The sequence below is a fragment of the Ranitomeya variabilis genome, chromosome 7 (assembly GCF_051348905.1).
Source record: "Ranitomeya variabilis isolate aRanVar5 chromosome 7, aRanVar5.hap1, whole genome shotgun sequence".
Classification (NCBI taxonomy): domain Eukaryota; kingdom Metazoa; phylum Chordata; class Amphibia; order Anura; family Dendrobatidae; genus Ranitomeya; species Ranitomeya variabilis.
Genome location: NC_135238.1, coordinates 133,034,341 through 133,611,056, shown reverse-complemented (window position 1 = coordinate 133,611,056; position 576,716 = coordinate 133,034,341). Strand labels below are relative to the sequence as shown.

At 45.3% G+C, this 576,716-nt stretch overlaps 1 long non-coding RNA gene across 1 annotated transcript; it reads left to right on the top strand.

Annotated features, from left to right (window-relative positions):
• The first annotated feature begins 190,465 nt into the window (after positions 1-190,465).
• On the top strand, positions 190,466-447,620 carry LOC143785524 (uncharacterized). The gene is made up of 3 exons (XR_013218006.1): positions 190,466-190,511; positions 326,216-326,293; positions 447,541-447,620. It is a non-coding gene; the product is annotated as an uncharacterized LOC143785524 (long non-coding RNA).
• Positions 447,621-576,716: the final 129,096 nt, after the last annotated feature.

Sequence of the window (576,716 nt, the reverse complement as noted above, 5' to 3'; positions counted from 1 at the left end):
AGACACAGCAAACCTTCTTGAAACAGGTCGCATTGATGTGCCATCCTGGATGAGCTGCACTACCTGAGCCACTTGTGTGGGTTGTAGAGTCCATCTCATGCTACCACGAGTGTGAAAGCACAACCAACATTCAAAAGTGACCAAAACATCAGCCAGAAAGCATTGGTACTGAGATGTGGTCTGTGGTACCCACCTGCAGAACCACTCCTTTATTGAGTGTGTCTTGATAATTGCCAATAATTCCATCTGTTGTCTATTCCATTTGCACAACAGCATGTGAAATTGATTGTCAAACAGTGCTGCTTCCTAAGTGGACAGTTTGATTTCACAGAAGTTCGATTTACTTGGAGTTATGGAGTTATATTCTGTTATTTAAGTGTTCCCTTTATTTTTTTGAGCAGAGTATTTACAAAAACGTGAGAGGTGTACTCACTTTTGTGAGATACTATATATGAAAAATCAAATATTGGTAGAAATGCTGTCCTTTTTCCATCTAATGTACCTTGTTGATCTCATTTCATATACTGCTTTTGTAGTAGATGCTAAACACATTTTCATTACTTACAGAAATGAATATTTCAGTGAACTAGTTTAAAGCTGAAGTGTTTTCTCTGTTCCATAATCTCTTGAGCGAGGAGGTTTATTAATTTTCACTTATTTTAGTGCTTTAGTGCCAAACACTGCAGCAGCTCTAGAAACCACAAGGACAACTTTGAAATTCAGTAGAAAAAAATCTGGCACAAACTATATGGATTCTGGCCAGGAAACAGCCATCTTGGTTCCCTCTCAAAGAAATCTGGAACCCTCCTGCTGTCATCTCTCTTTTGACGTGGAAGGTCAGGTGACCTCCATAATAACGGAGCAGATCAGCAGAGCTGGGGAGCCTGCCAAGTTATCTTAAAAACATACACAGCAAATGCAGCCAGACTACTGTCACTTAGCAAAGAATCCACATTACAGATATGCTGAGAGGAAGTAAATAATTCATAGGTGAGCAACAATGACCTTGGCTGCTCCCTTTCCCAAAGGGATTCAAGGTTAGTATGGCTGATTTTTTACCATTGCCCAGCCAGGTGTGTAAACTAACTGCAGTCTTCTATATGCAAACATCATTTTTAATGATTGTTTCTTTTAACCCCTTGGAGGACATTATGAACTGTTGCCAGAAAACAAACAGACTGAATACTTTTTAGTTCTTCATTTTTTGGCATATAAGATGATTTATTTATAGACAATTTGAAAGATGGATGTTTAAAATATATATTACACGACGCAGGCATTGATATGCTGTAATATGTTGGTTCGACATATACTGTAGGATTTATTGAAAGGGGGTATGCTTAACCAGTTCTGGTCTGGGAAATTTTCACTCTTCCAGACCAGGTGCACTTTTGGGCTTTTTCATGCATGTAATTTACATTGTATATATTTTTGGCTAATATTGCAGAAACATGAAAAGTAAAATAAATTATAGCTATATTATATGTTTTTAGAACCAAAAAGGATGCTAAAATTATGTTCCCATTTCTATAGAAATGATCATAAATTGGATCTATATATTTTTTTAATTTAGACTTTCAGTCTTTTTACTTTTTCATTTATTTGTGCTTTATTTTTTTTCTCACACCACACTACTCGGTATTAAGCCTTAAAACATTTTTTGGGGGAGAAGAGACTCATTTTAACATATCAGTACATTCTTTTTTCTCAACTGAGACAGCCCTGACCAAAATTACTAACGATCTACCTACAGCCAAAGCTAATGGACAATACTCTGTACTCCTCCTTCTAGACCTGTCCTCTGCTTTTGAAACAGGTGACCCCTCTCCTCCTTTAGCATCAAAGACCTCACCCTATCCTGGATCTCCTCATACCTTTCCAACCGCACATACAGCGTCTCCCACTCCCACACTACCTCCTCATCCCACCCTCTCTCTGTTTGAGTCCCCCAAGGCTCTGTTCTAGGACCCTTACTCTTCTCAATCTATACAATTGGCCCGGGACAACTCATAAAGTCTCATGGATTCCAGTACCACCTTTATGCAGATGACACTCAGATCTACCTCTCTGGCCCAGACGTCACCTCTCTGCTGTCCAGAATCCCAGAGTGTCTATCAGCCATATCCTCCTTCTTCTCCTCTCGCTTCCTCAAACTCAATGTGGACAAATCTGAACTCATCATCTTTCCTCCATCTCATAGATCTTCCTTACCTGACCTATTTATTGCAATTAACGACATCACGCTCTCCCCCGTACCGGAAGTCCGCTGCCTCGGAGTAACCCTTGACTCTGCCCTGTCCTTCAAACGGCACTTCCAAGCTCTTTCCACCTCCTGTCGCCTCCAGCTCAAAAATATCTCCAGAATACATCCTTTCCTCAACCATCAATCTACTAAAATCCTTGTTCATGCCCTCATCATCTCCCGCCTCGAATACTGCAACATCCTTTTCTGTGGCCTCCCTGCTAACACCATTAAACCTCTCCAGTCCATCTTTAACTATGCTGCCCGACTAATTCATCTCTCTCCTCGCTACTCCTATGCTTCTCCCCTCTGCAAATCTCTTCACCGGATCCCATTTTCTCAGTGTATCCAGTTCAAATGACTAATACTGACCTATAAAGCCATCCATAACCTGCCTCCTCCATATATCTCTGAAGTAATCTCCCGATATCTTCCCTCACGTAATCTCCGGTCCTCCCAAGACCTCCTTCTCTCCTCCACACTTATTCGCTCCTCACCCAACCGCCTCCAAGACTTCTCCCGAATATCCCCTATCCTCTGGAATTATTTGCCCCATCACGTCCGACTATCAACCACATTCGGATCCTTCAGACTGAACCTGAAAACCCACCTCTTCAGGAAAGCTTACAGCCTGCACTGACCTCGCTGCCTCCTCATCACTACCGGAGCTACCGCCTCACCAACACCAGAGCAGCTGCAACCCTCAACATATTGTCTCCTTCCCCACCATCCTGTAGTATGTAAGCCCGCAAGGGCAGGGTCTTCTCCCCTCTGTATCAGTCTGTCATTGTTAGTTTGCTTACTGTAAGTGATATCTGTAATTTGTATGTAACCCCTTCTCATGTACAGCACCATGGAATCAATGGTGCTATATAAATAATAATAAATAATAATTCTTTATATTGCCAATTTCCACTGTAACTTGAAAGTCTTTGGGCAGATTGGAAGTGCTTAATGAGTCAAAAAGTTCATGAAGAATTTCTGCAAATGTTTTGTGCTGAATGAGTATCTGACTGCTGAAATTTTACATCTATCTGTTCTCAGCTAAATAACACTATGGATGAGGTCACTAATAGATGATAGTGTTGCAGTTAAGAAGGGCACCTCTAGGAGACTAAAAGAAAACCTTATCAGAATGCACATTTTTATGTATTTTACCTGTAGCACTGCTGCTGGGACCTTTGCATGGTGTCCCCTTACAACTCCATGTAGGGAAGCCGGCTTACTCACGCCCCAACCCCGCGGCATGGTCCTCGGTTTCCTTCTGCTTCCCTGTCACTCCATTGTCTGTCCACAGTCTGGCAGTGTGCCTAGTATACGCATGCACGTGCTTTCCCATTCTTAAAGGGGCAGCACGCACATTTTGTTAAATGCTTTCAGCTTGTTGCTGAGTGGCATTAAGCATAAATAGCACACCTGCAAGATGGCTCCCAGCCAATTGCATGGGAGTAATGCAGTATAAAAGACTCCCTCTCCTTAAGGAGTCACCAAGCAATGTAGTGAATCAGTAGTTAGTAAGGTGTACTGCTAGTGAGTTGTGAGGTCCTCTGGTCCTGGTGTGGCTAGCGCTTGAACGTTATACCATGGTCCCGGTGTGGCCAAACCTGTGTCCATAGTCCCCTCATCCCATTGTGGCCTATCCTGTATCCTTGTCCCATGGTCCTGGAGCAGTCAGTGGCTGAACCTTGTCCCCTGGTCCCAGAGCAGACAGTACTATTGCCGAAGACTTCTGGTCCCAGTGCAGCCAGTGCATGAACACTATTCCCTGAACCATGAGTGGCATAACCCTGATCCTGAATCCTAGACCAGTGTGTCTGATCTAAGCCCTAAAGTAGTGTCAGCATACCTGACCCGTGGGGTCAGCAGCTGTAGTTTTGGGTTCTGCCCACAAGTGGTACCTGACAGCTATCTGCCACACAAGCCTGACAACAACACTAGAGGCTCCAATGAACACCAAAGTTGCGGCTTAGTTACACAAGTTCCTGGGTAGGCCTGATCCTGTGGTACAGTGCATCCACAAATTCACGCATGCCATTGCTGCACATAATAGTCTGCTTGGTCCAGCCATAACTGCAACAGTTTACTTGGTCATAAGCCCTACTGGTCCCCAGTATCTGTGTGCTCTGAGCTGTGTCGGCAGCTATGCAACCCACGAAAGACCTAGGAAAATTTTTTGAATCACCAGATGACACTAGATGCCTAGATGCCTGATTGGAAGCCCTGATGTCTGTACAACCTGAGACTTGCACTCCCATAATGGAATCTGTTCTGTCTGATCCACCTCGGTACTATGGGGATCTGAGCAGTTTTATGGATTGCTGGAGCAGTGCATACAGCACTATGAAGTTTTCAGCCAGCAGTTTTCTTCAGATTGGGCCAAAGTGGGATTCCAAATGTCCTACCAAACAGAAGATGCTCTGGCATGGCTCACTACCCTATGAGAGAATGGGGCTCCTATCATCTCAGACCTGTAGGCCTTCCTGCTGGCTTTCCGAAAGGTCTTCTACTAGCCGAACCCAGGATCTCCTGAAAAACGTCCCAGTTCCGAGTTCCCAGGAGCAGTGCAGACGAGTGACGCATGTGAGGAAACTGTTACGTCCTGTCAAAGGCCACACATTCGCCAGCCTGTTGAGGCAGCTACCCATGCAGAATCTGTGAATGCTGACTGTGTTTTTCAGGCTAAGCAGAAGCTGGAATGCAGTCATGAGATAGGATTGTGGTACCACTGCAGATGTGTGGAACATCCTGCCGATCATTGTCCAGTGAAGCTTAAACTCCAAAACCTGTGGCCAGTAGGAGAATTTGCTCTTGGCGGGAGTTTTGCCTTTCAATAGATGGCTGTGACTGTATCTTTGTCAAGTGGAGGCTTTGGTTCAGCTAGAAAGTTTGTGCTACAAGTCATGAAGAATCGGTGTCAGACTCCAGTCCAACAACTCTAAGATCTAGTGAGGGTGTTGTCAGGTGAAAGACAAGCCCAAATCAGAAGCAGACAAGTCATGTCTGCATTATACAAGGAGAAGTTCACCTTCCATTTGCTGTCTGGCATTATCTTTGGTCATCCACAGTTGAGAACTCAGGTGCCTGTTCTAGTCTGAAGACCCCACATGGTGCTTTGTTGGGGACAGCCAAGTCACAAGAGGTATCTGGTTCCCATACATCCAGGTCACCCAGCAGTATCACCATCTTTTCCACCTGGTCTGCTAGTCAGTGAGTCGCTGTGTGCTGGTGTCTCCAAAGAAATATGACGGCTTGCTCCCGCCACTGCCCCAGCATGGTACCCGGTGTCATGCTATATAAAAGACTCCCCCTCCCCTAGAGAGTAACCAAGTAATGTAATGTATCATTAGCTAGTAAGGTATACTGCTAGTGAGTTGCGTGGTCTCCTGTTCCCGGCGTGGCCAGTCCAGTATCCTCAACCCATGGTGCCAAAGTGACCAGTTCCTGACCCTCGTCCCCTGGTCCTGGAGCTGACAGTGCCTGAATCATGCCCGCTGGTCCTGGAGCAGCCAGGGCATGAACCTTGTCCCTTGGTCCTGGTGCCTGAACATTGTCCCCTGCTCCTGGAGCAGCCAGTCCATCCATGCAGGGATGACCGCTAACTCACTGCCCCAGTCCCGTGGTGTGTTACCCGGTGTCATGCTATATAAAACTCCCACTCCCCTAGGGAGTCACCAAATAATGTAATGTATCATTAGTTAGTAAGGTGTACTGCTATTGAGTTGTGAGGTCCCCTGGTCCCGATGTGGCCAGTCCTGTATCCTCATCCAATGGTTCCAGGGTGGCCAGAGCCTGAACCTCGTCCCCTGGTTCTGGAGCGACCAGTGCCTGAACCTCATCCCCTGGTGCCAAAGTGACCAATGCCTGAACCTCATCCCCTGGTCCTGAAGCAGTCAGTGCCTCAACCTCATCCCTTGGCCCTGGAGCAGCAAGCTCCTGACCCTCGTCCCCTGGTCCTGGAGCTTACAGTGCCTGAATCATGCCCACTGGTGCCGGAATGGCCAGGGCATGAATCTTGTCCCTTGGTCCTGGAGCGGCCAGTGCCTGAACATTGTCCCCTGCTCCTGGAGCAGCCAGTCCTTCCATGCAGGGATGACCGCTCACTCACCGCCCCAGTCAAATGGTGTGGTACCCAGTGTCATGCTATATAAAAGACTCCCATTCCCCTAGGGAGTCACCAAGTAATGTAATGTATCATTAGTTAGTAAGGTGTACTGCTAGTGAGTTGTGAGGTCCCCTGGTCCCGGTGTGGTCAGTCCTGTATCCTCATCCCCCAGTCCCAGGGCAGCCAGAGCCTGAACCTCCTCCTCTGATCTTGGAGAGGCCAGGGCATGAGCCTTGTCCCTTGGTCCTGGAGCGGCCAGTGTCTGAACATTGTCCCCTGGTCCTGGAGAGGCCAGTCCAGTTCCCGAAGTCCCCTGGTCCTAGTGAGGGCAGTGCATAAATATTATTCCCCGGTCCATGAGTGGCCTAACCCTGATCCTGAATCCTAAACTGGCATGTCTGAACTAAGACCTAAAATAGTGTCAGCGTACCTGACCCGTGGGGTCACCAGCTGCAGTACAGGGTTCTGCCCAGGAGTGGTACCTGGCAGCTACCTGCCGTACAAACTTTACCTCACAACTACAGGCTCCAGTGAACACCAAGGTTTCCGCTTAGTTATGCCTCTTCCTAGGTAGGCCCAGTTCTATGGCACAGTGGGTCCACAAATCCACGTGCATCATGGCTGGGCGTAATTGTCTGCTCAGCCCAGCCATGACCGCAACATTACCATTTGTGATTCTCTCTAAATTTTACAACCTAGAAAATTCTGGCCACTGTATTTTTTTTGGCAACATATTTAACTGCATGCAAGTGAAATACAGGTCTGAAATTTCATAGATTTATAATATTCCATCTATAGACTATTATGGGCCATACAGTAGCTCTGTATACCTATCATTTACTACAAAGGTTTTAATTTCAGTTGGATTTATAGCAAATCTAAAAGATAAAATGTATGCAATGTGTTGAGAATTCCGTTCTCGAACTCCCTCCTGTGGTCATGAATGGTACTTCGGCGAGTTCTGTCCGTGGACTCCCTCTGGTGGCTGTGAGTGGAACTGCTGGTTCTGAGGTTGCTTCCTCAGCTGCCCTCGTTTGCAGCTAGGTTGGCTTCTCTATTTAACTCCACTCAGATTGTTACTCCATGCCAGCTGTCAATGTGTCTGTACTGGTTCAGATCTCTCTCGGATCTTTCTGATGACCTGTCTACTCCAGCAGAAGCTAAGTCCCTGCTAGTTCATTTGTTGTTCATTGTGTACTGAATATGTTTCTTAGTACTTGCTAAGTTCTGTCCAGCTTGCTAACATGATATTGCCTTGCTAGCTGGAAGCTCTGGGGCGCAGAGTGGCACCTCCACATCGTGAGTCGGTGCGGGGGTCTTTTTGCACACTCTGCGTGGCTTTTTGTAGTTTTTTGTGCTGACCGCATAGATCCCTTTCCTATCCTCAGTCTATTTAGTAAGTCTGGCCTCCTTTGCTGAAACCTGTTTCATCCCTGTGTTTGTGACTTCCTCTTAACTCACAGTTAATATATGTGGGGGGCTGCCTTTACCTTTGGGGAAATTTCTCTGAGGCAAGGTAAGGCTTTATTTCCTATCTTTAGGGGTAGTTAGGTCTTAGGCTGTGAAGAGGCGTCTAGGGAGAGTTAGGTACGCTCCACAGCTATTTCTAGTGTGTGTGTTATAGGATTAGGATTGCGGTCAGCAGAGTTCCCACTTCCCAGAGCTTGTCCTGTTTTCTAGCTAAACCATCAGGTCATTCCAGGTGCACCTAACCACCAGGTCCATAACAGTACAGCTGGCCCACAAAGTGTTAATGCATCTCAATAGAGGGATAAGAAAAGTTCTGAGACCATTTTTTTTTCTCTGCAGTGAGTTTTGTCTTTCTTTTCCCCTTAACCTCTGGGTGGTTCAGGACTCAGGTGCAGATATGGACATTCAAGGTTTGTCCTCTTGTGTTGATCAACTCACTGCAAGGGTACAACACATTCAAGATTATGTAGTTCAGAATCCTATGTTAGAGCCTAGAATTCCAATTCCTGATTTGTTTTCTGGAGATAGATCTAAATTTCTGAATTTCAAAAATAATTGTAGACTGTTTCTTGCTTTGAAACCCCGCTCCTCTGGTGACCCCATTCAGCAAGTAAAAATCATTATTTCTTTGTTACGTGGCGACCCTCAAGACTGGGCATTCTCCCTTGCACCAGGAGATCCTGCATTGCTTAATGTAGATGCGTTTTTTCTGGCGCTTGGATTGCTGTATGACGAACCTAACTCTGTGGATCAGGCAGAGAAAATCTTGCTGGCTCTGTGTCAGGGTCAGGATGAAGCGGAGGTATATTGCCAGAAGTTTAGAAAATGGTCTGTGCTTACTCAATGGAATGAGTGTGCCCTTGCAGCAATTTTCAGAAAAGGTCTTTCTGAAGCCCTTAAGGATGTTATGGTGGGGTTTCCCACGCCTGCTGGTCTGAATGAATCAGATTCAGATCGATCGGCGCTTGCGTGAACGCAAGGTTGTGCGCCATTTGGCGGTATCCTCTGAGCAGAGGCCTGAGCCTATGCAATGTGATAGGACTTTAACCAGAGCTGAATGGCAAGAACACAGACGTCAGAATGGGCTGTGTTTTTACTGTGGTGACTCCACTCATGCTATCTCTGATTGTCCTAAGCGCACTAAGCGGTTCACTAGGTCTGTCACCATTGGTACTGTACAGCCTAAATTTCTTTTGTCCGTTACTCTGATTTGCTCTTTGTCATCCTACTATGTTATGGCATTTGTGGACTCAGGCGCTGCCCTGAATTTGATGGACTTGGAGTTTGCCAGGCGCTGTGGTTTTTTCTTGGAGCCCTTGCAGTATCCTATTCCATTAAGGGGAATTGATGCTACGCCTTTGGCCAAGAATAAACCTCAGTACTGGACTCAGTTGACCATGTGCATGGCTCCTGCACATCAGGAAGATATTCGCTTTTTGGTGTTGCATAATTTGCATGATGTGGTCGTGTTGGGTTTGCCATGGCTACAGGTCCATAATCCAGTATTGGATTGGAAATCAATGTCTGTGTCCAGTTGAGGTTGTCAAGGGGTACATGGTGACATTCCGTTGTTGTCAATTTCTCCTTCTACTCCTTCTGAAGTCCCTGAGTTTTTGTCGGATTACCGAGATGTATTTGATGAGCCCAAGTCCAGTGCCCTACCTCCTCATAGGGATTGTGATTGTGCTATTAATTTGATTCCTGGTAGTAAATTTCCTAAGGGCCGTCTTTTCAATTTATCTGTGCCAGAGCACGCCGCTATGCGGAGTTATATAAAGGAGTCCTTGGAGAAAGGGCATATTCGCCCGTCGTTGTCACCGTTGGGAGCAGGGTTCTTTTTTGTGGCCAAGAAGGATGGTTCTCTGAGACCTTGTATAGATTACCGCCTTCTCAAAAAAATCACGGTCAAATTTCAGTACCCTTTGCCTCTACTGTCTGATTTGTTTGCTCGGATTAAGGGGGCTAGTTGGTTTACCAAGATAGATCTTCGAGGGGCGTATAATCTTGTGCGTATTAAACAGGGCGATGAATGGAAAAAAGCATTTAATACGCCCGAGGGCCATTTTGAGTACCTGGTGATGCCATTCGGGCTTTCTAATGCTCCATCTGTGTTTCAGTCCTTTATGCATGACATCTTCCGAAAGTATTTGGATAGATTCATTATTGTATATTTGGATGATATTTTGGTCTTTTCGGATGATTGGGAGTCTCATGTGAAGCAGGTCAGAATGGTATTCCAGGTCCTTCGTGCTAATTCTTTGTTTGTGAAGGGGTCTAAATGTCTCTTCGGAGTTCAGAAGATTTCCTTTTTGGGCTTCATTTTTTCCCCTTCTACTATCGAGATGGATCCTGTTAAAGTTCAGGCCATTTATGATTGGACTCAGCCTACATCTGTGAAGAGCCTTCAGAAATTCCTGGGCTTTGCTAATTTTTACCGTCGCTTCATCGCTAATTTTTCTAGTGTTGTTAAACCGTTGACTGATTTGACCAAGAAAGGTGCTGATGTGGTGAATTGGTCCTCTGTGGCCATTGAGGCTTTTCGGGAGTTGAAACGTCGTTTCTCTTCGGCCCCTGTGTTGTGTCAGCCAGATGTTTCGCTCCCTTTTCAGGTCGAGGTTGATGCTTCTGAGATTGGAGCAGGGGCTGTTTTGTCTCAAAGAAGTTCTGATGGCTCTGTGATGAAGCCATGTGCTTTCTTTTCTAGAAAGTTTTCGCCTGCTGAGCGTAATTATGATGTTGGCAATCGGGAGTTGTTGGCTATGAAGTGGGCGTTCGAGGAGTGGCGACATTGGCTTGAGGGAGCCAAGCATCGCGTAGTGGTCTTAACGGATCACAAGAATCTGACTTATCTCGAGTCTGCTAAGCGGTTGAATCCTAGACAGTCTCGATGGTCGCTGTTTTTCTCCCGTTTCAATTTTGTGGTTTCATACCTTCCGGGTTCTAAGAATGTGAAGGCCGATGCCCTTTCAAGGAGTTTTGTGCCTGATTCCCCGGGAATTCCTGAGCCGGCTGGTATTCTCAAAGAGGGGGTAATTCTGTCTGCCATCTCACCTGATTTGCGGCGGGCGCTGCGGGAGTTTCAGGCTGATAGACCTGACCGTTGTCCAGCAGAGAAACTGTTTGTCCCTGATAGATGGACTAGTAGAGTTATCTCTGAGGTTCATTGTTCGGTGTTGGCTGGTCATCCTGGAATTTTTGGTACCAGAGATTTGGTGGCTAGGTCCTTTTGGTGGCCTTCTTTGTCACGGGATGTGCGTTCTTTTGTGCAGTCCTGTGGGACTTGTGCTCGGGCCAAGCCCTGCTGTTCTCGTGCCAGTGGGTTACTTTTGCCCTTGCCAGTCCCGAAAAGGCCTTGGACGCATATTTCCATGGATTTTATTTCGGATCTCCCTGTCTCTCAAAGGATGTTGGTCATCTGGGTGGTTTGTGATCGCTTCTCTAAGATGGTCCATTTGGTACCCTTGCCTAAATTACCTTCCTCCTCTGATTTGGTTCCACTATTTTTCCAGCATGTGGTTCGTTTGCATGGCATTCCGGAGAACATCGTGTCGGACAGAGGTTCCCAGTTCGTTTCAAGGTTTTGGCGGTCCTTTTGTGCTAAGATGGGCATTGATTTGTCTTTCTCTTCGGCTTTCCATCCTCAGACAAATGGCCAAACCGAACGAACTAATCAGACTTTGGAGACCTATCTGAGATGCTTTGTTTCTGCTGATCAGGATGATTGGGTGACCTTCTTGCCATTGGCTGAGTTCGCCCTTAATAATCGGGCCAGTTCGGCTACTTTGGTTTCGCCTTTTTTTTGTAATTCTGGTTTTCATCCTCGTTTTTCTTCAGGGCAGGTTGAGCCTTCGGACTGTCCTGGTGTGGATTCTGTGGTGGACAGGTTGCAGCAAATCTGGACTCATGTAGTGGACAATTTGACATTGTCCCAGGAGAAGGCTCAACGTTTCGCCAACCGCCGTCGCTGTGTTTGTCCCCTACTTCGTGTTGGGGATTTGGTTTGGTTGTCGTCTCGTCATGTCCCTATGAAGGTCTCTTCTCCTAAGTTCAAGCCTCGTTTCATTGGTCCTTATAAGATTTCTGAAATTCTCAATCCTGTGTCGTTTCGTTTGGCCCTTCCAGCTTCTTTTGCCATCCATAATGTGTTCCATAAGTTGTTGTTGCGGAGATATGTGGCGCCAATGGTTCCCTCCGTTGACCCTCCTGCTCCGGTGTTGGTCGAGGGGGAGTTGGAGTATGTGGTGGAGAAGATTTTGGATTCTCGTATTTCGAGACGGAAACTTCAGTACCTGGTCAAATGGAAGGGCTATGGTCAGGAGGATAATTCCTGGGTTTTTGCCTCCGATGTCCATGCGGCCGAGTTGGTCCGTGCCTTTCATTTGGCTCGTCCTGATCGGCCTGGGGGCTCTGGTGAGGGTTCGGTGACCCCTCCTCAAGGGGGGGTACTGTTGTGAATTCCGTTCTCGAACTCTCTCCTGTGGTCATGAATGGTACTTCGGCGAGTTCTGTCCGTGGACTCCCTCTGGTGGCTGTGAGTGGAACTGCTGGTTCTGAGGTTGCTTCCTCAGCTGCCCTCATTTGCAGCTAGGTTGGCTTCTCTATTTAACTCCACTCAGATTGTTACTCCATGCCAGCTGTCAATGTGTCTGTACTGGTTCAGATCTCTCTCGGATCTTTCTGATGACCTGTCTACTCCAGCAGAAGCTAAGTCCCTGCTAGTTCATTTGTTGTTCATTGTGTACTGAATATGTTTCTTAGTACTTGCTAAGTTCTGTCCAGCTTGCTAACATGATATTGCCTTGCTAGCTGGAAGCTCTGGGGCGCAGAGTGGCACCTCCACACCGTGAGTCAGTGCGGGGGTCTTTTTGCACACTCTGCGTGGCTTTTTGTAGTTTTTTGTGCTGACCGCATAGATCCCTTTCCTATCCTCAGTCTATTTAGTAAGTCTGACCTCCTTTGCTGAAACCTGTTTCATCCCTGTGTTTGTGACTTCCTCTTAACTCACAGTTAATATATGTGGGGGGCTGCCTTTACCTTTGGGGAAATTTCTCTGAGGCAAGGTAAGGCTTTATTTCCTATCTTTAGGGGTAGTTAGGTCTTAGGCTGTGAAGAGGCGTCTAGGGAGAGTTAGGTACGCTCCACAGCTATTTCTAGTGTGTGTGTTATAGGATTAGGATTGCGGTCAGCAGAGTTCCCACTTCCCAGAGCTTGTCCTGTTTTCTAGTTTAACCATCAGGTCATTCCAGGTGCACCTAACCACCAGGTCCATAACAGCAATGCTCCATCAGAGCTATTCTTTCTTACAATCATACTACCATAGAATGTTAGAGTTGGGAGGGACCTGAAGGGTCATCATGTCCATCCCCTTGCTCAATACAGGATTAACTAAACCATCTTACAGATGTCTGTCTAGCCTCTGTTTGAAGACTTCCATGCAGAGAGAACTCACCACCTCGCGTGGCAGCCTGATCCACTCATGGATCACCCTCACTGTCAAATTTTTTTTCCTAATATTTAATCTGTATCTTCTCCCTTTTAGTTTAATTCCATTGCTTCTTGTGTTTCCGTGTGCAAATGAGAATAAGGATGATTCCTCTAAATGGTGATATCCCTTCAGATATTTGTAGACAGCTATTAAGTCTCCTCTTAGCCTTCTTTTTGCAAGCTAAACAATCCCATATCCTTTAATTGTTCCTCATAGGACATACTTTGCAGTCTGCTCACCATCCTGGTTGCTATTCTCTGAACTTACTTCAGTTTTTCAATGTGTTTTTTAAAATGTGTAGGCCAGAACTGGACACAGTATTCCAGATGAGGACTGACCAAGGAGTAGAGGGGGATAATTACTTCACGTGACCTAGACTCTCTTAATACATCCTAGAACTATATCAACCAAAAAAACAAATATGAACCACAGAGCAGTAGATTAAAAGTTGTTGAATATTTATTGAAAACTGTAAATAACATGCATTAAAAACACTAAAAATAGTACATAAGGTAAGGTTAAGAGATAGTGACACCTAAGTGCCATGTCCAAAATGGTTGGTTACATATATCAAAAAAGCATTATCAGACTACAAAAACACAAGGTTATGTCGCTATCAATGAAGCAACAAAAACTGAAAAACAAGCCCATCAAATAATAGGAATAGCAGTGATATGGCAGTGAAAAGTGCAAATACTCATAAAGACTAATTATAGTATATAAAGTGACAAGTGCAATGCAAAATGAGTATGGAGCCAATCTCAAAGAAGTATAAAGGATCACTGCCATATCAAAAACTTAACATACCATCGCTGCTGTAAAATCATTATCAATGGGAGACACACAAATATTACCAATAAAGATGATAAAGTCAGAACGCCATTAGTCAAAACAAACTCAAGTAAGGACGTGTAAGAGGAACCCCAGCGCGCGTTTTGCTTCTGTCCTTCTTCGGGGGGGTGGATCCTAGAACTGTGTTTGCCTTTTTGCTGCTGCATCACATTGCTGACTCATATGCAGTCTGTGGGCTCATACTCATTTGCCAGGAAACAAACGGTCCGTAATCTGGACAAAAAAAAACGGACGAGTGCCATGCGAGTGTCATGCGAGTACAATATGATTTTTCTCACATAGCATCTGTATGACATGCGTATGCAATGTGCTTTTTTCTCTGCAACTATTTTTCTACAATAATTTACAGGACCATTTACAGTGTTCTATGCCACAGAATGGTAAGGTATCTGTAAAAAACGGATGGCATACGGATGGTCCGTATGCTGTGCGATTTTTTTCTCGCACCCTTTGACTTGCATTGGCGAGTCTCATCCGAGATACGCAGCAAATCGCAGCATGCTGCGATTTTTTTCTATGTCCGATTTCAGCTGAGAAAAAAGTCTCAGATGAGCTGCCACCCATTGAATAACATTGGTCCGAGTGCGATCCAATTTTTTATCGGACTGCACTCATCCGTTTCTCGCACAAATGAGTATGAGCCCTATTGTGCAGTCTCATGTTCAGTCAGTCTATGCAATATATTTTACAAATAGCATTATAGAGGATTATATGTGTCACACTTGGCTGGGTGAAACCAGGCTCATCTTGGCCCACTAGTTTTATTACTGTAATTGAATGTATGCATAGGTCCTTACAGCTGCATTAATTAGGTTTTCACCCAGTGGCGTATCTAGGAGGGGGCAGCTGGGGCATGTGCCCCGGGCGCAGCCGGCAGGGGGGTGCAGTCGGGCCGCCTAAAGCGGCGGTCCGCAGTGTCTCCCCCGGCGGCTGCATTCTGCCGCCCCCCGCACTGGGAGTTAGCTGTTCTCTGTGCCGACTGTCAGAGAAGCTGCAGCGCGCCGGCTCCCAGTGTTCAATTGTACTGCATCTGAGATGCGAGTACAATTAAAGCTCTGACTGCCGGGTCAGAGCGACGCCAGCAGCGTGATCAGGTCATGTGATCACGCTGCTGACGTCACTCGCCCACGCTGCACAGCAGAGGCAGAGCAGAGGCAGAGACGCAGATCAGTGGTAAGTGCTCCAGTGGAGCTTAAGACACCAAAGGTGCAGGGGTAGGGGCTGGATTTAATGTGAGTGGGGATGGTGGGATTTATTATTGGATGGGGGATATTTATTATGAGTGGAGATGGGGGATTTATTGTGGGGAGGAGATTTAATGTGAGTGGGGATGGGGGGATTTATTATTGGATGGGGGAGATTTAATATGAGTGGAGATGGGGGGATTTATTGTGGGGAAGGGATTTAATGTGAGTGGAGATGGGGGGATTTATTGTGGGGAAGGGATTTAATGTGAGTGGAGATGGGGGGGGGATTTAATTGTGTGTGGGGAGAATTGGAATGGAGATGGGGAATTGAATGTGTATGGAGGAGATTTGTCATGGGGATGGGGGATTTAATGTGTGGGGGAGATTTGAGGACACAAAATGAAGAGCAAAGGGGGAGATGGGGGGCAGTAACAGTATGGGGGATGGGTGGATGGGTGCAGACAGTTTGGGGAGCAAATGGGGGAGTGTATGCAGACACAGTATGAGTAGCGATATGAAAAACTTATGTGGACAGAGTACGGGGAGTGATGGTGTTTGGATGTGTGCATGCGTAGCATGGGGGGACAGTGTAAGGGCACAGCCAGGAGGTGACATTATACCAAGGAACGGGAGTGTGATGAGAGAGTACAGTATAAATACTGGGCCCTATAGGGGGGACACAGTGTGAGAGGACAGTATGAAAATAGGGGCCGGTATGGAAAGGGGAGGTCAGTGTGAAGAGTATGTACCATAAGAGGGACAGTGTGGGGGTCATATTTTGTGCACACAATATAGTGAGGGGCAATTTTTTATTCAGGAGCATTATAATGACACTTCCATCTTTAAGGGCGTCATGTGGAGATTTTCTGCAAAAGAGTGGAGAAGATGGAAGTCTGCAGAGACGGCTATGGATGAGAAAACTCATCATGGGGTCTGGACAAGATGAAGAAAAGGAGAATGGCTCGAGAGACGACATCATCTATCAGGTACCTGGATGTAAATGTTATCTGTGATACTGACTAACTCTCATGTTTTTATTTATGTTAGGAGAATTAAAGGGGATGTCCAGGTTTGTAATGAGTCTGCAGTCTTTCTTTGTGACCGCAGACTTCTGACTTCTCACAGTGCGCCCTGCACACTGTCAGGATTCTCTGATGCCCGCGATTTGCATACATGCAGTCACGTGCTGACTAGACATGTGTGGCCTCACTCAATGAAAATGAACTGAGTGAGGCTGGGCACGTCTAATCGGAATGTGGCCAGAGGTATACAAATCACATGCTTGTGCTGACATGACTGTCACCGGCCAGGGAGAACCCTAAAAGTGTGCAGTGCATTAGTTGTGAGTAGTGTTGAGCATTCCGATACTGCAAGTATCGGGTATCGGCCGATACTTGCTGTATCGGAATTCCGATACCGAGATCCGATACTTTTGTGGTATCGGGTATCGGGTATCGAAACAACATTAATGTAATAATGTGTAAAAGAGAGAATTAAAATAAAAAATATTGCTATACTCACCTCTCCGACGCAGCCCGGACCTCAGCGAGGGAACCGGCAGCGTTGTTTGTTTAAAATTCGCGCGTTTACTTGGTTACGTGAAGTCCCGGCTTGTGATTGGTCGCGGCGGCCATGTTGCCGGGACGCGGACCAATCACAGCAAGCCGTGACGTAATTTCAGGTCCTTGCAGGATTTTAAAATTACGTTCCGGCGTTGTGATTGGGCGCGTCGTGGTCACATGGGCGACGTAACCAATCACAAGCCGGGACGTCACGGGAGGCTGGACACGCGCACATTTTAAAATGCGCGCGTGTCCAGCCTCCCGTGACGTCCCGGCTTGTGATTGGTCGCGGCGGCCATGTTGCCGGGACGCGGACCAATCACAACGCCGGAACGTAATTTTAAAATCCTGCAGGACCTGAAATTACGTCACGGCTTGCTGTGATTGGTCCGCGTCCCGGCAACATGCCCGCCGCGACCAATCACAAGCCGTGACGTCACGGGAGGCTGGACACGCGCACATTTTAAAATGCGCGCGTCCAGCCTCCCGGCTTGTGATTGGTTGACCGCGATGCAACCAATCACAAGCCGGGACGTCACGGGAGGCTGGACAAGCGCGCATTTTAAAATGCGCGCGTCCAGCCTCCCGGCTTGTGATTGGTTGACCGCGATGCAACCAATCACAAGCCGGGACGTCACGGGAGGCTGGACAAGCGCGCATTTTAAAATGCGCGCGTCCAGCCTCCCGGCTTGTGATTGGTTGACCGCGATGCAACCAATCACAAGCCGTGACGTCACGGGAGGCTGGACAAGCGCGCATTTTAAAATACGCGCGTGTCCAGCCTCCCGTGACGTCACGGCTTGTGATTGGTTGCGTCGCCCATGTGACTGCGGCGCAACCAATCACAACGCCGGGACGTAATTTTAAAATCCTGCAGGACCTGAAATTACGTCACGGCTTGCTGTGATTGGTCCGCGTCCCGGCAACATGGCCGCCGCGACCAATCACCAGCCGGGACTTCACGTAACCAAGTAAACGCGCGAATTTTAAACAAAGAACGCTGCCGCTTCCCTCGGTAAGGTGCAGGCTGCGTCGGAGAGGTGAGTATAGCAATATTTTTTATTTTAATTCTTTCTTTTACACATTAATATGGTTCCCAGGGCCTGAAGGAGAGTTTCCTCTCCTTCAGACCCTGGGAACCATCAGGGATACCGTCCGATACTTGAGTCCCATTGACTTGTATTGGTATCGGGTATCGGTATCGGATTGGATCCGATACTTTGCCGGTATCGGCCAATACTTTCCGATACCGATACTTTCAAGTATCGGACGGTATCGCTCAACACTAGTTGTGAGAATTCAGAAGCCTGCAATGTCAGGATTCAGCTCTGCAGATTCCAGTAGTCGTCACATGGACACTTCACTCATATGCGATTTTCATACTTGTGGTCCTGTGACAACGAGCTTCTCCTCTGCTTCTCTCAGTTTTTCACTGAAAATTGAGAGCATTAGGGAGAGGGGCTCATGGGCACATGACTAAGTGTGCAAATCGCATATGTTCTGGTGGGGGGGGGGGGCGCCAAACTGACTTCTTGCCCCGGGTGCCGGAAACCCTAGATACACCTCTGTTTTCACCTTAATTGGTATAATTTTGCATTTGACCCACTGGTGGTTCTCCCTAGAAATAGATTCCTAGGCTGTGACATTCTCTTATTATTGTGTGCAGAAAGTTCTAGCAAGAGGTTTGGCTTAATAAAAAAGACCATAGCCCAAGGATGAGTCAAAGCAGCTTGAGGTAGAAAAGAGTAGTTTCATCATCTCTTGATGTTGGTACAAGTAAGTACAATTCTGTAGGTACATACAATTAAGTAGGAAGGTACAAGTATAGGTACAAGTGTGTACCTACTTTATATGAAGGTTTAAATGTATTCCAGAACACTGACAAGCTTGGGACTGCAAGAATATCTAAAAGGGAGTTGAAATCACTATTAGTGGAGACTAGAGACCAGCTCCGCTCCCTAAAAATGATATTTATTTTGGTGGCATAGATGCTCTCTGGGTTGACTACTTGCTCTCATTACAATGTGCACTAACAGTGTTCTCTTTTGCAGGCTCATCACTTCTCATTATAGCCGGTAGGGGAGAGCACTGTCACTGTGCATTGAAAGTAATAAAACACTGTAACAAAGGAGCTTGTACTGAGAATACATCAGAAATGACAACCGACGCATGGTCAGCAGACATCACAGACTTCACTGATGATGCTTCGTTTCAGGGTGGGTAGAGAGGCTGCGACAGTGACCACAGCCTCTGTGTGCTGATGACATCTCATATGATATCCCAGCATGCACTGGGGTTCTCAAACGGAATGTCATCAAACTAGAAGTAGGTAAAAAAAATAAAGCAGTTCGAAAGAGTAGAGAGGGAACACAAGGGACTTTTTAATTAAATCAAATTAGTAAAACTGTTAGATTATTACATTAGACAGATATTTAGGATTAAAATCAATGTTGGTTTGCGACCACCCCCTTAACCCCTTTCCGACATTTGCTGCACTATTACTGCCCCGCAAACAGCAATTCTAGTATGGAGCACCGAGCGCTCAGCCTGAGCGACACGGCGATCGGGCGCGGGTGTCAGATGTATGTGACAGCTGACACCAAGCTAGAAATGACCAGTAGTGACAGCGACATAGAGGGGCATTGAGCAGGGAGGGGGCTACCTGCATGCTTCCATCAGGACACTGCGATGTGATCGCGTTGTCCTGATGGTCTCCATGGAGACCTCTGGCAGCAAGATTGCAGCGGGGTCCTTCAGGGAAGGTGGCGTGTCAGTGCCTGCTCAGAGCAGGACCTGAGACGCCTCCTCCCTGCCTGTCAGATCCTGGTCTAATGCCCTGCAGCGTAAATGCATTGCAGAACAACAGATCGGTTATGTAAAAAAGTAAAAAAAAATTAGAAAGTGTAAAAATATTTAAAAATAATCCCCAAAGACAAAAAAACAAACAAATATTTTCCCAATAAATACATTTATTTACGTAAATAAAAAAATAAACGGTAAAAGTACAGATATTTGCTATTGCCGCGTTCGTAGCGAACCACTCTATAAAACAGTTTCACTAGTTAACCCCTTCAATGAACACCGTAAAAAATTAAATAAAAAATGATGCAAAAAACAATGCTTTATTATCATACTGCCAAATGTGTAATAAAACGTGCTCAAAAAGATGAATGTAAATAAAATTGGTACCGATGAAAATGACATCCTGTCCCACAAAAAACAAGCTGTAATACAGCTCTATCAATGGAAAAATAAAAAAGTTATAGCTCTCACAATAAAGCGATGCAAAAATAATTATTTTTTCTATAAAATAGTTTTTATTGTGTAAAAGGGCCAAAACATAAAAAAAGATATAAATTGGATATCGCAGTAATCGTACTGACCCGGAGAATAAAGCTTCCTTACCAATTTACCAATTTCACCACTTGCAGAACAGTATTAAAAAAAAAAAAAAAAAAAAGCAATTCTTGAATTGCTGGTTTTTGCTTATTCTATCTCCTAAAAATCGGAATAGAAAGCTATTAAAAATGCCATGTGCCCGAAAATGGTACCAATAAAAACGTCAGCCAATAATGCCAATTCTTCATATGCTGTTGATTTTCTGCAAAAAAAAGCCATAACAAGACTCTGCCAGATGAAATATGGAAAAATTATAGGTCTCAAAATATGGTGATGCAAAAACTAGTTTTCGCAACAAAAGCGTTTTTAGTGTGTGACAGCAGCCAAACATATAAACCAGATATACAGTGGGTACAGAAAGTATTCAGACCCCTTTAAATATTTCACTCTTTGTTTCATTGCAGGCATTTGGTAAATTCAAAAAATGTCATTTTTTCCTCATTAATGTACACTCTGCACCACATCTTGACTGAAAAAAACAGAAATGTAGAAATGTTTGCAAATTTATTAAAAAAGAAAAGCTGAAATATCACATGGTCATAAGTATTCAGAACCTTTGCCCAATATAGTGTAGAAGCACCCTTTTGAGCTAGTACAGCCATGAGTATCATTGCAACAAGTTTTCCACACCTGGATTTGGGGATCCTCTGCCAGTCTTCCTTGCAGATCCTCTCCAGTTCCATCAGGTTGGATGGTGAACATTGGTGGACAGCCATTTCCAGGTCTCTCCATAGATGCTCAATTGGGTTTAGGTCAGGGCTCTGGCTGGGCCAGTCAAGAATGGTCACAGACTTGTTCTGAAGCCACTCCTTTGTTATTTTAGCTGTGTGCTTAGGGTTATTGTCTTGATGGATGGTGAACCTTCAGCCAATTCTGAGGTCCAGACCACTCTGGAAGAGGTTTTCATCTATGATATCTCTGTACTTGGCCGCATTTATGTTTCCTTAACCCCTTCACCCCCAAGGGTGGTTTGCACGTTAATGACCAGGCCAATTTTTACAATTCTGACCACTGTCCCTTTATGAGGTTATAACTCTGGAACGCTTCAACGGATCTTGGCGATTCTGACATTGTTTTCTCGTGATATATTGTACTTCATGATAGTAGTAAAATTTCTTCGATATAACTTGCGTTTATTTGTGAAAAAAACGAATATTTGGCGAAAATTGTGAAAATTTTGCAATTTTCCAACTTTGAATTTTTATGCCCTTAAATCACAGAAATATGTCACGCAAAATACTTAATAAGTAACAATTCCCACATGTCTACTTTACATCAGCATAATTTTGGAACCAAAATTTTTTTTTGTTAGGGAGTTATAAGGGTTAAAAGTCGACCAGAAATTTCTCATTTTTACATTTTTTTTTGGGACCACATCTCATTTGAAGTCATTTTGAGGGGTCTATATGATAGAAAATAATCAAGTGTGACACCATTCTAAAAACTGCACCCCCCAAGGTACTCAAAACCACTTTCAAGAAGTTTATTAACCCTTCAGGTGTTTCACAGGAATTTTTGGAATGTTTAAATAAAAATGAACATTTTACTTTTTTTCACACAAAATTTATTTCAGCTCCAATTTGTTTTATTTTACCAAGGGTAATAGGAGAAAATGGACCCCACAAGTTGTTGTACAATTTGTCCTAAGTACGCTGATACCCCATATGTGGGGGTAAACCACTGTTTGGGTGCATGGCAGAGCTCGGAAGGGAAGGAGCGCCATTTGACTTTTCAATGCAAAATTTACTGGAATTGAGATGGGACGCCATGTTGCATTTGGAGAGCCCCTGATGTGCCTAAACATTGAAACCCCCCACAAGTGACACCATTTTGGAAAGTAGACCCCCTAAGGATCTTATCTAGATGTGTGTTGAGCACTTTGACCCAACAATCATATTTTTTCACAAAAATGATTTTTTTGCCCCCCATTTTTTTATTTCCCCAAGGGTAAGAGAAGAAATTAGACCACAAAAGTTGTTGTGCAATTTGTCCTGAGTACAACTATACCCCATATGTGGGGGTAAACCACTGTTTGGGCGCATAGCAGAGCTCGGAAGGGAAGGAGCGCTATTTTACTTTTCAATGCAAAATTGACTGGAATTAAGATGCGACGCCATGTTGCGTTTGGAGAGCCCCTGATGTGCCTAAACATTAAAAACCCCCACAAGTGACACCATGGAAAGTAGACCCCCTAAGGAACTTATCTAGATGTGTTTTGAGAGCTTTGAACCCCCAAGTGTTTAACTACAGTTTATAACGCAGAGCCGTGAAAATAAAAATTCTTTTTTTTCACAAAAATGATTTTTTTAGCCCCCAGTTTTGTATTTTCACAAGGGTATCAGGATAAATTGGACCCCAAAAGTTGTTGTCCAATTTGTCCTGAGTACGCTGATACCCCATATGTGGGGGTAAACCACTGTTTGGGCGCACCGCAGAGCTTGGAAGAGAAGGAGTGCCGTTTGACTTTTTCAACGTAGAATTGGCTGGAATTGAGATCTGATGCCATGTCCCGTTTGGAGAGCCCCTGATGTGCCTAAACAGTGGAAACCCCCCAATTATAACTGATACCCTAATCCAAACACACCCCTTACCCTAATCCCAACAGTAACCCTAACCACACCTCTAACCCAGACACACCCAACCCTATTCCCAACCGTAAATGTAATCCAAACCCTAACCCTAACTTTAGCCCCAACCCCAACTGTAGCCTTAACCCTAGCCCTAACCCTAGCCCTTACCCTAGCCCTAACCCTAGCCCTAACCCTAACCCTATCCCCAACCCTAGCCCCAACCCTAGCCCTAACCCTAGCAATAACCCTAGCCCTAACCCTAGCCCTAACCCTAACCCTAGCCCTAACCCTAGCCCTAACCCTAGCCCTAACCCTAACCGTAGCCCTAACCCTAGCCCTAACCAGGGGCGGACACAGACAGCTTAGGGCCCCTGTGCAAGAAATGTATCTGGGCCCCCCTCCTTTCATCGCGACCAAGCTACAGATATACATATTTTTTTTACAGTCTCCTCTCATATATATTGCAACCCTTATTACACAGTGCTCTCTCTTTATGTATAACACCGTCCCGTATCATATAGTTCCCTCTTGTTATGTACAGCACCATCCCTTACATATCAGATTCTCATTATTTTTGTTATTTATACCTCCCTGTTCTTTATTACATATCATCCACTCCTGTTAGATATAAACTGAAATGATGGCTGATGGAGCATGAGAAAGCTTCTTTTGTGATGGATGCGTCTGATGGACTAGTCTTCTGGTCAGATGTTGCTCCCTCAGCAGTCATTTTACAGGAGAGGACACCATGCAATAAAGAGAAGACGTTGTGAATAACAAAAATAATGAGAATACTCAATGTAAGGGACGGTGCTGTAGATGGCAAGAGATGATACTGGGTAATAATGGACGGCGCTCCACATAACAGGACACTGTTAGTGATGAGCGAATCTACTCATTACTCGAGATTTCTCGAGCATGCTTGGGGGTCCTCCGAGTATTTTTTAATGCTCGGAGATTTACTTTTTCTTGCCGCAGCTGAATGATTTACATCTGTTAGCCAGCATAAGTACATGTGGGGATTCCCTAGCAACCAGGCAACCCCCACATGTACTTAGCCTGGCTAATAGCTGTAAATCATTCAGCTGAGGTGATGAAAACTAAATCTCCGAGCACTAAAAAATACTCGGAGGACCCCCGAGCATGCTCGAGAAATCTCGAGTAATGAGTATATTCGCTCATCACTAGACGCTATATAATAAAGGACGGCATCATACATAAATAGGATGTTACGTAATAAGGGACGGGAGGGTACCGATACCGCAGATGCGATTTCAGGATACGGTCACCGCCCGAAGCAGTCACAGGAAGCGAGCACTAATAACAGTAAACAGGGTATGGGATATGGGATACTATATCAGACTAGGGATGGGGGACCTGGCAACATACAGTTGCATACACACCAACTACCTAACATACTGTAACTACAGGGATTGCTCAGGCACCTCGCTACTGAGGAGGGTGCTTTTTATACAAGATGTATCCACGCTTTTGGCTGGGAGACACGTTGCAAGTGAACACACATTTAACTAAATGCCTCCCAGCTGAGCATTTACCATGTGTACGTGCTGCCCCTTTTAGAACAGGGGAATGCGCACAGATGCACCCTAGGCACCCCATCGGGACACAGTGCAGCATGCATAGTGGAGGTAGAAGGCAGGAGCATGCTGGAGACAGTGCCATGGGCCGGTGATTAAGCTGGTGTCCCTGCATAGAGGGAGGAGGGGACACCATGTCAGGCATAGCGCTACATGCCCCTTTCTGAATTTGTCTTGTTCTTCTGCCACACATGGAAAAAAACTCGATTCTACTCACCTTTCTCCACTCCCATGCCACACGGCGTCCTCTTCTGCAACCGGCGCAAGAGCCGCCAGCTGACTTGTCGTCACTGCCATATGCCCCCCAGTCATGGACACACCGAGGTCAGGTGCTGGACGCAAATTGGTTAGCGGCGTGTACTGCAGCGGAACTGGCGGATCACCGGTGCTGCAATATATTTCAGCTGAATGTGCGTCCAAGGATGCAGATCGAGCTGAAATATTCGCTGGTGTCAGTGGCCGCACTCCACTTCTGGGCCCAATGCAGCTGCGACTTGTCTGGCCCGGGAATGCCCCGCTAAAGGGAACCTGTCACCAGGTTTGGCAGATATAAGATACAGCCACCACCTTTCAGGGCTCATCTACAGCATTCTATAATGCTGTATATAAGCCTCCGATCCGACCTGTAAGAGAAGAAAAATAAGTTTTATTATACTCACCCGGGGGCGGTCCGGTCTGATGAGTGTCACAGCTCCGGGTCCGGCGCCTCCCATCTTCTTATGATCGCTGCCGTGCTGCTTGCATCATGGCTCCCCGGCTCCTGCGCAGTCGTACTTATCTGTGCAAAGTACTGCAGTGCGCAGATGCCAGGAAAGAGAGGCACAGCGCCTGTGCACTGCATGACTTTGCTCTGCCCTCAACAGGACAGATAAGTACGCCTGTGCAGGAGCGCGATTCCGGGGATCCATGAAGCAACAGGAGGACAGCATCGCAAGAAGATGGGAGGCCCCGGACCCTGAGCTGCGACACCCATCGGACCGGACCGCCCCCCAGGGGAGTATAATAAAACTTATTTTTCTTATCTTTCAGGTTGGATCGGGGGCTTATCTACATAATTACAGAATTCTGTAGATAAGCCCTGAAAGGTGGTGGCCGTATCTTATAGCGGCCAAAACTGCTGACATGTTCCCTTTAAGTGATATTTACCTTTACACTTACTACCGTGTCTCAGATACTAATATATATATATATATATATATATATATTATATATATATATATATATATATATATATATATATATATATATATATATATTGTACATACATGCATAGATAACCAAAGTACACATCAATACATGAAAACACTTTGGCCATGACTGTGTGTATGTGTGAGCATTATATGTAGCATATACAGTATACTGTATATATTTAATTATAGACACACAGGTAACTACTGTTCACTCAGGTTCTAATACACACACATATATATATATATATATATATATATATATATATATATATATATACATATATATATATATATATATATATAGTGTACTGTGATTATCTTTGTGTCCCACAGATACATATGAGCACTGTGCATAGGTACATATACATACACTAGATGATGGCCCGATTCTAACGCATCAGGTATTCTAGAATATGCATGTTGTGCGACGTAGTATATAACACAGGCCACGTAGTATATTTCCCAGCCACGTAGTATATTGCCCAGCCACGTAGTATATAACACAGGCCACGTAGTATATTGCCAGCGACGTAGTATATTACCCAGCCACGTAGTATATTGCCCAGTCACGTAGTATATTGCCCAGCCACGTAGTATATTGCCCAGCCACGTAGTATATTGCCCAGCCACGTAGTATATTGCCCAGCCACGTAGTATACAGCACAGAGCCACGTAGTATATTGCCCAGCCACGTAGTATATTGCCCAGTGACGTAGTATATTGCCCAGTCACGTAGTATATTGCCCAGCGAGGTAGTATATTGCCCAGCCACGTAGTATATTGCCCAGTCATGTAGTATATTGCCCAGCGACGTAGTATATTGCCCAGCCACATAGTATATTGCCCAGTCACGTAGTATATTGCCCAGCCACGTATATTGCCCAGCCACGTAGTATATTGCCCAGCCACGTAGTATATTGCCCAGCCACGTAGTATACAGCACAGAGCCACGTAGTATGTTGCCCAGCCAAATAGTATATTGCCCAGTGACGTAGTATATTGCCCAACCACGTAGTATACAGCACAGAGCCACGTAGTATATTGCACAGCGACATAGTATAAAGCACGGAGCCACGTAGTATATTGCCCAGCTACGTAGCATATTGCCCAGTCACGTATGTCACAGGTTAAAAAATAAAAAATAAACATACTCACCTTCGGATCGGAGGGCCCCTTGTAGTTCTAACATACTCACCATTCTCATCGCTGCTCCTCAGCGTCCTGTCTCTCCGCCTCCTGGGATCCAACGGCGCTGTGCCGATGGGCGCGAAATCTTCCGTTCCTAGCGAGACCACTAGGTCTTCTGGGTAATTTTGCAAAGCATCCCTGGGAAAGGAAGATGGCGGCAGGCGCGAGCAGACAACGGAGGGTGAGTATAGCAGGTTGTTTTTTTTTTAACATTACTTTTTTTACTATTGATGCCGCATAGGCAGCATCAATAGTAAAAGGTTGGGGACACACAGGGTTAATAGCGGCGGTAATGGAGTGCGTTACCCGCGGCATAACGCGGTCCGTTACCGCCGGCATTAACCCTGTTAGCGGTGACCGGAGGGGAGTATGGAGCGGGCGCCGGGGACAGTGACTGCGGGAAGCATGGACCGGAGCACCGGGGACAGTGCGGAGAGTATGGACCGGAGCGCCAGGGACACTGCGGGGAATATGGAGCGGAGCGCCGGGGACACTGACTGCGGGGAGCGGAGATAATGGAACGGATCGCCGGGGACACTGCGGGGAGTAAGGAGCGGCCATTTTCTTCCAGACTGTGCCTGTAGCTGAGTGGTCGCGGCAGCCATGACAGGCAGCTGGTGAGACCAATCAGCGAATGAATAACCGTGACAGAAGGACAGACAGACGGAAGTGACCCTTAGACAATTATATATACATATATATAGATACTTATATATAGACTTTTACAAACAGGTGCACAGAAGTATGGTAATACACATAGGTGATAGTAAGTCTGTACACATTTTGTTACTTACACGTGCTGTCCCTCTGGTAGGTGCATTCTTCCATCTCCAGCAGCTCCATCCTGGAGGTCTTCAGTCCTCCATCAGCAGTTTGTAGCCAGATCTCCAGCTCTCGCCAGTCCTCCTGCCTCTTCACTACCTCTGATAGCTGCAGAGTGTTCTCCCCGTAGTCAGTGGATCTGAGACTTCTTCCTCCTGAGAAGTTCTGTCAGGTGCCTGACCCATGTGAACATCGGCCATCACATCAACCTCCCCTCCCCCGTAGCCACTTACCACCCCTGTACTGAGGGGTCTTTACTGGGCCACTCTTCAGCATTCACACTGCAGCTCCTGCATCTGAATGGGCCAGTGCCGCAGTTTTCCAATAAAGCCCCCTCGGTACAGGTGGTGGAGGTAGCTACAGGGGGATTGATGTGATCTCTCATGTGAACATTGATCAAGCAGTTCAGTTGTCAGAACTGCTCAGGAAGCAGCAGAGGTTACAGATGTACTGACTGCTCAGAGGCTGTTCCCAGCAGCAGTCAGAGGCAGTGAGGAGGAGGCAGGAGACAGGACTGGCTGAGATCAGCCATACTTACCAGGCCTGTTCCTGCCTGCCCTGCACGAACCAGGAAGAGAAGCTGGGGGCGTGTCCAAGGATTCTGGGGGGCGTGTCCAGTGATTCCGGGCTCCTTCATCATATCAAAGAGCCAGCGGCAGCATCAACTCAGAGGAGAGGAAGAGGCCCCTCTCTGACAGCAGAAGACTCGGTACGGCCCCTTCCTCTCCTCTTAGAGTAGATGCAGCCGCTGGCTCTATGAGAGAGTAAGATATTTGAGCAGCTGATCGGGCCCCCTGTCCTCCTGGGCCCCTGTGCAGCTGCACAGGCTGAACATGCAGTGTGTCCGCCCATGGCCCTAACCCTAACCCTAGCCCTAACCCTAATGGGAAAATGGAAATAAATACATTTTTTTTATTTTTTTATTTTTCCCTAACTAAGGGGGTGATGAAGGGGGGTTTGATTTACTTTTATAGCGGGTTATTTAGCGGATTTTTATGATTGGCAGCCGTCACACATTGAAAGACGCTTTTTATTGCAAAAAATATTTTTTGCGTTACCACATTTTGAGAGCTATAATTTTTCCATATTTGAGTCCACAGAGTCATGTGAGGTCTTGTTTTTTGCGGGACGAGTTGATGTTTTTATTAGTAACATTTTCGGGCACGTGACATTTTTTGATCGCTTTTTATTCCGATTTTTGTGAGGCAGAATGATCAAAAACCAGCTATTCATGAATTTATTTTGGGAGAGGCGTTTATACCGTTCCGTGTTTGGTAAAATTGCTAAAGCAGTTTTATTCGTCGGGTCAGTACGATTACAGCGATATCTCATTTATATCATTTTTTTTATGTTTTGGCGCTTTTATACGATAAAAACTATTTTATAGAAAAAATTATTATTTTGGTATCGCTTTATTCTCAGGACTATAACTTTTTTATTTTTTCGCTGATGATGCTGTATGGTGGCTTGTTTTTTGCGGGACACGATGACATTTTCAGCGGTACCATGGATATTTATATCCGTCTTTTTGATCGCGTGTTATTCCACTTTTTGTTTGGCGGTATGAGAATAAAGCGTTGTTTTTTGCCTCATTTTTTTTTTCTTACGGTGTTTACTGAAGGGGTTAACTAGTGGGGCAGTTTTATAGGTTGGGTCGTTACAGACGCGGCGATACTAAACAAGTGTACTTTTATTGTTTTTTTTATTATTTAGATAAAGAAATGTATTTATGGGAATAATAATTTTTTTTTTTTTTTTTTACACAAGTGGAAATTTTTTTTTTTTACTTTTTTACTTTGTCCCAGGGGGGGACATTACAGATCGGTGATCTGACAGTGTACACAGCACTCTGTCAGATCACCGATCTGCCTCACAGCACTGCAGGCTTACCAGCGCCTGCTCTGAGCAGGCACTCGGTAAGCCACCTCCATCCCTGCAGGACCCAGATGCCGCGGTCCGTGACCGCTCCTGGCACATAGTGCCGGATGTCAGCTGCGATATGCAGCTGACACCCGGCCGCGATCGGCCACGCTCCCCCGTGAGCGCGGCCGATCGCGTATGACGTACTATCCCGTCGGTGGTTATACGGGCTCACCCCACCTCGACGGGATAGTACGTCATATGTCAGAAAGGGGTTAAATGACAACCAGTCATCCTGTCCAAGCAGCATGATGCTGCCACCACCATGTTTCACTGTTGGGATTGTATTAGGCAGGTGATGAGCAGTGCCTGGTTTTCTCCACACATAGCACTTACAATTATCACCAAAAAGGTCTATCTTCATCTCATCAGACCAGAGAATTTTATTTCTCATAGTCTGGAAGTCCTTCATATGTTTTTTAGCATACTCTATGCGGGCTTTCATATGTCTTGCACTAAGGAGAGGCTTCTGTCGGGCCACTCTGCCATAAAGGGAGGGTCCAGGTCCCTCGGTCTCGGTTCTAGGGGTGTCACGGTGGCCCGACCCAGTCCGTGGCCCTGATAAGGGGCGCCCAAATAAAGGTGTAGGTGAGAGTTTGTCAAGTGTTCGTGACGCCACCTGTGGTATTCGGTCAGGGTGACCGACGCTGCTAGGGGTCCGCTGAGGTAATGGAATGGCAGCTAGATGTTGTAACTTCCCACAGGTGAAGTATGTCCCCAGGGCTTCCCTTGATGAGTAGATGGTAATGGTGTAGGTCACAGTAAATGACGAGGACACAGGGTTGCAGTATCTTTACCTCTTTACTGAAGGCTTCGGCATCCGTAATCCAGAGCACTGCTAACAGGGCTGGCTGAGACCGGCCGGTCCGAAGGCACATCCAGAGTTCCCTTTGCAGGTGGAAATCAGTAGCCTTCCTACTAGCGCCTGTGTGTTGTAGTACCTCCCTGCTGAGCACCACGGGATAGTTCTCACAACTGTCGTGTATGTTTCTGTTCTTTCTCTCCATCCCTCAGATGGTTTGGATAGGAAGCACCCGTATGACGGGGTAGGCCTGGAGTTATTTTATAGGGACCCTAGAGACGCCCCTCTCCCACAATTGCCTCCGTTGTCTTCATTAGGTGTAAAGGTGAGACAGCCAACCTAGAGTTAACTGCCCTGCTGTAGTTCAAAGTAATGCGTAGAGCCTATTACTTCCTCGGCGCTCCGGCCGCCGGCTACGCGCCTCAGAAGGATGTTGCCGATCTTGGGGCACGACTCTTCCTGGTTCTATCTCCTTTGTGCTGTGATCTCGTTTCTCACTTCTCCACAATATACTTCGCTTCGTGTCCTATCTTAGGATGCCGCCACAATGAGGTGCAGGCACGGCTCCGTAACGATCTGTCTCGTGCTAGGCCACTGCCAGGATCCCACCCCTGACAGGGACCTCCCTGAATCTTCCCAAGCAACTCTCTCTCACTAGATGTTACCTGGGCAAAACCCAGTCAGCTTCTCTCTAACTTTCTATCCGACTCTCAGTTTTACCAGAGTGTGAGGAGTGGCCTAATACATAGAACCATTTGCTCCCCCTGGTGGCCGGAGTTTGAAGTGTAGTGTGTGACTGTGATACCTGGTCAGGTGAACTCCTTTAGTGCCATCAGACGTACCATCACTCCCCCTTGTGGAAGAGCGACAATACTGCAATGACCAGGACTCTGGGGTGCTGCAAAGGCACAACTGATGGACGGCTGCAGTGATAGTTGACATTGTGGAACTTTCTCCCATCTCTCTACTGCATCTCTGGAGCTCAGTCACATTGATCTTGAGGTTCTTCTTTACCTCTCTCACCAAGGCTCTTCTCCCACAATTGCTCAGTTTGGCTGGACGGCCAGGTCTAGGAAGACTTCTGGTGGTCCCAAACTTCTTCCATTTAAGGATTATGGAGGCCACTGTGCTCTTAGGAACCCTGAGTACTGCAGAAATTCTGTTATAACCTTGGCCAGATCTGTTCCTTGCCACAATTCTGTCTCTGAGCTCCTTGGCCAGTTCCTTTGACCTCATGATTCTCATTTGGTCTGACATGCACTGTGAGTTGTAAGGTCTGATATAGACAGGTGTGTGCCTTTCCATATCAAGTCCTATCAGTTTAATTAAACACAGCTGGACTCCAATGAAGGAGTAGAACCATTTTAAGGAGGATCACAACAAAATGGACAGCATGAGACTTAAATTTGAGTGTCTGAGCAAAGGGTCTGAATGCCTATGACCATGTGATATTTCAGTGTTTCTTTTTTAATAAATTTGCAAACATTTCTACATTTTTTCAGTCAAGATGTGGTGCAGAGTGTACATTAATGAAAAAAATGACGTTTTTTCAATTTACCAAATGGCTGCAATGAAACAAAGAGTGAAACATTTAAAGGGATCTGAATACTTTCCATACCCACTGGAAATCTGGTATCACTGTAATCGCACTAAACCGAAGAATAAAGTCACCTAATCACTTATACTGCAAGTGGAATGGATATAAAAAATAAATAATACCAATTCTTCACATGTTGTTGATTTTTTCATTCTGCCTCCCAATGATTGCAGTAAAGCTTGGCACACATATATCCTGCACTCTTCTCTGAGCGCTTACATCAGGGTTTCTATGTAAATCTCTGAAATATGTTATTCAGACAGAATCCCCAGTGGAAAATTCCTTCTAATGAGGCAGATGGAGGCACTGTGGACGCAGTCTGACCTGTGATCCGGTGGTGTTCATCTATTTACGATTGCATAAAAGTGCCGTGGGCCACAGTTTATTGCTCTTGTGAAAAGTACACCGCTGAGCAGAAGCCAGACAGAATCCAAAGAAACTCTGCTGCCTCATTATAGTGAATGAATCTATCAGGGGTTTCATCTGTCACACCACTCTGATATTTAAATGGAAACCCTGATGTAAATGCTCAGTGTAGAGCGCCGGATAAATGTGATCATAAATGCTATGTAAAATGTTCCCAATAAAAGCTTCAACTCAATCCACAGAAAAGCAAGCCGTCACTCAGGTCCGTTATCTGTTAACGGAATTATAGGAGCTTCCACGTTACTGGTAGCACAAGGGCACTGGAAAAGCGAAATGGTTCCTCACCCCTGAAAAGAAATACTGCTGCTTGATTCTGGAAAATGCACATGGAGTCAAAATCGCCACTACATCTGTAGATAAATTCCCAAAGGATTATAATTTCCAAAATGGGGTCACTTAAGGGGGAATGTGCTTTTCTAGCACTTTGGGGCACTTATGTAGAATACGCAAACTACTCTAGGAAAATCGGTGTTCCAGGAGGCAAATAGCACTTCGTCCCTTCTGAGTCTCTCCATATGACTAAGTAGTACTGTACAGCCACATATGAGGTATTGCCAAGTTCAGTAGGAATTGTGGGACAAATTTTGGTGACATTTTTCCCATTTCCCAGTATGAAATGTAAACCTTGGGGCTAACACACAAACTTGGTGGCAGAAATGTAAATTATTTTATCTTTACTGCTCAATGGTATAAAAGTCTGTGACACACCTGTGGTGCCAATAGAATCACTGAAACAGAAAAGGCAGGACTTTGTAGCGCTATAGCATGCAAACATAAAATATGAAAATTGAATTTCATTACTGCACTAGAAATAAGAAAAATTGAGAACGCTTAGAGCATAAATTGGCCTAATCATATGTACCTGGCAGCCACGTTAAGTCAATTCTTGTTACCAGGACCTAATGCCAATACTCTCTTAGACAGTCTACATCTCTCTGGGAACCTAATGTGAATACTATCTTGGACTGAAGTCTATATCTCTGTGGAGGGGCAGAATCCTGCTGCAATTAAAAACACCTAAAGCTAAGGGGCGGAGTGCTCAGTCACAAGGCTAATATATTCAAATATCAAAAAACTGACTGTCACATTCAAACATAAATCAGGTCTGAACAGGTGCTTACCCAGAGTCACCAACTCCTATATAATCAAACAGATAAGGCAGCACTCTGTAGCGCTATAGCATGCAAACATAAAATATGAAAATTGAATTGCATTACTGCACTAGAAATATGAAAAATTCAGAATGATTAGCGCATAAATTGGCCAATTCATGTGTACGTGCATAAATTGGCCAATTCATGTGTACCTGGCAGCCACGTTAAGGCGAATCTCATTGCCAGGACCTAATGCCAATCCTCTCTTAGACAGTCTGTATCTCTCTGGGAACCTAATGTGAATCCTCTCTTGGACTGAAGTCTAGATCTCTGTGGAGGGGTAAAATCCTGCTGCAATTAAAAACACCTAAGGCTAAGGGGCGGAGTGAGCAGTCAGAAGGCTAATACATACAAATATAAAAAAACTGACCGTCACATCAAAACATAAGTCAGGTGGGTTCAATGCACCTAGTTTCCAAAATGGGGTCTAGTTTCCAAAATGGTATCACTTGTGGGGATTTTCACTGTTTAGGCACATCAGGGACTCTCCAAATGTGACATGGCTTCTGCTAATTATTCCAACAAATTTTACATTTAAAAAGTTAAATGGCGAGCCATGTCATGTGCCTAAACAGTAGATTTCCCACACATATGGGGTATCGGCATGATCAGGAGAAATTGCACAACAAACTGTAATGGTCCATTTTCTACTGTTACTCTTGCAAAGTTAAAAAAATAGGTCTAAAGGAAGATTTTTGCGAAAGAAAAGTACCAAGTATACTCGAGTATAAGCCGAGATTTTCAGCCCCCCAAAAATGGGCTGAAAGTGTCCCTCTCGGCTTATACTTGAGTCATGGAAGGCGGGGGGGGTCGGCGGGTGAGGGGGAGGGATGACGGTCACATACTCACCTGCTCCTGGCACTCCTGACGCAGTCCCTGCGTGTCCCATGGTCTCCGGCGCCGGCACCTTCTTCCTCTGTTCAGCGGTCACGTGGTACAGCTCATTAAAGATTAATGAGCGGTACCAGTGACTGCTAACAGAGGAAGAAGCTGCGGGCGCCAGAGACCATCTGTCCGGGAGAAGCTGCCAGAGACCGCGCCGGGAGCAGGTGAGTATTTCATATTCACTTGTTCCTCGTTCCAGCATCGGCGCCGCTCCATCTTACGTGTCCTCTGCAGTGACTGTTCAGGTCAGAGGGCGCGATGACGTATTAGTGTGCGCGCCGTGGTCTGCCTGAACAGTCAGTGCGGAGAGACAGGATGCTGAGGAGCAGCGACGAGAGGTGAGTATGTCATTTTTTTTTAATTGCAGCAGCATTATATGGGGCATATTTGTATATGGAGCATATATGGGGCCATAATGAACTGCATGGAGCATTATATGGGGCATATTTGTATATGGAGCATCTTATGGGGCCATAATGAACTGCATGGAGCATTATATGGGGCATATTTGTATATGGAGCATCTTATGGGGCCATAATGAACTGCATGGAGCATTATATGTGACATATTTGTATATGGAGCATCTTATGGGGCCATAATGAACTGCATGGAGCATTATATGTGGCACATTTTTATATGGAGCATTATATGGGGCGTATTTTAATATGGAGCATCTTATGGGGCCCATCATGAACTGTATGGAGCATTATATGGGGCTCCTGATTCAATATGGATATTCAAAAACACTTAACCTACTGATGTCTCAATTAATTTTACTTTTATTGGTATCTATTTTTATTTTTGAAATTTACCGGTAGCTGCTGCATTTTCCACCTTAGGCTTATAGGTTTTTTGTGGCAAAATTAGGGGGTCAGCTTATACTCGGGTCGGCTTATACTCGAGTATATACGGTAAATGTTTTCTTTACAAAAATTCCTGTGATGGGTTAATAAACTTCTGGCATGTGGTTTTGAGTACATTTGCAAAATTTTCTACATTTTTGACAAATTTCCATTTTTTCACAATTAAATGTAAGTTATATCAAAGAAAATTTACCACTATCATGAAGTACAAATGTCATGAGAAAACACTCTCAGAATCAGTGGGATCCATAGAAGTGTTCTAGAGTTATGACCTCATGAAGTGACAGTGGTCAGAATTGTAAAAATTGGCCTGGTCAGGAAGGTGAAAACAGGCTTCAGGGCGAAGGGGTTAACAAGGTGCTTCAGGCTGAAAAAAATCATGGACAAATTATTTTTATGGAGGGGAGAAAAAGATGCCCTATTGTTCAGGAACTCCTGGATGGTTGACAACTCAGGAGGAGAATTATACCACCATTCCATGTTCCTCTGCTATTCTAGTAGATGTAGCCATCAAGATATATTAAACTCCAAAGTACTTGTGACTAGTGTTGAGCGATACTTTCCGATATCGGAAAGTATCGGTATCGGAAAGTATCGGCCGATACCGTCAAAATATCGGATCCAATCCGATACCGATACCCGATCCCAATGCAAGTCAATGGGACGAAAATATCGGAATTAAAATAAACCCTTTATACACTTGTAGGTTCATTCTACATGAAGGAAAACAACTAAGAATAATGTAGGATGTATTGGGGGACGTGGCGGAGACATTAAAGGCACAGAGGTTTAGCCCAATGTAATAGAATAGCAGGATTTTTTTTTTTTTGGATGACGTTCGGCGTTAGAAAGAATTTGACTATGTTAATTTTTTTTTTTTTTATGCCACATATTGATGTTTCACTACTTCAACGCCCTTCACCTTCTTTTTTTCTTCTCCCACGCTTTCTTCTTCATTATCCTCATCATCAGCTTCTTTGACATCAACTTCTTCACCTTATTCATCTTCTTCTTCATCTTCTACCTATTATTTTTTGGGTTACATTGTTCATATTCTTTTTATTTTACTATTATCTTCATCATATTCTACTTCTTCATCATATTCTTATTTGTGACAGGCATTCCTGTAGTTGTTATCTATAAAAGTTTGAAGATTACACCTTCCGTTCTGCCTGTCACAAAACAGTTACATTTGTCCGCGTTCAGTTTGGCCTGCAGCATCAGGCTTTATCCAGGGGCACCACGAGGAGGAACGGACTCACCCCCATACACTGCTTAGTCTTCTTCTGCTTATAATTTAGATAATATTTTTTGCTCTGATATTTAGTGTTATGCTTAATGTTCTTCTGCTCTTTGTTCTGCAGCCTCTTGTTCTTCTGCTTCTCGGTCTTCCAGGTCGTCGTCGTCTCCAGGGTCGTCGTCTCCAGGGTCGTCGTCTCCCGGGTCATCGTCATCGGGGTGGTCTTCAGGGTCGTCGTCTCCGGGGTCGTCGTCATCACGGTGGTCTTCAGGGTCATCGTCTCCAGGGTCGTCGTCATCACGGTGGTTGTCGTCTCTGGTGTCGTCGTCATCTTAGGGGTGTTCTTCCGGGTCATCGTGTTTAGTCTCTTGAACTTGGAAATGTAGCAGAAGGTACAAGAAGGCTGAGAAAATGCCGAGAACCAGCTGATGGAACTGGAACTCGGATGGCTACCCAAAGGTCCAAGAGCCAATGGAACTACCGAGGACCAGCTGACGTTACTGGAACCCGGTTACTAAGCAGGAGGTACCCGTGCCTCAAAGCACTACCAAGGACCACCTGACGTTGGTGGAACTCGGATACCCAGAGGGAGGCACCTAAGCCAAAGGCTCTGCCCGGAACCAGCTGACGGTACTGGAACCAGGATGGGGAGCAGAAGGTACAAGAGCAAAAGACAGTGCCGAGAACCAGCTGACGGTGCTGGAACCCGGATGGGTAGCCGAAGGTCCAAGAGCCAATGGAACTACCGAGGACCAGCTGACGTTACTGGAACCCGGTTACTAAGCAGGAGGTACCCGTGCCTGAAAGCACTACCAAGGACCACCTGACGTTGGTGGAACTCGGATACCCAGAGGGAGGCACCTAAGCCAAAGGCTCTGCCCGGAACCAGCTGACGGTACTGGAACCAGGATGGGGAGCAGAAGGTACAAGAGCAAGTGTCTGCGTGGCTTTTGCAGGACACGATGCTGGCTGCACAGCAGGGGAACAGCTGGCGGTGCTGAACCCCACTGACACATTGGCGAGGTGTTTTTCTCTGTGCAGCTAGCAGTACCGGGCCCCAACTGGCGGTGTTGGAGCCCGGGGTCAGCAGGAGGAGGAGAGGGAGCAGAGTGTAGGCCGAAGCCTGCACTGGCGGCAGCTTTGGGTCTGTTGTGCCTGCGTGGCTGTTGCAGGACACGTTGCCGGCTGCACAGCAGGGGAACAGCTGGCGGTGCTGAACCCCACTGACACATTGGCGAGGTGTTTTTCTCTGTGCAGCTAGCAGTACCGGGCCCCAACTGGCGGTGTTGGAGCCCGGGCTCTGCAGGGGGAGCAGAGTGTAGGCCGAAGCCTAATCGAACCAATTTCAAAGGTAACCTTTAACCCCCCCTCAGGGGTTACAAAGTAGAAGAGCCACAGCTTATGCAGCAGTAGTGGTGCACAAGTCAAAGGTTGCTCTTTTAATTTGGCTCCTTGCACACGCTGAATGGAACACGTATAACATTTAGCCCTTTATACAGTCAAACTGTGTTGGAGGCGCGAGTTCCCTTTGTAATGAGACGCAGCACAGATGTCAAGAATCCCACCTTGGTGCTGGGTGCAGCCTCCTGAGCGTTGTTATTTGCTGTACAGGAGTCTGCGCTGTCGTGTTATCCCCTGGCCTAGCGCTGTTAGCGCTGCCCATCTTCTGACCTCATTTAATGTTGGCTGGTGCGGTTCGCGATGCCCATGAATCACAGCCCCGCAGTGTATTGACATAGTTAAAACACTGCGGGGCTGGGATTCATGGCCTGGCGCAGTACATATGTTCGCCTCTCGCTTGGGTTCTTACACCTGCTTCAGACTATGTGGCGTCAGCTGATCCCTTATCGCATGCCACGGCCATGAAGCCGCACAGTCTGAAGAAGGCGGAAGGAGATGAGGGACAGGCGAACTGATGCACTGCTCATGCCCATCAAACACACCCTCGCACTCCCAAGAAATAAGACACCGAGGGGCGTTGTGTGGGTCAGGGCGGCTGCAGAGGCGCAGGCAGCCAAACAATGATGCCAGAAGACGGGCAGCGCTACCAAGGGGGTTGCAGCGTGTCATTACAAAGGAAAGTCACACCACCGGGACGGTTAAATGGTCACACAGAGGACACATTTTAGACGTGTTTTCCGTTCCACATGTGCGAGGAGAATACGTTTATGAGCCACCTTGCACACATGCAGCATTACCGCTGTACAAGGTGGCCTTAAAAACGTACAAACGCCTGGGGGAGGGGGGACAGGTTCCCTTCAGTTTCAGTTCTGGTGTCTGCGTGGCTTTTGCAGGACACGATGCCGGCTGCACAGCAGGGGAACAGCTGGCGGTGCTGAACCCCACTGACACATTGGCGAGGTGTTTTTCTCTGTGCAGCTAGCAGTACCGGGCCCCAACTGGCGGTGTTGGAGCCCGGGGTCAGCAGGAGGAGGAGAGGGAGCAGAGTGTAGGCCGAAGCCTGCACTGGCGGCAGCTTTGGGTCTGTTGTGCCTGCGTGGCTGTTGCAGGACACGTTGCCGGCTGCACAGCAGGGGAACAGCTGGCGGTGCTGAACCCCACTGACACATTGGCGAGGTGTTTTTCTCTGTGCAGCTAGCAGTACCGGGCCCCAACTGGCGGTGTTGGAGCCCGGGCTCTGCAGGGGGAGCAGAGTGTAGGCCGAAGCCTAATCGAACCAATTTCAAAGGTAACCTTTAACCCCCCCTCAGGGGTTACAAAGTAGAAGAGCCACAGCTTATGCAGCAGTAGTGGTGCACAAGTCAAAGGTTGCTCTTTTAATTTGGCTCCTTGCACACGCTGAATGGAACACGTATAACATTTAGCCCTTTATACAGTCAAACTGTGTTGGAGGCGCGAGTTCCCTTTGTAATGAGACGCAGCACAGATGTCAAGAATCCCACCTTGGTGCTGGGTGCAGCCTCCTGAGCGTTGTTATTTGCTGTACAGGAGTCTGCGCTGTCGTGTTATCCCCTGGCCTAGCGCTGTTAGCGCTGCCCATCTTCTGACCTCATTTAATGTTGGCTGGTGCGGTTCGCGATGCCCATGAATCACAGCCCCGCAGTGTATTGACATAGTTAAAACACTGCGGGGCTGGGATTCATGGCCTGGCGCAGTACATATGTTCGCCTCTCGCTTGGGTTCTTACACCTGCTTCAGACTATGTGGCGTCAGCTGATCCCTTATCGCATGCCACGGCCATGAAGCCGCACAGTCTGAAGAAGGCGGAAGGAGATGAGGGACAGGCGAACTGATGCACTGCTCATGCCCATCAAACACACCCTCGCACTCCCAAGAAATAAGACACCGAGGGGCGTTGTGTGGGTCAGGGCGGCCGCAGAGGCGCAGGCAGCCAAACAATGATGCCAGAAGACGGGCAGCGCTACCAAGGGGGTTGCAGCGTGTCATTACAAAGGAAAGTCACACCACCGGGACGGTTAAATGGTCACACAGAGGACACATTTTAGACGTGTTTTCCGTTCCACATGTGCGAGGAGAATACGTTTATGAGCCACCTTGCACACATGCAGCATTACCGCTGTACAAGGTGGCCTTAAAAACGTACAAACGCCTGGGGGAGGGGGGACAGGTTCCCTTCAATTTCAGTTCTGGTGTCTGCGTGGCTTTTGCAGGACACGATGCCGGCTGCACAGCAGGGGAACAGCTGGCGGTGCTGAACCCCACTGACACATTGGCGAGGTGTTTTTCTCTGTGCAGCTAGCAGTACCGGGCCCCAACTGGCGGTGTTGGAGCCCGGGGTCAGCAGGAGGAGCAGGGGGAGCGGAGTGTAGGCCGAAGCCTGCACTGGAGCAAGTTGAAAGGAAACCTTTAACCCCCCCCCCAGGCGTTTGTAGCTGGAAGAGCCATCGTGTACAGCACTAATGCTGGAAAAGGTAAACTTAGCTCTTTTAATTATGGTCCTTGCAGATGCTGAACCTAACACTTATGAAATGTGTCCCCTCACAGCGTTCAATCGTCCGGTAGGTGGAACTTTCCTTTGTCATGTGACGCAGCACAGCCGTCATTTTTACCCCCTTGTCGCTGTGCGCCGCCTCCTCAGCGTTGTTTGAATCTGTCCCGGAGCCTGCGCTGTTAGGTTACCCCTTGGCCATGCACACATTTTGCGCTGCCCGTCTTCTGACATCATTTGCTGTCAGGCTGGCTGCGCCTGTGCGGGTGCGCTGTCCGAGATTCAGCCTCGCGGTGTCGTCTAATGTAATCCCACCGCGGGCCTGGGATCCGTGTCCATGCGCAGTGCATATCCTCGCCTCTCACTCCCCTCCCTACGGCTTCTTAAGACTGTGCGGTGTCACGGCCGTGGCATGCTATTAGGGATCAGCTGACACCGAACAGTCTTTAGAAGCCGTAGGGAGGGGAGTGAGAGGCGAGGATATGCACTGCGCATGGACACGGATCCCAGGCCCGCGGTGGGATTACATTAGACGACACCGCGAGGCTGAATCTCGGACAGCGCACCCGCACAGGCGCAGCCAGCCTGACAGCAAATGATGTCAGAAGACGGGCAGCGCAAAATGTGTGCATGGCCAAGGGGTAACCTAACAGCGCAGGCTCCGGGACAGATTCAAACAACGCTGAGGAGGCGGCGCACGGCGACAAGGGGGTAAAAATGACGGCTGTGCTGCGTCACATGACAAAGGAAAGTTCCACCTACCGGACGGTTGAACGCTGTGAGGGGACACATTTCATAAGTGTTAGGTTCAGCATCTGCAAGGAGCACCACGAAAAGAGGCACTTTTTCTCTTTGCATCATTACTGCTGCACAAGGTGGCTCCTTCAGTAACAAACGCCTGGGGGGGGGGGGGGACAGGTTCCCTTAAATTTAACTTGTTGTGCCTGCGTGGCGGTCGCAGTACACGTTGCCGTATACACAGCAGGGGAACAGCTGGCGGTGCTGAACCCCACTAACACATTGGCGAGGTGTTTGGCTCTGTGCGTACAGCACTTCTGGACAGCAACTGGCGGTGTTGGAGCCCAGGGACAGGTGGAGGAGGAGGAGGTTGGAGGAGGTAGGAGGGATTGCCACACACACAGCAGGGGAACAGCTGACGTTACTGAACCCCAATAACAGAGGAGGGACTGTTGACTGTGCGTACAGCACTTCTGGACGGCAACTGGCGGTGTTGAAGCCCAGGGGCAGGTGGAGGAGGAGGAGGTTGGAGGAGGTAGGAGGGATTGCCACACACACAGCAGGGGAACAGCTGACGTTACTGAACCCCAATAACAGAGGAGGGACTGTTGACTGTGCGTACAGCACTTCTGGACGGCAACTGGCGGTGTTGGAGCCCAGGGACAGGTGGAGGAGGAGGAGGTTGGAGGAGGTAGGAGGGATTGCCACACACACAGCAGGGGAACAGCTGACGTTACTGAACCCCAATAACAGAGGAGGGACTGTTGACTGTGCGTACAGCACTTCTGGACGGCAACTGGCGGTGTTGAAGCCCAGGGGCAGGTGGAGGAGGAGGAGGTTGGAGGAGGTAGGAGGGATTGCCACACACACAGCAGGGGAACAGCTGACGTTACTGAACCCCAATAACAGAGGAGGGACTGTTGACTGTGCGTACAGCACTTCTGGACGGCAACTGGCGGTGTTGGAGCCCAGGGACAGGTGGAGGAGGAGGAGGTTGGAGGAGGTAGGAGGGATTGCCACACACACAGCAGGGGAACAGCTGACGTTACTGAACCCCAATAACAGAGGAGGGACTGTTGACTGTGCGTACAGCACTTCTGGATGGCAACTGGCGGTGTTGAAGCCCAGGGGCAGGTGGAGGAGGAGGAGGTAGGAGGGATTGCCACACACACAGCAGGGGAACAGCTGACGTTACTGAACCCCAATAACAGAGGAGGGACTGTTGACTGTGCGTACAGCACTTCTGGACGGCAACTGGCGGTGTTGGAGCCCAGGGGCAGGTGGAGGAGTAGGAGGTTGGAGGAGGTAGGAGGGATTGCCACACACACAGCAGGGGAACAGCTGACGTTACTGAACCCCAATAACAGAGGAGGGACTGTTGACTGTGCGTACAGCACTTCTGGACGGCAACTGGCGGTGTTGGAGCCCAGGGGCAGGTGGAGGAGGAGGAGGTTGGAGGAGGTAGGAGGGATTGCCACACACACAGCAGGGGAACAGCTGACGTTACTGAACCCCAATAACAGAGGAGGGACTGTTGACTGTGCGTACAGCACTTCTGGACGGCAACTGGCGGTGTTGGAGCCCAGGGGCAGGTGGAGGAGGAGGAGGTTGGAGGAGGTAGGAGGGATTGCCACACACACAGCAGGGGAACAGCTGACGTTACTGAACCCCAATAACAGAGGAGGGACTGTTGACTGTGCGTACAGCACTTCTGGACGGCAACTGGCGGTGTTGGAGCCCAGGGGCAGGTGGAGGAGGAGGAGGTTGGAGGAGGTAGGAGGGATTGCCACACACACAGCAGGGGAACAGCTGACGTTACTGAACCCCAATAACAGAGGAGGGACTGTTGACTGTGCGTACAGCACTTCTGGACGGCAACTGGCGGTGTTGAAGCCCAGGGGCAGGTGGAGGAGGAGGAGGTTGGAGGAGGTAGGAGGGATTGCCACACACGCAGCAGGGGAACAGCTGACGTTACTGAACCCCAATAACAGAGGAGGGACTGTTGACTGTGCGTACAGCACTTCTGGACGGCAACTGGCGGTGTTGGAGCCCAGGGGCAGGTGGAGGAGGAGGAGGTTGGAGGAGGTAGGAGGGATTGCCACACACACAGCAGGGGAACAGCTGACGTTACTGAACCCCAATAACAGAGGAGGGACTGTTGACTGTGCGTACAGCACTTCTGGACGGCAACTGGCGGTGTTGAAGCCCAGGGGCAGGTGGAGGAGGAGGAGGTTGGAGGAGGTAGGAGGGATTGCCACACACACAGCAGGGGAACAGCTGACGTTACTGAACCCCAATAACAGAGGAGGGACTGTTGACTGTGCGTACAGCACTTCTGGACGGCAACTGGCGGTGTTGAAGCCCAGGGGCAGGTGGAGGAGGAGGAGGTTGGAGGAGGTAGGAGGGATTGCCACACACACAGCAGGGGAACAGCTGACGTTACTGAACCCCAATAACAGAGGAGGGACTGTTGACTGTGCGTACAGCACTTCTGGACGGCAACTGGCGGTGTTGAAGCCCAGGGGCAGGTGGAGGAGGAGGAGGTTGGAGGAGGTAGGAGGGATTGCCACACACACAGCAGGGGAACAGCTGACGTTACTGAACCCCAATAACAGAGGAGGGACTGTTGACTGTGCGTACAGCACTTCTGGACGGCAACTGGCGGTGTTGGAGCCCAGGGGCAGGTGGAGGAGGAGGAGGTTGGAGGAGGTAGGAGGGATTGCCACACACACAGCAGGGGAACAGCTGACGTTACTGAACCCCAATAACAGAGGAGGGACTGTTGACTGTGCGTACAGCACTTCTGGACGGCAACTGGCGGTGTTGGAGCCCAGGGGCAGGTGGAGGAGGAGGAGGTTGGAGGAGGTAGGAGGGATTGCCACACACACAGCAGGGGAACAGCTGACGTTACTGAACCCCAATAACAGAGGAGGGACTGTTGACTGTGCGTACAGCACTTCTGGACGGCAACTGGCGGTGTTGAAGCCCAGGGGCAGGTGGAGGAGGAGGAGGTTGGAGGAGGTAGGAGGGATTGCCACACACACAGCAGGGGAACAGCTGACGTTACTGAACCCCAATAACAGAGGAGGGACTGTTGACTGTGCGTACAGCACTTCTGGACGGCAACTGGTGGTGTTGGAGCCCAGGGACAGGTGGAGGAGGAGGAGGTTGGAGGAGGTAGGAGGGATTGCCACACACACAGCAGGGGAACAGCTGACGTTACTGAACCCCAATAACAGAGGAGGGACTGTTGACTGTGCGTACAGCACTTCTGGACGGCAACTGGCGGTGTTGGAGCCCAGGGGCAGGTGGAAAAGCAGAGGAACACAATGTAGGCCGAAGCCTGAGAAAGTCGAAAGGGAACCTTTAACCCCCCCCCAAGGCGTTTGTAGCTGAAAGAGCCAGCTTGTGCAGCACAAAAGATGCAAAAGGAAAAGGTGGCTCTTTTCATCATGCTCCTTGCAAACACAGAACTAAACACTTATAAAATGTGTCCCCTGCAACCGTAAAACCGTCCCGGAGGTGGGACTTTCCTTCGTAATGTGACGCAGCACAGCCATCATTCCTACCCCCCCCGGCGCCGCGCACCGGCTCCTCAGCGTTGTTTTATTCCGTCCCGGAGCCTGCGCTGTTATGTTATCCCGTGGCCAGGCACACTTAGCGCTGCCCGTCTTCTGGCATCATTTGGTGTCAGGATGGCTGCGCCTGTGCGGCCGCGCTGGCAGAGAGCCCGCCTCGCAGTGTCTTCTGATTTAATCCCACTGGGGGCCTGGGATCCATGGACATGCGCAGTGCATATCCTCGCCTCTCACTCCCCTCCCTACGGCTTCTTAAGACTGTGCGTTGTCACGGCCGTGGCATGCTATTAGGGACCAGCTGACACCGAACAGTCTGAAGAAGCCATAGGGAAATGAGTGAGAGGTGGAGGTTCAGATATGCACTGCGCATGTCCATGGATCCCAGGCCCCCAGTGGGATTAAATCAGAAGACACTGCGAGGCGGGCTCTCTGCCAGCACGGCCGCACAGGCGCAGCCATCCTGACACCAAATGATGCCAGAAGACGGGCAGCGCTAAGTGTGCCTGGCCACGGGATAACATAACAGCGCAGGCTCCGGGACGGAATAAAACAACGCTGAGGAGCCGGTGCGCGGCGCCGGGGGGGTAGGAATGACGGCTGTGCTGCGTCACATTACGAAGGAAAGTCCCACCTCCGGGACGGTTTTACGGTATCAGTGGACACATTTTATAAGTGTTAAGTTCTGCGTGTGCAAGGAGCTAAACAAAAATAGCTACCTTTTCCTTGTGCAGCATTACTGCTGCACAAGGTGGCTCTTTCAGTAACAAACGCCTTGGGGGGGGGGGGGACAGATTCCCTTACATTTCAGTTGTTGTGTCAGCGTGGCGGTCGCATGACACATTGCCGGCTACACAGCTGGGGATCAGCTGACGTTACTGAAACCCAATAACACTGGGTCGTATGTTTTGACTGTGCAGACGGCACTTCTGAGCCTCAACTGGCGGTGTTGGAGCACAGGAATTTAAGTTCAGGTGGTAGAAAGATGAACACAACAGGAGACCTGGATAACGTATACAGTGACCTAATTATTTAATCAGGAGGAGGAGTGGCAAATTCCTGCGAGATCCAGGCCTTGTTCATTTTCAGGAAAGTAAGCCGGTCAACATTATCGGAGGATAGTCGCATGCGACGGTCAGTTAGTACACCACCTGCAGCACTAAAGACACGTTCCGATAATACACTGGCCGCAGGGCAAGACAGCACCTCCAATGCATACTGGCTTAGCTCTGGCCATGTATCCAGCTTTGAGACCCAAAACTTGAAAGGGGAAGAGCCGTCTGGGAGTACAGCAAGAGGGCAAGACATGTAGTCTGTCACCATCTGACGGAACCGTTGCCTCCTGCTGACTGGAGCCGTCTGTGATGGTGTAGACTTTTGTGGGGGGCACAGAAAACTGTGCCACAGTTGGGCCATACTGGTCTTGCCTTGGGCAGAGGCACTGCTTCTGCTCCCTCTTTGTGCAGAGCCTCCTCCACTGCCTGGACGCACTGAGCTGCTTTGTAATGCACTAGCAGCACTTCTCTCAGTTGGAATGGAGAAGATGATGGAATTGACCAGTGTGTCTTGGTACTCCCGCATTTTTCGCTCCCGGTTCAACGGTGTGATGAGGCTTTCTACGTTGTCCCGGTAGCGAGGATCGAGGAGGGTGAACACCCAATAATCAGACATGTTGAGAATGTGGGCGATGCGGCGGTCGTTTCTCAGGCACTGCAGCATGTAATCCACCATGTGCTGCAGACTGCCAACTGCCCAAGAAACGCTGTCCCCTGCTGGAGGCGTGATCTCTGCCTGCTCGTCATCACCCCACCCTCGCTGTACACACTGAGTACTGGACAATTCGGTAACTCCCTCCTCTGGACGGACGTCTTCCTCCTCCATTGACTCCTCCTCATCCTCCTCACAAACTGTCCCCTGCCTACGCGTTTGTGAGGAACCACGTGGCGCTGACTGTCCAGAAGATGATGGAAATGGTGAATCCTCATCCTCCACCTCTTCCACAACATCATCCCTTAGCGCTTGCAGTGATTTTTCAAGCAGGCAGATAAGGGGGACAGTCATGCTGACTAGTGCATCATCTGCACTCGCCATCCGCGTGGAATAATCAAAGGGACGCAAAACCTGGCAGACGTCATTCATAGTGGCCCACTCTGTGGTTGTGAAGTCTGTACGGCGCTGACTGCGACTTTTTTGCGCCTGAAGCAGCTGGTACTCCATTACAGCTTGCTGCTGCTCACACAACCGCTCCAACATATGTAACGTGGAATTCCACCTGGTAGGTAGGTCACATATGATGCGATGTTCCGGCAGGCGGTGTCGGCGCTGCAGAGCCGCAATGCGCGCTTTTGCCGTGCTGGAACGCCGCAAGTGAGCACACTCTAGGCGGACCTTGTGCAGCAGTGCATCAAGATCCGGATAGTCCCTCAAAAAGCTCTGCACGACCAAATTGAGCACATGTGCCAGACATGGGATGTGAGTGAGGTTGCCGAGGCCCAGAGCTGCCACCAGATTTCGGCCATTATCACACACTACCATGCCTGGCTGGAGATTCGCTGGCACAAACCACACATCGCTCTCCTGCTTGATGGCATTCCAGAGCTCCTGCGCTGTGTGGCTACGATTCCCCAAAAAAATTAATTTCAAGACGGCCTGTTGACGTTTGGCCACGGCTGTGCTCATGTCGGTCGTAACAGGTACACGTTCATCACGGGTCCATGTGGAGGTGGACTGTGACGGCTCCTGCAGCGATGATTCTGAGGAACTGGTGTAAGAGGAGGAGTCAATGCGTACAGAATGGATTCCTGCAATCCTTGGAGTGGGCAGGACACGTCCTGCGCCACTCGCACGGTCTGTACCTGGCTCAACAACATTAACCCAATGGGCAGTGAGGGAAAGGTATCGCCCCTGTCCATGTTGACTGGTCCACGCATCGGTGGTGAGGTGGACCTTGCTACTGACGGCGTTCAGTAGCGCGTGTTTTATGTGTCCCTCCACATGCTTGTGCAGGGCAGGGACGGCTTGCCTGCTGAAGTAAAAGCGGCTGGGCACATTGTACTGTGGGACTGCCAATGACATCAAGTCACGGAAGCTGTCAGTCTCCACCAGCCTGAATGACAGCATTTCCAGTGACAGAAGCTTGGCAATGCCTGCAGTCAGAGCCTGTGCTCGTGGGTGGTTTGACGAGAAAGGCCGCCTTTTCTCCCATGCCTGTACTACCGATGGCTGTAGACTGGGCTGGGAGTGTGTGGATGACTGGGAAAGTGGCGCTGCGGGTGGAATTACAGCGGGTCTCTGGACAACAGGGCCAGAGGTTCTTCCACGGCGATCCTGGGAGGAAGCCGAACCAGCTGCGTGTGAGCTAGAGGAAGAGGCAACACGAGCTGAAGAGGTGGTAGCTGCCGCTGTTGGTTGGCCTACCTCTTCAGTGTGTTTTTCTAACTCCGCCGGGTGCCTGTTGCGCACATGTTTCCACATGTTGGAGGTATTGAGGTTGCTGACATTTTTCCCTCTTTTGACTTTTTGATGACACACGTTGCATCTGACATAGCAAATGTCATCTGCAACTGTGTCAAAAAAGGACCAGGCACTGCAAGTCTTGGGAGCGCCCTTTTTGGCTTTTGGAAGAGACATGCTCCTAACGGGTGCCAAAGCGGAGGCTGCAGGATCCGCAGTCTTCCCCCTCCCTCTCCCTCTTTGGGCCGTACGGGGAATCTCTTCCTCAGAGCTGCTCCCACCACCTTCCTGTCCCTCACGCCAAGATGGGTCGAGGACCTCATCATCTACACTACCCTCTGCCCCCAACTGCTCCTCCTGGGTAGTCTCAGCAGCAGAGCACGCACCAGTAAGTGGCACCTGAGTGTCATCATCAGCTGATGCGGCCTGCGATGTGGTGACCGGAGCCACTGGCCCACCCGCCTCTTCAGAGGAAGACAGAAAAAGCTGTTGGGCATCACTGCACCCTGCCTCTTCTTCCATTTCTCCAATGCTGCTTGGCTGGCCCCCTGTTTCCAAGCCAAGAGATTCAGAGAACAGAAGTAGAGAAGGCTCCTGTCCTGGGCTCTCTGTCTGCCTGGGCAATTTGGCAGGTGGTGAAGAGACAGATGGCTGCTCTCCAGTGCTCTGTGTCTGAGAGGATGTGGCACTAATGGAAGTTGATGCATTAGCTGCCATCCATCCGACAACAGCTTCAATTTGGTCTTGACGCAGCAGCGGTGTACGGCGCTCTGACACAAAGCTGCGCATGAACGACTGTTGCCTGGTGAAAGTGGGTGCTGATGAGTCACCGGTGCCCGCAGCAGGCACAGAATCCCCACGTCCCCTCCCTGCTCCGCGCCCACGCCCACGCCCACGTGCCTTACTCACTGCCTTCTTCATCTTGGTTGACTGATAAAGATAAGCAGAAAAGTACTAACGGATTTGTGTGCTTATTCCTGAGCAACTCCTCCTAACAGGTATAAGAAACACTAATTTTCTAAAGTGTGGACTAGACTTTAATATGAGCTAATGTGGCCTACAGAAATGTAAAGTGGTGTAACTGGTGTGTTTGGTGAACTTTATTATTTATTTCTTTTTTGGGGGCTGAACTGACAACAGATAGAGCTGCAGTCACACAGAGACCGTGCAGACAGACGTAAACAGCGCTGCAAGGCCCAAAAACCCTCCTCTACTTTATCCTATGTAGTGTTTTTCCACAAATTAGCTGGAGACGGGTGGAAAGACACTAATAGGATTTTTTTAAATTAATTAGCAGCAGACTACACTACTTGAAAAAAAATTAAAATTGATTTGGCGGTATGACGCAGTGAACAACCCTGAGCTGGAGACAACCAGGCTACGGCTGCTCACAGACTACAGGGCGAGCTGCAGTCACACGGAGACCGTGCAGACAGCCGTAAACGGCGCTGCAAGGCCCAAAAACCCTCCTCTACTTTATCCTATGTAGTGTTTTTCCACAAATTAGCTGGAGACGGGTGGAAAGACACTAATAGGATTTTTTTAAATTAATTAGCAGCAGACTACACTACTTGAAAAAAAATTAAAATTGATTTGGCGGTATGACGCAGTGAACAACCCTGAGCTGGAGACAACCAGGCTACGGCTGCTCACAGACTACAGGGCGAGCTGCAGTCACACGGAGACCGTGCAGACAGCCGTAAACGGCGCTGCAAGGCCCAAAAACCCTCCTCTACTTTATCCTATGTAGTGTTTTTCCACAAATTAGCTGGAGACGGGTGGAAAGACACTAATAGGATTTTTTTGAATAAATTAGCAGCAGACTACACTACTTGAAAAAAAAAAAAAAAAAAAAAAAAAAAGAACAGTATGAGGCAATGAACCACCCTCCCTGAACTGAATACAACCAGCTATGGATGGCCTATGTGGCTGCACTCAGACTAGAGAGTGGGCTGCACTCACACACACACACACACAGACCTTGCAGATCGCTGTGAAAACAGCGCTACAAGGCAAAAGCAAGGTGAATAGTAGGTGAACACAGCGGTTGCTAAATTAGCCTTTGGAAAGCACAAAGAAGCAAATCGCTATCTCTAAACTGTCCCTCAGTCAGCAAACAGCGTCCTGTCACTAACTGAATTCACAGCAGAGTGATCGCAAAATGGCGCCAGCGACTTTTAAACTGCATCATGACATCATTTCAGCAGCCAATCACAGCCTTGCCAGTAGTTTCATGCCCTCCATGCTAAACAGGATGTGCCCACACTTGGAATCATTCTCATTGGCTGAATTTCGGAATTTTGAATCTGGGAACTTCCGATTCCGGTATCCGATACGCGGCAAGTATCGGAATCCCGGTATCGGAATTCCGATACCGCAAGTATCGGCCGATACCCGATACTTGCGGTATCGGAATGCTCAACACTACTTGTGACTGTTGTTTAAACTGCTCTCCTGTTCAGTTGGATTCTTATTAATATCTAGAGTGCACCACAAAATGCTACAATACAGACTGGCATCTTACCCGATTCTACATCTCTTTATTTTGGTAGTGAAACACCATTTTGGCAAGCAGGTTCCCATATGGCTTTACATCTATAGTGCCACCCCCTGCCCATAGTCTCCAATACTTAAATCACATATACCATAGCACATAGCGTGCAAATGTTGAGAGCTAAAAGTACAATATCTAGAACTAAAAATCCTGCTACCTTAACTTCCTGCACATGGTTCTGTTCTAGATAAAAGGATGTGCAAATGCTTCTCCCACATACTACTAACACTGTTATTTATAGTGGTTTTGTTCAGGATGTGCATTTTATGTTTTCTGATAAACTCTTTTAATATTACGTTTTACTATGCTGAAATAAGTGGTATTTGGGATGTCCAGTAAGATAAGTCACTAGACACAAGAATTGTTCCTCTTGCATTTGGTAAAGAACTGCAGTGTTGGTGATGTTTACGAGCACCTATGTAAAGTGTGGTAGTTTGGCATGCTCATTACTAGGGCAGATGTGTATCCATGTGGCAAGATCCTTGCTGGAGAGAGCTTCCTCAGAGAACAAAATACTGCGTCAGAAGTTCCAGTGAGTTACTGGGGGCCAACTACAGCTGTAAAATTGTAAGAGGCCCGGATTGAGATGAGAGATGAGACGGTGGTGAGTAGAGTTTCCCTATGACAAAAATTCTTGGCAAGTAGAGAATGTATTTTCATTGCATCTTTGTGAGAAGTGTAGAAACTGGAGAGGGAATATAGCCTACAAACTGTTTACAGATAACTGTATAAATGTCAGTATTAGTGATGAGCGAGCACTAAAATGCTCGGGTGCTCGTTGCTCAGGTCGAGCAAATTGGAATACTCTGGTACTCGGCCAGAACAACGAGCCCAATGTAAGTCTATGGGAGACCCGAGTATTTTTACCGTGATTCTCCCTGGGTGTCCTTTTAAGGTCTAAAAACATCTGAAAATGATGGAAACACTGTTCAAATGACACAGGAACCTCATGAGGATCGCGCCTGGAAGCATTCCTGACTCCTAGTTCACAGCTTTAAACAAATTTTTCTGAGATTCATGCCATTTTTCCCGATGCCACAAAAAGCACACTAAAACGAAACCAAAACGGATTTTGCTGGGAAATATGTTAAGGTACATACTTTGCAGGTTAATGACTTGCCTGTAATGCCAAATAATTAACCCCAGACCGAAAATTTCCTCCCCCACTTGGGCTTAGTTCGGACGCAGCGTTTTTGAAGCATTTTTCAACTTAAACATTGCTTTCAATCACTACAAATGCATTCACTGGGAAATGTCATTGTAACATTTAACAACCCTAGATGGCCATGTGGTGTGTGACACATAAGCAGATCCATCTTGTTTCATTTATGAAGGCGGGACTCTTAAAGTCACAGAGCCTATTTTTACTAGTGCATCAGGCGGCATTAATCTTCATAAAGGGCCATTATTAAACAGTGGGTCTCCTAAACTGCTGTAGCCTCTGCTGTGAGTGGATGGGCTGCCAAGAATTACGACTCACCACAATACCCCTTTCATAAGATGTCCAGGAGGGACTCCAGAAAAAATGATGCATTAAATGCAAGGCCTGCCCTGCTACCAATTCATATGCACCCCAATAAGCCTTTGAGCCCACATAATGGATGTGCCCATGCAAATCCACTTCACAGTATGCATTTTGTACTCCCGTAATCCTTTCTTTTACACATTGGCAGGAAGGCCAGCCCAGATGCATAGTCAGTCATATGCACCCCATTACGCATTGGAACCTACATAGTGGATGGGCCCATGAAAATCCACTTCACAATATGCATTTTGTACTCTCGTACTCCTTTGTTTTACACATTTGCAGCAAGGCCAGCCCTGCTGCATAGTCAGTCATATGCACCTCATTATGCCTTGTAACCCACATACTGAATGGGCACATGAAAATCCACTTCACAATATTCATTTTGTACTCCCGTACTCCTTTATTTTACAAATTGGCAGCAAGGCCAACTCTGCTGCATAGTCATATGCACCCCATTACGCCTTGGAACCCACATACTGGATGGGCCCATGAAAATCCACTTCACAATATGCATTTTGCACTCCCGCACTCCTTTGTTTTACACATTGGCAGCAAGGCCAGCCCTGCTACATAGTCATATGCACCCCATTACGCCTTGGAACCCACATACTGGATGGGCCCATGAAAATGCACTTGTATTTTTAATGGTATGATGGTTCCCTCTTTGCAGAATTATTTACAGGAGAATTTGGCAATTTTATTTGCCATGTTTTTAACACTAAGGTTCAGATACGGCTTTAAATAAGGCTAATACTTTCAATGCAACGCAATTTTAATTTTATTGCAAACTAAAAATTCAAGGAATTTGTATGATTGAATAGTGTGAGTGTGTACACTTTTGTATATGTTAACATACAAAGGTTAATAAGTACATATAAGGATGAAATACATATAATGATTACATACTGTATATATAAAGATTAACTACATACAGTATACTTACATCATCAACAAGAGGCTTTTAAACATCTTCTGTCTGGAATATCAGAGAAGCAACACCAAGCTTGAGAACCCCTGGGAGATTACCTACACTGCATGGGAGTCCCCAATTATGCAGGCACGAGCAACCTGTACATGTACAGGTACCCCAGTTTTGGCATCTGTCTTAGTCATGTTTCTCTGGTCTTATATAGCAATTTACACTATGTAGTAACTCTAGTTTCACCCAGCCCTTCAAATGGCCAGCTTTCAAGAGGTTGTATGAAACTGAAATATCACGGAGTCATCAGACGAGGGGCTATAAACCCCTAGAATATAAAAGCCACAAGGATTTAGATCAAAACACCACATGCACAGTTTCAGTAAACCTTAATGTTTTACAATGACAAACAGCAAACATATAGAGGCTTAGAACTGTTTGTGAAGTGAATAAACAAACAAACATTTCTCAAGATTATGTCACTATGAGCATTGTCTGTCACTGTAATAATTATAGGGGATAACTCAGGAGACTTTGCGTGGAACAAGACAACTACAGGACACAGTTTTACAAGTGGTTAAGTCTATATTATCACATGGTGATTCAAACAGGTGCAGAGAGAAACTCAAGTCCACAACACTTGGTGCAAATAATAAAAGCAGCTTAGCAGTCTTCAGAGAAAAATGCAATCAAGCAGAAAGTCTATGAAGCACAGTTATTCTTGAGGATACTTGACACAAATAAATCCTCGTCTTAGTCCAGACACAGATAGATATGCTTATAGGCAGTTCAAATAATATCTTAGCTCAACCAGGGAGGCCTGGATAATAGTCTCAGGTTATAGCAAAGCAGCAGCAGCTTACATGTCCAGCAAATGCAGATGAAGTAAACACGAGCAGCAGATGAAGGAGGATTACTGGAAACTTGTGTATGCAGCAGGAACTCAGAGCAGAGTAGCAGGATCACCACACAGGTTCACAGGAGCAGGTGTATAGCCAGGGAGTAATCAGAGGTCAGGAGCTGGATGCAAGGCAGAATACTCTAGCACAGACTGAAGGCTGGGGTGGAGTTTTATAGCAGGAAGACACAGTGCACATGAGACCAAAGACACCATCTTGGAAGAGGGCAGTAATGCACAAAAGGTAAAAAATGTTCAGAGTCCTGACATTACTCCCTCCTTAGAAGAGGCCTCAGGACGATCCTGGACCTGGTTTCTCAGGGAATCTTTGATGAAAATGAGAAATCTTCTGTTGGGCATTGATGTTTTCCACAGGTTCCCAAGAGTCTTCCTCAGGGGGATATCCCTGCCATCTTATCAGATATTGGAGCCGATTCCTGCGAATCCTGGAATCAATATTTCCTCCACCACAAATTGTTCTTGCCCATCAATCACCACAGGCTGCGGAGGTGGCACAACACGTCCCTGGAAGGTATTAGGAGATACAGGCATTAGTAAAGATACATGAAAAACTGGGTGTACCTTCATTGTCCTAGGCAGCTTCAGCCGGCAGGCCACAGAGCTCACAATACCGTTGATCTTGAAAGGGCCAATGAATTTCTGTCCAAGTTTTTGTGAAGGAACGTTTAACTTCAGATTCTTAGTTGCTAACCACACGGAATCTCCTACCTTGAACATGGGTGCAGGTTTACGGAATCTATCAGCCGATCTCTTATAACGTTCTTGAGCTGTGGTCAGGGATTCCTTCAGAACCTCCAGATTTTGCCTCATCGCAGTCAGCCTTTCCTCCACTGCCGGAACCGGAGAATTAATTGGAGACCTAGGTAAGATACACAGATGATAACCCAGATTGGCAAAGAAAGGTGTAAATTTAGTGGAGGCGCTCTGAGAATTGTTATATGAAAATTCGGCTAATGGCAGCAAATCCCACCAATCATCCTAGAGATGGCTGACATAGCATCTTAGATATTGTTCCAGTGTCTGGTTGGTACGCTCAGTCTGACCATTTGTCTGGGGATGGTAAGCAGAAGAGAGACAGACATTAATATTGAGTGCAGAGCAAAACCCCTTCCAGAATCTTGAAGTGAACTGTACTCCACGGTCAGAGATGATCTCATCCGGCACCCCATGCAACTGAAAGACATTCTGTATAACCAAGTTCACTGTATCTTTAGCTGAGGGGAGGCCGGTGCACGGAACAAAATGAGCAGCTTTAGTCAGGCGATCAACTACCACCATGATTGTATTCATACCCCCTCATGTAGGCAGCTCCACAATAATGTCCATTGATATAGACCCCCAAGGGCGGGACGGAAGCTGTAATGGTTGAGGAAGACACATAGGTGCCACATGAGGAGTCTTGTAACGGGCACATACCTCACAAGAGAGAACATAGTCCTTGGTATCCTTCAGGCAAGTTGGCCACCAGAAGAATCGGCTCAGGAACTCTTGTGTCTTCTGTACCCCCCCGTGACCAGCCAACTTGGAGTCATATACCAACTTGAGGATCTGCAGACGGACGACCTCCAGGACGTAGATACGTCAATCTCTGAACCACATGCCACCCTTAAAGACAAGATTAATATAGACAGGTGGGTTGGCCAGAAATACATCACAGTCATAGGCCTTAGGCCTCCCTGCACTCCTTCCACAAGTCCTGATCGTGGATAACTCCGATGAAATTGGCATCAGATAGAATGGTCTTGGACGGGGCTCCAGGTACAGAATCCGCAGCATGGATTCGGGATAAAGCATCAGCCTTCCCATTACGAGAACCTGGATGGTACGAGATAACAAAGTTAAATTGATTTAAAAATAAGTTCCAATGAGCCTGACGAGGAGAAAGACATCTAGCGGATCTAAGGAACTCTTAATTGCGATGGTCAGTTAGTACTATGATCTGTTGTGCAGCTCCTTGCAGATGATGCCTCCATTCTTTGAAAGCCACAATAATAGCCAGCAATTCCTTGTCTCCCACGTCATAATTCTTCTCTGCTAAGGTCAGTCTACGGGAAAAGAAAGCACAAGGATGTAGCAGACCCTTCTCTCCAGTTCTTTGGGAGAGAATAGCCCCCAAAGCATTATCAGAAGCGTCCACCTCCACAATGAAAGGTTGTGTTGGAACTGGGTGTATCAACAGTGGTGCTGATGTGAAACAGATCTTAAGCCGATCAAAAGCTTCTTGAGCCTGTGATTACCACTTAAAGGGCTTTTCCTTCTTTTTCAAGGAAGTAATGGGACGGACAATATCATAAAAATTTCGAATGAAGTGTCTGTAGAAATTTGCAAAACCAATAAAATGTTGGACCTCCTTAACGTTATTGGGTACTGGCCAGTCAAGGATAGCCTGAATCTTACCAGATTCTATGTTCAGCCCCTGGGGAGACATGATATAACCTAAGAACTGTATGTTAGGAGTTGAGTTCCCACCGCTGCACAGGGGCAATCTCGAAACATGTCTGCTGCGGTCTCCCATTCCTCTCCAGCTGCAGTGGAGTCTGCTCAGCGGCGATGTCGGTCCCAGTGTCTTGCTCAGTCCCACTCAGTGCATAGGGTTACTACTGCTTTTCCAGCTTCTGCCATTGAAGCCAGTGCTGGGCAGCGGCGAGCAGATGCTTTTGGGACTAAGTCCTGCTTTTCCCCTTCTGAGCATGCCCAGGGCAAGATCTCCCGTTGGAGATCGAGGGTCACATGCTCAGATACTGCAGCAGATCCCATTGGTCCTCCAGGAAGGTCCTGAAGGTGCTCAACTTCTGTGGCAGCTTCCCATTGGTCCTTTTTTGGAAGGTCCTGTTCATGCTGCAGCTATATAAGCTTCGCATGACCGCACGGCCATGCGCTAGTGTAAACTTGTAAACATGTGTGTGTTGATGTGTGAAAGTCGTTCATTAATTATCCCCTCCCTTGTGTATGACTGCTCGCGTAAGGTGGATGATTGCTATCTAGCGCCCGACTTAGCCATCAGCACGTGACATACAATACAGCGTCTAACTGCTGTGACCGCCAGTGCGGCGCCGTGCACTTTCACAGTGCTTTCCTGACCCAAACCTGGGTGGTTAGTGGCGTCCGCCAGTGCGGCACCGCACGCACTCTCGTGCATCTTTATTTTTATTTCTTTCAGTTTGACACCCCAGTTGCGGTATCGAGCGCAAGAGGTCTATATAAACTCAAATCCTGTGTCTTGGGATTGAGTTCTGAGACTCCTTGCTTGCGCTCTTGGTGCGGTACCGTGGCCCTGTGACGCAAAAGGGTTCGCTTCCTTCACACAGGGTGAAGTTAACCCGTGTGTGTATCCACATTGTACCGCCATATAGTCCGTCATTACTTGGCAGCAGGTTCCATCTCTGCACGGTGGACCCCGGGCTGCGAACGCACCTTACTCTATCTTTCTTATTATTTGGTGCGTTCCTCTAGCCCTAACATTACACTAGCGCCAGGGTCTGCCTAGTAATGACGGACAAACAGCAATCTTTGCGGTACATCCAGCAGCTGGAGGGTAGGTTGGTGACTCTCGAGCGCACGACCTCAGCTGTGGATGTAACCGCAGTTGCTGTTCAGGCTGCTAGCGTGGCTGCAGCCAATTTGTCCACTGCCACCCCTGTACCGACTCTATCTCGCCTCCCACTGCCAGAAAATGTTTCTGGTGATAGTAAGTCTTGTAGGGGTTTCGTGAGTCAGTGCTCTATACATCTTGAGCTTCTGGCCTCTTGTTTCCCTACAGAGCGGGCTAAGGTGGGGTTTATTGTGTCTCTCCTGTCGGACAGGGCGTTGGAGTGGGCTACGCCGCTGTGGGAGCGTGGCAATCATGTGGTGCAGAGTGCTTCGTTGTTCCTGAGCACTCTGAAACAGGTCTTTTTAGGACCTCATGTCACTCATGATACGGCGCTCCAACTGTTGGCATTGACTCAGGGCTCGTCCTTGGTCAGCCATTTTGCAGTCCACTTCTGCACCCTAGCATCTGAGCTGGAGTGGTCGGATAAAGCCCTTATTCTGATATTTTGGAGGGGGCTGGCTGACCACGTGAACGATGCCCTGGCCACTATGGAGATTCCCGCCACACTGGAGGAGTTAATAGCAGTGTCCTCTCGTATTGACCTCCGTTTTCACGAGCGGAGGTTAGAGAGAGCCCAGTGTAGGCAGAGGTTTCGGCTGGCTCTCACCTTTGCCAAACCTTTGGAATCTCCAGTCCAGGCCCCTGAGTCACATGAGGCCATGGAAGTGTCACGAGCGGGATCTAAGTCCCGGACCGCTCGTGCACTCCAGGTTTGTCTTGTTTGCCAGCAGTCAGGACATCTTGCCACCAGATGTCCCCAGCGGTCGAGGATACGTCAGCGTCTAGTGGTAGTAGGTGGAGGTACACTAGACATGGCGACGTTTGCCTCCAAATTGTCCTTTAAGGGGACAATTACAATAGGCTCATTCACTCACTCGGTAGAGCTCTGCGTGGATTCTGGGGCAGAGGGCAATTTTATGTCTTCTGCCTTCGCCCAACGTCACGCAATTCCCCTGGTAATGCTAGCTCAACCAGTAACTGTACGAGTGGTGAATGGGTCAACATTGCCCTCACAGATAACACACCAGACCATCCCTTTCACTCTGTCCTTGCCGCCATCTCATCAGGAGATTATATCTCTGCTCGTCATTCCTGAGGGAATTGATGAGATCCTGTTAGGGATGCCTTGGCTACGGTATCACTCTCCTCATATCGAGTGGTCCACAGGCAGAATTTTAGGATGGGGTGAATATTGTGGGGGTAGATGTCAGAGGGAGAGCATTCAGGTTGCTACTACTGAGGTACCCGCAGATTTATCCTCTCTTCCCAAGCAATATTGGCCTTATGTGTTCTCCAAAAGGGCTGCGGAGACCCTTCCGTCTCACCACCCTTATGACTGGTGCTGAGCCTCCCCGGGGTCGAGTCTATCCTTTGGCTCTCCCGGAGACGGAGGCAATGTCACAGTATATCCGAGAGAATCTGGCAAGAGGATTCATTAGGAAGTCAGTGTCACCTGCAGGGGCTGGGTTCTTCCTCGTACAGAAGAAGAGTGGAGAACTGCGTCCATGCATAGACTACAGGGGTCTTAACTAGTGTTGAGCGATATTTGAAAGTATCAGTATCGGATTGTATCGGCCGATATCCGAAAAATATCGGATATCGCCGATACCGATACCCGATACCAATACAAGTCAATGGGACACAAATATCGGAAGTGATCCTGGATGGTTCCCAGGGTCTGAAGGAGAGCAAACTCTCCTTCAGGCCCTGGGATCCATATTTATGTGTAAAATAAAGAATAAAAATAAAAAATAGGGATATACTCACCCTCTGACGCGCCCTGGTTGTAACCGCTGCAACCGGCAGCCTCCGTTCCTAAGAATGAGCGAGTGAAGGACCTGCGATGACGTCACGGTCTTGTGATTGGTCGCGTAACTGCTCACGCGACCAATCACAAGCCGCGACGTCATCGCAGGTCCTTCACTCGCTCATTCTTAGGAACGGAGGCTGCCGGTTGCAGCGGTTACAACCAGGGCGCGTCAGAGGGTGAGTATATCCCTATTTTTTATTTTTATTCTTTATTTTACACGTGAATATGCATTCTGATCCCGATTCCCGATATCGCAAAAATATCGGAACTCGGTATCGGAATTCCGAAACCGCAAATATCGGCCGATACCCGATACTTGCGGTATCGGAATGCTCAACACTAATCTTAACGCCATCACCATTAAAAATAAGTACCCACTACCCCTGATATCTGAGCTTTTTGATAGGCTACGGGGAGCAAGGGTATTTATTAAATTAGATCTGCGGGGTGCTTACAACCTGATTCGCATCCATGAGGGGGATGAATGGAAGACGGCTTTTAACACCAGGGATGGGCACTATGAATATCTGATGATGCCCTTCGGGCTCTGTAATGCCCCAGCCGTTTTCCAAGACTTTGTAAACGACATCTTCCGGGATATGCTTTCCACCTCAGTCGTAGTTTATCTGGATGATATTATCATCTACTCTCCAGATATAGACTCCCACCGGAGAGATGTTTGCAAGGTCTTCGACCTCCTATGGGCTAACTTTCTCTATGCCAAGTTGGAGAAGTGTGTATTTGAGCAGGAGTCCTTGCCTTTCCTTGACTATATCATCTCTTCCCAGGGATTGGCTATGGATCCTGCCAAGCTACAGGCTGTGATGGACTGGCAGGAACCCCATTCTCTCAAAGCGGTGCAGCGCTTTATGGGGTTCATTAAGTACTATCGCCAGTTCATTCCCCACTTCTCAACTTTGGTAGCTCCCTTGGTTGCCCTCACCAAGAAGAGAGCAAATCCCAAGTTGTGGTCAGAGGAGGTCTCCAAGGCCTTTCTCTTGATTAAGTCACACTTCGCTAACGCTCCCATCCTACATCGCCCCGATGTAGATAAGCCATTTATTATGGAGGTGGATGCCTCATCCGTTGGTGCTGGAGCAGTCCTCTTCCAAAAGGATGCTCAAGGTCGGAAGCATCCTTGCTTCTTCTCTAAGACCTTTTCACCAGCGGAGAGGAATTATTCCATCGGGGACAGGGAGTTGCTAGCCATGAAGTTGGCTTTCTCAGAGTGGAGACACCTCTTGGAGGGAGCTCGCTTTCCCTTCCAAGTGTTCACAGACCACAAGAACTTGGTGTACTTACAGACGGCCCAGCGGCTGAATTCTCGCCAGGCTAGATGGTCCCTGTTCTTCTCCCGGGTCCATTTTACTCTCCATTTTCTCTCCGGGGAGAAGAACATTCGTGCCGACGCTCTGTCTCGCTCCGTAGTGTCATCTGAGGAGGAGGAGCCTCGGCTTATTGTCCCTTCTGAGAGCCTGAGAACTGTGGCTCCGGTTTCGCTAGAGTCTGTGCCCCCAGGCAAGACTTTCGTTCCATCTAATTTGCGACCAGAGGTTCTCTCTTGGGCTCACTCATCCAGGGTGGGTGGACATTTTGGGAACAAGAGGACATCTGAGCTTTTGGCGAGGACGTACTGTGGCTGCATATGGCCCGTGACGTCAGGGACTCTATTCGGGCGTGAGTCTCCTGCGCCAAGAATTGGTCTCCTCGGCAACGGCCTGCTGGGCAACTTTACCCCCTGCCGGTGGCAGACAGGCCCTGGGAGATGGTCGGGATGGACTTCGTGGTGGGTTTACCCAAGTCTCGTAACTGCACCGTTATCTGGGTTGTCACCGATCATTTCTCTAAGATGGTGCACTTGGTGCCGCTTCTACGGTTACCTTCTGCACGGGCCTTGGCGGCGTTGTTCATTAAACATATTTTCTGTTTACATGGCATGCCTGATAAAATTGTCAGTGACCGGGGTCCCCAGTTTGCATCTCGGTTTTGGAGAGAGATCTGTTGTTTATTCAGCATAGAACTAAATCTCTCCTCTGCATATCATCCCGAGACGAATGAGTTGGTAGAGAGGGCCAACCAGACTCTGGTGACATATTTGCGACATTTTGTCTCTGCTAGGCAGGATGACTGGGCATCTTTGCTACCTTGGGCAGAATTTGCTCTGAACAACGCCGTAGCCGATTCCACTGGGCAGACTTCTTTTCTTCTTAATTACGGCCAGCATCCGCGTGTTCCTGTGCCCATGCCCGTGTCATCCACTGATTCCAGGGTGGCAGACTGGGCAGTGGAGGCACGTGACATTTGGGACCGCACACAGGATGCCATTCAGGCTTCCAAGGAGAGAATGAGGGTTTCTGCCGATGCTCACCGGCGCCCCGCTCCGACCTTCTCTCCTGGCGACTTAGTGTGGCTCTCCGCCCGTAACATCAGGCTGCGAGTTGAGTCCACTAAGTTTGCACCTCGCTACAGTGGTCCTTTCAAGGTTCTGGAACAGGTTAACCCTGTAGTCTTCCATTTGGCTATTCCTCTGCGCCTTGGTATAACCGACACCTTCCACTTTTCCCTCTTAAAGCCCGTCTATATGTCCCGGCTTTCTGAGTCATCTGCCGGGACATCGGGTTCGTCTACGGATGAGTATGAGGTGAATGCTATCGTGGGATGCAAGGTAGTACATGGCAAAAAATACTATCTGGTGGACTGGAAGGGCCACGACCCTGGGAACCTGTAGAGCTCATTCGGGCTCCGCTGCTCATTACAGCCTTTGAGCGTAACGAGTCCCAAGGAGGGGGGGCCCTAGGAGGGGGGGTAATGTTAGGAGTCGAGTTCCCACCGCTGCACAGGGGGAATCTCGAAACATGTCTGCTGCGGACTCCCATTCTTCTCCAGCCACAGTGGAGTCTGCTCAGCGGAGACGTCGGTCCCAGCATCTTGCTCAGTCCCACTCTGTGCATAGGGTTACTACTGCTGTTCCAGCTTCTACCATTGAAGCCAGTGCTGGGCAGCGGCGAGCAGATGCTTTTGGGACTAAGTCCTGCTTTTCCCCTTCTGAGCATGCCCAGGGCAAGATCTCCCGTTGGAGATCGAGGGTCACATGCTCAGATACTGCAGCAGATCCCATTGGTCCTCCAGGAAGGTCCTGAAGGTGCTCAACTTCTGTGGCAACTTCCCATTGGTCCTTTTTTGGAAGGTCCTGTTCATGCTGCAGCTATATAAGCTTCGCATGACCGCACGGCCATGCGCTAGTGTAAACATGTGTGTGTTGATGTGTGAAAGTCGTTCATTAATTATCCCCTCCCTTGTGTATGACTGCTCGCGTAAGGTGGATGATTGCTATCTAGCGCCCGACTTAGCCATCAGCACGTGACACACAATACAGCGTCTAACTGCTGTGACCGCCAGTGCGGCGCCGTGCGCTTTCACAGCGCTTTCCTGACCCAAACATGGGTGGTTAGTGGCGTCCGCCAGTGCGGCACCGCACGCACTCTCGTGCATCTTTATTTTTATTTCTTTCAGTCTGACACCCCAGTTGCGGTGTGGAGCGCAGGAGGTCTATATAAACTCAAATCCTGTGTCTTGTGATTGAGTTCTGAGACTCCTTGCTTGCGCTCTTGGTGAGGTACCGCGGCCCTTTGACGCAACAGGGTTCGCTTCCTTCACACAGGGTGAAGTTAACCCATGTATGTATCCACATTTTACCGCCATATAGTCCGTCATTACTTGGCAGCAGGTTCCAGCTCTGCACGGTGGACCCCGGGCTGCGAACGCACCTTACTCTATCTTTCTTATTATTTGGTGCGTTCCACTAGCTCTAACACTGTATCTCAGAACGATGGAACTCGCATTTCTCCGGCTTAATATACAGATGGTTCTCTTTCAGACGTCTTAAAACAGTTTTAACATGTTCTTCATGTTCCTGTAGAGAGTCAGAAAAGATTAGTATATCGTCCAAATAGATCACCACAAACAGGTCCAACAAATCTCTGAAAATGTCATTAGCAAGGTGTTGAAATGTTGCAGGGGCGTTACAAAGCCCGAAGGGCATCAAAAGAGATTCAAAGTGTCCATACCGGCATCTGAATGCTGTCTTCCACTCATCCCCTGGACGAATACGCACCAAATTATAAGCCCCACGAAGATCCAGTTTAGAGAACACCTTAGCATGGCGGACTCTTTCCAGTAATTCGGGAATCAGAGGCAAAGGGTAACGGTTTCGTACGATTACCTTATTGAGTTCTCGATAGTCAACACAGGGTCTCAGGGTCCCATCCTTCTTCTTTACAAAAAAGATAGGTGTCCCTGCTGGTGAGGAAGAAGGACGTATGAAGCCTTTGGCCAGATTTTCATCAATATACACTTTTAAGGCTTGAAGCTCAGATGCTGCCAAAGGGTATACGTTACCAAAAGAAATGGCTGCCCCGGGAAGCAGCTCAATGGGACAGTCATAATGCCTGTGTAGAGGAAGCTGATCTGCATTCTTCTTGTCACAGATGTCAGAGAACTCTTTATAAGCTGGAGGTAAAGAAAATACCTGTACATGTGGTTCCGTAGTCGTGGACTCAGGGACAGCTTCTGTTAACGCTGAGTTGCTCCTTGTTGGGAAGATACTCTCCTTGGTCTCCCAGTTGATAATTGGGTTCTGAGAACGCAACCAAGGAATGCCTAAAATCACAGGAAAATGAGAAGAAATTAGCAAGAAAGAAAGTTGCTCCTGATGATTAGGCTCCAACAAAATTTCAAGGGGTACAGTCTCCCGATCCACAGGCCCAGAGATTAAAGGTGACCCATCCACTGTTTCCATGGTAATTGGAGAGGCTCTTTGCTGAATTTTAATACCTTGTTCCTTGGCAAATGCGATATCTATGAAATTGCCACCTGCTCCAGAGTCAATCATAGCTGAACTGGAAATCCACGGTCCTGAACACAGGATCTTAATAGGGAGAGAACAGTGAGAGCTCTTTTCCTTCAGCTCCTTGGGGGGTGAAGTAATAGAAAGTGAATGGAATACAGCTACATTCAGAGATGTCAGATTCATCATCACAGTTGTCATACTCCCCTACTGCTGCTAGAACCTTGTTAGGCCATCTAGGACACTTAGGACAATTGATCAAGAAGTGGTCAGACTGGTCACAGTAGAAACATAGACTTTCACAAAGGCGATGCTCCCGGCGCTCATAGATCAATTTGCATGGGCACCTCCTCCACCTCCCGAGAGGTTTTACCTGCAGGCTCTTTGGAAGGAAGGGAAAAGTTAGAAACACGGTTATATTCAGCAAATTTCTCCTGCCTACGCTCAGTAAGGCGAATGTCTATGAGCACACAATGCTGTATAAATGTCTCTAGCTCTTGTGGTGACTCAGAGCGGGCTAGTTCATCTTTAACAATACTGGACAGACCCCTTTTAAAAATAGGCAATTGTGCATAACTGTCCCAATTGGTATCTACCGCCAATCTCCTGAATTCAGTGGCATACTCAATAACAAAACGTTTAGCTTGGCGTAAAGACAACAAAGCAGATTCAGCGGTTGCACGGCGATTAGGGTCATCAATAGTGTTGAGCATTCCGATACCGCAAGTATCGGGTATCGGCCGATATTTGCGGTATCGGAATTCCGATACCGAGATCCGATACTTGCCGCATATCGGATACCGGAATCGGAAGTTCTCAATTCAAACAGCACGAATTCAGCCAATGAGGACTGATTACAAGTGTGGGCACATCCTGTTCAGCGTGGTGGGCATAAAACTACTGGGAAGGCTGTGATTGGCTGCTGAAATGATGTCATGCTGCAGTTTAAAAGTCGCTGGCACCATTTTGGGCTCACTCTGCTGTGAATTCAGTTAGTGACAGAACACTGTGTTCTGACTGAGGGCCAGTTGAGATAGTGATTTGCTTCTTTGTGCTTTTCCCAGGCTAATTTAGCAACCGCTGTGTGTTCACCTTGCTTTTGCCTTGCCGCGCTGTTTTCACAGCGATTTGCAAGGTCTCTGTGTGTGTGTGTGTGTGTGAGTGCAGCCCACTCTCTAGTCTGTGTGCAGCCATAGCTGGTTGTATTCAGGTCAGGGTGGTTCACTGCCTCATACTGTTCTATCCATTCCATTGTCCTTTTTTGCAAGTAGTGCAGGCTGCTGCACATTTTTTTCAAATAATTCCTATTAGTCACTTTCCACCCGTATCCAGCTAAATTGTGGAAAAACACTACATAGGATAACCTAGAGTAGTTTTTTGGGGCCTTACAGCGCCGTTTACGGCTGTCTGCATGGTCTCCATGTGAGTGCAGCTCGCCCTGTAGTCTATGTGCAGCCACAGCCGGTTATATCCAGCTCAGGGTGGTTCACTGACTCATACAGTTCTATCCATTCCATTGTCCTTTTTTGCAAATAGTGCAGCCCGCTGCACATTTTTTCAAATAATTCCTATCAGTGGCTTTCCACCCGTATCCAGCTAAATTGTGGAAAAACAGTACATAGGATAACGTAGAGGAGGTTTTTGGGGCCTTGCAGCGCCATTTACGGCTGTCTGCACGGTCTCCGTGTGAGTGCAGCTCGCCCTGTAGTCTGTGTGCAGCCACAGCCGGTTGTAACCAGTTCAGGGTGGTTCACTGACTCATACAGTTCTATCCATTCCATTGTCCTTTTTTGCAAATAGTGCAGCCCGCTGCACATTTTTTCAAATAATTCCTATTAGTAGCTTTCCAACCGTATCCAGCTAAATTGTGGAAAAACACTACATAGGATAACGTAGAGGAGGTTTTTGGGGCCTTGCAGCGCCGTTTACGGCTGTCTGCACGGTCTCCGTGTGAGTGCCGCTCTCCCTGTTGTCAGTTCAGCCCCCAAAAAATAAATAAATAATAATGTTCACCAAACACACCACTTTACAGTTGTGTAGGCCACATTAGCTCATATTAAAGTCTAGTCCACACTTTAGAAAATTAGTGTTTCTTATACCTGTTAGGAGCTGTTCAGGAATAAGCACCCTAAGCCGTTAGTACTTTTCTGCTTATCTTTATCAGTCAACCAAGATGAAGAAGGCTGGGAGTAAGGCACATGGGCGTGGGCGCGGAGCAGGGAGAGGACGTGGGGATTCTGTGCCTGCTGCGGGCACCGGTGACTCATCATCACCCAGTTTCAGCAGGGAACAGTCCTTCATGCGCAGCTTTGTCGGAGAGCGCCGTACACCGCTGCTGCATGAAGACCAAATTGAAGCCGTTGTCGGATGGATGGCAGCTAACGCATCAACTTCAATTAGTGCCACATCCTCTCATACACAGAGCACTGGAGAGCACCCATCTGTCTCTTCACCACCTGCCAAATTGCCCAGGCAGACAGAGAACCCAGGACAGGAGCCGTCTCTACTTCTGTTCTCTGAATCTCTTGGCTTGGAAACAGAGGGCCAGCCAAGCAGCATTGGAGAAATGGAAGAAGAGGCAGTGTGCAGTGATGCCCAACAGCTTTTTCTCTCTGAGTCTGAAGAGGCGGGTGGGCCAGTTCCTCCGGTTACCACACCGCAGAACGCATCCGCTGATGACACTCAGGTGCCACTTTCTGGTGCGTGCTCTGCTTCTGAGACTACCCAGGAGGAGCAGTTGGTGGCAGAGGGTAGTGTAGATGATGAGGTCCTTGACCCATCATGGCGTGAGGGACAGGAAAGTGGTGGGAGCAGCTCTGAGGAAGAGATTCCCCGAATGGGCCAAAGAGGAAGAGGGAGGGGGAAGACTGCGGATCCTGTAGTCTCCACTTTGGCACCCGTTAGGAGCATGTCTCTTCCAAAAGCCAAAAAGGGTGCTCCCAAGACTTGCAGTGCCTGGTTCTTTTTTGACACAGTTGCAGATGACATTTGCTATGTCAAATGCAAGGTGTGTCATCACAAATTCAAAAGAGGGAGAAATGTCAGCAACCTCAATACCTCCAACATGTGGAAACATGTGCGGACCAGGCACGCGGCGGAGTTACAAAAACACACTGAAGAGCTAGGCCAACCAACAGCGGCAGCTACCACCTCTTCAGCTCGTGTTGCCTCTTCCTCCAGCTCACACACAGCTGGTTCGGCTTCCTCCCAGGATCGCCATGGAAGAACCTCTGGCACTGTTGTCCAGAGACCCACTGTAATTCCACCCGCAGCACCAAGTTCCCAGTCATCCTCACACTCCCAGCCCAGTCTACAGCCATCGGTAGTACAGGCATGGGAGAAAAGGCGGCCTTTCTTGCAAACCACCCATGAGCACAGGCTCTGACTGCAGGCATTGCCAAGCTTCTGTCACTGGAAATGCTGTCATTCAGGCTGGTGGAGACTGACAGCTTCCGTGACTTGATGTCATTGGCAGTCCCACAGTACAATGTGCCCAGCCACTTTTATTTCAGCAGGCAAGCCGTCCCTGCCCTGCACAAGCATGTGGAGGGACACATAAAACACGCGCTACTGAACGCCGTCAGTAGCAAGGTCCACCTCACCACCGATGCGTGGACCAGTCAACATGGACAGGGGCGATACCTTTCCCTCACTGCCCATTGGGTTAATGTTGTTGAGCCTGGTACAGATCGTGCGAGTGGTGCAGGACGTGTCCTGCCCACTCCAAGGATTGCAGGAATCCAGTCTGTACGCATTGACTCCTCCTCTTACACAAGTTCCTCAGAATCATCGCTGCAGGAGCCGTCACAGTCCACCTCCACATGGACCCGTGAACGTTTACCTGTTACGACCGACATGAGCACAGCTGTGGCCAAACGTCAACAGGCCATCCTGAAATTAATTTCTTTGGGGAATCGAAGCCACACAGCGCAGGAGCTCTGGAATGCCATCAAGCAGGAGAGCGATGTGTGGTTTGTAGCAGCGAATCTCCAGCCAGGCATGGTAGTGTGTGATAATGGACGAAATCTGGTAGCAGCTCTGGGCCTCGGTATCCTCACTCACATCCCATGTCTGGCACATGTGCTCAACTTGGTCGTGCAGAGTTTTTTGAGGGACTATCCTGATCTTGATGCACTGCTGCACAAGGTCCGCCTAGAGTGTGCTCACTTGCGGCGTTCCAGCACGACAAAATCACGCATTGCGGCTCTGCAGCGCCGATTCCACCTTCCGGAACATCGCATCATATGTGACCTACCTACCAGGTGGAATTCCACGTTGCATATGTTGGAGCGGTTGTGTGAGCAGCAGCAAGCAGTAATGGAGTACCAGCTGCATCAGGCGCAAAGAAGTCGCACTCCGCGCCGTTCAGACTTCACAACCACAGAGTGGGCCACTATGAAGGACGTCTGCCAGGTTTTGCGTCCCTTCGATTATTCCACGCGGATGGCGAGTGCAGATGATGCACTAGTCAGCATGACTGTCCCCCTTATCTGCCTGCTTGAAAAATCACTGCAAGCGCTAAGGGATGATGTTGTGGAAGAGGTGGAGGATGAGGATTCACCATTTCCATCATCTTCTGGACTGTCAGCGCCACGTGGTTCCTCTCAAACGCGTAGGCAGGGGACACTTTGTGAGGAGGATGAGTAGGAGTCAATGGAGGAGGAAGACATCCGTTTAAAGGAGGGAGTTACACAATTGTCCAGTAGTCAGTGTGTACAGCGAGGGTGGGGTGATGACGAGGGGGCAGAGATCACGCCTCAAGCAGGGGACAGCGTTTCTTGGCCAGTTGGCAGTCTGTAGCACATGGTTGATTACATGCTGCAGTGCCTGAGAAACGTCTGAATTATGAAATGTCTGATTATTGGGTGTTCACCCTCCTCGATCCTCGCTACCGGGACAACGTACAAAGCCTCATCACACCGTTGGACCGGGAGCGAAAAATGCGGGAGTACCAAGACACACTGGTGAATTCCATCATCTTCTCCAGTCCAACTGAGAGAAGTGCTACTAGTGCTTTACAAAGCAGCTCAGTGCGTCCAGGCAGTGGAGGAGGCTCTGCACAAAGAGGGAGCAGAAGCAGTGCCTCTGCCCATGGCAAGACCAGTATGGCCCAACTGTGGCACAGTTTTTTGTGCCCGCCACAAATGTCTACACCATCACAGACGGCTCCAGTCTGCAGGAGGCAACGGTTCCGTCAGATGGTGACAGACTACATGTCTTGCCCTATTGCTGTACTCCCAGATGGCTCTTCCCCTTTCAAGTTTTGGGTCTCTAAGTTGGATACATGGCCAGAGCTAAGCCAGTATGCATTGGAGGTGCTGGCTTGCCCTGCGGCTAGTGTATTATCGAAACGCGTCTTTAGTGCTGCAGGTGGTGTACTAACTGACCGTCGCATGCGACTATCCTCCGATAACGTTGACCGGCTTACTTTCCTGAAAATGAACCAGGCCTGGATCTCGCAGGAATTTGCCACTCCTCTTCCTGATTAAATAATTGGGTGACTGTCTACAGTATCCAGGTCTCCTGTTGTGTTCATCTTTCTACCACCTGAACTGTAATTCCTGGGCTCCAACACCGCCAGTTGAGGCTCAGAAGTGCCGTCTGCACAGTCAAAACATACGACCCAGTGTTATTGGGTGTCAGTAATGTCAGCTGATCCCCAGCTGTGTAGCCGGCAATGTGTCATGGGACCGCCACGCTGACACAACAACTGAAAAGTAAGGGAACCTGTCCCCCCCCAGGCGTTTGTTACTGAAATAGCCACCTTGTGCAGCAGTTATGCTGCACAAGGAAAAGGTAACTATTTTTGTTTAGCTCCTTGCACACGCAGAACTTAACACTTTTAAAGTGTGTCCACTGATACCGTAAAACCATCCCAGAGGTGGGACTTTCCTTTGTAATGTGACGCAGCACACCCGTCATTCCTACCCCCTTGGCGACGTGCGCCACCTCCTCCACGTTGTTTAATTCTGTCCCGGAGCCAGTGCTGTTATGTTATTCCTTGGCCAGGCAAACTTTGCGGTGCCCGTCTTCTGACATCATTTGGTGTCAGGCTGGCTGCGCCTGTGCAGCCGCGCTGGACGAGATCCCGCCTCGCAGTGTCTTCTGATTTAATCACACTGCGGGCCTGGGATCCATGGGCATGCGCAGTGCATATCTTCACCTCCGCCTCTCACTCATCTCCCTCCACCTTCTTCAGACTGTGCGCCGTCAGCTGATCCCTAATAGCATGCCACGGCCATGACACCACACAGTCTGAAGAAGCCGGAGGGAGGGGAGTGAGAGGCAAGGATATGCACTGCGCATGGCCATGGATCCTAGGCCCGCGGTGGGATTACATTAGACGACACTGTGAGGCGGGATCTCGGCCAGCACGGCCACACAGGCGCAGCCAGCCTGACACCAAATGATGTCAGAAGACGGGCACCGCAAAGTGCGCCTGGCCAAGGGATAACATAACAGCACAGGCTCCGGGACGGAATCAAACAACGCTGAGGAGGCGGCGCATGGCACCAAGGGGGTAGGAATGACAGCTGGGCTGCGTCACATTACAAAGGAAAGTCCCACCTCCGGGATGGTTTTACGGTATCAGTGGACACACTTTAAAAGTGTTTAGTTCTGTGTTTGCAAGGAGCATAATGAAAAGAGCCACCTTTTCCTTTGGCATCCTTTGTGATGCAAAAGCTGGCTCTTTCAGCTACAAACTCCTTTTGGGGGGGAGTTAAAGGTTCCCTTTCGACTTGCTCCAATCAGGCTTCGGCCTAAACGGTGTTCCTCTGCACCTCCTGCTGTCCCTGGGCTCCAACACCACTAGTTGGTGCCTGGAAGTGCTGTCCGCACAGTCAACAGTCGCTCCTCTGTTATTGGGGTTCAGTAACGTCAGCTGCTCCCCTGCTGTGTTTGCTGCAATACCTCCTATCTGCTCCTCCTGCTGTCCCTGGGCTCTAACACCGCTAGTTGGTGCCTGGAAGTGCTGTCTGCACAGTCAACAGTCGCTCCTCTGTTATTGGGGTTCAGTAATGTCAGCTGCTCCCCTGCTGTGTGTGCTGCAATACTACCTATCTGCTCCTCCTGCTGTCCCTGGGCTCTAACACCGCTAGTTGGTGCCTGGAAGTGCTGTCCGCACAGTCAACAGTCGCTCCTCTGTTATTGGGGTTCAGTAACGTCAGCTGCTCCCCTGCTGTGTGTGCTGCAATACCTCCTATCTGCTCCTCCTGCTGTCCCTGGGATCCAACACTGCTGGTTGCTGCCCGGAAGTGCTGTTTGCACAGAGCCAAACACCTTGCCAATGTGTTAGTGGGGTTCAGTAACGTCAGCTCCCCTGCTGTGTATCCGGCAACGTGTCATGCGTCCGCCACGCTGGCACAACTCAAATTTAAGGGAACCTGCCCACCCCCACCCCCCCAGGCGTTTGTTACTGAAAGAGCCACCTTGTGCAGCGGTAATGCTGCAGAAGGAAAAGGTGGCTCTTTTAATTATGCTCCTTTCAAAAGCTGAACTACACACTTATGAAATGTGTCTCCTCACACCATTTAACATCCCGGAGGTGGGGCTTTTCTTTGTAATGTGACGCAGCCCAGCCGTCATTCCTACCCCCTTGGTGCCGTGCGCCGCCTCCTCAACGTTGTTTGATTCTGTCCCAGAGCCTGCGCTGTTATGTTATCCCTTGGCCAGGCACACTTAGCGCTGCCCGTCTTCTGACATCATTTGGTGTCAGGCTGGCTGCGCCTGTGCAGCCGCGCTGGACGAGATCCCGCCTCGCAGTGTCTTCTGATTTAATCACACTGCGGGCGTGGGATCCATGGGCATGCGCAGTGCATATCTTCACCTCCGCCTCTCACTTATCTCCCTCCACCTTCTTCAGACTGTGCGCCGTCAGCTGATCCCTAATAGCATGCCACGGCCGTGACACCGCACAGTCTGAAGAAGCCGGAGGGAGGGGAGTGAGAGGCGAAGATATGCACTGCGCATGGCCACGGATCCCAGGCCCGCGGTGGGATTACATTAGATGACACTGCGAGGCGGGATCTCGGCCAGCGCGGCCGCACAGACGCAGCCAGCCTGACTCCAAATGATGTCAGAAGATGGGCAGCGCTAAGTGTGCCTGGCCAAGGGATAACATAACAGCACAGGCTCCGGGACAGAATCAAACAACGCTGAGGAGGCGGCGCACGGCGCCAAGGGGGTAGTAATGACGGCTGGGCTGCGTCACATTACAAAGGAAAGTCCCACCTCCGGGACGGTTTAACGGTGTGAGGGGACACGTTTCACAAGTGTCTAATTCAGCCTTTGAAAGGAGCATAATTAAAAGAGCCACCTTTTCCTTGCATCATTAGTGCTGTACAAGATGGCTCTTTCAGCAACAAACGCCTGGGGTGGGGGTTAAAGGTTCCCTTTCAACTTGCTCCAGTGCAGGCTTCGGCCTACACTCTGCTCCTCCTGCTGACCCCGGGCTCTAACACCGCCAGTTGGTGCCCGGAAGTGCTGGCTGCACAGAGAAAAACACCCGCCAATGTGTCAGTGGGGTTCAGCAACGCCAGCTGTTCCCCTGCTGTGTAGCTGGCAACGTGTCCTGCAAAAGCCACGCAGACACAACAGACCTAAAACTGCCTCCAGTGTAGGCTTCGGCCTACACTCTGCTCCCTCTGCTCTTCCTGCTGACCCTGGGCTCTAACACCGCCAGTTGGCGCCCGGAAGTGCTAGCGGCACAGAGAAAAACAGCCGCCAATGTGTCAGTGGGGTTCAGCAAGGCCAGCTGTTCCCCTGCTGTGTAGCCGGCATCGTGTTCTGCAAACGCCACGCAGACACAAGAACTGAAATTGAAGGGAACCTGTCCCCCCCCCAGGTGTGTGTATGTATAACAGCCACCTTGTACAGCAGTAATGCTGCATTTGTACAAGGTGGCTCACTAAGTTACTCTCCTTGCACACGCTGAACGCAACACGTCTAAAATGTGTCTCCTGAGACCATTAAACCGTCCCTGAGGTGTGACTTTCCTTTGTAATGACACGCTGCAACCCCCTTGGTAGCGCTGCCCATCTTCTGACATCATTGTTTGGCTGGCTGCGCCTCTGCGGCCACCCTGCCCGACACAACGCCCCTTGGTGTCTTATTTATTTTGACTGCGAGGGTGTGATTGACGGGCATGAGTAGTGCATATCTTCGCCTGTTTTCACTCATCTCCTTCCGCCTTCTTCAGACTGTACGGCTTCATGGCCGTGGCATGCAATAAGGGATCAGCTGATGCCGCACAGTCTGAAGCAGGTGTAAGGACATGAGTGTGAGAGGTGAAGATATTGACTGCGCAAGGCCATGAATCCCAGCCCCGCAGTGTGAATAAATGAGAAGACACTGCGGGGCTGGTATTCATGGGCATCGCGAACCGCACCGGCCGACATGAAATGAAGTCAGAAGACGGGCAGCGTTAACAGCGCAAGGCCAAGGGATAACACGACAGCGCAGACTCCTGTACAGCAAATAACGACGCTCAGGAGGCCACGCCCAGCACCAAGGTGGGATTCTTGACAGCTGTGCTGCGTCTCATTAAGAAGGAAACTCCCGCCTCCAAGACAATTTTGACTGTATAAGGGGCTAAATGTTATACCTGTTCCTTTCAGAGTGTGCAAGATTCAAAACTTAAAGAGCAACCTTTCACTTGTGCAGCATTACAGCTGCACAAGGTGTGGCTCTTCTTGTTTGTAACACCTGAGGGGGGGTTAAAGGTTACCTTTAAAATTGGTTCAAGTAGGCTTCGGCCTACACTCTGCTCCCTCTGCTCCTCCTGCAGAGCCTGGGCTCTAACACCGCCAGTTGGTGCCCGGAAGTGCTGGCTGCAAAGAGAAAACCACCAGCCAATGTGTCAGTGGGGTTCAGCAACGCCAGCTGTTCCCCTGCTGTGTAGCCGGCAACGTGTCCTGCAAATGCCACGCAGACACAACAGACCTAAAACTGCCTCCAGTGCAGGCTTCGGCCTACACTCTGCTCCCTCTGCTCCTCCTGCTGACCCTGGGCTCTAACACCGCCAGTTGGCGCCCGGAAGTGCTAGCTGCACAGAGAAAAACACCAGCCACTCTGTCAGTGGGGTTCAGCAACGCCAGCTGTTCCCCTGCTGTGTAGCCGGCAACGTGTCCTGCAAATGCCACGCAGACACAACAGACCTAAAACTGCCTCCAGTGCAGGCTTCGGCCTACACTCTGCTCCCTCTGCTCCTCCTGCTGACCCTGGGCTCTAACACCACCAGTTGGCGCCCGGAAGTGCTAGCTGCACAGAGAAAAACACCCGCCAATGTGTCAGTGGGGTTCAGCAATGCCAGCTGTTCCCCTGCTGTGTAGCCGGCATCGTGTCCTGCAAACGCCATGCAGACACAAGAACTGAAATTGAAGGGAACCTGTCCCCCCCCAGGTGTGTGTATGTATAACAGCCACCTTGTACAGCAGTAATGCTGCATTTGTACAAGGTGGCTCATTAAGTTACTCTCCTTGCACACGCCGAATGCAACACGTCTAAAATGTGTCTCCTGAGACCATTAAACCATCCCTGAGGTGTGACTTTCCTTTGTAATGACACGCTGCAACCCCCTTGGTAGCGCTGCCCGTCTTCTGACATCATTGTTTGGCTGGCTGCGCCTCTGCGGCCGCCCTGCCTGACACAACGCCCCTCGGTGTCTTATTTATTTTGACTGCAAGGGTGTGATTGACGGGCATGAGCAGTGCATATCTTCGCCTGTCACTCATCTCCTTCCGCCTTCTTGAGACTGTACGGCTTCATGGCAATGGCATGCGATAAGGGATCAGCTGACGCCGCACAGTCTGTAGCAGGTGTAAAGACACGAGTGAGAGGCGAACATATTTACTGCGCAAGGCCATGAATCCCTGCCCCACAGTGTGAATTAAGGAAAAGACACTGCAGGGCTGGGATTCATGGTAAACGTGAACCGCACCGGCCGACATGAAATGATGTCAGAAGACGGGCAGCGCTAACAGTGCATGGCCAAGGGATAACACGACAGCGCAGACTCCTGTACAGCTAATAACGACGCTCAGGAGGCTGCGCCCAGCACCAAGGTGGGATTTTTGACAGTTGTGCTGCGTCTCATTAAGAAGGAAAATCACGCCTCCAAGACAGCTTGACTGTATAAGGGGCTAAATGTTATACGTGTTTCATTCAACGTCTGCAAGATTCAAAACTTAAAGAGCAACCTTTGACTTGTGCAGCATTACAGCTGCACAAGGTGTGGCTCTTCTAGTTTGTAACACATGAGGGGTGGGTTAAAGGTTACATTTAAAATTGGTTCAATTAGGCTTCGGCCTACACTCTGCTCCCTCTCCTCCTGCTGACCCTGGGCTCTAACACCCTAACACCGCCAGTTGGCGCCCGGAAGTGCTAGCTGCACAGAGAAAAACACCCGCCAATGTGTCAGTGGGGTTCAGCAACGCCAGCTGTTCCCCTGCTGTGTAGCCGTCATCGTGTCCTGCAAATGCCACGCAGACACAACAGACCTCCAAATGCCTCCAGTGCAGGCTTCGGCCTACACTCTGCTCCCCCTGTTGACCCTTTGCTCCAACCCCACTAGTTGGGGCTCTAAGAAGACAAGCTTGAATAGGTCCCCATCCTGGTTCCAGTACCGTCAGCTGGTTCCGGGCAGACCCTTTGGCTTAGGTGCCTCCCTCTGGGTATCCGAGTTCCACCAACGTCAGGTGGTCCTTGGTAGTGCTTTCAGGCACGGGTACCTCCTGCTTAGTAACCGGGTTCCAGTAACATCAGCTGGTCCTCGGTAGTTCCATTGGCTCTGGGACCTTCGGCTACCCATTTGGGTTCCAGTGCCGTCAGCTGGTTCTCGGCAGTGTCTTTTGCTCTTGTACCTTCTGCTCCTCATCCTGGTTCCAGTACCGTCAGCTGGTTCCGGGCAGAGCCTTTGGCTTAGGTGCCTCCCTCTGGGTATCCAAGTTCCACCAATGTCAGGTGGTCCTTGGTAGTGCTTTCAGGCACGGGTACCTCCTGCTTAATAACCGGGTTCCAGTAACGTCAGCTGGTCCTCGGTAGTTCCATTGGCTCTTGGACCTTCGGCTACCCATCTGTTGTGTATCCGCTTTTTGGGCTCCCCTGGTGGTTGCTGGTGGTACTGGTGACTTGTTTGCACTTTGCTGCTTCTGTTCACCTGCTTCCATCAGCGTTTGGGAGTTTCCTATTTAGCCTTGCTCTCCAGTCATTTCCTTGCCGGTCATCATTGTAACCAGAGCCTTCGGTTGCATGTTCCTGCTACTAGTCTGCTGATCAGCTAAGTGGACTTTGTCCTTTTGTTTTGTACCTTTTGTCCAGTTTGCAGTTTTTGTAATTCTCTGTAGCTGGAAGCTCTTGCGGGCTGAAATTGCCACTCCTGTGTCATGAGTTGACACAGGAGTCTTAAAGTAATTTCAGGATGGTTTTTGAAAGGGTTTTCAGTTGACCGTGAAGTCCTCTTTTGTATCCTTCTGCTATCTAGTAAGTGGACCTCTCTTTGCTAAATCTACTTTCATACTGTGTATGTCTTTTCCTCTTAATTCACCGTTATTACATGTGGGGGGCTGCTATCATCTTTTGGGGGATTTCCCTAGAGGTAAGCCAGGTCTGTTTCTTCCTCTACCAGGCGTAGTTAGTCCTCCGGCTGGCGCGTGGCATATAGGAAGCCGTAGGTATGCTCCCTGGCTACTATTAGTTGTGTGGTAGATTTAGCTCACGGTCAACTCGAGTTTCCATCACCCGAGAGCTCGTTCGTTATTTATATGTTTCTTACGTTCCCTTGCCATTGGGAACCATGACACCCATCCGGGTTCCAGTACCGTCACCTGGTTCTCGGCAGTGTCTTTTGCTCTTGTACCTTCTGCTCCCCATCCTGGTTCCATTACCGTCAGCTGGTTCCAGGCAGAGCCTTTGGCTTAGGTGCCTCCCTCTGGGTATCCGAGTTCCAACAACGTCAGGTGGTCCTTGGTAGTGCTTTCAGGCACGGGTACCTCCTGCTTAGTAACCGGGTTCCAGTAACGTCAGCTGGTCCTCGGTAGTTCCATTGGCTCTTGGACCTTCGGGTAGCCATCCGAGTTCCAGTTCCATCAGCTGTTTCTCGGCATTTTCTCAGCCTTCTAGTACCTTCTGCTACATTTCCAAGTTCAAGACCCTAAAGACTATGACCCGGAAGACCACCCCTAAGATGACGACGACACCAGAGACAACAACCACTGAGATGACGACGACCCTGGAGACGATGACCCTGAAGACCACCCCGATGACGACGACCCCGGAGACGACGACCCTGGAGACGACAACAACATGGGAGACCGAGAAGCAGAAGAACAAGAGGCTGCATAACAAAGAGCAGAAGAACATTAAGCATAACACTAAATATCAGAGCAAAAGATATTATCTAAATTATAAGCAGAAGAAGACTAAGCAGTGTATGGGGGTGAGTCCGTTCCTCCTCGTGGTCTGTCCAAACACTTGTTGATTGAGTTCAAAGCTTCCAAACTTCTTTTGCAGACCTTCCACATCTTTCTGCAGTGATCTAATTATGGAAAATACCTGCTCTAATCTGCTTTCTGCAGTCATTGTTCCAGCAGTCTCCTTTTTTTTTTTTAGGCTACAGTATCCTGTAAAAATGATAGGGGTTAACTCAGGAGACTCTTTGCGTGGAACAAGACAACTACAGGACACAGTTTTATAAGTGGTAAAGTCTATATTATCACACGGTGATTCAAACAGGTGCAGAGAGAAACTCAAGTCCACAACACTTGGTGCAAATAATAAACGCAGCTTAGCAGTCTTCAGAGAAAAATGCAATCAAGCAGAAAGTCTATGAAGCACAGTTATTCTTGAGGATACTTGACACGAATAAATCCTTGTCTTAGTCCAGACACAGATAGATATGCTTATAGGCAGTTCAAATCATATCTTAGCTCAACCAGGGAGGCCTGGTTAATAGTCTCAGGTTATAGCAAAGCAGCAGCAGCTTACATGTCCAGCAATTGCAGATGAAGTAAACACGAGCAGCAGATGAAGGAGGATTACTGGAAACTTGTGTATGCAGCAGGAACTCAGAGCAGAGTAGCAGGATCACCACACAGGTTCACAGGAGCAGGTGTATAGCCAGGGAGTAATCAGAGGTCAGGAGCTGGATGCAAGGGAGAATACTCTAGCACAGACTGAAGGCTGGGGTGGAGTTTTATAGCAGGAAGACACAGTGCACATGAGACCAAAGACGCCATCTTGGAAGAGGGCAGTAATGCACAAAAGGTAAAAAATGTTCAGAGTCCTGACAGTCACATCTGTAGATGTTTTACAAGAAATGCAGCTCTGTGATTGTCTGAATGCATTCAGTATACAGAATTTTATTCTGGATTCCTAATCACGATTTATATATTCGCCATTTGTACATTTGAGGCAGCCAAAGTTATGGCTCTCAAGGAGAGAAACTAATGTAGTCAACAAAGAAATATTTTTAATGAACTACTGAGCCAAACTAACAGCATTGCTTTATCAAATTTATATGAAGTGTATTGTGTCCAATGGGAGCAACCAGGCAACACAAAAAGGAGCTTTTCAAGTGAGCTCTTCAACCCCTTAAGCCCCAAGGGTGGTTTGCATGTTATTGACCGGGCCATTTTTTACAATTCTGACCAATTTTCCATTCATGAGGTTATAACTCTGGTACACTTCAACGGATCCCAGTGATACTGACACTGTTTTCTCACAACATATTTTACTTCATGATAGTACTAAACTTTCTTTGATATTACCTGCATTTATTTGTGAAAAAAGGGAAATTTGGCGAACATTTTGAAATTTTCGCAATTTTCCAACTTTTTCCAACTCCAATTTTTATGCTCTTAAATCATAGAGATATGTCACACAAAATACTTAATAAGTAACATTTCCCACATGTCTACTTTACATCAGCACAATTTTGGAACCAATATTTTTTTCTTAGGGAGTTATAAGGGTTAAAATTTGACCAGCAATTTCTCATTTTTACAATACCCTTTTTTTTAGGGACCACATCACATATGAAGTAATTTTGAGGGATCTATATGATAGAAAATAACCAAGTGTGACACAATTCTAAAAACTGCACCCCTCAAGGTGCTCAAAACCACATTCAAGAAGTTTATTAACCCTTCAGGTGTTTCACAGGAATTTTTGGAATGTTTAGAAAAAACTTAACATTTACATTTTTTTCACAAAAATTATTTTTCAGCTCCAATTTATTTTATTTTACCAAGAGTAACAGGAGAAAATGTAATGTAAAGTTGTTGAACAATTTGTCCTGACTACGCTGATGCCCCATATGTGGGGTAAACCACTGTTTGGGTGTTTGGCAGAGCTCGGAAGGGAAGGAGCACCATTTGACTTTTCAATGCAAAATTGACTGGAATTGAGATGGGAAGCCATGTTGCGTTTGGAGAGCCTCTGATGTGCCTAAACATTGAAACCCCTCATAAGTGACACTATTTTGGAAAGTAAACCCCCTACGGAACTTATCTAGATGTGTGGTGAGCACTTTGACCAAAGAAGTGCTTCACAGAAGTTTATAATGCAGAGCAATAAAAATAAAAAATCATATTTTTTCACAAAAATGATCTTTTTGCCCCCAATTTTTATTTTCCCAAGGGTAAGAGAAGAAATTGACCCCAAGAGTTGCTGTCCAAGTTGTCCTGAGTATGCTGATACCCTATGTGTGAGGGGGAACTACCATTCAGAGCTTGGAAGGGAAAGAGAGCCATTTGGAATGCAGACTTAGATGAATTGGTCTGGAGGCGTCACGTTGCATTTGCAGAGCCCCTGATGTTCCTAATCAGTAGAAACCCCCTACAAGTGACCCCATATTGGAAACTAGACTGTTGTGAATTCTGCTCTTGGGTTCCCTCCGGTGGTTGTTAAAAGTAATGCAGTTGTCCCTGGGTTGCAATCCTGGGCAGGTGTTCCTGCTGATTGCAGCTCTGACTGGGATATTTAGGTGTGCAGGATTCATTAGTCCTTGCCAGTTGTCCATTGTTCTTTGAGGTCAATATTTGTGGGGGGCTGCCTATCCTTTGGGGTTCTGATCTGAGGCAAGATAGAATTCCCATTTCCATCTATAGGGGTATTTAGTCCTCCGGCTGTGTCGAGGTGTCTAGGATGTGTTAGGTACACCCCATGGCTACTTCTAGTTGCGGTGTCAGTTTAGGGTTTGCGGTCAGTACAGGTTCCACCTCTCCTGAGAAAGTCCCATGCGGCTCCAAGGTCACCAGATCATAACAGTACAACTGGCCAACAATGAGTTAAATGCATCTCAGAAGAAGGGAAGAAAGGTGTAGAGCCATTTTTTTTCTGTAGCCTTCTTTGTCTTTTCTTCCCTCTTTTTCTCTGGGTGACTGAGGAGTCTTGTGCTAGCATGAATGTTCAGGGATTAGCCTCTCATGTAGACCAGCTTGCTGCTAGGGTACAGAGTATTTCTGATTATATTGTTCAGACTCCAGTTCTAGAGCCTAAGATTCCTACTCCTGATTTGTTTTTTGGGGACAGGTCCAAATTTTTGAGTTTTAAAAACAACTGTAAACTGTTTTTTGCTCTGAGACCTCGATCCTCTGGTGATTCCATTCAGCAGGGTAAAATTGTCATCTCCCTGCTGCGTGGCGATCCTCAGGATTGGGCATTTTCCCTGGAATCTGGGAATCTAGCCTTGCTTAATGTAGACGCCTTTTTTCAGGCTTTAGGATTATTAGATGATGAACCAAATTCTGTGGATTAAGCGGAGAAGACCTTGTTGGCCCTGTCTCAGGGTCAAGAAGCGGCAGAATTGTATTGTCAGAAATTTAGAAAGTGGTCTGTGTTGACCAAATGGAATGATGATGCTTTGGCGGCAATTTTCAGAAAGGGTCTTTCTGAATCCGTTAAAGATGTTATGGTGGGGTTTCCCACGCCTTTCGGTCTGAGTGATTCTATGTATCTGGCCATTCAGATTGATCGGCGCTTGCGGGAGTGCAGAACTGTGCACGCTGTTGCGTTGTCCTCAAAGCAGATACCTGAGCCAATGCAGTGTGATAGGATTCTGTCTAGAACGGAACAACGGGGATTCAGACGTCAGAATAGGTTGTGATTTTATTGTGGCAATGCTTCTCATGTCATTTCAGTCTGCCCTAAGCGTACCAAGAGGATCGCTAGTTCATTTACCATCAGTACTGTACAACCTAAATTTCTGTTATCTGTGTCCTTGATTTGCTCATTGTCATCATTTTCTGTCATGGCATTTGTGGATTCAGGCGCCGCTTTGAACTTAATGGACTTTGAGTTTGCCAGGCGTTGTGGTTTTCCCTTACAGTCTTTGCAGAAACCTATTCCTTTAAGGGGCATCGATGCTACACCTTTGGCTAAAAATAAGCCCCAGTTCTGGACACAGGTGACCATGTGCATGGCGCCAGCCCATCAGGAAGATTGTCGATTTCTGGTGTTGCATAATTTGCATGATGCTATCGTGCTGGGTTTTCCGTGGTTGCAGGTACATAATCCTGTGTTGGATTGGAAGGCTATGTCTGTGACTAGTTGGAGATGTCAGGGGGTTCATAATGACATTCCTTTGATGTCAATCTCCTCTTCTTCCTCTTCTGAAATTCCAGAGTTTTTGTCTGATTTTCAGGATGTACTCGATGAGCCCAAGTCCAGTTCCCTTCCACCGCATAGGGACTGTGATTGTGCTATTGACTTGATTCCAGGCTGTAAGTTTCCTAAGGGCCGACTTTTCAACCTGTCTGTGCCTGAACATACCGCCATGCGGAGTTATGTTAAGGAGTCTTTGGGGAAAGGGCATATTCGGCCATCTTCTTCACCGTTGGGAGCAGGATTTATTTTGGTGCTAAAAAGGATGGTTCCTTGAGACCCTGTATTGATTATCGCCTCTTGAATAAGATCACGGTCAAGTTTCAATACCCTTTACCTCTGCTTTCCGATTTGTTTGCTAGGATTAAGGGGGCTAGTTGGTTTACGAAGATTGACCTTCGGGGGGCATATAATCTTGTTCGTATTAAGCAGGGTGATGAATGGAAAACTGCATTTAATACGCCCGAAGGCCATTTTGAATACCTTGTGATGCCATTCGGGCTCTCTAATGCTCCATCTGTTTTTCAGTCCTTAATGCACGATATCTTCCGGACTTACCTTGATAAATTCATGATTGTATATTTGGATGACATTTTAATTTTTTCCGATGATTGGGAGTCTCATGTGAAACAGGTCAGGATGGTATTTCAGATCCTTCGTGATAATGCTCTGTTTGTGAAGGGGTCTAAGTGTCTCTTTGGAGTGCAGAAGGTTTCTTTTTTGGGCTTCATTTTTTCTCCCTCATCTATAGAGATGGATCCGGTTAAGGTTCAGGCCACTCATGATTGGATTCAACCCACATCCGTGAAGAGCCTTCAGAAATTTTGGGGCTTTGCTAATTTTTATTGCCGTTTCATTGCTAACTTCTCCAGTGTGGTTAAACCCTTGACCGATTTGACGAAGAAAGGCGCTGATGTGACGAATTGGTCCTCTGCGGCTGTCTCTGCCTTTCAGGAGCTTAAACGCCGATTTACTTCTGCCCCGGTGTTGCGTCAACCGGATGTTTCTCTTCCGTTTCAGGTTGAGGTTGACGCTTCTGAGATTGGAGCAGGGGCCGTTTTGTCTCAGAGGGATCCTGTTGGTTCTTTGATGAAACCATGTGCCTTCTTTTCCCATAAGTTTTCGCCTGCTGAACGCAATTATGATGTCAGCAATCGGGAGTTGTTGGCTATGAAGTGGGCGTTTGAGGAGTGGCGACATTGGCTTGAGGGAGCTAAGCACCGTATTGTGGTCTTGACCGATCATAAAAATCTGATTTACCTCGAGTCTGCCAGACGGCTGAATCCTAGACAGGCTCGATGGTCCTTGTTTTTTTCCCGTTTTGATTTCGTGGTCTCGTATCTAAGAATATTAAGGCTGATGCCCTCTCTAGGAGTTTTTTGCCTGATTCTCCTGAGGTCCTTGAACCGGTCGGCATTCTGAAAGAAGGGGTGGTCCTTTCTGCCATTTCCCCTGATTTACGACGGGTTCTTCAGGAATTTCAGGCTGACAAACCTGATCGCTGTCCAGTGGGGAAACTGTTTGTTCCTGATAGATGGACAAGTAGAGTGATTTCTGAGGTTCATTGTTCTGTGTTGGCTGGCCATCCTGGTATTTTTGGTACCAGAGAATTGGTTGGTAGGTCCTTTTGGTGGCCTTCTTTGTCACATGATGTGCGTTCTTTTGTGCAGTCCTGTGGGACTTGTGCGCGGGCCAAGCCTTGTTGTTCCCGTGCTAGTGGGTTGCTTTTGCCTTTGCCGGTCCCTGAGAGGCCCTGGACGCATATTTCTATGGATTTTATTTCTGATCTTCCGGTTTCCCAGAAGATGTCTGTCATCTGGGTTGTTTGTGATCGGTTCTCTAAGATGTTCCATTTGGTGCCTTTGCCTAAATTGCCTTCCTCTTCTGATTTGGTTCCATTGTTTTTTCAGCATGTGGTTCGTTTGCATGGTATTCCGGAGAATATTGTGTCCGACAGAGGTTCCCAGTTTGTTTCTAGGTTTTGGCGGGCCTTTTGTGCTAGGCTGGGCATTGATTTGTCTTTTTCTTCCGCATTTCATCCTCAAACAAATGGCCAGACCGAGCGAACTAATCAGACTTTGGAGACTTATTTGAGATGCTTTGTGTCTGCTGATCAGGATGATTGGGTGGCTTTCTTGCCATTGGCCGAGTTTGCCCTTAATAATCGGGCTAGTTCGTCTACCTTGGTTTCGCCCTTCTTTTGTAATTTTGGTTTTCATCCTCGTTTTTCTTCGGGGCAGGTTGAGCCTTCTGACTGTCCTGGTGTGGATTCTGTGGTTGATAGGTTGCAGCAGATTTGGGCTCATGTGGTGGACAATTTGGTATTGTCTCAGGAGGAGGCTCAACGTTTTGCTAACCGTCGTCGGTGTGTTGGTTCCCGGCTTCGGGTTGGGGATTTGGTCTGGTTGTCTTCCCGTCATGTTCCTATGAAGGTTTCTTCCCCTAAGTTTAAGCCTCGCTTTATTGGTCCTTATAGGATTTCTGAGATTATTAATCTGGTGTCTTTTCGATTGGTCCTTCCGGCTTCTTTTGCTATCCATAATGTCTTCCATAGATCTTTATTGCGGAAATATGTGGTGCCCGTTCTTCCCTCTGTTGATCCTCCGGCCCCTGTGTTGGTTGATGGGGAGTTGGAGTATGTGGTTGAGAAGATTTTGGATTCTCGCTTTTCGAGGCGGAGGCTTCAGTACCTTGTCAAATGGAAGGGTTGTGGCTAGGAGGATAATTCTTGGGTTTTTGCCTCTGATGTCCATGCTGACAATTTGGTCCGTGCCTTTCATCTGACTCATCATGATCGGCCTGGGGGCTCTGGTGAGGGTTCGGTGACCCCTCCTCAAGGGGGGGTACTGTTGTGAATTCTGCTCTTGGGTTCCCTCTGGTGGTTGTTGATAGTAATGCAGTTGTCCCTGAGTTGCAATCCTGGGCAGGTGTTCCTGCTGATTGCAGCTCTGACAGGGATATTTAGGTGTGCAGGATTCATTAGTTCTTGCCAGTTGTCCATTGTTCTTGGAGGTTTTGCATCTCTGTCTGGTTCCTCCTGCCCTGCTGCCAAATCTGCAAAGATAAGTGTCTGGGTTTTGTTTCTACAGCACACTTGCTGTGTGCTTTACAATTCAGTGCTATTCATGGTTTTTTCTTGTCCAGCTTAGACTGTGTTTGGATATTTTCAGTCAAGTTGGATTCTCAGGAGAAGCAGATATACATTCCATGTCTTTAGTTAGATGGTGGAATTTTTGTATTATCTGCTGTGGATATTTTTAGGGTTTTAATACTGACCGCTTAGTATTCTGTCCTATCCTATCCTATTTAGCTAGCGTGGCCTCCTTTGCTAAATCCTGATTTCTGCCTTCATGTGTCTTTTCCTCTAATACTCACAGTCAATATTTGTGGGGGGCTGCCTATCCTTTGGGGTTCTGCTCTGAGGCAAGATAGAATTCCCATTTCCATCTATAGGGGTATTTAGTCCTCCGGCTGTATCGAGGTGTCTAGGATGTGTTAGGTACACCCCACGGCTACCTCTAGTTGTGGTGTCAGTTTAGGGTTTGCGGTCAGTACAGGTTCCACCTCTCCTGAGAAAGTCCCATGCGGCTCCAAGGTCACCAGATCATAACACTAGACCCCCCCAAGGAACTTATCTAGATGTGTTGTGAAAACTTTGAACCCCCAAGTGTTTCACTACAGTTTATAACGCAGAGCCGTGAAAATAAAAAATCATTTTTTTTCCACCAAAATTATTTTTAGCCCCCAGTTTTGTATTTTTCCAAGGGTAACAAGAAAAATTGGACCCAAAAGTTGTTGTCCAATTTGTGCTGAGTAAGCTGTTACCCCATATGTTGGGGTAAACCCCTGTTTGGGTGCACGGGAGAGCTCGGAAGGAAGGAGCATTGTTTTACTTTTTTAATGCAGAATTGGCTGGACTTGAGATAGGACACCATGTCGCGTTTGGAGAGCCCTGATGTGCCTAAACAGTGAAAACCCTCAATTGTAACTGAAACCCTAACCCAAACACACCCCTAACCCTAATCCCAACCCTAACCACACCCCTAACCGTAACACACCCCTAACCCTAATCCCAACCATAAATGTAATCCAAACCCTAACCCTAACTTTAGCCCAACCCTAACTGAAGCCCTAATCCTAACTTTAGCCCCAACCCTAACTTTAGCCCCAACCCTAACCCTAACTTTAGCCCAACCCTAACTTTAGCCCCAACCCTAACTGTAGCTCTAACCCTAACTTTAGCCTCAACCCTAACCCTAACTTTAGCCCCAGCCCTAACCCTAACTTTAGCCCCAACCCTAACTGTAACCCAAATCCTAGCCCCAACCCTAGCCCCAACCCTATCCCCAACCCTAACCCTAGCCCTAACCCTAGCCCTAACCCTAACCCTAGCTCTAACCCTAGCCCTAACTCTAGCCCTAACCCTAGCAATAACCTTAACCCTAACCCTTGCCCTAACCCTAGCCCTAACCCTAATCCTAGCCCTAAACCTAGCCCTAGCACTAGCCCTAACCCTAGCCCTAGCGGTAGCCATAACCCTAGCCCTAATCCTAACACCAGCCCAAACCCTAATGGGAAAATGGAAATAAATACATTTTTTGAATTTTAATATTTTACCTAACTAAGGGGGTTATGAAGGGGGGTTTGATTTACTTTTATAGTGTTTTTTTTAGCGGATTTTTATGATTGGCAGCTGTCACACACTAAAAGATGCTTTTTATTGCAAACAATAGTTTTGCGTCTCCACATTTTGAGAGCTATAATTTTTCCATATTTTGGTCCACAGAGTCATGTGAGGTCTTGTTTTTTGCGGGACGAGTTGACATTTTTATTGGTATCATTTTCGGGCACGTGACATTTTTTGATCGCTTTTTATATTTCGATTTTTGTGAGGCAGAATTACTAAAAACCAGCTATTCATGAATTTCTTTTGCGGGGGACGTTTATACCGTTCCATGTTTGGTAAAATTGATAAAGCAGTTTTATTCTTCACGTCAGTAGGATTGCAGCGATACCTCATTTATATCTTTTTTTATGTTTTGGCGCTTTTATGCGATAAAAACTATTTTATAGAAAAATAATTGTTTTTGCATCACTTTATTCTGAGGACTATAACTTTTTTATTTTCTCGCTGATGATGCTGTATTGGGGCTTGTTTTTTGTGGGACAAGATGATGTTTTCAGTGGTACCATGGTTATATATATCCGTCTTTTTGATCGCGTGTTATTTCACTTTTTGTTCGGCAGTATGATAAAGCGTTGTTTTTTGCCTCGTGTTTTTTTTTTTTTCAGTGTTCACTGAAGGGGTTAACTAGTGGGACAGTTTTATAGGTTGGGTTGTTACGGATGCGACGATACTAAATATGTGTACTTTTATTGTCTTTTTTAAATTTAGATAAAAAAATATATTTATGGGAACAATGTTTTTTTTTTTCTTTAGGAATTATTATTAAATATATATTTTTTTACATTATCACATTGTCCCGGGGGGACATCACTATATAGTGACAGATCGCTGATCTGACACTTTGCAGAGCACTGTGTCAGATCAGCGATCAATGTGCACTGTTCCAGGCTTACAGGCGCCTGCTCTAAGCAGGCACTTGTAAGCCACCTCCCTGCAGAATCCGGAAGTAGCCCCGCAATAATTTTGGACCTGGGGCCTGCAGGGAGGAGATGTTTGGTACAAGTTGAGCACATCGCCTTGTACCGAGGGTCTCAGGGAAGCCCGCAGGGTGCCCCATCCCTGCGCGATGCTTCCCTATGCCCCCGAAATGCTGCAATCATGTTTGATCGCAGTGTTCCGGGGGTTAATGTGTGAGGAGTGGTCCGTGACCGCTCCTGGCACATAGTGCCAGATGTCATCTACGATAGTCAGCTGACACCCGGCCACGATCATCCGCGCTCCCCCCGTGATGATGATTGCATATGACGTACTATCCCATCACTGGGAATTAAGTCCCAGGTCACCTCGATGGGATAGTATGTCATATGGGATTAGGGGGTTAAAAATACACAAATGTTACGAAGTCTGCCCACAAGGATGTGATTTCACCAATGTGGGGTACCTTTTTTAAAAATATACTATTGCCATCACATCCCCCCTTGCTCAAAATTCTGTGGTTTATAAAAGTACAGAACACGTTCACCCAGGTCATGTCATCGGAGATAAGGAAGAGACATTGCAGAAACAGAATTAAAAAGTAGGCCCAATGTAGGGGTGTGGGTCTCTGAGACTTGTAATGGAGGGCATGAGCTGACAAACAATTCCCCAATGTGGGGTCCATTTTTTAATAAATAAAATAGTGCCATCACAGTTCCCTTGCCCAAAATTCACCGGCTTATAACAATACAGAGCATGTTCACCCTGGTCATCTAGTGGCAGTTAAGGACACATTGCAGGAGACAGAGTTAAGAAGTAGGCCCAATGTAGGGGTGTGGGTCTCTGTGACTCGTAATGGAGGGCATGAGCTGACAAACAATTCCCCAATGTGGGGTCCTTTTTTGCTAAATAAAATAGTGCCATCACAGTTCCCTTGCCCAAAATTCACCGGCCTATAACAATACAGAGCATATCCACCCTGGTCATCTAGTGGCAGTTAAGGACATATTGCAGGAGACAGAGTTAAGAAGTAGGCCCAATGTAGGGGTGTGGGTCTTTGAGACTTGTAATGGAGGGCAAGAGCTGACAAACAATTCCCCAATGTGGGGTCCTTTTTTTACTAAATAAAATAGCACCATCACAGCCCCCTTGCCCAATTCAGCGGCCTATAACAGTACAGAACACGTTAACCCTGGTGATCTAGTGGTTCTGGATGATGAGTATGAGTATAAGGAGGAGGATAAGAACAAACTGACCAAATCTGGAAGCGTATATCAATGTGTGGTTGTGAGAGGAGCATGAGAATACACTTCCCAAAACAGAGAATGTATTTGAGGTTATGTTCAGCTGTTTTCACTTGGTGGTGTACAGAAGTCTTTCCCAATCAAGCCCTTGTTCATTTTTATAAGAGTCAGCCTGTCAGCATTTTCAGTTGACAGGCGGATGAGCTTATCTGTTATAATTCCACCAGTGGCACTAAAAACCCGCTCTGACAGAACAGTAGCAGAAGGGCAGGCCAGGATCTCCAAGGCATAGAGAGCCAGTTCATGCCAGCTTGGATACCCAATAATTAAAAGGCACAGAGGAATCACGGAGGACGTGTGTACGATCTGGAGGTACTCCCTCAGCATCTTCCCAAACATTGCACTTCTTTTGACAGCACCCCTTGCCTCTGTGCCATCTCCATGGGAGGGTCTGAGAAAACTGTCCCAGAACTTTGCCATTGTTCCCCTGCCTGAGCTGGATTGTACTTCTGTCTCTCGCTTGGAATCCTTGGTTGTACAACAAACTCTGACGTCTGCTGCCAGCGTTCTCACATGGGAATTTTCTAAGTAATTCCGCCCTCTGGTAGTGCAACATTTTAGTACACCTCTGTGCCTCTGGCAGAAGAGATTGAAAGTTTTACTTGTAGCGTTGCTCTAGAAGTGTCATCAACCGTTTATGAGTGTCACACAAAATTTTTATAATGCGAGGGTTACATGAAACGCCATAAACATAAAGTCAGCCAAGCGTGCCAGGCTGCTAACAGGCAAGACTTACGTGTCCTCACCAACAGGACGGCTGACCATGCTGTCCTCATCCTTCTCATCCTCATCCTCCTCCTTACTGTCCTCAGGCCATCCACGCTGAACAGACGGTATGACAGCTGTGTTTGTGGTACGATCTATAGCGCATGAATGTAACTCCTGTTCTTCCTCCTCCTCCTCATTGCCTACCAATCCACATTGAGAAAACATGACGCTGGGCTGAGTGTAATCTCCCTGTATAGTTTCTTACTCCATGTCCTCGTGCTCTGCCTGCAATGCATCCTCTTTAATTGTGAGCAGAGGTTTTCAGAATGCTGAGAAGTGAGATGGTGATGCTAATTATGATGTCATCGCCGCTCACCATCTTGGTGCAGTCCTCAAAGTTTTGGAGGATGGTACGTATGTCTGACATCCATGTCCACTCCTGAAGTCTTATGTGTGGAGTCTGAACTGAATATTGATGGCCTTGTTGATGTTGGTAGTCTGCTCACAAATCCTTTCCAACATATGCAGCATAGAGTTCCAGCGCGTAGGGACATTACATACCAGTCGATGAGCTGGAAGCTGCAAATGCTGCTGAAGCACGGCAAGGGCGGCTGAAGCTGTAGCTGACTTTCTAAAATGGGCAGACAGATGGCGTGCTTTCACTAGCAGATCCAGCAGCTCCAAGTAGCTTTTCAGAAAACGTTGAATGATGAGGTTAAGCACATGGACCAGGCAATGTACGTGTGTGAGCTCATTTTGCCTCAGAGCCGCCACCAGGTTATGGCCATTGTCACACACGACCATGCCTGGCTGTAGGTTCAGCGGTGTCATCCAAATATCTGACTGCTCTTTCAGCGCTGTCCACAACTCTTCTGCATTGTGCGGTTTGTCACCTATGCAGATTAGCTTCAGCACAGCCTGTTGCCACTTGGCTGAGGCAGTGCTGCAGTGCTTCCAGATTCTGACTGATGTGTTGATTTCAGAGATGGAGGATGAAGAGGAGGAGGTGCAGGAGCTGTAGACTGTGGGGGCAACCCTGATTGACATAGGGCCATCAATCCTCGGTGTGGGGAGGATGTGTTCCATCCCAAGGTCCGACTGGGTCCCGGCTTTCACTATGTTAATCCAGTGTGCCGTAAGTGAGATGTACTGTCCCTGCCCACAAGAACTTGTCCATGTGTTGGTGGTTAGGTGGACTTTCTCTGTAACAGCATTGCTGAGGGAATGGGTAATGTGGGACACATGCTGGTGTAATGCCGGTAAGGCACACCGGGAGAATTAGAGGCAACTGGGGACCGAGTACCTTGGGACGGCTGCCGCAATCAGGTTGTGGAAAGCTTCCATCTCAATGAGCCTAAAAGGCATAATTTCAAGTGCTATCAGGAGAGAAATGTTAAAATTTATGACTGCGGCCTGTGGGGCGTTGACTGGGTATTTCCGCTTGCATTCCAAAGACTGGGGTATAGACAACTGAAGGCTGTGCTGGACAAGGACGTGGACTGGCTTGATGATGGTGCTGCTTGACTGTGGGCAACAACAGGTGCAGGGCTAGAGGCATCTTCACATGCACGGTGGATTGGGGATTGTCTTCTACGCAAAACAGTGGAAGAAGCAGTGGTGTGACCTGCAGACAGTCGGGTGCTTTGCTGCTTTGTGCCTGATCATGCTGGTGGTGGTCAGGCTGGTTATTTTGCTACCCCTGCTGATGCGGGCATGGCAGGTGCTGCAAATGGCCTGTTTGGGGTTATCGGCAAATTCTTTAAAAAATAACCAGACTTGGGAAGATCTAACAGTTGTAATGGCAACTTCACTCATGTTGGTGTTTCGGGGAATGGATGCATGCCTTCTGTCTGTGGCCACCACACTGTTTCTTCCTGCCTGTTTCAGGGATATGCCTCCTTCCCCGGTTGTGCTGCTTTCCTCGCTATACATGTCCTCCTGCCAGGTTAGGTCAGTCACTATGTCATCCACCACCTTGTCTTCCACATCTGCACCCTGATTCTCCTCCTGACTTTCTGGCAATTGTGTCTCATCATGGTTCACCTCTTGTGACACTTTCCCACCATCGCCTTCGTGTGACCGGGTCTGGTCAAAGCTTTGGGCAGCACTACATGCGATCTTATCTGTCCCCACTTCAAGTTGACCAGCCGAGAGTCTGGAATGTTGAAATGGAAAACTGAACAGCTCTTCAGAGTGTCCAAGTGTGGGATCAGTTGTCTCAGGGCACTCGGCATGGTGGGAGGAAGGGGGATCAGGGTGAGGAGTATCCGGGCCACACTCATGGCTACTCAGACTTGACCGTGTGGAAGACATGGTGGTGATGGTGGTGGTGGCTAAGTGACTGGAAGCATTATCCGCTATTCAACCAACAACAGTTTCACACTGCTCTGGCTTCAATACTGGTGTGCTGCGATCCCCTAGAAACTGGGACAAGAAGGTTGAGCGAGAAAATGTGGGTCTTTGTTGTGGCCCACTTTCACCTTCGCCACAGCCTTGTCCTCTGCATGCACCATCAGCATCACGTCCACTTCCCCGTCCCTTGCCTTGCCCATTTTAAATGGACTATTGCACTATTTCAAAAGCTCAACAGAAATGTATTTGTTTGGAGCTAAATGATATCTGATCAGTATGCCTGCAAAGCTATGATTTTTTAAACACAAACACCAGGCCTCAGCCTGACATAACAGACTGTATTAAACATTTTTGGGCTTTTTGCTGAATTTAAAACCCCCAAAAAAGAGTGGCACAAGGCTAGCACCCAGAACTATGCTACATATGCCTGCTGAAATACGATTTTTCTAAACCAGATACAACAGAACTCAGCCTGACATAACAGACTGTCTTAAAAAATTTTTTTTTTTTTTGGGGGGGTTGTAGAATTTTTTTAAATGCAAAACAGTGCTGTTTATAAGTATAGTAATAGACACCAAAACAGTGGAAAACTGGCCTAAAATGCCAAAACTTGGAGCACACAGATATATGAGGCCTGTCACGAAAAAAAACACACTGCCAAATATGTGGCCTGTACTTTTTGGGGGGTCTGCAAAATAGTCCGGTGTATAACTAGAGTAAGAGACAGCAAAAACAGTGGAAAACCTGCCTAAAATTCCCAATCTTGGAGCACGCAGATATATGAGGTCTGTCACGGAAATAACACACTGCCAAATATGTGGACTGTACTTTTTTGGGGGTCTGTAAAATAGTGCTGTATATAACTAGAGTAAGAGACAGCAAAAACAGTGGGAAACCGGCCTACAATGCACAAACTTGGAGCACGCAGATATATGAGGTACGTCACGGAAATACCACACTGCCAAATATGCGGCCTGTATTTTTTTAAATGCTAAATAGTGCTGTATATAAGTAGAGTGACAGACAGCAAAAAAGGGGGAAACCGGCCTAAAATGCCCAAGCTTGGAGCACTCAGATTTATGAGGCCTTTTTTGTTTTTGGTGAATTTAAAACAAAAAAAAAAGAGTGGCACAAGGCTACAACACAGAACTATGCTTCTGCTGAAACACGATTTTTCTAAACCAGATACAACAGAACTTAGCCTGACATAACAGACTGTATTAACTTTTTTTAGGGTTTTGTATAATTTAAAAAGAACAAGGCTAGCAGACAGAACTATGACACTTATGCCTGTAAAACTACAATTTTTCCACCACAGATACAACAGGCCTCAGTCTGACATAACAGACTGTCTTAATTTTTTGTAGTGTTTTTGTAGAAATTTGTTAAATGCAAAATAGTGCTGAATATAAGTAGAGTCACAGACAGGGAAAAAATGGACTAATGGCCTTAAATGCCCAAACTTGGAGCATGCAGATATGAGGCCTGTCACGGAAATATCACACTGCCAAATATGTGGCCTGTATTTTTTGGGGGGGTCTGCAAAATAGTGCTGTATATAAGTAGAGTCACAGACAGCAAAAACAGTGGAAAATCAGCCTAAAATGCCCAAACTTGCAGCACAATGATATGAGGCCTTTTTTGTTTTTTGGCACAAGGCTACCACACAGAACTATGCTACTGTGGAAATACAATTTTTCAACAACAACAAAAAAAAAACACCAGGATTCAGCCTGACATAACAGACTGCATTCATTTTCTTTTTTTGGCTTTTGGGTGAATTTATAAAAAAAATAGTAGAACAAGGCTAGTACACATAACTATGCTACGTATGCCTGACAAACTATGATATTTCTACAGATGCACCAAGACTCAGTCTGACATAACAGACTGTATATTTTTTTTGGGGGGGGTGAATTTTTTGAAAAAATAATAAATGAAAACTGCAACTAGGTATATAGTAAATAAGCAGCAGCAGCGGAGCTTTTGGGGGGATGCAGTGGGAGCTATGTACGCAAATACAGTGCCTGCAGGCCTTGCACTGATGTGGATATGCTGTGCCCTGCCTACCTAGCGCTGCAATATCGGGACCCACGAATTAGCCCTAAAAAGGACTGTTGGTTTTTCAGGAGTTGTGGAATTAACAGTTGCAGACCTACACTAACCATTGAAAGCACGATTCTGACCTTATCTCTGCAGCGGCTCTCCCTACTCTCGCTGAGTCCAGAGCTGAATGCGACGAGCAGGGCGGCACCAGGTCTCTTATACTCTGGATGATGCTCTACGGCCCAGCCAATCACTGCACGACCACAACAAAGATGGCTGCGGCATTTCATGGCCTGGCAGACAAACCCTGCAGCGTGATTGGGTCTCTAAAGTCCACCAAAAATGCTGGGTGGAGACACCAGTTACTGCCGAATAATTCCGGAAATGCTCGGTGCTCGCTGAGTACACCTGAGCATAGTGATACTCGGGCAACTAATGAGTAGTGGCGAGCACGTTCGCTCATCAGTAGTCAGTACATTAAGACGCCTGGTCTATGCAGATTGCATGTTATATATATATACAAGTGATCTGTTCATATGAATGAGAATCTGGCTGTTTAAATGTTGTAATAAAATTTAAAGGGTAACCATACGTTCAAGTAACTTTTCTTAATAAGGTATCCTGTTGTGTGTTTGTATATGAGGAATGACACTATATCTCTCCAATATATGACTTGTATTCATTTTACCAATTTCTCCTCTGAAGGATCTACAATGTATTTGAATTTAATTTAAGCTTTCAGGAGGAAACTAGTTGCTATGATCTATCCGATACACTGTATAACACACAATGTGGGATTCCTGCTCTTCTTTACTTTTTTAGCACAAGGGACAAGCATTAGTGGCATGGAGGACATTGTTTAGCGGAGATGAGCTGTCTGGATGTTACTCCAGCTCTGTGACAAGGTAAAATACGTGTTAGAAAGTTCAGTATGATCCTTTTGCATTTACTGCCTGTTTCCTTTCCTTTCTAGATATCATAAATCTAGAGCCATATGATCCCATGTAATACAAAACACTAAATTGTAATCTATACTTCCTTAAAGTGACTATTAAATTCCCAACAAATACAATTAATATTTTTAATTCAAAAATTAAAGTAGTGAAAGCCAAAGTTTGGTTGTTTTGTTCTATTTACTTAGGCTAGTTTCACATTTGCATTAGAATCCGCAGCGTTTAATCAGCAACTGCAAATGCAAGAAAAACCGCATGGAAACACGTACAAACGCAGCATTTTTTTAGATGCATACGTTAATGCATGCATTTAAAATACGGGGGCCTGGCTTTATATGCCGGAGGCCCCCTGACTGGCCGACCAAGTTTTATTGTTTTCCTACCCTGTTCTACGGAACGCCAGGAAAGGGTTAACAATTCCACGGTCCCCCCTCTGGGCTGTGAGTGCGTCACTTCCGGTGACAGCTTACGCGGAGTCAGCTGCAGCATGTGAGGTGGTGCCTGAGGCGATTCCTGCCGCTTACCACATAGGTTTGATTTAGCTGCTTGCAAAGATGTCGTCCTCCCTTGAGGACGCCATCAGAGAGAGGGTTAGCAAAGAGGGGGCCGCATAGCTTACGGCATTCTTACCGGACTTGGGGGCTGGGAAAGCAGGCACTCACAAGACCGGGGGTAGTTGTCAGTCGTGGCGTAAGCCACGCCCACCAGAGAGGCTGAGCCCACCCCAGCTGCATCCAGCTCTGCCGCATATATCAGGGACGAGGTCTCCGGTCGGGACGTTGTCTGACGCTGAAGGCAGAGACACTTCAGCGAAATTATAGCGATGCCATAGGGGAACAAAAAAAGGCAGGATTTTTGAAAAGCGTAGCCATTCAGGTCCACGAGGTGCTGTTTTACTTCAGCCCCGGACCCCTTGAATTGGCAAGGTACAGACTGATGGAGTTTCAGGAGATATAGGGGAAACAACCCCCAATTTACCTCACAGTGTGACAGGACAATATCAACCCATGGGAGGTACACACAATGCCAGTTCATCCTCCGAGGTTGAGGCTGGGTGCAGCAGAGTAACTGAACAACAACCATCTTCGTTACCTCAGCCAGTTGGGGAACAATTGTCGGTTGATTTGGCCTCAGTAAGGAATCAAGCTTTGCAAGATAATCATATTACTGCCCATACTTCTTAAAGTCTGGGTTTGGTTAGCCCACAACCTGCTCACTTGGTGCAGGTAGGATATAAGCAACAAATGATACCCCCTCCACCCATGTGTCATGTCGGACGCTGTTCAGACCAGGTCTTTCGACAGACAGCGGTAATTCCGCTTTTGACCACTATTTGCTCATTGGTGTCGGCTAGGTTTTGTCCAGCTGTTACGGGGTTAATTTACCTGATCTTCGGATTGGAAGCTGGGCCATGCCCATGGCCTTTAAATAGTTCTCCGGATCATTGGGCGTCGCCGATTATAGCTTCTGTCTTATGCATTGCTATCTTGGTCTGGAGAGCTGGTTGTTGGAGATTCGTAGCTGGTGGTGTATATTCCTTTGTCTTATTTACTCCTCCCTATATTTGTATTTATTTTGCCCTGCACATTTATAGTGTATTCCTGCTCAGGTGGTTTTGGGTTTTCCATGGTTGTCTATGCACAACCCGGTGATTGACTGGAAAACTCAGGACATAATTCAGTGGAGCAAGTTCTGCCAGGAGAATTGCCTGGCCACATGTGTGCCTGCGGTGACTTCAAGCGTTCTGGAGTCACTTCAGGATTTTGTGGATGTGTTCTCTGAGAAGGGTTGTTCAGAGTTGCCGCCACATCGTCCCTATGACTGTTCTATCAGGTTTAAACCAGGGGCCAAATTGCCTAAAGCTAGGATGTTCAACATCTCCGGTCCAGAGAGACAAGCGCTAAAAGATTATATTGCTGAAAGCTTGTGCAAAGGGCACATTAGGCCGTCATCCTCGCCGGTGGCAGCAGGGTTCTTCTTCGTGAAGAAGAAAGATGGCGGATTACGCCCGTGTTTGGATTTCAGGGAGTTGAACCAGATTACGGTTCGTGATCCATACCCTATGCCACTGATACCAGATTTGTTCAACCAGGTGGCAGGTGCTAAGTGGTTTACCAAGCTTGACCTCAGGAGGGCATTCAACCTCATAAGAGTCCGTCAAGGTGATGAGTGGAAGACGGCTTTTAATACCCCTGAGGGTCATTTTGAAAATTTGGTGATGCCTTTTGGGTTGACTAACGCACCTGCAGTGTTCCAACATTTCATCAATGATGTGTTCTCGCATGTTTTGGGGAAATTCGTTATCGTGTACCTAGATGACATTCTCATATATTCGTGCGACCGTGATGCTCATTTAGATCATGTCAGGCAGGTGTTACAGCTTCTCAGAGAGAATAAGCTGTATGCTAAACTTGAGAAATGTGTATTTGCTGTTCAAGAGTTACCTTTCTTGGGTTATATTGTGTCTGCTTCTGGTTTTAAAATGGACGCCGCTAAGGTGCAAGCGGTGCTGCATTGGGAACGTCCTGATAACCTGAAAGCACTACAGTGGTTCCTTGGGTTTTCTAACTACTATAGGAAATTTATCAAGGATTTTTCCATCATTGCTAAACTGCTAACTGACATGACTAAAAAGGGTACCAATTTCTCTGTTTGGCCTGAGGCTGCTGTGCACGCATTTGAATTTCTTAAGAACAGTTTTGTTACAGCCCCCATTCTTGTGCAGCCAGACGTATCAAAACCTTTTGTTGTGGAAGTCGATGCGTCTGAGGAAGGTGTGGGGGCGGTACTATCTCAAGGCTCATCTTTGAGTGGTTTGCGTCCGTGTGCCTATTTCTCCAAGAAACTGTCGTCCGCCGAACGTAACTACGATATCGGCAACAGGGAGTTGTTGGCTATTAAGTTGGCCTTTGAGGAATGGCGACACTTCTTGGAGGGGTCGGTACATCAGGTTACTGTTATTACCGATCATAAGAATCTCCTGTATTTGGAGTCAGACAAGCGTCTGTCTCCCAGGCAGGCTCGCTGCGCATTGTTTTTCACGCGGTTCAATTTTGTTGTCACTTACAGACCGGGGTCTAAAAACACTAAGGCGGATGCTCTGTCCAGGTGTTTTCCGGGGGGAGAACCTCGGGAGGATCCAGTACCCATCCTCCAAAAGGGTGTTGTGGTTTTGGCTCTCACTACCGAGGTTGAGGCTGAGATTGCCGAGGCTCGGGAGGAGGTACGATCTGAGCTTCCCATCAACAAATCTTTTGTACCGCTTCATCTCCGCTTAAAGGTTTTGGCAGAGCATCATGATGCTGTCCTGGCTGGCCACCCAGGGGTTAGAGGTACCTTGGAGTTGGTGTCACGTCGGTTTTGGTGGCCCAAGATCCGACAGGACGTGGTCTCATACGTGTCAGCTTGTACCACGTGCGCTAGGGCTAAGACGCCCCGCTCCCGTCCTGTTGGCACACTACTTCCTCTTGAGGTACCTAGTAAGCCATGGATGGAAATATCCATGGATTTCATCACTGATTTGCCCTTATCAGCTATCAGCTGGGAACACGGTCATCTTGGTGATTCTTGATCGGTTTTCAAAAATGTCGCACTTTGTGCCTTTGCCTTCGTTGCCTAACGCTAAGACTCTGGCTCAGGTATTTGTGCAGGAGGTGGTCAGACTTCATGGGGTTCCGTCTGACATCGTGTCTGATAGGGGGTCTCAGTTTGTGGCAAAATTTTGGAAAGCATTTTGCTCACGGCTGGGGATCAAATTGTCTCATTCTTCGGCGTTCCATCCTCAGTCAAATGGTCAGACTGAGCGTATGAACCAAAATTTGGAACAGTACTTACGCTGCTTTGTCTCTGATAACCAGGAGGAGTGGTCTACCTTTCTTCCTTTGGCTGAGTTTGCCATCAATAATCACCACCAGGAGTCGTCTGGGGAGTCTCCGTTTTTTTGTGTTTACGGACTACATCCTCAATTTTGTACTTTGAGTCAGAAGGGCTCTTCCGGCGTTCCGGAGGAGGACCAGTTAGGAGCACAATTGTCATCAGTCTGGAGGAGAGTTAAACAGCGCCTGTTGAGTGTGGGTGCTAGGTACAAACGTGTGGCTGACAGTAGGCATGTGCCAGGTCCGGACCTGAGTGTGGATGACTGGGTGTGGTTATCCACAAAAAACATAAGACTCAAAATACCGTCCCTTAAATTAGGTCCACGGTTTATTGGTCCATTTAGGGTCACCGCCGTCATTAACCCAGTAGCATACCGATTGGGGCTCCCTACGGTGTATAAGATACACAACGTGTTCCACAGGTCTCTTCTAAAGAAGGTGGTGGGTTCTGTGGACGCGGCGCCTATGCCACCTCCAGTCTTGGTGGATGGTAATTTGGAGTTTGAAGTCTCCAAGGTGATTGACTCTCCTGTAGTGCATCATACTTTACAGTACTTGGTACACTGGCGTGGTTATGGGCCTGAGGAGAGGTCCTGGGTACCAGCCTCGGACATTCATGAGGATCGGCTGGTCAGGTTTTTTCATGGTCGCCATCCAGACAAGCCGGGTCCTGTAAGCCATGAGGGCCCTGGGGTCCCTCATAGAAGGCGGGGTACTGTCATGTCGGACGCTGTTCAGACCAGGTCGTTCGACAGACAGCGGTAATTCCGCTTTTGACCACTATTTGCTCATTGGCGTCGGCTAGGTTTTGTCCAGCTGTTCTGGGTTTAATTTACCTGATCTTCGGATTGGAAGCTGGGCCATGCCCATGGCCTTTAAATAGTTCTCCGGATCATTGGCGTCGCCGATTATAGCTTCTGCCTTATGCATTGCTATCTTGGTCTGGAGAGCTGGTTGTTGGAGATTCGTAGCTGGTGGTGTATATTCCTTTGTCTTATTTACTCCTCCCTATATTTGTATTTATTTTGCCCTGCACATTTATAGTGTATTCCTGAGTGACTGCGGCGTGGTGTATATTTTCCTTTATCCTTGTCTGTGCTAACTGTGGGTATTGGAGTATTACCACTTCACTGGGTGGTGGGCAGAGGTTTTCAGCCTAGGGTGAATACAGGAGATAGGGCGAGGGTGGAGGCCTGGACATGCACACCTTCAGTGTAAACTCCAGGTTGAGGGTCAGTCAGGATATCCCTAGTCTGAGGGAAATTGCAGGGGCCCGGGTTATTAGCTCTCACTCACCTAGTCTCCCCGTGACACCATGTTGGCTTTGTCCCAACTTCCTAACCCCTGTTATGATCCTTAGTGGTTGAGGATCACAAATTACTGCAGCTAAGTAACAAACATAGGACAAGCTCTAGGGAGGTGGCAAACTGGACTGACCGCAAATCTGAACCTATCCAAACACACTAGAAGTAGCCGGTGAACGTGCCTAAAAATCCTAGACGTCTCGAGCCAGCCTGAGGAACTAACTACCCCTAAAGAGAAAGAAATACCTCTCTTGCCTCCAGAGAAATAATCCCCAAAGATATAGAAGCCCCCAACAGATAATAACGGTGAGGTAAGAGGAAGGCACATACACAGGGGTGAAAGCAGATTCAGCAAATGAGGCCCACTAATACTAGATAGCAGAAAATAGAAAAGGGAATCTATGCGGTCAGTAAAAAACCCTTACAAAATATCCACTCTGAGATTTCAAGAACCCCCACACCAACTAACGGTGTGGGGGGAGAAACTCAGTCCCCTAGAGCAACCAGCAAGCGAGGAAATCACATTTTAGCAAGCTGGACAAGAAACATGATGAATGCTGATAATCAAAAAATAAACAAACAAAAACTTAGCTTGTCTTGGAGAGACTGGGAGCAAGGTAGACACAAGGAATCTGAAGAGCACTGAATACATTGATAGCAGGCAAGGAACTGAGTATCCAGGTGAGCTAAATAGGAAACCAACCAAGGATAACGAACCAGCTGATGCAGCCAACCTGCAGAAAGACAACACTACACAGTACCGCTTGTGACCACTAGAGGGAGCCCCAAAATAGAGTTCACAACAGTACCCTCCCTTGAGGAGGGGTCACCGAACCCTCATCAAGACCCCCAGGGCGATCAGGATGAGCCAAGTGAAAGGCACGAACCAAATCGGCCGCATGAACATCAGAGGCGACAACCCAGGAATTATCCTCCTGACCATAGCCCTTCCACTTAACCAAATACTGAAACCTCCGTCTAGAGATACGAGAATCCAAAATCTTCTCCACCACGTACTCCAATTCGCCCTCGACCAGCACCGGAGCAGGAGGCTCAACAGAAGGAACCACAGGTACCACATACCTCCGCAACAAAGACCTATGGAACACATTATGAATGGCAAACGATGCTGGGAGATCCAAATGAAAAGACACCGGGTTAAGGATTTCCAAGATCTTATAAGGACCGATGAAGCGAGGCTTGAATTTAGGAGAGGAGACCTTCATAGGAACATACCGAGAAGACAGCCACACCAAATCCCCAACACGAAGTCGGGGACCCACACCGCGGTGGGGGTTGGCAAAGCGCTGAGCCTTCTCCTGTGACAACCTCAAATTGTCCACCACATGGTTCCAAATCTGCTGCAACCTATCCACCACAGAATCCACCCCAGGACAGTCAGAAGGCTCAAACTGACCCGAGGAAAAACGAGGATGGAAACCAGAATTGCAGAAAAAAGGCGAAACCAAAGTAGCAGAACTAGCCCGATTATTAAGGGCAAACTCGGCCAATGGCAAAAAAGTCACCCAATCATCCTGATCAGCAGAAACAAAACATCTCAAATAAGTTTCCAACGTCTGATTAGTTCGCTCGGTTTGGCCATTAGTCTGAGGATGGAAGGCCGACGAAAAAGACAAATCAATGCCCATCTTAGCACAAATAGTCCGCCAAAACCTGGACACAAACTGGGATCCTCTATCAGACACAATATTTTCAGGAATGCCGTGCAAGCGAACCACATTCTGAAATAATAGAGGAACCAAATCGGAGGAGGAAGGCAACTTAGGCAAGGGCACCAAATGGACCATCTTGGAAAAACGATCACACACCACCCAGATGACAGACATTTTCTGAGATACTGGAAGATCCGAAATAAAATCCATGGAAATGTGCGTCCAAGGCCTTTTCGGGACAGGCAAAGGCAAAAGCAAACCGCTGGCACGAGAACAGCAAGGCTTAGCCCGAGCAAAAATCCCACAAGACTGCACAAAGGAACGCACATCCCGCGACAAGGAAGGCCACCAGAAGGACCTAGCCACCAAATCTCTGGTACCAAAAATCCCAGGATGACCCGCCAACACCGAAGAATGAACCTCGGAAATAACTCTGCTGGTCCATCTATCCGGGACAAACAGTCTCTCTGGTGGACAACGGTCAGGTCTATCCAGCACTCGTCGCAAATCTGGAGAAATGGCAGACAAAATCACTCCCTCTCTGAGAATACCAGCCGGCTCAGAAACTCCCGGAGAGTCAGGCACAAAACTCCTAGAAAGTGCATCAGCTTTCACGTTCTTTGAACCAGGCAGGTATGAGACCACGAAGTTGAAACGGGAGAAAAACAACGACCAACGAGCCTGTCTAGGATTCAGGCGCTTGGAAGATTCGAGGTAAATCAGATTTTTGTGATCAGTCAAGACCACCACACGATGTTTAGCTCCTTCGAGCCAATGTCGCCACTCCTCAAATGCCCACTTCATAGCCAACAACTCCCAATTACCAACATCATAATTCCGCTCGGCAGGCGAAAATTTTCTTGAAAAGAAAGCACATGGCTTCATCACAGAGCCATCAGAGCTTCTCTGCGACAAAACAGCCCCTGCTCCAATCTCAGAAGCATCAACCTCGACCTGGAAGGGGAGAGAGACATCTGGCTGACATAAGACTGGAGCTGAAGAAAACCGGTGCTTCAGCTCCCGAAAGGCCTCCACGGCTGCAGGAGACCAATTAGTCACATCAGAACCCTTCTTGGTCAAATCCGTCAAAGGTTTAACCACGCTAGAAAAATTAGCGATGAAACGACGGTAAAAATTAGCAAAACCCAAGAACTTCTGAAGACTCTTAACAGACGTGGGCTGAGTCCAGTCATGAATAGCCTGGACCTTGACTGGGTCCATCTCCACAGTAGAAGGAGAAAAAATAAAACCCAAAAAGGAGACCTTCTGTACTCCGAAGAGGCATTTTGAGCCCTTCACAAATAAAGCATTAGCACGCAGGACCTGAAACACCATCCTGACCTGCTTCACATGGGACTCCCAATCATCAGAAAAGACCAAAATGTCATCCAGATAAACAATCATAAATTTATCCAGATATTCTCGGAAGATGTCATGCATGAAGGACTGAAACACAGAAGGAGCATTAGAGAGTCCAAAAGGCATCACCAAGTACTCAAAATGGCCTTTGGGCGTATTAAATGCTGTTTTCCATTCATCTCCCTGCTTAATGCGCACAAGGTTATACGCACCACGGAGATCTATCTTGGTGAACCAACTGGCACCCTTAATCCGAGCAAACAAATCAGACAATAGTGGCAAAGGATACTGAAATTTGACTGTGATTTTATTCAGAAGACGATAATCTATACAAGGTCTCAAAGAACCGTCCTTCTTGGCCACAAAAAAGAATCCTGCACCAAGAGGGGAAGAGGATGGGCGAATATGTCCCTTCTCCAAAGACTCCTTTATATAACTCCGCATCGCGGCATGCTCTGGTATAGACAAATTAAAAAGTCGTCCCTTAGGGAATTTACTACCAGGAATTAAATTTATAGCACAGTCACAATCCCTATGAGGGGGCAGGGCACTGGACCTGGGCTCATCAAATACATCCTGGTAGTCAGACAAAAACTCAGGGACCTCAGAAGGAGTGGAAGAAGCAACAGACACCAACGGAGCATCGCCATGAATTCCCTGACAACCCCAACTTGACACAGACATAGCTTTCCAATCTAAAACTGGATTATGAGCCTGCAGCCATGGCAGACCCAAAACGACAACATCATGCAAATTATGCAGAACAAGAAAGCAAATCACCTCCTGATGTACGGGAGTCATGCACATGGTCATTTGCGTCCAATACTGAGGCTTATTCTCAGCCAATGGCGTAGCATCAATTCCCCTCAGAGGAATAGGAAATTCCAAAGGCTCCAGGACAAAACCACAGCGCCTGGCAAACGACAAATCCATCAGATTCAGGGCAGCACCCGAATCCACAAAAGCCATAACCGAGTAGGACGACAAAGAACGAATCAAAGTAACAGACAAAATAAATTTAGGCTGTATAGTACCAATGGTGACAGGTTTAGCGATTTTCTTTAAGCGTTTAGAGCATGCTGAGATAACATGAGTAGAATCACCACAGTAAAAGCACAACCCATTTTGACGTCTATGACTTTGTCGCTCAATTCTGGTCAGAGTTCGGTCACATTGCATAGACTCAGGTCTCTGTTCAGAAAATACCACCAAAGGATGAGCAGATTTGCGCTCCCGCAAATGCCGATCAACCTGAATGGCTAAAGCCATAGAATCACTCAGACTTGTAGGGGTGGGAAACCCCACCATAACATTCTTAACGGCCTCAGAAAGACCTTCTCTGAAATTTGCAGCCAGGGCTGTCATGATCCCAATGGCAGAGGATCTCTGATATTCCGGCAAGATAGAAAAAATATAAATACTGCTCTAGGGAGGTGGAAACTGGGCTAACCGCATACCTGATCCTGACACAAACAACTAAAAGTAGCCGGTGAACGTGCCTACGTTGGTTCTAGATGTCTCGAGCCAGCCGGAGAACTGACTACCCCTAGAGGGAAAAAATAAGACCTCGCTTGCCTCCAGAGAAATTGAACCCCAAAGATATAGAAAGCCCCCAACAAATAATAACAGTGAGGCAAGAGGAAAACACAAACGTAGAGATGAACTAGATTCAGCAAAGTGAGGCCCAATAGACTAGATAGCAGAAAATAGATAGTGGACTATGCGGTTAGCAGAAAACCCTACAAAACATCCATGCTGAACATTCAAGAACCCCCACACCGACTGACGGTGTGGAGGGAGAATATCAGCCCCCTAGAGCTTCCAGCGAGTCAAAAATCAAATGTAAAGCAAGCTGGACAAAAACACTGAATAATGCAAACGATCCAAATTGTACAAAACAGACTTAGCTTTTCTTGCATGAGGCAGACTGAAAGGAATCCGGAGGAGACCAAATAGGTCTGGATACAACGATGCCAGGCAAGAGACTGAGTCCAGAGGAGACTCAAATAGGAAACACCCGCTGCTTAACAACACAGCTGGAGCTCAGGCCTGCAACAAGACATACCTAACACAATACCGTTAGTGACCACCAGAGGGAGCCCAGAAACACAGTTCACAACAGTACCCCCCCCCTTGAGGAGGGGTCACCGAACCCTCACCAAGACCCCCAGGGCGATCAGGATGAGCAGCGTGAAAGGCATGAACCAAATCAGCCGCATGAACATCAGAGGCGACAACCCAGGAATTATCCTCCTGACCATAGCCTTTCCACTTAACTAAATACTGGAGTTTCCGTCTAGAGATACGAGAATCCAGAATCTTCTCCACCACGTACTCCAACTCGCCCTCAACAAAACCGGGGCAGGAGGCTCAACAGCAGGAACCATAGGCACCACGTACCGCCGCAACAAGGACCTATGGAACACATTATGAATAGCAAAAGACGCTGGAAGATCCAAGCGAAAAGACACCGGGTTAAGGATTTCCAAAATCTTATAAGGACCGATAAAGCGAGGCTTGAACTTAGGAGAGGAGACTTTCAAAGGAACATGCCGAGAAGACAACCAAACCAAATCCCCAACACGAAGTCGGGGACCCACACCGCGGCGGCGGTTGGCAAACCGCTGGGCCTTGTCTTGTGACAATTTCAAATTGTCCACCACATGGTTCCAAATCCGCTGCAACCTATCCACCACAGAATCAACCCCAGGACAGTCAGAAGGTTCAACCTGACCCGAGGAGAAACGAGGATGAAAACCAGAGTTGCAGAAAAAGGGTGAAACCAAGGTGGCAGAACTAGCCCGATTATTAAGGGCAAACTCGGCCAGTGGCAAAAAGGTAACCCAGTCGTCCTGATCAGCAGAAACAAAACATCTCAAATAAGTCTCTAACGTCTGATTAGTTCGCTCGGTCTGGCCATTAGTCTGAGGATGAAAAGCTGACGAAAAAGACAAATCAATACCCATCTTAGCACAAAAGGATCGCCAGAATCTGGACACAAACTGGAATCCTCTGTCAGATACAATATTCTCAGGGATGCCATGCAAACGAACCACATTCTGAAAGAACAAAGGAACCAAATCAGAGGAGGAAGGCAACTTAGGCAAGGGCACCAAATGGACCATTTTAGAAAAACAATCGCACACCACCCAGATGACAGACATCTTCCGAGACACCGGAAGATCCGAAATGAAATCCATGGAAATGTGCGTCCAAGGCCTCTTTGGGATAGGCAAGGGCAAAAGCAACCCGCTGGCACGAGAACAGCAAGGCTTAGCCCGAGCACAAATCCCACAGGACTGCACAAAAGAACGCACATCCCGCGACAAGGAAGGCCACCAAAAGGACCTGGCCACCAAATCTCTGGTACCAAAAATCCCAGGATGTCCCGCCAACACCGAAGAATGAACCTCAGAAATAACTCTGTTGGTCCATCCATCAGGGACAAACAATCTCTCTGGTGGACAACGATCAGGCCTATCAGCCTGAAATTTTTGCAGCCCTCGTCGCAAATCTGGGGAAATGGCAGACAAAATTACTCCCTCTCTGAGAATACCAGCCGGCTCAGAGACTCCCGGAGAATCAGGCACAAAACTCCTAGAAAGTGCATCAGCCTTCAAGTTCTTCGAACCAGGCAGGTACGAGACCACAAAGTCAAAACGGGAGAAAAACAACGACCAACGGGCCTGTCTAGGATTCAGGCGCTTGGCAGACTCGAGGTAAATCAGATTTTTATGATCAGTCAAGACCACCACACGATGTCTAGCTCCCTCGAGCCAATGTCGCCACTCCTCAAATGCCCACTTCATGGCCAACAACTCCCGATTACCAACATTGTAGTTCCGCTCAGCAGGCGAAAATTTCCTTGAAAAGAAGGCGCATGGCTTCATCACGGAGCCATCAGAACTTTTTTGCGACAAAACAGCCCCTGCACCAATTTCAGAAGCATCAACTTCAACCTAGAAGGGAAGAGAGACATCCATCCGGCTGGCACAAGACTGGCGCTGAAGTAAACCGACGCTTCAGCTCCCGAAAGGCCTCCACGGCCGCAGGAGACCAATTCGCAACATCAGAACCCTTCTTGGTCATATCCGTCAAAGGTTTAACCACGCTGGAGAAATTAGCGATAAAACGACGGTAAAAATTAGCAAAGCCCAAGAACTTCTGCAGGCTCTTAACAGACGTGGGCTGAGTCCAGTCATGAATGGCACGGACCTTAACTGGGTCCATCTCCACAGTAGAAGGGGAAAAAAATAAAACCCAAAAAAGAAACCTTCTGTACCCCAAAGATACATTTTGAGCCCTTCACAAATAGAGCATTCTCCCGCAAAACCTGAAACACCATCCTGACCTGGTTCACATGGGACTCCCAATCATCAGAAAAAAACAAAATATCATCCAGATAAATAATCATAAATTTATCCAGATATTTCCGGAAGATGTCATGCATGAAGGACTGAAACACAGAAGGAGCATTAGATAATCCGAAAGGCATCACCAGGTACTCAAAATGACCCTCAGGCGTATTAAATGCCGTTTTCCATTCATCTCCCTGCTTTATGCGCACAAGGTTATACGCACCACGAAGATCTATCTTGGTGAACCAACTGGATCCCTTAATCCGAGCAAACAAATCAGACAACAATGGCAAAGGATACTGAAATTTAACAGTGATCTTATTCAGAAGACGATAATCTATACAAGGTCTCAGAGACCCGTCTTTCTTGCCCACAAAAAAGAATCCCGCACCAAGAGGGGACGAGGATGGGCGAATATGTCCCTTCTCCAAAGACTCCTTTATATAACTCCGCATCGCGGCATGCTCTGGCACAGATAAATTAAAGAGTCGTCCCTTAGGAAACTTACTACCAGGAATCAAATCTATAGCACAATCACAGTCCCTATGAGGAGGAAGGGCACTGGACCTGGCCTCATTAAATACATCCTGAAAGTCTGACAAAAACTCAGGGATCTCAGAAGGAGTAGAAGAAGCAATAGACACCAATGGAGAATCGCCATGAATCCCCTGACACCCCCAACTAGACACAGTCATAGCTTTCCAATCTAAAACTGGATTATGGGCCTGTAACCATGGCAGACCCAAAACGACAACATCATGCATTTTATGCAGTACCAAAAAATGAATCACCTCCTGATGTACAGGAGTCATGCACAGGAGTCCAATACTGAGGTTTATTCTCTGCCAATGGCGTAGAATCAATTCCTCTAAGAGGAATAGGATTTTCCAAAGGCTCCAGGACAAAACCGCAAGGCTTGGCAAACGACAAATCCATCAGACTTAAAGCAGCACCAGAATCCACAAAAGCCATAACTGAGTAAGAAGATAATGAACAAATTAAAGTCACAGACAAAATAAACTTAGGCTGAAAAGTACCAATGGCGACAGGATTAGCTTTTTTCTTTAAACGTTTAGAGCATGCTGAGATAACATGTGTTGAATCACCACATCTATGTCTATGATTTTGTCGCTCGTCTCTGGTCAGAATTCTGTCACATTGCATAGAATCAGGTGACCGTTCAGACAGCACCGCCAAAGGATTATCAGATTTGCGCTCCCGCAAACGTCGATCAATTTGAATGGCTAGAGCCATTGAATCATTTAGACCTGTAGGGATAGGAAACCCCACCATCACATCTTTAATGGCTTCAGAAAGACCATTTCTGAAATTTGCGGCCAGTGCACACTCATTCCATTGAGTAAGCACGGACCATTTCCGAATTTTTTTGGCAATATACCTCAGCTTCGTCCTGACCCTGAGAGATAACCAGCAACATTTTTTCAGCCTGATTTTCAAGATTAGGCTCCTCATAAAGCAAACCAAGTGCCAGAAAAAACGCATCAACATTCACCAATGCAGGATCTCCTGGCGCCAGAGAGAAGGCCCAATCCTGAGGGTCTTCGCGCAAGAAGGAAATAACAATCTTAACTTGCTGAGCGGAATCACCAGAAGAACGAGGTTTCAGAGACAGAAACAATTTACAATTATTCCTAAAATTCAGGAATTTAGATCTATCTCTAAAAAACGGCTCAGGAATAGGTATTTTTGGTTCAGACATAGGGCTATGGATAACAAAATCCTGAATGCTTTGCACCCTAGCAGCAAGCTGATCCACACTAGAAGTCAGAGTCTGGACATTCATATCTGCAGCAGAGTTTCAGCCACTCAGAGAAAAAGGGGATGGAAGAAGCTAGGCAAACTGCAGCAAAAAAAAAACAAAAAAAACCTCAGAACTTCTTTTTAATCCCGCTTCTGCGATGCATTAAACATTTTCTTTTAGGCCTGGCATTCTGTTATGATCCCAATGGCAGAGGATCTCTGATATTCCGGCAAGATAGAAAAAAAATAAATACTGCTCTAGGGAGGTGGAAACTAGGCTAACCGCATACCTGATCCTGACACAAACAACTAAAAGTAGCCGGTGAACGTGCCTACGTTGGTTCTAGACATCTCGAGCCAGCCGGAGAACTGACTACCCCTAGAGGGAAAAAATAAGACCTCGCTTGCCTCCAGAGAAATTGAACCCCAAAGATATAGAAAGCCCCCAACAAATAATAACAGTGAGGCAAGAGGAAAACACAAACGTAGAGATGAACTAGATTCAGCAAAGTGAAGCCCAATAGTCTAGATAGCAGAAAATAGATAGTGGACTATGCGGTTAGCAGAAAACCCTACAAAACATCCATGCTGAACATTCAAGAACCCCCACACCAACTGACGGTGTGGAGGGAGAATATCAGCCCCCTAGAGCTTCCAGCGAGTCAAAAATCAAATGTAAAGCAAGCTGGACAAAAACACTGAATAATGCAAATGATCCAAATTGTACAAAACAGACTTAGCTTTTCTTGCATGAGGCAGACTGAAAGGAATCCGGAGGAGACCAAATAGGTCTGGATACAACGATGCCAGGCAAGAGACTGAGTCCAGAGGAGACTCAAATAGGAAACACCCGCTGCTTAACAACACAGCTGGAGCTCAGGCCTGCAACAAGACATACCTAACACAATACCGTTAGTGACCACCAGAGGGAGCCCAGAAACACAGTTCACAACACAGGGCACACTCATTCCATTGAGTAAGCACCGACCATTTCCGAAATTTTTGACAATACACCTCTGCTTCATCCTGACCTTGAGAGATAGCCAGCAAAGCTTTTTCTGCCTGATTCTCAAGATTAGGCTCCTCATAAAGCAGTCCAAGAGCCAGAAAAAATGCATCTACATTAAGCAATGCAGGATCTCCTGGCGCCAGAGAGAAAGCCCAATCTTGAGGGTCGCCGCGCAACAAGGAGATAACAATTTTAACTTGCTGAGCGGAATCACCAGAGGAACGAGGTCTCAGAGATAGAAATAACTTACAATTATTCTTAAAATTTAGAAACCTAGATCTATCTCCAGAAAACAACTCAGGAATGGGTATCTTTGGTTCTGACATAGGGCTATGAATAACAAAATCCTGAATACTTTGCACCCGTGCAGTAAGATGATCCACACTAGAAGTCAGAGTCTGAACATTCATGTCTGCAGCTGAGCTCAAAACCACCCAGAGTTCAAGGGGATGAAAGAAGCTAAACCGACTGCAGCAAAGGGAAAAAAAAAAAATGTACTCAGGTCTTCTTTTTATCCCACTTCTGCGATGCATTAAACACTTTTTGGCCTGCTATACTGTTATGATCCTTAGTGGTTGAGGATCACAAATTACTCCAGCTAAGTAACAAACATAGGACAAGCTCTAGGGAGGTGGCAAACTGGACTGACCGCAAATCTGAACCTATCCAAACACACTAGAAGTAGCCGGTGAACGTGCCTAAAAATCCTAGACGTCTCGAGCCAGCCTGAGGAACTAACTACCCCTAGAGAGAAAGAAAGACCTCTCTTGCCTCCAGAGAAATAATCCCCAAAGATATAGAAGCCCCCAACAGATAATAACGGTGAGGTAAGAGGAAGGCACATACACAGGGGTGAAAGCAGATTCAGCAAATGAGGCCCACTAATACTAGATAGCAGAAAATAGAAAAGGGAATCTATGCGGTCAGTAAAAAACCCTTACAAAATATCCACTCTGAGATTTCAAGAACCCCCACACCAACTAACGGTGTGGGGGGAGAAACTCAGTCCCCTAGAGCAACCAGCAAGCGAGGAAATCACATTTTAGCAAGCTAGACAAGAAACATGATGAATGCTGATAATCAAAAAATAAACAAACAAAAACTTAGCTTGTCTTGGAGAGACTGGGAGCAAGGTAGACACAAGGAATCTGAAGAGCACTGAATACATTGATAGCAGGCAAGGAACTGAGTATCCAGGTGAGCTAAATAGGAAACCAACCAAGGATAACGAACCAGCTGATGCAGCCAACCTGCAGAAAGACAACACTACACAGTACCGCTTGTGACCACTAGAGGGAGCCCAAAAATAGAGTTCACAACAAACCCCATAGAGACACCTCCTTTGCTGATAGGTTCTGGTAATGTAGGTCAAGTTATGGGGGCTATACCAACAATGTCATCTACACAGATTTCACATCATCATGGATTGGTGACTGCGTCATCAGCAGGAGCAGGCTATGCTTTATCAGTTCCCACTGAAATGGCTTCAGCTCATAAAAGGGGGAAGAGTTATAGAAGAGGAAGACATGATAGATCTTCTTACTCTTCTTCGGATTCGGACAGAAGTCCTTCCAGATGCCATAGTCGTCAATCCCATCATAGAAGGTGGAGATCAGTTTCTAGATCCAGCAGGCGTTCGAAGAAATCGTGTTATGATTCTTCTTCATCGGGGTCCCATGGACGCAGTCATGGAAGGAGTCGCCAATCTCCCAGGACGTCTCTCAAAGATCAGTGAGGTTATCATGAAGAGTCCCTTCCTGTTGCTGCAGGAATAACCGGGCCTGATGCACAGTCTGGTGAGTTTGACTATGTGGGAGCATGGGAAGGAGCAGGTAAAAAATTTGTGACATTGGAAAATTTGCAAAGCATTTTGAGTGGAGAAAAATTAGTTTTGAATCCTAAGTTATTGACCAAAGAAAAAAGAAATGTTAATGTTACCCCACCTTTGCGTGCGGATATTCATAAGGACATTTTCTGTTGTGGCGTTGCGCCTTTGGGCTCTCATTTGTATATGGAGACTTTGGAAAGAATATGGGGTAATAACCACATTGATATATGGTCATTATTGTCCCCTGAACAAAGCTATGTGGACAAGGAACGGCGCTCCTCTGACAGGCTTTATGAACGTCGTCCAAAAGTTGCAAAACAATAAACAATTGGCTTCAAGCATTTTTCATTTTAGGTTGTGTCATGGGTAAGAAACACCCAGAGAGGTGCTCGGAATTGTTTCTATATATGGATACCATTTATAACTCATATAAGACACACAGGGGCACAGCGTGGTGGAGATATGATGAGGATTTTCATCGACGTCTAGCCATTAACCCGCACCTAGGTTGGGGAGTTAAGGCCACGGACTCTTGGTTGCGTCTTATGATGGCTCAAAGGAGCAGTCAGCCCTTTCAATTCGGGGCCCCTGGTCAACAGACAAGCTCGGGGCCAGTCACCGTTCGGCGGCCGGGAACTTGCTGGTTGTACAACGAAGGTCATTGCCGATTCTACGGATTATATAAACATGAGTGCTCAGTTTGCGGAGGACCGCACTCAGTCACAAAATGCCCCTGACCAGCCTCAAAGTCCACCCTGTCCAAGACAAATCCCCAACAGGAGAGTAAGGACGCCAGTGAACATCATCGCGATGGAGCCGTGGCTAAGTAAATATCATGATAAAGCAGCAGCTGCTCAGTTGCGAGTTGGTTTTCTATATGGTTTCTTTATACCTTTCAACTATTGCAAGGACCCGGTTTTTTCTTCTAATTTAAAATCAGCAAAAGAACTCCCGCTAGTTTTATCAACCAAGGTTGCAAAAGAAAGTGGCACTTGGTCGAATGATGGGACCTTTTTCTACACCCCCCTTTTACAATTTGAGGGTATCCTCATTAGGGGTAGTTCCCAAAAAAGAGCCGGGGGAGTTTAGGCTCATTCATCATCTTTCCCACCCAAAGGGTTCTTCGGTGAATGACGTAATTAGTCAGGAAGAGCCGTCGGTGACTTATGTGCCTTTTGATCACGCATTGAGGCTTTTGCGTCAGGCAGGACCTGGAGCATTTATGGCAAAATCTGACATTGCATCGGCTTTCCGCTTGCTTCCAGTTCATCCAAATTGTTATCATCTTCTTGGATGTTATATGGAAGGTAACTATTATTATGACACCTGCCTGCCTATGGATTGTTCCATCTCCTGTAAGTATTTAGAATAATTCAGTAGTTTCCTGGAATGGGCAGTAAAAATCGAGTCAGGATCACAATGCATTACCCATTATTTGGATGATTTTCTTTTTGTAGGTCCAGCAAATTCAGAATTTTGTGAGAAGGTTTTGAGTAAGTTTCGGGAGTTAATAAAAGTTTTCGGGGTGCCACTATCAGAAGAAAAACAATGGGTCCACTTACCTGTTTATCCTTTCTTGGAATTGAAATAGACTCCGTTAATGAGGTTTTTCGTTTGCCCTCAGAAAAAATAGTAAAATTACTTGAAAAAATTGATGGTTTTCTTTCCATAAAAAAAGTTACCCTGGTACAAATGCAATCCCTTTTGGGTGTGCTAGCATTTGCATGTCGGGTTATGCCGATGGGTAGATTTTTTTCACGTCATTTGGCTATGTCTACACGAGGAGTGAGGCTTTCTCATCATAAGATCAGACTTGGTCTTCCTTTGCTGGAAGACCTGCGGGTATGGAGAAGTTTTTTGCAAAAATACAACGGTTGTACTTGTTTTCAAAGTGAGGAAAAGTCTTGTCAGGATATTCATCTCTTCGCTGATGTGGCTGGGTCGGTGGGTTTTGGAGTCATTTTTCAAGACCAGTGGTGCGCAGAGCGGTGTCCAAAAAGTTGGGTTGATAATAATTGGACAAAAAATCTTACATTGCTTGTGTTATTTCTGTTGGTAGTGGCAGCTGTTATTTAGGGTGATCAGTTTCGTAATTCTCACATTTGTTTTTGGACAGACAACGAGAGTGTGGTTCATTTGTTAAATCATTTATCTTCTTCCAGTATCCCAGTCATAAAGCTTATTTGATTCCTAGTGTTAAAATGCTTACAGTTGAATATTTGGTTCCATTCCAGGCATGTTCCAGGTATTGATAATGCTATGGCTGACTCACTTTCACGATTTGATTTTCAGACAGTTCCAGAGTCTCGCTCCAGAGGCCAGTCAACAGGGAACTCTGTTCCCGGAATACCAATGGGAGGTACCAGGAACCTCTTAATGCCACTGATTCAGGCATCAGTGGCTAATTCAACATGGAATGCATATGGTAAGGCGTGGCAGGAATGGTGGGACTTTGCGAATAAAGTTGCGGTGAATACTTCCAGTGGAGCAAGGTTGGAAGCAACGGAGGTTTATTTACAACATCTACATGCAAGCGGTTCCTCGGCAGTGTTAGCCAGGAACAGGTTATCAGGGTTATCTTTTCATTTTAAACTAAGAGGTTGGGAAGATGTCACAAAAACTTTTAGAGTGCGGCAGGCCCTAAAGGGTTGGAAAAGATCTTCGGAACATCAATTGGTTAGATGTCCAATTTCTTTTCCTCTTTTGGCTCAAATTATTGACAAGACAAAATCGGTGTGCAGCTCTGCTTTTGAATCCATATTATTTTCAGCGGCTTACGGAATCGCCTTTTTTGGAGCTTTGCGCGTTAGTGAGCTGGTAGCTCCTTCGGTGCACAAGCCGGGGGGGTTTACAACATAATGATGTTTCAATCTGTAATGGTTGCATCAGGATTCGCATCCATCGATCAAAAATGGACTACTCTGGTAACGGTTTATGGTTTCCTTTGTTTTCTATTACCGGTCCAGTTTGACCCATTACATTGGTTTCACAGTATTTGGTGATAAGACCGGTTAGCACTGCCTTTTTCGTGCATTTTGACAGATCACCATTAACCAGATTTCAATTTTTGGCATTGCTTTGTCGGATTTTAGGTATTTTGAATAGTGTTGAGCATTCCGATACCGCAAGTATCGGGTATCGGCCGATACTTGCGGGTATCGGAATTCCGATACCGAGATCCGATACTTTTGTGGTATCGGGTATCGGTATCGAAACAACATTAATGTAAAAATGTGTAAAAGAGAGAATTAAAATAAAAAATATTGCTATACTCACCTCTCCGACGCAGCCTGCACCTTACCGAGGGAAGCGGCAGCGTTCTTTGTTTAAAATTTGCGCTTTTCTTTCCTTACGTGAAGTCCCGGCTTGTGATTGGTCGCATGCCGCCTATGTGGCGGCGACGCAACCAATCACAGCAAGCCGTGACGTAATTTCAGGTCATTCAGTATTTTAAAATTACGCTCCGGCTTTGTGATTGGTTGCGTCGCAGTCACATGGGCGACGCAACCAATCACAGCAAGCCGTGACGTAATTTCAGGTCCTTAAGGATTTTAAAATTACGTCCCGGCTTTGTGATTGGTTGCGTCGCAGTCACATGGGCGTCGCAACCAATCACAAGCCGTGACGTCACGGGAGGCTGGACACGCGCGCATTTTAAAATGGGCGCGTGTCCAGCCTCCCGTGACGTCCCGGCTTGTGATTGGTTGCGGCGCGGTCAACCAATCACAAGCCGGGAAGCCATTTTAAAATGCGCGCGTGTCCAGCCTCCCGGCTTGTGATTGGTTGACCGCGCCGCAACCAATCACAAGCCGGGACGTCACGGGAGGCTGGACACGCGCCCATTTTAAAATGCGCGCGTGTCCAGCCTCCCGGCTTGTGATTGGTTGACCGCGCCGCAACCAATCACAAGCCGGGACGTCACGGGAGGCTGGACACGCGCCCATTTTAAAATGCGCGCGTGTCCAGCCTCCCGTGACGTCACGGCTTGTGATTGGTTGCGGCGCCCATGTGACTGCGACGCAACCAATCACAAAGCCGGGACGTAATTTTAAAATCCTTAAGGACCTGAAATTACGTCACGGCTTGCTGTGATTGGTTGCGTCGCCCATGTGACTGCGACGCAACCAATCACAAAGCCGGAGCGTAATTTTAAAATACTGAATGACCTGAAATTACGTCACGGCTTGCTGTGATTGGTTGCGTCGCCGCCACATGGGCGGCATGCGACCAATCACAAGCCGGGACTTCACGTAAGGAAAGAAAAGCGCGAATTTTAAACAAAGAACGCTGCCGCTTCCCTCGGTAAGGTGCAGGCTGCGTCGGAGAGGTGAGTATAGCAATATTTTTTATTTTAATTCTTTCTTTTACACATTAATATGGATCCCAGGGCCTGAAGGAGAGTTTCCTCTCCTTCAGACCCTGAGAACCATCAGGAATACCGTCCGATACTTGAGTCCCATTGACTTGTATTGGTATCGGGTATCGGTATCGGATTGGATCCGATACTTTGCCGGTATCGGCCGATACTTTCCGATACCGATACTTTCAAGTATCGGACGGTATCGCTCAACACTAATTTTGAATATTCCTCCGGGAGAATTTGGCACACATTCATTCAGAATCGGCGCGGTGACTAAAGCGGCGCGAGCGGGTCTTAACAATGATGAAATTATGAGGATTGGAAGGTGGCGTTCATCTTGTTTTTTTCGTTACGTTAGGCCTGATCTGTTAATGTTATAATATACATATCAGTGTTTAAGTTTATATATATAAAAAAAAAAAAAACTTACATTGTCATTTCAGGACATACTAGGCCAAGTGTTTGCATCCTGGGCCATTCCTACGTATTTTGGGCTGAGCAGAGAGCTGAGTGTCGTCCAGGAGGAAGATCGCTTGGGTTCCACAGCGTAGATGTAAATTGTAAAGGCATGCATGGACTGACATGGTCTTAGGTGTTGGTAGAGGTGGTTTAAATTTCAAGACGATCAACAAACAGTGTTATACTGGTGCTGCATGCAGGAGGAAACAATCTAGGTGTGATACAATTGACGGAGCTCCTTACACTAATGCGGGCAGACATTGATAAATTTTCGGGGTTTTTCTCACAGTTAGTTTTTGTATGGTCGGAAATCATACCCAGGGTGGTTTGGCGAGGAGCACATGATTGGGCGGGTATTGAGAGAGCACGACGGGTAGTAAACCATCGTATTTCCAGGTTTGTGCATTTTAAGGGTGGTATAGTAGTAAGACACAAACAACTGGAAGGGAATAATGCCAGGATGTTGCGTCCAGATGGAGTTCATTTAACAGATATAGGCTTAGGCATATTTTTGTCTGGTCTACAGGATGGGATTGAGGAGGCATTGTTTGCTCTGGGTGGGGGGTCGTAGCTCTGAGGGTTTCATAGCTACTCCTTGGCGGATGATTAAGTTGGGTAACATGTGTCGGGAGTCCGGTGGCATATCCCCACAATTTCCGAAGGTTAACAGGAAAAGCTGCGTCCTTACCCCTCCAACAAACAGGGTTGTTGTAGTTTTAAGATGAGAGATGTTTTTATGGTTACTCTCCAAATAAAAGTTATGAATCAATTTCGTGTGTTTTCTTTCCGTGTGTCAGGGGAACAGGGGAGGAATATTAAGGTGAGGGCAGTCTGCAGGGGCCCGGCTTTATATGCCGGAGGCCCCCTGACTGGCCGACCAAGTTTTATTGTTTTCCAACCCTGTTCTCCAGAACGCCAGGAAAGGGTTAACAATTCCATGGCCCCCCCCCCTCAGGCTGTGAGTGCGTCACTTCCGGTGACAGTTTATGCGGAGTCAGCTGCAGCGTGTGAGGTGGTGCCTGAGGCGATTCCTGCCGCTTACCATATAGGTTTGATTTAGCTGCCCATCCACCCTCCAATGTTTTTTCATTCAAGGGATGAAATGGTTGATTTTGTTTAATAAGTTATAGAAGTTATAAAGTTGCAGTGTTGGCGGAAGATTAAGTTGGGTAACATGTGTCGGGTAGGGTTGAGCGAAACGGGTCGGCCATTTTCAGAAGTCGCCGACTTTTGGCAAAGTCGGGTTTCATGAAACCCGACCCGACCCCTGTGTGGGGTCGGCCATGAGGTCGGCGATCTTCTGAATCTGGTATCGGAATTCCAATACTGAGTTCCGATATGTTTGCGATATCGGGAATCGGTATCGGAATCCATATTTAAGTGTAAAATAAAGAATCAAAATAAAAAATATTGATATACTCACCCTCGGACGCGCCCTGGTACTAACCGGCAGGCTTCCTTCCTAAGAATGAGCGCGTGAATGACCTGCGGTGACGTTGCGGCTTGTGATTGGTCGCGAGCGGTCACATGGACAAGCCGCGACATCATCTAAGGTCCTTCACGCGCTCATTCTTAGGAAGGAAGGCTGCCGGAAAGAAGCAGGGTGCGTCCAAGGGTGAGTATATACCTAATAGGAATATACTCACCCTCAGACGCGCCCTGCTTCTTTCCAGCAGCCTTCCTTCCTAAGAATGAGCACGTGAAGGACCTTAGATGACGTCGCGGCTTGTCCATGTGACTGCTCGCGACCAATCACAAGCCGCGACATCACCGCAGGTCATTCACGCGCTCATTCTTAGGAAGGAAGCCTGCCGGTTAGTACCAGGGCGCGTCCGAGGGTGAGTATATCAATATTTTTTATTCTGATTCTTTATTTTACACATTAATATGGATCCCAGGGCCTGAAGGAGAGTTTCCTCTCCTTCAGACCCTAGGAACCATAGTATCCCATTGCACTGCATTGGGTTTCGTGTTTCGTCCGACCCCGACCCCAACTTTTTTATAGGATTGGCCGATTTCACTCGACCCAACTTTTGAGAAAGTCGGGTTTCGTGAAACCCGACCCGATCCTATAAAAATAAAAGTCGCTCAACCCTAGTGTCGGGAGTCCGGCGGCATATCCCCACAACTTCTGATGGTTAACAGGAAAAGTTGCGACCTTAATCCTCCAACAAGCAGGGTTGTTGTGGTTTTAAGATGAGAGATGTTTTTATGGTTACTCTCCAAATAAAAGTTATAAATCAATTTCGCTTGTTTTCTTTCCGTGTGTCCGGGGAACAGGGAAGGAATGTTAAGGTAAGGGCAGTCAACGCGGCGTTTTCACACTTTTCCATGCGTTTTGCATGCGTTTGCGTTTTCTGTACGCATGGTGAAAAATTTAACAGGAGAAAAATTTAGATAAACAGACACCGCCAATGGGACTACAGTGGGCGTGTATTATGGGATATCTACACTGTGTTCCAAATTATTATGCAAATTGGATTTAAGTGTCATAAAGATTTAATTGTTTTGTTTTTCAAATAAACTCGTTGATGGTATTGTGTCTCGGGACTCAATGGATCACTGAAATCAATCTTAAACACATGTGATAATTGGTTTTCCAGGTGATTCTAATTAAAGGAAAACTACTTAAAAATGATGTTCCACATTATTAATCAGGTCACAGTTTTCAAGTAACATGGGAAAGAAAAAGGATCTCTCTGCTGCTGAAAAGCATCAAATAGTGCAATGCCTTGGTGAAGGGATGAAAACATTAGAAATTTTCCAAAAACATAAGCGTGATCATCGTACTGTTAAGAGATCTGTGGCTGTATCTGAGCACAAATGTGTTTGTGCTGATAAAGGCATAATGAGGAAGATTTCTGCCAGGCAAGTTCATCGGATTAAGAGAGCAACTGCTAAAAAGCCATTACAAAGCAGCAAACAGATATTTGAAGCTGCTGGTGCCTCTGGAGTCCCTTGAACCTCAAGGTGTAGGCTCCTTCAAAGGCTTGCTGTGGTGCATAAACCTACTATTCGGCCACCCTTAAACAGTGTTCACAAGCAGAAATGGTTGTATTGGGCCCACACATACATGAAGACTAATTTCCAAACAGTCTTGTTTACTGATAAGTGTTGAGCAACCCTGGATGGTCCAGATGGATGGAGTAGTGGATGGTTGGTGGATGGCCACCATGTCCCAACAAGGCTGCAACGTCAGCGAGGAGATGGAGGAGTCATGTTTTGGGCCGGAATCATGGGAAACAGCTGGTTAGGCCCTTTAAGGTTCCTGAAGGTGTGAAAATGACCTCTGCAAAGTATATAGAGTTTCTGACTGACAACTTTCTTCTATGGTCTAAAAAGCAGAAACGTGCTTTCAGGAGCAAAATCATCTTCATGCTGACAATGCCCCATCTCATGCTGCAAAGAATACCTCTGAGTAGTGTTGAGTAGGGTTGAGCGACTTTCATTTTTTTAAGATCGAGTAGGGTTTTGGGAAACCCGATTTTGTCCAGAGTCGAGTCGAGTGCAGTCGGCCGATTATCGCTAAAAGTCGGGGATCGACCGAAACACGAAACCCAATGCAAGTCAATGGGGAAGCATAGTCGGCAGTGAGTGGAGGCCAGGAAAACACCTACAGTGCCCATTTTAATGCCAAAAACATCCATTCTTGTTTCTGAAGCTTGCCAATCTTAATTAACTGTATAATAATAGTTGGGCATAGGGAATTGGGGGAAAGTTGTGGGGGGAGTAGGGCTGGCTCAAGTTTTTCGTGGGCCCAGGAAATGCGGACTACGTCACGGCGGTGTTGCAGGGAAAGGTAGGTATTTAAAAGTTGCAAGTGCTGTGATCCTGAGCAAGCAGGGGGGGGGCCCACTCGTTCGCATTGCCACTGGCACAGGGCCCCTCAAAGTACGGCGGTGTGTTTGCATGGCGGGGGCGCCTCCCACCAGCAGCGACACTTTTGCGTACTCTGAGGGGCCCTGTGCCAGTGACGTCGCCAACGAGTATGCCCCCCCACCTGATGAAGGAACCTGCACTTTCATCTGCACCTTCCTCTTTGTCCCTGTGTAAGGTGGTATAACATGCGGGAAGGGGAACCTTACTTTCAGCAGGGACAGATTCTGGCTGTGTAGAGTACAAGGGGAATGTAGTGGTCTAGGTCAATGTACCAGCAGACTCATTTAGCAGTGGCTTGGCAATGGGCAGGATGAGGAGGAAACAGATATAGGGCCAAAGAATAAAGTAGGCTACATGCAGTTCAAAATTGGTAACAGGACTAAACAGGCGGCATTGCTTTGTTCAGTGGAGTAGCAAACCCAAGAGCAGCAGACACTGTTTCAAGGGCCTAACCACACTAGTAGGCCAAATGCAGTTTAATATCTGATAGTATAGGGCGAAAGCCAGAATGTGGAAGCTCAGCTTTGTTCAGTTGAGGACAACACCAGGGAGGGGCAGACACCTTTAGTAGGCCGGAAAAGCCTATTGCATTTTTTAAAATGGTAATTTGGAGCAGAAGGTTGAAGCTCAGCTTTATTTAGTTGAGGGCAACACCAGGGAGGGGCAGAAGCCGTTAGTAGGCCCTAACCACCATTTTTTTTTTTAAAACCACTTAATGAGAGCCGGAAGGTTGAAGCTCAGCTTTATTTAGTTGAGGACAACACCAGGCAGGGGCACACAGACAGACACCTTTAGTAGGCCGGAAAAGCCTATTGCATTTTTTAAAATGGTAATTTGGAGCAGAAGGTTGAAGCTCAGCTTTATTTAGTTGAGGACAACACCAGGCAGGGGCAGAAGCCGTTAGTAGGCCCTAACCACCATTTTTTTTTTTTAAAACCACTTAATGAGAGCCGGAAGGTTGAAGCTCAGCTTTATTTAGTTGAGGACAACACCAGGGAGGGGCAGAAGCCGTTAGTAGGCCCTAACCACCATTTTTTTTTTTAAAACCACTTAATGAGAGCCGGAAGGTTGAAGCTCAGCTTTATTTAGTTGAGGACAACACCAGGGAGGGGCAGAAGCCGTTAGTAGGCCCTAACCACCATTTTTTTTTTTAAAACCACTTAATGAGAGCCGGAAGGTTGAAGCTCAGCTTTATTTAGTTGAGGACAACACCAGGGAGGGGCAGAAGCCGTTAGTAGGCCCTAACCACCATTTTTTTTTTTAAAACCACTTAATGAGAGCCGGAAGGTTGAAGCTCAGCTTTATTTAGTTGAGGACAACACCAGGCAGGGGCACACAGACAGACACCTTTAGTAGGCCGGAAAAGCCTATTGCATTTTTCAAAATGGTAATTTGGAGCAGAAGGTTGAAGCTCAGCTTTATTTAGTTGAGGGCAACACCAGGCAGGGGCACACAGACAGACACCTTTAGTAGGCCGGAAAAGCCTATTGCATTTTTCAAAATGGTAATTTGGAGCAGAAGGTTGAAGCTCAGCTTTATTTAGTTGAGGGCAACACCAGGCAGGGGCACACAGACAGACACCTTTAGTAGGCCGGAAAAGCCTATTGCATTTTTCAAAATGGTAATTTGGAGCAGAAGGTTGAAGCTCAGCTTTATTTAGTTGAGGGCAACACCAGGGAGGGGCAGAAGCCGTTAGTAGGCCCTAACCACCATTTTTTTTTTTTAAAACCACTTAATGAGAGCCGGAAGGTTGAAGCTCAGCTTTATTTAGTTGAGGACAACACCAGGGAGGGGCAGAAGCCGTTAGTAGGCCCTAACCACCATTTTTTTTTTTAAAACCACTTAATGAGAGCCGGAAGGTTGAAGCTCAGCTTTATTTAGTTGAGGACAACACCAGGGAGGGGCAGAAGCCGTTAGTAGGCCCTAACCACCATTTTTTTTTTAAAAACCACTTAATGAGAGCCGGAAGGTTGAAGCTCAGCTTTATTTAGTTGAGGACAACACCAGGCAGGGGCACACAGACAGACACCTTTAGTAGGCCGGAAAAGCCTATTGCATTTTTTAAAATGGTAATTTGGAGCAGAAGGTTGAAGCTCAGCTTTATTTAGTTGAGGACAACACCAGGCAGGGGCAGAAGCCGTTAGTAGGCCCTAACCACCATTTTTTTTTTTTAAAACCACTTAATGAGAGCCGGAAGGTTGAAGCTCAGCTTTATTTAGTTGAGGACAACACCAGGGAGGGGCAGAAGCCGTTAGTAGGCCCTAACCACCATTTTTTTTTTTAAAACCACTTAATGAGAGCCGGAAGGTTGAAGCTCAGCTTTATTTAGTTGAGGACAACACCAGGGAGGGGCAGAAGCCGTTAGTAGGCCCTAACCACCATTTTTTTTTTAAAACCACTTAATGAGAGCCGGAAGGTTGAAGCTCAGCTTTATTTAGTTGAGGACAACACCAGGGAGGGGCAGAAGCCGTTAGTAGGCCCTAACCACCATTTTTTTTTTTAAAACCACTTAATGAGAGCCGGAAGGTTGAAGCTCAGCTTTATTTAGTTGAGGACAACACCAGGGAGGGGCAGAAGCCGTTAGTAGGCCCTAACCACCATTTTTTTTTTAAAACCACTTAATGAGAGCCGGAAGGTTGAAGCTCAGCTTTATTTAGTTGAGGACAACACCAGGCAGGGGCACACAGACAGACACCTTTAGTAGGCCGGAAAAGCCTATTGCATTTTTCAAAATGGTAATTTGGAGCAGAAGGTTGAAGCTCAGCTTTATTTAGTTGAGGGCAACACCAGGCAGGGGCACACAGACAGACACCTTTAGTAGGCCGGAAAAGCCTATTGCATTTTTCAAAATGGTAATTTGGAGCAGAAGGTTGAAGCTCAGCTTTATTTAGTTGAGGGCAACACCAGGGAGGGGCAGAAGCCGTTAGTAGGCCCTAACCACCATTTTTTTTTTTTAAAACCACTTAATGAGAGCCGGAAGGTTGAAGCTCAGCTTTATTTAGTTGAGGACAACACCAGGGAGGGGCAGAAGCCGTTAGTAGGCCCTAACCACCATTTTTTTTTTTTAAAACCACTTAATGAGAGCCGGAAGGTTGAAGCTCAGCTTTATTTAGTTGAGGGCAACACCAGGCAGGGGCACACAGACAGACACCTTTAGTAGGCCAGAAAAGCCTATTGCATTTTTCAAAATGGTAATTTGGAGCAGAAGGTTGAAGCTCAGCTTTATTTAGTTGAGGGCAACACCAGGGAGGGGCAGAAGCCGTTAGTAGGCCCTAACCACCATTTTTTTTTTTTAAAACCACTTAATGAGAGCCGGAAGGTTGAAGCTCAGCTTTATTTAGTTGAGGACAACACCAGGGAGGGGCAGAAGCCGTTAGTAGGCCCTAACCACCATTTTTTTTTTTTAAAACCACTTAATGAGAGCCGGAAGGTTGAAGCTCAGCTTTATTTAGTTGAGGACAACACCAGGCAGGGGCACACAGACAGACACCTTTAGTAGGCCGGAAAAGCCTATTGCATTTTTCAAAATGGTAATTTGGAGCAGAAGGTTGAAGCTCAGCTTTATTTAGTTGAGGGCAACACCAGGGAGGGGCAGAAGCCGTTAGTAGGCCCTAACCACCATTTTTTTTTTTTAAAACCACTTAATGAGAGCCGGAAGGTTGAAGCTCAGCTTTATTTAGTTGAGGACAACACCAGGGAGGGGCAGAAGCCGTTAGTAGGCCCTAACCACCATTTTTTTTTTTTAAAACCACTTAATGAGAGCCGGAAGGTTGAAGCTCAGCTTTATTTAGTTGAGGGCAACACCAGGCAGGGGCACACAGACAGACACCTTTAGTAGGCCGGAAAAGCCTATTGCATTTTTCAAAATGGTAATTTGGAGCAGAAGGTTGAAGCTCAGCTTTATTTAGTTGAGGGCAACACCAGGCAGGGGCACACAGACAGACACCTTTAGTAGGCCGGAAAAGCCTATTGCATTTTTCAAAATGGTAATTTGGAGCAGAAGGTTGAAGCTCAGCTTTATTTAGTTGAGGGCAACACCAGGGAGGGGCAGAAGCCGTTAGTAGGCCCTAACCACCATTTTTTTTTTTTTAAAACCACTTAATGAGAGCCGGAAGGTTGAAGCTCAGCTTTATTTAGTTGAGGACAACACCAGGGAGGGGCAGAAGCCGTTAGTAGGCCCTAACCACCATTTTTTTTTTTAAAACCACTTAATGAGAGCCGGAAGGTTGAAGCTCAGCTTTATTTAGTTGAGGACAACACCAGGGAGGGGCAGAAGCCGTTAGTAGGCCCTAACCACCATTTTTTTTTTAAAAACCACTTAATGAGAGCCGGAAGGTTGAAGCTCAGCTTTATTTAGTTGAGGACAACACCAGGCAGGGGCACACAGACAGACACCTTTAGTAGGCCGGAAAAGCCTATTGCATTTTTTAAAATGGTAATTTGGAGCAGAAGGTTGAAGCTCAGCTTTATTTAGTTGAGGACAACACCAGGGAGGGGCAGAAGCCGTTAGTAGGCCCTAACCACCATTTTTTTTTTTAAAACCACTTAATGAGAGCCGGAAGGTTGAAGCTCAGCTTTATTTAGTTGAGGACAACACCAGGGAGGGGCAGAAGCCGTTAGTAGGCCCTAACCACCATTTTTTTTTTTAAAACCACTTAATGAGAGCCGGAAGGTTGAAGCTCAGCTTTATTTAGTTGAGGACAACACCAGGGAGGGGCAGAAGCCGTTAGTAGGCCCTAACCACCATTTTTTTTTTAAAAACCACTTAATGAGAGCCGGAAGGTTGAAGCTCAGCTTTATTTAGTTGAGGACAACACCAGGGAGGGGCAGAAGCCGTTAGTAGGCCCTAACCACCATTTTTTTTTTTAAAACCACTTAATGAGAGCCGGAAGGTTGAAGCTCAGCTTTATTTAGTTGAGGACAACACCAGGCAGGGGCACACAGACAGACACCTTTAGTAGGCCGGAAAAGCCTATTGCATTTTTCAAAATGGTAATTTGGAGCAGAAGGTTGAAGCTCAGCTTTATTTAGTTGAGGGCAACACCAGGCAGGGGCACACAGACAGACACCTTTAGTAGGCCGGAAAAGCCTATTGCATTTTTCAAAATGGTAATTTGGAGCAGAAGGTTGAAGCTCAGCTTTATTTAGTTGAGGGCAACACCAGGGAGGGGCAGAAGCCGTTAGTAGGCCCTAACCACCATTTTTTTTTTTTTAAACCACTTAATGAGAGCCGGAAGGTTGAAGCTCAGCTTTATTTAGTTGAGGACAACACCAGGGAGGGGCAGAAGCCGTTAGTAGGCCCTAACCACCATTTTTTTTTTTTAAAACCACTTAATGAGAGCCGGAAGGTTGAAGCTCAGCTTTATTTAGTTGAGGGCAACACCAGGCAGGGGCACACAGACAGACACCTTTAGTAGGCCGGAAAAGCCTATTGCATTTTTCAAAATGGTAATTTGGAGCAGAAGGTTGAAGCTCAGCTTTATTTAGTTGAGGGCAACACCAGGGAGGGGCAGAAGCCGTTAGTAGGCCCTAACCACCATTTTTTTTTTTTAAAACCACTTAATGAGAGCCGGAAGGTTGAAGCTCAGCTTTATTTAGTTGAGGACAACACCAGGGAGGGGCAGAAGCCGTTAGTAGGCCCTAACCACCATTTTTTTTTTTTAAAACCACTTAATGAGAGCCGGAAGGTTGAAGCTTAGCTTTATTTAGTTGAGGGCAACACCAGGCAGGGGCACACAGACAGACACCTTTAGTAGGCCGGAAAAGCCTATTGCATTTTTCAAAATGGTAATTTGGAGCAGAAGGTTGAAGCTCAGCTTTATTTAGTTGAGGGCAACACCAGGCAGGGGCACACAGACAGACACCTTTAGTAGGCCGGAAAAGCCTATTGCATTTTTCAAAATGGTAATTTGGAGCAGAAGGTTGAAGCTCAGCTTTATTTAGTTGAGGGCAACACCAGGGAGGGGCAGAAGCCGTTAGTAGGCCCTAACCACCATTTTTTTTTTTTAAAACCACTTAATGAGAGCCGGAAGGTTGAAGCTCAGCTTTATTTAGTTGAGGACAACACCAGGGAGGGGCAGAAGCCGTTAGTAGGCCCTAACCACCATTTTTTTTTTTAAAACCACTTAATGAGAGCCGGAAGGTTGAAGCTCAGCTTTATTTAGTTGAGGACAACACCAGGGAGGGGCAGAAGCCGTTAGTAGGCCCTAACCACCATTTTTTTTTTAAAAACCACTTAATGAGAGCCGGAAGGTTGAAGCTCAGCTTTATTTAGTTGAGGACAACACCAGGCAGGGGCACACAGACAGACACCTTTAGTAGGCCGGAAAAGCCTATTGCATTTTTTAAAATGGTAATTTGGAGCAGAAGGTTGAAGCTCAGCTTTATTTAGTTGAGGACAACACCAGGGAGGGGCAGAAGCCGTTAGTAGGCCCTAACCACCATTTTTTTTTTTAAAACCACTTAATGAGAGCCGGAAGGTTGAAGCTCAGCTTTATTTAGTTGAGGACAACACCAGGGAGGGGCAGAAGCCGTTAGTAGGCCCTAACCACCATTTTTTTTTTTAAAACCACTTAATGAGAGCCGGAAGGTTGAAGCTCAGCTTTATTTAGTTGAGGACAACACCAGGGAGGGGCAGAAGCCGTTAGTAGGCCCTAACCACCATTTTTTTTTTAAAAACCACTTAATGAGAGCCGGAAGGTTGAAGCTCAGCTTTATTTAGTTGAGGACAACACCAGGGAGGGGCAGAAGCCGTTAGTAGGCCCTAACCACCATTTTTTTTTTTAAAACCACTTAATGAGAGCCGGAAGGTTGAAGCTCAGCTTTATTTAGTTGAGGACAACACCAGGCAGGGGCACACAGACAGACACCTTTAGTAGGCCGGAAAAGCCTATTGCATTTTTCAAAATGGTAATTTGGAGCAGAAGGTTGAAGCTCAGCTTTATTTAGTTGAGGGCAACACCAGGCAGGGGCACACAGACAGACACCTTTAGTAGGCCGGAAAAGCCTATTGCATTTTTCAAAATGGTAATTTGGAGCAGAAGGTTGAAGCTCAGCTTTATTTAGTTGAGGGCAACACCAGGGAGGGGCAGAAGCCATTAGTAGGCCCTAACCACCATTTTTTTTTTTTTAAACCACTTAATGAGAGCCGGAAGGTTGAAGCTCAGCTTTATTTAGTTGAGGACAACACCAGGGAGGGGCAGAAGCCGTTAGTAGGCCCTAACCACCATTTTTTTTTTTAAAACCACTTAATGAGAGCCGGAAGGTTGAAGCTCAGCTTTATTTAGTTGAGGGCAACACCAGGCAGGGGCACACAGACAGACACCTTTAGTAGGCCGGAAAAGCCTATTGCATTTTTCAAAATGGTAATTTGGAGCAGAAGGTTGAAGCTCAGCTTTATTTAGTTGAGGGCAACACCAGGGAGGGGCAGAAGCCGTTAGTAGGCCCTAACCACCATTTTTTTTTTTTTAAACCACTTAATGAGAGCCGGAAGGTTGAAGCTCAGCTTTATTTAGTTGAGGACAACACCAGGGAGGGGCAGAAGCCGTTAGTAGGCCCTAACCACCATTTTTTTTTTTTAAAACCACTTAATGAGAGCCGGAAGGTTGAAGCTCAGCTTTATTTAGTTGAGGGCAACACCAGGCAGGGGCACACAGACAGACACCTTTAGTAGGCCGGAAAAGCCTATTGCATTTTTCAAAATGGTAATTTGGAGCAGAAGGTTGAAGCTCAGCTTTATTTAGTTGAGGGCAACACCAGGGAGGGGCAGAAGCCGTTAGTAGGCCCTAACCACCATTTTTTTTTTTTAAAACCACTTAATGAGAGCCGGAAGGTTGAAGCTCAGCTTTATTTAGTTGAGGACAACACCAGGGAGGGGCAGAAGCCGTTAGTAGGCCCTAACCACCATTTTTTTTTTTTAAAACCACTTAATGAGAGCCGGAAGGTTGAAGCTTAGCTTTATTTAGTTGAGGGCAACACCAGGCAGGGGCACACAGACAGACACCTTTAGTAGGCCGGAAAAGCCTATTGCATTTTTCAAAATGGTAATTTGGAGCAGAAGGTTGAAGCTCAGCTTTATTTAGTTGAGGGCAACACCAGGGAGGGGCAGAAGCCGTTAGTAGGCCCTAACCAAAGTTGAAGGCCAAATGCAGTTTAATTTCTGATACTATAGGCCGAAAGCCAGAAGGTGGAAGCTCCGATTTAGACAGTGGAGGACAATTTGAATTAGGGACTGCAGACAGACTTAGTAGGCTGTCCCCTGTGGACCATGCATCCACCACATTAACCCATTGCGCCGTAATGGACACGTAATCTTCCGTGGCCATGCCTACAGGTCCATGTGTCTGTTGTCAGGTGCACCTTTGTACTCACAGATTGCCAGAGTGCATGGACAATGCGGTCTTCTACATGCTGGTGGAGGGTTGGGATGGCTTTTCTCGCAAAAGAAGTGTCGACTGGTTAGCTTGTAGCGTGGTACAGCGTAGTCCATCATGGCCTTATTAATAGTAAATAAAATATATAACTAGGCTCTATGAACTTTTAAATAGGTTCCAGGGGTACACGGGCAGCATTGGTGTGGTCAGTGGAGGAGTATTGCAAGTAGGGGCTGCAGACAGGCTATCAAAGGCCTAAAATAACAAACAGTAGGCAGTCATGGCAGTTTTACATCGGTTACATGGATACACAGGCAGGCACTCCAGGCAGCATTGTGGTCAGTGGAGGAGTATTGCAAGTAGGGGCCGCAGACAGGCTATCAAAGGCCTAAAATAACAAACAATAGGCTCATTGCAGTTTTACAGCGGTTACATGGATAGACGGGCAGGCAGCTTGGTGGTGAGTGGAGGAGTATTTAAAGTAGGGACCGCAGACAGGCTTCAAAGGCCTAACATAAGAAAATGGGCTGGCTGTAGGCACTTTATAATTGGTTCCAGGGGTACACGGGCAGCAGTGGTCTGGTCAGTGGAGGAGTATTTAAAGTAGGGACCGCAGACAGGCTATCAAAGGCCTAAAATAACAAACAATAGGCTTATGGCAGTTTTACAGCGGTTACATGGATACACGGGCAGGCAGCTTGGTGGTCAGTGGAGGAGTATTTAAAGTAGGGACCGCAGACAGGCTTCAAAGGCCTAACATAAGAAAATGGGCTGGCTGTAGGCACTTAATAATTGGTTCCAGGGGTACACGGGCAGCAGTGGTCTGGTCAGTGGAGGAGTATTTAAAGTAGGGACCGCAGACAGGCTATCAAAGGCCTAAAATAACAAACAATAGGCTTATGGCAGTTTTACAGCGGTTACATGGATACACGGGCAGGCAGCTTGGTGGTGAGTGGAGGAGTATTTAAAGTAGGGACCGCAGACAGGCTATCAAAGGCCTAACATAACAAACAATAGGCTCATGGCAGTTTTACAGCGGTTACATGGATACACAGGCAGCTTGGTGGTGAGTGGAGGAGTAGTGCAAGGAGTGTCTGTCCCAGTACTCCCAAAATATAAATAGATGTTAATGTCTCGCAAAACAACCACAACAAAAAAAAAGGTGGCATACTTAGGTACAGGGGTGGGCTCATCTACTGAGTTTCTGACATAGTAATTTGGCAGTAACTATTTAATGGTGCCAATATAGGACACAGACACAGACTACTTTAAGTTGCATCATAGATGTCTACAAATTTGTATTGTCAGTGCCAGACATTGAATGATGTCAGCGAATAGACTAAAGATTGGTGGAGCTGTGCGACATAATTTTGGACGTGGTAGAGCACATTTTGAGCTGGGGTAGGGGGGAACTCTCTTGAGGCCGGCGGGACCGCCCCAGGGCCCCTCATGTTACAACGGTGTGTCTGACGTTGGGTGCGCACCACCACCGCCAGAGACACTACATTGTACTATGAGGGACCCAGTAGCAATGCCGTCAACCAAAAGCGAGCACACCCACCTCTTCAGACAAACAGCAGTCTCACGGGTGCTTGCGCCAAGTCGCGATACCACGGCCCCGTGTGGGGAGTTTTGCCATTTAGGGAGGTGTAAACATGTCGTATGCTGTACAATCAGCTGCAGCAAATTAGACATTAGAAAAGTAATTCACAGGCAAGAGCTTTTCATAGGAAAGCTAGGTGTCGGCCGGGCAAGGTGGGGCAAAAGATTTCGAAATCCAGTTGTGGTTCATTTTAATGAATGTTAGATCGTCAACATTTTGGGTAGCCAGACGAGTCCTTTTTTCGGTTAATATTGAACCTGCAGCACTGAATACTCTTTCTGATAGGACACTTGCTGCCGGGCAAGCAAGCTCCTGCAATGCATATTCTGCCAATTCTGGCCAGGTGTCTAATTTGGAGGCCCAGTAATCAAATGGGAATGACGGTTGAGGGAGAACATCGATAAGGGATGAAAAATAGTTAGTAACCATACTGGACAAATGTTGTCTCCTGTCACTTTCAATTGATGCAGCAGTACCTGTCCTGTCTGCGGTCATAGCAAAATCACTCCACAACCTGGTCAGAAAACCCCTCTGTCCAACGCCACTTCTGATGTGTGCACCCCTAACACTCCTAGTCTGCTGCCCCCTGGAGCTCGTGTGAGAACGATCACGTGCGCTGTGTGCTGGGAATGCCTGAAGCAAACGGTCAACAAGAGTTGATTGTTTGGTTGCTAATATTAGTTCCAAGTTCTCATGTGGCATAATATTTTGCAATTTGCCTTTATAGCGTGGATCAAGGAGGCAGGCCAACCAGTAATCGTCATCGTTCATCATTTTCATAATGCGTGTGTCCCTTTTTAGGATACGTAAGGCATAATCCGCCATGTGGGCCAAAGTTCCAGTTGTCAAATCTCCGGTTGTGATTGGTTGAGGGGCAGTTGCAGGCAAATCTACGTCACTTGTGTCCCTCAAAAAACCAGAACCCGGCCGTGACACGCAACCAATTTCCTGTGCCCCCGGGAAAGGTTCGGCATTAAAAATATACTCATCCCCATCATCCTCCTCGTCCTCCACCTCCTCTTCGCCCGCTACCTCGTCCTGTACACTGCCCTGACCAGACAATGGCTGACTGTCATCAAGGCTTTCCTCTTCCTCTGGTGCAGACGCCTGCTCCTTTATGTGCGTCAAACTTTGCATCAGCAGACGCATTAGGGGGATGCTCATGCTTATTACGGCGTTGTCTGCACTAACCAGCCGTGTGCATTCCTCAAAACACTGAAGGACTTGACACATGTCTTGTATCTTAGACCACTGCACACCTGACAACTCCATGTCTGCCATCCTACTGCCTGCCCGTGTATCCTCCCACAAATAAATAACAGCACGCCTCTGTTCGCACAGTCTCTGAAGCATGTGCAGTGTTGAGTTCCACCTTGTTGCAACGTCTATGATTAGGCGATGCTGGGGAAGGTTCAAAGACCGCTGATAGGTCTGCATACGGCTGGCGTGTACAGGCGAACGTCGGATATGTGAGCAAAGTGCACGCACTTTGAGGAGCAGGTCGGAGAACCCAGGATAAGTTTTCAATAAGCACTGCACCACCAGGTTTAAGGTGTGAGCCAGGCAAGGAATGTGTTTCAGTTGGGAAAGGGAGATGGCAGCCATGAAATTCCTTCCGTTATCACTCACTACCTTGCCTGCCTCAAGATCTACTGTGCCCAGCCACGACTGTGTTTCTTGTTGCAAGAACTCGGACAGAACTTCCGCGGTGTGTCTGTTGTCGCCCAAGCACTTCATAGCCAATACAGCCTGCTGACGCTTGGCAGTAGCTGGCCCATAATGGGACAACTGGTGTGCAACAGTGTCATCTGCCGATGGAGTGGTTGGCAGACTGCGTTCTGTGGAAGAGCTGTAGCTTCTGCAGGAGGACGAGGAGGAGGAGGAGGAGGGGGTGCGAACGCCTACAGCCAACTGTTTCCTAGACCGTGGGCTAGGCACAACTGTCCCTAAATTGATGTCGCCTGTGGACCCTGCATCCACCACATTCACCCAGTGTGCCGTGATGGACACATAACGTCCCTGGCCATGCCTACTGGTCCATGCATCTGTAGTCAGGTGCACCTTTGTACTCACAGATTGCCTGAGTGCATGGACGATGCGCTGTTTAACATGCTGGTGCAGGGCTGGGATGGCTTTTCTGGAAAAAAAGTGTCGACTGGGTAGCTCGTATCGTGGTTCAGCGTACTCCATCAGGGCTTTGAAAGCTTCGCTTTCAACTAACCGGTAGGGCATCATCTCTAACGAGATTAGTCTAGCTATGTGGGCGTTAAAACCCTGTGTACGCGGATGCGAGGATAAGTACTTCCTTTTTCTAACCAGAGTCTCATGTAGGGTGAGCTGGACTGGAGAGCTGGAGATCGTGGAACTTTCGGGTGTGCCGGTGTACATGGCAGACTGAGAGACGGTTGGAGACGGTATTGTTTCCACCGGTGCCCTAGATGCAATATTTCCTCCTACAAAACTGGTGATTCCCTGACCCTGACTGCTTTTGGCTGGCAAAGAAACCTGCACAGATACTGCCGGTGGTGCGGAAAATGGTGGCCTTACAGTGACGGAAGGGATGTTGCGTTGCTGACTAGCTTCATTGGCCAAGGGTGCTACAACCTTGAGGGACGTTTGGTAGTTAGTCCAGGCTTGAAAATGCATGGTGGTTAAGTGTCTATGCATGCAACTAGTATTTAGACTTTTCAGATTCTGACCTCTGCTTAAGCTAGTTGAACATTTTTGACAGATGACTTTGCGCTGATCAGTTGGATGTTGTTTAAAAAAATGCCAGACTGCACTCTTCCTAGACTCGGATCCCTTTTCAGGGATTGCAGACTGAGCTTTAACCGGATGGCAACGCTGTGCTCCAACAGGTTTTGGCTTTGACACGCGTTTTGGGCCAGATACGGGCCCGGCAGATGGAACCTGTTGCGATGTTGATGCCTGCTGCGGCCCCTCCTCCACCTCCGCTTCTGAACTACTGCCGCCTGCACCCTGTTCCCCCAATGGCTGCCAATCGGGGTCAATAACTGGGTCATCTATTACCTCCTCTTCGAGCTCGTGTGCAACTTCGTCTGTGTCACTGTGTCGGTCGGTGGTATAGCGTTCGTGGCGGGGCAACATAGTCTCATCAGGGTCTGATTGTGGATCTGTACCCTGAGAGGGCAATGTGGTGGTCTGAGTCAAAGGAGCAGCATAGTACTCTGGCTGTGGCTGTGCATCAGTGCACTCCATGTCAGAATATACTTGTAATGGGCATGGCCTGTTAAATGTTTCACTTTCTAAGCCAGGGACGGTATGTGTAAAGAGCTCCATGGAGTGACCCATTGTGTCGCCTGCTGCATCCTTCTCTCTTGTTGTAGTTTTTGCTGAGGAGGACAAGGAAGCGACTTGTCCCTGACCGTGAACATCCACAAGCGATGCGCTGCTTTTACATTTACCAGTTTCGGAAGAGGAGGCAAAAGAGCTAGAGGCTGAGTCTGCAATGTAAGCCAAAACTTGCTGTTGCTGCTCCGCCTTTAAAAGCGGTTTTCCTACTCCCAGAAAAGAGAGCGTTCGAGGCCTTGTGTAGCCTGACGACGAAACTGGCTCCACAGCTCCAGACTTAGGTGGAATATTTTTATCCCCACGACCACCTGATGCTCCACTACCACTACCATCATTACCAGCTGACAATGAACGCCCACGACGACCTCTTGCACCAGACTTCCTCATTGTTTTAAAATCTTAACCAAAGTAACTTTATTTGTTGCTGTCAAACAACTTACACGGTGAGCTATAACTTCAGTATGATTTCAATATCCCTTAACAGGTTGGTGAGACCACAAGGAAAATCAGGCACAATGTTACACACTCTGTTTTCTGTGGCACAAAATCACAGAGATGACACACACGCAGGACTGTCACTCAAGCACTAATGTCAATATTAATCTCCCACCTAATTTATTTATTTTTTTTTCTCAGGGAGACTTTAGAAACCAAATAATATTAAAAAAAAAAAAAAAAAAAAAGGCTTTCTATGGCCCACAATTAGAGAGAGAGAGGTGGCACACCCAGGAGTCAAGACTGGCGCACAAGCTGAAAGGGCAATATTACTCTCCCACTGTTTTTTTAAGTTTTTTTTTTATTTCAGGGAGACTTTAGAAACCAAATAATATTAAAAAAAACCAAAAAAAAAAATAGCCTTTCTATGGCCCACTGAATGAGAGACAGAGGTGGCACACCCAGGAGTCAAGACTGGCACACAAGCTGAAAGGGCAATATTACTCTCCCACTGTTTTTTTATGTATTTTTTGTTTTTTAAGGGAGACTTTAGAAACCCAATAATATTTTTTAAAAAAAATAAATAGGCTTTCTATGGCCCACTGAATGAGAGGGAGAGAGGTGGCACACCCAGGAGTCAAGACTGGCACACAAGCTGAAAGGGCAATATTACTCTCCCACTGTTTTTTTATGTTTTTTTTTTTTTTTAAGGGAGACTTTAGAAACCCAATAATATTTAAAAAAAAAAATAAATAGGCTTTCTATGGCCCACTGAATGAGAGGGAGAGAGGTGGCACACCCAGGAGTCAAGACTGGCACACAAGCTGAAAGGGCAATATTACTCTCCCACTGTTTTTTTATGTTTTTTTTTTTTTTTCAGGGAGACTTTAGAAACCAAATAATAAGAAAAAAAATAAATAAATAAATAGGCTTTCTATAGCCCACTGAATGAGAGATAGCACACACAGCAGTGGCACACAAGCCCTGACTGAGGCCAATATTTTTCTCCCACTGATTGATGTAGTGTTTTTGTGTTGAGGTAGATTTTAGAACACAAATCAAGGAAAAAAAAAAATGCTTTCTATGGCCCACTGAATGAGAGAGAGGTGGCACACCCAGGAGTCAAGACTGGCACACAAGCTGAAAGGGCAATATTACTCTCCCACTGTTTTTTTATGTATTTTTTGTTTTTTAAGGGAGACTTTAGAAACCCAATAATATTTAAAAAAAAAAATAAATAGGCTTTCTATGGCCCACTGAATGAGAGGGAGAGAGGTGGCACACCCAGGAGTCAAGACTGGCACACAAGCTGAAAGGGCAATATTACTCTCCCACTGTTTTTTTATGTTTTTTTTTTTTTTTTCAGGGAGACTTTAGAAACCAAATAATATTAAAAAAAACAAAAAAAAAAATAGCCTTTCTATGGCCCACTGAATGAGAGAGAGAGGTGGCACACCCAGGAGTCAAGACTGGCACACAAGCTGAAAGGGCAATATTACTCTCCCACTGTTTTTTTATGTATTTTTTTTTTTTCAGGGAGACTTTAGAAACCAAATAATATAAAAAAAATAAAAATAAATAAATAGGCTTTCTATAGCCCACTGAATGAGAGATAGCACACACAGCAGTGGCACACAAGCCCTGACTGAGGCCAATATTTTTCTCCCACTGATTGATGTAGTGTTTTTGTGTTGAGGTAGAATTTAGAACACAAATCACGGAAAAAATAAATAGGCTTTCTATGGCCCACTGAATGAGAGAGAGGTGGCACACCCAGGAGTCAAGACTGGCACACAAGCTGAAAGGGCAATATTACTCTCCCACTGTTTTTTTAGGTATTTTTTTTTTTCAGGGAGACTTTAGAAACCAAATAATATAAAAAAAATTAAAAAAAATAAATAGGCTTTCTATAGCCCACTGAATGAGAGATAGCACACACAGCAGTGGCACACAAGCCCTGACTGAGGCCAATATTTTTCTCCCACTGATTGATGTAGTGTTTTTGTGTTGAGGTAGAATTTAGAACACAAATCACGGAAAAAATAAATAGGCTTTCTATGGCCCACTGAATGAAAGGGAGAGAGGTGGCACACCCAGGAGTCAAGACTGGCACACAAGCTGAAAGGGCAATATTACTCTCCCACTGTTTTTTTATGTATTTTTTGTTTTTTAAGGGAGACTTTAGAAACCCAATAATATTTTTTTAAAAAAATAAATAGGCTTTCTATGGCCCACTGAATGAGAGGGAGAGAGGTGGCACACCCAGGAGTCAAGACTGGCACACAAGCTGAAAGGGCAATATTACTCTCCCACTGTTTTTTTAGGTTTTTGTTTTTTTTTCAGGGAGACTTTAGAAACCAAATAATATTAAAAAAAAAAAAAAAAATAGGCTTGCTATAGCCCACTGAATGAGAGATAGCACACACAGCAGTGGCACACAAGCCCTGACTGAGGCCAATATTTTTCTCCCACTGATTGATGTAGTGTTTTTGTGTTGAGGTAGAATTTAGAACACAAATCACGGAAAAAATAAATAGGCTTTCTATGGCCCACTGAATGAAAGGGAGAGAGGTGGCACACCCAGGAGTCAAGACTGGCACACAAGCTGAAAGGGCAATATTACTCTCCCACTGTTTTTTTAGGTTTTTTTTTTTTTTTCAGGGAGACTTTAGAAACCAAATAATATTAAAAAAAAAAAAAAAAATAGGCTTGCTATAGCCCACTGAATGAGAGATAGCACACACAGCAGTGGCACACAAGCCCTGACTGAGGCCAATATTTTTCTCCCACTGATTGATGTAGTGTTTTTGTGTTGAGGTAGAATTTAGAACACAAATCACGGAAAAAATAAATAGGCTTTCTATGGCCCACTGAATGAAAGGGAGAGAGTTGGCACACCCAGGAGTCAAGACTGGCACACAAGCTGAAAGGGCAATATTACTCTCCCACTGTTTTTTTATGTATTTTTTGTTTTTTAAGGGAGACTTTAGAAACCCAATAATATTTAAAAAAAAAAAATAAATAGGCTTTCTATGGCCCACTGAATGAGAGGGAGAGAGGTGGCACACCCAGGAGTCAAGACTGGCACACAAGCTGAAAGGGCAATATTACTCTCCCACTGTTTTTTTAGGTTTTTTTTTTTTTTTCAGGGAGACTTTAGAAACCAAATAATATTAAAAAAAAAAAAAAAAAAATAGGCTTGCTATAGCCCACTGAATGAGAGATAGCACACACAGCAGTGGCACACAAGCCCTGACTGAGGCCAATATTTTTCTCCCACTGATTGATGTAGTGTTTTTGTGTTGAGGTAGATTTTAGAACACAAATCACGGAAAAAATAAATAGGCTTTCTATGGCCCACTCAGTGAGAGATGGCACACACAGGGATGGCACTGTAGCAGAAATGCCAATCTTAATCTCCCACAAAAAAAAACAAAACAAAAAAAAAAACTGTCCTACAATTACTATCTCCCTGCAGTAATGTAAGCCAGGTATGGCAGGCAGCAATAGGAGTGGACTGATGCACAAATTAAATAAAAAGTGTGGACAAACAAAAAAGATAGCTGTGCAGAAAGGAAGGAACAAGAGGATATGTGCTTTGAAAAAAGCAGTTGGTTTCCACAGTGGCGTACACACAGCAATACAGCTATCACGGAGCCTTCTAGGGCAGCCCAATGAGCTACAGCGCTGAGGGGAAAAAAAAAAAAATTAGCTTCCACAGTCCCTGCACACCGAAGGTGGTGTTGGACAGTGGAAATCGCTGCAGCACAAGCGGTTTGGTGGTTAGTGGACCCTGCCTAACGCTCTCCCTGCTTCTGACGAAGCGGCAGCAACCTGTCCCTAAGCTCAGATCAGCAGCAGTAAGATGGCGGTCGGCGGGAACGCCCCTTTATAGCCCCTGTGACGCCGCAGACAGCAAGCCAATCACTGCAATGCCCTTCTCTAAGATGGTGGGGACCAGGATCTATGTCATCACGCTGCCCACACTCTGCGTTCACCTTCATTGGCTGAGAAATGGCGCTTTTCGCGTCATTGAAACGCGACTTTGGCGCGAAAGTCGCGTACCGCATGGCCGACAAGCACAGGGGTCGGATCGGGTTTCATGAGACGCCGACTTAGCCAAAAGTCGGCGACTTTTGAAAATGATCGACCCGTTTCGCTCAACCCTAGTGTTGAGCATTCCGATACCGCAAGTATCGGGTATCGGCCGATATTTGCTGTATCGGAATTCCGATACTGAGATCCGATACTTTTGTGATATCGGGAATCGGTATCGGGATCGATATTAATGTGTAAAATAAAGAATAAAAATAAAAAATATTGATATACTCACCTCTCCGACGCAGCCTGGACCTTACCGATGTAACCGGCATCTTCCGTTCCTAAGAATGAGCGCTTGAAAGACCTTAGATGACGTCTCGGCTTGTGATAAATAAAAAATAGGGATATACTCACCTCTCCGGCGGCCCCTGGACTTTACCGCCGTAACCGGGAGCCGTTGTACCTAAGAATGCGCTCTTGAAGGGCCTTAGATGACGTCACGGCGCTCTGATTGGTCCGTAGTGGTTGCGTGACCGCTACGCGACCAATCACAAAGCCGTGACGTCACCTAAGGTCTTTCAAGCGCTTGAAAGACCTTAGGTGACGTCACGGCTTTGTGATTGGGCGCGTAGCGGTCACGCGACCGCTACGCAACCAATCAGAAGCTGCGGACGTCTTCTAAGGTATTTAAAGCGCTTGAAAGACCTTAGGTGACGTCATGGCTTTGTGATTGGTCACGTAGCGGTCACGCGACCGCTACGGACCAATCAGAGCGCCGTGACGTCATCTAAGGCCCTTCAAGCGCGCATTCTTAGGTACAACGGCTCCCGGTTACGGCGGTAAAGTCCAGAGCGCATCAGAGGGTGAGTATATCCCTATTTTTTATTTTAATTCTTTCTTTTACACATTGATATGGATCCCAGGGCCTGAAGGAGAGTTTCCTCTCCTTCAGACCCTGGGTACCATACAGGATACCATTTGATACTTGGTGTCCCATTGACTTGTATTGGTATCGGGTATCGGTATCGGATTAGATCCGATATTTTGCCGGTATCGGCCGATACTTTCCGATACCGATACTTTCAAGTATCGGACGGTATCGCTCAACACTACTGGTTACATTAAGGTACGTAATAATTATAAACAAATGCCAGTCATAATTATTGTTGGTCTGCCATGTATTATTTGTATTTTCCTTTATGTATCTAGCAGAACACCACCATAAATAGAATTGATTGTAATTTTATTTTTTTATTTTATTTCAGATTTCTGGCAACCAGAGAGAGCTTATCATCCCTTTACTTCCAGTACCGGCTTGGAATTTCCACCCTGTCTGGTATAGTTTCGGACACCTGCCAGGCTTTGTGGAACGTTCTCTGGGATGAATTTATACCCCTACCCACCGAGGACATGTGGATGGAAATTGCAGAGAAATTCTGGAGTGTGTGTGATTTCCCCAACTCTTTGGGGGCGGTGGATGGAAAGCACATACGCATTATCAAACCTGCCAGAACGGGATCAGAGTACTTTAACTACAAAAAATATTTTTCTGTTGTGCTCATGGCAATAGCAGATGCGGACTGTCGCTTCATCGCCGTGGACATTGGAGCTTTTGGCCGTGGCAATGACTCCCAGACTTTCAAGAATTCTGATATGGGCCAATGTGTGTATGGCAAAAATTTTAATTTTCCACTGCCATGACCTCTCCCCAACACTCAAGGCCCACCGATGCCATTTGTTATGGTTGGAGATGAGGCTTTTCAGATGTGTGAAAACCTACTGAAGCCATATTCCAGTCGAGACTTAAACCACACTATAAGGATTTATAACTACAGACTGACCAGGGCCCGAAGAACAGTAGAGTGTACCTTTGGGATTCTAGTCTCAAAATGGTGCATTTTTGGGACACCCATTAATCTAAAAATGGAGACAGTCGATGAGGTTGTCAAGGCCTGTGTGGTTCTCCACAATTACATAATGGCTAAGGAGCGACCCAACATTGAACTGGATGAACCAGTTGCAAACCCATTGCCAGATTACCAGCATCACCCGCTGCGGTCAACTGTTGAAGTTGGCCACATGCGGTATCCAGTTTGCTGTCCATTTTTTTTTCTGATATTGGATGTTTGGCATGGCAAGATAATATTGTGTAAAATGTCCTGTTGGGTTTGGGTCTGTACCAGTTATGTTTCAAATGTTACTAATATGTTTTGTTAATAAACTGCATGTTTTGATATCTTGACCGAGTCTTCTATGTATTTCCTCTAAAAACCACTTAGGTTGCTCGTTACATAGTAACATAGTTGCATAGTTATTAAGGTTGAAGGAAGACTTTAAGTCCATCTAGTTCAACTCATAGCCTAGCATGCCCTAACATGTTGATCCAGGGGAAGGCAAAAAAAACCCATGTGGTAAGAGTAAGCTCCATCATGGGGAAAAAAATTCCTTCCTGACCCCACATACGGCAATCAGACTAGTTCCCTGGATCAACGCCTTATCAAGGAATCTAAAATATATACCCTGTAATATTATACTTTTCCAGAAAGGTATCCAGTCCCCTCTTAAATTGAAGCAATGAGTCACTCATTACAACATCATACGGCAGAGAGTTCCATAGTCTCACTGCTCTTACAGTAAAGAATCCGCGTCTGTTATTATGCTTAAACCTTTTTTCCTCCAGACGTAGAGGATGCCCCCTTGTCCCTGTCATCGGTCTATGATTAAAAAGATCAGCAGAAAGGTCTTTGTACTGTCCCCTCATATATTTATACATTAACATAAGATCACCCCTTAGTCTTCGTTTTTCCAAACTAAATAGCCCCAAGTGTAATAACCTATCTTGGTATGGCAGACCCCCCAGTCCTCTAATAACCTTGGTTGCTCTTCTCTGCACCCGCTCAAGTTCAGCTATGTCTTTCTTATACACCGGAGACCAGAACTGTGCACAGTATTCTAAGTGTGGTCGCACTAGTGACTTGTATAGAGGTAAAATTATGTTCTCCTCATGAGCATCTATGCCTCTTTTAATGCATCCCATTATTTTATTTGCCTTTGTAGCAGCTGCCTGACATTGGCCACTGAATATGAGTTTGTCATCCACCCATACACCCAGGTCTTTTTCATTGACGGTTTTGCCCAGAGTTTTAGAATTAAGCACATAGTTATACATCTTATTACTTCTACCCAAGTGCATGACCTTACATTTATCCCCATTAAAGCTCATTTGCCATTTATCAGCCCAAGCTTCTAGTTTACATAAATCAGCCTGTAATATAAAATTGTCCTCCCCTGTATTGATTACCCTGCAGAGTTTAGTGTCATCTGCAAATATTGAAATTCTACTCTGAATGCCCCCTACAAGGTCATTAATAAATATGTTAAAAAGAAGAGGGCCCAATACTGACCCCTGTGGTACCCCACTACTAACCGTGACCCAGTCCGAGTGTGCTCCATTAATAACCACCCTTTGTTTCCTATCCCTGAGCCAACTCTCAACCCACTTGCACATATTTTCCCCTATCCCCATTATTCTCATTTTATGTATCAACCTTTTGTGTGGCACCGTATCAAAAGCTTTTGAAAAGTCCATATACACTACATCTACTGGGTTCCCTTGGTCCAGACCGGAACTTACCTCTTCATAGAAGCTGATCAAATTAGTCTGACATGATCGGTCCCTAGTAAACCCGTGCTGATACTGGGTCATGAGGTTATTCCTCTTCAGATACTCCAGTATAGCATCCCTTAGAATGCCCTCCAGGATTTTACCCACAGTAGAGGTTAAACTTACTGGCCTATAATTTCCGAGTTCAGTTTTTGTCCCCTTTTTGAATATTGGCACCACATTTGCTATACGCCAGTCCTGCGGTACAGACCCTGTTATTATGGACTCTTTAAAGATTAAAAATAATGGTCTATCAATGACTGTACTTAATTCCTGCAGTACTCAGGGGTGTATCCCATCCGGGCCCGGAGATTTGTCAATTTTTGTGATTTTTAGACGCCGCCGTACTTCCTGCTGGGTTAAGCAGGTAACATTAAATTGGGAATTATTATAGTGGTAATGTAGTTTATGTAATTTACGTCCTGATTCTGTTCAGCAGTATCTATTGGACGCAGACTGAAGAGACGATGGAGGTTTAATACAAAGCAGATCTATACTCATCAAGTAAGGTGTCAGAAATAATGAATTCATGATGCACAAATAACAGCCTCATGAATTCACTATTTCTGACATATGTTCAGGTGAGTATAGATATGCCTTGTATAACCTCCATCGTCTCTTTGGTTTGTGTGAAATAGATTACGTACACTGAAGAAAAAATAGAGGTTATACAAGGCAGTTCTCTACTCACCAGGTCAGGTGTCATAAGTAATGAGTTCAAGACGCATAGTTTTGTGCATCATGAACTCACTATTTATGACACATGACCTGTTGAGTATAGTTCTGCTTTGTATTACCGCCATTTTCTCTTCAGTCTGCGACACAGATTAATCCGACTGAAGAGATTATGGAGAAAATACAAGTTATATTTATTTTTTGCCACCTCATAGCTCTATACCAAACACACAAAGCTGCAGTCTTGTACTTAATAACTACTGGAGCTATGAGTTGGCAAAACAATATACTGTGCGGCGCAGTGTTTTATTAGGAGCACGGTGTGTGTTGCCGGCGGAGAAATACACAAATAACCAAACATTATTGGGGGCAAAAAAATTATTATTTATTTTGTTAACAATAAATTTTTTTTACTGCGCCTGCTTGGGATAGAGTGAGGGAACTGTGGGGTGTGTAGCTGTGAGGCCTGGCTAAGTGTTGACGATGCAGGGGTGGTAGGAGAAGGGACAATTTAAGTAGTGGGGTCTGGGAGTTCGGGGATGGGGCTTGATGCATGAGAAGACAGAGACACACTGGAAGGGTGAGACAAACTTGACATTACAGACAAATTGGGAGGTGAGGGGGGAGGAATTGAGATAGTCTGCTGTTTCTTTTTCCCTTTTTGGGATCGGTGCTGCGGTCTGGGGAGCCTCGGTGGGCTCATTTCTTGCGGCCTGGTCCTAGTGGCCGACCTGTCAGGGTCCATGTGCCGCTGCTGGTGCATGGTTGCGGTGGGAGAGCAGAAGGCCATGCCAGGGTCCTGCTGCTGCATGGTGTGGGGGAAGGCCATGCCTGGGTCCTGCTGCTGCATGGTTGTGGTGGGAGGCTGGAAGGCCATGCCAGGTTCCTGCTGCAAAATGGTGGTGGGGAAGGCCATGCCAGGGTCCTGCTGCTGTTGCATGGTTGTGGTGCGGAAGGCCATGCCAGGGTCCTGCTGCTGCATGGTGGAGGCAGTGGAGGAGGTCCAAGCAGGAGCAGCAGTTGTCATGGTGGTGGCAGTGGGCTGTCCAACAGCACTCGGCATGGTGGTGGTGCTGTAGTGGTGTCCAGCAGTGCTTGGAATGGAGGTGGCCGTGCAGTGGCTATGCAGCAGAGCTCGGCATTGAGGTCAAGCATGACAGTGTTGGCACAGGTGGATATGCCGCCACTGTCTGCTGAAAATACCGATTCTGCTGCATTGCCTGCACGTAAGAAGCATTACAGGCCACACTAAGGACACTAAGCTGGAGATCAGGAGTAAGGTGTTCCGACATGCCCTGCTCAATTTGATTAAAAAAATGATGTGCTGGCCTCTGGAGGTCAGCTTTCACTTGGTCAAGGCTTTTGGTGACCTCCTGGATACGTGTATTCATATGGTTTATAGCACTATCCAGTCGGTCACCCATCGCCTTGAGTCCATCATCCTTTAGAAATACCCTGGTTTAGGGAAAGAGGGAAAAAAAAGAGACAAGTGCGGTGCTTCCTCTGAGCGTAATACGTTTTTACCAACAGTAAAATAATTATTTTAGCTTTGGTTATGCTCACCTTCTATCGGTAAGAAATGCACGTTGAGATTCTCAAAGAATCAATTCCTTAGGCAACTCTTCTCCATATGTTGTATAATCCAATAAGGTGTGCAGCTCACTTTGGAGAACTATGTGTTGATCCTAGTGTTGAGCGATACCTTCCGATATCGGAAAGTATCGGTATCGGAAAGTATCGGCCGATACCGGCAAAGTATTGGATCTCGCAGATTCCGATACCCGATACCAATGCAAGTCAATGGGATGAAAATATCGGAATTAAAATAAACCCTTTCTTTCCTTGTAGGTTCATTCTACATGAAGGAAAACAACTAAGAATAATGTAGGATGTATTGGGGGAGGTGGCGGAGACATTAAAGGCATAGAGGTTTAGCCCAATCAAATAGAATAGCAGGAATTTTAAAAAATTTTTAAGACGTTCGGAGTTACAAAGATATTGACTATGTTAAGATTTTTTTTATTTTGTCAGATATTGATGTTTCACTATTTCCACGCCCTTCATCCTCTTTTTTACTTCTCCCACACTTTCTTCTTCATCATCATCAGCATCTTTGACATCAAGTTCTTCTTCACCTTATTCATCTTCTTCATCTTCTACCTATAATTTTTTTTGTTACATTGTTCATATTCTTTATATTTAACTCTTATTCTTCTTCATATTCAAGTTCTTCATCATATTCTTATTTGTAACAGGCATTCCCGTAGTTGTTATCTATAAAAGTTTGAAGATTACACCTTCCGTTCTGCCTGTCACAAAAGAGTTACATTTGTCCGCGTTCAGTTTGGCCTGCAGCATCAGGCTTTATCCAGGGGCACCACGAGGAGGAACGGACTCACCCCCATACACTGCTTAGTCTTCTTCTGCTTATAATTTAGATAATATCTTTTGCTCTGATATTTTGTGTTATGCTTAATGTTCTTCTGCTCTTTGTTCTGCAGCCTCTTGTTCTTCTGCTTCTCGGTCTCCCATGTTGTCGTCGTCTCCAGGGTCGTCGTCTCCGGGGTCGTCATCATCGGGGTGGTCTTCAGGGTCATCGTCTCCAGGGTCGTCGTCATCTCAGTGGTTGTCGTCTCTGGTGTCGTCGTCATCTTAGGGGTGGTCTTCTGGGTCATCGTCTTTAGGGTCTTGAACTTGGAAATGTAGCAGAAGGTACAAGAAGGCTGAGAAAATGCCGAGAAACAGCTGATGGAACTGGAACTCGGATGGCTACCCGAAGGTCCAAGAGCCAATGGAACTACCGAGGACCAGCTGACGTTACTGGAACCCGGTTACTAAGCAGGAGGTACCCGTGCCTGAAAGCACTACCAAGGACCACCTGACGTTGGTGGAACTCGGATACCCAGAGGGAGGCACCTAAGCCAAATGCTCTGCCCGGAACCAGCTGACAGTACTGGAACCAAGATGGGGAGAAGAAGGTACAAGAGCAAAAGACACTGCCGAGAACCAGCTGACGGTACTAGAACCCGGATGGGTAGCCGAAGGTCCAAGAGCCAATGGAACTACCGAAGACCAGCTGACGTTACTGGAACCCGGTTACTAAGCAGGAGGTACCCGTGCCTGAAAGCACTACCAAGGACCACCTGACGTTGGTGGAACTTGGATACCCAGAGGGAGGCAGCTAAGCCAAAGGCTCTGCCCGGAACCAGCTGACGGTACTGGAACCAGGATGGGGAGCAGAAGGTACAAGAGCAAAAGACACTGCCGAGAACCAGCTGACGGTACTGGAACCCGGATGGGTAGCCGAAGGTCCAAGAGCCAATGGAACTACCGAGGACCAGCTGATGTTACTGGAACCCAGTTACTAAGCAGGAGGTACCCGTGCCTGAAAGCACTACCAAGGACCACCTGACATTGGTGGAACTCGGATACCCAGAGGGAGGCACCTAAGCCAAAGGCTCTGCCCAGAACCAGCTGACGTGCTGGAACCAGGATGGGGACCTATTCAAGCTTGTCTTCTTACAGCATCAACTAGTGGGGTTGGAGCAAAGGGTGAGCAGGGGGAGCAGAGTGTAGGCAGAAGCCTGCACTGGAGGCATTTGGAGGTCTGTTATGTCTGCGTGGCATTTGCAGGACACGTTGCCAGCTACACAGCAGGGGAACAGCTGGCGGTGCTGAACCCCACTGACACATTGGCAGGTGTTTTGCTCTGTGCAGCTAGCACTTCTGGGCGCCAACTGGTGGTGTTAGAGCCAAGGGTCAGCAGGAGGAGAGGGAGCAGAGTGTAGGCCAAAGCCTGCACTGGCGGCAGCTTTGTGTCTGCGTGGCTTTTGCAGGACACGTTGCCAGCTACAAAGCAGGGGAACAGCTGGCGGTGCTGAACCCCACTGACAGAGTGGCGGGTGTTTTGCTCTGTGTAGCCAGCACTTCTGGGCACCAACTGGCAGTGTTGGAGCCCAGGGACAGCAGGAGGCGAGGAAGCAGAGTGTAGGCCGAAGCCTAATTGAACCAATTTTAAAGGTAACCTTTAACCCCCCTCAGGTGTTACAAACTAGAAGAGCCACACCTTGGGCAGCAGTAATGCTGCCCAAGTCACAGGTTGCTCTTTTAATTTTGTTCCATGCACACGCTGAATGAAACACGTACCACATTTAGGCCCTTTTACAGTCAAAACTGTCTTGGAGGAGGGAGTTCCCTTCTTAATGAGACGCAGCACAGCTGGCAAAAATACCACCTTGGGGCTTGGCGCGGCCTCCTGAGCATCGCATTTTGCTGTACAGGAGTCTGCGCTGTTGCGTTATCCCTTGGCCATGCGCTGCCCGTCTTCTGACATCATTTCATGTCGGCTGGTGCGGTACACGATGCCCATGAATCCCAGCCCAGCAGTGTCTTTACATTGTTTTACACTGCGGGGCTGGGATTCATGGCCTTGCGCAGTACATATGTTCGCCTCTCACTCGGGTCCTTACACCTGCTTCAGACTGTGCGGCGTCAGCTGATCCCTAATCGCATGCCACGGCTATGAAGCCGCACATTCTGAAGAAGGCGGAAGGAGATGAGTGACAGGCGAACATATGCACTGCTCATGCCCGTCAATCACACCCTCGCAGTCAAAATAAATAAGACCCCGAGGGGCGTTGTGTCTGGCAGGGCGGCCGCAGAGGCGCAGCCAGCCAAACAATGATGTGAGAAGACGGGCAGCGCTACCAAGGGGGGTGCAGCGTGTCATTACAAAGGAAAGTCACACCTGAGGGACGTTTTAATGGTCTCAGGGGACACATTTTAGCCGTGTTCAGTTCCACGTGTGCAAGGAGAATAAGTTTATGAGCCACCTTGCACAAATGCAGCATGACTGCTGTACAAGGTGGCTGTAATACATACAAAAGCCTGATGGGGGGACAGGTTCCCTTCAATTTCAGTTCTTGGGTCTGCGTGGCTTTTGCAGGACACGTTGCCAGCTACACAGCAGGGGAACAGCTGGCGGTGCTGAACCCCACTGACACATTGGCGGGTGTTTTTCTCTGTGCAGCCAGCACTTCCGGGCGCCAACTGGCGGGGTTAGAGCCCAGGGTCAGCAGGAGCAGAGGGAGCAGAGTGTAGGCCGAAGCCTGCACTGGCGGCAGCTTTGTGTCTGCGTGGCTTTTGCAGGACACGTTGCCAGCTACACAGCAGGGGAACAGCTGGCGGTGCTGAACCCCACTGACACATTGGCGGGTGTTTTTCTCTGTGCAGCCAGCACTTCCGGGCGCCAACTGGCGGTATTAGAGCCCAGGGTCAGCAGGAGGAGAGGGAGCAGAGTGTAGGCCGAAACCTGCACTGGCGGCAGCTTTGTGTCTGCGTGGCTTTTGCAGGACACGTTGCCAGCTACACAGCAGGGGAACAGCTGGCGGTGCTGAACCCCACTGACACATTGGCGGGAGTTTTGCTCTGTGCAGCTAGCACTTCCGGGCGCCAACTGGCGGTGTTAGAGCCCAGGGTCAGCAGGAGGAGAGGGAGCAGAGTGTAGGCTGAAGCCTGCACTGGCGGCAGCTTTGTGTCTGCGTGCCTTTTGCAGGACACGTTGCCGGCTACACAGCAGGGGAACAGCTTGCGTTGCTGAACCTCACTGACACATTGGCGAGGTGTTTGGCTCTGTGCAGCCAGCACTTCCGGGCGCCAACTGGCAGTGTTAGAGCCCAGGGAGAGCAGGAGGAGAGGGAGCAGAGTGTAGACCGAAGCCTAATTGAACCAATTTTAAAGGTAACCTTTAAACCCCCCTCAGGTGTTTAAAACTAGAAGAGCCACACCTTGTGCAGCTGTAATGCTGCACAAGTCAAAGGTTGCTCTTTAAGTTTTGAATCTTGCAGACGCTGAATGAAACACGTATAACATTTAGCCCCTTATACAGTCAAACTGTTTTGGAAGCGTGACTTTCCTTCTTAATGAGACGCAGCACAGCTGTCAAAAATATCACCTTGGTGCTGGGCGCAGTCTCCTGAGCGTTGTTATTAGCTGTGCAGGAGTCTGCGCTGTTGTGTTATCCCTTGGCCATGCGCTGTTTGTGCTGCCCGTCTTCTGACATCATTTCATGTCGGCTGGTGCGGTTCGCGATGCCCATGAATTCCAGCCCAGCAGTGTCTTTACATTGTTTTACACTGCGGGGCTGGGATTCATGGCCTTGCGCAGTACATATGTTCGCCTCTCACTCGTGTCCTTACACCTGCTACAGACTGTGCGGCGTCAGCTGATCCCTTATCGCATGCCACGGCCATGAAGCCGTACAGTCTGAAGAAGGCAAAAGGAGATGAGTGACAACAGGCGAAGATATGCACTGCTCATGCCCGTCAATCACACCCTCGCAGTCAAAATAAATAAGACACTGAGGGGCGTTGTGTCGGGCAGGGCGGCCGCAGAGGCGCAGCCAGCCAAACAATGATGTCAGAAGACAGGCAGCGCTACCAAGGGGGTTGCAGCGTGTCATTACAAAGGAAACTCACACCTCAGGGACGGTTTAATGGTCTCAGGGGACACATTTAAGACGTGTTGCATTCGGCGTGTGCAAGGAGAGTAACTTAATGAGCCACCTTGTACAAATGCTGCATTACTGCTGTACAAGGTGGCTGTTATACATGCCAATGCCTGGGGTAGGGGGACAGGTTTCCTTCAATTTCAGTTCTTGTGTCTGCGTGGTGTTTGCAGGACATGATGCCGGCTACACAGCAGGGGAAAAGCTGGCGTTACTGAACCCCACTGACACATTGGCTTGTGTTTTTCTCTGTGCAGCTAGCACTCCCGGGCGCCAACTGGTGGTGTTAGAGCCCAGGGTCAGCAGGAGGAGCAGAGGGAGCAGAGTGTAGGCCGAAGCCTGCACTGGCGGCAGCTTTGTGTCTGCGTGGCTTTTGCAGGACACGTTGCCGGCTACACAGCGGGGGAACAGCTGGCGTTACTGAACCCCACTGACACATTGGCTGGTGTTTTTCTCTGTGCAGCTAGCACTTCCGGGCGCCAACTGGCGGTGTTAGACCCCAGGGACAGCAGGAGGAGCAGAGGGAGCAGAGTGTAGGCCGAAGCCTGCACTGGCGGCAGCTTTGTGTCTGCGTGGCTTTTGCATGACACGTTGCCGGCTACACAGCGGGGGAACAGCTGGCGTTACTGAACCCCACTGACACATTGGCTGGTGTTTTTCTCTGTGCAGCCAGCACTTCCGGGCACCAACTGGCGTTGTTAGAGCCCAGGGTCAGCAGGAGCAGAGGGAGCAGAGTGTAGGCCGAAGCCTAATTGAACCAATTTTAAAGGTAACCTTTAACCCCCCCTCAGGTGTTACAAACTAGAAGAGCCACACCTTATGCAGCAGTAGTGCTGCACAAGTCAAAGGTTGCTCTTTTAATTTTGTTCCTTGCACAAGCTGAATGAAACACGTACAACATTTTGGCCCTTATACAGTCAATCTGTCTTGGAGGCGGGAGTTCCCTTCGTAATGAGACGCAGCACAGCTGGCAAAAATACCAACTTGGTGCTTGGCGCGGCCTCCTGAGCATCGCATTTTGATGTACAGGAGTCTGCGCTGTTGCGTTATCCCTTGGCCATGCGCTGTCCGTCTTCTGACATCACTTGATGTCGGCCGCTGCGGTTCACGATGCCCATGAATCCCAGCCCCGCAGTGTCTTTACATTGTTAAAACACTGCGGGGCTGGCATTCATGGCCTTGTGCAGTACATATGTTCGCCTCTCACTCGGGTCCTTACACCTGCTTCAGACTGTGCGGCGCCACCTGATCCCTTATCGCATGCCACGGCCAAGAGGCCGCACAGTGTGAAGAAGGCGGAAGGAGATAAGTGCCAGGCGAAGATAGGCACTGCTCATGCCCATCAATCACACCCTCGCAGTCAAAATAAATAAGACACCGAGGGGCGTTGTGTCGGGCAGGGCGGCAGCAGAGGCGCAGCCAGCCAAAAAAGGATGCCAGAAGACGGGCAGCGCTACCAAGGGGGTTGCAGCGTGTCATTACAAAGGAAAGTCACACCTCAGGGACGGTTTAATGGTCTCAGAGGACACATTTTAGACGTGTTTCGTTCGGCGTGTGCAAGGAGAGTAACTTAATGAGCCACCTTGTACAAATGCAGCATTACTGCTGTACAAGGTGGCTGTTATACATACAAATGCCTGGGGGGGACAGGTTTTCTTAAATTTCAGTTCTTGTGTCTGCGTGGCTGTTGCAGGACACGATGCCGGATACACAGCAGGGGAACAGCTGGCGTTGCTGAACCCCACTGACACATTGGCGGGTGTTTTTCTCTGTGCAGCTAGCACTTCCGGGCGCCAACTGGCGGTGTTAGAGCCCAGGGTCAGCAGGAGGAGCAGAGTGTAGGCCGAAGCCTGCACTGGATCAAGTTGAAAGGGAACCTTTAATTCCCCCCCCAAGGCGTTTGTAGCTGAAAGAGCCATCTTGTACAGCACTAATGCTGAAAAAGGTAAACTTAGCTCTTTTAATTATGGTCCTTGCAAACGCTGAACTTGACACTTATGAAATGTGTCCCCTCACACCGTTAAACCGTCCGGTAGGTGGAACTTTCATTTGTCATGTGACGCAGCACAGCCGTCATTATTACCCCCTTGGCGCCGTGCGCCGCCTCCTCAGCGTTGTTTGAATCTGTCCCGGAGCCTGCGCTGTTATGTTAGCCCTTGGCCATGCACACATTTTGCGCTGCCCGTCTTCTGACATCATTTGGTGTCAGGCTGGCTGCGCCTGTGCGGCCGCGCTGGCCAGAATCCCGCCTCGCTGTGTCATCTAATGTAATCACTCTGCGGACCTGTTATCCATGGGCATGAGCAGTGCATATCCTCGCCACTCACTCCCCTCCCTACGGCTTCTTCAGACTGTGCGGCGTCACGGCCATGGCATGCTATTAGGCATCAGCTGACGTTGCACAGTCTGAAGAAGGCGTAGGGAGATGAGTGAGAGGTGGAGGTTAAGATATGCACTGCGCATGTCCATGGATCACAGGCCCGCAGTGGGATTAAATCAGAAGACACTACGAGGCGGGATCTCGTCCAGCGCGGCCGCACAGGCGCAGCCAGCCTGACACCAAATAATGTCAGAAGACGGGCAGCGCTAAGTGTGCATGGCCAAGGGCTAACATAACAGCGCAGGCTCCGGGACAGATTCAAACAACGCTGAGGAGGCAGCGCACAGCGCCAAGGGGGTAAGAATGACGGCTGTGCTGCGTCACATGACAAATGAAAGTTCCACCTATCAGACGGTTTAACAGTGTGAGGGGACACATTTCATAAGTGTTCAGCATGTGCAAGGAGCACCATGAAAAGAGGCACTTTTTCCTTTTGCATCATTACTGCTGCACAAGGTGGCTCTTTCAGTAAGAAACGCCTGGGGGGGGGACAGGTTCCCTTAAATTTAAGTTGTTGTGCCTGCATGGCGGTCTCATGACACGTTGCCGTATACACAGCAGGGGAGCAGCAGGCATTACTGAACCCCACTAACACATTGGCGAGGTGTTTGGCTTTGTGCGGACAGCACTTCCGGACAACAACTAGCGGTGTTGGAGCCCAGGGACAGCAGGAGGAGGAGGTGGAGGAGATAGGAGGGATTGCCACACACACAGCTGGGGAACAGCTGACGTTACTGAACCCCAATAACAGAGGAGCGACTGTTGACTGTGCGGACAGCACTTCCAGGCAACAACTAGTGGTGTTGGAGCCCAGGGACAGCAGGAGGAGGAGGTGGAGGAGATAGGAGGGATTGCCACACACAGCTGGGGAACAGCTGACGTTACTGAACCCCAATAACAGAGGAGCGACTGTTGACTGTGCAGACAGCACTTCCAGGCAACAACTAGCGGTGTTGGAGCCCAGGGACAGCAGGAGGAGGAGGTGGAGGAGATAGGAGGGATTGCCACACACACAGCTGGGGAACAGCTGATGTTACTGAACCCCAATAACAGAGGAGCGACTGTTGACTGTGTGGACAGCACTTCCAGGCAACAACTAGCGGTGTTGGAGCCCAGGGACAGCAGGAGGAGAAGGTGGAGGAGATAGGAGGGATTGCCACACACACAGCAGGGGAACAGCTGACGTTACTGAACCCCAATAACAGAGGAGCGACTGTTGACTGTGCGGACAGCACTTCCAGGCAACAACTAGCGGTGTTGGAGCCCAGGGACAGCAGGAGGAGGAGGTGGAGGAGATAGGAGGGATTGCCACACACAGCTGGGGAACAGCTGACGTTACTGAACCCCAATAACAGAGGAGCGACTGTTGACTGTGCGGACAGCACTTCCAGGCAACAACTAGCGGTGTTGGAGCCCAGGGACAGCAGGAGGAGCAGAGGAACACAGTGTAGGCCGAAGCCTGATTGGAGAAAGTCGAAAGGGAGCCTTTAACCCCCCCCCCCCAAGGCGTTTATAGCTGAAAGAGCCAGCTTGTGCAGCACAAAGGATGCAAAAGGAAAAGGTGGCTCTTTTCATTATGCTCCTTGCAAACACAGAACTAAACACTTATAAAATGTGTCCCCTGATACCGTGAGACCGTCTCGGAGGTGGGACTATCCTTCGTAATATGACGCAGCACAGCCGTCATTCCTACCCCCTTGGTGCCGTGCCCCGGCTCCTCAGCATTGTTTGATTCCATCCCGGAGCCTGCGCTGTTATGTTATCCCTTGGCCAGGCACACTTAGCGCTGCCCATCTTCTGACATCATTTGGTGTCAGTCTGGCTGCGCCTGTGCGGCCTCGCTGGCCGAGAGCCCGCCTCGCAGTGTCGTCTAATGTAATCCCACCGCGGGCCTGGGATCCGTGGCCATGCGCAGTGCATATCCTCGCCTCTCACTCCCCTCCCTCCGGCTTCTTCAGACTGTGCGGTGTCATGGCCGTGGCATGCTATTAGGGATCAGCTGACGGCGCACAGTCTGAAGAAGGCGAAGGGAGATGAGTGAGAGGCGGAGGTGAAGATATGCACTGCGCATGCCCATGGATCCCAGGCCCGCAGTGTGATTAAATAAGAAGACACTGCGAGGCGGGATCTCGGCCAACGAGGACGCACAGGCGCAGTCAGCCTGACACCAAATGATGTCAGAAGAGGGGCAGCGCTAAGTGTGCCTGGCCAAGGGATAACATAACAGCGCAGGCTTCGGGACAGGATCAAACAACGCTGTGGAGCCGGCGCACGGCGCCAAGAGGGTAAGAATGACGGCTGTGCTGCGTCACATTACGAAGGAAAGTCCCACCTCCGGGACGGTTTTACGGTATCAGTGGACACATTTTATAAATGTTAAGTTCTGCGTGTGCAAGGAGCTAAACAAAAATAGCTACCTTTTCCTTGTGCAGCATTACTGCTGCACAAGCTGGCTCTTTCAGTAACAAATGCCTGGGGGGGGACAGGTTCCCTTACATTTCAGTTGTTGTGTCAGCGTGGCGGTCGCAGGACACATTGCCGGCTACACAGCTGGGGATCAGCTGACGTTACTGACACCCAATAACACTGGGTCGTATGTTTTGACTGTGCAGACGGCACTTCTAAGCCTCAACTGGCAGTGTTGGAGCCCAGGAATTAAAGTTCAGGTGGTAGAAAGATGAACACAACAGGAGACATGGATACTGTAGACAGTCACCTAATTATTTAATCAGGAACAGGAGTGGCAAATTCCTGCGAGATCCAGGCCTGGTTCATTTTCAGGAAAGTAAGCCGGTCAACGCTATCGGAGGATAGTCGCATGCGACGGTCAGTTAGTACACCACCTGCAGCACTAAAGACACGTTCCGATAATACACTGGCCGCAGGGCAAGCCAGCACCTCCAATGCATACTGGCTTAGCTCTGGCCATGTATCCAGCTTTGAGACCCAAAACTTGAAAGGGGAAGAGCCGTCTGGGAGTACAGCAAGAGGGCAAGACATGTAGTCTGTCACCATCTGACGGAACCGTTGCCTCCTGCTGACTGGAGCCGTCTGTGATGGTGTAGACTTTTGTGGCGGGCACACAAAACTGTGCCACAGTTGGGCCATACTGGTCTTGCCTTGGGCAGAGGCACTGCCTGGACGCACTGAGCTGCTTTGTAATGCACTAGCAGCACTTCTCTCAGTTGGACTGGAGAAGATGATGGAATTCACCAGTGTGTCTTGGTACTCCCGTATTTTTCGCTGACGGTTCAACGGTGTGATGAGGCTTTCTACGTTGTCCCGGTAGCGAGGATCAAGGAGGGTGAACACCCATTAATCAGACATGTTGAGAATGTGGGCGATGCGGCGGTCGTTTCTCAGGCACTGCAGCATGTAATCCACCATGTGCTGCAGACTGCCAACTGGCCAAGAAACGCTGTCCCCTGCTTGAGGCGTGATCTCTGCCCGTTCGTCATCACCCCACCCTCACTGTACACACTGACTACTGGACAATTGTGTAACTCCCTCCTCTGGACGGATGTCTTCCTCCTCCATTGACTCCTCCTCATCCTCCTCACAAAGTGTCCCCTGCCTACGCGTTTGTGAGGAACCACGTGGCGCTGACTGTCCAGAAGATGATGGAAATGGTGAATCTTCATCCTCCACCTCTTCCACAACATCATCCCTTAGCGCTTGCAGTGATTTTTCAAGCAGGCAGATAAGGGGGACAGTCATGCTGACTAGTGCATCATCTGCACTCACCATCCGCGTGGAATAATCGAAGGGACGCAAAACCTGGCAGACGTCCTTCATAGTGGCCCACTTTGTGGTTGTGAAGTCTGAACGGCGCGGAGTGCGACTTCTTTGCGCCTGATGCAGCTGGTACTCCATTACTGCTTGCTGCTGCTCACACAACCGCTCCAACATATGTAACGTGGAATTCCACCTGGTAGGTAGGTCACATATGATGCGATGTTCCGGAAGGCGGAATCGGCGCTGCAGAGCCGCAATGCGCGATTTTGCCATGCTGGAACGCCGCAAGTGAGCACACTCTTGGCGGATCTTGTGCAGCAGTGCATCAAGATCCGGATAGTCCCTCAAAAAACTCTGCACGACCAAATTGAGCACATGTGCCAGACATGGGATGTGAGTGAGGTTGCCGAGGCCCAGAGCTGCCACCAGATTTCGGCCATTATCACACACTACCATGCCTGGCTGGAGATTCGCTGCCACAAACCACACATCGCTCTCCTGCTTGATGGCATTCCAGAGCTCCTGCGCTGTGTGGCTTCAATTCCCAAAAGAAATTAATTTCAAGACGGCCTGTTGACATTTGGCCACGGCTGTGCTCATGTCGGTTGTAACAGGTAAACGTTCACGGGTCCATGTGGAGGTGGACTGTGACGGCTCCTGCAGCGATGATTCTGAGGAACTTGTGTAAGAGGAGGAGTCACTGCGTACAGACTGGATTCCTGCAATCCTTGGAGTGGGCAGGACACGTCCTGTGCCACTCGCACGATCTGTACCCGGCTCAACAACATTAACCCAATGGGCAGTGAGGGAAAGGTATCGCCCCTGTCCATGTTGACTGGTCCACGCATCGGTGGTGAGGTGGACCTTGCTACTGACGGCGTGCAGTAGCACGTGTTTTATGTGTCCCTCCACATGCTTGTGCAGGGCAGGGACGGCTTGCCTGCTGAAATAAAAGCGGCTGGACACATTGTACTGTGGGACTGCCAATGACATCAAGTCACGGAAGCTGTCAGTCTCCACCAGCCTGAATGACAGCATTTCCAGTGACAGAAGTTTGGCAATGCCTGCAGTCAGAGCCTGTGCTCATGGGTGGTTTGCCGAGAAAGGCCACCTTTTCTCCCATGCCTGTACTACCGATGGCTGTAGTCTGGCCTGGGAGCGTGAGGATAACTGGGAACGTGGTGCTGCGGGTGGAATTACAGTGGGTCTCTGGACAACAGTGCCAGAGGTTCTTCCACAGCGATCCTGGGAGGAAGCCGAACCAGCTGCGTGTGAGCTGGAGGAAGAGGCAACACGAGCTGAAGAGGTGGTAGCTGCCGCTGTTGGTTGGCCTAGCTCTTCAGTGTGTTTTTGTAACTCCGCCGCGTGCCTGGTCCGCACATGTTTCCACATGATGGAGGTATTGAGGTTGCTGACAGTTCTCCCTCTTTTGACTTTGTGATGACACACCTTGCATTTGACATAGCAAATGTCATCTGCAACTGTGTCAAAAAAGGACCAGGCACTGGAAGTCTTGGGAGCGCCCTTTTTGGCTTTTGGAAGAGACATGCTCCTAACGGGTGCCAAAGTGGAGACTACAGGATCCGCAGTCTTCCCCCTCCCTCTCCCTCTTTGGCCCGTTCGGGGAATCTCTTCCTCAGAGCTGCTCCCACCACCTTCCTGTCCCTCACGCCAAGATGGGTCAAGGACCTCATCATCCTCACTACCCTCTGCCACCAACTGCTCCTCATGGGTAGTCTCAGCAGCAGAGCACGCACCAGAAAGTGGCACCTGAGTGTCATCAGCGGATGCGTCCTGCGATGTGGTGACCGGAGGCACTGGCCCACCCGCCTCTTCAGACTCAGAGAGAAAAAGCTGTTGGGCATCACTGCACCCTGCCTCTTCTTCCATTTCTCCAATGCTGCTTGGCTGGCCCCCTGTTTCCAAGCCAAGAGATTCAGAGAACAGAAGTAGAGACGGCTCCTGTCCTGGGCTCTCTGTCTGCCTGGGCAATTTGGCAGGTGGTGAAGAGACAGATGGGTGCTCTCCAGTGCTCTGTGTCTGAGAGGATGTGGCACTAATTGAAGTCGATGCGTTAGCTGCCATCCATCCGACAACGGCTTCAATTTGGTCTTCACGCAGCAGCGGTGTACTGCGCTCTACGACAAAGCTGTGCATGAAGGATTGTTCCCTGCTGAAACTGGGTAATGATGAGTCACCGGTGCCCGCAGCAGGCACAGAATCCCCACGTCCTCTCCCTGCTTCGCGCCCACACCCACGTGCCTTACTCCCTGCTTTCTTCATCTTAGTTGACTGATAAAGATAAGCAGAAAAGTACTAACGGCTTTGTGTGCTTATTCCTGAACAGCTCCTATCAGGTATAAGAAACACTAATTTTCTAAAGTGTGGACTAGACTTTAATATGAGCTGGCCTTCACAACTGTAAAGTGGTGTGTTTGGTGAACTTTATTATTTATTTATTTTGTGGGGGCTGAACTGACAACAGGGAGAGCTGCAGTCACACAGAGACCGTGCAGACAGCCGTAAACGGCACTGCAAGTCCCCAAAAACACTCCTCTACGTTATCCTATGTAGTGTTTTTCCACAATTTAGCTGGATACGGGTGGAAAGACACTAATAGGAATTTTTAGAAAAAAAGTGCAGCAGCCTGCACTACTTAAAAAATAGGAAAATGGATTTTACGGTATGACGCAGTGACGCACCCTGAGCTGGATACAACCGTCTATGGCTGCACACAGACTACAGGGCAAGCTGCAGTCACACGGAGACCGTGCAGACAGCCGTAAACGGCGCTGCAAAGCCCAAAAACATTCCTCTACGTTATTCTATGTAGTGTTTTTCCACAATTTAGCTGGATACGGGTGGAAAGACATTAATAGGAATTTTTTGAAAAAATGTGCAGCAGCCTGCACTACTTGTAAAAAAAAAAAAAGAAAATAGAACAGTATGAGGCAGTGAACCACCCTCCCTGAACTGAATACAACCAGCTATGGCCTATGGCTGCACAAAAACTAGAGAGTGGGCTGCACACACACACACAGACCTTGCAGATCGCTGTGAAAACAGCACTGCAAGGCAAAAGCAAGGTGATTAGTAGGTGAACACACCGGTTGCTAAATTAGCCTTGGAAAAGAACAATGAAGCAAATCGCTATCTCAACTGGCCCTCAGTCAGCACACAGCGTCCTGTCACTAACTGAATTCACAGCAGAGTGAGCGCAAAATGGCGCCAGCGACTTTTAAACTGCAGCATGACATCATTTCAGCAGCCAATCACAGCCTTGCCAGTAGTTACATGCCCACCATGCTGAACAGGATGTGCCCACACTCAGAATCATTCCTCATTGGCTGAATTCGTGCAGTTTGAATCCTGGGAACTTCCGATTCCGGTATCCGATATGCGGCAAGTATCGGATCTCGGTATCGGAATTCCGATACCGCAAGTATCGGCCGATACCCGATACTTGCGGTATCGGAATGCTCAACACTAGTTGATCCTGCTTCGGATCCACATAGGTGGCAAATTCAAAGGGAAAATAAACTCCAATGTCACACCAAAAACTATATATATGGGGTATTTATTTATATTAATACCACAAGAGTACAAAAATACCCCTAAAATTTAACTTTTAATATGTTTGAGTAAAATTACCCATATAGTAGGGTCAGGAGACAGTAACACCTTAATCTATCTTAACAATTAGCAATACTAAAAAGGATAGAAACTAATATGGTGGGAGGATGATCTTTCCCTTATTCACCCTACCTCACAGCGGAGGTTGGCACCCTAAATTCAACATGGCGCCCCCACTCGTCAACGGCTCTCCCTTATAACCCTAAAAGGAACTTAACAAAGGAAACTACCTCCATACCAAACCTTATCTAAAGTGCAATTGTGCTTATAAGGTGCCAGATAAAACTGCTGAAGTCTTATTTGTAGGTCAATTTCCACAATAAAAGGTTTCATATTTTTTAACCCCTTAATATACAGTATATATAGGAGGTGCAATGTGTGTCTAATATCAGAGACAAAGATAAGTCTTAAACATTTGCTTTATTAGTTCTGCTTATGATGGCAGGCAGTGTATCACACTTATAATATCAGTAATATTCCCCTTTTTATATACCTAATCATTTTAGTCATATATATGTCGGTATAGAAAAAATAGGGAGATCATACGTCATCAGCGCAATATTACTATTAACATATACATGCACCTCCAATTTAACTTAAAGACATTAATACAGAAGGTTACTTCGCATCTTCATAATGGTCAAAAAGAAAATGAGGATGTACTCATCCGTTTGTTGTCGCCCATCCCAATGAGTTTCCCCCTAGGACAATACACCAGGGTTCATCAGGGGAAGGAGTAGGGCTTCTCACGATACGAGGCAGCTATAGTATGCCGCGACTCGGCGTGACCGCTTACAGTGAAGGGCTGCCCGACAATGTATTAATATCTTTAAGTTAAATTGGAGGTGCATGTATATGTTAATTTAAACAAAAGCTAATAAACAGCCCTAAGGTCAAAGAATCCAATTGAAAAAATCAAAAAGTAACCCTATAGTTTTTTTATAGCATAGATAAAACTGAAGTTTATTTATATAAATTTTAAAACCATGAAACAGCTACAAACAATATTTCACAAGGACCACATACAACCGTGCACTCTAGTAACACCCTGCAGATGAAAGTCCTGTATCAATACCTACCTATCAGTGGAGGTTGGCACCCTAAACAAAGATACGAGATTGGCGCCCCCACTCAACGTCGGCTGACCCTATATCTCCTATACTAAACCCTAATTATGGTGTCTCATATATGCCAACACTTAAACAGGACCAAAAGATATAGATAGGATAGGATGATAATACATGTGTATGTATATAAATGCACATACACATGTATATTGATTTTATTGTGGCAGGGTGAGCTGCGCGGAAACAGACAATAGTGCAAAAATAATAAGTGCTCGTGAAAAAACAGACACTATACCTCTCTCACTGTCCCCTGCTGCTATGAACTGCCTGACTGTGGAGGTTGGCACCCTACTTTTCAGCAGATATGGCGCCCCCACTCATCGGCGGCTGACCCTAGAAGCCCCTACCGATGATTAGATGCAGAGCTTCAAGGATTAGACCTATATCAAGATAAGCATATACAGCAATGAAAGACAGCAAAATTCAGCTCCCATTTTCAGCTGAAAACTGCCATCTACATATCATGGCCTCCCGATGAGCCACTTAGGTGAAACGCGTAGAGGCGGATTAATCACCATCTGTTGATGAGTATCACTTTCTCTCACTCCTTGCAATCATGTCTATGCATGTATATATAGTTTTCAGCTGAAAATGGGAGCTGAATTTTGCTGTCTTTTGTTGCTGTATATGCTTATCTTGATATAGGTCTAATCCTTGAAGCTCTGCATCTAATCATCGGTAGGGGCTTCTAGGGTCAGCCGCCGATGAATGGGGGCGCATTAGACAAGGTTCTTTTGACCGTGATCACACAACTGTGTATGATGAGAGAAACTCCTGAGAGTTTCTCTCATCACACACAGTTGTGTGATCCCGGCCAAGGTCACTGCTGCAGCACACCGCATTGCAATACTTACAAAATGCATTTCGGACCCGAGTCCGGGCGTTGTTCCAGCCATCCCACATCGCTTTGGCCATCTCATTCCATAGCCCCCGGATCGTCACATTGTCCGAGTGCTGCGGAACCTGGGTATCCTACAACAGGACTCGCTCATGGACAAGGGAGATGAGGAGGTCATTTTCAATGAGGTCCTCATCCCGATCTGGAACCTAAAAAATAAATAAAGACATTAATGTTGGAGAGATTAACATAAGGAAAAGAAAGAAGACAGAGACAGAAAACTGGCACGAATATTGAAAGTCAAGAAAAAATAAGGAGTCAAGAAGAAAGAAAGAAAGAGGAAAGTAAAGAAATGAACATTCAAGAATATTAAAGTCAGGATACAATAGTCAGCCAGGTATACGTACACGCTGCCGCCTTGCCACCCGAGCGTCTCCACGCTGCTCCTGCTCAGCCTCTGCCACAGTAGAAGAACTGCTCTAAAAAAATAAAAAAAAAATTTGACACGTGTATATGTGACAGTGAATACTTACCAATCTGAAGACGTGAGTACTCACTTCACTGACATTTTCCCCTCGTGCAGGCCCAGACCGTTGCTCCTCAGAAGAAGAAGATGAAATTCTGAGGCGTACAGAAAGAAAAAAATGACAGAAATTAGGACATATAGACAGAAAATAGAAAATAAAGGCTTTGGCTTTGATATACTCACATTGTTCAGAGTCTTGTTTCCTCCAAGGTGTTTTCCTGCATCTGCTCTGCTTCCCAGTCTGCTGTATAATGACCTGCCAATGTCTACTCCCTCCTTTTATCAGCTTGTATGTGGGGGGTGGCTAATCAGTGTCTTGACATGTTTTCCTGTGGTGCTACGCATGCATTCACAAACGCAAGCAAATGCATGTGCTTGCGAACGCATGCATTCACATAGACTGTAATGCATTTTTTTGCCGCATTCCTTCCGTTAACAACCGCATACGTTTCTAGGCAGAAAATTGAAGCCTCTAAAATTACTACATGTAGCATTTACCGCGCCAAACCGCAGACGACGAAACGACGCATGTGTTGTCAAACGCGGCAAAACGCAACCAATCGCAGACACCTGCGTCCCTAATGTTAAAGATAGGAATACATGACACATGTGGATAATTGCGGCACAAACACTGCAGACACAACAGCAAATGTGAAACCAGCCTTACAAAGACATTGCTATTTTTCTAGTGTATTACAGTAGGATGTATCTTATAGAAAAGAGCTTAAAAAAGTTGGAATTTGGGAAAATGAAGGGCTTAAAGAAAGACCGTACATTTTATTTTTAACAATTGCTTGGCAAACAATTACTGTATCTTATTAGAGGCTTTCTGGGACAGTAGAAGCATTCTGTAAGTATGGATTACATTAGATAGAAGTGTCCAGGGCCGGACTGGCCATTGGGCACTTCTGGCAAATGTCAGAAGGGACGGTGCCAGTAGTGGGCAGCTCGATCCTTGCATGCTGTGTCGATGTCAGCGGCGCCAGAAACGACTCACCCCCCTGCCAGCGCCGCTGCATTCAACTATACCAGCGTCTATGACGCCGGTACCGTTCAATGCAATGATGGAGGAGAGAGCATCCACTGACGCTCCCTCTCCCATCATTCCCCACTCTGCCTCTGACACTGCGGGTGCGTGATGACATCATATCATCGCGTACCTGCTGTGTGCCGGGCAGACTGTTACTGCAACTGCTGAGACCAGAGCCAGGAGCAGCGCAGGGCACGAGGAGAGGTGAGCATTGTGGTTTTTTTAATATATCAACGAGTGATAACTGGATTGTGGGGCTATTGGGTGGGCGCTACATTATATTCTATGGGGAGCTGTATTACATTCTATGGAGGGCTGTATTACATTCTATGGGGGGTTGTATTATATTCTATGGGAGGCTGTATTACATTCCATGGGGGCTTTATTACATTCTAGGGGGGCTGTTTTATATTCTCTGGTGGGCTGTATTACATTCTATGGGGGGCTGTATTATATTCTATGGGGGGCTGTATTACATTCTATGGGGGCTTTATTACATTCTATGGGGGCTGTTTTATATTCTCTGGTGGGCTGTATTACATTCTATGGGGGCTGTATTATATTCTATTGAGGGTGGGCTGTATTATATTCTATGGGGGACTGTATTACATTCTATGGGGTGCTGTATTATGTTCTATGGGGGGTTGTATTACATTCTATGGGGGCTGTATTATATTCTCTGGGGAGCAACATTATATTCCATGGGGGGCTGTCTGTATTATATTCTATGAGGGAGTATTGCATCATACTATTTTATGGGGCTACATTATATTCTATGGGGAGGTAGGCTGTATTATATTCTATGTATTACATGTATTCTATGTATCAAATTTATTATATTCTATGAGGGGTGATTGCATCATACTCTATGAGGGGGCTACATTATATTCTATGGGGAGGAGCTGCATTATACTATATGAGGAGGGCTTCATTGTATTCTATGGGGGGGCTGCATTATGCTCTATGAGGGGGCTACCATACATTACATATGCAGGGGCTGCTGTTGTGAATTTGGTTTCTGGGCTCCCCCGGTGGTCACTGGTGGTACTGAACTTGTGTGCTTCATCGCCTCTGTTCACCTGTTTCCATCAGGATGTGGGAGTTGTCTATTTAGCCTTGCTCCTCAGTCATTTCTATGCCGGCCAACAATGTTACCAGAAGCCTTTCTGTTGCATGTTCCTGCTCCTAGACTACTATCAGCTAAGTTGGACTTGTAGTCCTAAGTTTGTTTTGCATTTTTGTTCCAGTTCTGTGTTTGAATATTTCTGAGGCTGGAAGCTCTTGTGAGCTGAAATTGCCACTCTGGTGTCATGAGTTGATATTAGAGTCTTAAAGTAATTTCAGGATGGTGTTTTGAAAGGGTTTTCAGCTGACTGTGTAGTTCCCTTTTCTGTCTTCCTACTATCTAGTAAGCGGACCTCAATTTGCTAAACCTATCTTCATACTTCGTATGTCAATTTCCTCTAAAATCACCGACATTATATGTGGGGGCTACTGTCTGCCTTTTGGGGAAAATTTCTCTAGAGGTAAGCCAGGTCTGTATTTTCCTCTGCTAGGGTCAGTCAGTTCTCCGGCTGGCGCTGGGCGTCTAGGGATAAAACGTAGGCACGCTACCCGGCCACTGTTAGTTGTGCGGTAGGTTTAGCTCACAGTCAGCTCGAGTTCCCATCTTCCAAGAGCTAGTCCTTTTGTATGCTTTACTACGGTCTCTTGCCATTGAGAACCATGACAGTTTGGCCGGCCAAGGGTTAAAATAATTGGCAGAAGAAAGGAGAGAAAAGAAGTCTGCAGAGAATTTTTTTTTTTTTTCCTGAGTTTGCTCATTAGTTGATTCACTAGCATCTCTGCTTACTGCAGCCTTCGTCTCTCTCTCCTTCTAATCCTTGAATGGTTCTGATTTCACCTGATGAAAATGGATCCTCAGAGTTTAGCTACAGGTTTGAATAATCTCGCTATGAAGGTTCAAAGTTTACAGGATTTTGTAATTCATGCTCCTATATCTGAACCTAGAGTACCTTTGCCTGAATTTTTCTCCGGGAATAGATCTCGCTTCCAGAATTTCAAACATAATTGTAAATTATTTTTGTCTCTGAGATCTCGCTCCGCTGGAGATCCTGCACAGCAGGTCAGGGTTGTAATTTCCTTGCTCCGGGGCGACCCTCAGGATTGGGCATTTGCTTTGGCACCAGGGGATCCTGCGTTGCTCAATGTGGATGCGTTTTTCCTGGCTTTGGGGTTGCTTTATGAGGAACCTCATTTAGAGATTCAGGCTGAAAAAGCCTTGATGGCCCTGTCTCAAGGGCAAGATGAGGCTGAAATATACTGCCAAAAATTTCGTAAGTGGTCTGTGCTTACTCAGTGGAATGAGTGCGCCCTGGCGGCGAATTTCAGAGAGGGTCTCTCTGATGCCATTAAAGATGTTATGGTGGGGTTCCCTGTGCCTGCAGGTCTGAATGAGTCCATGACAATGGCTATTCAGATTGATCGGCGTTTGCGGGAGCGCAAACCTGTGCACCATTTGGCGGTGTCTACTGAGAAGGCGCCAGAGATTATGCAATGTGATAGAATTCTGTCCAGAAGCGAACGACAGAATTTTAGGCGAAAAAATGGGTTATGCTTCTATTGTGGCGATTCAACTCATGTTATATCAGCATGCTCTAAACGTACTAAGAAGGTTGATAAGTCTGTTTCAATTGGTACTTTACAGTCCAAGTTTATTCTATCTGTGACCCTGATTTGCTCTTTATCGTCTATTACCCCGGACGCCTATGTCGACTCTGGCGCCGCTTTGAGTCTTCTGGATTGGTCCTTTGCCAAACGCTGTGGGTTTAATTTAGAGCCTCTGGAAGTTCCTATACCTCTGAAGGGTATTGACTCCACGCCATTGGCTAGTAATAAACCACAATACTGGACACAAGTAACTATGCGTATTAATCCGGATCACCAGGAGATTATTCGCTTCCTTGTGTTGTATAATCTGCATGATGTGTTGGTGCTTGGATTGCCATGGCTGCAATCTCATAATCCAGTCCTCGACTGGAAAGCAATGTCTGTGTTAAGCTGGGGATGTCAGGGGACTCATGGGGACGTACCTTTGGTTTCCATTTCGTCATCTATTCCCTCTGAGATTCCGGAATTTTTATCTGATTTTCGTGACGTTTTTGAGGAGCCTAAACTTGGTTCACTACCTCCGCACAGAGATTGCGATTGTACAATAGATCTGATTCCGGGCAGTAAGTTTCCAAAGGGTCGTTTATTTAATCTATCTGTGCCTGAACATGCTGCTATGCGGGAATATATTAAGGAGTCCTTGGAAAAGGGACATATTCGTCCTTCGTCATCTCCCTTAGGAGCCGGTTTTTTCTTTGTATCTAAAAAAGATGGCTCTTTGAGGCCATGTATTGATTATCGGCTTTTGAATAAAATCACGGTTAAATATCAGTATCCTTTGCCACTGCTTACTGATTTGTTTGCTCGAATAAAGGGGGCCAAGTGGTTCTCTAAGATTGATCTTCGTGGGGCGTATAATTTAGTGCGAATTAAGCAGGGGGATGAGTGGAAAACCGCATTTAATACGCCTGAGGGCCATTTTGAGTATTTAGTAATGCCTTTTGGTCTTTCAAATGCCCCTTCAGTCTTTCAGTCTTTTATGCATGACATTTTCCGTGAATATTTGGATAAATTTATGATTGTGTATCTGGATGATATTTTGATTTTTTCGGACGACTGGGACTCTCATGTCCAACAGGTCAGGAGGGTTTTTCAGGTTTTGCGCTCTAATTCCTTGTGTGTAAAGGGTTCTAAGTGCGTTTTTGGGGTTCAAAAAATTTCGGTTTTGGGGTACATTTTTTCCCCCTCTTCCATTGAGATGGACCCTGTCAAGGTTCAGGCTATTTGTGATTGGACGCAACCCTCTTCTCTTAAGAGCCTTCAGAAGTTTTTGGGCTTTGCTAATTTTTATCGTCGATTTATAACTGGTTTTTCTGATGTTGCTAAACCGTTGACTGATTTGACTAAGAAGGGTGCTGATGTTGCTGATTGGTCCCCTGCTGCTGTGGAGGCCTTTCGGGAGCTTAAGCGCCACTTTTCTTCCGCCCCTGTATTGCGTCAGCCTGATGTTACTCTTCCTTTTCAGGTTGAGGTCGACGCTTCAGAAATCGGAGCTGGGGCGGTTTTGTCGCAGAAAAGTTCCGACTGCTCCGTGATGAGACCTTGCGCGTTCTTTTCTCGTAAATTTTCGCCCGCTGAGCGAAATTATGATATTGGTAATCGGGAGCTCTTGGCTATGAAGTGGGCTTTTGAGGAGTGGTGTCATTGGCTTGAGGGGGCTAGACATCAGGTGGTGGTATTGACCGACCACAAGAATTTGATTTATCTTGAGTCTGCCAGGCGCCTGAATCCTAGACAGGCGCGCTGGTCGTTATTTTTCTCTCGGTTTAATTTTGTGGTTTCTTACCTACCGGGTTCTAAAAATGTGAAGGCGGATGCCCTTTCTAGGAGTTTTGAGCCTGATTCCCCTGGTAATTCTGAACCTACAGGTATCCTTAAGGATGGAGTGATATTATCTGCTGTTTCCCCAGACTTGCGACGGGTCTTGCAGGAGTTTCAGGCGGATAGACCTGATCGTTGCCCGCCTGGTAGAATGTTTGTTCCTGATGATTGGACCAGTAGAGTCATCTCGGAGGTCCATTCTTCTGCGTTAGCTGGTCATCCTGGAATCTTTGGTACCAGGGATTTGGTGGCTAGGTCCTTCTGGTGGCCTTCCCTGTCGCGAGATGTGCGAGGTAATGTGCAGTCTTGTGATGTTTGTGCTCGGGCCAAGCCTTGTTGTTCTCGGGCTAGTGGATTGTTGTTATCTTTGCCTATTCCGAAGAGGCCTTGGACTCACATCTCCATGGATTTTATTTCTGATCTCCCTGTTTCTCAGAAGATGTCTGTCATCTGGGTGGTGTGTGACCGTTTCTCTAAGATGGTCCATTTGGTCCCCTTGCCTAAATTGCCTTCCTCATCCGAGCTGGTTCCTCTGTTTTTTCAAAATGTGGTTCGCTTGCATGGTATTCCGGAGAATATCGTGTCTGACAGGGGAACCCAATTCGTGTCTAGATTTTGGCGACCGTTCTGTGCTAGGATGGGCATTGATTTGTCTTTTTCGTCTGCTTTCCATCCTCAGACTAATGGCCAGATTGAGCGAACTAATCAGACCTTGGAGACTTATTTGAGGTGTTTTGTGTCTGCGGATCAGGATGATTGGGTTGCCTTTTTGCCCTTGGCGGAGTTTGCCCTCAATAATCGGGCTAGTTCTGCCACCTTGGTTTCTCCTTTCTTCTGTAATTCGGGGTTTCATCCTCGTTTCTCTTCCGGTCAGGTGGAGTCTTCGGATTGTCCTGGAGTGGATGCTGTGGTGGAGAGGTTGCATCAGATTTGGGGGCATGTGGTGGACAATTTGAAGTTGTCCCAGGAGAAGACTCAGCATTTTGCCAACCGCCGTCGTCGTGTTGGTCCTCGTCTTTGTGTTGGGGACTTGGTGTGGTTGTCTTCTCGTTTTGTCCCTATGAAGGTTTCTTCTCCTAAGTTTAAGCCTCGGTTCATCGGCCCGTACAAGATATTGGAGATTCTTAACCCTGTGTCCTTTCGTTTGGACCTCCCTGCATCTTTTTCTATTCATAATGTCTTCCATCGGTCATTGTTGCGCAGGTATGAGGTACCGGTTGTGCCTTCCGTTGAGCCTCCTGCTCCGGTGTTGGTTGAGGGTGAGTTGGAGTACGTTGTCGAGAAGATCTTGGACTCCCGTGTTTCCAGACGGAGACTTCAGTATCTGGTCAAGTGGAAGGGCTACGGTCAGGAGGATAATTCTTGGGTGACAGCCTCTGATGTTCATGCCTCCGATTTGGTCCGTGCCTTTCATAGGGCTCATCCTGATCGCCCTGGTGGTTCTGGTGAGGGTTCGGTGCCCCCTCCTTGAGGGGGGGTACTGTTGTGAATTTGGTTTCTGGGCTCCCCCGGTGGTCACTGGTGGTACTGAACTTGTGTGCTTCATCGCCTCTGTTCACCTGTTTCCATCAGGATGTGGGAGTTGTCTATTTAGCCTTGCTCCTCAGTCATTTCTATGCCGGCCAACAATGTTACCAGAAGCCTTTCTGTTGCATGTTCCTGCTCCTAGACTACTATCAGCTAAGTTGGACTTGTAGTCCTAAGTTTGTTTTGCATTTTTGTTCCAGTTCTCTGTGTTTGAATATTTCTGAGGCTGGAAGCTCTTGTGAGCTGAAATTGCCACTCTGGTGTCATGAGTTGATATTAGAGTCTTAAAGTAATTTCAGGATGGTGTTTTGAAAGGGTTTTCAGCTGACTGTGTAGTTCCCTTTTCTGTCTTCCTACTATCTAGTAAGCGGACCTCAATTTGCTAAACCTATCTTCATACTTCGTATGTCAATTTCCTCTAAAATCACCGACATTATATGTGGGGGCTACTGTCTGCCTTTTGGGGAAAATTTCTCTAGAGGTAAGCCAGGTCTGTATTTTCCTCTGCTAGGGTCATTCAGTTCTCCGGCTGGCGCTGGGCGTCTAGGGATAAAACGTAGGCACGCTACCCGGCCACTGTTAGTTGTGCGGTAGGTTTAGCTCACAGTCAGCTCGAGTTCCCATCTTCCAAGAGCTAGTCCTTTTGTATGCTTTACTACGGTCTCTTGCCATTGAGAACCATGACAGGCTGCATTATACTATATGAAGGGGCTGCATTATATTCTCTGGGGGTTACATTATACTCAGGGGGCTACAATATATTCTGTGGGGTGGCTGCATTATACTCTGGGGTGGCATCATTATACTATATTTGGGCTGCCTTATACTGTATCAAGGACTATGGGGAATACATAATACTATATGAAGAACTATGGGGTGCATTATACTATGGGAAGTGAATACATGGATGACTATGGTGGTGCATTATACTATATGGAGCGCTAACTCTACTGCTTTTCCCAGCCGCCAGAGCATTTAATTCTGGTATGTGTAATGATTTTTAGGGTTGATGTCAGCTGCGTAATGTCAGCTGCTATTAATCCCTGGTGTAAGTAATGGAGAGGTGTCTATCAGACACCCCCACTACTAGCCCTGACCTGGCGAGACCCAGCGACTCTGAAGAGCGGTGACGGTAATAACAATACTGCTCTTCACAGTCGCCGAGCTCAGCGCAAGACCCGGAATATCTGAAGAGCGGTGACGTTACTGATGTCACCACTCTTCAGAATCACCAGGTCTCGTGCTGCCCAGCAAAACCAAAAGTGGCTGTAGGCAAAGTTTATGGAGCATCAGAATGAGGTTCCACAGCCTTTTGTCATCTCATCCCTTCATTATCTACGAGATCTAGTTATGTAGGTAAAGTAGCGGCTTTTCTTGGTACTGCAACTAAAAGCAAGGAATAGGACTGAGCTGTAATGCTGGATACAGCTGTAATTATATGTTACATGGTAACATAGTAACATAGTTATTAAGGTTGAAGGAAGACTTTAAGTCCATCTAGTTCAACCCATAACCTAACCTAACATGACCTAACATGTTGATCCAGAGGAAGGCAAAAAAAAACCATGTAGCAAAGAGTAAGCTCCACATTGGGGAAAAAAATTCCTTCCCAACTCCACATACGGCAATCAGACTAGTTCCCTGGATCAACGCCCTATCAAGGAATCTAGTGTATATACCCTGTAACATTATACTTTTCAAGAAAGGCATCCAGTCCCCTCTTAAATTTAAGTAACGAATCACTCATTACAACATCATACGGCAGAGAGTTCCATAGTCTCACTGCTCTTACAGTAAAGAATCCGCGTCTGTTATTATGCTTAAACCTTCTTTCCTCCAGACGTAGAGGATGCCCCCTTGTCCCTGTCTCAGGTCTATGATTAAAAAGATCATCAGAAAGGTCTTTGTACTGTCCCCTCATATATTTATACATTAAAATAAGATCCCCTCATATAATAAGATTATATAGTTGTGTTACACTCCCCTCACTTCTTGTAGCCTACACGTGTACAAAGATATTATAGTCACCATGTGACATGTGGGCCTGTGTAACTTCAAATGCCAGGGCTGAATTTAAGTCCCAGTCCAGCCCTGGAGGTCTCATACTGGTGGCCATTATTTTCTCTTCTCAATGAATATTTTTAGGCCATTGTAAAATACCTGGCATGATAGAGTTGTTTTGTATGTGTGTATATCATGTGACTGTTCAGTTATTTGACAATTAATCTATAGTATGCTATTCTTCTTGTATAATCCACTTTAGGACTAATCAAATACTATCTTGTAATGATTGGACTCTAATGTCAATAATGTAATAATGTGGATGGTGCCAAAAAAGTCATTACAGTTGCTAATATAGTTGTAGATGGTCAGTGAACGCTATGACCTGCTTCTAGGTGTCAAAGAAATGAGATGACAAAATGGTAATATTTGTAGGCACAGCCAGCAGTTTGCTGATTTTTTTTCATTGGGTATTCTGTAAGTTAGTGGATCAACCAAAACAGTGACCTGCGGAGAGGCCTTTTCTATGACTTACAAGCTTATGAAGGATTTATAACTCCTGCAATAATTGAGGGATCTATCCCTGTAAGGCTAGGTTCACATTGCGTTCAGTACAATCCGTTTAACGGATCCGTTAAACGGATGTACTGAAATGAGCAAAATTTGGTGTAAATTTGGCTTCGCGTTAACGCTTGCATTAATACACGTGACTGCGTTTATGTCATTTTGATGTCCGTTCGTGAAGCATCCGTTTGTCTACCTTCAGGCACTGTCAATAAAGTTGTTCCCTAACATTCTCCATTTTGAAAGCATTGAGTGAACTTCTGCTGCAAGCAAGATGTTTGTGTCTGAGCTCGTTAGATTTCGCTTGATGCTGTTGCAAATTCGGCAGAGAAGGCATATTTCCCAAAGGCGATATTGGATCCATGAAGTGAATTTTTTACGGAATACATATGGTGCCTTTCACACCCTGTATGTTCAGCTTCGGGATCATCCCTTTAAATTTCAATGTTATCTACGAATGTCTATCGAAACCTTTGATATTCTGCTCTCACATGTGAAGGATGAGATACATAATCAGCGCAGCACTTTCCGTGATAGCATTTGGGCGGAGCAATGTTTAGTGGTGACTCTGAGGTAAATATCCTTTTTTTAACAGTGTTCTGTTTACAAAGACAGGATTTAATTTTTATTGTGGTGCATGTCTTTTAATTATCTACACATTGCCAATTGTCCTATTCCATTTTAACTTGCCTTTATTTTCCTTGTCCTTAAAAATCTGTAAAATATGTCCAAAGTGCTAATTTGTTTTGTGATTGGTTGATAGATATCTGGCTACTGGAGAATCTTTTGCGTCACTGCATTTTCAATTTTGGCTGGGGAAATCGACCATTTGCCAACTAGTTCGTGAAACTTGTGATGCCATTTGGAACAACTTACAACCACTTGTGCTACCAACCCCGACAACAGAAATGTGGCTATCGATTTTCAAAAAGTTTGAGGATTTAGCAAATTTCCCCAATTGCATTGGTGCCATGGATGGGAAGCACATTCGGATTCAGAAACCAGTGCATAGTGGATCCCTGTACTATAACTACAAAAAATACTTTTCCATTGTATTGATGGCTATTGCTGATGCTAGATATCGCTTTGTAGCTGTGGATATCGGTGCATATGGACAGACAAATGATTCCAGTCTTCAAAGAGTCCAACATAGAGAAATATTTGTACAGCAACAGCTTCAACATACCCTCAGCACGACCACTTCCGGGGACCGAAGGCCCAAGTTTGCCCTATGTTTTAGTTGGGGATGAGGCATTCCAACTCAGACAAAATCTCCTTAAGCCGTACACAAGCCGTAGTCTAAACCACACAAGACGTATTTTTAATTATCGCTTGAGCCAGGCAAGACATTATGTTGAATGTACCTTTGGTATTTTGACCGCAAAATGGCATATATTACTTACTTGCATGCAACTGCAACCTGAAAATGTGGACCGTGTAGTGAAGGCATGCATCTGCTTGCAGAATTTTGTTTGCAGACATGAACCCCAGGTGGTTGACCCAGATGACTGTGAGCCGAACCTCATGGGCATCGATTCGACTACTCTTCGGTCTACAGTCGAGATAATGAGGATTTGTGATCAATTTGCTAATTATTTCATACATGAAGGTCTTGTTCCATGGCAAGACATCCATATGTGAACATTTTAAAGACAGTTTATATTGGTGTATGTGCAATGTGTGGGGCAGTTCTTTGTTAATTTTTTTTTCTTTATATCACCTTAATAAATTAAAAAAGTTCAATCCATACAAGAATATGAACTGTTGAATAATATCAAAATTAATTAGAAATATTTTGAAGACATTGGTCTTCCAACCTCATTGTTGGTACACATTTTAACATATACGATCCCATAGGGATGAACAAAAATATAAACAATTAACTTTGGTCTCCAAACATTTTACACAAACATTTTAAAGGCTGTAAAATTGCCAAACTTTTTTGATTTTTTTAAACAGTAGTTACTTACTGTGATATTGCGCGGGCATATTCTGTGCCCAACTGTATGCTGGACTGCTAATTTGCCTTTACATATCCATACCCGGTTCACCCTGGCCTCTGTATTGTGCTCGGTATGACGGCATGTTCAGGGTTCTTGTTATCGAGGAAGTGGGTTCCCGAGGGGCCAAAAATTCCTCGAATAGGTCATTAAATCTTTGCCTAAACATTACATTAATGTGCGACGGTATCTTTTGGGCTACAGGCACATACGACAAAAACCGGAGCTTCCACTCATTGGCTGCATATACTGATTCCCGGGATTGCAATTCCGTAATTTCCCGCCTTAGATCTCTGTGTTCACTGCGACACAGATCCTCTAACCGTTGCAGTCCATCCACAATTATGGCATCGACTTCATCTTTGGCAGATGATCGCTTGCGTCCACGCTGTGCTTGCAAACGTGCAATGACAACCGGAGCCACAGTACTGCGTCCATTGATCGTGGCTAACTCAGGACAGACACATCTTCAGTGCCTGGTCATCTGGCATAGCACCCCATCACTCTCCTTCTTGGTCAAATAGCCCTTTCACAGCCTGGAGGTGTGTTGGGGGTCATTGTCCTATTGAAAAATAAATGATGGTCCAACTAAACGCAAACCGGATGGAATAGCATGCCGCTGCAAGATGCTGTGGTTGCCATGCTGGTTCAGTATGCCTTAAATTTTGATTAAATCCCCAACAGTGTCACCAGCAAAGCACCCCCAGACAATCACACCTCCTCCTCCATGCTTCACGGTGGGAACCAGGCATGTAGAGTCCATCCGTTCACCTTTTCTGCGTCGCACAAAGACATGGTGGTTGGAACCAAAGATCTCAAATTTGGACTCATCAGACCAAGTTACAGATTTCCACTGGTCTAATGTCCATTCCTTGTGTTCTTTAGCCCAAACAAGTCTCTTCTGATTGTTGCCTGTCCTTAGCAGTGGTTTTCTAGCAGCAATTTTACCATGAAGGTCTGCAGCACAAAGTCTCCTCTTAACAGTTGTTGTAGAGATATGTCTGCTGCTAGAACTCTGTGTGGCATTGGCCTGGTCTCTAATCTGAGCAGCGGTTAACCTGCGATTTCTGAGGCTGGTGACTTGGATAAACTTATCCTCAGAAGCAGAGGTGACTCTTGGTCTTCCTTTCCTGGGGCGATCCTCATGTGAGCCAGTTTCTTTGTAGCGCTTGATGGTTTTTGCCACTGTACTTGGGGACACTTTCAAAGTTTTCCCAATTTTTCGGACTGACTGACCTTCATTTCTTAAAGTAATGATTGCCACTCATTTTTCTTTACTTAGCTGCTTTTTTCTTGCCATAATACAAATTCTAACAGTCTACTCAGTAGGACGATCAGCTGTGTATCCACCAGATTTTTGCACAACACAACTGATGGTCCCAAAACCATTTATAAGGCAAAAAATCCCACTTATTAAACCTGACAGGGCACACCTGTGAAGTGAAAACCATTCCCGGTGACTACCTCTTGAAGCTCATCAAGAGAATGCCAAGAGTGTGCAAAGCAGTCATCAAAGCAAAAGGTGGCTACTTTGAAGAACCTAGAATATAAGACATAATTTCAGTTGTTTCACACTTTTTTGTTAAGTATATAATTCCACATATGTTAATTCATAGTTTTGATGCCTTCAGTGTGAATGTACAATTTTCATAGTCATGAAAATACAGAAAAATCTTTAAATGAGGTGTGTCCAAACTTTTGGTCTGTACTGTATATATATATATATATATATATATATATATATATATATATATATATATATATATATATATATATATATATATATATATATATAATGAAAGGAAGTCCTGGTCTGTGATCAAAATTCTTGTGCAAATTTTTTGTAAGGAGCCTCAGATGGCCACCTTTGAACCAACTTCTCGGTTAATTGTCACTTTATTATTGACAGAATGTTCTAATACAAAGACATAGATCCGCTCTACTCCCTTTTGTTTTTTACCCATCACTAGTGTTGAGCATTCCGATACCGCAAGTATCGGGTATCGGCCGATACTTGCGGGTATCGGCCGATACTTGCGGGTATCGGCCGATACTTGCGGGTATCGGAATTCCGATACCGAGATCCGATACTTTTGTGGTATCGGGTATCGGTATCGAAACAACATTAATGTAAAAATGTGTAAAAGAGAGAATTAAAATAAAAAATATTGCTATACTCACCTCTCCGACGCAGCCTGCACCTTACCGAGGGAAGCGGCAGCGTTCTTTGTTTAAAATTCGCGCTTTTCTTTCCTTTATGTGAAGTCCCGGCTTGTGATTGGTTGCGTCGCAGTCACATGGGCGACGCAACCAATCACAGCAAGCCGTGACGTAATTTCAGGTCCTTAAGGATTTTAAAATTACGTCCCGGCTTTGTGATTGGTTGCGTCGCAGTCACATGGGTGACGCAACCAATCACAGCAAGCCGTGACGTAATTTCAGGCCCTTAAGGATTTTAAAATTACGTCCCGGCTTTGTGATTGGTTGCGTCGCAGTCACATGGGCGACGCAACCAATCACAAGCCGTGACGTCACGGGAGGCTGGACACGCGCGCATTTTAAAATGCGCGCTTGTCCAGCCTCCCGTGACGTCCCGGCTTGTGATTGGTTGCATCGCGGTCAACCAATCACAAGCCGGGAGGCTGGACACGCGCGCATTTTAAAATGGCTTCCCGGCTTGTGATTGGTTGACAGCGACGCAACCAATCACAAGCCGGGACGTCACGGGAGGCTGGACTCGCGCGCATTTTAAAATGCGCGCGTGTCCAGCCTCCCGTGACGTCACGGCTTGTGATTGGTTGCGTCGCCCATGTGACTGCGACGCAACCAATCACAAAGCCGGGACGTAACTTTAAAATCCTTAAGGACCTGAAATTACGTCACGGCTTGCTGTGATTGGTTGCGTCGCCCATGTGACTGCGACGCAACCAATCACAAAGCCGGAGCGTAATTTTAAAATACTGAATGACCTGAAATTACGTCACGGCTTGCTGTGATTGGTTGCTTTGCGGTCACATGGGCGGCACGCGACCAATCACAAGCCGGGACTTCACGTAAGGAAAGAAAAGCGCGAATTTTAAGCAAACAACGCTGCCGGTTCCCTCGCTGAGGTCCAGGCTGCGTCGGAGAGGTGAGTATAGCAATATTTTTTATTTTAATTCTTTATTTTACACATTAATATGGTTCCCAGGGCCTGAAGGAGAGTTTCCTCTCCTTCAGACCCTGGGAACCATCAGGAATACCGTCCGATACTTGAGTCCCATTGACTTGTATTGGTATCGGGTATCGGTATCGGATTGGATCCGATACTTTGCCGGTATCGGCTGATACTTTCCGATACCGATACTTTCAAGTATCGGACGGTATCGCTCAACACTACCCATCACATATTCAATAGACTGTTGCTAGATTTATAGTTCTCAGTATTCACAGAAAAAAAGCAGAATACCATTCCAAATAATAGCATATAAAGTTCAAAAATACAGTAGATACAAATACAAATTGCAAATAAATATGAGTTCTTTATTCCCTTATTTCTCTAGGTTAAAAGTCAAATAAGGATGATGTAGGGCAGATGGACCAAAGCTGACTTCTTCCTCATAAGTCCACAATTACCAGGATAATAATTAAATCCACATAGTCTTTTTAACATTTTTTTATTAGTTTCCTATCTTGACTGATAAAAAAATTAGACCAAAAAGTGCCATGTGAGATACAAAACAGCCATCTTACAAGACTGAGGAGTACAATTAATCCAATCTGACCTCTACTGCATGCACAACTTACCCCATTCCCCCACACCTCCTCCAGTCGCTCTCTCCAGTCGTCACAACTCACCATCTACAATCTTTAATCTCTCCCTCTCCTCGGGCATCTTCCCATCCTCCTTCAAACACCCTTTCATTACTCCATCAATAAAGAAACCCTCTCTTGATCCATCCTGCACAAATAACTACAGGCCGGTCTCCAACCTCCCCTTCATCTCCAAACTCGCCTGGTATACTCCCGCCTTACCCATTACCTCTACACTCACTCCCTCCTAGACCCTTCACAGTCTGGCTTCCGCCCTTACATGCCACAGAAACCGCACTCATCAAAGAGACCAATGACCTTCTGACAACAAATTGTAAAGGTGACCACTCTCTGCTCATTCTTCTTGATCTCACTGAAGCTTTTGACACTGTTGACCACGAGCTCCTACTCTCTAGGCTCCAGTCACTAGGCCTTAAGGACACTTCTTTCTCCTGGTTCTTTTCCTATCTTTCTGACTGCTCCTTCAGTGTATCATTCATTGACTCCACTTCGTCCCCTCTTCCTCTCACTCTCAGGGTACCTCACAGCTCAGTCCATGGCCCATTTCTCTTCTCTTTCTACATGGCCCCAATTGGAAAGACCATCAGCAGATTTTGCATTCAGTTCCATCTTTATGCCGATGATACACAACTATACACATCATCCCCTGACCTTACTCCCGCTATACTACAGAATGCCAGTGACTGTTTGTCCGCAGTCTCCGACATCATGTCCGCCTACTATCTGAAACTCAACCTCTCCAAAACTGAACTTTTTCTGCTCCCACCGTCTACTAACCTCCCTAAATCTGACATTTCCCTCTCCGTGGGTCGCACCCTAATAACACCCCGGCAGCAGGAGCACTGTCTGGCTGTTACGTTTGACATCAATCTCTTCTTCAGTTCCCATATACAATCCTTTGCCCGCTCGTGCCACTTACACCAAAAGAACATCTCTAGAATCCACCCTTTTCTCTCCATGGAAACAACAAAAGCCCTCATTGTTACCCTGATACACTTCCGCCTGGACTATTGTAACGCTCTATTAATTGGCCTCCCCCTCACTCAACTTTCCCATCTTCAGTCTATCCTTAATGCAGTAGTCAGGGTAATCTACCTGGCTAATCGGTATTCAGATGCAGTCTCTCTTCACCAGTCATTACTCTGGCTGCCCATTCATTATAGGATCCAATTCAAAGTACTTGTTCTCACCCACAAAACTCTTCAAAGTGCAGCACCCCCTTACATCTCCTCCCTTATTTCTGTCTATCGGCCGAGCCGACCGCTGTGCTCTGCAAATACCTTTCACCTAACCTCTGCACTAATCCGTACCTCCAACTCCCGACTCCAAGACTTTTCCCGCGTTGCGCCAATCCTCTGGAATGCTCTACCCCAAGAAATTAGGACCATTCACAATTTGCATAGCTTTAGGCACGGCCTCAAAACATTTTTGTTCAAAGTGGCCTATCACTTTAATGGCTGGACCATCATTGTACATACATCATTGTAAATAAGCTCCTGTAATTTGTATCTCCCCCACCTCATTGTAGATTGTAAGCTCTTACGAGCAGGGTCGTCTTTTTGTGCATTAATTATTGTATCGTTAACATTGTTACTCATGACTTGCGTTTGAAACTGTTAAACTGTAAAGCGCTGCGGAATATGTTGACGCTATATGAAGATTATTATTATTAGTAGATGGTGGCCCGATTCTAACGCATCGGGTACTCTAGAATATGCATGTCCACGTAGTATATTGCCCAGCCACGTAGTACATTGCCCAGTCACGTAATATATTGCCCAGTCAGGTAATATATTGCCCAGCCCCATAGTATATTGAACAGCCACGTAGTATATTGCACAGCCACATAGTATATTGCACAGCCACGTAGTATATTGAACAGCCACGTAGTCTATTACTCAGCCACTTAGTATATTGAACAGCCACTTAGTATATTGCACAGCCACGTAGTATATTGCACAGCCATGTAGTATATTTCACAGCCACGTAGTATATTGCACAGCCACGTAGTATATAGAACAGCCACGTAATATATAGCACAGCCACGTAGCATATTGCACAGCCACGTATTATATTGCACAGCCACGTAGTATATTGCACAGCCATGCAGTGTATTGCACAGCCACGTAATATATACCATAGCCATGTAGTATATTGCACAGCGACGTAGTATATAGCACAGCCACAGAGTATATAGCACAGCCCACATCCTACTATATAATTGTCTAAGGGGTACTTCCGTCTGTCTGTCCCGGATATTCATTGGCCGCGGCCTCTGTCTGTCATGGAATCCAAGTCGCTGATTGGTCGTGGCAAAACGCCCATGACCAGTCAGTGACGCGCACAGTCCGGAAGAAAATGGCCGCTCCTTACTCCCTGCACTCACTGCCCAGTGCCCGCATACACCCCTCCGGTCACCGCTCACACAGGGTTAATGCCAGCGGTAAAAGACCGCGTTATGCCACGGGTAACGTACTCCATTACCGCTGCTATTAACCCTGTGTGACCAAGTTTTTTACTATTGACGCAGCCTATGCAGCGTCAATAGTAAAAACATCTAATGTCAAAAATAATAATAAAAAAAAAAATGATTATATACTCACCTACGCCGCCTTTCCCGCTCCTCGCGATGCAAGCAGAACGTTTCGGTGGCAAGGATGGTCTGGCAGAAGGACCTGCCATGACGTCACGGTCATGTGACCGCGACGTCTTCACAAGTCCTGCGCCCCTGCGCGGAAAGGACCTGCCGTGACGGTCATGTGACCGCTACACGGTCATGTGACCGTGACATCATCACAGGTCCTGTGCGACAAGGACCTGCCGTGACGACACGGTCACGTGACTGCAAAGTCATCACACCCTGGGACCGGAAACTGCCGCCTGCACCCCACACAGGCTACAGAGCTACAACGCGCCTGCGAAAGGTGAGTATATGTTTATTTTTTATTTTTTTAACCTGTGTCATACGTGGCTGGGCAATATACTACGTAGCTGGGCAATATACTATGTGACTGGGCAATATACTATGTCACTGGGCAATATACTATGTGATTGGCCAATATACTACGTCACTGGGCAATATACTACATCGCTGTGCAATATACTACATCGCTGGGCAATATACTATGTGGCTGGGCAATATACTACGTCGCTGGGCAATATACTACGTGGCTGGGCAATATACTACATGGGCTGTGCAATATACTACGTAGCTGGGCAATATACTACGTCACTGGGCAATATACTATGTGACTGGCCAATATACTACGTCACTGGGCAATATACTATGTTGCTGTGCAATATACTACGTCGCTGGGCAATATGCTATGTGGCTGGGCAATATACTACGTCGCTGGGCAATATACTATGTGGCTGGGCAATATACTATGTCGCTGGGTAATATACTACGTCACTGGGCAATATACTACGTCACTGGGCAATATACTATGTGACTGGCCAATATACTACATCACTGGGCAATATACTACGTCGTTGTGCAATATTCTACGTCGCTGGGCAATATACTATGTGGCTGGGCAATATACTACGTCGCTGGGCAATATACTACGTGGCTGGGCAATATACTACATGGGCTGTGCAATATACTACGTGGCTCTGTGCTGTATACTACGTCACTGGGCAATATACTATGTCACTTGGCAATATACTACGTGATTGGCCAATATACTACGTCACTGGGCAATATACGTCACTGGGCAATATACTACATAGCTGGGCAATATACTACGTGGCTGGGCAATATACTACATGGGCTGTGCAATATACTATGTGGCTCTGTGCTGTATACTACGTCACTGGGCAATATACAATGTAACTGGGCAATATACTACGTGACTGGGCAATATACTTCGTCACTGGGCAATATCCTACGTCACTGGGCAATATACTACGTCACTGGGCAATATACTACGTCACTGGGCAATATACTACGTGGCTGGGCAATATACTACATGGGCTATGCAATATACTACGTGGCTCTGTGCTGTATACTACGTCACTGGGCAATATACTACGTCACTGGGCAATATACTACGTAACTGGGCAATATACTATGTGGACATACATATTCTAGAATACCCGATGCGTTAGAATCGGGCCACCATCTTATAGTAGATACTCACCTTCCTTCCGCAGCTGTCACCGCCGCATGTGCTGTGCTGTTTCCTGCTGTCGCAGCCGCCATCAATAAATCACTGACCGCGGCCGCAAATGTAGTCCCCGGCTTTTGGCGGCGGTAGGCCCAACAGCGCCCATGGTCCCGGACGGCTCCGCCTTCCTCACGGTGACTCCACCGCCTTTGCAGAGCTTCTGGCCGGGCCTGTTCTGGCTGGCCGCAACCAGCAATTTAGTCCCTGGCTTTTTGGCGTGGTAGGCCCTACAGCGCGACCCGCAGCCAGTAATTTAGCCCCCGGCTTTTTGATGCGGTAGGCCCAACAGCGCCCATGGTACCGGCCGCCTCCGCCCTCCTCATGGCGACTCTGCCCCCTTTGCAGCGCTTCTGGCCGGGCCTGTACTGGCTGGACGCAACCCACAATTTAGTCCCCGGCTTTTTAGCGTGGTAGGCCCAACAGGGCCCATGGTCCCGGCCGCCTCCGTCGCTGATTGGTTGTGGGCATTTTGCCACGACCAATCAGCGACTTGGATTTCCATGACAGACAGAGGCCACGACCAATGAAAATCCGTGACAGACAGACAGAAGGACAGAAAGGCGGAAGTGACCCTTAGACAATTATATAGTAGACTAGGTGGTGGCCTGATTCTAGCGCATCGGATATTCTAGAATATGTATGTCCACATAGTATATTGCCTAGTTACGTAGTATATTGCCCAGTGACGTAGTATATTGCCCAGTGACGTAGTATACAGCACAGAGCCACGTAGTATATTGCACAGCCCATGTAGTATATTGCCCAGAGACGTAGTATATTACCCAGCCACGTAGTATATTGCCCAGCGACATAGTATATTGCCCAGCGACGTAGTATATTGGCCAGTCACGTAGTATATTGCCCAGGCACGTAGTATATTGCCCAGCCACGTAGTATATTGCCCAGCGACGTAGTATATTGCCCAGCCACGTAGTATATTGCCCAGCGACGTAGTATATTGCCCAGCGACGTAGTATATTGCCCAGTGACATAGTATATTGGCCAGTCACATAGTATATTGCCCAGTGACGTAGTATATTGCCCAGTGACGTAGTATATTGCCCAGTGACATAGTATATTGCCCAGATACGTAGTATATTGCCCAGTGACGTAGTATATTGCCCAGTGACGTAGTATACAGCACAGAGCCATGTAGTATATTGCCCAGCGACGTAGTATATTGCCCAGCCACATAGTATATTGCCCAGCGACGTAGTATATTGCACAGCGACGTAGTATATTGCCCAGTGACGTAGTATATTGGCCAGTCACGTAGTATATTGCCCAGTGACGTAGTATATTGCCCAGCGACGTAGTATATTGCCCAGTGACATAGTATATTGGCCAGTCACATAGTATATTGCCCAGTGACGTAGTATATTGCCCAGTGACGTAGTATATTGCCCAGTGACATAGTATATTGCCCAGATACGTAGTATATTGCCCAGTGACGTAGTATATTGCCCAGTGACGTAGTATACAGCACAGAGCCACGTAGTATATTGCCCAGCGACGTAGTATATTGCCCAGCCACATAGTATATTGCCCAGCGACGTAGTATATTGCACAGCGACGTAGTATATTGCCCAGTGACGTAGTATATTGGCCAGTCACGTAGTATATTGCCCAGTGACGTAGTATATTGCCCAGTGACGTAGTATATTGCCCAGTGACGTAGTATACAGCACAGAGCCACGTAGTATATTGGCCAGTCACATAGTATATTGCCGAGCTAAGTAGTATATTGCCCAGCCACGTATGACACAGGTTAAAAAAATAAAAAATAAACATATACTCACCTTCCGCAGGCGCCTTGTAGCTCTGTAGCCTGTGTGGGGTGCAGGCGGCAGCTTCCGGTCCCAGGGTCTGATGATGCAGCGGTCACGTGACCATGTCACGGTCACATGACCGTGTCGTCACAGCAGGTCCTTGTCGCGCAGTACCTGTGATGACGTCGCGGTCACATGACCGTGTAGCGGTCACATGACTGTCACGGCATGTCCTTTCCGCGCAGGCGCGCAAGACTTGTGAAGACGTCGCGGTCACATGACCGTGACTTCATGGCAGGTCCTTCTGCCTGACCATCCTTGCCACCGGAACGTTCCGCTTGCATCGCGAGGAGCAGGAAAGGCGGAGTAGGTGAGTATATAATCATTTTTTATTTTTTGAATTATTTTTGACATTAGATGTTTTTACTATTGACGCTGCATAGGCTGCGTCAATAGTAAAAAACTTGGTCACACAGGGTTAATAGCAGCAGTAACGGAGTGCGTTACCTGCGGCATAAAGCGGTCTGTTACCGCCGGCATTAACCCTATTAACCCTGTGTGAGCGGTGACCAGAGGGGTGTATGCGGGCGCCGGGCAGTGAGTGCGGGGAGTAAGGAGCGGCCATTTTCTTCCGGACTGTGCGCGTCGCTGATTGGTCGTGGGTGTTTTGCCACGACCAATCAGCGACTTTGATTCCATGACAGACAGAGGCCGCGACCAATGACTATCCGGGACAGACAGACGGAAGTACCCCTTAGACAATTATATAGTAGGATTATTTACTGTCATTGTTTTTTATCCTAAAGTAAAGAATTGAAGTTTTATTGGTGAGTGCTGCATCTGTTTCTGAACTTTTTATGACATTATTGATAGAATATGTTTTCCACCAGTTTCAGACAAGCTAATTCAAGAGTGGTAATCAATTTAGCTGCACATCCTACTGTTAATTGCAAAAAATATCCATCGCTACAAAAGGAGAGAACGATTTAGAACAGGAGATACAGAACTCCTGTTTTAGGAATTAGTAAGGGGTTCATGAGTTAGACTCCAACTGATCAGAAATCTATGGCTTCTATTAAAGACATTCTCATAGAAGTGATTAATAACAACACACCATAATATTACAGAATTTAAATATCTCACAGAGGAATTTTAGAAAACACTGTGATTCCCAACAGGTGATTAGAATTTGATGATACTTCAGGGAATGTTTGGTCTTTCTTCCTACTCTATTACTTTACTGAAGAAACATATCAATTCTTGTAAATTACCCAGTGTGTAATCACCAGTCTTGTAGCTGGATGTGAGTCAGGCATCCTGCTCTAATGCATGATGATCTTATTCTACTTTACCTACTGGATTAAGTCATTTTAGCTGTTTGCCGCTGGCTGAGTCAGAAACAGGGTCAGCTCTCATGATGTCACCTCCTTTCTATAAACCATGACACATTATATTGTATATATTATATATAACTCTTACGGTCACAAGTTTTGCAGTTTTCTTCTCCAGCCTTTCCATTATTTTAGATCCTTAATTCACCACGCTGCTATAATCTTTTATTACATTTATAATGTCTAGAACAGAAATATATCCCTTCTAATGAAATAGAAATTTAGGATTTAGAATGTTAGAGAATTAGAAAAGACAAAATTGTCCCAAATAATTGTCTATCTACTGTGCACACTGCCATGAGGATTCAGACAGTGAAATGGGTGATTTGGTGAAATATCCTTTACATTACTTGTGCTGAGTACACAGCAAGATGCTATTATCTGATGCTACACATATGCATGAAGCCCCTAACAACCATTTTGGAATGTGTACCGGATAATAATGGCTGATTTCTTGATCATTATAAGTTCTGATTTCATTGGTTGTTTCTTTTGGTTTATTAAGAGCAGTAAGTTCCCCTAACATAGGGACAGCCATACCAGTGATGCAACCTGTGCAGCCAAGGGGCTCAAGAAGTAAGGCGGCTCATTGTCACTTCCAAAGCGGGTGGAATTGTGCTTGTGCAGCGCCCCAGAGTCCTGGTCGTTGCAGTACTGTGGCTCCGCCACTATGGGGAGCTACGGTGCGTCTGATGGCACTGAAGGAGTTCATCTGATCAGGTATCACAGACACCAATACATTTCACAGCTGGGCCTCCGGGGGGAGCTAAGGGTGCTATTCATTAGGCCACTCCCCACTATAGTGGGTAAACTGGGGGTCAGGCAGGAAGTTAGATCAGAAAGCTGACTGGGTTGGAACCAGGCAACACCTTGTGGCAGAGGGTGTTGTAGGGGAAGATACAGTAGGGTCTCTGTCAGGGGTGGGATCCTGACAGAGGCTTGGCAACAAGAACGAACGTAACGGGACCGTGCCTGCTCCGGGTAGCGGCGGTGCCCAAGAAAGGACTAGAAGCGAGATAGATTGTGCTGAGTGAGAAACGAGATCACGCAAAGGAGAAATACCAGTAGGAGTCGTGCTGTAAGACCGGAGCAACATCCTACTGAGGCGCACTACCGGTGGCCGGAACGCCGAGGGGGTAGAATAACATTCAGCTTCAAGCAATACTCCAAACAGCGGCAGGACAGTCAGTTTAAGGCAGGCTGTCTAACACATATCACCTATGCAGTCTTGGGGGGCAACTTGTGGAGAGGGGCGACTCTAGGGTCCCGGAAGAGCTCCGAGCCTACCCGTCAAACGGGTGCCGTCCCAACCAGAACATCAGGGAGGGACGGAGGATTAGAAGAACATCATTTAATCGAGTTGTGAGGGAACTTAAGAAACAGACACAACGGTTGTGGGGACTTTCCGTAAGCACAGCAGGGGAGGACCACAACACATAGCGCTAGAAGGAAGGCACCGATTTCCACCTGTGAGGAGAACTCTGGAGGTGCCATCGGACTGGCCGGACTTGCGCAGCCTGGTGAACCGTATTCTGGACTGTGGACTCAGAGATCTTCAGTAAAGAGGTAAAGAGACTGCAACCTGGTGTCCTCGTTATTTACTGCACCGCACCACCACCACCATCATCCACACCTGTTATTCACTGTGCACCCCACGGCAGGGTCACGGACCGGGGCCTAGCCGCCGTGACAACCCCAGAGCAGAGACTCAGAGGCCCGGTACCGGGTACCCCTCGGCCCTGCGGCGGTGGGGCCGCTACAACTTGGCGTCACAAACAGGATCTACTTAAGCCTGAAGAGTCAGGTCATGTGTGCCTTGGATTTGTGATTTGACGTGCTTGTACTGTACTTTATTGAGAGACTGTGTGCTGCGCCATTTGCCGCCAAAATCCGCCGCCATTGCAGTGCTGAGGAGAGCGCAGGAGAAAAGGAGGGGCGTGAAGTGGGCGTAGGCAAGCTGGAGAGCGCGAACAGCAATGGCCGCCCAGTCCAAATATTTCTGTGTCCTGAGGACGTGTCCGTCAACAGCTGAGGTCCGCCTCCTGATCTTGTTCGGAGGGTGGAGACCATGGAGACGGGGCCGCCCACGAAAGAGACCGCGGGAAGAAGACATTGGAGAGGAGACAAAGATGGCGACGCCGGAGGCACAGCGCGGGAATGGTCGAACCCGGAGAGAGGCTGGACAGCCCGAGGTGGCTCAGGATACGCCGTCACTGCGGGAGCTGACCCTTACGGAGCCGACGATGGGCCGACCCCCCCGGCCGCCGTCGGAAGAGTGTATGGCCGCAGCCGAGGCCCGGCGGATCGCTGCCCACCTGGAGGCCGATGCCCGTGTGACTGCTCGGCTGGGCCAGCCCACGGAGGTCTGCTTGTCTCCAATGTCCCCTGCTCCTCTCAACCCGGTCGCGGCTGAAAGTGCGCCGCAGACACCGGGCCTGAAGCTCATGCCTGAGGCCGAACACCTGCGGCGCATGATGGCTGCATGGCGAGCCCGACCACAGCCGGTACCCCAGGTTGACTTAATCACTGTTGCAGAGCCCCCCTTGTCCCACTGGGGTGTAGTGGTCTCCTTCAACCCCCGACATGGATGCGGGGTTATCCAGGAGATCGGGGAGCCGCTACAAGTCCACGTGGACCGAGAGGAGGTGGAACCTTGCAGTGGAAGGTTTGATCGCGACTTGGAGCCGGGTGATGCCGTCACTTACACCAGGTGGAGGAGAGCAACCGGCGAAGCAGGCTGGATGGCGCGGGGCGTCCAGCAGTGCGTTGCGCTCCAGGCCGCCGCTGTAACTCCCGAAGATAAACCTCCCACCGAAAAGACAACGGAACCTGATCCTGCGGAGCAGCGAGGGACCCGGACCTACCATGCACCGTGGGGGCGTGCTGGATCCTCGGTAAAAAGAACATCCCGGCGAGGGATCCTGTCGTTGTTGGGGCAGGACCCGATCCTTGAACCAGCAGGACGACCCGTTGGTCTGGTGATGCCCGGGAGGAAACCACCTTCCTCCCCGAAAAACGAGTAAGCATAATGCTTTAAAGATGTACATAGTTTTTAATTGTTTGTTTCCTGATTTTTGCTGCTGAACCCGTCCAGGGTTAACTCTTAAGGGGATCCTTCTGTGGACTTGGGATCCCTATTGTTTTGCTTTTGTTTGATTTTTCTAAAGTTTTTGCACAAGTTTCTAGTTGAAAAGAACTGCTGAAATCATGAACAGTGCATGATCCGAACTTCTTGTATATAGTTTGCACCTTATTAAAGGCGCTCCCTACTGGTTTTACTTAAAGAAGGACTCTTTGTGAAGATACCACACTGGAACCTTTGCTGAGTATGGACTGGTAGCCTGAGAAGGCGTGCTACCTCATAGAGACTTGGTCCCCTCTTAAAGGGGATGTTCATTTGTTGCGCTTCGACCGTGATATTGCTTTAAGATTGGAAGCAATAATGTCTTGACCAAAGAAAGTGATGATAATGTTTACATGAGAAAGTTATATGTATTTAATTAGTTAAATGTGAAGAAATACTGATGATGTTCTCTGAGAAGAAAAAGGTGAAAGATAGAAGAAGGATGCAGTGGACTCGTAGGGATAGACGTGGTGTCCAGCATGCATGAAAGAGAGAAAGATAATGAGAAGGCTTAATGTTCAATAGAAAATGTTTTGATAATGTTGATAGATAGTTAGGATAGAAGGTAAACCCTGAGTCCTCATAGGAGTCATGTAGAGATGACTCAGTGCTCTTAAACTGAAAGTAATGTTATGTTCTATACTGTGTATAGTAGTTGAAAAGGCAGTAGGCCCTGGCTGAACGGGGCGGTCCTGTAACTGAAAGGAGAGGCAGTAGGTCTGGTGCCGATAGGACAGGCGGTCCTGCAGATTTAAAGAAGGAGAATGAAAAAGTTAAATTACCTTATAATGTGATTATAGGAAGGTCTTTAGTGGATTTAGAGTGTATGTCCTTAAAGGCAATGTTAAATTATTGTCCAACAATTTTGCACTTAGTAAAATACCCGGTTGGGTAACAGGAGTTATTTGTAGCCTGTAATTTATAATGTTAACCATGTTTGTAACGTTCAAGTGACCTTACCTCCCATAAAGGGAAGCCTGTTCAAGTATACTTATTGTTATTGCACTCAACAAAACTGTATGTCTTTTTGCTAACTTGTATTGTTGTTTTCTTCCCAGTCCCGGAGTACTGTGTTTAACCAGGGGGGAGTGCAGCGCCCCAGAGTCCTGATCGTTGCAGTACTGTGGCTCCGCCACTATGGGGAGCTACGGTGCGTCTGATGGCACTGAAGGAGTTAATCTGATCAGGTATCACAGACACCAATACATTTCACAGCTGGGCCTCCGGGGGGAGCTAAGGGTGCTATTCATTAGGCCACTCCCCACCATAGTGGGTAAACTGGGGGTCAGGCAGGAAGTTAGATCAGAAAGCTGACTGGGTTGGAACCAGGCAACACCTTGTGGCAGAGGGTGTTGTAGGGGAAGATACAGTAGGGTCTCTGTCAGGAGTGGGATCCTGAGAGAGGCTTGGCAACAAGAACGAACGTAATGGGACCGTGCCTGCTCCGGGTAGCGGCGGTGCCCAAGAAAGGACTAGAAGCGAGATAGATTGTGCTGAGTGAGAAACGAGATCACGCAAAGGAGAAATACCAGTAGGAGTCGTGCTGTAAGACCGGAGCAACATCCTACTGAGGCGCACTACCGGTGGCCGGAACGCCGAGGGGGTAGAATAACATTCAGCTTCAAGCAATACTCCAAACAGCGGCAGGACAGTCAGTTTAAGGCAGGCTGTCTAACACATATCACCTATGCAGTCTTGGGGGGCAACTTGTGGAGAGGGGCGACTCTAGGGTCCCGGAAGAGCTCCGAGCCTACCCGTCAAACGGGTGCCGTCCCAACCAGAACATCAGGGAGGGACGGAGGATTAGAAGAACATCATTTAATCGAGTTGTGAGGGAACTTAAGAAACAGACACAACGGTTGTGGGGACTTTCCGTAAGCACAGCAGGGGAGGACCACAACACATAGCGCTAGAAGGAAGGCACCGATTTCCACCTGTGAGGAGAACTCTGGAGGTGCCATCGGACCGGCCGGACTTGCGCAGCCTGGTGAACCGTATTCTGGACTGTGGACTCAGAGATCTTCAGTAAAGAGGTAAAGAGACTGCAACGTGGTGTCCTCGTTATTTACTGCACCGCACCACCACCACCATCATCCACACCTGTTATTCACTGTGCGCCCCACGGCAGGGTCACGGACCGGGGCCTAGCCGCCGTGACAACCCCAGAGCAGAGACTCAGAGGCCCGGTACCGGGTACCCCTCGGCCCTGCGGCGGTGGGGCCGCTACAACTTGCACAGGAGCCTTCTTCTGTGTGTGTTTGCTATTGCCCTGACATAAGGTGTTCATATATCTTACATAACATATAACTATTGCTGAAATGGTAATTACAGATGAGCGGATGTTTTGAGATTGGAATTCGCCAAATTTCCCCCCCCAAAAAATAAAAATAAATAAAAAACTGGAGAGGTGCTTTAAATGCAGAAACAATACAGGCAAATCCAAAAAGTTACGCAAAACTAGAAAAACCTACACATTTCGGCATAATGCCTTATTGATGGTACTATCCCTGGAGGATCTTGTGGGGTGTCCTTCAATCACAGCTTCAGCTGTTCATTATTCCAGTGAGCTGACTCTCCTATCCCATTTCCTTGCTGTTTGACCTCTTTCAATAATATCTCAAAGATTGATTTCTGGCTAAATATTGCTGGTAGAGAATATACAGATTGCATTATCATTTATACATATATATACTGTATATATTTAATGGAAAATATATTAATTGTCCCTAAATAATCATGCAAACATGTGCATAGACTATAAATGAACGATTTCAGTAAAATTGCTCTTTGTCAGTCTAATAATATATTATGAGACTAACAGAAGGAATGGACACGCTGTATACAGCTCAGCTCTATATTTATGCTTTCTTATTTTAGCTCCTGTTTCCCTTACTTTTATAGCACAGTCGCCGGAGAGCACATCAGTCTTATAGAGCGTACCTGCAGGCACAAAACCGGTGAGTGTAAATGACAGTGGCCATTTTAACTAGCCATAAAAGACCCTGACGCGTGATGTTTAAAATTAAGAACAGTGTGAATATTAGGAAAGGAGACTGCAGTTAAAACCTCATCTGACCTCTCCCATTAAATATAGAGGCTTCTGAATTTTATTATCATACTGCTAAATGGAAGAACTGCGGGTTTTAAATCTACTGAGAAATTAAAGCTGGTCTGGTTGCATGTTTGCCAAATGAAGCATCTTTATTCCTTGGAGAGTTCCCACTGCCTTAACAGCTTTGCAGCCTCAGCGAGCCCACCAGACTTACTTATCTGAGAGAAAGGAGAGAGACTGGGAGGGCTCGGGATCCTCCTGATTGCTGCTTTTCACAAAGTACTGGCGCCATCAACTTCTCTTGCTAGCTGTGCCAGCTTTCACTTTCTACACCAATGGGCCTCCAAGGTGACTAGTTCAATTCTCAGTTCTGTCAAACAACTTTCCTGACCTAGTTTCTCACTCTGCAGTGGGGCTGAAACAAAACCCTCCTCCTTTGCTTGGATCCATTCTTGCATTTGCACAGCAAAACAATGTCTTTCTAAAGATAAGCCTTAGGGCTTTTGCATTTCTCTGTTACATTTTGACCAGTTGTGAAAAAGGAATCAGAGACACAGAATGTAATTCTTCAGAGAACCTGAAAGTCTTATTAAACAGAAAAAATGTGAATATGATTCTGGTACCTGATTGGCACTGTACCATGTATAGGATTTCCATATATTACAGGTTTGTAGCAAGGGAAGTTTATTGTGCAGGATGTCATTCATGGCCCAAAGACTGTATTGTAACCACCAAGAGTGAATTTCACAAATGTATTAGGACATGCTGCCTAGAAAGTAAAGATAAGAGAGTCATGGATAAAAACTAAGTACTTAAGCATAAGAAATAAAGATTCACTCTGGTTTGTAGAGGCGCATCCCTTCGAAACGCGTTGGTTATCTTTTTGTCCCTAACGCTGCTCCGTAGCTCTGTGACGTCACACCCGAGCACACGCTAGCAGACACTGGTGGCCATTTTTTCCCAGCCGTATCCAGGGACGCCACCGGCCGGGGCTCCTCTGGTAAGTCTTAGCCGCTTGCATCCCTCGCCACTCTGCTTCTGCTCTCCCAGCTCCCTGCTGCATAGCCAGACGCAGCAGCCGCATCATCAGGGCACAGACACAGACTCAGCAGGGTAAGTGCCTTATCATTCACGTGCACGTGCTATACCATTCCTGAAGCCAGGGTGCTGCAGCAGCCATATAAGGACGTTTTTATACTATGTTGTTTCCAATACCACTATTTAGTTTGTTGTTACATGTATCTGCTGTTTAGTACAAACACGTTTTGGTTGCGCCCATTACTGTATAGTGGCATCCTTGATTATATCCCCTGAGCGTGGTATCTGATATCTTACTATTGTAGTTATATTGAATAGAATGTTAGAGGTATTGCATAGCGAACCTTTCCACATAGTTCATGCTCTTCTTAATAGCCAAGGGTATAAAAAAATTGCCTGATTAGGTTATTACTATGGTTTCTTTATCGACTGACCACCAAGTTGCACAATTAATCTAGAAGTATAATGGGCAGACATACAACCAGCGTGGCTGAGGAGAGGAAACAACAAACAAACTCCATCTGCCACAACAGAGGTAGTAACAGTAGTTTCTGCAGAGGTAGGAGGAGACATGGCTTACTATCTAGAAGATGTGGCTTAGGCCTCTTTCACACTTCCGTTTTTACAATCTGCACAGGATCCGTCAAAATGTTGAAAAGACGGATCCTGTGCTGATTGTGAAAAGCGGATGCACTGGAGCTGTTTTTTTTTTACGGTTCCTGTGCATCCTAGAAGGCTATGGGCACACATTGTGTATGCGTCTTCGCCGGGTTTTTCCGCTGCGAAAACGCATACACAATACAACCCATTTTAAAAATAATTAAAAAAATAAAAAAATCGTGATATTCTTACCTTGCGATGCTGCCGGCAGCTCAAGTTCCAAGTGATGCATAGCGAGACAATGACCTGTGATGACGTAGTGGTCCCGCTACGGGGGACACCAGAAGGTGAGAATAACACAATTTTTTATTTTTTTAATTATTTTTAACATTATATCTTTTTACTATTGATGCTGCACAGGCACGGGAAATTCTTCCACGCATGCTCAGTTTGAAAAGACAGCATCCATCACTAGATTCCTGCTTTTCACAGTCAGCAATGCTGAGCGATTTTCTGACGTGCAGAAATAACTTTCCTCTGTAGTGAAGTCTATGAGAAAAAAATGGATCCAGCAGCACCATTTGCTGGATCCGTTTTTTCACAAAACAATGGATTGTGATGGAAAAAGAAAGACGGAAGTGTGAAAGAGGCCTTAGGCTCCTTTCACGCTTCCGTCTTCCAAATCTGCACAGGATCCGTCAAGACGTTGAAATGTATTACTAGGAACACTAGCTGCCGGGAGCATCGGTGACGCTGCGCGGGACCGTCGGTAGGTGAGAATATTGCAATTTTTTATTTTTTTATTATTTTTAACATTATATCTTGTTACTATTGATGCTGCATAGGCAGCATCAATAGTAAAAAGAGAAAGAGAGCGAGCGAGAGAGAATTTCCCTGACGGGAAATTCTTCCAAGCATGCTCAGTTTGAAAAGATGGGACCCGTCGCTGGATTCCTGCTTTTCACAGTCCGTGACGCATCCTGCGTCCATAGGCTTCCATTATAGCCAGTGACAGGCAGCGCAAGATGCGTCACTGACCGATTTTCTGACGTGCAAAAAAGTGTTCCTCTGAACGTTTTCTCTGCCCGACGGACCGTTTTTTTACGCAGGATCCAGTGCACAACGGATGAAACGGATGGCCATCCGTCACAATCTGTCGCTAATACAAGTCTATGAGAAAATGCAGGATCCTGCTAATTTTTTTCAGTTCAGTGTCCTTGTTAATAGTGCTAGCCAGAGAGTACCCAAGTGCTTTTACCATCACTGATTTTAACATATTCCAAAAAAAATAGCAAAGCAAAGTTTCTCCAAAAATGGACAGCAGACAGATTAGGTACACAGGCAGCATCAGTGTTCTGTCTGAGATTTTCATGACCCATAAACTTGTGATCCATGACTGTGATAAAAAAATGAACTGATTTTATTTTTTAGTTTAGAGGAAACAGTATTGTGAATGATGCTAATGCTGTAAATAAATTATTTATCCAAAATAGCAAATCAAAGACTGATATACTGTACGTGAACAGTGATTTACATTCAGCAAGAGGAAAACGGTTAATGTGTAGTAGTAATAAACAATTACCTGCAGGTTATCTATGGCCTTTATTATTTACACAGTTTCATTTTTCAATTGTGACCAATATGCAAGTGCATTACAAAAATACAGTGCATTAAAACCTGCTATGTTTTGTGCTGGGATGTGCAAAAGCTAATCTTGCTGAAATGCAGAATCCACAGTATATGAACACATGGATGAAAATGAGAGTTAGGTGGAGGCACACCGCTTTCACATCTTAAAGCCGGCTGTTATCTAAAGACTAGCAGCTTGCACTGCTGTCATTGAGAAGTCCTGGAGGTAAAATGTTAATGTACTCCATCTGTATGGAAGAAAAAGGGATGATTTCCTGTTAATAGCATTCAGACACATCTACTCTAGCATGCAGATACTGGAGAGTGATAAATATAAGAACAATGCTAGCATGTCTCTTCTTCCTATTGCAGTTTTCAAATACAGTTTACAGGTTATTCACATTTCTGTCTTTCTTGGTCTAGATTGGAGTTATCAGCTTGTAGGTGTCAAAGCACAGTGATCTATGCTGTTTCCATAACTCTCATTTGTATAGGAGTAATGCAAGCATTGTAGCACATCTGTGGTCAGCTGTTTTCATAAACTCAACTGGGATGGCTAGGTCCCAATAGCAGCTATTTCCATCTTTGCTATGAAAAGCAGAGCTAGGAATATACCTTTAAAAGGGAACTGTACTTTCAACAAAATTTACAGTACATCAACCAGTAGTACAAGTAAACAAAACTTTGATATGCAAATTGCCTCTTCAGAAAGAAAGAGGACTTGAACTCCATAGTGCCACCTGTTGGAGGCAGCAATCTTGCAAGTCACTATTGACCCTTTAATGAACCTAGAAATGTGACTTAAGGTACCTTCACACTAAACGATATCGCTAGCGATCCGTGGCATTGCAGCGTCCTGGCTAGCGATATCGTTGTGTTTGACACGCAGCAGCGATCAGGATCCTGCTGTGATATCGCTGGTCGTTGAACAAAGTTCAGAACTTTATTTGGTCGTCAGACCGGCGTGTATCGTCGTGTTTGACACCAAAAGCAATGATATCAGCGATGTTTTACACTGGGAACCAGGGTAAACATCGGGTTACTAAGCGCAGGGCCGCGCTTAGTAACCCGATGTTTACCCTGGTTACCAGTGTAAAATGTAAAAAAACAAAACTACATACTCACCTTCGCGTCCCCCGGCGTCCGCTTCCCACACTGACTGAGCGCCATAAAGTGAAAGTGAAAGTACAGCACAGCGGTGACGTCACCGCTCTGCTGTTAGGGTCGGCGCTCAGTCAGTGCAGGAAGCAGATGCCGGGGGATGCGAATGTAAGTATGTACTGTTTGTTTTTTTTACATTTTACGCTGGTAACCAGCGTAAACATCGGGTTACTAAGCGCGGCCCTGCGCTTAGTAACCCGATGTTTACCCTGGTTACCCGGGGACCTCGGCATCGTTGGTCGCTGGAGAGCGGTCTGTGTGACAGCTCTCCAGCGATCAAACAGCGACGCTGCAGCGATCGGCATCGTTGTCGCTATCGCTGCAGCGTCGCTTAATGTGAAGGTACCTTTAGGACAAAAGTCAAATTCAGAATCTAAGTCTGCAGACACGGTGTTTCAGGGTATTGCCCCTTGTCAGTGCAAAGTATGAGAACTGATTTGGCTAGGTGAGAGGCTCTGGACTGAGGTAAAAAATGTAACCTTTCTCTTTGTGAAGAGTGAAATACCGGCTCTGGCTTGCCAAGGTAAGGCTAATTCACCATTCAATGCTCCTCAGGGAAATTTAATATGATTAATATGATTTCCCAGAGGAGCATTTCATGGCAAATAATCCTCCTTACCTTGGCATGCCACAGCCGGAATGTCACTCTCCGCAGAGAGAAACATTACCCCTCAGACCTATAAGAAACTTTGCTATATATCTTATCAGAGAAACCTGCTTTCCTTCCTCACATATGAGCTGCTTCTTCCCCTCTCTCCCCTTCAGTTACCATACACTATGAAAAAACTCAAATTCATCTTGAGTGAAAAAAGATGGACTGCTAGCACAGTGAGGTGTCACGTTACAATTATATTCTTTGGAAACTAGAGGAATTTAGATCAGATGGAGAAAATAGTAAAAGGGAGACCCAATAAGATTGTGCCAAGCTTTCTAACACATATTTTATCTCACTCAAGAGCATGATTCCCACCTACACTGATCATTAATGCTGTGTAATGTCCTCAATGTCTCTACTACTTTTCTCTGTGTGCTTACTTATGAATGAAAAGCAGGAATCCGTCTATGTGTGCTGTGCTGATTACGAGACACATCATAGCAGCTATTCTACTCTGAAAATCTCAGAGTCATTTCCAGTTTTAGGCTATGTGCACACGTTGCAGATTTAACTGTGGAATTTTCTGTTCAGATTCTGAATTTCTTTTTCAGAAAACGCAGGTCAGAATCTGCACCTTTTTTTAAGAAACAGAGTCTACAGATGGGGAAGTGTATGAAGAATCAGGATACAAGTCATATAATGGGCACAGACAGATAGTGTTATTCCCCTTGTTCACAAACAGGACAGCTTATTTTGGAAAGTCGCTTAAAAGTTCGGTTAGCATTTCTGGATGTGTTTTAGTAGCAAATGTGATTGGTCCCATATTGGAGTATTGTAGCTGATTGGGATAAAAAGTTGAATAAATGAAAGCTGCTGGACTCCAATGACAGGTCTGTGAAAGGGCCCACCATATACCATGCACCTATTATCATACTGGTTCCTTTTTGTCAAAGGAGGACTTTTGAGTCCTGCCGGGTATGTGGGTTAAAGTGTGTTTGCTACATACCAATCTTTGAGTCCATAGAGTTTAACTAGCTCATACTGCTTCTATCATGTAAATCCTCACAGGGTTTTCCCCCAACTACCAACACTGCAGAACTATCAAAATTGACAGAAAAAAAGCAGCCTAAGTTTCATTCAGACATCCGTGAATAATGTACCTGTTCTATCTGTGATTTTCAAAGAGAAGACACATACCCATTATGGTCTATGCTGCTGTTCACATGTCTGGTTATTTTTGATGACCAAGTGCCTGCAAAAATCATGGAGACTAGTGATGAGTGAGTGTGCTCGTTACTCGGGTTTTCCGAGCATGCTCGGGTGTGCTCCTAGTATCTTAGGCGTGCTGGTAGGTTATGTTTGTGTCCTCACAGCTGCAAGATTTCCAGCTGCTAGACAGCCTGAATACATGTGGGGATTCCCTAACAGGCAATCCCTGCATGTGTTCAGGCTGTCTAGAAGCAGCAAATCATGCAGCTGCGGCGAGTCAAACATAATCTACGAGCACGCCCAAAATACTCAGAGAACACCCGAGCATGCTCGGAACACCCCAGTAACGAGCACACTCACTCATCACTAATGGAGACATGTCCGTTTTTAATCTGCACATGGATGAAAATTATCAATAAAAGCCTATGGGTCAATGAAAATGACTGACAGCAGCATTGTTATCCTTGTGAAATCTGTGTGTTGTCCATGAATAATATCTTAATGAATAAGAGAAGTTTTGCAATTTACTTATTCATTTATTCATTCATGAAAATCGCTGATGAAAAACTGATGGTAAAAACTGAGACACTGTGTAAATGTAGGGAGATAGACCGGACTGAGGGTACCTGTGCGGCACCCCAGGAGTTCGGGTACCACAGTAGTGCTGCCTTCCTCTCGGGGAGGGTAGTGCTATGCCTGGAGACAAGTGAGATTCCCTTTGGCAGGCTATCACACACACAACACCTTCCAAATCCAGGCCAGGAGGGGGAGCTCAAAACCCTGTTTTAGGGCAGCTTCCCTGGATAAAGATCCTGGTCTGGAGGAGGAGTCAGTTCAGTTTGTACAGACGGTCTGTGAGCAGACAGGAAACAGACAGGAAAGGAGCAGAGAAGAGATGTAGGGCTCAAAGAGGCTGAGAATAGGCCTCTGAGGAGTCAGTGTGCAGAGACCGGGTACCGGGAGCCCGAGGCTAGAGTGGAACTACAGGACACTCAACAGAACTGAAGGGCATAAGATCATACAGACATTGCCCAAATTACCTTATTCGGACTTACATATAGAAATAGCCAAACGAAGAGATCCAGAATACGATAAAATTATACAATGCTTAATTAATAAATAATTAAAAATTGCAACAATACAGTACAATACAAAAGCGCCCTAACCAAAGGTGGGATGCTGAGTAACTATATTTAATTTTAAAGACCCACATCGAGATCAAATATATTTCATGTGGTAAGTATACCAGTCTACACTGTCTGCCTCAATGCAGGCTACCTTAGTATGCACAGGTACATTAAATATATACATATATGAACAGAAGCAAGGACCAGATAAATAGCTACCTTGCAGTTAATACAGCGTCCCACCTCACCCCAACGCAAGTTTTGCAACCAGCTTCTTCAGGGGCGTGTCTGGGATGGGCACATGTAGGGTTCTTATAGCAAACTGGAAACAATGAATAGAAGAGTAAGAATAACGTGACTGAAAGGATTGCCGAGCAGATACCTGACATTACCAGGCCATGAAACACTCCTCCCCACTTCCTGACATGAATGTCACTTCCGGACATGTGATCATTGGATCGCACGCTGGGCCGCAAGCGATCTAAGACAGAGCGCATCCGGAAGTAAACAGGGCAGGGAGAGAGCGCACGTGCACTGCCAGGGAAGGAGAAAAATCATGTGAGAGGGAAAGCAGCATATAACATGAAAGGAACCATCACCGATTGCGGAGGATGTATAATTAAAAGGGCACTAATAGATTAAAATGTCCCATATCATATATTAAAGTGCTATGTGCTTTTATCAATAGAAAATTATTAATATTAATGGAATCTGGAAATTATACAGCAAAGAAAACATTTCATATTTATACATCATATAAATCAAAAGTGATATAGTGCATATTGTTATCTTTGAAAGCATATAGTAAGAAATCCATAAACGTGACAGTGCAATTATAGTAGTTTCTCAGCGTAATTTTTTATTGCCGTGAAGTATATATAATAAAGTGCATAAAGTGACAATAATTCATTATTTGAGAACTATATTCACATATAAACTATAATCCATAATGTTTAATGAGAATCCGTATCCTACCTCATAATCAAACCATGCCCCTCCAAGGTGATTATACAGTGCCCATAGTGTTAAATATAATAACTAACCCCCTAAAGTCCACAAAGGGGTCCAATCCCTTTAACCCACAAATTCAGATGGAAATACGACGATATCCCCAATATAATGTCCCATAAACTTGAATACTTTAATGCTTAGATCAGTCGACTCGTGATGTAAACATAGGAGTCAAGATCCATAGTTCTCATGGCTCGCCCACATTCTTGCAAACGATGAAGGAGAGCCTCTCCCCTGTCCTGAACCACATGGCAAAGAAAATGGCAATCTCATGAGCAATCCTAAGGTGAATAGAAAAAAAATTAATATCCATACTAAAACCAGAAATAGTAATTACTATTAGTATAAAAAAGAAAAAATTTAAGATAAAACCCCTTACCCTACCCCTAAAAGAATGTCTCATAAGGAAAGATCTAATACAGGAAATTCTTATAGGAATGAAGCAAATCCCAAGCTTTCATTAAGTCCTTGTGGGGCCATAGTGCCCAGCCTATAAATCCATCTACTTTCTAGTTGGGCCAAGGTTCTACCTAGATCCCCCCCACGCAAGTCCAAATTAACTTGATCAATACCTTTGATCACCAAGCCTCTGGCATGTCCGTTGTGATGTTTCTTGAAGTGCCTGGGCAATGTCTTCAATAGGGTCTCATCTTCCACTGTCTTAGCTATATTGATATCCCTGACATGTTCTCTTCTGATTTTAAGTTCCCTGGTGGTCAACCCTATGTATATTTTACCGCATGGGCACTGGGCATGATATGTTCGTCTGTTGATGTATTTACAAAGCTCGTGACAAGGGATATTGAACAGTTAGCTGGGAACAGTAGAAATCCATCTAATTTGGATAGGTATGAACGTCTGGCATTGGAGGAATTGAAGTCTTGGAAAGACGTGGTTTATAAACCAGCAGACAAAGGGGGCAATCTGGACATCTGGCCTTGCCAGATGTATGAGAGACAACCTAATAGGTTGCTTGAGGATACAGCATACTATCGGAAAATAACATTTAACCCTTTGTCTTCTATTCAGAGTAAGCTCATAAATATTCTTGATAAGGCTTTTATGGAAGGCATCATTTTCAAAAAACTGCTGGATGCCATCAGAACCCTCCATCCAAGATTGCCTACATTTTATGTTATTCCCAAATTGCACAAGAACCCTGTGGATCCACCCGGACGACTTATCATGGCAGGTATTGGCGGATTATGTGAGATCATCTCTAAAGGTACCTTCACACGAAACGACATCGCTAGCGATCCGTGACGTTGCAGCGTCCTCGCTAGCGATATCGTTTCGTTTGACACGCAGCAGCGATCAGGATCCTGCTGTGATGTCGCTGGTCGCTGAATAAAGTCCAGAACTTTATTTGGTCGTCCAATCGCTGTGTATCGTTGTGTTTGAAAGCAAAAGCAACGATACCAGCGATGTTTTACACTGGTAACCAGGGTAAACATCGGGTTACCAAGCGCAGGGCCGCGCTTAGTAACCCGATGTTTACCCTGGTTACCAGCGTAAAAGTAAAAAAAACAAACAGTACATGCTCACCTGCGCGTCCCCCAGCCTCTGCTTCCTGATACTGACTGATTGCCGGCCCTAAAGTGAAAGTGAAAGCACAGCGGTGACGTCACCGCTGTGCTGTTAGGGCCGGAGCTCAGTCAGTGTCAGGAAGCAGAGGCTGGGGGACGCGCAGGTGAGCATGTACTGTTTGTTTTTTTTACTTTTACGCTGGTAACCAGGGTAAACATCGGGTTACTAAGCGCGGCCCTGCGCTTAGCAACCTGATGTTTACCCTGGTTACCCAGGGGCCTCGGCATCGTTGGTCGCTGGAGAGCGGTCTGTGTGACAGCTCTCCAGCGATCAAACAGCGACGCTGCAGCGATCGGCATCGTTGTCGCTATCGCTGCAGCGTCGCTTCGTGTGAAGGTACCTTTATATTGTGGATTACTTTTTGAAACCTATAGTATCCACTTTGCCATCCTATATTAAGAACACTCCAACGTATTGTACATGTCAATTAGGCATACAGATGGTCTGGCAGCCAACAAATGTTCCTGCAATCAAGCAACATCCATCCCCCCATTGCTGACCTGATTCTGATTCTTTTAGAATTTATTCCGAATCACAATGTTTTTACATTTAACAATAACATCTTTTTACAGTTACAGGGCACAGCAATGGGGGCCTCCTGTGCCCCGGCATAAGCTTATTTATTTTTTGGGGCATGGGAGAGGAACATTTTTCAGGGGGATCTCATCCAGGATGTGAACTATGTTCACAACTGGATGAGATACATTGACGATATTTTGTTTTTTTGGGAAGGCACCTTGGAGGGTTTCAATAATTTCATGAATGCCTTGAATGATAACAATATTAAGATCAAACTTACCTTTCGTTCAGGTAGAAATCTGGATTTCCTGGACTTAAACATTACTGTTGCCTCAGATGGTCGTCTAAGTACTGATGTATTTAGGAAACCCACAGCGACTAATTCTTTGTTACGTGCAGACTCCTCCCACCTCAGATCCACCATTATAGGTATTCCTATAGGGCAATTTCTGCGTGGTAGGAGGATATTCAATTTGAGAATCAAGCTATGGACCTGACCCATAGGTTTGCAGAGGCTACATGAGAGCCAAAAGGACCACCCATGATAAACTTCTATACAAGCAAGGAAATTATGTCATTGATGAAGATAAGAACCAGGTAAGGTTTATTTCAACATACAATTGCCAATGGCAATCGCTTACAGATATTATTTGAAAGCATTGGGAGGACCCTATTCTTAAGCAAGTATTAACTCCAGTTCCATCTTTTGTGGCCAAGTGTTCTCCAAACTTCAAAGACATCTTGGTAAGAAGTCATTATGAAGCTCCTAGGTCTGGACCTGTCACATCTACAGGCGGTGGCCGTAAGGGCTTTTTTCTGTGTGGATTGTGCAAGGGATACCTTAATCTAATTAGATCCACGGAGTTTTCTAACTTTGATGGATCAAGAACATATTAAATCAGAAAGCATCTCAGCTGCAACTCTCGGGGAGTCATCTATCATGCCCAGTGCCTATGCAGTAAAATATACATAGGGTTGACCCCCAGGGAACTTAAAATCAGGACAAGAGAACATGTCAGGGATATCAATAGAGCTAAGACAGTGGAAGATGGGACCCTATTGAAGATATTTCCCAGGCACTTCAAGAAACATCAAGACGGACATGCCAGAGGCTTGGTGATGAAAGGTATTAATCAAGTTAATTTGGACTTGCATGGGGGGATCTAGGTAGGACCTTGGCCTAACTAGAAAGTAGAAGGATTTATAAGCTGGGCACTATGGCCCCACAAGGACTTAATGAAAGCTTTGGATTTGCTTCATTCCTATAAGAATTTCCTGTATTAGATCTTTCCTTATGAAACATTCTTTTAGGGGTTGGGTAAGGGGTTTTGTCTTAAAATTTTCCTTTTTTATACTAATAGTATTTACTATTTCTGGGTTTAGTATGGATATTAATTTTTTTCTATTCACCTTAGGATTGCTTATGAGATTGCCATTTTCTTTGCCATGTGGTTCAGGACGGGGGAGAGGCTGTCCTTCATCGTTTGCAAGAATGTGGGTGAGCCATGAGAACTATGGATCTTGACTCCTATGTTTACATCACGACTGATCCAAGCATTAAAGTATTCATGTTTATGGGACATTATATTGGGGATATCGTCGTATTTCCATCTGAATTTGTGGGTTAAAGGGATTGGACCCCTTTGTGGACTATAGGGGGTTAGTTATTATATTTAACACTATGGGCACTGTATAATCACCTTGGAGGGGCATGGTTTGATTTTGGGGTAGGATATGGATTCTCATTAAACATTATGGATATTTGTTTATATGTGAATATAGTTCTCAAATAATGAATTATTGTCACTTTATGCACTTTATTATATATACTTCACGGCAATAATAAATTACACTGAGAAACTACTCTAATTGTGTGACGCCCGGGAGACCGAGGCACCCAGCACCAGATCAATGAGGTCCGTCTCTTGAGGGGGATGTCATGAGTGGCTTGACCCGGTGCTGTGGCCTCAGGCGATGCACAATGCAAGGGATATCACGAAGGAACAGACACCCACCTGATCAGCAGCAGGTCCCCTCAGCCACGATGACCCCGATCCCGGATCGATGGATATTGTCCAAATGAAAGACTGAGGCGCTGAAACGTTTAACCACTGGTTAAATAATAATAACCAGTTTACTTCAACAAAAAGGGATTTGCAACCAATACTGTCACCGGAGTCTGTATAAGAACTCTGAATTACTTTGACCCTGTCAGGATTTCCACCTCTTATTATGCGCAGTTTCTGTATGGCCTTGCTGCTGTTTGTGAACTGGCTGCCGACCCAATCTGTCTCTTCTGTACTCTGGTTCAACGGACAACCCGAGTCCTTTTTTGTCGGCTTACCCCCTCTGGGAGTACCGCTGAACTCTGTGTCTGTTGCTGCGTCTTACCCTGGTGAAGCTGATATCACCTCACTTCCTTCCGGTTGCTGTATTATATATAATGAATATAGCCACGGATCCGGTATCCGTCTCTGCGCCTATTCTGGGTGGAGGTTATTGCTACCCGGTTCTCACAATGTCCTTTTTCTCTATTCCTCTTTTCCTACTATGGGTATTACGGGCCTATAATCCGTTATAGGGCTGTTAGGAGTTCAGTTATATGACCTCTCACTTTCAGCTCCTCAACCCATCTGCCAGTCCTTTTCTCAGACCAGAATAGATCAAGGGGAGTCTCTGGAGTTCCCCCTTCTGGTCGGAGATGGTAGTGCAGTCTTGCTATTTTAATATTTGTATTTGGTGTCAATAATTATTTTTGTGGCAAATACCCCTAGGGGCGCCACATTCCCCCTTAGTTAAGAACAGTACTCAGGGACTGTGGGACGATAACATTTTGAAATAACAATTGATATGTACAGAGTCTTAAAAATGAAAAGTTACAAAAACCACTCAAAGAAACAAAAAAAATGGAATTCTGTAAAAAGTCACTTCAAATAGCGTCCATTAATACAGTTCTATCCTTGAAGGTACTAGGAAGCAAAGTTCACAAAGCAGTCTTTCCGGAGCTTTGATTTAGTGTTTCCGGGCTTATAAAAAGTTCAAGAATATGCAAGAAGTTCATACAGGTAAGGCTCTGTAGGTACTGGGCTTAAACGTTACAGAACGATAACAAGGACTATAGTCTTATAGTTGGTAATCCGCATACCTGGCCGGTAATTGACCCTGGGTACTACGCTGGGATCTACGTAATAGCGGTGTCTCTTTATGTGGTGTACTATTGTCTACTGCTGATATACACTCACCGGCCACTTTATTAGGTACACCATGCTAGTAACGGGTTGGACCCCCTTTTGCCTTCAGAACTGCCTCAATTCTTCGTGGCATAGATTCAACAAGGTGCTGGAAGCATTCCTCAGAGATTTTGGTCCATATTGACATGATGGCATCACACAGTTGCCGCAGATTTGTCGGCTGCACATCCCAAAGATGCTCCATACAAGGCAGGATGGATCCATGCTTTCATGTTGTTTACGCCAAATTCTGACCCTACCATCCGAATGTCGCAGCAGAAATCGAGACTCATCAGACCAAGCAACGTTTTTCCAATCTTCTACTGTCCAATTTCGATGAGCTTGTACAAATTGTAGCCTCAGTTTCCTGTTCTTAGCTGAAAGGAGTGGTACCCGGTGTGGTCTTCTGCTGCTGTAGCCCATCTGTCTCAAAGTTCGACGCACTGTGCGTTCAGAGATGCTCTTAGGCCTACCTTGGTTGTAACGGGTGGCGATTTGAGTCACTGTTGCCTTTCTATCAGCTCGAACCAGTCTGCCCATTCTCCTCTGACCTCTGGCATCAACAAAGCATTTCCGCCCACAGAACTGCCGCTCACTGGATTTTTTTTCTTTTTCGGACCATTCTCTGTAAACCCTAGAGATGGTTGTGCGTGAAAATCCCAGTAGATCAGCAGTTTCTGAAATACTCAGACCAGCCCTTCTGGCACCAACAACCATGCCACGTTCAAAGGCACTCAAATCACCTTTCTTCCCCATACTAATGCTCGGTTTGAACTGCAGGAGATTGTCTTGACCATGTCTACATGCCTAAATGCACTGAGTTGCCGCCATGTGATTGGCTGATTAGAAATTAAGTGTTAACAAGAAGTTGGACAGGTGTACTGTCATGAATCCCCAATGGCTAGGGATAGCACAGGATAAGCAAAGTAATAATAAATATCAGACGAGCTCTAGGGTGATGGAACCTGGGCTGACCGCTGCCCTACGCCTGACAAACGCAACTAGAGATAGCCAGGGAGCGTGCCTACGTTGGTTCTAGATGCCACGCACCAGCCTAAGAGCTAACTAGTACTGCAGAGAAAACAAGACCTCACTTGCCTCCAGAGGAATTAACCCCAAAGGTATAGATGCCCCCCACATGTATTGACGGTGAAATGAGAGGAAGGCACACACATAGAGATGAAGTATATAGCTTTAGCAAATAGAGGCCCGCTGAAAACTAGAAAGCAGAAAGACACAAAAGGGGACTGAGCGGTCAGCAAAAAACCCTAATCAAAAAAACCATCCTGAGATTACAAGAACCCATGTGCCAACTCATGGCACATGGGGAGAACCTCAGTCCACTAGAGCAACCAGCTAACAAAGAGACATTCTAAGCAAGCTGGACAAAAAACCAAACAACTGAAAATCAGCACTTAGCTTATCCTGAAAGATCTGGGAGCAGGTAGGCAGGAACCAAACAGAGCACATCTGAACACATTGATAGCCGGCAAGGGAAATGACAGAAAGGCCAGGTAAAATAGGAAACACCCAGCCTCTGATGGATAGATGGAAACCAAAGGCCGCAACCCACCAAAGTCACCCAGTACCAGCAGTAACCACCAGAGGGAGCCCGCAAACAGAATCCACAACAGTACCCCCCCCTTGAGGAGGGGTCACCGAACCCTCACGAGAACCCCCAGGGCGATCAGGGTGAGCTCTATGGAAGGCGCGGACCAAATCAGTCGCATGAACATCGGAGGCGACCACCCAGGAATTGTCCTCCTGACCATAACCCTTCCACTTAACCAAATACTGGAGTTTGCGTCTGGAAAGACGAGAATCCAAGATCTTTTCAACAACATACTCCAATTCTCCCTCCACCAGCACCGGAGCAGGAGGCTCGACCGAAGGAACAACAGGCACCTCATACCTCCGCAACAACGACCGATGAAACACATTATGAATAGCGAACGATGCTGGGAGATCCAAACGGAAAGATACAGGGTTAAGAATCTCCGAGATCCTATAAGGACCGATGAACCGAGGCTTGAACTTAGGAGAAGAGACCTTCATAGGGACAAAACGAGAGGACAACCACACCAAGTCCCCAACAAGAAGTCGGGGACCCACGCGGCGACGGCGATTAGCAAACTGCTGAGTCTTCTCCTGAGATAACTTCAAATTGTCCACCACCTGATTCCAAATGTGATGTAGCCTGTCCACCACCACGTCCACTCCAGGATAATCCGAAGACTCCACCTGACCAGAGGAAAAACGAGGATGAAACCCCGAATTACAAAAAAAAGGAGAGACCAACGTGGCCGAACTAGCCCGATTATTAAGAGCAAATTCGGCCAGTGGCAAAAAAGCAACCCAGTCATCCTGATCAGCAGAAACAAAACACCTCAAATAAGTTTCCAAGGTCTGATTAGTTCGCTCCGTCTGGCCATTTGTCTGAGGATGGAATGCAGACGAGAAAGGCAAATCAATGCCCATCTTGGCACAAAATGTCCGCCAAAATCTAGACACAAACTGGGATCCCCTGTCAGAAACAATATTCTCCGGAATCCCATGCAAACGAACCACGTTCTGAAAAAACAAAGGAACCAACTCAGAGGAGGAGGGCAACTTAGGCAAGGGCACCAAATGAACCATCTTAGAAAAGCGGTCACACACAACCCAGATAACGGACATTTTCTGTGAAACCGGGAGATCAGAAATAAAATCCATGGAAATGTGCGTCCAAGGCCTCTTCGGGATGGGCAAGGATAACAACAACCCACTAGCCCGTGAACAGCAAGGCTTAGCTCGAGCACACACTTCACAAGACTGCACAAAGGTACGCACATCCCTAGACAAAGAAGGCCACCAAAAAGACCTGGCCACCAAGTCTCTTGTACCAAATATTCCAGGATGACCAGCCAACACAGAAGAATGGACCTCGGAGATGACTCTACTGGTCCAATCATCCGGAACAAATAGTCTTTCTGGTGGACATCGATCCGGTTTATCCACCTGAAACTCCTGCAATGCGCGTCGCAAGTCTGGGGATACGGCGGACAATATTACCCCATCCCTAAGGATACCAGCAGGCCCAGTGTCTCCAGGAGAGTCAGGCACAAAACTCCTGGAAAGAGCATCTGCCTTCACATTCTTTGAACCTGGCAGGTATGAAACCACGAAATTGAAACGAGAAAAAAATAACGACCAACGAGCCTGTCTAGGATTCAAACGCCTGGCAGACTCAAGGTAAATGAGATTCTTGTGATCAGTCAAGACCACCACGCGATGTTTAGCACCCTCAAGCCAATGACGCCACTCCTCAAATGCCCACTTCATGGCCAAAAGCTCCCGATTACCCACATCATAATTGCGCTCGGCGGGCGAGAATTTTCTAGAGAAGAAAGCACATGGCTTCATCACCGAGCCATTAGAACTTCTCTGTGACAAAACCGCCCCCGCTCCAATCTCGGAAGCATCAACCTCCACCTGAAAAGGAAGTGAAACATCTGGTTGACACAACACAGGAGCAGAAGAAAACCGGCGCTTAAGTTCCCGAAAGGCCTCCACGGCCGCAGGAGACCAATCAGCAACATCAGCACCCTTTTTAGTCAAATCAGTCAAAGGTTTAACAATACTGGAAAAATTAGCAATGAACCGACGATAAAAATTAGCAAACCCCAAGAACTTCTGAAGGCTCTTAACAGATGTAGGTTGTGTCCAGTCACAAATAGCCCGAACCTTAACGGGATCCATCTCAATAGTAGAAGGAGAAAAAATGTACCCCAAAAAAGAAATCTTCTGGACTCCGAAGAGACACTTTGAGCCCTTCACAAACAGAGAATTGGCCCGCAAAACCTGAAACACCTTCCTGACCTGTAGAACATGAGACTCCCAGTCATCAGAAAACACCAAAATATCATCCAAATACACAATCATAAACTTATCCAGATATTCACGGAAAATATTGTGCATAAAGGACTGAAAGACTGACGGAGCATTGGAGAGTCCAAAAGGCATTACCAAATACTCAAAATGGCCCTCAGGCGTATTAAATGCGGTTTTCCACTCATCATCCTGTTTTATCCGCACCAGATTATACGCACCACGAAGATCTATTTTAGTGAACCACCTAGCCCCCTTAATGCGAGCAAACAAATCAGTAAATAATGGCAATGGATACTGGTATTTGACTGTAATCTTATTCAGAAGGCGATAATCTATACAAGGCCTCAGGGAACCATCTTTTTTTGCCACGAAAAAAAAACCTGCTCCCAGAGGGGACGAAGATGGACGAATATGTCCCTTTTCCAAGGACTCCTTAATATAATTCCGCATAGCAGTATGCTCTGGCAGTGACAGATTAAATAAACGACCCTTTGGGAACTTACTGCCAGGAATCAATTCTATAGCACAGTCACACTCTCTATGAGGAGGGAGTGAATTGAGCTTAGGCTCCTCAAAAACATCCCTATAATCTGACAAAAACGCAGGGATCTCCGAAGGAGTAGATGAAGCGATAGAAATCGGAGGTGCATCATCATGAACCCCCTGACATCCCCAGCTTAGATCAGACATTGTTTTCCAGTCCAGGACAGGATTATGAGTTTGTAACCATGGCAGACCAAGCACTAGTACATCATGTAAATTATACAGTACAAGGAAGCGAATCACCTCCTGATGAACGGGAGTCATGCGCATGGTCACTTGTGTCCAATACTGCGGTTTATTCATAGCCAATGGTGTAGAATCAATTCCCTTCAGAGGAATAGGAACTTCCAGAGGCTCTAGACTAAAACCGCAGCGTTTAGCAAATGACCAATCCATAAGACTCAGGGCAGCGCCTGAATCCACATAGGCATCGACGGAAATGGAAGACAGTGAAAAAATCAGAGTCACAGACAAAATGAACTTAGGCTGCAGAGTACCAATGGCAAAAGATTTATCAACCCTTTTTGTGCGTTTAGAGCATGCTGATATAACATGAGCTGAATCACCACAATAAAAACACAAACCATTTTTCCGCCTATAATTTTGCCGTTCACTTCTGGACTGAATTCTATCACATTGCATAGTCTCAGGTGCCTGTTCAGAAGACACCGCCAACTGGTGCACGGGTTTGCGCTCCCGTAAACGCCGATCAATCTGAATGGCCATAGCCATAGACTCATTCAGACCTGTAGGCGCAGGGAACCCCACCATAATATCCTTAATGGCCTCAGAAAGACCATTTCTGAAGTTTGCAGCCAGGGCGCACTCATTCCACTGAGTAAGCACCGACCATTTCCGAAATTTCTGACAATATATTTCCGCTTCATCATGCCCCTGAGAGAGGGCTAAAGCTACGTTCACATTTGCGTTGTGCGCCGCAGCGTCGGCGCCGCAGCGCACAACGCAAACAAAAACGCGGCAAAACGCATGCTAAAACGCTGCGTTTTGCGCCGCATGCGTCGTTTTTGGCCGAAAGTTGGACGCAAAAAAAATGCAACTTGATGCGTTTCTTGCGTCCAACGCTTGCGGCCATGCGGCGCAAAACGCAGCACAACGCATGTCCATGCGCCCCCATGTTAAGTATAGGGGCGCATGACGCATGCGGCGCCGCTGCGGCGCCCGACGCTGCGGCGCTGACCGCAAATGTGAACGTAGCCTAATAAAGCCTTTTCAGCCTGAATCTCTAGGTTAGGTTCCTCATAGAGCAATCCCAATGCCAGAAAAACGCATCCACACTGAGCAATGCAGGATCCCCTGGTGCCAATGCAAATGCCCAATTCTGAGGGTCGCCCCGTAGGAACGATATAACAATCTTGACCTGTTGAGCAGGGTCTCCAGAGGAGCGAGATTTCAAAGAGAGAAACAATTTACAATTGTTCCTGAAATTCAGGAAGGTAGATCTATCTCCAGAAAAAAACTCTGGAATAGGAATTCTAGGTTCAGACATGGGAGTGTGAACAACGAAATCCTGTATGTTTTGAACCTTTGCCGCGAGATTACTCAGGCTGGAAGCCAAACTCTGGACATCCATGATAAACAGCTAAGATCAGAGCCATTCAAGGGTTAAGAGGAGGTAAGAAGCAGCTAGACAGCAATTAAGGGCTAGGCAGCAAAACTCTGAAGGAAAAAAAAAAAAAAAAAAATTTTCCTTGAACACTTCTTTTCCTCCTGCTTCAGCCCAAACAATTAACACTTTGTGGGCCGGCTATACTGTCATGAATCCCCAATGGCTAGGGATAGCACAGGATAAGCAAAGTAATAATAAATATCGGACGAGCTCTAGGGTGATGGAACCTGGGCTGACCGCTGCCCTACGCCTGACAAACGCAACTAGAGATAGCCAGGGAGCGTGCCTACGTTGGTTCTAGACGCCACGCACCAGCCTAAGAGCTAACTAGTACTGCAGAGAAAACAAGACCTCACTTGCCTCCAGAGGAATTAACCCCAAAGGTATAGATGCCCCCCACATGTATTGACGGTGAAATGAGAGGAAGGCACACACATAGAGATGAAGTATATAGCTTTAGCAAATAGAGGCCCGCTGAAAACTAGAAAGCAGAAAGACACAAAAGGGGACTGAGCGGTCAGCAAAAAACCCTAATCAAAAAAACCATCCTGAGATTACAAGAACCCATGTGCCAACTCATGGCACATGGGGAGAACCTCAGTCCACTAGAGCAACCAGCTAACAAAGAGACATTCTAAGCAAGCTGAACAAAAAACCAAACAACTGAAAATCAGCACTTAGCTTATCCTGAAAGATCTGGGAGCAGGTAGGCAGGAACCAAACAGAGCACATCTGAACACATTGATAGCCGGCAAGGGAAATGACAGAAAGGCCAGGTAAAATAGGAAACACCCAGCCTCTGATGGACAGATGGAAACCAAAGGCCGCAACCCACCAAAGTCACCCAGTACCAGCAGTAACCACCAGAGGGAGCCCGCAAACAGAATCCGCAACAGTGTACCTAATAAAGTGGCCGGTGAGTGTAGTATCTGCCCTCTCTGCTAAAGATAATTCCACCACTATGGGGTTGGCAAGTCCACCGTGAATGGGATCACTCTGATCAGGAATCTGTTCTTCCTGACCTGGAACCTCTTGTAGTACGGGGTCAGCCTCTTCCTGTCTTGGGACTTCTAATATTGGATTCGGTGTTGGATAAAAGGCCACCATGGGAACCACTACTGCACCATGGTATGTTAGTAGGGTTTTGGGAAAGTCTCCTATACAGGTGTGATACATTTCCTCCTCTTTTTCCTTTACTGGTTGAACCTGTATAGGTTGAATAACTTCTGATTCTGGCTGGACAACTTCTGGCTCTTTCAACGTTCCCGGACATAATTTAAGATTGTCTCTTGACACTAGTACAGATGTTAAACCTCCGTTTTTGCTAATGAGACACATTTTAGGATTATCCATTCTTGTTGGTAAAACTGTGCAGGGTATGGCTTCCCATTGATTATCCAGTTTATTGGTTCGACGATTCCTCTTGAGTACTTGGTCACCCGGTCTTAATGGAGTTGCTAGAGCATTCTGGTTGAAAGTTCGCTCTTGTCTTTCTCTGGTTTGCTGGAGGCTTCTTTCCACATTGTCTTGCACTTGGCGAAACTGCTTTTGCCGTACGACATCCCAATTGGAGTCTTGAACTTCTGCGTCTGGTTTCAGAATTCCCATTTCTAGATCGATTGGCAATTGGCCGGGTCTTGCACGCATAAGATAAGCTGGGGTGCAGTTGGTAGAGCTCACCGGGACATGATTTTACAGATCCACCAAGTCAGGCAATTTCTCTGGCCATTGATTCCTTTCCGTTTCAGGTAAAGTCTTTAGTAGGTCTATCACAATATGGTTCATCTTCTCACATAAGCCGTTTGTTTGCGGATGATAGGCCGTCGTCCGGATATTTTTGCAACCATACATATTACAGAATTCTCTGAAGATCTCTGATTCGAAGGCTGTACCCTGGTCAGTGAGAACCTGTTCCGGATATCCATGGGGTCTACAAAAGTACGTTTGGAACGCTTTGGCTGCTGTTTTTGCAGTCAGATCTTTTACAGGTACTACTACCAAGAAGCGCGAATAATGATCCACGATGGTCAAGACATAGACGTAACCGGACCGGCTCGTTGTCAACTTCACGTGGTCCATGGCTACCAGTTCAAGTGGTTGTTTGGTGATTATGGGCTGCAGTGGTGCTCTTTGGCTCTTTTGATCGTTCCTTCTGAGGTTGCACGGGCCACAGTTTCTACACCACTATTCGATTGATTTTCTCATCCCGACCCAATAAAATCTTTCTCTCAGAAGTACTTCTAGCTTTTTCCAACCAAAGTGACCAGCACCATTGTGGTAAGCCTCGAGGACCATCCTCACATCTTGTTTAGGCACGATAATCTGCCAAACCAATTCATGTGTTTTCGGATTGGTGTATCTTCTACAGAGTTTCCATTGATACAGGAACATTTTGCCTCTCTCTTTCCAGAGTTGATGGGTCTCTTCTGGGGCATCCTCATCGGGATATGCACTTTGCTCAGTCAATAGTTCCTTCACTAGCTTCACAGCCGGATTGCTATCTTGGGTGTCAGCCCATCTATGGTGTGCTAACGGATTAAAATTCACTTCTTGTTGTTTCTGATAGGTATTTGACTGACGATGTTTTACCTTGGGCTGATAAAAGGCTGGTAGTTCAATTTCTTCAAGCTCCCCCGTTTCTTCTTCTACATCTCTCAAGTGTGGCATCCGGGATAGGGCATCGGCATTTCCATTCTTGCGACCTGCTCGATACTTGATCACGAAGTTGTAATTAGATAACCGGGCTATCCATCGCTGTTCTAACGCACCTAATTTAGCCGTGTCTAGGTGGGTCAATGGATTGTTGTCAGTATAGACAATAAATTCTGCACCGGTCAAATAGTGTTTGAAACGTTCAGTCACAGCCCAAACTACTGCCAGTAGCTCCAATTTGAAGGAGCTATAATTTTCAGAATTTCTTTCAGTAGGCCGGAGTTTTCTACTTGCAAAGGCGATGACTTTCTCCCGACCTTCTTGCTTTTGTAACAGCACCGCTCCCAATCCCACATTACTGGCATCGGTGTAGAGGATGAAAGGTTGATGGTAATCCGGATACGCCAGAACTTCTTCTCTGGTTACTGCCTTCTTTAGTTGTTCAAAGGAGTCTTCTCTTTCGTCGTTCCACTGAAAAGGAGGGTTTCGGTTTGAAGGTTTCTTCGTCTGCCCTATCAAAGCATCTTGCAAGGGCGCTGCCAATTTGGTAAATCCTTTTATAAATCTACGATAGTAACCCACTAATCCCAAGAATTGCCTCACTTCTTTTGCGTTGGTAGGTCTTGGCCAATCCCTTATGGCAGTTATTTTCTCGGGATCCGGTGCTACTCCCTCCGAACTCACGATGTGCCCTAAGTATTGTACCTTTGGCTTGAGAAGGTGACATTTGGATGGTTTGATTTTCATACCATACTTGGATAAGGCTTCGAACACCTCTGCCAGGTCTGTTAAGTGATGTTCGTAAGTCTTTGAGTAGACGATCACATTATCTAGGTACAGGAGGACGGTCTTGAAGTTCTTGTGTCCGAGGCAACATTCCATCAGTCGCTGGAAAGTACCGGATGCGTTGCAGAGTCCGAACGGCATGCAATTAAATTCGCTTAGACCCATTGGTGTGGTGAATGCCGTTTTTTCTTTATCTCTCTCAGCCACAGGGACTTGCCAATACCCGCTTGTTAAGTCTAAGGTGGGAAAATAATTAGCAGATTTCAAAGCAGTCAAGGACTCTTCTATCCTAGGCAAGGGATAGGCGTCTTTGTGGGTGATGTTATTAATCCGCCGGTAGTCTACGCACATTCTCATGGTTCCGTCCTTTTTTTTGACAATCACCAGAGGGGCCGCCCAAGGGCTACAACTATCTCTTATTACCCCGGCCTGTTTCATCTCTCTCAGCATGTCCTTCGCGCATTGATAGTGAGTGGGCGGTATGGGTCTATATCTTTCTTTTATCGGGGGATGGTCACCTGTGGGGATTGTATGTTCCACCCCTTCTATCCGTCCGAAGTCCAATGGGTGTTTACTGAAGACCTGTTCATATTCCGTCACTAATCTATACACCCCTTGTCTTTGATGGGTAGGTGTTGAATCTACACCCACGTCTAGCTGTTGACACCAATCCTCCGATTCTTCATCTGAGCCATTATTTTCCACCTGACAGGTCGATTCTAAGGGCTCAACGGTTGTGATGGCATTGTTGTCAACAGTATATAACTTTGCCACTGTAGCGTACCTTGGCAAAGTGACCTCTTCTTCTCCACAGTTCAAAAGTCATACCGGCACCCGTCCCCGGTGTACCTCGACCACCCCTCGTGCCGTGAGTATAGTGGGCCTGCTGTCGGTGTACGCTGGTTCTATTAAGGCTTGATAGTCTCGTCCTTTAGTACCAATGGTCGCTCTACACCATACCAGCATTTCTGTTTTTGGTGGGATTACAATAGACGTTGGATCACTCACCCTCACACTGCTGATTTCTCCACCTGCAACTTCTATCTGTTGCCTTAACATTAATACTTTTATTTCCCTCCAGAGAACTCTCTGCTGGCAGGATCGGGCAGTTTCAGCAATTTGTTGTAAGACAGAAATAACTTTGGAAAAGCAGTTCTCTAACACATTCATTCCTATCAATACAGTTGGTTCACAGTTCTGTCGGTCAACATCAACGACAATTATACCCTGTTTCTTCAATTCTGCTTTACCAATCTTTATGGTCATCTCCCTGAATCCTAGTTTCGGTATCAACTTACCATTACTGGCCCATATATCTAGTTCAACATCAGAGGGTCCTTTATCAATATCTACCTCAGCCCAGTACCTCTTATAAAGGATATATGGTATAGATGAAATCTGGGAACCTGTATCCAGCAAAGCGTTGAGGGGAATTCCGTCCAGCACGATAGGGATGATGGGTCGTCCTCCGATGTACCTGTCGTGCCAGGGTGTTGGGCCTTGAAAATTCATTCCTGCGAAGCGGCCCGCATTCCCAGGGGATTCACGTTTCAATCACAATTTCGTGCAAAGTGGCCTGGCTGCTGGCAACGGCGGCAAATGGGCTGTCCATCCGGTTGGTAGCGGTCACGGGGTCGTCCTCTCCATGTCGGGTATCTCCGGGACCTCATCCATGGAACATCCTCTCTATGGTTTGCCAACTCCATCTTGGGTTCTCTCATCTCCTGCATGGTTTTAGCCATTGAAGCAACAACATCAGTTAAAGAGTCAAGCTTTTGCTGAAGAGCCTCATTAGTAATGGGCCCCAGGGACTTAGCACTGGCACCGGACGTAGCTGATGTCACTGGCATTCCCCGTTGCTGAAGTACATCTGCCATGGGTTGTGTGAGATCCTGATCCCGAGGTGCCTCTGCCAGCTGGAGACGTATAGCGCTCTCCTTTAATTGGGCAAATGTCAATTCAGGGTTCTTAAAAACAAGCATGCTCACATGCCCCCGGTGAGAAGGGGTGTAGAGTCCCTCAATAAATTGGTCTCTTAGCAGTTTATCGGCTCCTGTGTTAAAAATGGGTTCAGCCAGTGTAAGTGATTTAAGGGCTTCCTGCAGGTTTAAGACAAAATCTCTCACGCCCTCATTAGCTTTTTGTTTGCAATTAAAGAATCGTACTTTAGCTTTGCTGCTGGTAGTGGTTTCAAATGTAGCTTTTACTCCAGCAAATATGCGTTCAACAGTACCTTTTAGATCAGTTGCCCATGCCGTGACTTCTCGCTTAGCATGGCCACTTAACTGCATCATCAGGAGACTAACACGCTGAGCTTCACCCACGGGGAACATTTCAAAATGAGCCAGCATCTTTTCCCTGAAACCGTTAAGGGTATTAGGTTCACCTTCATACATTGGAAGCCACGGGCCACAATATATATATATGGCATCAACACCGGCATGATGGGCGCCACTCCTTGCACTGCTGCGCTGCCAGGCTCTCTATCGACACTCTGTCTTTCAGCTGCATTAGCGTCACCGGGTGCTGCGGCGTCTCCGTGCTGCGACATACTGTACCCCCTTAGTTAATCCAGACCCCTCCGGTCCCAGCTTCCATCTAGATAATGTAGATTCGTTCCTCTGTGCAGCAGGATGACAATGACACCCCCCCTGCTGCCTCTAACTGCCGCACGCTCTGTGATGGTGGATTTTGAAGTTTTACAGTTAGACTGGGGCTTGGGTAATGACGTAGCTCGATTAAGAGTTTTGTGCCTAACGGTTATGAGATGATCACATCAGGGGATGGCGGCCATTTTTACCCCATTATAACCAATGGAGAAAAGTCACTTTAAATAGTTTTCAATGGGGAATGGGATTTTCTTTAATAAAGTCAATTTCCAAGATTTTTCATCCAAATTTTCACAGTTTCAGACTCCAATTACGGCACACAATACCCGGTGTACGGGCTGGCCCAATCCTGTTCGTGACGCCAGTTGTGACGCCCGGGAGACCGAGGCACCCAGCACCAGATCAATGAGGTCCGTCTCTTGAGGGGGATGTCACCAGTGGCTTGACCCGGTGCTGTGGCCTCAGGCGATGCACAATGCAAGGGATATCATGAAGGAACAGACACCCACCTGATCAGCAGCAGGTCCCCTCAGCCACGATGACCCCAATCCCGGATCGATGGCTATTGTCCAAATGAAAGACTGAGGCGCTGAAACGTTTAACCAGTTTACTTCAACAAAAAGGGATTTGCAACCAATACTGTCACCGGAGTCTGTATAAGAACTCTGAATTACTTTGACCCTGTCAGGATTTCCACCTCTTATTATGTGCAGTTTCTGTATGGCCCTGCTGCTGTTTGTGAACTGGCTGCCGACCCAATCTGTCTCTTCTGTACTCTGGTTCAACGGACAACCCGAGTCCTTTTTTGTCGGCTTACCCCCTCTGGGAGTACCGCTGAACTCTGTGTCTGTTGCTGCGTCTTACCCTGGTGAAGCTGATATCACCTCACTTCCTTCCGGTTGCTGTATTATATATAATGAATATAGCCACGGATCCGGTATCCGTCTCTGCGCCTATTCTGGGTAGAGGTTATTGCTACCTGGTTCTCACAATGTCCTTTTTCTCTATTCCTCTTTTCCTACTATGGGTATTACGGGCCTATAATCCGTTATAGGGCTGTTAGGAGTTCAGTTATACGACCTCTCACTTTCAGCTACTCAACCTAACTGCTAGTCCTTTTCTCAGACCAGAATAGATCAAGGGGAGTCTCTGGAGCTCCCCCTTCTGGTCGGAGATGGTAGTGCAGTCTTGCTATTTTAATATTTGTATTTGGTGTCAATAACTATTTTTGTGGCAAATACCCCTATTTGCACTGTCATGAATTTATTACTATATCCTTCCAAGGATCACAATATGCACTATATCACTTTTGATTTATATGATATATAAATATGAAATGTTTTCTTTGTAGTATAATTTCCAAATACCATTAATAGTAATAATTTTCTATTGATATAAGCACGTAGCTCTTTAATATATTATATGGGATATTTTAATCTATTAGTGCCCTTCTAATTATACATCCCCCCCGCAATTGGTTGTGGTTCCCTTCAAGTTATATGCTGCTTTCCCTCTCACACGATATTTATCTTTCCCTGGCAATGCGCATGTGCTCTCTCCCTGCCCTGTTTACTTCCGGATGCGCTCTGTCTTGGATCACTTGCGGCCCAGCGTGCATTCCATTGAGCGCATGTCCAGAAGTGACATTCACGTCAGGAAGTGGGGAGGAGTGTTTCATGTGCTGATAATGTCAGGTATCAGCTCGGCAATCCTTTCGGTCACATTATTTTTACTCTTCTATTCATTGGTGCCAGTCTGCTATAAGAGCTCTACATGTGCCCAGCCACGCCCCCAGAAGAAGCTGATTGCAAAACTTGCGTTGGGGTGAGGTGGGAACCTGTATTCACTGAAAGGTAGCTATTTATTTGGTCTTTGCTTCTGTTCATATATGTATATATTTAATGTACCTGTGCGTACTAAGGTAGCCTGCATTGAGGCAGACAGTGTAGACTGGTATACTTACCACATGAAATATCTTTGATCTCGATGTGGGTCTTTAAAATTAAATATAGTTACTCAGCATCCCACCTTTGGTTAGGGCGCTTTTGTATTACACTGTATTGTTGCCATTTTTTTATTATTTATTAATAAAGCATTGTATAATTTTATTGTATTCTGGATCTCTTCGTTTTGGCTATTTTTATATGTAAGTCCGAATAAGGTGATTATGTATTGTGAAGTGCCAGTAGTATGGTCTGGACATTGGTGAAACTATTGCCCAAATTGCGCCTGTGGCACAGCAGCATCCTAGAGCCTAGAGTCACCGTGTAGAGACCCCAGAAAGTATGGCTCAAGCTTCCTGCCATACAGGTACCTCTCCCAAGACAGGAGAAAGAACTGAAAGAATTAGGACCTTGTTTGGAATACTTCAGGCAGCAAGGGACTTAAGCAAGCGCAGAGTGGAAGGCTCCTAACCTGACTTGCCAAGGGGATTCCGCTTGTTTTCGGGCTGCCTGGACTCCTATGTACCTGTTGCCGGTGCCCTGGACTGTGGTCTGCCAACTACAGTAAACCAGGTAAAGACTTACAACTTGTGTCCTTTACTCATTTACTGGCAACCGCCATCACCACCATAGACCTTAGGACCCCTGGGGACCCCGCTTCACCTGTGGGAAGTGTACCATCAGTGCTGCAATAACATCCCACAGAGGACCCCTTTAATGCTGCATCGGTCCCACCATTAACCGAACACCACAGGTGGAATCATGACAGACTTATAAACACTGTTCCCTGAAAAGACCGTCCCCTTTATTGGGAGCCCAGGGCCATGGACTGGGTCGCAGCCACCCTGACTTCCCCTTTAATTACCGGACCCGGTACCGAGTACCCCACTGCCCTGGTGGGCGACTCACCTGCATGCTGGGTCCGGAACTGAAAAGGCTGCATCCCCTGTTCCCGGGGTGAAGCCTGAGGGAGGCGGACCTTCCCCTGCTGCAGGAGGGAAGGAGGTGAGAGATAGAGCTTCCTGCTCACCCAGGATAGCTGGGAAAGCGCACACAGAAGCTGACAGATAAAAGGGAAAAGCGCGCCAAAAGAGTCAGTCTGGGGTCAGCACAGAGCAGTGCAGAGTAGGGTTGAGCGAAACGGGTCGTTCATTTTCAAAAGTTGCCGACTTTTGGCAAAGTCGGGTTTCATGAAACCCGATCCGACCCCTGTGCGTGGTCGGCCATGCGGTACGCGACTTTCGCGCCAAAGTCGCGTTTCAATGACGCGAAAAGCGCCATTTCTCAGCCAATGAAGGTGAACGCAGAGTGTGGGCAGCGTGATGACATAGGTCCTGGTCCCCACCATCTTAGAGAAGGGCATTGCAGTGATTGGCTTGCTGTCTGCGGCGTCACAGGGGCTATAAAGGGGCGTTCCCGCCAACCGCCATCTCACTGCTGCTGATCTGAGCTTAGGGAGAGGTTGCTGCCGCTTCATTAGAAGAAGGGAGAGCGTTAGGCAGGGACCATTAACCACCAAACCGCTTGTGCTGTAGCGATTTCCACTGTCCAACACCACCTTCGGTGTGCAGGGACAGTGGAAGCTACATTTTTTTTTTCTCTCAGCGCTGTAGCTCATTGGGCTGCCCTAGAAGGCTCCCTGATAGCTGTATTGCTGTGTGTATGCCACTGTGCAAACCAACTGCTTTTTTCAAAGCACAAATCCTCTTGTTACTTCCTTTCTGCACAGCTATCTTTTTTGCTTGTCCACACTTTTTATTTAATTTGTGCATCAGTCCACTCCTTATTGCTGCCTGCCATACCTGGCTGAGATTACTGCAGGGAGATAGTAATTGTAGGACAGTCCCTGTTTTTTTTTTTTTTGTGGGAGATTAAGATTGGCATTTCTGCTAGAGTGCCATCCCTGTGTGTGCCATCTCTCACTCAGTGGGCCATAGAAAGCCTATTAATTTTTTTTGCTTGATCTGGGTTCTAAAATCTACCTGAAAAAAAAATCACTACATCAATCAGTGGGAGAAAAATATTGGCCTCAGGGCTTGTGTGCCACTCCTGACTCCTGTGTGTGCCATCTCTCACTCAGTGGGCCATAGAAAGCCTATTTATTTTTTTGCTTGATTTGGGTTCTAAAATCTACCTGAAAAAAAATCACTACATCAATCAGTGGGAGAAAAATATTGGCCTCAGGGCTTGTGTGCCACTCCTGACTCCTGTGTGTGCCATCTCTCACTCAGTGGGCCATAGAAAGCCTATTTATTTTTTTGCTTGATTTGGGTTCTAAAATCTACCTGAAAAAAATCACTACATCAATCAGTGGGAGAAAAATATTGTCCTCAGGGCTTGTGTGCCACTCCTGACTCCTGTGTGTGCCATCTCTCACTCAGTGGGCCATAGAAAGCCTATTTATTTTTTTGCTTGATTTGGGTTCTAAAATCTACCTGAAAAAAAATCACTACATCAATCAGTGGGAGAAAAATATTGGCCTCAGGGCTTGTGTGCCACTCCTGACTCCTGTGTGTGCCATCTCTCACTCAGTGGGCCATAGAAAGCCTTTTTTTATTATTATTTGGTTTCTAAAGTCTCCCTGAAAAAGAAAAAAAAAATAAAACAGTGGGAGATTAATATTGCCCTTTCTGCTTGTGTGCCAGTCTTGACTCCTGGGTGTGCCATCTCTCTCTCTCAAATTGTGGGCCATAGAAAGCCTATTTATTTTGTTGCTTGATTTGGGTTCTAAAATCTACCTGAAAAAAAATCACTCCATCAATCAGTGGGAGAAAAATATTGGCCTCAGGGCTTGTGTGCCACTCCTGACTCCTGCGTGTGCCATCTCTCACTCAGTGGGCCATAGAAAGCCTTTTTTTTTATTATTTGGTTTCTAAAGTCTCCCTGAAAAAGAAAAAAAAATAAAACAGTGGGAGATTAATATTGCCCTTTCTGCTTGTGTGCCAGTCTTGACTCCTGGGTGTGCCATCTCTCTCTCTCAAATTGTGGGCCATAGAAAGCCTATTTATTTTGTTGCTTGATTTGGGTTCTAAAATCTACCTGAAAAAAAATCACTACATCAATCAGTGGGAGAAAAATATTGGCCTCAGGGCTTGTGTGCCACTCCTGACTCCTGTGTGTGCCATCTCTCACTCAGTGGGCCATAGAAAGCCTTTTTTTTTATTATTTGGTATCTAAAGTCTCCCTGAAAAAGAAAAAAAAAATAAAACAGTGGGAGATTAATATTGCCCTTTCTGCTTGTGTGCCAGTCTTGACTCCTGGGTGTGCCATCTCTCTCTCTCAAATTGTGGGCCATAGAAAGCCTATTTATTTTGTTGATTGATTTGGGTTCTAAAATCTACCTGAAAAAAATCACTACATCAATCAGTGGGAGAAAAATATTGGCCTCAGGGCTTGTGTGCCACTCCTGACTCCTGTGTGTGCCATCTCTCACTCAGTGGGCCATAGCCTTTTTTTATTATTTGGTTTCTAAATTGTCCCTGAAAAAAATCATTTTATCTTATTTGGTGTCTAAAGTCTCCCTGAAAAAAAAATTTTTTTAAAACAGTGGGAGATTAATATTGCCCTTTCTGCTTGTGTGCCAGTCTTGACTCCTGGGTGTGCCATCTCTCTCTCTCAAATTGTGGGCCATAGAAAGCCTATTTATTTTTTTGCTTGATTTGGGTTCTAAAATCTACCTGAAAAAAAATCACTACATCAATCAGTGGGAGAAAAATATTGGCCTCAGGGCTTGTGTGCCACTCCTGACTCCTGTGTGTGCCATCTCTCACTCAGTGGGCCATAGAAAGCCTATTTATTTTTTTGCTTGATTTGGGTTCTAAAATCTACCTGAAAAAAAATCACTACATCAATCATTGGGAGAAAAATATTGGCCTCAGGGCTTGTGTGCCACTCCTGACTCCTGGGTGTGCCATCTCTCACTCAGTGGGCCATAGAAAGCCTTTTTTTTATTTTTTGGTTTCTAAAGTCTCCCTGAAAAAGAAAAAAAAAAGAAAACAGTGAGAGATTAATATTGCCCTTTCTGCTTGTGTGCCAGTCTTGACTCCTGGGTGTGCCATCTCTCTCTCTCAAATTGTGGGCCATAGAAAGCCTATTAATTTTTTTGCTTGATTTGGGTTCTAAAATCTACCTGAAAAAAAATCACTACATCAATCAGTGGGAGAAAAATATTGGCCTCAGGGCTTGTGTGCCACTCCTGACTCATGTGTGTGCCATCTCTCACTCAGTGGGCCATAGAAAGCCTTTTTTTTATTATTTGGTTTCTAAATTGTCCCTGAAAAAAATCATTTTATCTTATTTGGTGTCTAAAGTCTCCCTGAAAAAAAAAAAATTAAAACAGTGGGAGATTAATATTGCCCTTTCTGCTTGTGTGCCAGTCTTGACTCCTGGGTGTGCCATCTCTCTCTCTCAAATTGTGGGCCATAGAAAGCCTATTTATTTTGTTGCTTGATTTGGGTTCTAAAATCTACCTGAAAAAAAATCACTACATCAATCAGTGGGAGAAAAATATTGGCCTCAGGGCTTGTTTGCCACTCCTGACTCCTGTGTGTGCCATCTCTCACTCAGTGGGCCATAGAAAGCCTATTTATTTTTTTGCTTGATTTGGGTTCTAAAATCTACCTGAAAAAAAATCACTACATCAATCAGTGGGAGAAAAATATTGGCCTCAGGGCTTGTGTGCCACTCCTGACTCCTGTGTGTGCCATCTCTCACTCAGTGGGCCATAGAAAGCCTATTTATTTTTTTGCTTGATTTGGGTTCTAAAATCTACCTGAAAAAAAATCACTACATCAATCAGTGGGAGAAAAATATTGGCCTCAGGGCTTGTGTGCCACTCCTGACTCCTGTGTGTGCCATCTCTCACTCAGTGGGCCATAGAAAGCCTTTTTTTATTATTATTTGGTTTCTAAAGTCTCCCTGAAAAAGAAAAAAAAAAGAAAACAGTGGGAGATTAATATTGCCCTTTCTGCTTGTGTGCCAGTCTTGACTCCTGGGTGTGCCATCTCTCTCTCAAATTGTGGGCCATAGAAAGCCTATTTATTTTGTTGCTTGATTTGGGTTCTAAAATCTACCTGAAAAAAAATCACTACATCAATCAGTGGGAGAAAAATACTGGCCTCAGGGCGTGTGCCACTCCTGACTCCTGTGTGTGCCATCTCTCACTCAGTGGGCCATAGAAAGCCTTTTTTTTATTATTATTTGGTATCTAAAGTCTCCCTGAAAAAGAAAAAAAAATAAAACAGTGGGAGATTAATATTGCCCTTTCTGCTTGTGTACCAGTCTTGACTCCTGAGTGTGCCATCTCTCTCTCTCAAATTGTGGGCCATAGAAAGCCTATTTATTTTGTTGCTTGATTTGGGTTCTAAAATCTACCTGAAAAAAAATCACTACATCAATCAGTGGGAGAAAAATATTGGCCTCAGGGCTTGTGTGCCACTCCTGACTCCTGTGTGTGCCATCTCTCACTCAGTGGGCCATAGAAAGCCTTTTTTTTTATTATTTGGTATCTAAAGTCTCCCTGAAAAGAAAAAATAAATAAAACAGTGGGAGATTAATATTGCCCTTTCTGCTTGTGTGCCAGTCTTGACTCCTGGGTGTGCCATCTCTCTCTCTCAAATTGTGGGCCATAGAAAGCCTATTTATTTTGTTGCTTGATTTGGGTTCTAAAATCTACCTGAAAAAAAATCACTACATCAATCAGTGGGAGAAAAATATTGGCCTCAGGGCTTGTGTGCCACTGCTGACTCCCGTGTGTGCCATCTCTCACTCAATGGGCCATAGAAAGCCTATTTATTTTTTTCCTTCATTTGGGTTCTAAAATCTACCTGAAAAAAAATCACTACATCAATCAGTGGGAGAAAAATATTGGCCTCAGGGCTTGTGTGCCACTGCTGACTCCCGTGTGTGCCATCTCTCACTCAATGGGCCATAGAAAGCCTATTTATTTTTTTCCTTCATTTGGGTTCTAAAATCTACCTGAAAAAAAATCACTACATCAATCAGTGGGAGAAAAATATTGGCCTCAGGGCTTGTGTGCCACTCCTGACTCCTGTGTGTGCCATCTCTCACTCAGTGGGCCATAGAAAGCCTATTTATTTTTTTGCTTGATTTGGGTTCTAAAATCTACCTGAAAAAAAATCACTACATCAATCAGTGGGAGAAAAATATTGGCCTCAGGGCTTGTGTGCCACTCCTGACTCCTGTGTGTGCCATCTCTCACTCAGTGGGCCATAGAAAGCCTTTTTTTTATTATTATTTGGTTTCTAAAGTCTCCCTGAAAAAGAAAAAAAAAAAGAAAACAGTGGGAGATTAATATTGCCCTTTCTGCTTGTGTGCCAGTCTTGACTCCTGGGTGTGCCATCTCTCTGTCAAATTGTGGGCCATAGAAAGCCTATTTATTTTGTTGCTTGATTTGGGTTCTAAAATCTACCTGAAAAAAAATCACTACATCAATCAGTGGGAGAAAAATACTGGCCTCAGGGCATGTGCCACTCCTGACTCCTGTGTGTGCCATCTCTCACTCAGTGGGCCATAGAAAGCCTTTTTTTAATTATTATTTGGTATCTAAAGTCTCCCTGAAAAAGAAAAAAAAATAAAACAGTGGGAGATTAATATTGCCCTTTCTGCTTGTGTACCAGTCTTGACTCCTGGGTGTGCCATCTCTCTCTCTCAAATTGTGGGCCATAGAAAGCCTATTTATTTTGTTGCTTGATTTGGGTTCTAAAATCTACCTGAAAAAAAAATCACTACATCAATCAGTGGGAGAAAAATATTGGCCTCAGGGCTTGTGTGCCACTCCTGACTCCTGTGTGTGCCATCTCTCACTCAGTGGGCCATAGAAAGCCTTTTTTTTTTATTTTTTGGTTTCTAAAGTCTCCCTGAAAAAGAAAAAAAAAAGAAAACAGTGAGAGATTAATATTGCCCTTTCTGCTTGTGTGCCAGTCTTGACTCCTGGGTGTGCCATCTCTCTCTCTCAAATTGTGGGCCATAGAAAGCCTATTAATTTTTTTGCTTGATTTGGGTTCTAAAATCTACCTGAAAAAAAATCACTACATCAATCAGTGGGAGAAAAATATTGGCCTCAGGGCTTGTGTGCCACTCCTGACTCCTGTGTGTGCCATCTCTCACTCAGTGGGCCATAGAAAGCCTTTTTTTATTATTATTATTTGGTTTCTAAAGTCTCCCTGAAAATGAAAAAAAAAATAAAACAGTGGGAGATTAATATTGCCCTTTCTGCTTGTGTGCCAGTCTTGACTCCTGGGTGTGCCATCTCTCTCTCTCAAATTGTGGGCCATAGAAAGCCTATTTATTTTGTTGATTGATTTGGGTTCTAAAATCTACCTGAAAAAAAATCACTACATCAATCAGTGGGAGAAAAATATTGGCCTCAGGGCTTGTGTGCCACTCCTGACTCCTGTGTGTGCCATCTCTCACTCAGTGGGCCATAGAAAGCCTATTAATTTTTTTGCTTGATTTGGGTTCTAAAATCTACCTGAAAAAAAATCACTACATCAATCATTGGGAGAAAAATATTGGCCTCAGGGCTTGTGTGCCACTCCTGACTCCTGTGTGTGCCATCTCTCACTCAGTGGGCCATAGAAAGCCTTTTTTTTATTTTTTGGTTTCTAAAGTCTCCCTGAAAAAGAAAAAAAAAAGAAAACAGTGAGAGATTAATATTGCCCTTTCTGCTTGTGTGCCAGTCTTGACTCCTGGGTGTGCCATCTCTCTCTCTCAAATTGTAGGCCATAGAAAGCCTATTAATTTTTTTGCTTGATTTGGGTTCTAAAATCTACCTGAAAAAAAATCACTACATCAATCAGTGGGAGAAAAATATTGGCCTCAGGGCTTGTGTGCCACTCCTGACTCCTGTGTGTGCCATCTCTCACTCAATGGGCCATAGAAAGCCTTTTTTTATTATTATTTGGTTTCTAAAGTCTCCCTGAAAAAGAAAAAAAAATAAAACAGTGGGAGATTAATATTGCCCTTTCTGCTTGTGTGCCAGTCTTGACTCCTGGGTGTGCCATCTCTGTCTCTCAAATTGTGGGCCATAGAAAGCCTATTTATTTTGTTGCTTGATTTGGGTTCTAAAATCTACCTGAAAAAAAATCACTACATCAATCAGTGGGAGAAAAATATTGGCCTCAGGGCTTGTGTGCCACTCCTGACTCCTGTGTGTGCCATCTCTCACTCAGTGGGCCATAGAAAGCCTTTTTTTTATTATTTGGTATCTAAAGTCTCCCTGAAAAGAAAAAATAAATAAAACAGTGGGAGATTAATATTGCCCTTTCTGCTTGTGTGCCAGTCTTGACTCCTGGGTGTGCCATCTCTCTCTCTCAAATTGTGGGCCATAGAAAGCCTATTTATTTTGTTGCTTGATTTGGGTTCTAAAATCTACCTGAAAAAAAATCACTGCATCAATCAGTGGGAGAAAAATATTGGCCTCAGGGCTTGTGTGCCATTCCTGACTCCTGTGTGTGCCATCTCTCACTCAGTGGGCCATAGAAAGCCTATTTATTTTTTTGCTTCATTTGGGTTCTAAAATCTACCTGAAAAAAAATCACTACATCAATCAGTGGGAGAAAAATATTGGCCTCAGGGCTTGAGTGCCACTCCTGACTCCTGTGTGTGCCATCTCTCACTCAGTGGGCCATAGAAAGCCTATTTATTTTTTTGCTTGATTTGGGTTCTAAAATCTACCTGAAAAAAAATCACTACATCAATCAGTGGGAGAAAAATATTGGCCTCAGGGCTTGTGTGCCACTCCTGACTCCTGTGTGTGCCATCTCTCACTCAGTGGGCCATAGAAAGCCTTTTTTTATTATTATTTGGTTTCTAAAGTCTCCCTGAAAAAGAAAAAAAAAAGAAAACAGTGGGAGATTAATATTGCCCTTTCTGCTTGTGTGCCAGTCTTGACTCCTGGGTGTGCCATCTCTCTCTCAAATTGTGGGCCATAGAAAGCCTATTTATTTTGTTGCTTGATTTGGGTTCTAAAATCTACCTGAAAAAAAATCACTACATCAATCAGTGGGAGAAAAATACTGGCCTCAGGGCGTGTGCCACTCCTGACTCCTGTGTGTGCCATCTCTCACTCAGTGGGCCATAGAAAGCCTTTTTTTATTATTATTTGGTATCTAAAGTCTCCCTGAAAAAGAAAAAAAAATAAAACAGTGGGAGATTAATATTGCCCTTTCTGCTTGTGTACCAGTCTTGACTCCTGGGTGTGCCATCTCTCTCTCTCAAATTGTGGGCCATAGAAAGCCTATTTATTTTGTTGCTTGATTTGGGTTCTAAAATCTACCTGAAAAAAAATCACTACATCAATCAGTGGGAGAAAAATATTGGCCTCAGGGCTTGTGTGCCACTCCTGACTCCTGTGTGTGCCATCTCTCACTCAGTGGGCCATAGAAAGCCTTTTTTTTATTATTTGGTATCTAAAGTCTCCCTGAAAAGAAAAAATAAATAAAACAGTGGGAGATTAATATTGCCCTTTCTGCTTGTGTGCCAGTCTTGACTCCTGGGTGTGCCATCTCTCTCTCTCAAATTGTGGGCCATAGAAAGCCTATTTATTTTGTTGCTTGATTTGGGTTCTAAAATCTACCTGAAAAAAAATCACTACATCAATCAGTGGGAGAAAAATATTGGCCTCAGGGCTTGTGTGCCACTCCTGACTCCTGTGTGTGCCATCTCTCACTCAGTGGGCCATAGAAAGCCTATTTATTTTTTTGCTTCACTTTGGGTTCTAAAATCTACCTGAAAAAAAATCACTACATCAATCAGTGGGAGAAAAATATTGGCCTCAGGGCTTGTGTGCCACTCCTGACTCCTGTGTGTGCCATCTCTCACTCAGTGGGCCATAGAAAGCCTATTTATTTTTTTGCTTGATTTGGGTTCTAAAATCTACCTGAAAAAATATCACTACATCAATCAGTGGGAGAAAAATATTGGCCTCAGGGCTTGTGTGCCACTCCTGACTCCTGTGTGTGCCATCTCTCACTCAGTGGGCCATAGAAAGCCTTTTTTTATTATTATTTGGTTTCTAAAGTCTCCCTGAAAAAGAAAAAAAAAGAAAACAGTGGGAGATTAATATTGCCCTTTCTGCTTGTGTGCCAGTCTTGACTCCTGGGTGTGCCATCTCTCTCTCAAATTGTGGGCCATAGAAAGCCTATTTATTTTGTTGCTTCATTTGGGTTCTAAAATCTACCTGAAAAAAAATCACTACATCAATCAGTGGGAGAAAAATACTGGCCTCAGGGCGTGTGCCACTCCTGACTCCTGTGTGTGCCATCTCTCACTCAGTGGGCCATAGAAAGCCTTTTTTTTATTATTATTTGGTATCTAAAGTCTCCCTGAAAAAGAAAAAAAAATAAAACAGTGGGAGATTAATATTGCCCTTTCTGCTTGTGTACCAGTCTTGACTCCTGGGTGTGCCATCTCTCTCTCTCAAATTGTGGGCCATAGAAAGCCTATTTATTTTGTTGCTTGATTTGGGTTCTAAAATCTACCTGAAAAAAAATCACTACATCAATCAGTGGGAGAAAAATATTGGCCTCAGGGCTTGAGTGCCACTCCTGACTCCTGTGTGTGCCATCTCTCACTCAGTGGGCCATAGAAAGCCTATTTATTTTTTTGCTTGATTTGGGTTCTAAAATCTACCTGAAAAAAAATCACTACATCAATCAGTGGGAGAAAAATATTGGCCTCAGGGCTTGTGTGCCACTCCTGACTCCTGTGTGTGCCATCTCTCACTCAGTGGGCCATAGAAAGCCTTTTTTTATTATTATTTGGTTTCTAAAGTCTCCCTGAAAAAGAAAAAAAAAAGAAAACAGTGGGAGATTAATATTGCCCTTTCTGCTTGTGTGCCAGTCTTGACTCCTGGGTGTGCCATCTCTCTCTCAAATTGTGGGCCATAGAAAGCCTATTTATTTTGTTGCTTGATTTGGGTTCTAAAATCTACCTGAAAAAAAATCACTACATCAATCAGTGGGAGAAAAATACTGGCCTCAGGGCGTGTGCCACTCCTGACTCCTGTGTGTGCCATCTCTCACTCAGTGGGCCATAGAAAGCCTTTTTTTATTATTATTTGGTATCTAAAGTCTCCCTGAAAAAGAAAAAAAAATAAAACAGTGGGAGATTAATATTGCCCTTTCTGCTTGTGTACCAGTCTTGACTCCTGGGTGTGCCATCTCTCTCTCTCAAATTGTGGGCCATAGAAAGCCTATTTATTTTGTTGCTTGATTTGGGTTCTAAAATCTACCTGAAAAAAAATCACTACATCAATCAGTGGGAGAAAAATATTGGCCTCAGGGCTTGTGTGCCACTCCTGACTCCTGTGTGTGCCATCTCTCACTCAGTGGGCCATAGAAAGCCTTTTTTTTATTATTTGGTATCTAAAGTCTCCCTGAAAAGAAAAAATAAATAAAACAGTGGGAGATTAATATTGCCCTTTCTGCTTGTGTGCCAGTCTTGACTCCTGGGTGTGCCATCTCTCTCTCTCAAATTGTGGGCCATAGAAAGCCTATTTATTTTGTTGCTTGATTTGGGTTCTAAAATCTACCTGAAAAAAAATCACTACATCAATCAGTGGGAGAAAAATATTGGCCTCAGGGCTTGTGTGCCACTCCTGACTCCTGTGTGTGCCATCTCTCACTCAGTGGGCCATAGAAAGCCTTTTTTTTATTATTTGGTATCTAAAGTCTCCCTGAAAAGAAAAAATAAATAAAACAGTGGGAGATTAATATTGCCCTTTCTGCTTGTGTGCCAGTCTTGACTCCTGGGTGTGCCATCTCTCTCTCTCAAATTGTGGGCCATAGAAAGCCTATTTATTTTGTTGCTTGATTTGGGTTCTAAAATCTACCTGAAAAAAAATCACTGCATCAATCAGTGGGAGAAAAATATTGGCCTCAGGGCTTGTGTGCCATTCCTGACTCCTGTGTGTGCCATCTCTCACTCAGTGGGCCATAGAAAGCCTATTTATTTTTTTGCTTCATTTGGGTTCTAAAATCTACCTGAAAAAAAATCACTACATCAATCAGTGGGAGAAAAATATTGGCCTCAGGGCTTGAGTGCCACTCCTGACTCCTGTGTGTGCCATCTCTCACTCAGTGGGCCATAGAAAGCCTATTTATTTTTTTGCTTGATTTGGGTTCTAAAATCTACCTGAAAAAAAATCACTACATCAATCAGTGGGAGAAAAATATTGGCCTCAGGGCTTGTGTGCCACTCCTGACTCCTGTGTGTGCCATCTCTCACTCAGTGGGCCATAGAAAGCCTTTTTTTATTATTATTTGGTTTCTAAAGTCTCCCTGAAAAAGAAAAAAAAAAGAAAACAGTGGGAGATTAATATTGCCCTTTCTGCTTGTGTGCCAGTCTTGACTCCTGGGTGTGCCATCTCTCTCTCAAATTGTGGGCCATAGAAAGCCTATTTATTTTGTTGCTTGATTTGGGTTCTAAAATCTACCTGAAAAAAAATCACTACATCAATCAGTGGGAGAAAAATACTGGCCTCAGGGCGTGTGCCACTCCTGACTCCTGTGTGTGCCATCTCTCACTCAGTGGGCCATAGAAAGCCTTTTTTTATTATTATTTGGTATCTAAAGTCTCCCTGAAAAAGAAAAAAAAATAAAACAGTGGGAGATTAATATTGCCCTTTCTGCTTGTGTACCAGTCTTGACTCCTGGGTGTGCCATCTCTCTCTCTCAAATTGTGGGCCATAGAAAGCCTATTTATTTTGTTGCTTGATTTGGGTTCTAAAATCTACCTGAAAAAAAATCACTACATCAATCAGTGGGAGAAAAATATTGGCCTCAGGGCTTGTGTGCCACTCCTGACTCCTGTGTGTGCCATCTCTCACTCAGTGGGCCATAGAAAGCCTTTTTTTTATTATTTGGTATCTAAAGTCTCCCTGAAAAGAAAAAATAAATAAAACAGTGGGAGATTAATATTGCCCTTTCTGCTTGTGTGCCAGTCTTGACTCCTGGGTGTGCCATCTCTCTCTCTCAAATTGTGGGCCATAGAAAGCCTATTTATTTTGTTGCTTGATTTGGGTTCTAAAATCTACCTGAAAAAAAATCACTACATCAATCAGTGGGAGAAAAATATTGGCCTCAGGGCTTGTGTGCCACTCCTGACTCCTGTGTGTGCCATCTCTCACTCAGTGGGCCATAGAAAGCCTATTTATTTTTTTGCTTCACTTTGGGTTCTAAAATCTACCTGAAAAAAAATCACTACATCAATCAGTGGGAGAAAAATATTGGCCTCAGGGCTTGTGTGCCACTCCTGACTCCTGTGTGTGCCATCTCTCACTCAGTGGGCCATAGAAAGCCTATTTATTTTTTTGCTTGATTTGGGTTCTAAAATCTACCTGAAAAAATATCACTACATCAATCAGTGGGAGAAAAATATTGGCCTCAGGGCTTGTGTGCCACTCCTGACTCCTGTGTGTGCCATCTCTCACTCAGTGGGCCATAGAAAGCCTTTTTTTATTATTATTTGGTTTCTAAAGTCTCCCTGAAAAAGAAAAAAAAAGAAAACAGTGGGAGATTAATATTGCCCTTTCTGCTTGTGTGCCAGTCTTGACTCCTGGGTGTGCCATCTCTCTCTCAAATTGTGGGCCATAGAAAGCCTATTTATTTTGTTGCTTCATTTGGGTTCTAAAATCTACCTGAAAAAAAATCACTACATCAATCAGTGGGAGAAAAATACTGGCCTCAGGGCGTGTGCCACTCCTGACTCCTGTGTGTGCCATCTCTCACTCAGTGGGCCATAGAAAGCCTTTTTTTTATTATTATTTGGTATCTAAAGTCTCCCTGAAAAAGAAAAAAAAATAAAACAGTGGGAGATTAATATTGCCCTTTCTGCTTGTGTACCAGTCTTGACTCCTGGGTGTGCCATCTCTCTCTCTCAAATTGTGGGCCATAGAAAGCCTATTTATTTTGTTGCTTGATTTGGGTTCTAAAATCTACCTGAAAAAAAATCACTACATCAATCAGTGGGAGAAAAATATTGGCCTCAGGGCTTGAGTGCCACTCCTGACTCCTGTGTGTGCCATCTCTCACTCAGTGGGCCATAGAAAGCCTATTTATTTTTTTGCTTGATTTGGGTTCTAAAATCTACCTGAAAAAAAATCACTACATCAATCAGTGGGAGAAAAATATTGGCCTCAGGGCTTGTGTGCCACTCCTGACTCCTGTGTGTGCCATCTCTCACTCAGTGGGCCATAGAAAGCCTTTTTTTATTATTATTTGGTTTCTAAAGTCTCCCTGAAAAAGAAAAAAAAAAGAAAACAGTGGGAGATTAATATTGCCCTTTCTGCTTGTGTGCCAGTCTTGACTCCTGGGTGTGCCATCTCTCTCTCAAATTGTGGGCCATAGAAAGCCTATTTATTTTGTTGCTTGATTTGGGTTCTAAAATCTACCTGAAAAAAAATCACTACATCAATCAGTGGGAGAAAAATACTGGCCTCAGGGCGTGTGCCACTCCTGACTCCTGTGTGTGCCATCTCTCACTCAGTGGGCCATAGAAAGCCTTTTTTTATTATTATTTGGTATCTAAAGTCTCCCTGAAAAAGAAAAAAAAATAAAACAGTAGGAGATTAATATTGCCCTTTCTGCTTGTGTACCAGTCTTGACTCCTGGGTGTGCCATCTCTCTCTCTCAAATTGTGGGCCATAGAAAGCCTATTTATTTTGTTGCTTGATTTGGGTTCTAAAATCTACCTGAAAAAAAATCACTACATCAATCAGTGGGAGAAAAATATTGGCCTCAGGGCTTGTGTGCCACTCCTGACTCCTGTGTGTGCCATCTCTCACTCAGTGGGCCATAGAAAGCCTTTTTTTTATTATTTGGTATCTAAAGTCTCCCTGAAAAGAAAAAATAAATAAAACAGTGGGAGATTAATATTGCCCTTTCTGCTTGTGTGCCAGTCTTGACTCCTGGGTGTGCCATCTCTCTCTCTCAAATTGTGGGCCATAGAAAGCCTATTTATTTTGTTGCTTGATTTGGGTTCTAAAATCTACCTGAAAAAAAATCACTACATCAATCAGTGGGAGAAAAATATTGGCCTCAGGGCTTGTGTGCCACTCCTGACTCCTGTGTGTGCCATCTCTCACTCAGTGGGCCATAGAAAGCCTATTTATTTTTTTGCTTCATTTGGGTTCTAAAATCTACCTGAAAAAAAATCACTACATCAATCAGTGGGAGAAAAATATTGGCCTCAGGGCTTGTGTGCCACTCCTGACTCCTGTGTGTGCCATCTCTCACTCAGTGGGCCATAGAAAGCCTATTTATTTTTTTGCTTGATTTGGGTTCTAAAATCTACCTGAAAAAAAATCACTACATCAATCAGTGGGAGAAAAATATTGGCCTCAGGGCTTGTGTGCCACTCCTGACTCCTGTGTGTGCCATCTCTCACTCAGTGGGCCATAGAAAGCCTTTTTTTATTATTATTTGGTTTCTAAAGTCTCCCTGAAAAAGAAAAAAAAAGAAAACAGTGGGAGATTAATATTGCCCTTTCTGCTTGTGTGCCAGTCTTGACTCCTGGGTGTGCCATCTCTCTCTCAAATTGTGGGCCATAGAAAGCCTATTTATTTTGTTGCTTCATTTGGGTTCTAAAATCTACCTGAAAAAAAATCACTACATCAATCAGTGGGAGAAAAATACTGGCCTCAGGGCGTGTGCCACTCCTGACTCCTGTGTGTGCCATCTCTCACTCAGTGGGCCATAGAAAGCCTTTTTTTATTATTATTTGGTATCTAAAGTCTCCCTGAAAAAGAAAAAAAAATAAAACAGTGGGAGATTAATATTGCCCTTTCTGCTTGTGTACCAGTCTTGACTCCTGGGTGTGCCATCTCTCTCTCTCAAATTGTGGGCCATAGAAAGCCTATTTATTTTGTTGCTTGATTTGGGTTCTAAAATCTACCTGAAAAAAAATCACTACATCAATCAGTGGGAGAAAAATATTGGCCTCAGGGCTTGTGTGCCACTCCTGACTCCTGTGTGTGCCATCTCTCACTCAGTGGGCCATAGAAAGCCTTTTTTTATTATTTGTTAAGTCTCCCTGAACAAGAAAAAAAAATAAAACAGTGGGAGATTAATATTGCCCTTTCTGCTTGTGTGCCAGTCTTGACTCCTGGGTGTGCCATCTCTCTCTCTCAAATTGTGGGCCATAGAAAGCCTATTTATTTTGTTGCTTGATTTGGGTTCTAAAATCTACCTGAAAAAAAATCACTACATCAATCAGTGGGAGAAAAATATTGGCCTCAGGGCTTGTGTGCCACTCCTGACTCCTGTGTGTGCCATCTCTCACTCAGTGGGCCATAGAAAGCCTATTTATTTTTTTGCTTGATTTGGGTTCTAAAATCTACCTGAAAAAAAATCACTACATCAATCAGTGGGAGAAAAATATTGGCCTCAGGGCTTGTGTTCCACTCCTGACTCCTGTGTGTGCCATCTCTCACTCAGTGGGCCATAGAAAGCCTTTTTTTTATTATTTGGTTTCTAAATTGTCCCTGAAAAAAATCATTTTATCTTATTTGGTTTCTAAAGTCTCCCTGAAAAAAAAAAAAAAATTAAAACAGTGGGAGATTAATATTGCCCTTTCTGCTTGTGTGCCAGTCTTGACTCCTGGGTGTGCCATCTCTCTCTCTCAAATTGTGGGCCATAGAAAGCCTATTTATTTTGTTGCTTGATTTGGGTTCTAAAATCTACCTGAAAAAAATCGCTACATCAATCAGTGGGAGAAAAATATTGGCCTCAGGGCTTGTGTGCCACTCCTGACTCCTGTGTGTGCCATCTCTCACTCAGTGGGCCATAGAAAGCCTATTTATTTTTTTGCTTGATTTGGGTTCTAAAATCTACCTGAAAAAAAATCACTACATCAATCAGTGGGAGAAAAATATTGGCCTCAGGGCTTGTGTTCCACTCCTGACTCCTGTGTGTGCCATCTCTCACTCAGTGGGCCATAGAAAGCCTTTTTTTTTATTATTTGGTTTCTAAATTGTCCCTGAAAAAAATCATTTTATCTTATTTGGTTTCTAAAGTCTCCCTGAAAAAAAAAAAAAATTAAAACAGTGGGAGATTAATATTGCCCTTTCTGCTTGTGTGCCAGTCTTGACTCCTGGGTGTGCCATCTCTCTCTCTCAAATTGTGGGCCATAGAAAGCCTATTTATTTTGTTGCTTGATTTGGGTTCTAAAATCTACCTGAAAAAAAATCGCTACATCAATCAGTGGGAGAAAAATATTGTCCTCAGGGCTTGGGTGCCACTACTGACTCCTGTGTGTGCCATCTCTCACTCAGTGGGCCATAGAAAGCCTATTTATTTTTTTGCTTCATTTGGGTTCTAAAATCTACCTGAAAAAAAATCACTACATCAATCAGTGGGAGAAAAATATTGGCCTCAGGGCTTGTGTGCCACTCCTGACTCCTGGGTGTGCCATCTCTCACTCAGTGGGCCATAGAAAGCCTATTTATTTTTTTGCTTGATTTGGGTTCTAAAATCTACCTGAAAAAAATCACTACGTCAATCAGTGGGAGAAAAATATTGGCCTCAGGGCTTGTGTGCCACTCCTGGCTCCTGTGTGTGCCATCTCTCACTCAGTGGGCCATAGAAAGCCTTTTTTTTATTATTTGGTTTCTAAAGTCTCCCTGAAAAAGAAAAAAAAAAGAAAACAGTGGGAGATTAATATTGCCCTTTCTGCTTGTGTGCCAGTCTTGACTCCTGGGTGTGCCATCTCTCTCTCTCAAATTTTGGGTCATAGAAAGCCTATTTATTTTGTTGCTTGATTTGGGTTCTAAAATCTACCTGAAAAAAAATCACTACATCAATCAGTGGGAGAAAAATATTGGCCTCAGGGCTTGTGTGCCACTCCTGACTCCTGTGTGTGCCATCAATCACTCTGTGGGCCATAGAAAGCCTTTTTTTATTATTATTTGGTATCTAAAGTCTCCCTGAAAAAGAAAAAAAAATAAAACAGTGGGAGATTAATATTGCCCTTTCTGCTTGTGTGCCAGTCTTGACTCCTGGGTGTGCCATCTCTCTCTCTCAAATTGTGGGCCATAGAAAGCCTATTTATTTTGTTGCTTGATTTGGGTTCTAAAATCTACCTGAAAAAAAATCACTACATCAATCAGTGGGAGAAAAATATTGACCTCAGGGCTTGTGTGCCACTCCTGACTCCTGCGTGTGCCATCTCTCACTCAGTGGGCCATAGAAAGCCTTTTTTTTATTATTTGGTATCTAAAGTCTCCCTGAAAAAGAAAAAAAAAAGAAAACAGTGGGAGATTAATATTGCCCTTTCTGCCTGTGTGCCAGTCTTGACTCCTGGGTGTGCCATCTCTCTCTCTCAAATTGTGGGACATAGAAAGCCTATTTATTTTGTTGCTTGATTTGGGTTCTAAAATCTACCTGAAAACAAATCACTACATCAATCAGTGGGAGAAAAATATTGGCCTCAGGGATTGTGTGCCACTCCTGACTCCTGTGTGTGCCATCTCTCACTCAGTGGGCCATAGAAAGCCTTTTTTTTATTATTTGGTTTCTAAATTGTCCCTGAAAAAAATCATTTTATCTTATTTGGTGTATAAAGTCTCCCTGAAAAAAAAAAAAAATTAAAACAGTGGGAGATTAATATTGCCCTTTCTGCTTGTGTGCCAGTCTTGACTCCTGGGTGTGCCATCTCTCTCTCTCAAATTGTGGGCCATAGAAAGCCTATTAATTTTTTTGCTTGATTTGGGTTCTAAAATCTACCTGAAAAAAAATCACTACATCAATCAGTGGGAGAAAAATATTGGCCTCAGGGCTTGTGTGCCACTCCTGACTCCTGTGTGTGCCATCTCTCACTCAGTGGGCCATAGAAAGCCTTTTTTTTATTATTATTTGGTTTCTAAATTCTCCCTGAAAAAGAAAAAAAAATGAAACAGTGGGAGATTAATATTGCCCTTTCTGCTTGTGTGCCAGTCTTGACTCCTGGGTGTGCCATCTCTCTCTCTCAAATTGTGGGCCATAGAAAGCCTATTTATTTTGTTGCTTGATTTGGGTTCTAAAATCTACCTGAAAAAAAAATCACTACATCAATCAGTGGGAGAAAAATATTGTCCTCAGGGCTTGTGTGCCACTCCTGACTCCTGTGTGTGCCATCTCTCACTCAGTGGGCCATAGAAAGCCTATTTATTTTTTTGCTTCATTTGGGTTCTAAAATCTACCTGAAAAAAAATCACTACATCAATCAGTGGGAGAAAAATATTGGCCTCAGGGCTTGTGTGCCACTCCTGACTCCTGTGTGTGCCATCTCTCACTCAGTGGGCCATAGAAAGCCTATTTATTTTTTTGCTTGATTTGGGTTCTAAAATCTACCTGAAAAAAAATCACTACATCAATCAGTGGGAGAAAAATATTGGCCTCAGGGCTTGTGTGCCACTCCTGACTCCTGTGTGTGCCATCTCTCACTCAGTGGGCCATACAAAGCCTTTTTTTATTATTATTTGGTTTCTAAAGTCTCCCTGAAAAAGAAAAAAATAAATAAAACAGTGGGAGATTAATATTGCCCTTTCTGCTTGTGTGCCAGTCTTGACTCCTGGGTGTGCCATCTCTCTCTCAAATTGTGGGCCATAGAAAGCCTATTTATTTTGTTGCTTGATTTGGGTTCTAAAATCTACCTGAAAAAAAATAACTACATCAATCAGTGGGAGAAAAATACTGGCCTCAGGGCGTGTGCCACTCCTAACTCCTGTGTGTGCCATCTCTCACTCAGTGGGCCATAGAAAGCCTTTTTTTTATTATTTGGTAAGTCTCCCTGAACAAGAAAAAAAAATAAAACAGTGGGAGATTAATATTGCCCTTTCTGCTTGTGTGCCAGTCTTGACTCCTGGGTGTGCCATCTCTCTCTCTCAAATTGTGGGCCATAGAAAGCCTATTTATTTTGTTGTTTGATTTGGGTTCTAAAATCTACCTGAAAAAAAATCACAACATCAATCAGTGGGAGAAAAATATTGGCCTCAGGGCTTGTGTGCCACTCCTGACTCCTGTGTGTGCCATCTCTCACTCAGTGGGCCATAGAAAGCCTTTTTTTTATTATTTGGTTTCTAAATTGTCCCTGAAAAAAATCATTTTATCTTATTTGGTTTCTAAAGTCTCCCTGAAAAAAAAAAAATTAAAACAGTGGGAGATTAATATTGCCCTTTCTGCTTGTGTGCCAGTCTTGACTCCTGGGTGTGCCATCTCTCTCTCTCAAATTGTGGGCCATAGAAAGCCTATTTATTTTGTTGCTTGATTTGGGTTCTAAAATCTACCTGAAAAAAAATCGCTACATCAATCAGTGGGAGAAAAATATTGTCCTCAGGGCTTGTGTGCCACTACTGACTCCTGTGTGTGCCATCTCTCACTCAGTGGGCCATAGAAAGCCTATTTATTTTTTTGCTTCATTTGGGTTCTAAAATCTACCTGAAAAAAAATCACTACATCAATCAGTGGGAGAAAAATATTGGCCTCAGGGCTTGTGTGCCACTCCTGACTCCTGGGTGTGCCATCTCTCACTCAGTGGGCCATAGAAAGCCTATTTATTTTTTTGCTTGATTTGGGTTCTAAAATCTACCTGAAAAAAAATCACTACGTCAATCAGTGGGAGAAAAATATTGGCCTCAGGGCTTGTGTGCCACTCCTGGCTCCTGTGTGTGCCATCTCTCACTCAGTGGGCCATAGAAAGCCTTTTTTTATTATTTGGTTTCTAAAGTCTCCCTGAAAAAGAAAAAAAAAAGAAAACAGTGGGAGATTAATATTGCCCTTTCTGCTTGCGTGCCAGTCTTGACTCCTGGGTGTGCCATCTCTCTCTCTCAAATTGTGGGCCATAGAAAGCCTATTTATTTTGTTGCTTGATTTGGGTTCTAAAATCTACCTGAAAAAAAATCACTACATCAATCAGTGGGAGAAAAATATTGGCCTCAGGGCTTGTGTGCCACTCCTGACTCCTGTGTGTGCCATCTCTCACTCAGTGGGCCATAGAAAGCCTTTTTTTTTATTATTTGGTATCTAAAGTCTCCCTGAAAAGAAAAAATAAATAAAACAGTGGGAGATTAATATTGCCCTTTCTGCTTGTGTGCCAGTCTTGACTCCTGGGTGTGCCATCTCTCTCTCTCTCAAATTGTGGGCCATAGAAAGCCTATTTATTTTGTTGCTTGATTTGGGTTCTAAAATCTACCTGAAAAAAATCACTACATCAATCAGTGGGAGAAAAATATTGTCCTCAGGGCTTGTGTGCCACTACTGACTCCTGTGTGTGCCATCTCTCACTCAGTGGGCCATAGAAAGCCTATTTATTTTTTTGCTTCATTTGGGTTCTAAAATCTACCTGAAAAAAAATCACTACATCAATCAGTGGGAGAAAAATATTGGCCTCAGGGCTTGTGTGCCACTCCTGACTCCTGGGTGTGCCATCTCTCACTCAGTGGGCCATAGAAAGCCTATTTATTTTTTTGCTTGATTTGGGTTCTAAAATCTACCTGAAAAAAAAACACTACGTCAATCAGTGGGAGAAAAATATTGGCCTCAGGGCTTGTGTGCCACTCCTGGCTCCTGTGTGTGCCATCTCTCACTCAGTGGGCCATAGAAAGCCTTTTTTTATTATTTGGTTTCTAAAGTCTCCCTGAAAAAGAAAAAAAAAAGAAAACAGTGGGAGATTAATATTGCCCTTTCTGCTTGTGTGCCAGTCTTGACTCCTGGGTGTGCCATCTCTCTCTCTCAAATTGTGGGCCATAGAAAGCCTATTTATTTTGTTGCTTGATTTGGGTTCTAAAATCTACCTGAAAAAAAATCACTACATCAATCAGTGGGAGAAAAATATTGGCCTCAGGGCTTGTGTGCCACTCCTGACTCCTGTGTGTGCCATCTCTCACTCAGTGGGCCATAGAAAGCCTTTTTTTTTATTATTTGGTATCTAAAGTCTCCCTGAAAAGAAAAAATAAATAAAACAGTGGGAGATTAATATTGCCCTTTCTGCTTGTGTGCCAGTCTTGACTCCTGGGTGTGCCATCTCTCTCTCTCAAATTGTGGGCCATAGAAAGCCCATTTATTTTGTTGCTTGATTTGGGTTCTAACATCTACCTGAAAAAAATCACTACATCAATCAGTGGGAGAAAAATATTGGCCTCAGGGCTTGTGTGCCACTCCTGACTCCTGTGTGTGCCATCTCTCACTCAGTGGGCCATAGAAAGCCTATTTATTTTTTTGCTTCATTTGGGTTCTAAAATCTACCTGAAAAAAAATCACTACATCAATCAGTGGGAGAAAAATATAGGCCTCAGGGCTTGTGTGCCACTCCTGACTCCTGTGTGTGCCATCTCTCACTCAGTGGGCCATAGAAAGCCTATTTATTTTTTTGCTTGATTTGGGTTCTAAAATCTACCTGAAAAAAAATCACTACATCAATCAGTGGGAGAAAAATATTGGCCTCAGGGCTTGTGTGCCACTCCTGACTCCTGTGTGTGCCATCTCTCACTCAGTGGGCCATAGAAAGCCTTTTTTTTATTATTATTTGGTTTCTAAAGTCTCCCTGAAAAAGAAAAAAAAAATAAAACAGTGGGAGATTAATATTGCCCTTTCTGCTTGTGTGCCAGTCTTGACTCCTGGGTGTGCCATCTCTCTCTCTCAAATTGTGGGCCATAGAAAGCCTATTTATTTTGTTGCTTGATTTGGGTTCTAAAATCTACCTGAAAAAAAATCACTACATCAATCAGTGGGAGAAAAATAGTGGCCTCAGGGCGTGTGCCACTCCTGACTCCTGTGTGTGCCATCTCTCACTCAGTGGGCCATAGAAAGCCTTTTTTATTATTATTATTTGGTATCTAAAGTCTCCCTGAAAAATAAAAAAAAATAAAACAGTGGGAGATTAATATTGCCCTTTCTGCTTGTGTGCCAGTCTTGACTCCTGGGTGTGCCATCTCTCTCTCTCAAATTGTGGGCCATAGAAAGCCTATTTATTTTGTTGCTTGATTTGGGTTCTAAAATCTACCTGAAAAAAAATCACTACATCAATCAGTGGGAGAAAAATATTGGCCTCAGGGCTTGTGTGCCACTCCTGACTCCTGTGTGTGCCATCTCTCACTCAGTGGGCCATAGAAAGCCTTTTTTTTATTATTTGGTAAGTCTCCCTGAACAAGAAAAAAAAAATAAAACAGTGGGAGATTAATATTGCCCTTTCTGCTTGTGTGCCAGTCTTGACTCCTGGGTGTGCCATCTCTCTCTCTCAAATTGTGGGCCATAGAAAGCCTATTTATTTTGTTGTTTGATTTGGGTTCTAAAATCTACCTGAAAAAAAATCACTACATCAATCAGTGGGAGAAAAATATTGGCCTCAGGGCTTGTGTGCCACTCCTGACTCCTGTGTGTGCCATCTCTCACTCAGTGGGCCATAGAAAGCCTATTTATTTTTTTGCTTGATTTGGGTTCTAAAATCTACCTGAAAAAAAATCACTACATCAATCAGTGGGAGAAAAATACTGGCCTCAGGGCGTGTGCCACTCCTGACTCCTGTGTGTGCCATCTCTCACTCAGTGGGCCATAGAAAGCCTTTTTTTTATTATTATTTGGTTTCTAAAGTCTCCCTGAAAAAGAAAAAAAAAATAAAACAGTGGGAGATTAATATTGCCCTTTCTGCTTGTGTGCCAGTCTTGACTCCTGGGTGTGCCATCTCTCTCTCTCAAATTGTGGGCCATAGAAAGCCTATTTATTTTGTTGCTTGATTTGGGTTCTAAAATCTACCTGAAAAAAAATCACTACATCAATCAGTGGGAGAAAAATACTGGCCTCAGGGCGTGTGCCACTCCTGACTCCTGTGTGTGCCATCTCTCACTCAGTGGGCCATAGAAAGCCTTTTTTATTATTATTATTTGGTATCTAAAGTCTCCCTGAAAAATAAAAAAAAATAAAACAGTGGGAGATTAATATTGCCCTTTCTGCTTGTGTGCCAGTCTTGACTCCTGGGTGTGCCATCTCTCTCTCTCTCAAATTGTGGGCCATAGAAAGCCTATTTATTTTGTTGCTTGATTTGGGTTCTAAAATCTACCTGAAAAAAATCACTACATCAATCAGTGGGAGAAAAATATTGTCCTCAGGGCTTGTGTGCCACTACTGACTCCTGTGTGTGCCATCTCTCACTCAGTGGGCCATAGAAAGCCTATTTATTTTTTTGCTTGATTTGGGTTCTAAAATCTACCTGAAAAAAAATCACTACATCAATCAGTGGGAGAAAAATATTGGCCTCAGGGCTTGTGTGCCACTCCTGACTCCTGTGTGTGCCATCTCTCACTCAGTGGGCCATAGAAAGCCTTTTTTTTTATTATTTGGTTTCTAAATTGTCCCTGAAAAAAATCATTTTATCTTATTTGGTTTCTAAAGTCTCCCTGAAAAAAAAAATAAATTAAAACAGTGGGAGATTAATATTGCCCTTTCTGCTTGTGTGCCAGTCTTGACTCCTGGGTGTGCCATCTCTCTCTCTCAAATTGTGGGCCATAGAAAGCCTATTTATTTTGTTGCTTGATTTGGGTTCTAAAATCTACCTGAAAAAAAATCGCTACATCAATCAGTGGGAGAAAAATATTGTCCTCAGGGCTTGTGTGCCACTACTGACTCCTGTGTGTGCCATCTCTCACTCAGTGGGCCATAGAAAGCCTATTTATTTTTTTGCTTGATTTGGGTTCTAAAATCTACCTGAAAAAAAATCACTACGTCAATCAGTGGGAGAAAAATATTGGCCTCAGGGCTTGTGTGCCACTCCTGGCTCCTGTGTGTGCCATCTCTCACTCAGTGGGCCATAGAAAGCCTTTTTTTTATTTTTTGGTTTCTAAAGTCTCCCTGAAAAAGAAAAAAAAATAAAACAGTGGGAGATTAATATTGCCCTTTCTGCTTGTGTGCCAGTCTTGACTCCTGGGTGTGCCATCTCTCTCTCAAATTTTGGGCCATAGAAAGCCTATTTATTTTGTTGCTTGATTTGGGTTCTAAAATCTACCTGAAAAAAAATCACTACATCAATCAGTGGGAGAAAAATATTGGCCTCAGGGCTTGTGTGCCACTCCTGACTCCTGTGTGTGCCATCAATCACTTAGTGGGCCATAGAAAGCCTTTTTTTTAATTATTATTTGGTATCTAAAGTCTCCCTGAAAAAGAAAAAAAAAATAAAACAGTGGGAGATTAATATTGCCCTTTCTGCTTGTGTGCCAGTCTTGACTCCTGGGTGTGCCATCTCTCTCTCTCAAATTGTGGGCCATAGAAAGCCTATTTATTTTGTTGCTTGATTTGGGTTCTAAAATCTACCTGAAAAAAAATCACTACATCAATCAGTGGGAGAAAAATATTGGCCTCAGGGCTTGTGTGCCACTCCTGACTCCTGTGTGTGCCATCTCTCACTCACTGGGCCATAGAAAGCCTTTTTTTTATTATTTGGTTTCTAAATTGTCCCTGAAAAAAATCATTTTATCTTATTTGGTTTCTAAAGTCTCCCTGAAAAAAAAAAATTAAAACAGTGGAGATTAATATTGCCCTTTCTGCTTTTGCGCCAGTCTTGACTCCTGGGTGTGCCCTCTCTCTCTCAAATTGTGGGCCATAGAAAGCCTATTTATTTTGTTGCTTGATTTGGGTTCTAAAATCTACCTGAAAAAAAATCACTACATCAATCAGTGGGAGAAAAATACTGGCCTCAGGGCGTGTGCCACTCCTGACTCCTGTGTGTGCCATCTCTCACTCAGTGGGCCATAGAAAGCCTTTTTTATTATTATTATTTGGTATCTAAAGTCTCCCTGAAAAATAAAAAAAAATAAAACAGTGGGAGATTAATATTGCCCTTTCTGCTTGTGTGCCAGTCTTGACTCCTGGGTGTGCCATCTCTCTCTCTCTCAAATTGTGGGCCATAGAAAGCCTATTTATTTTGTTGCTTGATTTGGGTTCTAAAATCTACCTGAAAAAAATCACTACATCAATCAGTGGGAGAAAAATATTGTCCTCAGGGCTTGTGTGCCACTACTGACTCCTGTGTGTGCCATCTCTCACTCAGTGGGCCATAGAAAGCCTATTTATTTTTTTGCTTGATTTGGGTTCTAAAATCTACCTGAAAAAAAATCACTACATCAATCAGTGGGAGAAAAATATTGGCCTCAGGGCTTGTGTGCCACTCCTGACTCCTGTGTGTGCCATCTCTCACTCAGTGGGCCATAGAAAGCCTTTTTTTTTATTATTTGGTTTCTAAATTGTCCCTGAAAAAAATCATTTTATCTTATTTGGTTTCTAAAGTCTCCCTGAAAAAAAAAATAAATTAAAACAGTGGGAGATTAATATTGCCCTTTCTGCTTGTGTGCCAGTCTTGACTCCTGGGTGTGCCATCTCTCTCTCTCAAATTGTGGGCCATAGAAAGCCTATTTATTTTGTTGCTTGATTTGGGTTCTAAAATCTACCTGAAAAAAAATCGCTACATCAATCAGTGGGAGAAAAATATTGTCCTCAGGGCTTGTGTGCCACTACTGACTCCTGTGTGTGCCATCTCTCACTCAGTGGGCCATAGAAAGCCTATTTATTTTTTTGCTTGATTTGGGTTCTAAAATCTACCTGAAAAAAAATCACTACGTCAATCAGTGGGAGAAAAATATTGGCCTCAGGGCTTGTGTGCCACTCCTGGCTCCTGTGTGTGCCATCTCTCACTCAGTGGGCCATAGAAAGCCTTTTTTTTATTTTTTGGTTTCTAAAGTCTCCCTGAAAAAGAAAAAAAAATAAAACAGTGGGAGATTAATATTGCCCTTTCTGCTTGTGTGCCAGTCTTGACTCCTGGGTGTGCCATCTCTCTCTCAAATTTTGGGCCATAGAAAGCCTATTTATTTTGTTGCTTGATTTGGGTTCTAAAATCTACCTGAAAAAAAATCACTACATCAATCAGTGGGAGAAAAATATTGGCCTCAGGGCTTGTGTGCCACTCCTGACTCCTGTGTGTGCCATCAATCACTTAGTGGGCCATAGAAAGCCTTTTTTTTAATTATTATTTGGTATCTAAAGTCTCCCTGAAAAAGAAAAAAAAAATAAAACAGTGGGAGATTAATATTGCCCTTTCTGCTTGTGTGCCAGTCTTGACTCCTGGGTGTGCCATCTCTCTCTCTCAAATTGTGGGCCATAGAAAGCCTATTTATTTTGTTGCTTGATTTGGGTTCTAAAATCTACCTGAAAAAAAATCACTACATCAATCAGTGGGAGAAAAATATTGGCCTCAGGGCTTGTGTGCCACTCCTGACTCCTGTGTGTGCCATCTCTCACTCACTGGGCCATAGAAAGCCTTTTTTTTATTATTTGGTTTCTAAATTGTCCCTGAAAAAAATCATTTTATCTTATTTGGTTTCTAAAGTCTCCCTGAAAAAAAAAAATTAAAACAGTGGAGATTAATATTGCCCTTTCTGCTTTTGCGCCAGTCTTGACTCCTGGGTGTGCCCTCTCTCTCTCAAATTGTGGGTCATAGAAAGCCTATTAATTTTGTTGCTTGATTTGGGTTCTAAAATCTACCTGAAAAAAAATCACTACATCAATCAGTGGGAGAAAAATATTGGCCTCAGGGCTTGTGTGCCACTCCTGACTCCTGTGTGTGCCATCTCTCACTCAGTGGGCCATAGAAAGCCTTTTTTTATTATTTGGTTTCTAAAGTCTCCCTGAAAAAGAAAAAAAAATAAAACAGTGGGAGATTAATATTGCCCTTTCTGCTTGTGTGCCAGTCTTGACTCCTGGGTGTGCCATCTCTCTCTCTCAAATTGTGGGCCATAGAAAGCCTATTTATTTTGTTGCTTGATTTGGGTTCTAAAATCTACCTGAAAAAAAATCGCTACATCAATCAGTGGGAGAAAAATATTGTCCTCAGGGCTTGTGTGCCACTACTGACTCCTGTGTGTGCCATCTCTCACTCAGTGGGCCATAGAAAGCCTATTTATTTTTTTGCTTCATTTGGGTTCTAAAATCTACCTGAAAAAAAATCACTACATCAATCAGTGGGAGAAAAATATTGGCCTCAGGGCTTGTGTGCCACTCCTGACTCCTGGGTGTGCCATCTCTCACTCAGTGGGCCATAGAAAGCCTATTTATTTTTTTGCTTGATTTGGGTTCTAAAATCTACCTGAAAAAAAATCACTACGTCAATCAGTGGGAGAAAAATATTGGCCTCAGGGCTTGTGTGCCACTCCTGGCTCCTGTGTGTGCCATCTCTCACTCAGTGGGCCATAGAAAGCCTTTTTTTTATTATTTGGTTTCTAAAGTCTCCCTGAAAAAGAAAAAAAAAAGAAAACAGTGGGAGATTAATATTGTCCTTTCTGCTTGTGTGCCAGTCTTGACTCCTGGGTGTGCCATCTCTCTCTCAAATTGTGGGCCATAGAAAGCCTATTTATTTTGTTGCTTGATTTGGGTTCTAAAATCTACCTGAAAAAAAATCACTACATCAATCAGTGGGAGAAAAATACTGGCCTCAGGGCGTGTGCCACTCCTGACTCCTGTGTGTGCCATCTCTCACTCAGTGGGTCATAGAAAGCCTTTTTTTTATTATTTGGTAAGTCTCCCTGAACAAGAAAAAAAAAATAAAACAGTGGGAGATTAATATTGCCCTTTCTGCTTGTGTGCCAGTCTTGACTCCTGGGTGTGCCATCTCTCTCTCTCAAATTGTGGGCCATAGAAAGCCTATTTATTTTGTTGTTTGATTTGGGTTCTAAAATCTACCTGAAAAAAAATCACTACATCAATCAGTGGGAGAAAAATATTGGCCTCAGGGCTTGTGTGCCACTCCTGACTCCTGTGTGTGCCATCTCTCACTCAGTGGGCCATAGAAAGCCTATTTATTTTTTTGCTTGATTTGGGTTCTAAAATCTACCTGAAAAAAAATCACTACATCAATCAGTGGGAGAAAAATACTGGCCTCAGGGCGTGTGCCACTCCTGACTCCTGTGTGTGCCATCTCTCACTCAGTGGGCCATAGAAAGCCTTTTTTTTATTATTTGGTAAGTCTCCCTGAACAAGAAAAAAAAAATAAAACAGTGGGAGATTAATATTGCCCTTTCTGCTTGTGTGCCAGTCTTGACTCCTGGGTGTGCCATCTCTCTCTCTCAAATTGTGGGCCATAGAAAGCCTATTTATTTTGTTGTTTGATTTGGGTTCTAAAATCTACCTGAAAAAAAATCACAACATCAATCAGTGGGAGAAAAATATTGGCCTCAGGGCTTGTGTGCCACTCCTGACTCCTGTGTGTGCCATCTCTCACTCAGTGGGCCATAGAAAGCCTTTTTTTTATTATTTGGTTTCTAAATTGTCCCTGAAAAAAATCATTTTATCTTATTTGGTTTCTAAAGTCTCCCTGAAAAAAAAAAAAATTAAAACAGTGGGAGATTAATATTGCCCTTTCTGCTTGTGTGCCAGTCTTGACTCCTGGGTGTGCCATCTCTCTCTCTCAAATTGTGGGCCATAGAAAGCCTATTTATTTTGTTGCTTGATTTGGGTTCTAAAATCTACCTGAAAAAAAATCGCTACATCAATCAGTGGGAGAAAAATATTGTCCTCAGGGCTTGTGTGCCACTACTGACTCCTGTGTGTGCCATCTCTCACTCAGTGGGCCATAGAAAGCCTATTTATTTTTTTGCTTCATTTGGGTTCTAAAATCTACCTGAAAAAAAATCACTACATCAATCAGTGGGAGAAAAATATTGGCCTCAGGGCTTGTGTGCCACTCCTGACTCCTGGGTGTGCCATCTCTCACTCAGTGGGCCATAGAAAGCCTATTTATTTTTTTGCTTGATTTGGGTTCTAAAATCTACCTGAAAAAAAATCACTACGTCAATCAGTGGGAGAAAAATATTGGCCTCAGGGCTTGTGTGCCACTCCTGGCTCCTGTGTGTGCCATCTCTCACTCAGTGGGCCATAGAAAGCCTTTTTTTATTATTTGGTTTCTAAAGTCTCCCTGAAAAAGAAAAAAAAAAGAAAACAGTGGGAGATTAATATTGCCCTTTCTGCTTGTGTGCCAGTCTTGACTCCTGGGTGTGCCATCTCTCTCTCTCAAATTGTGGGCCATAGAAAGCATATTTATTTTGTTGCTTGATTTGGGTTCTAAAATCTACCTGAAAAAAAATCACTACATCAATCAGTGGGAGAAAAATATTGGCCTCAGGGCTTGTGTGCCACTCCTGACTCCTGTGTGTGCCATCTCTCACTCAGTGGGCCATAGAAAGCCTATTTATTTTTTTGCTTGATTTGGGTTCTAAAATCTACCTGAAAAAAAATCACTACATCAATCAGTGGGAGAAAAATACTGGCCTCAGGGCGTGTGCCACTCCTGACTCCTGTGTGTGCCATCTCTCACTCAGTGGGCCATAGAAAGCCTTTTTTTTATTATTTGGTAAGTCTCCCTGAACAAGAAAAAAAAAATAAAACAGTGGGAGATTAATATTGCCCTTTCTGCTTGTGTGCCAGTCTTGACTCCTGGGTGTGCCATCTCTCTCTCTCAAATTGTGGGCCATAGAAAGCCTATTTATTTTGTTGTTTGATTTGGGTTCTAAAATCTACCTGAAAAAAAATCACAACATCAATCAGTGGGAGAAAAATATTGGCCTCAGGGCTTGTGTGCCACTCCTGACTCCTGTGTGTGCCATCTCTCACTCAGTGGGCCATAGAAAGCCTTTTTTTATTATTTGGTTTCTAAATTGTCCCTGAAAAAAATCATTTTATCTTATTTGGTTTCTAAAGTCTCCCTGAAAAAAAAAAAAAATTAAAACAGTGGGAGATTAATATTGCCCTTTCTGCTTGTGTGCCAGTCTTGACTCCTGGGTGTGCCATCTCTCTCTCTCAAATTGTGGGCCATAGAAAGCCTATTTATTTTGTTGCTTGATTTGGGTTCTAAAATCTACCTGAAAAAAAATCGCTACATCAATCAGTGGGAGAAAAATATTGTCCTCAGGGCTTGTGTGCCACTACTGACTCCTGTGTGTGCCATCTCTCACTCAGTGGGCCATAGAAAGCCTATTTATTTTTTTGCTTCATTTGGGTTCTAAAATCTACCTGAAAAAAAATCACTACATCAATCAGTGGGAGAAAAATATTGGCCTCAGGGCTTGTGTGCCACTCCTGACTCCTGGGTGTGCCATCTCTCACTCAGTGGGCCATAGAAAGCCTATTTATTTTTTTGCTTGATTTGGGTTCTAAAATCTTCCTGAAAAAAAATCACTACGTCAATCAGTGGGAGAAAAATATTGGCCTCAGGTCTTGTGTGCCACTCCTGGCTCCTGTGTGTGCCATCTCTCACTCAGTGGGCCATAGAAAGCCTTTTTTTATTATTTGGTTTCTAAAGTCTCCCTGAAAAAGAAAAAAAAAAGAAAACAGTGGGAGATTAATATTGCCCTTTCTGCTTGTGTGCCAGTCTTGACTCCTGGGTGTGCCATCTCTCTCTCTCAAATTGTGGGCCATAGAAAGCCTATTTATTTTGTTGCTTGATTTGGGTTCTAAAATCTACCTGAAAAAAAATCACTACATCAATCAGTGGGAGAAAAATATTGGCCTCAGGGCTTGTGTGCCACTCCTGACTCCTGTGTGTGCCATCTCTCACTCAGTGGGCCATAGAAAGCCTTTTTTTTATTATTTGGTATCTAAAGTCTCCCTGAAAAGAAAAAATAAATAAAACAGTGGGAGATTAATATTGCCCTTTCTGCTTGTGTGCCAGTCTTGACTCCTGGGTGTGCCATCTCTCTCTCTCAAATTGTGGGCCATAGAAAGCCTATTTATTTTGTTGCTTGATTTGGGTTCTAAAATCTGCCTGAAAAAAATCACTACATCAATCAGTGGGAGAAAAATATTGGCCTCAGGGCTTGTGTGCCACTCCTGACTCCTGTGTGTGCCATCTCTCACTCAGTGGGCCATAGAAAGCCTATTTATTTTTTTGCTTCATTTGGGTTCTAAAATCTACCTGAAAAAAAATCACTTCATCAATCAGTGGGAGAAAAATATTGGCCTCAGGGCTTGTGTGCCACTCCTGACTCCTGTGTGTGCCATCTCTCACTCAGTGGGCCATAGAAAGCCTATTTATTTTTTTGCTTGATTTGGGTTCTAAAATCTACCTGAAAAAAAATCACTACATCAATCAGTGGGTGAAAAATATTGGCCTCAGGGCTTGTGTGCCACTCCTGACTCCTGTGTGTGCCATCTCTCACTCAGTGGGCCATAGAAAGCCTTTTTTTATTATTATTTGGTTTCTAAAGTCTCCCTGAAAAAGAAAAAAAAAATAAAACAGTGGGAGATTAATATTGCCCTTTCTGCTTGTGTGCCAGTCTTGACTCCTGGGTGTGCCATCTCTCTCTCTCAAATTGTGGGCCATAGAAAGCCTATTTATTTTGTTGCTTGATTTGGGTTCTAAAATCTACCTGAAAAAAAATCACTACATCAATCAGTGGGAGAAAAATACTGGCCTCAGGGCGTGTGCCACTCCTGACTCCTGTGTGTGCCATCTCTCACTCAGTGGGCCATAGAAAGCCTTTTTTATTATTATTATTTGGTATCTAAAGTCTCCCTGAAAAATAAAAAAAAATAAAACAGTGGGAGATTAATATTGCCCTTTCTGCTTGTGTGCCAGTCTTGACTCCTGGGTGTGCCATCTCTCTCTCTCAAATTGTGGGCCATAGAAAGCCTATTTATTTTGTTGCTTGATTTGGGTTCTAAAATCTACCTGAAAAAAAATCACTACATCAATCAGTGGGAGAAAAATATTGGCCTCAGGGCTTGTGTGCCACTCCTGACTCCTGTGTGTGCCATCTCTCACTCAGTGGGCCATAGAAAGCCTTTTTTTTATTATTTGGTAAGTCTCCCTGAACAAGAAAAAAAAAATAAAACAGTGGGAGATTAATATTGCCCTTTCTGCTTGTGTGCCAGTCTTGACTCCTGGGTGTGCCATCTCTCTCTCTCAAATTGTGGGCCATAGAAAGCCTATTTATTTTGTTGTTTGATTTGGGTTCTAAAATCTACCTGAAAAAAAATCACTACATCAATCAGTGGGAGAAAAATATTGGCCTCAGGGCTTGTGTGCCACTCCTGACTCCTGTGTGTGCCATCTCTCACTCAGTGGGCCATAGAAAGCCTATTTATTTTTTTGCTTGATTTGGGTTCTAAAATCTACCTGAAAAAAAATCACTACATCAATCAGTGGGAGAAAAATACTGGCCTCAGGGCGTGTGCCACTCCTGACTCCTGTGTGTGCCATCTCTCACTCAGTGGGCCATAGAAAGCCTTTTTTTATTATTTGGTAAGTCTCCCTGAACAAGAAAAAAAAAATAAAACAGTGGGAGATTAATATTGCCCTTTCTGCTTGTGTGCCAGTCTTGACTCCTGGGTGTGCCATCTCTCTCTCTCAAACTGTGGGCCATAGAAAGCCTATTTATTTTGTTGCTTGATTTGGGTTCTAAAATCTACCTGAAAAAAAATCGCTACATCAATCAGTGGGAGAAAAATATTGTCCTCAGGGCTTGTGTGCCACTACTGACTCCTGTGTGTGCCATCTCTCACTCAGTGGGCCATAGAAAGCCTATTTATTTTTTTGCTTGATTTGGGTTCTAAAATCTACCTGAAAAAAAATCACTACGTCAATCAGTGGGAGAAAAATATTGGCCTCAGGGCTTGTGTGCCACTCCTGGCTCCTGTGTGTGCCATCTCTCACTCAGTGGGCCATAGAAAGCCTTTTTTTTATTTTTTGGTTTCTAAAGTCTCCCTGAAAAAAATCATTTTATCTTATTTGGTTTCTAAAGTCTCCCTGAAAAAAAAAATAAATTAAAACAGTGGGAGATTAATATTGCCCTTTCTGCTTGTGTGCCAGTCTTGACTCCTGGGTGTGCCATCTCTCTCTCTCAAATTGTGGGCCATAGAAAGCCTATTTATTTTGTTGCTTGATTTGGGTTCTAAAATCTACCTGAAAAAAAATCGCTACATCAATCAGTGGGAGAAAAATATTGTCCTCAGGGCTTGTGTGCCACTACTGACTCCTGTGTGTGCCATCTCTCACTCAGTGGGCCATAGAAAGCCTATTTATTTTTTTGCTTGATTTGGGTTCTAAAATCTACCTGAAAAAAAATCACTACGTCAATCAGTGGGAGAAAAATATTGGCCTCAGGGCTTGTGTGCCACTCCTGGCTCCTGTGTGTGCCATCTCTCACTCAGTGGGCCATAGAAAGCCTTTTTTTATTTTTTGGTTTCTAAAGTCTCCCTGAAAAAGAAAAAAAAATAAAACAGTGGGAGATTAATATTGCCCTTTCTGCTTGTGTGCCAGTCTTGACTCCTGGGTGTGCCATCTCTCTCTCAAATTTTGGGCCATAGAAAGCCTATTTATTTTGTTGCTTGATTTGGGTTCTAAAATCTACCTGAAAAAAAATCACTACATCAATCAGTGGGAGAAAAATATTGGCCTCAGGGCTTGTGTGCCACTCCTGACTCCTGTGTGTGCCATCAATCACTCAGTGGGCCATAGAAAGCCTTTTTTTTAATTATTATTTGGTATCTAAAGTCTCCCTGAAAAAGAAAAAAAAATAAAACAGTGGGAGATTAATATTGCCCTTTCTGCTTGTGTGCCAGTCTTGACTCCTGGGTGTGCCATCTCTCTCTCTCAAATTGTGGGCCATAGAAAGCCTATTTATTTTGTTGCTTGATTTGGGTTCTAAAATCTACCTGAAAAAAAATCACTACATCAATCAGTGGGAGAAAAATATTGGCCTCAGGGCTTGTGTGCCACTCCTGACTCCTGTGTGTGCCATCTCTCACTCAGTGGGCCATAGAAAGCCTATTTATTTTTTTGCTTGATTTGGGTTCTAAAATCTACCTGAAAAAAATCACTACGTCAATCAGTGGGAGAAAAATATTGGCCTCAGGGCTTGTGTGCCACTCCTGGCTCCTGTGTGTGCCATCTCTCACTCAGTGGGCCATAGAAAGCCTTTTTTTTATTTTTTGGTTTCTAAAGTCTCCCTGAAAAAAATCATTTTATCTTATTTGGTTTCTAAAGTCTCCCTGAAAAAAAAAAAAAATTAAAGCAGTGGGAGATTAATATTGCCCTTTCTGCTTGTGTGCCAGTCTTGACTCCTGGGTGTGCCATCTCTCTCTCTCAAATTGTGGGCCATAGAAAGCCTATTTATTTTGTTGCTTGATTTGGGTTCTAAAATCTACCTGAAAAAAAATCGCTACATCAATCAGTGGGAGAAAAATATTGTCCTCAGGGCTTGTGTGCCACTACTGACTCCTGTGTGTGCCATCTCTCACTCAGTGGGCCATAGAAAGCCTATTTATTTTTTTGCTTGATTTGGGTTCTAAAATCTACCTGAAAAAAAATCACTACGTCAATCAGTGGGAGAAAAATATTGGCCTCAGGGCTTGTGTGCCACTCCTGGCTCCTGTGTGTGCCATCTCTCACTCAGTGGGCCATACAAAGCCTTTTTTTATTATTATTTGGTTTCTAAAGTCTCCCTGAAAAAGAAAAAAATAAATAAAACAGTGGGAGATTAATATTGCCCTTTCTGCTTGTGTGCCAGTCTTGACTCCTGGGTGTGCCATCTCTCTCTCAAATTGTGGGCCATAGAAAGCCTATTTATTTTGTTGCTTGATTTGGGTTCTAAAATCTACCTGAAAAAAAATAACTACATCAATCAGTGGGAGAAAAATACTGGCCTCAGGGCGTGTGCCACTCCTGACTCCTGTGTGTGCCATCTCTCACTCAGTGGGTCATAGAAAGCCTTTTTTTTATTATTTGGTAAGTCTCCCTGAACAAGAAAAAAAAAATAAAACAGTGGGAGATTAATATTGCCCTTTCTGCTTGTGTGCCAGTCTTGACTCCTGGGTGTGCCATCTCTCTCTCTCAAATTGTGGGCCATAGAAAGCCTATTTATTTTGTTGTTTGATTTGGGTTCTAAAATCTACCTGAAAAAAAATCACTACATCAATCAGTGGGAGAAAAATATTGGCCTCAGGGCTTGTGTGCCACTCCTGACTCCTGTGTGTGCCATCTCTCACTCAGTGGGCCATAGAAAGCCTATTTATTTTTTTGCTTGATTTGGGTTCTAAAATCTACCTGAAAAAAAATCACTACATCAATCAGTGGGAGAAAAATACTGGCCTCAGGGCGTGTGCCACTCCTAACTCCTGTGTGTGCCATCTCTCACTCAGTGGGCCATAGAAAGCCTTTTTTTTATTATTTGGTAAGTCTCCCTGAACAAGAAAAAAAAATAAAACAGTGGGAGATTAATATTGCCCTTTCTGCTTGTGTGCCAGTCTTGACTCCTGGGTGTGCCATCTCTCTCTCTCAAATTGTGGGCCATAGAAAGCCTATTTATTTTGTTGTTTGATTTGGGTTCTAAAATCTACCTGAAAAAAAATCACAACATCAATCAGTGGGAGAAAAATATTGGCCTCAGGGCTTGTGTGCCACTCCTGACTCCTGTGTGTGCCATCTCTCACTCAGTGGGCCATAGAAAGCCTTTTTTTTATTATTTGGTTTCTAAATTGTCCCTGAAAAAAATCATTTTATCTTATTTGGTTTCTAAAGTCTCCCTGAAAAAAAAAAAATTAAAACAGTGGGAGATTAATATTGCCCTTTCTGCTTGTGTGCCAGTCTTGACTCCTGGGTGTGCCATCTCTCTCTCTCAAATTGTGGGCCATAGAAAGCCTATTTATTTTGTTGCTTGATTTGGGTTCTAAAATCTACCTGAAAAAAAATCGCTACATCAATCAGTGGGAGAAAAATATTGTCCTCAGGGCTTGTGTGCCACTACTGACTCCTGTGTGTGCCATCTCTCACTCAGTGGGCCATAGAAAGCCTATTTATTTTTTTGCTTCATTTGGGTTCTAAAATCTACCTGAAAAAAAATCACTACATCAATCAGTGGGAGAAAAATATTGGCCTCAGGGCTTGTGTGCCACTCCTGACTCCTGGGTGTGCCATCTCTCACTCAGTGGGCCATAGAAAGCCTATTTATTTTTTTGCTTGATTTGGGTTCTAAAATCTACCTGAAAAAAAATCACTACGTCAATCAGTGGGAGAAAAATATTGGCCTCAGGGCTTGTGTGCCACTCCTGGCTCCTGTGTGTGCCATCTCTCACTCAGTGGGCCATAGAAAGCCTTTTTTTATTATTTGGTTTCTAAAGTCTCCCTGAAAAAGAAAAAAAAAAGAAAACAGTGGGAGATTAATATTGCCCTTTCTGCTTGTGTGCCAGTCTTGACTCCTGGGTGTGCCATCTCTCTCTCTCAAATTGTGGGCCATAGAAAGCCTATTTATTTTGTTGCTTGATTTGGGTTCTAAAATCTACCTGAAAAAAAATCACTACATCAATCAGTGGGAGAAAAATATTGGCCTCAGGGCTTGTGTGCCACTCCTGACTCCTGTGTGTGCCATCTCTCACTCAGTGGGCCATAGAAAGCCTTTTTTTTTATTATTTGGTATCTAAAGTCTCCCTGAAAAGAAAAAATAAATAAAACAGTGGGAGATTAATATTGCCCTTTCTGCTTGTGTGCCAGTCTTGACTCCTGGGTGTGCCATCTCTCTCTCTCTCAAATTGTGGGCCATAGAAAGCCTATTTATTTTGTTGCTTGATTTGGGTTCTAAAATCTACCTGAAAAAAATCACTACATCAATCAGTGGGAGAAAAATATTGTCCTCAGGGCTTGTGTGCCACTACTGACTCCTGTGTGTGCCATCTCTCACTCAGTGGGCCATAGAAAGCCTATTTATTTTTTTGCTTCATTTGGGTTCTAAAATCTACCTGAAAAAAAATCACTACATCAATCAGTGGGAGAAAAATATTGGCCTCAGGGCTTGTGTGCCACTCCTGACTCCTGGGTGTGCCATCTCTCACTCAGTGGGCCATAGAAAGCCTATTTATTTTTTTGCTTGATTTGGGTTCTAAAATCTACCTGAAAAAAAATCACTACGTCAATCAGTGGGAGAAAAATATTGGCCTCAGGGCTTGTGTGCCACTCCTGGCTCCTGTGTGTGCCATCTCTCACTCAGTGGGCCATAGAAAGCCTTTTTTTATTATTTGGTTTCTAAAGTCTCCCTGAAAAAGAAAAAAAAAAGAAAACAGTGGGAGATTAATATTGCCCTTTCTGCTTGTGTGCCAGTCTTGACTCCTGGGTGTGCCATCTCTCTCTCTCAAATTGTGGGCCATAGAAAGCCTATTTATTTTGTTGCTTGATTTGGGTTCTAAAATCTACCTGAAAAAAAATCACTACATCAATCAGTGGGAGAAAAATATTGGCCTCAGGGCTTGTGTGCCACTCCTGACTCCTGTGTGTGCCATCTCTCACTCAGTGGGCCATAGAAAGCCTTTTTTTTTATTATTTGGTATCTAAAGTCTCCCTGAAAAGAAAAAATAAATAAAACAGTGGGAGATTAATATTGCCCTTTCTGCTTGTGTGCCAGTCTTGACTCCTGGGTGTGCCATCTCTCTCTCTCAAATTGTGGGCCATAGAAAGCCTATTTATTTTGTTGCTTGATTTGGGTTCTAAAATCTACCTGAAAAAAATCACTACATCAATCAGTGGGAGAAAAATATTGGCCTCAGGGCTTGTGTGCCACTCCTGACTCCTGTGTGTGCCATCTCTCACTCAGTGGGCCATAGAAAGCCTATTTATTTTTTTGCTTCATTTGGGTTCTAAAATCTACCTGAAAAAAAATCACTACATCAATCAGTGGGAGAAAAATATTGGCCTCAGGGCTTGTGTGCCACTCCTGACTCCTGTGTGTGCCATCTCTCACTCAGTGGGCCATAGAAAGCCTATTTATTTTTTTGCTTGATTTGGGTTCTAAAATCTTCCTGAAAAAAAATCACTACATCAATCAGTGGGAGAAAAATATTGGCCTCAGGGCTTGTGTGCCACTCCTGACTCCTGTGTGTGCCATCTCTCACTCAGTGGGCCATAGAAAGCCTTTTTTTTATTATTATTTGGTTTCTAAAGTCTCCCTGAAAAAGAAAAAAAAAATAAAACAGTGGGAGATTAATATTGCCCTTTCTGCTTGTGTGCCAGTCTTGACTCCTGGGTGTGCCATCTCTCTCTCTCAAATTGTGGGCCATAGAAAGCCTATTTATTTTGTTGCTTGATTTGGGTTCTAAAATCTACCTGAAAAAAAATCACTACATCAATCAGTGGGAGAAAAATACTGGCCTCAGGGCGTGTGCCACTCCTGACTCCTGTGTGTGCCATCTCTCACTCAGTGGGCCATAGAAAGCCTTTTTTATTATTATTATTTGGTATCTAAAGTCTCCCTGAAAAATAAAAAAAAATAAAACAGTGGGAGATTAATATTGCCCTTTCTGCTTGTGTGCCAGTCTTGACTCCTGGGTGTGCCATCTCTCTCTCTCAAATTGTGGGCCATAGAAAGCCTATTTATTTTGTTGCTTGATTTGGGTTCTAAAATCTACCTGAAAAAAAATCACTACATCAATCAGTGGGAGAAAAATATTGGCCTCAGGGCTTGTGTGCCACTCCTGACTCCTGTGTGTGCCATCTCTCACTCAGTGGGCCATAGAAAGCCTTTTTTTATTATTTGGTAAGTCTCCCTGAACAAGAAAAAAAAAATAAAACAGTGGGAGATTAATATTGCCCTTTCTGCTTGTGTGCCAGTCTTGACTCCTGGGTGTGCCATCTCTCTCTCTCAAATTGTGGGCCATAGAAAGCCTATTTTTTTTGTTGTTTGATTTGGGTTCTAAAATCTACCTGAAAAAAAATCACTACATCAATCAGTGGGAGAAAAATATTGGCCTCAGGGCTTGTGTGCCACTCCTGACTCCTGTGTGTGCCATCTCTCACTCAGTGGGCCATAGAAAGCCTATTTATTTTTTTGCTTGATTTGGGTTCTAAAATCTACCTGAAAAAAAATCACTACATCAATCAGTGGGAGAAAAATACTGGCCTCAGGGCGTGTGCCACTCCTGACTCCTGTGTGTGCCATCTCTCACTCAGTGGGCCATAGAAAGCCTTTTTTTTATTATTTGGTAAGTCTCCCTGAACAAGAAAAAAAAAATAAAACAGTGGGAGATTAATATTGCCCTTTCTGCTTGTGTGCCAGTCTTGACTCCTGGGTGTGCCATCTCTCTCTCTCAAATTGTGGGCCATAGAAAGCCTATTTATTTTGTTGTTTGATTTGGGTTCTAAAATCTACCTGAAAAAAAATCACTACATCAATCAGTGGGAGAAAAATATTGGCCTCAGGGCTTGTGTGCCACTCCTGACTCCTGTGTGTGCCATCTCTCACTCAGTGGGCCATAGAAAGCCTTTTTTTTTATTATTTGGTTTCTAAATTGTCCCTGAAAAAAATCATTTTATCTTATTTGGTTTCTAAAGTCTCCCTGAAAAAAAAAATAAATTAAAACAGTGGGAGATTAATATTGCCCTTTCTGCTTGTGTGCCAGTCTTGACTCCTGGGTGTGCCATCTCTCTCTCTCAAATTGTGGGCCATAGAAAGCCTATTTATTTTGTTGCTTGATTTGGGTTCTAAAATCTACCTGAAAAAAAATCGCTACATCAATCAGTGGGAGAAAAATATTGTCCTCAGGGCTTGTGTGCCACTACTGACTCCTGTGTGTGCCATCTCTCACTCAGTGGGCCATAGAAAGCCTATTTATTTTTTTGCTTGATTTGGGTTCTAAAATCTACCTGAAAAAAAATCACTACGTCAATCAGTGGGAGAAAAATATTGGCCTCAGGGCTTGTGTGCCACTCCTGGCTCCTGTGTGTGCCATCTCTCACTCAGTGGGCCATAGAAAGCCTTTTTTTTATTTTTTGGTTTCTAAAGTCTCCCTGAAAAAGAAAAAAAAATAAAACAGTGGGAGATTAATATTGCCCTTTCTGCTTGTGTGCCAGTCTTGACTCCTGGGTGTGCCATCTCTCTCTCAAATTTTGGGCCATAGAAAGCCTATTTATTTTGTTGCTTGATTTGGGTTCTAAAATCTACCTGAAAAAAAATCACTACATCAATCAGTGGGAGAAAAATATTGGCCTCAGGGCTTGTGTGCCACTCCTGACTCCTGTGTGTGCCATCAATCACTTAGTGGGCCATAGAAAGCCTTTTTTTTAATTATTATTTGGTATCTAAAGTCTCCCTGAAAAAGAAAAAAAAAATAAAACAGTGGGAGATTAATATTGCCCTTTCTGCTTGTGTGCCAGTCTTGACTCCTGGGTGTGCCATCTCTCTCTCTCAAATTGTGGGCCATAGAAAGCCTATTTATTTTGTTGCTTGATTTGGGTTCTAAAATCTACCTGAAAAAAAATCACTACATCAATCAGTGGGAGAAAAATATTGGCCTCAGGGCTTGTGTGCCACTCCTGACTCCTGTGTGTGCCATCTCTCACTCACTGGGCCATAGAAAGCCTTTTTTTTATTATTTGGTTTCTAAATTGTCCCTGAAAAAAATCATTTTATCTTATTTGGTTTCTAAAGTCTCCCTGAAAAAAAAAAATTAAAACAGTGGAGATTAATATTGCCCTTTCTGCTTGTGCGCCAGTCTTGACTCCTGGGTGTGCCCTCTCTCTCTCAAATTGTGGGTCATAGAAAGCCTATTAATTTTGTTGCTTGATTTGGGTTCTAAAATCTACCTGAAAAAAAATCACTACATCAATCAGTGGGAGAAAAATATTGGCCTCAGGGCTTGTGTGCCACTCCTGACTCCTGTGTGTGCCATCTCTCACTCAGTGGGCCATAGAAAGCCTTTTTTTATTATTTGGTTTCTAAAGTCTCCCTGAAAAAGAAAAAAAAATAAAACAGTGGGAGATTAATATTGCCCTTTCTGCTTGTGTGCCAGTCTTGACTCCTGGGTGTGCCATCTCTCTCTCTCAAATTGTGGGCCATAGAAAGCCTATTTATTTTGTTGCTTGATTTGGGTTCTAAAATCTACCTGAAAAAAAATCGCTACATCAATCAGTGGGAGAAAAATATTGTCCTCAGGGCTTGTGTGCCACTACTGACTCCTGTGTGTGCCATCTCTCACTCAGTGGGCCATAGAAAGCCTATTTATTTTTTTGCTTCATTTGGGTTCTAAAATCTACCTGAAAAAAAATCACTACATCAATCAGTGGGAGAAAAATATTGGCCTCAGGGCTTGTGTGCCACTCCTGACTCCTGGGTGTGCCATCTCTCACTCAGTGGGCCATAGAAAGCCTATTTATTTTTTTGCTTGATTTGGGTTCTAAAATCTACCTGAAAAAAAATCACTACGTCAATCAGTGGGAGAAAAATATTGGCCTCAGGGCTTGTGTGCCACTCCTGGCTCCTGTGTGTGCCATCTCTCACTCAGTGGGCCATAGAAAGCCTTTTTTTTATTATTTGGTTTCTAAAGTCTCCCTGAAAAAGAAAAAAAAAAGAAAACAGTGGGAGATTAATATTGCCCTTTCTGCTTGTGTGCCAGTCTTGACTCCTGGGTGTGCCATCTCTCTCTCAAATTGTGGGCCATAGAAAGCCTATTTATTTTGTTGCTTGATTTGGGTTCTAAAATCTACCTGAAAAAAAATCACTACATCAATCAGTGGGAGAAAAATACTGGCCTCAGGGCGTGTGCCACTCCTGACTCCTGTGTGTGCCATCTCTCACTCAGTGGGTCATAGAAAGCCTTTTTTTTTATTATTTGGTAAGTCTCCCTGAACAAGAAAAAAAAAATAAAACAGTGGGAGATTAATATTGCCCTTTCTGCTTGTGTGCCAGTCTTGACTCCTGGGTGTGCCATCTCTCTCTCTCAAATTGTGGGCCATAGAAAGCCTATTTATTTTGTTGTTTGATTTGGGTTCTAAAATCTACCTGAAAAAAAATCACTACATCAATCAGTGGGAGAAAAATATTGGCCTCAGGGCTTGTGTGCCACTCCTGACTCCTGTGTGTGCCATCTCTCACTCAGTGGGCCATAGAAAGCCTATTTATTTTTTTGCTTGATTTGGGTTCTAAAATCTACCTGAAAAAAAATCACTACATCAATCAGTGGGAGAAAAATACTGGCCTCAGGGCGTGTGCCACTCCTGACTCCTGTGTGTGCCATCTCTCACTCAGTGGGCCATAGAAAGCCTTTTTTTTATTATTTGGTAAGTCTCCCTGAACAAGAAAAAAAAAATAAAACAGTGGGAGATTAATATTGCCCTTTCTGCTTGTGTGCCAGTCTTGACTCCTGGGTGTGCCATCTCTCTCTCTCAAATTGTGGGCCATAGAAAGCCTATTTATTTTGTTGTTTGATTTGGGTTCTAAAATCTACCTGAAAAAAAATCACAACATCAATCAGTGGGAGAAAAATATTGGCCTCAGGGCTTGTGTGCCACTCCTGACTCCTGTGTGTGCCATCTCTCACTCAGTGGGCCATAGAAAGCCTTTTTTTTATTATTTGGTTTCTAAATTGTCCCTGAAAAAAATCATTTTATCTTATTTGGTTTCTAAAGTCTCCCTGAAAAAAAAAAAAATTAAAACAGTGGGAGATTAATATTGCCCTTTCTGCTTGTGTGCCAGTCTTGACTCCTGGGTGTGCCATCTCTCTCTCTCAAATTGTGGGCCATAGAAAGCCTATTTATTTTGTTGCTTGATTTGGGTTCTAAAATCTACCTGAAAAAAAATCGCTACATCAATCAGTGGGAGAAAAATATTGTCCTCAGGGCTTGTGTGCCACTACTGACTCCTGTGTGTGCCATCTCTCACTCAGTGGGCCATAGAAAGCCTATTTATTTTTTTGCTTCATTTGGGTTCTAAAATCTACCTGAAAAAAAATCACTACATCAATCAGTGGGAGAAAAATATTGGCCTCAGGGCTTGTGTGCCACTCCTGACTCCTGGGTGTGCCATCTCTCACTCAGTGGGCCATAGAAAGCCTATTTATTTTTTTGCTTGATTTGGGTTCTAAAATCTACCTGAAAAAAAATCACTACGTCAATCAGTGGGAGAAAAATATTGGCCTCAGGGCTTGTGTGCCACTCCTGGCTCCTGTGTGTGCCATCTCTCACTCAGTGGGCCATAGAAAGCCTTTTTTTATTATTTGGTTTCTAAAGTCTCCCTGAAAAAGAAAAAAAAAAGAAAACAGTGGGAGATTAATATTGCCCTTTCTGCTTGTGTGCCAGTCTTGACTCCTGGGTGTGCCATCTCTCTCTCTCAAATTGTGGGCCATAGAAAGCATATTTATTTTGTTGCTTGATTTGGGTTCTAAAATCTACCTGAAAAAAAATCACTACATCAATCAGTGGGAGAAAAATATTGGCCTCAGGGCTTGTGTGCCACTCCTGACTCCTGTGTGTGCCATCTCTCACTCAGTGGGCCATAGAAAGCCTATTTATTTTTTTGCTTGATTTGGGTTCTAAAATCTACCTGAAAAAAAATCACTACATCAATCAGTGGGAGAAAAATACTGGCCTCAGGGCGTGTGCCACTCCTGACTCCTGTGTGTGCCATCTCTCACTCAGTGGGCCATAGAAAGCCTTTTTTTTATTATTTGGTAAGTCTCCCTGAACAAGAAAAAAAAAATAAAACAGTGGGAGATTAATATTGCCCTTTCTGCTTGTGTGCCAGTCTTGACTCCTGGGTGTGCCATCTCTCTCTCTCAAATTGTGGGCCATAGAAAGCCTATTTATTTTGTTGTTTGATTTGGGTTCTAAAATCTACCTGAAAAAAAATCACAACATCAATCAGTGGGAGAAAAATATTGGCCTCAGGGCTTGTGTGCCACTCCTGACTCCTGTGTGTGCCATCTCTCACTCAGTGGGCCATAGAAAGCCTTTTTTTATTATTTGGTTTCTAAATTGTCCCTGAAAAAAATCATTTTATCTTATTTGGTTTCTAAAGTCTCCCTGAAAAAAAAAAAAAATTAAAACAGTGGGAGATTAATATTGCCCTTTCTGCTTGTGTGCCAGTCTTGACTCCTGGGTGTGCCATCTCTCTCTCTCAAATTGTGGGCCATAGAAAGCCTATTTATTTTGTTGCTTGATTTGGGTTCTAAAATCTACCTGAAAAAAAATCGCTACATCAATCAGTGGGAGAAAAATATTGTCCTCAGGGCTTGTGTGCCACTACTGACTCCTGTGTGTGCCATCTCTCACTCAGTGGGCCATAGAAAGCCTATTTATTTTTTTGCTTCATTTGGGTTCTAAAATCTACCTGAAAAAAAATCACTACATCAATCAGTGGGAGAAAAATATTGGCCTCAGGGCTTGTGTGCCACTCCTGACTCCTGGGTGTGCCATCTCTCACTCAGTGGGCCATAGAAAGCCTATTTATTTTTTTGCTTGATTTGGGTTCTAAAATCTTCCTGAAAAAAAATCACTACGTCAATCAGTGGGAGAAAAATATTGGCCTCAGGTCTTGTGTGCCACTCCTGGCTCCTGTGTGTGCCATCTCTCACTCAGTGGGCCATAGAAAGCCTTTTTTTATTATTTGGTTTCTAAAGTCTCCCTGAAAAAGAAAAAAAAAAGAAAACAGTGGGAGATTAATATTGCCCTTTCTGCTTGTGTGCCAGTCTTGACTCCTGGGTGTGCCATCTCTCTCTCTCAAATTGTGGGCCATAGAAAGCCTATTTATTTTGTTGCTTGATTTGGGTTCTAAAATCTACCTGAAAAAAAATCACTACATCAATCAGTGGGAGAAAAATATTGGCCTCAGGGCTTGTGTGCCACTCCTGACTCCTGTGTGTGCCATCTCTCACTCACTGGGCCATAGAAAGCCTTTTTTTTATTATTTGGTTTCTAAATTGTCCCTGAAAAAAATCATTTTATCTTATTTGGTTTCTAAAGTCTCCCTGAAAAAAAAAAATTAAAACAGTGGAGATTAATATTGCCCTTTCTGCTTGTGCGCCAGTCTTGACTCCTGGGTGTGCCCTCTCTCTCTCAAATTGTGGGTCATAGAAAGCCTATTAATTTTGTTGCTTGATTTGGGTTCTAAAATCTACCTGAAAAAAAATCACTACATCAATCAGTGGGAGAAAAATATTGGCCTCAGGGCTTGTGTGCCACTCCTGACTCCTGTGTGTGCCATCTCTCACTCAGTGGGCCATAGAAAGCCTTTTTTTATTATTTGGTTTCTAAAGTCTCCCTGAAAAAGAAAAAAAAATAAAACAGTGGGAGATTAATATTGCCCTTTCTGCTTGTGTGCCAGTCTTGACTCCTGGGTGTGCCATCTCTCTCTCTCAAATTGTGGGCCATAGAAAGCCTATTTATTTTGTTGCTTGATTTGGGTTCTAAAATCTACCTGAAAAAAAATCGCTACATCAATCAGTGGGAGAAAAATATTGTCCTCAGGGCTTGTGTGCCACTACTGACTCCTGTGTGTGCCATCTCTCACTCAGTGGGCCATAGAAAGCCTATTTATTTTTTTGCTTCATTTGGGTTCTAAAATCTACCTGAAAAAAAATCACTACATCAATCAGTGGGAGAAAAATATTGGCCTCAGGGCTTGTGTGCCACTCCTGACTCCTGGGTGTGCCATCTCTCACTCAGTGGGCCATAGAAAGCCTATTTATTTTTTTGCTTGATTTGGGTTCTAAAATCTACCTGAAAAAAAATCACTACGTCAATCAGTGGGAGAAAAATATTGGCCTCAGGGCTTGTGTGCCACTCCTGGCTCCTGTGTGTGCCATCTCTCACTCAGTGGGCCATAGAAAGCCTTTTTTTTATTATTTGGTTTCTAAAGTCTCCCTGAAAAAGAAAAAAAAAAGAAAACAGTGGGAGATTAATATTGCCCTTTCTGCTTGTGTGCCAGTCTTGACTCCTGGGTGTGCCATCTCTCTCTCAAATTGTGGGCCATAGAAAGCCTATTTATTTTGTTGCTTGATTTGGGTTCTAAAATCTACCTGAAAAAAAATCACTACATCAATCAGTGGGAGAAAAATACTGGCCTCAGGGCGTGTGCCACTCCTGACTCCTGTGTGTGCCATCTCTCACTCAGTGGGTCATAGAAAGCCTTTTTTTTTATTATTTGGTAAGTCTCCCTGAACAAGAAAAAAAAAATAAAACAGTGGGAGATTAATATTGCCCTTTCTGCTTGTGTGCCAGTCTTGACTCCTGGGTGTGCCATCTCTCTCTCTCAAATTGTGGGCCATAGAAAGCCTATTTATTTTGTTGTTTGATTTGGGTTCTAAAATCTACCTGAAAAAAAATCACTACATCAATCAGTGGGAGAAAAATATTGGCCTCAGGGCTTGTGTGCCACTCCTGACTCCTGTGTGTGCCATCTCTCACTCAGTGGGCCATAGAAAGCCTATTTATTTTTTTGCTTGATTTGGGTTCTAAAATCTACCTGAAAAAAAATCACTACATCAATCAGTGGGAGAAAAATACTGGCCTCAGGGCGTGTGCCACTCCTGACTCCTGTGTGTGCCATCTCTCACTCAGTGGGCCATAGAAAGCCTTTTTTTTATTATTTGGTAAGTCTCCCTGAACAAGAAAAAAAAAATAAAACAGTGGGAGATTAATATTGCCCTTTCTGCTTGTGTGCCAGTCTTGACTCCTGGGTGTGCCATCTCTCTCTCTCAAATTGTGGGCCATAGAAAGCCTATTTATTTTGTTGTTTGATTTGGGTTCTAAAATCTACCTGAAAAAAAATCACAACATCAATCAGTGGGAGAAAAATATTGGCCTCAGGGCTTGTGTGCCACTCCTGACTCCTGTGTGTGCCATCTCTCACTCAGTGGGCCATAGAAAGCCTTTTTTTTATTATTTGGTTTCTAAATTGTCCCTGAAAAAAATCATTTTATCTTATTTGGTTTCTAAAGTCTCCCTGAAAAAAAAAAAAATTAAAACAGTGGGAGATTAATATTGCCCTTTCTGCTTGTGTGCCAGTCTTGACTCCTGGGTGTGCCATCTCTCTCTCTCAAATTGTGGGCCATAGAAAGCCTATTTATTTTGTTGCTTGATTTGGGTTCTAAAATCTACCTGAAAAAAAATCGCTACATCAATCAGTGGGAGAAAAATATTGTCCTCAGGGCTTGTGTGCCACTACTGACTCCTGTGTGTGCCATCTCTCACTCAGTGGGCCATAGAAAGCCTATTTATTTTTTTGCTTCATTTGGGTTCTAAAATCTACCTGAAAAAAAATCACTACATCAATCAGTGGGAGAAAAATATTGGCCTCAGGGCTTGTGTGCCACTCCTGACTCCTGGGTGTGCCATCTCTCACTCAGTGGGCCATAGAAAGCCTATTTATTTTTTTGCTTGATTTGGGTTCTAAAATCTACCTGAAAAAAAATCACTACGTCAATCAGTGGGAGAAAAATATTGGCCTCAGGGCTTGTGTGCCACTCCTGGCTCCTGTGTGTGCCATCTCTCACTCAGTGGGCCATAGAAAGCCTTTTTTTATTATTTGGTTTCTAAAGTCTCCCTGAAAAAGAAAAAAAAAAGAAAACAGTGGGAGATTAATATTGCCCTTTCTGCTTGTGTGCCAGTCTTGACTCCTGGGTGTGCCATCTCTCTCTCTCAAATTGTGGGCCATAGAAAGCATATTTATTTTGTTGCTTGATTTGGGTTCTAAAATCTACCTGAAAAAAAATCACTACATCAATCAGTGGGAGAAAAATATTGGCCTCAGGGCTTGTGTGCCACTCCTGACTCCTGTGTGTGCCATCTCTCACTCAGTGGGCCATAGAAAGCCTATTTAATTTTTTGCTTGATTTGGGTTCTAAAATCTACCTGAAAAAAAATCACTACATCAATCAGTGGGAGAAAAATACTGGCCTCAGGGCGTGTGCCACTCCTGACTCCTGTGTGTGCCATCTCTCACTCAGTGGGCCATAGAAAGCCTTTTTTTTATTATTTGGTAAGTCTCCCTGAACAAGAAAAAAAAAATAAAACAGTGGGAGATTAATATTGCCCTTTCTGCTTGTGTGCCAGTCTTGACTCCTGGGTGTGCCATCTCTCTCTCTCAAATTGTGGGCCATAGAAAGCCTATTTATTTTGTTGTTTGATTTGGGTTCTAAAATCTACCTGAAAAAAAATCACAACATCAATCAGTGGGAGAAAAATATTGGCCTCAGGGCTTGTGTGCCACTCCTGACTCCTGTGTGTGCCATCTCTCACTCAGTGGGCCATAGAAAGCCTTTTTTTATTATTTGGTTTCTAAATTGTCCCTGAAAAAAATCATTTTATCTTATTTGGTTTCTAAAGTCTCCCTGAAAAAAAAAAAAAATTAAAACAGTGGGAGATTAATATTGCCCTTTCTGCTTGTGTGCCAGTCTTGACTCCTGGGTGTGCCATCTCTCTCTCTCAAATTGTGGGCCATAGAAAGCCTATTTATTTTGTTGCTTGATTTGGGTTCTAAAATCTACCTGAAAAAAAATCGCTACATCAATCAGTGGGAGAAAAATATTGTCCTCAGGGCTTGTGTGCCACTACTGACTCCTGTGTGTGCCATCTCTCACTCAGTGGGCCATAGAAAGCCTATTTATTTTTTTGCTTCATTTGGGTTCTAAAATCTACCTGAAAAAAAATCACTACATCAATCAGTGGGAGAAAAATATTGGCCTCAGGGCTTGTGTGCCACTCCTGACTCCTGGGTGTGCCATCTCTCACTCAGTGGGCCATAGAAAGCCTATTTATTTTTTTGCTTGATTTGGGTTCTAAAATCTTCCTGAAAAAAAATCACTACGTCAATCAGTGGGAGAAAAATATTGGCCTCAGGTCTTGTGTGCCACTCCTGGCTCCTGTGTGTGCCATCTCTCACTCAGTGGGCCATAGAAAGCCTTTTTTTATTATTTGGTTTCTAAAGTCTCCCTGAAAAAGAAAAAAAAAAGAAAACAGTGGGAGATTAATATTGCCCTTTCTGCTTGTGTGCCAGTCTTGACTCCTGGGTGTGCCATCTCTCTCTCTCAAATTGTGGGCCATAGAAAGCCTATTTATTTTGTTGCTTGATTTGGGTTCTAAAATCTACCTGAAAAAAAATCACTACATCAATCAGTGGGAGAAAAATATTGGCCTCAGGGCTTGTGTGCCACTCCTGACTCCTGTGTGTGCCATCTCTCACTCAGTGGGCCATAGAAAGCCTTTTTTTTATTATTTGGTATCTAAAGTCTCCCTGAAAAGAAAAAATAAATAAAACAGTGGGAGATTAATATTGCCCTTTCTGCTTGTGTGCCAGTCTTGACTCCTGGGTGTGCCATCTCTCTCTCTCAAATTGTGGGCCATAGAAAGCCTATTTATTTTGTTGCTTGATTTGGGTTCTAAAATCTACCTGAAAAAAATCACTACATCAATCAGTGGGAGAAAAATATTGGCCTCAGGGCTTGTGTGCCACTCCTGACTCCTGTGTGTGCCATCTCTCACTCAGTGGGCCATAGAAAGCCTATTTATTTTTTTGCTTCATTTGGGTTCTAAAATCTACCTGAAAAAAAATCACTTCATCAATCAGTGGGAGAAAAATATTGGCCTCAGGGCTTGTGTGCCACTCCTGACTCCTGTGTGTGCCATCTCTCACTCAGTGGGCCATAGAAAGCCTATTTATTTTTTTGCTTGATTTGGGTTCTAAAATCTACCTGAAAAAAAATCACTACATCAATCAGTGGGTGAAAAATATTGGCCTCAGGGCTTGTGTGCCACTCCTGACTCCTGTGTGTGCCATCTCTCACTCAGTGGGCCATAGAAAGCCTTTTTTTATTATTATTTGGTTTCTAAAGTCTCCCTGAAAAAGAAAAAAAAAATAAAACAGTGGGAGATTAATATTGCCCTTTCTGCTTGTGTGCCAGTCTTGACTCCTGGGTGTGCCATCTCTCTCTCTCAAATTGTGGGCCATAGAAAGCCTATTTATTTTGTTGCTTGATTTGGGTTCTAAAATCTACCTGAAAAAAAATCACTACATCAATCAGTGGGAGAAAAATACTGGCCTCAGGGCGTGTGCCACTCCTGACTCCTGTGTGTGCCATCTCTCACTCAGTGGGCCATAGAAAGCCTTTTTTATTATTATTATTTGGTATCTAAAGTCTCCCTGAAAAATAAAAAAAAATAAAACAGTGGGAGATTAATATTGCCCTTTCTGCTTGTGTGCCAGTCTTGACTCCTGGGTGTGCCATCTCTCTCTCTCAAATTGTGGGCCATAGAAAGCCTATTTATTTTGTTGCTTGATTTGGGTTCTAAAATCTACCTGAAAAAAAATCACTACATCAATCAGTGGGAGAAAAATATTGGCCTCAGGGCTTGTGTGCCACTCCTGACTCCTGTGTGTGCCATCTCTCACTCAGTGGGCCATAGAAAGCCTTTTTTTTATTATTTGGTAAGTCTCCCTGAACAAGAAAAAAAAAATAAAACAGTGGGAGATTAATATTGCCCTTTCTGCTTGTGTGCCAGTCTTGACTCCTGGGTGTGCCATCTCTCTCTCTCAAATTGTGGGCCATAGAAAGCCTATTTATTTTGTTGTTTGATTTGGGTTCTAAAATCTACCTGAAAAAAAATCACTACATCAATCAGTGGGAGAAAAATATTGGCCTCAGGGCTTGTGTGCCACTCCTGACTCCTGTGTGTGCCATCTCTCACTCAGTGGGCCATAGAAAGCCTATTTATTTTTTTGCTTGATTTGGGTTCTAAAATCTACCTGAAAAAAAATCACTACATCAATCAGTGGGAGAAAAATACTGGCCTCAGGGCGTGTGCCACTCCTGACTCCTGTGTGTGCCATCTCTCACTCAGTGGGCCATAGAAAGCCTTTTTTTTATTATTTGGTAAGTCTCCCTGAACAAGAAAAAAAAAATAAAACAGTGGGAGATTAATATTGCCCTTTCTGCTTGTGTGCCAGTCTTGACTCCTGGGTGTGCCATCTCTCTCTCTCAAATTGTGGGCCATAGAAAGCCTATTTATTTTGTTGCTTGATTTGGGTTCTAAAATCTACCTGAAAAAAAATCGCTACATCAATCAGTGGGAGAAAAATATTGTCCTCAGGGCTTGTGTGCCACTACTGACTCCTGTGTGTGCCATCTCTCACTCAGTGGGCCATAGAAAGCCTATTTATTTTTTTGCTTGATTTGGGTTCTAAAATCTACCTGAAAAAAAATCACTACGTCAATCAGTGGGAGAAAAATATTGGCCTCAGGGCTTGTGTGCCACTCCTGGCTCCTGTGTGTGCCATCTCTCACTCAGTGGGCCATAGAAAGCCTTTTTTTTATTTTTTGGTTTCTAAAGTCTCCCTGAAAAAAATCATTTTATCTTATTTGGTTTCTAAAGTCTCCCTGAAAAAAAAAATAAATTAAAACAGTGGGAGATTAATATTGCCCTTTCTGCTTGTGTGCCAGTCTTGACTCCTGGGTGTGCCATCTCTCTCTCTCAAATTGTGGGCCATAGAAAGCCTATTTATTTTGTTGCTTGATTTGGGTTCTAAAATCTACCTGAAAAAAAATCGCTACATCAATCAGTGGGAGAAAAATATTGTCCTCAGGGCTTGTGTGCCACTACTGACTCCTGTGTGTGCCATCTCTCACTCAGTGGGCCATAGAAAGCCTATTTATTTTTTTGCTTGATTTGGGTTCTAAAATCTACCTGAAAAAAAATCACTACGTCAATCAGTGGGAGAAAAATATTGGCCTCAGGGCTTGTGTGCCACTCCTGGCTCCTGTGTGTGCCATCTCTCACTCAGTGGGCCATAGAAAGCCTTTTTTTATTTTTTGGTTTCTAAAGTCTCCCTGAAAAAGAAAAAAAAATAAAACAGTGGGAGATTAATATTGCCCTTTCTGCTTGTGTGCCAGTCTTGACTCCTGGGTGTGCCATCTCTCTCTCAAATTTTGGGCCATAGAAAGCCTATTTATTTTGTTGCTTGATTTGGGTTCTAAAATCTACCTGAAAAAAAATCACTACATCAATCAGTGGGAGAAAAATATTGGCCTCAGGGCTTGTGTGCCACTCCTGACTCCTGTGTGTGCCATCAATCACTCAGTGGGCCATAGAAAGCCTTTTTTTTAATTATTATTTGGTATCTAAAGTCTCCCTGAAAAAGAAAAAAAAATAAAACAGTGGGAGATTAATATTGCCCTTTCTGCTTGTGTGCCAGTCTTGACTCCTGGGTGTGCCATCTCTCTCTCTCAAATTGTGGGCCATAGAAAGCCTATTTATTTTGTTGCTTGATTTGGGTTCTAAAATCTACCTGAAAAAAAATCACTACATCAATCAGTGGGAGAAAAATATTGGCCTCAGGGCTTGTGTGCCACTCCTGACTCCTGTGTGTGCCATCTCTCACTCACTGGGCCATAGAAAGCCTTTTTTTTTATTATTTGGTTTCTAAATTGTCCCTGAAAAAAATCATTTTATCTTATTTGGTTTCTAAAGTCTCCCTGAAAAAAAAAAAATTAAAACAGTGGAGATTAATATTGCCCTTTCTGCTTGTGCGCCAGTCTTGACTCCTGGGTGTGCCCTCTCTCTCTCAAATTGTGGGTCATAGAAAGCCTATTAATTTTGTTGCTTGATTTGGGTTCTAAAATCTACCTGAAAAAAAATCACTACATCAATCAGTGGGAGAAAAATATTGGCCTCAGGGCTTGTGTGCCACTCCTGACTCCTGTGTGTGCCATCTCTCACTCAGTGGGCCATAGAAAGCCTATTAATTTTGTTGCTTGATTTGGGTTCTAAAATCTACCTGAAAAAAAATCACTACATCAATCAGTGAGAGAAAAATATTGGCCTCAGGGCTTGTGTGCCACTCCTGACTCCTGTGTGTGCCATCTCTCACTCAGTGGGCCATAGAAAGCCTTTTTTTATATATTATTTGGTTTCTAAATTGTCCCTGAAAAAAATCATTTTATCTTATTTGGTTTCTAAAGTCTCCCTGAAAAAAAAAAAAATTAAAACAGTGGGGGATTAATATTGCCCTTTCTGCTTGTGTGCCAGTCTTGACTCCTGGGTGTGCCCCCTCTCTCTCTCAAATTGTGGGCCATAGAAAGCCTATTAATTTTGTTGCTTGATTTGGGTTCTAAAATCTACCTGAAAAAAAATCACTACATCAATCAGTGGGAGAAAAATATTGGCCTCAGGGCTTGTGTGCCACTCCTGACTCCTGTGTGTGCCATCTCTCACTCAGTGGGCCATAGAAAGCCTATTTATTTTTTTGCTTGATTTGGGTTCTAAAATCTACCTGAAAAAAAATCACTACGTCAATCAGTGGGAGAAAAATATTGGCCTCAGGGCTTGTGTGCCACTCCTGGCTCCTGTGTGTGCCATCTCTCACTCAGTGGGCCATAGAAAGCCTTTTTTTTATTTTTTGGTTTCTAAAGTCTCCCTGAAAAAAATCATTTTATCTTATTTGGTTTCTAAAGTCTCCCTGAAAAAAAAAAAAAATTAAAACAGTGGGAGATTAATATTGCCCTTTCTGCTTGTGTGCCAGTCTTGACTCCTGGGTGTGCCATCTCTCTCTCTCAAATTGTGGGCCATAGAAAGCCTATTTATTTTGTTGCTTGATTTGGGTTCTAAAATCTACCTGAAAAAAAATCGCTACATCAATCAGTGGGAGAAAAATATTGTCCTCAGGGCTTGTGTGCCACTACTGACTCCTGTGTGTGCCATCTCTCACTCAGTGGGCCATAGAAAGCCTATTTATTTTTTTGCTTGATTTGGGTTCTAAAATCTACCTGAAAAAAAATCACTACGTCAATCAGTGGGAGAAAAATATTGGCCTCAGGGCTTGTGTGCCACTCCTGGCTCCTGTGTGTGCCATCTCTCACTCAGTGGGCCATAGAAAGCCTTTTTTTTATTTTTTGGTTTCTAAAGTCTCCCTGAAAAAAATCATTTTATCTTATTTGGTTTCTAAAGTCTCCCTGAAAAAAAAAAAAATTAAAACAGTGGGAGATTAATATTGCCCTTTCTGCTTGTGTGCCAGTCTTGACTCCTGGGTGTGCCATCTCTCTCTCTCAAATTGTGGGCCATAGAAAGCCTATTTATTTTGTTGCTTGATTTGGGTTCTAAAATCTACCTGAAAAAAAATCGCTACATCAATCAGTGGGAGAAAAATATTGTCCTCAGGGCTTGTGTGCCACTACTGACTCCTGTGTGTGCCATCTCTCACTCAGTGGGCCATAGAAAGCCTATTTATTTTTTTGCTTGATTTGGGTTCTAAAATCTACCTGAAAAAAAATCACTACGTCAATCAGTGGGAGAAAAATATTGGCCTCAGGGCTTGTGTGCCACTCCTGGCTCCTGTGTGTGCCATCTCTCACTCAGTGGGCCATAGAAAGCCTTTTTTTTATTTTTTGGTTTCTAAAGTCTCCCTGAAAAAGAAAAAAAAATAAAACAGTGGGAGATTAATATTGCCCTTTCTGCTTGTGTGCCAGTCTTGACTCCTGGGTGTGCCATCTCTCTCTCAAATTTTGGGCCATAGAAAGCCTATTTATTTTGTTGCTTGATTTGGGTTCTAAAATCTACCTGAAAAAAAATCACTACATCAATCAGTGGGAGAAAAATATTGGCCTCAGGGCTTGTGTGCCACTCCTGACTCCTGTGTGTGCCATCAATCACTCAGTGGGCCATAGAAAGCCTTTTTTTTAATTATTATTTGGTATCTAAAGTCTCCCTGAAAAAGAAAAAAAAATAAAACAGTGGGAGATTAATATTGCCCTTTCTGCTTGTGTGCCAGTCTTGACTCCTGGGTGTGCCATCTCTCTCTCTCAAATTGTGGGCCATAGAAAGCCTATTTATTTTGTTGCTTGATTTGGGTTCTAAAATCTACCTGAAAAAAAATCACTACATCAATCAGTGGGAGAAAAATATTGGCCTCAGGGCTTGTGTGCCACTCCTGACTCCTGTGTGTGCCATCTCTCACTCACTGGGCCATAGAAAGCCTTTTTTTTTATTATTTGGTTTCTAAATTGTCCCTGAAAAAAATCATTTTATCTTATTTGGTTTCTAAAGTCTCCCTGAAAAAAAAAAATTAAAACAGTGGAGATTAATATTGCCCTTTCTGCTTGTGCGCCAGTCTTGACTCCTGGGTGTGCCCTCTCTCTCTCAAATTGTGGGTCATAGAAAGCCTATTAATTTTGTTGCTTGATTTGGGTTCTAAAATCTACCTGAAAAAAAATCACTACATCAATCAGTGGGAGAAAAATATTGGCCTCAGGGCTTGTGTGCCACTCCTGACTCCTGTGTGTGCCATCTCTCACTCAGTGGGCCATAGAAAGCCTATTAATTTTGTTGCTTGATTTGGGTTCTAAAATCTACCTGAAAAAAAATCACTACATCAATCAGTGAGAGAAAAATATTGGCCTCAGGGCTTGTGTGCCACTCCTGACTCCTGTGTGTGCCATCTCTCACTCAGTGGGCCATAGAAAGCCTTTTTTTATATATTATTTGGTTTCTAAATTGTCCCTGAAAAAAATCATTTTATCTTATTTGGTTTCTAAAGTCTCCCTGAAAAAAAAAAAAATTAAAACAGTGGGGGATTAATATTGCCCTTTCTGCTTGTGTGCCAGTCTTGACTCCTGGGTGTGCCCCCTCTCTCTCTCAAATTGTGGGCCATAGAAAGCCTATTAATTTTGTTGCTTGATTTGGGTTCTAAAATCTACCTGAAAAAAAATCACTACATCAATCAGTGGGAGAAAAATATTGGCCTCAGGGCTTGTGTGCCACTCCTGACTCCTGTGTGTGCCATCTCTCACTCAGTGGGCCATAGAAAGCCTTTTTTTATTATTTGGTTTCTAAAGTCTCCCTGAAAAAGAAAAAAAAAGAAAACAGTGGGAGATTAATATTGCCCTTTCTGCTTGTGTGCCAGTCTTGACTCCTGGGTGTGCCATCTCTCTCTCAAATTGTGGGCCATAGAAAGCCTATTTATTTTGTTGCTTGATTTGGGTTCTAAAATCTACCTGAAAAAAAATCACTACATCAATCAGTGGGAGAAAAATACTGGCCTCAGGGCGTGTGCCACTCCTGACTCCTGTGTGTGCCATCTCTCACTCAGTGGGTCATAGAAAGCCTTTTTTTTTATTATTTGGTAAGTCTCCCTGAACAAGAAAAAAAAAATAAAACAGTGGGAGATTAATATTGCCCTTTCTGCTTGTGTGCCAGTCTTGACTCCTGGGTGTGCCATCTCTCTCTCTCAAATTGTGGGCCATAGAAAGCCTATTTATTTTGTTGTTTGATTTGGGTTCTAAAATCTACCTGAAAAAAAATCACTACATCAATCAGTGGGAGAAAAATATTGGCCTCAGGGCTTGTGTGCCACTCCTGACTCCTGTGTGTGCCATCTCTCACTCAGTGGGCCATAGAAAGCCTATTTATTTTTTTGCTTGATTTGGGTTCTAAAATCTACCTGAAAAAAAATCACTACATCAATCAGTGGGAGAAAAATACTGGCCTCAGGGCGTGTGCCACTCCTGACTCCTGTGTGTGCCATCTCTCACTCAGTGGGCCATAGAAAGCCTTTTTTTTATTATTTGGTAAGTCTCCCTGAACAAGAAAAAAAAAATAAAACAGTGGGAGATTAATATTGCCCTTTCTGCTTGTGTGCCAGTCTTGACTCCTGGGTGTGCCATCTCTCTCTCTCAAATTGTGGGCCATAGAAAGCCTATTTATTTTGTTGTTTGATTTGGGTTCTAAAATCTACCTGAAAAAAAATCACAACATCAATCAGTGGGAGAAAAATATTGGCCTCAGGGCTTGTGTGCCACTCCTGACTCCTGTGTGTGCCATCTCTCACTCAGTGGGCCATAGAAAGCCTTTTTTTTATTATTTGGTTTCTAAATTGTCCCTGAAAAAAATCATTTTATCTTATTTGGTTTCTAAAGTCTCCCTGAAAAAAAAAAAAATTAAAACAGTGGGAGATTAATATTGCCCTTTCTGCTTGTGTGCCAGTCTTGACTCCTGGGTGTGCCATCTCTCTCTCTCAAATTGTGGGCCATAGAAAGCCTATTTATTTTGTTGCTTGATTTGGGTTCTAAAATCTACCTGAAAAAAAATCGCTACATCAATCAGTGGGAGAAAAATATTGTCCTCAGGGCTTGTGTGCCACTACTGACTCCTGTGTGTGCCATCTCTCACTCAGTGGGCCATAGAAAGCCTATTTATTTTTTTGCTTCATTTGGGTTCTAAAATCTACCTGAAAAAAAATCACTACATCAATCAGTGGGAGAAAAATATTGGCCTCAGGGCTTGTGTGCCACTCCTGACTCCTGGGTGTGCCATCTCTCACTCAGTGGGCCATAGAAAGCCTATTTATTTTTTTGCTTGATTTGGGTTCTAAAATCTACCTGAAAAAAAATCACTACGTCAATCAGTGGGAGAAAAATATTGGCCTCAGGGCTTGTGTGCCACTCCTGGCTCCTGTGTGTGCCATCTCTCACTCAGTGGGCCATAGAAAGCCTTTTTTTATTATTTGGTTTCTAAAGTCTCCCTGAAAAAGAAAAAAAAAAGAAAACAGTGGGAGATTAATATTGCCCTTTCTGCTTGTGTGCCAGTCTTGACTCCTGGGTGTGCCATCTCTCTCTCTCAAATTGTGGGCCATAGAAAGCATATTTATTTTGTTGCTTGATTTGGGTTCTAAAATCTACCTGAAAAAAAATCACTACATCAATCAGTGGGAGAAAAATATTGGCCTCAGGGCTTGTGTGCCACTCCTGACTCCTGTGTGTGCCATCTCTCACTCAGTGGGCCATAGAAAGCCTATTTAATTTTTTGCTTGATTTGGGTTCTAAAATCTACCTGAAAAAAAATCACTACATCAATCAGTGGGAGAAAAATACTGGCCTCAGGGCGTGTGCCACTCCTGACTCCTGTGTGTGCCATCTCTCACTCAGTGGGCCATAGAAAGCCTTTTTTTTATTATTTGGTAAGTCTCCCTGAACAAGAAAAAAAAAATAAAACAGTGGGAGATTAATATTGCCCTTTCTGCTTGTGTGCCAGTCTTGACTCCTGGGTGTGCCATCTCTCTCTCTCAAATTGTGGGCCATAGAAAGCCTATTTATTTTGTTGTTTGATTTGGGTTCTAAAATCTACCTGAAAAAAAATCACAACATCAATCAGTGGGAGAAAAATATTGGCCTCAGGGCTTGTGTGCCACTCCTGACTCCTGTGTGTGCCATCTCTCACTCAGTGGGCCATAGAAAGCCTTTTTTTATTATTTGGTTTCTAAATTGTCCCTGAAAAAAATCATTTTATCTTATTTGGTTTCTAAAGTCTCCCTGAAAAAAAAAAAAAATTAAAACAGTGGGAGATTAATATTGCCCTTTCTGCTTGTGTGCCAGTCTTGACTCCTGGGTGTGCCATCTCTCTCTCTCAAATTGTGGGCCATAGAAAGCCTATTTATTTTGTTGCTTGATTTGGGTTCTAAAATCTACCTGAAAAAAAATCGCTACATCAATCAGTGGGAGAAAAATATTGTCCTCAGGGCTTGTGTGCCACTACTGACTCCTGTGTGTGCCATCTCTCACTCAGTGGGCCATAGAAAGCCTATTTATTTTTTTGCTTCATTTGGGTTCTAAAATCTACCTGAAAAAAAATCACTACATCAATCAGTGGGAGAAAAATATTGGCCTCAGGGCTTGTGTGCCACTCCTGACTCCTGGGTGTGCCATCTCTCACTCAGTGGGCCATAGAAAGCCTATTTATTTTTTTGCTTGATTTGGGTTCTAAAATCTTCCTGAAAAAAAATCACTACGTCAATCAGTGGGAGAAAAATATTGGCCTCAGGTCTTGTGTGCCACTCCTGGCTCCTGTGTGTGCCATCTCTCACTCAGTGGGCCATAGAAAGCCTTTTTTTATTATTTGGTTTCTAAAGTCTCCCTGAAAAAGAAAAAAAAAAGAAAACAGTGGGAGATTAATATTGCCCTTTCTGCTTGTGTGCCAGTCTTGACTCCTGGGTGTGCCATCTCTCTCTCTCAAATTGTGGGCCATAGAAAGCCTATTTATTTTGTTGCTTGATTTGGGTTCTAAAATCTACCTGAAAAAAAATCACTACATCAATCAGTGGGAGAAAAATATTGGCCTCAGGGCTTGTGTGCCACTCCTGACTCCTGTGTGTGCCATCTCTCACTCAGTGGGCCATAGAAAGCCTTTTTTTTATTATTTGGTATCTAAAGTCTCCCTGAAAAGAAAAAATAAATAAAACAGTGGGAGATTAATATTGCCCTTTCTGCTTGTGTGCCAGTCTTGACTCCTGGGTGTGCCATCTCTCTCTCTCAAATTGTGGGCCATAGAAAGCCTATTTATTTTGTTGCTTGATTTGGGTTCTAAAATCTACCTGAAAAAAATCACTACATCAATCAGTGGGAGAAAAATATTGGCCTCAGGGCTTGTGTGCCACTCCTGACTCCTGTGTGTGCCATCTCTCACTCAGTGGGCCATAGAAAGCCTATTTATTTTTTTGCTTCATTTGGGTTCTAAAATCTACCTGAAAAAAAATCACTTCATCAATCAGTGGGAGAAAAATATTGGCCTCAGGGCTTGTGTGCCACTCCTGACTCCTGTGTGTGCCATCTCTCACTCAGTGGGCCATAGAAAGCCTATTTATTTTTTTGCTTGATTTGGGTTCTAAAATCTACCTGAAAAAAAATCACTACATCAATCAGTGGGTGAAAAATATTGGCCTCAGGGCTTGTGTGCCACTCCTGACTCCTGTGTGTGCCATCTCTCACTCAGTGGGCCATAGAAAGCCTTTTTTTATTATTATTTGGTTTCTAAAGTCTCCCTGAAAAAGAAAAAAAAAATAAAACAGTGGGAGATTAATATTGCCCTTTCTGCTTGTGTGCCAGTCTTGACTCCTGGGTGTGCCATCTCTCTCTCTCAAATTGTGGGCCATAGAAAGCCTATTTATTTTGTTGCTTGATTTGGGTTCTAAAATCTACCTGAAAAAAAATCACTACATCAATCAGTGGGAGAAAAATACTGGCCTCAGGGCGTGTGCCACTCCTGACTCCTGTGTGTGCCATCTCTCACTCAGTGGGCCATAGAAAGCCTTTTTTATTATTATTATTTGGTATCTAAAGTCTCCCTGAAAAATAAAAAAAAATAAAACAGTGGGAGATTAATATTGCCCTTTCTGCTTGTGTGCCAGTCTTGACTCCTGGGTGTGCCATCTCTCTCTCTCAAATTGTGGGCCATAGAAAGCCTATTTATTTTGTTGCTTGATTTGGGTTCTAAAATCTACCTGAAAAAAAATCACTACATCAATCAGTGGGAGAAAAATATTGGCCTCAGGGCTTGTGTGCCACTCCTGACTCCTGTGTGTGCCATCTCTCACTCAGTGGGCCATAGAAAGCCTTTTTTTTATTATTTGGTAAGTCTCCCTGAACAAGAAAAAAAAAATAAAACAGTGGGAGATTAATATTGCCCTTTCTGCTTGTGTGCCAGTCTTGACTCCTGGGTGTGCCATCTCTCTCTCTCAAATTGTGGGCCATAGAAAGCCTATTTATTTTGTTGTTTGATTTGGGTTCTAAAATCTACCTGAAAAAAAATCACTACATCAATCAGTGGGAGAAAAATATTGGCCTCAGGGCTTGTGTGCCACTCCTGACTCCTGTGTGTGCCATCTCTCACTCAGTGGGCCATAGAAAGCCTATTTATTTTTTTGCTTGATTTGGGTTCTAAAATCTACCTGAAAAAAAATCACTACATCAATCAGTGGGAGAAAAATACTGGCCTCAGGGCGTGTGCCACTCCTGACTCCTGTGTGTGCCATCTCTCACTCAGTGGGCCATAGAAAGCCTTTTTTTTATTATTTGGTAAGTCTCCCTGAACAAGAAAAAAAAAATAAAACAGTGGGAGATTAATATTGCCCTTTCTGCTTGTGTGCCAGTCTTGACTCCTGGGTGTGCCATCTCTCTCTCTCAAATTGTGGGCCATAGAAAGCCTATTTATTTTGTTGCTTGATTTGGGTTCTAAAATCTACCTGAAAAAAAATCGCTACATCAATCAGTGGGAGAAAAATATTGTCCTCAGGGCTTGTGTGCCACTACTGACTCCTGTGTGTGCCATCTCTCACTCAGTGGGCCATAGAAAGCCTATTTATTTTTTTGCTTGATTTGGGTTCTAAAATCTACCTGAAAAAAAATCACTACGTCAATCAGTGGGAGAAAAATATTGGCCTCAGGGCTTGTGTGCCACTCCTGGCTCCTGTGTGTGCCATCTCTCACTCAGTGGGCCATAGAAAGCCTTTTTTTTATTTTTTGGTTTCTAAAGTCTCCCTGAAAAAAATCATTTTATCTTATTTGGTTTCTAAAGTCTCCCTGAAAAAAAAAATAAATTAAAACAGTGGGAGATTAATATTGCCCTTTCTGCTTGTGTGCCAGTCTTGACTCCTGGGTGTGCCATCTCTCTCTCTCAAATTGTGGGCCATAGAAAGCCTATTTATTTTGTTGCTTGATTTGGGTTCTAAAATCTACCTGAAAAAAAATCGCTACATCAATCAGTGGGAGAAAAATATTGTCCTCAGGGCTTGTGTGCCACTACTGACTCCTGTGTGTGCCATCTCTCACTCAGTGGGCCATAGAAAGCCTATTTATTTTTTTGCTTGATTTGGGTTCTAAAATCTACCTGAAAAAAAATCACTACGTCAATCAGTGGGAGAAAAATATTGGCCTCAGGGCTTGTGTGCCACTCCTGGCTCCTGTGTGTGCCATCTCTCACTCAGTGGGCCATAGAAAGCCTTTTTTTATTTTTTGGTTTCTAAAGTCTCCCTGAAAAAGAAAAAAAAATAAAACAGTGGGAGATTAATATTGCCCTTTCTGCTTGTGTGCCAGTCTTGACTCCTGGGTGTGCCATCTCTCTCTCAAATTTTGGGCCATAGAAAGCCTATTTATTTTGTTGCTTGATTTGGGTTCTAAAATCTACCTGAAAAAAAATCACTACATCAATCAGTGGGAGAAAAATATTGGCCTCAGGGCTTGTGTGCCACTCCTGACTCCTGTGTGTGCCATCAATCACTCAGTGGGCCATAGAAAGCCTTTTTTTTAATTATTATTTGGTATCTAAAGTCTCCCTGAAAAAGAAAAAAAAATAAAACAGTGGGAGATTAATATTGCCCTTTCTGCTTGTGTGCCAGTCTTGACTCCTGGGTGTGCCATCTCTCTCTCTCAAATTGTGGGCCATAGAAAGCCTATTTATTTTGTTGCTTGATTTGGGTTCTAAAATCTACCTGAAAAAAAATCACTACATCAATCAGTGGGAGAAAAATATTGGCCTCAGGGCTTGTGTGCCACTCCTGACTCCTGTGTGTGCCATCTCTCACTCAGTGGGCCATAGAAAGCCTATTTATTTTTTTGCTTGATTTGGGTTCTAAAATCTACCTGAAAAAAAATCACTACGTCAATCAGTGGGAGAAAAATATTGGCCTCAGGGCTTGTGTGCCACTCCTGGCTCCTGTGTGTGCCATCTCTCACTCAGTGGGCCATAGAAAGCCTTTTTTTTATTTTTTGGTTTCTAAAGTCTCCCTGAAAAAAATCATTTTATCTTATTTGGTTTCTAAAGTCTCCCTGAAAAAAAAAAAAAATTAAAACAGTGGGAGATTAATATTGCCCTTTCTGCTTGTGTGCCAGTCTTGACTCCTGGGTGTGCCATCTCTCTCTCTCAAATTGTGGGCCATAGAAAGCCTATTTATTTTGTTGCTTGATTTGGGTTCTAAAATCTACCTGAAAAAAAATCGCTACATCAATCAGTGGGAGAAAAATATTGTCCTCAGGGCTTGTGTGCCACTACTGACTCCTGTGTGTGCCATCTCTCACTCAGTGGGCCATAGAAAGCCTATTTATTTTTTTGCTTGATTTGGGTTCTAAAATCTACCTGAAAAAAAATCACTACGTCAATCAGTGGGAGAAAAATATTGGCCTCAGGGCTTGTGTGCCACTCCTGGCTCCTGTGTGTGCCATCTCTCACTCAGTGGGCCATAGAAAGCCTTTTTTTTATTTTTTGGTTTCTAAAGTCTCCCTGAAAAAGAAAAAAAAATAAAACAGTGGGAGATTAATATTGCCCTTTCTGCTTGTGTGCCAGTCTTGACTCCTGGGTGTGCCATCTCTCTCTCAAATTTTGGGCCATAGAAAGCCTATTTATTTTGTTGCTTGATTTGGGTTCTAAAATCTACCTGAAAAAAAATCACTACATCAATCAGTGGGAGAAAAATATTGGCCTCAGGGCTTGTGTGCCACTCCTGACTCCTGTGTGTGCCATCAATCACTCAGTGGGCCATAGAAAGCCTTTTTTTTAATTATTATTTGGTATCTAAAGTCTCCCTGAAAAAGAAAAAAAAATAAAACAGTGGGAGATTAATATTGCCCTTTCTGCTTGTGTGCCAGTCTTGACTCCTGGGTGTGCCATCTCTCTCTCTCAAATTGTGGGCCATAGAAAGCCTATTTATTTTGTTGCTTGATTTGGGTTCTAAAATCTACCTGAAAAAAAATCACTACATCAATCAGTGGGAGAAAAATATTGGCCTCAGGGCTTGTGTGCCACTCCTGACTCCTGTGTGTGCCATCTCTCACTCAGTGGGCCATAGAAAGCCTATTTATTTTTTTGCTTGATTTGGGTTCTAAAATCTACCTGAAAAAAAATCACTACGTCAATCAGTGGGAGAAAAATATTGGCCTCAGGGCTTGTGTGCCACTCCTGGCTCCTGTGTGTGCCATCTCTCACTCAGTGGGCCATAGAAAGCCTTTTTTTTATTTTTTGGTTTCTAAAGTCTCCCTGAAAAAAATCATTTTATCTTATTTGGTTTCTAAAGTCTCCCTGAAAAAAAAAAAAAATTAAAACAGTGGGAGATTAATATTGCCCTTTCTGCTTGTGTGCCAGTCTTGACTCCTGGGTGTGCCATCTCTCTCTCTCAAATTGTGGGCCATAGAAAGCCTATTTATTTTGTTGCTTGATTTGGGTTCTAAAATCTACCTGAAAAAAAATCGCTACATCAATCAGTGGGAGAAAAATATTGTCCTCAGGGCTTGTGTGCCACTACTGACTCCTGTGTGTGCCATCTCTCACTCAGTGGGCCATAGAAAGCCTATTTATTTTTTTGCTTGATTTGGGTTCTAAAATCTACCTGAAAAAAAATCACTACGTCAATCAGTGGGAGAAAAATATTGGCCTCAGGGCTTGTGTGCCACTCCTGGCTCCTGTGTGTGCCATCTCTCACTCAGTGGGCCATAGAAAGCCTTTTTTTTATTTTTTGGTTTCTAAAGTCTCCCTGAAAAAGAAAAAAAAATAAAACAGTGGGAGATTAATATTGCCCTTTCTGCTTGTGTGCCAGTCTTGACTCCTGGGTGTGCCATCTCTCTCTCAAATTTTGGGCCATAGAAAGCCTATTTATTTTGTTGCTTGATTTGGGTTCTAAAATCTACCTGAAAAAAAATCACTACATCAATCAGTGGGAGAAAAATATTGGCCTCAGGGCTTGTGTGCCACTCCTGACTCCTGTGTGTGCCATCAATCACTCAGTGGGCCATAGAAAGCCTTTTTTTTAATTATTATTTGGTATCTAAAGTCTCCCTGAAAAAGAAAAAAAAATAAAACAGTGGGAGATTAATATTGCCCTTTCTGCTTGTGTGCCAGTCTTGACTCCTGGGTGTGCCATCTCTCTCTCTCAAATTGTGGGCCATAGAAAGCCTATTTATTTTGTTGCTTGATTTGGGTTCTAAAATCTACCTGAAAAAAAATCACTACATCAATCAGTGGGAGAAAAATATTGGCCTCAGGGCTTGTGTGCCACTCCTGACTCCTGTGTGTGCCATCTCTCACTCACTGGGCCATAGAAAGCCTTTTTTTTTATTATTTGGTTTCTAAATTGTCCCTGAAAAAAATCATTTTATCTTATTTGGTTTCTAAAGTCTCCCTGAAAAAAAAAAAATTAAAACAGTGGAGATTAATATTGCCCTTTCTGCTTGTGCGCCAGTCTTGACTCCTGGGTGTGCCCTCTCTCTCTCAAATTGTGGGTCATAGAAAGCCTATTAATTTTGTTGCTTGATTTGGGTTCTAAAATCTACCTGAAAAAAAATCACTACATCAATCAGTGGGAGAAAAATATTGGCCTCAGGGCTTGTGTGCCACTCCTGACTCCTGTGTGTGCCATCTCTCACTCAGTGGGCCATAGAAAGCCTATTAATTTTGTTGCTTGATTTGGGTTCTAAAATCTACCTGAAAAAAAATCACTACATCAATCAGTGAGAGAAAAATATTGGCCTCAGGGCTTGTGTGCCACTCCTGACTCCTGTGTGTGCCATCTCTCACTCAGTGGGCCATAGAAAGCCTTTTTTTATATATTATTTGGTTTCTAAATTGTCCCTGAAAAAAATCATTTTATCTTATTTGGTTTCTAAAGTCTCCCTGAAAAAAAAAAAAATTAAAACAGTGGGGGATTAATATTGCCCTTTCTGCTTGTGTGCCAGTCTTGACTCCTGGGTGTGCCCCCTCTCTCTCTCAAATTGTGGGCCATAGAAAGCCTATTAATTTTGTTGCTTGATTTGGGTTCTAAAATCTACCTGAAAAAAAATCACTACATCAATCAGTGGGAGAAAAATATTGGCCTCAGGGCTTGTGTGCCACTCCTGACTCCTGTGTGTGCCATCTCTCACTCAGTGGGCCATAGAAAGCCTATTTATTTTTTTGCTTGATTTGGGTTCTAAAATCTACCTGAAAAAAAATCACTACGTCAATCAGTGGGAGAAAAATATTGGCCTCAGGGCTTGTGTGCCACTCCTGGCTCCTGTGTGTGCCATCTCTCACTCAGTGGGCCATAGAAAGCCTTTTTTTTATTTTTTGGTTTCTAAAGTCTCCCTGAAAAAAATCATTTTATCTTATTTGGTTTCTAAAGTCTCCCTGAAAAAAAAAAAAAATTAAAACAGTGGGAGATTAATATTGCCCTTTCTGCTTGTGTGCCAGTCTTGACTCCTGGGTGTGCCATCTCTCTCTCTCAAATTGTGGGCCATAGAAAGCCTATTTATTTTGTTGCTTGATTTGGGTTCTAAAATCTACCTGAAAAAAAATCGCTACATCAATCAGTGGGAGAAAAATATTGTCCTCAGGGCTTGTGTGCCACTACTGACTCCTGTGTGTGCCATCTCTCACTCAGTGGGCCATAGAAAGCCTATTTATTTTTTTGCTTGATTTGGGTTCTAAAATCTACCTGAAAAAAAATCACTACGTCAATCAGTGGGAGAAAAATATTGGCCTCAGGGCTTGTGTGCCACTCCTGGCTCCTGTGTGTGCCATCTCTCACTCAGTGGGCCATAGAAAGCCTTTTTTTTATTTTTTGGTTTCTAAAGTCTCCCTGAAAAAAATCATTTTATCTTATTTGGTTTCTAAAGTCTCCCTGAAAAAAAAAAAAATTAAAACAGTGGGAGATTAATATTGCCCTTTCTGCTTGTGTGCCAGTCTTGACTCCTGGGTGTGCCATCTCTCTCTCTCAAATTGTGGGCCATAGAAAGCCTATTTATTTTGTTGCTTGATTTGGGTTCTAAAATCTACCTGAAAAAAAATCGCTACATCAATCAGTGGGAGAAAAATATTGTCCTCAGGGCTTGTGTGCCACTACTGACTCCTGTGTGTGCCATCTCTCACTCAGTGGGCCATAGAAAGCCTATTTATTTTTTTGCTTGATTTGGGTTCTAAAATCTACCTGAAAAAAAATCACTACGTCAATCAGTGGGAGAAAAATATTGGCCTCAGGGCTTGTGTGCCACTCCTGGCTCCTGTGTGTGCCATCTCTCACTCAGTGGGCCATAGAAAGCCTTTTTTTTATTTTTTGGTTTCTAAAGTCTCCCTGAAAAAGAAAAAAAAATAAAACAGTGGGAGATTAATATTGCCCTTTCTGCTTGTGTGCCAGTCTTGACTCCTGGGTGTGCCATCTCTCTCTCAAATTTTGGGCCATAGAAAGCCTATTTATTTTGTTGCTTGATTTGGGTTCTAAAATCTACCTGAAAAAAAATCACTACATCAATCAGTGGGAGAAAAATATTGGCCTCAGGGCTTGTGTGCCACTCCTGACTCCTGTGTGTGCCATCAATCACTCAGTGGGCCATAGAAAGCCTTTTTTTTAATTATTATTTGGTATCTAAAGTCTCCCTGAAAAAGAAAAAAAAATAAAACAGTGGGAGATTAATATTGCCCTTTCTGCTTGTGTGCCAGTCTTGACTCCTGGGTGTGCCATCTCTCTCTCTCAAATTGTGGGCCATAGAAAGCCTATTTATTTTGTTGCTTGATTTGGGTTCTAAAATCTACCTGAAAAAAAATCACTACATCAATCAGTGGGAGAAAAATATTGGCCTCAGGGCTTGTGTGCCACTCCTGACTCCTGTGTGTGCCATCTCTCACTCACTGGGCCATAGAAAGCCTTTTTTTTTATTATTTGGTTTCTAAATTGTCCCTGAAAAAAATCATTTTATCTTATTTGGTTTCTAAAGTCTCCCTGAAAAAAAAAAATTAAAACAGTGGAGATTAATATTGCCCTTTCTGCTTGTGCGCCAGTCTTGACTCCTGGGTGTGCCCTCTCTCTCTCAAATTGTGGGTCATAGAAAGCCTATTAATTTTGTTGCTTGATTTGGGTTCTAAAATCTACCTGAAAAAAAATCACTACATCAATCAGTGGGAGAAAAATATTGGCCTCAGGGCTTGTGTGCCACTCCTGACTCCTGTGTGTGCCATCTCTCACTCAGTGGGCCATAGAAAGCCTATTAATTTTGTTGCTTGATTTGGGTTCTAAAATCTACCTGAAAAAAAATCACTACATCAATCAGTGAGAGAAAAATATTGGCCTCAGGGCTTGTGTGCCACTCCTGACTCCTGTGTGTGCCATCTCTCACTCAGTGGGCCATAGAAAGCCTTTTTTTATATATTATTTGGTTTCTAAATTGTCCCTGAAAAAAATCATTTTATCTTATTTGGTTTCTAAAGTCTCCCTGAAAAAAAAAAAAATTAAAACAGTGGGGGATTAATATTGCCCTTTCTGCTTGTGTGCCAGTCTTGACTCCTGGGTGTGCCCCCTCTCTCTCTCAAATTGTGGGCCATAGAAAGCCTATTAATTTTGTTGCTTGATTTGGGTTCTAAAATCTACCTGAAAAAAAATCACTACATCAATCAGTGGGAGAAAAATATTGGCCTCAGGGCTTGTGTGCCACTCCTGACTCCTGTGTGTGCCATCTCTCACTCAGTGGGCCATAGAAAGCCTTTTTTTATTATTTGGTTTCTAAAGTCTCCCTGAAAAAGAAAAAAAAATAAAACAGTGGGAGATTAATATTGCCCTTTCTGCTTGTGTGCCAGTCTTGACTCCTGGGTGTGCCATCTCTCTCTCTCAAATTGTGGGCCATAGAAAGCCTATTTATTTTGTTGCTTGATTTGGGTTCTAAAATCTACCTGAAAAAAAATCACTACGTCAATCAGTGGGAGAAAAATATTGGCCTCAGGGCTTGTGTGCCACTCCTGGCTCCTGTGTGTGCCATCTCTCACTCAGTGGGCCATAGAAAGCCTTTTTTTTATTTTTTGGTTTCTAAAGTCTCCCTGAAAAAGAAAAAAAAATAAAACAGTGGGAGATTAATATTGCCCTTTCTGCTTGTGTGCCAGTCTTGACTCCTGGGTGTGCCATCTCTCTCTCAAATTTTGGGCCATAGAAAGCCTATTTATTTTGTTGCTTGATTTGGGTTCTAAAATCTACCTGAAAAAAAATCACTACATCAATCAGTGGGAGAAAAATATTGGCCTCAGGGCTTGTGTGCCACTCCTGACTCCTGTGTGTGCCATCAATCACTCAGTGGGCCATAGAAAGCCTTTTTTTTAATTATTATTTGGTATCTAAAGTCTCCCTGAAAAAGAAAAAAAAATAAAACAGTGGGAGATTAATATTGCCCTTTCTGCTTGTGTGCCAGTCTTGACTCCTGGGTGTGCCATCTCTCTCTCTCAAATTGTGGGCCATAGAAAGCCTATTTATTTTGTTGCTTGATTTGGGTTCTAAAATCTACCTGAAAAAAAATCACTACATCAATCAGTGGGAGAAAAATATTGGCCTCAGGGCTTGTGTGCCACTCCTGACTCCTGTGTGTGCCATCTCTCACTCAGTGGGCCATAGAAAGCCTATTTATTTTTTTGCTTGATTTGGGTTCTAAAATCTACCTGAAAAAAAATCACTACGTCAATCAGTGGGAGAAAAATATTGGCCTCAGGGCTTGTGTGCCACTCCTGGCTCCTGTGTGTGCCATCTCTCACTCAGTGGGCCATAGAAAGCCTTTTTTTTATTTTTTGGTTTCTAAAGTCTCCCTGAAAAAAATCATTTTATCTTATTTGGTTTCTAAAGTCTCCCTGAAAAAAAAAATAAATTAAAACAGTGGGAGATTAATATTGCCCTTTCTGCTTGTGTGCCAGTCTTGACTCCTGGGTGTGCCATCTCTCTCTCTCAAATTGTGGGCCATAGAAAGCCTATTTATTTTGTTGCTTGATTTGGGTTCTAAAATCTACCTGAAAAAAAATCGCTACATCAATCAGTGGGAGAAAAATATTGTCCTCAGGGCTTGTGTGCCACTACTGACTCCTGTGTGTGCCATCTCTCACTCAGTGGGCCATAGAAAGCCTATTTATTTTTTTGCTTGATTTGGGTTCTAAAATCTACCTGAAAAAAAATCACTACGTCAATCAGTGGGAGAAAAATATTGGCCTCAGGGCTTGTGTGCCACTCCTGGCTCCTGTGTGTGCCATCTCTCACTCAGTGGGCCATAGAAAGCCTTTTTTTTATTTTTTGGTTTCTAAAGTCTCCCTGAAAAAGAAAAAAAAATAAAACAGTGGGAGATTAATATTGCCCTTTCTGCTTGTGTGCCAGTCTTGACTCCTGGGTGTGCCATCTCTCTCTCAAATTTTGGGCCATAGAAAGCCTATTTATTTTGTTGCTTGATTTGGGTTCTAAAATCTACCTGAAAAAAAATCACTACATCAATCAGTGGGAGAAAAATATTGGCCTCAGGGCTTGTGTGCCACTCCTGACTCCTGTGTGTGCCATCAATCACTCAGTGGGCCATAGAAAGCCTTTTTTTTAATTATTATTTGGTATCTAAAGTCTCCCTGAAAAAGAAAAAAAAATAAAACAGTGGGAGATTAATATTGCCCTTTCTGCTTGTGTGCCAGTCTTGACTCCTGGGTGTGCCATCTCTCTCTCTCAAATTGTGGGCCATAGAAAGCCTATTTATTTTGTTGCTTGATTTGGGTTCTAAAATCTACCTGAAAAAAAATCACTACATCAATCAGTGGGAGAAAAATATTGGCCTCAGGGCTTGTGTGCCACTCCTGACTCCTGTGTGTGCCATCTCTCACTCACTGGGCCATAGAAAGCCTTTTTTTTATTATTTGGTTTCTAAATTGTCCCTGAAAAAAATCATTTTATCTTATTTGGTTTCTAAAGTCTCCCTGAAAAAAAAAAATTAAAACAGTGGAGATTAATATTGCCCTTTCTGCTTGTGCGCCAGTCTTGACTCCTGGGTGTGCCCTCTCTCTCTCAAATTGTGGGTCATAGAAAGCCTGTTAATTTTGTTGCTTGATTTGGGTTCTAAAATCTACCTGAAAAAAAATCACTACATCAATCAGTGGGAGAAAAATATTGGCCTCAGGGCTTGTGTGCCACTCCTGACTCCTGTGTGTGCCATCTCTCACTCAGTGGGCCATAGAAAGCCTATTAATTTTGTTGCTTGATTTGGGTTCTAAAATCTACCTGAAAAAAAATCACTACATCAATCAGTGAGAGAAAAATATTGGCCTCAGGGCTTGTGTGCCACTCCTGACTCCTGTGTGTGCCATCTCTCACTCAGTGGGCCATAGAAAGCCTTTTTTTATATATTATTTGGTTTCTAAATTGTCCCTGAAAATAATCATTTTATCTTATTTGGTTTCTAAAGTCTCCCTGAAAAAAAAAAAAATTAAAACAGTGGGGGATTAATATTGCCCTTTCTGCTTGTGTGCCAGTCTTGACTCCTGGGTGTGCCCCCTCTCTCTCTCAAATTGTGGGCCATAGAAAGCCTATTAATTTTGTTGCTTGATTTGGGTTCTAAAATCTACCTGAAAAAAAATCACTACATCAATCAGTGGGAGAAAAATATTGGCCTCAGGGCTTGTGTGCCACTCCTGACTCCTGTGTGTGCCATCTCTCACTCAGTGGGCCATAGAAAGCCTTTTTTTATTATTTGGTTTCTAAAGTCTCCCTGAAAAAGAAAAAAAAATAAAACAGTGGGAGATTAATATTGCCCTTTCTGCTTGTGTGCCAGTCTTGACTCCTGGGTGTGCCATCTCTCTCTCTCAAATTGTGGGCCATAGAAAGCCTATTTATTTTGTTGCTTGATTTGGGTTCTAAAATCTACCTGAAAAAAAATCGCTACATCAATCAGTGGGAGAAAAATATTGTCCTCAGGGCTTGTGTGCCACTACTGACTCCTGTGTGTGCCATCTCTCACTCAGTGGGCCATAGAAAGCCTATTTATTTTTTTGCTTCATTTGGGTTCTAAAATCTACCTGAAAAAAAATCACTACATCAATCAGTGGGAGAAAAATATTGGCCTCAGGGCTTGTGTGCCACTCCTGACTCCTGGGTGTGCCATCTCTCACTCAGTGGGCCATAGAAAGCCTATTTATTTTTTTGCTTGATTTGGGTTCTAAAATCTACCTGAAAAAAAATCACTACGTCAATCAGTGGGAGAAAAATATTGGCCTCAGGGCTTGTGTGCCACTCCTGGCTCCTGTGTGTGCCATCTCTCACTCAGTGGGCCATAGAAAGCCTTTTTTTTATTATTTGGTTTCTAAAGTCTCCCTGAAAAAGAAAAAAAAAGAAAACAGTGGGAGATTAATATTGCCCTTTCTGCTTGTGTGCCAGTCTTGACTCCTGGGTGTGCCATCTCTCTCTCTCAAATTTTGGGCCATAGAAAGCCTATTTATTTTGTTGCTTGATTTGGGTTCTAAAATCTACCTGAAAAAAATCACTACATCAATCAGTGGGAGAAAAATATTGGCCTCAGGGCTTGTGTGCCACTCCTGACTCCTGTGTGTGCCATCAATCACTCAGTGGGCCATAGAAAGCCTTTTTTTTAATTATTATTTGGTATCTAAAGTCTCCCTGAAAAAGAAAAAAAAATAAAACAGTGGGAGATTAATATTGCCCTTTCTGCTTGTGTGCCAGTCTTGACTCCGGGGTGTGCCATCTCTCTCTCTCAAATTGTGGGCCATAGAAAGCCTATTTATTTTGTTGCTTGATTTGGGTTCTAAAATCTACCTGAAAAAAAATCACTACATCAATCAGTGGGAGAAAAATATTGGCCTCAGGGCTTGTGTGCCACTCCTGACTCCTGTGTGTGCCATCTCTCACTCACTGGGCCATAGAAAGCCATTTTTTTTTATTATTTGGTTTCTAAATTGTCCCTGAAAAAAATCATTTTATCTTATTTGGTTTCTAAAGTCTCCCTGAAAAAAAAAATTAAAACAGTGGAGATTAATATTGCCCTTTCTGCTTGTGCGCCAGTCTTGACTCCTGGGTGTGCCCTCTCTCTCTCAAATTGTGGGTCATAGAAAGCCTATTAATTTTGTTGCTTGATTTGGGTTCTAAAATCTACCTGAAAAAAAAATCACTACATCAATCAGTGGGAGAAAAATATTGGCCTCAGGGCTTGTGTGCCACTCCTGACTCCTGTGTGTGCCATCTCTCACTCAGTGGGCCATAGAAAGCCTTTTTTTTATTATTTGGTTTCTAAAGTCTCCCTGAAAAAGAAAAAAAAATAAAGCAGTGGGAGATTAATATTGCCCTTTCTGCTTGTGTGCCAGTCTTGACTCCTGGGTGTGCCATCTCTCTCTCTCAAATTGTGGGCCATAGAAAGCCTATTTATTTTGTTGCTTGATTTGGGTTCTAAAATCTACCTGAAAAAAAATCACTACATCAATCCGTGGGAGAAAAATATTGGTCTCAGGGCTTGTGTGCCACTCCTGACTCCTGTGTGTGCCATCTCTCACTCAGTGGGCCATAGAAATCCTATTATTTTTTTTGCTTGATTTGGGTTCTAAAATCTACCTGAAAAAAAATCACTACATCAATCAGTGGGAGAAAAATATTGGCCTCAGGGCTTGTGTGCTACTCCTGACTCCTGTGTGTGCCATCTCTCACTCAGTGGGCCATAGAAAGCCTATTAATTTTGTTGCTTGATTTGGGTTCTAAAATCTACCTGAAAAAAAATCACTACATCAATCAGTGGGAGAAAAATATTGGCCTCAGGGCTTGTGTGCCACTCCTGACTCCTGTGTGTGCCATCTCTCACTCAGTGGGCCATAGAAAGCCTTTTTTTATATATTATTTGGTTTCTAAATTGTCCCTGAAAAAAATCATTTTATCTTATTTGGTTTCTAAAGTCTCCCTGAAAAAAAAAAAAAATTAAAACAGTGGAGATTAATATTGCCCTTTCTGCTTGTGCGCCAGTCTTGACTCCTGGGTGTGCCCTCTCTCTCTCAAATTGTGGGTCATAGAAAGCCTATTAATTTTGTTGCTTGATTTGGGTTCTAAAATCTACCTGAAAAAAAAATCACTACATCAATCAGTGGGAGAAAAATATTGGCCTCAGGGCTTGTGTGCCACTCCTGACTCCTGTGTGTGCCATCTCTCACTCAGTGGGCCATAGAAAGCCTTTTTTTTATTATTTGGTTTCTAAAGTCTCCCTGAAAAAGAAAAAAAAATAAAGCAGTGGGAGATTAATATTGCCCTTTCTGCTTGTGTGCCAGTCTTGACTCCTGGGTGTGCCATCTCTCTCTCTCAAATTGTGGGCCATAGAAAGCCTATTTATTTTGTTGCTTGATTTGGGTTCTAAAATCTACCTGAAAAAAAATCACTACATCAATCCGTGGGAGAAAAATATTGGTCTCAGGGCTTGTGTGCCACTCCTGACTCCTGTGTGTGCCATCTCTCACTCAGTGGGCCATAGAAATCCTATTATTTTTTTTGCTTGATTTGGGTTCTAAAATCTACCTGAAAAAAAATCACTACATCAATCAGTGGGAGAAAAATATTGGCCTCAGGGCTTGTGTGCTACTCCTGACTCCTGTGTAAGCCATCTCTCACTCAGTGGGCCATAGAAAGCCTATTAATTTTGTTGCTTGATTTGGGTTCTAAAATCTACCTGAAAAAAAATCACTACATCAATCAGTGGGAGAAAAATATTGGCCTCAGGGCTTGTGTGCCACTCCTGACTCCTGTGTGTGCCATCTCTCACTCAGTGGGCCATAGAAAGCCTTTTTTTATATATTATTTGGTTTCTAAATTGTCCCTGAAAAAAATCATTTTATCTTATTTGGTTTCTAAAGTCTCCCTGAAAAAAAAAAAAAATTAAAACAGTGGGAGATTAATATTGCCCTTTCTGCTTGTGTGCCAGTCTTGACTCCTGGGTGTGCCCCCTCTCTCTCTCAAATTGTGGGCCATAGAAAGCCTATTAATTTTGTTGCTTGATTTGGGTTCTAAAATCTACCTGAAAAAAAAATCACTACATCAATCAGTGGGAGAAAAATATTGGCCTCAGGGCTTGTGTGCCACTCCTGACTCCTGTGTGTGCCATCTCTCACTCAGTGGGCCATAGAAAGCCTTTTTTTTATTATTTGGTTTCTAAAGTCTCCCTGAAAAAGAAAAAAAAATAAAGCAGTGGGAGATTAATATTGCCCTTTCTGCTTGTGTGCCAGTCTTGACTCCTGGGTGTGCCATCTCTCTCTCTCAAATTGTGGGCCATAGAAAGCCTATTTATTTTGTTGCTTGATTTGGGTTCTAAAATCTACCTGAAAAAAAATCACTACATCAATCCGTGGGAGAAAAATATTGGTCTCAGGGCTTGTGTGCCACTCCTGACTCCTGTGTGTGCCATCTCTCACTCAGTGGGCCATAGAAATCCTATTATTTTTTTTGCTTGATTTGGGTTCTAAAATCTACCTGAAAAAAAATCACTACATCAATCAGTGGGAGAAAAATATTGGCCTCAGGGCTTGTGTGCTACTCCTGACTCCTGTGTGTGCCATCTCTCACTCAGTGGGCCATAGAAAGCCTATTTATTTTTTTGCTTGATTTGGGTTCTAAAATCTACCTGAAAAAAAATCACTACATCAATCAGTGGGAGAAAAATATTGGCCTCAGGGCTTGTGTGCCACTCCTGACTCCTGTGTGTGCCATCTCTCACTCAGTGGGCCATAGAAAGCCTTTTTTTTTATTATTTGGTTTCTAAAGTCTCCCTGAAAAAGAAAAAAAAAAGAAAACAGTGGGAGATTAATATTGCCCTTTCTGCTTGTGTGCCAGTCTTGACTCCTGGGTGTGCCATCTCTCTCTCTCAAATTTTGGGCCATAGAAAGCCTATTTATTTTCTTGCTTGATTTGGGTTCTAAAATCTACCTGAAAAAAATCACTACATCAATCAGTGGGAGAAAAATATTGGCCTCAGGGCTTGTGTGCCACTCCTGACTCCTGTGTGTGCCATCAATCACTCAGTGGGCCATAGAAAGCCTTTTTTTAATTATTATTTGGTATCTAAAGTCTCCCTGAAAAAGAAAAAAAAAAATAAAACAGTGGGAGATTAATATTGCCCTTTCTGCTTGTGTGCCAGTCTTGACTCCTGGGTGTGCCATCTCTCTCTCTCAAATTGTGGGCCATAGAAAGCCTATTTATTTTGTTGCTTGATTTGGGTTCTAAAATCTACCTGAAAAAAAATCACTACATCAATCAGTGGGAGAAAAATATTGGCCTCAGGGCTTGTGTGCCACTCCTGACTCCTGTGTGTGCCATCTCTCACTCAGTGGGCCATAGAAAGCCTTTTTTTTATTATTTGGTTTCTAAAGTCTCCCTGAAAAAGAAAAAAAAATAAAGCAGTGGGAGATTAATATTGCCCTTTCTGCTTGTGTGCCAGTCTTGACTCCTGGGTGTGCCATCTCTCTCTCTCAAATTGTGGGCCATAGAAAGCCTATTTATTTTGTTGCTTGATTTGGGTTCTAAAATCTACCTGAAAAAAAATCACTACATCAATCCGTGGGAGAAAAATATTGGTCTCAGGGCTTGTGTGCCACTCCTGACTCCTGTGTGTGCCATCTCTCACTCAGTGGGCCATAGAAATCCTATTATTTTTTTTGCTTGATTTGGGTTCTAAAATCTACCTGAAAAAAAATCACTACATCAATCAGTGGGAGAAAAATATTGGCCTCAGGGCTTGTGTGCTACTCCTGACTCCTGTGTGTGCCATCTCTCACTCAGTGGGCCATAGAAAGCCTATTAATTTTGTTGCTTGATTTGGGTTCTAAAATCTACCTGAAAAAAAATCACTACATCAATCAGTGGGAGAAAAATATTGGCCTCAGGGCTTGTGTGCCACTCCTGACTCCTGTGTGTGCCATCTCTCACTCAGTGGGCCATAGAAAGCCTTTTTTTATATATTATTTGGTTTCTAAATTGTCCCTGAAAAAAATCATTTTATCTTATTTGGTTTCTAAAGTCTCCCTGAAAAAAAAAAAAAATTAAAACAGTGGGAGATTAATATTGCCCTTTCTGCTTGTGTGCCAGTCTTGACTCCTGGGTGTGCCCCCTCTCTCTCTCAAATTGTGGGCCATAGAAAGCCTATTAATTTTGTTGCTTGATTTGGGTTCTAAAATCTACCTGAAAAAAAAATCACTACATCAATCAGTGGGAGAAAAATATTGGCCTCAGGGCTTGTGTGCCACTCCTGACTCCTGTGTGTGCCATCTCTCACTCAGTGGGCCATAGAAAGCCTTTTTTTTATTATTTGGTTTCTAAAGTCTCCCTGAAAAAGAAAAAAAAATAAAGCAGTGGGAGATTAATATTGCCCTTTCTGCTTGTGTGCCAGTCTTGACTCCTGGGTGTGCCATCTCTCTCTCTCAAATTGTGGGCCATAGAAAGCCTATTTATTTTGTTGCTTGATTTGGGTTCTAAAATCTACCTGAAAAAAAATCACTACATCAATCCGTGGGAGAAAAATATTGGTCTCAGGGCTTGTGTGCCACTCCTGACTCCTGTGTGTGCCATCTCTCACTCAGTGGGCCATAGAAATCCTATTATTTTTTTTGCTTGATTTGGGTTCTAAAATCTACCTGAAAAAAAATCACTACATCAATCAGTGGGAGAAAAATATTGGCCTCAGGGCTTGTGTGCTACTCCTGACTCCTGTGTGTGCCATCTCTCACTCAGTGGGCCATAGAAAGCCTATTTATTTTTTTGCTTGATTTGGGTTCTAAAATCTACCTGAAAAAAAATCACTACATCAATCAGTGGGAGAAAAATATTGGCCTCAGGGCTTGTGTGCCACTCCTGACTCCTGTGTGTGCCATCTCTCACTCAGTGGGCCATAGAAAGCCTTTTTTTTATTATTTGGTTTCTAAAGTCTCCCTGAAAAAGAAAAAAAAAAGAAAACAGTGGGAGATTAATATTGCCCTTTCTGCTTGTGTGCCAGTCTTGACTCCTGGGTGTGCCATCTCTCTCTCTCAAATTTTGGGCCATAGAAAGCCTATTTATTTTCTTGCTTGATTTGGGTTCTAAAATCTACCTGAAAAAAATCACTACATCAATCAGTGGGAGAAAAATATTGGCCTCAGGGCTTGTGTGCCACTCCTGACTCCTGTGTGTGCCATCAATCACTCAGTGGGCCATAGAAAGCCTTTTTTTAATTATTATTTGGTATCTAAAGTCTCCCTGAAAAAGAAAAAAAAAATAAAACAGTGGGAGATTAATATTGCCCTTTCTGCTTGTGTGCCAGTCTTGACTCCTGGGTGTGCCATCTCTCTCTCTCAAATTGTGGGCCATAGAAAGCCTATTTATTTTGTTGCTTGATTTGGGTTCTAAAATCTACCTGAAAAAAAATCACTACATCAATCAGTGGGAGAAAAATATTGGCCTCAGGGCTTGTGTGCCACTCCTGACTCCTGTGTGTGCCATCTCTCACTCACTGGGCCATAGAAAGCCATTTTTTTTTATTATTTGGTTTCTAAATTGTCCCTGAAAAAAATCATTTTATCTTATTTGGTTTCTAAAGTCTCCCTGAAAAAAAAAATTAAAACAGTGGAGATTAATATTGCCCTTTCTGCTTGTGCGCCAGTCTTGACTCCTGGGTGTGCCCTCTCTCTCTCAAATTGTGGGTCATAGAAAGCCTATTAATTTTGTTGCTTGATTTGGGTTCTAAAATCTACCTGAAAAAAAAATCACTACATCAATCAGTGGGAGAAAAATATTGGCCTCAGGGCTTGTGTGCCACTCCTGACTCCTGTGTGTGCCATCTCTCACTCAGTGGGCCATAGAAAGCCTATTAATTTTGTTGCTTGATTTGGGTTCTAAAATCTACCTGAAAAAAAATCACTACATCAATCAGTGGGAGAAAAATATTGGCCTCAGGGCTTGTGTGCCACTCCTGACTCCTGTGTGTGCCATCTCTCACTCAGTGGGCCATAGAAAGCCTTTTTTTATATATTATTTGGTTTCTAAATTGTCCCTGAAAAAAATCATTTTATCTTATTTGGTTTCTAAAGTCTCCCTGAAAAAAAAAAAAAATTAAAACAGTGGGAGATTAATATTGCCCTTTCTGCTTGTGTGCCAGTCTTGACTCCTGGGTGTGCCCCCTCTCTCTCTCTCAAATTGTGGGCCATAGAAAGCCTATTAATTTTGTTGCTTGATTTGGGTTCTAAAATCTACCTGAAAAAAAAATCACTACATCAATCAGTGGGAGAAAAATATTGGCCTCAGGGCTTGTGTGCCACTCCTGACTCCTGTGTGTGCCATCTCTCACTCAGTGGGCCATAGAAAGCCTTTTTTTTATTATTTGGTTTCTAAAGTCTCCCTGAAAAAGAAAAAAAAATAAAGCAGTGGGAGATTAATATTGCCCTTTCTGCTTGTGTGCCAGTCTTGACTCCTGGGTGTGCCATCTCTCTCTCTCAAATTGTGGGCCATAGAAAGCCTATTTATTTTGTTGCTTGATTTGGGTTCTAAAATCTACCTGAAAAAAAATCACTACATCAATCCGTGGGAGAAAAATATTGGTCTCAGGGCTTGTGTGCCACTCCTGACTCCTGTGTGTGCCATCTCTCACTCAGTGGGCCATAGAAATCCTATTATTTTTTTTGCTTGATTTGGGTTCTAAAATCTACCTGAAAAAAAATCACTACATCAATCAGTGGGAGAAAAATATTGGCCTCAGGGCTTGTGTGCTACTCCTGACTCCTGTGTGTGCCATCTCTCACTCAGTAGGCCATAGAAAGCCTATTTATTTTTTTGCTTGATTTGGGTTCTAAAATCTACCTGAAAAAAAATCACTACATCAATCAGTGGGAGAAAAATATTGGCCTCAGGGCTTGTGTGCCACTCCTGACTCCTGTGTGTGCCATCTCTCACTCAGTGGGCCATAGAAAGCCTTTTTTTTTATTATTTGGTTTCTAAATTGTCCCTGAAAAAATCATTTTATCTTATTTGGTTTGTAAAGTCTCCCTGAAAAAAAAAAATAAAATAGGTGGGAGATTAATATTGACATTTGTGCTTGAGTGACAGTCCTGCGTGTGTGGCATCTCTGTGATTTGGTGCCACAGAAAACAGAGTGTGTAACATTGGGCCTGATTTTCCTTGTGGTCTCACCAACCTGTAAAGGGATATTGAAATCATTCTGAAGTTATAGCTCACCGTGTAAGTTGTTTGACAGCAACAAATAAAGTTACTTTGGTTAAGTTTTTAAAACAATGAGGAAGTCTTGTGCAAGAGGTCGTGGCTGTGGGCGTTCATTGTCAGCTGGTAATGATGGTAGTGGTAGTGGAGCATCAGGTGGTCATGGGGATAAAAATATTCCACCTAAGTCTGGAGCTGTGGAGCCAGGTTCGTTGTCTGGCTACACAAGGCCTCGAACGCTCTCTTTTCTGGGAGTAGGAAAACCGCTTTTAAAGCCGGAGCAGCAACAGCAAGTTTTGGCTTACCTTGCAGACTCAGCCTCTAGCTCTTTTGCCTCCTCTTCTGAAACTGGTAAATGTAAAAACAGCGCGTCGCTTGTGGATGTTCATGGTCAGGGACAAGTCGCTTCCTTGTCCTCTTCAGCAAAAACAACAACAAGAGAGAAGGATGCAGCAGGCGACACAACGGGTTACTCCATGGAGCTCTTTACACATACCGTCCCTGGCTTAGAAAGTGAAACACTTAACAGGCCATGCCCATTACAAGTAGATTCTGACATGGAGTGCACTGATGCACAGCCACAGCCAGAGTACTATGCTGCTCCTTTGACTCAGACCACAACATTGCCCTCTCAGGGTACTGATCCACAATCAGACCCTGATGAGACTATGTTGCCCCGCCACGAACGCTATACCACCGACCGACACGGTGACACAGACGAAGTTGCACATGAGCTCGAAGAGGAGGTAATAGATGACCCAGTTGTTGACCCCGATTGGCAGCCATTGGGGGAACAGGGTGCAGGCGGCAGTAGTTCAGAAGCGGAGGTGGAGGAGGGGCCGCAGCAGGCATCAACATCGCAACAGGTTCCATCTGCCGGTCCCGTATCTGGGCCAAAACGCGTGTCAAAGCCAAAACCTGTTGGAGGACAGCGTGGCCATCCGGTTAAAGCTCAGTCTGCAATCCCTGAAAAGGGATCCGATGCTAGGAAGAGTGCAGTCTGGCATTTTTTTAAACAACATCCAATTGATCAGCGCAAAGTCATCTGTCAAAAATGTTCAACTAGCTTAAGCAGAGGTCAGAATCTGAAAAGTCTCAATACTAGTTGCATGCATAGACACTTAACCACCATGCATTTTCAAGCCTGGACTAACTACCAAACGTCCCTTAAGGTTGTAGCACCCTCGGCCGATGAAGCTAGTCAGCAACGCAACATCCCTTCCGTCACTGTAAGGCCACCATTTTCCGCACCACCGGCAGTATCTGTGCAGGTTTCTTTGCCAGCCAAAAGCAGTCAGGGTCAGGGAATCACCAGTTTTGTAGGAGGAAATATTGCATCTAGGGCACTGGCGGAAACAATACCGTCTCCAACCGTCTCTCAGTCTGCCATGTCCACCGGCACACCCGAAAGTTCCACGATCTCCAGCTCTCCAGTCCAGCTCACCCTACATGAGACTCTGGTTAGAAAAAGGAAGTACTTATCCTCGCATCCGCGTACACAGGGTTTTAACGCCCACATAGCTAGACTAATCTCGTTAGAGATGATGCCCTACCGTTTAGTTGAAAGTGAAGCTTTCAAAGCCCTGATGGAGTACGCTGAACCACGATACGAGCTACCCAGTCGACACTTTTTTTCCAGAAAAGCCATCCCAGCCCTGCACCAGCATGTTAAACAGCGCATCGTCCATGCACTCAGGCAATCTGTGAGTACAAAGGTGCACCTGACTACAGATGCATGGACCAGTAGGCATGGCCAGGGACGTTATGTGTCCATCACGGCACACTGGGTGAATGTGGTGGATGCAGGGTCCACAGGGGACATCAATTTCGGGACAGTTGTGCCTAGCCCACGGTCTAGGAAACAGTTGGCTGTAGGCGTTCGCACCCCCTCCTCCTCCTCCTCGTCCTCCTGCAGAAGCTACAGCTCTTCCACAGACCGCAGTCGGCCAACCACTCCATCAGCAGATGACACTGTTGCACACCAGTTGTCCCATTATGGGCCAGCTACTGGCAAGCGTCAGCAGGCTGTATTGGCTATGAAGTGTTTGGGCGACAACAGACACACCGCGGAAGTTCTGTCCGAGTTCTTGCAACAAGAAACGCAGTCGTGGCTGGGCACAGTAGATCTTGAGGCAGGCAAGGTAGTGAGTGATAACGGAAGGAATTTCATGGCTGCCATCTCCCTTTCCCAACTGAAACACATTCCTTGCCTGGCTCACACCTTAAACCTGGTGGTGCAGTGCTTATTGAAAACTTATCCTGGGTTCTCCGACCTGCTCCTCAAAGTGCGTGGACTTTGCTCACATATCCGACGTTCGCCTGTACACTCCAGCCGTATGCAGACCTATCAGCGGTCTTTGAACCTTCCCCAGCATCGCCTAATCATAGACATTGCAACAAGGTGGAACTCAAAACTGCACATGCTTCAGAGACTGTACCAACAGAGGCGGGCTGTTATGTTTTTGTGGGAGGATACACATACACGGGCAGGCAGTAGGATGGCAGACATGGAGTTGTCAGGTGTGCAGTGGTCGAAGATACAAGACATGTGTCAAGTCCTTCAGTGTTTTGAGGAATGCACACGGCTGGTTAGTGCAGACAACGCCATAATAAGCATGAGCATCCCCCTAATGTGTCTTCTGATGCAAAGTTTGACGCACATAAAGGATCAGGCGTCTGCACCAGAGGAAGAGGAAAGCCTTGATGACAGTCAGCCATTGTCTGGTCAGGGCAGTGTACAGGACGAGGTAGCGGGCGAAGAGGAGGTGGAGGACGAGGAGGATGATGGGGATGAGTATATTATGAATGCGGAAGCTTTCCCGGAGGCACTGGAAATTGAATGCGTGGCAAGGCCGGGTTCTGGTGTTTTGAGGGACACAAGTGACGTAGATTTGCCTGAAACTGCCCCTCAACCAATCACAACCGGAGATTTGACAACTGGAACTTTGGCCCACATGGCGGATTATGCCTTACGTATCCTAAAAAGGGACACACGCATTACGAAAATGATGAACGATGACGATTACTGGTTGGCCTGCCTCCTTGATCCACGCTATAAAGGCAAATTGCAAAATATTATGCCACATGAGAACTTGGAACTAATATTAGCAACCAAACAATCAACTCTTGTTGACCGTTTGCTTCAGGCATTCCCAGCACACAGCGCACGTGATCGTTCTCACACGAGCTCCAGGGGGCAGCAGACTAGGAGTGTTAGGGGTGCACACATCAGAAGTGGCGTTGGACAGAGGGGTTTTCTGACCAGGTTGTGGAGTGATTTTGCTATGACCGCAGACAGGACAGGTACTGCTGCATCAATTGAAAGTGACAGGAGACAACATTTGTCCAGTATGGTTACTAACTATTTTTCATCCCTTATCGATGTTCTCCCTCAACCGTCATTCCCATTTGATTACTGGGCATCAAAATTAGACACCTGGCCAGAATTGGCAGAATATGCATTGCAGGAGCTTGCTTGCCCAGCAGCAAGTGTCCTATCAGAAAGAGTATTCAGTGCTGCAGGTTCAATATTAACCAAAAAAAGGACTCGTCTGGCTACCCAAAATGTTGATGATCTAACATTCATTAAAATGAACCACAACTGGATTTCGAAATCTTTTGCCCCACCTTGCCCGGCCGACACCTAGCTTTCCTATGAAAAGCTCTTGCCTGTGGACTACTGTGAATTACTTTTCTAATGTCTAATTTGCTGCAGCTGATTGTCCAGCATACGACATGTTTACACCTCCCTAAATGGCCAAACTCCCCACACGGGGCCGTGGTATCGCGACTTGGCGCAAGCACCCGTGAGACTGCTGTTTGTCTGAAGAGGTGGGTGTGCTCGCTTTTGGTCGACGGCATTGCTACTGGGTCCCTCATAGTACAATAAAGTGTCTCTGGCGTTGGTGGTGCACACCCAACGTCAGACACACTGTTGTAACATGAAGGGCCCTGGGCCTGTACCGCCGGCCACAAGAGAGTTCACCCACCCCCAGGTCAAACATTGCTCTACCACTTCCACAGTTATCTCTCACACTTCCACCAATGTTTAGTCTATGCGCTGACATCCTTCCATACCTGCCACTGAAAATACCATTGTGTTGACATGTATGATGGTACTTAACATAGTCAGGGGCAGTGTCCTCTATTTACCACAGTAAATACTTTGCGCTAAATTAGTAGGTCTGAAACAATGCAGAGGATCCCACCCCTGAACCTAATGATTGCACCCTTTAGTGTTTTTGTTTTGTTTTAATGCGAGACATTCACATTTATTTGTTGTTTTTGACTACTAACTGGCAGACACTCATTACAATCGGCCTCCGTTGACCAGACCACTGCTGCCCGTGTACCCCTGGAACATATTTTATAGTGCCTACAGCCAGCCCATTTTATCATGTTAGGCCTTCCAAGCCTGTCTGCGGTCCCTCCTTCCACTAGGCCTCCACTGACCAGACCACTGCTGCCCGTGTACCCCTGGAACCAATTATAAAGTGCCTACAGCCAGCCCATTTTATCATGTTAGGCCTTGGAAGCCTGTCTGCGGTCCCTCCTTCCACTAGGCCTCCACTGACCTGACCACTGCTGCCCGTGTACCCCTGGAACCAATTATAAAGTGCCTACAGCCAGCCTATTTTATTATGTTAGGCCATCGAAGCCTGTCTGCGGTCCCTCCTTCCACTAGGCCTCCACTGACCAGACCACTGCTGCCCGTGTACCCCTGGAACCTATTTTACAGTGCCTACAGCCAGCCCATTTTATTATGTTAGGCCTTCGAAGCCTGTCTGCGGTCCCTCCTTCCACTAGGCCTCCAATGACCAGACCACTGCTGCCCGTGTCCCCCTGGAACCAATTATAAAGTGCCTACAGCCAGCCCATTATATTATGTTAGGCCTTCGAAGCCTGTCTGCGGTCCCTCCTTCCACTAGGCCTCCACTGACCTGACCACTGCTGCCTGTGTACCCCTGGAACCAATTATAAAGTGCCTACAGCCAGCCCATTTTATTATGTTAGGCCTTGGAAGCCTGTCTGCGGTCCCTCCTTCCACTAGGCCTCCACTGACCAGACCACTGCTGCCCGTGTACCCCTGGAACCTATTTTACAGTGCATAGAGCCTATTTTTTTATTTTATTTAATATTAATAAAGCCATGATGGACTACGCTGTACCACACTATGAGCTACCCAGTTGACAATTCTCTTGCGAGAAAAGCCATCCCACCCCTCCACCAGCATGTTAAAGACCACATTGTCCTTTCATTCTGTCAATCTGTGAGTCCAAAGGTACACCTGACAACAGACACATGGAGCGGTAGGCATGGCCACGGAAGGTTACGTGTCCTTTGTGGCGCAATGGGTTAATGTATTGGATGCATGGTCCACACAGGGGACAGCCTGGTAAGTCTGTCTGCAGTCCCTAATTCAAGTTGTCCTCAAATTAATAAATCTGAGCTTCCACCTTCTGGCTCTCATTAAGTGCTGTTTTTTAAAAGATTGGTGGTTCCGGCCTACTAACGGTGTCTGCCCCTGCCTGGTGTTGTCCTCAACTGAATAAAGCTGAGCTTCTACCTTCTGGCTCTTTTATAAAGCTTTTTTTTTTTTTTTTTTAATTGCTGGATGGGGCCTAATACCTCTGTTTGCTGCTCCCTGGTGTTTGTCCTCAACTGAATAAAGCTGAGCTTCTACCTTCTGGCTCTCATTAAGTGCTGTGTTTTAAATTAAAAAATGGTGTTTAGGGCCTACTAACGGTGTCTGCCCATGCCTGGTGTTTGTCCTCAACTGAATACAGCTGAGCTTCTACCTTCTGGCTCTCATTAAGTGCTGTGTTTTTAAAAATTGGTGGTTAGGGCCTACTAACGGTGTCTGCCCCTCCCTGGTGTTGCCCTCAACTGAATACAGCTGTGCTTTAACCTTCTGGCTCTCATTAAGTGCTGTGTTTTTAAAAATTGGTGGTTAGGGCCTACTAACGGTGTCTGCCCCTGCCTGGTGTTTGTCCTCAACTGAATACAGCTGTGCTTTAACCTTCTGGCTCTCATTAAGTGCTGTGTTTTTAAAAATTGGTGGTTAGGGCCTACTAACGGTGTCTGCCCCTCCCTGGTGTTGCCCTCAACTGAATACAGCTGAGCTTCTACCTTCTGGCTTTCGGCCTATAGTATCAGATATTAAACTGCATTTGGCCTTCAACTTTGGTTACGGCCTACTAACGGTGTCTGCCCCTCCCTGGTGTTGTCCTCAACTGAATAAAGCTGAGCTTCTACCTTCTGGCTCTCATTAAGTGCTGTGTTTTAAATAAAAAAATGGTGTTTAGGGCCTACTAACGGTGTCTGCCCATGCCTGGTGTTTGTCCTCAACTGAATACAGCTGAGCTTCTACCTTCTGGCTCTCATTAAGTGCTGTGTTTTTAAAAATTGGTGGTTAGGGCCTACTAACGGTGTCTGCCCCTCCCTGGTGTTGCCCTCAACTGAATACAGCTGAGCTTCTACCTTCTGGCTTTCGGCCTATAGTATCAGATATTAAACTGCATTTGGCCTTCAACTTTGGTTACGGCCTACTAATGGTGTCTGCCCCTCCCTGGTGTTGTCCTCAACTGAATAAAGCTGAGCTTCTACCTTCTGGCTCTTTTATAAAGCTTTTTTTTTTTTTTTTTTTTTTTTTAATTGCTGGATGGGGCCTAATACCTCTGTTTGCTGCTCCCGGGTGTTTGTCCTCAACTGAATAAAGCTGAGCTTCTACCTTCTGGCTCTCATTAAGTGCTGTTTTTTAAAAGATTGGTGGTTCCGGCCTACTAACGGTGTCTGCCCCTGCCTGGTGTTGTTCTCAACTGAATAAAGCTGAGCTTCTACCTTCTGGCTTTTGGCCTACAGTAGCAAATATTAAACTGCATTTGGCCTATTAGTGTGTTTGGGCACTTAAAACAGTGTCTGCTGCTCCTGGGTTTGCTACTCCTCTCAACAAAGCAATGCCGCCTGTTTAGTCCTGTTACCAATTTTGAACTGCATTTAGCCTACTTTATTCTTTGGCCCTATATCTGTTTCCTCCTCATCCTGCCCATTCCCCAGCCACTGCTAGATGAGTCTGCTGGTACATTGACCTAGACCACTACATTCCCCTTGCACTCTACACAGCCAGAATCTGACCCTTCTGAAAGTAAGGTTCCCCTTCCCGCATGTTATACCACCTTACACAGGGACAAAGATGAAGGTGCAGATGAAAGTGCAGGTTCCTTCATCAGGTGGGGGGGACATACTCGTTGGCGACGTCACTGGCACAGGGCCCCTCAGAGTACGCAAAAGTGTCGCTGCTGGTGGGAGGCGCCCCCGCCGTGCAAACACACCGCTGTACTTTGAGGGGCCCTGTGCCAGTGCCAATGCCAACGAGGGGGCCTCCCTGCTTGCTTAGGATCACAGCACTTGCAAACTTGACATACTTACCTCTCACTGCTCCACCGCCGTGACGTAGTCCACGTTTCCTGGGCCCACTAAAAGCTTGAACCAGCCCTACCCTCCACAACTTTTGCAAAATGACCCCCAAGTTCCAATGCCCAACTATTATTATAAAGTTAATTAAGATTGACAAGCTTCAGAAACAAGAGTGGATGTTTTTGGCATTAAAATGGGCACTGTAGGTGTTTTCCTGGCCTCCACTCACTGCCGACTATGCTTCCCCATTGACTTGCATTGGGTTTCGTGTTTCGGTCGATCCCCGACTTTTAGCGATAATCGGCCGACTGCACTCGACTCGACTCTGGACAAAGTCGGGTTTCACAAAACCCGACTCGACCTTAAAAAAATGAAAGTCGCTCAACCCTAGTGCAGAGGGCAGCGCAGGAAGCAGCACGCAGGGCAGAGAGCTCTGCATCCCACCTGAGAGGACTGACTTGGCTACAGGCCACATAGAAGTAGCCCCCATTGCCAGCAGAGAGAGCCGTGCAAAGCAAAGTCTTGCAGAACCAAGCTGTGCAGAACAGAGCCTTGCAGAGCCAAGCCATGTGGAGCAGAGTCGGGGGTTGCAGCAGTCACAGAGAGTAGTGCTCTGACTGAGAGCACCAGCGCTAAACAGACCTGCCGCCAACAGCGGGGACCAGGGAGAGTGGGACGAGCGGTGTGTGTCCAGTGACAGTCAAAGAAAATCAGGTGCCGTACACGATGTGACCGTGAGTACCGCACACACGCCGCCCAAGTGAGACCACATATAAGACACCTGCACACTGACGTGGACACACTATAGTTGTTCTGACACTTGTGACCTTACTACGTCAGTTAAGACAGTTTTTCGGAGCCACATTGGGCTCGTACAGGTCTGTGGCCCGTGCCTTTAATAGTCACATCTGTATTTGGACAAGGGGCAGTGGAAGGTACCGGAGACTGACCACTGTCGCCAGAAGATGGACCATCGGTCCACAGTGTTTTCCTGGAAAGGACACCGTGCCAGCCATTGCCGGCATTATTGAGTTCGCAGCAGGAGCTGCAGTTTAAGGACTTCCTGACACAAGTGTTAACGAACTGCCTTTATTTTGAATTGTTGCTCTTCACCTAAAGAATATCTTCTGACTTAATGTACTGTTTATCTCCCCTGTATACCCCTTTGTCTCCCCACATCCTTTTCCCTTTATGCTGTCAAATCCTTTACTTCCCTGTGTGGAGTATTCTCCTGTAAATAAACCTGTTAACCCTTGCTCTGCCTGCATCCCGTCACTGCATCCCGCGTCTCTGCTAGTATCTTACATAAACTCTAATAAAACTCAGATGAAAAACATTGATGAACAATGGTCAGTTTTTTGCATGCAAGATTGTGAGGTCCCGTTTTTATCTGATTGAGACCTCTTGACTGTTCGGCCTGGGCTTATGGTTCCCTCCCCCCTTTTCAGTTTTCCTTGGTGCGGGGGGAGGAAAGGGTTACAGGAGCGAGTACTTGCAGAGTGGCAGCCTATCGGGTGGGACGGCATCACTTCCGGGGTGGGGTTTATAGCCATTGCCCAGTGGTAGATTAGAGAAAGGAGCGTGTGAGGTGAGCTGGCCCCTCTGGTGCGGGTAGCAAGCTGCCCACCCTCCCTCCCATTGTTTTGGTTATTCAGATGGTTAATTGATGGTGTTTATGGTTGTTTGGTTAAAAGTTGATGAAAGTTGCAGCATTGGCAGAAGTACAAAATGGGTAACATGTGCCGGGAGTCCGTGGCATAACCCCACAACTTCCGGTGGTAACTGAGAGTGAGCTGCGACCTTACCCCTCCAACAAAGAAGGGTTTGATGTGAAGAAGAGAGTTGTTTATGTTGTGACTCTCCAATAAAGTTATAAGTTGAATATGTGAGTGTGTCATTATTTGCGTCAAGGAGGACTGGGAAGGGATATTATGGTCCGGGCAGTCAAATTGCTGATGGCTGAATGAGACCTAAGACTTTACTACTTCTGTTTGCTGACTTCATTCATAAAATGATGTGAAAATTACATGTTTTTACTGCATTTCTGCTACTGTTTTTCCACAACTCATTCAAGTCTACAGGAAAAGTTAGCAAACAAAACGCATATTTCCTACAAGAAACATTGACATGCCGTGGATGTAAAAAAATGAAACACAGGTAACTTTCTGCAGCATTTAAAAAACAGCACAGCGAGCATGAGATTTACATCAATCAATTTCCTAGATTTCCAGTTTCCCTGATCTGTATTATGCTGTATTTTTTTCACACAAAGATACAGAGTAAAAAACTCACTAAGCATTCATTGTGGGAACTTAACTCAAGGGTTGTATTGTACTTTCTTATCTATAAGTGTTGTCCTGACCAGAAATCCTTTTTTTTTTTGCTCTGCAGCCACTTCAAGGCTTAAAAACAGGGTATGCAGCATTGTCATCCAAGTGAAGGAATCTCACAAGTACCCTAGGCAGAAATACATTGACACACAATTGCTGTCAGTCTCGTCATCTATTAGCAATTGATGGCAATTTAATGGCTATTATCCCGCTCATGGGGATTAGAAATGGTTCTCAGTGTTTCAAGCTTAGACTGTCTATTTTCTAAATGACTATATTTATTTAATATGATTAATTAGATGTCCTAGAGTTATAGAAAATATATTTAATTTGCCTGTATTGCATATTATAGTGTGCAGCTTACTGAATGATTTCACCCCATGAGCAACACTGGTCTGTAGAGTCAGATTGAGGGAAAGCTGGGATGATGCTAATCCTTATCAATTAGATCTCTGGTAATTCTTGTAAAATAATTTGTAATGTTATTAGGGGTGAGCGAATATGCTTGGTGATACTCGGTTATCACTTGAGTATCACGGAGCTCGGATGTACTCGTTACTTGGCGAGTAATGTAAAACTCAAATTCTCGCCCCGCACTTTTGGCGCCTGTTACACAGCCACAAAGTGTGTGGGGATTGCATGTGCGTCACTGTAATGCTGTAGACATCTTGATTGTGGCATTACTGTGATTGGCTGGCCATGTGACATCATCAGCAATTATAAAAGCAGAGCGCCACCTTGCTCAGCACACTGACGCCATTGCACAGCGGAGGGAGAGTGCTTGTCTAGGACTGTGTGTGCACAATATAAAGAATCAGAGGCCTGTAGTGTTGATACTGGTGCTGAAGCTGAGCCTTCATACTAACTGCCCTTCTAAGAGCTATAATATGCAAATTGCCTCTTCTGAGAAAAAAAGAGGACTTAAACTCTATAGTGCCACCTGTTGGAAGTAGCGATCCTACAAGTCACAATCAACCCTTTAACGAGTCGTGCAATATGACTTAGGATAAAAGCCAAATCAGTATCGCAATTCGCAGACACGGTGTTTTGGGCTATTGGCCCTCGTCAGTGCGAAGCATGAGAACTGATTTGGCTAGGTGAGAGGCTCTGGATTGGGGTCTAAGGGGTATTTGGAAAGCCTTTAGCAAATACCTGTGTGAATTGGTGTGAGTTGCTGAATTGAGAGTAGCTATATTCACAAGGGGTTAACTTAGGGTGGGGGCTCATAATTAAGGGGTTATAAGGGGCACCTGTTTGGGACTCAAGTCCTTTTTGGTAGAGCATTGAACAGCAAGGTGGATTGTTGCTGAAGGGAAAAAAAAAAATCTTTAAATCTTCACCTTAGCGAGTGTGAGCGAGCTGAGTGTGACCTGACTGTAAGTGTGAACGGCGGTAAGTGTGACTTGTGATTCAGTGATTTTGGAATCAGGGAGTTTCCAAGGGAGGAATTGCTGTCTGTAGTTTATTATTACTTTGTATTTATTTTTATTTAACATTTTTGTCTGGTTCAATCCCCATTAGGAAATGTGCTCCACTATTGTTAATGCCATCCAGTGCACATCTTGCCACATGTATGCAGTCCTTGATCAGCCGGTCGAGGGTGCATACTGCTGTGCGAGATGTGAGCACATTGTGCATTTGGAAACCCAGATTCTGGATCTAAATGTGCAGCTGGCAACACTGAGATCCATAGACAATATGGAGAGGAGTCTTCTGCTCACTGAGCAGACGCTCAATGGGATAGATGAGGGGGGGATGGTAGGATGGAGCTGCAGGACAGTGAAGTAGGTAGCTGGGTGACATTCAGAAAGTGGGGTAGAGGGAAGAGTGCCAGGGAGGCTAGTCCTGATCTGGCACACCCCAATAAGTTTGCTAAGTTGGCGGATGAGGGGGGTGCCAGTACAGGGGTAGCACTGCTGCAGCCAGGCATGCCCTCTGAAAGCCGGAGGAGTGACTGCTACAGTAAGGAGGGAAATAGGAGAACAGTACAGGCCAGACAGGTGCTGGTAGTGGGGGACTCAATTATTAGGGGAACAGATAGGGCAATCTGTCACAAAGACAGGGATCGTCGGACGGTGTGCTGCCTACCTGGCGCTCGAGTCCGACACATCGCTGATCGGGTTGACAGATTACTGGGAGGGGCTGGTGAGGACCCAGCGGTCATGGTGCACATTGGCACAAATGACAAAGTTAGAGGTAGGTGGAAGGTCCTTAAAGATGATTTCAGGGAATTAGGCTGCAAGCTGAAAGCAAGGACCTCCAACGTGGTATTTTCCGAAATACTGCCTGTACCACGTGCCACGCCAGAGAGGCAACGGGAGATTAGGGAGGTTAATAAGTGGCTCAAGAATTGGTGTAGGAAGGAGGGGTTTGGGTTCCTGCAGAACTGGGCCGACTTCTCAGTGGGCTACAGGCTCTACGCTAGGGACGGGCTGCACCTCAATGGGGAAGGTGCAGCTGTGCTGGGGGAGAAAATGGCTAGAAGGTTGGAAGAGTGTTTAAACTAGGGATTGGGGGGGAGTTTATTCAAGTTATAGGAGGGGAAGATAGGGCAGATAGAGACCTGGGCACAAATAAGGAAGTTGGGGGTGGCGGTGGCATGGGGGGTGGGGTAAGAACAGTTAATAATTTAAGAAAGAATAGAGGTACAGAGAGGAACATCAAGTGCATGTATACTAATGCCAGAAGCCTCGCCAACAAAATGGATGAATTAGAATTAATGTTGTTGGAGCATAATTATGACATGGTGGGGATATCTGAAACATGGCTGGATGAGAGCCATGACTGGGCTGTTAACTTGCAGGGCTATAGCCTTTTCAGAAATGACCATACAGATAAACGAGGGGGTGGGGTGTGTCTGTATGTAAAATCGTCCTTAAAACCCATCCGGCATGATAATATAGGTGAATTTAATGAAAATGTAGAGTCCCTGTGGGTGGAGATAAGGGGATGGGGAAAAAATAATAAATTACTGATAGGGGTTTGTTATAAATCTCCAAAAATAATGAAATCAATGGAGAATATCCTCGTAAAGCAAATAGATGAAGCAGTGACTCAAGGAGAAGTCATTATTATGGGGGACTTCAACTACCCTGAAATAGATTGGGGAACAGAAACCTGCAGTTCCAGCAAAGGTAATCGGTTTTTGACAACTATGAGAGACAATTACCTTTCACAACTGGTTCAGGACCCAACAAGAAGGGGGGCACTGCTAGACCTAATATTAACCAACAGGCCAGACCGCATAGCAAATATAAGGTTTGGGGGTCACTTGGGGAATAGTGATCACAAAATAATAAGTTTTCATGTATCCTTTAATAAGATGTGTAGTAGTGGGGTGACAAGGACACTAAACTTCAGGAGGGCAAATTTCCAATGGATGAGAGATGATCTTGGTGCAATTAACTGGGACGATATCCTGAGACACAAAAATACACAAAGAAAATGGGAGACATTTATTAGCATCCTGGATAGGACCTGTGCACAGTATATACCGTATGGGAATAAACATACTAGAAATAGGAGGAAACCAATATGGCTAAATAGAGCTGTAAGGGGTGCAATAAGTGACAAAAAGAAAGCATTTAGAGAATTAAAGTACGTAGGTAGTGATGAGGCATTAAATAAATACAGAAAATTAAATACATTCTGTAAAAAGCAAATCAAGGCAGCAAAAATTGAGACAGAGAGACTCATTGCCAGAGAGAGTAAAAATAATCCCAAAATATTCTTTAACTACATAAATAGTAAGAAACTAAAAAATGAAAGTGTTGGCCCCCTTAGAAATAGTCTGGGTGAAATGGTGGATGAGGATGAGGAAAAAGCCAATATGCTAAATGACTTTTTTTCATCAGTATTTACACAAGAAAATCACATGGCAAACAATATGATCAGTGATAACAAAAATTTCCCATTAAGTGTCACCTGCTTAACCCAGCAGGAAGTACGGCGGCATCTAAAAATCACTAAAATTGACAAATCTCCGGGCCCGGATGGGATACACCCCCGTGTACTGCAGGAATTAAGTACAGTCATTGATAGACCATTATTTTTAATCTTTAAAGAGTCCATAATAACAGGGTTTGTACCACAGGACTGGCGTATAGCAAATGTGGTGCCAATATTCAAAAAGGGGACAAAAACTGAACTCGGAAATTATAGGCCAGTAAGCTTAACCTCTACTGTGGGTAAAATCCTGGAGGGCATTCTAAGGGATGCTATACTGGAGTATCTGAAGAGAAATAACCTCATGACCCAGTATCAGCACGGGTTTACTAGGGACCGTTCATGTCAGTCTAATTTGATCAGCTTCTATGAAGAGGTAAGTTCCGGACTGGACCAAGGGAACCCAGTAGATGTAGTGTATATGGACTTTTCAAAAGCTTTTGATACGGTGCCACACAAAAGGTTGATACATAAAATGAGAATAATGGGGATAGGGGAAAATATGTGTAAGTGGGTTGAGAGCTGGCTCAGGGATAGGAAACAAATTGTGGTTATTAATGGAGCACACTCGGACTGGGTCGCGGTTAGCAGTGGGGTACCACAGGGGTCAGTATTGGGCCCTCTTCTTTTTAACATATTTATTAATGACCTTGTAGGGGGCATTCAGAGTAGAATTTCAATATTTGCAGATGACACTAAACTCTGCAGGGTAATCAATACAGAGGAGGACAATTTTATATTACAGGAGGATTTATGTAAACTAGAAGCTTGGGCTGATAAATGGCAAATGAGCTTTAATGGGGATAAATGTAAGGTCATGCACTTGGGTAGAAGTAATAAGATGTATAACTATGTGCTTAATTCTAAAACTCTGGGCAAAACCCTCAATGAAAAAGACCTGGGTGTATGGGTGGATGACAAACTCACATTCAGTGGCCAGTGTCAGGCAGCTGCTACAAAGGCAAATAAAATAATGGGATGCATTAAAAGAGGCATAGATGCTCATGAGGAGAACATAATTTTACCTCTATACAAGTCACTAATTCGACCACACTTAGAATACTGTGCACAGTTCTGGTCTCCGGTGTATAAGAAAGACATAGCTGAACTAGAGCGGGTGCAGAGAAGAGCGACCAAGGTTATTAGAGGACTGGGGGGTCTGCAATACCAAGATAGGTTATTACACTTGGGGCTGTTTAGTTTGGAAAAACGAAGACTAAGGGGTTATCTTATTTTAATGTATAAATATATGAGGGGACAGTACAAAGACCTTTCTGATGATCTTTTTAATCATAGATTTGAGACAGGGACAAGGGGGCATCCTCTACGTCTGGAGGAAAGAAGGTTTAAGCATAATAACAGACGCGGATTCTTTACTGTAAGAGCAGTGAGATTATGGAACTCTCTGCCGTATGATGTTGTAATGAGTGATAAATTTAAGAGGGGACTGGATGCCTTTCTTGAAAAGTATAATGTTACAGGGTATATACACTAGATTCCTTGATAGGGCGTTGATCCAGGGAACTAGTCTGATTGCCGTAGGTGGAGTCGGGAAGGAATTTTTTTCCCCAATGTGGAGCTTACTCTTTGCCACATGGGTTTTTTTTGCCTTCCTCTCGATCAACATGTTAGGGCATGTTAGGTTAGGCTATGGGTTGAACTAGATGGACTTAAAGTCTTCCTTCAACCTTAATAACTATGTTACTATGTTACTATGTATCGTTTCTCCTTTTACTTTGCTGTTTGTATCACATGCAATCTGCATTTAACCTAGGGAGGGCGAAAGAGACACAGGAGCAGGAAGAGTAAGAGAATCCAGTCTGTAGACAGAGATTAGGGCTGTGTAGTCTGTTGGCATATATATAGCTGCCGTTTTTTTGTGGGGGTGGAAAAACTATATATATTTTGATTCATCTAGTATTATGTGATTTGTGTTACTTTTTTGTGTTATATAACATTGCACAAAATCATTAAAAGATCTCTGTTATGACCTGGTGGTTAAGAGGCCACACTGATATGACCTGGTGGCTAAAACGCAACATGGGACGAGCTCTGGGAAGGTGGTATCTCTACTGACCGCAGTCCCTAATCCTAACAACAACACTAGTAATAGCCGTGGGATGTTCCTGACTCTCCCTAGACACCTCTTCACAGCCTAAGAACTAACTACCCCTAAAGAAGGAAATAGAAAGCTATCTTGCCTCAGAGAAAGCCCCAAAAGGAAAGACAGCCCCCCACAAATATTGACTGTGAGTGAAGAGGGAAACGACGTACACAGAAATGAAATCAGATTTCAGCAAAGGAGGCCATTACTAAACTTGATAGACAGAGAGAAAAGGATACTGTGCGGTCAGTATTAAAAACTACAAAATCCACGCAGAGTTTACAAAAATGAACTCCACACCGACTCACGGTGTGGAGGGGCAAATCTGCTTTCCCAGAGCTTCCAGCTAGCCTGAATATGACATAGTGACAAGCTGGACAAAAAGAGACATATTTGCAGAGCAATAGAGTCCAAGCAAATGGACAAACAAAAACTAGCAAAAACTTATCTTTTGCTGACAAGGATAGGCCATATGAGAAATCCAAGGAGAGAACCAAATCCATCCAAGAACATTGACAGCTGGCATGAACTAAACCCCAGAGCAGGTTTAAATAACAAACCCAGGCAAGGCGATTAGTGAAGGCAGCTGCCACAGCTACCTAAAGGAGCAGCAGTTCCACTCGAAACCACCAGAGGGAGCCCAAGGGCAGAACTCACAAAAATACCATTAGCAACCACAGGAGGGAGCTCCAGAATGGAATTCACAACAGATCTCCACGGGTTAACTTTCTTACCTACACACTATTCTGTGATTTGGATTATATATAGATAGATAGATAGATAGATAGATAGATAGATAGATAGATAGATAGATAGATAGATATGAGAAAGAAAATTAGAGCAGCACAAAGAAAGAGTCCGGATGCAGAGCCCCCCAGGCAAATACCAAAACTCAATTATAAAAATTCAGAATCAATTGAAGGCAGCACCCCCAGTATTGAAGTGAAAAGGAGCTATTTAATCAGCCCAGAAAGCCGCGTTTCGGTCCCAACAGGAACCTTTCTCAAGCAGTGAACATGTGAACGTGCCAGGTATATAAAGAGTATACACAATTATAATCTTATAATCATTTGCATTAATCATCATTGTGAGAGCATGTTTTCATATTATAATTGACATGCATAAAGTGCAGACAGTGATACAGGAATTATCACATAAAGTGCAGTGCATAAATATAGATAGAAAAGGCATTGAAAAATGTGCACTTAGACATCAATTGGTAATGATAAAAGGCAAAAAGATCCAACAAATATCTATATATAAACAGAAAAATAAATGTACAACAGTGTTATAGCACGATTATAATTCAGTTTTCATCTTGTGTTAGTATAAAACACCATAGTTGTAAGTCTATCATTATCAAGCACGTTACAAAGGAACGAAACCTCAGCGCTACAATATATTCATATAATGACTGATAAGCTACAACATCTTTATAAATATAAACAGAGAAACTAAATATACAGCACATAAAGTTTTAATATAGTAGCACTTTGCTATAAAGACACAAATATTGTTCAATAAATATAATGCTCAAAATCAAATCGCACCATACATATAAGACTCATTTTCAAGCATGTTTCAAAGAGGATTCCCATTAAAATTAGATATCAGAGAATGCCAAGAGTGTGTAAATCAGTCATCAAAGCAAAAGGTGGCTACTTTGAAGAACCTAGAATATAAGACATATTTTCAGTTGTTTCACACTTTTTTTTTAAGTATATAATTCCACATGTGTTAATTAGTGTTGAGCATTCCGATACCGCAAGTATCGGGTATCGGCCGATACTCGCGGTATCGGAATTCCGATACCGAGATCCGATACTTTTGTGGTATCGGGAATCGGAATCGGAAGTTTCCAGTGTATGGTTCCCAGGGTCTGAAGGAGAGGAAACTCTCCTTCAGGCCCTGGGATCCATATGAATGTGTAAAATAAAGAATTAAAATAAAAAATATTGATATACTCACCTGTCCGGAGGCCCCTGGTCATCACCGCTGGTAACCGGCAGCCTTCTTTGCTTAAAATGAGCGCGTTCAGCACCTTCCATGATGTCACGGCTTCTGATTGGTCGCGTGCCGCTCATGTGACCGCCACGCGACCAATCAGAAGCCGTGACGTCATCCCTCAGGTCCTAAATTCCTTCTAGGAATTTAGGACCTGAGGGATGACGTCACGGCTTCTGATTGGTCGCGTGGCGGTCACATGAGCGGCACGCGACCAATCAGAAGCCGTGACATCATGGAAGGTGCTGAACGCGCTCATTTTAAGCAAAGAAGGCTGCCGGTTCACAGCGGTAAGGTCCAGGCTGCGTCGGAGAGGTGAGTATATCAATATTTTTTATTTTAATTCTTTATTTTACACATTAATATGGATCCCAGGGCCTGAAGGAGAGTTTCCTCTCCTTCAGACCCTGGGAACCATCAGGGATACCTTCCGATACTTGAGTCCCATTGACTTGTATTGGTATCGGGTATCGGTATCGGATCAGATCCGATACTTTGCCGGTATCGGCCGATACTTTCCGATACCGATACTTTCAAGTATCGGACGGTATCGCTCAACACCAGTGTTAAGTCATAGTTTTGATGCCTTCAGTGTGAATATACAATTTTCATAGTCATGAAAATACAGAAAAATCTTTAAATGAGGTGTGCCCAAACCTTTGGTCTGTGTATATATATATATATATATATATATATATATATATATATATATATATATATATAATCACTCCAGAAAAGCATTTACAGATTTTGCAGGCTTAAATTTGTCACCCATGCAGTATTACTATGTCTGGGGTACATATCCTGAGATCTATAAAGTTGATAGTGCAGCATGGGTGCGTCACTTTACAGGGGTAAGCAACTGGCAAACTTTACTTTTGTATCGTGGATCGAACAGACTGACAACCCAGAAGTCAGAACTATTTTGAATCCTAACATCCTAACAATACGGGCAATAATCATGTTGCAGATAGTGCTGCAAGAAGGCACTCATGGATCGGTCTCTTTCTTCAGGCTCAGGTCCATAGTGTGTTGATGGTGGGATAGCAATCACACTTGCTTCCTGTATCCCCTCCTGGCAACCACGGACAACAGAGAGGGAATCATTATCCTCTTCATCTCCTATGTGTTATAGAGGCCTATCCAGGGCCATTAAAAATTCCTCTGTTCCTAGTGACATACGGTAGGGGACCTGACTAAAATAGTTTGCAGCATCTAGTGTGTTATAGGGGCCTGATCCAGAGGCCACACAAAAATCTTGTGTTCCTAACATTATACAGTAGGGGGCATTTTACTTTCAAATTGTTTGTAGCATATCTTCTTTGTCATACAAGCCTCATCCACACTTAAACAATTGGTTCTTCTGTGACTGACGAGATTCAGCATGCCATATTTCACCTTGAAATTTGCTGCCACTGAAATTCATCTGTTTTCAGTGGTGGGGCAGTTTAAAATCTAATTTGTTCTTGCAAATACTGTTCTCCTACCACATTATCTGATCAACATGCCTGTGTAAAAGTGAGGCCATGTTGGAAAGGAAATTAGGCTTGGTATTCAAGGAGGGGTAGGTGGTAAGGTTAGTGAAAGCACTAGTGAACCAACAGCGTCACGCCCTATGCAAAGACATCTGATAACTTCTGTTACTGGACAGGCTACTCCACTACCTTTCTTTGGCAGACGCACAGCAGTACTCCTTGCTGATGAGGACCAGAAAGAGCATGTGCTCGAATGGATGGCAAGCGCAGCTTCAAGTGGACTCTCCTCCTTCTCCACCTCAACATCACACCCAGGACAGTCCACAGAGGTGGCACCCAAATTAACCTTGATTCCCCCCCGCATCCCAACTCTCCAACCGTACAACTAACCATTTGGAACCACAGATGGATAAGTCTGAAGAGCTGTTCACACATTCTATGCCATGGTCAGCAGAAGTGTGCTCATAAGCTTCACAGAGTCAACAGAAGGAAATCTGCACCAATGCTCAAATTATTTTTAGCTTTGATCTGAGGCTGGACGAAGTAGGATCCAAACAGCATCCTGACCATCGTCATCAGACGTTAACCCCTGAGGGGGAGGTGATCCTGTTGAGACTCAGATATCTGAGGCTCACATGGACTGTACTGTGCTGTCAGGGCAGGAAGAAGAGGAGGGCGAGTCCAAGGGCAAGGAATGCGATAACACAGAGTATGATGAAGATGAGGTGTTAAATCCCAGTTGATGTGAACATACAGGCACACAGCTGAGTAGGTCATTTGAAGAGGAAGACGAGGAGATTACGTGGCGCACTACGTCACAGACACGTAGTGATGACATGTACTGTGTGGCTGTGACCAGCAGCGTCCGCGGGTCTGTAGCTCGCATGGTTGGCAAGGGCTGTCTAGCCTGGGCCTTTTTTGACACTGCAAAGGATGAGCCAACTCACGTAATCTGCCAACTTTGAAAAAAAGCCGAGTCGAGGTAAAAAATGCAATAATTTGACTACTACATGTGTGAACCTTCACATGCGCAATCAAGAGGCATTACTGTGGGAATCCCACTACGCAAAACTTCGGACCAGCTGATCTCAACCATCACCTGCCCCATCAATCGCATCTGCTGCTTCTTCCTTCCTGTTACCGTGCCAACAATTATGATGCTGCATGCTCGGGTGGTCTCTGAGTATTTTGGCATGCTCGGATGTTTAGTTTTCGTTGCTGCAGCTGCATGATTTGTGACTGCTAGACAGCCTGAATACATGTGGGGTTTGCCTGTTTGTTAGGGAATTCCAACATGTATTCAGGCTGTCTAGCAGTCGCAAGTCATGCATCTTCGGGGATGAAAACTATATCTCCGAGCACACCAAAATACTCAGAGAACACCCAAGCATGCTCGGGGAAACCCGAGTAGCGAGAATGCTCGCTCATCACTAGTGGACAGCTCTCCAGGCTGAGTTTGATCAATGGATGTCTGTGCTGAACCTGTATCCAGGGAAGGTGTGTCCAATAATGGTGCAAACCTGGTGGTGGCCCTATGGCGAGGCAAGCTCACACACGTGCCTTGCACGGCTCATGTCCTCAACCTGGTGATACAGCATTTTCTCCACCACTATCCTGACCTGGGTGAGCTGCTCCAGAAAGCACATAAGCTATGTACTAATTTCCACCTTTCGAACCCCTCAGGTCAACGATTTGCATCTATACAGAGGTCTTTGTCCATGCCAGTTAAAGGTTGATATGCGTTTTGCCGACACAGTGAATTCCACTCAGCACATGTTGCAGCAACTGTGGTAGCAGCAATGAGCCCTGTTATGTCATGTCGTATAGCCTGGGCCAACACAGTATGGACATTGCGCATATCACGTTGACAGAGTGGGCACAGATTAAGGACCTCTGCACCCTTCTGCTGCATTTTGAAATGGCTACTAAGATGGTTAGCGCTGATGCCGCCATCATCAGCATCAATATTTCAGTTAGCTATATGCTGGAGCAGACTTTGAATAGCTTATGGGAGGCAATGGTGGTCGCAGAAGAAGAGGTGGATGCAGAAAAGATAACATTATCTCTAAGTTCCAGACTGTCTTCACACAGGTGGGTGCCAAGGGAGGGTGGATTACTGCGATCGAGGGGGCTGGTGATAACAGACAAACTGTTATTGAAGGTGCAAAATTCAAGGAACAAATGGAGGAGGAAGAGGTGATGGGCAAGCAACTGTCAGATGAAGAGGATAATCCTCGCCTCTATGTTGTTTGAGATTGGCGGGAGGGGACGGAGGAAACAAGCTTCATTGTTACCCAGCCACCAACACAGCATGGGCTAAGACCTCATGGTAGAGCCCGTCATATGAGTGCATTCTTGCTACACTATTTGCAACATGATCCCAGTATATATTTGATTAGGAATACTGCTGACTACTGGGTTGCCACTCTGTTAGATCCACATTATAAAGCCACATTTTGCCAGATGCTTCACGCCCTGGAAAGGGATCCGCAAATGCTGGAGTATCAAAACATGCTTTAACACAACCTTAAGAGAGCTTTTCCCCAAGACAGCAGTGAAGCACACAGTTTGCATCACAGCTCTAGACTTCCAACCTCAGGTAAGTCAATTCTTCAACACCAAAACATTATCAGCAGCAATAGTGTAAGTGGAAGAAGAAATTTCTATGAGTCCTTTGACACTTCTTTTAGACCTGCTTGTGCACCAGCACAACAGAGTCCAAGTCTTACATGTGGTGAATGAATGGAGAGGATGGTGCAGGAGTATCTAGAACTGAATATCAATACCAGCAGGGAGAGTTTGGACGCTTTCACATTTTGGTCTTCCAAAATGGATGAGTGGCCTGAGCTCGCGACACACGCCTTGGAGGTTTTATTGTGCCCGGCAGCCAGCGTTCTCTCAGAATGTGTCTTCAGCGCTGCTGGTGGTGTCCTGATGGATAAGCACAGCCAGCTGTCCCCTGCAAGTGTAGACTGCCTAACTTTCATCAAGATGAACAAGTTATGGATCTCCAAGGACTTTTGCACCCAATTGCAGACTGTACAGACTAGGTGATATTGCATTTTTTTAGTGTGATGCATGAATGTCACGTAATTGCACTTTGTGATATCTTTAGTGTGGCTTCTGTGCCTGCTGTAGCTGTGGCTGTTGCTGATGTTAACACAAATTTGGGAACTGTCATGATTGGTCTACATTTGCTGGGTTAGCTGTAGTGGAAGACATGTGAGTCCCAATTTTATTATTTATATTCTTGTGACATTTATTCCACTTCAGTGGTGTCAGACCCTTATTTTTTAAAATGTGAACACTCCTGCTTGGGGTGCATCTGCTGATTGGATGTAGTGGAAGACTTGTCAGCCCCTGTTAGGTTAAAATGGTTAAAGAATGTGTCTGTTTTATTTCAAGTAAGGCATTTTATTCTTGGTGTGTGTGTTTATTTAACTCTTTACTTAGAGGTTTAGTAGTGAGGGTGTGTCTCGCTGACACCTCTTCATTACTATACCTAGGGCTTGGTGTCAGGGACAGCTGATGGCACCAACGACTAATCCCATTACCCCGATTGGACTGCACCAGGGCATCAGGAAGAGCTTGGGCTAAGTTTCAGAATTGGCGCTTCAAATATGAAGTGCCATTTCTGGGGCAGCTGAAGGCTAGTACTTTTAGCCTTACAGGCCTTGCATTACAGGGAAACACAGCTAACTGCTGAGCTGATGGCAGTAAGTGGTCACGCACACAGAGAAGCACACAAAAACTCCTCACCGGAGGTGCCGGTATTCTAGGGGCTTATTTCAGCCGGGTTCCTGAATACAATCATACAGGCGTGACCACAATTAGCAAGCTCATAACATGAAGTGGTAATAGCGCATGGCCGTGCGGCCATGCAAACCTTTTATAGCTGCGGCAGCTTCAGGACCTTCCTAGAGGACCAATGGGAGCTGCAGCAGTACCTGAGCATGTGACCCCTGACCTCCAATGGGAGGTCTTACCTTGGGCATGCTCAGAAGGGAAATCAGGACTTAGTCCCAGAGACGTCTGCTCGCCTCTGACCAGTACTGGCTACAGTGGCTGAGCCTGGGAAAGCAACAGAAACCATCCGCACAGTATCAGGCTGAGCCAGATGCTGGGACTGATGTCTCCGCTGAGCAGGCTCCACTGCGGCTGGATAGGAATGGGAGACTGCAGAGGAGATGGCTCGAGATTCCCCCTGTGCAGAGGCGGGAACTCGACCCCTAACAGACACATTGTCTAATTTATGTAACAAGTACCTTCACTTTTTAACATGTTTTCCATAGCAGTAATGCAGTTCCAATTTCATATATTCAATGTTTAGATATTAAAGCATTTAAAGTGCAGTTTTAATTTGTTAGTTTTATAGAGCATCTTGCTTAGCTTGCACCTGTTCACACTTGTCTTTTTCCGTTTGGAAGTGCCTGTCAGTTTTTTGATGCTTTTGTCTAGTCTTGAAAGCTTGCAATTTGTTGCCATCTTCTCAGTTAGCCATTAAAAGGTATCAACCATTGAGGTCTCTCAATTCTAAATATTTCTCTATCTACTGGCCAACACGGTACAAAGATATCTTTTCTTTGTCTATAAAGACATTCCTGGTACTAACCCATTTTTGTATCATTCAGACACGTACTCACTATAACTTGTAGAGCTTTTCACCATTCCCTGTTTTTTGTGGACCATGATTCACAAAAAATATCACAAAGACTTGGCTGTTTTTGATCTGCATCACAGGTCAAAATTATCCATACAAGCAAATGGGTCTATGAAAATCAGTAGCAGCACACAGATGGCATCAGTGTACATTGCAATGAATAGGAGAAGCCTTGATATGTATTTCTTCTTTTTTTTTCATATGTAGAAATCACTGATCTCAAAACTGACACTCTGCTCGAAACACCGATGAAACTCGGATCCAAAACTTTCATGACAATCAGACTGTTTTTTTTTTATTCATTAAAAATCACTGATGTCTGAATTAAGCCGAAATATTAGTCGCTGTAGAAATTTAGTGCAATATTTGTAAACACTTAGTACAATAAAAACTGCACTAGCATCATAGCTTCCAGTATGACCGACTTGACTTTGTACATAATGATCTTCCTTCCTCCTTTCTAATTGCTGCTACCTGTCCTGAATAAATGAATAGTCATATGAGCGATACAGGTCATATTAAAAAGCATGTAATAATCTTTTAAAAAATTCAACTGGTATATAAAAGCTGTCTGTTCCCCGCTGCAGCAATATTAGTTCTATCTGTGATGTGGCACGATCGAAGGCAGGAGCACTGACCCAGCAGTTGGTTATGTTAATGTGTCAATTAAGGAGCTGGAGGGAAGCAAGGAAAAGCAGCTTAAATAATTTCACCTAATTTGTATATCTTTACCATGTGTATCAATCTTCTGCAAATGGCTGCCCAAGTCGAATGCCCATATACACATTAAAATTTTAAGGGCACTTTATGTCATTTGTGTGAGATATCAGTAAACATAAAAACAAAATGCCTCAAATTAACAGTTTCTTTTATTTAAATGCCTCATTTTAGAATCATTCTTTTTAATCAGCAAAATCACTCAACATTGCCAATCAAGAAGGGTAGTGAATGTATATGGCCTGCGATAAAGTTATATATGCTCTCCATACACAATTATCGTGTCGTTAACTACTCAGGGATTCTATTAGTGAAATGTTAGGAGTCTCAGTTAATGAATGAAAAATAAACAGTTGTGCACAAAGATTTTAAATTAGACTGATGTTGCTTTAATGAATTTGGTATTGCATGTTTGCAGTAATTTTTACATTTTTCTTAGCATACATCTCTGGTTTGTATCTTTCATTTATGTTATGTGCTTCCAATTGAATTTGATGACAGAGGTATATGAAATCATTAGAAAGCATCACTGATGGGGAATCATAAGTACAGTATATGGCTGGGCTGCATTACCTATTATACTTAACAATACATTTTTATTTAAATTTTGATTGAAAATTGCAAAATATATAACAAACACTTCGCACAAAAACAAAAGGTACATATAAGTATACATTTTAGCCAAACATGAGTCAGCTGTAAGACAGTTGTTGAGGTTGTGAAGACTAAGTTTACCTTGTACGTAATTAAACATCTGGAACAAACTGACTTAAGTTGCATTTATTCGCAAAGATAATCACAAATGAGCATTCTAAAGATCTTTCAGTGTAAACGGGTTGCAAATAACAAAGACCAAAATGTTATCGTTCTCGGTGATGCATAGTCATGTGTAAATAGGACTCGCACTGCTGAGAACTATGGAAGCCTATGTGTACTGAACAATCTACTACAAATTGCTCAGTGTGCATCATTTACTGCCGGCTGTCTGTGTAGACAGGCTACTAAATTACTACCGATAGGCAAATCTTGGCCAATCAGTGGTTATTTAGTGATACATGTTGGTCAGTGTAGAGTTTCTATCTATCCTTGCGATCCAGATCAGTTTTATGCTAAGCCAGATTGAAAAAGTCAACAGCTAGCATTTTCTCATCCATCTCATAAAGGGTCCCATGCAATAGCTAATGTAAATGAAAGCAAGGCAAACACAACAGGCGATGATATGAGTGTGTAATCATGCTATCATCGGGAAACATCCCATATAATAAGCCTGTAACTGGAAAAGTGTGGGACACACTAATGCTCGCATAAAGCTAAACCACTAAACAGAAAATAGTGCCATAGTCCAAATGTATAGAAATTCATAGAAAATTTTATTCAATAATATAAAACAAAGAACATAGACAGAAAATTGGGGAATATGTGACAACACACAGCATGGAAACAAGGAGTACGGTAGCAATCCCTATGTATGAACACAGTATATAATGACAGGTAAAGCACATAAGGCTTAGTGCACAGAGAGTTCCACATCAATAGTAATATAGCAATGTCACATTTTTAGGTTAGGAACATACTGTGTACAGATAAAAGTGTAAACATACCAGTGATACTCAGGGGATTGCGCCGGTTCCAAACCCACCCCGACGCGTGTTTCGGTAATATCCTTCTTCAGGGACCCCTCCTCAACGATCATGCTGTGATCGGTAAGTCAGATTGACTGACCATTCACAGAGCTCTGAGGGCGGGGACCGCTGACATGGGTTCCTTCACCTTTTTCTGTGCTCTCAGCTGCCAGTGACAGGAGTGGGTAATAAATACAGAAGTGGTGCAAGGGTTTCTATTATACTTTTCCTCTGATTGTTCCTCTACTAGTTTTGGCTTGCAAATAATGATGTAAATTACTGACCAAATACTGAACGTGTCAATGTGGCCTTATAGGGATAATGATAATTACAGTAATGCTAATTTCTTGTCTGCTAAACATAATGTATTTGCAATATTATACACAGGGTATAAAATGCTATTAAGCATATTTGTCTATGCTATATATTGACATTTCCAAGATGGCCTTTGTATATCTGCAGAACTGGCAGAAAATACGCTTAAGTGTGCAGCATTTATGGCTTAGACCACTTTTTGCATCATAAATACATAAACATTTTTGATGATGCGATTATAAGACTTGAGCTGCTTACTAAAACATTAAAGTAGATTATGGCAGCTAAACATTTGTGCTGACAGCATAGAGGTACTGAATGCATTATAACAAAAGCAGCACAGTATTATAGATAAAAGAGCTCACTTACAGTAATGTATAAAATAATATGTTCACACAGAAATAGTACATATGATAATAGGCCTTTTTCATATAGAGAAGGAAATGTGACTAACTGTAGAAGCAAACATGGTTCCTGAATTTATAACTAGAATTTGAATGTAATAAATGCTATAATGTAGTTTATTTAATGTGAGAATTTTCTCTTTATAGATTGTCCTGTATTTCCCATGCACACTTCTTATTAGTATCCAGCATACCCAGCACTCACAATTTCCAGATCAGTATTATATAGTGAACTTGTGTTGAAGGAAGGTTGGTTCCAATTTCTAACAGTATGCACCTAGTTCCACTCAAAACCTATTTTTACAGAAGTGTACATTCACTTTCATCATATCACTCCTTGTGGTCTTTCCGCTGTTTCCATATTTTGATTGACTGTCATATTTCTTTTAGAAAATGCAAATCATTGCCTGCCAGAACCACAGGATTCACCAGTATTGCTGAGGAGAGTGAGTGATCACACGACCGCAAGTATGCAATTTGCACATTCCTGACACATCTGACTAGATGTGCTCAGCCTCTTTTGTAAGGGATGGGCAACCAGTGCAATGACTGGTTCAGGGTGGAGGCATGAATGTAGCAGCTGGACAATAATATGAGCCTGGCTGCTGCATTCAGAATGGATTGGAGAGGAGAGGGTTTAATAAGTGGGAGACCGGTTAGTAGAGATTTGCAGTACTTTAGATGAGAATGAGTAAGAAACATATTAAGCAGGGCCGGCGTCAGCGGACGGCAGGGTCGGGCAGATGCCGGGGCCCCCTGACTTCTGGGGGCCCCCCTAGGATCCGACGGCAATTTTTTTTTATTTTTTTTTTCTTACTTGGGACTGGCCGCCGACTCGCCGATCCAGAGACAGAGGGGACGGAGGAGACGGAGTCCCCGCTGAAAGCCCCGCCCACAGGGGTGGGATTCAGGCTGAATCTTACTAAGTTGCTGTGTGGTCGCTGGGGAGCTGTCACACAGACAGCTCTCTCCAGCGACCAAGCGACTTCGGCATCGCTGAAACTGTCTTCAGCGATGCCGAAGTCCCCATGTAAAAAAAAAAAAAACACTACATACGCACCTTCTGTCGTCCTTCATGTCCCTCGGCGCTTGCCGCACTGACTGTGTCTCAGCACCGGCCGGCCGTAACAGCGGTGCCCAGCGGTGAACCGCTGTTACTGCAGGTTCACCGCTGGGCTCTGCTTTACGGCCGGACGGCGCTGAGACAGTCAGTACGGCAAGCTCCAGGGGACGTGACGGGCAACAGACGGTGAGTATGTAGTGTTTTTTTTTTTTTACTTTTAGGAGGGGGCAGAACGCTGGACACAGGAGGGGGCAGAACGCTGGACACAGGGGGGGCAGAACGCTGGACACAGGAGGGGGCAGAACGCTGGACACAGGAGGGGGCAGAACGCTGGACACAGGAGGGGGCAGAACGCTGGACACAGGAGGGGGCAGAACGCTGGACACAGGAGGGGGCAGAGCGCTGGACACAGGAGGGGGCAGAACGCTGGACACAGGAGGGGGCAGAGCGCTGGACACAGGAGGGGGCAGAACGCTGGACACAGGAGGGGGCAGAACGCTGGACACAGGAGGGGGCAGAACGCTGGACACAGGAGGGGGCAGAACGCTGGACACAGGAGGGGGCAGAACGCTGGACACAGGAGGGGGCAGAACGCTGGACACAGGAGGGGGCAGAACGCTGGACACAGGAGGGGGCAGAACGCTGGACACAGGAGGGGGCAGAACGCTGGACACAGGAGGGGGCAGAGCGCTGGACACAGGAGGGGGCAGAGCGCTGGACACAGGAGGGGGCAGAGCGCTGGACACAGGAGGGGGCAGAGCGCTGGACACAGGAGGGGGCAGAGCGCTGGACACGGGGGCAGAAAGCTGGACACGGGGGCAGAAAGGAGAAACGGCATGATTGGAGACAAGGGGCAGGATGACAGACATGGCGGCATGACTGGAGACACTGGGGCATGACTGGAGACACTGGGGCAGGAATGGAAACAGATGGGGCAGAATTGAGACACAGGGGGCATGATTGCAGAAATGGGGGCCTGATTGGAGACGGGGCAGAATGGTGATACGGGCATGATTGGAGACACTGGAGGCAGGATTGGAGACAGATGGGGCAGGATCATGGGGCAGGATGGATACGATGGAGACAGATGGGGCAGGATGGGGAGATCATATGGTGCAGAAAGGATACTCATGAGGGCAGGATTGGAGAACATATGGCTGACGCCAGGAATGAGACACACGGGGGCCAGGATGGGGAATATTATTACCATAGGGACTAATTAAGGGATATTATTACTGCAGTGATGTATTTATTTTTTGAGGACACTGTTTTAAATGAGGGGGCGGTCCTGTTACTGTGTAGAGTGACACTATGTCGCCTCTTTTTCTTTATGCGGTGTAATGTAGAAGTTCGGAAAAATTAAGTAATGTGTTCTACAAGCGGAGCGCGAGATAACTCTGTTATTTCCTGCAGAGACGAGTCCTGGCTGGAAGACATGATGGCGGTCTGTGCTGGATGAAAGATGAAGGACTTAACCTAGAGACGTCACTGGTAAGTCAGTGTTACCTATACACTGACACTATACACTGTATACTATATACAGAGCTCCTGTGTATAATCTCACTAGTGATCACTGTATTACCTCTACACAGACACTGCATACTAAGTACAGATCTCCTGTGTATAATGGCACTGATGGTGATAGTGTGGTGCTTTTTTTTTATTACTGATCAGAATTGTAGTATTCAGTCACTATGTGGTGGTAATATGTGGTCTGGACATGGTGTTGCGGTATTTGTCCCTTGTATGTGATATTATTCGATCACTGTGGTGGTAATATGTCATCTGGTCATGGTGTAGCGGTATTTGTTCTTTGTATGTGATATTATTCGATCACTGTGGTGGTAATATGTCATCTGGTCATGGTGTAGCGGTATTTGTTCTTTTTATGTGATATTATTGGTCATTTTAAAAATTGAAAAATAAATAAAAATATACCTAAATTGTATTGCATATTTTAACAAATATTTAATAGGTTACAGCAGAGTAGGGCCTCACCAAAAGAGTCTACCGTGTTATGGTGGCGGCTTACAAAATCTTTTGGCCAAAACAAAAGCTGCCGGCTAGATGTGTGATCTGGTGATGGGAACGGTTAGGGTATGTGTCCACGTTAAGTAAACGCTGCGTGTTTGACGCTGCGTGGGGCCACAGCGTCAAACACGCAGCGTCCAGATGTTCCAGCATAGTGAAGGGGATTTTATGAAATCCCGTCTCCGCTATGCGTGGTAACACGCACCCGGCGGCCCTGCGACTCCGGACATGTGGCGCTTCTTTTAAGATCGCAGCATGTCCGTGTTCCTTGCGGCAGTCTTTGAATGTCTTTTACAAAAAAGTCAAAAAAGTCTTTTACAACTTACAGAGAAGCAAATTTATCAAAAGTTTCCCTGATATATTGCACTTTCTCTATTTTGCACTAGTGTTTTTATAAAGTTTACATAGTTTTTTTCTAAATAAAATATTTGGGTCTCTGTGGTCCCTGCTGTTTTACTGTCGCCACATGATTTGCTCCACAAGGGGGCCCACTGAGGTTCTGTCGCCCAAGGGCCCATGAAAACCTGGAGCCGGCCCTGATATTAAGAGTTTTGCAATTTCAAGGGTGAGAAAATGGAGGATTTTGGAGATATTTTTGCAGTGCATATTACCTGAGCGAGTGAGTGATTAGATATATGGAGTGAAGGAAAGATCTGAGTCAAACATAACAGCCAGACAGCAGGCTTGCTGCAAGTTAATATTTATTTATTGACTTTGAGCAAACAATTTGCTACAGCTTTTCTTGAACTGATTAGAAATGAGTGCAGCATATTTTTAAAAAAAAATGAAGGACATTTGTCTTTGTGCCATGATATTCCATTGTCGTAAATGCCCATATTTACCATATTTACCAATGTTTTACAACATTTATTCCATTTCTTTTTTTAATATCTATGATAAAAGTAGGAAGTGTAATCACTATCATACTGAAAAGTTGCAATTTGCACAAAAACTTGTAAAAAGTCACAATTTGCACAAAATTTCGCTATTAAAATGGAACATTTGGCATAATGATCTCCCCTTCTAAGCTAAAGTGTACTATTATGGATAATCATATAAAAAATAAGATACCTGGAGTAATTAGTCCAAAGAAAAAATGTACTAAAAAAGGTTTTCATTACTATAACACAAAAAGACACATAGATTTACAAAAATGTATCATGGCAACAATAGTTTATACAGAGAGGGATTGATATAAAAAATTGTGGGTCTCAAAGAACATATAATGAGGTGGGTACAGCATTCATCGACATATATATATAAAGTGCTAATGCAGGGATGGAGAGGTGCATACTCAGAATTGCATGGCACAATACTAATTATGTGGAGTCTGTAATAGATAAGTCCATAAAGTGGAGTATGCTAATATATATAAAATCACCACTACCTATCTCATAGATACAAAAGTGCTCTTACCCATAGTACCTCTTTTAAGACACCACAGACATATCCCCAATGTACGTTTCGAGATGGCTTCTTCGGGGGCACAGAGTAGGGTTGAGCGAAACGGGTCGATCATTTTCAAAAGTCGCCGACTTTTGGCTAAGTCGGCGTCTCATGAAACCCGATCCGACCCCTGTGCTTGTCGGCCATGCGGTACGCGACTTTCGCGCCAAAGTCGCGTTTCAATGACGCGAAAAGCGCCATTTCTCAGCCAATGAAGGTGAACGCAGAGTGTGGGCAGCGTGATGACATAGATCCTGGTCCCCACCATCTTAGAGAAGGGCATTGCAGTGATTGGCTTGCTGTCTGCGGCGTCACAGGGGCTATAAAGGGGCGTTCCCGCCGACCGCCATCTTACTGCTGCTGATCTGAGCTTAGGGACAGGTTGCTGCCGCTTCGTCAGAAGCAGGGAGAGCGTTAGGCAGGGTCCACTAACCACCAAACCGCTTGTGCTGCAGCGATTTCCACTGTCCAACACCACCTTCGGTGTGCAGGGACTGTGGAAGCTATTTTATTTTTTTTTTCCCCTCAGCGCTGTAGCTCATTGGGCTGCCCTAGAAGGCTCCGTGATAGCTGTATTGCTGTGTGTACGCCACTGTGGAAACCAACTGCTTTTTTCAAAGCACATATCCTCTTGTTCCTTCCTTTCTGCACAGCTATCTTTTTTGTTTGTCCACACTTTTTATTTAATTTGTGCATCAGTCCACTCCTATTGCTGCCTGCCATACCTGGCTTACATTACTGCAGGGAGATAGTAATTGTAGGACAGTTTTTTTTTTTTTTTTTTTTGTGGGAGATTAAGATTGGCATTTCTGCTACAGTGCCATCCCTGTGTGTGCCATCTCTCACTGAGTGGGCCATAGAAAGCCTATTTATTTTTTCCGTGATTTGTGTTCTAAAATCTACCTCAACACAAAAACACTACATCAATCAGTGGGAGAAAAATATTGGCCTCAGTCAGGGCTTGTGTGCCACTGCTGTGTGTGCTATCTTTCATTCAGTGGGCTATAGCAAGCCTATTTTTTTTTTTTTTTTTTTAATATTATTTGGTTTCTAAAGTCTCCCTGAAAAAAAAAAAAAACCTAAAAAAACAGTGGGAGAGTAATATTGCCCTTTCAGCTTGTGTGCCAGTCTTGACTCCTGGGTGTGCCACCTCTCTCCCTCTCATTCAGTGGGCCATAGAAAGCCTATTTATTTATTTTTTTAAATATTATTGGGTTTCTAAAGTCTCCCTTAAAAAACAAAAAATACATAAAAAAACAGTGGGAGAGTAATATTGCCCTTTCAGCTTGTGTGCCAGTCTTGACTCCTGGGTGTGCCACCTCTCTCCCTTTCATTCAGTGGGCCATAGAAAGCCTATTTATTTTTTCCGTGATTTGTGTTCTAAATTCTACCTCAACACAAAAACACTACATCAATCAGTGGGAGAAAAATATTGGCCTCAGTCAGGGCTTGTGTGCCACTGCTGTGTGTGCTATCTCTCATTCAGTGGGCTATAGCAAGCCTATTTTTTTTTTTTTTTTTTTAATATTATTTGGTTTCTAAAGTCTCCCTAAAAAAAAAAAAAAAACCTAAAAAAACAGTGGGAGAGTAATATTGCCCTTTCAGCTTGTGTGCCAGTCTTGACTCCTGGGTGTGCCACCTCTCTCTCTCATTCAGTGGGCTATAGCAAGCCTATTTTTTTTTTTTTTTTTAATATTATTTGGTTTCTAAAGTCTCCCTAAAAAAAAAAAAAAAACTAAAAAAACAGTGGGAGAGTAATATTGCCCTTTCAGCTTGTGTGCCAGTCTTGACTCCTGGGTGTGCCACCTCTCTCCCTCTCATTCAGTGGGCCATAGAAAGCCTATTTATTTATTTTTTTAAATATTATTGGGTTTCTAAAGTCTCCCTTAAAAAACAAAAAATACATAAAAAAACAGTGGGAGAGTAATATTGCCCTTTCAGCTTGTGTGCCAGTCTTGACTCCTGGGTGTGCCACCTCTCTCATTCAGTGGGCCATAGAAAGCCTATTTATTTTTTCCGTGATTTGTGTTCTAAATTCTACCTCAACACAAAAACACTACATCAATCAGTGGGAGAAAAATATTGGCCTCAGTCAGGGCTTGTGTGCCACTGCTGTGTGTGCTATCTCTCATTCAGTGGGCTATAGCAAGCCTATTTTTTTTTTTTTTTTTTTAATATTATTTGGTTTCTAAAGTCTCCCTGAAAAAAAAAAAAAACCTAAAAAAACAGTGGGAGAGTAATATTGCCCTTTCAGCTTGTGTGCCAGTCTTGACTCCTGGGTGTGCCACCTCTCTCCCTCTCATTCAGTGGGCCATAGAAAGCCTATTTATTTTTTTTTTTAAATATTATTGGGTTTCTAAAGTCTCCCTTAAAAAACAAAAAATACATAAAAAAACAGTGGGAGAGTAATATTGCCCTTTCAGCTTGTGTGCCAGTCTTGACTCCTGGGTGTGCCACCTCTCTCTCTCATTCAGTGGGCCATAGAAAGGCTATTTTTTTTTTTTTTAAATATTATTTGGTTTCTAAAGTCTCCCTGAAAAAAAAAAAAACCTAAAAAAACAGTGGGAGAGTAATATTGCCCTTTCAGCTTGTGTGCCAGTCTTGACTCCTGGGTGTGCCACCTCTCTCCCTCTCATTCAGTGGGCCATAGAAAGCCTATTTATTTTTTTTTTTAAATATTATTTGGTTTCTAAAGTCTCCCTGAAAAAAAAAAAACATAAAAAAACAGTGGGAGAGTAATATTGCCCTTTCAGCTTGTGTGCCAGTCTTGACTCCTGGGTGTGCCACCTCTCTCCCTCTCATTCAGTGGGCCATAGAAAGCCTATTTATTTTTTTTTTTAAATATTATTGGGTTTCTAAAGTCTCCCTTAAAAAACAAAAAATACATAAAAAAACAGTGGGAGAGTAATATTGCCCTTTCAGCTTGTGTGCCAGTCTTGACTCCTGGGTGTGCCACCTCTCTCATTCAGTGGGCCATAGAAAGCCTATTTATTTATTTTTTTAAATATTATTTGGTTTCTAAATTCTCCCTGAAAAAAAAAAAAACATAAAAAAACAGTGGGAGAGTAATATTGCCCTTTCAGCTTGTGTGCCAGTCTTGACTCCTGGGTGTGCCACCTCTCTCTCTCTAATTGTGGGCCATAGAAAGCCTTTTTTTTTTTTTTTTTTTTTAATATTATTTGGTTTCTAAAGTCTCCCTGAAAAAAAAAAAAACATAAATTAGGTGGGAGATTAATATTGACATTAGTGCTTGAGTGACAGTCCTGCGTGTGTGTCATCTCTGTGATTTTGTGCCACAGAAAACAGAGTGTGTAACATTGTGCCTGATTTTCCTTGTGGTCTCACCAACCTGTTAAGGGATATTGAAATCATACTGAAGTTATAGCTCACCGTGTAAGTTGTTTGACAGCAACAAATAAAGTTACTTTGGTTAAGATTTTAAAACAATGAGGAAGTCTGGTGCAAGAGGTCGTCGTGGGCGTTCATTGTCAGCTGGTAATGATGGTAGTGGTAGTGGAGCATCAGGTGGTCGTGGGGATAAAAATATTCCACCTAAGTCTGGAGCTGTGGAGCCAGTTTCGTCGTCAGGCTACACAAGGCCTCGAACGCTCTCTTTTCTGGGAGTAGGAAAACCGCTTTTAAAGGCGGAGCAGCAACAGCAAGTTTTGGCTTACATTGCAGACTCAGCCTCTAGCTCTTTTGCCTCCTCTTCCGAAACTGGTAAATGTAAAAGCAGCGCGTCGCTTGTGGATGTTCACGGTCAGGGACAAGTCGCTTCCTTGTCCTCCTCAGCAAAAACTACAACAAGAGAGAAGGATGCAGCAGGCGACACAACGGGTCACTCCATGGAGCTCTTTACACATACCGTCCCTGGCTTAGAAAGTGAAACATTTAACAGGCCATGCCCATTACAAGTATATTCTGACATGGAGTGCACTGATGCACAGCCACAGCCAGAGTACTATGCTGCTCCTTTGACTCAGACCACCACATTGCCCTCTCAGGGTACAGATCCACAATCAGACCCTGATGAGACTATGTTGCCCCGCCACGAACGCTATACCACCGACCGACACAGTGACACAGACGAAGTTGCACACGAGCTCGAAGAGGAGGTAATAGATGACCCAGTTATTGACCCCGATTGGCAGCCATTGGGGGAACAGGGTGCAGGCGGCAGTAGTTCAGAAGCGGAGGTGGAGGAGGGGCCGCAGCAGGCATCAACATCGCAACAGGTTCCATCTGCCGGGCCCGTATCTGGCCCAAAACGCGTGTCAAAGCCAAAACCTGTTGGAGCACAGCGTTGCCATCCGGTTAAAGCTCAGTCTGCAATCCCTGAAAAGGGATCCGAGTCTAGGAAGAGTGCAGTCTGGCATTTTTTTAAACAACATCCAACTGATCAGCGCAAAGTCATCTGTCAAAAATGTTCAACTAGCTTAAGCAGAGGTCAGAATCTGAAAAGTCTAAATACTAGTTGCATGCATAGACACTTAACCACCATGCATTTTCAAGCCTGGACTAACTACCAAACGTCCCTCAAGGTTGTAGCACCCTCGGCCAATGAAGCTAGTCAGCAACGCAACATCCCTTCCGTCACTGTAAGGCCACCATTTTCCGCACCACCGGCAGTATCTGTGCAGGTTTCTTTGCCAGCCAAAAGCAGTCAGGGTCAGGGAATCACCAGTTTTGTAGGAGGAAATATTGCATCTAGGGCACCGGCGGAAACAATACCGTCTCCAACCGTCTCTCAGTCTGCCATGTACACCGGCACACCCGAAAGTTCCACGATCTCCAGCTCTCCAGTCCAGCTCACCCTACATGAGACTCTGGTTAGAAAAAGGAAGTACTTATCCTCGCATCCGCGTACACAGGGTTTTAACGCCCACATAGCTAGACTAATCTCGTTAGAGATGATGCCCTACCAGTTAGTTGAAAGCGAAGCTTTCAAAGCCCTGATGGAGTACGCTGAACCACGATACGAGCTACCCAGTCGACACTTTTTTTCCAGAAAAGCCATCCCAGCCCTGCACCAGCATGTTAAACAGCGCATCGTCCATGCACTCAGGCAATCTGTGAGTACAAAGGTGCACCTGACTACAGATGCATGGACCAGTAGGCATGGCCAGGGACGTTATGTGTCCATCACGGCACACTGGGTGAATGTGGTGGATGCAGGGTCCACAGGCGACATCAATTTAGGGACAGTTGTGCCTAGCCCACGGTCTAGGAAACAGTTGGCTGTAGGCGTTCGCACCCCCTCCTCCTCCTCGTCCTCCTGCAGAAGCTACAGCTCTTCCACAGAACGCAGTCTGCCAACCACTCCATCGGCAGATGACACTGTTGCACACCAGTTGTCCCATTATGGGCCAGCTACTGCCAAGCGTCAGCAGGCTGTATTGGCTATGAAGTGCTTGGGCGACAACAGACACACCGCGGAAGTTCTGTCCGAGTTCTTGCAACAAGAAACACAGTCGTGGCTGGGCACAGTAGATCTTGAGGCAGGCAAGGTAGTGAGTGATAACGGAAGGAATTTCATGGCTGCCATCTCCCTTTCCCAACTGAAACACATTCCTTGCCTGGCTCACACCTTAAACCTGGTGGTGCAGTGCTTATTGAAAACTTATCCTGGGTTCTCCGACCTGCTCCTCAAAGTGCGTGCACTTTGCTCACATATCCGACGTTCGCCTGTACACGCCAGCCGTATGCAGACCTATCAGCGGTCTTTGAACCTTCCCCAGCATCGCCTAATCATAGACGTTGCAACAAGGTGGAACTCAACACTGCACATGCTTCAGAGACTGTGCGAACAGAGGCGTGCTGTTATTTATTTGTGGGAGGATACACGGGCAGGCAGTAGGATGGCAGACATGGAGTTGTCAGGTGTGCAGTGGTCTAAGATACAAGACATGTGTCAAGTCCTTCAGTGTTTTGAGGAATGCACACGGCTGGTTAGTGCAGACAACGCCGTAATAAGCATGAGCATCCCCCTAATGCGTCTGCTGATGCAAAGTTTGACGCACATAAAGGAGCAGGCGTCTGCACCAGAGGAAGAGGAAAGCCTTGATGACAGTCAGCCATTGTCTGGTCAGGGCAGTGTACAGGACGAGGTAGCGGGCGAAGAGGAGGTGGAGGACGAGGAGGATGATGGGGATGAGTATATTTTTAATGCCGAACCTTTCCCGGGGGCACAGGAAATTGGTTGCGTGTCACGGCCGGGTTCTGGTTTTTTGAGGGACACAAGTGACGTAGATTTGCCTGCAACTGCCCCTCAACCAATCACAACCGGAGATTTGACAACTGGAACTTTGGCCCACATGGCGGATTATGCCTTACGTATCCTAAAAAGGGACACACGCATTACGAAAATGATGAACGATGACGATTACTGGTTGGCCTGCCTCCTTGATCCACGCTATAAAGGCAAATTGCAAAATATTATGCCACATGAGAACTTGGAACTAATATTAGCAACCAAACAATCAACTCTTGTTGACCGTTTGCTTCAGGCATTCCCAGCACATAGCGCACGTGATCGTTCTCACGAGCTCCAGGGGGCAGCAGACTAGGAGTGTTAGGGGTGCACACATCAGAAGTGGCGTTGGACAGAGGGGTTTTCTGACCAGGTTGTGGAGTGATTTTGCTATGACCGCAGACAGGACAGGTACTGCTGCATCAATTGAAAGTGACAGGAGACAACATTTGTCCAGTATGGTTACTAACTATTTTTCATCCCTTATCGATGTTCTCCCTCAACCGTCATTCCCATTTGATTACTGGGCCTCCAAATTAGACACCTGGCCAGAATTGGCAGAATATGCATTGCAGGAGCTTGCTTGCCCGGCAGCAAGTGTCCTATCAGAAAGAGTATTCAGTGCTGCAGGTTCAATATTAACCGAAAAAAGGACTCGTCTGGCTACCCAAAATGTTGACGATCTAACATTCATTAAAATGAACCACAACTGGATTTCGAAATCTTTTGCCCCACCTTGCCCGGCCGACACCTAGCTTTCCTATGAAAAGCTCTTGCCTGTGAATTACTTTTCTAATGTCTAATTTGCTGCAGCTGATTGTACAGCATACGACATGTTTACACCTCCCTAAATGGCAAAACTCCCCACACGGGGCCGTGGTATCGCGACTTGGCGCAAGCACCCGTGAGACTGCTGTTTGTCTGAAGAGGTGGGTGTGCTCGCTTTTGGTTGACGGCATTGCTACTGGGTCCCTCATAGTACAATGTAGTGTCTCTGGCGGTGGTGGTGCGCACCCAACGTCAGACACACCGTTGTAACATGAGGGGCCCTGGGGCGGTCCCGCCGGCCTCAAGAGAGTTCCCCCCTACCCCAGCTCAAAATGTGCTCTACCACGTGCAAAATTATGTCGCACAGCTCCACCAATCTTTAGTCTATTCGCTGACATCATTCAATGTCTGGCACTGACAATACAAATTTGTAGACATCTATGATGCAACTTAAAGTAGTCTGTGTCTGTGTCCTATATTGGCACCATTAAATAGTTACTGCCAAATTACTATGTCAGAAACTCAGTAGATGAGCCCACCCCTGTACCTAAGTATGCCACCTTTTTTTTTGTTGTGGTTGTTTTGCGAGACATTAACATCTATTTATATTTTGGGAGTACTGGGACAGACACTCCTTGCACTACTCCTCCACTCACCACCAAGCTGCCTGTGTATCCATGTAACCGCTGTAAAGCTGCCATGAGCCTATTGTTTGTTATTTTAGGCCTTTGATAGCCTGTCTGCGGTCCCTACTTTAAATACTCCTCCACTCACCACCAAGCTGCCTGCCCGTGTATCCATGTAACCGCTGTAAAACTGCCATAAGCCTATTGTTTGTTATTTTAGGCCTTTGATAGCCTGTCTGCGGTCCCTACTTTAAATACTCCTCCACTCACCACCACCAAGCTGCCTGCCCGTGTATCCATGTAACCGCTGTAAAACTGCCATGAGCCTATTGTTTGTTATGTTAGGCCTTTGATAGCCTGTCTGCGGTCCCTACTTTAAATACTCCTCCACTCACCACCAAGCTGCCTCCCCGTGTATCCATGTAACCGCTGTAAAACTGCCATAAGCCTATTGTTTGTTATGTTAGGCCTTTGATAGCCTGTCTGCGGTCCCTACTTTAAATACTCCTCCACTCACCACCAAGCTGCCTGCCCGTGTATCCATGTAACCGCTGTAAAACTGCCATAAGCCTATTGTTTGTTATTTTAGGCCTTTGATAGCCTGTCTGCGGTCCCTACTTTAAATACTCCTCCACTCACCACCACCAAGCTGCCTGCCCGTGTATCCATGTAACCGCTGTAAAACTGCCATGAGCCTATTGTTTGTTATTTTAGGCCTTTGAAGCCTGTCTGCGGTCCCTCCTTCCACTAGTCCTCCACTGACCAGACCACTGCTGCCCGTGTACCCCTGGAACCAATTATTAAGTGCCTACAGCCAGCCCATTTTCTTATGTTAGGCCTTTGAAGCCTGTCTGCGGTCCCTACTTTAAATACTCCTCCACTGACCACCAAGCTGCCTGCCCGTGTATCCATGTAACCGCTGTAAAACTGCCATGAGCCTATTGTTTGTTATGTTAGGCCTTTGATAGCCTGTCTGCGGTCCCTACTTTAAATACTCCTCCACTGACCACCAAGCTGCCTGCCCGTGTATCCATGTAACCGCTGTAAAACTGCCATGAGCCTATTGTTTGTTATGTTAGGCCTTTGATAGCCTGTCTGCGGTCCCTACTTTAACTACTCCTCCTCTGACCACCAAGCTGCCTGCCCGTGTATCCATGTAACCGCTGTAAAACTGCCATAAGCCTATTGTTTGTTATTTTAGGCCTTTGATAGCCTGTCTGCGGTCCCTACTTTAAATACTCCTCCACTGACCACCAAGCTGCCTGCCCATGTATCCATGTAACCGCTGTAAAACTGCCATAAGCCTATTGTTTGTTATTTTAGGCCTTTGATAGCCTGTCTGCGGTCCCTACTTTAAATACTCCTCCACTCACCACCACCAAGCTGCCTGCCCGTGTATCCATGTAACCGCTGTAAAACTGCCATGAGCCTATTGTTTGTTATTTTAGGCCTTTGAAGCCTGTCTGCGGTCCCTCCTTCCACTAGTCCTCCACTGACCAGACCACTGCTGCCCGTGTACCCCTGGAACCAATTATTAAGTGCCTACAGCCAGCCCATTTTCTTATGTTAGGCCTTTGAAGCCTGTCTGCGGTCCCTACTTTAAATACTCCTCCACTGACCACCAAGCTGCCTGCCCGTGTATCCATGTAACCGCTGTAAAACTGCCATGAGCCTATTGTTTGTTATGTTAGGCCTTTGATAGCCTGTCTGCGGTCCCTACTTTAAATACTCCTCCACTCACCACCACCAAGCTGCCTGCCCGTCTATCCATGTAACCGCTGTAAAACTGCCATGAGCCTATTGTTTGTTATGTTAGGCCTTTGATAGCCTGTCTGCGGTCCCTACTTTAAATACTCCTCCACTCACCACCAAGCTGCCTGCCCGTCTATCCATGTAACCGCTGTAAAACTGCAATGAGCCTATTGTTTGTTATTTTAGGCCTTTGATAGCCTGTCTGCGGCCCCTACTTGCAATACTCCTCCACTGACCACAATGCTGCCTGGAGTGCCTGCCTGTGTATCCATGTAACCGATGTAAAACTGCCATGACTGCCTACTGTTTGTTATTTTAGGCCTTTGATAGCCTGTCTGCAGCCCCTACTTGCAATACTCCTCCACTGACCACACCAATGCTGCCCGTGTACCCCTGGAACCTATTTAAAAGTTCATAGAGCCTAGTTATATATTTTATTTACTATTAATAAGGCCATGATGGACTACGCTGTACCACGCTACAAGCTAACCAGTCGACACTTCTTTTGCGAGAAAAGCCATCCCAACCCTCCACCAGCATGTAGAAGACCGCATTGTCCATGCACTCTGGCAATCTGTGAGTACAAAGGTGCACCTGACAACAGACGCATGGACCTGTAGGCATGGCCACGGAAGATTACGTGTCCATTACGGCGCAATGGGTTAATGTGGTGGATGCATGGTCCACAGGGGACAGCCTACTAAGTCTGTCTGCAGTCCCTAATTCAAATTGTCCTCCACTGTCTAAATCGGAGCTTCCACCTTCTGGCTTTCGGCCTATAGTATCAGAAATTAAACTGCATTTGGCCTTCAACTTTGGTTAGGGCCTACTAACGGCTTCTGCCCCTCCCTGGTGTTGCCCTCAACTAAATAAAGCTGAGCTTCAACCTTCTGCTCCAAATTACCATTTTTAAAAATGCAATAGGCTTTTCCGGCCTACTAAAGGTGTCTGTCTGTGTGCCCCTGCCTGGTGTTGCCCTCAACTAAATAAAGCTGAGCTTCAACCTTCTGCTCCAAATTACCATTTTGAAAAATGCAATAGGCTTTTCCGGCCTACTAAAGGTGTCTGTCTGTGTGCCCCTGCCTGGTGTTGTCCTCAACTAAATAAAGCTGAGCTTCAACCTTCCGGCTCTCATTAAGTGGTTTTAAAAAAAAAAATGGTGGTTAGGGCCTACTAACGGCTTCTGCCCCTCCCTGGTGTTGTCCTCAACTAAATAAAGCTGAGCTTCAACCTTCCGGCTCTCATTAAGTGGTTTTAAAAAAAAAAATGGTGGTTAGGGCCTACTAACGGCTTCTGCCCCTCCCTGGTGTTGCCCTCAACTAAATAAAGCTGAGCTTCAACCTTCTGCTCCAAATTACCATTTTGAAAAATGCAATAGGCTTTTCCGGCCTACTAAAGGTGTCTGTCTGTGTGCCCCTGCCTGGTGTTGTCCTCAACTAAATAAAGCTGAGCTTCAACCTTCTGCTCCAAATTACCATTTTAAAAAATGCAATAGGCTTTTCCGGCCTACTAAAGGTGTCTGTCTGTGTGCCCCTGCCTGGTGTTGCCCTCAACTAAATAAAGCTGAGCTTCAACCTTCTGCTCCAAATTACCATTTTTAAAAATGCAATAGGCTTTTCTGGCCTACTAAAGGTGTCTGTCTGTGTGCCCCTGCCTGGTGTTGCCCTCAACTAAATAAAGCTGAGCTTCAACCTTCTGCTCCAAATTACCATTTTTAAAAATGCAATAGGCTTTTCCGGCCTACTAAAGGTGTCTGTCTGTGTGCCCCTGCCTGGTGTTGTCCTCAACTAAATAAAGCTGAGCTTCAAGCTTCTGCTCCAAATTACCATTTTAAAAAATGCAATAGGCTTTTCCGGCCTACTAAAGGTGTCTGTCTGTGTGCCCCTGCCTGGTGTTGTCCTCAACTAAATAAAGCTGAGCTTCAACCTTCCGGCTCTCATTAAGTGGTTTTAAAAAAAAAAAATGGTGGTTAGGGCCTACTAACGGCTTCTGCCCCTCCCTGGTGTTGTCCTCAACTAAATAAAGCTGAGCTTCAACCTTCCGGCTCACATTAAGTGGTTTTAAAAAAAAAAAATGGTGGTTAGGGCCTACTAACGGCTTCTGCCCCTCCCTGGTGTTGCCCTCAACTAAATAAAGCTGAGCTTCAACCTTCTGCTCCAAATTACCATTTTGAAAAATGCAATAGGCTTTTCCGGCCTACTAAAGGTGTCTGTCTGTGTGCCCCTGCCTGGTGTTGTCCTCAACTAAATAAAGCTGAGCTTCAACCTTCTGCTCCAAATTACCATTTTAAAAAATGCAATAGGCTTTTCCGGCCTACTAAAGGTGTCTGTCTGTGTGCCCCTGCCTGGTGTTGCCCTCAACTAAATAAAGCTGAGCTTCAACCTTCTGCTCCAAATTACCATTTTTAAAAATGCAATAGGCTTTTCCGGCCTACTAAAGGTGTCTGTCTGTGTGCCCCTGCCTGGTGTTGCCCTCAACTAAATAAAGCTGAGCTTCAACCTTCTGCTCCAAATTACCATTTTTAAAAATGCAATAGGCTTTTCCGGCCTACTAAAGGTGTCTGTCTGTGTGCCCCTGCCTGGTGTTGTCCTCAACTAAATAAAGCTGAGCTTCAACCTTCCGGCTCTCATTAAGTGGTTTTAAAAAAAAAATGGTGGTTAGGGCCTACTAACGGCTTCTGCCCCTCCCTGGTGTTGCCCTCAACTAAATAAAGCTGAGCTTCAACCTTCTGCTCCAAATTACCATTTTAAAAAATGCAATAGGCTTTTCCGGCCTACTAAAGGTGTCTGCCCCTCCCTGGTGTTGTCCTCAACTGAACAAAGCTGAGCTTCCACATTCTGGCTTTCGCCCTATACTATCAGATATTAAACTGCATTTGGCCTACTAGTGTGGTTAGGCCCTTGAAACAGTGTCTGCTGCTCTTGGGTTTGCTACTCCACTGAACAAAGCAATGCCGCCTGTTTAGTCCTGTTACCAATTTTGAACTGCATGTAGCCTACTTTATTCTTTGGCCCTATATCTGTTTCCTCCTCATCCTGCCCATTGCCCAGCCACTGCTAAATGAGTCTGCTGGTACATTGACCTAGACACTACATTCCCCTTGTACTCTACACAGCCAGAATCTGTCCCTGCTGAAAGTAAGGTTCCCCTTCCCGCATGTTATACCACCTTACACAGGGACAAAGAGGAAGGTGCAGATGAAAGTGCAGGTTCCTTCATCAGGTGGGGGGGCATACTCGTTGGCGACGTCACTGGCACAGGGCCCCTCAGAGTACGCAAAAGTGTCGCTGCTGGTGGGAGGCGCCCCCGCCATGCAAACACACCGCCGTACTTTGAGGGGCCCTGTGCCAGTGGCAATGCGAACGAGTGGGCCCCCCCCTGCTTGCTCAGGATCACAGCACTTGCAACTTTTAAATACTTACCTTTCCCTGCAACACCGCCGTGACGTAGTCCGCATTTCCTGGGCCCACGAAAAACTTGAGCCAGCCCTACTCCCCCCACAACTTTCCCCCAATTCCCTATGCCCAACTATTATTATACAGTTAATTAAGATTGGCAAGCTTCAGAAACAAGAATGGATGTTTTTGGCATTAAAATGGGCACTGTAGGTGTTTTCCTGGCCTCCACTCACTGCCGACTATGCTTCCCCATTGACTTGCATTGGGTTTCGTGTTTCGGTCGATCCCCGACTTTTAGCGATAATCGGCCGACTGCACTCGACTCGACTCTGGACAAAATCGGGTTTCCCAAAACCCTACTCGATCTTAAAAAAATGAAAGTCGCTCAACCCTAGCACAGAGGAATCCCTGAGGACGTTTGTGCGAGTAGCAAGGTACTCCACCAGCATCTTCCCAAACATTGCACTTCTTGTGACAGCACCCCTTGCCTCTGTGCCGGCACGATGGGAGTGTCTGAGAAAACTGTCCCAGAACTTTGCCATTGTTCCCCTGCCTGTTCTTTTTTGTACTTCTGTCTCTCTTGCTTGGACTCCTTGGTTGTACAATAAACTCTGATGTCTGCTGCCAGCGTTCTCAGATGGGATTTTTTTAAGTAATTCCGCTACAAGGGCCCTCTGGTACAGCACCATTTTAGTACTCCTGTCTGCCTCTGGCAGAAGAGATTGAAAGTTATCCTTGTAGCGTGGGTCTAGAAGTGTCACCAACCAGTAATGAGTGTCACCGAAAATTTTAATAATGGGAGGGTCACGGGAACACTGAACAGACAGTATGACAACTGTGCTTGTAGTACCATCTATAGCGCATGAAAGTAGCTCCTGTTCTTCCTCCTCCTCCTCTTCCTCATTGTCTACCAATCCACGTTAGGAGGACATGAGGCTGGGCTGAGTGTAATCCCCTGTATGGTTCCTTGCTCCATGTCCTCGTGCTCTGTCTGCAATGCATCCTCTTTAATTGTGAGCAGAGAGGTTTTCAAAATGCAGAGAAGCGGGATGGTGATGCTAATTATGGCTTAATTGCCGCTCACCATTTTGGTGCAGTCCTCAAAGTTTTTGAGGATGCTACATATGTCTGACATCCATGTCCACTCCTGAGGTCTTATGTGTAGAGTCTGAACTGAATAACGATGGCCTTGTTGATGCTGGAAGTCAACAACTGCCCTTTTCTGCTCACAAATCCTTTCCAACATATGCAGTGTAGAGTTCCAACGCGTGGGGACATCACATACCAGTCGGTGAGCCGGAAGTTGCAAATGCTGCTGAAGCACAGCAAGAGCGGCTGAAGCTGTAGCTGACTTTCCAAAATGGGCGGAGAGGCGGCATACTTTCACTAGCATATCCAGAAGCTTTAGTTAGCTTTTGAGAAAATGTTGAACGACGAGGTTAAGCACATGGGCCAGGCAAGGTATGTGTGTGAGCTCACCTTGCCTCAGAGCCGCCACTAGGTTCCGGCCATTGTCACACATGACCATGCCTGGCTGTAGGTTCATCGCTGTCATCTAAAAATCTGACTGCTCTTTCAGGGCTGTCCACAACTCTTCAGCATTGTGCGGTCTGTCTCCTCAGCAGATTAGCTTCAGTACAGCCTGTTGCCATTTGGCTGAGATAGTGCTACAGTGCTTCCAGCTTCTGATGTGATCATTTCTGAGATGGAGGCTGAAGAGGAGGAAGTGCAGGAGCTGTAGACTGTGGGGGCAACCCTGAATGAGTAGAGCCCGCAATCCTTGGCATTGGGAGGATGTTTTCCATCCCAAGGCCTGACTGGGTCCCGGCTTCCACTATGTTAACCCAGTTTGCCATCAGTGAGATGTACCATTCCTGCCAACAAGCACTTGTCCACATGTTTGTGGCTAGGTGGACTTTCCCAGTAACAGCATTGTTGAGGGCACGGGTAATGTTGTGGGACACATGCTGGTGTAATGCCGGTACAGCATACCGGGAGACATAGTGGTCACTGGGGTCTGAGTATTTTGGTATGGCCGCCGCCATCAGGTTGCGGAAAGCTTCCATGTCAATGAGCCTAAAAGGCAACATTTAGAGCGCAAGCAGACGAGAAATGTGAGAATTTAGCACTGTGGCCTGTGGGGCGTTGGCTACACATTTTTGTTTGCGTTCCAATGACTTGGGTATAGACAATTGAAGGCTGCATTGGGAAAAGGACATAGACAGGCTTGATGATGGTGCTGGTTGACTGTGGGCAACAACAGGTGCATGGCACGAGGCATCTTTGCATGCACCGTGAACTGGGAATTGGCTTCTACGCAAAACATTGGAAGAATTGTTAGGAGTCGAGTTTCCTCTGCTGCATAGGGGGAATCTCGATCCGTGTCTGCTGTGGTCTCCCATTCTGCATCGGCCACAGTGGAGCCTGCTCAGCGGAGACGTCGGTCCCAGCGTCTCACTAAGACTGATACTGTGCAAAGGGTCACTGCTGTCTCTCCAGGCTCTGCTATTGTACCCTGCACTGATCTGCAGCAAGCAGGCTTTTCTGGGACTAAGTCCTGCTTTGCACACACTGAGCATGCCCAGGGTAAGATCTCTCAGTGGAGATCAAGGGTCACATGCTCAGGTACTGCAGCCAAATCTATTGGTCCTTCTAGGAAGGTCCTGTAGGTGCGCAGGCTCTGTAGCAGCCTCTCATTGGCCCTTCTAGGAAGGTCCTGTACGTGCTGCAGCTATTTAAGGCTCGCATGGCTGCACGGCCATGCGCTAGTATCCTCCTAAGTTATGTGCTTTGCGCCAGTGTGGTCATGTGTTTGTATGTGTTCAGGGACCCGGCTGAAATAAGCCCCTAGAATGCTGGCACCTCCGGCGAGGAGATTGTGTTTGTGTGTATTCAGGGACCTGGCTGAAATAAGCCTCTAGAATGCTGGCACCTCTGGCGAGGAGTTTTGTGTGCATGCATGACCACTGACTGCTCTCATTTGGGTAGTTAGCCTGTGCCTCTGTGAAAGTCTAACAGGGCACAGAGCTATGCTTTCTCAGCCGCTCTGTGAAGCTAACAGAGCTGGTTCATACCGCCGTACAGTGCCGCCAATTACTTAGCAGCAGGTTCTTTCCTGCACGGTGGATCCCGGGTTGCGAACGCACCAATCCCATCTAATAAATATATACGGTGCATTCTGCCAACCCTAACAGTATACTAGTGCCAGGATCTGGCTAAGTAATGGCGGATGAACAGCGATTGCAGGGGTACATCCAGCTGCTGGAGGGCCGGTTGGTGTCTCCTGAGCATGCAACCTCGGCGGTGGATGTTACCGCAATAGCTGTTCAGGCTGCTAGCGTGGCTGCAGCAGCTTTACCCACTGCCACCTCTGTTCCGACCTTATCTCACCTCCCATTGCCTGAGAGATACTCTGGGGATAGTAAGTCCTGTAGGGGTTTCGTGAGCCAGTGTGGTATACACCTCGAGCTCCTGGCTGCACGTTTTCCCACAGAGCGGGCAAAGGTGGGATTCATAATCTCTCTCTTGTCAGACAGGGTGTTGGAGTGGGCTACGCCGCTGTGGGAATGCAACGATCATGTGGTGCGGAGTGTTCCTCGGTTTCTGGACACTCTGAAACAGGTCTTTGTAGGACCTCAAGTCACCCATGATACAGCGCTCCAACTGCTGGCCTTGACTCAGTGTTCAACCATGGTCAGCCATTTTGCGGTTCTCTTCCGGACATTAGCGTCTGAGTTGGAATGGCCAGATAAAACCCTCATTCCCGTATTTTGGAGGGGGCTGGCTGTCCATGTGAAGGACGCTTTGGCTACTAGGGAGATTCCCGCTACACTGGAGGAGCTCATAGCTGTATCAACTCGCATAGACCTTCGTTTTCACGAGCGAAGGTTGGAGCGAGCCCAGTGTAGGTAGAGGTTTCGGCTGGCTCCCACCTTCGCCAGACCTCTGGAATCTCCAGTCCAGGCGTCCGAGTCACATGAGTCCATAGAGGTGACACGAGCGGGATCCAAGTCCCAGTCCGCTCGTGCACATAAGGTCTGTCATGTTTGCCGGCAGTCAGGACATCTTGCCTGCAAGTGTCCTCAGCGGTCAGGGAAATGTCAGCGTCTAGTGGCAGTTGGAGGAGGTACACTAGACACGGCGACGTTTGCCTCAAAGTTGTCCTTCAAGGGGACAATTACCTTAGGCCCATCCACTCTTATGGTAGAGCTATGCGTGGACTCTAGGGCAGAGGGTAATTTTATGTCAAAGAAAAAAAAAAGAGAAGCCAGCACTGCTAATGGTCAGAACGCAATACAAATGGTGCACATGCACCTACTGAATTCTAAGCATGTCATAGTATAGTAATGGTGTCTTTCTTTTTATGCTCTTTTTATACATCTAGGAGGCCGTAATGGCACAACGTTAATAAAAAACGTAGCGTAGGACTGCCCCATTATGAGATTGCCGTGAAGTGGCGGGGTAGCTCAAAAAATTGATCAATTATTTGCTAAATGTCTCATATTTGAACTACAGTTAGAATTCAGTAGGTGCATGTGCACCATTTGTATTGCGTTCTGACCATTAGCAGTGCTGGCTTCTCTTTTTTTTTTTCTTTTACATTGGTAAGTGGCTGACCACCACTGTTGCCGCGCACGCTGGGTTACGTACGCCATTCTTTCTGTGTTCTCTGTGATTGATAGGCTGCTGTTCACACACACAGCAGCCCTGCCCTGCCCTGCCCTGCCCTGCCCTGCCCTGCCCTGCCCTGCCCTGTCTCAGGCTCAGGCTCTAGTTAATTTTGCAGCTGTGACTGAACCTGTCTCACTCTTTAACCTTGGTGCTGGCTTGGAGGCGTGGAGGCCAGATCTGACATGTCCGCACTGGACCTGATCGGCCTTCACCTACGCTTGTCCTTCCTGGCACCAAGGGGGTGATTCTGAAAATGTCTCCAGGTACAGCTTGCATGTCATAGTATAGTAAGGGTGTCTTTCTTTTTATGCTCTTTTTATACATCTAGGAGGCCGTAATGGCACAACGTTAATAAAAAACGTAGCGTAGGACTGCCCCATTATGAGATTGCCGTGAAGTGGCGGGGTAGCTCAAAAAATTGATCAATTATTTGCTAAATGTCTCATATTTGAACTACAGTTAGAATTCAGTAGGTGCATGTGCACCATTTGTATTGCGTTCTGACCATTAGCAGTGCTGGCTTCTCTTTTTTTTTTTCTTTTACATTGGTAAGTGGCTGACCACCACTGTTGCCGCGCACGCTGGGTTACGTACGCCATTCTTTCTGTGTTCTCTGTGATTGATAGGCTGCTGTTCACACACACAGCAGCCCTGCCCTGCCCTGCCCTGCCCTGCCTTGCCCTGCCCTGCCCTGCACTGCCCTGCCCTGCCCTGCCCTGTCTCAGGCTCAGGCTCTAGTTAATTTTGCAGCTGTGACTGAACCTGTCTCACTCTTTAACCTTGGTGCTGGCTTGGAGGCGTGGAGGCCAGATCTGACATGTCCGCACTGGACCTGATCGGCCTTCACCTACGCTTGTCCTTCCTGGCACCAAGGGGGTGATTCTGAAAATGTCTCCAGGTACAGCTTGCATGTCATAGTATAGTAATGGTGTCTTTCTTTTTATGCTCTTTTTATACATCTAGGAGGCCGTAATGGCACAACGTTAATAAAAAACGTAGCGTAGGACTGCCCCATTATGAGATTGCCGTGAAGTGGCGGGGTAGCTCAAAAAATTGATCAATTATTTGCTAAATGTCTCATATTTGAACTACAGTTAGAATTCAGTAGGTGCATGTGCACCATTTGTATTGCGTTCTGACCATTAGCAGTGCTGGCTTCTCTTTTTTTTTTTCTTTTACATTGGTAAGTGGCTGACCACCACTGTTGCCGCGCACGCTGGGTTACATACGCCATTCTTTCTGTGTTCTCTGTGATTGATAGGCTGCTGTTCACACACACAGCAGCCCTGCCCTGCCTCAGGCTCTAGTTAATTTTGCAGCTGTGTCTTAACCTGTCTCACTCTTTAACCTTGGTGCTGGCTTCGAGGCGTGGAGGCCAGATCTGACATGTCCGCACTGAACCTGATCGGCCTTCACCTACGCTTGTCCTTCCTGACACCAAGGAGGTGATTCTGAAAATGTCTCCAGGTACAGCTTGCATGTCATAGTATAGTAATGGTGTCTTTCTTTTTATGCTCTTTTTATACATCTAGGAGGCCGTAATGGCACAACGTTAGTAAAAAACGTAGCGTAGGACTGCCCCATTATGAGATTGCCGTGAAGTGGCGGGGTAGCTCAAAAAATTGATCAATTATTTGCTAAATGTCTCATATTTGAACTACAGTTAGAATCCAGTAGGTGCATGTGCACCATTTGTATTGCGTTCTGACCATTAGCAGTGCTGGCTTCTCCTTTTTTTTTTTTCTTTTGTAATTTTATGTCATCCGCTTTCACCCAGCGTCACGCAATACCCCTGGTTATGCTCGCCAAACCAGTAACCGTTCGAGTGGTAAATGGGTCGACACTACCCTCACAGATTACCCACCAAACCATTCCTATCACGCTTTCTGTGTCTCCATCACATCAGGAGATTATCTCCCTATTAGTCATTCCTGAGGGAATTGATGAGGTCCTGTTGGGGATACCATGGCTACGCTATCATTCTCCTCATATAGAGTGGTCCTCAGGGAGAATTTTGGGATGGAGTAAATCCTGCGAGGATAGATGTCAGAGGGAGTGCGTTCAGGTTGCTACAACACAGGTACCCGCAGACCTTTCCTCTCTCCCCAAGCACTATTGGCCCTATGCAGACGTGTTCTCCAAAAGGGCTGTGGAGACCCTTCCGCCTCACAGCCCCTATGACTGTCCTATTGACCTCTTGCCTGGTGCTGAGCCTCCCCGGGGTCGAGTCTATCCGTTATCTCTCCCGGAGATGGAGGCAATGTCTCAGTACATCCAAGAGAATCTGGCAAGAGGATTCTTTAGGAAGTCAGTGTCACCTGCAGGGGCTGGGTTCTTCTTCGTACAGAAGAAGACTGGAGACTTACATCTATGCATAGACTACAATGGTCTTAATGCCATCACCGTTAAGAACAAGTACCCATTACCCCTGATATCTGAGCTTTTTGATAGGCTATGGGGAGCAAGGGTATTTACAAAATTAGATCTGCGGGGAGCCTATAACCTGATTCGTATCCATGAGGGGGACGAATGGAAGACGGCTTTTAACACCAGGGATGGGCACTATGAATACCTGGTGATGCCCTTCGGGCTCTGTAATGCTCCAGCCGTTTTCCAAGACTTTGTGAACGACATTTTCCGGGATATGCTCACCACCTCGGTCGTAGTCTATCTGGATGATATTCTCATCTACTCTCCAGATATTGACTCCCATCGGAGAGATGTTTGCAAAGTCTTCGACCTCTTACGGGCAAAATCCCTCTATGCCAAGTTGGAGAAGTGTGTGTTTGAGCAGGAGTCCTTGCCTTTCCTTGGTTATATCATCTCTGCCCATCTTTGGCTATGTATCCTGCCAAGCTACAGGCTGTGATGGACTGGCAGGAACCCCATTCTCTTAAAGCAGTGCAGCGCTTTATGGGGTTCATTAATTACTATCGCCAGTTCATTCCACACTTCTCAACTTTGGTAGCTCCCTTGGTTGCCCTCACCAAGAAGGGAGCAAATCCCAAGTTGTAGTCAGAGGAGGTCTCCAAGGCCTTTCTCTCGATTAAGTCACACTTCGCTAGCGCTCCCATCCTACATTGCCCCGATGTAGATAAGCCATTTATCATGGAGGTGGATGCCTCATCCATTGGTGCTGGAGCAGTCCTTTTCCAAAAGGATGCTCAAGGTCGGAAACACCCTTGCTTCTTCTCCAAGACCTTCACACCAGCGGAGAGGAATTATTCCATCGGGGACAGAGAGTTGCTAGCCATGAAGTTGGCTTTTTCAGAGTGGAGACACCTCTTGGAGGGAGCTCGCTTTCCCTTCCAAGTGTTCACTGACCACAAGAACTTGGTATATATACAGACGGCCCAGCGGCTGAATTCTCGCCAGGCTAGATGGTCCCTGTTCTTCTCCTGGTTCCATTTTACTCTCCACTTTCTCTCCGGGGAGAAGAACATTCGTGCCGACGCTCTCTCCCGCTCTGTAGTGTCATCTGAGGAGGAGGAGTCTCGGCTTATTGTCCCTTCTGAGAGCCTGAGAACTGTGGCTCTGGTTTCGCTAGAGTCCGTGCCCCTGGGCAAGACTTTCGTACCAGAGAATTTGCGACTGGAGGTTTTCTCTTGGGCTCACTCGTCCAGAGTGGGTGGACATTTTGGGACAAAGAGGACATCTGAGCTTTTGGCGAGGACGTACTGGTGGCCGCATATGGCCCGTGACGTCGGGGACTATATTCGGGCGTGTGTCTCCTGCGCCCAGAATCGGTCTCCTCGGCAGCGGCCTGCTGGGTTACTTTACCCCATGCTGGTGGCAGACAGGCCCTGGGAGATGGTCAGGATGGACTTCGTGGTGGGCTTACCCAAGTCTCGTAGCTGCACCGTTATCTGGGTAGTCACCGATCATTTTTCTAAGATGGTGCATTTGGTGCCGCTTCCACAGTTACCTTCTGCACGGGCCTTGGTGGCGTTGTTCATAAAACATATTTTCCGCTTACATGGAATGCCTGATAAAATTGTCAGCGACTGGGGTCCCCAATTTGCGTCTCGGTTTTGGAGAGAGCTCTGCTGTTTACTCAGCATAGAGCTGAATCTCTCCTCTGCATATCATCCCGAGACGAATGGGTTAGTAGAGAGAACCAAGCAGACTCTGGTGACATACTTGTGACATTTTGTCTCTGCTGGGCAGGATAACTGGGCATCTTTGCTACCTTGGGCGGAATTTGCCTTGAACAACGCCGTAGCAGATTCCACTGGTCAGACTCCTTTTCTCCTTAATTATTGCCAGCATCCGCGTGTCCCTGTGCCCATGCCCGTGTCATCCACCGACTCTAGGGTGGCAGACTGGGCGATGAAGGCACGTGACATCTGGGACAGCAAACAGGATGCCATCCGGGCCTCCAAGGAGAGAATGAGGGTTTCGGCTGATACACACCGACGCCCCGCTCTGACCTTTGCTCCTGGCGACTTAGTGTGGCTCTCCGCCCGTAACATCAGGCTGCAAGTTGAGTCCACTAAGTTTGCGCCTCGCTACATTGGCCCGTTCAAGGTTCTGGAACAGGTCAACCCAGTGGTCTACCGTTTGGCTATTCCTCCACGTCTTGGTATCACCTATACTTTTCATGTTTCCCTCTTAAAGCCCGTTCATTTGTCCCGGTTTTCTGAGTCATCTGCCAGGACATCAGGTTCATCCATGGATGAGTTTGAGGTGAATGCTATCGTGAGGTGCAAGGTGGTACGTGGCAAGAAATTTTATCTGGTGGACTGGAAGGGTCACGGTCCAGAGGATAGAACCTGGGAGCCTGTGGAGCACATTCAGGCTCCGCTACTCATTGCAGCTTTTGAGCGTAGCGAGGCTCAAGGAAGGGGCGGGCCCTAGGAGGGGGGGTAATGTTAGGAGTTGAGTTTCCTCTGCTGCACAGGGGGAATCTCAATCCGTGTCTGCTGCGGTCTCCCATTCTGCATCGGCCGCAGTGGAGCCTGCTCAGCGGAGACGTCGGTCCCAGCGTCTCACTAAGACTGATACTGTGCAAAGGGTTACTGCTGCCTCTTGAGGCTCTGCTATTGTACCCTGCACTGATCTCCGGTGAGCAGGCTTTTCTGGGACTAAGTCCTGCTTTGCACACACTGAGCATGCCCAGGGTAAGATCTCTCAGTGGAGATCAAGGATCACATGCTCAGGTACTGCAGCCAAATCTATTGTTCCTTCTAGGAAGGTCCTGTAGGTGCGCAGGCTCTGTAGCAGCCTCTCATTGGTCCTTTTAGGAAGGTCCTGTACGTGCTGCAGCTATTTAAGGCTCGTATGGCTGCACGGCCATGCACTAGTATCTTCCTAAGTTATGTGCTTTGGGCCAGTGTGGTCATGTGTTTGTATGTGTTCAGGGACCCGGCTGAAATAAGCCCCTAGAATGCTGGCACCTCCGGCGAGGAGATTGTGTTTGTGTGTATTCAGGGACCTGGCTGAAATAAGCCCCTAGAATGCTGGCACCTCCGGCGAGGAGTTTTGTTTGCATGCATGACCACTGACTGCTCTCATTTGGGTAGTTAGCCTGTGCCTCTGTGAAAGTCTAACAGGGCACAGAGCTTTGCTTTCTCAGCCGCTCTGTGAAGCTAACAGAGCTGGTTCATACCGCTGTATAGTGCCGCCAATTACTTAGCAGCAGGTTCTTTCCTGCACGGTGGATCTCGGGTTGCAAACGCACCAATCCCATCCAATAAATATATACGGTGCATTCCGCCAACCCTAACAAGAAGCAGTGTGTCACCTGCAGGCAGTGTTCCTGGAGCCTGGGGTTTGGCCAACAAAGTCGGGTGCTTTGTTGCCATGTCCTCATCTTGCTGGTGGTGGTCATGCTGGTAGTTTTGCTACCCCTGCTGATGTGTGTATGGCAGGTGCTACATATGGCCTGTTTGGGGTTATCGGCAGAGTCCCCTGACCTCCAATGAGAGGTCTTACCTTGGGCATGCTCAGTGTGTGCAAAGCAGGACTTAGTCCCAGAAAAACCTGCTCACCGCTAACCAGTGCAGGCTACAACATCAGAGCCTGGAAAGGCAGCAGTAACCCTTTGCACAGTATCAGACTGAGTGAGACGCTGGGACCGACGTCTCCGCTGAGCAGGCTCCACTGCGGCTGATGTAGAATGGGAGACCGCAGCAGAAATGTTTCAAGATTCCCCCTGTGCAGCAGCGGGAACTCGACTCCTAACATAAGGACCCCACTGCTTGAGATATATCAGTATAACTCATCACTAGAATCTCAAACATCCACTGTTCTCCGTAGGATAATTTAAGTCTCAAAATAATGACCATTGCTTCCTTTCAATATACACAATTGAGCTTCCTTTCACCTTAGATAACTGTTCACTAACGCCCTTCTGATACAATTCCTTCTCTGCTTTTAATCCCTTTTAAGTAGGCCTTCTACTTAACCTGGGTTAAGTTCCTTTTCCATACTGTTTAGGTGGCCTCCCTGGCCTGAGTTTTAATCCATCAAATATCTTGTCATTTTTTCTTGGTCCTCTGGAGGTATTATCTGATGTCCTGTGGTCCTCCATATTCTCACACACCACACTAAAACATATCAGTCTGTCACCCGTCAAGTTTTGGGTTGTTCTTAACTGAATACTGGGCTCCAACTCACTCACTATCAGGAAGTCATCTCTTGTCTTCCACATAACCCCTCGCATTCTGGGTTAGTCCCAACTATTAACTCTATTTGTACCCCACGAAGTGCATGCAAATTGTTAAAAAGTTAAAATTACATTTAAGTAATGTAATGCATTATATCACAACACATACTGTACAGTTGTGTGAAAAAATGTTTGCCTCTTTCCTGATTTCCTAATACTTTGCATGTCTTTCACACTTAAATGTTTCAGATCACCAAACAAATTTAAATATTAGACAGAGATAATATAAGTAAACCCAAAATACAGTTTTTAAATGAAGGTCTTTATTATTATTGGAAAGAGGAATCCTAACCTACAGGGCCCTGTGTGAAAAGGTGATTGCCCCCTAAACCTAATAACTGATTGGACCACCCTTAGCAGCAACAACTGCAATCAAGTATTTGCGATATTGGGCAATGAGTCTTTTACAACACTCTGTAGGAATTTTGGCTCACTCATCTTAGCAGAATTGTTGTAATTCAGCCACATTAAAGGGTTTCCGAGCATGAACCGCCTTTTTAAGGTCATGCCATAGCATCTCAATTGGATAAAGGTCAGAACTTTGAGTAGGCCACTCCAAAGTCTTAATTTTGCTTTTCTTAAGCGATTCAGAGGTGGAGTTGCCGGTGTGTTTTTGATCATTGTCCTGCTGCATGGCCCAAGTGTGTTTCAGCTTGAAGTCACGAACAGATGGCCAGACATTCTCCTTCAGTATTTTTTGGTAGACAGCAGAATTCATGGTTCTATTTACCACAGCAAGTCTTTCAAGTCATGAAGCAGCAAAACAGCCCCGGACTATCACACTAAGATCAACACTCTTGGTTTCATGTTCCTTTTCTGAAATGCAGTGTTACTTCTACGCAAGATATAATGTGACATACACCTTCCAAAAACTTAAACTTTTATCTCATCAGTCCACAGAGTATTCTCCCAAAAGTCTTGGGGATCATCCTGATATTTTCTAGCAAAACTGAGATGAACCTTTATGTTCTAATTGCTCAGCCATGGTTTTTGTCTTGGAACTCTGCCATGCAGGCCATTTTTGCCCAGTATCTTTCTTATGGTGAAGTCATGAACACTGACCTTAATTGGGGTCTGCGCTCTTGGGGTAATTTTATTGGGCTGGTCACTCCTGGAAAAGTTCACCACTGTTCCATGTTTTGGCCATTAGTGGATAATGTATCTCATTTTGTTTTGCTGGAGTCTCAAAGCTTAAGAAATTACCATTTCCGAACTGATAGATTTCAATAACTTTCTCATTCAGTCCAGAAATTCTTTGCATTGTGCCATTATGTCAAGCTTTTCAGGATATTTTGGTCTGCTTAACTTTCTAAGGCAGGTCCTATTTAAGTGATTTCGTGATTGAGAACACGTGTACAGTGGTAGTAATCAAGTCTGGGTTTGGCTTTGGAATTTGAACTCAGATTCCTAAAAATGTGATAAACCACAGTTGATTTATCTTATAAAGGCGGAGCAATCATTTTTTCATGCAACTGTATCTTTAAGGACGAAGGAGTATGGGCAGCACCTGCACTTCCCTACATTTGATGAATCCTGCAAGTGTGTTGTGCACAAGCTGTCAGAATCAATAAGCCTTCAGTCACATAGAGTGACTGCAGACTTTTATCAGAATACCTGGCAACCTCTTTAACCCCATTAACCCAAAGGTGAATTGCACGTTAATGACCAGACCAATTTTTACAATTCTGACCACTGTCAATTTATGAGTAGTGTTGAGCGATACCGTCCAATACTTGAAAGTATCGGTATCGGAAAGTATCGGCCAATACCGGCAAAGTATCGGATCTAATCCGATACCGATACCCGATACCAATACAAGTCAATGGGACTCAAGTATCGGACGGTATCCCTGATGGTTCCCAGGGTCTGAAGGAGAGGAAACTCTCCTTCAGGCCCTGGGATCCATATTAATGTGTAAAAGAAAGAATTAAAATAAAAAATATTGCTATACTCACCTCTCCGACGCAGCCTGGACCTTACCGAGGGAACCGGCAGCGTTCTTTGCTTAAAATGCGCGTGTTTACTGCCTTCCGTGACGTCACGGCTTGTGATTGGTCGCGTGCCGCCCATGTGGCCGCAACGCGACCAATCACAGCAAGCCGTGACGTAATTTTCAGGTCCTGAATGCCTAATTCTAGGCATTCAGGATTTGAAAATTACGTTACGGCTTGTGATTGGTCGCGTCGCGGTCACATGGGCGACGCAACCAATCACAAGCCGTGACGTCACGGGAGGCAGGAAACGCGCGCATTTTAAAATTACGTCATGGCTTGTGATTGGTTGCGTGCCGCCCATGTGACCGCGACGCGACCAATCACAGCAAGCCGTGACGTAATTTCAGGTCCTGAATGCCTAATTCTGCATTCAGGACCTGAAAATTACATCACGGCTTGCTGTGATTGGTCGCGTCGCGGCCACATGGGTGGCACGCGACCAATCACAAGCCGTGACGTCACGGAAGGCAGTAAACGCGCGCATTTTAAGCAAAGAACACTGCCGGTTCCCTCGGTAAGGTCCAGGCTGCGTCGGAGAGGTGAGTGTAGCAATATTTTTTATTTTAATTCTTTCTTTTACACATAAATGTTGTTTCGATACCGATACCACAAAAGTATCGGATCTCGGTATCGGAATTCCGATACCCGCAAGTATCGGCCGATACCCGATACTTGCGGTATCGGAATGCTCAACACTATTTATGAGGTAATAATTCTGGAAGGCTTCAATGGATCCCGGTAATTCTGAGACTGTTTTTTCATAACATATTGTACTTCATGATAGTGATAAAATTTCTTCGGTATGACTTGCCTCTATTTGTGAAAAAAATGGAAATTTGCCAAAATTTTTAAAAAATTTAGCAATTTTCCTACTTTAAAAAAAATAGTGAATAAATACCATTTCCCACATGTCTACTTTGCATCACCAAAATTTTGGAACCAATTTTTTTTTGCTAGGAAGTTAAAAGGGTTTAAAGTTGACCAGCAATTTTTCTTTTTTCCAATAAAATTTACAAAACCATTTTTTTAGGGACCACATCACATTTGAAGTCACTTTGAGGGGTCTATATGATAGAAGATTGTTGTGAATTCCATTCTCGGACTCCCTCCTGTGGTCATGAATGGTACTTTGGTTAGTTCTGCTCTTGGACTCCCTCTGGTGGCTTTGAGCGGAACTGCTGGTCACTGAGGTTGGCTTTGTCAGCTGCTCTCGTTTATTGCTGCTGGCTTCCCTATTTAACTCCACTCAGATCGTTACTTGATGCCAGCTGTCAATGTTTCAGTATTGGTTCAGATCTCTCTTGGACTTCTCTGAGGACCTGTCTACTCCAGCAGAAGCTAAGTCTTTGCTAGTTCATTTGTTGTTACTGCTTCCTGAATATATTTCTTAGTACTGCTAATTTCTAGTCCAGCTTGCTATCATGATATTTCCTTGCTAGCTGGAAGCTCTGGGGTGCAGAGTGGCACCTCCACACCGTGAGTCGGTGTGGGGAGTCTTTTTGCTTACTCTGCATGGTTTTTTGTAGTCTTTTTGTGCTGACCGCATAGTTCCCTTTGCTATCCTCTGACTATTTAGTGAAGTCTGGCCTCCTATGCTAAAACCTGTTTCATTCCTGTGTTTGTGACTTTCCTCTTAACTCACAGTCAATATATGTGGGGGCTGACTTTACCTTTGGGGAATTTCTCTGAGGCAAGGTTAGGCTTCTTTTCTATCTTTAGGGGTAGTTAGCTCTTAGACTGTGAAGAGGCGTCTAGGGAAAGTTAGGTACGCTCCACAGCTATTTCTAGTGTGTGTGATAGGAGTAGGATTTGCGGTCAGCAGAGTTCCCACTTTCCCAGAGCTTGTTCTGATTACTAGTTTACTCATCAGGTCATTCCGGGTGCTCCTAACCACCAGGTCCATAACAGTACAGCTGGCCCACAAAGTGTTAATGCATCTCAAAAGAGGGATAAGAGAAGTTCTGAACCCATTTTTTTTTCTTTGCAGTGTGTTTTGTCTCTCTTTTCCCCTTAATCTCTGGGTGGTTCAGGACTCAGGTGTAGATATGGATATTCAAGGTCTGTCCTTTTGTGTGGATCATCTCACTGCGAGAGTACAAAGCATTCAAGATTATGTAGTTCAGAATCCGATGTTAGAGCCTAGAATTCCAATTCCTGATTTGTTTTCTGGGGATAGATCTAAGTTTCTGAATTTCAAAAATAATTGTAAACTGTTTCTTGCTTTGAGACCCCGCTCCTCTGGTGACCCCATTCAGCAAGTAAAAATTATTATTTCTTTGTTGCGTGGCGACCCTCAAGACTGGGCATTCTCCCTTGCGCCAGGAGATCCTGCATTGCTTAATGTAGATGCGTTTTTTCTGGCGCTTGGATTGCTTTATGACAAACCAAATTCAGTGGATCAGGCAGAGAAAATCTTGCTAGCTTTGTGTCAGGGTCAGGATGAAGTGGAGATATACACTGTGTTCCAAATTATTATGCAAATAATATTTCCTCATATTTTCTCTAAATTACCTATCTGAATTGCAGTCATTGTTATTTTCCAGTCATCTACTATTCTAGTATAATTGCAATGTTTTGGAACAAACTGCCTATGATAACAGTATTTTTTTTTTAAAAAATAAACACTCAAAAATGCATGTTCCAAATTATTATGCACAGCAGAGTTTTCAACCTTTTTTTTTTATTTTGAACAAAAAAATGGCCAATTGTGAATTTATAATCATTATCAGCTTATTACAAAATGAAATCAAACAGTTTTCAAGTGAAAACTTTATTCTAGGTGATGTTACATTTGCACATAGGACCCCTTGTTCGAAAGAAGCTTCTGAACTCTCTCGTCCATTGAATTTGTCAGTTTTTGGATGGTTTCTGCTTCAATTGTTTTGCATGTGGACAGAATACCCTCCCAGAGCTGTTCCTTAAATGTGAACTGCCTCCCGCCATCATAGACACTCCTTTTGATGATGCTCCAGAGGTTCTCAATGGGGTTGAGGTCAGGGAAAGATGGTGGCCACACCATACGTTTGTCCTCTTTTATGCCCATAGCAGCCAGAGATGCAGATGTGTTTTTTGCAGCATGAGACGGTGCATTATCATTAGTGTTGAGCATTCCGATACCGCAAGTATCGGGTATCGGCCGATACTTGCGGTATCGGAATTCCGATACCGGGATTCCGATACTTGCCGCGTATCGGATACCGGAATCGGAAGTTCCAAGATTCAAAATGCAGAAATTCAGCCAATGAGAATGATTCCAAGAGTGGGCACATCCTGTTTAGCATGGAGGGCATGAAACTACTGGCAAGGCTGTGATTGGCTGCTGAAATGATGTCATGCTGCAGTTTAAAAGTCGCTGGCGCCATTTTGCGATCACTCTGCTGTGAATTCAGTTAGTGACAGGACGCTGTTTGCTGACTGAGGGACAGTTTAGAGATAGTGATTTGCTTCTTTGTGCTTTCCAAAGGCTAATTTAGCAACCGCTGTGTTCACCTACTATTCACCTTGCTTTTGCCTTGTAGCGCTGTTTTCACAGCGATCTGCAAGGTCTGTGTGTGTGTGTGTGTGTGAGTGCAGCCCACTCTCTAGTCTGAGTGCAGCCACATAGGCCATCCATAGCTGGTTGTATTCAGTTCAGGGAGGGTGGTTCATTGCCTCATACTGTTCTTTTTTTTTTTTCTTTTTTCAAGTAGTGTAGTCTGCTGCTAATTTATTCAAAAAAATCCTATTAGTGTCTTTCCACCCGTCTCCAGCTAATTTGTGGAAAAACACTACATAGGATAAAGTAGAGGAGGGTTTTTGGGCCTTGCAGCGCCGTTTACGGCTGTCTGCACAGTCTCCGTGTGACTGCAGCTCGCCCTGTAGTCTGTGAGCAGCCATAGCCTGGTTGTCTCCAGCTCAGGGTTGTTCACTGCGTCATACCGCCAAATCAATTTTAATTTTTTTTCAAGTAGTGTAGTCTGCTGCTAATTTATTTAAAAAAATCCTATTAGTGTCTTTCCACCCGTCTCCAGCTAATTTGTGGAAAAACACTACATAGGATAAAGTAGAGGAGGGTTTTTGGGCCTTGCAGCGCCGTTTACGGCTGTCTGCACGGTCTCCGTGTGATTGCAGCTCGCCCTGTAGTCTGTGAGCAGCCATAGCCTGGTTGTCTCCAGCTCAGGGTTGTTCACTGCGTCATACCGCCAAATCAATTTTAATTTTTTTTCAAGTAGTGTAGTCTGCTGCTAATTTATTTTAAAAAATCCTATTAGTGTCTTTCCACCCGTCTCCAGCTAATTTGTGGAAAAACACTACATAGGATAAAGTAGAGGAGGGTTTTTGGGCCTTGCAGCGCCGTTTACGGCTGTCTGCACGGTCTCCGTGTGATTGCAGCTCGCCCTGTAGTCTGTGAGCAGCCATAGCCTGGTTGTCTCCAGCTCAGGGTTGTTCACTGCGTCATACCGCCAAATCAATTTTAATTTTTTTTCAAGTAGTGTAGTCTGCTGCTAATTTATTTAAAAAAATCCTATTAGTGTCTTTCCACCCGTCTCCAGCTAATTTGTGGAAAAACACTACATAGGATAAAGTAGAGGAGGGTTTTTGGGCCTTGCAGCGCCGTTTACGGCTGTCTGCACGGTCTCCGTGTGATTGCAGCTCGCCCTGTAGTCTGTGAGCAGCCATAGCCTGGTTGTCTCCAGCTCAGGGTTGTTCACTGCGTCATACCGCCAAATCAATTTTAATTTTTTTCCAAGTAGTGTAGGTTGCTGCTAATTTATTTTAAAAAATCCTATTAGTGTCTTTCCACCCGTCTCCAGCTAACTTGTGGAAAAACACTACATAGGATAACGTAGAGGAGGGTTTTTGGGCCTTGCAGCGCCGTTTACGTCTGTCTGCACGGTCTCCGTGTGACTGCAGCTCTATCTGTTGTCAGTTCAGCCCCCAAAAAATAAATAAATAATAAAGTTCACCAAACACACCAGTTACACCACTTTACATTTGTGTAGGCCACATTAGCTCATATTAAAGTCTAGTCCACACTTTAGAAAATTAGTGTTTCTTATACCTGTTAGGAGGAGTTGCTCAGGAATAAGCACACAAATCCGTTAGTACTTTTCTGCTTATCTTTATCAGTCAACCAAGATGAAGAAGGCAGTGAGTAAGGCACGTGGGCGTGGGCGTGGGCGCGGAGCAGGGAGGGGACGTGGGGATTCTGTGCCTGCTGCGGGCACCGGTGACTCATCAGCACCCACTTTCACCAGGCAACAGTCGTTCATGCGCAGCTTTGTGTCAGAGCGCCGTACACCGCTGCTGCGTCAAGAACAAATTGAAGCTGTTGTCGGATGGATGGCAGCTAATGCATCAACTTCCATTAGTGCCACATCCTCTCAGACACAGAGCACTGGAGAGCAGCCATCTGTCTCTTCACCACCTGCCAAATTGCCCAGGCAGACAGAGAGCCCAGGACAGGAGCCGTCTCTACTTCTGTTCTCTGAATCTCTTGGCTTGGAAACAGGGGGCCAGCCAAGCAGCATTGGAGTAATGGAAGAAGAGGCAGGGTGCAGTGATGCCCAACAGCTTTTTCTGTCTTCCTCTGAAGAGGCGGGTGGGCCAGTGGCTCCGGTCACCACATCGCAGGCCGCATCAGCTGATGATGACACTCAGGTGCCACTTACTGGTGCGTGCTCTGCTGCTGAGACTACCCAGGAGGAGCAGTTGGGGGCAGAGGGTAGTGTAGATGATGAGGTCCTCGACCCATCTTGGCGTGAGGGACAGGAAGGTGGTGGGAGCAGCTCTGAGGAAGAGATTCCCCGTACGGCCCAAAGAGGGAGAAGGAGGGGGAAGACTGCGGATCCTGCAGCCTCCGCTTTGGCACCCGTTAGGAGCATGTCTCTTCCAAAAGCCAAAAAGGGCGCTCCCAAGACTTGCAGTGCCTGGTCCTTTTTTGACACAGTTGCAGATGACATTTGCTATGTCAGATGCAAGGTGTGTCATCAAAAAGTCAAAAGAGGGAAAAATGTCAGCAACCTCAATACCTCCAACATGTGGAAACATGTGCGCAACAGGCACCCGGCGGAGTTAGAAAAACACACTGAAGAGGTAGGCCAACCAACAGCGGCAGCTACCACCTCTTCAGCTCGTGTTGCCTCTTCCTCTAGCTCACACGCAGCTGGTTCGGCTTCCTCCCAGGATCGCCGTGGAAGAACCTCTGGCCCTGTTGTCCAGAGACCCGCTGTAATTCCACCCGCAGCACCACTTTCCCAGTCATCCACACACTCCCAGCCCAGTCTACAGCCATCGGTAGTACAGGCATGGGAGAAAAGGCGGCCTTTCTCGTCAAACCACCCACGAGCACAGGCTCTGACTGCAGGCATTGCCAAACTTCTGTCACTGGAAATGCTGTCATTCAGGCTGGTGGAGACTGACAGCTTCCGTGACTTGATGTCATTGGCAGTCCCACAGTACAATGTGCCCAGCCGCTTTTACTTCAGCAGGCAAGCCGTCCCTGCCCTGCACAAGCATGTGGAGGGACACATAAAACACGCGCTACTGAACGCCGTCAGTAGCAAGGTCCACCTCACCACCGATGCGTGGACCAGTCAACATGGACAGGGGCGATACCTTTCCCTCACTGCCCATTGGGTTAATGTCGTTGAGCCGGGTACAGACCGTGCGAGTGGCGCAGGACGTGTCCTGCCCACTCCAAGGATTGCAGGAATCCATTCTGTACGCATTGACTCCTCCTCTTACACCAGTTCCTCAGAATCATCGCTGCAGGAGCCGTCACAGTCCACCTCCACATGGACCCGTGATGAACGTGTACCTGTTACGACCGACATGAGCACAGCTGTGGCCAAACGTCAACAGGCCGTGTTGAAATTAATTTTTTTGGGGAATCGTAGCCACACAGCGCAGGAGCTCTGGAATGCCATCAAGCAGGAGAGCGATGTGTGGTTTGTGCCAGCGAATCTCCAGCCAGGCATGGTAGTGTGTGATAATGGCCGAAATCTGGTGGCAGCTCTGGGCCTCGGCAACCTCACTCACATCCCATGTCTGGCACATGTGCTCAATTTGGTCGTGCAGAGCTTTTTGAGGGAATATCCGGATCTTGATGCACTGCTGCACAAGGTCCGCCTAGAGTGTGCTCACTTGCGGCGTTCCAGCACGGCAAAAGCGCGCATTGCGGCTCTGCAGCGCCGACACCGCCTGCCGGAACATCGCATCATATGTGACCTACCTACCAGGTGGAATTCCACGTTACATATGTTGGAGCGGTTGTGTGAGCAGCAGCAAGCTGTAATGGAGTACCAGCTGCTTCAGGCGCAAAAAAGTCGCAGTCAGCGCCGTACAGACTTCACAACCACAGAGTGGGCCACTATGAATGACGTCTGCCAGGTTTTGCGTCCCTTTGATTATTCCACGCGGATGGCGAGTGCAGATGATGCACTAGTCAGCATGACTGTCCCCCTTATCTGCCTGCTTGAAAAATCACTGCAAGCGCTAAGGGATGATGTTGTGGAAGAGGTGGAGGATGAGGATTCACCATTTCCATCATCTTCTGGACAGTCAGCGCCACGTGGTTCCTCACAAACGCGTAGGCAGGGGACAGTTTGTGAGGAGGATGAGGAGGAGTCAATGGAGGAGGAAGACGTCCGTCCAGAGGAGGGAGTTCCCGAATTGTCCAGTACTCAGTGTGTACAGCGAGGGTGGGGTGATGACGAGCAGGCAGAGATCACGCCTCCAGCAGGGGACAGCGTTTCTTGGGCAGTTGGCAGTCTGCAGCACATGGTGGATTACATGCTGCAGTGCCTGAGAAACGACCGCCGCATCGCCCACATTCTCAACATGTCTGATTATTGGGTGTTCACCCTCCTCGATCCTCGCTACCGGGACAACGTAGAAAGCCTCATCACACCGTTGAACCGGGAGCGAAAAATGCGGGAGTACCAAGACACACTGGTCAATTCCATCATCTTCTCCATTCCAACTGAGAGAAGTTCTGCTAGTGCATTCCAAAGCAGCTCAGTGCGTCCAGGCAGTGGTGGAGGCTCTGCACAAAGAGGGAGCAGAAGCAGTGCCTCTGCCCAAGGCAAGACCAGTATGGCCCAACTGTGGCACAGTTTTCTGTGCCCCCCACAAAAGTCTACACCATCACAGACGGCTCCAGTCAGCAGGAGGCAACGGTTCCGTCAGATGGTGACAGACTACATGTCTTGCCCTCTTGCTGTACTCCCAGACGGCTCTTCCCCTTTCAAGTTTTGGGTCTCAAAGCTGGATACATGGCCAGAGCTAAGCCAGTATGCATTGGAGGTGCTGTCTTGCCCTGCGGCCAGTGTATTATCGGAACGTGTCTTTAGTGCTGCAGGTGGTGTACTAACTGACCGTCGCATGCGACTATCCTCCGATAACGTTGACCGGCTTACTTTCCTGAAAATGAACAAGGCCTGGATCTCGCAGGAATTTGCCACTCCTCCTCCTGATTAAATAATTAGGTCACTGTATACGTTATCCAGGTCTCCTGTTGTGTTCATCTTTCTACCACCTGAACTTAAATTCCTGGGCTCCAACACCGCCAGTTGAGGCTCAGAAGTGCCATCTGCACAGTCAAAACATACGACCCAGTGTTATTGGGTTTCAGTAACGTCAGCTGATCCCCAGCTTTGTAGCCGGCAATGTGTCATGCGACCGCCACGCTGACACAACAACTGAAATGTAAGGGAATCTTTCCCCCCCCCCCAAGGCGTTTGTTACTGAAAGAGCCACCTTGTGCAGCAGTAATGCTGCACAAGGAAAAGGTAGCTATTTTTGTTTAGCACCTTGCACACGCAGAACTTAACACTTATAAAATGTGTCCACTGATACCGTAACACCGTCCCGGAGGTGGGACTTTCCTTCGTAATGTGACGCAGCACAGCCGTCATTCCTACCCCCCCGGCGCCGTGCACCCGCTCCTCAGCATTGTTTGATTCCGTCCCGGAGCCTGCGCTGTTATGTTATCCCGTGGCCAGGCACACTTAGCGCTGCCCGTCTTCTGGCATCATTTGGTGTCAGGATGGCTGCGCCTGTGCGGCCGCGCTGGCAGAGAGCCCGCCTCGCAGTGTCTTCTGATTTAATCCCACTGGGGGCCTGGGATCCATGCACATGCGCAGTGCATATCTGAACCTCCACCTCTCACTCATCTCCCTATGGCTTCTTCAGACTGTTCGGTGTCAGTTGGTCCCTAATAGCATGCCACGGCCGTGACACCGCACAGTCTTAAGAAGCCGTAGGGAGGGGAGTGAGAGGCGAGGATATGCACTGCGCATGTCCATGGATCCCAGGCCCCCAGTGGGATTAAATCAGAAGACACTGCGAGGCGGGCTCTCGGCCAGCGCGGCCGCACAGGCGCAGCCATCCTGACACCAAATGATGCCAGAAGACGGGCAGCGCTAAGTGTGCCTGGCCACGGGATAACATAACAGCGCAGGCTCCGGGACGGAATCAAACAACGCTGAGGAGCCAGTGCGCGTCGCCTGGGGGGTAGGAATGACGGCTGTGCTGCGCCACATTACAAAGGAAAGTCCCACCTCCAGGATGGTTTTACGGTTGCAGGGGACACATTTTATAAGTGTTTAGTTCTGTGTTTGCAAGGAGCATGATGAAAAGAGCCACCTTTTCCTTTTGCATCTTTTGTGCTGCACAAGCTGGCTCTTTCAGCTACAAACGCCTTGGGGGGGGGGGTTAAAGGTTCCCTTTCGACTTTCTCAGGCTTCGGCCTACATTGTGTTCCTCTGCTTTTCCACCTGTCCCTGGGCTCCAACACCGCCAGTTGCCGTCCAGAAGTGCTGTACGCACAGTCAACAGTCGCTCCTCTGTTATTGGGGTTCAGTAACGTCAGCTGTTCCCCTGCTGTGTGTGTGGCAATCCCTCCTACCTCCTCCAACCTCCTCCTCCTCCTCCACCTGTCCCTGGGATCCAACACCGCCAGTTGCCGTCCAGAAGTGCTGTACGCACAGTCAACAGTCGCTCCTCTGTTATTGGGGTTCAGTAACGTCAGCTGTTCCCCTGCTGTGTGTGTGGCAATCCCTCCTACCTCCTCCAACCTCCTCCAACCTCCTCCTCCTCCACCTGTCCCTGGGCTCCAACACCGCCAGTTGCCGTCCAGAAGTGCTGTACGCACAGTCAACAGTCCCTCCTCTGTTATTGGGGTTCAGTAACGTCAGCTGTTCCCCTGCTGTGTGTGTGGCAATCCCTCCTACCTCCTCCAACCTCCTCCTCCTCCTCCACCTGTCCCTGGGCTCCAACACCGCCAGTTGCCGTCCAAAAGTGCTGTACGCACAGTCAACAGTCGCTCCTCTGTTATTGGGGTTCAGTAACGTCAGCTGTTCCCCTGCTGTCTGTGTGGCAATCCCTCCTACCTCCTCCAACCTCCTCCAACCTCCTCCTCCTCCACCTGTCCCTGGGCTCCAACACCGCCAGTTGCCGTCCAGAAGTGCTGTACGCACAGTCAACAGTCGCTCCTCTGTTATTGGGGTTCAGTAACGTCAGCTGTTCCCCTGCTGTGTGTGTGGCAATCCGTCCTACCTCCTCCAACCTCCTCCAACCTCCTCCTCCTCCACCTGTCCCTGGGCTCCAACACCGCCAGTTGCCATCCAGAAGTGCTGTACGCACAGTCAACAGTCCCTCCTCTGTTATTGGGGTTCAGTAACGTCAGCTGTTCCCCTGCTGTGTGTGTGGCAATCCCTCCTACCTCCTCCAACCTCCTCCTCCTCCTCCACCTGTCCCTGGGCTCCAACACCGCCAGTTGCCGTCCAGAAGTGCTGTACGCACAGTCAACAGTCGCTCCTCTGTTATTGGGGTTCAGTAACATCAGCTGTTCCCCTGCTGTGTGTGTGGCAATCCCTCCTACCTCCTCCAACCTCCTCCAACCTCCTCCTCCTCCACCTGTCCCTGGGCTCCAACACCGCCAGTTGCCATCCAGAAGTGCTGTACGCACAGTCAACAGTCGCTCCTCTGTTATTGGGGTTCAGTAACGTCAGCTGTTCCCCTGCTGTGTGTGTGGCAATCCCTCCTACCTCCTCCAACCTCCTCCAACCTCCTCCTCCTCCACCTGTCCCTGGGCTCCAACACCGCCAGTTGCCGTCCAGAAGTGCTGTACGCACAGTCAACAGTCCCTCCTCTGTTATTGGGGTTCAGTAACGTCAGCTGTTCCCCTGCTGTGTGTGTGGCAATCCCTCCTACCTCCTCCAACCTCCTCCTCCTCCTCCACCTGTCCCTGGTCTCCAACACCGCCAGTTGCCGTCCAGAAGTGCTGTACGCACAGTCAACAGTCGCTCCTCTGTTATTGGGGTTCAGTAACGTCAGCTGTTCCCCTGCTGTGTGTGTGGCAATCCCTCCTACCTCCTCCAACCTCCTCCAACCTCCTCCTCCTCCACCTGTCCCTGGGCTCCAACACCGCCAGTTGCCGTCCAGAAGTGCTGTACGCACAGTCAACAGTCGCTTCTCTGTTATTGGGGTTCAGTAACGTCAGCTGTTCCCCTGCTGTGTGTGTGGCAATCCCTCCTACCTCCTCCAACCTCCTCCAACCTCCTCCTCCTCCACCTGTCCCTGGGCTCCAACACCGCCAGTTGCCGTCCAGAAGTGCTGTACGCACAGTCAACAGTCGCTCCTCTGTTATTGGGGTTCAGTAACGTCAGCTGTTCCCCTGCTGTGTGTGTGGCAATCCCTCCTACCTCCTCCAACCTCCTCCAACCTCCTCCTCCTCCACCTGTCCCTGGGCTCCAACACCGCCAGTTGCCGTCCAGAAGTGCTGTACGCACAGTCAACAGTCGCTCCTCTGTTATTGGGGTTCAGTAACGTCAGCTGTTCCCCTGCTGTGTGTGTGGCAATCCCTCCTACCTCCTCCAACCTCCTCCAACCTCCTCCTCCTCCACCTGTCCCTGGGCTCCAACACCGCCAGTTGCCGTCCAGAAGTGCTGTACGCACAGTCAACAGTCGCTCCTCTGTTATTGGGGTTCAGTAACGTCAGCTGTTCCCCTGCTGTGTGTGTGGCAATCCCTCCTACCTCCTCCAACCTCCTCCAACCTCCTCCTCCTCCACCTGTCCCTGGGCTCCAACACCGCCAGTTGCCGTCCAGAAGTGCTGTACGCACAGTCAACAGTCGCTCCTCTGTTATTGGGGTTCAGTAACGTCAGCTGTTCCCCTGCTGTGTGTGTGGCAATCCCTCCTACCTCCTCCAACCTCCTCCAACCTCCTCCTCCTCCACCTGTCCCTGGGCTCCAACACCGCCAGTTGCCGTCCAGAAGTGCTGTACGCACAGAGCCAAACACCTCGCAAATGTGTTAGTGGGGTTCAGCACCGCCAGCTGTTCCCCTGCTGTGTATACGGCAACGTGTACTGCGACCGCCACGCAGGCACAACAAGTTAAATTTAAGGGAACCTGTCCCCCCCCCCCAGGCGTTTGTTACTGAAGGAGCCACCTTGTGCAGCAGTAATGATGCAAAGGGAAAAAGTGCCTCTTTTCGTGGTGCTCCTTGCAGATGCTGAACCTAACACTTATGAAATGTGTCCCCTCACAGCGTTCAACCGTCCGGTAGGTGGAACTTTCCTTTGTCATGTGACGCAGCACAGCCATCATTTTTACCCCCTTGGCGCCGTGCGCCGCCTCCTCAGCGTTGTTTGAATCTGTCCCGGAGCCTGCGCTGTTAGGTTACCCCTTGGCCATGCACACATTTCGCGCTGCCTGTCTTCTGACATCATTTGCTGTCAGGCTGGCTGCGCCTGTGTGTGTGCGCTGTCCGAGATTCAGCCTCGCAGTGTCGTGTAATGTAATCCCACCGCGGGCCTGGGATCCGTGGCCATGTGCAGTGCATATCCTCGCCTCTCACTCCCCTCCCTACGGCTTCTAAAGACTGTTCGGTGTCAGCTGATCCCTAATAGCATGCCACGGCCGTGACACCGCACAGTCTGAAGAAGCCGTAGGGAGGGGAGTGAGAGGTGAGGATATGCACTGCGCATGGCCACGGATCCCAGGCCCGCGGTGGGATTACATTACACGACACCGCGAGGCTGAATCTCGGACAGCGCACCCACACAGGCGCAGCCAGCCTGACAGCAAATGATGTCAGAAGACGGGCAGCGCGAAATGTGTGCATGGCCAAGGGGTAACCTAACAGCGCAGGCTCCGGGACTGATTCAAACAATGCTGAGGAGGCGGCGCACGGCGCCAAGGGGGTAAAAATGACGGCTGTGCTGCGTCACATGACAAAGGAAAGTTCCACCTACCGGACGGTTGAACGCTGTGAGGGGACACATTTCATAAGTGTTAGGTTCAGCATCTGCAAGGACCATAACTAAAAGAGCTAAGTTTACCTTTTCCAGCATTAGTGGTGTACACGATGGCTCTTCCAGCTACAAACGCCTGGGGGGGGGGGTTAAAGGTTTCCTTTCAACTTGCTCCAGTGCAGGCTTCGGCCTACACTCCGCTCCCCCTGCTCCTCCTGCTGACCCTGGGCTCTAACACCGCCAGTTGGGGCCCGGTACTGCTAGCTGCACAGAGAAAAACACCAGCCAATGTGTCAGTGGGGTTCAGCACCGCCAGCTGTTCCCCTGCTGTGCAGCCGGCAACGTGTCCTGCAACTGCCACGCAGGCACAACAGACCCAAAAGCTGCCGCCAGTGCAGGCTTCGGCCTACACTCTGCTCCATCTCCTCCTCCTGCTGACCCCGGGCTCCAACACCGCCAGTTGGGGCCCGGTACTGCTAGCTGCACAGAGAAAAACACCAGCCAATGTGTCAGTGGGGTTCAGCACCGCCAGCTGTTCCCCTGCTGTGCAGCCGGCATCGTGTCCTGCAAAAGCCACGCAGACACAAGAACTGAAATTGAAGGGAACCTGTCCCCCCTCCCCCAGGCGTTTGTACGTTTTAAAGGCCACCTTGTACAGCGGTAATGCTGCATGTGTGCAAGGTGGCTCATAAACGTATTCTCCTCGCACATGTGGAACTGAAAACACGTCTAAAATGTGTCCTCTGTGTGACCATTTAACCGTCCCGGTGGTGTGACTTTCCTTTGTAATGACACGCTGCAACCCCCTTGGTAGCGCTGCCCGTCTTCTGGCATCATTGTTTGGCTGCCTGCGCCTCTGCGGCCGCCCTGACCCACACAACGCCCCTCGTTGTCTTATTTATTGGGACTGCGAGGGTGTGATTGACGGGCATGATCAGTGCATCAGTTCGCCTGTCCCTCATCTCCTTCCGCCTTCTGCGGACTGTGCGGCTTCATGGCCGTGGCATGCGATAAGGGATCAGATGACGCCGCACAGTCTGAAGCGGGTGTAAGGACCCGAGTGTGAGAGGCGAACATATGTGCTGCGCCAGGCCCTGAATCCCAGCCCCGCAGTGTTTTAACAATGTTAAGACACTGCGGGGCTGGGATTCATGGTCATCGCGAACCGCACCGGCCGACATTAAATGATGCCAGAACATGGGCAGCGCTAACAGCGCTAGGCCAGGGGATCACACGACAGCGCAGACTCCTGTACAGCAAATAACAACGCTCAGGAGGCTGCACCCAGCACCAAGGTGGGATTCTTGACATCTGTGCTGCGTCTCATTACAAAGGGAACTCGCGCCTCCAACACAGTTTGACTGTTTAAAGGGCTAAATGTTATACGTGTTTCATTCAGCGTGTGCAAGGAGCGAAATTAAAAGAGCAACCTTTGACTTGTGCAGCACTACTGCTGCATAAGCTGTGGCTCTTCTACTTTGTAACCCCTGAGGGGGGGTTAAAGGTTACCTTTGAAATTGGTTCAATTAGGCTTCGGCCTACACTCTGCTCCCCCTGCAGAGCCCTGGGCTCCAACACCGCCAGTTGGGGCCCGGTACTGCTAGCTGCACAGAGAAAAACACCAGCCAATGTGTCAGTGGGGTTCAGCACCGCCAGCTGTTCCCCTGCTGTGCAGCCGGCAACGTGTCCTGCAACTGCCACGCAGGCACAACAGACCCAAAAGCTGCCGCCAGTGCAGGCTTTGGCCTACACTCTGCTCCATCTCCTCCTCCTGCTGACCCCGGGCTCCAACACCGCCAGTTGGGGCCCGGTACTGCTAGCTGCACAGAGAAAAACACCAGCCAATGTGTCAGTGGGGTTCAGCACCGCCAGCTGTTCCCCTGCTGTGCAGCCGGCATCGTGTCCTGCAAAAGCCACGCAGACACAAGAACTGAAATTGAAGGGAACCTGTCCCCCCTCCCCCAGGCGTTTGTATGTTTTAAAGGCCACCTTGTACAGCGGTAATGCTGCATGTGTGCAAGGTGGCTCATAAACGTATTCTCCTCGCACATGTGGAACTGAAAACACGTCTAAAATGTGTCCTCTGTGTGACCATTTAACCGTCCCGGTGGTGTGACTTTCCTTTGTAATGACACGCTGCAACCCACTTGGTAGCGCTGCCCGTCTTCTGGCATCATTGTTTGGCTGCCTGCGCCTCTGCGGCCGCCCTGACCCACACAACGCCCCTCGTTGTCTTATTTATTGGGACTGCGAGGGTGTGATTGACGGGCATGATCAGTGCATCAGTTCGCCTGTCCCTCATCTCCTTCCGCCTTCTGCGGACTGTGCGGCTTCATGGCCGTGGCATGCGATAAGGGATCAGATGACGCCGCACAGTCTGAAGCGGGTGTAAGGACCCGAGTGTGAGAGGCGAACATATGTGCTGCGCCAGGCCCTGAATCCCAGCCCCGCAGTGTTTTAACAATGTTAAGACACTGCGGGGCTGGGATTCATGGTCATTGCGAACCGCACCGGCCGACATTAAATGATGCCAGAACATGGGCAGCGCTAACAGCGCTAGGCCAGGGGATCACACGACAGCGCAGACTCCTGTACAGCAAATAACAACGCTCAGGAGGCTGCACCCAGCACCAAGGTGGGATTCTTGACATCTGTGCTGCGTCTCATTACAAAGGGAACTCGCGCCTCCAACACAGTTTGACTGTTTAAAGGGCTAAATGTTATACGTGTTTCATTCAGCGTGTGCAAGGAGCGAAATTAAAAGAGCAACCTTTGACTTGTGCAGCACTACTGCTGCATAAGCTGTGGCTCTTCTACTTTGTAACCCCTGAGGGGGGGTTAAAGGTTACCTTTGAAATTGGTTCAATTAGGCTTCGGCCTACACTCTGCTCCCCCTGCAGAGCCCTGGGCTCCAACACCGCCAGTTGGGGCCCGGTACTGCTAGCTGCACAGAGAAAAACACCAGCCAATGTGTCAGTGGGGTTCAGCACCGCCAGCTGTTCCCCTGCTGTGCAGCCGGCAACGTGTCCTGCAACTGCCACGCAGGCACAACAGACCCAAAAGCTGCCGCCAGTGCAGGCTTCGGCCTACACTCTGCTCCATCTCCTCCTCCTGCTGACCCCGGGCTCCAACACCGCCAGTTGGGGCCCGGTACTGCTAGCTGCACAGAGAAAAACACCAGCCAATGTGTCAGTGGGGTTCAGCACCGCCAGCTGTTCCCCTGCTGTGCAGCCGGCATCGTGTCCTGCAAAAGCCACGCAGACACAAGAACTGAAATTGAAGGGAACCTGTCCCCCCTCCCCCAGGCGTTTGTACGTTTTAAAGGCCACCTTGTACAGCGGTAATGCTGCATGTGTGCAAGGTGGCTCATAAACGTATTCTCCTCGCACATGTGGAACTGAAAACACGTCTAAAATGTGTCCTCTGTGTGACCATTTAACCGTCCCGGTGGTGTGACTTTCCTTTGTAATGACACGCTGCAACCCACTTGGTAGCGCTGCCCGTCTTCTGGCATCATTGTTTGGCTGCCTGCGCCTCTGCGGCCGCCCTGACCCACACAACGCCCCTCGTTGTCTTATTTATTGGGACTGCGAGGGTGTGATTGACGGGCATGATCAGTGCATCAGTTCGCCTGTCCCTCATCTCCTTCCGCCTTCTGCGGACTGTGCGGTTTCATGGCCGTGGCATGCGATAAGGGATCAGATGACGCCGCACAGTCTGAAGCGGGTGTAAGGACCCGAGTGTGAGAGGCGAACATATGTGCTGCGCCAGGCCCTGAATCCCAGCCCCGCAGTGTTTTAACAATGTTAAGACACTGCGGGGCTGGGATTCATGGTCATCGCGAACCGCACCGGCCGACATTAAATGATGCCAGAACATGGGCAGCGCTAACAGCGCTAGGCCAGGGGATCACACGACAGCGCAGACTCCTGTACAGCAAATAACAACGCTCAGGAGGCTGCACCCAGCACCAAGGTGGGATTCTTGACATCTGTGCTGCGTCTCATTACAAAGGGAACTCGCGCCTCCAACACAGTTTGACTGTTTAAAGGGCTAAATGTTATACATGTTTCATTCAGCGTGTGCAAGGAGCGAAATTAAAAGAGCAACCTTTGACTTGTGCAGCACTACTGCTGCATAAGCTGTGGCTCTTCTACTTTGTAACCCCTGAGGGGGGGTTAAAGGTTACCTTTGAAATTGGTTCAATTAGGCTTCGGCCTACACTCTGCTCCCCCTGCAGAGCCCTGGGCTCCAACACCGCCAGTTGGGGCCCGGTACTGCTAGCTGCACAGAGAAAAACACCAGCCAATGAGTCAGTGGGGTTCAGCACCGCCAGCTGTTCCCCTGCTGTGCAGCCGGCAACGTGTCCTGCAACTGCCACGCAGGCACAACAGACCCAAAAGCTGCCGCCAGTGCAGGCTTCGGCCTACACTCTGCTCCATCTCCTCCTCCTGCTGACCCCGGGCTCCAACACCGCCAGTTGGGGCCTGGTACTGCTAGCTGCACAGAGAAAAACACCAGCCAATGTGTCAGTGGGGTTCAGCACCGCCAGCTGTTCCCCTGCTGTGCAGCCGGCATCGTGTCCTGCAAAAGCCACGCAGACACAAGAACTGAAATTGAAGGGAACCTGTCCCCCCTCCCCCAGGCGTTTGTACGTTTTAAAGGCCACCTTGTACAGCGGTAATGCTGCATGTGTGCAAGGTGGCTCATAAACGTATTCTCCTCGCACATGTGGAACTGAAAACACGTCTAAAATGTGTCCTCTGTGTGACCATTTAACCGTCCCGGTGGTGTGACTTTCCTTTGTAATGACACGCTGCAACCCCCTTGGTAGCGCTGCCCGTCTTCTGGCATCATTGTTTGGCTGCCTGCGCCTCTGCGGCCGCCCTGACCCACACAACGCCCCTCGTTGTCTTATTTATTGGGACTGCGAGGGTGTGATTGACGGGCATGATCAGTGCATCAGTTCGCCTGTCCCTCATCTCCTTCCGCCTTCTGCGGACTGTGCGGCTTCATGGCCGTGGCATGCGATAAGGGATCAGATGACGCCGCACAGTCTGAAGCGGGTGTAAGGACCCGAGTGTGAGAGGCGAACATATGTGCTGCGCCAGGCCCTGAATCCCAGCCCCGCAGTGTTTTAACAATGTTAAGACACTGCGGGGCTGGGATTCATGGTCATCGCGAACCGCACCGGCCGACATTAAATGATGCCAGAACATGGGCAGCGCTAACAGCGCTAGGCCAGGGGATCACACGACAGCGCAGACTCCTGTACAGCAAATAACAACGCTCAGGAGGCTGCACCCAGCACCAAGGTGGGATTCTTGACATCTGTGCTGCGTCTCATTACAAAGGGAACTCGCGCCTCCAACACAGTTTGACTGTTTAAAGGGCTAAATGTTATACGTGTTTCATTCAGCGTGTGCAAGGAGCGAAATTAAAAGAGCAACCTTTGACTTGTGCAGCACTACTGCTGCATAAGCTGTGGCTCTTCTACTTTGTAACCCCTGAGGGGGGGTTAAAGGTTACCTTTGAAATTGGTTCAATTAGGCTTCGGCCTACACTCTGCTCCCCCTGCAGAGCCCTGGGCTCCAACACCGCCAGTTGGGGCCCGGTACTGCTAGCTGCACAGAGAAAAACACCAGCCAATGTGTCAGTGGGGTTCAGCACCGCCAGCTGTTCCCCTGCTGTGCAGCCGGCAACGTGTCCGCAACTGCCACGCAGGCACAACAGACCCAAAAGCTGCCGCCAGTGCAGGCTTCGGCCTACACTCTGCTCCATCTCCTCCTCCTGCTGACCCCGGGCTCCAACACCGCCAGGTGGGGCCCGGTACTGCTAGCTGCACAGAGAAAAACACCAGCCAATGTGTCAGTGGGGTTCAGCACCGCCAGCTGTTCCCCTGCTGTGCAGCCGGCATCGTGTCCTGCAAAAGCCACGCAGACACTTGCTCTTGTACCTTCTGCTCCCCATCCTGGTTCCAGTACCGTCAGCTGGTTCCGGGCAGAGCCTTTGGCTTAGGTGCCTCCCTCTGGGTATCCGAGTTCCACCAACGTCAGGTGGTCCTTGGTAGTGCTTTCAGGCACGGGTACCTCCTGCTTAGTAACCGGGTTCCAGTAACGTCAGCTGGTCTTCGGTAGTTCCATTGGCTCTTGGACCTTCGGCTACCCATCCGGGTTCCAGCACCGTCAGCTGGTTCTCGGCAGTGTCTTTTGCTCTTGTACCTTCTGCTCCCCATCCTGGTTCCAGTACCGTCAGCTGGTTCCGGGCAGAGCCTTTGGCTTAGGTGCCTCCCTCTGGGTATCCGAGTTCCACCAACGTCAGGTGGTCCTTGGTAGTGCTTTCAGGCACGGGTACCTCCTGCTTAGTAACCGGGTTCCAGTAACGTCAGCTGGTCCTCGGTAGTTCCATTGGCTCTTGGACCTTCGGGTAGCCATCTGAGTTCCAGTTCCATCAGCTGGTTCTCGGCATTTTCTCAGCCTTCTTGTACCTTCTGCTACATTTCCAAGTTCAAGAGACTAAACACGATGACCCGGAAGACCACCCCTAAGATGACGACGACACCAGAGACGACAACCACCGTGATGACGACGACCCTGGAGACGATGACCCCGAAGACCACCCCGATGACGACGACCCCGGAGACGACGACCCTGAAGACCACCCCGATGACGACGACCCCGGAGACGATGACCCTGGAGACGACGACGACCTGGAAGACCGAGAAGCAGAAGAACAAGAGGCTGCAGAACAAAGAGCAGAAGAACATTAAGCATAACACTAAATATCAGAGCAAAAAATATTATCTAAATTATAAGCAGAAGAAGACTAAGCAGTGTATGGGGGTGAGTCCGTTCCTCCTCGTGGTGCCCCTGGATAAAGCCTGATGCTGCAGGCCAAACTGAACGCGGACAAATGTAACTCTTTTGTGACAGGCAGAACGGAAGGTGTAATCTTCAAACTTTTATAGATAACAACTACGGGAATGCCTGTCACAAATAAGAATATGATGAAGAAGTAGAATATGATGAAGATAATAGTAAAATAAAAAGAATATGAACAATGTAAGAAAAAAAATAATAGGTAGAAGATGAAGAAGAAGATGAATAAGGTGAAGAAGTTGATGTCAAAGAAGCTGATGATGAGGATAATGAAGAAGAAAGTGTGGGAGAAGTAAAAAAGAAGGTGAAGGGCGTGGAAGTAGTGAAACATCAATATCTGACAAAATAAAAAAAAATTAACATAGTCTAAATCTTTCTACCGCCGAACGTCATAAAAAAAAAAAAAAACCTGCTATTCTATTACATTGGGCTAAACCTCTGTGCCTTTAATGTCTCCGCCACGTCCCCCAATACATCCTACATTATTCTTAGTTGTTTTCCTTCATGTAGAATGAACCTACAAGTTTATAAAGGGTTTATTTTAATTCCGATATTTTCGTCCCATTGACTTGCATTGGGATCGGGTATCGGTATCGGATTGGATCCGATATTTTGACGGTATCGGCCGATACTTTCCGATACCGATACTTTCCGATATCGGAAAGTATCGCTCAACACTAATTATCATGCACGAAAATGATCTTGCTGCGGAAAGCACGGTTCTTCCTCTTGAACCATGGCAGGAAGTGTTGTTTTAGAAACTCCACATAGATTATGGAGTTCATCTTTACCCCTTCAGAAATCATAAAGGGGCCGACAATCTCTTTCCCCATGATTCCAGCCCAAAATATTACTCTACCTCCTCCTTGTTGGCACTTTAGCCGTGTTTTCATGGGGTGTCCATCAACCAGCCATCCTCCACTCCATCCATCTGGACCATCGAGCGTTGCACGGCACTCATCGGTGAACAAAACAGTTTGGAAGTCAGTCTTCATGTATCATTTGGCCCCTGGAGCTGTTTCTGCTTGTGTGCAGTGGAAAGAGGTGGTCGACAGGATGGCTTACGCACCTCTGAAGGACCCTGCATCTTGTTGTTCTAGGGACGTTGGAGGCACCAGCAGCTTCAAAAACTTGTCTGCTGCTATGACAAGGCATTTTTGCAGCTGCTCTTTTAACCTTACACAATTGCCTGTTGGAAAGAGTCCTCAATTTTTCCTTATCAGCACGCACACGTGTGTGCTGGGAATCAGCTACATACCTCTTGATTGTGCGATGATCACGATGAAGCGTCTTGGCAATGTTGATTGTAGTCATGCCTTGACCTAAATACTCCACAATTTGTTGCTTCTCAAGCAGCCGACACATCCTTTTTCTTTCCCATTTTGGCAAAAAATGTAGGCTTAATAATGTGGAACAGCCTTCTTAAGTATTCTTGCCTTTATTTGGACACACCTGCCAAACTAATTTGCACAGGTATCTGCAATTGCTTTCAGTGATATAAAGAGCCCTGACACACATCACCATCAATGAGTTTAAATGACAAACAACATTTTTTTTACCTTATCACTCCTGCATAATTTGGAACACAGTATATTGTCAGAAGTTTAGAAAATGGTCTGTGCTTACTCAATGGAATGAGTGTGCCCTGGCAGCAATTTTTAGAAAGGGTCTTTCTGAAGCCCTTAAGGATGTTATGGTGGGATTTCCCACGCCTGCTGGTCTGAATGAATCAATGTCCTTGGCCATCCAAATTGATCGGCGTTTGCGTGAGCGCAAAATTGTGCACCATTTGGCGGTGTCCTCTGAGCAGAGGCCTGAGCTTATGAAATGTGATAGAACTTTGACCAGAACTGAACGGCAAGAACACAGACATCAGAATAGGCTGTGTTTTTACTGCGGTGACCCCACTCATGCTATCTCTGTTTGTCCTAAGCGCACTAAGCGGTTCGCTAGGTCTGTCACCATTGGTACTGTACAGCCTAAATTTCTTTTGTCTCTTACTCTGATTTGCTCTTTGTCATCCTACTCGGTTATGGCATTTGTGGATTCAGGCGCTGCCCTGAATTTGATGGACTTGGAGTTTGCCAGGCGCTGTGTTTTTTTCTTGGAGCCTTTGCAGTATCCGATTCCATTAAGGGGAATTGATGGCACGCCGTTGGCCAAGAATAGACCTCAGTACTGGACTCAGTTGACCATGTGCATGGCTCCTGCACATCAGGAAGATATTCGCTTTTTGGTGTTGCATAATTTGCATGATGTGGTCGTGTTGGGTTTGCCTTGGCTACAGGTTCATAATCCAGTATTGGATTGGAAATCAATGTCTGTGTCTAGTTGGGGTTGTCAAGGGGTACATGGCGATGTTCCGTTGGTGTCAATTTCTGCTTCCACTCCTTCTGAAGTCCCTGAGTTTCTGTCGGATTACCAGGATGTATTTGATGAGCCCAAATCCAGTGTCCTACCCCTCATAGGGATTGTGATTGTGCTATAAATTTGATTCCTGGTAGTAAGTTTCCTAAGGGCCGACTTTTCAATTTATCTGTGCCAGAGCACGCCGCTATGCGGAGTTATATAAAGGAGTCCTTGGAGAAAGGACATATTCGCCCGTATTCATCACCGTTGGGAGCAGGGTTCTTTTTTGTGGCCAAGAAGGATGGTTCTCTGAGACCCTGTATAGATTACCGCCTTCTCAATAAGATCACGGTCAAATTTCAGTACCCTTTGCCTCTGCTGTCTGATTTGTTTGCTCAGATTAAGGGGGCTAGTTGGTTCACCAAGATAGATCTTCGAGGGGCGTATAACCTTGTGCGTATTAAACAGGGCGATGAATGGAAAACAGCATTTAATACGCCCGAGGGCCATTTTGAGTACCTGGTAATGCCATTCGGGCTTTCAAATGCGCCATCTGTGTTTCAGTCCTTTATGCATGACATCTTCCGAAAGTATCTGGATAGATTCATGATTGTATATTTGGATGATATTTTGGTCTTCTCGGATGATTGTGAGTCTCATGTGAGGCAGGTCAGGATGGTGTTCCAGGTCCTTCGTGCTAATGCGTTGTTTGTGAAGGGGTCTAAATGTCTCTTCGGAGTTCAGAAGGTTTCCTTTTTGGGCTTCATTTTTTCCCCTTCTACTATCGAGATGGACCCTGTTAAAGTTCAGGCCATTTATGATTGGACTCAACCTACATCTGTGAAGAGCCTCCAGAAATTCCTGGGCTTTGCTAACTTTTACCGTCGCTTCATCGCTAATTTTTCTAGTGTGGTTAAACCTTTGACTGATTTGACAAAGAAAGGTGCTGATGTGGTGAATTGGTCCTCTGCAGCCGTTGAGGCTTTTCAGGAGCTGAAACGTCGTTTTTCTTCGGCCCCTGTGTTGCGTCAGCCAGATGTTTCGCTCCCTTTTCAGGTTGAGGTTGATGCTTCTGAGATTGGAGCAGGGGCTGTTTTGTCTCAAAGAAGTTCTGATGGCTCTGTGATGAAGCCATGTGCCTTCTTTTCTAGAAAGTTTTCGCCTGCTGAGCGTAATTATGATGTTGGCAATCGGGAGCTGCTAGCTATGAAGTGGGCTTTCGAGGAGTGGCGACATTGGCTTGAGGGAGCCAAGCACCGCGTGGTGGTCTTGACGGATCACAAAAATCTGACTTATCTCGAGTCTGCCAAGCGGTTGAATCCTAGACAGGCTCGATGGTCGCTGTTTTTCTCCCGTTTCGATTTTGTGGTCTCATACCTTCCAGGTTCTAAGAATGTGAAGGCGGATGCCCTTTCTAGGAGTTTTGTGCCTGATTCTCTGGGAGTCCCTGAGCCGGCTGGTATTCTCAAAGAGGGGGTAATTCTGTCTGCCATCTCCCCTGATTTGCGGCGGGTGCTGCAGGAGTTTCAGGCTGATAGACCTAACGTTGTCCAGCGGAGAAACTATTTTTCCCTGATAGATGGACTAGCAGAGTTATTTCTGAGGTTCATTGCTCAGTGTTGGCTGGTCATCCTGGGATTTTTGGGACCAGAGATTTGGTGTCTAGGTCCTTTTGGTGGCCTTCCTTGTCACGGGATGTGCGTTCTTTTGTGCAGTCCTGTGGGACTTGTGCTCGGGCTAAGCCCTGCTGTTCTCGTGCCAGTGGGTTGCTTTTGCCCTTGCCAGTCCCAAAAAGGCCTTGGACGCATGTTTCCATGGATTTTATTTCAGATCTTCCTGTCTCTCAAAGGATGTCTGTCATCTGGGTGGTTTGTGATCGCTTTTCTAAGATGGTCCATTTGGTACCCTTGCCTAAGTTGCCTTCCTCCTCTGATTTGGTGCCATTATTTTTTCAACATGTGGTTCATTTGCATGGCATTCCGGAGAACATTGTGTCGTACAGAGGTTCCCAGTTTGTCTCTAGGTTTTGGCGGTCCTTTTGTGCTAAGATGGGAATTGATTTGTATTTTTCTTCGGCTTTCCATCCTCAAACAAATGGCCAAACCGAACGAACCAACCAGACTTTGGAAACCTATCTGAGATGCTTTGTTTCTGCTGATCAGGATGATTGGGTGACCTTCTTGCCATTGGCTGAGTTCGCCCTTAATAATCGGGCTAGTTCGGCTACTTTGGTTTCGCCTTTTTTTTTGCAATTCTGGTTTTCATCCTCGTTTTTCTTCGGGGCAGGTTGAGCCTTCTGACTGTCCTGGTTTGGATTCTGTGGTGGACAGGTTGCAGCAAATTTGGACTCACGTAGTGGACAATCTGACGTTGTCCCAGGAGAAGGCTCAACGTTTCGCTAACCGCCGTCGTTGTGTTGGTCCCCGACTTCGTGTTGGGGATTTGGTTTGGTTGTCTTCTCGTTATGTTCCTATGAAGGTTTCTTCTCCTAAGTTTAAGCCTCGTTTCATTGGTCCTTATAAGATTTCTGAAATTCTCAACCCTGTGTCATTTCGTTTGGTCCTTCCAGCTTCTTTTGCCATCCATAATGTGTTCCATACGTCGTTGTTGCAGAGGTACGTGGCGCCTATGGTTCCCTCCGTTGATCCTCCTGCTCCGGTGTTGGTTGAGGGGGAGTTGGAGTATGTGGTGGAAAAAATTTTGAATTCTCGTATTTCGAGACGGAAGCTTCAGTACCTGGTTAAGTTGAAGGGCTATGTTCAGGAGGATAATTCCTGGGTTGTTGCCTCCGATGTCCATGCTGCCGATTTAGTTTGTGCCTTTCATTTGGCTCGTCCTGATCGGCCTGGGGGCCCTGGTGAGGGTTCGGTGACCCCTCCTCAAGGGGGGGGGTACTGTTGTGAATTCCGTTCTCAGACTCCCTCCTGTGGTCATGAATGGTACTTTGGTTAGTTCTGCTCTTGGACTCCCTCTGGTGGCTTTGAGCGGAACTGCTGGTCACTGAGGTTGGCTTTGTCAGCTGCTCTCGTTTATTGCTGCTGGCTTCCCTATTTAACTCCACTCAGATCGTTACTTGATGCCAGCTGTCAATGTTTCAGTATTGGTTCAGATCTCTCTTGGACTTCTCTGAGGACCTGTCTACTCCAGCAGAAGCTAAGTCTTTGCTAGTTCATTTGTTGTTACTGCTTCCTGAATATATTTCTTAGTACTGCTAATTTCTAGTCCAGCTTGCTATCATGATATTTCCTTGCTAGCTGGAAGCTCTGGGGTGCAGAGTGGCACCTCCACACCGTGAGTCGGTGTGGGGAGTCTTTTTGCTTACTCTGCATGGTTTTTTGTAGTCTTTTTGTGCTGACCGCATAGTTCCCTTTGCTATCCTCTGACTATTTAGTGAAGTCTGGCCTCCTATGCTAAACCTGTTTCATTCCTGTGTTTGTGACTTTCCTCTTAACTCACAGTCAATATATGTGGGGGCTGACTTTACCTTTGGGGAATTTCTCTGAGGCAAGGTTAGGCTTCTTTTCTATCTTTAGGGGTAGTTAGCTCTTAGGCTGTGAAGAGGCATCTAGGGAGAGTTAGGTACGCTCCACAGCTATTTCTAGTGTGTGTGATAGGAGTAGGATTTGCGGTCAGCAGAGTTCCCACTTTCCCAGAGCTTGTTCTGATTACTAGTTTACTCATCAGGTCATTCCGGGTGCTCCTAACCACTAGGTCCATAACAGAAGATACCCAAATGTGACACCATTCTAAAAACTGCACCCCTCAAGGTGCTCAAACCACCACATTCAAGAAGTTTATTAGCCCTTCAGGTGTTTCACAGAAATTTTTGGAATGTGGAAAAAAAATGTGCATTTAACTTTTTTTCACAAAAATTTTTCTTCAGATCCAAATTGATTTATTTTGACAAAGGTAATAGGAAAAAAATGGACCCCACAATTTAATGTGTAACTTCACTTGAGCATGCTCATATTCCATATGAGGTAGAAAAACCACTGTTTGGGTGTACGGTAGAGCTAGGCATGGAAGGAGCGCAATTTGACTTTTTGAATGCAAAATTTGCTGAAACAATAGGTGGACACCATGTTGCATTTGGAGAGCCTCTAATGTGCCTAAACAGTAAAAATCCCCCACAAATGACACCATTTTGGAAACTAGACCACTCAGGGAACTGATCTAGATGTGTGCTGAGCACACTGAACCCTCAGGTGCCTCACAGAAGTTTATACTTCTGAGCTGTAAAAATAATAAAATTTTCCCCGCAAGTATGTGTTTAGCCCAAAATATTGCATTTTCATAAGGGTAATAGGAGAAATTGCACCAAAACTTTTATTGTGCAATTTCTTCTAAGTGAACTGATACTCAATATCAGGGAGAAAACTACTATTTGGACGCATGGCAGGGCTTGGAAGGGAATGAGCGTCATTTGACTTTTTGAATGTAAAATGTCCTGGAATCATTAGCGGACGTCAAGTCCCATTTGGAGAGCCCCTGATGTGCCTTAACAGTGGAAACCCCCCACAAGTGATAACATTTTGTAAACTATACCTCTCATGGAATGTATTTAGATGCATGGTGAGCTCCTTGAAACCACAGGTGGTTCACAGAAGTTTATAACGTTGAGTCATGAAAATAGTAAAATCACATTTTCGGCACAAAAATGTTATTTTAGCCCAAAATTTTGCATTTTTATAAATGTAGCAGGAGAAATTGCACAATACAATTTGTAGTGCAATTTCTCCTGAGTACGCCGATACCCCAAATGAGGGACAAAACTACTGTTTGGGCACACAACAGCTCTTAGAAGGGAAGGAGCTTTATTTGACTTTTTGAATGTAAAATTCCCTGGAATCATTAGCAGACGTCATGTCCCATTTGGAGAGTCCCTGAAGTGCCTAAACAGTGGAAACTCCCCACCTACAAGTGACTTCATATTGTAAACAAGAATACTCAAGGAATGTATTTAGATGTATGGTGAGCACCTTGAACCTCCAGGTACTTCACAGAAGTTTTTAACTTTGAGCAGTTAAAATAATAAAATCACAGTTTCCTCACAAAAATGTTATTTTAGCCCCAAGTTATTAATTTTTCTAAGGGTTAATAGGAAATTTTTTTTACAACAAACTGAGGTCCATTTTTTTCTAAGTGCACCATACTCTACATGTAATCAGAAAATATGTTTCAGGCACAGTGCAAAGCTCTGAAGGCATGGAGCACCAGATTTTACTGTTATGGTTTGCAGGTGCCATGACCCACTGGGAGAGCCCATGAAATGCCAGAACAACAGAACCCCAATAAGTGACCCCATTTTACAAATTACACCTCTCAGTGAATTCATCTAGGAGTGTAGTGATCATATTGACACTCTGGTTATGCCACAGAATTTTATACCATTGAGCAGTGAAGACAAAATAACTACATTTTTACCACCAAAAGTTTGTTTTGGCCTCAGATTTTTCTTTTTCACACATGAAGTGGGTAAAAATGGCACCATAATTTGTCCCCAATTATTACTGAAAGTGGCAATACCCCATATGTGGCTGTACAGTACTACTTAGCCACACGGAGAGACTCAGGAGGAATGGAGCGTTATTTGCCTCTTGGATTTTCCTAGAACAGTTTGCGGACTCCACTCCATGGATATTTTCCAGAAATGAGCAGCAATGAATGTTGCCGAGAGAAAATTTCAAACTGTCATTGTAGTGGCCAATACACTGTAGGGACCAGAATGTTTCAGTCACCAGTATGTTATGCCCAGTCCTTCCTTCTACAGTAGAGACATGCACCCTTACGTTAGGCGAGCTCTCATCGACTCAGAAATTCCAAACATGTGGCTGCAATATGTGGTTTAGGTACACTGTAGGGCTCAGAAGAGAGAAGGCAATAGGATTTGAGAGCGCAGAATTTGCTGAATTTCTTTTAGAGGGTTATGGGGTCGTTGTGCTTTTCCAGAGTCTTTGTACTACTAGTAATGTCGAAGCCCCCTATATTTCTGTTAAGAGATGACAGACCTGAGTAAGGGCTTGCTTTTTTTTATGGATGAAGTTGACGCTTTTAGTGGGAACATTTTATATAACGTTTGGGATCACATTTATCCGCACCTCTACACTTACAATTTCTGTCTAATTCTCTGAGTGACGTGATTCAGATTAAACACTGAGGGATCCATTCACTATAATGAGGCAGTAGGATTACTCTGGACTCCGTCTTGCCTCTGTTCAGCAATGTCCTTCTTTTCAGAAGTGCACAAAACTGTGGCTGACGTCTAGTGTTGAGCATTCCGATACCGCAAGTATCGGGTATCGGCCGATACTTGCGGGTATCGGAACTCCGATACCGAGATCCGATACTTTTGTGATATCGGGAATCGGTATCGGGATTAATAGCAATGTGTAAAATAAAGAATTAAAATAAAAAATATTGCTATACTCCCCTCTCCGACGCAGCCTGCACCTCACCGAGGGAACCGGCAGCCTTCTTTGCTTAAAATGCGCGCGTTTACTGCCTTCCGTGACGTCACGGCTTCTGATTGGTCGCGTGCCGCCCATGTGACGGCGACGCGACCAATCACAACAAGCCGTGACGTAATTTCAGGTCCTGAATGCCTAATTCTAGGCATTCAGGATTTGAAAATTACGTCACGGCTTGTGATTGGTCGCGTGCCGCCCATGTGACCGCGACACGACCAATCACAACAAGACGTGACGTAATTTCAGGTCCTGAATGCCTAATTCTAGGCATTCAGGATTTGAAAATTACGTCACGGCTTGTGATTGGTCGCGTGCCGCCCATGTGACCGCGACACGACCAATCACAACAAGCCGTGACGTAATTTCAGGTCCTGAATGCCTAATTCTAGGCATTCAGGATTTGAAAATTATGTCACGGCTTGTGATTGGTCGCGTGCCGCCCATGTGACGGCGACGCGACCAATCACAAGCCGTGACGTAATTTTCAAATCCTGAATGCCTAGAATTAGGCATTCAGGACCTGAAATTACGTCACGGCTTGTTGTGATTGGTCGCGTCGCCGTCACATGGGCGGCACGCGACCAATCAGAAGCTGTGACGTCACGGAAGGCAGTAAACGTGCGCATTTTATGCAAAGAAGGCTGCCGGTTCCCTCGGTGAGGTGCAGGCTGCGTCGGAGAGGTGAGTATAGCAATATTTTTTATTTTAATTCTTTATTTTACACAGTAATATGGATCCCAGGGCCTGAAGGAGAGTTTCCTCTCCTTCAGACCCTGGGAACCATCAGGGATACCGTCCGATACTTGAGTCCCATTTACTTGTATTGGTATCGGGTATCGGTATCGGATTAGATCCGATACTTTGCCGGTATCGGCCGATACTTTCCGATACCGATACTTTCAAGTATCGGACGGTATCGCTCAACACTAATCACAAGATGAAGTTTTCAGCAACTACCGTATTTTTTTATATCCGTCTTTTTGATCGGGGTTTATTCTACTTTTTGTTCAGCAGTATGATGATAAAGCATTGTTTTTTGCCTTGTTTTTTTATGGTGTTCACTAAAAGGGATTAACTAATGGGACAGTTTTTAGGTCATATCATTGCAGATGTGGCAATACTAAATATGTGTACTTTTATAGTTTTTTTATACAAATATTTATTTATAGATACAATATCTTTTGATTTTTTTTAAATATTTTTCAAAATGATTAAAAACATTTTTTTTCAACTTTTTTAAAACTTTTTTACTTTGTCCCACTATTGGACTATCATTTTTTACAGGTTGATGCAGCAGCATCCCCATGCTTTGCAAACTGTCAGCTGCACTGACAGAGAAAGTTGCTGATCATGTGAGTCGCCTGCCAGGGCCTGGGGTACTCGGTACCGGGTCCGGTCACACTTAAAGGGGATGTCACGATGTCATGGTGGCTGCTACCCAGTCTGTGGCCCTGGGCACTCAATTAAAGGGAAAAGGTCTTTAAAGGGATGGTTGAATAAAGTTTGTGTTCGTGACGCCACCTGTGGTATTCGGTCAGTGGGGACCGACACTGCTTAAAGGGGTCCTCTGGGGTGATGATATGGCAGCTAGAAGGTATAACTTTCCTCAGGTGAAGTAGGTCCCCAGGGCTCCTGGTGTGTACATGGAGGATGATGCGTGATGCAGTAAAGTACAGAGGACACAGGTTTGCAGTCTCTTTACATTGTTTATTGTAGCTTCAGGCAACCGCAGTCCAGGGCACCAGATCACAGGTACAGGCAGGGTCCGGCCGGCTTGGATTCTAATCCAGAGTCCCATTTACCAGGTGGAGATGAAAGCCTTCCTCAAAGCGCGGTGCTGTTGTAGTCCCTTACTGCCTATGGCTTCTAATAAGGTCCTCACAGTTCCTCTCTGTCCCCCATATAGGTTAGGACACAATCCCGTATGACAGGTGACTCAAGCCTTTTTATAGGGTCTTTATTACGACCTGGGCTCGATGTGTCACTGTGCCTCCTGGAAGTAAAGGTGGACAGGTAACTTAAAGTCCAGCTGTCCTGCCGGTTTCTGCTGTGCCTCTTAGAGTCTGACACGGCCTCGGTCTTCCAGCTACCGGAATCTGCGCTCTGCCAGGGAGGTAGCCAAATCGCTGAAAGGCTCCCCTGGTATCACTCTCCTGTGCTCTGCTCTCCTGCACACTTTCCACAAACTGTCCTTTCCTTCCGTATCTCTTTCTCCAGGAGCTGTAGCAACTCTAGCTACACGGCTCCTTTTCTGACACTCATTGTCCGACTGTTCTTGTCTCTGTCCTCTGACAGACTTCCCATTAACTTCCCCTAAAGCCAGAATATATTAGGGAAGTTCCCCTTCATCCGGGTTCAGAGCTCCCCCTTCTGGCCTGGAGTATGAACATGTTGTGTGTATGTGATTACCTGATAAAAAGAGGTCTTTCATCGCTTCCAAGCATGACATCACTTTCCCTGTGAGGAAAGCAATGCCACTGTGATGACCAGAACCCTGGGGTGTCACGTCACTCTCCCCCCCCCCCATTGAATCCAGTATTCCCGGACTGAGAAAAAACAACAATTGCAGGTTGTTAAAAAACATACACATTTTTAAATGCATGTGAACAGGTTAAACAGGTAAACTTGAGCTTCCCTTTATGGGAGGAATTGATTATTTAACGTTACATGAACATATTTACATAATTTATAAATAACTTTAAAAAATATAACCTATCCTATAAACAGCGACTACCTTTATGGGTATACTACTTAAGACTCTCTTTATTCAAAGTACAACAATTCAACTGTTCATAAGTGCAATGACAAGCATTAGCCCTACTCTCATTTACTAACTCCTACTATAATTCTCCATACTATCTGGTAACTATTCTGACCACACATTTTGACTATCTGATATATACTATCTCACGCTTTTTAGCAATACTGTGCAAAACATTTACCCTATAAAACTCTCTGGCATGTCAAATACTTTGTTAACTAATTTTCTAACCATATTAAATATTATATTATATTAAGTGCATATAACATTCAAGTCAATTAATCATCAACATTTCAAACAGCAGCAACGAAGCGAGGGACCTGTTTTCATGAACCCCCATCGTAGGTCTTGGGCAGGCCACAAGGCGTTTATCCAGACCCGGGGCTCTGCCACACTTCTTTCTTCATGTCTCTGTAAACAAATGTAAACTTTCAGGCAATGTTAGGACACAGTCCCTTTAAGAGTTTTATGTAAAACAGTAGAAAGCGGTGCCAACTATGTGCAATAAAGTTTGTGAATCATTCACTGTCCATGATCCAGATGTCCTTTTAAATAAATGATTCCTTTAAACGAAACCTGGTCAGGTTTAATAAAACTTTCCTACTTGAACAACAAAGGTATAACCCAACAGGGTTAATTTAACTTTCAGAAGTCATATTCAAATGTTTGCAATCAAGGAAAACTTTTAATCTCCTTTGCCAGGGTAGCCCTGGACGGTTGCTACTTCCTGACCGGGAAAACTCTGGGTCATATCTCTCCATGGGTACTGCACACCAGGGGCTGCTGGCTGGTTCCACCACTGGTGTCTGAATGGATTGATCACATTTAGGAGTTGGCCTGCCTGACTTGCTGCGCCTGCAGGGACTGATGTTGTTGCACATCTTTTACAGTCTAAAGCGTACCACCCTTTTGTCGCCTCTTTGGCGGGTATAAGTTACTCAATCACCAGCGTTTAGGTCACGGAAACGTGGTAATGGCCCCAACTAGGTCAGGGGGCTGATGGTGTTGGGAACAGGCCTACCAGTGACTCGTCGGTCTGCAGCACGCACAGTCGGTGGCCGCGGTAAGGTCAGTCAATGGAGCGGGGTCAGTAGCAGTCCCTGGAGTGGGGTGGGTCACCGGGGCAGGGTCGTTTTTCATACCTGCTTCAGATGCAGTCCCTCCAGTGCCGGTCTGCTCTGCTGCTGAAGCTAAAGTCGTTGGTCGCTGGACAGGCCACGGTGTTGTCATCTTCTTCAGCAGCGTCTCACTTTCCAGCTCTGCTGGGGTCAAAGGTGCGGGCTGCAGGTATTTTATCGGCGCCGCCATCTTTTTTAGCAGTGCTGCTCTTTCTGCTCTTTCTGTGCCTTTTAGAGTCTGACATGGCCTCTGTCTTCTGGCTGCCAGAATCTGCGCTCAGCCAGGGAGGTAGCCAAATCACTGCTAGGCTGGTATCGCTCTCCTGTGCTCTGCTCTTCTGCACACTTTCCACAATCTGTCCTTTACTTTTGTATCTCTTTCTCCAGGTGCTGTAACGACTCTGGCTAAATGCCCCCTTCAGTCTTTTCTGACACTCACTGTCCGACTGCTCTCGTCTCTGTGCTCTGTCAGACTGCCAACTAACTTCACTTCCAGCCAGTATATATTAGGGAAGTTCCCCTTCATTCAGGTTCAGAGCTCCCCCTTCTGGCCTGGAGTATGAACATGTTGTGCGTATGTGATTACCTGATAAAAGAGGTATTTCATTGCTTCCAAGTGTGACATCACTCTCCCCATGAGGAAAGCAATGACACTGTGATGATCAGGACCCTGGGGCGTCACTCATGCGCTGCACATGATCAGCAAGTTTCCTAGCGCTGGTGACCCGGATGTTGTAATGACAATATCAGGTCACCATGGCAATGATTGTGACCCCGTGTCATGCCGCAGGGTCTCTGATCCAAAGGCAGAGCTGCTGTCATCCCTCTGCCAGCTCCCGGAATGTTGCGATCACGTCCAATCACAGAATTTAGGGGGATAAAGTACCGGGAGCAGTACATGACCGGCACTGAGTGCTATGTGTCAGCTGTTAAAATCAGCTGACACCTGGCATTGATCTCCCAAGCACAGCCCGTGTGCGTGGACGATTGTGATAATGTAATAATACATCCCTGATCAAATAGGCCCAGGGCACAGGGACGGATTATTACGTCAGATGTCAGAAAAGGGTTAAGTGTTGCAGTTCAATCATAAGGCTATCTTATTCATTATAACGTGACATGAGGCATTCCCTAATAAATAACTACAAATGGGAAACTCCAGTGGATAATTTTTGAGGACAGAACACATTTTGCTCCACTCAGTAACAGAAATAAGCCTTTTGTTCTTTCATTGATTATTCTCCATTAGCCAGTCGTCAACTTTGTGAGAATGCATAAAATCCAGTGCATTAATGAGGCAGTAACATAGGAATGGTATAATTCCGGTGCTCTCTGATCTGTTTCTCGTTACATGGTGATGTTCTGACAATTACAAAATGCATTATCCAGTATTAATTTACAATATTATCGAAATATACCGTGATAAGACCGCTCTTCTACTTCTTGTAAAATAGGTCGATTCTCCTGCTGGGTTATCCAGGTCTTTAAATAATTAATGGAAATGTGTAATGAGCAGCTTTAATGCATCAGTGCACTCACAAACATGCGGTGCAGCTGAAATTACAGAAGAAAGAGCTGCAGCACATATTATTTAAAGGGCATTTCCAATGAATATCATCTATGGCATTTTTATTTCACATGGCATGTATCTGATCATTGGTGGTCCCGCTAGGTATACTCCCATCAATTAGGTATTTTTGGATTATCAAGCCAGGGTAGAGAAAAGGCAACAAAAATGCAATCAGCTGTTTCCATAGCTTCCATATACTAGCAATAATCAAATATTAAATTGGTAAGCCAATATTCTCTTCTCGACATGGCCAATTTTCCCTTTGTCAATTTTATTTTTTATTCCACTTCTTTGAAAAGCCATAACTTTTTCTGTCCACATAGGCAAAGGGACAAGTTGTGCTTTTGAATGAGACCATTCATTTTACTATATAATATACTGGACAGCAGTAAAAAAAAAGCTTCCAAGAGCAGTGAAATTTTAAAAACAAACACAACTTTGACTTTTTTTTGGGGGGAGGGTTGTTTTTACAGCTTACATTGTGTTTTAAAGTGAGCTGTCAATATGATTCTCCCCATTATTATGGAGATATCAAACTTACCCAGTTTTTTTATCATTTTATTTTTTTTATTATTATTATGTAGCCATTTTCCAATATTTGTAACAGTCTAATTTTTTGGTTAATAGAGCAGTGAAAGGCGAGCCAAGACAACATTTTTATTGATACCATTTTGGGAATAGATTTAACATTTTCATCGTTTCTTACTGTATTTTTTGCCATATCACAGTGACCAAAAATTTTGGCCCCTTCAAATTTTTTCTGTTTACTGTTTTTACCGATCAGGTTAATTATTTTAAAATTTTATATTGTTGGACTTTTCTGGATGCAGCAATACCACATATGTGTATTTTTTATATATAATGTTTACTTTTACTAGAGGAAAAGTTGGGTGATTTGAACTTTTCTATTTTTTTCATAACTTTTTTTTAACTTTTCACTGTATTTATTACTCCTTTAGGGGCTTGAAAATGCAATCATCTGATCACTTGTGCTATACACAACAATACCACAGTATTGATGAATATAGTAAAAACCATAGTTTCAAGGAAGTTCAACAATGATAGGCACAGATGTCTTCAAGAGACCACTTACTGTCATTGCAACATATCTGCGCCCTGCAATTGTGTCACTGGAGCACCGATGGGCACATAGAATTATGCTACCCCCTTCCCTGCTGGCGCACTGCTAATGTCTGTCAGAGTTTGACAGTAGAATTTAACAGGTTGACAATTGAAGGTGAGGCTCTGCTGCACCCATGGCTGTTAAAGGCAGGTTCCGGCAGTAACACACAGCCATTACCCGCTGGGTATAGGGTGAGCTCACCCCATGAGCCCTCTTCATACACCCAATACTGACGAGAGTGTCATGTTATACTGTGTGTGCTTAATGAATTTTGTAATTCACCGCACACTCTAATTGAATATTGCACAATATGCAAAATAAGGTGTAAATTTATTATTAAACCTGGGAGCGTAACAGAATAAAGCAGCTCATGCGATCATATACAACGTTTCGGCTCCACCGGAGCCTTTCTCACGTAATCGCTTATTCTAATGTGTGAAAACATACGGAAGAGAGGGTAGAAGGAAGAGATTCCAGTGGTGACACATATACTAATGATGTCGCTGGGCTGAGCGGCGCTCCCGCGTCTTGCTATTAGTCGACGTGTCAATTAGAGTGTGAGGTGAATTACAAAAGGGTTGGGCTGAAGTCAGGGATAAGCTGTGGGTCTGGAGCCAGACGGGAGCGCGGAATCCGAAAGGTGAGACGTAAGTGTAGTCAAAGGTGAGCTGAGGGTCAGAAAACCAGACAGGAGCGTGGGATCAGAAGGGCAAGACGGAAACATAGTCAGGGACAAGCCAAAGGGTCAGGAACCAGGAAAGACAGAACGGTACCGAAGTGGAAGACAGAGACACAAGTCAGTAAACAAACTGGGTCATACACAGCAGAGCTCAGTCATACAGAGGCACAGCGATTACAACAGGGTCAGCTCCTCTAGGCGAATAAACGGAAGTATCACTGACACTGGGCCCACGCAATACCAGCATTAAATAACTGCCCCAAAACCAGAGAGAGGCAAATAGAATTAACCCTGACCTGACGAGGAAGGCAAAAGAACCACCCTGTCCTGAATCATGACACAACCAAGCTGATAGCTGCACATGCTAGCTCAGCTGATTTGTGCTTATGAGGAATCACTGTGTAAGACAGATTACCCGCATTTCCACTGCCAGTGTTGTGTCATTAATTTACAGAAAATTTGTGTCTTACAGACACAACTGTCAGAGATTGGTCAATGCGATATTGACATAGATAAGCAGATTTGCATGGTTGAATCACAGCTCCAGGAGATCAAAAATAATTGTCTTGATATTGATACACAGCTGACTCAGTCTCAGACTGAGTTCAAATCTTTTAAGGATAAAGCAGCAGCTAGTGATGCCATAATTAGTCAGTTGAGTGTGGACCTTGATAGTAGGTCACAACTGGTAACAAGTTATCAAAATATTATCAATAATTTTTCAAACATGGTGTCGGCCTTCTATTTGTCTCTGACACCAAGGCCAGATTCCCTACCAATTGTTGCCTGTGTAGGGCAAAAAGCGGGAGTAATGGAATAAGTGTGGGATAAAATATTTCAAATATTGATCTATCCACAAATGTAAAGACAAGTATGTGCTTTCTAAAGTGATAAGAAAATCCAAAAGTATGATTGTTAAAAGTGCATCCCTAGTAATAGAAAACTTTAAAAGATCCAGACAAAATGAAGAATGTACTGTTAAGGGGCCTAAATGAAGCCTGGTATGTGTTAGATGTTATACAAGAGCTGGAAGATGATGAGACACAATTGCCAGCAAGTGGTGTCGTTATGTCATCAATAGTGTTGAGCATTCCGATACTGCAAGTATCGGGTATCGGCCGATACTTGCTGTATCGGAATTCCGATACCGAGATCCGATATTTTTGTGATATCGGGTATCGGTATCGAAACAACATTAATGTAAAAATGTGTAAAAGAGAGAATTAAAATAAAAAATATTGCTATACTCACCTCTCCGACGCAGCCTGCACCTTACCGAGGGAAGCGGCAGCGTTCTTTGTTTAAAATTCGCGCTTTTCTTTCCTTTACGTGAGTCCCGGCTTGTGATTGGTTGCGTGCCGCCCATGTGACCGGGACGCAACCAATCACAGCAAGCCGTGACGTAATTTCAGGTCCTTCAGGATTTTAAAATTACGTTCCGGCGTTGTGATTGGTTGCGTCGCAGTCACATGGGCGACGCAACCAATCACAGCAAGCCGTGACGTAATTTCAGGTCCTTAAGGATTTTAAAATTACGTCCCGGCTTTGTGATTGGTTGCGTCGCAGTCACATGGGAGACGCAACCAATCACAAGCCGTGACGTCACGGGAGGCTGGACACGCGCGCATTTTAAAATGGGCGCGTGTCCAGCCTCCCGTGACGTCCCGGCTTGTGATTGGTTGCGCCGCGATCAACCAATCACAAGCCGGGAGGCTGGACACGCGCGCATTTTAAAATTTTAAAATTTTAAAATGCGCGCGTGTCCAGCCTCCCGGCTTGTGATTGGTTGACCGCGGCGCAACCAATCACAAGCCGGGACGTCACGGGAGGTTGGACAAGCGCGCATTTTAAAATGCGCGCGTGTCCAGCCTCCCGGCTTGTGATTGGTTGACCGCGAAGCAACCAATCACAAGCCGGGACGTCACGGGAGGTTGGACAAGCGCGCATTTTAAAATGCGCGCGTGTCCAGCCTCCCGGCTTGTGATTGGTTGACCGCGGCGCAACCAATCACAAGCCGGGACGTCACGGGAGGCTGGACACACGCCCATTTTAAAAAGCGCGCGTGTCCAGCCTCCCGTGACGTCACGGCTTGTGATTGGTTAATGGCGGCCATGTTGCCGGGACGCGGACCAATCACAGCAAGCCGTGACGTAATTTTGTCACGGCTTGCTGTGATTGGTCCGCGTCCCGGCAACATGGCGCCGTGACCAATCATAAGCTGGGACGTCACTGGAGGCTGGACACGCGCGCTTTTTAAAATGGGCGCGTGTCCAGCCTCCCGTGACGTCCCGGCTTGTGATTGGTTAATGGCGGCCATGTTGCCGGGACGCGGACCAATCACAGCAAGCCGTGACGTAATTTCATCACGGCTTGCTGTGATTGGTCCGCGTCCCGGCAACATGGCCGCCCTCCCTGACCAATCACAAGCTGGGACTTCACGTAACCAAGTAAAAGCGCAAATTTTAAACAAACAACGCTGCCGGTTCCCTCGCTGAGGTCCAGGCTGCGTCGGAGGGTGAGTATAGCGATATTTTTTATTTTAATTCTTTCTTTTACACATTTATATGGATCCCAGGGCCTGAAGGAGAGTTTCCTCTCCTTCAGACCCTGGGAACCATCAGGAATACCGTCCGATACTTGAGTCCCATTGACTTGTATTGGTATCGGGTATCGGTATCGGATTGGATCCGATACTTTGCCGGTATCGGCCGATACTTTCCGATACCGATACTTTCAAGTATCGGACGGTATCGCTCAACACTAGTCATCAAGTCAGGAGGGGGACCAGGGAGTGGAAGTGTAAGGTGAGGTGGTGGACAATGAAGTCACTGACCCAACAAGCAGCACAACAGGTAAGAAGAGGCAGTGGGGTGGCCAGAGACACACAAGGCGGGTTCTCCAGAGCACCAACACGGATGAAATTGCTAGGCCAAGGTTTAGGTGTTACCAAGACAGTTCAGTTAACCCAAAAAAGGCCATTTGTAACATCTTCCATGCCAGCATCAGCAGGGGCAGCAAAACTCTCAGCCTGTCCACCACCAGCATGCTCAGACAAAGCAAAGCCCCAGACTACTTGGTCGAAAGCCTAGGTCCAGAAAAAGTGTCTGCGGGTGACACTACTGCCTATTCCGCTGTTCTACATGCATGCCAATCCCCTGTCAATGACGTAGGTGAAGATGCCTCACACCCTGCACCTGTCATTGCACACTTGCAACCACCATCAGCAATGACGTCCAGGTTCTTGTCCCAGCACAGCGTTCAGTTGCCCCTATACCAGTCCTTGGAATGCAAGTATAAAAACGCAACCACCCACAGGCTACAATTCTACAAGACCACATATCCAGACTGCTTGCCCTGTAAATTTTGCCATTTAAGCTTGTGGAGATGGAACCTTTCCACATCCTCATGGTGGCAGCCGTCCTTCAGTATTCAGTCCTCAGATGCAACTATTTCTCCCGGCGTACCGTTCCAGCCTTACACAAGCTTGTGTCCCATAACATCAGCCATTCCCTGACCAACACTGTGACTGGGAAGGTCCACTTAATCATTGACACCTAGAAAAGTGCTCTTAGTTAGGGATGCTACATTTGCCTGACAGCACACTGGGCGGAAATTATGGAAGCCAGGACGGAACACTTGCTAACAACACTGAGGATTGCAGGCACTGGTTCAATCAGGGCTGCCTCCATCTTTTTCAGTTACTCCACCTTGCCCTCACCCTCCATCTCACAAACATCAGCAACAGTCACAATTTGAAAGCACTGCAGCACTGCCTTGGCCAAGCGGCAAAAAGCTCTGCTGAAGCTAATCTGCTTAGGTGACAAACTGAACAACTCCATGGTCTACTGAACCAGACTAATCTATGTCTCTTGTTTCTGAACCTACAACCAGGCACGGTTGTGTCTGACAATGGTCGTAACCTGGGGACAGCTCTGAAGCTTGGCAACCTCGTACGTGTACCATGCCTGGCCCACGTGCTCCACTTAGTGATTCAAAGGTTTCTCAAAACCTACCCTGATCTGCATGAGCTAATTGTGAAAGTACACAGCATGTGAGTTCATTTCCACAAGTCGGCTACAGCTGCCGCCACCCTGGCAATGCTGCAGTAGAAGTTACAATTTCCAGCTCACCAACTGGTCTGCGATTTCATCACATGTTGGAACTCAATGTAACATATGTTGGTAAGGCTTTGTCAGCAACAGATTGCATTAATTGAATACCAGCTACACCATGCAAGTCAGTATTCTGGTCAGTCACCGCACATAAGAGCTGATGAGTGGGCATGTATGTCTGACATCTGTGTGATTCTCCAAAACTTTGAGAACTTGACCAAGATGGTTAGCGGCGATGACGTTATAATCAGGGTCACTATCCTGCTTCTGTCTACTGAAACGCATGCTGCTCATAACTAAGGAGGAGGCTTTGCAGGTGGAGCAAGTTGTGATGGAGCAAAAGACTATACTGGGTGATGCTACACAGCCCAGCAATCTATGGAATGTAAGGGTGAAGCAATTCCAGAGATCTGACCAGTAAAGACAACTTTGGGATAGGCAGATACCTTAAAATTGGTAACGACATGACCGCAGAGAAAAGACAATCCAGGAAAAATGAGGATCCAAGAAAGAGCCAAGATCAAGAAAGAACAAAGAAAGATCAAGAAAGAAGATGTTTTATTCTGTGGATAGAGATGATGGGTTACGGTGAACGAAAGGAAAGAGCTGACGGCCGTGATAGGAGATGTCTAGATACCTACAGTATGTGCAGAACTGTACTTCATTCCTTCCAAACTGTCACAAATTATAAATGGGGGTCAAGTAGGCAAATAAATCCCAGCACAACACTTCTCCCAAATTTCATTGTTGGGTTCATGGCAATGGGGATTGTAGAAGGGAAATACGTCAAAATGTGTGTATATATATACACTCACCGGCCACTTTATTAGGTACACCTGTCCAACTTCTTGTTAACACTTAATTTCTAATCAGCCAATCACATGGCGGCAACTCAGTGCATTTAGGCATGTAGACATGGTCAAGACAATCTCCTGCAGTTCAAACCGAGCATCAGTATGGGGAAGAAAGGTGATTTGAGTGCCTTTGAACGTGGCATGGTTGTTGGTGCCAGAAGGGCTGGTCTGAGTATTTCAGAAACTGCTGATCTACTGGGATTTTCACGCACAACCATCTCTAGGGTTTACAGAGAATGGTCCGAAAAAGAAAAAAAATCCAGTGAGCGGCAGTTCTGTGGGCGGAAATGCCTTGTTGATGCCAGAGGTCAGAGGAGAATGGGCAGACTGGTTCGAGCTGATAGAAAGGCAACAGTGACTCAAATCGCCACCCGTTACAACCAAGGTAGGCCTAAGAGCATCTCTGAACGCACAGTGCGTCGAACTTTGAGGCAGATGGGCTACAGCAGCAGAAGACCACACCAGGTACCACTCCTTTCAGCTAAGAACAGGAAACTGAGGCTACAATTTGTACAAGCTCATCGAAATTGGATAGTAGAAGATTGGAAAAACGTTGCTTGGTCTGATGAGTCTCGATTTCTGCTGCAACATTCGGATGGTAGGGTCAGAATTTGGCGTAAACAACATGAAAGCATGGATCCATCCTGCCTTGTATGGAGCATCTTTGGGATGTGCAGCCGACAAATCTGCGGCAACTGTGTGATGCCATCATGTCAATATGGACCAAAATCTCTGAGGAATGCTTCCAGCACCTTGTTGAATCTATGCCACGAAGAATTGAGGCAGTTCTGAAGGCAAAAGGGGGTCCAACCCGTTACTAGCATGGTGTACCTAATAAAGTGGCCGGTGAGTGTATATATATATATATATATATATATATATATATATATATATATATATATATATATATATATATATATTTATATATATATATATGCAAATGTATGCAAATCTAGATATAAAATATACCACCACATTTATTCCACATGAATAATGCCCCCACTGATATAATTCCCCTCATGTATATTGCAACAATGTGGTTGCTGAGGGGGAAGGAGGGGTGACAATAGGAATTGCACACTCAATTTTTATAATGTTGAATCTTAGTTTTCAAGACTTTTGCAATGTGCCATGCTTATTGTTTATGTCAGCTTTTGGGCCAAATCACAATTGATGATAGACCATTTTTGCCTTTTCAGTGCCTGGAGTTTTACACAATGTATGCATTTTTGTTTGTCCATCTGCTTGATCAGAGGATGCCCACAGCATGGAGATTTGGGGAGTTTCCTGGCCATTGACCAAAATGTCAATGTTTTGTTTACAGAGCCAGTTAGTTAACACTTTTGCCTTGTGACATGGTCTCCATTAGGCTGTAAAAAACATTGTTGATCAGCAAATTGTCCTTGGATTGTAGGGAGAACTGTTGTGATCCGCTTTTTGGCTCCCCTGGTGGTGGCTGGTGGTACTGGAGACTTGTGTGTGCTTTTCTGCCTCAGCTCACCTGCTTCCATCAGTTTTGGGAGTTCCCTATTTAGCCTTGCTCTCCAGTCACTTCCTTGCCGGTCATCATTGTAACCTGAGTCATTCAGTTGCATGTTCCTGCTACTAGTCTGCTGATCAGCTAAGTGGACTCTTGTCCTTATTGTTTTGTTTTTCTTGTCCAGTTTACAGTTTTGTCATTTCCTGTTACTGGAAGCTCTTGTGGACTGAAATTGCCACTCCTGTGTCATGAGTTGACACAGGAGTCTTAAAGTAATTTCAGGATGGGTTTTTGAAAGGGTTTTTCAGCTGACCGTGAAGTCCTCTTTTGTATCCTTCCTCTATCTAGTAAGTGGACCTCGCTTTGCTAAATCTACCTTCATACTGTGTATGTCTTTTCCTCTGAACTCACCGTTAATATACGTGGGGGCTACTATCATCTTTGGGGAATTTCTCTAGAGGTAAGCCAGGTCTGTTCCTTCCTCTTCCAGGCGTAGTTAGTTCTCCGGCTGGCGCGTGGCATCTAGGCAGCCGTAGGAATGCTTCCTGGCTACTGTTAGTTGTGTGGTAGATTTAGGTCACGGTCAGCTTGAGTTTCCATCACCCGAGAGCTAGTCTGTTATTTTTGTGTTTCTGATGTTCCCATGCCATTGGGGAATCATGACAGTATGACCGGCCGCTGTTAAAGTAATTGGCAGAAGAAAGGAGAGTAAAAGAAGTCTGTAGATTTTTTTTTTTCCCTCTCATGTTTGCTACTTAGTTGGCTCAGTTGTATTTCTGCTCTATTTACAGCCTTGCCTTTCTCTCCTTCTAATCCTTGAATGGCTCTGATCTCTCCGGTTTAAGGATGGACCCTCAGAGTTTGGCTGCAGGTTTAAATAATCTTGCTACGAAGGTTCAGAATTTACAAGATTATGTTATACGTACTCCTATTTCTGAACCTAAGATTCCTACACCAGAGGTATTTTCCGGAGATAGATCTCGGTTTCTGAATTTCAAATGTAATTGTAAATTATTCCTTTCTCTCAGACCTCACTCCTCTGGAGATCCTGTTCAGCAGGTTAAGATTGTGATTTCTTTGCTGCGAGGTGACCCTCAAAATTGGGCATTTTCATTGACACCAGGGGATCCTGCGTTGCTCAATGTGGATGCGTTTTTTCTGGCTTTAGGGTTGCTGTATGAGGAACCTAATTTGGAGATTCAAGCTGAAAAAGCTTTAATAGCCCTGTCTCAAGGGCAAGATGAAGCTGAGATATACTGCCAAAAATTTCGTAAATGGTCTGTGCTTACTCAGTGGAATGAGTGTGCCCTAGCGGCAAATTTCAGAGAGGGCCTTTCTGATGCCGTTAAGGATGTCATGGTGGGGTTTCCTACGCCCACAGGTCTGAATGAGTCCATGACAATGGCGATTCAGATTGATCGGCGTTTGCGGGAGCGCAAACCCGTGCACCATTTGGCGGTATCTTCTGAAGGGACGCCAGAGAAAATGCAATGTGACAGAATTCTGTCAAGAAGCGAGCGGCAGAATTATAGGCGCAAAAATGGCTTGTGCGTCTACTGTGGTGATTCCGCGCATGTTATATCAGCATGCTCTAAACATACTAGGAAGGTTGACAAGTCTGTTTCTATTGGCACTTTACAGTCTAAATTTCTTCTGTCTGTAACTCTGATTTGTTCATTATCAGTTATTACCGTGGATGCCTATGTGGACTCTGGCGCCGCTCTGAGTCTCATGGATTGGTCCTTCGCCAGGCGCTGTGGGTTTGATTTGGAGCCTCTGGAAGTTCCTATACCTCTGAAGGGTATTGATTCTACACCTCTGGCTTGTAATAGACCACAGTTCTGGACGCAAGTGACTATGCGTATGACTCCAGACCATCAGGAGATGATTCGCTTCCTCGTGTTGTATAATTTACATGATGTTTTAGTGCTTGGATTACCATGGTTACAATCTCATAACCCAGTACTGGACTGGAGAACTATGTCTGTGTTAAGCTGGGGATGTCGGGGGGCTCATGGGGACATACCTTTGGTTCCTATCTCGTCATCTATTCCCTCTGAGATTCCTGCATTTTTGTCGGATTTTGGGGATATTTTTGAAGAGCCTAAAATTGGTTCTCTCCCTCCCCACAGAGAGTGTGATTGCGCCATAGATCTGATTCCAGGCAGTAAATTTCCAAAGGGTCGTTTGTTTAACCTATCTGTACCTGAGCATGCTGCCATGCGAGAATATGTTAAGGAGTCCCTGGAAAAGGGACATATTCGTCCTTCTTCATCACCTTTAGGAGCTGGGTTTTTCTTTGTCTCTAAAAAGGATGGCTTGCTGAGGCCTTGTATTGATTATCGACTACTGAATAAAATTACTGTCAAATATCAGTATCCGTTGCCGCTGCTTACTGATTTGTTTGCTCGCATAAGGGGGGCTAAGTGGTTCTCCAAGATTGATCTCCGTGGGGCGTATAATTTGGTGCGAATTAAGCAAGGGGATGAGTGGAAAACCGCATTTAATACGCCTGAGGGCCACTTTGAGTATTTAGTAATGCCTTTCGGCCTTTCTAATGCGCCTTCAGTTTTTCAGTCCTTTATGCATGATATTTTCCGTGAATATCTGGATAAATTTATGATTGTGTATTTGGACGATATTTTGATTTTTTCTGAGGACTGGGAGTCTCATGTTCAGCAGGTCAGGAGGGTTTTTCAGGTCTTGCGGGAGAATTCTCTGTGTGTAAAGGGTTCTAAGTGTGTTTTTGGGGTTCAAAAGATTTCCTTTTTGGGGTACATTTTTTCCCCTTCTTCTGTTGAGATGGACCCTGTCAAGGTTCGGGCTATTTGTGACTGGACGCAGCCTACTTCTCTAAAGGGTCTTCAGAAGTTCTTGGGCTTTGCTAATTTTTATCGTCGATTTATAACTGTTTTTTCTGGTGTTGCTAAGCCTCTTACGGATTTGACTAAGAAGGGTGCTGATGTTGCCAATTGGTCCTCTGCCGCTGTGGAGGCCTTTCGGGAACTTAAGCGCCGCTTTTCGTCTGCCCCTGTGTTGCGCCAGCCCGATGTCTCTCTCCCCTTTCAGGTTGAGGTCGATGCTTCCGAGATCAGAGCGGGGGCGGTTTTGTCGCAGAAAAGTTCCGATTGCTCAGTGATGAGACCTTGTGCGTTCTTTTCTCGAAAATTTTCTGCCGCCGAAAGAAATTATGATGTCGGTAATCGGGAGCTTTTGGCCATGAAGTGGGCATTTGAGGAGTGGCGTCATTGGCTTGAGGGTGCTAGACATCAGGTGGTGGTTTTGACTGATCACAAGAATCTGATTTATCTTGAGTCTGCCAGGCGCCTTAATCCTAGACAGGCGCGCTGGTCGTTGTTTTTCTCTCGGTTTAATTTTGTGGTCTCATATCTACCAGGTTCTAAGAATGTGAAGGCGGATGCCCTTTCTAGGAGTTTTGAGCCTGATTCCCCTGGTGATTCGGAACCTACAGGTATCCTTAAGGATGGGGTGATATTATCCGCTATTTCCCCAGATCTGCGACGTGCTTTGCAAGAGTTTCAGGCGGATAGACCTGATCGCTGTCCACCTGGTAGACTGTTTGTTCCTGATGATTGGACCAGTAGAGTCATCTTGGAGGTTCATTCTTCTACGCTGGCGGGTCATCCTGGAATTTTTGGTACCAGGGATTTGGTGGCTAGATCCTTCTGGTGGCCATCTCTGTCTCGTGATGTGCGTGTTTTTGTGCAGTCTTGTGATGTGTGTGCTCGGGCCAAGCCTTGTTGTTCTAGGGCTAGCGGGTTGTTGTTGCCCTTGCCTATTCCGAAGAGGCCTTGGATGCACATCTCGATGGACTTTATTTCTGATCTTCCTGTCTCTCAGAGGATGTCTGTTATCTGGGTGGTGTGTGACCGTTTTTCTAAGATGGTTCATTTGGTGCCATTGCCGAAGTTGCCTTCCTCGTCTGAGTTGGTTCCTTTGTTTTTTCAAAATGTGGTTCGCTTGCATGGTATTCCAGAAAATATCGTTTCTGATAGGGGTACCCAGTTCGTTTCTAGATTTTGGCGGGCATTCTGTGCCAGGTTGGGCATTGATTTGTCTTTTTCGTCTGCCTTCCATCCTCAGACTAATGGCCAGACGGAGCGAACTAATCAAACTTTGGAGACGTATTTGAGGTGTTTTGTGTCTGCGGATCAGGATGATTGGGTTGCCTTTTTGCCGTTGGCGGAGTTTGCTCTTAATAATCGGGCCAGTTCTGCCACTTTGGGTTCCCCTTTCTTTTCTTTCTTTCTTTCTTTCATCCCCGTTTTTCTTCTGGTCAGGTGGAGTCTTCGGATTGTCCTGGAGTAGATGCTGTGGTGGATCGGTTGTATCGGATTTGGGAACAAGTGGTGGACAATTTGAATTTGTCCCAGGAGAGGACTCAGCGGTTTGCTAACCGCCAGCGTCGGGTTGGTCCTCGCCTTCGTGTTGGGGACTTGGTGTGGTTGTCTTCCCGTTTTGTCCCAATGAGGGTTTCTTCTCCTAAATTTAAGCCTCGGTTCATCGGTCCCTATAGGATTTTGGAGATTATTAACCCTGTTTCCTTTCGTTTGGACCTTCCGGCATCTTTCGCTATCCATAATGTGTTCCATCGGTCGTTGTTGCGGAGATACGAGGTGCCGGTGGTTCCTTCTGCTGGGCCTCCTGCTCCTGTGCTGGTTGAGGGTGAATTGGAGTACGTTATAGAGAAGATCTTGGACTCCCGTATTTCCAGGCGGAGACTCCAGTACCTGGTTAAATGGAAGGGCTATGGTCAGGAAGATAATTCTTGGGTAACTGCCTCTGATGTTCATGCCTCGGATTTGGTTCGTGCCTTTCATAGGGCTCATCCAGGTCGCCCTGGCGGTTCTTGTGAGGGTTCGGTGCCCCCTCCTTAAGGGGGGGGGGTACTGTTGTGATCCGCTTTTTGGCTCCCCTGGTGGTGGCTGGTGGTACTGGAGACTTGTGTGTGCTTTTCTGCCTCAGCTCACCTGCTTCCATCAGTTTTGGGAGTTCCCTATTTAGCCTTGCTCTCCAGTCACTTCCTTGCCGGTCATCATTGTAACCTGAGTCATTCAGTTGCATGTTCCTGCTACTAGTCTGCTGATCAGCTAAGTGGACTCTTGTCCTTATTGTTTTGTTTTTCTTGTCCAGTTTACAGTTTTGTCATTTCCTGTTACTGGAAGCTCTTGTGGACTGAAATTGCCACTCCTGTGTCATGAGTTGACACAGGAGTCTTAAAGTAATTTCAGGATGGGTTTTTGAAAGGGTTTTTCAGCTGACCGTGAAGTCCTCTTTTGTATCCTTCCTCTATCTAGTAAGTGGACCTCGCTTTGCTAAATCTACCTTCATACTGTGTATGTCTTTTCCTCTGAACTCACCGTTAATATACGTGGGGGCTACTATCATCTTTGGGGAATTTCTCTAGAGGTAAGCCAGGTCTGTTCCTTCCTCTTCCAGGCGTAGTTAGTTCTCCGGCTGGCGCGTGGCATCTAGGCAGCCGTAGGAATGCTTCCTGGCTACTGTTAGTTGTGTGGTAGATTTAGGTCACGGTCAGCTTGAGTTTCCATCACCCGAGAGCTAGTCTGTTATTTTTGTGTTTCTGATGTTCCCATGCCATTGGGGAATCATGACAGAGAACTTGCTATTATAGGATGTTTAGATACCAGTTTTTGTCATGGCAGAATTCTTTGGCAAAATTGTAAGTTAGCCCATTCCTTTGGATGGAAAGCTACCCCCACACATAAATAGGGGTACCGGGGATTTCACTTTAACTTGTGTTTATACATGTAAGTACAATTTAGCTTTGTTGCAACTTACTTTATATCATCCATCTTGGCATATTGCAAACCCATAATATATGGAATTCTGGCACCTGCTGCTTTACAGGTTACTTGAGCTCTGTAAACTTTTTACATTTAAAAGCAATTACTGGGTTATCAGTATAACCATCATGGATTAGTATGATTGTATGCACTTGCCACTTTATAATGTTAAGATACCGATCAATTATATAATATATTGTGTAATTATAGTCACAATTTTGACTGTGATCAAATGCATTTGTCACTTTATAAATTGCTGTCATTTTTATGTGTATCGTAAATATATGAAAACATGTGGTTTGAATATACTATATGTAGTTCCTTTTTCGTATAATTCTATTCTTGTAAAGCGCCATGGAATAAATGGCGCTATAACAATAAATAATAATAATAATAATAATAATAATAATAATATTGATTGTTAAAAGCCACTATAGAAGAATTTATAAGGATACAATAATGGCTAAAAGAGGGTTGAATCCCGTATTCTCTAGCAGCATTGTGTTTTAATTTTAAATTTGTTCAGATTTTATATAATAATAAAGATTTATGGTTAAACATATTCTAGTTGCTGGGCTTTTTTTTAGTGCTCGTAGTTATGTCTTGAATCTTGATCCCCACACGAGTAGTCTAAGATTGCTTTACTGTTGGCATGACAAAGAACTCACCTTTTTATCTTCAGACAATTATTCTTGCAGATAAAAAGAAAAATAGGGCCCGCACACCTTTAGTCTTAAATTAATGTGCAGGTGCACAAATACGCTATGTGGCCAATGTAAGAACCTATACATACATGATGCGTAAACAAACTTTGACTAATGAATGCATGTGCTACAATATTGCTGCAAACGTTACAAATGTAAGGTGCTTAGCATTTTTTGATCAATATTGGAATTATTGTATTCATTAATTGAAGTGTGCTGACTCATCGTGTATGTAATCATTTTTTCAAATGTCCCAAACAGTTCATCAGATAAATGTTTTCCCCAGTCCTCTAGAGTCCAAAATCTGTGCTATTGTAGAATGTCAGGCTGTCCTTCATGTTTTTCTTGGAGAGCAGTGGCTTATTTGTTTCCTTTCTTTCAGCCTCCAAAAAACTTTGCTTTACTGTGCATATAGATGCACTGACACTTGCCTGCTGCTGTCCCTGAGCACATTCTGCAGTAGTGCTGAACCAATCCTGAGGCTGCATCCTCTTTAGTAGACAGTCTTGTCACATAGTGGACTTTCTTGGGACTCTGAAACCTTCTTTACATCAACTGAACCTCACTTTTTGAAATTCTTGATGATCCCTTAAATGGTGGATTTGGGGGCAGTCTTTTAGGCAGCAATGTCCTTGCCTGTAAATCCCTTTTGATGCAAAGCAATGATGACTGCACATGTTTCTTTGGCAGTAACCATTGTTAACAAAAGAAGATTGATTTTAAGCACCAGTTGGCTTTTAAAGTAAGCAATCTGTTCTTATAATTCAGTCAGCATGGGTTATATCAGCTGCCTGGTCCTCATTAACACTTTCTCCTGAGCGAATGAGAAGAACAATCAATTTATGTAAATAGATCAATTTGCTGAAATTCAATGAAAGTAGGGTTTTTGTGATTAAGTTAATTTTAGTGGCAAGGAATGATTTTGCAATTTCTGCATTTATTTTAAACTCTTCATAACAATGTACAGTTAATACAAATTGGCTCTATAAAAATTGAAACAGTATACTGTGTGAAAACAAGCAACAATCATATTAACCTTTAGCAGAATTTATAAATACAAATCAATGTTTGCATTTTTTTTAACAAATAAAAGTCTTTCCACATGTGTTTATCTTAAGATGAGTAGAAATATGCAAAGACACAGGATTTCTTAGCCAAATTAAGAAACACATTGCTATTTATCTAGACCTTTAAGATAACAAACTTAAGAGTCAATTTTTGGATTTGCTCATAGAAGATAAAGCCTGAAAATTATATAAGAAAAGTTAACTATCTTTAGGGATTGACCTAACAATGACTGTTAATTACGCAGCATAAAGTAAGCATTATTAAATTAAATTCCAATAATGAGAATAGAAAAATGCAATGTCTTACCAGTTTATTAAACTCAATCTTTGGCCCCTGTCTACAGGTGCTACTGAAAGCATGTGACCCAGATTGATCCTTTTTCTCTTAAAAAGGATCTGGCTGCAGTTCACTATAGATCTGAAGCAATGACTTCTATTTACAGGGGGGGTTATTTTAGTCTTAAATCAAAGATACCAATGAATGATATTTAATTTACATGCGATTACTAATTTCTCTTCTGCAGCATAATTGTATGTACTACCACATTTTTGTGCTTGATTTCTTTTAGTGTTTCTTAAAGCCAGAAAGTTGCCATTTGAAATGACTTTAGTTTTGTGCCATGTCTGTGATCTGTTTTTTTTTTCTACAAAATTAAACAACTGAATGAACATCAACCAAGGCTGGTGATTCCATAATTTTTGCCAGAGGTTGTATACGTCACATAGCAAATGGGGGGTTGCATAGTATCAGAACACCACAAATAGGACAAATAATAAAATAGTGACATATTGATATATGGAAGCTCTGTCACCATGCATAGGACACATATGTAAGAGAGTAGTTCACGTCAGTAACTGGATGACTTGCTAGGCCATTTTTATTTTTTATTTTTTCAATTGTTCTTTAACCCCTTTCTGAAATTAGACGTACTATCCCGTCGAGGTGGGGTGGGCCCGTATGACCACCGACGGGATAGTACGTCATATGCTATTGGCCGCACTCACGGGGGGAGCGCGGCTGATCGTGGCTGGGTGTCAGCTGACTATCGCAGCTGACATTCGGCACTATGTAAACCACTCCAAAGAACAACCAGTATACTGTGCTATATTAAAAGGTAATCTTTATTAAACAAACACTACAAACACCTGTAGCTGCAATTTCAATTCTTGTATATCTCAATAACCAGCAAGTGTAATATATGTCACTACTTGATGAATATAGGAAAATACATCAACGCTTACAAGATCTACCCTTCATATACAAAGTGCTAAGTGCTATTCCCAGTAACAACCCTAGGTGGCGTCCTGTACTCATGGACACCTATTTCACCATGGGATCAAGTGAACACATATTAAGAATCAGACACTTACATGAGAGGTGAATTTATCAGCGTGGTTTTCCTAAGCGCCCCAACGCGCGTTTCGTCCCTTCGTCAGGAGACGAACGCTACAGGGCGGGTGAATACATCTTATATAAGATCTAATATCCAATAGGGTAGCCTGTTTCATTTTGCATGGCAGCGTTTGATCTGGTATATACGTCACATCCGAAGCTCACTGCGCGTGCGCCAGGCGGCAACGTCCGTCTCCTAGGTGTCGAGGTTTGCAGCCATGGAACGCAAGCTCAGCCTGGGCCGTCATGGAGACGGCGCAGGCGTCCTGCTCCAATTGCCCGCTCACCACCACACCGACAGACATGACGACTGCGCACGCGTCGCTTCGGATAATGACACAAAGAGGAAGAAGGACTATACTGAGGCTACTTAAGGTGCTTAGTGCATGAGTAAGGTGCTAAGAAGTAAAAGAATCTATATAAAGAAGGGGGGAACTACATAGTGGTTCAATGGTTAAAGTGCTTACTACATGTAAATCACATACTTCAGAGTGAGAAAAGTGCCTAGTGTCAACTATATGACTACTCCTACTACATTAGAGAGCCATAATGTATAATCATCCATTAACTTCTTAAAGATAATAATGTGACATATCAAGCCCTAAAAATAATATGGCTAGATAGATATAAATATAAAGTGCATATTATTAATAACGTAACCGAATAATATTAACATATCTGAAGTGCCATTAAAAGTATTTAGTGACATTATATAACCTAGTATAAAATCCACAAAATTCAAAAACATATGGTAATAACTCCATATACTAACAACATAATTGCGGACAAAGTGCCATCCGTGAAATACAAAGTTACACATACACACAATATAAGCCTTCTATTGGTCGATGTTATTTCCTCAGTGGAAGAGTGTCCAAATTCCACATTGGTGCCATGTAGTTCAGTCCCAAGGTAGTATATGGATGAAGATTTAGCCTGCTACCCATATTGGTGAGAAACACCCTATGACATAATTGCAAGAATAAAAAGTTAAAATACAAGACAATAAAACAATAAAATCACCCACCCTGTGCCTGTTAAAATACCAACCCATACCCAAGTTATTGACAAAAACTCTACAGGTAGGAACTAAATCCAAAGTTCTCGTTTAACCCTAATGGTGTCACTGTTTGCAAACGATAAATCCAGCGACTTTCAATTTGTGCCAGTTTTTTGAAGAGGTCTCCACCCCGTTGGCCCAAGGGTACCTGGTCTATTGCTCTAATTTTTAGTAAACTTGAATCCGAGTTATGGAAATCCCTAAAGTGCCTGGGTAGTGTTTTTAGGGGTTCCTCTTTTGTGCCATCCTTAGACTTAGATTTGTCAATATCCCGCACGTGTTCCCTGACTCGGATTTTTAGTTCATGGGTTGTCATTCCCACGTAGATCTTTGCACATGGGCATTGGGCATAATAAATGACACCCGAGGATGAACACGTAAGTCTATGCCAGATTTTAAATGCACTATGTGCCAGGAGCGGTCACGGACCGCCCCCGACACATTAACCCCCGGCACACTGTGATCAAACATGATCGCAGTGTTCCGGCAGTATAGGGAAGCATTGCGCAGGGAGGGGGCTCCCTGCGTGCTTCCCTGTGACCCCCGGAGCAACGCGATGTGATCGCGTTGCTCCGAGGGTCTCTTACCTCTTCCTCGCTGCAGCAGGCCCGGATCCAAGATGGCCGCGGCATCCGGGTCCTGCAGGGAGATGGCTTCACAGCGCCTGCTCAGAGCAGGCGCCGGGAAGCCTCCAGGAGCTGTGCATGTCAGATCGCCGATCTGACACAGTGCACAGCAAAGTGTCAGATCGGCGATTTACACTATAACATGATGCCCCCCTGGGGCAATGTTATAGTGTAAAAAAAAAAATATTCACATGTGTAAAAAAAATTTTAAAAAATCCCCAAATTTAAAAAAAAAAATATATATATATATATATATATATTGTTCCTATAAATACATTTCTTTATCTAAATAAAAAAAAACAATAAAAGTACACATATTTAGTATCGCCGCGTCCGTAACGACTCGACCTATAAAACTGTACCACTAGTTAACCCCTTCAGTGAACACCATAAAAAAATTTAAAAATGAGGCAAAAAACAACGCTTTATTATCACACCGCCAAACAAAAAGTGGATTAACACGCGATCAAAAAGACGGATATAAATAACCATGGTACCGCTGAAAACGTCATCTTCTCCCGCAAAAAACAAGCTGCCATACAGCATCGTCAAAGAAAAAATAAAAAAGTTATCGTCCTCAGAATAAAGCGATGCAGAAATAATTATTTTTTCTATAAAATAGTTTTTATCGTATAAAAGCAGCAAAACATTAAAAAATGATATAAATGAGGTATCGCTGTAATCGTACTGACCCAAAGAATAAAAGTTCTTTATCCATTTTACCAAACGCGGAACGGTATAAACGCCTCCCCCAAAAGACATTCATGAATAGCTGGTTTTTGGTCACTCTGCCTCACAAAAATCAGAATAAAAAGCGATAAAAAAATGTCACGTGCCTGAAAATGTCACCAATAAAAATGTCAACTTGTCCCACAAAAAACAGGACCTCACATGACTCTGTGGACCAAAATATGGAAAAATTATAGCTCTCAAAATGTGGTAACGCAAAAAATATTTTTTGCAATAAAAAGTGTCTTTCAGTGTGTGATGGCTGCCAATCATAAAAATCCGCTAAAAAACCCGTTATAAAAGTAAATCAAACCCCCCTTCATCAACCCCTTAGTTAGCAAAAAATAAAAAAATTAAAAAAATGTATTTATTTCCATTTTCCTATTAGGGTTAGGGTTAGGGCTAGGGTTAGGGCTAGGGTTAGGGCTAGGGCTAGGGTTAGGACTAGGGTTAGGGCAAGGGTTAGGGTTAGGGCTAGGGTTAGGGTTAGGGTTAAGGTTGGGGCTAGGGTTAAGGCTACAGTTAGGGTTGGGGCTAAAGTTAGGGTTTGGATTACATTTATGGTTGGGAATAGGGTTGGGATTAGGGTTAGGGGTGTGTCAGGGTTAGGGATGTGGTTAGGGTTACCATTGGGATTAGGGTTAGGGATGTGTTTGGATTAGGGTTTCAGTTATAATTGGGGGTTTCCACTGTTTAGGCACATCAGGGGCTCTCCAAACGCGACATGGCGTCCGATCTCAATTCCAGCCAATTCTGCGTTGAAAAAGTAAAACAGTGCTCCTTCCTTCCGAGCTCTCCCTTGCACCCAAACAGGGGTTTACCCCAACATGTGGGGTATCAGCATACTCAGGACACATTGGACAACAAGTTTTGGGGTCCAATTTCTCCTGTTACCCTTGGAAAAATACAAAACTGGGGATTTTTTTATTTTCACGGCTCTGCGTTATAAACTGTAGTGAAACACTTGGGGGTTCAAAGTTCTCACAACACATCTAGATAAGTTCCTTGGGGGGTCTAGTTTCCAATACTGGGTCACTTGTGGGGGTTTTCTACTGTTTATGTACATTAGGGGCTCTGCAAATGCAATGTGACGCCTGCAGACCAATCCATCTAAGTCTGCATTCCCAATGACGCTCCTTCCCTTCCGAGCTCTGCCATGGGCTCAAACAGTGGTTCCCCCCACATAAGGGGTATCAGCGTACTCAGGACAAATTGGACAACAACTTTTGGGGTCCAATTTCAACTGTTACCCTTGAAAAAATACAAAACTGGGGGCTAAAAAATAATTTTTGTGGAAAAAAAATAATTTTTATTTTCACGGCTCTGCGTTATAAACTGTAGTGAAACACTTGGGGGTTCAAAGCTCTCACATCACATCTAGGTGAGTTCCTTAGGGGGTCTACTTTCCAAAATGGTGTCACTTGTGGGGGGTTTCAATGTTTAGGCACATCAGGGGCTCTGCAAACGCAACATGGCGTCCCATCTCAATTCCTGTCAATTTTGCATTGAAAAGTCAAACGGCGCTCCTTCCCTTCCGAGCTCTCCCATGCGCCCAAACAGTGGTTTACCCCCACATATGGGGTATCGGCGTACTCAGGACAAATTGTACAACAACTATTGGGATCCAATTTCTTCTCTTACTCTAGGGAAAATAAAAAATTGGGGGCAAAAGATCATTTTTGTGAAAAAATATGATTTTTGTTTTTACGGCTCTGCATTATAAACTTCTGTGAATCACTTAATGGGTCAAAGTGCTCACCACTAGTGTTGAGCATTCCGATACCGCAAGTATCGGGTATCGGCCGATACTTGCGGTATCGGAATTCCGATACCGAGTTCCGATACTTTTGTGGTATCGGGAATCGGTATCGGAACCATATTCATGTGTAAAATAAAGAATTAAAATAAAAAATATGGATATACTCACCTCTCCGGTGGCCCCTGGATCTTACCGCTGTAACCGGGAGCCTTTGTTCCTAAGAATGAGTGCGTGAAGAGCCTTCGATGACGTCGCGGCTTCTGATTGGTCACGTGACCGCTCATATGACCGCTCACGCGACCAATCAGAAGCCGCGACGTCAGCCGCGACGTCATCGAAGGTCCTTCACGGGCTCATTCTTAGGAACGGAGGCTCCCGGTTACAGCGGTAAGGTCCAGGGGCCACCGGAGAGGTGAGTATATGGATATATATGGATATACTCACCTCTCCGGTGGCCCCTGGATCTTACCGCTGTAACTGGGAGCCTCCGTTCCTAAGAATGAGCCCGTGAAGGTTAAATAGGGGTAAACTTTTCAGTCTGATGGCTTCCTGAGTGCAGTCTTACGTTCTAACGGTGGTGCCCACGTGGTAGGCACATGCTGAATCCAGTGTCATCCTTCGGGCATTGATGATCTGGTTCCTGGTGATGGCGATGGGTCATTTATGTCTTGCACGGGGTCCTGGGTCTAGGATGTGGGTTGAGAATGAAGAGCGGTCTCCAACACTGCCAGGGCTTAACGTAGCCCAGCAGATATAGGTGGGTGAGAAAGTGAACAGTTCTCAGCAAGTCACCCAGGGTTTCTTAGGCAGCATGTGCACGTTATTTAGTGGCCTGTATCTTCTGGTACCTGGAGTAGTGGGAGCAGACAGGCAAAATACAGTTCTCCGGTCAGTCTCTGTAAGTGGCAGCAGGGAAAATATAACGTGGGCCTGCACTGCCACGGTGCTCAGAGGATGGAGCACCAAACTTCCCCTGATGCGCGCTTCATGCTCCCTCCAAGTCTCCAATCCTTTTCATGTGCTTTCTCTTTTCATCCTAGCTACGCCCCCTGCTGTCCAGTGCAAAGGTAAGTCCAGGTTGCTAAGCTATCTCCCAGACAACAAAGCTGACAGTCCCGACAGTTCCGGACCCGGCTCTAGAAAGGTACCCCAGGTCCGGTGCCTCTTCTTTCATACGCATGAACAAAAACAGCTGTTGCTGCTCTGTAGCTGGTAGATAATTTTCCAGAAAATATTGCATCCAGTGGGATGTTGCACATCTGGTGGTGTGCGCTGCTGGAGCAAACTGATTTTCCAGCAATGATGATGATAAAAAGCTTTTTTAATTTACAATGAGTTTCAACGCCATAGAGGTGTAAGTAAGGACTACGGTCCTGGGCGAGGACACCGGGGTCTTTGTGTCCTGGCCTCCCCTCACAGAAAAATAACATTCTTCTATCAGCATACCAGTGTCTTCTCTCTCCTCACTGTCAGGGACTCCTCTGCGGTGCTGGGGACTTTCTGTAATCAACTTCACAAGAATTGAGACACGGTCCATTTCAAATGCAAAACGAAGAACTTTACTCAATACACTTTGCAGAACATTCTTGTCAGAAGCAGCAATAACATCAGGCTCCATACAGTACACATCCTGATTCTTCTCTGTACTCAGTCCCAAGTCCTTTAGTACATTACAGGGTAATAATGCCTTAGGCGGTACCGCAGCATTCTCTTTGTCCAGACTCACTACTTCTGAGTTTTTCCTCATCCGTTTTGCCCCGGATTCAAGAGTTTCTGCCCATGCAATGATTTACCACATTTTGAACCATCTGCACCCTGCACTTTCCCGGACCGCTTCCTTTCTTCCACTCCAAACTGCAGTAACTCTGCTGCTGTATACTGTCCTTCTGTCCCTATAGGACTCTGAATGACTGTATTCTCAACTTGCAACATTACGTGGCTGCTGTGGTTTCCTGGGCTTAGAGCCCATGTGGATGCTTCGGGTGCCTAGGCCCTTCTCTCTAACTAAGGGAAACCTTCCTAGCTTACCACACAGCAGCCCCTCCTACAGTTAACCATTTACTTACACTAAGCTCCCATGTATACTTTAAATGCTATAGTGCCCCCATCTAGTGGTCAAACATAAACACTACACTTTCCCTATCAAAAGTACAAAATACAATACCTAATATTACAACACTAGATATTCATTACTGCACAAAGAAACACATTATAATATGTAAATTTTCCAGGAAATGGTAATACACATATTAGTGTAGTAGTGCTGTTATTTATAGGCGGTAATACATATACTCATGTAGCAGTACCACAATATAGCAGCAAATACACACTTACTTATATTACACTAGAACATACGGTACCTGGACCTATTAAGGAGGAAAGGTAAAGCAGCAACATTATTCATTCCCCTTACACAGGCATCTTCATCAAGTGTTTTTTTTTTGCTACGTATATAAAGTCGCGGATGCGGTATTGTAAGGCTTTGTGAATAAATATCATCATCATTGTTGAAGAATTGATTTAGTCCCGCAGAACAGCCCACCTTATGTGCTTCTTCCAACTAGATACAATGTTATTTTACTGTCGTTTATTTATGAATTATATGTATGCAAACTGTCTTCACAAGCAGAGCATCATAGAATGACTGGTGCTTTCGAAGTAAATGATAATACTAATAATCTCTCCTTATTGAAAAAGTAAGAAAGATCCCCTACCTCCCGTGAGGAACAAGTCTATGCCCTTCTTCCTTCATATGGACAACTGATTTTGCACTGCGTCTCTATACTTCACATCCATCTAAGGCCGGGTTCATATTTGCGTTCGAGGGATTGGCGGAGGGCTGCGCACATCCTTCGTTAAGCCCCACCTTCTTCCACATACCTCTGCATGCGTCCTGTGTACCTATCTTTAACATTGGGTAAGCAGGACATGTGGATGTTTCTGGATGTATGAGGATGTGTCATTTTGATGTGCCCACGGTCCGCACAAAACGCAACTTGTTGCATTCCTCTGCAGTCGGTGGGCACATCAAAACAACGCATCTGCATACATCCGTATACATCCGCATGTTAAAGATAGGTATGCAGGATGCTTGCAGAAGTATGCGGAAGTAGGCGGGGCTTAACAGAGGACGTACGCAACCCTCCGCAAAGCCCCCGAGTGCTAATGTGAACTTAGCCTCAAGCCAACAGTGTAAGTGTACTACTTACACAGGCAGAGTTATTCTACACAGGCTGCAGAATTCCAATATGTAGATAGTGGAGGCCTTCCTCCCCCTTCCTTTTCCACATATACTAGGAAGTTTTGCAGGAGGGAGGGCATACAGGAAAAGTGCAGTTGAAAAAAAACTTATTTTATTATACTTAATTTATTTTTTACCCTTATCCTTTCTCTGGTTCTGTACTTATTACTTACTCTTACTTTTACTCATCTATAGTCTTAAACAAAGTCTCCTTTTTTCTAGGAGTAAAACATTGATAGCCTGCTCTTTTATCTATGGGGTTTGATCCCTAGGGAACCTTGTTGATCACTATAATAGAAAAGTTGTTGTACCTATTGCTTATCCAGGCACAGTAGCTCAGCGTCATTTGTGATATTGCAGCTCATCACTATTCACTTTTCTGCATTGTTCTTAAATAAACAACAAAGAATATTGCCTTACTGTTTTATTCCTTAAAAATCCTTCGAAGGGGCTCTGTCAGGTCTCCAATACCATGCTATCTGGGCAAATCAGAGACACTGTGTTCAGAGATTTATTTGAATTTACATATGCATAATGGGAAAAGATGTGAAAATTCAGCTAGAAGACCTGTGAGCCCTGCTCTCTCTATTCAGAAAGTATATGACAGCTCTCCCAATATACAAACTCCCACTGCAAAATAGTTGAAGTCCCTATGTTCAGTAGAGTAAAAATATCTTCATTAATTATACTATACTTTAGTAATCTGTATACTGCAATGTAATTAATAATACATGACAAAGTACATACTGGTATGAGACCGCATTGGTGTAGCCAGGGCCGCCATCAGGGCATTACAGCCATGACTGGCGTATGGGGCCCGGTGGGCAGAGGGGGCCCGCATCGGGCCCCGTCTCATCTGCTCACCGGGCCTCCCCTGCAGTCGCTGCGGCACGCTATTGACGTGCGGGCCCGCGCCCACACGTCAATAGTTAACAGCCCCCAGCCAGTCGGAGGTAGGGCCGCAGTGCGCAGTCGCCGGCGTCTGATGTCATTGTCAGCCGCCGGGCCCGGCGAGTGGTGCGTCTTCACCTGCGTGGAGCCTGGAAGGAGCTTCGCCCGGCGCAGGAGCGCGGCCAGGTAATGTACTCGTGTTTTTTTTTTCTTTGAGAGTGGCGATCCAGGGGGGCCAGGGGCAGAATGCAGGACACGCTGGGGAAGAATGCTGGACACGGGGGCAGAATGCTGGACACGGGGGCAGAATGCTGGACACAGGGGCAGTATGCTGGACACACAGGGGCAGAATGCTGGACGCCACTGGGGCAGTATGCTGGACACACTGGGGCAGAATGCTGGACACACTGGGGCAGAATGCTGGACACGGGGGCAGAATGCTGGACACGGGAGCAGAATGCTGGACACGGGGGCAGTATGCTGGACACGGGGGCAGTATGCTCGACACACAGGGGCAGAATGCTGGACACTGGGGCAGAATGCTGGACACACTGGGGCAGAATGCTGGACACACTGGGGCAGAATGCTGGACACACTGGGGCAGAATGCTGGACACACTGGGGCAGAATGCTGGACAGGGGGGCAGAATGCTGGACACGGGGGCAGAATACTGGACACGTGGGCAGTATGCTGGACATGGGGGCAGTATGCTGGACACACAGGGGCAGAATGCTGGACACACTGGGGCAGAATGCTGGACACACTGGGGCAGAATGCTGGACACACTGGGGCAGAATGCTGGACACAGGGGCAGAATGCTGGACACAGGGGCAGTATGCTGGACACAGGGGCAGTATGCTGGACACAGGGGCAGACTGTGAGACCCGGGGGCAGAATGCTGGACATTGGGGCAGAATGCTGGACATTGGGGCAGAATGCGAGACACGGGGCAGAATGGAGATACGGGGCATGATTGGAGACACGGGGCAGGATGAAAGACATGGGGGCATGACTGGAGACAGATGTGGGAGGATTGGAGACAGATGGGGCAGAATGGAGGCACAGGGGGCATGATTGGAGACAAGTGGTAGGATTGCAGACATGGGGGCATGATTGGAGACACTGGGGGCAGAATTGGAGACAGATCATGCAGGATCATGGGGCAGGATGGATATGATGGAGACAGATGGGGCAGGATGGAGAGATCACATGGGGTGATCATATGGGGCAGGATGGGGAGATCATATGGTGCAGAATGGATACTCATGAGGGCAGGATGGGAGAACATATGACTAACGCCAGGAATGAGACATACGGTGGCCAGGATAGGGAATATTATTACCATAGGGACTAATTTAGGGATATTATTACTGCAGTGATGTATTTATTTTATTTTTTGAGGACACTGTTTTAAATGAGGGGGCGGTCCTGTTACTGTGTAGAGTGACACTATGTCGCCTCTTTTTCTTCATGTGGTGTAATGTAGAAGTTGGGAAAAATTAAGTAATGTGTTCTACAAGCGGAGCACGAGACAACTATGTTATTTCTTGCAGAGACGAGTCCTGGCTGGATGAAATGATGGCGGTCTGTGCTGGATGAAAGATGAAGGACTTCACCTAGAGACGTCACTGGTGAGTCAGGGTGTTAAAAAACTAACCTAAACAAAACAAGGATCCCTAAAATATAACCTTTATTAGGGTACTTTTAAAATGGACTTTATTAATCATAATATTATATAAATTTAAAAAGGCAACAAATGTACCTAAATAGCCCTGTGTGGTACTTAGATTCACCCTACCTAGCTGTGGAGGTAGGCACCCTACTTTACCGCGGTAGGCGCCCCCACTCGTCGAAGGCTGGCCCTATTTTTGCCCTAGGGCTCCCTGTAATACTGGAAACCTAATAGGCACTAGAACCTGCCCCTATAGTGACCACTGCCTGACAGTGGAGGTAGGCACCCTAAATTGTCACGGTAAGCGCCCCCACTCCGCGGCGGCTGACCCTGGGGTCCCTTACTCACCCTACAATCAGGAAAGATAAAAGATGTATGTCCCAATACATCCCACCGACCCGTGAAAAAAGAAACAAAACAGAAAATACAAAATAACCAGAAAAAATTAGCAAAAATCAAACAATGTATGGAAACCTTGCCAGACTATTGTTACCCATAAGGGTGGTTTTAAAGTACTGTTTAGATAAACAACAGACTGGTATATCCTAAATGGGAGCACAGGTCACTAGAGTGTACTAATATACCTTAATCCGAACAAATAATTATTTACAGTTACAGCACTTGGATATTCTCCATAGTGTATCTCTATTGTTTTTAGAGAGGTATGGCCTAATCCTGCCATATAGTGCCCAATCAATGCAAGGCTGAGAATTATACACCACATAAGACTCCAATAATATGGTAGTTTATACTGGCTCAATGGTCAGACTCCAATCAGTCTATACTGGACAAGGGTAAACATGCTTTAGCAAGAGGCCTTAATAGTAATTAGGACATATTGGTAACTAGCAGCACCACATTATTAGAACTTAATGTTATAAATTAGACTAGAGCGCTCATTCATATTGCTAAGGTATGTTGATAGCAAAAGGAATTAATATAAGCAGTTACAGCATAGTAGTAGCCTTTAGCAACACCTTATTAGGACTTAATATAAAGGCTCAATTAGAGTGCTCACTCATATTGCTGAAGTATAATAAAAGGTGCTATTGCACAAAAAATACTTATCAGCGTTTCGTAAGTTCATCTCGCTTCTGCCCCAGGATACAATGATCAACTCTCGCAAGTAGTCCCCAGATAGCGTCCTGAAGTGGATTGTCTCAGTGGTCAATTCTCATACATGATCCCCATCCAATGTCTGACGCGTTTCCCCCCCTTTTTTGGGGTATAGCGGGGGTTCATCAGGGATAACACAGCCACATGAGATAGAGGAGCTGTAAACCTGTGAGTCAGGGTGTTACCTATACACTGACACTATACACTGTATACAGAGCTCCTGTGTATAATTTCACTAGTGATCACTGTATTATCTGTACACAGACACTGCATACTAAGTACAAATCTCCTGTGTATAATGGCACTTATGGTGATAATATGGTGCTTTTTTTTTATTACTGATCAGAATTGTAGAAAATTATAAGAATGAATTTAGGACTAATCAGAAGTCTATTGTGCACATGTAATCCCTTAAAACTTAGCTTTTAATATAGTAATAATTTTTATAAAACCCTGACCCAAAGCAAACCTAGGTTTAATACCATAAAAATACAATACCACACAATAGGTCACCTGTTAAATTACTATACTATGACCTACTGTTCTCGCCTGCCTTGCTGTGGAGGTTGGCACCCTAAGAGACGATTTTTTGTCACCCCCACTCAACGTAGGCTGTCCCTTTCTTCCCTACAATGTCCCTCCAGATGTAGGTGGGAAAACAATATAGCGGAGAACAGTGGTGAAGAAAAATAGAATATTACAAAATATATGCAAAGAATAGGAGAATTTTAACAGGTGCCTCCAAATGCTACATTAATGATCCAGCACATAGCTAAACACCAATAGATTATGGATATTCAGTCCAGCCAACAGCCGTATTAGTCCCATGTCAATGATGAACATTCAATGTCACATATACAATACCGAGGGACCAGCCCTAAAGGATCAGAATATACCAATATACAATATAAAATATGACTTAGCGTGTGCTGGTATTGCCCCGACGCGTTTCCCCGTTAGCACGGTTCATCAGGAGGGGATAATGTGGTCTTCAATGCCACCGGATGCCATATAGATAAATAGCATGAGCCGGCGGTAAAGTGTGCGAGCATATATAGCTACCATTGAATCCACGCGCCGTAATAGGCCCCGCCCACACACGGATATAGCGGAACTCCTTCCAGGTCAAGTCAGCGTTTCATACCCCAGTTTTAAATAAAATGTCGATACCACCAGTGTAACATTACTTAATCATGCGATGCCGTATTTAGATAGGTACCCAATATTATTATTCTTATTCATACGTTCTCCATCGCCTATTCCCTATGTTTTTACTTCCGGGTTATGGTGTGTCCAGATACGCATAAGATATTACCACTCATGCGCAGTCTTGATTTTAATGACACGCAGCTATCTCACAGCTTGCGTATCATAAGGATTCTGCGCAGTGCCACCTGAAGGAAACAACACCGCCACGGTATACTCCATTTTCTATTGCTCATGCGCACTCCTACTAGATATGACACGCATACCTAATATAGCGTGCGTGTCACAGGGAGTATGCGCCATGCCAATAGATGTACGTACCCTTTCTCTGCCGTTATACCACTGATCCACCACTGATTGTACTAGTACATTGTTGCAGATTGCATAAGGCAAAGGAAGAACGACTGTAAACATATGCACACAGAAAATTAAGGATGTGTTATCAATTCCTAAGTGGTTAGATATATGGTCGCAGACAAACTGCCTTAATGATATTAAAACTGGGAAAATCAGACGCCTTTAGATAAACTGTACAGCTGATATTCATGCAATAATATAAAGATAATTACCCCTATAATCGGGAACATGCACATGCATGCATTCATAGGGATATGGGACTATTCCGGAACAATACTTCAATTACAAATAACCCTAAGTGTGACAAGGACGGACAAACAAATAATCCAACAGATGTTATTAAATAAACCAGGTATATGACAAACAGATGTTATTAAATGAAACAGGTATATGACAAACATTCATTGAGCCCCTTTGGGGACAGTGATTGCAATCTGTATATCCACTCTGTCTCTCTCCTCAGTATGATCTTGTCTAGATCACCCCCTCTGATTTTTGGTTTAACCAATTCAATCATACTGAATGAGATTTCACGGAGATTCCCACCGTGGCAGTTGTTTATATGTCGAGCCACTGGGGTATCCCGTTTGTGCCTGATATCCCCCAGGTGCTCGCCAACCCTAACCCTGAGTTCCCTCCGGGTTTTGCCTATGTAGTCCAACGGACAGGTACAGGTCGCCTTATAGACTACACCAGTGGATTTGCAATTTCCAAAGTCTCTCAGGTAAAAGACCTTCCCATTTGAAGCACTCGTAAAGGTCTTCCCTTGGGTCATCACATCACATCTGGCACAATTACCGCATCTAAAGAACCCCAGTGGTTTCCTGTCCAACCACGTTCCTGGTTTAGATGGTCTCTGTTATAGGCTATGTACCAAACGGTCACCTATTGATCTACCCCTCCTATATGTTACACTTGGTTTCGAGGGTAGGTGCTTCCTTAGTCCGGGGTCAGCCAAAAGAATCCCCCAGTGCTTTTTAAGTACCTGATAGACCCTTTCTGATTGTCCATCATAGGTGCCAATGAGCCTAACCATCTCTTCCTTTTGTAACCTGGAGGTGTCTTTTGATCTCAGCAGAGACTGTCTATCGGTTCTCAGAACCTCATGAAAAGGGCCATCCAATACCTCACAGGGATAATCCCTTGCCCTAAAGTGTTGATATAAGTCTCTAGCTTGTTTTCTATACATCCCCTCATCCGTACAGTTTCTTTTGATTCTCATGAATTGTCCTTTCGGTATACCTCTCTTAAGGGGGACCGGGTGATGACTTGTCCATCTTAACAAGCTATTGGTGGATGTCGGTTTCCGATATGTACAGGTGCTGATGTTTCCGTTAGGTTCCTTAGAAATACTTAAATCAAGAAAATTAATACTCCTATCATGATATTCATGGGTAAAGCGGAGTCCAATGCTATTAATATTAATCCCCTCCACAAACCGTTGGAGCTCATCCTCTGGGCCAGACCACAACATCAAGATATCGTCGATGTATCTGGCCCAGAGGCTGATGTACGGGTTCCACCACACTCCTCCTTCCTCAAAAATGACGGTTTCCTCCCACCAGCCCAGGAAGATGTTTGCGTACGTGGGGGCACAAGGGCTCCCCATTGCAGTACCCCTGAGCTGGTGGAAGTACTTCCCATCAAAGAGGAAGTAGTTGTGGGTCAGACAGAACTGTAACAGTTCCTCCACAAACAAATTGTGTTGACGACATTCAATCGCTCTCGTCTGCAGATAATAACTAATAGCCTCCATCCCGCAGGCATGCGGGATGCTGCTATAGAGAGCCTCAACATCGATTGATACAAGTAAAGTGTTGGCTTCCACCGTAATACCCTCCAACTGACACAACAAGTGTGTTGTGTCACGGACATAGGAAGGTAAAGAGGTAATGAAGGGTCTTAAAATCTTATCGAGGTAGATCCCACTGTTTTGCGTCACTGAGTCAATCCCTGACACAATTGGGCGTCCTTTCAGGGGGGAGAGGCCCTTGTGCACTTTCGGTAGGGCATAGAAAGTAGGCCTGACTGGATTATCTGGTACCAGAAATTTCCATTCATTCAAAGATAATAATTTCTCCTCTTTTGCCCTATCCAAGATATCTCTTAGTTCAAGACTGTATCCAACAGTCGGGTCACACCCCAGAACCTCATAGGTATCCACTTCGTCTAACAGTAGATGGCACATCTTTAAATAGACATGTTGGTCCATAAGTACCAGGTTACCACCCTTATCCGATGCCTTAATGATGACATCCCTGTTCTTTTCTAGATTTTCTAGAGCTGTAGTCTCTTCACAAGAGAGATTAGAGCGTCCTTGCTGGCCGAAGCGAGGTATTTTGCATAAATCAGCCTCAACCAACTGCATAAAGATGTCCACACTTGTAGTGTCATTTATGGGTGGCATCCTGGTACTTCTATTCTTAAGATCTGTGAATGGACCCTTTCCTCTCTCCTGCTCGTTCTCCCTCAGGAGGTCGGTCAATGCCCGTACCCCCTCCATGTCCTCTTCTGATATACCCAATCTTTTACATTGTTCGGAGTCATTTTTTTGAAAAAACAATTTCCATTTTAGATTTCTGCCAAATAAATTAATGTCCTTAACCCATTGAAAACAATTAAAGGCCCCTGTTGGCACAAAGTTTAGACCTTTTTGTAGGACCGAGTACTCATCTCCAGACAAACTATATGATGATAAATTTATAATTTGCCCTTGGCTCACAGATGTCTTTTCCGTAGATCGTATCCTGATGTCATCAGGCCCCGATCTAAAAAAGATTGTGAGTGTAAGGATGAGGATGGCACAGCCATATCGGACATTGGCTGACACCCTCTTCCAGTCCCTCTCTGTCTGTGGTGGTTTTTTGATGTCCGCCATCTACCTTTAGTATATTTACCTCTCCCACGGTAACCAGAGAACCCCTCTGTACGTTCCGTATCTGATGTGTCAATATCTGATGATGACACGTCAGTATTGACTCTCAGTTGGTAATCGTATGCTCGATTTTCCTTAAATTCCGTGAAATCCCGCAAAAACTGATTGTGCTTGCGGTCTTTCAGATTTATTTGGAATTTCTCCACCGAAGTTTGTAGTGTGTTCTCTCTTTTAACAAACTCTGGATCAGATTTGAATTTCTGTACCTTCTCAATGAGGTTATTCAATTTTTTTGTGGATTCTTCAAAAAGCCTCTGTTCCTCTTTCAATAGGATTTGCATGAAGCGAATCGAAGACTCCACAGATTCTTTTGTCCACGCCACCAACAATTGGGGATTCGATGTACGTGGTGAGGGCTGTATGTTTATACGTAGTCCCTTGGGGACAATTTGATTTTTAATATAATTTTCCAGACCCTTCACCTCCCACCACGATTTAATATTCTCCTTATATCCCCAATATAGTTCTTTGAAAAGTATTTTTAATGAGGGGTTCTCTGAGTTCTCTGAGGGGAGTGTATTCGTGGAAAAAACCTGATTGGCGTCCTGCGCCCATAGGTCAGTATTAATTGGTGCCGAAAGAAAACTCGCCATATCCCATAGGTTTTCAACAAATCGAGAAAATTATAAGAATGAATTTAGGACTAATCAGAAGTCTATTGTGCACATGTAATCCCTTAAAACTTAGCTTTTAATATAGTAATAATTTTTATAAAACCCTGACCCAAAGCAAACCTAGGTTTAATACCATAAAAATACAATACCACACAATAGGTCACCTGTTAAATTACTATACTATGACCTACTGTTCTCGCCTGCCTTGCTGTGGAGGTTGGCACCCTAAGAGACGATTTTTTGGCGCCCCCACTCAACGTAGGCTGTCCCTTTCTTCCCTACAATGTCCCTCCAGATGTAGGTGGGAAAACTATAGCGGAGAACAGTGGTGAAGAAAAATACAGAGGCTATTAGTTATTATCTGCAGACGAGAGCGATTGAATGTCGTCAACACAATTTGTTTGTGGAGGAACTGTTACAGTTCTGTCTGACCCACAACTACTTCCTCTTTGATGGGAAGTACTTCCACCAGCTCAGGGGTACTGCAATGGGGAGCCCTTGTGCCCCCACGTACGCAAACATCTTCCTGGGCTGGTGGGAGGAAACCGTCATTTTTGAGGAAGGAGGAGTGTGGTGGAACCCGTACATCAGCCTCTGGGCCAGATACATCGACGATATCTTGATGTTGTGGTCTGGCCCAGAGGATGAGCTCCAACGGTTTGTGGAGGGGATTAATATTAATAGCATTGGACTCCGCTTTACCCATGAATATCATGATAGGAGTATTAATTTTCTTGATTTAAGTATTTCTAAGGAACCTAACGGAAACATCAGCACCTGTACATATCGGAAACCGACATCCACCAATAGCTTGTTAAGATGGACAAGTCATCACCCGGTCCCCCTTAAGAGAGGTATACTGAAAGGACAATTCATGAGAATCAAAAGAAACTGTACGGATGAGGGGATGTATAGAAAACAAGCTAGAGACTTATATCAACGCTTTAGGGCAAGGGATTATCCCTGTGAGGTATTGGATGGCCCTTTTCATGAGGTTCTGAGATCCGATAGACAGTCTCTGCTGAGATCAAAAGACACCTCCAGGTTACAAAAGGAAGAGATGGTTAGGCTCATTGGCACCTATGATGGACAATCAGAAAGGGTCTATCAGGTACTTAAAAAGCACTGGGGGATTCTTTTGGCTGACCCCGGACTAAGGAAGCACCTACCCTCAAAACCAAGTGTAACATATAGGAGGGGTAGATCAATAGGTGACCGTTTGGTACATAGCCTATAACAGAGACCATCTAAACCAGGAACGTGGTTGGACAGGAAACCACTGGGGTTCTTTAGATGCGGTAATTGTGCCAGATGTGATGTGATGACCCAAGGGAAGACCTTTACGAGTGCTTCAAATGGGAAGGTCTTTTACCTGAGAGACTTTGGAAATTGCAAATCCACTGGTGTAGTCTATAAGGCGACCTGTACCTGTCCGTTGGACTACATAGGCAAAACCCGGAGGGAACTCAGGGTTAGGGTTGGCGAGCACCTGGGGGATATCAGGCACAAACGGGATACCCCAGTGGCTCGACATATAAACAACTGCCACGGTGGGAATCTCCGTGAAATCTCATTCAGTATGATTGAATTGGTTAAACCAAAAATCAGAGGGGGTGATCTAGACAAGATCATACTGAGGAGAGAGACAGAGTGGATATACAGATTGCAATCACTGTCCCCAAAGGGGCTCAATGAATGTTTGTCATATACCTGTTTCATTTAATAACATCTGTTTGTCATATACCTGGTTTATTTAATAACATCTGTTGGATTATTTGTTTGTCCGTCCTTGTCACACTTAGGGTTATTTGTAATTGAAGTATTGTTCCGGAATAGTCCCATATCCCTATGAATGCATGCATGTGCATGTTCCCGATTATAGGGGTAATTATCTTTATATTATTGCATGAATATCAGCTGTACAGTTTATCTAAAGGCGTCTGATTTTCCCAGTTTTAATATCATTAAGGCAGTTTGTCTGCGACCATATATCTAACCACTTAGGAATTGATAACACATCCTTAATTTTCTGTGTGCTGTCATGATCTCTGCAGGCAGAGATCATAGCAAGCCTATAGAGGGACAAGCTCTCGGAAGATGGAACTATACTGACCATGAACTAAGCCTGCCGCGCAACTAGAAATAGCCAGGTAGCATTTCCTATTTATCGCTAGATGCCCAGCTCTGGCCTAAGACCTAAATAGCTAGCAGAGGGAAATATAAGACCTGGCTCACCTCTAGAGAAATATTCCAAAGAAGACAGTAGCCCCCCACATATAATGACGGTGAGTTCAGATGAAACAACAAACGCAGCAGGAAAATAGTCTTAGCAAATTTGAGGTCCGCTTACTAGATAGCAGAAGACAGATAGTATACTTTCATGGTCAGCAGAAAAACACTAACAAAACACCATCCAGAGATTACCTTAAACTCTGGCATTAACTCATAACGCCAGAGTAGCAATCCCTGATCAACGAGAGCTTTCCAGACACAGTAACAAAACTTCAGCTGTGAACTGGAACAAATAGGCAAAACAAAACATGGACAAAAGTCCAACTTATCTAGTAGTTGTCTAGAAGCAGGAACAAGTACTGAGAGGCATCAGATAACATTGTTGACCGGCAAGAAACCACCAGAGAAATGAGCTTAAATAGCGACACCCACTACTGATGGAACCAGGTGAAACAGGAAAGAGGATGACAAGTCCAATTCCACAAGCGGCCACCGGGGGAGCCCAGAATCCAAATTCACAACAGTACCCCCCCCTCAAGGAGGGGGCACCGAACCCTCACCAGATCCACCAGGGTGACCAGGATGAGCCCTATGGAAGGCACGAACAAGATCAGAAGCATGAACATCAGATGCATTGACCCAAGAATTATCCTCCTGGCCGTAACCCTTCCAGTTGACCAGATACTGGAGTTTCCGTCTGGAAACACGAGAGTCCAAAATTTTCTCCACAACGTACTCCAACTCACCCTCAACCAACACCGGCGCAGGAGGCTCAACTGAAGGTACAACAGGTACCTCATACCTGCGCAATAACGACCGATGAAAAACGTTATGAATGGAAAAGGACGCAGGGAGGTCCAAACGGAAAGAAACAGGATTAAGAATCTCCAATATTCTATAAGGGCCGATGAACCGAGGTTTAAACTTAGGAGAAGAGACCCTCATAGGGACAAAACGAGAAGACAACCACACTAAATCTCCAACACAAAGCCGAGAACCAACACGACGATGACGGTTGGCAAAACGCTGAGTCTTCTCCTGGGACAACTTCAAATTGTCCATAACCTGCCCCCAGATGTGATGCAATCTCTCCACCACCGCATCCACTCCAGGACAATCCGAGGATTCCACCTGACCGGAGGAAAATCGAGGGTGAAACCCCGAATTACAGAAAAACGGGGACACCAAGGTGGAAGAACTGGCCCGATTATTGAGGGCGAACTCTGCCAATGGCAAAAAAGCAACCCAATCATCCTGGTCAGCAGAGACAAAACACCTCAGATATGTCTCAAGGGTCTGATTAGTCCGCTCGGTCTGGCCATTAGTCTGAGGGTGAAAAGCAGATGAAAAAGACAAATCTATGCCCATCCTAGCACAGAATGCCCGCCAAAATCTAGACACAAATTGGGTACCTCTGTCAGAAACAATATTCTCAGGAATACCGTGCAATCGGACAACATTCTGAAAAAACAGAGGAACCAACTCAGAAGAAGAAGGCAACTTGGGCAGAGGAACCAAATGGACCATTTTAGAGAAACGGTCACAGACCACCCAGATGACAGACATCTTCTGGGAAACAGGCAGATCTGAAATAAAATCCATCGAGATGTGTGTCCAAGGCCTCTTAGGAATAGGCAAGGGCAACAGCAGTCCGCTAGCCCGAGAACTACAAGACTTGGCCCGAGCACAAACGTCACATGACTGCACAAAAACTCGCACATCTCGTGACAGGGAAGGCCACCAGAAGGATCTTGCCACCAAATCCCTGGTACCAAAAATTCCGGGATGACCTGCCAATGCAGAAGAATGTACCTCAGAGATGACTCTGCTGGTCCAATCATCCGGAACAAACAGTCTATCAGGCGGACAACGATCCGGTCTATCCGCCTGAAACTCTTGCAAGGACCGCCGCAGATCAGGAGAAACGGCCGACAAAATTACTCCCTCCCTAAGGATACCTGTGGGTTCAGAATTACCAGGAGAGTCCGGGTCAAAACTCCTAGAAAGGGCATCTGCCTTAACATTCTTAGAACCCGGTAGGTATGACACCACAAAATTAAAGCGAGAAAAAAATAAAGACCAGCGCGCCTGTCTAGGATTCAGGCGTCTGGCAGTCTCAAGATAAATCAAATTTTTGTGGTCAGTCAATACCACCACCTGATGCCTAGCCCCCTCGAGCCAATGGCGCCACTCCTCAAACGCCCACTTCATGGCCAAAAGCTCCCGATTCCCAACATCATAATTCCGCTCTGCGGGCGAAAATTTGCGAGAAAAGAAGGCACAAGGCCTAATGACGGAGCAGTCGGAACCTTTCTGCGACAACACTGCCCCAGCTCCGATCTCCGAAGCGTCAACCTCAACCTGAAAAGGCAGATTCACATCAGGCTGACGCAACACAGGGGCAGAGGCAAAACGGCGCTTAAGCTCCTGAAAGGCCTCTACAGCATGAGGGGACCAATTAGCAACATCAGCGCCTTGTCTGGTCAAATCAGTCAGTGGTTTAACGACATCCGAAAAACCAGCAATAAATCGGCGGTAAAAGTTGGCAAAGCCCAAAAATCTCTGAAGACCTTTAAGAGAGGAGGGCTGAGTCCAGTCACAAATAGCTTGCACCTTGACGGGATCCATCTCAATGGAAGAGGGAGAAAAAATATACCCCAAAAAGGAAATTTTCTGGACCCCAAAAACGCACTTAGACCCCTTCACACATAAAGAATTAGACCGCAGAACCTGAAAAACTCTCCTGACCTGCTGGACATGAGAGTCCCAGTCATCAGAAAAAATCAGAATATCATCCAGATATATTATCATAAATTTATCCAGAAAATCGCGGAAAATATCATGCATAAAAGACTGGAAAACTGAAGGGGCATTAGAAAGACCAAAAGGCATGACCAAATACTCAAAGTGACCCTCGGGCGTATTAAATGCGGTCTTCCACTCATCCCCCTGCCTGATCCGCACCAAATTATACGCCCCACGAAGATCAATTTTAGAGAACCACTTAGCACCCTCTATACGAGCAAACAAATCAGTAAGCAATGGCAATGGGTATTGATACTTAACAGTGATCTTATTCAGAAGCCGATAATCAATACATGGTCTCAAAGAGCCGTCTTTTTTTGAGACAAAGAAAAACCCAGCTCCCAAGGGAGAAGAAGATGGACGAATATGTCCCTTTTCCAAAGACTCCTTTATATATTCCCGCATAGCAGCATGTTCCGGCACAGACAAATTAAACAAACGACCCTTTGGATATTTACAACCCGGTATCAAATCTATGGCACAATCGCACTCACGGTGCGGAGGTAACGACCCAAGCTTGGGTTCGTCAAAGACGTCTTGATAATCAGAGAGGAACTCAGGGACTTCAGAGGGAATGGACGACGAAATAGAAACCAAAGGTACGTCCCCATGAATACCCTTACATCCCCAGCTCAACACAGACATTGCTCTCCAGTCCAAGACTGGGTTGTGAGACTGCAACCATGGCAATCCCAGTACCAAATCGTCATGTAAATTATACAGCACCAGGAAACGAATAATCTCCTGGTGATCCGGATTGATACGCATGGTTACTTGTGTCCAGTATTGTGGTTTATTATTAGCCAATGGGGTGGAGTCAATCCCCTTCAGAGGAATAAGAGTCTCCAAAGGCTCTAAATCAAAACCACAACGATTGGCAAAGGACCAATCCATAAGACTCAGAGCGGCGCCAGAGTCAACATAGGCGTCCGTGGCAATGGATGACAAAGAGCAAATCAGGGTTACAGACAAAATAAACTTAGACTGAATGGTGCCAATGGAAACAGACTTATCAAGCTTCTTTGTACGCCTAGAGCATGCTGATATAACATGAGTAGAATCCCCACAATAGAAACACAATCCATTCTTCCGTCTAAAATTCTGTCGCTCGCTCCTGGACAGAATTCTATCACACTGCATACTTTCTGGCGTCTTTTCCATAGACACCGCCAGATGGTGCACCGGTTTGCGCTCCCGCAGACGCCTATCAATCTGAATAGCCATTGTCATGGACTCATTCAGACCTGCAGGCAAAGGGAACCCCACCATAACATCCTTAACGGCATCAGAGAGACCTTCTCTGAAAGTTGCCGCCAAGGCGCACTCATTCCACTGAGTAAGCACAGACCATTTACGGAATTTTTGGCAGAAAACTTCAGCTTCGTCTTGCCCCTGAGATATTGCCATCAAAGTTTTTTCTGCCTGAAGTTCCAAATGAGGTTCCTCATAAAGCAAGCCCAAGGCCAGAAAAAACGCATCCACATCGCGTAACGCAGGATCCCCTGCTGGCAATGAGAAGGCCCAATCTTGAGGGTCACCCCTGAGCAAGGAAATCACAATCCTAACCTGCTGAGCAGGGTCTCCAGCTGAACGAGACTTCAGGGACAAATAAAGCTTACAATTATTTCGGAAATTCTGGAAGCTAGCTCTATTCCCTGTGAAGAACTCCGGCAAAGGAATTCTCGGTTCAGATACCGGAGCATGTACCACAAAATCTTGTAAATTTTGTACTTTCGTGATGAGATTATTCAAACCCGCAGTTACACTCTGGAGATCCATTATTGTCAGGTGCACACAGAGCATACAGAGATTAGGAGGAGAGAGAGAAAAAAGACTGCAGCAAGGCAGACTGGAAAAAAAAAAAAAAAAAAAAATTCCAGCAGACTTCTTATAACTCTCCTTTCTCAACCTGGGTCTTTAACACTTTATGGGCCGGTCAAACTGTCATGATCTCTGCAGGCAGAGATCATAGCAAGCCTATAGAGGGACAAGCTCTCGGAAGATGGAACTATACTGACCATGAACTAAGCCTGCCGCGCAACTAGAAATAGCCAGGTAGCATTTCCTATTTATCGCTAGATGCCCAGCTCTGGCCTAAGACCTAAATAGCTAGCAGAGGGAAATATAAGACCTGGCTCACCTCTAGAGAAATATTCCAAAGAAGACAGTAGCCCCCCACATATAATGACGGTGAGTTCAGATGAAACAACAAACGCAGCAGGAAAATAGTCTTAGCAAATTTGAGGTCCGCTTACTAGATAGCAGAAGACAGATAGTATACTTTCATGGTCAGCAGAAAAACACTAACAAAACACCATCCAGAGATTACCTTAAACTCTGGCATTAACTCATAACGCCAGAGTAGCAATCCCTGATCAACGAGAGCTTTCCAGACACAGTAACAAAACTTCAGCTGTGAACTGGAACAAATAGGCAAAACAAAACATGGACAAAAGTCCAACTTATCTAGTAGTTGTCTAGAAGCAGGAACAAGTACTGAGAGGCATCAGATAACATTGTTGACCGGCAAGAAACCACCAGAGAAATGAGCTTAAATAGCGACACCCACTACTGATGGAACCAGGTGAAACAGGAAAGAGGATGACAAGTCCAATTCCACAAGCGGCCACCGGGGGAGCCCAGAATCCAAATTCACAACAGTGTGCATATGTTTACAGTCGTTCTTCCTTTGCCTTATGCAATCTGCAACAATGTACTAGTACAATCAGTGGTGGATCAGTGGTATAACGGCAGAGAAAGGGTACGTACATCTATTGGCATGGCGCATACTCCCTGTGACACGCACGCTATATTAGGTATGCGTGTCATATCTAATAGGAGTGCGCATGAGCAATAGAAAATGGAGAATACCGTGGCGGTGTTGTTTCCTTCAGGTGGCACTGCGCAGAATCCTTATGATACGCAAGCTGTGAGATAGCTGCGTGTCATTAAAATCAAGACTGCGCATGAGCGGTAATATCTTATGCGTATCTGGACACACCATAACCCGGAAGTAAAAACATAGGGAATAGGCGATGGAGAACGTATGAATAAGAATAATAATATTGGGTACCTATCTAAATACGGCATCGCATGATTAAGTAATGTTACACTGGTGGTATCGACATTTTATTTAAAACTGGGGTATGAAACGCTGACTTGACCTGGAAGGAGTTCCGCTATATCTGTGTGTGGGCGGGACCTATTACGGCGCGTGGATTCAATGGTAGCTATATATGCTCGCACACTTTACCGCCGGCTCATGCTATTTATCTATATGGCATCTGGTGGCATTGAAGACCACATTATCCCCTCCTGATGAACCGTGCTAACGGGGAAACGCGTCGGGGCAATACCAGCACACGCTAAGTCATATTTTATATTGTATATTGGTATATTCTGATCCTTTAGGGCTGGTCCCTCGGTATTGTATATGTGACATTGAATGTTCATCATTGACATGGGACTAATACGGCTGTTGGCTGGACTGAATATCCATAATCTATTGGTGTTTAGCTATGTGCTGGATCATTAATGTAGCATTTGGAGGCACCTGTTAAAATTCTCCTATTCTTTGCATATATTTTGTAATATTCTATTTTTCTTCACCACTGTTCTCCGCTATATTGTTTTCCCACCTACATCTGGAGGGACATTGTAGGGAAGAAAGGGACAGCCTACGTTGAGTGGGGGTGCCAAAAAATCGTCTCTTAGGGTGCCAACCTCCACAGCAAGGCAGGCGAGAACAGTAGGTCATAGTATAGTAATTTAACAGGTGACCTAATTGTGTGGTATTGTATTTTTATGGTATTAAACCTAGGTTTGCTTTGGGTCAGGGTTTTATAAAAATTATTACTATATTAAAAGCTAAGTTTTAAGGGATTACATGTGCACAATATGATCAGAATTGTAGTATTCAGTCACTATGTGGTCTGGACACGGTGTTGTGGTATTTGTTCCTTGTATGTGATATTATTCGATCACTGTGGTGGTAATATGCGGTCTGGTCATGGTGTAGCGGTATTTGTTCTTTGTATATGATATTATTTGGCCACTGGTGGTAATATGTGGTCTGGACATGGTGCGGTGGTATTTGTTCGATGTATGTGATATTATTGGTCATTTTAAAAATTGAAAAATAAATAAAAATATACCTAAATTGTATTGCATATTTTAACAAATATTTAATAGGTTACAGCAGAGTAGGGCCCGGCCAAAAATGTCTACCGTGTTATGGTGGCGGCTTAAAAAATCTTTTGACCAAAACAAAAGCTGCTGGCTATATGTGTGATCTCGTGATGGGAACTGTTAATGTGTGATAGGTGAGAAGTGGAGTTTTTCCAAGAGAGAGCGGTGGGACTGTGGACAGTTAGAGGGGTGGAGCGTGGAGGCGGGGCTGGGGTGGAGCCTGGGCGGAGTCTCAAGGGGGCCCCGAAAATTTTGCCAGTATGGGGCCCCGAAATTTCTAGTGGCAGCCCTGGGTGTAGCCTCTACATAATGCTATGCAGGTTCCATTAGCTTCCACATGTAGGGAGATGTATGTGACTAGAAATTGCCACCAGTCTATGATAGGGAAACTGTAGATTCTTGGGGAGCACAAAATTGATTAAAATGCTTATATTGCAAGGTCCGGCCATTCAATTAACGCTGCATGCACTTGGCATCAGCCAGTTTCTGTACAAAATACAAATACAGAGTTCTATTAAGTGCATGGAGGGTGTCTGAATAGATGACATGAGGGGCCAGATTTGGAAGAAAATTTTAGAAAGGCTAAAAGGGGATTATTAGATAAGTGAGGTGAGGCGATAGGCCAGTCTAAAGAAAAGCATTTTTAGAGAACGCTTAAAACTGTGGGTATTGGAAACTAATTGAATTGTCTAGAGTAGTGCATTCGAGGTAATTGGTACAGCACATGAGAAGACTTGGAGAGAGGGAGTTTAGGATTATTGAGGATGTTAATCTTAGGTTGCTAGCAGTAGTAGACAGAGATGTGGGAAGAGATGCAGAGCGGTGCAGAACTCTGAAGAGCTTTGTGGGTGATAGTGATAACTAGTGTTGAGCGATACCGTCCGATACTTGAAAGTATCGGTATCGGAAAGTATCGGCCGATACCGGCAAAGTATCGGATCTAATCCGATACCGATACCCGATACCAATACAAGTCAATGGGACTCAAGTATCGGACGGTATCCCTGATGGTTCCCAGGGTCTGAAGGAGAGGAAACTCTCCTTCAGGCCCTGGGATCCATATTAATGTGTAAAAGAAAGAATTAAAATAAAAAATATTGCTATACTCACCTCTCCGACGCAGCCTGGACCTTACCGAGGGAACCGGCAGCGTTCTTTGCTTAAAATGCGCGCGTTTACTGCCTTCCGTGATTCCGCATTTTAAAATTACGTCGCGGCTTGTGATTGGTTGCGTGCCGCCCATGTGGCCGCGACGCGACCAATCACAGCAAGCCGTGACGTAATTTCAGGTCCTGAATGCCTAATTCTGCATTCAGGACCTGAAAATTACATCACGGCTTGCTGTGATTGGTCGCGTCGCGGCCACATGGGCGGCACGCAACCAATCACAAGCCGTGACGTAATTTTAAAATGCGCGCGTTTCCTGCCTCCCGTGACGTCACGGCTTGTGATTGGTCGCGTCGCCCATGTGACCGCGACGCGACCAATCACAAGCCGTAACGTAATTTTCAAATCCTGAATGCCTAGAATTAGGCATTCAGGGCCTGAAAATTACGTCACGGCTTGCTGTGATTGGTCGCGTCGCGGCCACATGGGCGGCACGCGACCAATCACAAGCCGTGACGTCACGGGAGGCAGGAAACGCGCGCATTTTAAGCAAAGAACGCTGCTGGTTCCCTCGGTAAGGTCCAGGCTGCGTCGGAGAGGTGAGTATAGCAATATTTTTTATTTTATTTCTTTCTTTTACACATTAATGTTGTTTCGATACCGATACCCGATACCACAAAAGTATCGGATCTCGTTATCGGAATTCCGATACCCGCAAGTATCGGCCGATACCCGATACTTGCGGTATCGGAATGCTCAACACTAGTGATAACTGATAAGTTTATATTGTACTCTGTAGTGGATGGGCAACCAATGATTGGCCCAGGGTAGAGGCATTGATGTAGTGGCTGGACAGGAATATGATCCTGTCTGCTATATTTAAGATGGATAGGAGGTTTAGCAAGAGGGAGACCAATTAGTAGAGCGTTGCAATCATCCAAACAACAATGAATAAGAACAACAGTAACATTTTTGCAGGATCAATGTAAAAAAGGTTGAAATCTAGAGATGTTTTTTAGGTGCTGGTGACATGTCACATTAAAGTAGGAAAAAACCCCAATGGTCAATTAAATTACTTGAAAATGAGCAAAAGTAATATTAATTTCAATTTACTGAATATCAACTAATAAAAATCAGGCATTGCAAAAAAGAAAATTACAAAGTCAAAGACATAACAAAAAAATTGAAAATAATTGAAAATAATTTGACCATAGGGACATGCTAACCTAAGGTTTATCCTGTATTTATGACCCCTGGATGAAGCATTTCATGCGAAACGTGCGTCGGGTGTGGTAGGTGCCTGGACTGTTATTGCCAAGTAAGTAAGGTATGTGACTCTGTTAAGTATGTGGTTTATGCCAATCACTTTTGTTGAACATTTGGGTCATAATTATGTGTTGCACATATGGTATATATCACTTTTGGGATTACTGTTGTCCAATTTATCTACATTAGGCATGTTTTTCCCCTGCTCATACTCTCATATATAGAGTGTTTGTTATCACTCTTGTTATTGCCTTGAGTCATATACACACACTGTGTGGTTTTTTTGTTCAGTCCAGGTGGATGTCCCATCTATTGTTGTTTATTTGTGGTGCTCACTGTTTTTTATTTATACATGTTTTTAATATTATTAAAATAAAGAATTTATTTTACTTTGTGGCTTTATTATTATTTTTTGGTGTTATATATATTGGATTCTTAACATTATAGGTATACAGTACTTGTGTCCTGTAATTAGCATTGCAGGTGTCTGTAAACTTGTAATCAGTCAGTCTGACTGCATTATAGAAAGTAGTCAGTGTGCTGTTTGATATTATGGTGTGCTTCAGACTGAACAAGCCTCAAAGCCTCAAAGAAAGGTGAGAAGAAAGTTGTTTCAGGAGTTTAGAATTTTTTTTTAGACAAACATGTAAAAGGTAAAGGCTATAAGACCACCTCCAATTAACTTGATGTTTTTATTGTTACAGTGCACATATTATTTGGACGTTTAACATCTATGCAACTATTGTCAGCCTCCCTGGATGTGGCTGCAAGAGTAAAATTGGTGACAAATTGAAGAAACATTAATATGAATGGTAACCAAAGATCTCAGGAGAAATTGCAAAAATAAAGGATACAAATTAAAGAACATTGTACCTATTGTGAAACATGGCAGAGAATCAGACGAATTTTGCTGCTGCTTATCTTTTCATTTTCACCTCACACCTCTCATTTTCACCTCAGTATATACATGTTTGTCATCTCCCTTATATATGGTATACACCTGTATGTCATCTCCTGTATATAGTATATACCTGTATGTCATCTCCCCTGTATATAGTATATACCTGCTGTGTGTCATCTCCCCTGTATATAGTATGTACCTGTATGTCATCTCCTCCTATATATAGTATATACCTGTATGTAATCTCCTCCTGTATATAGTATATACCTGTGTGTCATCTCACCTATATATAGTATATACTGTATCTGTTTGTCATCTCCTCCTGTATATAGTATATACCTGTATGTCATCTCCTCCTATACATAGCATATACCTGTATGTCATCTCCTCCTGTATATACTATATACCTGTAGGTAATCTGCTCCTGTATATAGTATATACCTGTGTGTCATCTCCTCCTGTATATAGTATATACCTGTATGTCATCTCCCCTGTATGTAGTATATACCAGTGTGTCATCTCCCCTGTATATAGTATATATGTGTGTGTCATCTCCTCCTGTATATAGTATATACCTGTGTGTCATCTCTCCTGTATATAGTATATATCTGTGTGTCATCTCCTCCTGTATATAGTATATACCTGTGTGTCATCTCCCCTGTAAATAGTATATATCTGTATGTCATCTCCTCCTGTATTAGACCTCGTTCACACGTTATTTGGTCAGTATTTTTACCTCAGTATTTGTAAGCTAAATTGGCAGCCTGATAAATCCCCAGCCAACAGTAAGCCCACCCCCTGGCAGTATATATTAGCTCACACATACACATAATAGACAGGTCATGTGACTGACAGCTACCGGATTCCTATATGGTACATTTGTTGCTCTTGTAGTTTGTCTGCTTATTAATCAGATTTTTATTTTTGAAGGATAATACCAGACTTGTGTGTGTTTTAGGGCGAGTTTCGTGTGTCAAGTTGTGTGTGTTGAGTTGCGTGTGGCGACATGCATGTAGCGACTTTTGTGAGATGAAATGACAGAAAAAAGACTCGCACATCCTAACTAGTGTTAATAGGTGCATACCAGGAGCAGCTACCTCCATACATAAATATACAAAAAAGGTTGCACTCTATCGTGCCAAAGCATGTCTAATATGGAATACTTGAAATTTGAATAGCAAAATGGCTTTTGAACATTAGAAAATTATTTAAGAGACGCTTAGCACAGAATTTGATATAATCAAATAGTGTGTGCCCATCAACCGACGTCAAGGTGGTCTCATAAACTGATGGGTCCCTGACCTCCCTGTCCAAATGTGAACACTTACCAAAGGCCAATGTCTGTATGCCTGGGTGAATGTGAAAACCTCTGTTCAGCACAGCCTACATGTGAGTTGGCCGGGACCAAGTGTAATGAGATGCAATTAAAAACCACATGGTGATGGGAGATGAGTTTTGTGTGGCGACATGCGTGTAGCAACTTTTTGTGTGTCGAGTTGCATGTGACAGGTTAGTGTAGCAAGTTGTGTGCAGCAAGTTTTGCGCATGGCGAGTTTTGTGCATGGCGAGTTTTATGTGTGGTGCCTTTTGAGTATGTGCAAGTTTTGTGTGAGGCAACTTTTGCATGTGTTGCAACTTTTCTGCATGTGGCAATTTTTCCGCGTGTGCAAGTTTTGCGTGTGGCGAGTTTTCCATGAGGTGAGTTTTGCGCGTGGCGAGTTTTGAGCGGCGACTTTTGTGTTTCGGCTTTTATGTGGCGAGGTTGGTGTATGTGTGGTGAAATGTGCGCTGAGGGTGGTATATGTGTTCAAGCACGTGGTAGTGTGTGGCGCATTTTGTGTGTGTGTTCATATCCTAGTGGTGGTGTGGTGATTATACCATGTCGGGGCCCCACCTTAGCAACTGTACAGTATATACTCTTTGGCGCCATCGCTCTCATTCTTTAAGTCCCCCTTGTTCACATCTGGCAGCTGTTAATTTGCCTCCAACACTTTTCCTTTCATTTTTTCCCCATTATGTAGATAGGGGCAAAATTGTTTGGTGAATTGGAAAGCGCGGGGTTAAAATTTCACCTCACAACATAGCTTTGACGCTCTCGGGGTCCAGACGTGTGACTGTGCAAAATTTTGTGCCTGTAGCTGCGACGCCTCCAACACTTTTCCTTTCACTTTTTCCCCATTATGTAGATAGGGGCAAAATTGTTTGGTGAATTGGAACGCGCGGGGTTAAAATTTCACCTCACAACATAGCCTATGACGCTCTCGGGGTCCAGACGTGTGACTGTGCAAAATTTTGTGGCTGTAGCTGCGACGGTTCAGATGCCAATCCCGGACATACACACATACACCCATTCAGCTTTATATATTAGATATAGATATAGATATATATATATATATATATATATATATATATATATATATATATATATATATATGCATATATATATACATGCGCAGTGGATAGTGGATGACGCCGATATCATGATACTGTGTCCTCCATGGGCCTGCCATGAGCTGTGGGTGAGTGGCCAATAATATTGGCATTATGTAAATATAATGAAGACAGATGGGAGATCATTTATTCTTAATATCATGGATAGTTAAAGCAATATAGCTTAAGCAGAAACTGGGAGTTGAGAGTTATTTTCTTTTTTTGCACATATGCACAGAGCACAAGGCACTTTATACAGAGGTAATGTACACTAGCAGATGATTTGTATTATTAATGTTTTATTGCTAATTTCTATATATTAAATCTAATTGGAAGTAATGTAACACATGTTGAAACACGCTTGAATAGGTAGAAGGTATGATTACTCACTGCTTGAGAAAGGCTCAGATTGAGCTGAAACGTCGCCCGGCTATGTGGGTCGATTAAACCTGCCACATGTTTTTCACCTTACTATGGAGTGCTGCCTCTTTTTTGAGTCTCTCTCTCTCTCTCTCTCTCTCTCTCTCTCTCTCTCTCTCTCTATATATATATATATATATATATATATAGTCATATGGACTTTACTGGTACTAGGGTTGCTGTATTGTCATTTTTTGACTTTTAAATGTTTTTATTCACTGTGTGCTTTTTGTGGTCAGTGAATTTGAATATCACAAGATATGTTCATCTCTACATTGGACTATTCTATAGTGTCTTATATGAGCTCTAATCTGCATATTATTGATCATCTTTAGAAGCAGCTGAAACATACAGTGTGGGGAAGGCATCTTTGTACCTTAGACAGCTGCTCATTCTTAGGAAGGAAGGCTGCCGGAAAGAAGCAGGGCGCGTCCGAGGGTTAGTATATTCCTATTAGGTATATACTCACCCTCGGACGCGCCCTGCTTCTTTCCGGCAGCCTTCCTTCCTAAGAATGAGAGCGTGAAGGACCTTAGATGACATTGCGGCTTGTCCATGTGACCGCTCGCGACCAATCACAAGCCGCGACGTCACCGCAGGTCATTCACGCGCTCATTCTTAGGAAGGAAGCCTGCCGGTTAGTACCAGGGCGCGTCCGAGGGTGAGTATATCAATATTTTTTACTTTGATTCTTTATTTTACACATTAATATGGATCCCAGGGCCTGAAGGAGAGTTTCCTCTCCTTCAGACCCTGGGAACCATAGTATCCCATTGCACTGCATTGGGTTTCGTGTTTCGGCCGACCCCGACCCCGACTTTTTTATAGGATCGGCCGATTTCACTCGACCCGACTTTTGAGAAAGTCGGGTTTCGTGAAACCCGACCCGATCCTATAAAAATAAAAGTCGCTCAACCCTACTCAAAAGCCATGTCAGGTTTTCATTAGTTGATATTCAGTAATTTTAAATTCAAAATTATTTTTGGCAGGTTCAACTTATTTCAGTGACAGCTGTGGGTTTTTTCTTATCTTAACAGAAGAGTACCAACAATTTTGTTCATGTAAGTTGGAATTATACAAGCTGTATTAAACTATATTGGCAAAATATGCAATCTGGGGCTTTTGTTAATATGGATCCTGTGAAGCTTCCTTTGGTGGGGTAAAGTGTGGCAAGGAACTGTAGCCCCCCTCCTCACCTGGACAACTAGGATCCTATACTTACATTGGAACATGATCTGGTTCAACTCTTGAACACTACTGGGTAAGATTGTTGATGTTATTATTTGTTATCCACACTATTATACTGTATATCAGGACACAATTCCATCTGTTCTAGCATTTTTTACTTGGACAGCAAGTATTATGCAAAAAGACTTTACTCCTATTTGTTCTTGTTATGCAAGGCTGTCAGTATTTATATGAACTCATATGGGATTTGATACTACTCTGTCACCAAACCTTTTTTGAGGCAGGAAGTTAATCTCTTCCAAGCTACAGTACATATCACTACACATTAATGGCGGTCTCTATGTGACTTGATATGCAGCTTTTTGTTTTGTTATGTCATTTGCCTCATTAGTCTCAGGGCTTTTTACACTTTAAGATATATATTAAATACATTATTTCATACATCTAACTTGCTTATTCCATATATTTTTAAAAACCTTTTTATTTACTTTCTATAGGCTTCAATAGTCTCCATGGGAGACTAGAAGCTGCGATCTTCTTATCACTTGTGCTACACATAGCAGATTGTAGACTGTAGTTTTGGACACTAGTCTTGATACACAGTGTGCTGGAATAAGATGTGCCAAATTCATCATGAAATGTGTGCCTCTTAATTCATTTAGAGCGCGTGCCACTTAATTAATTTAGAGCATCTTTTATCTGCAGTCAGCCATCGTAAGAAATGTACTCCAATCAGGGGCTAGTACATTTCTGACATCATTTATGCCTCCTAGTGGTGAAGCTCCATCCTCTTTTCAAAAAGCAGAGCTGACTGGGATTGCCCAAATTTCACATTTTTGCGCAATTTTGAGTTCAGTAAATGTTTTGAAACATTTCAAGCAGAATTCTGTTTAACCCCGTCACCACCTTTGGATTTTCCGTTTTTGCGTTTTCATCTTTTGCTCCCCTTCTTCTCAAAACCATAACTTTTTTTTATTTTTCAGTCAATATGTTCGTGTGAAACTTTGTTTTTTGTGGGATGAGTTGTACTTTTGAAGCACACCATTGATTTTTACCATGTAGTGTACTGGAAATAGGAAAATCCCAAGTGCGGTGAAATTCCAAAAAAGCACAATTCTACAATTATTATTATTTTTTTTACCATGTTCCCTAAATGCCATTATGATTCTCCAGGTCATTATGAGTTCATAGATACCAAACATGCATGTTTGTTTTTTATTTAAGTGATGAAAAAATTAAAAATGTGCTATAAAACAATTTATGAGATAATCTTATTAATTCTAAAGATAAAAAGGGGAAACACTGGCGCTACAGGCAGTTGCTGGTGAAGAGACAATTGCTTACTGTAGAATGCTGCTGGTGAATACAGCAGGTTCTGTGTGGACCTGTTAGATAAGTAGTATAGATACTTGGTAAAAAAATATATATAGCATTCACCTGCGCTGTCTACATTACATAATCAAAAAATAAATGTGTGTAGTAAAGTGGATATAAGTTCAAAAAGCACTTACTCATTAGATCATCATTGATGATGAGGTAGATTTTTTGACAAACCCTTATAGGTGCTGGTAGAATCTTTTTAAAGGATAAGAGAGAGAAAAAAAACCAGATGCTTTTATGTTAATCAAATTCTTAAATATAGTAGAATAGTGAGATACAGAATTTCTACTCACTTAGGTACTGAATGGCAAAATGCGGTTGGGGACGTGATTCTTTTGTGCTCACAATTATTACTGGTGTCGTGATGGCTAAAAGTGCTTTTTCCAAGGCTGAACGGTTCCTCCTGCTTAGAAGGATATACACCCTTTTACAAGTGTGATTCTAAATGTCTGTGATCCTGTTCTCACAACGTTAAGTATACTAACTACTGATAACCTCAGGAGTGAAGCAAGGTTTCGTTGGTGGTGAGTATGTAAGTTGCCATCAGGTGGTGTTTAAAGTAGGTTACTTTAACCCCTTTCTGACATTAGACGTACTATCCTGTCGAGGTGGGGTGGGCCCATATGACCACTGACGGGATAGTACGCCATATGCGATCGGCCGCACTCACTGGGGGGCGCTCGGCCGATCGCGGCCGGGTGTCAGCTGACTATCGCAGATGATATCCGACACTATGTGCCAGGAGCAGTCACGGACCACCCCCGACACATTAACCCCCGGCTCACTGCGATCAAACATGATCGCAGCGTTCCGGCGGTATAGGGAAGCATCGTGCAGGGAGGGGGCTCCCTGCGTGCTTCCCTGAGACCCCCGGAGCAACGCGATGTGATCGCGTTGCTCCAAGGGTCTCTTACCTCCTCCTCGCTGCAGAAGGTCCAGATCCAAAATGGCCGTGGCATCCGGGTCCTGCAGGGAGGTGGCTTCACAGCGCCTGCTCAGAGCAGGCGCCGGGAAGCCTCCAGTAGCTGTGCGCGTCAGATCGTCGATCTGACACAGTGCACAGCAAAGTGTCAGATCAGCGATCTTACACTATAACATGATGCCCCCCCGGGGCAATGTTATAGTGTAAAAAAAAATATTCACAAGTGTAAAAAAATAAAAAAAAATTCAAAAAAAATAAAAATATTGTTCCTATAAATACATTTCTTTATCTAAATTAGAAAAAACAATAAAAGTACACATATTTAGTATCGCCACGTCCGTAACGACCCAAACTATGAAACTGTCCCACTAGTTAACCCCTTCAGTGAACACCGTAAAAACAAATGAGGCAAAAAACAACGCTTTATTATCATACCGCCAAACAAAAAGTGGAATAACACGCGATCAAAAAGACGGATATAAATAACCATGGTACCGCTGAAAACGTCATCTTGTCCCGCAAAAAACAAGCTGCCACAAAGCGTCATCAAAGAAAAAATATAAAAGTTATAGTCCTCAGAATAAAGCGATGCAAAAATAATTATTTTTTCTATAAAATAGTTTTTGTCGTATAAAAGCGACAAAACATAAAAAAAGATATAAATGAGGTATCGCTGTCATCGTGCTGACCCGAAGAATAAAACTGCTTTATCCATTTTACCAAATGCAGAACGGTATAAACGTCTCCCCCAAAAGAAATTCATGAATAGCTGGTTTTTGGTCATTCTGCCTCACAAAAATCAGAATAAAAAGCGATAAAAAAAGTCACATGTCTAAAAATGTCAACAATAAAAACGTCAACTCATCCCGCAAGAAACAAGACCTCACATGACTCTGTGGACCAAAATATGGAAAAATTATAGCTCTCAAAATGTGGTAATGCAAAAAATATTTTTTGCAATAAAAAGCATCTTTCAGTGTGTGATGGCTGCCAATCATAAAAATCCACTAAAAAAAACCGCTATAAAAAGTAAATCAAACCCCCCTTTATCACCCCCTTAGGGAAAAATTAAAAAAAATTATTTATTTCCATTTTCCCATTAGGGTTAGGGCTAGGGTTAGGGTAAGGGTTAGGGCTAGGGTTAGGGCTAGGGTTAGGGCTAGGGTTAGGGCAAGGGATAGGGTTAGGGCTGGGGTTAGGGCTAGGGTTAGGGCTAGGGTTAGGGTTAGGGTAAGGGTTAGAGCTAGGGTTAGGGTTAGGGCAAGGGTTAGGGCTAGGGTTAGGGTTAGGGCTAGGGTTAGGGTTAAGGCTACAGTTAGGGTTGGGGCTAAAGTTAGGGTTAGGGTTTGTATTACATTTAAGGTTGGGAATAGGGTTGGGATTAGGGTTAGGGGTGTGTCAGGGTTAGGGGTGTGGTTAGGGTTACCGTTGGGATTAGGGTTAGGGATGTGTTTGGATTAGGGTTTCAGTTATAATTGGGGGTTTCCACTGTTAATTCACATCAGGGGCTCTCCAAAAGCGACATGGCATCCGATCTCAATTCCAGCCAATTCTGCGTTGAAAAAGTAAAACAGTGCTCCTTCCCTTCCGAGCTCTCCCTTGCGCCCAAACAGGGGTTTACCCCAACATGTGGGGTATCAGCATACTCAGGACACATTGGACAACAACTTTTGCAGTCCAATTTCTCCTGTTACCCTTGGAAAAATACAAAACTGGGGGCTAAAAAATAATTTTTGTGGAAAAAAAAAAGAATTTTTTATTTTCACGGCTCTGCGTTATAAACTGTAGTGGAACACTTGGGGGTTCAAAGTTCTCACAGCACATCTAGATAAGTTCCTTGGGGGGTCTAGTTTCCAATATGGGGTCATTTGTGGTGGTTTCTACTGTTTAGGTACATTAGGGGCTCTGCAAATGCAATGTGACGCCTGCAGACCAATCCATCTAAGTCTGCATTCCAAATGACGCTCCTTCCCTTCCGAGCTCTGCCATGGGCTCAAACGGTGGTTTCCCCCACATATGGGGTATCAGCGTACTCAGGACAAATTGAACAACAACTTTTGGGGTCCAATTTCAACTGTTATATTTGGAAAAATACAAAATTGGGGGCTAAAAAATAATTTTTGTGGAAAAAAATAATTTTTATTTTCACGACTCTGCGTTATAAACTGTAGTGAAACACTTGGGGGTTCAAAGCTCTCACAACACATCTAGGTGAGATCCTTAGGGGGTCTACTTTCCAAAATGGTGTCACTTGTGGGGGGTTTCAATGTTTAGGCACATCAGGGCCTCTGCAAACGCAACATGGCATCCCATCTCAATTCCTGTCAATTTTGCATTGAAAAGTCAAACGGCGCTCCTTCCCTTCCAAGCTCTCCCATGCGCCCAAACAGTGGTTTACCCCCACATATGGGGTATTGGCGTACTCAGGACAAATTGTACAACAACTTTTGCGATCCAATTTCTTCTCTTACTCTTGGGAAAATAAAAAATTGGGGGCAAAAGATCATTTTTGTGAAAAAATATGATTTTTTTATTTTTACGGCTCTGCATTATAAACTTCTGTGAATCACTTAATGGGTCAAAGTGCTCACCACACATCTAGATAAGTTCCTTTGGGGATGTACTTTCCAAAATGGTGTCACTTGGGTGTTCAAAGTTCTCATAACACATCTAGATAAGTTCCTTGGGGGGTCTAGTTTCCAATATGGGGTCACTTGGGTGGGGTTTCTACTGTTTATGTACATTAGGGGCTCTGCAAATGCAATGTGATGCCTGCAGACCAATCCATCTAAGTCTGCATTCCAAATGATGCTCCTTCCCTTCCGAGCTCTGCCATGCGCTCAAACGGTGGTTCCCCCCACATATGGGGTATCAGCATACTCAGGACAAACTGGACAACAACTTTTGGGGTCCAATTTCAACTGTTACCCTTGGAAAAATACAAAACTGGGGGCTAAAATATAATTTTTGAGGAATTTTTTATTTTATTTTCAATGCTCTGCGTTATAAACTGTAGTGAACGCAAAGCTCTCACAACACATCTAGATGAGTTCCTTAGGGGGTCTACTTTCCAAAATGGTGTAACTTGTGTGGGGTTTCAATGTTTAGGCACATCAGGGGCTCTCCAAATGCAACATGGCGTCCCATCTCAATTCCTGTCAATTTTGCATTGAAAAGTCAAACGGCGCTCCTTCCTTTCCGAGCTCTCCCATGCGCACAAACAGTGGTTTACCCCCACATATGAGGTATCAGCGTACTCAGGACAAATTGGACAACAGCTTTTGAGGTCCAATTTATTTTCTTACCCTTGGCAAAATAAAAAATTGGGGGCAAAAAAAATCATTTTTGTGAAAAAATATGATTTTTTATTTTTACGGCTCTGCATTATAAACTTCTGTGAGTCACTTAATGGGTCAAAGTGCTCAACACAAGTGCCATCTCAATTCCTATCAATTTTGCATTGAAAAGTCAAATGGCGCTCCTTCGCTTCCGAGCTCTGCCATGCGCGCAAACAGTGGTTTACCCCCACATATGGGGTATCAGCGTAAGCAGGAAAATTGTGCAACAACTTTTTTGGTCCAATTTCTCCTGTTACCCTTGGTAAAATAAAACAAATTGGAGCTGAAGTAAAATTTTTGTGAAAAAAAGTTAAATTTTCATTTTTATTTAAACATTCCAAAAATTACTGTGAAACACCTGAAGGGTTAATAAACTTCTTGAATGTGGTTTTGAGCACCTTGAGGGGTACAGTTTTTAGAATGGTGTCACACTTGGTTATTTTCTATCATAAAGACTCCGCAAAATGACTTCAAATGAGATGTGGTCCCTAAAAAGAAATGATGTTGTAAAAATGAGAAATTGCTTGTCAAATTTTAATCCTTATAACTCCCTAACAAAAAAAATTTTGGTTACAAAATTGTGCTGATGTAAAGTAGACATGTGGGAAATGTTACTTATTAAGTATTTTGTGTGACATATCTCTGTGATTTAACTGCATAAAAATTCAAAGTTGGAAAATTGCAAAATTTTCAAAATTTTTGCCAAATTTCCATTTTTTTCACAAATAAATGCAGGTAATGTCAAAGAAATTTTGCCACTGTCATGAAGTACAATATGTCATGAGAAAACACTGTTAGATTCACTGGGATCCGTTGAAGCGTTCCAGAGTTTTAACCTCATAAAGGGACAGTGGTCAGAATTGTAAAAATGGGCCTGGTCATTAACGTGCAAACCACCCTTGGAGGTAAAGGGGTTAAATAGAGACAGTTACTGTGCATAAAAACTGAGTGGCAATCTTCCTCCAGTGAGACAGTTAATAGTACTGATATATCACGGCTTATGCATGCATATGTAATTGGGCTGTACTCACTGTCTCGCTGGTATAGAGAGGAGCGGTTCCGAGGAATCTGTGTTGCCGCTGTTCCGCCACCGTAGCAGGACGGTGGGTTATAACGATAGATGCAGCAAGAGCCACAAGACCGTGAAACCTCGCGTGCCCCGGCCGGAAGCAACGCTGAGGTAAGTGATTTTGAGATTGTTTTTTCATGACACATTATACTTTATGATAATGGTAAATTTAGGTCAATATGTTTTGTGTTTATTTACAAAATAATATCAAAAATTTGAGAAAAATGTTAAAAAATTTGCAATTTTCAAACTTTGAATGTTTATCCCTTTAATCCAGATGGCCATACCACAGCCAAACATTAATAAATAACATTTCCCTCATGTCTGCTTTACATCAGCACCATTTGTAAAATGTTATTTTATTTTGTTAGCATTTAAGGAGGTTTAAAAATGTAGCTTCATTTTTTCAAGGAAATTTATAAAATTTATTTTTTTAGGGACTTATCTATGTTTGAAGTGACTTTAGGGGTCTGATACATTGGGAAACCCCCAAACGTGATACCATTTTAAAAACAGTACCCCCTGGCATATTGAAAACTGCAGTCAGGTAGTTTATTAACCCTTCAGGTGCTTTACAGGAATTAATGCAAAGTGGTATGACAGAAATGAAAAAGTGTATTTTTACCACCTAAATGTCTCTAACTTCTGAACAGATTACTACAGCCGTCAGACTCTAAGGCCACTATTTGGTCATGAAGTGCCATGGCAAACATCAGGACCACACAATCATGATCTGAGGGCATCAATTTGGATAAAGAGGAAGCCCCCACAGTCTGTTAACCACTTATAATGATGTAGTCACTATTGACAGCAGCATCTAAGGGGTTAAACAGATTTGGATGGTGCAAACACTGATCGTGGCTGATGCAGCAAGTTGTCAGCTATAGTGCACAGCTGACAGCTGCTGGATTGTCACCTGTATGGGGATGCTATTCTCTCATATCTCAGGTCAGTTTAAAGACGTATTGGCGGTCATTTAGGGGTTAAAAATCAGTTCCGTCTTTTGATATCTATTTAAAAAATCTTGTTCTAATAGAATCCATTAACCATATTCTTAAAAATTGCCCTCTTGATTAGACCTTGTGTGATCATAAAACTTCAGTAGAGACTTGAATGGATCTAGACAAAAAAAAAATTGCCTAATGGATAACCCAACAGACCATGGTAACCTCAGCTGGCATTTGTGACTCAGCCCTATTGTGTGCCCGTTTGTGGTTCCCTTGTCTTTTTCCTGTACAGAAAGCTCGGTGGTGTTTCGTTTCCTTTAATATAAAAGCTCAGCACTAGCTATATAAGGACGCAGAGTCGCTCTGCACAGACACTTGTGTATCTAAACAGTATAAATAAAAGCTGTTAAATAAAACAGCATGATTCAATCCAAATCTACTTTGTTATACTTGCATACTTGAATCCTGAACACACACAGTCAAGGAAACAATATATTACAATTACATGGCTGCAGGCTATCATGTCACTACAGTTTCAATGCAAACTAATAGATGCCTGTGCTGCAAATTAACCATTTTTTTTTCAGATGAAAAGATATTTTCAGTGAAGAAAGAGTTAAGTGTTTCTTTTCCTATCAAAACCAAAGTGTTCCTTAATCTTAATCCCTGACTACAAAGAGGGGATGTGTCAGCGGAAAATAATGAATCAAGCAGCATCGTTTTTATTTTTGATGGAAAGCTATGGTGTTAGGAGAGTGGCATGCCAAGCCATTGAAGTTAGAGAAGAGTAAAACCATCTCAGGCTCCAATATTCAGTAAGCGTGTCTTGCTTAGTCACCAAATGAAAAAAAGAGCTTTGAACAAAGGATTTCTGTCTGATCTTCCTTCTTCTATAAACTTGCAGGCAGAGATGCATTCATATAACTAATGTATAATGTATTAATGTCACTCACATCATTATTTATTTCACTGCATTTTACAACAGATTCCCTGGAAGGATTAATAGGACGGATGAATGGGAGTGCTTACTGAATCTAGCAGTAAAACTCCATCTGACAGCACATGTACGTGTCTTACTTCTTTATAGGAAGAATGCAGAATTAGGTAAACCCAATGTAAGTGTTCGCTAAATAATATTTTGAGGTGTTGTATTATCAGTCCAGATGCTTCTTTTTACATTACAAAAGAGAAAATCTGTGAATACTGTTGACGTTCTGCAAATTTCTGAATTTTTGCCTATATCTTTTAGCTTTATATACTCATATCATGCACAACTCAAACAATAGATAAAGATAATAATCCAGAAAAGATGTAATATCTTTTTCTGAAAGTGAAAAAATGACCACAAATCCCAAACTTGTGAGAGTAGCTAGATCTCCTAACTGGGCATGGTTTATCACAAAATAATAATAAAAAAATAATCTTTTTAATATATTATTGTTAGGGCCACCAAAATATCAAAGATAACAAGAAAGAACAATTTAAGCCAGAATTCTGGTGTAATCCCTTTGATAAATTAGAGCCAATATTTCCAGACTTCTCTTTTCTATGTTTTCGGCAGCCCACTAATTAGAGAGACATCATTGTCAGAAACTCTATGTCTTCTTCAATGTTTACCTGTTACAAGATAGAAATGTAGATCTGTCCCTACATATATAGCATTCCTAACCTTAACCAGCTTGGTGCACTACAACTTTATGGCAGCATATCTATGTGGTTTGCATAGTACAATCACTCTATTGCTTTGTATTGAGCTGCCACATTATTCAGGTTGCAAACAAAAGATAGGAATGTTGAACAAACATTTTCATATAGTCACATTTGTACATATTGGCTACATACAAGACAAAATTGAAAATAGAGACAGAGGGCATCGTTGTGTAGGATCATTTGAAATTATGATGAACCTTCTTCAGGCAAATAATGAAGGGTGCTGATATTTAATGGCTGTATGAAGATAGGACTTAGAAACATATTTGTGCAGGTGTTTTGATGGAGCTGCAGCCACTGGAAATTTCTGGACAGGATGAGAGCAAATGCAAGATGATAGTTCACCATTAGGGATGGGCGAGTACTAAAATGCTCAGATGCTTGTTACTTGAAATGAGCAATTTCTAATGCATTCATGCTCGGTTCGAGTAACGAGGATAATTGGAATCAATGGGAAATATGAACATTTTCCTGGCACACCTACAAGGAGGTCTGGGGGCAGTTAAAATGTTGAAATTGATGGAAAAAGTGCTGAATGGAAGAACAGCATGGGTAAGTCCCCGGAAGCATCTCTGACTCCCAGATAGTGGCTTAGAAAAATGGTGTTACACTTGTACTCCACTTTAAGGAGTAATACTCCTAAACTCATAAAAGCTCTGCACACAGTGTCATCCACATAACCTTGAAGGCACCAACTGTAGTGCCTCTTTCAAATATTGTGAACAAAATGTAGTTGTGGTACTCCTACACTCATTAAAGCTCTGCACAAAGTGCAAAGCCTGCAGAAAAATTACTAGCTCATCCATACATCATTGAAAAGAAAAAACTGGAGTGCCTCATTTAAATATTGTGAACAAAATATAGTTGTAGTACTCCTACACTCATAAAAGCTCTGCACACAGTGCAAAGCCTGCCAAAAATTACAAGCAGGGTCATCAATACACCATTCAAGGCAAAAACAGAAGTACCTCATTCAAATATTATGAACACAGTGTAGTTGTGATACTCCTAAACTCGTTAAAGCTCTGCACAAAGTGCAAAGTCATCCAAAAATTACAAGCAGGGTCATCCATACACCATTCATACACCTCATTTGAATAAAAAAGTAAATTGTGGGTGGCATTTTTACACTCAAAAAGGCTCTCCACACAGTGCAAAGCCATGAAAAAATGAAAAGAAGGGTAATACAGTCATTTATAGACTCTTGAAGGAAACGACTTACAGGTCTCATTCAAATATTTTGAAAGTGTAGTTGAAGTACTCCTACCCTCATAAAGTCTTTGCACAAAGTGCAAAGCCAGGAAAAAAATATAAGGAGGGTCATCCAGTCATCTATAGACCATTGAAGACAACAACTTGATTTTGTGGGGCCTCGTATGCAGCACACTAATCTATTGCTGTTTTATTATTTACCATGAAGAGGATATAAATATTATAAATAAACAGAGACATATTTATTTATTTACTTTTATTAATATCTAATGTATGTTTACAGATATTTTCTTTTTAATAGGACATATTCTTCTCCTGGATTTTTCCAGGGCTCTCCGTTTAAATGTTTTTCTTTATCTTATCCGTGACATCCTTCTCGTTCGTTTTTTCAATTTTATTCTTCCATCTGCATCTTGTATGTTCATTTGCGCTGTCCCTGTATAAGTTCTGGCCTGCATGATCTCGTTCTGTACACCTGGTTTTTCATCTTTCTGACTCCCGGGAGCTGCGCATGCGCTTTATTTCCTGTCTAGTGCGGCACGCTGAACTTTTAAACAGCGCATGCGCACTGGGCATATCACAGCAGAGACGTCTGCATCGCATTACTCACAGCCGCTGCCCCCTCCTTCCGGCCTCCGGCCACACACACCGGGCGAGGCTTACTCATTAGGATTCAGGTATTTATAGAAACTACTGGTAGCATTAGTTTACTTCCCCTGACGAAGCTGTCCTGGTAACAGCGATACGCGTTGGGAGTCCACTCCCCCACCACCCGCTCTTGTGTTCAGCCGCCAGCATGGCAGTCCTTTCCAGGTTATTTGCTCCTGTTTAACAGTGTCTGTATTACTTGACAGATTGGACCCTGTGTTCATGTCTCAGCACTTTTTTTTTTCCCTCATGGATCTAGACTATATTTTTAGGTCTATGTGATATATATGTCATTTATACCTTTATTGACTTGGTGCTGTGTACTATTTACCTGCTGGTGGGTGTTCTAGTATTATATGCCTATATTTCATTTTAGGTTTATCTTTCCCTGTTTTGTTAATCATTTGATTGTTTAGGTGTGTATTTTGTTTATTGCTATACCTTACACAGAGTGGGGGCTCATGTGGTGGAGTGTTGTATTGTATTGTTTTTAATTGTTTTTAAACTTTGTTACCAATAAAGTTTCCTGTTTTATATATATATATATATATATATATATATATATATATATATATATATATATATATAGTATATATCTTCGGCTGGTGTGCATACCTTATAGTGACTCTCTTTGTTTCTTTGTTGGCATGCTCCGTTACATGTTCACTTGGTATGCACCCCCACTGACCTTATAGAGTTATTTGAATTTGCTGTGCGCCAGATTGTTTTACTAGACAACAACTGGAGGGTCTCATTCAACTATTGAAGACTAAAACACTTTATGTACTGCTGTCATATAATTGTGTGGAAAAGTTGGGACTAATAAAAGCTTTGTTCATTTTTATCAGAGTGAGCCTGTAAGCACTTTCTGTTGTCAGGCTAAAGCGCTTATCTCCTTTGACCCTCCTGGTGCCACTAAAACCCGCTAGTGGCAGGGAAGCACAACACCACCAAGGCATTGAGGAACAGCTCATGCCAATTGTCCAGCTTTAAGACCCAATAGCTGAAGATCGCAGAAGAATTAAGGAGTACTTTTAGCCAGTTATTGTTTGACCACCTGTAAAAACTTTTCCCTCCTTCTCAAAAATACCTGGTTATAAGGGCCTAGACGCTGGGAGGGTGTAATGAAATTGGCCCAAGCCTTTGACAGCGTAACTTTGACTCTGCTGTACCTGGTGTTAGTCTCCCTCACCGCTCGTTTTTGTTTTGGCAAGAAGCTTGGCCCCTGCCGTTAGCGTTGTCTGATGGGTATTTTTTCGACAAAGCACCTTTTTAGTAGACCTCTCCTCCTCAGGAAGGGGAGATGCAAGATTCTCCTTGTATCATGGGTCTAGCAGGATGAACAACCAGTGCTCTTTTTTGGGCAAGATGAATGTAATGCAAGGGTCACGGGAAAGGCAGTGGTACATAAAGTAGGCTATATGTGCCAAAGTCTTTGCAACCACCACTCCATCTACTTCTCCTCCTTCTCCATCTTTTCCTCTATATTCCCTGTTATGATCCTAGTGGTAGAGGATCTCAGGAGTTCCAGCTAAGTCCGCAAACACAAAAACCAGCTCATAGGGAAGTGGTAACTTGGCTGACCGCATATCTGATCCTGGCACAACAACTAGAAGTAGCCGGGGAACGTACCTACGTTGATTCTAGACGTCTCGCACCAGCCGGAGAACTAACTAACCCTTTCAGAGAAAATAAGACCTCACTTGCCTCCAGAGAAAAGACCCCAAAGTTATTATACAAGCCCCCAACAAATAATAACGGTGAGGTAAGAAGAAAAGACAAACGTAAGAATGAACTAGATTTAGCAAAGAGAGGCCCACTAATTAATAGCAGAAAATATGAAGAGGACTTATGCGGTCAGCAAAAAACCCTATAAAAATATCCACGCTGAAGATCCAAGAACCCCCGCACCGACTAACGGTGTGGGGGGAGAATATCAGCCCCCTAGAGCTTCCAGCAAAAACAGAAATCACATTTTGAACAAGCTGGAACAAAATAAGAGCAAATGCAAAAGGACAAAAATAAGAAAGCAGAACTTAGCTTATCTTGCAAAACTCAGGGACCAGGAGTCAGGAGGAAAACAGACAAAGACTGATTACATCGATTCCAGGCACTAGACTGAGTTTCCAGGAAGTCTAAATAGGAACACCCAAGGCCTAACGAACCAGGTGGGTACCAACCTGGGGAGGGATAATCCAAGTGCCATAACGCTAGTGACCACAAGAGGGAGCCAACAAATATAGTTCACAACAGTACCCCCCCTTTAAGGAGGGGTCACCGAACCCTCACCAAGACCACCAGGGCGATCAGGATGAGCAGCGTGAAAGGCACGAACCAAATCGGCCGCATGAACATCAGAGGCGGCCATCCAGGAATTATCCTCCTGACCATAGCCCTTCCATTTGACCAGATACTGAAGCCTCCGTCTAGAGAGACGAGAATCTAAGATCTTCTCCACCACGTACTCCAACTCGCCCTCAACCAACACCGGAGCAGGAGGCTCAACAGCAGGAACCATAGGCACAACGTACCGCCGCAACAAAGACCTATGGAACACATTGTGAATGGCAAACGACACAGGAAGATCCAAACGAAAAGACACCGGATTAAGGACTTCCAAAATTTTATAAGGACCAATAAAGCGAAGCTTAAACTTAGGAGAGGAAACCTTCAGAGGGACAAACCGAGAAGACAACCAAACCAAATCCCCAACACGAAGTCGGGGACCCACACCGCGGCGGCAGTTGGCAAAACGCTGAGCCTTCTCCTGTGACAACTTTAAGTTGTCCACCACATGATTCCAAATCCGCTGCAACCTATCCACCACGGAATCCACCCCAGGACAGTCAGAAGGTTCAACATGACCCGAGGAAAAACACGGATGAAAACCAGAGTTGCAGAAAAATGGCGAAACCAAAGTAGCGGAACTAGCCCGATTATTAAGGGCAAACTCAGCCAATGGCAAGAAAGTCACCCAATCATCCTGATCCGCAGAAAAAAAACATCTCAAATAAGCCTCCAGCGTCTGATTAGTTTGCTCCGTTTGGCCATTAGTCTGAGGATGAAAGGCAGATGAAAATGACAAATCAATGCCCATCTTAGCACAAAAAGATTGCCAGAATCTGGACACAAACTGGGATCCTCTGTCAGACACGACATTCTCAGGAATGCCGTGCAAACGAACCACATTCTGAAAGAACAAAGGAACCAGATCGGAAGAGGAAGGCAACTTAGGCAAGGGCACCAAATGGACCATCTTGGAAAAACGATCACACACCACCCAGATGACAGACATTCCTTGAGACACCGGAAGATCTGAAATGAAATCCATGGAAATGTGCGTCCAAGGCCTCTTCGGGACGGGCAAGGGCAAAAGCAACCCGCTGGCACGAGAACAGCAAGGCTTAGCCCGAGCACAAATCCCACAGGACTGCACAAAAGAACGCACATCCCGCGACAGGGAAGGCCACCAAAAGGACCTAGCCACCAAATCTCTGGTACCAAAAATCCCAGGATGCCCTGCCAGCACCGAGGAATGAACCTCAGAGATAACTCTGCTGGTCCATTTATCAGGAACAAACAATCTATCAGGTGGGCAAGGGTCAGGTCTACCAGCCTGAAATCTCTGCAACACACGTCGCAAATCAGGAGAAATGGCCGACAAGATTACTCCCTCTTTAAGAATACCATCTGGCTCTGAGACGCCGGGAGAGTCAGGCACAAAGCTCCTAGAAAGAGCATCAGCCTTCACATTCTTTGAACCAGGCAGGTACGAGACCACAAAGTCAAAATGGGAGAAAAACAACGACCAACGAGCCTGTCTAGGATTCAGGCGCTTAGCACACTCGAGATACATCAGATTTTTGTGATCAGTCAAGACTAGTGTTGAGCATTCCGATACTGCAAGTATCGGGTATCGGCCGATACTTGCTGTATCGGAATTTCCGATACCGAGATCCGATACTTTTGTGGTATCGGGTATCGGGTATCGCAACAACATTAATGTAATAATGTGTAAAAAAGAGAATTAAAATAAAAAATATCGCTATACTCACCTGTCCGACGCAGCCGGGACCTCAGCGAGGGAACCGGCAGCGTTGTTTGTTTAAATTTTGCGCTTTTACTTGGTTACGTGAAGTCCCGGCTTGTGATTGGTCAGGGCGGCCATGTTGCCGGGACGCGGACCAATCACAGCAAGCCGTGACGAAATTACGTCACGGCTTGCTGTGATTGGTCCGTGTCCCGGCAACATGGCCGCCATTAACCAATCACAAGCCGTGACGTCACGGGAGGCTGGACATGCGCGTATTTTGAAAAGCGCGCGTGTCCAGCCTCCAGTGACGTCCCGGCAACATGGCCGCCATTAACCAAACACAAGCCGGGACGTCACTGGAGGCTGGACATGCGCGTATTTTGAAAAGCGCGCGTGTCCAGCCTCCCGTGACGTCACGGCTTGTGATTGGTTAATGGCGGCCATGTTGCCGGGACGCGGACCAATCACAGCAAGCCGTGACGTAATTTCGTCACGGCTTGCTGTGATTGGTCCGCGTCCCGGCAACATGGCGCCGTGACCAATCATAAGCCGGGACGTCACTGGAGGCTGGACACGCGCGCTTTTCAAAATACGCGCATGTCCAGCCTCCCGTGACGTCACGGCTTGTGATTGGTTAATGGCGGCCATGTTGCCGGGACGCGGACCAATCACAGCAAGCCGTGACGTAATTTCGTCACGGCTTGCTGTGATTGGTCCGCGTCCCGGCAACATGGCCGCCCTGACCAATCACAAGCCGGGACCTCACGTAACCAAGTAAAAGCGCGAATTTTAAACAAACAACGCTGCCGGTTCCCTCGCTGAGGTCCCGGCTGCGTCGGACAGGTGAGTATAGCGATATTTTTTATTTTAATTCTTTCTTTTACACATTAATATGGTTCCCAGGGCCTGAAGGAGAGTTTCCTCTCCTTCAGACCCTGGGAACCATCAGGAATACCGTCCGATACCTGAGTCCCATTGACTTGTATTGGTATCGGGTATCGGTATCGGATTGGATCCGATACTTTGCCGGTATCGGCCGATACTTTCCGATACCGATACTTTCAAGTATCGGACGGTATCGCTCAACACTAGTCAAGACCACCACACGATGCTTAGCTCCCTCGAGCCAATGACGCCACGCCTCAAATGCCCACTTCATGGCCAATAACTCCCGATTACCAACATCATAGTTCCGCTCAGCAGGCGAAAATTTCCCAGAGAAAAAAGCACATGGTCTCATCACAGAGCAACCAGGGCCTTTCTGCGACAAAACAGCTCCGGCACCGATCTCAGAAGCATCCACTTCAACCTGAAAGGGAAGTGAGATATCAGGCTGGCACATAACAGGCGCCGAAGTAAACCGGCGCTTCAGCTCCCGAAAAGCCTCCACGGCTGCAGGAGCCCAATTAGCAACATCAGAACCTTTCTTGGTCATATCCGTCAAAGGTTTAACAACGCTAGAAAAATTAGCAATAAAACGACGGTAGAAATTAGCAAAACCCAAGAACTTCTGAAGACTCTTAACAGACGTGGGTTGAGTCCAATCATGAATAGCTCGGACCTTGACTGGTTCCATCTCCACAGTAGAAGGGGAGAAAATAAAACCCAAGAAGGAAACCTTCTGCACTCCAAAGAGACACTTTGAGCCCTTCACAAACAAAGCATTATCATGCAAAACCTGAAACACCATCCTGACCTGCTTTACATGAGAATCCCAATCATCAGATAAAACCAGAATATCATCCAGATAAACAATCATAAATTTATCTAGATACTTCCGGAAGATGTCATGCATAAAGGACTGAAACACTGAAGGAGCATTAGAGAGCCCAAAAGGCATCACCAAGTACTCAAAATGACCTTCGGGCGTATTGAACGCAGTTTTCCATTCATCTCCCTGCTTAATGCGCACAAGGTTGTACGCACCACGAAGATCTATCTTGGTGAACCCACTGGCACCCTTAATCCGAGCAAACAAGTCCGACAATAGTGGCAAAGGATACTTAAATTTGACAGTGATATTATTCAGAAGCCGATAGTCAATACAAGGTCTCAAAGACCCGTCTTTCTTGGCCACAAAAAAGAATCCCGCACCAAGAGGGGAAGAAGATGGACGAATATGTCCCTTCTCCAAAGACTCCTTTATATAAGAATGCAAGAATGCATTGCGGCATGCTCAGGTACAGATAGATTAAATAATCGTCCCTTAGGAAATTTACTACCAGGAATCAAATCTATAGCGCAGTCACAGTCCCTATGAGGAGGAAGGGCACTGGACCTGGACTCACTGAATACATCCTGATAGTCCAATAAATACTCCGGAACTTCAGAAGGAGTAGAAGAGGCAATAGAGACCGGCGGGGAATCGCAATGAATTCCCTGACAACCCCAACTGGACACAAACATAGCCTTCCAATCCAAAACTGGATTATGGGTCTGTAACCATGGCAGACCCAAAACGACCAAATCATGCATTTTATGCAGAACAAGAAAACGAATCACCTCCCGATGTTCAGGAGTCATGCACATGGTCACTTGTGTCCAATACTGCGGTTTATTCTCCGCCAATGGCGTAGCATCAATTCCTCTAAGAGGAATAGGATTTTCCAAAGGCTCCAGGACAAAACCACAGCGCTTGGCAAACGACAAGTCCATAAGACTCAGGGCAGCACCAGAATCCACAAATGCCATAACAGGGTAGGAAGACAATGAGCAAATTAAAGTCACAGACAAAATAAACTTAGGCTGCAAATTACCAATGGCGACAGGACTAACAACCTTTGTTAGGCGTTTAGAGCATGCTGAGATAACATGTCACCGCAGTAAAAACACAACCCATTCTGAGTCTATGATTTTGTCGTTCAGTTTTAGTCTGAATTCTATCACATTGCATTGAGTCAGGTGTCCGTTCAGACAATACTGCCAGAGAATTAGCAGATTTGCGCTCCCGCAAACGTCGATCAATCTGAATGGCAAGAGTCATAGAATCATTCAGACTTGTAGGGATGGGAAACCCCACCATCACATTCTTAATGGCCTCAGAAAGGCCATCTCTGAAATTTGCGGCCAGAGCACACTCATTCCATTGAGTAAGCACGGACCATTTCCGAAATTTTTGGCAATACACTTCAGCTTCATCCTGGCCCTGAGAGATAGCCAGCAACGCTTTTTCTGCCTGAATTTCAAGATTAGGCTCCTCATAAAGCAATCCGAGCGCCAGAAAAAATGCATCAATATTTGCCAATGCAGGATCTCCTGGTGCCAATGAGAAGGCCCAATCCTGAGGGTCGCCACGCAAGAAGGAGATAACAATTTTAACTTGCTGAGCTGAGTCTCCAGACGAACGAGGTCTCAAAGATAGAAACAATTTACAATTATTCCTAAAATTCCTAAATTTAAATCGATCTCCAGAGAACAGCTCAGGAATAGGTATCTTTGGCTCTGACATAGGACTACAAGTAACAAAATCCTGAATGCCCTGCACTCGTGCAGCAAGCTGATCCACACTAGTAATCAGAGTCTGAACATTCATGTCTGCAGCAGGGCTTCAAGCCACTCAGAGAAAAAGGGGAAGGAGAAAAAAAAACAACTCAGAACTTTTTTTTCTTTTAATCCCGCTTCAGCAATGCATTAAATATTCTCTTTTTAGGCCTGGAATACTGTTATGATCCTAGTGGTAGAGGATCTCAGGAGTTCCAGCTAAGTCCGCAAACACAAAAACCAGCTCATAGGGAAGTGGTAACTTGGCTGATCGCATATCTGATCCTGGCACAATAACTAGAAGTAGCCAGGGGAACGTACCTACGTTGATTCTAGACGTCTCGCACCAGCCGGAGAACTAACTAACCCTTTCAGAGAAAATAAGACCTCACTTGCCTCCAGAGAAAAGACCCCAAAGTTATTATACAAGCCCCCAACAAATAATAACGGTGAGGTAAGAAGAAAAGACAAACGTAAGAATGAACTAGATATTTAGCAAAGAGAGGCCCACTAATAGCAGAAAATAGGAAGAGGACTTATGCGGTCAGCAAAAAACCCTATAAAAATATCCACGCTGAAGAACCAAGAACCCCCGCACCGACTAACGGTGTGGGGGGAGAATATCAGCCCCCTAGAGCTTCCAGCAAAAACAGAAATCACATTTTGAACAAGCTGGAACAAAATAAGAGCAAATGCAAAAGGACAAAAATAAGAAAGCAGAACTTAGCTTATCTTGCAAAACTCAGGGACCAGGAGTCAGGAGGAAAACAGACATAGACTGATTACATTACAAGAGGGAGCCAACAAATATAGTTCACAACAATTCCCCTCCTCAGCTCATCCACTTAGGAGAGAAAGGCAAAGCTTGTGTGGCTACAAGCCTCTTTATAAGCCTCTGTTGCACTGCCAGCTGTTGTGCAGCCAGCTCCAGTTGCTCCTCCTCAGCTTCCATCTCCTCATTGTTACCCAATCTGCACTGAGCTGATGAGAAGAGGCTTTGCAGGGTAGTATCTCCTGGTCTCATGTCTTACTCCACCACCTGTATGCAAAGCTTCATGTTTAATTGTCAGCAGCAACTGTTTAAGTAGGCACAGAAGTGGGATCATTGCGCTGATTATGGTACCACCACCGCTCACCATGTTTGTGGAGTTCTCAAAGTCATGGAGAAATGCACAAATGTCAGACAACCATGCTCATTTTTTAGTTATTATATGCGGAGGCTGACCAAAATACTGACGCGTGTGATGGAGCTGGTATTCCACAACTAGCCTCTGCTGTTCACAAAACCTTGTCAGCATGTGCAGTGTGGAGTTCCAGCATGTGGTGATGTCGCACACCAGTCAGTGAGCTGACACTTGCACGTGCTGCTGCAGCACTGTCAGAGCGACGGCAAATGGAGCTGACTTTTGGAAATGGCTGCTGACATGGCATAGCTTGACCAGAAGCTCTGGTTGCAGTAAAACTATATGAATGACTATTTGAAACTATTTTGGAGTATTATATACCATCAAAATTTAACAGAAAGCACATTGTACTCTGTTGATGTTTAATTGAATCTAGAAATGTATTTTAACTTTTTTTTTGTTTTATATACCACCATGATGCAACACAAAGCATATAAATGTAATAATGTGTAAAAAAGAGAATTAAAATAAAAAATATCGCTATACTCACCTGTCCGACGCAGCCGGGACCTCAGCGAGGGAACCGGCAGCGTTGTTTGTTTAAATTTTGCGCTTTTACTTGGTTACGTGAAGTCCCGGCTTGTGATTGGTCAGGGCGGCCATGTTGCCGGGACGCGGACCAATCACAGCAAGCCGTGACGAAATTACGTCACGGCTTGCTGTGATTGGTCCGTGTCCCGGCAACATGGCCGCCATTAACCAATCACAAGCCGTGACGTCACGGGAGGCTGGACATGCGCGTATTTTGAAAAGCGCGCGTGTCCAGCCTCCAGTGACGTCCCGGCAACATGGCCGCCATTAACCAAACACAAGCCGGGACGTCACTGGAGGCTGGACATGCGCGTATTTTGAAAAGCGCGCGTGTCCAGCCTCCCGTGACGTCACGGCTTGTGATTGGTTAATGGCGGCCATGTTGCCGGGACGCGGACCAATCACAGCAAGCCGTGACGTAATTTCGTCACGGCTTGCTGTGATTGGTCCGCGTCCCGGCAACATGGCGCCGTGACCAATCATAAGCCGGGACGTCACTGGAGGCTGGACACGCGCGCTTTTCAAAATACGCGCATGTCCAGCCTCCCGTGACGTCACGGCTTGTGATTGGTTAATGGCGGCCATGTTGCCGGGACGCGGACCAATCACAGCAAGCCGTGACGTAATTTCGTCACGGCTTGCTGTGATTGGTCCGCGTCCCGGCAACATGGCCGCCCTGACCAATCACAAGCCGGGACCTCACGTAACCAAGTAAAAGCGCGAATTTTAAACAAACAACGCTGCCGGTTCCCTCGCTGAGGTCCCGGCTGCGTCGGACAGGTGAGTATAGCGATATTTTTTATTTTAATTCTTTCTTTTACACATTAATATGGTTCCCAGGGCCTGAAGGAGAGTTTCCTCTCCTTCAGACCCTGGGAACCATCAGGAATACCGTCCGATACCTGAGTCCCATTGACTTGTATTGGTATCGGGTATCGGTATCGGATTGGATCCGATACTTTGCCGGTATCGGCCGATACTTTCCGATACCGATACTTTCAAGTATCGGACGGTATCGCTCAACACTAGTCAAGACCACCACACGATGCTTAGCTCCCTCGAGCCAATGACGCCACGCCTCAAATGCCCACTTCATGGCCAATAACTCCCGATTACCAACATCATAGTTCCGCTCAGCAGGCGAAAATTTCCCAGAGAAAAAAGCACATGGTCTCATCACAGAGCAACCAGGGCCTTTCTGCGACAAAACAGCTCCGGCACCGATCTCAGAAGCATCCACTTCAACCTGAAAGGGAAGTGAGATATCAGGCTGGCACATAACAGGCGCCGAAGTAAACCGGCGCTTCAGCTCCCGAAAAGCCTCCACGGCTGCAGGAGCCCAATTAGCAACATCAGAACCTTTCTTGGTCATATCCGTCAAAGGTTTAACAACGCTAGAAAAATTAGCAATAAAACGACGGTAGAAATTAGCAAAACCCAAGAACTTCTGAAGACTCTTAACAGACGTGGGTTGAGTCCAATCATGAATAGCTCGGACCTTGACTGGTTCCATCTCCACAGTAGAAGGGGAGAAAATAAAACCCAAGAAGGAAACCTTCTGCACTCCAAAGAGACACTTTGAGCCCTTCACAAACAAAGCATTATCATGCAAAACCTGAAACACCATCCTGACCTGCTTTACATGAGAATCCCAATCATCAGATAAAACCAGAATATCATCCAGATAAACAATCATAAATTTATCTAGATACTTCCGGAAGATGTCATGCATAAAGGACTGAAACACTGAAGGAGCATTAGAGAGCCCAAAAGGCATCACCAAGTACTCAAAATGACCTTCGGGCGTATTGAACGCAGTTTTCCATTCATCTCCCTGCTTAATGCGCACAAGGTTGTACGCACCACGAAGATCTATCTTGGTGAACCCACTGGCACCCTTAATCCGAGCAAACAAGTCCGACAATAGTGGCAAAGGATACTGAAATTTGACAGTGATATTATTCAGAAGCCGATAGTCAATACAAGGTCTCAAAGACCCGTCTTTCTTGGCCACAAAAAAGAATCCCGCACCAAGAGGGGAAGAAGATGGACGAATATGTCCCTTCTCCAAAGACTCCTTTATATAAGAATGCATTGCGGCATGCTCAGGTACAGATAGATTAAATAATCGTCCCTTAGGAAATTTACTACCAGGAATCAAATCTATAGCGCAGTCACAGTCCCTATGAGGAGGAAGGGCACTGGACCTGGACTCACTGAATACATCCTGATAGTCCAATAAATACTCCGGAACTTCAGAAGGAGTAGAAGAGGCAATAGAGACCGGCGGGGAATCGCAATGAATTCCCTGACAACCCCAACTGGACACAAACATAGCCTTCCAATCCAAAACTGGATTATGGGTCTGTAACCATGGCAGACCCAAAACGACCAAATCATGCATTTTATGCAGAACAAGAAAACGAATCACCTCCCGATGTTCAGGAGTCATGCACATGGTCACTTGTGTCCAATACTGCGGTTTATTCTCCGCCAATGGCGTAGCATCAATTCCTCTAAGAGGAATAGGATTTTCCAAAGGCTCCAGGACAAAACCACAGCGCTTGGCAAACGACAAGTCCATAAGACTCAGGGCAGCACCAGAATCCACAAATGCCATAACAGGGTAGGAAGACAATGAGCAAATTAAAGTCACAGACAAAATAAACTTAGGCTGCAAATTACCAATGGCGACAGGACTAACAACCTTTGTTAGGCGTTTAGAGCATGCTGAGATAACATGTCACCGCAGTAAAAACACAACCCATTCTGAGTCTATGATTTTGTCGTTCAGTTTTAGTCTGAATTCTATCACATTGCATTGAGTCAGGTGTCCGTTCAGACAATACTGCCAGAGAATTAGCAGATTTGCGCTCCCGCAAACGTTGATCAATCTGAATGGCAAGAGTCATAGAATCATTCAGACTTGTAGGGATGGGAAACCCCACCATCACATTCTTAATGGCCTCAGAAAGGCCATCTCTGAAATTTGCGGCCAGAGCACACTCATTCCATTGAGTAAGCACGGACCATTTCCGAAATTTTTGGCAATACACTTCAGCTTCATCCTGGCCCTGAGAGATAGCCAGCAACGCTTTTTCTGCCTGAATTTCAAGATTAGGCTCCTCATAAAGCAATCCGAGCGCCAGAAAAAATGCATCAATATTTGCCAATGCAGGATCTCCTGGTGCCAATGAGAAGGCCCAATCCTGAGGGTCGCCACGCAAGAAGGAGATAACAATTTTAACTTGCTGAGCTGAGTCTCCAGACGAACGAGGTCTCAAAGATAGAAACAATTTACAATTATTCCTAAAATTCCTAAATTTAAATCGATCTCCAGAGAACAGCTCAGGAATAGGTATCTTTGGCTCTGACATAGGACTACAAGTAACAAAATCCTGAATGCCCTGCACTCGTGCAGCAAGCTGATCCACACTAGTAATCAGAGTCTGAACATTCATGTCTGCAGCAGGGCTTCAAGCCACTCAGAGAAAAAGGGGAAGGAGAAAAAAAAACAACTCAGAACTTTTTTTTCTTTTAATCCCGCTTCAGCAATGCATTAAATATTCTCTTTTTAGGCCTGGAATACTGTTATGATCCTAGTGGTAGAGGATCTCAGGAGTTCCAGCTAAGTCCGCAAACACAAAAACCAGCTCATAGGGAAGTGGTAACTTGGCTGATCGCATATCTGATCCTGGCACAATAACTAGAAGTAGCCAGGGGAACGTACCTACGTTGATTCTAGACGTCTCGCACCAGCCGGAGAACTAACTAACCCTTTCAGAGAAAATAAGACCTCACTTGCCTCCAGAGAAAAGACCCCAAAGTTATTATACAAGCCCCCAACAAATAATAACGGTGAGGTAAGAAGAAAAGACAAACGTAAGAATGAACTAGATATTTAGCAAAGAGAGGCCCACTAATAGCAGAAAATAGGAAGAGGACTTATGCGGTCAGCAAAAAACCCTATAAAAATATCCACGCTGAAGATCCAAGAACCCCCGCACCGACTAACGGTGTGGGGGGAGAATATCAGCCCCCTAGAGCTTCCAGCAAAAACAGAAATCACATTTTGAACAAGCTGGAACAAAATAAGAGCAAATGCAAAAGGACAAAAATAAGAAAGCAGAACTTAGCTTATCTTGCAAAACTCAGGGACCAGGAGTCAGGAGGAAAACAGACATAGACTGATTACATTACAAGAGGGAGCCAACAAATATAGTTCACAACAATTCCCCTCCTCAGCTCATCCACTTAGGAGAGAAAGGCAAAGCTTGTGTGGCTACAAGCCTCTTTATAAGCCTCTGTTGCACTGCCAGCTGTTGTGCAGCCAGCTCCAGTTGCTCCTCCTCAGCTTCCATCTCCTCATTGTTACCCAATCTGCACTGAGCTGATGAGAAGAGGCTTTGCAGGGTAGTATCTCCTGGTCTCATGTCTTACTCCACCACCTGTATGCAAAGCTTCATGTTTAATTGTCAGCAGCAACTGTTTAAGTAGGCACAGAAGTGGGATCATTGCGCTGATTATGGTACCACCACCGCTCACCATGTTTGTGGAGTTCTCAAAGTCATGGAGAAATGCACAAATGTCAGACAACCATGCTCATTTTTTAGTTATTATATGCGGAGGCTGACCAAAATACTGACGCGTGTGATGGAGCTGGTATTCCACAACTAGCCTCTGCTGTTCACAAAACCTTGTCAGCATGTGCAGTGTGGAGTTCCAGCATGTGGTGATGTCGCACACCAGTCAGTGAGCTGACACTTGCACGTGCTGCTGCAGCACTGTCAGAGCGACGGCAAATGGAGCTGACTTTTGGAAATGGCTGCTGACATGGCATAGCTTGACCAGAAGCTCTGGTTGCAGTAAAACTATATGAATGACTATTTGAAACTATTTTGGAGTATTATATACCATCAAAATTTAACAGAAAGCACATTGTACTCTGTTGATGTTTAATTGAATCTAGAAATGTATTTTAACTTTTTTTTTGTTTTATATACCACCATGATGCAACACAAAGCATATAAATGTAATAATGTGTAAAAAAGAGAATTAAAATAAAAAATATCGCTATACTCACCTGTCCGACGCAGCCGGGACCTCAGCGAGGGAACCGGCAGCGTTGTTTGTTTAAATTTCGCGCTTTTACTTGGTTACGTGAAGTCCCGGCTTGTGATTGGTCAGGGCGGCCATGTTGCCGGGACGCGGACCAATCACAGCAAGCCGTGACGAAATTACGTCACGGCTTGCTGTGATTGGTCCGTGTCCCGGCAACATGGCCGCCATTAACCAATCACAAGCCGTGACGTCACGGGAGGCTGGACATGCGCGTATTTTGAAAAGCGCGCGTGTCCAGCCTCCAGTGACGTCCCGGCAACATGGCCGCCATTAACCAAACACAAGCCGGGACGTCACTGGAGGCTGGACATGCGCGTATTTTGAAAAGCGCGCGTGTCCAGCCTCCCGTGACGTCACGGCTTGTGATTGGTTAATGGCGGCCATGTTGCCGGGACGCGGACCAATCACAGCAAGCCGTGACGTAATTTCGTCACGGCTTGCTGTGATTGGTCCACGTCCCGGCAACATGGCGCCGTGACCAATCATAAGCCGGGACGTCACTGGAGGCTGGACACGCGCGCTTTTCAAAATACGCGCATGTCCAGCCTCCCGTGACGTCACGGCTTGTGATTGGTTAATGGCGGCCATGTTGCCGGGACGCGGACCAATCACAGCAAGCCGTGACGTAATTTCGTCACGGCTTGCTGTGATTGGTCCGCGTCCCGGCAACATGGCCGCCCTGACCAATCACAAGCCGGGACCTCACGTAACCAAGTAAAAGCGCGAATTTTAAACAAACAACGCTGCCGGTTCCCTCGCTGAGGTCCCGGCTGCGTCGGACAGGTGAGTATAGCGATATTTTTTATTTTAATTCTTTCTTTTACACATTAATATGGTTCCCAGGGCCTGAAGGAGAGTTTCCTCTCCTTCAGACCCTGGGAACCATCAGGAATACCGTCCGATACCTGAGTCCCATTGACTTGTATTGGTATCGGGTATCGGTATCGGATTGGATCCGATACTTTGCCGGTATCGGCCGATACTTTCCGATACCGATACTTTCAAGTATCGGACGGTATCGCTCAACACTAGTCAAGACCACCACACGATGCTTAGCTCCCTCGAGCCAATGACGCCACGCCTCAAATGCCCACTTCATGGCCAATAACTCCCGATTACCAACATCATAGTTCCGCTCAGCAGGCGAAAATTTCCCAGAGAAAAAAGCACATGGTCTCATCACAGAGCAACCAGGGCCTTTCTGCGACAAAACAGCTCCGGCACCGATCTCAGAAGCATCCACTTCAACCTGAAAGGGAAGTGAGATATCAGGCTGGCACATAACAGGCGCCGAAGTAAACCGGCGCTTCAGCTCCCGAAAAGCCTCCACGGCTGCAGGAGCCCAATTAGCAACATCAGAACCTTTCTTGGTCATATCCGTCAAAGGTTTAACAACGCTAGAAAAATTAGCAATAAAACGACGGTAGAAATTAGCAAAACCCAAGAACTTCTGAAGACTCTTAACAGACGTGGGTTGAGTCCAATCATGAATAGCTCGGACCTTGACTGGTTCCATCTCCACAGTAGAAGGGGAGAAAATAAAACCCAAGAAGGAAACCTTCTGCACTCCAAAGAGACACTTTGAGCCCTTCACAAACAAAGCATTATCATGCAAAACCTGAAACACCATCCTGACCTGCTTTACATGAGAATCCCAATCATCAGATAAAACCAGAATATCATCCAGATAAACAATCATAAATTTATCTAGATACTTCCGGAAGATGTCATGCATAAAGGACTGAAACACTGAAGGAGCATTAGAGAGCCCAAAAGGCATCACCAAGTACTCAAAATGACCTTCGGGCGTATTGAACGCAGTTTTCCATTCATCTCCCTGCTTAATGCGCACAAGGTTGTACGCACCACGAAGATCTATCTTGGTGAACCCACTGGCACCCTTAATCCGAGCAAACAAGTCCGACAATAGTGGCAAAGGATACTGAAATTTGACAGTGATATTATTCAGAAGCCGATAGTCAATACAAGGTCTCAAAGACCCGTCTTTCTTGGCCACAAAAAAGAATCCCGCACCAAGAGGGGAAGAAGATGGACGAATATGTCCCTTCTCCAAAGACTCCTTTATATAAGAATGCAAGAATGCATTGCGGCATGCTCAGGTACAGATAGATTAAATAATCGTCCCTTAGGAAATTTACTACCAGGAATCAAATCTATAGCGCAGTCACAGTCCCTATGAGGAGGAAGGGCACTGGACCTGGACTCACTGAATACATCCTGATAGTCCAATAAATACTCCGGAACTTCAGAAGGAGTAGAAGAGGCAATAGAGACCGGCGGGGAATCGCAATGAATTCCCTGACAACCCCAACTGGACACAAACATAGCCTTCCAATCCAAAACTGGATTATGGGTCTGTAACCATGGCAGACCCAAAACGACCAAATCATGCATTTTATGCAGAACAAGAAAACGAATCACCTCCCGATGTTCAGGAGTCATGCACATGGTCACTTGTGTCCAATACTGCGGTTTATTCTCCGCCAATGGCGTAGCATCAATTCCTCTAAGAGGAATAGGATTTTCCAAAGGCTCCAGGACAAAACCACAGCGCTTGGCAAACGACAAGTCCATAAGACTCAGGGCAGCACCAGAATCCACAAATGCCATAACAGGGTAGGAAGACAATGAGCAAATTAAAGTCACAGACAAAATAAACTTAGGCTGCAAATTACCAATGGCGACAGGACTAACAACCTTTGTTAGGCGTTTAGAGCATGCTGAGATAACATGTCACCGCAGTAAAAACACAACCCATTCTGAGTCTATGATTTTGTCGTTCAGTTTTAGTCTGAATTCTATCACATTGCATTGAGTCAGGTGTCCGTTCAGACAATACTGCCAGAGAATTAGCAGATTTGCGCTCCCGCAAACGTCGATCAATCTGAATGGCAAGAGTCATAGAATCATTCAGACTTGTAGGGATGGGAAACCCCACCATCACATTCTTAATGGCCTCAGAAAGGCCATCTCTGAAATTTGCGGCCAGAGCACACTCATTCCATTGAGTAAGCACGGACCATTTCCGAAATTTTTGGCAATACACTTCAGCTTCATCCTGGCCCTGAGAGATAGCCAGCAACGCTTTTTCTGCCTGAATTTCAAGATTAGGCTCCTCATAAAGCAATCCGAGCGCCAGAAAAAATGCATCAATATTTGCCAATGCAGGATCTCCTGGTGCCAATGAGAAGGCCCAATCCTGAGGGTCGCCACGCAAGAAGGAGATAACAATTTTAACTTGCTGAGCTGAGTCTCCAGACGAACGAGGTCTCAAAGATAGAAACAATTTACAATTATTCCTAAAATTCCTAAATTTAAATCGATCTCCAGAGAACAGCTCAGGAATAGGTATCTTTGGCTCTGACATAGGACTACAAGTAACAAAATCCTGAATGCCCTGCACTCGTGCAGCAAGCTGATCCACACTAGTAATCAGAGTCTGAACATTCATGTCTGCAGCAGGGCTTCAAGCCACTCAGAGAAAAAGGGGAAGGAGAAAAAAAAAACAACTCAGAACTTTTTTTTCTTTTAATCCCGCTTCAGCAATGCATTAAATATTCTCTTTTTAGGCCTGGAATACTGTTATGATCCTAGTGGTAGAGGATCTCAGGAGTTCCAGCTAAGTCCGCAAACACAAAAACCAGCTCATAGGGAAGTGGTAACTTGGCTGATCGCATATCTGATCCTGGCACAATAACTAGAAGTAGCCAGGGGAACGTACCTACGTTGATTCTAGACGTCTCGCACCAGCCGGAGAACTAACTAACCCTTTCAGAGAAAATAAGACCTCACTTGCCTCCAGAGAAAAGACCCCAAAGTTATTATACAAGCCCCCAACAAATAATAACGGTGAGGTAAGAAGAAAAGACAAACGTAAGAATGAACTAGATATTTAGCAAAGAGAGGCCCACTAATAGCAGAAAATAGGAAGAGGACTTATGCGGTCAGCAAAAAACCCTATAAAAATATCCACGCTGAAGATCCAAGAACCCCCGCACCGACTAACGGTGTGGGGGGAGAATATCAGCCCCCTAGAGCTTCCAGCAAAAACAGAAATCACATTTTGAACAAGCTGGAACAAAATAAGAGCAAATGCAAAAGGACAAAAATAAGAAAGCAGAACTTAGCTTATCTTGCAAAACTCAGGGACCAGGAGTCAGGAGGAAAACAGACATAGACTGATTACATTACAAGAGGGAGCCAACAAATATAGTTCACAACAATTCCCCTCCTCAGCTCATCCACTTAGGAGAGAAAGGCAAAGCTTGTGTGGCTACAAGCCTCTTTATAAGCCTCTGTTGCACTGCCAGCTGTTGTGCAGCCAGCTCCAGTTGCTCCTCCTCAGCTTCCATCTCCTCATTGTTACCCAATCTGCACTGAGCTGATGAGAAGAGGCTTTGCAGGGTAGTATCTCCTGGTCTCATGTCTTACTCCACCACCTGTATGCAAAGCTTCATGTTTAATTGTCAGCAGCAACTGTTTAAGTAGGCACAGAAGTGGGATCATTGCGCTGATTATGGTACCACCACCGCTCACCATGTTTGTGGAGTTCTCAAAGTCATGGAGAAATGCACAAATGTCAGACAACCATGCTCATTTTTTAGTTATTATATGCGGAGGCTGACCAAAATACTGACGCGTGTGATGGAGCTGGTATTCCACAACTAGCCTCTGCTGTTCACAAAACCTTGTCAGCATGTGCAGTGTGGAGTTCCAGCATGTGGTGATGTCGCACACCAGTCAGTGAGCTGACACTTGCACGTGCTGCTGCAGCACTGTCAGAGCGACGGCAAATGGAGCTGACTTTTGGAAATGGCTGCTGACATGGCATAGCTTGACCAGAAGCTCTGGTTGCAGTAAAACTATATGAATGACTATTTGAAACTATTTTGGAGTATTATATACCATCAAAATTTAACAGAAAGCACATTGTACTCTGTTGATGTTTAATTGAATCTAGAAATGTATTTTAACTTTTTTTTTGTTTTATATACCACCATGATGCAACACAAAGCATATAAATGTAATAATGTGTAAAAAAGAGAATTAAAATAAAAAATATCGCTATACTCACCTGTCCGACGCAGCCGGGACCTCAGCGAGGGAACCGGCAGCGTTGTTTGTTTAAATTTCGCGCTTTTACTTGGTTACGTGAAGTCCCGGCTTGTGATTGGTCAGGGCGGCCATGTTGCCGGGACGCGGACCAATCACAGCAAGCCGTGACGAAATTACGTCACGGCTTGCTGTGATTGGTCCGTGTCCCGGCAACATGGCCGCCATTAACCAATCACAAGCCGTGACGTCACGGGAGGCTGGACATGCGCGTATTTTGAAAAGCGCGCGTGTCCAGCCTCCAGTGACGTCCCGGCAACATGGCCGCCATTAACCAAACACAAGCCGGGACGTCACTGGAGGCTGGACATGCGCGTATTTTGAAAAGCGCGCGTGTCCAGCCTCCCGTGACGTCACGGCTTGTGATTGGTTAATGGCGGCCATGTTGCCGGGACGCGGACCAATCACAGCAAGCCGTGACGTAATTTCGTCACGGCTTGCTGTGATTGGTCCACGTCCCGGCAACATGGCGCCGTGACCAATCATAAGCCGGGACGTCACTGGAGGCTGGACACGCGCGCTTTTCAAAATACGCGCATGTCCAGCCTCCCGTGACGTCACGGCTTGTGATTGGTTAATGGCGGCCATGTTGCCGGGACGCGGACCAATCACAGCAAGCCGTGACGTAATTTCGTCACGGCTTGCTGTGATTGGTCCGCGTCCCGGCAACATGGCCGCCCTGACCAATCACAAGCCGGGACCTCACGTAACCAAGTAAAAGCGCGAATTTTAAACAAACAACGCTGCCGGTTCCCTCGCTGAGGTCCCGGCTGCGTCGGACAGGTGAGTATAGCGATATTTTTTATTTTAATTCTTTCTTTTACACATTAATATGGTTCCCAGGGCCTGAAGGAGAGTTTCCTCTCCTTCAGACCCTGGGAACCATCAGGAATACCGTCCGATACCTGAGTCCCATTGACTTGTATTGGTATCGGGTATCGGTATCGGATTGGATCCGATACTTTGCCGGTATCGGCCGATACTTTCCGATACCGATACTTTCAAGTATCGGACGGTATCGCTCAACACTAGTCAAGACCACCACACGATGCTTAGCTCCCTCGAGCCAATGACGCCACGCCTCAAATGCCCACTTCATGGCCAATAACTCCCGATTACCAACATCATAGTTCCGCTCAGCAGGCGAAAATTTCCCAGAGAAAAAAGCACATGGTCTCATCACAGAGCAACCAGGGCCTTTCTGCGACAAAACAGCTCCGGCACCGATCTCAGAAGCATCCACTTCAACCTGAAAGGGAAGTGAGATATCAGGCTGGCACATAACAGGCGCCGAAGTAAACCGGCGCTTCAGCTCCCGAAAAGCCTCCACGGCTGCAGGAGCCCAATTAGCAACATCAGAACCTTTCTTGGTCATATCCGTCAAAGGTTTAACAACGCTAGAAAAATTAGCAATAAAACGACGGTAGAAATTAGCAAAACCCAAGAACTTCTGAAGACTCTTAACAGACGTGGGTTGAGTCCAATCATGAATAGCTCGGACCTTGACTGGTTCCATCTCCACAGTAGAAGGGGAGAAAATAAAACCCAAGAAGGAAACCTTCTGCACTCCAAAGAGACACTTTGAGCCCTTCACAAACAAAGCATTATCATGCAAAACCTGAAACACCATCCTGACCTGCTTTACATGAGAATCCCAATCATCAGATAAAACCAGAATATCATCCAGATAAACAATCATAAATTTATCTAGATACTTCCGGAAGATGTCATGCATAAAGGACTGAAACACTGAAGGAGCATTAGAGAGCCCAAAAGGCATCACCAAGTACTCAAAATGACCTTCGGGCGTATTGAACGCAGTTTTCCATTCATCTCCCTGCTTAATGCGCACAAGGTTGTACGCACCACGAAGATCTATCTTGGTGAACCCACTGGCACCCTTAATCCGAGCAAACAAGTCCGACAATAGTGGCAAAGGATACTGAAATTTGACAGTGATATTATTCAGAAGCCGATAGTCAATACAAGGTCTCAAAGACCCGTCTTTCTTGGCCACAAAAAAGAATCCCGCACCAAGAGGGGAAGAAGATGGACGAATATGTCCCTTCTCCAAAGACTCCTTTATATAAGAATGCAAGAATGCATTGCGGCATGCTCAGGTACAGATAGATTAAATAATCGTCCCTTAGGAAATTTACTACCAGGAATCAAATCTATAGCGCAGTCACAGTCCCTATGAGGAGGAAGGGCACTGGACCTGGACTCACTGAATACATCCTGATAGTCCAATAAATACTCCGGAACTTCAGAAGGAGTAGAAGAGGCAATAGAGACCGGCGGGGAATCGCAATGAATTCCCTGACAACCCCAACTGGACACAAACATAGCCTTCCAATCCAAAACTGGATTATGGGTCTGTAACCATGGCAGACCCAAAACGACCAAATCATGCATTTTATGCAGAACAAGAAAACGAATCACCTCCCGATGTTCAGGAGTCATGCACATGGTCACTTGTGTCCAATACTGCGGTTTATTCTCCGCCAATGGCGTAGCATCAATTCCTCTAAGAGGAATAGGATTTTCCAAAGGCTCCAGGACAAAACCACAGCGCTTGGCAAACGACAAGTCCATAAGACTCAGGGCAGCACCAGAATCCACAAATGCCATAACAGGGTAGGAAGACAATGAGCAAATTAAAGTCACAGACAAAATAAACTTAGGCTGCAAATTACCAATGGCGACAGGACTAACAACCTTTGTTAGGCGTTTAGAGCATGCTGAGATAACATGTCACCGCAGTAAAAACACAACCCATTCTGAGTCTATGATTTTGTCGTTCAGTTTTAGTCTGAATTCTATCACATTGCATTGAGTCAGGTGTCCGTTCAGACAATACTGCCAGAGAATTAGCAGATTTGCGCTCCCGCAAACGTCGATCAATCTGAATGGCAAGAGTCATAGAATCATTCAGACTTGTAGGGATGGGAAACCCCACCATCACATTCTTAATGGCCTCAGAAAGGCCATCTCTGAAATTTGCGGCCAGAGCACACTCATTCCATTGAGTAAGCACGGACCATTTCCGAAATTTTTGGCAATACACTTCAGCTTCATCCTGGCCCTGAGAGATAGCCAGCAACGCTTTTTCTGCCTGAATTTCAAGATTAGGCTCCTCATAAAGCAATCCGAGCGCCAGAAAAAATGCATCAATATTTGCCAATGCAGGATCTCCTGGTGCCAATGAGAAGGCCCAATCCTGAGGGTCGCCACGCAAGAAGGAGATAACAATTTTAACTTGCTGAGCTGAGTCTCCAGACGAACGAGGTCTCAAAGATAGAAACAATTTACAATTATTCCTAAAATTCCTAAATTTAAATCGATCTCCAGAGAACAGCTCAGGAATAGGTATCTTTGGCTCTGACATAGGACTACAAGTAACAAAATCCTGAATGCCCTGCACTCGTGCAGCAAGCTGATCCACACTAGTAATCAGAGTCTGAACATTCATGTCTGCAGCAGGGCTTCAAGCCACTCAGAGAAAAAGGGGAAGGAGAAAAAAAAAACAACTCAGAACTTTTTTTTCTTTTAATCCCGCTTCAGCAATGCATTAAATATTCTCTTTTTAGGCCTGGAATACTGTTATGATCCTAGTGGTAGAGGATCTCAGGAGTTCCAGCTAAGTCCGCAAACACAAAAACCAGCTCATAGGGAAGTGGTAACTTGGCTGATCGCATATCTGATCCTGGCACAATAACTAGAAGTAGCCAGGGGAACGTACCTACGTTGATTCTAGACGTCTCGCACCAGCCGGAGAACTAACTAACCCTTTCAGAGAAAATAAGACCTCACTTGCCTCCAGAGAAAAGACCCCAAAGTTATTATACAAGCCCCCAACAAATAATAACGGTGAGGTAAGAAGAAAAGACAAACGTAAGAATGAACTAGATATTTAGCAAAGAGAGGCCCACTAATAGCAGAAAATAGGAAGAGGACTTATGCGGTCAGCAAAAAACCCTATAAAAATATCCACGCTGAAGATCCAAGAACCCCCGCACCGACTAACGGTGTGGGGGGAGAATATCAGCCCCCTAGAGCTTCCAGCAAAAACAGAAATCACATTTTGAACAAGCTGGAACAAAATAAGAGCAAATGCAAAAGGACAAAAATAAGAAAGCAGAACTTAGCTTATCTTGCAAAACTCAGGGACCAGGAGTCAGGAGGAAAACAGACATAGACTGATTACATTACAAGAGGGAGCCAACAAATATAGTTCACAACAATTCCCCTCCTCAGCTCATCCACTTAGGAGAGAAAGGCAAAGCTTGTGTGGCTACAAGCCTCTTTATAAGCCTCTGTTGCACTGCCAGCTGTTGTGCAGCCAGCTCCAGTTGCTCCTCCTCAGCTTCCATCTCCTCATTGTTACCCAATCTGCACTGAGCTGATGAGAAGAGGCTTTGCAGGGTAGTATCTCCTGGTCTCATGTCTTACTCCACCACCTGTATGCAAAGCTTCATGTTTAATTGTCAGCAGCAACTGTTTAAGTAGGCACAGAAGTGGGATCATTGCGCTGATTATGGTACCACCACCGCTCACCATGTTTGTGGAGTTCTCAAAGTCATGGAGAAATGCACAAATGTCAGACAACCATGCTCATTTTTTAGTTATTATATGCGGAGGCTGACCAAAATACTGACGCGTGTGATGGAGCTGGTATTCCACAACTAGCCTCTGCTGTTCACAAAACCTTGTCAGCATGTGCAGTGTGGAGTTCCAGCATGTGGTGATGTCGCACACCAGTCAGTGAGCTGACACTTGCACGTGCTGCTGCAGCACTGTCAGAGCGACGGCAAATGGAGCTGACTTTTGGAAATGGCTGCTGACATGGCATAGCTTGACCAGAAGCTCTGGTTGCAGTAAAACTATATGAATGACTATTTGAAACTATTTTGGAGTATTATATACCATCAAAATTTAACAGAAAGCACATTGTACTCTGTTGATGTTTAATTGAATCTAGAAATGTATTTTAACTTTTTTTTTGTTTTATATACCACCATGATGCAACACAAAGCATATAAATGTAATAATGTGTAAAAAAGAGAATTAAAATAAAAAATATCGCTATACTCACCTGTCCGACGCAGCCGGGACCTCAGCGAGGGAACCGGCAGCGTTGTTTGTTTAAATTTCGCGCTTTTACTTGGTTACGTGAAGTCCCGGCTTGTGATTGGTCAGGGCGGCCATGTTGCCGGGACGCGGACCAATCACAGCAAGCCGTGACGAAATTACGTCACGGCTTGCTGTGATTGGTCCGTGTCCCGGCAACATGGCCGCCATTAACCAATCACAAGCCGTGACGTCACGGGAGGCTGGACATGCGCGTATTTTGAAAAGCGCGCGTGTCCAGCCTCCAGTGACGTCCCGGCAACATGGCCGCCATTAACCAAACACAAGCCGGGACGTCACTGGAGGCTGGACATGCGCGTATTTTGAAAAGCGCGCGTGTCCAGCCTCCCGTGACGTCACGGCTTGTGATTGGTTAATGGCGGCCATGTTGCCGGGACGCGGACCAATCACAGCAAGCCGTGACGTAATTTCGTCACGGCTTGCTGTGATTGGTCCGCGTCCCGGCAACATGGCGCCGTGACCAATCATAAGCCGGGACGTCACTGGAGGCTGGACACGCGCGCTTTTCAAAATACGCGCATGTCCAGCCTCCCGTGACGTCACGGCTTGTGATTGGTTAATGGCGGCCATGTTGCCGGGACGCGGACCAATCACAGCAAGCCGTGACGTAATTTCGTCACGGCTTGCTGTGATTGGTCCGCGTCCCGGCAACATGGCCGCCCTGACCAATCACAAGCCGGGACCTCACGTAACCAAGTAAAAGCGCGAATTTTAAACAAACAACGCTGCCGGTTCCCTCGCTGAGGTCCCGGCTGCGTCGGACAGGTGAGTATAGCGATATTTTTTATTTTAATTCTTTCTTTTACACATTAATATGGTTCCCAGGGCCTGAAGGAGAGTTTCCTCTCCTTCAGACCCTGGGAACCATCAGGAATACCGTCCGATACCTGAGTCCCATTGACTTGTATTGGTATCGGGTATCGGTATCGGATTGGATCCGATACTTTGCCGGTATCGGCCGATACTTTCCGATACCGATACTTTCAAGTATCGGACGGTATCGCTCAACACTAGTCAAGACCACCACACGATGCTTAGCTCCCTCGAGCCAATGACGCCACGCCTCAAATGCCCACTTCATGGCCAATAACTCCCGATTACCAACATCATAGTTCCGCTCAGCAGGCGAAAATTTCCCAGAGAAAAAAGCACATGGTCTCATCACAGAGCAACCAGGGCCTTTCTGCGACAAAACAGCTCCGGCACCGATCTCAGAAGCATCCACTTCAACCTGAAAGGGAAGTGAGATATCAGGCTGGCACATAACAGGCGCCGAAGTAAACCGGCGCTTCAGCTCCCGAAAAGCCTCCACGGCTGCAGGAGCCCAATTAGCAACATCAGAACCTTTCTTGGTCATATCCGTCAAAGGTTTAACAACGCTAGAAAAATTAGCAATAAAACGACGGTAGAAATTAGCAAAACCCAAGAACTTCTGAAGACTCTTAACAGACGTGGGTTGAGTCCAATCATGAATAGCTCGGACCTTGACTGGTTCCATCTCCACAGTAGAAGGGGAGAAAATAAAACCCAAGAAGGAAACCTTCTGCACTCCAAAGAGACACTTTGAGCCCTTCACAAACAAAGCATTATCATGCAAAACCTGAAACACCATCCTGACCTGCTTTACATGAGAATCCCAATCATCAGATAAAACCAGAATATCATCCAGATAAACAATCATAAATTTATCTAGATACTTCCGGAAGATGTCATGCATAAAGGACTGAAACACTGAAGGAGCATTAGAGAGCCCAAAAGGCATCACCAAGTACTCAAAATGACCTTCGGGCGTATTGAACGCAGTTTTCCATTCATCTCCCTGCTTAATGCGCACAAGGTTGTACGCACCACGAAGATCTATCTTGGTGAACCCACTGGCACCCTTAATCCGAGCAAACAAGTCCGACAATAGTGGCAAAGGATACTGAAATTTGACAGTGATATTATTCAGAAGCCGATAGTCAATACAAGGTCTCAAAGACCCGTCTTTCTTGGCCACAAAAAAGAATCCCGCACCAAGAGGGGAAGAAGATGGACGAATATGTCCCTTCTCCAAAGACTCCTTTATATAAGAATGCAAGAATGCATTGCGGCATGCTCAGGTACAGATAGATTAAATAATCGTCCCTTAGGAAATTTACTACCAGGAATCAAATCTATAGCGCAGTCACAGTCCCTATGAGGAGGAAGGGCACTGGACCTGGACTCACTGAATACATCCTGATAGTCCAATAAATACTCCGGAACTTCAGAAGGAGTAGAAGAGGCAATAGAGACCGGCGGGGAATCGCAATGAATTCCCTGACAACCCCAACTGGACACAAACATAGCCTTCCAATCCAAAACTGGATTATGGGTCTGTAACCATGGCAGACCCAAAACGACCAAATCATGCATTTTATGCAGAACAAGAAAACGAATCACCTCCCGATGTTCAGGAGTCATGCACATGGTCACTTGTGTCCAATACTGCGGTTTATTCTCCGCCAATGGCGTAGCATCAATTCCTCTAAGAGGAATAGGATTTTCCAAAGGCTCCAGGACAAAACCACAGCGCTTGGCAAACGACAAGTCCATAAGACTCAGGGCAGCACCAGAATCCACAAATGCCATAACAGGGTAGGAAGACAATGAGCAAATTAAAGTCACAGACAAAATAAACTTAGGCTGCAAATTACCAATGGCGACAGGACTAACAACCTTTGTTAGGCGTTTAGAGCATGCTGAGATAACATGTCACCGCAGTAAAAACACAACCCATTCTGAGTCTATGATTTTGTCGTTCAGTTTTAGTCTGAATTCTATCACATTGCATTGAGTCAGGTGTCCGTTCAGACAATACTGCCAGAGAATTAGCAGATTTGCGCTCCCGCAAACGTCGATCAATCTGAATGGCAAGAGTCATAGAATCATTCAGACTTGTAGGGATGGGAAACCCCACCATCACATTCTTAATGGCCTCAGAAAGGCCATCTCTGAAATTTGCGGCCAGAGCACACTCATTCCATTGAGTAAGCACGGACCATTTCCGAAATTTTTGGCAATACACTTCAGCTTCATCCTGGCCCTGAGAGATAGCCAGCAACGCTTTTTCTGCCTGAATTTCAAGATTAGGCTCCTCATAAAGCAATCCGAGCGCCAGAAAAAATGCATCAATATTTGCCAATGCAGGATCTCCTGGTGCCAATGAGAAGGCCCAATCCTGAGGGTCGCCACGCAAGAAGGAGATAACAATTTTAACTTGCTGAGCTGAGTCTCCAGACGAACGAGGTCTCAAAGATAGAAACAATTTACAATTATTCCTAAAATTCCTAAATTTAAATCGATCTCCAGAGAACAGCTCAGGAATAGGTATCTTTGGCTCTGACATAGGACTACAAGTAACAAAATCCTGAATGCCCTGCACTCGTGCAGCAAGCTGATCCACACTAGTAATCAGAGTCTGAACATTCATGTCTGCAGCAGGGCTTCAAGCCACTCAGAGAAAAAGGGGAAGGAGAAAAAAAAAACAACTCAGAACTTTTTTTTCTTTTAATCCCGCTTCAGCAATGCATTAAATATTCTCTTTTTAGGCCTGGAATACTGTTATGATCCTAGTGGTAGAGGATCTCAGGAGTTCCAGCTAAGTCCGCAAACACAAAAACCAGCTCATAGGGAAGTGGTAACTTGGCTGATCGCATATCTGATCCTGGCACAATAACTAGAAGTAGCCAGGGGAACGTACCTACGTTGATTCTAGACGTCTCGCACCAGCCGGAGAACTAACTAACCCTTTCAGAGAAAATAAGACCTCACTTGCCTCCAGAGAAAAGACCCCAAAGTTATTATACAAGCCCCCAACAAATAATAACGGTGAGGTAAGAAGAAAAGACAAACGTAAGAATGAACTAGATATTTAGCAAAGAGAGGCCCACTAATAGCAGAAAATAGGAAGAGGACTTATGCGGTCAGCAAAAAACCCTATAAAAATATCCACGCTGAAGATCCAAGAACCCCCGCACCGACTAACGGTGTGGGGGGAGAATATCAGCCCCCTAGAGCTTCCAGCAAAAACAGAAATCACATTTTGAACAAGCTGGAACAAAATAAGAGCAAATGCAAAAGGACAAAAATAAGAAAGCAGAACTTAGCTTATCTTGCAAAACTCAGGGACCAGGAGTCAGGAGGAAAACAGACATAGACTGATTACATTACAAGAGGGAGCCAACAAATATAGTTCACAACAATTCCCCTCCTCAGCTCATCCACTTAGGAGAGAAAGGCAAAGCTTGTGTGGCTACAAGCCTCTTTATAAGCCTCTGTTGCACTGCCAGCTGTTGTGCAGCCAGCTCCAGTTGCTCCTCCTCAGCTTCCATCTCCTCATTGTTACCCAATCTGCACTGAGCTGATGAGAAGAGGCTTTGCAGGGTAGTATCTCCTGGTCTCATGTCTTACTCCACCACCTGTATGCAAAGCTTCATGTTTAATTGTCAGCAGCAACTGTTTAAGTAGGCACAGAAGTGGGATCATTGCGCTGATTATGGTACCACCACCGCTCACCATGTTTGTGGAGTTCTCAAAGTCATGGAGAAATGCACAAATGTCAGACAACCATGCTCATTTTTTAGTTATTATATGCGGAGGCTGACCAAAATACTGACGCGTGTGATGGAGCTGGTATTCCACAACTAGCCTCTGCTGTTCACAAAACCTTGTCAGCATGTGCAGTGTGGAGTTCCAGCATGTGGTGATGTCGCACACCAGTCAGTGAGCTGACACTTGCACGTGCTGCTGCAGCACTGTCAGAGCGACGGCAAATGGAGCTGACTTTTGGAAATGGCTGCTGACATGGCATAGCTTGACCAGAAGCTCTGGTTGCAGTAAAACTATATGAATGACTATTTGAAACTATTTTGGAGTATTATATACCATCAAAATTTAACAGAAAGCACATTGTACTCTGTTGATGTTTAATTGAATCTAGAAATGTATTTTAACTTTTTTTTTGTTTTATATACCACCATGATGCAACACAAAGCATATAAAACTCTATGGATAACTAATTAAATCCAAACATTTTATTTAACTTAAATATTTTGAAAGTGTATTTAATGTACTCCTATACTATTAACACCTTTCGAACATCGGGCATAATAGTACGCCGATGTTGGACTCCCTCCATTTGATGTGGGCTCCGGCACTGATCCCACATCTTTTCCGGCACATGTCAGCTGTTTTGAACACCTGATATGTGCCTCTATTAGCCATGGGTGGAATCACGATACACCTGTGGCTGTTAACTAGAGATGAATGAATATTTCAATGTTTGGTTCCGATTACAATCGCCGAATTTGCAATATTGCCGATTAATTTGACGAATATTCGCTGAACATAATCGAATGCAATTCATGTCAATGGGAGGCAAAAACAAACGCATGCACAACACCTTATAATGGCCCCAAATGCTGCTAAAACACATCAAATGAGGGACAGACACCAGAAAAGTGTTCTCAATTCGCCCACAGTACAAATTGTAGCATGGCACTGCAGCAATCAGCCAGGCATGAGGTATCGGGGTCTGAGACAGCACATACAGCTTTTATTTGAACGTCACAATAAGACGAGGTGGGTGAGAGATCCGTGTAGGCCTCCTTTGCTGGGAGCCCTAATACCACATGCAACACTTCTACCTGCTTTCATTCTGAGTCACATTCAGGTGGCACAAATATCGGTTTTGTAGACTTCCATTGTTAGAAAAATTTAAGGATAGTAACACGGGTAGTTGAGTCCAATGAAGTGAAGGCCTGACAGTTTCAGAGGCCTACTGCTACAGACAAAACGCATGAAGGAGACTCAACCAGTTTTCACATTTCCAAAAATGATTGGCAGGCAATACCAAAGTGGCTTTAATTTCACCACAGTATAAATAGTATAATATTGACTGACAGGTCTTCCACTACACCCAATCCAGTAGATGGACACCGAACCAGGAGTGTTCACATTTAAGTAAAAGAGGGACTTACACCACAGAAGTGGCATTAATTTCACCACAGTGGAAATAGTATTATAGGGACCAACAGGTCTTCCACTACACCCAAACCAGCAGATGGACACCCAACCAAGAGTGTTCACATTTCCAAAAATTACTGGCAAACACCTGAAAAGTGGCATCAATTTCACTACAGTATAGATAAATATAGATAGTATAAGAGTGACTGACAGTCCTTCCACTACGCCCAATCCAGCAGATGGACACCCAACCTGGAGTTTTTAAAAAATGAGGGCCTGACACCACCGAAGTGGAATAACTGTCAAGAGAATAGAAATAGTATAATTGAGACCGACATGTCTTCCACTGCAGCTAACCCAGCAGATGTAGACCAATCATGACTAGTGTTGAGCATTCCGATACTGCAAGTATCGGGTATCGGCCGATATTTGCTGTATCGGAATTCCGATACCGAGTTCTGATATTTTGCGATATCGGAAATCGGAATCGGAAGTGTGCGGTGGTCTCCTTCAGGCCCTGGGATCCATATTCATGTAAAAAATAAATAATACAAATAAAAAATATTGATATACTCACCCCTCCGGCGACCATCTGTACTGCGCTGGCCCAAGCTATACAGCATGACAAACTGCATCAGGGCTTATTGCTGCTGCCACAGTCGCTGCAACATGTGCAGAGTGGAATTCCACCATATCGGCACATTGCATTTCAACCTGTTAACTGGCATGGACAAAGACCTCTGTATCGATGCAAGTCGATGACCTGAGGGGTGCAAATGGTGGAAATGAGCACACACCTTACGTGCTTTCTGGAGCAGCTCACCCAGGCCAGGATAGTGGCGGAGAAAATGCTGTACCACAAGGTTGAGGACATGAGTCATGCAAGGCGCGTGTGTGAACTTACCGTAGGGCCGCCAACAGATTCACATCGGTATCGGACACCGCCTTCCTTGGATGCAGGATCAGCGGAGACAGAAAATGATCAAACTCAGCCTGGAGAGCTGTCCACAACTCTTCATCTGTATGACTGTGATCTCAAAAGCATATCAATTTTAATACTGACATTGCAGTGAGCCCTGTCTGTGTACTACAGAGGTGGTGGGGATTTGCTTTGCACAGTTGGAACATGTGTCTCATTAAGGTAGAGGTTGAGGGCGCAGGTGGAGGCCTTAGAGAAAGCAGTGGAGGAAGTGTTAAATGTAGAGCTCTGTCCTGCAAGCCTTGGGGATTCCAAGACTTGTGGAGCAGAGCCTGCTGCCACAGACACCAGAGTCACCCAGTGCCCATTCAGCTGCATGTAACATCCTTGGTCATGCATACTCATCCAAGTGTCTGTGGTGAAATGCACCCTGGCAAACAGAGATTTAGTCAAGAAACAGGTGATGTTGTCTGTGACATGCTGGTATAGCGCAGGCAGAGCTTTCTTAGAAAAGTAATGGCGACTGGGCAATTGGTACTGGGGGACTGCGATAGTCATCAGCTTTCAGAAACCATCTGTATCTACCAGGCGGAAAAGCAGCATTTCCATGGCCAACAGATTGGAGATGGTGGAGGTCAACCTCTTAGCATTGTCATGCATAGGAGCAAGCAATCTTTTACATGACCACAATTGCAGAACCTTGAGCTTGCTGCAGTGTTGAGAGAGGGCAGAGTACAGTGAACTGGACAAACGGATGGCAGGCTCTCAGTCAGCATGACTGGAGCGGGTAAAGAACCTGAGCTTCTGCGGTCAAAGACCTGCGTCTCAGTAGTTGGCACAGTAACAAAGGAGGAGGAAGAAGCAGCAGATGCAATTGATGGTGTGTCTGATGGTTGATGGTTGTTGAGGTCCACTGGTCTGCATTTTTGTGCAATGGGATTTCCACAGTAAAGCATGTTGATTGTGCATGTGAAGGTTCATACATTTAGTAGTCAAGTCATTGTACTTTTTACCTCTAATCATTTTTTTTTTAAAGTTGTCAATTTACTTGAGTTGGCTCATCCTTTGCAGTGTCAAAAAAGCCCCAGGCTAGGTAAGACTTGCCCACTCTGAGCTGCAGACCCACAGACGCTGCTGGTCACAGCCACAGTTGTGGCTGAGGATGCATTGCTCCTCGTGGCTGTGCAGCGCCCCAGAGTCCTGGTCGTTGCAGTACTGTGGCTCCGCCACTATGGGGAGCCATGGTGCGTCCGATGGCACTGAAGGAGTTCATCTGATCAGGTATCACAGACACCAATACATTTCACAGCTGGGCCTCCGGGGGGAGCTAAGGGTTCTATTCATTAGGCCACTCCCCACCATAGTGGGTAAACTGGGGGTCAGGCAGGAAGTTAGATCAGAAAGCTGACTGGGTTGGAACCAGGCAACACCTTGTGGCAGAGGGTGTTGTGGGGGAAGATACAGTAGGGTCTCTGTCAGGGGTGGGATTCTGACAGAGGCTTGGCAACTTGAACGAACGTAACGGGACCGCGCCTGCTCCGGGTAGCGGCGGTGCCCAAGGAAGGACTAGAAGCGAGATAGATTGTGCTGAGTGAGAAACGAGATCAAGCAAAAGGAGAAATACCAGTAGGGGTCATGCTGTAAGACCGGAGCAACACCCTACTGAGGCGCATTACCGGTGGCCGGAACGCCGAGGGAGTATCATAACATTCAGCTTCAAGCAATACTCTAAACAGCGGCAGGACAGTCAGTCTAAGGCGGGCTGTCTAACTCAAATCACCTATGCAGTCTTGGGGGCAACTTGTGGAGAGGGGCGACTCTAGGGTCCCGGAAGAGCTCCGAGCCTACCCGTCAAACGGGTGCCGTCCCAACCAGAACATCAGGGAGGGACGGAGGATTAGAAGAACATCATTTAATCGAGTTGTGAGGGAACTTAAGAAACAGACACAACCATTGTGGGGGACTTTCCGTAAGCACAGCAGGGAAGGACCACAACACATAGCGCTAGAAGGAAGGCACCGATTTCCACCTGTGAGGAGAACTCTGGAGGTGCCATTGGACCGGCCGGACTTGCGCAGCCTGGTGAACCGTATTCCAGACTGAGGACCCAGAGATCTTCAGTAAAGAGGTAAAGAGACTGCAACCTGGTGTCCTCGTTATTTACTGCACCGCACCACTACAGCCTCACCCCCATCTACATCATCCACACCTATTATTCCCTGTGCGCCCCACGGCAGGGTCACGGACCGGGGCCTAGCCGCCGTGACAACCCCAGAGCAGAGACTTCAGAGGCCCGGTACCGGGTACCCCTTGGCCCTGCGGCGGTGGGGGCGCTACAACTTGGCGTCACGAACAGGATCTACTTAAGCCTGAAGAATCAGGTCATGTGTGCCTTGGAACTGTGATTTGTTGTGCTTGGACTGAACTATATTGCAAAGACTGTGCTGTGCCGTTTGCCGCCAAAAGTTCCCGCCAAAAACCGCCGCCATTGCTACACCAAAGAAGAAGGGGGGCGTGCCATGGGAGGAGACTACCAAAGTGGCGCCAGAAGCGGTGACCGCCCCCTTCACCTCTTGCTGCAAAGTGGAGACCTGCCTCAAAGCAGAGGACAACCCCTTGGTTTGCAGCGGCGGGAGGCGGATGACAGAGAAGCTCGACCCCGGAGAAATGGCGGAGTCAGGTGCATGCACTGCCACCGACTATCAGGCAGCGATGACGAACAGCAAGTGCCTGAACGAGGAAGGAGCGATCCCGGCTTGTCCTCTTCCACCAGAGGCGGACCTACGTCCACTGCAGCGGAAGGATCTGAATTCCTTGGAACCGGCCGCGGAGCTGAACTTACCCATCCTGTCCTCGGAGCTAGTGGAGGAGGAACCATGGTGGGCGGAGCCACATCCGGGGACCGCGGTGGAGGAGCCGTGGTCCGGACTGCAGCCGACTCCAGCGTCCTCGTTGAGGGACCGGGTCGACATCGGTGGAATCAAAACAGGCGCAGGTATGGAAGACGCCCCTGCTCCCTCGCTCGATCCCGCTCCCGCGACCGGCCCTCACCCCAGTAAAAGCCGTCTCCGCTCGGCAGAGTTAATGGTGTTACCTCCTGATGCAATGGGGAAGCTGGTACCGCCGCTGCCGACTAGGATGGGAGAGCCCATAGACGTGGGGCCAGATGGGGTGATCCTCCAGTGGGACACCCCCCAGGTTGGGCCAGATGGAGTTCGGGAAGAAGGATTCACCCTTGCTGTACTTACCTGGCAACAATACAAACAATGCTTGATCTTACATTGGAAACGGCAAAAAGAGGCAGAACCGACTGACCCACCGAGGGCGCAATCATCGCCTCTTGTATGTGATGACCGTGACATGGTAAAGCGGGGCACTGTATTGACTTTCCACCCGAGGAGGGGATGGGGTTCCATACAGGAACCGGGGTTACCAACTGACGTCTTTGTTGCCAGTTGCAACGTGAAGACTCCCTGCTGCGGCCGAAGTGGTGACCCATTGAAAAAGGGGGATCAGGTGACTTACACTCGTCATCGGAATGCATGCGGATGGTATGCCCGGAATGTGCGCCGCTGTTGGCCTGGGAGAGTGTCATCTGTTACTCCAACCATGATGGAACCAGACGTGGCGGGTCTTACCAATATTGCCGCCGTACGACTCATTGCAGCGACTGAGCTGGCAGCTAGAGTCCGCCTTCAGGTTCAGACCTCAGGAGGTCTGACTGCCCCGGGGAAATCCGCCAGTGACACTGGTGCGGCATCAGCTGCTGGCCAAGGATCGAAGCCTGCACAGTCGGAAGGTGTCCACTTTCGGCTGATGTCTTGTGATTTGCTATGAGGATAAACCTCGATACCACGAATATGTAAATAGTTATTGTTTCCTGATTTTTGCTGCTGAACCCGTCCAGGGTTAACTCTTAAGGGGATCCTTCTGTGGACCTGGGATCCCTATTGTTTTGCTTTTGTTTGATTTTTCTAAAGTTTTATTTGCACAAGTTTCTAGAACTGCTGAAATCATGAACAGTGCATGATCCGAACTTCTTGTATATAGTTTGCACCTTATTAAAGGCGCTCCCTACTGGTTTTACTTAAAGAAGGACTCTTTGTGAAGATACCACACTGGAACCTTTGCTGAGTATGGACTGGTAGCTTGAGAAGATACGCTACCTCATAGAGACTTGGTCCCCTCTTAAAGGGGATGTTCATTTGTTGCGCTTAAACCGTGATATTGCTTTAAGACCGGAAGCAATAATGTCTTGACCAAAGAACGTGATGATCATGTTTATATGAGAGAGTTATATGTATTTAATTAGTTAATTGTGAAGAAATACTGATGATGTTCTCTGAGAAGAAAAAGGTGAAAGATAGAAGAAGGATGCAGTGGGCCCGTAGGGATAGATGCGGTGTCCAGCATGCATGATAGAGAGAAAGATAATGAGAAGGCTTAATGTTTGATAGAAAATGTTTTAATAATGCTGATAGATAGTTAGGATAGAAGGTAAACCCTGAGTCCTTATAGGAGTCATGTAGAAATGGCTCAGTGCTCTTAACCCGAAAATAATGTTATGTTCTATACTGTAAGCCAAAAGAACAGGAGTCTAGAATCCAAAGCATCATATAAAACCAAGAACAACTTTTATTAAATAGACTACACAGTAACAATAAATATTAAAATAGTATCATATATAAATCTGTCATAAACAATATGTAACATCACAGAGGCATCAGAAAGGAGATCTAGTGGTAGCCAGGTTAGGTGTCAGCTACAAAATATATGCCAGACATGAGCAAAAGTGCACAAATAAGAATATGGAAAAAAGGCTAGGACAATTTAACAGGTAGTGCACAGTGCACAATCCACAACGTCCCCAAGTAGAGCTCAAAGTCCTCAACCCACCATACAGAACATTGGTATTACGTGCTTACCCATGTTGTAGTATCAAAAAGAGTAGCTGGCACTTCACCCGGCGGCCCCGGACGCGCGTTTCGCGGTATCGCTTTATCAACAGGGTTGATCTGTGATGTTACATATTGTTTATGACAGATTTATATATGATACTATTTTAATATTTATTGTTACTGTGTAGTCTATTTAATAAAAGTTGTTCTTGGTTTTATATGATGCTTTGGATTTCTAGACTCCTGTTCTTTTGGCTTGCATTCATTTGGAATTGTCCTTTATATTGGACCCGTTTGGGGTATCCAGGGAGGGATATATACCCTCAGTTACAAGTTTATTTGGTGGTTTGTGATTACGTGCATATATGTTCTATACTGTGTATAGTAGTTGAAAAGGCAGTAGGCCCTGGCTGAACGGGGCGGTCCTGTAACTGAAAGGAGAGGCAGTAGGTCTGGTGCCGATAGGACAGGCGGTCCTGCAGATTTAAAGAAGGAGAATGAGAAAGTTAAATTGCCTTATAATGTGATTATAGGAAGGTCTTTAGTGGATTTAGAGTGTAAGTCCTTAAAGGCAATGTTAAATTATTGTCCAACAATTTTGCACTTAGTAGAATACCCGGTTGGGTAACAGGAGTTATTTATAGCCTGCAATTTATAATGTTAACCATGTTAGTAACGTTCAAGTGTCCTTACCTCCCATAAAGGGAAGCCTGTTCAAGTATACTTATTGTTATTACACTCAACGAAACTGTATGTCTTTTTGCTAACTTGTATTGTTGTTTACTTCCCAGTCCCGGAGTACTGTGTTTAACCAGGGGGGAGTGCAGCGCCCCAGAGTCCTGGTCGTTGCAGTACTGTGGCTCCGCCACTATGGGGAGCCATGGTGCGTCCGATGGCACTGAAGGAGTTCATCTGATCAGGTATCACAGACACCAATACATTTCACAGCTGGGCCTCCGGGGGGAGCTAAGGGTTCTATTCATTAGGCCACTCTCCACCATAGTGGGTAAACTGGGGGTCAGGCAGGAAGTTAGATCAGAAAGCTGACTGGGTTGGAACCAGGCAACACCTTGTGGCAGAGGGTGTTGTGGGGGAAGATACAGTAGGGTCTCTGTCAGGGGTGGGATCCTGACAGAGGCTTGGCAACTTGAACGAACGTAACGGGACCGCGCCTGCTCCGGGTAGCGGCGGTGCCCAAGGAAGGACTATAAGCGAGATAGATTGTGCTGAGTGAGAAACAAGATCAAGCAAAAGGAGAAATACCAGTAGGGGTCGTGCTGTAAGACCGGAGCAACACCCTACTGAGGCGCATTACCGGTGGCCGGAACGCCGAGGGAGTATCATAACATTCAGCTTCAAGCAATACTCTAAACAGCGGCAGGACAGTCAGTCTAAGGCGGGCTGTCTAACTCAAATCACCTATGCAGTCTTGGGGGGCAACTTGTGGAGAGGGGCGACTCTAGGGTCCCGGAAGAGCTCCGAGCCTACCCGTCAAACGGGTGCCGTCCCAACCAGAACATCAGGGAGGGACGGAGGATTAGAAGAACATCATTTAATCGAGTTGTGAGGGAACTTAAGAAAGACACAACCGTTGTGGGGGACTTTCCGTAAGCACAGCAGGGAAGGACCACAACACATAGCGCTAGAAGGAAGGCACCGATTTCCACCTGTGAGGAGAACTCTGGAGGTGCCATTGGACCGGCCGGACTTGCGCAGCCTGGTGAACCGTATTCCAGACTGAGGACCGAGAGATCTTCAGTAAAGAGGTAAAGAGACTGCAACCTGGTGTCCTCGTTATTTACTGCACCGCACCACTACAGCCTCACCCCCATCTACATCATCCACACCTATTATTCCCTGTGCGCCCCACGGCAGGGTCACGGACCGGGGCCTAGCCGCCATGACAACCCCAGAGCAGAGACTTCAGAGGCCCGGTACCGGGTACCCCTTGGCCCTGCAGCGGTGGGGGCGCTACAGCTGCATCACTACTTGTCTGCGACAAAAGGTGCAACATAACCTCCTCATCTTCCTCCTCAGATGACCTACTCAGCTGTGTGCTTCTATGTTAACGCCAACTGGGATCTAACATCTCATCATCATCATCCTCTGTGTTATCACATTCCTCGCACTTGGAGTCACTCTCCTCCTCTTCCTGCCTTGACAGCACAGTACAGTCCACGAGCCTCAGATATCTGACTTTCATGAGGATTACCTCCCCCCAGGGGTTAACGACTGATGACGAGGGTCAGGATACTGTTCGGACTTTACTTTGCCCTGCCCCGAATTCAAGCTAGGAAAATTTTGGGCAACGGTACAGATTTCCTCCTCTTGACTCTATGAAACTTTTGAGTACACTTCTGATGACAATGGCATAGAACATGTGAACAGCTCTTCAGACTCCCCCATCTGTGTTTCCATACAGTCAGTTGTACAGTTGGAGAGTTGGGTCACGGGGGAAGCAAGGGTAATTTAGGTGCTACCTCTGTGGACTGTCCTGAGGTGGAGAAGAGGAGGAGAGGCCATTTGAAGCTGCGCTTGCCATCCACTTGAGCACATACTGTTTCTGGGCCTCATTAACAAGCTGTGCATTTGCCAAAGAAAGGAAGTGGAGTATCCCGTCCAGTAACAGAAGTTGTCTTTGCCTAGGACGTGATGTTGGTTCACTAGTGCTTTCACGAACATTACCACCTACCCCACGTACACCTTGAACACCAAGCCTAATTCCCCTTTCACCACGGCCTCGTTTTTTCAGTCATGTTGCTCAGATAGTGTGGTAGGAGCATAGTATTAGCCACAAAAAAATTGACCACCTCTGCAAACAGCTGAATTTCAGCGACAGTAAATTCCAAGGTGAAATATGGCATGCTATACTGTTTTAGTCACAGAAGAAACAATTGATTGAGTGTGGATGAGGCCTGTATGACAAATAATATCTGCTACAAACAATTTGAAAGTCAGATGCCTCCTACTGTATGACATTAAGAACACAAGAATTTTTTGTGGCCTGTGGATAAGGCATCTATAACACACTAGATGCTGCAAACTATTTTAAAGTCAGGTCCCCTACTGTATGATGTTAGGAAAAACTTTGGGTGGCCTATGGATCAGGCCTCTACAGCTTAATTTCAACCCAAGAAAATGACAAAGTGTGATACGGTGGGCTGTCTAAATTTTTGAAACTGAAAAATTATATTTTTTTTAATGTGCCTTAGGTCTGCAGACCGTTTCATATCACCACAGCACTAAATTACAAGGTGGGATACAGCACGCTGTTTCACATTTAGCTAGTGAAAAAATATTATTCAGAATGCTATACTGGTTCATGGAGCACAATAGAAGCAGTGCACAACACACTTGTAGGACATATGCCCTGCTGGCTTTGTCTGTGGACCTCAGTAATGGCAAAAAAAATGCTGGAAGGTAAATTTAACAGCCACACTGGACACTAGCTAGCTACACTGTCTGACTGATATACAACTGCCTAGCTAACTAGCTAAAATCTTGCTGCTAAGAGTGCCAGCATCAGGAGCAGCCTCTCTGCACTGTTACAGTGTCAAAGTGGCGCTAAACAAGATGTCCGCTCTTTATATGGAGAGGGCTATGTGTTTTCAGGAGGCAGTGACACAAGCCATTGTGTCAGGACATTGTGTTTCCTGCGCTCATGATACACCACCATTATCGTTGCTAAAGTGCTGAAAATACTTTTCTGGCAATGCAAATATTTTCCCTCACGTTTTACCGAATGTTACCGATTTTTTTCCAATTTCATAAAATGTTGCTTGCGTTTCCGATCATGAATCCAAATGTGACATATTTGTGCTGAATTTATGTTTGGCAATCGTTTTCCAAACAAATTCACTCATCACAAAACACAACAAGCTGCTGGACTATGAGAGAGGTGCAGGCGGAGATGTTACAATTAGGGTTGAGCGACTTTCATTTTTTTAAGATCGAGTAGGGTTTTGGGAAACCCGATTTTGTCCAGAGTCGAGTCGAGTGCAGTCGGCCGATTATCGCTAAAAGTCGGGGATCGACCGAAACACGAAACCCAATGCAAGTCAATGGGGAAGCATAGTCGGCAGTGAGTGGAGGCCAGGAAAACACCTACAGTGCCCATTTTAATGCCAAAAACATCCATTCTTGTTTCTGAAGCTTGCCAATCTTAATTAACTGTATAATAATAGTTGGGCATAGGGAATTGGGGGAAAGTTGTGGGGGGAGTAGGGCTGGCTCAAGTTTTTCGTGGGCCCAGGAAATGCGGACTACGTCACGGCGGTGTTGCAGGGAAAGGTAAGTATTTAAACGTTGCAAGTGCTGTGATCCTGAGCAAGCAGGGGGGGGCCCACTCGTTCGCATTGGCACTGGCACAGGGCCCCTCAAAGTACGGCGGTGTGTTTGCATGGCGGGGGCGCCTCCCACCAGCAGCGACACTTTTGCGTACTCTGAGGGGCCCTGTGCCAGTGACGTCGCCAACGAGTATGCCCCCCCACCTGATGAAGGAACCTGCACTTTCATCTGCACCTTCCTCTTTGTCCCTGTGTAAGGTGGTATAACATGCGGGAAGGGGAACCTTACTTTCAGCAGGGTCAGATTCTGGCTGTGTAGAGTACAAGGGGAATGTAGTGGTCTAGGTCAATGTACCAGCAGACTCATTTAGCAGTGGCTGGGCAATGGGCAGGATGAGGAGGAAACAGATATAGGGCCAAAGAATAAAGTAGGCTAAATGCAGTTCAAAATTGGTAACAGGACTAAACAGGCGGCATTGCTTTGTTCAGTGGAGTAGCAAACCCAAGAGCAGCAGACACTGTTTCAAGGGCCTAACCACACTAGTAGGCCAAATGCAGTTTAATATCTGATAGTATAGGGCGAAAGCCAGAATGTGGAAGCTCAGCTTTGTTCAGTTGAGGACAACACCAGGGAGGGGCAGACACCTTTAGTAGGCCGGAAAAGCCTATTGCATTTTTTAAAATGGTAATTTGGAGCAGAAGGTTGAAGCTCAGCTTTATTTAGTTGAGGACAACACCAGGCAGGGGCACACAGACAGACACCTTTAGTAGGCCGGAAAAGCCTATTGCATTTTTTAAAATGGTAATTTGGAGCAGAAGGTTGAAGCTCAGCTTTATTTAGTTGAGGACAACACCAGGCAGGGGCACACAGACAGACACCTTTAGTAGGCCGGAAAAGCCTATTGCATTTTTTAAAATGGTAATTTGGAGCAGAAGGTTGAAGCTCAGCTTTATTTAGTTGAGGGCAACACCAGGGAGGGGCAGAAGCCGTTAGTAGGCCCTAACCACCATTTTTTTTTTTAAAAACCACTTAATGAGAGCCGGAAGGTTGAAGCTCAGCTTTATTTAGTTGAGGACAACACCAGGCAGGGGCACACAGACAGACACCTTTAGTAGGCCGGAAAAGCCTATTGCATTTTTTAAAATGGTAATTTGGAGCAGAAGGTTGAAGCTCAGCTTTATTTAGTTGAGGGCAACACCAGGCAGGGGCACACAGACAGACACCTTTAGTAGGCCGGAAAAGCCTATTGCATTTTTTAAAATGGTAATTTGGAGCAGAAGGTTGAAGCTCAGCTTTATTTAGTTGAGGACAACACCAGGCAGGGGCACACAGACAGACACCTTTAGTAGGCCGGAAAAGCCTATTGCATTTTTTAAAATGGTAATTTGGAGCAGAAGGTTGAAGCTCAGCTTTATTTAGTTGAGGACAACACCAGGCAGGGGCACACAGACAGACACCTTTAGTAGGCCGGAAAAGCCTATTGCATTTTTTAAAATGGTAATTTGGAGCAGAAGGTTGAAGCTCAGCTTTATTTAGTTGAGGACAACACCAGGCAGGGGCACACAGACAGACACCTTTAGTAGGCCGGAAAAGCCTATTGCATTTTTTAAAATGGTAATTTGGAGCAGAAGGTTGAAGCTCAGCTTTATTTAGTTGAGGGCAACACCAGGCAGGGGCACACAGACAGACACCTTTAGTAGGCCGGAAAAGCCTATTGCATTTTTTAAAATGGTAATTTGGAGCAGAAGGTTGAAGCTCAGCTTTATTTAGTTGAGGACAACACCAGGCAGGGGCACACAGACAGACACCTTTAGTAGGCCGGAAAAGCCTATTGCATTTTTTAAAATGGTAATTTGGAGCAGAAGGTTGAAGCTCAGCTTTATTTAGTTGAGGGCAACACCAGGCAGGGGCACACAGACAGACACCTTTAGTAGGCCGGAAAAGCCTATTGCATTTTTTAAAATGGTAATTTGGAGCAGAAGGTTGAAGCTCAGCTTTATTTAGTTGAGGGCAACACCAGGCAGGGGCACACAGACAGACACCTTTAGTAGGCCGGAAAAGCCTATTGCATTTTTTAAAATGGTAATTTGGAGCAGAAGGTTGAAGCTCAGCTTTATTTAGTTGAGGACAACACCAGGCAGGGGCACACAGACAGACACCTTTAGTAGGCCGGAAAAGCCTATTGCATTTTTTAAAATGGTAATTTGGAGCAGAAGGTTGAAGCTCAGCTTTATTTAGTTGAGGGCAACACCAGGCAGGGGCACACAGACAGACACCTTTAGTAGGCCGGAAAAGCCTATTGCATTTTTTAAAATGGTAATTTGGAGCAGAAGGTTGAAGCTCAGCTTTATTTAGTTGAGGGCAACACCAGGGAGGGGCAGAAGCCGTTAGTAGGCCCTAACCACCATTTTTTTTTTAAAAAACCACTTAATGAGAGCCGGAAGGTTGAAGCTCAGCTTTATTTAGTTGAGGGCAACACCAGGGAGGGGCAGAAGCCGTTAGTAGACCCTAACCAAAGTTGAAGGCCAAATGCAGTTTAATTTCTGATACTATAGGCCGAAAGCCAGAAGGTGGAAGCTCCAATTTAGACAGTGGAGGACAATTTGAATTAGGGACTGCAGACAGACTTAGTAGGCTGTCCCCTGTGGACCATGCATCCACCACATTAACCCATTGCGCCGTAATGGACACGTAATCTTCCGTGGCCATGCCTACAGGTCCATGCGTCTGTTGTCAGGTGCACCTTTGTACTCACAGATTGCCAGAGTGCATGGACAATGCGGTCTTCTACATGCTGGTGGAGGGTTGGGATGGCTTTTCTCGCAAAAGAAGTGTCGACTGGTTAGCTTGTAGCGTGGTACAGCGTAGTCCATCATGGCCTTATTAATAGTAAATAAAATATATAACTAGGCTCTATGAACTTTTAAATAGGTTCCAGGGGTACACGGGCAGCATTGGTGTGGTCAGTGGAGGAGTATTGCAAGTAGGGGCTGCAGACAGGCTATCAAAGGCCTAAAATACCAAACAGTAGGCACTCATGGCAGTTTTACATCGGTTACATGGATACACAGGCAGGCACTCCAGGCAGCATTGTGGTCAGTGGAGGAGTATTGCAAGTAGGGGCCGCAGACAGGCTATCAAAGGCCTAAAATAACAAACAGTAGGCAGTCATGGCAGTTTTACATCGGTTACATGGATACACAGGCAGGCACTCCAGGCAGCATTGTGGTCAGTGGAGGAGTATTGCAAGTAGGGGCCGCAGACAGGCTATCAAAGGCCTAAAATAACAAACAGTAGGCAGTCATGGCAGTTTTACATCGGTTACATGGATACACAGGCAGGCACTCCAGGCAGCATTGTGGTCAGTGGAGGAGTATTGCAAGTAGGGGCCGCAGACAGGCTATCAAAGGCCTAAAATAACAAACAGTAGGCAGTCATGGCAGTTTTACAGCGGTTACATGGATACACAGGCAGCTAGGTGGTGAGTGGAGGAGTATTTAAAGTAAGGACCGCAGACAGGCTATCAAAGGCCTAACATAACAAACAATAGGCTCATGGCAGTTTTACAGCGGTTACATGGATAGACGGGCAGGCAGCTTGGTGGTGAGTGGAGGAGTATTTAAAGTAGGGACCGCAGACAGACTATCAAAGGCCTAACATAACAAACAATAGGCTCATGGCAGTTTTACAGCGGTTACATGGATACACGGGCAGGCAGCTTGGTGGTGAGTGGAGGAGTATTTAAAGTAGGGACCGCAGACAGGCTTCAAAGGCCTAACATAAGAAAATGGGCTGGCTGTAGGCACTTTATAATTGGTTCCAGGGGTACACGGGCAGCAGTGGTCTGGCCAGTGGAGGACTAGTGGAAGGAGGGACCGCAGACAGGCTTCAAAGGCCTAAAATAAAAAAATGGGCTGGCTGTAGGCACTTTATAATTGGTTCCAGGGGTACACGGGCAGCAGTGGTCTGGCCAGTGGAGGACTAGTGGAAGGAGGGACCGCAGACAGGCTTCAAAGGCCTAACATAAAAAAATGGGCTGGCTGTAGGCACTTTATAATTGGTTCCAGGGGTACACAGGCAGCAGTGGTCTGGCCAGTGGAGGACTAGTGGAAGGAGGGACCGCAGACAGGCTTCAAAGGCCTAACATAAAAAAATGGGCTGGCTGTAGGCACTTTATAATTGGTTCCAGGGGTACACGGGCAGCAGTGGTCTGGTCAGTGGAGGACTAGTGGAAGGAGGGACCGCAGACAGGCTTCAAAGGCCTAACATAAAAAAATGGGCTGGCTGTAGGCACTTTATAATTGGTTCCAGGGGTACACGGGCAGCAGTGGTCTGGTCAGTGGAGGACTAGTGGAAGGAGGGACCGCAGACAGGCTTCAAAGGCCTAACATAAAAAAATGGGCTGGCTGTAGGCACTTTATAATTGGTTCCAGGGGTACACAGGCAGCAGTGGTCTGGCCAGTGGAGGACTAGTGGAAGGAGGGACCACAGACAGGCTTCAAAGGCCTAACATAAAAAAATGGGCTGGCTGTAGGCACTTTATAATTGGTTCCAGGGGTACACGGGCAGCAGTGGTCTGGTCAGTGGAGGACTAGTGGAAGGAGGGACCGCAGACAGGCTTCAAAGGCCTAACATAAAAAAATGGGCTGGCTGTAGGCACTTTATAATTGGTTCCAGGGGTACACGGGCAGCAGTGGTCTGGCCGATGGAGGACTAGTGGAAGGAGGGACCGCAGACAGGCTTCAAAGGCCTAACATAAAAAAATGGGCTGGCTGTAGGCACTTTATAATTGGTTCCAGGGGTACACGGGCAGCAGTGGTCTGGCCAGTGGAGGACTAGTGGAAGGAGGGACCGCAGACAGGCTTCAAAGGCCTAACATAAAAAAATGGGCTGGCTGTAGGCACTTTATAATTGGTTCCAGGGGTACACGGGCAGCAGTGGTCTGGTCAGTGGAGGACTAGTGGAAGGAGGGACCGCAGACAGGCTTCAAAGGCCTAACATAAAAAAATGGGCTGGCTGTAGGCACTTTATAATTGGTTCCAGGGGTACACGGGCAGCAGTGGTCTGGCCAGTGGAGGACTAGTGGAAGGAGGGACCGCAGACAGGCTTCAAAGGCCTAACATAAAAAAATGGGCTGGCTGTAGGCACTTTATAATTGGTTCCAGGGGTACACGGGCAGCAGTGGTCTGGCCAGTGGAGGACTAGTGGAAGGAGGGACCGCAGACAGGCTTCAAAGGCCTAACATAAAAAAATGGGCTGGCTGTAGGCACTTTATAATTGGTTCCAGGGGTACACGGGCAGCAGTGGTCTGGTCAGTGGAGGACTAGTGGAAGGAGGGACCGCAGACAGGCTTCAAAGGCCTAACATAAAAAAATGGGCTGGCTGTAGGCACTTTATAATTGGTTCCAGGGGTACACGGGCAGCAGTGGTCTGGCCAGTGGAGGACTAGTGGAAGGAGGGACCGCAGACAGGCTTCAAAGGCCTAACATAACAAACAATAGGCTCATGGCAGTTTTACAGCGGTTACATGGATAGACGGGCAGGCAGCTTGGTGGTGAGTGGAGGAGTATTTAAAGTAGGGACCGCAGACAGACTATCAAAGGCCTAACATAACAAACAATAGGCTCATGGCAGTTTTACAGCGGTTACATGGATACACGGGCAGGCAGCTTGGTGGTGAGTGGAGGAGTATTTAAAGTAGGGACCGCAGACAGGCTTCAAAGGCCTAACATAAGAAAATGGGCTGGCTGTAGGCACTTTATAATTGGTTCCAGGGGTACACGGGCAGCAGTGGTCTGGCCAGTGGAGGACTAGTGGAAGGAGGGACCGCAGACAGGCTTCAAAGGCCTAAAATAAAAAAATGGGCTGGCTGTAGGCACTTTATAATTGGTTCCAGGGGTACACGGGCAGCAGTGGTCTGGCCAGTGGAGGACTAGTGGAAGGAGGGACCGCAGACAGGCTTCAAAGGCCTAACATAAAAAAATGGGCTGGCTGTAGGCACTTTATAATTGGTTCCAGGGGTACACGGGCAGCAGTGGTCTGGTCAGTGGAGGACTAGTGGAAGGAGGGACCGCAGACAGGCTTCAAAGGCCTAACATAAAAAAATGGGCTGGCTGTAGGCACTTTATAATTGGTTCCAGGGGTACACAGGCAGCAGTGGTCTGGCCAGTGGAGGACTAGTGGAAGGAGGGACCGCAGACAGGCTTCAAAGGCCTAACATAAAAAAATGGGCTGGCTGTAGGCACTTTATAATTGGTTCCAGGGGTACACGGGCAGCAGTGGTCTGGTCAGTGGAGGACTAGTGGAAGGAGGGACCGCAGACAGGCTTCAAAGGCCTAACATAAAAAAATGGGCTGGCTGTAGGCACTTTATAATTGGTTCCAGGGGTACACGGGCAGCAGTGGTCTGGCCGATGGAGGACTAGTGGAAGGAGGGACCGCAGACAGGCTTCAAAGGCCTAACATAAAAAAATGGGCTGGCTGTAGGCACTTTATAATTGGTTCCAGGGGTACACGGGCAGCAGTGGTCTGGCCAGTGGAGGACTAGTGGAAGGAGGGACCGCAGACAGGCTTCAAAGGCCTAACATAAAAAAATGGGCTGGCTGTAGGCACTTTATAATTGGTTCCAGGGGTACACGGGCAGCAGTGGTCTGGTCAGTGGAGGACTAGTGGAAGGAGGGACCGCAGACAGGCTTCAAAGGCCTAACATAAAAAAATGGGCTGGCTGTAGGCACTTTATAATTGGTTCCAGGGGTACACGGGCAGCAGTGGTCTGGCCAGTGGAGGACTAGTGGAAGGAGGGACCGCAGACAGGCTTCAAAGGCCTAACATAAAAAAATGGGCTGGCTGTAGGCACTTTATAATTGGTTCCAGGGGTACACGGGCAGCAGTGGTCTGGCCAGTGGAGGACTAGTGGAAGGAGGGACCGCAGACAGGCTTCAAAGGCCTAACATAAAAAAATGGGCTGGCTGTAGGCACTTTATAATTGGTTCCAGGGGTACACGGGCAGCAGTGGTCTGGTCAGTGGAGGACTAGTGGAAGGAGGGACCGCAGACAGGCTTCAAAGGCCTAACATAAAAAAATGGGCTGGCTGTAGGCACTTTATAATTGGTTCCAGGGGTACACGGGCAGCAGTGGTCTGGCCAGTGGAGGACTAGTGGAAGGAGGGACCGCAGACAGGCTTCAAAGGCCTAACATAAAAAAATGGGCTGGCTGTAGGCACTTTATAATTGGTTCCAGGGGTACACGGGCAGCAGTGGTCTGGCCAGTGGAGGACTAGTGGAAGGAGGGACCGCAGACAGGCTTCAAAGGCCTAACATAAAAAAATGGGCTGGCTGTAGGCACTTTATAATTGGTTCCAGGGGTACACGGGCAGCAGTGGTCTGGTCAGTGGAGGACTAGTGGAAGGAGGGACCGCAGACAGACTTCAAAGGCCTAACATAAAAAAATGGGCTGGCTGTAGGCACTTTATAATTGGTTCCAGGGGTACACGGGCAGCAGTGGTCTGGCCAGTGGAGGACTAGTGGAAGGAGGGACCGCAGACAGGCTTCAAAGGCCTAACATAAAAAAATGGGCTGGCTGTAGGCACTTTATAATTGGTTCCAGGGGTACACGGGCAGCAGTGGTCTGGTCAGTGGAGGACTAGTGGAAGGAGGGACCGCAGACAGGCTTCAAAGGCCTAACATAAAAAAATGGGCTGGCTGTAGGCACTTTATAATTGGTTCCAGGGGTACACGGGCAGCAGTTGTCTGGTCAGTGGAGGACTAGTGGAAGGAGGGACCGCAGACAGGCTTCAAAGGCCTAAAATAACAAACAATAGGCTCATTGCAGTTTTACAGCGGTTACATGGATACACGGGCAGCTTGGTGGTGAGTGGAGGAGTAGTGCAAGGAGTGTCTGTCCCAGTACTCCCAAAATATAAATAGATGTTAATGTCTCGCAAAACAACCAAAACAAAAAAAAAGGTGGCATACTTAGGTACAGGGGTGGGCTCATCTGCTGAGTTTCTGACATAGTAATTTGGCAGTAACTATTTAATGGTGCCAATATAGGACACAGACACAGACTACTTTAAGTTGCATCATAGATGTCTACAAATTTGTATTGTCAGTGCCAGACATTGAATGATGTCAGCGAATAGACTAAAGATTGGTGGAGCTGTGCGACATAATTTTGCACGTGGTAGAGCACATTTTGAGCTGGGGTAGGGGGGAACTCTTGAGGCCGGCGGGACCGCCCCAGGGCCCCTCATGTTACAACGGTGTGTCTGACGTTGGGTGCGCACCACCACCGCCAGAGACACTACATTGTACTATGAGGGACCCAGTAGCAATGCCGTCAACCAAAAGCGAGCACACCCACCTCTTCAGACAAACAGCAGTCTCACGGGTGCTTGCGCCAAGTCGCGATACCACGGCCCCGTGTGGGGAGTTTTGCCATTTAGGGAGGTGTAAACATGTCGTATGCTGTACAATCAGCTGCAGCAAATTAGACATTAGAAAAGTAATTCACAGGCAAGAGCTTTTCATAGGAAAGCTAGGTGTCGGCCGGGCAAGGTGGGGCAAAAGATTTCGAAATCCAGTTGTGGTTCATTTTAATGAATGTTAGATCGTCAACATTTTGGGTAGCCAGACGAGTCCTTTTTTCGGTTAATATTGAACCTGCAGCACTGAATACTCTTTCTGATAGGACACTTGCTGCCGGGCAAGCAAGCTCCTGCAATGCATATTCTGCCAATTCTGGCCAGGTGTCTAATTTGGAGGCCCAGTAATCAAATGGGAATGACGGTTGAGGGAGAACATCGATAAGGGATGAAAAATAGTTAGTAACCATACTGGACAAATGTTGTCTCCTGTCACTTTCAATTGATGCAGCAGTACCTGTCCTGTCTGCGGTCATAGCAAAATCACTCCACAACCTGGTCAGAAAACCCCTCTGTCCAACGCCACTTCTGATGTGTGCACCCCTAACACTCCTAGTCTGCTGCCCCCTGGAGCTCGTGTGAGAACGATCACGTGCGCTGTGTGCTGGGAATGCCTGAAGCAAACGGTCAACAAGAGTTGATTGTTTGGTTGCTAATATTAGTTCCAAGTTCTCATGTGGCATAATATTTTGCAATTTGCCTTTATAGCGTGGATCAAGGAGGCAGGCCAACCAGTAATCGTCATCGTTCATCATTTTCGTAATGCGTGTGTCCCTTTTTAGGATACGTAAGGCATAATCCGCCATGTGGGCCAAAGTTCCAGTTGTCAAATCTCCGGTTGTGATTGGTTGAGGGGCAGTTGCAGGCAAATCTACGTCACTTGTGTCCCTCAAAAAACCAGAACCCGGCCGTGACACGCAACCAATTTCCTGTGCCCCCGGGAAAGGTTCGGCATTAAAAATATACTCATCCCCATCATCCTCCTCGTCCTCCACCTCCTCTTCGCCCGCTACCTCGTCCTGTACACTGCCCTGACCAGACAATGGCTGACTGTCATCAAGGCTTTCCTCTTCCTCTGGTGCAGACGCCTGCTCCTTTATGTGCGTCAAACTTTGCATCAGCAGACGCATTAGGGGGATGCTCATGCTTATTACGGCGTTGTCTGCACTAACCAGCCGTGTGCATTCCTCAAAACACTGAAGGACTTGACACATGTCTTGTATCTTAGACCACTGCACACCTGACAACTCCATGTCTGCCATCCTACTGCCTGCCCGTGTATCCTCCCACAAATAAATAACAGCACGCCTCTGTTCGCACAGTCTCTGAAGCATGTGCAGTGTTGAGTTCCACCTTGTTGCAACGTCTATGATTAGGCGATGCTGGGGAAGGTTCAAAGACCGCTGATAGGTCTGCATACGGCTGGCGTGTACAGGCGAACGTCGGATATGTGAGCAAAGTGCACGCACTTTGAGGAGCAGGTCGGAGAACCCAGGATAAGTTTTCAATAAGCACTGCACCACCAGGTTTAAGGTGTGAGCCAGGCAAGGAATGTGTTTCAGTTGGGAAAGGGAGATGGCAGCCATGAAATTCCTTCCGTTATCACTCACTACCTTGCCTGCCTCAAGATCTACTGTGCCCAGCCACGACTGCGTTTCTTGTTGCAAGAACTCGGACAGAACTTCCGCGGTGTGTCTGTTGTCGCCCAAGCACTTCATAGCCAATACAGCCTGCTGACGCTTGGCAGTAGCTGGCCCATAATGGGACAACTGGTGTGCAACAGTGTCATCTGCCGATGGAGTGGTTGGCAGACTGCGTTCTGTGGAAGAGCTGTAGCTTCTGCAGGAGGACGAGGAGGAGGAGGAGGAGGGGGTGCGAACGCCTACAGCCAACTGTTTCCTAGACCGTGGGCTAGGCACAACTGTCCCTAAATTGATGTCGCCTGTGGACCCTGCATCCACCACATTCACCCAGTGTGCCGTGATGGACACATAACGTCCCTGGCCATGCCTACTGGTCCATGCATCTGTAGTCAGGTGCACCTTTGTACTCACAGATTGCCTGAGTGCATGGACGATGCGCTGTTTAACATGCTGGTGCAGGGCTGGGATGGCTTTTCTGGAAAAAAAGTGTCGACTGGGTAGCTCGTATCGTGGTTCAGCGTACTCCATCAGGGCTTTGAAAGCTTCGCTTTCAACTAACCGGTAGGGCATCATCTCTAACGAGATTAGTCTAGCTATGTGGGCGTTAAAACACTGTGTACGCGGATGCGAGGATAAGTACTTCCTTTTTCTAACCAGAGTCTCATGTAGGGTGAGCTGGACTGGAGAGCTGGAGATCGTGGAACTTTCGGGTGTGCCGGTGTACATGGCAGACTGAGAGACGGTTGGAGACGGTATTGTTTCCGCCGGTGCCCTAGATGCAATATTTCCTCCTACAAAACTGGTGATTCCCTGACCCTGACTGCTTTTGGCTGGCAAAGAAACCTGCACAGATACTGCCGGTGGTGCGGAAAATGGTGGCCTTACAGTGACGGAAGGGATGTTGCGTTGCTGACTAGCTTCATTGGCCGAGGGTGCTACAACCTTGAGGGACGTTTGGTAGTTAGTCCAGGCTTGAAAATGCATGGTGGTTAAGTGTCTATGCATGCAACTAGTATTTAGACTTTTCAGATTCTGACCTCTGCTTAAGCTAGTTGAACATTTTTGACAGATGACTTTGCGCTGATCAGTTGGATGTTGTTTAAAAAAATGCCAGACTGCACTCTTCCTAGACTCGGATCCCTTTTCAGGGATTGCAGACTGAGCTTTAACCGGATGGCAACGCTGTGCTCCAACAGGTTTTGGCTTTGACACGCGTTTTGGGCCAGATACGGGCCCGGCAGATGGAACCTGTTGCGATGTTGATGCCTGCTGCGGCCCCTCCTCCACCTCCGCTTCTGAACTACTGCCGCCTGCACCCTGTTCCCCCAATGGCTGCCAATCGGGGTCAATAACTGGGTCATCTATTACCTCCTCTTCGAGCTCGTGTGCAACTTCGTCTGTGTCACTGTGTCGGTCGGTGGTATAGCGTTCGTGGCGGGGCAACATAGTCTCATCAGGGTCTGATTGTGGATCTGTACCCTGAGAGGGCAATGTGGTGGTCTGAGTCAAAGGAGCAGCATAGTACTCTGGCTGTGGCTGTGCATCAGTGCACTCCATGTCAGAATATACTTGTAATGGGCATGGCCTGTTAAGTGTTTCACTTTGTAAGCCAGGGACGGTATGTGTAAAGAGCTCCATGGAGTAACCCGTTGTGTCGCCTGCTGCATCCTTCTCTCTTGTTGTAGTTTTTGCTGAGGAGGACAAGGAAGCGACTTGTCCCTGACCGTGAACATCCACAAGCGACGCGCTGCTTTTACATTTACCAGTTTCGGAAGAGGAGGCAAAAGAGCTAGAGGCTGAGTCTGCAATGTAAGCCAAAACTTGCTGTTGCTGCTCCGCCTTTAAAAGCGGTTTTCCTACTCCCAGAAAAGAGAGCGTTCGAGGCCTTGTGTAGCCTGACGACGAAACTGGCTCCACAGCTCCAGACTTAGGTGGAATATTTTTATCCCCACGACCACCTGATGCTCCACTACCACTACCATCATTACCAGCTGACAATGAACGCCCACGACGACCTCTTGCACCAGACTTCCTCATTGTTTTAAAATCTTAACCAAAGTAACTTTATTTGTTGCTGTCAAACAACTTACACGGTGAGCTATAAATTCAGTATGATTTCAATATCCCTTAACAGGTTGGTGAGACCACAAGGAAAATCAGGCACAATGGTACACACTCTGTTTTCTGTGGCACAAAATCACAGAGATGACACGCACGCAGGACTGTCACTCAAGCACTAATGTCAATATTAATCTCCCACCTAATTTATTTATTTTTTTTCTCAGGGAGACTTTAGAAACCAAAAATTATTAAAAAAAAAAAAAAAAAAAAGGCTTTCTATGGCCCACAATTAGAGAGAGAGAGGTGGCACACCCAGGAGTCAAGACTGGCGCACAAGCTGAAAGGGCAATATTACTCTCCCACTGTTTTTTTAAGTTTTTTTTTTATTTCAGGGAGACTTTAGAAACCAAATAATATTAAAAAAACAAAAAAAAAAAATAGCCTTTCTATGGCCCACTGAATGAGAGAGAGAGGTGGCACACCCAGGAGTCAAGACTGGCACACAAGCTGAAAGGGCAATATTACTCTCCCACGGTTTTTTTATGTTTTTTTTTTTTTTTTCAGGGAGACTTTAGAAACCAAATAATAAGAAAAAAAATAAATAAATAAATAGGCTTTCTATAGCCCACTGAATGAGAGATAGCACACACAGCAGTGGCACACAAGCCCTGACTGAGGCCAATATTTTTCTCCCACTGATTGATGTAGTGTTTTTGTGTTGAGGTAGATTTTAGAACACAAATCAAGGAAAAAAAAAAAAATGCTTTCTATGGCCCACTGAATGAGAGAGAGGTGGCACACCCAGGAGTCAAGACTGGCACACAAGCTGAAAGGGCAATATTACTCTCCCACTGTTTTTTTATGTATTTTTTGTTTTTTAAGGGAGACTTTAGAAACCCAATAATATTTAAAAAAAAAAATAAATAGGCTTTCTATGGCCCACTGAATGAGAGGGAGAGAGGTGGCACACCCAGGAGTCAAGACTGGCACACAAGCTGAAAGGGCAATATTACTCTCCCACTGTTTTTTTATGTTTTTTTTTTTTTTAAGGGAGACTTTAGAAACCCAATAATATTTAAAAAAATAAATAAATAGGCTTTCTATGGCCCACTGAATGAGAGGGAGAGAGGTGGCACACCCAGGAGTCAAGACTGGCACACAAGCTGAAAGGGCAATATTACTCTCCCACTGTTTTTTTATGTTTTTTTTTTTTTTCAGGGAGACTTTAGAAACCAAATAATATTAAAAAAACAAAAAAAAAATAGCCTTTCTATGGCCCACTGAATGAGAGAGAGAGGTGGCACACCCAGGAGTCAAGACTGGCACACAAGCTGAAAGGGCAATATTACTCTCCCACTGTTTTTTTATGTATTTTTTGTTTTTTAAGGGAGACTTTAGAAACCCAATAATATTTTAAAAAAAAATAAATAGGCTTTCTATGGCCCACTGAATGAGAGGGAGAGAGGTGGCACACCCAGGAGTCAAGACTGGCACACAAGCTGAAAGGGCAATATTACTCTCCCACTGTTTTTTTATGTTTTTTTTTTTTTTTTCAGGGAGAGTTTAGAAACCAAATAATAAGAAAATAAATAAATAAATAAATAGTCTTTCTATAGCCCACTGAATGAGAGATAGCACACACAGCAGTGGCACACAAGCCCTGACTGAGGCCAATATTTTTCTCCCACTGATTGATGTAGTGTTTTTGTGTTGAGGTAGATTTTAGAACACAAATCAAGGAAAAAAAAAATAAAATGCTTTTTTATGGCCCACTGAATGAGAGAGAGGTGGCACACCCAGGAGTCAAGACTGGCACACAAGCTGAAAGGGCAATATTACTCTCCCACTGTTTTTTTATGTATTTTTTGTTTTTTAAGGGAGACTTTAGAAACCCAATAATATTTAAAAAAAAAAATAAATAGGCTTTCTATGGCCCACTGAATGAGAGGGAGAGAGGTGGCACACCCAGGAGTCAAGACTGGCACACAAGCTGAAAGGGCAATATTACTCTCCCACTGTTTTTTTATGTTTTTTTTTTTTTTTTCAGGGAGACTTTAGAAACCAAATAATATTAAAAAAACAAAAAAAAAAAAATAGCCTTTCTATGGCCCACTGAATGAGAGAGAGAGGTGGCACACCCAGGAGTCAAGACTGGCACACAAGCTGAAAGGGCAATATTACTCTCCCACTGTTTTTTTATGTTTTTTTTTTTTTTAAGGGAGACTTTAGAAACCCAATAATATTTAAAAAAAAAATAAATAGGCTTTCTATGGCCCACTGAATGAGAGGGAGAGAGGTGGCACACCCAGGAGTCAAGACTGGCACACAAGCTGAAAGGGCAATATTACTCTCCCACTGTTTTTTTATGTTTTTTTTTTTTTTTTCAGGGAGACTTTAGAAACCAAATAATATTAAAAAAACAAAAAAAAAAAATAACCTTTCTATGGCCCACTGAATGAGAGAGAGAGGTGGCACACCCAGGAGTCAAGACTGGCACACAAGCTGAAAGGGCAATATTACTCTCCCACTGTTTTTTTATGTTTTTTTTTTTTTTTTCAGGGAGACTTTAGAAACCAAATAATATTAAAAAAACAAAAAAAAAAAAATAGCCTTTCTATGGCCCACTGAATGAGAGAGAGAGGTGGCACACCCAGGAGTCAAGACTGGCACACAAGCTGAAAGGGCAATATTACTCTCCCACTGTTTTTTTATGTTTTTTTTTTTTTTTAAGGGAGACTTTAGAAACCCAATAATATTTAAAAAAAAAATAAATAGGCTTTCTATGGCCCACTGAATGAGAGGGAGAGAGGTGGCACACCCAGGAGTCAAGACTGGCACACAAGCTGAAAGGGCAATATTACTCTCCCACTGTTTTTTTATGTTTTTTTTTTTTTTTTCAGGGAGACTTTAGAAACCAAATAATATTAAAAAAACAAAAAAAAAAAATAACCTTTCTATGGCCCACTGAATGAGAGAGAGAGGTGGCACACCCAGGAGTCAAGACTGGCACACAAGCTGAAAGGGCAATATTACTCTCCCACTGTTTTTTTATGTTTTTTTTTTTTTTTCAGGGAGACTTTAGAAACCAAATAATATTAAAAAAACCAAAAAAAAAAATAGCCTTTCTATGGCCCACTGAATGAGAGAGAGAGGTGGCACACCCAGGAGTCAAGACTGGCACACAAGCTGAAAGGGCAATATTACTCTCCCACTGTTTTTTTAGGTTTTTTTTTTTTTTTTTCAGGGAGACTTTAGAAACCAAATAATATTAAAAAAAAAATAAAAATAAATAGGCTTTCTATAGCCCACTGAATGAGAGATAGCACACACAGCAGTGGCACACAAGCCCTGACTGAGGCCAATATTTTTCTCCCACTGATTGATGTAGTGTTTTTGTGTTGAGGTAGAATTTAGAACACAAATCACGGAAAAAATAAATAGGCTTTCTATGGCCCACAATTAGAGAGAGGTGGCACACCCAGGAGTCAAGACTGGCACACAAGCTGAAAGGGCAATATTACTCTCCCACTGTTTTTTTAGGTATTTTTTTTTTTTCAGGGAGACTTTAGAAACCAAATAATATTAAAAAAAAAAAATAAATAAATAGGCTTTCTATAGCCCACTGAATGAGAGATAGCACACACAGCAGTGGCACACAAGCCCTGACTGAGGCCAATATTTTTCTCCCACTGATTGATGTAGTGTTTTTGTGTTGAGGTAGAATTTAGAACACAAATCACGGAAAAAATAAATAGGCTTTCTATGGCCCACTCAGTGAGAGATGGCACACACAGGGATGGCACTGTAGCAGAAATGCCAATCTTAATCTCCCACAAAAAAAACAAAAAAAAAACAGGGACTGTCCTACAATTACTATCTCCCTGCAGTAATCTAAGCCAGGTATGGCAGGCAGCAATAGGAGTGGACTGATGCACAAATTAAATAAAAAGTGTGGACAAACAAAAAAGATAGCTGTGCAGAAAGGAAGGAACAAGAGGATATGTGCTTTGAAAAAAGCAGTTGGTTTCCACAGTGGCGTACACACAGCAATACAGCTATCACGGAGCCTTCTAGGGCAGCCCAATGAGCTACAGCGCTGAGGGGAAAAAAAAAAAAAAATAGCTTCCACAGTCCCTGCACACCGAAGGTGGTGTTGGACAGTGGAAATCGCTGCAGCACAAGCGGTTTGGTGGTTAGTGGACCCTGCCTAACGCTCTCCCTGCTTCTGACGAAGCGGCAGCAACCTGTCCCTAAGCTCAGATCAGCAGCAGTAAGATGGCGGTCGGCGGGAACGCCCCTTTATAGCCCCTGTGACGCCGCAGACAGCAAGCCAATCACTGCAATGCCCTTCTCTAAGATGTTGGGGACCAAGATCTATGTCATCACGCTGCCCACACTCTGCGTTCACCTTCATTGGCTGAGAAATGGCGCTTTTCGCGTCATTGAAACGCGACTTTGGCGCGAAAGTCGCGTACCGCATGGCCGACAAGCACAGGGGTCGGATCGGGTTTCATGAGACGCCGACTTAGCCAAAAGTCGGCGACTTTTGAAAATGATCGACCCGTTTCGCTCAACCCTAGTTACAATCGATTGAGAAAGATGGAGGGTGCTTTGTATATAAGATCAGTCAAAAACAGCAGACATGTCCACTTCTGTATCAGCTGACAGGCTCTCAATCATCCCAATTGTAGGCGATAAATAAGTGGAGATTCTACGGCCGGAGACCTGTGTAAGAACACTTGCCACAGTGAGGGAGGAGGAAGAATCAGAAGATGCAGTTGATGGGGTGGACAGTGGATGGTGAGGACCACTAGTTTGCAATTTAGAACAGGTAGATTCCCCTATTAACATATGTTTACTGCGCTTGTGCCAGTTCATGCATGTAGTAGTCAAATTATTGCATTTTTTTAACTATACTCTGTTGGTTTTAAAAAAAAAGTTGGCAGATAACGTGATTTATTACATTTTTGCCGATCATGCCTCTAGGTTAACACCAATTTTGACCTACTACCTCATCATCATCCTGTTTGTTCTCCCACTCCTTGCCCTGAGAGTCACCCTCTTCCTCTTCCTGACTTGACAGCACAGTACAGTCGGCGGGCACCTCAAGTATCTAACTCTTGTCACAAATTGCTCACCTTCACTCACTTGGGTTAATCTGTTGATGAGGGTTTCAATTGCGCTTAGACTCAACTTTTTCCAGCTCTGGATCAAACTGAAAAAAATGTGGGCATCGATGCAGATAATTTCCTTTTCTTTACTCTGTGAATCTTTTTAGAAGACTTCCGATGTCCATGGCATAGAAAGTGTGTACAGATCTGCAGACTCAGCCATCTGTGGTTCCCAACAGTCAGCTGGGAGGTGGAAGAGTTGTGACATGGGGGGAAAAAGGGTAATTGGGATAACACCTCTGAGGACTGTACTGTGTTTGATGTTAAGGTGGAGGAAGAGGCGCAGAGGCCACTTGATTCAGCACTTGCCATCAACTGGAGCACATGTTCTTTATGGCCCTCATCTACAAAGTGTACCGCTGTGCAGCTGTCAAAACAAGAGAGTGGAGTAGCATGTCCAGTAACAGAAGCTTTAAAAATGCTGCACAATTTCTCAGCAAAACAAACCTGCTTCTCATTCCTCATATCATACTTGTCGCACAACCCTAAACAGCTATTCAGTGCTTTCAATTCTCTACTCTGTCCACAAGTTCCCCCTCCCTCTCCTCTCATCTCAGCTGAAGACTTTGCCTCACCACCTATGAACTAGACCCAATAACTTTGCACCTCATTCCATACCTTGCCACAGTCTTCATCCCAATCCTAACCCATCTCCTCAACTTGTCTCTAACAACTGGTGTTTTAGCCTCTTGATTTAAACATACCTCAATCAAACCCATCCTCAAAAAGCCCATCGTTGACCCATCCTCTGTGTCCAGCTATTGCCCCATATCATTTCTCCCATATGCATTCAAACTACTGAAAACAACACATCCATTTTGAACTGTCCTCCCAGTTTCCCTCTTTCCCCCTCTTTGGCCACTTACAATCTGGCTTCAGATGCATCATTCCACTGAAACTGCCTTGACTAAAGTCACCAATGACCTAATAACTGCCAAATCAAAGTTTGTCCTCCTCTTTCTCCTGGACCTGGCATCTGTCTTTGACACAGTGGGCCATTTCCTTTTTCTACAGACTTTGTGATATCTTGTCATTACAGAATTGGCCCTTTGTTCGATCTCCTTGTACCTAACAGACAGGACATTCAATTTTTTCCATTCACACACCACCTCCTGCCTACATTCTTCATCCCTCCTTCAGGTCGCAGCCTCCTACCCGCTCTAGGAGTTCAGCTGTAGGTATGTCAGCCCTGGAGTAGCACCTGGTGCCACCTGGTTGTCCCTCCTTGGGTCATAGTTTTTGCCTGCTGCCAGTTATCCCAGTTGGGATTTGGTAGGCCACCTAGTTACGCCCCTCCAGGCTTTCAGAAGGATACAGAACACTGGTTCCACCGCCTTGCCTGTTACAGTCTCCATCTGCTGGATTGGCTGTAGTGGAAGAAGTGTTGGTCACTATTATACTATTTCTACTGTGGTGAAATTGATGCCACTTTGTTGATGTCTGCCACCAATTTTTGAAAATGTGTAGACTCTTGTTGGATCTCCTGCATGTTACCTGTAGCAGTAGGCCTTCGAGACCACTTCCTTGGAATCAACTACCCATGTTGCTACTATCCTTAGATTTTTCTGGCAATAGTAGTCTACAAGACTGATATTTGTGCCACCTGAGTGTGGCTGAGCATGAAAGCAGGTTGAGCTGTTGCATGTGGTATCATGCACAGCACAGCAGGCCTACACCGAAATCTCACCTACTTTGTCTTACTTTGACATTCAATTCAAAGATGTAAATGCTGGCCCACACCTCGATACCTCATGCCTGGCTGATTGCTGTGGTGCCATGCTACAATTTGCACTGTGGTTGAATTGAGGCCCCTTTCCTGGTGTCTGTCCCTCATTTGATGTGTTTGGCAACTTTTGGGCCCGTTTGAAGGTGTTATGCTTGTGTTTGTTTTTGCCTCCCATGGACTTGAATGCGTTTAGCGAATATATTGGTGAACATTGCAAATTCAGCAATCGTAATCCAAATTGAACATTGAAATATTCACTCATCTCTGCTCACCAGCACCAACTTCAAGAAAGACTTCATCTTGCAAGCGGATGCCTTGGAGATAGGCTTAGGAGCAGTCCTGTAACAGGAGATGAACGGAGGAGAACATCTGGTCACCTACTTGAGTAGGAAGCTTACTGTGGCAGAAAAAAATTTATAGCATAGTGGAGTGCTTGGCAATTATGTAGGCCTTGGGGTCACTACGTTATTATTTACTCAGGCAATAGTTTTGCTTGGTGACACACCATTCTCCCTTGGTATGGATGAGAAATGTCAAGGAGAAGATTGCTCGAGTCACAAGATGGTTCCTATCACTGCAAAATTTTAGCTTAATGGTGGAAAATCAAGCTGGGAATGCACAAGGAAATGCAGATGCCCTGTCACGGGCACCCTGTATGGTGACAGATGTTCAACCCCACAAGTTTAAACAGAGGGGGATATGTAGGGCAGTGGGGGATCATATACGAGGGTCGGTATGTGTCCCCCAGGGATGCATATAGAGATATTCTAAACTCGTTAGAGCGCATTGTGATTACAGCAAAACATCTGTGATTACAATGCAGAGTAAAATAGTGTGGATTTGGTCAAAGTAGTTGACCAAGTCATATTTTTTGGAAAACCTGACATGAGCTTTTATTTTTGGAGAGATTTGCAGGTTTGGTAGTGGGGCGAATTCCTCCCTCCACTCCCGGTTTGGCAGTGACTCTATGTGACTCAGTTTTATCTTGGGTGTGTCAGTTTATGGTTTTGTAAGCTGCAGAACAGGAGGCTCTGTGCAACCCAGGCCTGTGTGAAGGTAAAACAGAGTCAGGAACTTCAAAGCTGCTGATGCACCCAAGGGATACGGCGGTGGGTTTAGACACAGATTGTTTTAAGGACGCGGCTGCGAACCAGAGTTTATCAATTGCCAGATTTTGTGAGGTGCTTGAATAAAGACTTTTTATGTTGAACTTTCTGGGGTCCCTGCCATTTATCACACTGTGTGAACACTGTTGCACTGCACCTATTATACTGGTTCTACTCTGTGCAAATTGATGCCACTTTAGTGGTGTGTGAAAATTATTTTTTTGAAATGTTGAGATTCCTAGTTGGGTCTCCATTTGGTGTGTTGCCTGTAGTAGAAGGTGTGACAGAGGCCTATTATACTGTTTCTACTCTGTGCAAATTAATGCCACTTTAGTGCTGTGTGACAAGTATTTTATTGAATTGTGGAGACTCAGAATTGGGTCTAAATCTGGTGCTAAGGTTTAGAAGAAAGTTCCAGCTTCAATGGTTGCAAAAAATTTATTGAATTAAAGAAAGAGATTCCATTATGAGGGTAGACACAGCTACAAAGTTCGAACATCCATTGGGTTCTTTAACAAAGTTGGATCTCCATCTGGTGGGTTGTCTGTGTAAGTAGGGCTTTAAGACATGCAAGCTTGCACTCACTCACAGATGTTGCATGAGGTATCAGGGCTCCCAGATAAGAAGCCTTACAATGCTTCCCTAGCCACCACATCTTAATTGATACTTCAATTCATAGCTCTAAAAGTTGGCCCAGACCCTGATACCCAATTTGTGGTGCATGGCTGACTTCTGCTTTACCGTTATCAAATTTCTACTGTAGATAAATTGATGCAACATTTCTTGTTGTCTGCCCCTAATTTAGGGAAATATTTGTACTCCAAATTCGGTCTTCTTCACGTGTGTTGCAGAATGGCTCCCAGACCAGCAGGCCTGCACTTACTTTTAGTCAAGATCCTAGTGTTACTATCCTTACATTTTTCAACCAATTGAACTGTGTGAAATGGATGTCTGTGTCATCTGAGGGTGACTGGAAAAAAAAGAATTGGAGGTGTTGCATGAGGCATCAGGTCTCCCAACTAAGAAGTCTTACACCGCTCCCTTAACCACAAGGTCCTCATTGAAAGTCAATTCCGCGCTGTAAATGCTGTCTATGACCCTGACTCATGCATGGCTCATGCCTGACTGCTGCACCATTATAAAATTTCTTCTGTGGGTCAATTGATGCCACTTTTTATGGTGTCTGCCCCTAATCTGAGGTTTTTCGGTAGCTTTTTGCCCCTCAATGGTGTTGTCTATGCTTTTGATTTTGCTTGCCATTGAATTCAGTGAAGCTCGGATACGTTCGGCAAGCCCGAACCGAACCTTGAAAGTTTCGCTCATCTCTACTAAGCAGCACTGTGTCCATCTCTGTGCCTCGCTATTTCTTACTCTGCTCCTCCCCTCTCCATAGACTTCAATTAGCAACTATAATTCAATCTCTCAGTTAGCTTGCAGTTAGTCTTATCATGAGTAAGGTGGATTAGTGAATGAGTTAAGGAGGCACGAGGGAGGAGATTAAGTGGCCTATATGTGTCTTATATTTGTTTGTACTATTGATGTTTGTAAAATTTGTGAAAATGATAGAAGCCACTTAAATATGCAACATTTAAAAATCGTACGTGTTAATCTAAGTTAAGTAATTGGGAATGTAATTGGATGCCCTCTAACCATAGGACAACAGAATTGCAATTGTCTTTGTTTTTTAGGTTACAGAGTCTGCATGATAAACAGCAGCCTAGGATTCTATGAACCACCATGGACTGATAATAGCCTGCTTGTTCTCATTACCAACAAGCGTGGTGTGCTTATGATGGTTACTTAGTGAAAAATATACCGAGGCTTCATATGCTCATCCATGTGATTGGCATCTTATTTCTAAAATAATTTCCCTTTTTGTTCTCTTTTTTTTCATCAGAGAATATTGCAATATTAATCATTTTAATATGGCCCCAAAGGACTCACTTACATAAACAAAGACCTTTCACTGTTATTATGACTATTCAGCCATTTCAGAGACAGCACTGTTATTACTAAGACACTCTGGCAGCCACTAGATGGTATTGATGAGGCCAAGCACAGAAGCAAATTGTTTTTTCCATCATTGGTGCAATCCATGCTAAATTATAATGTGGTGTTTTCACTGCTGTATCTGTATCTTAACTGCATGTTGATTATAGTCTGCAGTAAATGACAGTTTTCTATTAATATAGCTAAATCAAGAATACATTGGGACTGTCACACTGCATTAGCCTGCTAATGAAAACTAGGCAAGAGTGAAAACAATACTGATCACTTTACATTAATGTATGTGTGAGCGGGGAATCTGACTGCCCTGAGAGCTGAATATTATGACTCCAAACACACAAATGAATGTGTCTACATATCGAGAGACTATGAGGTAGAATATGTTGCTCTCTCCCTTGTCAATGTAGAAACAAAGCTTGCAGTGTCTGAGCCCATTGGTAAAATTTCATATATTACGCAATGAACGTTTTCTATTAGTTGGGTACGATTATGATAGTGATGGTCCTTGTGGTAGTGTAGCTGGGAGCAGCATTTCATAACCTTGTCAATGTTGGTGGGTTTTCAGACTTCCACAATGTCAAGATTATCTTTAGAACAGCGTACTTGATGAAACCGATCCAGTGAAAGGGATCATGTGAATGTAAAACAATTCATTCAGTGGTGGAAGTCAAGAATTGATTTAATAAATACACAGTGAACAGTCAAGCAAATGCAGCCCCTGCCATTATTATTGGAGTCTCTTCCATGCTGCTAGTGCATTGGTAATCTGACATGGAGTTGATAAGGATGTCTTTATGATTTTCCTTGAATTTATGTCTTTCTGTAAGTCGTTTTTAATTTAGTGTAGGGACTCTCAATTATGAGGACTAGTAACGAGCGAGTATGCTCGTTACTTGAGTTTCTCCAAACTTGCTCTGGTGGTCTCCGAGAATTTCAGCGTCCTCGGAGATTTGGTTTATGTTGACTCAGCTGCATGATATGCAGCTGCTAGACAGCTTGAATACATGTGGGGATTGCCTGTTTGTTAGGAATTTCCCAAATGTATTCAAGCTGTCTAGCAGCCGCAAATCATGTAGCTGCGTCAGCATAAACTAAATCTCCGAGGACGCTGAAATACTCAGAGACCACCCAAGCATGCTCGGAGAAACTCAAGTAGCGAGCATACTCGCTCATCACTAATGAAGACCCTTGACATGGGTTGTGAGGTTGTTTATTTTGGCCAAAATATTGATCAATGCATCATGTATTTTATACATAATTTTTCATCTTTTTGTTGCACATTTTTCCTTTTTTTTTTCAGGATGCAGCCAGGCCCTTTAGTGTTGGTTGGGTGAATTGGGGTGTCTGTCTTGTGGGGTACACTTATATAGCTTATATAGGACTGGCAGCCCGCCTGATCTAATAGCATGGGAGTCATTAATAGGCTGTAAGCCAGACACTGTATCACACATACCTGTGTGACTGACACCCTATGCAAGCCTCATTTGTGTGAATTTTTAATACTATTCAGCCACCCCCTCCATGAATTGGTAGGTTAGTGTGGTTGCTTCATCAATATTTTGCACCTGTGCTGCCCCCGCCTATATCATGGAGGTCTACTGCTTCCTGCTAGTGCATTGGTAATCTGCTGTTGTTTTAATACAATCAATGTTTTATCAGCACAAAATTATCACTGCCGGACTAGATGCTCACATGCATACTAGTCCAGTCATGCCCTCAACACTGATAAGCAGAGTACTGTCAATATACAAGGAACATAAATAATCTGTTAATTGGGGGTGTGGGCAGAATTAACAGATCAACATCTTTTCATGCCAGCTATTTATTTTTAGTAGATAACAAGAGCATATCTAGAGGCCTATGACCCACGTGGAAAGTTTTAGACCTATGCCCAGTGACCACTCTATCCCCACAACCACCAGGGTTTTTGTTTTAAAACCTGGGCTCCTGTGAGTCTGCTAAGATCTGCAAAGAAATACAAATGCACTCCTCTCCTCAAAAAAACACTAAACTAAAAAGACAAACATATAAACAACACAATCATATAGTTAGAAAATAAAATCACTTCATGAGTAGTGTTGAGCATTCTGATACCGCAAGTATCGGGTATCGGCCGATACTTGCGGTATTGGAATTCCGATACCGAGTTCCGATATTTTTGTGGTATCGGAAATCGGAATCGGAAGTTCCCAGTGTATGGTTCCCAGGGTCTGGAGGAGAGGAGACTCTCCTTCAGGCCCTGGGATCCATATTCATGTAAAACATAAAGAATTAAAATAAAAAATATGGATATACTCACCTGTCCGGCGGCTCCTGGACCTTACCGATTGTAACCGGCAGCCTCCATTCCTAAGAATGAGGCGTTTAGGACCTGCGATGACATCGCGGCTTGTGATTGGTCGCGTGAGCGGTCACATGAGCGGCACGCGACCAATCACAAGCCGCGACGTCATCGAGGGTCCTAAACTCCTCATTCTTAGGAACGGAGGCTGCCGGTTACAATCGGTGAGGTCCAGGGGCCGCCGGAAGGGTGAGTATATCCACATTTTTTATTTTAATCCTTTTTTTTTACATGAATATGGATCCCAGGGCCTGAAGGAGAGTTTCCTCTTCTTCAGACCCTGGGAACCATCCAGGATAGCTTCCCATACTTGTGTCCCATTGACTTGTATTGGTATCGGTATCGGCGATATCCGATATTTTTCGGGTATCGGCCGATACTATCCGATACCGATACTTTCAAGTATCGGAAGGTATCGCTCAACACTGTTCATGAGTAAACATAACCCCACACTGTGAACAAAACTCACTATACTGATACATAAATTTTCAACAATACCGCTCAGAAAAGAAAAAATATTACTGCCAGACCAAGACCACATATTATCCAAACATAGCAACCGAATCTACTATATAATTGTCTAAGGGTCACTTCCGTCTTTCTATCTGTCCTTCTGTCTGTCCTTCTGTCTGTCCTTCTGTCTGTCATGGATATTCATTGGTCGCGGCCTCTGTCTGTCATGGAATCCAAGTCGCTGATTGGTCGCGGCAAAACGGCCACAACCAATCTGCGACGGGCACAGTCCGGTGGCAAAATGGCCGCTCCTTACTTCCCGCAGTCAGTGCCCAGCGCCCGCTCCATACTCCCGAGTTCCCTCCAGTCAGCGCTCACACAGGGTTAATGGCACTGGTAACAGACCACGTTATGCCACGGGTAACTCACTCCGTTACCGCTGCTATTAACTCTGTGTGTCCCCAACTTTTTACTATTGATGCTGCCTATGCGGCATCAATAGTAAAAAAATGTAATGTTAAAGGGCACCTGTCACCTTGTTTTTTCAGTATGAGATAAAAATACTGCTAAATAGGGCCTGAGCTGTGCATTACAACAGTGTATTTTGTGGACCCCGATTCCCCACCTATGCTGCCTAAATACGTTACCAAAGTAGTCGTTTTCACCTGTCAATCAGGCTGGTCTGGTCAAAAGGGCGTGGTGTCTTCCCCCAGATCTTGCGTAGTTTTCCGTTGGTGGCGTAGTGGTGTGCGCATGCCCAAGGTCCCGAATCCGCTGCACAGGGGAGTGAAAAGATTGCGATGTGCGGTATTTCATTGGTGATCGGTGGGCGCGGCCATCTTCCTTTGGCCGCTCGTGCGCAGAAGCGGCGCTCTGCTGGCTGCGGCTTCAGGAAAATGGCCACGGGATGCCGCGCGTGCGCAGATGAAGATCGCGGCGGCCATTTTCCTGAAGTCGAGATGCGAACTTTGCTTCAGGAAAATGGCCGCCGTGATCTCCATCTGCGCACGCGCGGCATCCCGCGGCCATTTTCCTGAAGCCTCGGCCAGCAGAGCGTGCTCAAACCACTACGCCACCAACAGAAAACTACGCAAGATCTGGGGGAAGACACCACGCCCTTTTGACCAGGCCAGCCTGATTGACAGGCGAAAACAACTACTTTGGTAACGTATTTTGGCAGCATAGGTGGGGAATCGGGGTCCACAAAATACACTATTGCAATGCACAGCTCAGGCCCTATTTAACAGTATTTTTATCTCATACGGAAAAAACGGGGTGACAGGTTCCCTTTAAAAATAATAAAAAAAACAAAATACCTGCTATTCTCACCCTCCGTAGCCCGCCGAGCCGCACGCGGCTACCGCCATCTTCCATTCCCAGAATGCATTGCAAAATTACCCAGAAGACTTAGCGGTCTCGCGAGACTGCTAAGTCTTCTGGGTAATTTTGCAATGCATCCTGGGAACAGAAGATGTCTGCAGTCACGCGCGGCTCGGTGCAGCTTCGGTGGATCCCGGTGGGTGAGTATATCACTATTTTTTATTTTAATTATTTTTTTAACAGGGATATGGTGCCCACACTGCTAAATATTACGTGGGCTGTGTGATATACTACATGGGCAGTGTGATATACTGCGTGGGCTGTGTGATATACTGTGGGGGCTGTGCTATATACTACATGGGCAGTGTGATATACTGCGTGGGCTGTGTGATATACTGCGGGGGCTGTGCTATATGCTACATGGGCAGTGTGATATACTGCGTGGGCTTTGTGATATACTGCATGGGCTGTGTGATATAATTCGGGGGCTGTGCTATATACTACATGGCTGCTATATACTGCGTGGGCTGCATTATATACTACATGGCTGCTATATACTACATGGGCTGTGTGATATACTGCGGGGGCTGTGCTATATACTACATGGGCAGTGTTATATACTATGTGGGCTGTGTGATATACTGCAGGGGCTCTGCTATATACTACATGGAGAACCAACAAAAGAATACTGGAAGCATATGTCATGAGTACTAAAAGAACAACAAATTTTATTGAGTACATACAAAACAAATAATCATAAAATTAAAACATATTTTATACCGTCCTCAGAGAGACACACATGCAAAATATAACTGCAGGCACAAGGCCATGCACAGCAACCACACTAAGTCTCCAAAAATAGTATCATAATGCACACAAATAAATATTCATAAGTATGATCAGAGTACTGTATACACTAGAAATCATTCCCCCGGAAGAAGCAAGATGCGAAACGCGCGTTGGGGCCTTCAGGACTGCACGCACAGGTTATGTACTGCTTCCAAACTCCTTTATTTATATGCGTACTATATGGGACATAGTGTGGCTATCAGCCCCTTATGCCCTTATGCACAGCTTGTCTTAGAGTACTGTTAACTATGTTATGGCAGCTATGTGAGGATGTTTACAATGCACTTTAGCACTTTACTTTAATGGCAGCTATTTCTATTTACTGGTTCATACATTTTGTAGTAAGGTGATAGTTAGTGTTGAGCATTCCGATACCGCAAGTATCGGGTATCGGCCGATACTTGCGGTATCGGAATTCCGATACCGGGATTCCGATACTTGCCGCGTATCGGATACCAGAATCGGAAGTTCCCAGATTCAAACTGCACAAATTCAGCCAATGAGAATGATTCCAAGTGTGGGCACATCCTGTTCAGCATGGAGGGCATGAAACTACTGGCATGGCTGTGATTGGCTGCTGAAATGATGTCATGATGCAGTTTAAAAGTCGCTGGCGCCATTTTGCGCTCACTCTGCTGTGAATTCAGTTAGTGACAGGACGCTGTTTGCTGACTGAGGGCCAGTTTAGAGATAGCGATTTGCTTCTTTGTGCTTTTCAAAGGCTAATTTAGCAACCGCTGTGTTCACCTACTATTCACCTTGCTTTTGCCTTGTAGCGCTGTTTTCACAGCGATCTGCAAGGTCTGTGTGTGTGTGTGTGTGTGTGTGTGAGTGCAGCCCACTCTCTAGTCTGAGTGCAGCCACATAGGCAATCCATAGCTGGTTGTATTCAGTTCAGGGAGGGTGGTTCATTGCCTCATACTGTTCTTTTTTTTTTTTTTTCCAAGTACTGTAGTCTGCTGCTAATTTTTTCAAAAAATTCCTATTAGTGTCTTTCCACCCGTCTCCAGCTAATTTGTGGAAAAACACTACATAGGATAACGTAGAGGAGGGTTTTTGGGCCTTGCAGCGCCGTTTACGGCTGTCTGCACGGTCTCCGTGTGACTGCAGCTCGCCCTGTAGTCTGTGAGCAGCCATAGCCTGGTTGTCTCCAGCTCAGGGTTCTTCACTGCGTCATACCGCAAAATCAATTTTCCTTTTATTTTAAGTAGTGCAGGCTGCTGCACATTTTTTCAAAAAATTCCTATTAGTGTCTTTCCACCCGTCTCCAGCTAACTTGTGGAAAAACACTACATAGGATAACGTAGAGGAGGTTTTTTGGGCCTTGCAGCGCCGTTTACGGCTGTCTGCACGGTCTCCGTGTGACTGCAGCTCTCTCTGTTGTCAGTTCAGTCCCCAAAAAATAAATAAATAATAAAGTTCACCAAACACACCAGTGACACCACTTAACATTTGTGTAGGCCACATTAGCTCATATTAAAGTCTAGTCCACACTTTAGAAAATTAGTGTTTCTTATACCTGTTAGGAGTTGTTCAGGAATAAGCACACAAAGCCTTTAGTACTTTTCTGCTTATCTTTATCAGTCAACCAAGATGAAGAAGGCAGTGAGTAAGGCACGTGGGCGTGGGCGCGGAGCAGGGAGAGGACGTGGGGATTCTGTGCCTGCTGCGGGCACCGGTGACTCATCATCACCCACTTTCACCAGGGAACAGTCCTTCATGCGCAGCTTTGTCGCAGAGCGCCGTACACCGCTGCTGCGTGAAGAACAAATTGAAGCCGTTGTCGGATGGATGGCAGCTAATGCATCAACTTCAATTAGTGCCACATCCTCTCAGACACAGAGCACTGGAGAGCAGCCATCTGTCTCTTCACCACCTGCCAAATTGCCCAGGCAGACAGAGAGCCCAGGACAGGAGCCGTCTCTACTTCTGTTCTCTGAATCTCTTGGCTTGGAAACAGGGGGCCAGCCAAGCAGCATTGGAGAAATGGAAGAAGAGGCAGGGTGCAGTGATGCCCAACAGCTTTTTCTCTCTTCCTCTGAAGAGGCGGGTGGGCCAGTGCTTCCGGTCACCACATCGCAGGCCGCATCCACTAACGATGACACTCAGGTGCCACTTTCTGGTGCGTGCTCTGCTGCTGAGACTACCCAGGAGGAGCAGTTGGGGGCAGAGGGTAATGTAGATGATGAGGTCCTTGACCCGTCTTGGCGTGAGGGACAGGAAGGTGGTGGGAGCAGCTCTGAGGAAGAGATTCCCCGTACGGCCCAAAGAGGGAGAGGGAGGGGGAAGACTGCAGATCCTGCAGCCTCCGCTTTGGCACCCGTTAGGAGCATGTCTCTTCCAAAAGCCAAAAAGGGCGCTCCCAAGACTTGCAGTGCCTGGTCCTTTTTTGACACAGTTGCAGATGACATTTGCTATGTCAAATGCAAGGTGTGTCATCACAAAGTAAAAAGAGATCGAAATGTCAGCAACCTCAATACCTCCAACATGTGGAAACATGTGCGCAACAGGCACGCGGCGGAGTTACAAAAACACACTGAAGAGCTAGGCCAAACAACAGCGGCAGCTACCACCTCTTCAGCTCGTGTTGCCTCTTCCTCCAGCTCACACGCAGCTGGTTCGGCTTCCTCCCAGGATCGCCGTGGACGAACCTCTGGCCCTGTTGTCCAGAGACCCGCTGTAATTCCACCCGCAGCACCACGTTCCCAGTCATCCACACACTCCCAGCCCAGTGTACAGCCATCGGTAGTACAGGCATGGGAGAAAAGGCGGCCTTTCTCGTCAAACCACCCACGAGCACAGGCTCTGACTGCAGGCATTGCCAAACTTCTGTCACTGGAAATTCTGTCATTCAGGCTGGTGGAGACTGACAGCTTCCGTGACTTGATGTCATTGGCAGTCCCACAATACAATGTGCCCAGCCGCTTTTACTTCAGCAGGCAAGCCGTCCTGCCCTGCACAAGCATGTGGAGGGACACATAAAACACGCGCTACTGAATGCCGTCAGTAGCAAGGTCCACCTCACCACCGATGCGTGGACCAGTCAACATGGACAGGGGCGATACCTTTCCCTCACTGCCCATTGGGTTAATGTCGTTGAGCCGGGTACAGATCGTGCGAGTGGCGCAGGACGTGTCCTGCCCACTCCAAGGATTGCAGGAATCCATTCTGTACGCATTGACTCCTCCTCTTACACCAGTTCCTCAGAATCATCGCTGCAGGAGCCGTCACAGTCCACCTCCACATGGACCCGTGATGAACGTTTACCTGTTACGACCGACATGAGCACAGCCGTGGCCAAACGTCAACAGGCCGTCTTGAAATTAATTTCTTTGGGGAATCGAAGCCACACAGCGCAGGAGCTCTGGAATGCCATCAAGCAGGAGAGCGATGTGTGGTTTGTGCCAGCGAATCTCCAGCCAGGCATGGTAGTGTGTGATAATGGCCGAAATCTGGTGGCAGCTCTGGGCCTCGGCAACCTCACTCACATCCCATGTCTGGCACATGTGCTCAATTTGGTCGTGCAGAGTTTTTTGAGGGACTATCCGGATCTTGATGCACTGCTGCACAAGGTCCGCCTAGAGTGTGCTCACTTGCGGCGTTCCAGCACGGCAAAAGCACGCATTGCGGCTCTGCAGCGCCGACACCGCCTGCCGGAACATCGCATCATATGTGACCTACCTACCAGGTGGAATTCCACGTTACATATGTTGGAGCGGTTGTGTGAGCAGCAGCAAGCTGTAATGGAGTACCAGCTGCATCAGGCGCAAATAAGTCGCACTCTGCGCCGTTCTGACTTCACAACCACAGAGTGGGCCACTATGAAGGACGTCTGCCAGGTTTTGCGTCCCTTCGATTATTCCACGCGGATGGCGAGTGCAGATGATGCACTAGTCAGCATGACTGTCCCCCTTATCTGCCTGCTTGAAAAATCACTGCAAGCGCTAAGGGATGATGTTGTGGAAGAGGTGGAGGATGAGGATTCACCATTTCCATCATCTTCTGGTCAGTCAGCGCCACGTGGTTCCTCACAAACGCGTAGGCAGGGGACAGTTTGTGAGGAGGATGAGGAGGAGTCAATGGAGGAGGAAGACATCCGTCCAGAGGAGGGAGTTACACAATTGTCCAGTACTCAGTGTGTACAGCGAGGGTGGGGTGATGACGAGCGGGCAGAGATCACGCCTCCAGCAGGGGACAGCGTTTCTTGGGCAGTTGGCAGTCTGCAGCACATGGTGGATTACATGCTGCAGTGCCTGAGAAACGACCGCCGCATCGCCCACATTCTCAACATGTCTGATTATTGGGTGTTCACCCTCCTCGATCCTCGCTACCGGGACAACGTAGAAAGCCTCATCACACCGTTGAACCGGGAGCGAAAAATGCGGGAGTACCAAGACACACTGGTGAATTCCATCATCTTCTCCATTCCAAGTGAGAGAAGTGCTGCTAGTGCATTACAAAGCAGCTCAGTGCGTCCAGGCAGTGGTGGAGGCTCTGCACAAAGAGGGAGCAGAAGCAGTGCCTTTGCCCAAGGCAAGACCAGTATGGCCGAACTGTGGCACAAAAGTCTACACCATCACAGACAGCTCCAGTCAGCAGGAGGCAACGGTTCCGTCAGATGGTGACAGACTACATGTCTTGCCCTCTTGCTGTACTCCCAGACGGCTCTTCCCCTTTCAAGTTTTGGGTCTCAAAGCTGGATACATGGCCAGAGCTAAGCCAGTATGCATTGGAGGTGCTGGCTTGCCCTGCGACTAGTGTATTATCGGAACGCGTCTTTAGTGCTGCAGGTGGTGTACTAACTGACCGTCGCATGCGACTATCCTCCGATAACGTTGACTGGCTTACTTTCCTGAAAATGAACAAGGCCTGGATCTCGCAGGAATTTGCCACTCCTCTTCCTGATTAAATAATTAGGTGACTGTCTACGTTATCCAGGTCTCCTGTTGTGTTCATCTTTCTACCACCTGAACTTAAATTCCTGGGCTCCAACACCGCCAGTTGAGGCTCAGAAGTGCCATCTGCACAGTCAAAACATACGACCCAGTGTTATTGGGTTTCAGTAACGTCAGCTGATCCCCAGCTGTGTAGCCGGCAATGTGTCCTGCGACCACCACGCTGACACAACAACTGAAATGTAAGGGAACCTGTCCACCCCCCCAAGGCGTTTGTTACTGAAGGAGCCACCTTGTGCAGCAGTAATGCTGCACAAGGAAAAGGTAGCTATTTTTGTTTAGCTCCTTGCACACGCAGAACTTAACATTTATAAAATGTGTCCACTGATACCGTAAAACCGTCCCGGAGGTGGGACTTTCCTTCGTAATGTGACGCAGCACAGCCGTCATTCTTACCCCCCCGGCGCGGTGCGCGTTGTTTGATTCCGTCCCAGAGCCTGCGCTGTTATGTTATCCCTTGGCCAGGCACACTTAGCGCTGCCCATCTTCTGACATCATTTGTGTCAGGCTGGCTGCGCCTGTGCGGCCGCGCTGGCCGAGAGCCCGCCTCGCAGTGTCTTCTGATTTAATCCCACTGGGGGCCTGAGATCCATGGACATGCGCAGTGCATATCTGAACCTCCACCTCTCACTCATCTCCCTACGGCTTCTTCAGACTGTGCGGTGTCAGCTGGTCCCTAATAGCATGCCACGGCCGTGACACCGCACAGTCTGAAGAAGCCGTAGGGAGGGGAGTGAGAGGCGAGGATATGCACTGCGCATGGCCATGGATCCCAGGCCCACGGTGGGATTACATTAGACGACACTGTGAGGCGGGCTCTCGGCCAGCACGTCCGCACAGGCGCAGCCAGCCTGACACCAAATGATGCCAGAAGATGGGCAGCGCTAAGTGTGCCTGGCCAAGGGATAACATAACAGCGCAGGCTCAGGGAAGGAATCAAACAACGCTGAGGAGCCGGGGCACGGCGCCAAGGGGGTAGGAATGACGGCTGTGCTGCGTCATATTACGAAGGAAAGTCCCACCTCCGGGACGGTCTCACGATATCAGGGGACACATTTTATAAGTGTTCAGTTCTGTGTTTGCAAGGAGCATAATGAAAAGAGCCACCTTTTCCTTTTGCATCCTTTGTGCTGCACAAGCTGGCTCTTTCAGCTACAAACGCCTTGGGGGGGGTTAAAGGTTCCCTTTCGACTTTCTCCAATCAGGCTTCGGCCTACACTGTGTTCCTCTCCTCCTCCTCCTGTCCCTGGGCTCCAACACCGCTAGTTGTTGCCTGGTAGTGCTGTATGCACAGTCAACAGTCGCTCCTCTGTTATTGGGGTTCAGTAACGTCAGCTGTTCCCCAGCTGTGTGTGTGGCAATCCCTCCTATCTCCTCCACCTCCTCCTCCTCCTCCTGTCCCTGGGCTCCAACACCGCTAGTTGCCGTCCAGAATTGCTGTCCGCACAGTCCCAACAGTCCCTCCTCTGTTATTGGGGTTCAGTAACGTCAGCTGTTCCCCAGCTGTGTGTGTGGCAATCCCTCCTATCTACTCCACCTCCTCCTCCTCCTCCTGTCCCTGGGCTCCAACACCGTTAGTTGCCGTCCAGAAGTGCTGTCCGCACAGTCCCAACAGTCCCTCCTCTGTTATTGGGGTTCAGTAACGTCAGCTGTTCCCCAGCTGTGTGTGTGGCAATCCCTCCTATCTCCTCCACCTCCTCCTCCTCCTCCTGTCCCTGGGCTCCAACACCGCTAGTTGCCGTCCAGAAGTGCTGTCCACACAGTCCCAACAGTCCCTCCTCTGTTATTGGGGTTCAGTAACGTCAGCTGTTCCCCAGCTGTGTGTGTGGCAATCCCTCCTATCTCCTCCACCTCCTCCTCCTGTCCCTGGGCTCCAACACCGCTAGTTGCCATCCAGAAGTGCTGTCCGCACAGTCCCAACAGTCCCTCCTCTGTTATTGGGGTTCAGTAACGTCAGCTGTTCCCCAGCTGTGTGTGTGGCAATCCCTCCTATCTCCTCCACCTCCTCCTCCTCCTCCTGTCCCTGGGCTCCAACACTGCTAGTTGCCGTCCAGAAGTGCTGTCTGCACAGAGCCAAACACCTCGCCAATGTGTTAGTGGGGTTCAGCACCACCAGCTGTTCCCCTGCTGTGTATACGGCAACGTGTACTGCGACCGCCACGCAGGCACAACAAGTTAAATTTAAGGGAACCTGTCCCCGCCCCCCAGGCGTTTGTTACTGAAGGAGCCACCTTGTGCAGCAGTAATGATGCAAAGGGAAAAAGTGCCTCTTTTCGTGGTGCTCCTTGCACATGCTGAACCTAACACTTATGAAATGTGTCCCCTCCTACCGTGATACCGTCCGGTAGGTGGAACTTTCCTTTGTGATGTGACGCAGCACAGCCGTCATTCTTACCCCCTTGGCGCCGTGCGCCGCCTCCTCAGCGTTGTTTGAATCAGTCCCGGAGCCTGCGCTGTTAGGTTAGCCCTTGGCCATGCACACATTTTGCGCTGCCCGTCTTCTGACATCATTTGGTGTCAGGCTGGCTGCGCCTGTGCGGCCGCGCTGGACGAGATCCCGCCTCGTACTGTCTTCTGATTTAATCCCACTGGGGACCTGAGATCCATGGACATGCGCAGTGCATATCTGAACCTCCACCTCTCACTCATCTCCCTACGGCTTCTTCAGACTGTGTGGTGTCAGCTGATCCCTAATAGCATGCCACGGCCGTGACACCGCCCAGTCTGAAGAAGCCGTAGGGAGGGGAGTGAGAGGTGAGGATATGCACTGCGCATGGCCACGGATCCCAGGCCCGCGGTGGGATTACATTAGACGACACTGCGAGGCGGGATCTCGGCCAGCGCAGCCGCACAGGCGCAGCCAGTCTGACACCAAATGATGTCAGAAGACGGGCAGCGCAAAATGTGTGCATGGCCAAGGGCTAACCTAACAGCGCAGGCTCCGGGACTGATTCAAACAACGCTGAGGAGGCGGCGCATGGCGCCAAGGGGGTAAGAATGACGGCTGTGCTGCGTCACATCACAAAGGAAAGTTCCACCAACTGGACGGTATCACGGTAGGAGGGGACACTTTTCATAAGTGTTAGGTTCAGCATGTGCAAGGACCATAATTAAAAGAGCTAAGTTTACCTTTTCCAGCATTAGTGCTGTACACGATGGCTCTTTCAGCTACAAACGCCTGGGGGGGGTTTAAAGTTTCCCTTTCAACTTGCTCCAGTGCAGGCTTCGGCCTACACTCTGCTCCCTCTCCTCCTCCTGCTGACCCTGGGCTCTAACACCGCCAGTTGGGGCCCAGATGTGCTAGCTGCACAGAGCCAAACACCAGCCAATGTGTCAGTGGGGTTCAGCACCGCCAGCTGTTCCCCTGCTGTGTAGCCGGCAACGTGTCCTGCAACAGCCACGCAGACACAAGAACTGAAATTGAAGGAAACCTGTCCCCCCTCCCCCAGGCGTTTTTACGTTTTACAGCCACCTTGTACGACAGTAATGCTGCATGTGTGCAAGGTGGCTCAGAAACTTATTCTCCTTGCCCATGTTGAACTGAACACGTCTAAAATGAGTCCTCTGCGACCATTAAAATGTCCCTCAGGTGTGATTTTCCTTTGTATTGACACGCAACAAGCTCCTTGATAGCGCTGCCCATCTTCTGGCATCATTGCTGGCTGCCTGCGCCTCTGCGGCCGCCTTGCCCCACACAACGCCCCTCAGTGTCTTATTTATTTGGACTGCGAGGGTGTGATTGATGGGCATGAACGGTGCATTTCTTCGCCTGTCCCTCATCTCCTTCCGCCTTCTTCGGACTGTGCGTCTTCATGGCCGTGGCATGCGATAAGGGATCAGCTGACGCCGCATAGTCTGAAGCGGGTGTAAGAACCCAAGCGAGAGGCCAACATATGTACTGCCCCAGGCCATGAATCCCAGCCCCGCAGTGTTTTAACAATGTTAAGACACTGCGGGGCTGGGATTCATGGTCATCGCAAACCGCAACGGCCGACATTACATGATGTCAGAGGATGGGCAGCGCTAACAGCGCAAGGCCAAGGGATAACACGAAAGCGCAGACTCCTGTGCAACAAATAACGATGCTCAGGAGGCCGCGCAAAGCACCAAGGTGGCATTTTTGCCAGCTGTACTGCGTCTCTTTACGAAGGGAACTCACGCCTCAAAATCAGTTTGACTGTGTAAGGGCCTAAATGTTATACGTGTTCCTTTCAGCGTGTGCAAGGAGCAAAATTAAAAGAGCAACCTTTGACTTGTGCAGCACTACTGCTGCATAAGCTGTGGCTCTTCTAGTTTGTAACACCTGAGGGGGGGTTAAAGGTTACCTTTGAAATTGGTTCAATTAGGCTTCGGCCTACACTCCGCTCCCTCTCCTCCTCCTGCTGACCCTGGGCTCTAACACCGCCAGTTGGGGCCCAGATGTGCTGGCTGCACAGAGAAAAACACCAGCCAATGTGTCAGTGGGGTTCAGCACCGCCAGCTGTTCCCCTGCTGTGCAGCCGGCAACGTGTCCTGCAACAGCCACGCAGACACAAGAACTGAAATTGAAGGGAACCTGTCCCCCCTCCCCCAGGCGTTTGTATGTTTTACAGCCACCTTGTACAGCAGTAATGCTGCATGTGTGCAAGGTGGCTCATAAACTTATTATCCTTGCACACGTGGAACGGAACACGTCTACAATGTGTCCCCTGAGACCATTAAAACGTCCCTGAGGTGTGACTTTCCTTTGTAATGACACGCAGCAACCCCCTTGGTAGCGCTGCCCGTCTTCTGACATCATTGTTTGGCTGGCTGCGCCTCTGCGGCAGCCCTGCCCGACACAACGCCCCTCGGTGTCTAATTTATTTTGACTGCGAGGGTGTGATTGACGGGCATGAGCAGTACATATCTTCGCCAGGCTGTCACTCAGCTCCTTCCGCCTTCTTCAGACTGTGTGGCTTCATGGCCGTGGCATGCGATAAGGGATCAGCTGATGCCGCACAGTCTGTAGCAGGTGTAAGGACACGAGCGAGAGGCGAACCTATGTACTGCGCCAGTCCATGAATCCCAGCCCCGCAGTGTTTTAACTATGTAAAGACACTGCGGGGCTGGCATTCATGGGCATTGCGAACCGCACCAGCCGACATGAAATGATGTCAGAAGATGGGCAGCGCATGGCCAAGGGATAACGCAACAACGCAGACTCCTGTACATCAAAATGCGATGCTCAGGAGGCCGTGCCACGCACCAAGGTGGTGTTTTTGCCAGCTGTGCTGCGTCTCATTATGAAGGGAACTCCCGCCTCCAAGACAGATTGACTGTATAAGGGCCAAAATGTTGTACGTGTTTCATTCAGCTTGTGCAAGGAACAAAATTAAAAGAGCAACCTTTGACTTGTGCAGCACTACTGCTGCATAAGGCGTGGCTCTTCTACTTTGTAACACCTGAGGGGGGTTTAAAGGTTACCTTTAAAATTGGTTCAATTAGGCTTCGGCCTACACTCTGCTCCCCCTGCAGAGCCTGGGCTCTAACACCGCCAGTTGGGGCCCGGTACTGCTAGCTGCACAGAGAAAAACACCAGCCAATGTGTCAGTGGGGTTCAGCACCGCCAGCTGTTCCCCTGCTGTGTAGTCGGCATCGTGTCCTGCAACAGCCACGCAGACACAAAGCTGCCACCAGTGCAGGCTTCGGCCTACACTCTGCTCCCTCTCCTCCTCCTGCTGACCCTGGGCTCTAACACCGCCAGTTGGTGCCCGGTACTGCTAGCTGCACAGAGAAAAACACCAGCCAATGTGTCAGTGGGGTTCAGCACCGCCAGCTGTTCCCCTGCTGTGCAGCCGGCAACGTGTCCTGCAACAGCCACGCAGACACAACAGACCTACAAATGCCTCCAGTGCAGGCTTCGGCCTACACTCTTCTCCCCCTGCTGACCCTTTGCTCCAACACCGCTAGTTGGGGCTCTTGGAAGACAAGCTTGAATAGGCCCCCATCCTGGTTCCAGCACCGTCAGCCGGTTCCGGGCAGAGCCTTTGGCTTAGGTGCCTCCCTCTGGGTATCCGAGTTCCACCAACGTCAGGTGGTCCTTGGTAGTGCTTTCAGGCACGGGTACCTCCTGCTTAGTAACCGGGTTCCAGTAACGTCAGCTGGTCCTCGGTAGTTCCATTGGCTCTTGGACCTTCGGCTACCCATCCGGGTTCCAGTACCGTCAGCTGGTTCTCGGCAGTGTCTTTTGCTCTTGTACCTTCTGCTCCCCATCCTGGTTCCAGTACCGTCAGCTGGTTCCGGGCAGAGCCTTTGGCTTAGGTGCCTCCCTCTGGGTATCTGAGTTCCACCAACGTCAGGTGGTCCTTGGTAGTGCTTTCAGCACGGGTACCTCCTGCTTAGTAACCGGGTTCCAGTAACGTCAGCTGGTCCTCGGTAGTTCCATTGGCTCTTGGACCTTCGGCTACCCATCCGGGTTCCAATACCGTCAGCTGGTTCTCGGCAGTGTCTTTTGCTCTTGTACCTTCTGCTCCCCATCCTGGTTCCAGTACCGTCAGCTGGTTCCGGGCTGAGCCTTTGGCTTAGGTGCCTCCCTCTGGGTAACCGAGTTCCACCAACATCAGGTGGTCCTTGGTAGTGCTTTCAGGCATGGGTACCTCCTGCTTAGTAACCGGGTTCCAGTAACGTCAGCTGGTCCTCGGTAGTTCCATTGGCTCTTGGACCTTCGGGTAGCCATCCGAGTTCCAGTTCCATCAGCTGTTTCTCGGCATTTTCTCAGCCTTCTTGTACCTTCTGCTACATTTCCAAGTTCAAGACCCTAAAGACGACGACCCGGAAGACCACCCCTAAGATGACGACGACTCCAGAGACGACGACCACTGAGATGACGACGACCCTGGAGACGATGACCCTGAAGACCACCCCGATGACGACGACCCCGGAGACGACGACCCTGGAGACGACGACCCTGGAGACGACGACGACATGGGAGACCGAGAAGCAGAAGAACAAGAGGCTGCAGAACAAAGAGCAGAAGAACATTAAGCATAAGACTAAATATCAGAGCAAAAGATATTATCTAAATTATAAGCAGAAGAAGACTAAGCAGTGTATGGGGGTGAGTCCGTTCCTCCTCGTGGTGCCCCTGGATAAAGCCTGATGCTGCAGGCCAAACTGAACGCGGACAAATGTAACTCTTTTGTGACAGGCAGAACGGAAGGTGTAATCTTCAAACTTTTACAGATAACAACTATGGGAATGCCTGTCACAAATAAGAATATGATGAAGAAGTTGAATATGAAAAAGATAATAGTTAAATAAAAAGAATATGAACAATGTAAAAAAAAAAATGTATAGGTAGAAGAAGAAGAAGATGAATAAGGTGAAGATAGTTGATGTCAAAGAAGCTGATGATGAGGATAATGAAGAAGAAAGTGGGAGAAGTAAAAAAGAAGGTGAAGGACGTGGAAGTAGTGAAACATCAATATCTGAAAAAAAAAAAAAAAAAAAAAAAACATAGTCAAAATCTTTCTAACGCCGAACGTCATAGAAAAAAACAAAAAAACCTGCTATTCTATTTGTTTGGGCTAAACCTCTGTGCCTTTAATGTCTCCGCCACCTCCCCCAATACAGCCTACATTATTCTTAGTTGTTTTCCTTCATGTAGAATTAACCTACAAGGAAAGAAAGGGTTTATTTTAATTCCGATATTTTCGTCCCATTGACTTGCATTGGGATCGGGTATCGGTATCGGATTAGATCCGATACTTTGACGGTATCGGCCGATACTTTCCGATACCGATACTTTCCGATATCGGAAGGTATCGCTCAACACTAGTGATAGTGCTTCCTACTTGTTTAGGACGTTGTGCCATGTGCCATACACTGATTTCTAGTGTATACAGTACTCTGATCATACTTATGAATATTTATTTGTGTGCATTATGATACTATTTTTGGAGACTTAGTGTGGTTGCTGTGCATGGCCTTGTGCCTGCAGTTATATTTTGCATGTGTGTCTCTCTGAGGACGGTATAAAATATGTTTTAATTTTATGATTATTTGTTTTGTATGTACTCAATAAAATTTATTGTTCTTTTAGTACTCATGACATATGCTTCCAGTATTCTTTTGTTGGTTCTTTATTATATGTGGGAAGAGTCATTTAATAGGCCAGCTTAATAGTATATGTTTCTATATACTACATGGGCAGTGTGATATACTGCAGGGGCTGTGTGATATACTGCGGGGCTGTGTGATATACTGCGGGGCTGTGTGATATACTGCAAGGGCTGTGCTATATACTACATGGGCAGTGTTATATACTACGTGGACTGTGTGATATACTGCGGGGGCTGTGCTCTATACTACATGGGCAGTGTGATATACTGCATGGGCAGTGTGATATACTGCGTGGGCTGTGTGATATACTGCGAGGGCTGTGCTATATACTACATGGGCAATGTGATATACTGCATGGGCTGTGTGATATACTGCAAGGGCTGTGCTATACTGTATACTACATGGGCAGTGTGATATACTGCGTGGGCTGTGTGATATACTGCGAGGGCTGTGCTATATACTATGTGGGCTGTGTTATATACTACGTGGGCTGTGGGATATACTGCAGGACTGTGCTATATGCTGCATGGGCTGTGTTATATACTACATGGGCTGTGTGATATACTGTCGACCATGTACATTTTTATTTTGTGTGCACTATAATTTCTTTTGAAAAAGAAAAAGAAAAGGAAAATCCAGTCCTGTTGAGTCAGACACCAACTTTTTCTATTTTCCATAAAATTATTATGTTACCCTTTGCGGCCCCATACAATAATCATATCCAACATGTGGCCTCACACACTAATAAATTCTCATCTTTGTGGCCCTATGCAATATTTATGTCCCTTTTTGCAGCCACAAACCAAAATTATGTCACTCTTTGTGGCCCCATTCAGTGGTTATGCTAATTTTTGTGCCCCATACAATATTTATATAAGTCATTGCCCTCATATCTATATATATAATTGTCTAAGGGGTACTTCCGTCTTTCTGTTGGCAACTTCCTTCATGGATATTCATTCGCTGATTGGTCTCGCCAGCTGCCTGTCATGGCTGCTGCGACCAATCAGGGCACAGTCCGATTAGTCCCTCCCTACTCCCCTGCAGTCACTGCCCGGTGCCCGCTCCATACTCCCCGCAGTCACGGCTCACACAGGGTTAATGCCAGCGGTAACGGACTGCGTTATGCCGCGGGTAACTCACTCCGTTACCGCCGCTATTAACCCTGTGTGACCAAGTTTTTACTATTGAGGCTGCCTATGCAGCCTCAATAGTAAAAACATCTAATGTTAAAAATAATTAAAAAAAATTAACAAATCATTATATACTCACCTTCCGCCGCCTTTCCGATGCTCTGGTGACCGGTCCATGCAAGCGGCAGGTTCCGGTGCTAAGGTTGGTGTGCGACAAGGACCTGCCATGACGTCATGGTCATGTGGCCGAGACGTCATCCCAGGCCCTGCGCGCCTGCATGAGATGGACCTGCCATGACGTCACAGTCATGTGACCGCGACGTCATCGCAGGCCCTGCGCGCCTGCACGAGAAGGACCTGCCATGACTTCACGGTCATGTGACCGCGACATCATCACACTCTCGGACCGGAAGCTGCCGCCTGAACCGAACACAGGCGACAGAACTACAAGGGGCCCCTCGGAAGGTGAGTATATGTTTATTTTTTATTTTTTAACCTGTGACATACGTGGCTGGGCAATATACTATGTGACTCTCTGCTGTATACTACGTCGCTGGGCAATATACTATGTCACTGGGCAATATACTACGTCACTCGGCAATATACTACGTCACTGGGCAATATACTACGTCACTGGGCTATATACTATGTAAATGGGCAATATACTACGTGGCTCTGTGCTGTATACTACGTCACTGTGCAATATACTACGTGGCTCTGTGCTGTATACTACGTAACTGGCCAATATACTACGTCACTGGGCAATATACTACGTAACTGGGCAATATACTACGTGGCTGTGCAATATACTATGTAACTGGGCAATATACTACGTCACTGGGCAATATACTACGTGGTTGTGCAATATACTATGTAACTGGGCAATATACTACGTCACTGGGCAATATACTATGTCACTGGGCAATATACTACATCACTGGGCAATATAATACATGGATGGGCAATATACTACGTGGCTGGGCAATATACTACGTGGCTGGGCAATATACTATGTGGACATGCATATGCTAGAATACCCGATGCATTAGAATCAGGCCACCATCTAGTAATAAATAATTCCCTCTTTGTCTCATGCAATAATAACGCCCCATTGCCTGCATCACACTAATGCTCCCCATAGTGAGTTATGATGCTTTGATGTTCAATAAAAAAAAAAATCAAACCCACGCCATCCTGCTTTTATAACGAGTGATATTAAACTCCTTCTTCATCTCCTTGCAGCCTCAGCCAGACACATGTGGCTCAATGAAGTGGCGTCTCCATTCCACCTTACTTCCTCTGCACACTTACAAGCTCTGATAGGTATGAGGCAGTCGGTGAACTACCTAGGTCAGGGGCAAGGAGTGTTATGACCCCAACGGCAGAGGGTCTCAGGAATAAATACCAAGTCTGCAAACACAAAAAACCAGCTCATAGGGCAGTGGTAACTGGGCTGACCATATATCTAATCCTAGCACCACAAATAGCAGTAGCCGGGGAACGTGCCTACGTTGGTTCTAGACGTCTCGCGCCAGCCGGAGAACTAACTAACCCTAGAAGGGAAAAGAAAGACCTTTCTTGCCTCCAGAGAAAAGACCCCAAAAGTTGGATACAAGCCCCCAACAAATAATAACGGTGAGGTAAGAGGAAAAGACAAACATAAGAATGAGCTAGGTATTTAGCAAAGAGAGGCCCACTAGCTAATAGCAGAATATAGTAAGATGACTTATATGGTCAGCAAAAACCCTATTAAAATATCCACGCTGGATATTCAAGAACCCCCGAACCGACTAACGGCCGGGGGGAGAACACCAGCCCCCTAGAGCTTCCAGCAAGGTCAGAACTCACATTTAGTACAAGCTGGACAAAAATAGAAGCAAAGCAAATAACCCAAAAAACAAAGAAGCAAGACTTAGCTTAATTTTGCAAGAACCAGGACCAGCAGACAGGAGCAACAGAAGGATCTGATAACAACGATGCCAGGCACTGGACTAAGGATCCAGGAAGTTTATATAGCGACACCCCTGGACTAACGACCCAGGTGAGTGCCAAACTGAAGAAAGACAATCCCAGAGTCATATCACTAGTGACCACAAGAGGGAGCCAAAAAGTCTAATTCACAACAGTACCCCCCCCTTAAGGAGGGGTCACCGAACCCTCACCAAGACCACCAGGACGATCAGGATGAGCAGCGTGAAAGGCACGAACTAAATCGGCCGCATGCACATCAGAGGCAACCACCCAGGAATTATCCTCCTGACCATAGCCCTTCCACGTGACCAGATACTGAAGCCTCCGCCTGAAGAGACGAGAATCCAAGATCTTCTCCACTCCAACTCGCCCTCAACCCACACCGGAGCAGGAGGCTCAACAGAAGGAACCACAGGTACAACGTACCGCCGCAACAAAGACCTATGGAACACGATGTGAATGGCAAACGACACCGGAAGATCCAAGCGAAAGGACACAGGATTAAGGATTTCCAATATCTTGTAAGGACCGATGAAGCGAGGCTTAAATTTAGGAGAGGAGACCTTCATAGGAACAAATCGAGAAGACAGCCATACCAAATCCCCAACACGAAGTCGGGGACCCACACCGCGGCGGCGGTTGGCAAAACGCTGAGCCTTCTCTTGTGACAACTTTAAGTTGTCCACCACATGATTCCAGATCTGCTGCAACCTATCCACCACAGAATCTACCCCAGGACAGTCAGAAGGCTCCACATGTCCCGAGGAAAAACGAGGATGCAAACCAGAGTTGCAGAAAAATGGCAAAACCAATGTAGCGGAACTAGCCCGATTATTAAGGGCAAACTCAGCCAACGGCAAGAAGGTCACCCAATCATCCTGATCCGCAGAAACAAAACACCTCAAATAAGCCTCCAGAGTCTGATTAGTTCGCTCCGTTTGTCCATTAGTCTGAGGATGAAAGGCAGATGAAAACGACAACTCAATGCCCATCCTAGCACAATAGGATCGCCAGAACCTGGAAACAAACTGGGATCCTCTGTCAGACACAATATTCTCAGGAATGCCATGTAAACGAACCACATTCTGAAAGAACACAGGAACCAGATCGGAAGAGGAAGGCAGCTTAGGCAAAGGCACCAAATGGACCATCTTAGAAAAGCGATCACATACCACCCAGATGACAGACATGCCCTGAGACCCCGGGAGATCTGAAATGAAATCCATGGAAATGTGTGTCCAAGGCCTCTTCGGGACAGGCAAGGGCAAGAGCAACCTGCTGGCACGAGAACAGCAAGGCTTAGCTCGAGCACAAGTCCCACAGGACTGCACAAACAACCGCACATCCCGTGACAAGGAAGGCCACCAAAACGACCTAGCCACCAGATCTCTGGTGCCAAAAATTCCCGGATGCCCTGCCAACACCGAGGAATGAACCTCGGAAATGACTCTGCTGGTCCACTTATCAGGAACAAACAGTCTGTCAGGTGGACAAGAGTCAGGTCTACCAGCCTGAAATCTCTGCAACACACGTCGCAAATCCGGAGAAATGGCTGACAAGATAACTCCCTCTTTAAGAATACCAACCGGTTCTGCGACTCCCGGAGAGTCAGGCACAAAGCTACTTGAAAGAGCATCAGCCTTCACATTCTTTGAACCTGGTAAATACGAGACCACAAAGTCAAAACGGGAGAAAAACAATGACCAGCGGGCCTGTCTAGGATTCAGGCGTTTAGCAGACTCGAGATACATCAAATTTTTGTGATCAGTCAAGACCACCACACGATGCTTAGCACCCTCGAGCCAATGACGCCACTCCTCAAATGCCCACTTCATGGCCAACAACTCCCGATTGCCAACATCATAATTTCGCTCTGCAGGCGAAAACTTCCTCGAGAAAAAGGCACAAGGTCTCATCACTAGTGTTGAGCATTCCGATACTGCAAGTATCGGGTATCGGCCGATACTTGCTGTATCGGAATTCCGATACCGAGATCCGATACTTTTGTGGTATCGGGTATCGAAACAACATTAATGTAATAATGTGTAAAAGAGAGAATTAAAATAAAAAATATTGCTATACTCACCTCTCCGACGCAGCCCGGACCTCAGCGAGGGAACCGGCAGCGTTGTTTGTTTAAAATTCGCGCGTTTACTTGGTTACGTGAAGTCCCGGCTTGTGATTGGTCGCGGCGGCCATGTTGCCGGGACGCGGACCAATCACAGCAAGCCGTGACGTAATTTCAGGTCCTTGCAGGATTTTAAAATTACATTCCGGCGTTGTGATTGGGCGCGTCGTGGTCACATGGGCGACGTAACCAATCACAAGCCGGGACGTCACGGGAGGCTGGACACGCGCACATTTTAAAATGCGCGCGTGTCCAGCCTCCCGTGACGTCCCGGCTTGTGATTGGTCGCGGCGGCCATGTTGCCGGGACGCGGACCAATCACAACGCCGGAACGTAATTTTAAAATCCTGCAGGACCTGAAATTACGTCACGGCTTGCTGTGATTGGTCCGCGTCCCGGCAACATGGCCGCCGCGACCAATCACAAGCCGGGACGTCACAGGAGGCTGGACACGCGCACATTTTAAAATACGCGCGTCCAGCCTCCCGGCTTGTGATTGGTTGACCGCGATGCAACCAATCACAAGCCGGGACGTCACGGGAGGCTGGACACGCGCGCATTTTAAAATGGGCGCGTGTCCAGCCTCCCGTGACGTCCCGGCTTGTGATTGGTTGCGGCGCGGTCAACCAATCACAAGCCGGGAGGCTGGACACGCGCGCATTTTAAAATGGGCGCGTGTCCAGCCTCCCGTGACGTCCCGGCTTGTGATTGGTTGCGGCGCGGTCAACCAATCACAAGTGTGTACCAAGCTCACAATCAAGACCTGAGCCTCGCAATACATCAAAAAGTGCCAAGCTAAGCCAAACTACAGGGTTGAAAACATCATACTTCTGTATACATATAAATAAGTGTACAATTTGGACACGCGCGCATTTTAAAACGCATTTTAAAATGCGCGCGTGTCCAGCCTCCCGGCTTGTGATTGGTTGACCGCGCCGCAACCAATCACAAGCCGGGACGTCACGGGAGGCTGGACACGCGCCCATTTTAAAATGCGCGCATGTCCAGCCTCCCATGACGTCACGGCTTGTGATTGGTTAATGGCGGCCATGTTGCCGGGACGCGGACCAATCACAGCAAGCCGTGACGTAATTTCGTCACGGCTTGCTGTGATTGGTCCACGTCCCGGCAACATGGCCGCCCTGACCAATCACAAGCCGGGACTTCACGTAACCAAGTAAAAGCGCGAATTTTAAACAAACAACGCTGCCGCTTCCCGCGCTGAGGTCCAGGCTGCGTCGGACAGGTGAGTATAGCAATATTTTTTATTTTAATTCTTTATTTTACACATTTATATGGATCCCAGGGTCTGAAGGAGAGTTTCCTCTCCTTCAGACCCTGGGAACCATCAGGAATACCGTCCGATACTTGAGTCCCATTGACTTGTATTGGTATCGGGTATCGGAATCGGATTGGATCCGATACTTTGCCGGTATCGGCCGATACTTTCCGATGCGACGGTATCGCTCAACACTACTCATCACAGAGCAACCAGGGCCTCTCTGCGACAAAACGGCCCCTGCCCCAATCTCAGAAGCATCCACTTCAACCTGAAAGGGAAGTGAGACATCAGGCTGGCACAAAACAGGCGCCGAAGTAAACCGGCGCTTCAACTCCTGGAAAGCCTCCACGGCTGCAGGAGCCCAGTTAGCAACATCAGAACCTTTCTTGGTCATATCCGTCAAAGGTTTAACAATGCTAGAAAAATTAGCAATAAAACGACGGTAGAAGTTAGCAAAACCCAAGAACTTCTGAAGACTCTTAACTGACGTGGGTTGAGTCCAATCATGAATAGCTCGGACCTTGACTGGGTCCATCTCCACCGCAGAAGGGGAAAAAATAAACCCCAAAAAGGGAACCTTCTGTACTCCAAAGAGACACTTTGAGCCCTTAACAAATAAAGCATTCTCACGCAAAACCTGAAACACCATCCTGACCTGCTCTACATGCGAGTCCCAGTCATCAGAAAAAACCAGAATATCATCCAGATAAACGATCATAAATTTATCCAGATACTTCCGGAAAATATCATGCATAAAGGACTGAAACACTGAAGGAGCATTAGAGAGCCCAAAAGGCATCACCAAGTACTCAAAATGACCTTCGGGCGTATTAAATGCGGTTTTCCATTCATCTCCTCGCTTAATGCGCACAAGGTTGTACGCACCACGAAGATCTATCTTGGTGAACCACTTGGCACCTTTAATTCGGGCAAACAAGTCTGACAACAGAGGCAAAGGATACTGAAATTTAACAGTGATTTTATTCAAAAGCCGATAGTCAATACAAGGTCTCAAAGATCCGTCCTTCTTGGCCACAAAAAAGAATCCCGCACCAAGAGGGGAAGAGGAAGGACGGATATGCCCCTTCTCCAGAGATTCCTTGATATACGAACGCATTGCGGTATGCTCAGGTACAGACAGATTAAATAGTCTTCCCTTAGGAAATTTGCTACCTGGAATCAAATCTATGGCACAGTCACAGTCCCTATGAGGAGGCAGAGCACTGGACCTGGACTCGCTGAACACATCCTGATAATCAGACAAATACTCAGGAACTTCCAAAGGAGTAGAGGAAGTGTTGAGGAGAGCCATAAGATCAAATACTTAATTAACCTCAACACATAAGGTAATTGAGGGAAGCAACCCATAACATGTATTGTTTAACCTTACATAAGTTTTCCTCAGACAAAGTAAGACACTTAAGATGGCTGCCATCTCCTCTACCAGAGCCGTGTGCTCTGGTATCCAAGATGAACAATGAAGACACTGAAGATGGCCGCCATTTCCTGTTTCAGCATGCCGTGTGCTCTGGTATCCAAGATGACGCCCACCCTGATGACCTCATGGATCCACCCACAGCGACACCCACCCTGATGACCTCACGGACCAACCCACCCTGATGACCTCATGGATCCGCCCATGGACTTGCTCATGCCCAACCCACTAACCAATGGAATACATCTGATCACTCCCATTTTAGAGCTAACCGAGCCCCCTTACAGGAGATATATAACATTGTGTTTGACTAATAAACTCCCCTTCTTGGAGCTGAGCCACACATTGATCAAGGAGAGTTACAGCTGACTGTGTCTGGTGTATTTCTTTAGTGCACATGATCAATATCCATTAGGCCAGGAGTAGGCAACTAGAGAATTGAACATTTTATTAATTGTTCAACCCTAATATTTGGCCGCCCAACGTGGGGCCAGCAGAGGAGAGCCCTGAACCCTGAAAACCGGCGAGTGGAACGGCTGGATGCACTGAGTACACCCGAACCTGGAGACTGATCACCTCTTTAACAGAACACGGTAAGTCTGCTGATTTTTACAATCTGTAGTCTTTACCTGTGTCCTTCGGGGTATCCTGTGCAGATTGCCTGACCATATCTGGTTTTCTTGGTATCTGTAAGACGGCAGAAGGGTCTCTCCGCTGCTGGTCATTTAATTGCAAGAACCGTCACATGTTTTAGTTGCCTACTGCCTGTTACATGTTGTGAAGAGGGGAGATGACTAGTAGGTTAAAAGAAGCAAGGTTTTTTTTTTTTCCACTTACAGAGGGATAGGCAAGTGATGAAACAGGAAAAACAGGTTTTTACAGAAGGAGATGGCTGGTAGTTAGGAAAAGCATTGTGTAAGGACAGTCAAAGCAGGTTTCTAGGAAAGAAAAAGAAGCAAGTGTTTACAGAAGGAGAAGCATTGTGTTTGGAACAGGATGAGCAAGTTAAGCAATGTGTGTTAAAACAGGAAAAGCAGGGTTTTTTTTAGAGAAGGATAAGCAAGCAAGTGTAGAAAAAAATAAAATAATTTTTGTCTGTGGTATACGGTTGTCGCCTGTGATAAGATTTTCAGTTCTGTACAAGAGAGACTAGGACCTGGAGTGAATTGACTCGGCCTAGGGGGGCCCGGTAAAGCTTGGAGCGAATTGGCTCAGTTCGGGCATAGTAAATTGTGTAGCAGCTCATTGAAACTTGGAGCGAATTGGCTCAGTTCGAGCCAATTAAATTTATAGTTTTTCTTTTTTTTGCCCCGTGACATCGAGTGAGTTGACTCTGCATGGGGACCGGTAAGTTAGGGAGCAATTTGACAAAGTAGGGAATAATTGGTTTGTAAAGTACGGAGCACGGAAGTCAGACAGGGACCACGTGACAAGAAGCAATAGGAACTGAGTACTGCAGACTCAGTTCCCTTTAGAATCTCAGGTTTGAGTCATCTCCCCCGTCTTATTGTTTGTTTGGTGTTTGTTATCTTGATAGATAGATATATATATACTGTGTATCTATAGAAAGATGGAGAAATTAATGCAGTTCTGCCGTATGGGCACTAAGCCAAATTCAGATGGCAAGTTAGACTCATGCACACTAGTGGAAATTGTGTGGAATGCCAGAAGGGGGGATGGTTACAGCCCCTGGAGTGGAAGATTGTCTTAGAAAAAAAAAAAAAAAGAGAAAGAAAAGGTATCCTAGAAGATAATGGATTGTTGTCTATTGCTAGGGCAGAAGAAAGAGTCTCTGAAAGTCTGTAAAAAAAAAAAAAAAAATTGGAAATTGGGTAGAAGAGAAAAGGAATAGAAAGAATAGAGTTTTGAGTTGTGTATTGCAAAAATATATCCTGTGAGCGGCCACCACCGTATAATGGTGGCCCAGAGCCATGTGCTAAATGTAATGGCGGCCATTTTGTTAATGGCAAATGTGTTAAATGTAATAGCAGCCAAAATGGTGGCCCAGAGTCATGTGCTAAATGTAATGGCGGCCATTTTGTTGGTGGTAAATATAATTCTGATGGCGGCCATTTTGTTGGTGGTAAAAATAATTCTGACGGCGGCCATTTTGTTGGTGGTAAAAATAATTCTGACGGCGGCCATTTTGTTGGTGGTAAATATAATTGACGGCGGCCATTTTGTTGGTGGTAAATATAATTCTGACGGCGGCCATTTTGTTGGTGGTAAATATAATTCTGACGGCGGCCATTTTGTTGGTGGTAAATATAATTCTGACGGCGGCCATTTTGTTGGTGGTAAATATAATTCTGACGGCGGCCATTTTGTTGGTGGTAAACATAATTCTGACGGCGACCATTTTGTTGGTGGTAAATATAATTCTGACGGCGGCCATTTTGTTGGTGGTAAATATAATTCTGACGGCGGCCATTTTGTTGGTGGTAAATATAATTCTGACGGCAGCCATGTTGTGGATGGCGAATGTGCTGCTCCTGGTGGTGAACATCTCAGATTAAGGCTACACGCCACATCACCAAATCCTTGTTACCCAGTAATGACCACTAACGGCCAATACTATATTCCTTCGGGAAGTGAACAGGCTTTACCCATGTTTCCTATCTCAGTTGTTTCCAATGGGGGACCAACCCTTTCCCCTATCACTCCTGTTGTGAATCCAGCAGTCCTCCCACCTGGATCGTCCCCAGCACCTACCCTTTCTACTATCACTTCCAATGCCAATTTAGCCGCACACCCACATGAGATGCTCCAAGCAGCGGCCTCTCCTCCCAATGCTTCCACAACAGCACTCTCATGCAGTCTACCTAACCCTATACCTGGTACCTCACAGGCTGTCTCGCAGCCAAGCGCACACCTGTATGGGACAGTGGCAACTGTGTCAAGGGGGGCTCAATGTGGGAGGGGGATACCAATAGCACAGGAAGCACAAAGGGGAGGGAATGTTGGCAACCTATCTTTGAAAAAGGAACTTCCTGAGGGACCCTTGTTAGTGGTGGGAAAGGGTGACATAACATTGGAGACAGATGCTATTGTTAATGCTGCCAATTCTCGGTCAGAGCACAATGGAGGTGTAGCTAGAGCTATAGTGGAAGCAGGAGGGGCGACTATTCAAGCTGACAGTCAAATCATTGTTGAGTCATGTGGTCAGATAGCTGTTGGGGACTTAGCGGTGACTAAAGCTGGCAATCTCCTGTGTAGAATGATCATACACACTGTGACCCCTACTTATGACCCTATTCATCCAGACGTTAGTGCTTAGCAACTTCATGCAGCAATAACTCGCATTAATGAGGACAGGACTGTTAAAGCTTTTAAGACTGCCTGCGTCACCTGGAGCCCATACCATGATACTGGAGCTGCCCAAATAGAGCCCCTCATTCCAGGACTGTTACCTCCTCCGGCTCCTCATACACAAGGGACTACATCTGCACTCCCGGTGCCATCTCTACTCCCACTTCAGGTGCCACCGCCAACAGTGCCAATGCTCATGTCTGAGGAGCCCACCCTCTACGTCAAGTTTACACCCCAGCAAGCTGCTACTCTGTTGAACCAAGTTCTAGATCCAGAAAAACAGCCGATGCCTTTCTACAGGGGCATGACGAAACATGGGACTCTGGTATTTTGTTCTGCCAAGAACCTAAGACAAGGGCCTCGGATGAGTTGGCTGACCTATCAATTATTATTGTTGCCAAAGGTTTCCAGATGCCTCAAAGCTGATGCAGCCATTGTACGATGACCTCAAGACGTCAGCGTTTCCACTATGTACTAAATCCGTGGAAGCTTTCTACGCTCTTAAACAGGCCATACAGTCTGCACCAGCTCTTTGAATCCCAAATCCTGATATCATCTGAGGACATCCAGTTCTCTTAATGGCTCCACACGACATAATTGCTATTGTTGGAACCTAAACATCTGTTGGTGCAGCATCATATGAGACTCCAATGTTGGCTCTTGGTTCCGGATAATGTCACTCTTGTCCGCTGCAGCATCTTCAAACTGTCCACGCTGCTTCCTCTTTCCAGGGGGGATGTGGATGATACTGATGCTCTCGGAGAAGATGCCTCTACACACTCAGAGGATCATGACTGTCTTGAACAAATGCATGAAGAAGTAGCCTCCCAGAAAAACGTGTCTGAAGACCCACTCCCACATGCTGACGTGACGTTCTTCACTGATGGTTCCAGATTTGCAGATGAAACAGGAAGATTCCATACGGGATATGCCGTGGTTACACATGACCAGGTCATCTCAGCTGGATCGCTACCACCGCACATGTCTGCACAAGAAGCAGAACTTAAAGCTTTGACGTTGGCTTGTCAGGAAGCGACGGAGAAGGTGGTCAACATCTACATGGATTCAAGATACGCTTTTGGAGTGGCTCATGACTTCGGCAGTATCTGGGCAGCCAGAGGATACCTAACGTCCAGTGGAACTCATGTAAAACATGCTGCTACCATGCAAGAACTTGTGGTCACTCTGGATCTACCTTCAAAGGTTGCAGTGATCAAGATCAAAGCTCACCGGAGACTGGATTCTCCAGAAGCAAGGGGGAACTTCTTTGTTGACAAAACAGCAAAAACCTATGCTGTGGATCCATTTAGGAAAGAGAAAGCAGCGGTGTACGTGTCACAAGACACTGAAGAAGGGACTAAAGCCTCTCTTATGAGGATTATCCATATACATCAAGACAAGACATCAGATGATGAAAAGAAGTCATGGCAAGAAGGAGGAGCTAAAAAGGATGAAGATGGACTGGAGGATGAACAAAAAGGTCTGTTTACCCCGTAATCTGTACCCCTCAGTGACAGAATGGGCACACGGTATCACCCACAGAGGCAAGAATCGGATGAATGACCTGATTTGGAAGATTTATATGGCACCTGGGATCTCTACTGTCACCCAAAATTATTTCAAGTCCTGCCTTGTGTGTGCAGCATGCAATCCAGCACCACCTCAGAAAGTTACTCAGAAACATTTGGCTAAACCACTATATCCCTTTCAGAGAATTCAGATTGACCACATTCAAATGCCAAAAGTAGGGAAGTACGAGTATGTACTGGTAGTGACTGACATGTTCTCAGGATGGCCCGAAGCCTATCCAGTAACCAACATGACAGCCAGAGTGACTGTTAAGAGACTGGTGACTGAAGTAGTATGCAGATATGGGGTCCCAGAGGTAATTGAGAGTGACCAAGTACCCGCATTCATTGCAGCACTGTCTAAGGAACTATGAACATTGGTTATTTGGGTTTACATACTCCATATCAACCCCAGAGCAGTGGGAAAGTAGATAGACTGAATGACGCCTTCAAAAATAAAATACTGAAAGCCAGTTAGGAGGTCAGACTTGGACAGACATTTTGCCCATTGCAGTTCTACTAAACTCACACCATTCGAGATTCTTTTTGGGGGGCCTCCAAGGTTGGGTCAATATTTTCCACAACAGCTAGCCTTAGGAAGTGATACTCTTGTAAATTATGTAATTGTTGTTACTAAAGAACTGTCAGTAACACATGTACAAGTTTTATTATCCATTCCAGGTCCAGATTCCAGTGACGGTACCCATGCTTTCCAACCTGGTGACTACATGCTGGTAAACAAGTTCATCAGAAAAGACATGCCTGGAGTCGAGATTTGAGGGTCCCTACCAAGTGCTCCTGACTACTCCTACTTCAGTCAGGGTTGCTGAGCGCCTCCTGGATCCATCTCTCACATTATAAATTTGTTAGATAGTTAGGGACAGAGTAGGATCTGACCTGCTTGTCAAAGTCCAGCTACAAAGGGAGGTTTTCCACAAGGGAAAACTTGTCTCAAACTGGTGAAAACTCCAATTCCCCCTCCCGGGCAAGACGGTCAGATCTAGGATGTGTACATCAGGGTTAGTCACATGTGTATTTTACTGTAAGTAACCATGGAGATGGGAGATTGGAGAGTAATAGATCCAACAGGTAGGGAAGTCCCGAGGACATGGGTAACACGCTCCGATATACCTCCGCAGTATACCCATAATTGGTCACACATTATCTGGTGTCAGTAGCATCCATATTGTCATGAAGCTTCTGATGTCATAATAACACTTAACACCGGTGGGTTGGGGAACCACGGTGGGATCAAGATAAAAGAAAAGGTTAATAAAGTATTTAGGGGGGACTGTTGAAGAGAGCCATAAGATCAAATACTTAATTAACCTCAACACATAAGGTAATTGAGGGAAGCAACCCATAACATGTATTGTTTAACCTTACATAAGTTTTCCTCAGACAAAGTAAGACACTTAAGATGGCTGCCATCTCCTCTACCAGAGCCGTGTGCTCTGGTATCCAAGATGAACAATGAAGACAATGAAGATGGCCGCCATTTCCTGTTTCAGCATGCCGTGTGCTCTGGTATCCAAGATGACGCCCACCCTGATGACCTCATGGATCCACCCACAGCGACGCCCACCCTGATGACCTCACGGACCAACCCACCCTGATGACCTCATGGATCCGCCCATGGACTTGCTCATGCCCAACCCACTAACCAATGGAATACATCCGATCACTCCCATTTTAGAGCTAACCGAGCCCCCTTACAGGAGATATATAACATTGTGTTTGACTAATAAACTCCCCTTCTTGGAGCTGAGCCACACATTGATCAAGGAGAGTTACAGCTGACTGTGTCTGGTGTATTTCTTTAGTGCACATGATCAATATCCATTAGGCCAGGAGTAGGCAACTAGAGAATTGAACATTTTATTAATTGTTCAACCCTAATAGAAGCAATAGACACCGGCGGGGAATCACCATGAATACCCTGACAGCCCCAACTTGACACAGACATTGCCTTCCAATCCAAGACTGGATTATGAGTCTGTAACCATGGCAAACCCAAAACGACCAAATAATGCATTTTATGCAGAACAAGAAAACGAATCACCTCCCGATGTTCAGGAGTCATGCACATGGTTACCTGTGTCCAAAACTGCGGTTTATTTTCCGCCAATGGCGTAGCATCAATACCCCTCAGAGGGATAGGATTAACCAACGGCTCAAGAACAAAACCACAGCGCTTGGCAAATGACAGATCCATAAGATTCAGGGCAGCACCTGAATCCACAAACGCCATAACAGGGTAAGAGGACAATGAGCAAATTAAAGTCACAGACAAAATAAATTTAGGTTGCAAATTACCAATGGCGACAGGACTAACAACCCTTGTTAGGCGTTTAGAGCATGCTGATATAACATGTGTAGAATCTCCACAGTAAAAACACAACCCATTCTGACGTCTATGATTTTTCCGCTCATTTCTGGTCTGAATTCTATCACATTGCATCAAATCAGGTGCTTGTTTAGACAACACTACCAGAGGATTAGCGGTTTTACGCTCCCGCAAACGCCGGTCAATTTGAATAGCCAGCGCCATGGAATCATTCAGACTTGTAGGAATGGAGAAACCCACCATCACATTCTTAATGGCTTCAGAAAGGCCATTTCTGAAATTTGCGGCCAGAGCACACTCATTCCACTGAGTAAGCACGGACCATTTCCGAAATTTTTGGCAATACACTTCAGCTTCATCCTGGCCCTGAGAAATAGCCAGCAAGGCTTTTTCTGCCTGAACCTCAAGATTGGGTTCCTCGTAAAGCAATCCGAGCGCCAGAAAAAACGCATCAATATTTGCCAATGCCGGATCTCCTGGCGCTAGCGAGAAAGCCCAATCCTGAGGGTCGCCCTGTAAAAAAGAGATAACAATTTTAACTTGCTGAGCTGAGTCTCCAGATGAACGGGGTCTCAGAGATAGAAACAATTTACAATTATCCCTGAAATTCCTAAACTTAAATCGGTCTCCAGAAAACAGTTCAGGAATAGGTATTTTAGGTTCAGACATAGAACTACTGGTAACAAAATCTTGTATGCTTTGCACACGAGCAGCAAGCTGGTCCACACTTGTAATCAAGGTCAGGACATTCATGTCTGCAGCAAGCTCAAGCCACTCAGAGGTAAAGGGGAGAAAGAGAGGAAAAAAAAAAAAAACTCAGAATTTCCTTTCTTATTATCCCACTTCTGCAATGCATTAAACATTCAATGTTGGCCTGGCATACTGTTATGACCCCAATGGCAGAGGGTCTCAGGAATAAATACCAAGTCTGCAAACACAAAAAACCAGCTCATAGGGCAGTGGTAACTGGGCTGACCATATATCTAATCCTAGCACCACAAATAGCAGTAGCCGGGGAACGTGCCTACGTTGGTTCTAGACGTCTCGCGCCAGCCGGAGAACTAACTAACCCTAGAAGGGAAAAGAAAGACCTTTCTTGCCTCCAGAGAAAAGACCCCAAAAGTTGGATACAAGCCCCCAACAAATAATAACGGTGAGGTAAGAGGAAAAGACAAACATAAGAATGAGCTAGGTATTTAGCAAAGAGAGGCCCACTAGCTAATAGCAGAATATAGTAAGATGACTTATATGGTCAGCAAAAACCCTATTAAAATATCCACGCTGGATATTCAAGAACCCCCGAACCGACTAACGGCCGGGGGGAGAAAACCAGCCCCCTAGAGCTTCCAGCAAGGTCAGAACTCACATTTAGTACAAGCTGGACAAAAATAGAAGCAAAGCAAATAACCCAAAAAACAAAGAAGCAAGACTTAGCTTAATTTTGCAAGAACCAGGACCAGCAGACAGGAGCAACAGAAGGATCTGATAACAACGATGCCAGGCACTGGGCTAAGGATCCAGGAAGTTTATATAGCGACACCCCTGGACTAACGACCCAGGTGAGTGCCAAACTGAAGAAAGACAATCCCAGAGTCATATCACTAGTGACCACAAGAGGGAGCCAAAAAGTCTAATTCACAACAAAGGAGCTAAGGGGAGTATTTAACTGCATCCACATCACGAAAGCGCAGATATAGTTAAAAGCAGTACCTGCCTGGGGCCGACCTTGGTCATATGCACTGTGACTGCGATCTTACACCCCTGCTAGATGAACAATTACAGATGGACAATGAACCATTCCATAAACGTCATATAGTTATGTACGGTTTGCCTTGTAAAATATATGCACTATAGGACATGATCACAATTAGTTTTAGTGGGATTTGTTACTCTCCTTCTAGTCTTCTAGTGTCTTTCTCCTTTCCTTTTTCTTTCTTTTACCTTTCACTTCAACAAATAATTGAGATATTGTCAGCACATACAATGATAAAATTAATATTTACAGATAAAAACTGAGCTAATTTTCTCTAAGCATTTGTGTCCCTGGTGGCTTTGGGTCAGACTTATTGCAACACCTTTATCATTTATGTGATTACATTTCCATAGATAGAGTCCCCTTGCTTTGGTCAATGTCTCCGGCACACGAGCACTAATTAAACTCTGCATCGCAATGTGAAATCAAATTTAATTTCACAGGATTGCCTGATGGTTCCTATGGCAACTATTTCAGACTTTGCTTGTAACTTTGCTTCAAGTGTGTGCACATATCAGGGCTTCATTTGTTATTATAATGATGCAGCAATATTTTATTGAACAATATTGGAACTTTTACAACAATTAAGACGATCTTTGGAGAAGTGTCCGTAGACGACTTCTTGAAGAAATGCTACAGTAATGTTTTGGATTACATAAGCCCAAAAGTAAAGAAGAATGGATTAAGCAGACCGTGTCTGTTGTATTGTTCATCTCGAATGAGATATTGCAGCCTTTGTCTATATCCCAGGAGAGCTCTGTCAGACATGAGTCAGCAGCCAATCAGATTTACTGCCAGCTGATTTAATTGGCATGTTACTGACCAAGGAAAGGAGTAGGGAAGAGAAAGAGGAAATTGTGCTCCACCATGAATAATTCATATAATTATGGAGAGGGTACAACACGCATGAGACTGTATTAGGCACAAGGTTACCACAAAGTTACACATCCTGAAATATAGACAGCTGCTGTATAATAACTATCTGTTGTACTGTACATCCTTATATGAAGTCCAGAACATATGTAGATTAACATGCAAATTCAATGTAAAAAAAAAAAAAAATACTAATAACATCCATGTATTTTTTCTTCAATCTAAACAATTAAAATAAGCATAAAATATAAACTATTTTCTTTTAACTTTCTTTTATCATTTTCATATTGTTGTTCATCTCTCAGTTTGGCCTCCTGTTTACTATTCTAAGTTGCTTTTAAATGAAATGATTTACAATTAGCTTAGTTGATCAATTGCGCAAAATCTTAAAATCAAGTGTGTGCCAGCCCAGCAATTAAAGCATTCTCTCTGCACTGTACTTTGAGTTTGAGTTGGGCAAAAGTTTGATTTTTAGATTTTGCCTGCGCCATTATTCCAATTGAATATTCGCATGTTGCAGATTTCAGAAATTTCTGCACTGGCCGCGTAATCCTCATGATGGTGAACAAGATCAGAATAGATTTTTATGTTTTATTTTTTACAACAGCAGAAAAAAGACCTAAGAACACAATAAGCAATACCTATAAATCAGGCTTCAGAATCGTTATTTATTCATGGACACAATGAATGAATTTCTTGTGCTTGTTAGGGTCCATTTAGATGGAGTGACCAGAAGCACTAATCGACCTCTGATCAGTAAACCTTTACCGATCGGCAGTTGTTTGACTAAAGTAAGCAATGCATACTGAGTGTCCGGCAATAGCTTACTTTGCACAGGCTGTCAGGATTTTCGGCACTGTAAGTCCTGTTTACAAAGGACAATGCTCCGTTGAGAACGATGATTATGTGCTCTGTACAAAAGATCATTTCACCTGATGAACGAATGTTTTGACAGCCTTTTAATACAGAAACATTATTGTGAAGCCATCATTTTCATAATTATCTTTCAGTGTAAAGAGCTTGTGGCTCCTCCTGATGTCCACCTAAATTAGGCAAGTTTTTGGAAGCTGAATTGTCAAAGTTCGCAGTTTAATCTGCAAGAACGCGGACGGTCATTTGAGAAAAGACAAGATTGCTAAAATGAAGCCACCATGTCCAGTAAACATAACATGACTCCTCTGTGCTTCCTGGATATAAAAATGAAGCCACTGTCACCTAAATATAAAATAAAGGCACAATGCCCCCACAATGTAAAACAAAGGCATGATCTGCTCCGTGTCTTGCTGCATGTACCTAACTGCACTTCTCTTCTTCATCTGCTAGTTTCCATCTCAATTTTTAACTGGATATTTGCAATAATTCTCAAGAAATTTCAACAACATCATGGGGTGCTCGACACCTTTGTTGGGATATACTGTTGTGGAGAAACAACACAGTAGAATTTAATAAACCATTTGTGTCTGTATTTGGAGGCAAATGTTGAACATTTTTGTACATGCTCATTTCATACAAAAAATTGTGAATTATCCATTTTTAGTCCTCTTTTCTAAATGTTGGTGTGGCTTGCCATAACGAGCATGGCCTCTCATGGGCCAACAAAGTACTATAATTTACGCCAGAAATTGGTGTTGTTTAAATCCACAGCAGCGTTAGCATTGTCTAGTTATGAGATGTTATTTCATGGTGTTGCGAACCCCTGTCTAAATGGAAGGGATCACTTGAGTACAGTGCACCTTAGGTACTCAACATAAAGTGGTAGAACTAATCATGAGTTTTATGGACAGACGTAGTTATGCACAAACTCATTCATTTCCCATCTATGCTATGTCCACGTTGGTGTAGCGGGTCAAGACTGGTGTGGAAATGCCAAATATTGTAAAATTTTTTGTGCCGTTTTCAAGTTGCGCCAAAAATTTTTTGTGACTTATTAAAGTGGTTGTGACAGAATTCTGGTGTAAACACCTTAATTAATTGCCAACACAATTTTTAGTTTGTGGTTAGGATTAGAGATGAGAAAATATGCTAGGAAAAAAGATAGCCAAATTTGAATTTGCCATATTCGTACAATATTCATGCTGAATTTATGTTTGACGATCGTTTCCGAACATATTCAATTATTTGTACTCCCATTGAATTAAATGGCGTTCAACGAATGTTGCAAATATGGCAATTGTAATCTGAACAGAATATTAAAATATTCGCTCTTCTCTAGTTAGGATGTGCCAAATTTATTAAAAGCATATTTCATTTCTTGCATATTATTTCACTGGGTTTTCTTTCAGTTTCTTTTTCTCAAATAGCATGGTTTTTGCACATTTTTTTAAAAAATGTCTCTCGCTTTATAATCAGAAGTAACTGTTAAATTATAACTACATAGTGATATAGTAATGTTGACAATTTAGATTAAAATCTTGCAGAAACATTAATTCCTTTAAGAATTTATTTAAGATGGTCAGTGTTGCTTGATTAGTAGCCGTACACTGTAACAGCTTCCTTGAAAATTCACAAGGTAGAACACTTCTCTAGTGTTGAGCATTCCGATACCGCAAGTATCGGGTATCGGCCGATACTTGCGGGTATCGGAATTCCGATACCGAGATCCGATACTTTTGTGGTATCGGGTATCGGTATCGAAACAACATTAATGTGTAAAATAAAGAATTAAAATAAAAAAAAATTGCTATACTCACCTCTCCGACGCAGCCTGGACCTCACCGAGGGAACCGGCAGCGTTCTTTGCTTAAAATGCGCGCGTTTACTTCCTTCCGTGACGTCACGGCTTGTGATTGGTCGCGTGCCACCCATGTGGCCGCGACGCGACCAATCACAGCAAGCTGTGACGTAATTTTCAGGTCCTCAATGCCTAATTCTAGGCATTCAGAATTTTAAAATTACGTTCCGGCTTGTGATTGGTCGCGTCGCGGTCACATGGGCGACGCGACCAATCACAAGCCGTGACGTCACGGGAGGCAGGAAACGCGCGCATTTTAAAATTACGACACGGCTTGTGATTGGTTGCGTGCCGCCCATGTGACCGCGACGCGACCAATCACAGCAAGCCGTGACGTAATTTCAGGTCCTGAATGCAGAATTAGGCATTGAGGACCTGAAATTACGTCACGGCTTGCTGTGATTGGTCGCGTCGCGGCCACATGGGCGGCACGCGACCAATCACAAGCCGTGACGTCACGGAAGGAAGTAAACGCGTGCATTTTAAGCAAAGAACGCTGCCGGTTCCCTCGGTGAGGTCCAGGCTGCGTCGGAGAGGTGAGTATAGCAATATTTTTTATTTTAATTCTTTATTGTACACATTAATATGGATCCCAGGGCCTGAAGGAGAGTTTCCTCTCCTTCAGACCCTGGGAACCATCAGGGATACCGTCCGATACTTGAGTCCCATTGACTTGTATTGGTATCGGGTATCGGTATCGGATTAGATCCGATACTTTGCCGGTATCGGCCGATACTTTCCGATACCGATACTTTCAAGTATCGGACGGTATCGCTCAACACTACACTTCTCCCATTAATATAATGCATGAAAGAATTAGTCTATTTTTTGCACTGATTCAGTGTAGTCACATTTATAGCAGCAGCTCCCTCTTCTGATCAGTCTGCCATATCCAGCAAACTCCTTGTCGGAAGAAGCATTATCTAAAAAAATAATTGCCAAAATTAAAGGAACAGTAGAACTTATTCAGCTAAGTGTTTCTTGCTTAAAATGTAACACACTTTAAATTGTAAGTAAAGTCATACTGATTTATGGTAGATGCAGTCAGTCAGATTTTGATGTTTAACCGCCTTTACCTAGTGGTAATAGAAAGTGAAACCTCTTGGAAATCTTCATTCAAAATTTCTTTGACGAATGGTCTGTACTGGGATGAGCCTCTCAAAGATTATGGCAAATATACATACAAGTATGAATTGAAAACCTGTAACATAATACAATATTTGGTCTGGATGGAGAGGTGACCTTTTTGCGATGTTTCACTGTAAAAAGTTTTCATACAATGATCCACATTTGTTATTATTTTTAAGCACGATTAGAAAAGTTGTCAAGAAATTGTCAAACCTGAAATACATCTGATTTTATTATTGGTATTAGCCCATGTTGTGGCACAAATAATGGACTAAGTTATGTAAACTAAAAGTTAGAATAAGAAAAAATGTCTAACTTCAAGCAAAATATGCTAAATCTTCTTCACATTGTGCGCCACAGTGATAAATGTGACACATCTTCAGACTGCCTAGACTATCATCCCATCTGTAAGGCTGGGTTCACTCAAGTGTATTCCAAATAACCCATTTTAAGTCCTGAAAAAACAGACGATTTTTCATATGTATGTAATCTATATGTCTGTCTTTTACATGTACAATTTAATGCGTGAGAAAGCGCAAATATTGTTTGGAATATATCCGTGAAAACTGCATGCTATGCGGATGTTGACTATTTTTTACCCACCCATTGACTAATAATAAAAATCACCATCTCTTAATCTCTCATCTTAAAAATAGTGGACACATACAGCCCCCTATCTTTATAATTGTAGTATATCCGTGGTAACCTCTTTGTGATCTGTTTTTTACATATCCATTGACTTATAGTGGGCTAATTTGATCCAAAATACAGATCATAATAATGCATACTGCAATCTTTTTACACGCAGATTATCAGTCCATGTGTAAAAACGTTCATGTGAACTAGCACATTGACTTGAATTGGTCGGTGTGCTCCCCGTATGGTAGCAGTTTTGCACATGGACAGCAAACAAACATCTAATATGTTCGTCTGAACGAACCCTCAGGGTATGTGCACATGTAGTTGAAACCTCTGCGGATTTTTTTGCACCTGTTTTGAGAAATCCGCAGGTAAAAAGCACTGCGTTTTACCTGTGGATTTACTGTGGATTTACCAGGGTTTTTATGCATATTTTGGGCGGATTCCACCCACGGTTTTACACCTGCGGATTCCTATTGTGAAGCAAGGCAGGTGTAAACCGCTGCGGAATCTGCACAAAGAATTGACATGCCGCAGAATAAACAACGCCATGTTTTGGCGCATTTTTTTCCACAGCATGTGCTCTGCGGATTTTGTTTTCCATAGGTTTACATGCTGCAATACCCTCAGAATTCATTTACATACTGCAAATTTTGTGACTCTTCTATTCATTTGCATGGAACTTGCAGACATCCTTGCGCTTGTTAGAACTTGTTCAAACGAATGTATTAAACATCTATGTCCTGCCTGAAAGCAAAGCTGAAAGCATAAGGATATTAACCCCTTCACCCCGAAGCCTGTTTTCACCTAAGTGACAGGGCCAATTTTTACAATTCTGACCACTGTCACTTTATGAGGTCATAACTCTGAAACGCTTCAACGGATCCTGGTGATTCTGACATTGTTTTCTCGTGACATATTGTACTTCATGATAGTGGTAAAACATCTTCAATATGACTTGCATTTATTTGTGAAAAAAACAAAAATTTGTCGAAAATTATGAAAATTTGGCAATTTTCAAATGTTTCGTTTTTATGCCCTTAAATTAGAGAGTTATATCACATAATATAGTTAATAAACAACATTTCCCACATGTCTGCTTTACATCAGCACAATTTCGGAATCATAATTTTTTTTTGTTAGGGAGTTATAGGGTTAAAAGTTGACCAGCGATTTCTCATTTTTGCAACAAAATTTGCAAAACCATTTTTTTTACAGACCACCTCACACTTGAAGTGACTTTGAGGGGTCTATATGACAGAAAATGCCCAAAAGTGACACCATTCTAAAAACTGCACCCCTCAAGGTACTCAAAACCACATTCAAAAAGTTTATTAACCCCTCAGGTGCTTCACAGGAATTTTTGTAATGTTTAAAAAAATTGAAAATTTAACTTTTTTTTCACAAATTTTTTACTTCAGATCCAATTTCTTTTATTTTACCAAGGGTAAAAGGAGAAATTGGACCACAAAAGTTGTACAATTTGTCCTGAGTACCCACATGTTGGGGTAAACCATTGATTGGGCACATGGCAGAGCTCGGAAGGGAAGGAGCGCCATTTGACTTTTCAATGCAAGATTTGCTGGAATTGAGATGGGAACCCATGGCTCGATTGGAGAGCCCCTGACGTGCCTAAACAGTGGTAACCCCCACAAGTGACACCATTTTGGAAAGTAGACCCTCTAAGGAACTAATCTAGATGTGTGTTGAGCATTTTGAACCTCCAAGTGCTTCACAGAAGTTTATAATGTAGAGCCGTAAAAAAAAATTCATATTAATTTTCACAAAAAATTATCTTTTTGCCCAAAATTTTTTATTTTCCCAAGGGTAATAGGATAAATTGGACCTCAAAAATTGTTGGGCAATTTGTCCTGAGTACGCTGATACTTCATATATTGGGATAAACCACTGTTTGAGCACATGGCAGAGCTCAGAAGGGAAGGAGCGCCGTTTGACTTTTCAATGCAAAATTGGCTGGAATTGAGATCGGAACCCATGTCGCCTTTGGAGAGCCCCTGACATGCCTAAACAGTGGAAACCCCCCACAATGGACCCCATTTTGGAAAGAAGACCCCCTAAGGAACTTATCTAGATGTGTGGTGAGCACTTTTAACCCCCAATTGTTTCACTAAAGCTTAGAATGTAACGCTGTGAAAATTAAAAAAAATCATTTTTTTCTTTCCACAAAATGATGTTTCAGCCCGCAATTTTTTTTTCCCAAGGGTAACAGGAGAAATTGGACCACAAAAGTTATTGTCCAATTTGTCCTGAGTATGCTGATATCCCATACATGGGGGGAACCACTATTTGGGCGCACGGCAGAGCTCAGAAGGGAAGGAGCGCCGTTTGAAATGCAGACTTAGATGGATTGGTCTGCAGGTGTCATGTTGCATTTGCAGAGCCCCTGATGTACCTAAACAGTAGAAACCCCCACAAGTGACCCCATATTGGAAACTAGACCCCCCCGAGGAATTTATCTAGATGTGTTGTGAGAACTTTGAACCAACAAGTGTTTCACTACAGTTTATAACGCAGAGCCGTGAAAATAAAAAATATTTTTTTTTCCACGAAAATGATATTTTAGCCCCCACGTTTTTATTTTCCCAAGGGTAACAGGACAAATTGGACCCCAAAAGTTGTTGTCCAACTTGTCCTGAGAACGCTGATACCCCATATGTTGGGGGGGACCACTGTTTGGGCGCACAGGAGATCTCGGAAGGGAAGGAGCACTGTTTTAGTTTTTCAAAGCAGAATTGGCTGGAATTGAGATCGGACGCCATGTCACGTTTGGAGAGCCCCTGATGTGCCTAAACAGTAGAAACCCCCAATTCTAACTGAAATCCTAACCCCAACCTTAACCCCAGCCCTAACCCTAGCCCTAACCCCAACCCTAACCCTAGCCCTAACTCTAGCCCTAACCGTAGCCCTAACCCTAACGGGAAAATGGAAATACATACATTTTTTAAAATTTTATTATTTTTCCCTAACTAAGGGGGTGATGAAGGGGGGTTTGATTTACTTTAATAGCGTTTTTTTGGCGGATTTTTATGGTTGGCAGCCATCACACACTAAAATGCTTTTTATTACAAAAAATAGTTTTTGTATCACCACATTTTGAGAGCTATAATTTATCCATATTTTGGCCCACAGAGTCATGTGAGATCTATTTTTTTGCGGGACGAGTTGACGTTTTTATTGGTACCATTTTCGCACACAAGACATTTTTTGATCGCTTTTTATTCCGATTTTTGGGAGGCGGAATAAACAAAAACCAGCAATTCCTGAAATTATTTTAGGGGGGGGCGTTTATACCGTTCCACGTGTGGCAAAATTGATAAAGCAGCTTTATTCTTCAGGTCAGTTCGATTACAGAGATACCTCATTTATGTAATTTTTTTATGTTTTGGCGCTTTTACACAATAAAAACTATTTTATATAAAAAAAATAATTGTTTTTGCATCGCTTTATTCTGAGAGCTATAACTTTTTTATTTTTCTGTTGATGATGCTGTGTGGTGGCTTTTTTTTGCGGGACAAGATGACGTTTTCAACGGTACCATGGTTATTTATATCCGTCTTTTTGATCGCGGGTTATTCCACTTTTTGTTTGCCTGTATGATAATAAAGCGTTGTTTTTTGCCTTGTTTTTTTTTGCGGTGTTCACTGAAGGGGTTAACTAGTGGGATAGTTTTATAGAGCGGGTCGTTACGGACGCGGCAATACCAAATATGTGTACTTTTATTGTTTTTTTTTTATTTGCAAAAATAAATGGAATTACAGGGAAATGTTTTTTTTTTCTTTATTTGGGGATTTTTTTATTTTATTTTTTATACATTGTATTTTTTTTTTTTTACTTTTTACCATTGTCCCAGGGTGGGACATCACTGTTTTAGATCAGATCGTTGATCTGACAGTGTGCATAGCACTCTGTCAGATCAACGATGTGACAGGCATGTTCCAGAGGCTTGCCGGCGCCTGCTATTAGGAACTCTCAGCAGGCGCCGGCAAGCCAGGTCAGTAAATGACCCGGAAGGAGTCCCACGGCCATCTTGGATCCGGGGACTCCTTCCAGGTCACCGGAGTAGCACGATCTCATCGAGTTGCTCCGGTGGGAGAGCGCAGGGAGCCCCCATCCCTGCGCAATCCACCTCTATGCCGCTGTCACTATTGACAGCGGCATCAGAGGGGTTAAATGCCCGCGATCGGCGATAGCGCTGATCGTGGGCATTGCTGCGGGGTGTCAGCTGTCATATACAGCTGACACCCGCACCCAATCACCGCGGCGCTCAGCGCGAGACCGCGGTGATCGGTCCGCCGTACTAGTACTGCGGCTGGCACAAATGCAGTGCCGGCAGCGCCGTACTAGTACGGCGGATGGCGCGAAGGGGTTAAGGATATGTATTTGAAGATATCCAAAATGAATGAATATTTGCAAAATGGACGCTTAAATGAAGTCAGAGGCCAGGGTTTTGGTTCAAGGGTGGCAAAACTTCTGAGTAGAGCCCTAACCAGGTAACCTTGATTACAACTGGGTGACTCACCCTAATAGTAGATGTAGGAGAACCTCAGCAGATGACTTTTGCTTTTGCTGAAAATAACCTCTATATAAAGACCAACATTGATATTACCGCCATATGGTCAGTGATAGATACCAGTTCAATAGTATAATGTACTCCCCATATGCAGACTCCACAGTATAATACACTCCACATAAGCAGACTCTTTAGAATAATGCACTCCCTATAGGCAGACTCTTTCTAATGCATCCCCTATAGGCAGACTCTACATAATATAATGCACCCCCCATAGGCAAACTCTGTATAATATAATGCAGCCCCCAAAGGCAGACTCTATAGTATAATGCAAACCCCATAGGCAGACTCTATAGTATAATTCAACCCCTAAAGGCAGACTCTATAGTATAATGCAGCCCCCTATAGGCAGACTTTATAGTATAATGCAGCCCTACATAGGCAGACTCTATAGTATAATGCACCCCCCAAAGGCAGACTCTATAGTATAATTCAGCTCCCCATAGGCAGACCCTATAGTATAACTCAAGAAGTTGTCCACTACTATAACCTTTTTTTTTTTTTTCATAAATCTTGCTATTATGGGCCACTGAAAACATCTACTGTGTTTATTTTAGCAATATTACCTTTTATCATGCTGTAGCAGCACATTTTAGTGCTGGATTCAGCTCTCATGGGGTTAATCGACAACTTCCTTTCTCCTGAGTCATTGTGCTCTAATACTACAAGTTCCATGATGCATTGCACTGCTACTAAGCCTGAACCTAGCACACCCTCTCCAAAACACACCCAACCCCTCCCTCCTCTCCCTCCTCTAGCTTCAAAAAGATTTGTGATGTCATTTCTGTCCGACCTCCTCTTTTACATTTGTCCAACCCACACTCCATTACACATAGATAGATAGATAGATAGATAGATAGATAGATACAGATATATATCTATATATCTATTTCCATAGATATGTCCATATCCATGTTTCTAAACCCCTTCACCCCCTGGAGCTTTTTTGTTTTCGTTTATCGCTCCCCTTCTTTCCAGAGCCATAATTTTTCCGTCAATATGGCCATGTGAGGGCTTATCTTTTGCGGAACAAGTTCTACTTTTGAACGCCATCATTGGTTTTACCATGTCGTGTAGCAGAAAATGTGAAAAAAATTCAAAGTGCAATGAAATGGCAAAAAAAGTGCAATCCCACACTTGTTTTTTGCTTGGCTTTTTGGCTAGGTTCACTAAATGCTAAGGCTGTGTGCACACGTTGCGGATCTGATTGCAGATCCGCAGCGTTTTTTGCTGCACTGAATTGCATCAAATCCGCAGTGTAGTGTACAACCAATGTAAGTCTATGGGAGCCGCAGACTTGTGCACATGCTGCGGAAAAAGCCGCACCGAAACCGCACCAAGAACTGCATCAAAACCGCACCAAAAACTGTATCAAAACCGCACCAAAACTGCGAAACTGCACCAGGTTTTGATGCAGTTTTTGGTGCAGTTTTGATGCAGTTTTTGGTGCAGTTTTTATGCTTTTTTTGGTGCGGTTTATGCACGGTTTTAATGCCGTTTTTGGAAATAAGTAAATAAACGGAAAATGTGCATGATTTGAATGGAAACATGCATGAAAAAACGGATTCCAAGGCCGGATTCATCATTTCACAGCTCAGTTTCATACTTTTTTTGCCGGATCCGTCGCTGTGCGTTTTTTCGCCAGACAGAAAAAACGTTCCTCTGTATGTGTTTTGCATCCGGCGGAAACAGCTTTTTTGACGGATCCGGCAAAAAACGGATGAAACTCTATGAGAAAAAGACGGATCCGTCGGAAAAAAATGGATCCATTTTTTTCAAAACTCGCCAGATTGTGCCTCACGGCAAAAACCTGATGTGTGAAAGCACCCAAATATATGGATAGATACATCTATGTATCTATAGATATATCTATAGATAAATATATCTATAGATAGATATATCCATAGATATATAATAGAAAGGCCGATGTTTCTATAAGGCTACTTTCACACTTGCGTTTTTCGCAATCCGTCTTTTTGGGAAAAAAACGGATCCTGCAAATGTGCTCGCAGGATGCGTTTTTTACCCATAGACGTGTATTAGTGAAGGATCGCGACGGATGGCCACACGTCGCGTCCATCGTGCAACGGATGCGTCGTGTTTTGGCGGACCATTGGCACATCCGTCACGTCTGCCATTTTCTACCGCGCATGCGCGGCCAAAACTCCGCCCCCTCCTCCCCGGACTTCAGAATGGGCAGCGGATGCGTTGAAAAACTGCATCCGCTGCCCACGACGTGCACAAATTTCACAACGTGCGTCGGTACGTCGGCCCAACGCATAGCGATGGACCCGTGCCGACGCAAGTGTGAAACAGGGCTTAATGAGCGTTTAATTTAATAAAAAACTGAAAAAAAATGACGTGGGCTCCCGCGCAATTTTCTGCGCCAGAGGGGGAAAGCCGACGGCCGAGGCCAATATTTGTAGCCTGCTATGAATATCAGCCCGCAGCTGTCTGCGTAGCCTTTACTGGCTATTAAAATAGAGGGACCCCCCAAAAAAATGACGTGGGGTCCCCCTATATTTTATAGCCAGAAAGGCTACGCAGACAGCTGCGGGCTGATATTAATAGCCTAGAGAGGGGCCATGGATATTGGTCCCCCCCCCGGCTACAAATACCGCAGCCACCCCAGAAATGGCGCATCTGTAAGTCTACGTTCACATTAGCGTTCGGCGCCGCAGCGCCGCCGCATGCGTCATGCTCCCCTATATTTAACATGGGGCACATGGACATGCATTGTGCTGCGTTTTGCGATGCATGGGTTTTTTTGGCCGCAAGCGTTGGGCGCAGAGGATGCAGCAAGTTGCATTTTTTTTGCGTCCAACTTTTGGCCAAAAAGGACGCATGCGTCGCAAAACGCAGCGTTTTATAGTGCATTTTGTTGCGTTTTTGTTTGCGTTGTGCGTTGCGTCTCCGATGCTGCGGCGCACAACGCAAATGTGAACGTAGCCTTAGATGCGCCAATTCCGGCACTGAGGCTGGTTTCACACTTGCATCTTTGGACGCTGCGTTTTAGCGCTAAAAAACGCATGCGTTTTTTTCCTATACTTAACATTAAAAACGCATGCGTTTTTTCGCATGCGTTTTGACGCGTTTTCGGCAACGCATTCGTTTTTGAACGCGCTTTTGTTTGCGTTAAAAACGCATGCGTTTTTATAGAAAAAAAACAGAAAAAACACTGAAAAACCACCCACCACCATCAGGGTGATAAAGGGATCCAAACCCTAACCCTACCCCTAACCTCACCCCTAACCGTTTAATGAACATTTTATGACAGTGCCACGATATTTCAGTGCCACATATATAAGTGCCACGTATGTAAGTGCCACGTATGTAAGTGCCACGTGCCACGTATGTAAGTGCCACGTATGTAAGTGTCACGTATGTAAGTGCCACGTGCCACGTATGTAAGTGCCACGTATGTGTCACGTATTTAAGTGCCACGTATGTAAGTGCCACATATGTAAGTGCCACGTATGTAAGTGCCACGTGCCACGTATGTAAGTGCCACATATGTAAGTGCCATGTATATAAGTGCCACGTATGCAAGTGCCACGTGCCACGTATATAAGTGCCACGTATGTAAGTGTCACGTATGTAAGTGCCACATATATAAGTGCCACGTATGCAAGTGCCATGTGCCACTTATATAAGTGCCACGTATGTAAGTGCCACGTGCCACGTATTTAAGTGCCAAGTATGTAAGTGCCACGTATGTAAGTGCCACGTGCCACGTATATAAGTGCCACATATGTAAGTGCCACGTGCCACGTATTTAAGTGCTACATATGTAAGTGCCACGTGCCACGTATGTAAGTGCCACGTATGTAAGTGTCACGTATGCAAGTGCCACGTATGTAAGTGCCATGTATGTAAGTGCCACGTGCCATGTATTTCAGTGCCACGTATTTCAGTGCCACGTATTGTAAGTGCCACGTGCACGTATTTCAGTGCCACGTATTTCTGTCACGTTTAGGGTTAAGGTTAGGCCCTAACCCTACCCCTAGCTATTTCTATTTATAGTGGGTTTTCTTGTGGATTTTGATGATTGGCAGCTGTCACACACTTCTCAGCATGCGTTTTAAAAACGCAAACGCATGAAAAAATGCATGTAAACGTGGCAAAACGCCGCGTTTTTTTTCTACATGCAAAAACGCATGCGTCTAAAAAACGCAGCGTTTTACCACGTTTACATGCGTTTTTTCACACATGCGGTTTTTTAAAAAACGCATGCAGATAAAAACGCAAGTGTGAAACCAGCCTAAGCCCCTCTCTTCCCACTCCCGTGTAGCGGTGGGATATGGGGTAATAAGGGGTTAATGTCACCTTGCTATTGAAAGGTGACATTAAGCCGGGTTAATAACGGAGAGGCGTCAATAAGACGCCTATCCATTATTAATCCAATATTAATAAAGGGTTAATAAAACACACACACACATTAGGAAAAAGTATTTTAATATTCTTCATTTCACCATACTTACCATACTTCAGCCCCTGCAAAGAACGTAAAATAATAAACCGTATACTCCCTGTCCACCGTAGTCCAATTAATAACGAGTGTCCCACGACGATCTCCCCTATAGAACAGAGACATCGGGTGATGTCACTGCTCTATAGGACCCTCAGTGACACACTGACAGGAGACAATGGCTCCTGCAGTGCATCACTGAGGTTACTATAGTTCACTGGTCTCACTTTATGGCAAAAAGCTGCGTGGGAACTTTGTCATACAGCATACCATAAAGTGAGACTAGGGACTATTTTCTCACAGGGGCGTAGGAATACATTGTGGGGAATACATTGTGGAAGGGTACCTTCCTCCCCTCATTGTCTTCCTGGAGCCCCTGGAGAGTGGTTGCATCAGCAGATGCTCTTGTTCTCCACGGGAGATCATCGTGGGACACTCGTTTTAATTGGATTTCTGCGGATCAGGGAGTATATTGGTTGTTTATTATTTTAATATTTTTTATGACACTGGCTTCGGGGATCAAAGTGACAAGTGATGGTGAGTATGTAATCTATGTTATATGTACTGTATGTCTGTATGTATGTATGTACTGCATGCGCATGTCGTCGCATGGCGCATGTCGTCGCATGGCGCATGCAGTCGCATGGCGCATGCAGTCGCATGGCGCATGTCGTCGCATGCAGTCGCATGGCGCATGTCGTCGCGTGGCGCATGTCGTCGCATGGCGCATGTCGTCGCATGCATCATGTCGTCACATGCATCATGTCGTCGCATGTCGTCGCATGGCGCATGTCGTCGCATGGTGCATGCATCATGTCGTTGCATGCTGCATGTTGTTGCATGGTGCATGTCGTCGCATGGCGCATGTTCTGTATGTGTGTATGTACTGTATATGTGTGGTTTTTTTTTTTTTTGTTTTTTTTTACATTCAACACATTAGCCGGATGATGGGACTACTACTGTCCCATCATTGGCTAATGTGTCACTGACTGTCACTGTAGCAGGCAGAGCACGATGGGACTTGTAGTCCCATCGGACAATGCCTGCACACAGAGACACACACACACACCAAAGACCACCCCACCCCCCGCAGCAGACCCAGCACATACCGGCAGCAGAGCCCCGGTGCCGGCCCCCACCCCCACCCCCACATGCCGGCGCAGAGCCCCGGCGCCGTACCTACATACCGGCGCTGGCACGCAGAGCACCGGCGCCGGCCCCCACCCCCACATGCCGGCGCAGAGCCCCGGCGCCGTACCTACATACCGGCGCTGGCACGCAGAGCACCGGCGCCGGCACGTACATACAGACCTCAGCGCCCGCACCTTCAGCATCACTGCCTAGCCCCGCCCACCCCCAGCACAGCCCCGCAGGCAGCCACCAGCCCCGCCCACAGCCCAGTCACTCTTGATGAGTGACTGCTCTGACTGTGCGGCTGGGACACACCTGCTGCTGACGTCACGTCAATTTCCAGAGTCTGGAAATTGACGTGACGTCGGCGGAAATAAGCGGCGGCTGCAGCCTGGGGGTCACGTGACCCGGACTCAGCCGCCGCTACAGCGCCGCTCACAGGCAAAAACGGCAACAAAAGGTATTTGCACAATTCATCAGGGGCCCCGGGGGGATACATTGGGGGGTTAATTGAAAGTAGTGGACAACCCCTTTCAGCCCCCGATAGGCAGACTCTATAGTATAATGCACCCCCCAAAGGCAGACTCTATCGTATAATGCACCCCATAAAAAAATAAATTCAATACTCACCTTTCCTCCATTGCTGGCACCGGGCCCCTCAGACTGCTCTGGGGCACCATAGAGGTCCGGTGGCAGAGCAGGGAGATTTATTCTAACTTTTCTGCTGCAGAATGTAACTATCAGGGTGCTACAATGGAGTAGCTACGGGTGGACCCCCTCAGAGTGCGGGACCCGGGTCGATCGCCCCCTCAGCTCACTTCACGTAGCTTTGCTACTGATGAATATACAAGAATCAAAAAGACTGGTTATCTGTCTACGTGCTTTAAGTCATACCTGTCAGCAAGTTTTAGAACACTTATGCGGACTTTGATGTGATAGTGTTTCCACTTTTTATTAATAAAGAATGAAGCAATGCTAAGAAGAACAACAGAATCATAAAAGCTAATGATTATTGATTAAACCCCTCCTGAGGGAGCAGAAATTAGAAGCTTTTACCAATAATCAATATAAGTGATAATCTATATAAAGATATACCTTTTCCGGAATAAATCAGATTTTCTGCTCGTGACTGTGTGGTCAATCACTAGTAGTTTTTCTCCGTTTACAAGTAAATCTCTTTGATATACAATTTGGCAACAGACAATAAAGATGATTAAAATGATCACACAGCTTTAGTGTGACTAACAAGGTCAGCTCACTAATACAAGTCAATGTGGTAGTTAACAAGAACGCTGTTATACACGGACCAATGGTCTATGTGTAAAATATTGCATCATGCACTAATTACATCCATATTCTGGATCACACTAGCCCATTATAAGTCAATGGTTACATAAAAAAACAGATCACATACAGTTTGCCATCCTTGGGTCATGAGTTTTTCATGGACACATTACAATTATAAAGATAGGAAACTGTATTTTACCTTTATTTTTTATTAAATTGTTCATGAGAAAAAAGAGAGAGATGAAGTGATTATTTCTGATGGCCCAGATACTGACCAATACTGTGCAAGCAGGGTTGTCAACTTGGCAATTTATTTTTCCTGGATGGCTTATTATTATTATTTTTCATTATAGGGCCATTTATTCCATGGCGTTTTACATGTGAAAAGGGGTATCTATATATATATGCTTACCTTGTAATGTCCGCACATCCTGTTCCATCCAGATGTGTCCAGATCCCAGAATTCCAAGTGGCGGAAGTTCACCGACCTACATATTGGGACACCCAAGAGATGGGTGTCTCAATATGGAAACTGCTGGCGGTACCAGTCTCTTGCGCGGTACCACCAGAGGAACACCATTGCACCACACACACACACACACACACACACACACACACACACACACACACACACACACACACACACACACACACACACACACACTTTAAATGCCATATGCTCCACACACACACTGTATACGCCGTATGCACCACACACACACACAATGTATATGTCGTACGCACCACACACACACAAATACACACTGTATATGCCGTACGCAGCCTCTTGCGTGGTACCACCAGCAGAACACTATCGCGAACACGCCGCCGCCGGGATCAGCCAAATGATTCACTGACCGCCGCCATCTTTGTACCAGAGGAGTGCATAGCACATGGGGTAGACAGGTCAAAGAAGAGAGCACAGAGAAGTCAGCACATGAGGAAAGAGAGAGTGGATAGGTGGGTATCACATGGAGGGAGAGATTCTCAACGCTGTAAAACCTGCCCCCATCGTGACATTACTGCCCTCCCGATGCGATAGCATTAAGCCTCCATCTAGTACATAATAAAAAACAAGTACAGAGGGGAGAGGACCCCGTCTGTGAGGGCTCACAATCTAAAAGGGATGGGTGAGGATGCAATAGGAAAGAAAAGTCACGGTAAGACAATATTTTTTATTGACACATTGGAAAACTATGATAAATAATTAGGATTATAAGTGACACATGTCTACAGTTCTGATATGATATCAGCTAACTTCACTGTAAAATGATGATAATTACAGTCAAAGTTATCTGTATAAGTTTCATCTACTTCAAAAAATTCAAGGACGCATCAGACTTTTTCTTAACGGACAGAGTTAAAATGTGCTCTGTTTTTATGGACTGTACTGGGATTTCAACCCTGCTTACAAGGTATGATAATCCGCTCTAGCTGCAGGCGATTAAGGGAAAGCCCACATAGCCATGCAATAAGACTGTACCTTGCTCTCTCATGCTTCAGCAGTGTAGGATATGGTGCCAGTAAGGTTTTTTTCTTTTTGCGAATCACTAATCACTTTAAGCTTACAGTGTTTGAATTTGGTTGAAATCACGAATTACAGGAAATTTGACTCAAAACTCAACTCTCTTTTCTGTAATAAATAGACTTTGTTAAATACAAAAAATAATCAACGGATGTTGTGTATCCTCATGGTATATTGAACCTATGAAGCACAACTCTATGTATCAAATTCAAACTTTATTAATCAAATCAACTAAATAATGAAAAAAGAAACAGAAAGGAAAAACTTAGCAAGATAAAATGCACAGGAGGTGAGGCTATCTCATAATATGACAATATTTCATTAAAATGAATACATATATAAGGTCCACTGGACAATCAGTGCAGGTGAATGTTAGGATAAATATTTATGAGCAAATATGCAATTAAAATAAAACTTTCCTCCTGAAGTGGCAGTGAAGTAGCTTAAATAAATGTGAGAACTCCAATATTTAGTAAGATAAAAACAGGACTAGCAGGTTATTGCATATAAATATAGAGACATAAGAATTTAGAAAAGTACAATATACAGTGACAAATATAATGAATCAAAAATAAAAAAAGGTGTGGGAAATAAATGTCACAGAAGATCACATAAAACCTGATTGTAAAGGTAAGAAAGTGATACATGCCTGTGAAGTGCCAATATTCAGTCATATTACACAAGTGGTTCAAAATAAATACCTGTGAGAGACAGCTGTGCCATGATGATGAAGGAGGGAGACTGACAGAATATACAAACCCCACTCTGACTGTGTGTGCCCAACGCGCGTTTCGCCTGTGCTTTAACAAGGGAACCTTGCTTACAGTCCCACCTCCTGTGGATTTTATCTTGCTGAGTTTTTCCTTTTGTTTACTTTTTCATTACTTATTTGATTTGATTAATAACATTTAATTTGATGCATAGAGTTGTTAAATTAATAGACTTTGTAAAAAATATACAACCAGTATGTGTTTGAGTTTGTAAACTGAGTACTAAATAATATGTACATACTATATATATCTTAGAAGATTGTTCTTAAGTCCATTAATAAATGTATTTCCTACTTTTAAACATGCCTTTTGCTGCTATGGAAATGTTTCCTTAAACAACAGTGATGGGAAGCATCTTTATGACGTCTTATTACATATAATGTTTCGGCTGCAAACACCTCACATTTCTTTTGGAACTGTCCCCATGAAACCAAGGAGCATGTAGAAAGTGGCCAGAAATAAAGGGACGTGATTGAATACTGTGCTAACATTGACCTTAAAAGTGCACAGCCGGCAAATCAACCATTTACTGCAAAGATCAGAGATCAGAAGAGTGAATTTAAAACAGGGACAGTAAATAAGAGATAATAGTGAAATATGGCAATTTAACCAATTCAATTCCTTTAGAGTCTGCACCCAATGCATACCAATTTTATTAAAGTCTACAATAAAAAATACAAGTACTGATAATAAATTTGAGCAAGATATAAGCTTGAAATCCTCAGCCACCAACACCAACTCTAAGAAATGACTTCTCAACAGTTTACTCCTCATAAGTTGATGGTCATGGTCAATGGTTCTTAAGGTCTTTGAATCTGAATTCTGTCTTTAAAACTGTCTAAGGCTACTTTCACACTGGCATCGTGCACTGCACGTCGCTATGCGTCGTTTTGTTGAAAAAACGCTTCTTGCAAAAGTGCTTGCAGGATGCGTTTTTTCTCTATTGACTTGCATGAGCGACGCAGTGCGACGCATTGCCACACGTTGCAATCGTCATGCGACGGTTGCGTTGGACCGTCGCCACCAAAAAACATTGCTTATAACGGTTTTTGGTGCGTCGTTCCCGTCTTTTCCGACCGCGCATGCGCAGCCGGAACTACACCCCCGCCTCCCCGCACCTCACAATGGGGCAGCGGATGCGTTGAAAAACAGCACCCGCTGCCCCCGTTGTGCGGCGCATTCACTGCTAGCGTCGGTACGTCGCAATGACACAATTCATCGTGCGTCGTCCGACGCTAGTGTGAAAGTAGCCTAAGCTGTCATTGCGTATTTACATTAGTAACAAACATGTCCTACAAACATAATATATATATTATAAGAAAAATTGGCCACACTTTTTAGACAATAAAATTTAATGTTTATTAAATCTTACTAAAACCATGTATTGTTTATAAGAACAAAGCTTCCAAAAAGTCAACCAAATACGCAGATATCAGGAGATAAGGTTAAAGTTGGGAGATAAAGTTGATAATGCATATACACAAAGGCATGTCTCGGTCACGTGAATAGGGATGAGTGAACCTGTGCGGCAAAGTTCAAGGTCCAGTAACAATCCCTGAACACAGACTTATGTCTGTATGTCTGGTTTCTAGGTACGAGCAAGCACTAAATTACTCAGATTCTCGTTACTCGAACTGAGCAACTCCTAATGCTTGGATGCTGGTTTAATGAGTAAAATGGGAGTCAATGGGAAATCCAAGCATTTTTCAAGCAGACCCTATGTCTTTTTACTGTACAATTACTTGTGTATAAGGCAAAATGTAAAAACGATTTAAAAAAATTATAATTTAACCCCTTTCTGCCAGCTGACGGAATAGTACGTCAGCCCACCTCAAAGCCGCGACATGTCAGCTGTTTTCAACAGGTGACATGGACGCGCAATGGGCGCGAGTGGAATCGTGATCTGCCCGCTCCCATTAACTAGTTAAATGCTGCTGTCAAACACTGACAGTGGCATTTAACAAGCGCTGCCGGCCGCGCGGCCGGAAGTACTCGCACCGCTGACCCCGGTGATCGGGGGTAATGTGATCGGGGATCATCGGTGCATTGCCATCACAACCAGAGTTCTCCTTGAGACCTCTATGGTTGTTGATGGCAGATTGCTATGAGCGCCACCCAAACCCGACAGGATATGAGACATGGTTTACATACAGTAAACCATCTCATATCCCCTTTTTTTTGCATATTCCACACTACTAATGTTAGTAGTGTGTATGTGCAAAATTTGGGCACTGTAGCTTGTAAAATAAAGGGTTAAATGGCGGAAAAAATTGGCGTGGGCTCCCGCGCAATTTTCTCCACCAGAGTGGTAAAGCCAGTGACTGAGGGCAGATATTAATAGCCTAGAGAGGGTCCATGGTTATTGGCCCCCCTGGCTACAAACATCTGCCCCCAGCCACCCCAGAAAAGGCACATCTGGAAGATGCGCCTATTCTGGCACTTGGCCACTCTCTTCCCACTCCCGTGTAGTGGTGGGATATGGGGTAATGAAGGGTTAATGTCACCTTGCTATTGTAAGGTGACATTAAGCCAGATTAATAATGGAGAGACGTAATGTGGTTACGGATGCGTAATATACGGCAGATAGGAGCTGGGCCATAGAGATTCATTGGGCCGTGTGTAATGCGTATTTTACGGACGTAGTTTATTCGCTCATACATCCGTAAAACTCGCTAGTGTGAGGCCGGCTTAAGTGTATTTATAAAGGGTATATGGTGCAGGTAAAAGATTATACTGATGTAGTAGCTCAGACATCCATAAAAATTACAAAACCATTAAAGTCAAACAGCGAAAGATATAGAGTCACTGGTATAGAGACAACCATGAAAGTTTACCACCATAGCACAATGGAATAATATAGCACATGGAGTCATATGTAAACAAATGAGTTCAAGTACCTGTAGCCATGATATGCAGGGTATATGATCTGCTGACATGCACCTCGATGCGTGTTTCACTGCCTCTGCAGCCTCGTCAAGAGCTAAGCTAGCACAGTGGTCAGTCACATTAAATACTAATGTTGTAAATTAGTTAATTAGCCAGACATATGTAACAGTGCTTATCCGCCATGATTGGACATCACAGAGTGGACGGCGCTCAAGGCGTGTGTCACCCGATCACATGTCCCAGTCACATTTAACAAGGGCGATGCACCTCATCTGTAGAGCACCTCCCCTAATGCAGTGCCCCAGCGCATGCGCAGTGCACGCTCCCATAGCCAGCTATATGAACATATAGTGGTAGGTATGTGAAACGGGAATATGAGAATAATATAAAGTTAAAAAACAGTCTACTCATTGTAGTATGGATATTATTTTATATGGCATAGCATAGCAAAGATAACCACTAAAAGGCTATAATTAAATAGACAGCTCGTAAATATATATCAGAATTAGAGTTTGCATACGGATAGTTGCAGGGTATATATATATACATATATATATATATATATATATATATATATATATATATATATATAATATATATATATATATATATATATATATATATATATATATATATATATATATATATATATATATATATATAAAAAAGGTACAGTGCATACATCAAAAAGCCATAACAAAAACATAAAAAATGTCTATACACAGATTGATTGTAGCGTAACATCGCTCAAATCAAAATATGCAATGTATAAATTTAAGTACAGCCATAACCGAGAAATCAAAAACCTTCTATTTATATAATTGGCTTGTAATGTTTCCTGTTCTGTCCAGATGTCAACGTATCCCAGAAATCTAAGCGGAGGAAGTTCACCGACTGCCATATTGTGACACCCAAGTGATGGGTGTCTCAATATGGAAACTGCTGTTGGTACCACCTATTGCACGGTACTAGCAGTGAAACACTGTCGCATTACACACACTCTATACGCCGTATGCACCACACACACACTCACACACTCACACTCGCACTCAAACTCACATTCACACACTCACTCACACACACACTGACGCACTCACATTAACACTCACACACACACTTACACTCACACTCACATACTCACATTCACACTCACACTGACACACACAATCAGAATCTCATTCACACTAACACTCATACACTCACACTCACATTCACACTCACACTCTCACATTCACACTCACAATCTCACACACTCTCTCACACACTCACTCACACTCCCACTCGCACTCACACTCACATTCACTCACACACTCACACTCACACTCATACTCCTATTCTCACATTCACACTCACACTGACACTCTCACACTCACACTCACACACTCACACTCACAGTGTGAGAGAGACCTCAGTCCAGAGCCTCTCACCTAGCCAAATCAGTTCTCATGCTTTGCACTGACGAGGGCCTACAGCCCGAAACACCATGTCTATGAATTGAGATACTGATTTGTCTTTTATCCTAAGTCACATTGCAAGACTCGTTAAAGGGTTGATTATGACTTGTAGGATTGCTACTTCCAACAGGTGGCGCTATAGAATTCAAGTCCTCTGTTTCTCTGAAGAGGCAATTTGCATATTAAATTCATTCCAGAAATGTTTTTTAAAGTAAACATTTTGAAAGTGTAGTTGATGTATTCCTACACTAATAAACGTTTTGCACAAAGTGCAAAGTCAGGAAAAAATTATACTGTAAGAAGGATCATCCATAGACCCCAGAAAGGCAACAGTTGGCAGGCCACATTCAAATATTTTGAAAGTGTAGTTGATGTTCTACACACATAAAGGCTTTATACAAAGTGCAAAGCCATGAAAAAATTATAAGGAGGGTAATACATTAATCTTCTTCAGGTGTCCACTTTTCTCCTTCATCTTTACCATCCACTTCCTGGAGCCTGATTCCCAGGTTCCACAGGCTCCTGCCACCTCCACTGTCACACCAGCTTGGTCTGACTCTGATATTCCTCAGGTAGCTCCCCTGAGAGTGGAATTTTGTCATCTTTGGTGTCTTGTCACCCACTAAGCACGCTACACTGTATGCATAACTAATTCACGCTAAAAAAGTTTTCAACACCTTTTTGGAGTGTTATATACCACCAAAATTTAATACAAAGCATGTAATACTCTATGGATGACTAATTGAATCTAGAAAAATATTTCAAAGGATTTTTTGAGTTTTAGATAAAACCAAAATGTAAAACAAAGCATGCAATGCTCTATGGATGACTAACTGAATCCACAAACATTTTTGAATTTTTTTTTGAGCTTTGTATACCACCATCATGTAACACAAAGCGTGTAATACATGGGCATGTAATACCCACCGCCTGTGAGAGTACTGTTCCTATAAGCCACTGTGAGTACTCTGAACCCCCCTCTTGAGGGAGTACTGTTCTTTTAAGTTGCTGTGTGTACTTTGCAACCCCAGCCTGTGGGAGCACTGTTCTTTTAAGCCACTGTATGTAGTCTGCACCCCTTGCCTGTGGAAGTAATGTTCCTTTAATTTGCTGTGTGTACTCTGCAACCCCAGCCTGTGGGAGCGCTGTTCTTTTAAGCCACTGTGTGTACTTTGCACCCCCCCTCGCCTGTGGGAGTAATGTTCCTTTAAACCACTGTGTGATGTCTATTAGTGTTGCAAATAAATTATTGCCATTGGTCGTCTCGTTACCATTTGTATGACAAAGAAATAATTTTCCAGGACCGTTGTGTGTTTTATATTAGTGTTGATAAAAATTAATTGGCATCAGCAATCTCACTGCTATTTATAGGCCAAACAAATAGTATTTCAGGACCGCTGTCTGTTTTCTAGAAGTCTGAGAAATACATAATTAGCATCAGCTGTCTTGTTGCAATTTGTAGAAGCTGTCCTCAGTGGGGGGTGTATAGTCTGGGTCCTCTGTATCGTTTGTGTCTTGTGTATACCCAAAGTCATGCTCCATTGAAGCCCGTGAGCTGTTTTGAGTGCCACCCTGCTGTGAACACAGTTTTTTCTCCTCCTCCTAATACTCCCCCTTCTACTCATCATAAAAAACTGTCTTCTGGCTGAACATTTGTGGTCCTGGCTGCTTTTGGTATAGGAACCCATTAGTAATGGGCGAGCACTAAAATGCTTGGGTGCTCGTTGCTCGGGCCGAGCAAATTGGAATACTCTGGTACTTGACCCGAGCAATGATCCCAATATAAGTCTATGGGAAACTCTTTTAAGGTCTAAAAACATCAAAAAATGATGGAAACACTGCTCAAATGACAAGGGAACATAATGGGGATTGCCCCTGGAAGCACTTCTGAATCCTAGGTCACAGCTGTAAGCAATGTTGTCAAGGTTTCACGCCATTTTTTACAGGTGCACCAAAAAACATACAAAAACTAAACCAAAATGGATTTTGCTGGGAAATATGTTAAGGTACATCCTTTCCAGAGTAATGACTTGTATATAAGGCAAAATAATTAACCTCAGATCTAAATGTTCCTCCACCACTTGGGATATGTTCACATGCAGCGTTTTACAAATTTAACATTGCTTTCCACCAATACAAAGGCATTCACTGGGAAATGTCATTGTAACATTTAACAACCCTAGCTGGCCATGAGTTGTGTGACACAAAAGAAGACACATCTTGTTTCATTCATGAAGGATGGACTCTTAAAGTCACAGAGCCTATTTTTACTGGTACATCAGGCGGCATTAATCTTCATAAAGGGCCTTTATGAAACAGTGGGTCTCCTAAGCTGTTGTAGCCTACGCTGTGAGTGAATGGGCTGCCAAGAATTACGACACACAACAATACCCCTATCATAAGATGTCCAGGGGGGACTCCTGAAAAAGTGTTGCATTGAATTCAAGGCCTGCCCTGCTACCAATTCATATGCACCCCCCAAAAAAAAGCCTTTGAACCCACATTCTGGATGGGCCCAAGAAAATCCACTTCACATTCCTCCACCACTTGGGATATGTTCACATGCAGCATTTTAGATGCGTTTTTAAAATTTAAAATTGCTTTCAACCAATACAAAGGCATTCACTGGGAAATGTCATTGTAACATTTAATAACCCTAGCTGGCCATGTGTTGTGTGACACAAAAGAAGACACATCTTGTTTCATTTATGAAGGATGGACTCTTAAAGACACAAAGCCTATTTTTAGAGGGACATCAGGTGGCATTAATATTCTTAAAGGGCTATTATTAAACAGTGGGTCTCCTATGCTGTTATTGCCTATGCAGTGTGTGGCTGGGCTGCTAAGATTTGACGCACCCCAATTCCCCTTTCATGAGAGGTACTGGAGGGCTTCCTAAAAAAATGTTGCATTGAATGCAAGGCCTGCCCTGCTATCAAGTCATATGCACCTCAAGAATCCTTTGAACCCAAGTACTGGATGTCCACAGAAAAATACACTTGACATTAGTCATTTTGTAATCCCATACTGTTTTATTATGTATTGACTGCAAGGCCTGCCCTGCTCCCAAGTCATATGCACCCCAATAGGCCTTTAAACTCAGGTACTGGATGGCCACAGGAAAATCCACTTCATATTATTCAGTTGGTCCTGCCATACTGTTTTCTTATGTATTAACAGCAAGGCCTGCCCTGCTACCAAGTCATATGCACCCAAATAAGCCTTTTAACCCAGGTACTGGATGGCCACAGGAAAATACACTTCATATTAGTCATTTTGTAATCCTATACTTTTTTGCTTATGTATTGACTGCAAGGCCTGCCCTGCTACGAAGTCATATGCACCCCAATAAGCCTTTGAACCCAGTT